The 576716-nt window shown below is 38.4% G+C and overlaps 1 protein-coding gene, 1 long non-coding RNA gene, 1 other non-coding gene and 1 pseudogene across 3 annotated transcripts; 3 read left to right on the forward strand and 1 right to left on the reverse strand.

The window, feature by feature from the left end:
- The first annotated feature begins 24659 nt into the window (after positions 1-24659).
- HTR2C (5-hydroxytryptamine receptor 2C) lies at positions 24660-436716 on the forward strand. The gene is made up of 6 exons (XM_037016967.2): positions 24660-25223; positions 61948-62009; positions 252894-253007; positions 257332-257645; positions 385123-385323; positions 433769-436716. Exons 3-6 carry the CDS (start codon positions 252973-252975, stop codon positions 434590-434592), a joined length of 1374 nt encoding a protein of 457 aa, XP_036872862.1. The 5' UTR covers positions 24660-25223; positions 61948-62009; positions 252894-252972; the 3' UTR covers positions 434593-436716.
- Positions 76791-76919, forward strand: LOC118972166 (small nucleolar RNA SNORA35). Its single transcript, XR_005060996.1, has one exon. It is a non-coding gene; the product is annotated as a small nucleolar RNA SNORA35 (small nucleolar RNA).
- LOC140847401 (uncharacterized) lies at positions 141419-146344 on the reverse strand. The gene is made up of 3 exons (XR_012127384.1): positions 146083-146344; positions 143819-143888; positions 141419-142727 (listed from the first exon to the last, which is right to left on the reverse strand). It is a non-coding gene; the product is annotated as an uncharacterized lncRNA (long non-coding RNA).
- LOC108402173 (COUP transcription factor 2 pseudogene) lies at positions 315112-316455 on the forward strand (annotated as a pseudogene).
- Positions 436717-576716: the final 140000 nt, after the last annotated feature.

Genomic DNA, 576716 nt, shown 5'->3' on the forward strand with positions numbered 1-576716 from the left:
ATGTTACACTAAGATTAATTACACTCGATTGTTGTTTTAAATAAGGAAAATTCACAGGACTATCTATAAGACAGCTACAAAAAGATCTAAATGATCTCATATGGTTTACTTACCTATCAAAATTTCAAAATCCCTTCCCACTATTGGGGTAAAAAATGCATTTTATGAAAATAAGCAAAAGTAATTTGCCAACTAACTCCATGGATCACTTTATTTTCCAAATTTGATTATAATTCTTATTTCGATAAAAATCTGACTTTTTACAGATTGATTTCTTGTTAGGCCACAGTCCATTGGTCCATGAATTAATTATATCATTTAATTATATTAACTTTATATTAAGAAATATATTAATTATTAAGAATGTGCAGTGGAGAAAGGATAGTCTCTTCAATAAATGGTGTTGGGAAAACTGGAGAGCCACATGCAAAAGAATGAAACTGAACCTCTAAAAAATCCCAACTCAAAATAGATTAAAGGCTTTACAAAAACTGAAGCCATAAAATTCTTAGAAGAAAACAGGGGGAAAGCACCTTCCCATTGCTCTTGGCAATGACTTCTTGGATTTGACACTGAAAGCAAAAGTAACAAGAGCAAAAGCAAACATGAAGGATGACATCAAACTAAGAACTTTTGCACAGCAAAAGAAAACATCAGCAAAATAAGGTAAACTATGCAATGGGAGAAAACATTTGTAAACCATATATCCAATAATGGGTTAATATCCAAACTATACAAGGAACTCACACCACTCAATAGCAGAAAACAAAATAACCCAATTAAAAAATGAGCAAAGGACCTGAAAACACATTTTTCCAAAGAAGACATGCAAATAGCCAACAAATACATGAAAAGGTGATCAATATCTCTAAGCATCAGGGAAATGTAAATCAAAACCACAATGAAATACCACTTCAGACTGTTAGGATATCTACTATCAAAAGACAAGAGAGCAAATGCTGGTAAGAATATGGAGAAAAGGCTGGAGAGGATCAAGATGGTGGCTTGAGTAGGGCAGCAGAAATCTCCTCCCAAAATCATATATATTTTTGAAAATGCAACAGATACAACTACGCCTAAAAGAGAGACCAGAAGATAGAGTACAACAGCCAGGCTACATCTACATCTGCAAGAACTCAGCATCTCACAAAAATGGTAAGGTACAAAGCCGTGACCAAGCAGGACCTGAGTGCTCCCCCAACCCCAGCTCACTGGCAGGAGGAAAAGAATCAGAGTGGGGAGGGAGTGGAAGCACAGGACTGCTAAATAACCAGCCCTAGTAATCTGCACCGGGAGCACAGACACACATTGCATGGTGTACTGGATATTAGAGAAATGGAAAAGTAGAATCCCAGATGGAGACTGCAAGCAGATAGCCACAGCTGGCTCCCCTGGGACAAAAGAAAAGCGGGTGCTTCGTAAAAGTCTTAAAGGGACAAGGGCTTAATGGCTGGGTAAAATCATCCCAGCACACTCAGCCCAGCAGGCTGGGAATCTTAAGGAACTTCAGGAGCCCCAACCCCCTGGGGGGTAACTGATCCCCAAAGCCCCTCATGGTGATAAGCAGCCTGCCATTCTTTCCCCCTGGATGATGCTACAAGCAAACTGGCTGACCCGCCACAGCTGCAGAGCAGCAGGGGAGCAGCCCTGCCCAAAGCAACCACACAAAGTCTCCTCCCAGCATGCAGCTAATTGGGACAGACCCAGAGGCTGCTGCTGGCATGTAGCTGCCCAGCACAGACAGAGGAAGCCAGAGCAAGGTTCAGAAGGCATGAAGAGGCACTGTTCTAGCAGGAGAACACACCCTATGTGTCTGCCACTACCTGCAGGGCTCTGACCTACCATGAGGGCTGTCCCACACACAGGAGCTCAGGAGATTAGCCCAGAGAATGCTCCCTGTCTATGGGTAACTGATACAGGCAGCAGAAAATGGCAAGGGGACAAGCAAGCAGGAAGGGACTTTGTTCTCTGAGCTGACACATGCTCCACCTGCTTATGACCACCTCTATCATCATGAAAAGGCAAAGGAATCTGGTCCAGTCAAGAATCACTCAGACCACCCCAGAGAGAGGGCCTGGGGGGATAGATATAACCAATCTTCCAGAAAAAGAATTCAAAATAAAAGTTATAACCATGATGATGGACATACAGAGAAAAATGCAAGAGCTAAGGGATGAAGTCCAGAGGGAAATAACAGAAATGAAACAATCTCTGGAAGGACTTAAGAGCAGACTGGATGAGGTGCAAGAGACTGTTAATGGAACAGAAATCAAAGAACAGGAACACAGAGAAGCTGAGGCAGAGAGAGATGAAAGGATCTCCAGGAATGAAAGAATATTAAGAGAACTGCATGACCAATCCAAATGGAACAATATTCGCATTACAGGGGAACCACAAAGAGAGAGAAAAAGGGATAGAAAGTGTCTTGAAGAAATAGTTGCTCAAAACGTCCCCAAGCTGGAGGAGGAAACAGTCACTCAGACCATGGAAGCACACAGATCTCTCAACACAAGGGGCCCAAGGAGGACAACACCAAAACATATAACAATTAAAATGGCAAAGATCAAAGACAAGGACAGACAGATTATAAAAGGCAGCCAGAGAGAGAAAAAACATCACCTACAAAGGAAAACCCACCAGGCTGTAACCAGACTTCTCAAAGGAAACTTACAGGCCAGAAGAGAATGACGTGATATATTTAGTGCAATGAAACACAAGGGCCTTGAACCAAGAATACACTATCTAGCACGATTATCATTAAAATTTAAAGGAGGGATTAAACAATTCCCAGACAAGCAAAAGTTGAGGGAATTTGCCTCCCACAAACCACCTCTACAGGATATTTTAAAGGGAATGCTCTAGATGGAAGCATTCCTAAGGCTAAATACATGTCACCAGAGAAAACAAAATCATACCAAAGAAAGCAGCCAACCAAATACTAACTAAAGGCAAAAAATAAAATCAACTATTCATAAAAGCAGTCAAAGGAAACACAAAAGAGTACAGAATAAAACACCTAACATACAAAGAATGGAGGAGGGAGAATAAGAAGGGAGACAAATAAAGAATCATCAGACTGTATTTATAATAGCTTAATAAGAGAGTTAAGTTAGACGGTTAGATAGTAAAGAAGCTACCCTTGAACCTTTGGTAACCACGAATCCAAAGCCTGTAATGGCAATATGTACATATCTTTTGATAATCACCCTAAATGTAAATGAACTGAATGCACCCATCAAAAGACACAGAGTAATAGAATGGATAAAAAAGCAAGACCCATCTATATGCTTCTTACAAGAGACTCACCTCAAACCCAAAGACATGCACAGACTAAAAGTCAAGGGATGGAAAAAGATATTTCATGCAAACAATAGGGAGAAAAAAGCAGGTGTTTCAGTACTTGTCTCAGACAAAATAGACTTCAAAACAAAGAAAGTCACAAGAGATAAAGAAGAACATTACACAATGATAAAGGGGTCAATCCAACAAGAAGATATAACCATTATAAATATATATGCACCCAACACAGGAGCACTGACATATGTGAAACAAATGCTAACAGAATTAAAGGAGGAAATAGCATGCAATGCATTCATTTTAGGAGACTTCAACACTCCACTCACACCAAAGGACAGATCCACCTGACAAAAAATGAGTAAGGACACAGAAGCACTGAACAACACACTAGAATAGATGAACCTAACAGACACCTACAGAACTCTACACCCAAAAGCAGCAGGATACACATTCTTCTCAAGTGCACATGGAACATTTTCCAGAATAGACCACATACTAGGCCACAAAAAGAGCCACAGTAAATTCAAAAAGATTGAAATTTTACCAACTTCTCAGATCATAAAGGTATACAACTAGAAATAAATTGTACAAAGAAAAAAAAAGGCTCACAAACACATGGAGGCTTAACAACATGCTTTTAAATAATCAATGGATCAATGACCAAATTAAACCAGAGATCAAGCAATATATGGAGACAAATGACAACAACAGCACAATGCCCCAACTTTTGTAGGATGCAGTGAAAGCAGTTCTAAGAGGAAAGTATATAGCAATCCAGGCCTATTTAAAGAAGGAAAACAATCTCAAATGAATAGTCTATAGTCACAATTATTGAAATTGGAAACAGAAGAACAAATGAGGCCCAAAGTCAGCTGAAGGAGGGATGTAATAAAGATCAGAGAAGAAATAAATAAAATTGAGAAGAATAAAACAATAGAAAAAAATCAATGAAACCAAGAGCTGGTTCTTTGAGAAAATAAAATAGATATACCCACAGCCAGCCTTATTAAGAGAAAAAGAGAATCTACACACATAAACAGAATCAGAAACAAGACAGGAAAAATCATGATGGACCCCACAAAAATACAAATAATTATTAGAGAATACTATGAAAATCTATATGCTAACAAACTGGATAACCAAGAAGAAATGGACAACTTCCAAGAAAAATACAATCTTCCAAGACTGACCCAAGAAGTAACAGAAAATCTAAAAAGACCAATTACCAGCAATGTAATTGAATCTATAATAAAAAAAACTACCCAAGAACGAAACACCTGGGCAAGATGGATTAACTGCTGAATTTTTTCAGACATACAGAGAAGATATAATACCCATTCACCTTAAAGTTTTCCTAAAAATAGAAGAGGAGGGGAATACTCCCAAACTCATTCTATGAAGCCAGCATCACTCTAATACCAAAAGCAGGTAAAGACACCACAAAAAAAGAAAATTACAGACCAATATCCCTGATGAACATAGACGCAAAAGTACTCAACAAAATATTAGCAAACAAAATTCAAAAATACATCATGAGGATCATACACCATGATCAAGTTGGAGTCATCTCAGGGATCCAAGGATGGTACAACATTCGAAAATCCATCAACATCATCCACCACATCAACAAAGAGAAAGACAAAAATCACATGATCATCTCCATAGACACTAAAAAAGCATTTGACAAAATTCAACATCCATTCATGATAAAAACTCTCAACAAAATGGGTATAGAGGGCCAGTACTTCAACATAATAAATGCCATATATGACAAACCCACAGCCAACATCATACTTAACAGCAAGAAGCTGAAAGCTTTTCACCTAAGATCAGGAACAAGACAGGGATGGGCATTCTACCCACTGTTATTTACCATAATACTGGAGGTCCTAGCCATGGCAATCAGACAAAACAAATAAATACAAGGCATCCAGATTGGTAAAGAAGAAGTCAAACTGTCACAATTTACAGATGACATGATATTGTACATAAAAAACCCTAAAGACTCCACTCCAACACTATTAGAACTAATATCTGAATTCAGCAAAGTTTCTGGGTACAAAATTAATACACAGAAATCTGTTGCATTCCTATACACTAACGATGAACTAGCAGAAAGAGAAATCAGGAAAACAATTCCGTTCACAATTGCATTAAAAAGAACAAAATACCTAGGAATAAACCTAACTAAGGAAGTGAAAGACCTATACCCTGAAAAATACAAGACACTTTTAAGAGAAATTAAAAAGGACGCTAACAAATGGAGAAACTCATCCCATGCTCTTGGCTAGGAAGAATTAATTTTGTCAAAATGGTCATCCTACCTAAAGCAATCTACAGGTTTAATGCAATCCCTATCAAAACATCAACAGCATTCTTCAACAAACTGAAACAAATAGTTCTAAAATTCATATGGCCCTTTAGTAGTATTTGTGCCTCACATTTAAAATTACTGAGTATCATAATTCTTCCAAGTGGTAAAGATACCTCAAGACAAGTGCTGGGCATAGAAGCCACAGGGTATAAATCTGAAAAGAAGTAAAAAGCTCATCTTTTCAAAGAATATTGCTTCTCTCTCACTTACCAACTTTACATTTCCCTGTATGGCCCCGGAAGATGCTGGTTAGCCAGAGACGGGTAAGATTCCTCAAGGGAGGAACAACCTAAGACAGGCAGAGTTGCAGGGGGGCCATCAGGTGAGAAATTGGGGGCCAGCAGAGGTGAGTCTTAGAACCTCACTCCCCCTGTTTTGAGAGAAATCTTCTGCATCCATGGATGTTTTGTTGCCCTTGTCTAGGTTGGATTAATACTTAGTCTATAGGCACAGACCAGATCATCTACACTTGCCTTCTTACAGCACTAACTTATGCTTTCTATCTTTATCTTGCATTTACCTGCCACTTCAGCATTTTATTTTAAAAAAAAGGGAGAAATGTGGGATTCACATATAAATCAAGTATAAAAATCAAATGAATAATCATATCTGACTTGTTTGTAGTTTATGATGCGTGATCAAAACCGAAAATTTCTGTGATATGACTGTCCTTGCACTGTTCACCATGTAAAAACTTATTCACTATATAAGAACTTATTCACCATGTAAGAACTTGTTCATTATGCCTCAGAAGATTGGAGACTGTTGAGAGTTAGGCTTGGGGTTGATTAATGATTGTGCATTGAGTCCCCTATACAGAATTTTATTGTTATAAACAACCATTTGATCAATAAATATGAGAGGTGCCCTCTCAAAAATAAAATAAAATTTAAAAAAAATTCATATGGAACCACAAAAGACCCCGAATAGCCAAAGGAATCCTGAGAAGGAAGAATAAGGCCGGGGGAATCTCGCTTCCCAACTTCAAGCTCTACTACAAAGCCACACTAATCAAGACAATTTGATACTGGCACAAGAACAGAACCACAGACCAGTGGAACAGAAGAGGGAATCCAGATATTAACCCAAACATATATGGTCAATTAACATATGATAAAAGAGCCATGGATATACTATGGGGAAATGACAGCCTCTTCAACCGTTGGTGTTGGCAAAACTGGACGTCTACATATAAGAGAATGAAACTGGATCATTGTCTAACCCATACACAAAAGTAAATTTGAAATGGATCAAAGACTTGAATGTAAGTCATTAAACCATAAAACTCTTAGAAAAAAACATAGATAAAAATCTCTTGGACATAAACATGAGCATCTTCTTCATGAACGTATCTCCCTGGGCAAGGGACACAAAAGCAAAAATGAACAAGTGGAACTATATCAAGCTGAAAAGCTTCTGTACAGCAAAGGACACCATCAATAGAACAAAAAGGCATCCTACAGTGTGGGAGAATATATTCATAAATGACAGATCCAATAAAGGGTTGACATCCAAAATATGTAAAGAACTCACACACCTCAATAAACAAAAAGCAAATAGTCCTATTAAAAAATGGGCACTAGATCTGAACAGACCCTTCTACAAAGAAGAATTTCAGATGGTCAACAGACACATGAAAAGATGCTCCTCATTGCTAATCATCATAGAAATGCAAATTAAAATCACAATGAGGTATCACCTTACACCAGTTAGTATGGCCAACGTCCAAAAGGCAAACAACAACAAATGTTGGTGAGGGTGTGGAGAATGGGGAACCCTCCTACACTGCTGGTGGGAATGTAAATTAGTTCAACCATTGTGGAAAGCAGTATGGAGGTTCCTCAAAAAACTCAAAATAGAAATACCATTTGACCCAGGAATTCCACTCCTAGGAATTTTCCCCAAGAATTCAGCAGCCCAGTTTGATAAAGACATATGCACCCCTATGTTTATCACAGCACTATTTACAATAGTCAAGAAATGGAAGCAACCTAAGTGTCCATCAGTAGATGAATGGATAAAGAAGATGTGGTACATATACACAATGGAATATTATTCAGCCATAAGAAGAAAACAAATCATACCATTTGCAACAACATGGATGGAGCTAGAGTGTATTATGCTCAGTGAAATAAGCCAGGTGGAAAAAGACAAGTATCAAGTGATTTCACTCATATTTGGAGTATAAGAACAAAGGAAAAAACTGAAGGAATGAAACAGCAGCAGACTCAGAGAACCTAAGAATGGACTAACAGTTACCAAAGGGAAAGGGACTGGGCAGCATGAGTGGGAAGGGAGGGATAAGGGGAAAAAAGGGGGCATTACTATTAGCAGACAAAATGTAGAGGTGGCACAGGGAGGGCTATACAACACAGAGAAGACAAGTAGTGATTCTACAGCATCTTACTATGCTGATGGACAGTGACTGTAATGGGGTATGTGGTGGGAATTTGATGATGGGGAGAGTCTAGTAAACAGAATGTTGCTCATGTATTTGTAGGTTAATAATATCAAAAAAAAGGAATATGGAGAAAAGGGAAACCTTGTACACTATTGGTTGGAATGTAAACTGTTACAGCTGCTATGGAAAACAGTATGGGAGTTCATCAAAAATTAAAAAAGAGGCCACTCACTTCTGAGCATATATCCAAAAGAAACAAAACCACTATCTCAGAGACATCTGCACCCCTATGTCCATTGCAGCATTATTCCCAAAAGCCAAGGTATGGACACAACCTGTGTCCATCCACAGATGAATGGATCAAGAAAATATATATAATGGACAAAATGGAATATTAGTCAGCTTTTTAAAAGAAGAAAATCCTGTCATTTGCAACATGGATGAACCTGGAGGGCATTATGATAAGTAAAATAAGTCACAGAGAAAGATAAATACTGCATGGTATCACTTACATGAGAAATTTTGTTTAAAAAAGAAGTCAAACAAAGTAGTGACTCTATAGCATCTTACTACACTGATGGACAGAGATTGTAATGGGGTTATGTGGGGGGGGACTTGGTGATGAGGGAAGTCCAGTAAACATAATTTTCCTCATGTAATTGTAGATTAATAATTCCAAAATAAAATTTTAAAAAACTTCAAAAAAAGAAGTCAAACAGAGAAACAGAGAGTTGCTGTTTCTGCTGTTCCCACTCACCCACTGCCTGCAAAGAGAAGCTGGGGGGGGTGGTGGAAGGAATAAGGAAAGGCTGATAAAAGGACACAAATTTTAAGATGAATAGGTCTGAGAATCTAATGTATAACATAGTGACTGTAGTTGACAAAACTATATACTATAATTGAAATTTGCTAAGAGGGTAGACCCTAAATTTTTCCACCACAAAAAAAGGCAAATATGTGAGGTGATGAATGTGTTAACTCAATGGTGAGAATCCTTTCACAATGTATATGTCTATTAAATCATCATGTTGTACACTTTAAATATATTACTATTTTATTTGTCAGTCATACCTCAGTAAAGCTGAAAAACATAAAAAATAATTAAAAATTGAGTTCTGAAGAATTTACTCATCTGCACAGTATTAAGAAAGTTTAATTCTATATTCGTCTTCAAACATTCTAAAATTTTTAAAACTTAGACTATTTTGACAAGTTCTTCCAGAAAAGTTCACTGCTCAACTTGATGGAGATAGACAAGTCTTCAGTAAGTCATGTCTAAAACCAGAGCCAAGTGCTACATGGGAAAAACTAGCCTGATTTACAACTTGCACAAGGGTAAATATTAACATGAAACTTAAAGAAAGCTGAAGAACTGTATGGATCCCAGATTACATGAAGTTTAGCCTCCTCCAACTCTTAGACGAATTCTACTTGAAGGATAATAATATTAATATACATATTAAACCTCACCTATGTTCTAGACATGTCAAGGCACTGGAGATACAAAAGTGACCGATGTATTGACTGTCACTAGGCCCCATGCTGTTCACTCTAGAGAGAGAGAGAGAGACAAGTGAAAATGGCAATACAGTGCAGTACGTGCCACAAGGGACACATTTACCAAGGGGCCATATAAGCATAAAAAAAAGGAGTGAGGAAAGTTTGTTACAATAGAGATTATATTTTAAAATAATTAGATGAACAGGCAAAGAAGAAAATTCCAGGAAAACATGAGTTGTTCTTACAGGATGAGTGAATTTTAAACAGAGAAGTGATGGGAGATGAAGCAAGAGCTATGGTCAGGGGCTAGAACAAGAAGATATTTGTTTTTAATTCATAAGTAGGATTTTTAACTTTATCCTGTAAATGCAAAAGGGATCCACTGCCAGATTTTAAGCAGCCAAGAAACATAAAGAAATTCATACATTTGTAAGGTAATGTTAGAAACAAGAAAGAGTATTAACTTGAAAAGATGAGACTAGAAGCAGAAACTGAACTTGGAAACTAATACAGTAATACTCTAGATGAAATATAACATAATGCTGAAGTAAAGCAGTGGCCCTGACATGAAGAGGAAGGGATTGATTTGATAGATTTCTGAGCTTGGGTTAATAAAACAGCTGAAAATTTGAGATGAGGATAAGGGTTAAGATGATGGAATGATGTCATGTATGATTCATCTTTCTCTTTCAGTCTATTGGGCTGGCAAAAAAAAAAGCATCAACTCAAGGTGAACAAATGATTTGAGAATATTATAAATAATTTTGGTTTTGAAAGGCCTTTTTAGGTTTTGAGGCACCTGCAAAACATGCATGTGTTTTAGTAGAAGTGTGCCGTCGAAAGATGGGATTACAGATCTGGAGCTGAACATTCAAAGTGGCTTCTTAATTACCCAGTGTTGGCATATTCAAATAGTTGTAGAGGTTAATGTATTTGCTGTCCTGAAACCCAACATTTCCCACTTCTGATAATGACATACTGCAATTAAGTGAGATATTTATTATAATAAAATGTGCATAGAATTATAGAGCTGAAATAAACTTCAGAAATTATTGTACTATTCTTTTTGTTTTGAATTGAAGACTGCACCTAATGCATTCCCAGAAACACCATTGACTTCTTTAAAATCTCTGGCATAGATGACTAAGAACTCCCTTGATAACATAGTCTAGCATCTCACTAAGCTAATAGGAGAATTTTGCTAATGCTAGTCTAAATCCTTCATGCTGCAAGTGTAGTTTTTTCTGATCTTATCCTTAGTGGAAATAGAGAACAGCTGTTTAATGCTAATGGCAAAATCACCAAATTTAAAATTGTTGAATCCACACTTCAGATTTTAACTGAATTATGAACTTGGCAATATTTATGAATTTAAAGCATGAAAATATAAACTAGATTCATCACGCTATTTTTCGAACAGCGTGGAAGTGTGACAAAACAGTGTTCAGAATTCTCAACACTAAAGGCTCAAAGCACTGTCCTTTATATAGTGTTCAATGAATTCTAAAGTGATTAAATATTTTTGGATAAAGTATATGAATATATTTTAAGAAAGATCTCAAGTGAAATGCATAGTCCTAAAAAATGAAAATAAATCACTATTTGCATCCCTAGTTGCATTATCAGCCACCTACAATTTTCAGAACCTCCAATATTGTATCCAACTATAAAATTTGTTTGTACTGGAGGTTCATATGTGTTTTAAATAAAAGACTAATAAATTGTAATAATTCTATGTGATTCCAACGTGTAAACATAATAGTTTTTGGCAGTTCTAAAAGCTGTATTTATTTGTTCTCATTCATCCTCACACCAACTGATGTCAGGGATGGGTAATAAAGGAAATAGAAATAAAGGAGAAAATGATTTGTCTTAAATATAAATTGTTCTCTATTGCTTGCCCTGACTAATTGAGTCAAAGTAAAAACATTCCCCATCTTCTGAACCTCTGTAGCAGTATTTTTCTCCTAAGAAAATACAGCTATTTTGTCATAGTTAGCTAAAGTTGGCCATTTCCAACCTCTTACCTACTTAAACTCCAAAGGGGGAAATGTACAGGGGCATATAAGTCCTACAGATGACCTATTTCAAAGGCAGTAATTTTATTTTCAAATTTAAGTGATTTTACAGTGTTGTAAATAGGCTGAACTATAATACAAATGGTGGATAAAGGAAAAATGTTTCTCTTGAAAATGCCCTATGAACAAAAAGATGTCCACCTGGAATTCAAATGCATACACCACCAATATTTTTTTAAAAAAACATGTGGGATGAACTTATTTACTATATGAATTTAGTATCTCCTAAGTGTGCAGGGAGAATAGGGGAGTCATAAACAAAACCAGAAAAACCCACCAAAGAAAGGCATCTCCTAAATCTTTATACAACTCCACATGACTCACCAAATGACTTTTATCAAGTTGATTGCTTTTAAAGTGTCTAAGAACCCCAATCTTGGAGTAAGATAGAACTGCATTTATAATCCTGGTTCTACAATGTACTTCCTGTAGGATCTTAGTCAAGTCACAAACTCTATCTTTGGTTTCCTTAGTCATAAAAAGAGGATACAGCTTGCCTACCTTATAGGGCTTTGTGATATCTGAATGTTGTAATGCATGCAAAATGTCTGGCATATAATGCTAAATTATTATACCTATTGTTGTGACTTCATTGCTATTTTATCGATTACACTCTCCCCTAATTAGTTTATTATTGTTGCTTATTTAGTACTACATTTTCTGCCATTATGACTGCATTTTTCTTGAGCATACTTGTCAGACATCTGAAGTACTCCCACATCAACCCATACAGAAATACCTAGATACTAATATAATGTTTTAGTAGCGCACTCATACATATCTTCAATATTCTTCCCTTTTGAGAATGCTTCTGGGGTAAACTAATAAGGAAAAGATTGCTGATTTCTATATCACACTCAGAACTGACCAAACTACCACAGCTCACAGCACCTACTATTATGAAAGGAATCATTATTAACTGCATCTTTGAACCCCTTTCTATATGCCTAAAAATCTGTGATACTTATTAAAGATTGACAGCTTATGTCTACTGCTTCTATTCAGTCTATCAAGCTGATATTGATTAAATCAGCTCAGTGTCATTCCAGAGGTAATATGCTTTAATGTGCTTTAAACACATTAAACATACAGAGGAAACATGCAGAGATGAAAAATCACAAGTGGGACTAGATGCAAACTATTGATTAAAGCAAAAGATCACCAGATGCTAACATTTGATAAAGCATTAGGGCTATTGAGCACTCCAAATTCCTATTTGTCACTCAGTACACATTATATTTCTACGCACCAAAGGATAAGTCCTGGAGTAATCGAATATTCCTAAAGATTGTACTGAATTTTAATATTCTAGAAGTCCAAACTGTTTCTCCAGATTTGATAGAGTAGTCTGTAATTTAGGAAATACGATATTACTAATTATAGCTCAGTGTTTTAAGGCGGTCATCTGTATAACAAAGAAGAAATGATTACTAAAATAAGCTATCTTTATGAAAGCTTCTAAGACTCTTGTCACTATAAGTTACATCTTAAAATTTAGAAGAGTGGTGATGTTTTCAAAACTCTGTGAATATATTTTTAAAAATCACTAAATGATGTATTTTAAAGGGGTAAATTTTTATCATTTGTGAATTTTATCTCAATAATGGTATTATTAAAAAATTAGAAACTTTGCTTGAGAGTAACAGAAAACTATCCTATTTGATTCCCCCAATGGGGAAAAAAATGGAGCATTGGTTTCAAAAGAAATTGAAATTGTCAGCTCCTATTTATAAATGTAAATACAAAGATGATTTCAATAAACTTTCAAGCACATTAAAGACATTTTATAAATAGACATTTTTCCTAAGTAAAAACTAGGTGAATTACAAATGATCTAGGTCTAATTGTTAATATCTGTAAAATTATATAAAATAAAAAGCCCTGCTCCTTCATTTTCCTTCCCTGTCACCACTTGGAGGGCAAGTGGAGTGCAGAGGAGAGGAGAAATAGGAGGAAATAGTGAGTCAAACTTGTATTAACTAAGAATGAATTAACATTGCCCCAGGTGGTCTCCAGAGCTCTTATTACTTACCTTCTTCCAAGTTTAAATTTGAAGCTAGAAAAAAAAGACAGAAAATGCATAAATCACCCTCAAAGTACAATGTAGAAGAGGCCATAAAGTTTAAGAAAGGGAATGGTGAATGGAATGATAAATGGAAGACTGCATCAACAGAAACTATTTCAAATTCAAATTGGAATTTCACTTCCTGAAATTAATCTCAAATTAAGACTATGTAAACAGGCACACACTCTCTGACTTGAAAATATAGCAAAAGTACTGAAGTTTTGCTACACCGTCTTAGAGATGTTTAAATGTGACTGGCACAATCTGTGTAGACGTGGAAATTTACACTTCCCTTCCCTTAAATTACCAGAGTAATTCATCTGAAGTTTCTTATCTTTAATATTCAACTGAATCACCATAATATTTGGTCAGCTTTGACTTCTGCCCTGGTTATTGGATGGAGAGTTTATCATGGGGGGGGGGTGGGGGGATTGAGAATACCAAATTACCAAAAGCTCTAAAGCTTTTGGTTGGGAAAACTGTCACATATTTTTTTCTATAATTCTATGGTGAATATTCTATAGCTGAGAATTTTCACTAAATCTAATTGGCCTTAACCATATTAAGGAAAATAATAAACTTAATGATTGTCCAATTCTTCTGAGAAAGGCCTTACATAAATTCAAATCTTCCATTGCACCAGATTTTAGTAGCTTCTTTGTATGGAAATAGAGGGTTAACGGATGTTTAAGTTGGCGTATAGGTTGATTGTGATGCCCTAAATATACTTTTGTCCAACAACTTCCAATATTAAATTCTGAAAATTGTACATTTCAGGCACCAGGAAATAGAACACAAATGAAACATTGCTGCTGTTCCTTGTGTTGTGTTGACTTCAGGGACAAAGGGACATTTAACTCTACAATTACCTGTAATTGAAGTGCAAACAAATCACTTCTATCAACTAAGGGAAAGTCTAACAGCCTTTCAAGTCTAACTTAAAGATTAAATTATCTTCCAAAAAGAAAAATAAATCCTTTCCACTCTTTGAATGATGAGAAGACTTTAGCAAGGTCTTCCATTACTAAGAATTATTGTATGTATAAAATATTTCACGATCCATTTCCCAATGTAGTAAGAAACATTACGAAGGCAGTAAAGCCAAGATCTACACCACCAGTCATTAGCACAACTGTCAAAATCAAAAAAGGAAAAGTTTTTTGATAGTTCTGCATTCATCATTTTAACATTTTAAGTTTATATTTCTTTTAAAAAGAAAAGTAATAGATTGTTTCATCTATAATAAGGCATTTTAATTTTAATTTATTTATATTTTAATATGGTACCTGACCAAGCTGTCTCTCTGTAATCATCATTTATTTGTTCCACACGGTGTATATTTTAGCTTCCTTAGATAATTAGTCAGAACTCAGACCTTACAACAAAGTAAGAAGTCAAACACTTAACATTTTTTAAGAGTAGAGATGATTGAATTGTGGTACATGATCTGCAGTAACACAAAGGTGAATTTTTCAGAGAATATGCCTCTTTAACAAATCCAATATTGTATGAGTTAACTCTAAACCTGTTTCATTCTAAACTCAACCAGTAAGGCAACCAGCATAGTCAAGATCAAAACTGTAGGTCAGTTTGTGTATTAATTTTGGATTTGGTCACTAAATGACCTACTGCTCATTTTTTTCCTAAAGTAAGTCTTTCTTAATTAACTTTATTAATTAGCTTTGTGAGAGATTATATACATACTACTGGTTCTTCCACACATTTCCAAACCATATGCAACAACATAATTTCTTTTAAACCCTCAAATCTAAAGGATTTCTAACCATGGTTACACTGTGAAGTTATAAATTTTCAGATTATACAGCATGTCAGTGAATGCTGAGTAGGGCTCAGTAGTTCCAATTTATATTATTAACTCATCCATTCTTATGGAAGGAAGGTTTGGGGAGATATACTTGTTCTAGTTTCACTATACTAATACAGTTAATAGCCAGTTTAGTGATATATGTTTCTATGAAAATATTATTCTCTTGCTTCGATTTTTGAAACATTGCCCTCAATGTCATCTTTGTTGATTGCAAGCTTCCAGGAAAATTTACATCTTGGTTTCTAGTACAGCAGACATAGAAGGAGGTAGAACAAATGGGAGAAAACTCCTGACTACATTGGGATAAATTATCACTCTAAATAAATTACATAAGCAATGCACTTACTTTGTTGTTCCACCAATGTCTTTAAGGGTCAAGTGCTTTCACTTGATTTGACAAAATATTAGGATCATAAAACTATAATCACCAGACATAACTGTAAATGATGTTTAATATTTCAAAAAACTCAAAAGAATGTAGCATAGATTCTTAAGGTAATTTCAAGAGAGATGTTAAGAAACCTTTTAAAATAAGTGTCTAGTGCTTGAAAGGCAAACCACCTTTTTAGATGTATATGTTCTGTTGGGATTTTTTTCCCCTGAAGGATGAAATTGCAGATGACTCTGTTGGGAATTTTTAATGCCATATTACTTGATCGCAAACTTAAAAAAGAAAATTCTCAACAAGCCAGGATATATACTGATAGAATCCAGCCACAGTACTTTGTAATCAAACCAGACAATAGCAATGCTGCTTCCTACTGTGTCACTTGAAGTAATACAATAATCAGTACTTATCTACATCTTTAACTTCCTTTCTTGTGTCTTTTGAACTTCACTCTCTACATCTTTAACTTCTTTCCTTGTATCTCTTGAATTTCAGCCATGTTATATTGACAAAAAAATTGAGGTCATCATGAATTCAGAAACGCACAAAGTTAACAATGATAGATTAAACCATTTCGTTCTTGGTTTAGCAGCTTTTCTTGGTTATTGTATACAACACTCTGAAAGATAAAGGTTTATTTTTTTTATCATGTCTTTGAAGATTAAGATTGCTAGCCAAATGGAAAGCTAACAAAGTTTAACTCTCTGGCAAATCTTGTCCCCCAGTCTCTGCTCTACCAGCAGTGTAGGCATTCATTACTCTCCACAGCAAGATCACCTAGTAAAGGATTTTCACTCTTACTTTCCGATTTTGACTCAGATAGTTCTACCGAAGTATTCTCATTACATAACAACAGGCAGCTAGTCATTGCTAGATTTTTGTATTGACTTTTGCTCCAAATTAAACTCTACTTTGAATGAATGATTTCTATACTTGTCTGTAAATAGAAAGTATATAAAACTTTTTGGTGATAAATATTTTATTTAAGATTTTTTTCTTTAGTCTTGAAAGACAGGATATTTGTTATTACTTGCTTTCAAAGCATCATCTCGAGTGAATTTCTATTGTTCTGGTCTTTGAAATGCGTGAAGACTTAGTTCTTCAAATTTGTTAGTGAAGAGAAAAGAAAATCCTCATTTCTTTGGTGTAATGTTATAATCTGTGTCACAGACTGCTGTATATTTACCAATGCAGTCTGATTGAGACATTTTATTAAATGAGCATAGTTAATCAGTTATTCATAGCAGAAGAGGTAGGAAAATATCCTTCAGTCTGCTCTATTTCCATTAATCAAGCCAGAAGTTAATAAACTAACCAATAAAACTTCTTGGGAGAAGGCGGTCACTTGCTCCTAAGGGAATGATGCAAGTCTTAATTCTGTGTAAGTACGTCATGATTATAAGAGAGAGAAACAAAATCTGGTAAAGAGAAGAAAGTTCCCATTAACAAAGCAAATGATTGGTGCTTATTAATCAGCTAAGTAATTCTCGTTGGCCAGCTCCCCAATAGTGATGATGGAAAAGATGATGACATTGGTGGTGGTGGCAGTAGTAGTGGTAGTGGTAATGTGTTTTAATTATCTGGTTTGGTTCTGCTGTGCTAAATCTGGCATATTCCAATATACATTATTTTTAGGAGATGGCAGATGTTAAGGGTTTCCCTATGGCAAATTTGATGCCATAGATGAATTAGAGCATGGGATATAGAGTTTATAAGCCATGGTATCCAAATGGATTAAACTCAATTGATTCTGTTGTTCAATGGGGAAGGTATGGATATCAAGCAAAGCAAAATAACACAGCGGAGTTCTATAGTGAAGCTGTCGTTGATTAAAATTTTATGTTCAAGATTTTTGTTAGATAGCATCTTATAGTGAAATGTAGACTTCATTATTCATGAAGTATTGTGTACATTCATTCTTATTTAATCAATATACACAAAAAGGAAAATTTTATCTTTTTAAAAAACACTGGAAGTTTTTAATGGAAGATTTGAGAGGAGGAATAAGTGCCATATTTCAAGCATTAGTGATAAGTTAATTCCTCTTTATCTTTGTTATCCCATCTGTAAAGCAACTGTTCACATTCAAAGGGGATTTATAAACTTAAGCTTTTTTCCCACTTTTACAAATTCTAGTTTAAAGAGCTCTTTCCCACCCTTGATATGTGCGCTTGGCTCCCATGTATACTGGAGTTACAGTAATATGTCTATTTAATGTGCACTGGTTTCACTGCAGACTCAGGGAGATCAAGAAACAACAGTTCTCTGAACTAAGCTTAACATTATATCATACTGAAAAAGTGGCCTCACTTGGTAACACAGTTTTATGTGATGATAAAATTATTTATTGAGTTCTAAGAAATATTTTTTCATGCTAATTTATATTCTATCTTTAAAAAATCTGGCAGCACTGAACTAAGAAGAATAATAACTCTTGGGACAAGAATGAAAGAATAAAGTCAAACGAAACACAGAGCCGGTCACTCAGTTATACAAAGACTGCATGATAAGGTGCATATTTTCAAAACTCCTTAACTCTAGGTTCTAGGCTTTATCTGAGCATGTTTTGTGACATATCCTTCACTCCTATTTATCATATTTTGGTAAATTATGTCACTTCTGACATAAAACAACAGTATAATCAGAGTTTTGTTCAAAGACTTCTTTGGTATCATAGTTAGCCTGAAATTCTTGCCAATTTGTACAGTTATATAAAATAATTAGAAGGGAAACAAAAAGGAGCTATCCAAAACATCATTTCCAGGTGTGCGTCAGTTTGTTCTATATGCCAGTTCTTTGTAAAAATTTCCTTTGTGCAGATCTCAAGAGTCAGGAAAAGATGTGACTGGAGAATATTGAAGTCCATGCACACATATTATACAAGTTAATCCAAAACGAATTCTCCTTTTGTTTAAAGTTAACATTCAATTTGTGGTCATCAAATTCCCATAGTAACATTTAATTTGATTTACATCCTTTAATCATACCCTGATGTTTTAAATTTGATCATTTTTGAATATTATTCTAGACCTTTGAAGAATGATAGTATCCTAACATAATACTGATAATATGATAATAAGCTTCCCAGGTAATAATGATAATACGCTTCCCGGAGCTTATTTTCCACCAAAGTTAGTAGCTCGCAACTGCACCAGGCTCAAAAAAAGCATCTTGTGGACTTGCTAAGAAGCTGTTGCTTTCCTGCAGCAAAGCTGAATCTATAGCCAGTCAGCAATGCGTAACTTCCTGAGTCTTTGTTTTTCAGAAAGCCCAATATTCTTTTTTATCCCCTAAAACTAGATTGAGATAGCATTTATGGATTCTTTAGATTTAGGATTAGAAAGAACTTTAAATGTCGTTCATGAACTACCTCAAACATAACTCTCCTTTGTAACATCCCCGCTAAGCAATTAACTTCTACAGAAGTAAACACCCCAATATTGGAGAACTCACTATCTCCAGAAACAGTTCATTCCACCCTTGGCCAGTTTTGAATGCTACAAAACTCTCCTATAGAGCCAGAATCTGTAGGGTCCACCACTAATTCCAGTTTTATTCTCTTGCGCCTGTCGTTTCTTTCAGTTCACAAAGACACTGTGCCAGGCACTGAAAGAACTAATAGAAACAAAATATGGTTGCTACCTTGGGAAACAAATCAAATCCCTTTTCCAAAATAATTTTTCTCTAATATTGGAAGTCAGCTAGCATGTATCCCAAGTCTTGTCTTCCAGAGGATATAAACCATACTTCAGCGTGTAACATGATTCAAGCCACCTACTGACAAGCTCATTCTTGTGGATAAACTCCAATCTATTGATTTCATTTTTAACATATGTCTCTAGAAGCACCAAATCGAGCCTAAATGTATTCTGACTTTCCATGAAAGTTACAAAAGCCCAAGATGAAATTTGGATTCCTGACAATCGTATCACACTGAGAACTTGTTGATACTGATGCCAACTAAAATCCACCAAATGTTCCCTTCTTCTGGGACTGAAATTTGTGCATAGTTTGGTACTGAGAGTTCAGCATCTCATATTTATTCCTATTAAGTTTCTTTCACCTTGGGCAGTTCAGACTGTCATGCTCTCTGTATGATGGGCCAGTTTGGTGAAATTCCTTCTATATTTATACTCAAGTCCTTGAAAAATTCAGGTTGTGGCAGTCCTGCCCTTCTTGGCCTCACATCTAAACCTCTTTTACGTCAACTATTAGTAGTTATCATTGTTGTTTATGTTCTTTGTGCCCAGTATTGGGATAGCTGAGAACAAAAGAGATAAAGAAAAGTATATGACTGAATTCTTGCTTTGAGATACTTATAATTTGGTTGAGTAACAGTTCTTACGAAAAGAAAAGAAGCAATACACAATTGCATACCTTGTCTGAAATAATGTAATAAGACTGGTTTACAGACCAGGAAAACCAAGCCCATTACTTTAGAGAGGACTCCCAAACAAGCAAATGTTTTGGTGCATGGCAAAAGCCCTAATTACTACAGGAATGTGAAGTAGACATCAAAGTAGTCTGAAAGAGTCAGAATAAGATATAGAGTAGCAAGACTGCTAGTTCAGGGACCTGGAAGTCTTGAGCTAGGAATGAAAGAAAAATCACTGTTGCTCTGGCCTTTCAATCTTAGTTTAATTCAAACAAAAGATACCAATTGCCATTGCCATCTTTCTCATTCCAGCTGGAAGAGTGAAATGCATGTCCATACTGTAAAATGCATTCATTATAGCATGCATGTGTTCCATTGATACCCAAGAATTGATACCCAAGTAGCTTGTACCTTTTTCTCCTCTGCTGTGAGGCTACTAGATTCTGTGCCCCTCTCCTAGCAAACTTACATGTATATTGTTGTTTTTAAAATTTATTTATTTGATTACTAGAAGCTACAATTAGAAGAATGTCAGATACAATTAAATTAATCCAGTAACATTTGTTTCAAAAATAAAAGCACAGATTTTTAGTCTTGATATGTCTTTTTATTCTGAGAAGTGGCAAAAATATGTAGACAGAAGTTTGCATATCCTCCCAAAAAGTTTTCAGTTTCATTCTCCTCCCATCAGTGAGTGTATCAGAGAACGAAAGTTGACTATTGTTTTTCACTAACACAGGATCTTCCCTAAAACAAGTTGCATTCAGGAAGAGACTGACATGATCAGAGACTGCCCCCTGCCTTCCTATTCGGCACATAGAGTTCAACTGCTTTTTCATTAAAAACAATCCTAACAACTTTGAAAAGACTTCGTGTATAATGAGCCATCTGTATCCCAGATATTTTTTTTCACATTCAATGACCACGCTTGAGGAACGGTAATACAGAAATTTACCATATAAAATACTATAAAAATTTATCTCTAAGTATGCCATGCCTCAATGATGGACATTATGGTTATGATCCTGGACTGTTCCAGTTAAGCAAAAATATGAAATGCTGAAAATATTATTTGATACAATTGTATAATTATCAAAAAAACATCTAGATGTCAGTATTGGCTATAAAACTGAAAAAAATAAGGGTGGAAAGATTATCAAAATGACTTGCATATATGTCCTGTGGTAAACAAGGGGGAATAAAATCTTCCAGTAGAATTTTGGTGTAGCTTCTTTTTACTCTGCAAAAAATATCTGCTTTGGTCTATTTTTTCCAGGACCCAGTCAGTCATTTGTAAATCGATGACAATTTATAATCTTTTAAACTTTATAAAAGAATTTATAAAATGTATAAAATTAAAGAATTTTTAAATTTTATAAAAGTTTGTTAAAATAGGGCTCTGGTCAAGAGGGCGAAATGAGTAGAGAAGTAACTTTTTCCTGTCAGTTACTATTATTCATAATAAAGTTCCCAAAGTCTTAAATGATGAGAAACTCTTTCCTACTTAGTAACAATCTTCTTTAATTCCTTCCTGAATTTTTAAATCAGTACTTTGAAAAGGAACGCATTTGAGGTGGGGGAACTCCCTCTGGTGCAAAAATTGAAAAAGGTCTATATCCTTAGAAAACGGGGCGAGTTTTTGGAAATTATTCCGGGGGTCGCTGAGGATTTCCCTCCAACACCAACATTTCACAGTAAATAACTCCTCTTTCCAGGGACAACTTCCATAAACCTAAGGAAGGGAAGAGAAAGCCGTGAAAACCCTTGGCTGATTCCCCAGGACACTTTAGGCAGGAGTTCGAGAAAACCTCTCTGGCGATGACAGACCGCACCCGCATGTACTTGTTTTGAGTTTTAGAGTTTGAAGTAAATATCTCCTTTACACTATACTCTCCGGGCTAGTGTTGTCAAAACCTCCGAAGTCCGTCGGATCCGCCAGCTCTGGGCCAGGCGGCCGCCTAAAAAACCCTAAGAGGCAGTGTGAGCCGTCAGTGCCGGGAAAGCGGAGCCGGCGACTCGGGCTGAACCCAGCGCCCCGAGCCTGGCTCAAGCTCAGCCTTAACCGCCCCCGGCCGCTCAGCGAGCGCCACTCAAATGAGAATCCACCTGACTGCGTCTCCCCGAGGTCCGAAGCCCGGGTGCATTCGGCCCGCCGCCGGGCTAGCTAACTTTCTCTTTGCTGGACCGGGAACCTTCCTAATCCCCGAGTGACCATCACTTGGGTCCTTCCTGGCGCTTTTGCCTTTCTTGGAGAGGAGAGAACAGCCTAAAGAGCGGGATATGTAGTAGTGGTATTTATAATAATTATTATTACTATTAGCATTAGCAGCATCATGATCACCCTCATCCTCATCAATGGTGTCACTGTGGGTCAGAGGCTGTAAGGCGGCTCCCCCGGGAACTGATGAGAGTGAAGAGGTCCCGGGCTTCGGCGGATGCTGTCTCTGGCTTTAGCCTCAGCACAGTCCACTATATCACAGATTTGTATTTACGTCTTTTAAAGTAAAACCAGTGTCTCAGCCTCCGACAAAATTAGTATGTCCCGCCCGAAAAGCCAGCATGAAGCATTCCTTGTTCACGAGGATAGAGAAAGAGGACACTTGGGAATCTTTAAAGATGAGTGCTTAATTATTAAAGGGAAGACATAGGTTCTCCCTTCAGTATTTATAAATTACTATTCGCTAACAAAGCATTTCTATAGATGCGAACGTTGTGCAGTCCGTGGACTTGGCAGCGCTGTCACCGCCACCTGTGCGGCATAATACCATAGCATTCAACAGATGCTTCAAGAAAACTGAGATAGGTGTTTTCTCTGCGAAACAGAACTTGGGAGTGGACAGTATGTTCACTGCCAAATTAAATTTCAGAACCCTGCAGAGTGTCTGAATTCAGTAGGGATGCAGGGAATCCGAGGAGTCCCAACAGCCCCTACTGGAATACACCGAAAAGTTCCTTTTACAAATCGGGAAATCGAAGCAGAAACAGAAGTGACCCAGAATAAGCAATAGACCTGATTTTTATCATTGCTCCCACCTAATTCTCCATCCCTAACTTTTGGGGCTACTGAGGCAAACAGTCTCCTAACGGCCGGCCCTTCGCTTCGCTTCTGCGCTCTGTGGGGTTCGATCTTCTCAACCCCTGCACGGCCTCCCTGTAGCTTCTTCCATAGGATCACCTCTCTTCTGTCCAGTACCAAGTAGCCGGATCGCAGATTCGATCTCTTTCTTGGGTCCAGCCTTCTCAGACCAGCGGGGAGCCAGTCCCCGCTGCTCCCACCGGCGGCTCTGGGTACAGTGCCGCGGAACGTCAGCGGGCAACTGAGACCCCCTACTCACATTCCCTCTTGAAAGAAATCTGCTCTGCCCCGCTTCTCGGTGGGAGCATGCCCACTACTAAGGGTAGTCTAGGCGCCCCCGAAGCGTCTTGGCCAAGGTGGCCCCCACCGCCCTTTTCTGCGCTGCAGCAGGGACACCACAGGCACCTACCTACCCAGCGCCGGGAGCCCGTGGAAAAGGACTCTGCTTGGCGGATTGCAGCTCGGCCTCCCGTTAGTTGCCAAATGGGAGCTTTGTGGTTCACTCCGTGCCCTGCTGCCTTGACCATGTCATGGTAGCCCTCAGAGCAGCTGGACAACCAACTGGCTGTGGGTCCCAGGCTCTGTACCAGAGAAATAGGTGCAGCCCCGCCTCAAAAATCCGAAGGAGCTGCCCTCCGGATGTCTTTCTAAGCACATAGCGGGGACCTGCAGGGTCACGAAGTGAACTAAATTGTGCCCTCTTGGGGAACGAAGGCCAAGGGCTTTTCATTCTCCCTTCTCTTCATTTGGGGCTGGGGACAAGGGTGGGGAAGCGTCCTTATAACAGGGTCATGGCCTTTTGCGCACTAAACGTGCTTTCCCCTGTGAATGCTTCAGTTGCTCTTGTTGGGGAAAGAGGAAGGAGTCGGATCCCTGATCCTCGGAAGGAGTTTCAAAATTCGGTGGAACTTCCAAGATTTGAGAAGCATTTGAAATGTTCGTCTGTGTGTGTGTGTGTGTGTGTGTGTGTGCGCGCGCGCGCGCACGCGCGCGCGGGCGCGCGCTTGGAGCGGGGTGTTCTTTGGATCTTTAAAGATACATTAAGAACCCCCCCCCCAAGACTGACCCCGGATTCCCCCAGTCTCCAGGCCTCGTGAATCAAGTTAATCACAACCACCATGGGGTCTCGCGCCCGCTGCCAGCAGGCTTCTGATGCACTGAAAGACTGGTCCAAACAGGCCGGGGGCTGCGTAACGCTGAGCGCGGATTGGCCGCTCATGGCTCCGCCCCTCATCCCGCGTTTGGCCCAAGAGAGCAGTGCAGCTTCGCCAGCGCGGGGTAGGTGCTCTGGAGCTCGCCGAGGACGCTCCCTCCTCGGGTGCACCGAGATTTCCGATCTTGCCTTTGGAGCAGCTTACCAGCCTTGGCTGCTCCATCGGCCTGCCTGCCCCTTACCTGCGATTGCATATGAACTTTTCTTCACTCTTCTTGTACGCCATTGTCCGTCGGAATCGTCGAGATCTTCGTGGTGCTCGCGTGATGGCCTTCGTCCGTTTAGAGTAGTGTAGTTAGTTAGGGGCCATCGAAGAAGAAAGAAGACGCGAATAGTGCAGAGATGCTGGAGGTGGTCAGTTACTAAGCTAGAGTAAGATAGTGGAGAGAGACCAGCCAAACCTGTCCGGGGGCGCACGGTCGCCCAGAGGAGGTCGACTCGCCGGCGCTTGCAATCGCCCCGAGCTTCCTCCGTCCCTCCCTCTGCCGAGGCGCGAGATTGCGGCGCGCAGCGCAGCGCAGCGCAGCACGACTGCCGCGGGCTCCGCTGGGCGATTGCAGCCGAGTCCATTTCTCGTTTAGCTGCCGCCGCGGCGACTGCTGCCTTGTCTTCCTCCCGGACGCTTGTGGTAAGTTGGAGCCCCGGGAGGCATTGCTAGCGAGACCCTAACGGTTTAGGCGGGGGATGGGGTGGGGAGCGGGGACAGGTCCCGGATGGTTGCAGCTTGCAAGACCGCACTGGCCCGACCGGGAGGTGGGGGAGGAGGAAGAGGAGGGAGGGACTCTGAACGTGCAGGTCTCTGAGAGACTGGGGTCTCTGGGCGGAGAAAGCGGCTTAGGTTCCCCTGGAGGGGCACAGGAATATCGAAGGTTGGGAAACGGGGATTCGAGATGAAGGCTCTGGGCGGTGGCGGTGTCTTGAGAACCCGTCGCCCGGGAATTCCAGGCGGGCGTGGGGGTCTCAAGAAGTGAGGGGTTTGGATGGAGACTGAGCGTGGGTGTCTCTGGGCAAAGGTTCTAGCTGCGGAAGGTGCAAGTTAATTGGGGTACGAGCTATGTTTTTTTTAAAAAACGATTTCGGACAAGTGGCAGGGGGCTCGAGGCTTGGCACAGTGGGAGCAGACGGGTGAAAGATCCTCTGTTACGTTCTCATTGAAAGCCGACAGTAATTTTCGGAGGGTCTCAGTGAACACCGGTAACTGGGGAGATAAACACTGCGGATCTGTGTCTCGGTTTAACAGCTGTTGGCTGAATTTGAACAGCGTTGCTGATGGTCACGTAAGTTTAAGAGGAGAGTATAAGGGCATACAAAGAGCCTTTTTATTAGCTTACCCACGTCACTTGGTGACAGTTTTATTTTTTGAAAAGGATTGCGGACAATTCTCCAGGGCTGTCTCTTATTCTGGTTCCTTTACTCAGTTTAACCTGACAAGCAGTCTTAACAGCGTACGTACCTCGGAACTGATAAAACACGAGAACAGGTTGCCGTTCCTGACGCCACATAAAGTTCGTCATTGCAAAACGTGTCTCCCTGTGTCTTTTTTTTTATGCGCCGTGCCCTTTGCCTTTCGCTTCCTGTTGGGTAGTGTGCGACCTAAGATGACAAACATTGTGTGTTGTGTTCGAGACCCTTTTAAGGGACAGCGCTCCTCCACTGAAATTCACCGGGCGACATTCAGCTCTTAGAGGTTATCTAATTTGGCTGAGAATCTCTGTACCGCGCAGCTTCTTCATTAATATTTACCATCACCAGTCCCATCCAAGGAAGCCTCTGATCGCTGAGCCGCTAAGCGCACATGCCCCTCACCACATACCCTTTAGGCAGGCTAACCCAGGGAACCTCGCTTTCTGGGAAAATAGCATTGAGCTAAAACGGTTGGGGTTGGGAGTGACATTGCCTGAGCTCCCCAGTTTTGTGACCTCACACACAGTGCAGCAAAAGGACATCTGGGTTCCAGAGTTCAAATTTTGATTAAGAAGTTTATCTACATATCAGCCGTCTGACCATCAAAATATGAACACGGTAGAAACAAGGTGTTACTGTAGTTGACTACATATTTGTAGACAGATGAAAAAGGCCAACTGACATGCCCCACGGGGGGAGAAAATTATGTCTACCATGATCATTGCATTTCTTTTTGCAGTATTTAAGTCGCACTGAATATTGTTCTTTCTGAAGAGTGTAATTTCTTGAGTGTAATTGCTTTGTACCATAGTACCTTAATCTTTGGCAGTCATCTGTCACCCCCCCACACACACACACATACACACATGGGTGAGGGAATTAAATTAGTTTTTCTATATATTTAGGGAGGTGGGTTATAGTACATATAATTGTATTTTTCATTCCTTAAATATGTACTTCTGATCCTCCTGGGGAGGAAAGAAATCATTTGTTTCATCTTCACGATTTCTTTCCTACTAGCTTTTGTCATCTATGGCAGTAAGCCCAAACAACGTAAGTCCTGATATTCAGAAGGTGAAAAGGCTTGTGATTGCAATGTCAAGGTAGGATCTGGGGTGCTAAAGCCAACACTGACAGTGTTTTTCTATCTGTGTAATCTAGAGAGGGTTATTAACCCTTTCTATGCTTTCTTGAGCTGTTGTGGGTGATGGTGATAATAACATGATAGGCTTTGGTGCAGTATGAATTCATGGAAAAAGAGGTGAGAACTGACATTTTTGGGAACATACTGGTGGCCAGGAGTGGAGCCAGGAGCATTACATATATACATTAATTCACATAGTAAACCTACTTCATAGAAACCTATGAAGAGGAAGATATTATTCCCATTTTATTAGCACCATGGGATTTTTTTTCCTTCCATTTCTCAAGGTATTCCTGTAGATTAAGACAATGGAATAAGAATTATTTCTTTGTGCTTTTAAGGCTACCTGGGAAAAATGTGTTTATTTCTTTAGCAATAGAAGTAAAATCTGACCTGACCTCTCTGACAGAATGTTGGGCTAATCCATTCAGGGCTTAAGCAACATGGGCATCTCATCCACAGTGGTTTACAGATAACTGATTTCTCCTCTGGAAAATAAATTCTAAACTTATGTTAGATTTGTAGGATTATCACTACCTAAAGAATTTAATTATATAGGAATATTACTGATAAATACCTGAATTTAAATAATAATCCAAAGCCTTCATCAAACCTCAGTTATTTGACTGGTCCATTTATTTATTCCTTCAAGTACAAGTTATCTCTCTCCACCAAGGGAAACACAAAAATTGAAGCAAAATTTGAAGGAGAGTTTATGAGTAACCAATATTAAGTATCCTCAGCTATTCCTATTAAATTATTCAAGGCCCAAGACTGAAGAAGGTTGCTTGCTGAGCCCATTGGAAACTAAGTCCCAAGTTACAAAGGCTCCTGAAGCTCCAGACTATTTGGCAAAATCCTTACAGAACCTCTTACCACCTTACTTTTATAGCAGTGGGAAACCTCACAAAATGAGAATGTATAACACTTGTGTTTTAGTAGAGCATCTGGTAAAGCTTAGTGTTGTCTAGTGGAAGAAATAGTAAAATATTCTCCACTGATGGCCTAGAGAACCATGAACAAACTAGGAAAATTTGACCATAAGTTGGGACTAATAACAGATTTTATTATTGCATTATACAAATATATATCAATATAATAATAAATTAACCCATAGATTACTGTGAAACATGGATATTGAGCATTTCAAAGTTTTTAAATATTTGCACAAAGCCATATTTATTATAATTATTTGTCACTGTCACAGAATACCTATGTTATTTTATCTACAACTTGTATACTGTTGAATCTCAGAAAGAAACCACCAATAACCAACTTAATGAGTATTCCATCAGTCAACTGCTCCATCACTGCATTTCTTCACAACACTTTTAGGCTTCCTCATATACTGAGAACACTGCTGCAAAACAGCCTGGAATCTCCATTTTAGAGAAATAACATTGAAACCACCCAAGGAGTTAAGCTGCTCCATTATTTCGTCAGTCACTAGCAGATTTCATACTCATGCTCACATGCAACACCTCCTTGGCAGTCACTTCTGACATTTTAATGCCCAAATGATAGAGTGAAACAGATTTCAAATAAGATGCACATGAGCTGGAATATTCATTGTGTTTTTGTCTCCCTGTCCCCAACATCACCACTTCATTCTATCTATTATCCTTTCAGCTGTGGTTAAAATCATGCCACCTGCTGTTTACTAAGACACTTGCTTATTATAACTTTGCACTTCTGGTTGTCATTTCATAAAGTTAATCTTATTAATTAGGGTTAACCATGTTCATAGATGACCACTTACATGGTCTCATTTGAGAAGCACTAGAAAGACCTTTTGGCTCCCAAACTAGTAACCTTCATGGTTTTCCACAGCACTTGAAATTCTGTATTCAGGTATTTCCTTCTTTAATCTTAGTCATTGTGAAGGACAATATATTTTTATCAATACCTATTAATAGTTCAATGTAAATTTATTAACAGCTATCAGAAAGCTTTTAAAACTGCATTGTCCAATACAACAGCCACCAGCCACATGTGACTAATTGAACTTAAATTATTTGGAATTAAATAACATTCCAAATTCAGTCCATCAGCCTCACCAGACCACATTTCAGGTACTCAACAACCATATGTGGCTTGTGGCTATTGGCAAGTGCAGTTATCGACCATCTCGATCTCTGCAGAAAGTTCTTTTTGGACAGCAATGTACTAGAAGGTAGGGACTCTCAGCTTTTTCACTGAACATTTTGTCCACCTCGTTGCCTTAACCTAAACCTGGACTTCTCTTACTAGGATGATCTATTTCCTAACAGATCTCTCAAGTGAAGATGGATTAATTCTTATCCTGTACCTCTCCTTGCTTCAAGAATCTTATTACTCTTCCATATGTAAGGGTTTGAAGTTATGGTTGAAACTGTCCTGGCTTCTTTTCATTTAAACTCCCAACACACTAGAGTATGTCCCTTATACTTTTGTTTAAGCAATCCTTTATTGAAGCTTATACCATTCCAACATTTCTTTCTTGTCTCTGCTGTCTACACCTTCATTGAACTTTTTGGCACTTGGCTTTTTCTTACTGTCCATTATTAATCTTGCCATTTTCTGGAGACCTCAGTATCTATGAAGAGTGCCACATGACGGTCTAGCCTCATAATTCCTGGACTTCTTCTCCTCCATTGTCCTCGGTTTCGGGCCCATGGATACACCTGAAATGCATCAATTTCTAAAATTTTGAGTTCAGAAATCCTACCCTCAGATGATGACATTCAGTACTCCCCCCACTCTGCTTCCCTTGCACCTGCTCTTCAACTTCATCAAAACTTCCTGGACCCTTCCAAAGGCTTCTGATTATAATTCTTTCACTTGGCTTCACTTTATTTTCTTCCTTGTCTGACCCTCATGATAGTCACATCAAGGTTTCTCATCATCACCCAGTACACCTCCTCATTGCCCTTCCACTGCCCCCCACCTTTACCTCCACTATTTGGGGTTAGTCTATCCTACTTTCTACTCTGAATGCTGAGTATTAATGGAGAAAACTAACAAAACTGCACATTTATGGTCTCCCATCTCAACTGGGCCCTCAATACTGCTCAGCATCCTTTTACATGCCAATTTCACTTGTTAATTCCCTTTCCTATATCCCTAGACACATGTGACACACTTTTGAAACTCCTCTCAACTTCTCTATTCCACTCTCCTATCCTCTAATTTCAGCAGTCTTTCTTTCACACTGCACAGAGAAAACAGAAGCTAAGGAAGTGTGTTAAGAAAATGTCTTTATTAGCTTATCTCTTATCCTTCCTCTACCTCTAGACATTTGTTTATTCCTCCTAGCCTTACTTCTTTTGTTTTACCTCAGAAAAATAAGTACCCCTGCTCTTCTACAAAGTTAATTCCTCCATCTATGCATTCGATCCTGTTTCTTCCCTATTCTGAAGATCTCATCCATGGCATTTTCCTCTCTTTCTGCAGTATCTTACATGGTTCCTTTTTGTTCCTTGTCCTTCACATAGAAACTTCTTTAATCTTCCTTATATTGAAAAATGGATCCTTTGTAACAGTAATAATTCTTATTAATACACTTCTAGTTATTAGCATAACCATGCTTTCCTTCTGATCCCTCTTCCATTAAATATTTTCATGAGCTTATGCTGCATTCCATCCCCAACCATACTCCTCTATCAGAGTTTCTTTTGGCACATGGAAAAATTTTGAGTATACAGGTGGTCAGCAATGGCCATTTCATCTGCCCTAAATTCTTAAACATTTCTCCCATTGCTCAAGCCCAGGTGACCACAAGAACAAGATATTCTCTGGTGAATAGTAAGGGAAGTAGATTTCTGATAACAGGAGTGAAGAGATAGAGATTAGTTCAAGTCTCCTTGGAGCAGCAGGAAGGACTGAGTGTACAAGGTGATGATTGAGCCTGGGAAGCCTGAAGGTAGGCAGTGAGTGTAGCCTTCCAAAGAAAATGCAACAGCTGGATTGGGAGTGAGGAAAGGAGGGTGAGTATTTGGAGTTGACTCAGCATTGTAATGCAGGATGTGAAGGTAGGCTCAATATCAAAATTTTGGAAATGAAAATTAAACTCCACCAAAACCAAAGACAGTGTCAACTCATGTCTAGAAAAGAATAGCAATGAACAAACTGACTAGGGTTCTCTTTATCTTTGCATTTTTATAAAAAGTCACTGTGGTCTTTAAAGTTATTAGTAAATGCCTCTGAGTAAATGTCACAGGTTTAAATATTTTTGTAAGTGTATTTTAAGCTCACATATCTCATTTTATCTTGATAATCAAGACTTACCCAATACTTTCAGGTACATCTTCCTATAATCAAGGTAGGAAGATTTGCTCAAGTTAGCAAGTAATTATTCTTCAAAAGAGGTATAAAAGATGATAATAGCTTTCTTTATTGAAAATTACTATGTACTACAATGTACTACATCTTCCTAAGACATTTGTGTTCACTTATATGAGCCTCACCAATACCCCATGAGGAGGCAATACTAATATCCATAGTTTGCAGATGGAGAAACTGAAGCACCACAAAGCAGTTAAATAGTCTGCTCCAATTAATTGACTACCACCAAGCTTAAAACCAGGGAGTTTTGATTCCAGAGAACATGCTGTGAAGCAGTAAACTCTACTGCCTTTGTTTAGGAATTAGCTAATTTTTCTTTCATACTGTAGCCACTAGTCCTTGGACAGAACAGATTTGCATGTGAGCCTGAGGATATTATTATTGACAGTGTTCATTAATCATTAATATGAAGTTTGGCAAGGTAGTAAGATAGGCATACAGTACTTCATCTGGAGATTCAGCTACCAACAAGTAGAGCAAATGAGGAAGTACTGTTAATGCTGAGGGGCCGAGGGACAGGAAGCCTGAGTGCAGCTCAGGGGAATTACAGAGATCATTTAAAGAGGGCAATGAAATCAGATAAATAATGCTATTATATACAGAGGATGACTGGAAAGGGTCAGGTGTCACTAGAGTGAGTTGGACACGTGTGTGGTTTGTCCTGTATGTGACACCACAACAAAAGCCATTCAAATTTCATCATCTATATAATAGTTGCCTACTTGGAATTCAAATAGGAAAGTCAAAGTCCTGGAGGTCTGAGACTGGAGTGACAGAAGGGTCATTAAATCATGTATCAGGGAGGTTTGACCTGTTGTCTGGACCCATTTGCCATTTATTACCTTTTCACACTGGCATTAATAGAATTAATTTGATAACTATGACTTGGAAAACAGGTATTGTAAAAAGCAATTGTCAGTTTTTTAGTTTACTGATCTGAGCCCAGGTAGAAAGATACCATCAGAATACAGTAATTAAACTAAACTTAATGCAAGGTTCAAAGAAAGTATTTACAAACATCCTGCATGCTTAAAGGTTTTTTTAGAAGTTACTTTAAGACAAAAATGAAAACAGAAACCAAACCAACTACTTCCATTTTAAGGACCCAAACCTGACTTGTGATTCAACAATAATTTATTACTAGAAATATTGGAGTAAGATTGGAGAAGTCCAGTCTTGTACTATGAGCTCCCCCTATTTAAATGCTACCTGGTCGTCAAGGTCTGCTTCAAGCCCCACCTCTTGCAGAAAACGTTTGCTGACCAGCCCACATATATGTCAAACCTCTTGTCCATAGTAGGTAATCAACGTATCTTGATTATGTGTTACCTTATATATATGCTATTTCTATCTCTATCACCTGTCTATCCATAACTATCCTTCTAGAAATGTATTTTCTATATATCTATCTATACCTATCTATTTATCCTTCTAGGAATATATGCTCCAATGGTTAATTTAAAAGTGGAAAAGATAAAGAAAAAACTAAAATAGACTTTTTAGCACAGCTGCACAATAAATAGCATTTAAGAGCTCAAGGCATCTAACATAATAACAGATTTCTCTGAAACGGTTTCAGGTACTCTCTCTGAACATATTGTAGAACAATTAAGAAATTATAAATTTTCTTAAACTCGTTTAGCTAAAGCTTAGCCCTGCCATATACAGTTTTATTTTTCCATATCACAGTGTAATATACCATATTATATATATGTAGGCAATAGAATGGGGAGTCTCTCTCAAATATATATATGGCCCATTTTGTTGGCCACATACTTATCTGGTGAAGATATGATCAATGGTTAGGACTAGTTCCACATTCTGGCTATAGAATTCTCTTGTTATTTAGCTTTTATTTAGTAACTGCAAAGTCTACACTCATTTTGTGGTATGCATTGATAGTTCAGAGTGAAGCACAACTTTTTCTTTAAAAATAGTTCCCAAATACCTTTGTAGCAAATGAATTTGTAAACAGGAGCTTTATTGCCTCAGCTTCATAATTTGATAGGAAATCAGAGGTGCTATTAATGGATTGCTTGTAGTGATAAAATCATGTATCTTTTAGGTTTTTTTGTTTTAGATTAGAGAAACAGTTAAAGTTAATTTAATGGCTTTGTGGCTATAGGTAGATTTTTCTAGCAATTTTTTTTTTTTTTGGTTAGTTACTGACTCCTAAAGGGCTAACAGGTCCATATTTTATATTTTATATTATTAAATGTAATGTCAGTCTAAAATAGATTCAGAGAGAAGTCAATGGCTCTTTCTTAGTGGAAGTAAAACAAGAAGGATCTGGTGTCTTTCTAGCAATTTTATTTTAAACCAAGCTGGTTTCTCAATAGACTCATTTCTCTATTCCTTTCCTCTTGCCTCTCTCCCTATCTAAAAAATCACTATACAAATGGAAAAGAACTTAGGATGTATGGTAGAATTATAAGGCCCCAAACTACTCACTTATATAATGACTCTTCCTACCCTATGGAAAATACCTTTTATTAGAATAGTTACTTCTTTTTTAAAAACTATTTTTGTTGTGGTTAAATACACATAACATAAAATTGACCATCTTAACTATTTTTAAGTATACAGTTCAATAGTGTCAAATGCATTCACATTGTGTGCAACCATCACCAATACCCATCTCCAAAACTCTTTTCATCTTGTTAAACTGAAACTCTGTACCCGTTAAACAATAATTCCCATTCTCCTCTCCCTCAGCCCCTTGCAACCACCATTCTACTTTCTGTCTATACCATGGCTCTTGCTCTCCAAAAATCTTAAGTTGGCAAGCCCAGATTCATTAGTTTGATGGCTCATTACGCTCCTCTCATTGGATAACCATCTACCACATCTTTTCCTGCTTCCACTGCCAAACCTCAAGCCAATTATCTGAAATTTTGGTAAAGTTTACAAAATTCACTATCCATGTTCATCTACAAATTAGTCACCTATAATATGAAGGTGAATAAAAAGCCTGTAGAGAATTACAGAATTTCAACAAGTATTTGTTGAAAGCCTACTGTGTATTCAACACAATGTTGGAGAGGTGATAGCACATATTAAACAATGCTTCCCTAAAGAAGCTGAGATCTTATTAGACAGAAAAGGCAATTCCAAATAATAATACCATTCTGCACTTTATGGGACAGACAACATTGATTTCTTCCTTCCCTACTCTCCCATTCAGGGAGGAAAGGAATGAAGGAAGGAAAAATGGACCAATCACTTGCTCTACTTGAGCCTCAGTAACTACAACTATAAAATCAGAGACTTGTACTAGTTGATCTTTCTATATGGATTCTTCAAACCTCTTTGTTACAAACAAGAATATAGAAACCACCGGAGGTTATATGACTTACATCCTTAAGGTTACAAATCTAAAGACACAAATTATATGAATATGTAAAGTGGGGAAATGAATATGGAAAGGAGTCTCACAGATTTTATCACTGAAATGAAAATAGAATTTACAAGTTAGAAACATTGAGAACCTTAGAAGATAATACATTGCTATAAAGGAATTTGATATATTTTTTACCTTAAGTTTTGTATTTTCTTTGGGTAAATACCATTTTCAGAAGAGCAGCCAAATTTGTCCATATCCACAGTAGATATTCTGTCTCTTGATTCAAAGTGAAGCAATAAGGTCAAATAAAAGTACATTTATTTCTGTAATATAATACAGAATTCATTTATGACAGCACTCACTGTTAGAAATTTTTAAATACCCCTCCTCCCTAATTTCTTTACTTTCATATGATAATTAAAGTAATGCTTATTCTTTCTGCCATGGAGTCATTCTTGAATCACCTTTCTCCATCTACTCCCAATTAAATCCATCAATATAGCTTCAGAATTGTTGGTACAAAATGCTGTACAAATGTGCCCCTTTTCTCATTCCATGATTATAGATAGAATCTTAGGGTCAGTGCTTTAAAGCTTACTTCAGACAACTTCCCAATCCCATATTTGAACTCTGCATATCTTCCACATCCACCACAGTGGCAGAAAATAATGCTCCCCAACTCTTGGGCAGAGCATATGAATGGTTAATGGCAACCAGATGCCAAAGTAGCTGTCAAATGCCAAGATGAAATGGACTACGAGGTGGGCCATGTAGTGATGAACTCCAGGTAATGGGTGACATTGGGAAATAACTGTGAACAGTCTCATGCTTAATTCAGAGAAAGATGCACTGTTTTATTATGGTGGGGTCTGGGGAGAAGACAAAGGGTATCATGCAGACTGTAAAGCCAAGAAACAATGCTTAAAATTCAAGTGTGTTATTATTTTGCATGTGTAGTGAAAAAGACTACTGGCCATATAAAAAGAATCATCTAGACTGACACCCACATACATAAGAATACTAGAATTTGAATTTCAAATTTGAAAGAAAATAGACATTTATTGTTTGTACCACTTCTGTGGCACTTAGCACAATGTATTGCATTTTGTTGTTATTTGTTTTTTTAGGTTTCAGGATCTGCTATGTGCCAGGTACAGTGTTTAAGGTTTTATATGCATCATCTTTCTTTTTAATTTGAGTTTTATCTTTACTATGGGATTATGAATTCACAGAGGACAAAAATATATATTATTCATGTTTATACATCCACCCCACCACCTTCTGCATGCATCATTATACATTGTGGCTTCTTTCAATATAGAGTTGCTGAATAATTAATATATAAAAGCACACGACACTGTGGGAAAAGTTTTATAGTGCAAATTTGAGTTAAACGACCTGGGTTCTAGTCTTTTATGAGCTATGTCCTCACCTGTTCAAAAAGTAAATCAGACTGGATGGCTACTAGGACCATTTCAAATGCTGCAATCTTTTGAAAATTGCAACAGTTTTCTAGTTCTGAAAATTCACTTCAAATAATAATACTCAGGTAGTTAATATTTCAGCCCAGAAGATAATCATGACTCTTCAACTATGGATGAAATCCTTAAGCTGACTAAAGCCAATCCTCACTTAGGGTCTTGACCATGTGATTTTCCATTCACCCCAGTGCCCTGAATTAGAAATGAGTCATTATTTTAAAATTCCTGAATGAGTGAAATTGCCTCTTGTTTTTGCCTTTTATTACTTAAAATAAATTTAAAGAATCATTGGCCATCAATAACAAATTAAACATAATCATTTTTAGGTGGTTTAAATTAAACTGTCTGCAGTCACAAAACCTCCACAAGCATTCATTAATCTTTTGCTGAATATCAGTGTCGTCGATGTTTAGTTTATGACTGAGCTCCATGATTAGAAATTGTCTTACTCCTTTAATATATTGGATTTAATTGGATATGTAAGCTATTACTTTATAAACAACTTCAAAAGAAAAGGAAATTTGTGGACAGATAGTCATCAGGAGGTCTTTAATTATATTTCATATGAACTTTTTTCTCTATATCAGAACCTTTCTTTTATGAGATGTATTCAATTTACTATATTTGTGTTCAGAACTGTTGAATCTTTAAGGGTGAACCCAGATGGTAGGAAGGAGAAAAGGAAAGGTCATTTTTAGCTTGTTCATGACTTCTCGCAATGTTCTATTTTGATTTCTAATTACTTCCCCCTGAAAATAATATCCAGTTCCTTTATTACCATCTTTAATGAATCTAAAGTTACACCATCTGTGTTGATATAAAATGATTTCAAAAAAATTATTCAAACTTTTGTCCTCAGCCAGATTTTAATCTGTGCAAGCCTACTCTGGATTTAGCTGAGTAATCATAAAGATTCCTGTCATCATCATCACTTAAGACATTTTTCTTAAGCTTAATTGTACCTGATATTGTGAAAACATGGCATAGAATGTAGCATTTATTCTTAGAGTCACAAAAATGTCAAGCCTGTATATAATGAACATTTTTTGTGTGGTATGGCTCCTACCACAGAGGAACTTACATTTTATTTGGTAAGATAAAATATATAGACATGAAACAAAATTTGAGGCATTATATAATGAAATACTGAATTATGTGCCATGTACAGATGAAGAAAGAGAAAAACAATTAAAGGGATTTTACTAGAGAAGATAGGAACTGAACTGGAGCCTAAGGTAATTAGGGTTTGAATTTACACAGAGGAAGGGAAACATTCAAAAAGGGTATAGGACATTTATGGTTCACAGTGTGAAAAAAGGTAAATTAGAAACTCATTACTGTGGGTAAGATAGTTACCTTTGATTTAAATATATTTAGAGAATGGTGAAACATGCAGCATCAGATGTTCTTTGGGTAGCTGTAAATATGATACTGGATCTCTGGAGACAGGTCAAACCTGGACATAAAATAAGTTGAATCAGTCCATACTACTCTCTTGTTTAGCTGGATTTCAAGACTTTTCAAGGGAGAAAACGTAGAAAGAAAAGAACACAGGTTCAAACATTAAGCATTTATTACTTCAAAGCTTAGAGGTATATCTAAGGATCATATTTATCTTGGAATAGTCAAAATGAAACTGTTTTTTTCTCAATATGCATGATTACATTCACTGATAAGGTTCTGCTTTGTGCAACACATTTGACTGAGTACTCCAAGGCCTCCAAGTGCTCCAAGAGGAAACAGTGTTTACTTCTGATCTCCAGCAGTTTAGAGTCTAGTAGAAGGTCCAATATATGAACTCTGTATAAAGGATTTGGCAGAAAAAAAGTTACTGTTAAACTTAGTGAAATTTCAAGCAGTAGAGTAGGTTTAAAAAATTGCACGGGATTAAAATACTGCTGTGAAAACCTCTTTGCCTCAAAGCCTGAAGAAAGAATATGAATTTGGATAAACTCTATCAGGTGGCTTTTTCATTATCATCTAAACGTATACTAACCAAATCTCTTTTTTACTGACTCACTGACATTTTCAGTGGATACTTTTCATTAAAAAAAAAAATCTCCATGTGTATGGAGTCATTTGTGTTCAGTCCTGTTGCTCTTATATTAGTTAAAAAAAATGAATCAGCAAACATGAGTTAAGCACCTTCTGTGTGTCCAGTAATGGATTAGGGTGGTTAAACAATGCAAATGGAAATGGTTAAGAGCCTTACAGGTAGGAGTCATGTGAATATTTGTTATTACCATGCAGTTGATATCTGAATTCTACCTTGGCTTATCTTACAAGTAAGGAATAGGCAAACTATAGATTAGACTCTCCAATAAAATTAATTGTCTGAATATCAAGTGACTGTTCCCAGCACCAGAAGTCATTCATTTTTTTTCATTTTCTTTTTTTATTTTACTATCATTAATGAACAATTACATGAACAACATTATGGTTACTAGACTCCCCCTATTATCAACTCCCCACCACATACCCCATTACAGTCACTGTCCATCAGTGTAGCAACATGCTGTAGAATCATTACTTGTCTTCTCTGTGTTGTATACTGCTTTCCCTGTGCCCCCACCCCACTACATTATGTGTGCTAATTGTAATGCCCCTTTTTCCCCCTTTTACCACCCTTCCCACCCATCCTCCCCAGTCCCTTTCCCTTTGGTAACTCTTAGTCCATTCTTGGGTTCTGTGAGTCCACTGCTTATTGTTCCTTCAGTTTTTTTCTTTGTTCTTATACTATACAGATAAGTGAAATCATTTGATACTTGTCTTTCTCTGCCTGGTTTATTTCACTGAGCATAATACCCTCTAGCTCCATCCATGTTGTTGCAAATGGTAGGATTTGTTTTTTTCTTATGGCTGAGTAATATTCCATTGTGTACACTTACCACCGCTTCTATATCCATTCATCTACTGATGGACAATTAGGTTTCTTCCATTTCTTGGCTATTGTAAATAGTGCTGCAATAAACATAGGGGTGCATCTGTCTTTTTCAAACTGGGCTCCTGTATTCTTAGGGTAAATTCCTAGGAGTGGAATTCCTGGGTCAAATGGTATTTCTATTTTGAGTTGTTTGAGGAACCTCAATACTGCTTTCCACAATGGTTGAACTAGTTTACATTCCCACCAGCAGTGCAGGAGGGTTCACCTTTCTCCACATCCTTGACAACATTTGTTGTTGTTTGTCTTTTGGATGGTGGCCATCCTAACTGGTGTAAGGTGATATCTCATTGTGGTTTTAATTTGCATTTCTCTGATGATTAGGGATGTGGAGCATCTTTTAATGTGCCTGTTGGCCATCTGAATTTCTTCTTTGGAGAAGTGTCTGTTCAGCTCCTCTGCCCATTTTTTAATAGGATTATTTGCTTTTTGCTTGTTGAGGAGTGTGAGCTCTTCATATAATTTGGATGTCAACGCCTTATCAGATATATCATTTATGAATATATTCTCCCATACTGTAGGATGCCTTTTTGTTCTGTTGATGGTGTCCTTTGCTGTACAGAAGCTTTCCAGCTTGATACAGTCCCACTTGTTCATTTTTGCTTTTGTTTCCCTTGCCCAGGGAGATATGTTCATGAAGAAATTGCTCATGTTTATGTCCAAGAGATTTTTACCTATGTTTTTTTCTAAGAGTTTTATGGTTTAATGACTTACATTCAATTCTTTGATCCATTTTGAACTTACTTTTGTGCATGGGGTTATACAATGATCCAGTTTCATTCTCTTACATGTAGACATCCAGTTTTGCCAACACCAGCTGTTGAAGAGGCTGTCATTTCCCCATTGTATATCCATGGCTCCTTTATCATATGTTAATTGACCGTATATGTTTGGGTTAATATCTGGACTCCCTATTCTGTTCCACTGGTCTGTGGTTCTGTTCTTGTGCCACTACCAAATTGTCTTGATTACTGTGGCTTTGTAGTAGAGCTTGAAATTGGGAAGCGAGACTTCCCCAGCCTTATTCTTCCTTCTCAGGATTCCTTTGACTCTTCAGGGTCTTTTGTGGTTCCATATGAATTTTAGAACTATTTTTTCCAGTTCGTTGAAGAATGCGGTTGATATTTTGATAGGGATTGCACTTAATCTGTAGATTACTTTAGGCAGGATGGTCATTTTGACAATATTAATTCTTCCTATCCATGAGCATGAGATGCATTTTCATTTATTGGTATCTTCTTTAATTTCTCTCATGAGTGTTTTGTAGTTTTCAGAGTATAGGTCTTTCACTTCCTTCATTAGGTATATTCCTAGGTATTTTATTCTTTTTGATGCAATTGTGAATGGAATTGTTTTCCTGATTTATCTTTCTGCTAGTTCATAGTTAGTGTATCAGAATGCCACAGATTTCTGTGTATTAATTTTGTATCCCACAACTTTGCTGAATTCAGATATTAGATCTAGTAGTTTTGGAGTGGATTCTTTAGGTTTTTTTATATACAATATCATGTCATCTGCAAACAGGGACAGTTTGACTTCTTCCTTACAAATCTAGATACCTTTTATTTCTTTGTGCTGTCTGTTTGCCATGGCTAGGACCTCCAGTATTATGTTGAATAAAAGTGGGTAGAGCATGCCCCCCTTGTCTTGTTCCCGATCTTAAAGGAAAAGCTTTCAGCTTCTCACTGTTAAGTATAATGTTGGCTGTGGGTTTGCATATATGCCCTTTATTATGTTGAGGTACTTGCCCTCTATACCCATTTTGTTGAGAGTTTTTATCATGAATGGATGTTGAATTTTGTCGAATGCTTTTTCTGCATCTGTGGAGATGATCATATGGTTTTTGTCCTTTTTGTTGATGTGGTGGATGATGTTGATGGATTTTCAAATGTCGTACCATCCTTGCATCCCTGGGATGAATTCCACTTGATCATAATGGATGATCTTTTTGATGTATTTTTGAATTCTGTTTGCTAATATTTTGTTGATTATTTTTGTATCTATGTTCATCAGTGATATTGGTCTGTAATTTTCTTTCCTGTGCTGTTTTTGCCTTGTTTTGGTATTAGAGTGATGTTGGCCTCATAGAATGAGATTGGGAGTATTCCCTCCTCTTATACTTTTTGGAAAATTTTAAGGAGGCTGGATATTAGGTCTTCACTAAACGTTTGATAAAATTCAGCAGTGAAACCATCTGGTCCAGGGATTTTGTTCTTAGGTAGTTTTTTTATTACAAATTCAATTTCCTTGCTGGTAATTGGTCTACTCAGATATTCTGTTTCTTCATGGGTCAGCCTTGGAAGGTTATATTTTTCTAGAAACTTGTTCATTTCTTCTAGGTTATCCAGTTTGTTGCCATATAATTTTTCATAGTATTCTCTCATAATTCTTTGTATTTCTCTGGTGTCTGTATTGATTTTTCCTTCTCATTTCCGATTCTGTTTATGTGTTTAGACTCTCTTTTTTTCTTGATAAGTCTGGTAGAGGGTTACCTATTTTCTTTATTTTCCAAAAGAACCAGCTCTTGCTTTCATTGATTCTTCCTATTGTTGTATTCGTCTCAATTTTATTTATTTATGCTCTAATCTTTATATGTCCTTCCTTCTGTTGACTTTGGGCCTCATTTCTTCTTCCTTTTCTAGTTTCATTAATTGTGAGTTTAGACTGTTCATTTGGAATTGTTCTTCTTTCCTGAGGTAGGCCTGTATTGCAATATACTTCCCTCTTAGCACGGCCTTCACTGCATCCCACAGATTTTATGGTGTTGAATTATTCTTGACATTTCTCTCCATATATTGCTTTGTCTATTTTTAATTGGTCATTGATCCATTGCTTATTTAGGAGCATGTTATTAAGCCTCCTTGTGTTTGTGGGCTTTTATGTTTTCTCTGCGTAATTTATTTCTAGTTTCATACCTTTGTGATATGAGAAGCTGGTTGGTACCATTTCAATCTTTTTTAATTTACCAAGGCTATTTTTGTGGCCTAGTATATAATCTATTCTTAAATATGTTCCATGTGCACTTGAGAAGTATGTGTACCCTGCTGCTTTTGGATGGAGTGTTCTGTAGATGTCCATTAGGTCCATCTGTTCTAATATGTTGTTCAGTGCCTCTGTCTCTTTACTTATGTTCTGTCTGGTTGATCTGTCCTTTGGAATGAGTGGGGTGTTGAAGTCTCCTAAAATGAATGCATTGATTCTATTTTCCCCTTTAATTCTGTTAGTATTTGTTTCACATATGTAGGTGATCCTGTGTTGAGTACACAGGTATTTATAACAGTTATATCCTCTTGCTGGACTGACCCCTTTATCATTATGTAATGTCATTCTTTGTTCTTGTTACTTTCTCTGTTTTGAAATCTATTTTGTCTGATACAAGTGCTGCAACTCCTGCTTTTTTCTCCCTATTAATTGCATGAAATCTTTTTTTATTAAGCTCAATATGCTTATTTATTAAAAAATTAGTCCTCTTTTTTTAGAGTTCACATGAATTTTTACACATACCTACTCTTATGTACAAATCTATTCATCATTTTTTAAAAATTTTTATTAGGATATTATTGATATACAGTCTTATGAAGGTTTCACATGAAAAAACAATGTCATTACCACATTTACCCGTATTATCAAATACCCATCCATACCCCAATGCAGTCACTGTCCATCAGCTTAGTAAGATACCACAGATTCACTATTTGCCTTATCTGTGCTGTAATGATTTCCCCATGATCCCCCACACCATGTGTACTAAACATAATACCCCTCAATGATCTTCTCCGTCTCTCCCCACCCATCCTCTCACACCCTTCCCCTTTGGTGACTATTAGTTCCTTCTTGGAGTCTCTGAGTCTCCTGGTATTTTGTTCCCTCAGTTTTGCTTCATTTTTATACTCCACAAATGAAGGAAATCATTTGGCACATGTCTTTCTCTGCCTGGCTTATTTCACTAAGCATAATGTTCTCCAGCTCCATCCATGTTGTTGCAAATGGTAGGATTTGTTTCTTTCTTATGGCTGAATAGTATTCCATTGTGTATATGTACCACATCTTTATCCATTCCTCTACTAATAGACACTTAGGTTGCTTCCATATCTTGGCTATTGTAAAAAGCGCTGTGATAAACATAGGGGTGCATATGTCTTTTGGAATCTGAGAAGTTGTATTCTTAGGGTAAATTCCAAGGAGTGGGATTCCCAGGTCAAACAGTATTTCTATTTTTAGTGTTTTGAGGAACCTCTCTATTACTGTCCACAATGGTTGAACTAGCTTACATTCCCACCAGCAGTGTAGAAGGTTCCCCTTTTTCCACATTTGTTGTTCTTTGTCTTTTTGATGCTGATCATTCTTACTAATGTGCTGTGATATTGTGGTTTTAATTTGTGTTTCTCTGATGATTAGGGATGTGGAGCATCTTTTCATGTGTCTGTTGGCCATCTGAATATATTCTTTGGAGAACTGTCTCTTCATATCCTCTGCCCATTTGTTAATCGGGTTATTTGTTTTTTTTGTGTGTTCAGGCATGTAACTTCTTTATATATTTTGGATGTTAACCCCTTGTCGGATATGTCATCTACAAATATATTCTCCAATACTGTAGGATGACTTTTTGTTCTGTTGATGGTGTCTTTTGCTGTACAGAAACTTTTTAGTTTGATGTAATCAATTGAGTTCATTTTTGCTTTGGTTTCCCTTGCTCGAGGAGATGCATTCAGGAAGAAGTTGCACATGCTTATATTCAGGAGATTTTTGCCAATGTTGTCTTCTAAGACTTTTATGGTTTCATGACTTACATTTAGGTCTTTCATCCATTTTGAGTTTACTTTTGTGTATGGGGATAAACAATACAGTTTCATTCTGTTGCATGTATCTGTCCAGTTTTGCAAACACCAGCTGTTGAAGAGGTTGTCATTTCCCTGCTGTATGTCCATGGCTACTTTATCATACATTAATTGACCATATATGCTTGGGTTTATATCAGCACTCTCTAGTCTGTTTCATTGGTCTATGGGTCTGTTTTTGTGCCAGTACTAAATTGTCTTGATTACTGTGGCTTTGTAGTAGAGCTTGAAGATGGGGAGCATAATCATCCCTGCTTTATTCTTCCTTCTCAGGATTGCTTCAGCTATTTGGGGTCTTTTGTGGTTCCATATAAATTTTAGAATAATTTCTCTAGTTTGGTGAAGAATGCTGTTGTGATTTTGATAGGAATTGCATTGAATCTCTAAATTGCTTTAGTCAGGATGGCCATTTTGACAATATTAAATCTTCCTATCCATGAGTATCGGATGTGTTTCCATTTATTGGTATCTTCTTTAATTTCTCTCATGAGTGTCTTGTAGTTTTCAGAGTATAGGTCTTTCACTTCTTGGTTAGGTTTATTCCTAGGTATTTTATTCTTTCTGATGCAACTGTGAATGGAATTGTTTTCCTGATTTCTCTTTCTATTAGTTCATTGTTAGTGTATAGGATGCCACAGATTTCTGTGTATTAACTTTATATCCTGCAGCTTTGCTGAATTCAAATATTAGATCTAGTAGTTTTGGAGTGGAGTCTTTAGGGTTTCTTATGTGCAATATCATGTCATCTGCAAACAGGGACAGTTTAACTTCTTCCTTGCCAATCTGGATGCTTTTTATTTATTTGTGTTATCTGATGGCTAGGACCTCCAGTACTTTGTTGAATAGAAGTGGGGAGAGTAGGCATCCTTTTCTTGTTCCCGATCTTAAAGGAAAAGCTTTCAGTTTCTCACTGTTAAGTATAATGTTGGCTATGGGTTTGCATATATGCCCTTTATTATGTTGAGTTACTTGCCCTCTATACCCATTTTGTTGAGAGTTTTTATCATGAATGGATGTTGAATTTTGTCGAATGCTTTTTCTGCATCTTTGGAGATGATCATATGGTTTTTGTCCTTGTTTTTGTTGATGTGGTGGATGGTGTTGATGGATTTTCAAATGTTGTACCATCCTGGCATCCCTGGAATAAATACTACTTGGTCACAATGGATGATCTTTTTGATGTATTTTTGAATTCAGTTTGCTAAGATTTAGCTGAGTATTTTTGCATCTATGTTCATCAGGGATATTGGTCTGCAATTTTCTTTTTTTGTGGTGTCTTTGCCTGGTTTTGGCATTAGAGTGATGGTGGCCTCATAGAATGAGTTTGGAAGTATTTTCTCTTCTTCTAGACTTTAGAAAACTTTAAGGAGGATGGGTGTTAGGACTTCCATAAATGTCTGATAAAATTCAGCAGTGAAGCCATCTGGTCCTGGGGTTTTGTTCTTAGGTAGGTTTTGATTACCAGTTCTGTATCAGTGCTGGTAATTGGTCTCCTCAGATTTTCTGTTTCTTTCTGGGTCAGCCTTGGAAGGTTGTATTTTTCTAGAAAGTTGTCCATTTCTTCTAGCTTATCCAGTTTGTTAGCATATAATTTTTCATAGTATTCTCTCATAATTCTTTGTATTTCTGTGGTGTCCATAGTTATTTTTCCTTTCTGATTTCTGGTTATGTTTATGTGAGTAGACTCTCTTTTTTTCTTGATAAGTCTGGCTACAGGTTTATCTATTTTGGTTATTTTCTTGAAAAACCATCTCTTGCTTTCACTGTTTCTTTCTGTTGTTTTAATTCTTCTCCATTTTATTTATTTCTGCTCTAATCTTTATTATGTCCCTCCTTCTACTGACTTTGGGCCTCATTTGTTCTTCTTTTTCTAGTTTCATTAATTTTGAGTTTACACTGCTCATATGGGATTGTTCTTTCCTGAGGTAGGCCTGTATTGCAATATGCTTTCCTCCTTGCACAGCCGTCTCTGCATCCCACAGACTTTGTGGTGTTGAATTATTGTTGTCATTTCTCTCCATATATTGCTTGATCTCTGTTTTTATTTGGTCATTGATCCATTGGTTATTTAGGAGCTTGTTGTTAGGCCTCCATGTGTTTGTGGGATTTTTCATTTTCTTTGCATAATTTATTTCTAGTTTAATGCCTTTATGGTCTGAGAAACTGGTGGGTACAATTTCAATGTTTTTTAATTTACCGAAGCTCTTTTTGTGGCCTAGTATATGATCTATTCTTGAAAATGTTCCATGTGCACTTGAGAAAAATGTGTATTCTGCTGCTTTTGGGTGTAGAGTTCTGTAGATGTCTGTTAGGTCCATCTGTTCTAATGTGTTGTTCAGTGCCTCTGTCTCCTTACTTATTTTCTGTCTGGTTGATCTGTCCTTCAGAGTTAGTGGAATGTTGAAGTGTCCTAGAATGAGTGCATTGCATTCTATTTCCCCCTTTAATTCTGTTAGTATTTGTTTCACATATGTAGGTGCTGCTGTTTTGAGTGCATAGATATTTATAATGGTTATGTCTTCCTGTTGGATTGACGCTTTTATCATTATGTAATGTCCTTTTTTGTCTCTTGTTACTTTCTTTGTTTTGAAGTCTCTTTTGTCTGATACAAGTACTGCAACTCCTGCTTTTTTCTCCATATTAGTTGCATGAAATATCTTTTCCATCCATTCACTTTTTGTCTGTGTATGTCTTTGGATTTAAAGTGAGTCTCTTGTAGGCAGCATATAGATGGGTCTTGTTTTTTAATCCATTCAGTGACTCTATGCCTTTTGATTGGTGCATTCAGGCCATTTACATTTAGGGTGATTATCAAAAGATATGTACATATTGCCATTACAGGCTTTAGATTCATGGTTACCAAAGGTTGAAGTATAACTTCCTTACTATCTAAGAGTCTAACTGAACTCACTTAATATGATGTGACAAACACAATCTAAAGGTTTCTTTTTTCTCCTCCTTTTTCTTCCTCCTCCATTCTTTTTATATTAGGTATCATATTCTGTACTCTTTGTCTATCCCTTGACTGACTTTGGGGATAGTTAATTTAATTTTGCATTTGCTTAGTAATTAGCTGTTCTACTTTCTTTACTGTGGTTTTATTACCTTTGATGACAGCTATTAAACCTTCGGAAGACTTCCATCTATAGCAGTCCCTCTAAAATACACTGTTTGTGGTTTGTGGGAGGTAAATTCTCTCAGCTTTTGCTTATCTGGAAATTGTTTAATCCCTCCTTCAAATTTAAATGATAATCTTTCCGGATAACGTATTTCTGGTTCAAGACCTTTCTGCTTCATTGCATTGAATATATCATGCCACTCCCTTCTGGCCTGTAAGGTTTCTTCTGAGAAGTCCTATTATATCCTGATGCATTTTCCTTTGTATGTGATCTTATTTCTCTCTCTGGCTACTTTTAATAGTCTGTCCTTATCCTTGATTTTTGCCATTTTAATTACTATATATCTTGGTATTGTCTTCCTTGGGTCCCTTGTGTTGAGATATCTATGTATCTTCATGGCCTGAGAGACTATCTCCTTCCCCAGATTGGGGAAGTTTTCAGCAATTACCTCCTCAAAGACACTTTCTATCCCTTTTTCTCTCTCTTCTTCTTCTGGTACCCCTATAATGCAGATATTGTTCCATTTGGATTGGTCACACAGTTCTTTCAATATTCTTTCATTCTTAGAGATCCTTTATCTCTCTGTGCCTCAGCTTCTTTGTATTACTCTTCTCTAGTTTCTATTTCATTTATCATCTCCTCCACTGTATCTAATCTGCTTTTAATACCCTCTATTGTGCTCTTCAATGATTGGATCTCCAATTGGAATTCATTCCTGAGTTCTTGAATATGTTTCCATACCTCCATGAGCATGTTAATGATATTTTTTAACTCCCTTTCAGGAAGGTTCATGAGGTCGATGTCATTTAAATCTTTTTCAGGAGTTGTATTAATAATTTTACTTTGAACCAGGTTCCTTTGGTGTTTCATATTGGTATATGGCATCCTCTAGTGTCCAGAAGCTCTACTCTCTGGAGCTGCTCAGCCCCTAAAGGAATGTTGGGGGTCTCAGGGGAGTGGTATTGGTGCCTGGGGGGAGGAAAGAGCTGTTTCCTGCTTCCCAGCTGCTATGCCTGTCTCCACTGCCTGAGTGCACCCAGACAACCTTGTCCACCTCTTCCTTCTCCCATGTAGCAAGCTTTGTGCAAACCCTGCGCCTTCAGCAGCCCTCTTGCTGCTAGGAAGCCTCTCAGACTGCCTTCCTTTCCTTTTTGCCAAGGCAGCCGGATGTGGATCCCTGTCCTCCACAAACAGCTGAAGTCTCAGTCTTTCATGCACTCTTCCTGTCCCAGCTCCCCATCCCCAGCAACCTCCAGATTACCACACAATGTAGATCTGTGGTCCAAAGGAGACCTCCAGGGCTGGGTGGTCAGCAGTTCTAGTCTTCCACCCCCTCCCCACTCCATTTCTCTTCCTCCCGCTAGTGAGCTGGAGTGGTGGAAGGGCTTCAGGTTCCACCGGATCAAGGCTTTCTTACATTACCCTGTTTCTTGAGGTCTGCTCTGTTCATGAGGTCTGTATGTAGTCTGGTGCAGCCTTCTTTCCTGTTGCTGTTTTAGGGATAGTTGTATTAACTATATTTTCACATTATATGTGGTTTTGGGAGGAATTCTCTTTCTCATCTCTCACAGTACCATCTTGAATCCTCGAGTCATTAATTTTTATTAGATAATACATGGAATCTGAAATTTTTAGGAATATTGGCAAAATGCTTTATAATCCCTAAATGCATGGATTACATGAAAGCAACAACACATTAGGTGCTAAGCATTTTAATAAAACAATAGAACTTAAATATACTGATAATATTTATAATAGACTTAATATTGCATGTTTGAAAGATAAATAAATAAAGACTTAGAGAGGATCCCTGACTTGTTCCAGGTCACAAAGCTAGTTATTTGCAAAGCTTACAAAGAGAACCCAACTCTCCTAAATCTGAAATCAGGTTCTATTCCACCATGGTCCACTGCTTGTTGAAGGTTATGTGGCATATTAAATAAAGGACTTGAAAAATTTGACTACATCATGCTGTCCTTGAGAATCATGTCATGCTTAATAAATTCAGAATGAACAGAAAGTACATTTACACTGTTGGCTTCAATAATCAGAGTGTTAGTACAAGTCATGTGAATACTTTCAAGATTATGACTTTCATTCTACTAATATACAGGTAAAAGATGAGTGTGTGAGAGATGTATATATATATGACATATATATATATTCACAATGAGAGAAAAAGAACCATGTAAAAGACAAATAAGAATATTCTTTGAGGTTTAAATTAAATGACTGACCAGTTGACAGGCCATGTGCACTTATTTATGTTAGCCTTTATTTCTTAATTTGTTGGAGCAACTGAAGTCTGAAACAGCTTAAGGCTGGATGCTTCCTTTCTATAAATTACATCTCTTGAAATGTACAAATGCAAGCATGAGTCACTAGCTACAGAATTCCAGCTTTGATCCATTATGTCATTTTTAAAAGGAAATAAACCAGTGACCTTCGTGTGGTTTAAAGGAGAATGAATCTGTGAAATACAGAGTATGTGAAAGATGAAATCAAAACATGATCCAATGAGTTCAATGGCATGTTCTAAAAGGTAAAAAAAAAAGAAGCGCATTTTATAGAATGAAATCTGTTTACTTCTGTGATACTTTTCCATTATTCACTTGCATTATGTACCTTGCATATATTGGAATGATTTGAATCCAAATTGAAACATTCACACATCTTGTAAACAGAATTTAAACAGTTAATTTTCATTTAGATGTGCACTAGAGTCAACAGTAACTAGAAGGAAAATGCATAGCCCAAGACAATCTTCAATGTTTTGTTGAGTGGTTTCAATTTTCTATTGATTCAACCTTTTGTCAGAATTTTTAAGCTATAGTATTACTGAAATCATTATTTATGTTTACCATTCCATCTAGTTAATACAGAACAGAATCAGAAGATGATTCAGAGAAGAAATCATGGGCTCCTCTATTAAAGAGGAAAGGAAAGGAATTAAAAAATATTGAGCCCTCCCAATAGCCTAGTCAGTGCATTTGACAAAGTAGTTATATTATCTCATGTAACTTTCACAACAACCCTAATAAATAGGAAATAAGGTTAATGCCTGAACATATAGCTAATATAAGATAGAGTGAGGAATTAAACACAGGTCTGTCTGACTACAAAGGTTGTGTGTACTTTTTCCATGACACCATGACAGCTTAAGTTTTAAAAACATGCCAATACTCATCTACAAAATATACAGTCAGTATACCATGTACTTAGTCATTGGCAATGTTTTCAAAGAACTAAATAAATGGAAGAAGACAAGTTGGAGAGCATCAGTCATATATATCAGCTTCTACAAATCAAGAGTGTGTGTATTTCCAAAGAATTCAGTTCATTTTTAAAGGTGAGGGTATTATTTATCAAAAGAAATAAAAATGAAAAAGATGTGCAAAATGTTATATAGTAATAGTAGTTGGCAATTAAATAGGAAAATGGATCCTAATATTAAAAAGAAATGACTCATAATATTAAAAACTGACACAAATAAATTATTTAATTAAAATCTTTGTGATTAAGAGCATTTGGAGTACATAATGGTAAAAAAATAAATTTAAAGCTTTTGAAGATAATGTTTAAGATTAGATGAGGGGTATCATTATATTTGAGTTGGTTAATATTATTACCTATATACGCTTCACCATATAGTAAACAAGAGTTCCAAGGGTAGTTTGGGGAATAAAGAAAACTTTAAAAAGGTTTTAGGGTCTAAGCTTTCTCATCTCAAAAAATGAGGATAATAATTTGTACCTTGCAGGATTGCTCTGAGGATTTAATATACAATGTATATGCAAAGCCCAGCACATAAGAAAGTCTCAATAAACGATTAAAGACCAGATTCATCTTCAGTTTCCCAAAATCACATTTACTGGGAAAAAATGGCAGTCATAATAACACAAACATGTTGATTACATATTCAATGAAATTCCATTCTGCCTTGGTATCTTCATAACATAAAAAATGCTTCTATTTTAACCTAATTTCATATATAATAGTCATAAATTTTCATAATCTAACATGCTGAAATCTAAACATGACATCTGCATTTTAAATGCAAATCATCAATTTTTAAAACCCCCATTTTATGTCTTTCTATAACTTTAACATGTTTTGGTACATAACTTCACATTGATAATATATTTTGTACTGAGTTTTCCTGTGATTTTTACAATGAAGTTTGCCACTTCGAGTTGAGTAAATATTATGACTAGATGGTTTTTAAGAAAAATGAAGCATACCAAACAAATCCACCTCTTAACATCTAAGAGTATTTTAAGAATCAGTTTCCAAATACTATTCAAAGCAAAGGCCTGCAGAGTATTCAGAATCTGTTACTACTGTTTAACTCAATTCTGAATTCATTAGCTTTAAAAGCTTTTTTTTTTAATAAAAGTCCCCAGTTGTGTATATGCTAGTACAATTTAAACAAAAGGAGGGCTGAGAGGAAGATGAAATTTTGCATAACAAGGAACAGAATCCCTCAAAACCTTTAGGGAATATCAATTATGAGTTGAGAAGTTAAAATTAAGTACCAAATGCAATTTTTGCCCATAATACAGAAGGTATAGAGTTTCTTCCAAGTGGCCATTTATTGGATACTTAGAAACTTGACATTGTCCTCAGCAGAGAACCCACTGCAACATACAGTTTGATGTCAAGATGAATGACTAAAAAGAGTCACCTCAAATAGAAAAGTTTGCATCATTCTGATTATATATAAACACTGAATATTTGTTGATGCAAGGTAGGGGCCAGATAAAAATTGAGCTTTTTATCTTATTCAATTAAATAAGACTACATAATGCTTTAGTTGTCTTGCCGTATTTGTCAGTTTTAGTCTTTCTTTTTAATGTTCTCTCCCAGCTTCCACATGACTACACAGACACAGATGATATGTTTAATTTTCATATTCAGAACTTCAGATATTAGGATTATTTTTAAATTAAAATCTGGCCTTTCATGATTCCTAGGTATATAAATGTTTTGATTATTATTATGTGAAATTAATGTATTCCTATATATATATATATATATATATTTTTTTTTTTTTTTTTCTGTTTAGAAGGTGGTGTGGCCAATTGCCTTTCCATGGAATAGTGTTTCACTAAAATGGTTTTAGGGAAAGCTAACAGTTTATATCATTGTGCTGGCAAGTTCACCAACACCAGCTCTGACACAATTATTTTTACTCATGCTTTATCAGGCTCAGAAAGACAGAGCAAATGTCCTGAGGTTACACAGTTACTAAGAGACAGAACTGAGATGTGAAGCCAATGCCCTCTCCACCAAACCAATTTGTTTCTGCTAGGCATTTACTTCTTAAAAACATCTACAAATACTTCCAAAGGCTGCAGAGAGTTATTTCAACCTCTGCAAAACTGATGTAGGCTCTCTTTGCAGGCAGTTAGTGATTTTGGCCTTGTAGTTCAAATCAAGTCTGGAATCTGAAGGGCTCTTTCAAAGGAAGGCACAGTTCCTACAGCTTTTGACTGATGTTATATAACTTTAGCAAAAATCTTTGGCCCTGGCATCAGACAGGCCTGGGTTCAAATCTTGCTTCTGTCACTTACTTGTACTGAACTTGGGAAAGTTACCTCACCTTTGTAGGCCTCAGTTTCCTTATCTGGAGAGTGGCCTGGATATCAATACAGAGCTCATACAGTTGCTGTGAGAATTAATTGAGATACAGCACTGAAGGCTTGGCCCAGGGGTTGGCAAATAGTAAGCTCTCTAGAATGATTCAATATTGTTTTTTAATGTATTTTTTTACAGTACAATTTTTCAAAGTTATTTTAAGATCTGACTTTTCATTAGAATTAACATATTCAACTCCAGATCTTTTCTTTTAAAAGAAATATAGTTGATTTACAATCTTATATTGGTTTCAAGTATTTAGCACAGTGGTTCAAGTTACCCATATTATTAAATCTTCACTAGTGCAGTTACTATCTGTCAATATAGGAAGATGTTACAGAATCATTTACTATATTCTCCATGCTGTACTATCCCCGTGAGCAACTTATATTATGATTGAGAATTTTTGTGTTTCTTTATCCCCCTCACCCTTCATACCCACCCACCACAGTCCCTCCCCCATGGTCACCACTAGTCACTTCTCAGTGTCTATGATTCTGCTGCTATTTTACTCATTTTGCTGTGTTTTTACATTCCACAAATAAGTGAAATAATATGGTATTTGTCTTTCTCTGCCTGGCTTATTTCACTGAGCATAATACCCTCTAGACCCATCCACGTTGTTGCAAATGGCAGAATTTATTTTTTATGGCTGAATAATATCCCATTGTGTATATGTACCACCTCTTCTTTATCCATTCATCTATTTATGGACACTTTGGTTGCTTCCAGGTGTTGGCTATTGTAAATAATTTGGCAATAAACATAATGGTGCATATATCTTTTCAAATCATGGATTTTGTTTTCTTCTGGTAAATTTCTAGAAGTGGGATTACTGGGTCAAATGGTATTTCTATTTTTTAGTTTTTTAAGGAACCTCCATACTGCTTTCCACAGTGGCTGCACCAATTTACATTTCCACCAACAGAGGGTTCCCTTTTCTCCACGTCCTTACCAACATTTGTTATTTCTTGTCTTTTGGATAGTGACCATTCTAACTGGTGTCAAATAATATCTTTGTTGTTGTGATTTGAATTTCCCTGATAATTAGCAATGTGGAACATCTTTTCATGTGTTTGTTGGCTGTCTATATTTTTTTGGAAAAATGTCTATTCAGATCCTCTGCCTATTTTTTAATTGGGTTATTTGGGGATTTTTTGGTGTTGAGGCAAATGAGTTCTTTATGTATTTTGGATGTTAACCCCTTATTGGATGCATCGTTTACAAATGTATTCTCCCATCTTGTAGGTTGCCTCTTTGTGCTGTTGATGGTGTCCTTTGCTGTACTGACGCCTTTTAGTTTGATGTAGTCCCACTTGTTCATTTTTTATTTTGTTTCCCTTGCCCAAGGAGATGTGTCCAGGAAACAGTTTCTGATACTTATATTCCAGAGATTTTTGCCTATGCTTTCTTCTAAATGTTATGGTTTCATGTCTTACATTTAGGCCTTTAATCCATTTGAGTTTACTTTTGTGTATGGAGTTAGACAGAAATCCAGTTTCATTCTCTTGCATGTAGCTGCCCAGTTTTGCCAATGCCAGTTATTGAAGAGACTGTCTTTACCCCACTGTATATACATGGCTAGTTTATCATATATTAATTGACCATATATGCATGGGTTTATATCTGGGCTCTCTATTCTGTTCCATCGATCTATGGGTCTGATTATATGCCAGTACCATACTGTTTTGATTACTGTAGCTTTGTAGTGTAGCTTGAAGTCAGGGAGCATAATCCCCAACTTTGTTCTTCTTTCTCAGGATTGCTTTGGCTATTTGGTGTCTTTTGTGGTTCCATATGAATTTGAGGGTTATTTGCTCTAGTTCATTGAAAAATGCCATCGTTTTTTTTTTCATTATCATTAATCTACAATTACATGAAGACATTATGTTTACTAGGGTCCCCCCTTCACCAAGTCCCCCCCACGAACCCCATTACAGTCACTGTCCATCAGCATAGCAAGATGTTGTAGAATCACGACTTGTCTTCTCTGTGTTGCACAGCCCTCCCCATTCCCCACCCCCACATTATACATGCTAATCGTAATACCCCCTTTCTTCTTCTCTGCCCTTATCCCTCCCTTCCCTCCCATTCTCCCCAGTCCCTTTCCCTTTGGTAACTGTTAGTTCATTCTTGGGTTCTGTGATTCTGCTGCTGTTTTGTTCCTTCAGGTTTTCTTTGTTCTTATACTCCACATATGAGTGAAATCATTTGGTACTTGTCTTTCTCCACTTGGCTTATTTCACTGAGCATAAGACCCTCTAGCTCCATCCATGTTGTTGCAAATGGTAGGATTTGTTTTCTTCTTATGGCTGAGTAATATTCCATTGTGTGTATGTACCAACTCTTCTTTATCCATTCATCTACTGATGGACACTTAGGTTGCTTCCAATTCTTGGCTATTGTAAATAGTGCTGTGATAAACATAGGGGTGCATCTGTCTTTTTCAAACTGGGCTGCTGCATTCTTAGGGTAAATTCCTAGAAGTGGAATTCCTGGGTCAAGTGGTATGTCTATTTTGAGCATCTTGAGGAACCTCCATGCTGCTTTCCACAATGGTTGAACTAACTTACATTCCCACCAGCAGTGTAGGAAGGTTCCCCTTTCTCCACAACCTCGCCAACATTTGTTGTTGTTTGTCTTTTGGATGCTAGCCATCCTTACTGGTGTGAGGTGATATCTCATTGTGGTTTTAATTTGCATTTCTTTGATAACTAGTGATGTGGAGCATCTTTTCATGTGCCTGTTGGCCATCTGAATTTCTTCTTTACAGAACTGTCTTTTCAGCTCCTCTGCCCATTTTTTAATTGGATTATTTGCTTTTTGTTTGTTGAGGTGTGTGAGCTCTTTATATATTTTGGATGTCAAGCCTTTATCGGATCTGTCATTTACGAATATATTCTCCCATACTGTAGGGTACCGTTTTGTTCTATTGATGGTGTCCTTTGCTGTACAGAAGATTTTCAGCTTGATATAGTCCCACTTGTTCATTTTTGCCTTTGTTCAAGAAGAGTTCACTCATGTTTATGTCTAAGAGATTTTTGCCTATGTTTTTTTCTAAGAGTTTTATGGTTTTATGACTTACATTCAAGTCTTTGATCCATTTCAAATTTACTTTTGTGTATAGGGTTAGACAGTGATCCAGTTTCATTCTCTTACATGTAGCTGTCCAGTTTTGCCAGCACCATCTGTTGAAGACACTGTCATTTCCCCATTCCATGTCCATGGCTCCTTTATCGTATATTAATTGACCATATATGTTTGGGTTAATGTCTGGAGTGTCTATTCTGTTCCACTGGTCTGTGGGTCTGTTCTTGTGCCAGTACCAAATTGTCTTGATTGCTATGGCTTTGTAGTAGAGCTTGAAGTTAGAGAGTGAGATCCCCCTCACTTTATTCTTCCTTCTCAGGATTGCTTTGGCTATTCGGGGTCTTTGGTGTTTCCATATGAATTTTTGAACTATTTTTCCAGTTTGTTGAAGAATGTTGCTGGTAATTTGATAAGGATTGCATCAAATCTGTATATTGCTTTGGGCAGGATGGCCATTTTGCAATATTAATTCTTCGTAGTCAAGAGCATGGGATGAGTTTCCATTTGTTAGTGTCCTCTTTAATTTCTCTTAAGAGTGTCTTATAGTTTTCAGGGTATAGGTCTTTCACTTCTTTGGTTAGGTTTATGCCTAGGTATTTTATTCTTTTAGATGCAATTGTGAATGCAATTGTTTTCCTGATTTCTCTTTCTATGGGTTCATTGTTAGTGTATAGGAAAGCCATAGAATTCTGTGTGTTAATTTTGTATCCTGCAACTTTGCTGTATTCCGATATCAGTTCTAGTAGTTTTGGAGTGGAGTCTTTAGGATTTTTTATGTACAATATCATGTCATCTGCAAATAGTGACAGTTTAACTTCTTCTTTACCAATCTGGATTCCTTGATTTCTTTGTTTTGTCTAATTGCTGTGGCTAGGACCTCCAGTACTATGTTAAATAACAGTGGGGAGAGTGGGCATCCCTGTCTTGTTCCGGATCTCAGAGGAAAAGCTTTCAACTTTTCACTGTTCAGTATTATGTTGGCTGTGGGTTTATCATATCTGGCCTTTATTATGTTGAGGTACTTTCCCTCTATATCCATTTTAGTGAGAGTTTTTATCATGAATGGATGTTGAATTTTGTCGAATGCTTTTTCAGCATCTATGGAGATGATCATGTGGTGTTTGTCCTTCTTTTTGTTGATGTGGTGGATGATGTTGATGGATTTTCGAATGTTGTACCATCCTTGCTTCCCTGGGATGAATCCCACTTGGTCATGGTGTGTGATCCTTTTGCCATTGTTTTTTGATAGTGATTGTATTGAATCTGTAAATTGCTTTCTACAGATTGGAACCTTCTTCCTCAAAAGAAAACTTATACACATTAGCAGTCACTTCCCACCTCCTTGCCTCAGCTCTAGACAATCAGAAATCCTTTCTGTCTCTATAGATTTGCTTATTCTGGGAACCTCAAGTCTTTTAATAGATGTACTTACTTGAGATGTCAGAGGGGTTGTTTTATAATAAAACAACAGAAAACTTGTGGGTAGATTCAGGCAAGGGGTCTTGATTTATCTGACTAAATCCTTAATTTGTTCATACCTTTTAATGAATAAAATTTTGTGTCTGAGCTTCTATCATCCTTATTTTTGTTAATTGTGCTTTAGTACTGCAAAATTGATAAAAAGGAAGGCTTCCTCAAAGTATTCCTGTTCAAAATCAATTGATTAGGCAAAACTGTTTCAAATTCAGGAAAGTTAAATTTCTAGTCCAGTTTTTTCATTTTTCCCATTCAATCCAATCAACACTTGCCAAACAGGACTATCCTTTCCAGAAAGGAGGCATTTACATCAGAAAACGTTTATGTATACACAATTGTAGTTGAATGTCATAAAAAGCAGTTGATTCAAGTGCTATCTGTTTTTTCTAAATCTCTAATATGGAGCCCACTTCCTTAAAATTACACTTATTCAAAGGATTTTTATGAAGTAAAATTGTCTTTCATTTTGGTTGGCTTTGCATTAGTCTCTTGCAATAGTGTAGCATAACACACTGTAGGAACTTTTGATTGGTATACATTTTAACTGTCAACATCAAAAATTTTTTAAGTATATAAAACCTCAATATTAAAACTGGGGTCTTATACCCAAAATATGATATCTATTATTTAATATACTTCCCATTGAAACAATTTCATAATATCTGATAAAATATATAAGTAGATCCTATTTACATCCCCAAATACATGTTTTAATCTTTTTTTCTGAAGTATATATGCTCTATACACACAAGAAAATAACTGCTTTTGTATCTGCATTGTGGTAAATATGAGGATGTGATAGATAATGCACCGTTTTGTATTTGAAAGCTTTCTCTAGTGGTTTCTCTTTTGTTATTGCTCCTTTGGTTTGTGTTGGACTTCCAATTCATTGTTCCATATGTGACCAATAAGCCGGCTCTTTGCTCTCTTTGACATGACATAGTAAGTTTAAAAGGCATATCAAGTTAGATAAACATTGACACATTAAAGAATACATGGTAACTTGAGAAAGCTATGAAAATTTAAATTAATAAATCAACAGGATAAGGCAAGGGGGCATGTGTGCTTTACAGGGTCTATAAATAAGACTCACTGAAAGGAAAAAATATTTTGAATAAATGTGAAAGAAATAGAAATAGAGAACATACTGTATGCTTCCACTTACATGAACTTCTAGAACTGGAAATAATAATCTATAATTATAGAAGTTAGAAAGTGGTTGCCTGGAGTTGGGGGCTTGGGGATGACTATAAAGGAGCAGGAGGATGGAAACATTGTGTACCTTCACTGGTGTGGTGATTACACAGGTGTGTATACCTTCATTAAAACTGATCAAACTCTATATTTAAAATATGTACGTTTTATCTTATGTAAATTATATTACATTGAAGTAGATTTTTTTAAAGTCAAAGTAGGCAGTAAAGGGTACCACAGGGTTCAAATGTGGTTGTGTTTTAATCCTGAATGAAAGATGACTTCTTTGTTTTTAAATATGGAATAGCCACATCATACCAAAGAAGTACATTAAGCTCTTTTGTAGTGCTAACATTTACTCCTGTTCAGGATTGAGTACTGGCATTTTATGATTCTTAGCCACTGTAAGATCGGAACTTCTTTGATAGATAAACCACTTTAAATGCCTGTTTTCCCCCCATTATTTCCACTGAGGAGCAATAAAGCAGGAAACTTACCCATTACATCTTTACAGGGTTCTTATGACTTTTAAAGCACAATTTTGAATTTAAACTACTGTTTTATAGTATGTTTCTCAGGGTAAGCTGAAGGCAAAATAATAATTTTTGTAGGAAAAGTAGGATAAAATCTGTCTTGAACATATCACAAAATTACCCTTAATGCCACTTTATAAATCAGTTATAAATAGTATCAGAGGTAGTAGGACTGCACATGTGAAATTGAAATATTCTATGCACTGTTTTTGTAGGATGGAATTACATAGTGTTCGAATTAATATGTAGGATGAGATTGTGGTCAGGGGAATCTCTCTTATCTATCTAGAGTCACTAGCATGCAAAGGAGAAAAATCTACCAAAGTCATGTAGGCATTTTAAAAGAACAGTTCGGTAAGATGGATAGAAACTTGAAATTAGAGCGTGTTGATAATAAAATATATGTAATATTTATGTATAAAGAGCTAGGAGAAAAAGACTAAGAAAGTGTGTGATAGATGCAAAATATTAATATAATGAATATCATGGTTGTGGGGGAGGGGCAAAGCAAGTGAGGCTAAAGGGAGAGAGAAATTGAAAAAAGATGTAATTACATCTGGGGTATTCCAAGACTTTTTCAAAATTAACTAAAATTTTAGAAACGCCAAAACATATGTTTTCAGTTGATGTCTTGAATAAAAAGTTATCATATTTTTTTTATTATTATTATAAGATATCTCAATTCTACCCCAAGGTATGGGGAGCACAGTAAATAAATCCTTCATGAATAGATGCCATGATCATTATTTTAGCTCATTGTTCTGTCTGCAATACCCATAGTTAACCGCAAGGGGGCTGTAATTCCATTGGCAGCAGTTATCTGGCCACAAACGTTTTATTCTCTGCAGGGATACTTGTGCAGTTAAGTTAAATTAATTGGGAGCTACAGCAGGTAGAATGAGTAATTACTGTGAATTGAAATGATTTCATGTGTTATTGTAATGCTATGTATAATTCTTATTGTACAAATGACTTGGTCACCCACTTCTCTACCAAGCCATGTGTCCTATCATTGTTCAAAGGTAGCTATTAATTTTGTACCTCTTTTTTTTGAAACATACTAGGTAGACCCAGTTTTACATCCCTTTCATGAAGAAATTAATTTTATTTATTATAGATCTTCTGCCATTTCAGTAAAATAGAGGTTTAATGTGATCATGTGTTCTCACATACTTATTTCAATAAATCTTTGTATTATTTCTGCCATTTCAGTAAAATAGAGGTTTAATGTGATCATGTGTTCTCACATACTTATTTCAATAAATCTTTGTATTATTTGGAACTATAAGAGACAAGAAAATGCTAGTTCAAATTTACAACATTAAGTGTATCTTCTGAAATTTAAAATAACAAAACTTACCTAAATTGTTTTTTCACTAATTTGAAGTCAGAACTAGTTTTTATTTATTGTTATAAAGAATGAAAAATATAAAAATTTGTTGGTATAGTCTATCGTATCTTGGATGATTAAAGGGGTAACCACATTAAATTATTTAAGCTGTGGCTTTAAAATGTATCACATAAATATTTTATACTATGCTTCACACATGTTAACTTACACTGATAAGTTTATGAGCTAATAAAATATTTTAATGTGTTCAAATAATATAATTAGCACTTTCTGTGTTTTTCTCATAAGTCTAATCATCTTTAGATCACTCTATTTTACTTACTTGGATGAATGGAAGAATTACTTTTGTTGGAGCGGGGAACTTTTCCCCTACCTTCTTGGGTTCTATTACTGGGGGCTGCAAATTAAACTGACAAAGGAGAGATTAATGGGAGAAAAGGGTTTATTTTATATGTACATGAGGCCAACAAAGAAAGCAGCTGGCTTGTTTAATGGTTCAAGTTAAAGGCTTTTATACCTAAATTTAGTAGAGAAAATAGAGGGGTGAGGACCGTTCCTATGGGAAAAACAAATAGGTTTCTTTAGGAAAGACAAATGCATTTTCAGGAGAACAGATAGGAGATAGGTTTGTGATTATGTTTGTCTATACAGGTTTAAAAAATAGGCTTACCATCATCTTCAGAGCCATAAAATTGTCCTGGAGAGGGGATTTATGGTAGCCTCATTTTCCAGAAGTTGCTGCTTTTTAGTCAGAGAGGGGAAGCTCCAAGGAGGCTTTTTCTGCATCTGTTGAATCTCAAAATGTCTTCAATTTAAAATAATCTTTATACCAACTCTGGGGTTCCAAGTGGATTCCCACAACTTTTTATTTTAAGGAAATCTCTGTAGTTAAACCTTTTTGGTCATGTTTATGTGCTTTGGGAAACTTTTTGCTCTTAAAATATGTTAAATTAACATTGTAAACCAAATTGATCTGTCCTGCAAAAATGTAGTTAGCTAATATTTGTTCTAATTTTGTTTTCACATCTCAAAATAAATACTGTCAATTGATACTTTGAAAATAATTGATACTGAAACAGTGATTTCTCAAGTGTTATTTCCTCTTCCCACTTCTAGTATCATTTTAATGACTATGAGTTAAATACCATTTAAGTACTCCTGGTCTGTAATAATTTTATATGAAATAATATTTCAACTTAATATTTGATTTCGAATTTTGTTAATTCATTTATAATACTTAACTGACATTTAATTTCCTCTTTAACTGAAGGACTGATATTAACATATCCACTAAACTAGTGTTTAGCTTTTTTAAAAATTCATTTTATATAAACAAGACTGTCATTCTTCTGACACTTCAGGATATCAGCCTCATTACATTTCAGATATGCGTTATGTGTGAATAATGTAAATAATTATTCTGAATAGCACCTTACATATAGAGTTCTTATTGCATTTTTCTAAATGTTTGCTTTTAGGGTTATCAACCAATATCCATGAGCATCTGTAGGCCAACCATTGCTGTCCCTCAAAAATAATGGTAAGTATACCCATAAGCATGCCTCCAAACTCTTATTTTACAATAATATATAACTATTATATTTAGTGGATTCCTATTATTTTGCTAATGTAGACCTAACTCTGAACTAGTAAAACATTTGCTATTAATGACTTACAACATCTGAAGAATATTATCTAATTGGTAAATGACATATTAATGCAACCTGAAAAAAGAAATCTCAGCCTATTATTATGTTACCAAATGTTGTGTTAAACAGACACCCTTGCAAAGTGTTTAACCACCACCCCGACTTTATGCTAAATAAATCTAAAATAAAATAGCATAAATAAGATCAATTAGGTTAGTGAAGACAAAATATAAATGTTCCATTTTCTCCTTCAGAAACAAGTCTTATAACCAAGACTGGGCTGTAGGAAATTCAGCTATTGTTTTCCTATTACAAATTTCTGAAAATCTCTTCAAAATACTCTTGATGGATGGACGTAAAAATCTCCGGAGGAATAGGAAGGGAGACTGAAAACTTTGTTTCCCAAAAGGGAGTATCAAGTTATAAATGCTGAAAAACGTTGACCTGGAGAATGGACAAACCCATGCCCCATAGGTTTCCTGGTATGATATTACAAGTTAGGAAAAGTGGGTCAAAATTGGATCCCTTATTTTGAGGTCCAGACTGCACAGGGAATTCCCAATTAAATTTCTGATTGTTCTCAGAATCATACACACATTTAATATCACAACATATCTTTAGAATGATAGTGTTAGAGGAAGAACTGAAATAATTGTAGAGGTAAACTCACTTAGACTATAAAATGTTCATGTACCCTTTTAGTATATACAATTAATATATACTTATATAAATGAAAATTAAATAATACAAAAACAAATTGGAAAATGGAAGTCTATCAAAATCAGATCAGTTAGGGATGGAATAGGGCTGAGAATGTCTGCTGAACACCTTACTAAAGATCAAAAATAAAAGAAGAGTTATTTTACATCAAGACAGTTGCATCAAAATGGCTGCGTTAAAATGTACTCTAGTGAGAATGGCCATCATGAAATTGTCCTACTTTGTTATTTAATAGTTCACCATTTAAGATGATGACAATGGTTGTACTTCCTTTGTTTAATATGTATTGAAAAAGTTTTTCATGCTATAGGCAGCTTTATATAGAGGAAAAAATGAAATTCAAAAAGTGTAAAATACAGAAAGTTAAAGAACTCCAGCAGCTCTCCTGAGAGGGCACAGGAAATCACTCACTGTGAGTCTATGAAGATCCACGTTTGACTGCAGATGTTTTCACTGAGTTGGAATAGGTTAATGTGGACATGCAGGTGAATTTACACTCTTAAGCTTCAAACAGTGCTCGCTCAAGGCCATGTCACATTATCAATGGCATTGTAAGCCCTGTCTGTAAAGAACAAGGTAAGGTTAGCCTTAGTAGAATGTGGCTTAAGCCAATTTCGTCCTTAGTATCTCCCTTTCAGCACTATTTTTATCCTTACCATATTGTCATAATGAACGCTCCATGCTCTTCTCCCAGGCCTCTTTGTACACACAGGCCTGTTGCCATCTTGCTCTTATCCAGCTGTTAGTTGGGGATTTTGATACACAAATTCATCCCAGAGTGGCAATATCTAACAAGTTCTACCCCATCCAGAGAGAAGCATGTTTTAACCTTGAAAATACGCCTTCAACAATTGACTTCCTTGATGAGCTGAAAGAGAAAGTATGTCCCAAATCTCATCCAAGTGGGTGCATAAGGTTGTTGCCTACTTCACTTCTTCTAAAGGCTGGCCTTGTCAGGGCATGTTAGTGACATGATAAATGTATGTACAGCATACTTAATGTAAAAGATAGAGATTGGTTATTTATGATAAATAATTTTGTTAATGTTATTAAATGTGTTCATTCTTCTTGTATATAGAAAAGTATCAAGAGTTTTATGATAATGTATATACATCCACAACCTGATATTCTTCACGTTTTTGAAATATGGATCCCTGGTGATTTCTGTGGCTATTTTAAGCTATTTAAGATTCTATTGATCTTAAAAATAAAAGTCAGTTGACATGATTTCTTTTCAGCTTTCATTTGAACTTAATAATACCTTCCCTAAAGCCTTACTTATATTATCTATGTTATGTGAGATATATATATATCATAGTCAAGGTAATAATTTAGGTAATGTATTCAATGTCTCCTGTGAAAATGATCAATTGGACAACTGTGCTCCTTCTGATCTGGACAAGGTTTGTAGTATCAGTAAGTATTAAAGGTAAACATTATCTTTTTTTTGTAAAACCACATCAGCATTAAAGTTTCTTCACACAAAGGGCTACTATAAAGAAATGTTGTACATATACTGGGCTCTACAATGTCATAACAGGATTTATACTTGTCACACCCTTGACACGTACATTAACAAGAATTTTATCTTTTTTTCTTTTTATCTTTTATTTAAATGGCTTTGCATTGTTTCAAATAAATACAAGCTCACTTAGAAGAAATTTTTTTTCAGTAGTTCTCTGATATATAACTGAGTAATTATTGCAGAGTTCTTTAGGTTACTAAATTAGTTTAATTAAAACAGACTATAACAAAAATCAAATATTACCTACATTGATAGACAGTTGTATAATTTCACTTTGCAGTGTATTGTGGTTATTCGTTTTAGTCACAAATATTTTAATATGTCTTCGATTAGATAAAATAACTAAATATATTTTATTGCTCTTTAACTTTTCATTCAGTTAAAGTACATAAAGCTTAATCAGAACTCATGAAAGGTATACAGAACTGAGTATTATGCAACAGAATATAGATTTAATTGATGTATACTTTTAATGAACATACCACAAATATATTATTTGATTTTTATATCTTATTAGCATCTTTTTCTTAGTTTAGTATTAGTAACTAACATGTAATATGTATTTGACAATATATTCAATAATTAATTCAAAAATAACTGTTCGACTGGTAATGATAAAATAAAATAGCACCTGGAGAAAAGAGGTATTCAGTCAGGCATGCTTTTTTTTTTAAATTAATAAATATACACACTTAAAGCATAGGAAAACTTGAGGCTTTATAGGTTAATTCCACAGTCCTCACAGTTTTTACTTTTATGAGTATTCCCAAAATTGAAGTGGTCCTTTATAATAATCAGTCAAACTCAAAAACATAGTACTAACTATGTGCTTAAAGAAATATTTGCTGATTTTACAGAGAAGGCAAATAGTGACTCTGTGGCATCTTACTACACTGATGGACAGTGACTGCAATGGCATATGGGGGGGACACGATAATATGGGTGAATGTAGTAACCACATTGTTTTTCATGTGAAACCTTCATAAGAGTGTATATCAATAATACCTTAATAAAAGAAAAAGGGAATGGGGGGTGGCAGGGAAGAGAAAATAAAAGTCAAGAGATTTCTGGTTCTAGCAGGTCATTGATTTAGTTTATTTAGATCATTTCTTTAGTTAAGTGACCAAATGTTTACTATGACTCATGAATGTGGTTAATTTGAAAAACAACATATTGTTAATGTCTATCTAATTAAACCTAAGAGCCTAGTTCACAAGCAGCTGACATGTAAGGGGACCAATACCTCAAAGCCACCAGAAGGCAACCTATTCCCTAGTGGAGAGCAGACATACTTGGTAGAAACACAGCAAAGCCAACAAGGCATAATAAAGGTCCTAATGACTATTCACCAAGACAGTAGTCTTTCTACCTCTGGGTGCTAAGATTTGTCAGTATTTTCAAAAAATTATATAATAAAAATATTTAAATAAAAGAAGAGGGAAAGGAGTATATAGATTCATCTGATCTTCAGAGAGGAACATTAGCTTTATTCCATTTCCCTCATAATCTTGCTTCTCTCTTTCTTATTTGACCAAAAAAAAGCAAACTGTTACAAGCCACTGCTTGGAAAACTGTACCTTCTTCAGCACTCCCAGTATACCAAAACTGTGAAGAGCAGCGACAACAGGGACTCCTACTAAACACATTTCCTTTTTGGAAAGATCCCCCTTTTTGGACAAAAGTTAGCTACAATTTCCCCCTTTTTGGACAAAAGTTAGCTACAATTTCCTGATGCAGCTTATACAATTCCTTATATTTATTTTTCTTTTTAATTAAGATATCATTGATATACAATCTTACAAAGGTTTCACATGAGCAACTCCTTATATTTCTTATACAATTTTCTTAGATATAAAAGGATTGTTCCAAAGTATGCTCCTCTCTGATGCTATTAAGTAGATCAGCCTTTCACCTGCTAGAATGAGAAAATGTATTGAGGGGAGTTGTACAAGTAGATTATCTATTAATACAATAAACAAAGATATAAATGGACACATGAAAAAAAAAGAAATATTTGCTGATTTTAATAATCTGAGTGAATTGTTAGCTTGAAAAACTATATACCATACATATTTTTCACTCTGAGTAGCCTGAGCCAAAACCCAAAAAGGCTGACAACATAGTTAGAATGCACACATTCTAAGATATTTCAACTTTTCAAAATAAGTGAAAGTTACTTTATTTTGGAAAGGTAAGCAGCCAAGCAGTTTCAAAATAGAGCCACATGTCCGTCCATGCATTCTAGATAATAACAGCAAAATAAATTTATGTCTGTTTTTTGTTTTTGCATATATGCCTCTCAAAAATACGCTTGCACTTTTAAATTGCACATTTTCAAAACATTTATGTCTTCTTAAATATAAAATATGGGTATAACTAAAGTAACTACAAGTAAATTAATGTTTGTCATATAGGAGAACATCATGATCAAAGAGTTTATGATATAAATGTTGATTTTTCATTTCACTCTTTAAAAATATTTGTCTTTAGTACATATTGCTCTGATTCTTAAAATAGCATGTATCTTTCAAACATAACATATTTTAATGGCACAGAAGTGCTTACCTATTGTGTGAAATGAATATTTGCATATTTCTATCATATCATATTTCTATTGCATTTTACTCTTATTTAAAAATTATTTCCCCCCACCAAATTAAACATATGATCCAGATGTGAGCTTGCTAGCAATCACTTTCTGAAATAGTCCCTCTTTGTACATCTAGGTACAGTTGTTCATTTAGCTTTCTTAAAACCAAATTGCTTTATTTGTATCTTTAGAGATACTATTTAATACTAAACTAATAAAAAGATACTAATAAAATATGAAAATCGAATCATATATCTGTGGTATGTTCATTAAAAGTGTATATCAATTTAAATCTATATATAGCTAATTGTGATTCCATAGAGTATTCTCATTGACTTCATAGGGTTTTAATTATCTAAGAACATAGGTTGTAAGAGTCTTTGCATCATTGGTAATGACACTGTCATTTAGATGGCTGGATTAGGCAAGATACTATCAGTCATCCTTGAACATCTTCCTATCCGTTATACCCCTTAACCAAATTCATCACTAATTCCTGTCAGTTTAGCTCTTAAATATCTTCACTCCATTTCTACCATCATTCATTCTACCAGCACTTTCCATCATCTCTTGTCTGAAAACTGGGACAGCCTTCTTCCTAATCTCCCCAATTGCACATTTGCACTACAGAATCTAGTCTCACAATTCTTAACTGCTCTGAGAATAAATACCAAAATCTTTATCATGGTTTGAAAGAGATAACACCTGATCTGGCCCCTGTCTTCCTTTTCAGTATTATATTTTCCTCTTTCCTCTCACCCGTCTCATGAATGCTTTAGCTACACTGTCTGCTTTCAGTTCATTGAAAACTGAAAATGTTCTCTCTGTTGTTGTGAATACTTACATTTCCCACCGCTCCTAACACATCACCAGTTAACTCCTACTAAGCCTTCAAAAGCACAATCTAAAGATATTTCTTCTGGATACAGGGAAGCCGTACTGCCCACCCTACGCTCTTAAGTTGAGGTGAGCTTCGTCTGTTAAATACCCTCATTGATTACACTGTGTAATTTATGTTTGTGATTAGTTGGAGATTGCTATCTCCTCTACCAGATGTGAACTCCATGAGATGAAGACAATATTTGCTTTGCTTAGTGTTGTATTCTCAGATCTAGAATAGTGCCTAACATATGATTCAGTAAATATTCATTGACTGAATAACTCAATGAACAAATACGTGTTATCTATTAAAAAGTCAATCATGCGATTTTCTGAAATGGTTAATCTGTGGTCATTCAATTGCAGAGAATATTTTTTTCTCTCTCTCCGTCTCAGTAGCTAGCTGTAAATATTGCAACCTGGTGAAAAATTAGAAGCCTCAGTTACTAGGACCTTAAGATAGGGTTGCATGTGTGACTTACCAACTAACTGTGACAGCAGTATAAATATTGCCATGATTTTAAATGTAACATTAGCTATACAAGCAGCTGACATCTATTAATGCCTAATACCACATTCGAATTGTTGATCATTCCAACAGGGATTTTGAATAGGTCTCTCTCACCCTGTTTCATGCACCAAGAGCTTCATATTCACATTTTAAGAGATCAAATAACCCAATCATAAAACACTGCTATGCATTATTAAATAAGTAAATTCAAATCTGTGACAAATGAATTCTAGCACAACTGTAAAGTAGGATTATTGCTAATGGGTCTTACATTTTACACTAAAGAATAGAATATATATATATGTATATATATATATACACACATATACTGAAAATAATATGAATATTTCATTGAATATATGAATTATATATTAATATAATTGAAATGTGATGTTACTAAATGAATACATTACTAAGCAATATGATTCTTAGTTCATATTCCCTCCTGACTAAGCTTTCTTATTTCTGCCTTAATTTCATCTTGTACTTTATTTTTATTCCACTGAATTGTACTTTGCTATTTTGCAGTGACCTAAATTTATCTTAAATTACATATATCTACCATAAGTCATACATTTTAATATCCTAGTCATGTTTTCATTTTTTCATCTGTTAAAATATTGACAAGCAATTTGAAGGCAGCTTGATGATTGCTAGAGCAATGTTTCTCAGACCTTATTGTGGACAGAATCATCTGGGGATCCTGTTAAGCTGTAGGTTCTAATTCAGTAGGTCCAGAAAGGAACCAGAAGGGCTGCATTTCTGCCAATCCCTCAGGTGATGTTGATGGTGCTGGTCCATGAGTTATATTTGCAGGGGTCAACAAACCTTTTCTGTAAAGGGTGAGAGAATAAATATTGTTGATACTGTGGACCCTATAGTCTCTTGCAATTACTTAGCTCTGCTGTTGTAGCATGAAGTCAGCCATAGGTGACTTATTTAATAGGTGTGGCTATGTTCCAATAAGACTTTACAAACACTGAAATTTGAATTTCATACAGTTTTCACTTAGTGTGATTTATTACTCATCTTTTGATCTTTTCCCCAACCATATAAAAATGTAAACTCCATTCTCAGCTCACGGGCCATACAAAATCAGCCTGTAGTTTGCCAAGCACTCTGCTAGAGTATAAAGTACCAATGGACAACTTTGCCAGAGACTGGAGGTGAGTGGTGGGACAAGTTCTGTAGGGAAGATTGTGGTTGAGCTAGCACTTGAAGAAGTAAGGCTTCTTTGGACAGGGAACTTGGAAGTAGTGAAATACAGAGGCATAGGCGAGCAACAGCATTAGTATTTTCTAAACTAAAGCACAGGAGTGTGGCATGAGAGCAATAAGCTCTTCTGAACTGAGAAGGCTCAAAGGAAATGGGGATCCCATATATGCATATTTAAATGGTTTCAAATTTTAATGATTAGTGCTGTCAGGTGAGTATGCAGAATGAGAAGGTGGGGGAGGGACGCTATTAAGTTCCACATTGTAGAATTTCCAGAGGACTGGTCTGCTGAGAGAGAAAGAGAATAGAAATGATTGAAGAAACCAGTAAAAATGACATTTGAAAGGTCAGAACTCTCTGCAAGTGATAGCAGATTGTTCTCATGTGAAAGCTTTGTGGAAGCATATCAGTAATCAGGGTTTGCAAATTCACTGATGAAAAGGGAAATGAGTATCACAAAGCCAGACAGAGCAAGTCCGTCAAGCCTTTTGTCCATTGTTACAAAGCACACAGCCGACTATAAAAGGAAGCTAAGAACTGAGGATCGAAGATTTAAAAAATGGTCTCTACAAACGCCTCAGCATCTGTCTGGCTTTGCTAATAAGCTGCAGAGTAGACATACATGCTGAGAGGTAAAGTGAGCATGTTTCGATTGTTCCTCTGGAAATAGCAGTGGAGTGAGATGATGAATATTACAGAACACCCCAGAGTTGGAAATTAGGAAAGATGGAATATCTAGTACAAAATTAACTCAATCCCAGTACTTTTTGGAACACTTTTCCTGTAATTCCCTTTATATTTCCCATCTCCTCCTTCCCAAAAGAACTTTGTCCACTTGTTTTGGAGCCATGGTTCACTGGAATGGTTAGAAGTGAATTAAGATTTGCTGAGAAATTACCATGCACAAGGGACTGCAAGAATTTTTTTAAATTCCCCTAAAATCTAATAAATGGGGAATTAATTTAACCAGATCTTTTTTTTTACCCACTTATTTATACAGATCTCCCCCCAAATGGGGATTGCATCCACCAGTAGCTGTGGTTTAGACATACCCAGTGGTGAGAAAATGGAGGCAGAGCTGAAGAAGAGTTTCCACTTTTTGGCAATAGAAGGAAAGCTAAAATTTTCTTCAGAAATATTTAGGTGACTTAAAATCCTGACTAACCATGATAGAAAGACAACATGGTTTAATTAATGGAAGTTAGGATGAATAGCAAGTGTAGACATAGGAAGTTACACATTTTTTTAACATTCACAGGACCTGTGACCAGGTTTCCCATCAAATGAGAGATTTTATATATAATTATAGTATAAATTCTCATTTATTGGACATCTACTCAAGGCAGAGCAATCTGCTGAAAATTATACAGATTATTCCATTTAACTTTCACAATATTCCAATGAAAGTGGATATTACCCATACTTGACATATGAGGCCTAGAGGGCTTAAGTGATTTATCCAAGGTCCCCTGAGGGACCTTGCCTAAGGAAAATTGCTATTATATAAATCTGGTAATATTAAATACCTAGCACATACCAGATGCTAACCAGCTTAGCTATTGTTGTTTTCTTGCTATTATTGTCATTAGTATTATTGCTATTTACTGAATTCCTCTAAGTCTTACTTACCTCAACCATAACATGCAAGTCAGTATAATATAAATTTTTCAGAGGGATTGCATGAAACAACCCACTCTAAGTTTCCAGAATATAGAAGCTACTTAGTACATGTCAAAAACCTATAAATTTTCTCTTGAAGGATGTCAAATAAGACAGTAGACATTGATACTTCTAATTATTTAATCGCATGCCCCTGGGTGATGAGCATTACAGTTTATCTTCAGGAAACAATGTTTAACTAGAAAATGACTTTGGTTTAAGTGTTTAGAATCAAGAGGTTCAGAGGGCTTATGGATGAAATAGTCAGCACATACTTCAAACTTTTTGACGGTTTTTTCCTGCCCCATCCACTAATTCCTATAGTTTGTTTTTCTAAGGACTTAAATATATATTTAAGTATTTATCTAGTTCACAAAATAGTATTATTCATAATCCTATGAAAATAGTATAATTCACTCATTTGTGCCCCAGTAGAAAAGTTGTCTTTTAATAGTTGAAGCACTGTTGATTGATATTTCAAAGCTACTTGATAAATGCATTAAAAGAATATTGGATGAAAGAGTGAATGAATGACTCATTTCCATTATTATTTACTTTTTTATATCTTTACATTTCTGCAAAGAAAGCTTTCTTTAAATTGGTTATATACTTATCTCTGCAAATTTCTTTTAAAAAAACACATCATGTTCCCCTAGATGGAACAGCACAAATGAATTAGTCTTTATTACACTTTATTTTTTTAATTATATTTAAAATTGATTTTGGTACTTGATGTACTAACATTTAAGTGCAGCACACCTTCCTTATATTATTTGCTCCTTGATGCTTTTCTCCATTTAATATTCACTTTGATGAGTTTTGGCACTTCTCATGCCTTTAAAGGGTAAGCGGAATTTCCAGTTTACAAACAGATCTTTGTTATTGGCTAACAGTAACCTCTGATTCTAAAAGGAAAAAGATATCATGAGCAAGTGTCTCTAGCATCCTTAAAAAACCTGATATTTCAGTGTCTTCTCCAAAGTTGTCATATGAAAGATAGGAAGTACATTTTTAAAAAGAGTGATTTTATGTGAAAAAAATGTTTGAGACCTTATCATTGAAAAGATAGCTCAGAAAGCTATAAGGTCATTGAGGGAAATCAAAGAAAGATTCATTTGTGTTATAATAAGGTATAAAAAGTGGATTTGAGCTCAACAGTGAAGGCACAGTTGAATGTCGAATGTGGAGAGGGCAAGAGGAAGAGCCCTGGGGGAGGGGGCAGGGGATTGTCACAGGAAGCTTGGAAACCAATGAGCACTGAATAAGGCAGGGTTGATGGGGACTGTGACCTTACTAGGTTATACTCAGTAGTGAGCAGTAGTGAGATAGGGCAGTAGATAAGGTGAGAGCAGCACAGAAAAGATAGTAAGAGGAAGATGCTGATTAAGGGGTTTTGATCATTTTTATAGTAGTTCTTCCAAAGAGAAATTCCTGTAAGTACTTAGAAATACAGGAATGGATCTCGTCTTTGTCTCACAATTCTGATGCGTGTCCAAGTCCAATTATTACACCTGTAACACACATCCCCTACCACCAGGTGGCTACAGAGTCATGTCATGCTATAGTTATCCAGGTAGTTTTCCAGTGTTTGGGACTCTGGTGTGGTAAAAGTTTTTCCAAGTAACAACTTTCCAAATTTGGTCATCTATTTAATATTCTATGTCCTATCTGCACAGCCTTTCAGTAAATGTTGAATTAAATTCATCACTTCTCAATATTCATAAGCTCAGGGAATTGATTTCTACGTTAAATTCCCAAGGGAGGTACCAGAGCAAATGAAATGGAAGGAATAAATATGGTTTGTATCAAGTTTCTATGTACCCTACGTCATAATCCATGATTTGTTCCCAGACAACTTTCTTTAAATGTCATTGCTATCCAACACTGAATTTCTGTCATTTAATAATAATTTTCCTTCCTCTCCCATAATTGATTAGTTAAGATTCCCTATGACAGAGTTATAGCTGGGAGAAGGGACAATCACTGAATTAAAGGAAAAGGAAATGATAGAGAGACTCTCTAAAGCCTCAGGGCAAGGTCAGTGACAATTTGGATAGTAGGAGTTGGCAGAAACAGATCCAGCAGCTCTGCCTTCATTGTTCTTTATGATATCATGTCCCAGAGAATATAAAGTTCTCAGTGTATTTTTTGGGGAAATTATATAAATCCAAGATCATTATTTTTTATTCTTCACATTACTAGGTAATGCATTAAGTTTGCATCAGAATGTAAAATGATGTAACCTAGTTTTTAAAAAGCATAACACTACCCCTGTCACAGGAAAAGGATGCTGTTTATTGTTCTAAATTATTCAGAAGTTTTCACTCAATTTTCTGTAAACTTCTGACTATAGAAGAATCCCAAACTAATCACTGTTGGTGATACATTATCTTTCTCCCTTCTATTTGTGTCTGACAGTTATGATAAAGAATAAGTGGACTAAGGTATCTGGGTAACATACCTTTGAATACCAAAAAAAATATGAAGAACTCTTATGTGATCAGCTGTATGGCAAGAATTATGGAAGTTGCAGGTAACTATTGGCCAAGATCTCTGACCTCTCCCATTGCCCATAGTCTTATTGGTGAGATAAGATTACTTAATATGAAACAAAGAGAAAGGAAAAATGTTACAAAGAGCGAAACACTGAGCCCTGAGCAATGAGGAATATACAGGTACAAAGAGGGGTGGAGGAATCAGTGAAGCCCACGTTTCAGCGGGAAAGCCTTCAGGTAAAGGGCTTATAAATTGGGATGAATTGAACATGTATTTGCCATCACTATCTCTTCCATCTTGTTAAGCAGTATAGTTTTTTTAAGCAGCCATCTTTTTATGCCCTATCCAGGCACTCACGAAGTACCTTCAATATGATAGGCACTCCATAAATATTTGCTGGTTGATCAATTAAGTTTTTGAGAAGGATATAACAAATGCAAGCAAAAGATAGAGATTTTGTTGTTCTGTCAAATGTATAGTTATCTTGAGAAAAAGTTTGCATTGACCATGGATAGAGTACCTTATCATTACATCATAGTGCCAATCTGAAAGTAAAGCTTATAGATCTGCTGCTTCACAAGTGCAGTGCCAGGTTACTTACCTTCATAACATTGAAGAATGAAGGTATAAATATGAATACCTATTGGATTCTGAAAACAATTTTATTTCATTTATAGTCATGACTTATAATATCAAGATTTTATGAGTAGTAGTTAGCTTTTTGGCAGAAATAGTTCTCTATTGCTTGGCATATCCAAAAATTGATACAGATACTTCAATAGTGTGAGTTGGCTCTCCTTTTAGGAGCAGTGTTTAAATACTATCTATCTTACGACTAAGAAAAGCAGGGTTTTTTAATCTGCATATCTATATATAAGGGACTTTTGTTTTTTTAGATATGCTCCTCTCAAATTTCACTGTTCATGAAAACAAAAGTCATTGAATGATATTGTAGGAGTGTTACACAAGTACATAATTTTACTGGGACATAGGTATAATTAGAATAGTGGCACATCACCAAAGATAGAGTTAGAATGACAGCCATTGATAAAAACCTTGACTAAATTTCTTACATGTGAATTATCTCTACTGCAACATGGCATTTTGATGAGTATGCATATTGAAAGTAATACTATAATTTAGAATTAAGGCTGTTGCAAGCACGCTTGCATATAAAACAATTACTCTGGGAAGGAGCAACAGCTTTGCAAAGCTGTGGAATAATGAACATGTATTTCTCTGAATGATGAATTAAATGGACCACAGCTTCACCGATGAATGGTCTTCTAAAAGTCGTAAACTATTAAAACCCATAATTAATAAGCAATTTATTGCATGTCATTTTCCCTCTTTTTGTATTTACATCTATCAAATAGTCCGCATATTCAAAAGGGTATCTATATTCTAACTGATTAACCAATAGTTTGGAAATAGGTCTCCTTTATTGGAAAAACAGAAAGGTTAATTTGTATTTTTCCCTTCAAGTCGACATTATTCTAGAATTTCAGGTAGGAAGATACATTCTATTATAGTCACAGATAAACCTATATATGCACTTTAATTTTTGGAGTGCACTTTTTTCCTACTCTTAAATCGAGTACTGTTGACTTTTATTTATTTTTGTCATCTTCTTTTTTTAGAACCTTTAGCCTAGAATATCATTTATAGTTATTTTGCTGAGGAAGTTCAGGTATTTTATCCCATTTTGTTTTGGTTGTCTAGGAAAGTTTCTAAATCTCAGCTTTAATAATGAAATTTCCTCATCTAGGGAGGACAGGAAGGAAAGACACGGAACATTTTATACCTTTGTATTGATAAAATTTTAGAAATTTGAAGAACCAAGCTTTTGAGACAATGTAAATCAACTAGATCTCTTATGCATTGCTGGTGGAAATATTTATTTATACAACTACTTAGAAATAAAAACCTAGGCATTAGCTCCTAAAAATTGAGTATGCATAATGTATGTACAATGTGTTGTTTTAATTTTTAATTGATTAATTAATTATATCAATGGAGACATATTTGGTGAGATGATAATGGTGATTGACATATCAGGGCTTATAATTAATCCAGTTCTATAAACTTGAGGCCAGGTTATTCTTAGAATTCCAGGATGGCTGAGCACCCCAGGGGGCATCATTTGGAAAGGTGACATAACAGGCCAGGGCAAAACTAGAAGGATATAGAGAAAGGCTTGTTTCGATAGGAACACTATACATTTAGAGTAGTGCTTGGCTCATAGAATATTGTCAATCACTTCATGAAGCAAATCATAAAAAAAGAAAGAATAATGATTATTTGCCAGTGGCTGCTCGAGGTGGCAGGGTTTTGCTCATAACCAAGAGAAAAAATGGGAAGTGCATCAAATGGATAATTTTCTGTTTTGTGCATTTGGGAGAATGTGAGTTTCTTCCAGCTGTGCAGGAAAGATGCGTCTTTGTCTTTCAGGTAATTCAAGGATAATGATCTACAAATTCTTGTTAGGAAAGTTTAGGCAATTTTCAATAGTCATATTCAACACTTTAGCCAACATAAATGATTGGGTATAAAGAAACTTGGCTTTTGTGCAGGGAATACATGAGTAGGAAAAAAATGTAGAATTATTAACTAAAAAAAAAATTCCCCAAAAATTTAACCAAGTTTCTCACAAATGGTAATTTGAAAGAGAATCGCCATTGGTGAGGTGGAAAATGATTAGTTGTGACAATAGCTGTTATTTATTGAACATCTACTAATAGCAGGTACTGGACTGGACTCTGCAAGTTATTTCTTCCTATTCTCACCACAGTCATCAGTCAATAAAATAGTTATTATTGATCCCATTTAACATGAGGAAACAAAGGCCAAGAGGGCTTGAGTTTCCCAGGTTCCACAATTCATGGGATTCTGAACCCAGATCTGCCTGATGCTAAACTCACATTTTCTTCCCCTGAAGCTGACACATGTGGACAGTAGCCATGCTGAGTGGATGAATCAATTGGACTCTGAGATGTTTCAGGTCTCTTATCCACCCCCTCATCCAAGCTGGTTCATCTGTACAGAGCACTGGGTCCCAGCCCTAGCTCTATTGTCTACAGCACTGGCTAGTGACCCATTGGGCTTCTCCCTGACCAACTGGGCATCAAACAGTGCAAAAACAAATCCCTCCTCAAAGCTGGGAGAGTCATGCTGTGGGCCACTCCTGCATGCAGGGGGGTACATGTCTCCCAGGTCCTGTGACCCTGCCTAATAAAGTGAGGGGATGGAGAGACAAATCAAGCAGGTCAGTGCCTGCTACAAGTAGATAAAGGTGACTATGTCTATATCAAATTAATAAGTGATTGATAGATGTTATTGTTATTACATTATTATCACCATTATTATTAGCTGTATAGCTCTTAGCAATTCACATTAACCCTTCTTAGACTCAGCAACCTAATTCATAAAATAAGATTGACACTACAGGAATGATCCAAGATTGTCATGGAGATTACATTACAAGGTAAATTCATTTAAATTCCTTGGCAGATTGCCCATTAATTGTTAGTAGAACAAGAGAGAAAACTTATTTTCTCCTTTTGCTGTGATGGAAATGAGATTATAATTATCTTGCAGATGTTGGCTCCTGAGAATTTTATTTCCCCACATTCCTACTAGCTTCCTGACAAACTAGCCTTCCCCAGCCTCTTCATTCCCTATACATATCATAACAGCTTTAAACCTAGTGCCAACAGAATCCCTTTTCTGATTATTTCTATGATTTAGATCTACATTCAATACCCATTCCTGGCCCCTTCTTTCCTTCATAATACCTTTGAATACTCAAGTCTCAACTAATCTCCCCTCTACCATACACTTTGGCAATGACCAGTTTCCCACTTTTTTTACTCATTTATGTTGTTATTTTATTAGCAAAGTTGTAAACTCTTTGAAGATAAGGACTCTATCTTCTCATACATCTTGGTACTTACTGCAGCAATTAGCCTTAGTGCCTGGCATAAATAGAAGCTCAATAAATAATTACTGATGGATATATTTATCTAAGTTATCTATGAAGGCAGTCAGTTTCTTGTAACCAGAACTCATCCAACCAGACAAGAAAACTCTAGAAAATTGAATACCATAGTTTTAGCACTATGTAAAATGTGACACCATTTTATGTGGTAAATTAGATATAGGCTGAAAAGTCATTTAAAATCCGGAAAAGATTAGTTTGTGAGAGATGAATCCATGATGTTAAGTAAAAATAATTCTTTTGAAATAATTACAAAAGACCTCACACTCTTTCTGTGATATTATGGATGGTAAACTTGCCTTACTAGAAAATATCTTTAGAGCCCTCTGCCAGAAAAGACATTAGGCTCATAGGTCTAAAGTCTGGTCATAGCTGTGTTCTGAAAATTAGGCCAACATTGTGAAAGAAAGTACACAACTTACAGCTCATTATGATCTTACTATTTTCAGGCAATTGAGATAAAACATATATCACTGAAAATTTTTATTGAACTAAACAAATCCTTTTTCATTAAAATACAAAGCCCAGTAAAAAAAAAATGGCACATTTTTCCTGACAATTAACAAGGATCCATTAGAAAGACTTTTTTATATGTCATACTTAAAAAAAAAAGTTATTGTTCTTTCAACTGTAATTTTTATTGACACTATCAAACCAACAATAAATGAAATTTGAGAATCAGGTATGTGCGTGATACAAAATGGAAGTGGAAGATGGGTTATGTGCCTCTATGAAAACTTGTCTTGAGGTTCTGGAATTTGGCTTCTTTTTGAAATGAAAATAAAAACCTACTTTCTTAGAAATATGACAAGATGGAGTGTTCATATAACCTACTAACCTTGTGAATGACTGTACTATAGTGATACAGAGCTTTATTATTTTCCACTTATTATTTTAATGCAGGATAAATGATAGTTGAATATCCCCCTACTCCTGCTCAGCCATACATACACATACTACACTGATAACAAGATGTGGGAAGACAAGCTTTTAAACAGATTTTTAAAACTTAATTTCTTAAAATAATGTAGTCTATGGGCTTGTCACAGAGGTCCATGAAGGTCGGTGAGATTCTGTCAATGTAATGTCTGTTCTCAGCATTTTTCCTAAGGGCAACATGCTATTTTGTTCCCATGTAATTATTTTTGCTTTTTTTTCTGCTAGTGTACTTTAATTTCATTTAGAACTTTGAGGATGGAAAATATGGTTATTTAGATTTGCTCATAATATAAAATAGTTTTTGTGATAAAGACTATGAATTCTCTTTGATAAACACCTGCTTATTGTTGAACGAAGTGCTATTTAGTAGACAATGTAATATTCAACAGAAAAAGCAATTTATCTAAGAAATGCTTCTTCCCTTATTGCATTTACCCTTTTGCCAGCATGATATATCTGACTGCCTGGTCGTCCTTTGTTACTGTCAAGACAGCAAATTTCTATCTGGAGCAGATGGTGTAACTGCCATTGTTCTAGTGCTTAAAATTCATTCGACTGCAGGGAATCTTTATCATTAAACCTCTAATTTAGCAATAGTAATAAATCAAAAGTATGGACTATTTTTTCTGGGATGTCTGAACCTTTGTTACATATCTGAAAATAAAAATATATACTTTGTTGATCCTCAGCAACAAGAAGGCGGGGTGGGGGGGACAAGCAGGACCAGCCTGTTATCCCCGGGGGCTGAGTGAGAGGGCAAGTGTCAACGGCTCGGTCACCCTCCCCAGACATCCGGGGAAAACAAAACCACACCAAGCTGGGAGATGTGTCAGCCTCAAGGGCGCAGCAAAACTCAGTTTTATTGCATCAGAAGCTTAGTTATATAGGGGAAGATAAGGAAGTAACAGAAACCAATGGGAATTGATTTTCTCATCTGTCACTAGGGTCTTAGGCAGGTTTTAGGTTAGGTGGGGAGGCAGAGTTAAGGCCAAGAGCGCGCATGCGGGAACTCAGTTGGGCCACAAATGTGGAAGTAATGAGGGAGGGTGGGAACCTCCAGCCTGCGGCCGCCTCATGATCACAAGCCCAAAAGAGGCAAAAGGTCCTAACAATCCCCCTTTATGTTTTATAAATGCTCTGGGATGTCCTGGAGGGCAAGGCCCCTGTCTTAGGTTGTTCCCCGCTGGGGATCTTACCCGTCACTGGGTACCTTGCAGCTCTTTGGTTGTCCCAAGCTTATTCATCCTCCGAGACCTGTCTTAGGTTGTCTCCACCTTAGAGATCTTACCCGTCATGGGCACACAGGGAGATAGTCAGGGGGAATCAATGGACACTGCTGCATCATAAGGCTCACAGCGACTGCAGGGGTCACTGGCTTCTGTGGCAAGTCTCTGGTATTGTACTTGCACACTCATCAACTGAATTGATTCAATTCTTTTTTGGACAAACTGGATAATCTTGTTAACAAGGCAGGGCCCAAAAGTGAACAGTAGGAACAAAAGAAGGATAGGACCAAGGAGGGGCAGAAGATAGGGTGACCACCCATGTAACTCAGTCTAAAGAAAATTGGCTTGTAATTCTTGTCTGCATCTCTCGAGGTCTTCTTGAAGTTGTTTGACTTTATTTTGGACTATGCCAGAGCGGTTCGCATAGAAGCAGCACTCTTCCTGTAAAAAGAGACATAAGCTTCCCTTTTCAGCTGTGAGGAGATCAAGCCCCCTACGGTTCTGTAGGACTACTGTTGCGAGGGAATCCAGTTGTGCTTGAAGGTCAAGAATTGTGCTGGCTACAGCTTGTATATCATTGATCATCTGTTGAGAAAGAGTTTTATAATAAAGCAGAGAGGTCCCCAATCCTACTGCCCCAGTGGCAGCTACAGTGGCCACCTCAAGGCCTATAAGCAGGGGAATAACTTGGATGGCCCTTATTGACCTACCTCCAATGTGGTCTAAAGCAGGAACAGGGAGGCTCTGATTATTAGGGACCACTCCAATGTCAGGGAAAATTACAGCTGGAGCACAAAGCCCCATCTAGTCTGTTGGGAGAAAGCCAAACGCATCTTTCCCACAAATGAAGACTGTTCCATTAGGGGGACAGAGAAAGGTATTGTTCACAGTAATATTTTGTTGACAAAAGGAATAGTGGATTCGGCCCACATCTGTCTCACTAGTATTATCAGAACTGGGGTCAGCTTTGAAGCATGGGCCTTTAGGGGAAAGAGGGTCTAGATAGACTCTAGAACTTGGGGGTAACAGCTTTCACTGGGGCTCGGCCTGTGACAGGGTAACAAGAAGAGCATTGGCCCGTAATGGTCCCGGCTTCAGGCACAGCCAACAATCCTTTGCTAAATCAGGATTGGTTCTATTGAGTAAGGTAAAAGCAGCCTGTATGATTGATTGTGTTTCAGGATCAAGAAGCAATTCTCCCCTGATCTCCGGGAGGCTAAGAGGGTGGTAAATCAGGGGATTTTGGTCTTCAATCAGCCTGTCTACCAGTTTTTTAATTTTCTGCTGTTGAGCCTGATTTTGGACTCCGCCCCCATCTGAGATGCCTATAGGGGCATATGTATTCCAACAGACTTGCTGTCCCCTATTCTTTTGACAGTCAGCATATTCAGCCTTGCCTTTTGTCAGAATCACATACCAGTATGTTTTGTTATGGTGAGTGCAGGGGCTAACCTCCCGATAGCATGTAGCATGAATGGAGGCTTGAAAAGTGGTGCAAGGACAATTAGAGGAGAGTTTCCCTGGGGCAGGTGAGGATACTTTGGGGCCTTGCCAACATTTGTGATCGAGAACCCTTCCAGGGCATCCATTTTCTCTCCCTTTCGTAAGAGTAGCTGCCCGTTGCCCATTAGGGCAGGTTTTGGTAGAAGTATAGGAGGTTACGGGGGGAGGGGTCTTGGTGAAAGCGCAGGCCGTGCAGGGGTCTCTGATGGTCTTTCATAGTATGGCCCTTGCTTGACCAGGATCTCCAAATCCTGTCTTAGCTAATGGGAGATTCATCACTATTAACAGGAAGACCAGCATCATTGGGTTCATTGTGGACTCTGAAAGAGAGAGAGAAGAGAGATATCCTCAGGAGGTGAGGGGCCTTCTGGGTCATCATTGACATCAGTGAACTCGCCCTCCATAGGCAGGTAATACTTGAGATCCCTTGCGGGGACCTAGATGGGCCTTTTTTCATTGGTCGGAAAGACACAACTGAATCCCCTTCCAGCTGTAATGAGGGGGTCTGGGCCCCTCCATTCTCCAGTAAGGGGGTCCTTCCATCAGACTCTAACAGTCTGATAAGGAACAGTTGTTGTCCAGTGCTTTTGGAAGGGCAAGAAGTGTTCGCCTTTGGCAAAATTCAAAATATTTAGAGTAAATAATGCCATCTTTAGTTGAACACGGGGGGGGGGAGTGTTCCCCCTTTTTGTGTTATTAATTGACATTTGAGGATATGATTGTGTTTTTCCACAATTGCTTGTCCTTTAGGGTTATAAGGAATTCCAGTGGTATGAGAAATTGCCATTTACTCAAGAATTCCGTAAAAGACCTACTGATGAAGCAGGGATCATTATCGGTTTTGATTTGATCTGGCAGGCCAAGAACGGCAAAGCACTGGAGAAAATGGCTTATGGCATGTTTGGATTTTTCTCTCGTATGGGCTGTAGCCCAACAAGCATGGGAGAAGGTATCAACTGTTAGAAATATGTATCTAAGCTTCCCCAAAGGGGCAAAATGTGTGACATCAATCTGCCAAAGGTTATTGGGCCTCAGGCCTCAAGGGTTCACTCCGCCCTTTTGAAGCTGAGGAACCTGTATAAAGGGCTGGCATGATTTACATGTTCTAATGATCTTTTTTAAGTCTCTGACGGGGACTTGAGGGAACTGATGGTGTAGTCCCCTCCAATTAGCGTGTGTAAGTTGATGAAAAGAGGTGGCCTCCTGTACCGTGTAGGCTGAAGCTAGTCAGTCTGCAAGAGCATTGCCCCTCGGCAAAAAGCTTGGAAAGTCTTGATGTCCCCTTAAATGTTGTACAAAAAGGGGAACTAGTCTCTGTTTTAACAAATTGCGGGTTTGAATCATTAAAGGAGTGATGGGATTATTCTCAAGTCTGATGTGAGCGCCCGCAAGTTTGGGCAGTAGATTGACAATATAAAGGCTATCAGAAAATAGATTAAGAGGGCCTTGGATCTCAGATAGAGCTAAAACAACAGCATAAAGCTCTTTAAACTGGGCAGAGCCCTGTACATCATGAAAGTGGGTTACGGCCGGAGGGCACTCACTTGTGCCCAGGGGGAACATTACCACAGAGGCTCCCCGCTTACCCCTGTCAGTAAAAACAGAGGGGAAAGAGGGGTCTGCTTCAGAGAGGAACATTTTAGGCAGCTGCCATGCCAACTGGCTAAAAGAACTCATCCACTTATAGGGACCATAGTGACAGTCCACTATCCCCGGAAAGCCTTCCACGGCCATTGACAATCTGGAATTATTTCTCTGTGGCCACAAGAAATCATTGACCCAAAAAGGGATGATCAAAGAGTGGGGTTCACACCCAAAAAGACGGACAGAAAGATCTTGTCCCTTGACAATGCAGTCGGCCATTTGATCCACTATAGAGTACACTCCAGGTGCCCCTCCCACAGATAGATGTATCCAATGTATGGGATCTCCCTCCTGAGCCAAAAGGGCAGTGAGGAGGGTCTCTCCCACCATAATATAGAGGATTAGTGGCAAATTTGGATTATATCTTTTTAAGGCAGTGTTATCAATGGCATGTTGAACTTTTGTCAATGTGTCTCTATGTATAGGGGTTAAAGTCACTGTTGAGGCTAGGTTAAGGCCTTTTAATAGGTCGAAAAGAGGGATAAGATCAGCTGTGGTTATAGGAATCCAGGGCCTCATCCAATTGATTTCCCCCAGCAGTTTCTGGAGCTGTGGTAGTGTATACGCGTCCTGAATACATAACTGGGGCTTAACAGGGGAGACAACATCTAATGTTAAAGTAGTCCCCAAAATTTTAAAAGGGGCTGTCTGTTGAACTTTATCTGGGGCAATTTAAAAGTTGTAGTTTTTGAGCAGGGAAAGGCACCTTTTAAAGAGGTTGTCTAATTTGTGGGAACAAGTGGCCCCCAAGATAATATCATCCATATATATGTAAAAGAGTATGTCAGATTCCTCTCAGCTTGTTGCTGGCATTCCTCTTTATACAAAGCACACCACTTAATATAAAGGGGGCCAGGGAGAACCACCCGGGCAAGAGCCCTCCAATCTGCGGCAGTGCACAGATGGTGAGCAAGTCCCTGGAGGATGGTCTCAGTCCAAGGAGCATTGGGGCCATCCTCAAGAACGGCCTTCTTTAACTCCTTAAGGTCACCTGGCTCCCAAGGGTACCAGGGGGCAGGGCAGTAACCTCCAGGATTAACATTGACAGGAAATAGCTGACACGGCCCTAGGTCGGGTTGTGGGTGGAGCCCTGGATTCTCTTGAGGTTGACAACTAATAGGAGAGCCTAAGTCCTTATATGGGAGAGGAGATGAAACCCCTGCCCATTGGTATGGGGGAGGGAGGGCTGATGGTGATTTGAAAGGGCTAAAAGGGGAACTAACACCAGGAAGTGGAGGATATAAGGGAGTAGTGGATTTTGGGGGCCAGGGAGCGGCATCAAATGGGTTGGTGGTGTGGCCACTTCAATCCTTCTCAGGATCTTTATCACTCTCCTGGCCTGAAGGGGTGGTTTCAGGTGGGGGAAGAGGACCCAATTTTCCCTGAGAGGGGGCCCTTGCTCCAGTGGCCTCCTTATCTCCTGAATCCTTAGTGGGTGGTTTGGGAGGCCAGGGAGGGAAGCAACTCTTCAAGGCTGCCAAAATGGGGAAAGTCCCTAGAGGGGGAATCTCACCCCTGTTAACCTGGGCCTTGAGCATGAGCTGCTCTACCTGATCCCAAGTCTCCCAGTCAAACAAATTACTCTCCGGTAACCATGGGGCAACCTTAACTAAAATCTCCCAGGTCTTGATAGCCTGACTATCAGAAAGCTCTAAGCCCCTGCTTTTGAGAAGGACCCTAAGGGACTCAAGGGAAGGATCAGGCTTTGAGGAAGTTTGTCCCATAGTTTATGGGAATACACTTACCTGTGGTCAAATTAGCTCATAAGCGAAGCATTCCTCACACGGGGCACCAGTTGTTGCTCCTCAGCAACAAGAAGGCGGGGGATGGGGGGGACAAGCGGGACCAGCCTGTTATCCCCAGGGGCTGAGCGAGAGGGCAAGTGTCGACGGCTCGGTCACCCTCCCCAGAGATCCGGGTAAAACAAAACCACACCTAGCCGGGAGATGTGTCAGCCTCAAGGGCGCAGCAAAACTCAGCTTTATTGCATCAGAAGCTTAGTTATATAGGGGAAGATAAGGAAGTAACAGAAACCAATGGGAATTGATTTTCTCATCTGTCACTAGGGTCTTAGGCAGGTTTTAGGTTAGGTGGGGAGGCGGAGTTAGGGCCAAGAGCGCGCATGCGGGAACTCAGTTGGGCCACGAATGCGGAAGTAATGAGGGAGGGTGGAAACCTCCAGACTGCAGCCACCTCATGATCACAAGCCCAAAAGAGGCAAAAGGTCCCAACAATACTTAATGAAAATTGTATTAAAAAACTTACTTATTTATTTCTTCAATGTAAAAATTTATTTCATTGAGTTAATATATAGTATGAGGGTGAGTAAATGCTATAAAATTTTAGTGAGTCACCAGTTGTATATGAATTTATCGTGGATTTACTTGTTTCTTTTACTAATGTCTCCATACTTTATCCCTAAAGAAATTAAAAATTAGGATATGTGTTTTAATACTTTTTGAATAGAAGTTTTAAGTTAAATCTATTTTTAAACTTCAAATTTGAGCGTTTTTGTCCATAACACCTAACAGGACCTCCCCTCCTCAACTGTGCCACAAAAAAAGCCATCAGATTTTATATTTTACCATCAGGAAAGAATTAGAGAGAATACCTTTTTTTTTTTCACTCTCGGCCACATTTTCAGTATTGGAATGACTAAAATTAGACAAAGGTTTTGCATTTAAGTTTACTTTATCCTTAAAGCTTTAAAAACTAAGACAACAAATGAATGTTTTGTGGAAGTATTTGTAATAACTTTTAAACAACACATACATGTAAGTGTTCAGTAAATAAAATTCCACATGTCTTAATTTTTTGGTGATTACTACTTCTGAAATAATTCAACTCAGTGTAATAGGGTAAATTGCAAACAGTATCCTACAGTTGGACATTTGTACAGTCAGCATTGGAATGATTGTAATTGAACATATGTTAAGCAAGTCAACTATTATTAGGATGACTATACATTCCAGTTGCCTGGGATAGTCACAGTTTACACTTACTGAATAAGATTCAATAATACTTTCTTTGACTCTCCAAAATGTCCCAGTTTGGATGTTAAGTTACATGCTTGCTATTCTATCTCTTGTGTACCCATATAAACCTAACAGTTACATGCTGATGTACATAAAGGAACTATACACAAAAATGTCCCTTTCCCAGAGCAGCATACAAAGTTATAAAGGGCACAAGAAACACATGTGACATTATTGGAAAATAATCCATAAAGCCTTAAACTAAAATTCTAAATTTGTGGTACAGACAGTAAGCACTATGGAAATTCAGAGAAGAGATAAATGGATGTGGACTAGAGTGGTTAAGCCTAGTTTAAGGAGTTGCTCTGCTAAAGGGCCTTGTAGACGTGAGGTCACATGGACAAAATTCTAGGGATGAAGGTAATTATAGTTCACAGCTGATCAGCCAACAGTGGAAATGGCTAAATACAAAGAAGGGTGCAGTAAAACAACTAACTGATAAGGATGTAGAAATTCTTGTGTCTCATCCTCATTCTGTCACTGACCAACTTTATGTCACTGAGTAAATTACTTCTTCCCTTTGGCTTTAGTTCCTTCATCTGTAAAAAGGGAGTGAACTGGATTCATCCACTCATCAGTTATTCATTGTGGGACTACTTTTTGCAAGGCACTCCACAAAGGACTATGTAAATGTTCTCTAAAGTCTCTTTCCTGCTCTAAGCACTTCCATCTCCAGTGTTTCCAGTCACATACTGCACGTGAATCTGAAATCAATCTGTTTTATTCTCCCAGTCATGTTAGATTATTCTACCCCCTTTATTTATAAAGCACTTAAACTTTGAAAGCTATAGACTGAAAGGGCAGAACTTGGAAGAGGAGAAGCCAAAAGCATATGGAATCACTTGACAATGTGCTGAAATATTAAGCTGCAGACATTTCTGACTATTTGTATGTTTAAAATTAAGGCCAAATTTGAAAGTAGATTATTTCCTTTGAAAATAGGATCAATTATTTCAGGGTGTAGAAGCAAACACAATTCAAACCTCTACTCATTTTCTGTGTGTGTGCGTGTGTGTGTTTAATCATTGGTCTTAAAATAAGATCATGATCCAAATTCTGTGCCTCATTCCAAAACTTCTAGAGATTGGTGACAGATTAAAAGCTGTCACAAGGGGCCAGGTATAATATGAGAGAAGCAAAGCAAAGATGCTCACACTGACATTGGGATGAGGTAACCAGCCACAGAAAACCCAAACAGCCAAGACTTTGAGCAAGGCACATTTATTTTTTAAAAGGCAATGGGGAGGTTTCTTTTCTTTTTTTTTTTTTCAACTGAAGAAAGCCAGGTCTGGTTAAAGGAGAGTGAGTGTAAAAACAAAAAGGAAGGAAGTTGGATTGCGATTAACAGGATGGTGCATATGCCCTTTCTTCCTGAAGAGATATGAAACTTTTCTGGGACAGACAGAAAGAAAAATGAGTAGATCTCTATCCATGGTGTTTCAGGGCAACTGACTGAGCTCTCTAGCACAGTTATAGATCACTTAGTCTTTAATGTAGAAACAAATGGCTGATTAAATGGAATGTTTCACTGATTCTTCCAAACAAATCCACTTACAGACTTTCAGAAACAGGGAGTGAACTTCTCAGATTACCTAACGCGAACCTACTCATTCCGTGAACCATGTATTAAGAACAAGTTGTGAGGGGGCAACAGAATAGCCTGAGTCCAAAACAACACAGAAATTCATAATTTAAGGACAAAGTCTGTGAGCTTGAATACCTTCAAATAAGGTTTTAAGAACATTTGTCTCTATCCAGTTTTGAAATACAGAGGCATGAGATGCTATATACCAGAGCCTTTTAGGTTAGTAAACATCTAGATCATATATGTTGTAAATGGAATCCTTATACAACTTTAAAAGTGATCATTCATAATGTTTTTGGCCATTATGTAATACTATCTCTTTACATTATATAGCACATCAACTCTTTCAATAGTATGCTAAGGGAAGAATGAATAACCTTACTGATCTTTAATATTTCTGGTTTTGCTCTTGCTTGAATATTTAGTACATTATTTTTATTATCAAAAGAAAAATAAATGGCTTCTCTTGTTACAAAAAGTAGTTCTATAAATATTTTGATCAAACTTTAATTGATTTCTATTAATGTGATAAAACAATGTAAAATAAACATCTCAAATGCCATTTACTGATGATTACATTGTAAACATTGTTAAATTCCATTTACATATTCTCTGAGGAATTTGTTTTTTGAAGGAAAACGTCATGATCAGAGAATGGACATGTTCATTAGGCTCCCAGCCTTTTTCAGAAGGTTGTATTGTGCCATAGTATAAAGAATCCTGGTTTGTTCAAGAATATTCTCAATCTAAAATCAAGGAGGGAGGTGCTCACTTGTCCTCCTCCATGCTTGGAAAATACAGGGAGGAGGCCATAGTGGCAACTGTCACCATGATTGATTTCGTTGGGAGAGATTGACCAGCTGATTGGGATCAGTGTATTGAGGACTCTCTCAGAACAGTGAAAGTGTTACATTAAACTGCCTCAAGGTTTAACAAATCAGTAATGTTTTGAAACTTGAAGATTTTGAAGTGCAATGTATTTTTCTGTCTTCTTCTAAACAACAGTGTTTAAGCCATGTGTTGTTAACAGATTATCATGTTGCAGTAATAAAATGTACACCCAAAAGATGAAAATAGTGATAAAATACCTGAGATTCTCTATTTTAGTTTTGTACTAAACCTTGTATGATGCTACTTGGAAAATTTTTGTAGAATTGCAGGTAAATATAAGAAGGTTCATATATGATCAGCATATTTATAAATTTCCTTCCTTGAATTTGAGTGTATTACAGGTCAAGCTCAAACCAGGAAATAACATTGTTTATAAAACTCAGTGACTCTCAAAATCGAAATTTGAGGGGGCTGAGATATACCATAATAGTAAAATTATAGTAACTAGAAGGTAAATATAATCATAGTTAAAATGTAAGTTTAAGTTTCATTTTTTTATTCAAGAAATATTTATATAACACCTAATATGTGCAAGGTATTTTCCATTGCATAATCTATTCTTAATGATTATTATCTCAGCAACCTACTAATGCAGGTAGTATCATTTTCAATTGACTATTGATAATGCATTCCTAAACCATGGAAAGTAGCATTAGCTGTCATCACTCTTTATATTTCTGCTTAAATGTATTTTATACTCACTTTCAATCAAAAGGTAAAACACAGATATCATTAGGAGTGACTATTGAGTAGGAATAATCAAGGGAAGCTTCTAATATGACTTGAACCTTTGGCTAGAGTGAAATACACAGGCCATTAGGAAGTGGAGCATTAAAGACTTTCAATCACATCTTCTCATGTGCAAGACCACAAGGAGAATTTCCTCCCCATTTTGATTTTAATGAGGCTCCAGTCTCTCTCACTGCTGCACAGAAAGTGAGTGTCACAGTGTGTTTCCAGGCTATGCCATGTCACAATGAAGGTTGAGAGCAAAGGTTTGACAGCTGCAGTTTTGGTAACAAATTTTGCACTTTTTAAAAATTATTGAAAGTCACTTCGAATTTGATATTCAGTGCAATCACACAAACATCTTTTGAAGACTTAATGGATACCAGACTCTGTACTAAATGCATTAAAGACAAAAGCATACCCTATGCATTCAAGTAGTTTGCAGTCTGGGGGTAGAGATCTCCTGACTCCTTTTCAAAGGTAGACTCTTCTAACTTATTGCATTTCAATTATATTATCTTTTATTTTATTGTGCTTTCTGTCTCTCCTTGTTTCTTAAACTCAAAGAAGTAAATGTTCATTGGTAGTAGATTTTCTGTGTAAGCAGATGCTACCTGACTGCATTGGCGTATAAAACTTGCAAATAGACTCAGATATTTTTGGTTAACATAAAACTATTCTCTGCTTCTGCTGAATCCTTATATTAAAGAACATGAAATCAGGGCCCTTCTACTCTGTTGGAGACACTTCTGATGTGGACACCTTAGTATATTCTCATTTAAAGATGAAGAAACAATTCTGTGAAATGCTGAGAGTGATTTTCTGACTAGCTCTTATACTGAAGTTTCTTTTTTCTAATTGATTAGTTTTTGAAATTAAAAAAAAATCCTTGTCATTCTAAACCTCTCTAGATGAAAGTGGTCATCCATGTAAGATCAATAAGGGAAAAGTTAATTTTCTTTCAATAATTACTTTCAACATCTTTTTTTTCCTTAAAGTTCAACTGTTCTCAAGAGCAGGGAAGTATGAGTGTATTTCCCAGCAGATGATAAGAAAATATCATTTTGAGAGGATATTATGCCATTCCATCAGGATGTGGCTGTCATTCAAGCAGTGATAAACTGCATAGATTTCTGTACATCTTTGGAAATATCAAGTCTGTATTTTCATATTTTAGTTCTTATTACTGTACCTTATATGAAAAAGTTGCTGTTCAAGCAGAGAGGACTTCCTATAAATTATAACTGAGTATTTTTATTATACTATGTGATATCTTTGTCAAAGCTTTTTAAAAACCTGAGCAAGTATCTCATTTTGAAACTATTATGGGAATATACAAGTTAGTATTTTATATATAACATGGGTAGATGCCATTCAGAATAATAAATGGGACATTTATGTCCGTTCTATTTATTTTTTTATGTGTTTACAGCTGACTGTTGAAAAGCACAGGGGTTAGGAGCACTGACTCCCATGCAGTCAAGAATCCATGTATAACTTTTGACTCTCCAAAAATGTAGCTACTAACGTCCTGCTGTTGGTGGGAAGCTTTACCAATAATATAAGCCATCGATTAATGTATTTTTTGTTATATCAGTGTATACAGTGTATATACTGCATTCTTATAATAAAGTAAGCTAGAGAAAAAGATGTTTTTTCAAATTGTTGCAAATTTAAAAAAAAAAATTTCCAGTGTGCTTATTGAAAAAAAAATCCATGTGTAAATGGACCCATGCAGTTCAAACTGGTGGTGTTCAAGGGGTCAACTGTATTTATGTTTTTAATTGTTGTTTCTTGGTTTTTGTTTTGTTTGTAGGGGTACTGTCCGAATGATAACATTTTTGTAGCTTCTAAGTTTCTTTAGAAAATTGTATGAGGTTTAATATAGGATATTGGACCATATTATTAGTTTTATCCAAATTTTTAGAAGCTCAATTCCAACCAGCTTAACTAAATATAGCAAATGTCGGGGTACATATGTCTGAAGTTAAATAAGGTAGTGTCAAACTTAAAAATAAAATAGCCAGTTATTTTACTAGCAAAATGAGTTTATTCCAGAATAACGGAGGAATTGAAATTTGGGACAAGCAGACTATGGCAAACCCTAAGCAAGTCTGAAGAAACAAAAGGAAGGCCAGCTTTTATTAGGTTTCAGAGGAAATTGGGGAGGCTTGTTTTGAACAAAATTCAATAGGGAAGAATAAGAGTTTGTGGTTGTGGTGCTTTCCCATTGAATACAAGTGGTGGTTAGTGTGTTTTGCTGGGCCAGAGAGGGGTCTTCCTTCATTTTCTTAAAGCAGGAGATGAAATTCCTATGTGAGAAAACATCCTATGTTATTAACATAAGTCTTATCTTCACTCTTTCTGCTGTTTGTGGAGACTGCAACTAGTGGTAGATTCATGATGGCTCCCTGTTCAGGGCTTCCCAATTCCATTTTAAATGAAGTTCCCTTTATTTTCACAATAGGGTGTTGTACAGAACTTGGAGTTGATGGCATCCTGGAACATGAGAAGTATCAGAACAACTCCCTGACCCATTCCTTCATTTATTTCAGCTTTTGACCAGGTGCTATCTGCATTCTCTTAAGCTGTTCTATGTGTCAAGAAATGTGGCTATTTTCATTTCTAAAGATCCATTCTTACATATGACCATCCAAAAGAAGTGAGAATGTTTTCCCTTAATTTCCACCTTGGAAAAATTAAGGACTATAACTGACTTATTTGGATCAAATCATGGTCAGTAGGATCATTAGAGTGATCGAGAAGCTAAGGTACCATTATAGACCCAGACTGATAGGGTACTTGCCACTGATTTGGGAAAGAGGCTTCAACCAAACCATATAAGGTGGGGAAAGAAGAGTTCCCCAAAAGGAAGACACTGGTAACAAAAAAAAGATAGGAGGAAATACTGGAAAGACAAAGATAACTAATGGCCAAACATAATCCAATAATAAAATTTTGTGTATACACACACACACACACACATATCTATACATGTGTATGTTGCCCTTTATATCTTCAGTAGATTTTTATAGCCATGTTCATATAGATACTATATACTGTTAATATTATTTCTGATTTGTTCTTTTTCTTACTGAAGTGTAATTGCGAATTAGTTCCTAACAAATTAGTTTTTTATAAAGGATTTCTTGGATTGCTCATGAATTTTCAGTTTACTACTGACTCACACATTTGTTGTCTTGTTAACAATAAATTTTAGCCCACACAATAAATTTCAGCCCACAACAATGATTTTGATAATTGACTCCCAACTTTTACATGTTAGTGTTATTGATGAGTAAGTCACGAAAAAAATTGAACAATGAATTTTGTAAAATAGAACCTATTTTCTAAGAAAATAATTAGAAACTAGGAGACATGATTTGTTTAAAAGGAGAAATAATGTCCTTATTAATGAAGTGGATGTGAACTTCGCAATATATTACTTATGCTTCTTTTCTGGTTCATCGTTGCATTCTATATGTACAAGGTTTCTAGGTAAATGAGATTTTTCAGTTTCCAGAGCATCTAAAAAAAAATCTCTTCCAGTGTTCCAAGAAGCAAGGTTACTGATTTGCCTTAGAAATGGATGGTGCCATCTTGATTACTTTGTAGTCTCTATTTTGTCTTCTTTAATGAATGCGCTGATATTTTTTTATGCAAACTTCTCATTGCCATATGCTTTGTTAGCCTTCAAATATTACTTATTAAGACCTTGATATTTTAAAAAAATGAAAATGTGAATCACAAATAAATTGGATTATTCAACCTAGTTAGTGCAGGATAGGAAAAGGGTGAGGGAGAGCCTGTGAGTTTCGAGTTTGTCTTCTTCGCAAAACCAAAATTAATCAGTTTTAACAGGATAAAACTCACTGTGAAAGACCTTTGCTAAGAAATTACAAAGTACAAGTTAATTACAATACAGAGCTACTTGCATGGGCTGACAGATATTAATTACATGTTCTTGGGCTGGCTCAATTTCAGGCAATTTACTGCTAAACAAAACAGAAAAAAATTGTTACTTTTCAGTATTGCAGAGAATAACAATCTCTCAAAGTATCAACCAAGAAATAACTCTCTATAAGAAATAAAGAAAGCAGATTTTAAGTTAAAATTTTGGGGCCAGTGTTTTTGGAAGTTTATTCCCTTCTGTATATAACTATACTGGGGTTATAGTACAACCCCAGATGTAGTAAGTGGAACAGTTTGGGAATTTGTGTACTTGCCTGAGCGAATAGCTAAGATTGTTCAAAAGTCAATGTAACAGTGAGAGATGAGTGTGAGTTTGCCTTGTTTTAGGTGCTGGGGAGGAGGAATTTTCCTCTACCCTTCTAGCTGGTCTAAGACCCAAATTGACCTGAGGCTGATTAACAGGAGAAAAAGAACAAAGTTTAATTACCTATATCCAAGGAATCCATAGACATGAGATTCCAAAGACAGTCAGGCAAAATGAGGTATATCTGTCACCCTGAACTAAGGAGAAGCGGGTAGGGGTCTGGGACTTCAAAGGGAAGGAATTCACAGGAAGATGAAAAAGTAAATGTTTGGTAACAAATGTTTGCTGGACCACACAGAAACAATGGGGCACAGAGAGGGATTTTAACAGACTTTGCTAAATTCCTCCTTGTCTACCACCCCTAGTTCCTATTATACTGTAGTGATTATGGTGGTAGTGTGTTTCCTAGAGCAGGTCCTCCATCTTAATTCATTTTCTACAGTTCGGGGGGTGGGGGTGGGGGTTCAAAGTTTCTTTCCAAGTCTTTTTGGGCTTTGTTTTTAGCTGGCCATAGTCTGAGTGTCACACAGTATCACATCTTGGTGGTCCTGCCCTTGGCCACAGATACATTCCTGAGAAGTAAGATGTAACTGAACTTATACCAAGTGAGTCATATATGATGTGCATGGAAACTGTTTAAAGAACCATGTAAGCCTCCAGGACTCACATAGGAGAATTACTAGTGAAAGGGTATCTCGCTGTGACCCTCCTTGTTAGGGGCCAGGACTCCAGGGTTTCCCAGAGAACAAGACACACGGACACGGAGATGAAAATCCAAGCAAAGTCTTTATTCAGCCAGCAAGCTGGGGTCGACAGCACCTCCCCTGACACGCAGGCCGAGTCCAAGCTGCCGACCCCCAAGCAACTTTAGGTATGGTTTATATGGGATTTCTACAGTCATTGCACCGGAGCCTGTGCATTACCCCAACCAATGAATTTGAAACACATTCTATACTTTGGCCAATAAAATTGGAACAGGGATACACCAGGTGCCTGACCTTTGCACAAGCATTCCTATGTGACTTATCACGAGTTTCGACCCCAGGGGGGTCGTTTACTTCTAGTTATCTAACTTAAGGGAGGGTCCAGGAATGTTAGCCTCACGTAGTTTCTACAAAAACTGGGTGGCTCAGCCCTGTTCCCTGCATTCCTCTACATTCCCCCCTTTTCTTGATTAAACTGAGGAATCTTCCACAGCGGCATCCAGGGCCTGATATCTCTGTGGAAGGACCAGAAGTTGGACGGCGTTAACCCTTTCCCGCATAAACCTAAGCAGCCTATTTACTATGCACGGACCAATCGTAAGCAATAACAGCAGGATGACCAGTGGCCCTGTAACAGCCGAGAGTAGGGTAGCGAACCAAGGTTTGTATTTGAACCAAGAGTCAAACCAGCTTTCGCTACTGTCATATTCTTTACGCCTCTTCTCTAGATCTTTCTTTAGTTTGGCCAGGGAATCTCTGACTGCACCTGTTTTGTCTACATAGAAGCAACACTCTACCTTTAAGGCTGCACACAGTCCACCTTCTTTTAAGAACAGGAGGTCCAGGCCCCTTCTGTTTTGTAGGACCACCTCAGCTAAGGAGGTAAGAGATTGTTCGAAGTCTGATATTGTCTGTCGAAGTTGTTCTAGGTCCCTGTCGAAAGCCCGCCTCAGAGCTGTGAGCCCCTGTTCTCGAGTTACAAGGGCTGCTACCCCTGTGCCAGCCCCTGCCATCCCTAGGGCAAAAAGGGCCCCAATGGTCAAGGCGGTAATAACTTCCCTTTTTTCCCTGTGGGGGTTTGGCCATTCTTCCCAATAAGAAAGGAGGGTCTCATGAGAACGATATACTAGGCGTGGTAGAATGGCCACAAGTACACAAAACTCACTGTTAGCATTAAACACAGAGGTGGATATGGCCGGGGTGAGGCCTGTCTTTAAACAGAGCCACCAACCCAAGGAGGGTATAATCCACTTGTCCTGCTTCCATGTATTGTACATGTAGGATGAGCATAACTGGCTCCGGACTATCGGGACTGAGCTTACACACGTTCCCGCGACTGAGACCTGAGCGATTGTAAGTCCCCTCGGCCCCCTGTCCCAATAAGTGGGATAGGAGTCATTAATGGTGTAGGAGCCATTTATCCCGATTGCCTCATAGAAGGGGGGTGAACCTGGATAGCATAACCAACAGGGATCGGTGACGGAGGGAGTGGTGTGGTTCAGAGTCTCTGCAAATGCCTGCACCATTTCCCATAAGGGGTTACCTAACCCGGAGAGACCCGAACCCGGTTTTTCGTACGGGCCCTGGAATCAGCTTCACCGATGTAGCTTCCTCGAGAGTCCATACGAAGGCACTTATCAGCAGGATCCCCTTCATCTTCGGCTTAGGTGTATTTTCAGGGGATTTGCAGGATGCTGCTGCACTTTCCACACTTCCTCGTGATCACCCGGGTTTGTGTGAGGAAGGATTTTCTGAACATGGGTGTGATGCACCCAAGGAGCGATACCGTCAACCTTGAGAGCAGTGGGGGGTGGTAAACAATACAACGTAAGGTCCCTTCCACCTGGGTTCAAGAGTCCTTACTTGGTGTCTTTTGACCCATACCATATCCCCTGGGACTATGCCATGTTCCAGGCTCGGAATTTTCCTGCCCTCATAATATGCTCTGATCAGGGGCCGGGTTCTCTGCACCGGAAAGCTGCACTCGCTGAATTATGGGTGGGGGAGCCACATACATTATCTCAAATGGAGTTAAACCATGTACATAGGGGGAGTTCCGAGCACAGAAGATGGCTAAGGGAAGGAGGGTCACCCAGTCCCCGCCAATCTCCAATACCAATTTAGAAAGGGTCTCCTTTAGGGTCCAATTCATTCTTTCTAACTTCCCAGAGCTTTGTGGGTTATAAGCACAGTGTAACTTCCAATCTATTCCCAAAGCTCGGGCTAATCCTTGCAGGATTTTGCTTACGAAAGCTGAGCCGTTATCGGAACCTATAGCTTCAGGGACCCCATACCTGGGGATGATTTCCTCAATTAATCTTTTTGCTACTACCTGGCTAGTCTCATGCTTGGTTGGAAAAGCCTCCACCCACCCAGAGAAGGTATCTACCATAACCAGCAAATACTTATATCCATACTTTCCTGGTTTTACTTCAGTGAAGTCTATTTCCCAGTTCCTCCCTGGAGCCCTCCCCCTTTCCCGGGTACCTGCCGAGTGCAGCCCTCTTGGGGCTGGTCTTAGCATTGCACAGCTACCACATTCTTTTGTGATCTAACGAGCTGCCTCATTTTGGTGAGGAAACACCAACTGCACAGACTGAAAAAGGCCGAGCAGCTTTTTCCAGCCTAGATGGGTGGACTTATGCAGATTAGCAAGCATGTACTGTCCTAATGCTTCTGGCAGGATCAACCTACCTTCTTGGTCTCTACTCCAGTTTCCCTCCCCAGACACTTCTCCCAATACTTGTTTCCTAATCCACTCAAGAACCTGGGGGGAATACTCAGGTTTGGGTGGCAAGGCAGGCAGTTCAGGTATGGGTATTTCGAGGGCTGCAAGTACAAGGGAGTCCAAGAGGGCTGCCCTCTTAGCTTCCGCATCAGCATGGCTGTTGCCGATGGCCTCAGGTGTCTTCTTTGATTGGTGGCCCAGTACATGTATAACTCCTACCGCTTTGGGTTTTTCGACAGGAGCTAGTAGTCTTTGGACTTCTTGCAGATTCCGCAGTCCCTTCCCTTCCGTGGAACGGAATCCTCTTTCTCGGTAGATGGCACCGTGGACATGGACAGTGCCAAAGGCATATCTGCTATCTGTGTAAATGTTGGCCCGCTTGCCTTCTGCTCTTTCCAGGGCCTCAGCGAGAGCAATAAGTTCCGCCTTCTGTGCTGAGGTGCCAGGGGGCAGAGCTGCACTCCAGACAACTTCCCCTCCGTGGGTTACTACTGCTGCCCCTGCTCTCCTGACCCCCTCCTGCACAAAGCTGCTCCCATCCGTATACCAATTTAGCTCACAGTTTGGTAATGGTGTGTCTTTCAGGTCTGCTCGCACCTGGATAATTTCGGAAAGGATGTCTCTACAGTCATGGATGGGGGTCATCAGGTCTGGGTCTGGCAGAAGGGTGGCAGGATTTAGGGTTACCGGGACAGAGAAGGTGATTCATGGAGAATCTAGTAGGAGCACTTGGTAGTGGGTGAGTCTTGCGTTCATCATCCATTTTCCTGGAGCATGCCTGAGGATCCCCTCGATGGTATGTGGGGCTGTTACTCTCAGGTTCTGGCCAAAAGTCATCTTGTCTGCCTCCTTTACCAGTAGAGTGATAGCTGCTAGGATACGCAGACAAGGTGGCCACCCAGAGGCCACTGGGTCTAGCCGCTTGGACAAATAGGCCACAGGTCTTTTCCATGGGCCAGCTGCTGAGCCAGGACTCCTTTAGCCACTCCCTTCTTTTCATCTATAAACAGGATAAAGGGTTTTTCTGGGTCTGGCAGAGATATGGCAGGGGCTCAGAGGAGAGCTTCTTTTAGTCTGTCAAAAGCCTCTTGTTGTTCCTGAGTCCATTGCCAGCCCGGCCCTTCTTTGGTCACTTCATATAGCGATCGGGCTATTTCTGCGTACCCTGGAATCCAGAGCCTGCAAAACCCGGCTGAGCCAAGAAATTCCCTCACTCCCTGGGGTGAGGAAGGGATGGGGATAGTCAGGATAGTTTGTTTCATGGCCTGCGTTAGCCTCGTGGCCCCATTACATATTTTGTACCCCAAGTAGACCACTGACCTCTGACAGATGTGGGCTTTCTTGACGCTGGCTCAATATCCCAGTTCGCCTAGTTCAGCCAGCAAGTTCCCCGTGGCTTCTTCGCACTCCTCACGGGTTTCCATGGCCAATAACAGGTCATCCACATACTGCAGCAGTGTCACACGGGGGTGGCTCCTGCAAAAGGGCTCCAGGTCCTGGCTTAGGGCTTCATTGAATAAGGTGGGAGAGTTCTTGAAGCCCTGTGGTAGTCTAGTCCAGGTAAGCTGCCCTTTTCTTCCCCCCCCCAGCTCTTGCCACTCGAAGGCAAACAAAGGCTGACTAACTTCAGAGAGTGGGATACTAAAGAAGGCGTCTTTCAGGTCTAGAGTAGTATACCACACATGCGTAGGTGGCAGGTGGCTGAGTAGGGTGTAAGGGTTGGGCACTGTAGGATGGAAGTCTTCTACCCTCTCTTTGACCTTTCGCAAGTCCTGCACCGGTCTGTAATCTCTACTGCCAGGCTTCCTTACTGGAAGCAGGGACGTATTCCATGCAGATTGACAGGTTTTAAGGATTCCTGTCTCCAACAGTCTATGGATATGGGGTGCTATCCCTTTCCTAGCCTCTTCCGGCATTGGATATTGCTGGACCCGGATGGGTAGAGCCGCGGCTTTGAGTTGAACAACGACCAGGGATATGTGTTTAGCGAGACCAATTCCTCCGGTCTCGGCCCATGCAGAAGGGAACCTCTGTAACCAAGAGTCCATTTCTCCCCGCCCCACCTTTTCTTGATCCACCTGAAACAGACGATGTTCGTCGGCCAGGGACAGAGTTAACACATGTGCCAGTTGTAGGGGCTGCCCTTCTTTGTCCATGATTTTTATCCCTTCGGGTTCAAAATGAATGCGCGCCCCAACCTTGGTTAATAAGTCTCTACCTAACAATGGTGCGGGGCTCTCAGGTACAACCAGAAATGAGTGAGAGACCTGATGCCTTCCTAGGTCCACTTTTCTGTTAGTGGTCCAGGCATATTTCTTGGACCCTGTTGCTCCCTGGACTATACTTGTGCATCCTAGGTTCAGGGGACCATGGGCCTGGTTAGTAACTGAATATTGTGCCCCAGTATCTACCATGAACCCAATGGGAGTCCCCTCCCTGCACAGGGTTACCCAGGACCCGGGGATGGGTGCCGAGCCCTGTCCCCATCAATCCTCCTCTCCTAGATGCAGGGTTTTAACAGGGTTCCCTCCTCCTTGTTCCCCCCTTTGGGGTCACTCCCTCTTCCAATGTCCATATCTCTTACACAGGGTGCATTGATCTCGTCCTAGTCAGGATTGGCAGGGTCCTGTTCCTCGAGGTGGCCTAGGGCCCTCCTTCACCCTGGCCAGGACTATCCTGGCCATCTCCTCCTTCTGCTTCTTGTTCTCCCTCTTCTGAAATTCTCTGTCTTCCTTCCTATTTTTCTCCTGTATTACCCATTTCTCTTTCCTCAGCCTTTCTTCTCTATCTTCCGGAGTTTCCCTAGCATTGAAGACCTTCTCTGCCTGCTGCAGCAGCTCTCTAATAGAGATCTCCCCCAGGTCTTCCCGCTTGTGGAGTTTTCTCCGGATATTGGGGGCTGCCTGGTTGATGAATGGGAGGACTACAGCTGATCTATGTTCTTCTGCTTCCAGGTTTATGGGGGTATACTGCCTGTAAGCATCAAACAGCCTTTCCAGATACGTGGCTGGGCTTTCTATTTCCCCCTGAACAATAGTTTTTACCTTAGCCAGGTTAGTGGGCCATCTGGCAGCCGCCTGGAGACTGGTCATCAGAGTCTGGCGGTAGACCCAGAGACGCTCCCTACCTTCTGCAGTCCCGAAGTCCCAATCCGGGCGCATAAGTGGGAACGCCTCGTCGATGATGGGCTGGAGGGTAGTGGGTCTTCCATTCTCTCCGAGGACATTTCTCCTGGCCTCATTGAGGAAACGCTCTCACTCTTCCATCGTGAAGAGAGTGCGGAGCAATTGCTGGCAGTCGTCCCATGTGGGATGATGGGTAAACATAATGGACTCCACCAGACCTATAAGACACTTGGGGTCCTCTGAGAAGGGAGGGTTCTAAGTCCTCCAATTATAGAGGTCACTAGATGAAAAGGGCCAGTATTGATATTGTTGAGCGATGCCTGTACCGATGGCACGCACAGGCAGAACCGGCCCTGCTCCTTCTGAGTTGGAGGAGGGAGCCTCCCCTTCTTGTTCCCTGGCCCCCCAAGGCCTTAACTGCATTCCTCCTGTTCTACCTGGCACCCAGCATGGGGTCAGGGCGGGGGAGTGTGGGGAAGCTCTTTCCGGCCTCCTGCCTTCCTCTGCTGAAGAGTCTGGGGAAGCTGTGGCCACCTGGTTCCCGCTGGGTTCCCCAGCCTCGTTTTCTATCCTCTTGGCAGCTTCACTCTTTTCTTCCGCATACGGGGGTGGCCGCTCAATCGGCAGAAGGGGGTATAGAGGAGAACTGCCAGGGAGGACAGGTGGCGCACTCGGGTTTTTGGCCCTGTGATTAGGGGACTTTAAATTTTCCTGGGTAACTAGAATGGAGGCTCTTGGTGGGTTGGTGTGAGGTTTCTCCACCAAAAAGGGCCTCAGCCAGGAAGGGGGATTCTTAGCCAAATTTTCCCAAACAAGGATATAGGGAAGTTGGTCAGGGTGGCCCTCAGGGTTTGGCCGGGAGAAAGCAGCTTTGACCTTGTCAATAAGGTCCATGGAAAGAGACGCCTGGGTCGGCCAGCCTACTCCAAAGGAAGGCCACTCGGCCGAGCAAAAAACATCGAGCCTACCTTTCTCGATGTTAAAACCCATATTCAGTGCCTGTGTCCTAACCTTCGGAAAGTGTGAAAGGATCAGACCTTTAGGAGTAGTCTGAGTCTGGCCCATAGTGAAAAATACGAGGAAGACAAGGGTAAAAGGTAGAGATGCCACTCTAACAAGATGACTGGTGTATGTGCTTGTGAACAGGTACCTGTTGTTGCACAGTTTTTCTTCTGCGGGGGACGCAAATTTATCTGCGATTCGTGGCTGTGACCCCCTTATCCTGTCATGGGTGTCTTCTAGCAGGGGGTGCCCTAATGGCTCTTAATTGCCCGACCCGTGCCCACAGGGAATGATTTAGTGGCAGAGAGGAGGAACGGAAAGAACAGGGAACCTTAGAACAGGGAGACTTAAAATAAAAAGTGCAGAGAGAAATATAAACCGAAACCAAAACACAATAAAACAATCAATGATAACACTAAGCACACACACCACATCTGATCACACTCGTTCAGACCGGTCCTTCTTTCACTCTGGTGCGCACCACCCTCACCACTTTCAGGATCCTCAAAAACTCTCGTGATTTTCCTGAAAGGCGTCCACTCGGACTGCCGCAGGGTGACGAGCTCGATCCCTTCCTCCTTGGGTGCCAGGTTCCTGCCGATTGGACTTGCTTTCCTAAGGCTGAGTCACTCGGACCCTAGGGCCAGGATTAGTCACATGGACTTCACCCAGGGTCACTAACCCGGGGGCCAGGACTACCAACCCGGACTTTCTCACTTGGGGTCACTAACCCGAGACCATACACGGGATGGCGACTCCCACTTTATAATGGATTTATGCAGACACGAGGGGGCGATCCTCGAATTACACCGCCCCGTCTGGACAATTAGACCTTGCCTCCAGCCATCCTTTGTTCTCAGGGAAGCCGCACGGATCCCGGACTAGCCCCCAAATGTTAGGGTCCAGGACTCTGGGGTTTCCCAGAGAACAAGACACACGGACACGGAGATGAAAATCCAAGCAAAGTCTTTATTCAGCCAGCAAGCTGGGGTCGACAGCACCTCCCCTGACACGCAGGCCGTGTCCGAGGTGCCAACCCCCAAGCAACTTTAGGTATGGTTTATATGGGATTTCTACAGTCATTGCACCAGAGCCTGCGCATTACCCCAACCAATGAATTTGAAACACATTCTATACTTTGGCCAATAAAATTGGAACAGGGATACACCAGGTGCCTGACCTTTGCACAAGCATTCCTATGTGACTTATCATGAGTTTCGACCCCAGGGGGGTCGTTTACTTCTAGTTATCTAACTTAGGGGAGGGTCCAGGAATGTTAGCCTCACGTAGTTTCTGGCTTCTAGATATCTAACTTAGGGCAGGGCCCAGGAATGTTAGCCTCACATAGTTTCTACGAAAACTGGGTGGCTCAGCCCTGTTCACTCCATTCCTCTACATCCTTACCCAGAATGACTCAGGAGACACGGGCCCATGCAAGAGACTTTATTATCTGAAGGAAAAGTGGCTGCCCCAGAGGGAGGTGGGGGGAGAGAGAGAGAGAGAGAGAGAGAGAGAGAGAGAGAGACAGCAGGGAGAGCAGGGGGACAGGGGGACAGAGAGACAGACAGCAGCAGAGAGACAGACAGAGAGAGAGAGGGTGGCAGCGTGGTGCCTTTTATTCTGGCGGATCCGCTAGGCCTGTTGCTTTGGAGGAGGGTCAGGATGTTTAGAGATGAGGCGGGGTAAGCCCCAGGCAAGCCCCAGGCATAATTCTCACCGGCTTATATGCTTGGGACCATGGAGTAAATGGAGGATAAATTACTATATTCTTACAACTAGAACCACTGCATTGTTCCCCTTTAAATTTTTTCCCCTTACACTGTAATCAGATTAGCATCTTATTCTTGCATATTAGATGTGTTGGTCCTATTTAATGGTTTATTAAGGTGGCATATCAAGCACTTATGGGATCTGAAGGTTTTGGTACTTGAACCTCTGTTGATAAGAGTTACATGTTTCTGCTAATAAAATAAGTACTGGTAGAGGCTTTGAGGTAATTATTTTCGTGGAATTGAAAGTACTAAAATTGGTGACAGACTGTGGAAAGAAATGAAGAGTGAGAGCATACTAAATAAGGTCTTAGTTCTCAATAATGAGTTTCTTAATTGTGCTCTAGTCCATAGATGTGAAGTAAGTGATTGAGGGCCTCCACAGTATGGGCTAGACATACAGCAAGGAGAAGATGAGTCAACATAAAATGGTGGCTCATATAATCCCCAAAGTGGATTCTCTATGAAAAGCATTTCAGGAGGAAAGAAACAGCGTACAGTATTTTTCAGGAAGGGACTGTGGGTAACTCGAGGGGAAAGACCCATGAGAACAGCCCACAAGAAAAGCATTAACAAAAGGCAGCACTTAATACTTTTGTTTTGGGAGACGAATGGGAATTCCTGAGCTGGTGACAAGTCCCTATTCTATTGCTAAAAAACAAAATTCGTTCAAGTAAATTTGACGATCTAATTGGCTTTATTAAATGATTCTTCATGAATCGGGCATCATCCCTTCTAGCAAGTAGAGAGAAGATCTGAGGAACTGTATGAAATGGAGGTTTTTATAGACAGTGGAGTGGAGGATAAGTTATTGAAAAGAGAAAAGAAGGGATTGTTTCAGGCAAGGTCAGTTTCTCTTAGAGGGAAGAGCAGGGAGTCATAATGCAAATTATCCCATCTTTTATAGGGAAGATGGAGAGGGTTCATGTGACAGATTATTTTATCAATGATGCTGATCAGAAAATTCCTGACTGTGTTTCTGGGAGAGGTTGAAACTATAATTGGGTTTAGGTATTACTCGCTAGTTTGACTTGACCTAGCAGAGTGATACCATGTTGGGCCTCTGTGGTGTTTTTTTTAACATTATTTAATGCTGAAAAGACACCTAACACTTACAAAAGAGAGGGAAGGACAGATGCAGAAGCTCAGGAAGAAATGGAGGAAAAGAAATATAAATATCAGGTGATGATAAGAATGGAAAACATGGAAGAAAATACATCCATTAAGGCTTCTATAAAGAAAAAATGCCTCCAAAAATACCAGGAAGGTGATAGCTGCATAGAGGAAAAATTAATGAATATAGGAAAATACAGTGGAATGGCTGAAAAATAGTCAGCAGCTTTGCCAGGGGAGCCACTGGGAAGGAGCAGAGGAGGAAGAAGGAAGGAAAGACAAAAATATTTTAAAAACACAAATGAATGACAAAGAATTAGGGAAACACTCTGCCTTACTTTGAAAAGCATAAAGGGCATTCAAAGCCAAAGCAAGAGTTAAAGAAAGTTTAAGGGGAATCTTAAAGAACTAATTAAAATTTAAAAAAGCCAAGAGTAACACAACTGAAAGCATTTAAGCTGTGTGTACTATATGTATACAAAAGGCAGTTTGATAAAAATAAAAAAGGTTTATGTCTGAAACCAATATAATATTGTATATCAACTTTATTCCAATAAAAAAAATGCAAAATGTTGTGGTGGTGGGGAGAAAACGGGAATTTCTGACCAGGATTCCCACCTGGCCTTAATAGCACCTATTGTATATACATATAAGAGCCTGTTTGCACATCTGTGGCGGAAGTTTACTGGGGACAGAGTAGCTGGTCAGTCAAGGGATTGATGGCCCAGGGGAGGGGGTGGAGAGGAAACACCCATGCTCTCCTCTCCTCCATTCCTGGTACATAATTGGTCAGGCACCTACCAGTCACCAGGGACCCACCACAGAGTTCCTCCAGGCACTAGGGGTGGGAGGTAGAGGGCTGTGATGAGACCAGGAAGCACTGCAGGGAGAGTGGGGAGAGGGTAGAGAGTGCTGTGAGAGCAGGGATCTTGGAGAGCAGAGAAGGGAAGGACCGCCAGGAGGAGAGAAGGGGGCTGGCAGAGGGAAGCCAGGGCAGACCAGAGACTGATACCCGCTGCTGTGAGGATAAAACCCCCTTTAAGCCCCCACTCTCTTGCCTTTGCCTTTATTCAGTCTCATCAAATTCATAAGGAACTTGCCTGAGGTGTAGAACCCCCTCCTCCTGGAGCAACAGGTGGTTTAGGAATGTTCAGGACAATAAATCAGATTTAATAGTGTTAGGGTCCAGGAACTCAGGGTTTTCCCGAGAGGACAAAGCACACAGGCATGGAGATGTAAGTACAGGCAAAGTCTTTATTCAGCCAGCAAGCTGGGGTCGACAGCACCTCCCCTGACACGCAGGCCGGCCGAGTCCCAGCTGCCGACCCCCAGGCAACTTTAGGTATTGTTTATATAGGATTTTCACAGCTGTTACACCGAAGCTTGCACATTTCTACAACCAATAATTTTAAAACACATTCTATATTGTAACCTTTTAGGGAACACTCCAGTTGCCTGACCACTTCAATTGTTATCTCTTGCTTACCCAAGCATGTCTATGTGACTTATCACGGATCACACCCCCAGGCTGTTGCCCACTTCTAGTTATCTAACTTAAAGCAGGCGCATTTCTAAGCTTAGCCTCGGGTTGTTTATTCAAAACTGGGTGGCCCATGCTTTAGGCAGTTAGGTTAAATGTTATTAGTCCTTTTTCCTGACACTTGATGCCCTCTGCCCTCCTTTACATTTCCCCCCTTTTCTTGATCAGACTAAGGAATCTTCCGCAGCGGTATCTAGGGCCTGATATTTTTGGCGAAGGACCAGGAGTTGGACGGTGTCAAACTTCTCTTGCACAAAGTTAAGCAGCCTATTTATTATACATGGGCCGATAGTAAGCAAAAGCAGTAGGATGACCAGTGGCCCTGCAACGGCCGAGAGGAGGGTAGCAAACCATGGCTTGTGCTTAAACCAAGATTCAAACCAGCCTTCGTTGCTGCTGCTTTCATATTCTTTACACTGCCTGTCAAGATCTTTTTTTAGTTTGGCTAAGGAATCTCTAACTGCACCTGTCTTATTTACATAGAAACAGCATTCTTCTTTTAGGGCTGCGCATAGCCCACCTTCTTTTAAGAACAAGAGGTCTAGGCCTCTTCGGTTCTGTAGGACCACCTCTGCCAAGGAGGTGAGGGATTGCTCCAGGTTTGATACTGACTATTGGAGCTGTTCTAGGTCCCTGTCAACTGCCAGCCTCAGGGTTGTGAGCCCTTTTTCCCATGTCACGAGGGCTGCAATCCCACTGCCTGCTCCTGCTATCCCTAGGGAGACGAGGATCCCAATGGTCAGGGTGGTAACAGCCTCCCTCTTGCTCCAGTGGGGATTCAGCCTTTCTTCCCAATAAGAAAGGAGAGAGTCATGAGAATGATATATTAGGCGAGGTAGAATGGCCACCAGCACACAAAACTCATTATTAGTATTGAACATAGAGGTGGATAGGGCCGGGGTGAGGCCTGTCTTTGAACAGAGCTACCAACCCGAGGAAGGTATAATCTACTTTCCTTGCTCCCATGGGGTGCTATTATAGGAGGAGCATAACTGGCTCTGGGCCGTCGGGACTGTGCCTACACATGTACTAGCGATAGAGACTTGAGCGATTGTAAGTCTCCACGGTCTCCCATCCCAGTAAGTGGGATGGGAGTTGTTGATAGTGTAGGAGCCATTTATCCCGATTGCCTCATAGAAAGGGGGTGAACCTGGGTAGCATAGCTAACAGGGATCGGTGAGGGAGGAAGTGGTGTGGTTAAGAGTCTCTACTACTGCTTGCACTATTTCCCACATGGGATTATCTAACTCGGAGGGATTGTGCTGGGCCCATAACCCAGAGGTCGATGGACTCGGTCCTCTCGTGGGTTCTGGAGCAAGCGTCCTGGTCGGCATTTTCTCATCTTTTTTGCTCAGGCCCTTATCTTGGATTGAAGGTTTCTGGGGATTTATAACTGGGTTGGGACCTACGGCGGTGGTGGGAGCTAACACGGTTAATTTAATGGTGAGGGTTGAGCTTTCTTCTTCATGTCCCCAAGATTTATAGTACTTTATCCCCCATGTTAGCCCTCTTATCTAACATGATACCTCAGTCTTTTTGCCCATCTCAGTGAATTGAATTCGTACCCAATCCCGGTCCCGGTCACAAGCCCTGTCCTTTTGCAAGTGACGTGGAGGCCCTGGTTGACATAAGAAAATTTGACAGCATCCCCTTTTGTAACCGGCCATTTCTGACCCCCATCGTTCGAGGTTACACAGGTCAATTTGGCACACTAGAAGGGCCTTTACCCACATGACTCTCTTTTACCTGCTTTTGGGCAGGCATAAAATTCCTGGGCCTCAGTGCCAGCCGAAGGGGCGATCTCCCAAAGGGTCTGGTAACCTTGGTTGATCCGTCAAAGGCAAAAAAACAGGTCAGGCCACCAGGTTCTGAGTGGCGCACTGTGTTCTGTGGTACTGATGACTTCTCCAGTTGTGCCGTTGACCAGCACCCAGGTCAGGCCCCATGGCTGGGGGGGGCTGATCACAGATGTGGTTCTCTTTAAGGTCTATACTAAGGCACTTATGAGCAGGATTTCCTTCATCTTCGGCTTAGGTGTAGTTTCAGGGGATTCGCAGGATGCTGCTGCACCTTCTACTCTTCTTTGCGGGCCCCTGGATCTTGATGAGGCAGGATCTTCCGAACGTGGGTGTGGTGCACCCAAGGAGCGATACCGTTAACCTTGAGTGCAGTGGGGGTGGTAAACAATACAACATAAGGTCCTTTCCACCTGGGCTCGAGAGTTTTCACTTGGTATCTCTTGACCCACACCATATCTCCTGGGACTATGCCATGTTCCGGGCTTGGAATTTTCCCGCCCTTGTAATACGCTCTGATCAGGGGCCAGATTTCCTGCTGCACTTTAGCAAGAGCTTGCAACACCTTCAGATAGTCAGGGGATGGGTCTTCTACACCGGGAAGCTGCACTCGCCGGATTATGGGTGGAGGAGCCCCGTACATTATCTCAAATGGAGTTAAACTATGTACATAGCGGGAGTTCCGAGCACGGAAGATGGCTAAGGGAAGGAGGGTCACCCAGTCCCCGCCAGTCTCTAATACCAATTTAGAAAGGGTCTCTTTCAGGGTCCGATTCATTCTTTCTACCTGCCTAGAGCTTTGTGGGTTATAAGCACAATGTAACTTCTAATCTACTCTCAAAGCTAGGGCTAGTCCTTGCAGGACTTTGCTAACGAAAGCTGGGCCATTATCGGAACCTATTGCTTCAGGGACCCCATATCTGGGGATGACTTCCTCAATTCATCTTTTTGCTACTACCTGGCTAGTCTCATGCTTGGTTGGAAAGGCCTCCACTCACTCAGAGAAAGTATCTACTATACCCAGCAAATACTTGTATCCATACTTCCCTGGTTTTATTTCGGTGAAGTCTATTTCCCAGTTCCTCCCTGGAGCCCTCCCCCTTTCCCGGGTACCTGCCAGGTGCAGCCCTCTTGGGGCTGGTCTTAGCCTTGTACAGCTACTGCATTCATTCGTGATCTGACGAGTTGTCTCATTCTGGTGGGGAAACACTAACTGCGCAGACTGGAAAAGGCTGAGCAGCTTTTTCCAGCTTAGATGGGTGGACTTGTGCAGATTAGCAAGCATGTACTGCTCTAATGCTTCAGGCAGGATCAACTTACCTTCTTGGTCTCTACTCTAATTTCTGTCCCTAAACACTTTCCCTGAGACTTGTTTCTTAATCTACTCAAGATCCTGGGGGGAATACTCAGGTTTGGGTGGCAAGGCGGGCAGTTCAGGTATGGGTATTTCGAGGGCTGCAAGTACAAGGGAGTCCGAGAGGGCTGCCCTTTTAGCTTCTGCATCAGCATAGCTGTTGCTGATGGCCTCAGGTGTCTTCTTTGAATGGTGGCCCAGTACATGTATAACTGCTACTGCTTTGGGTTTTTCGACAGTAGCTAGTAGTCTTTGGACTTCTTGCAGATTCCTCAGTCCTTTCTCTTCCGCGGAACGGAATCTTCTTTCTTGGTAGATGGCACCGTGGACATGGACAGTACCAAAAGCATATCTGCTATCTGTGTATATGTTGGCCCTCTTGCCTTCTGCTCTTTCCAGGGCCTCAGCAAGAGCAATAAGTTCCGCCTTCTGTGCTGAGGTGCCAGGGGGCAGAGCTGCGCTCCAGACAACTTCCCCTTCGTGGGTGACTACAGCTGCTCCTGCTCTCTTGACCTCCTCCTGCAAAAAACTGCTCCCATCCGTATACCAATTCAGCTCACAGCTTGGTAACGGTGTGTCTTTCAGGTCTGCTTGCACCTGGATAATTTCGGAAAGGATGTCTCTACAGTCATGGATGGGGGTCATCGGATCTGGGTCTGGCAGAAGGGTGGCAGGATTTAGGGTTACCAGGTCAGAGAAGGTGATTTGTGGAGAGTCTAGTAGGAGCCCTTGGTAGTGGGTGAGTCTTGCATTCGTCATCTATTTTCCTGGAGGATGCTTGAGGATCACCTCTACGGTATGTGGGGCTGTTATTCTTAGGTTCTGGCCAAAAGTCAGCTTGTCTGCCTCTTTTACCAGTAGAGCGATGGCTGCTAGGATACGCAGACAAGGTGGCCACCCAGAGGCCACTGGGTCTAGCCGCTTGGACAAATAGGCCACAGGTCTCTTCAATGGGCCCAGCTGCTGAGCCAGGACTCTTTTGTCCACTCCCTTCTTTTCATCTATAAACAGGATAAAGGGTTTTTCTGGGTCTGGCAGAGATAGGGCGGGGGCCCGGAGGAGAGCTTCTTTTAGTCTGTCAAAAGCCTCTTGTCGTTCTTGAGTCTACTGCCAGCCCAGCCCTTCTTTGGTCGCTTCATATAGCGGTCGGTCTATTTCTGCATACCCTGGAATATAAAGCCTGCAAAACTCTGCTGAGCCAAGAAATTCTCTCACTCCCCGGGGTGAGGAGGGGACGGGGAAAGTCAGGATAGTTTGTTTCATAGCCTGCGTTAGCTACCTGGCCCTATTTGATATTTCGTACCCCAGGTAGACTACTGACTTCTGACAGATGTGGGCTTTCTTGGCACTGACTCAATATCCCAGTTCGCCTAGTTCAGCTAGCAAGTTCCTTGTGGCTTCTTCACACTCTTCACGGGTTTCTGTAGCCAGCAACAGGTCATCTACATACTGCAGCAGTGTCATGCGGAGGTGGCTCCTGAGAAAGGGCTCTAGGTCCTGGCTTAGGGCTTCATTGAATAAGGTGGGAGAGTTCTTGAAGCCCTGTGGCAGTCTAGTCCAGGTAAGCTGCCCTTTTCTTCTTCCCCCTGGTTCTTGCCACTCAAAGGCAAACAAAGGCTGACTAACTTCAGAGAGTGGGATACTGAAGAAGGCGTCTTTCAGGTCCAGAGTAGTATACTACACATGTGCGGGTGGCAGGTAGCTGAGTAGGGTGTAAGGGTTGGGCACTGTAGGATGGATGTCTTCTACTCTCTCATTGACTTTTCGCAAGTCTTGCACCGCTCTGTAATCTCTATTGCCAGGCTTCCTTACTGGAAGCAGGGGTGTATTCCATGCAGATTGGCAGGTCTTAAGGATTCATGTCTCCAACAGTCTATGGATATGGGGTGCTATTCCTTTCCTAGCCTCTTCCTGCATTGGATATTGCCGGACCCGGATGGGTAGAGCCACGGCTTTGAGTTGAACAACGACCAGGGATAGGTGTTTAGCAAGACCAATTCCTCCGGTCTCGGCCCATGTGGAAGGGAACTTCTGTAACTAAGAGTCCATTTCTCCCCAGCCCCCCTTTTCTTGATCTGCCTGAAACAGACAATGTTCGTTGGCCAGGGACAGAGTTAACACATGCGCCGGTTGTAGGGGCTGCCCTTCTTTCTCTATGATTTTTATCTCTTCTGGTTCAAAATGAATGCGCGCCCCAACTTTGGTTAGTAAGTCTCTACCTAACAATGGTGCGGGGCTCTCAGGTACGACCAGAAATGACTGAGAGACCTGATGCCTTCCTAGGTCCACTTTTCTGCTAGTGGTACAGGCACATATTTTGGACCTTGTCGCTCCCTGGACTATACTTGTGTGTCCTGGGTTCAGGGGACTGTGGGCCTGGTTGAGAACTGAATATTGTGCCCTAGTGTCTACCATGAACCCAATGGGAGTCCCCTCCACGCACAGGGTTACCTAGGACTCGGGGAGGGGTGCCAAGCCCTGTCCCCGACTATCCTCCTCTCCTAGGTGCAGGGTTTTAACAGGTTTCCCTCCTCCTTGTTCCCTCCTTTGGGGGCACTCCCTCTTCCAATGTCTATATCTCTTGCACAGGGTGCATTGATCTTGTCTTAGTTGGGATTGGCGGGGTCCTCTTCCTTGAGGTGGCCTAGGGCCCTCCTTCACCCTGGCCAGGACTATCCTGGCCATCTCCTCTCTCTGCTTCTTGTTTTATCTCTTCTGAAATTCTCTGTCTTCCTTCTTATTTTTCTCTTGTATTACCCAATTCTCTTTCCTCAGCCTTTCTTCTCTATCTTCTGGAGTTTCCCTAGCATTGAAGACCTTCTCTGCCTGCTGCAGCAGCTCTCTAATAGAGATCTCTCCCAGGTCCTCTCGCTTGTGGAGTTTTCTCCGTATATCGGGGGCTGCCTGGTTGATGAATGAGAGGACTACAGGTGATCTGTGTTCCTCTGCTTCTGGGTTTATGGGGGTGTACTGCCTGTATGCATCAAACAGCTTTTCCAGATACACGGCTGGGCTTTCTATTTTCTCCTGAACAATAGTTTTTACTTTAGCCAGGTTAGTGGGCCGTCTGGCGGCTGCCCAGAGACTGGTCATCAGAATCTGGCGGTAGACTCGGAGACGCTCTCTACTTTCTGCAGTCTCGATGTCCCAATCCGGGCGCGTAAATGGAAATGCCTCGTCGATGATGGGCTGGAGGATAGTGGGTCTTCTATTCTCTCTGAGGAAATTTTTCCTGGCCTCATTAAGGATACGCTCTCACTCTTCCGTCGTGAAGAGAGTGCGGAGCAATTGCTGGCAGTCATCCCATGTGGGACGATGGGTAAACATAATGGACTCTACTAAACTTATAAGACACTTGGGGTCTTCTGAGAAGGGAGGGTTCTGGATTTTCCAATTATAGAGGTCACTAGATGAAAAAGGCCAGTATTGATATTGTTGAGTGATGCCTGTACCGATGGTGCGCAAAGGCAGAACCGGCACTGCTCTTTCTGAGGTGGAGGAGGGAGCCTTCCCTTCTTGTTTTTTGGCCTCCCAAGGCTTTAATTGCATTCTTCCTGTTCTACCTGGCGCCCAGCATGGGGCCAGGGCGGAGGAGTGTGGGGAGGCTCTTTCCGGCCTCCGGCCTCCCTCTGCTGAAGAGTTTGGGAAAGCTGCAGCCGCCTGGTTCCCACTGGGTTCCCCAGCCTCGTTTTGTATCCTCCCCGGCATCTCCACCAAAAAGGGCCTCAGCCAGGATAGAGGATTCTCAGCTAGATTTTCCCAGACCAAGATATAGGGGAGTTGGTCAGCGTGGCCCTCAGGGCCTGGTCGTGAGATAATGGTTTTGACTTTGCCGATAAGGTCCAGGGAAAGAGATCCCTGGGTTGGCCACCCTACTCCAAAGGAAGGCCACTCAACTGAGCAAAAGGTGTCAAGCTTACCCTTCTTGATGCCAAGGCTCATATTTAAGGCCTGTTTCTTGACCTCCGGGAAATGGGAAAGGATCAGACTCTTAGGAGTAGCCTGAGCCTGACCCATAGTGAAAAAGAAGAAAAAGGATATGAGGGAGACAAAGGCGAAGGATGAAGATGCCACTTCAAACAAGATGACTGTTATATGTGCTTGTGAACGGGTGCCTGTCGCACAGTTTTTCTTCTGCAGGGGACGCGAATTTATCTGGGATTCGTGGCTGGGACCCCCTTATCCTGTCACGGGAGTCTTCTAGCGGCAGGCGCCCTAATGGCTCTTAATTGCCCGACCCGTGCCCGCGGGGAATGATGTAGTGGCAGAAAGGAGGAACGGAGAGAGCAGGAGAGCCTTAGAACAAGGAAACTTAAAATAAGAAGCGCATAAAAAAATATAAACAGAAACAAAAACACAGTAAAATAAACACCAAGCAGACACACCACATCTGATCACACTCGTTCGGACCGGTCGTTCTCTCACTCTGGTGTGCACCACACTCACCACTTTCAGGATCCTCAAAATCTCTCGTTATTCTCCCGAAAGGTGTCCACTTGGACCGCCACAGGGTGACGAGCTCGATCTTTTCCTCCTCGGGTGCCAGTTTTCTGCCGATCGGACTTGCCTTCCTAAGGCCGAGTCACTCGGACCTTAGGGCCAGGATTGGTTACCTGGGCTTCACCCAGGGTCGCTAACCTGGGGGCCGGGACTACCAACCCGGACTCTCTCACTCGGGGTCACTAACCCGAGACCATACACGGGATGGCGACTCCCGCTTTATAATGGATTTATGCAGACACGAGGGGGCGACCCTCGAATTGCACTGCCCCGTCCGGACAATTAGACCTTGCCTCCAGCCGTCCTTTGTTCTCAGGGAAGCCGCACAGATCCCGGACAAGCCCCCAAATGTTAGGGTCCAGGAACTCAGGGTTTTCCCGAGAGAACAAAGCACACAGGCATGGAGATGTAAGTACAGGCAAAGTCTTTATTCAGCCAGCAAGCTGGGGTCGACAGCACCTCCCCTGACATGCAGGCCGAGTCCCAGCTGCCGACCCCCAGGCAACTTTAGGTATTGTTTATATAGGATTTTCACAGCCGTTACACCGAAGCTCGCGCATTTCTACAACCAATAATTTTAAAACACATTCTATATTGTAACCTTTTAGGGAACACTCCAGTTGCCTGACCACTTCAATTGTTATCTCTTGCTTACCCAAGCATGTCTATGTGACTTATCACAGATCATGCCCCCAGGCTGTTGCCACTTCTAGTTTTCTAACTTAAAGCAGGCGCATTTCTAAGCTTAGCCTCGGGTTGTTTATTCAAAACTGGGTGGCCCATGCTTTAGGCAGTTAAGTTAAATGTTATTAGTCCTTTTTCCTGACTCTTGATGCCCTCTGCCCTCCTTTACAAATAGTGGAAAACTTTTTATGAAAAGGAAAAGAATATGGACCATTTCTGAGTGACCTGTATCAGTCAGTAGATTTTTTCTGAATATAGAGGAGTTATTTAAAATACAGAAAATCTAGGAGGGGTTATGGGTAATTTGTGGGTGAGATGGAAAATGGGAAAAGAGAAAATAAGGTTGGTAAATATCACAGATGACATTACTTCTTTTCTATGGATACTCAAAAGTTCTTAGGATTTTTATATCTGTTAAAAAACGAATTTTAGAGAAAAAAGAATTTATGTATGTTATTTATGTTTTTAGATTAAGTAAGTGTAACTCCGGGGGGGGGTGGTAAATCCCAGGGAAAAATACTTTTGAAACCGAAATCAGTCAAAGGAGAAATGCTTTAATTGCTTACAAGCAGTCATCCACTTCTGTTCTCCAGTGTCTGTCGTGATCTAGCTGCAGGAAAAGGGGCCACAGCCTACCTCTCTGATCCAGATATGCCCTCACTTGCCCTTGTAATTATCTGTTGATATAGAGATGGACTACACCCCACCCCTTGGAAACATCTATTGATATGGAGATGCACTAAGGCCAGGCAAGAGATTCTGGAAATATTGTAATTTTACCCACTGTAAGTGTTTAAAAAAATCCAGCAGAATAGATTTGAAGATCTCATTGGCTTTATTCAATGATTCATGAATAGGGCAGCATCACATTGTTGGGGAGGAAGAAATTTCTTCTACGCCTCGAGTTTCTTCTAGCTGGTCTAAGAATCAATTTGACATGAGACAGATTAACAGGACAAAAAGCCAGAGTTTTATTACAGGGAATAAAACAGGTATACTATTACAGGGAATCCATAGACAGGGACAATGAGGTATATATATTATCCTAAACCAAGGAGAAGGGTGTAGGAACCTAAGACTTCAAAGGCAAAGGGACATAATTCATAGGAATATGAAAAGAGTTAATGTGTGGTAAACAAAATACTTGAAGGTACATAGAAACAATGGGACACAGAGAGAAATTTAACATACTTTGTCCCATTGCTTCCTATCGCCCCTAATTTACATTATAATATGGCTATTAATGGCGCTAGCTCTCCTGGTATAGTTTCTCCATCTGAATTCTTTTTTGTGTGCTGTTGTGGGGAAATGGATGTCCAACTAGACTTCCTGAGTCTTTTTGAGCCTTGATAGATTTCAGCTCAAAATAATCTGCATGCCAAAGTGGCACATTTTGGTAGAGCCTGCCCTTGGTCCCTACAACATCTAGCAAGTAGAAAGGAGTTCCAAGGAGCTGTACAAAATGGAAGGATTTTATAGGCATAAATGGGGCAAGGCAAGGAGCTTATTAGCAAAAGAAAAGTTTACTTCAGGCATATCCCTCAGGGGAAGGCAAGAGAGTTATTATCTGGCAAATTCCCCAATTAGTGTAAACCAAGAAATTCCAGGCTGATTGGTTTAAAATTCCACTCCTGTGAGAGGTTGAATTAAGACTTAACTGCAGTTAAGTCTTGGTTTGCTGTCTTGGGGGCAAGTGACTTCACTTTGGGCCTTTTTTTAAAACAAAAGTAAACATTGGATTAAATTTTGTATCGATTCAGAGGAGTAGTTTAAGGTCTTATTCATTGACAAACATTGTTTGGAACTTAGAATTCTCTAGACTATTAACGTTTTTAAAACATATTTAAATGTTTGTGATATTCAGAGACATCTTTGACTTGAGCATATGTTTTAACATTTTTATTTTTAGTGCATACCAGGTATTTGCTAAAGCAGGGTAAATTGTCTTTAAGTTTAGGTTCCAGTTTCTGTGGTATTGAGGTATAATAAATTTAAATTTACTTCACAATTTTTCTCATATCCATAAAGTAAGCTTTTTTTCTTTTTTTTTTCACCTTTCTCCTTCCCCCCCCTATGCATGCTAATCTTAATACCCCCTTTCTTCTCCCCCCCTTAACCCTCCCTGCCCACCCATCCTCCCCAGCTCCTTTCCCTTTGGTACCTGTTAGTCCATTTTTGGATTCTATAATTCTGCTGCTGTTTTGTTCCTTCAGTTTTTCCTTTGTTCTTATACTCCTCAGATGAGTGAAATCATTTGGTATTTCTCTTTCTCTGCTTGGCTTATTTCACTGAGCATAATACTCTCCAGCTCCATCCATGTTGCTGCAAATGGTAGGATTTGCCCTCTTCTTATGGCTGAGTAGTATTCCATTGTGTATATGTACCACATCTTCTTTATCCATTCATCTACCGATGGACATTTAGGTTGCTTCCAATTTTTGGCTATTGTAAATACTGCTGCGATAAACATAGGAGTGCATCTGTCTTTCTCAAACTTGATTGCTGTGTTCTTAGGGTAAATTCATAGGAGTGGAATTCCTGGGTCAAATGGTAGGTCTGTTTTGAGCATTTTGATGAACCTCCATACTGCTTTCCACAATGGTTGAACTAATTTACATTCCCACCAGCAGTGTAGGAGGTTTCCCCTTTCTCCACAGCCTCACCAACATTTGTTGTTGTTTGTCTTTTGGATGGCAGCCATCCTTACTGGTGTGAGGTGATACCTCATTGTAGTTTTAATTTGCATTTCTCTGATAATTAGCGATGTGGAGCATCTTTTCATGTGTCTCTTGGCCATCTGTATTTCTTTTTTTAGAGAACTGTCTGTTCAGTTCCTCTGCCCATTTTTTAATTGGATTATTTGTTTTTTGTTTCTTGAGGCATGTGAGCTCTTTATATATTCAAGACGTCAAGCCTTTATCGGATGTGTCATTTTCAAATATATTCTCCCATACTGTAGGGTTCCTTTTTGTTCTATTGATGGTGTCTTTCACTGTACAGAAGCTTTTCAGCTTAATGTAGTCCCACTTGCTCATTTTTGCTGTTGTTTTCCTTGCCCGGGGAGCTATGTTCAAGAAGAGGTCACTCATGTTTATGTCTAAGAGGTTTTTGCCTATGTTTTTTTCCAAGAGTTTAATGGTTTCATGACTTACATTCAGGTCTTTGATCCATTTTGAGTTTACCTTTGTATATGGGGTTAGACAAAGGTCCAGTTTCATTCTCCTACATGTAGCTGTCCAGTTTTGCCAGCACCATCTGTTGAAGAGACTGTCATTTCACCATTGTATGTCCATGGCTCCATTATGAAATATTAATTGACCATATATGTTTGGGTTAATGTCTGGAGTCTATAGTCTGTTCCACTGGTCTGTGGCTCTGTTCTTGTGCCAGTACCAAATTGTCTTGATTACTATGGCTTTATAGTAGAGCTTAAACTTGGGGAGTAAGACCACCTGTACTTTATTCTTCTTCCTCAGGATTGCTTTGGCTATTCGGGGTCTTTGGTGTTTCCATATGAATTTTTGAATTATTTGTTCCAGTTCCTTGAAGAATGTTGCTGGTAATTTGATAGGGATTGCATCAAATCTGTATATTGCTTTGGGCAGGATGGCCATTTTGATGATATTAATTCTTCCTAGACAAGAGCATGGGATGAGTTTCCATTTGTTAGTGTCCCCTTTAATTTCTCTTAAGAGTGACTTGTATTTTGCAGGGTATAGGTCTTTCACTTCTTTGGTTAGGTTTATTCCTAGGTATTTTATCCTTTTTGATGCAATAGTGAATGGAATTGTTTTCCTGATTTCTCTTTCTATTGGTTCATTGTTAGTGTATAGGAAAGCTACAGATTTCTGTGCGTTAATTTTGTATCCTGCAAATTTGCTGTATTCCAATATCAGTTCTAGTAGTTTTGGGGTGGAGACTTTAGCGCTTTTTATGTGCAATATCATGTCATCTGCAAACAGTAACAGTGTAACTTCTTCTTTACCAATCTGGATTCCTTGTATTTCTTTGTTTTGTCTGATTGCTGTGGCTAGGACCTCCAGTACTATGTTAAATAACAGTGGGGAGAGTGGGCATCCCTGTCTGGTTCCCGATCTCAGAGGAAATGCTTTCAGCTTCTCGCTGTTCAGTATAATGTTGGCTGTGGTTTTATCATATATGGCCTTTATTATGTTGAGGTACTTGCCCTCTCTTCCCATTTTGCTGAGAGTTTTTATCATGAATGGATATTGAATTTTGTCAAATGCTTTTTCAGTATCTATGGAGATGATCATGTGGTTTTTGTCTTTCTTTTTGTTGATGCGGTGGATGATGTTGATGGATTTTCTAATGGTGTACCATCCTTGCATCCCTGGGATGAATCCCACTTGGTCATGGTGTATGATCTTTTTGATGTACTGTTGAATTCTGTTTGCTAATATTTTATTGATTATTTTTGCATCTATATTCATCAGGGATATGGGTCTGTAATTTTCTTTTTTGGTGGGGTCTTTGCCCGGTTTTGGTATTAGGGTGATGTTGGCTTCATAGAATGTTTGGGAGTATTCCCTCCTCTTCTATTTTTTGGAAAACTTTAAAGAGAATGGGTATTATGTCTTCTCTGTGTGTCTGATAAAATTCCGAGGTAAATCTATCCGGCCCCGGGGTTTTGTTCTTGGGTAGTTTTTTGATTACTGTTTCAATTTCTTTGCTCGTAATTGGTTTGTTTAACTTTTGTGTTTCTTCCTTGGTCAGTCTTGGGAGGTTGTATTTTTTCTAGGAAGTTGTCCATTTCTTCTAGGTTTTTTAGCTTGTTGGCATATAGGTTTTCATAGTAGTTTTTAATAATTCTTTGTATTTCTGTGGAGTCTGTCATGATTATTCCATTCTCATTTCTGATGCTGTTGATTTGTTTTGATTCTCTTTTTCTCTTAATAAGTTTGGCTAGAGGCTTATCTATTTTTTTTATTTTCTCAAAGAACCAACTCTTGGTTTCATTGATTTTTGCTATTTTTTATTCTTCTGAATTTGGTTTATTTCTTCTCTGATCTTTATTATGTCCCTCCTTCTGCTGACTTTAGGCCTCATTTGTTCTTCTTTTTCCAGTTTCGATAATTGTGATGTTAGACTATTCATTTGGGATTGTTCTTCCTTCTTCAAGTGTGCCTGGATTGCTATATACTTTCCTCTTAAGACTGCTTTCGCTGCATCCCACAGAAGTTGGTGCTTTGTGTTGTTGTTGTCATTTGTTTCTATATATTCCTTGATCTCTATTTTTATTTGTTCATTGCTCCATTGATTATTTAGAAGCATGTTGTTAAGCCTCCATGTGTTTGTGAGCCTTTTTGTTTTCTTTGTAGAATTTATCTCTAGTTTTATACCTTTCTGGTCTGAAAAATTGGTTGGTACAATTTCAATATTTTGGAATTTACTGAGGCTCTTTTTGTGAACTAGTATGTGGTCTATTCTGGAGAATGTTCCATGTGCACTTGAGAAGAATGTATATCCTGTTGCTTTTGGATGTAGAGTTCTATAGATGTCTATTAGGTCCATCTGTTCTAGTGTGTTGTTCAGTGCCTGTGTGTCCTTACTTATTTTCTGCCCAGTGGATCTATCCTTTGGGGTGAGTGGTGTGTTGATGTCTCCTTAAATGAATGCTTTGCAGTCTATTTCCCTCTTTAGTTCTGTTAGTATTTGTTTCACAAATGCTGGTGCTCCTGTGTTGGGTACATATATATTTAGAATGGTTATATCCTCTTGTTGGACTGAGCCCTTTATCATTATGTAGTGTCCTTCTTTATCTCTTGTTACTTTCTTTGTTTTGAAGTCTATTTTGTCTGATATTAGTACTGCAACCCATGCTTTCTTTTCACTGTTGTTTGCTTGAAATATGTTTTTCCATCCCTTGACTTTTAGTCTGTGCCTCTCTTTGGGCTTGAGGTGAGTTTCTTGTAAGCAGCATATAGATGGGTCTTGCTTTTTTATCCATTCTATTACTCTGTGTCTTTTGATTGGTGCATTAAGTCCATTTACGTTTAGGGTGAGTATTCAGAGATATGTACTTATTGCCATTGCAGGCTTTAGATTTGTGGTTACCAAAGGTTCAAGGTTAGCTTCTTTAGTATCTTACTGCCTAATTTAGCTCACTTATTGAGCTGTTATATACACTATCTGGAGATTCTTTTCTTCTCTCCCTTCTTATTCCTGTTCCTCCATTCTTCATATGTTGTGTGTTTTGTTCTCTGCTCTTTTTAGGAGTGTTTCCATCTAGAGCAGCCCCTGTAAGATGCCCTGTAGAGTTGGTTTGTGGGAAGCAAATTCCCTCAGCTTTTGCTTGTCTGGGAATTGTTTAATCCTGCCATCATATTTAAATGATAGTCATGCTGGATACAGTATCCTTTGTTCAAGGCCCTTCTGTTTCATTGCATTAAATATATCATGCCATTCTCTTCTGGCCTGTAGGGTTTCTGTTGAGAAGTCTGATGTTAGCCTGATGGGTTTTCCTTTATAGGTGACCTTTTTCTCTCTAGCTGCCTTTAAAACTCTTTCCTTGTCCTTGATCCTTGCTATTTTAATTATTATGTGTCTTGGTATTGTCTTCCTTGGATCCTTTCTGTTGGGGGTTCTGTGTATTTCCATGTTCTGTTCGATTATTTCCTCTCCCAGTTTGGGGAAGTTTTCAGCAATTATTTCTTCAAAGAGACTTTCTATCCCTTTTCCCCATTCTTCTTCTTCTGGTACCCTTATAATACGAATATTATTCCTTTTGATTTGGTCACATAATTCTCTTAGTGTTGTTTCGTTCCTGGAGATCCTTTTATCTCTCTCTATGTCAGCTGCTATACGTTCCTGTTCTCTGGTTTCTATTCCTTCAATGGCCTCTTGCATCTTATCCATTCTGCTTATAAATCAATCCTTCCAGGGTTTGTTTCACTTCTGTGATCTCCTTCCTGACATCTGTGATCTCCCTCCGGACTTCATCCCAGTGCTCTTGCATTTTTCTCTGCATCTCATCCCATTGCTGTTGCATTTTTCTCTGCATCTCTGTCAGCATGTTCATGATTTATATTTTGAATTCTTTTTCAGGATGACTGGTTAGGTCTGTCTCCTCAGGTGTTGTCTCTGTGATCTTTGTCTGCCTGTAGTTTTGCCTTTTCATGGTGATAGAGATAGTTTTCAGAGCTGGTACGAGTGACAGCTGGGAGAGCTTTCCTTCTTGTTGGTTTGTGGCCTTCCTCTCCTGGGAGAATAGCGACCTCTAGTGGCTTATGCTTGGCAGCTGTGCGCAGGCAGGGCTTCAGCTACCTGCCCGGTTGGTTTGGAGTTTATCTCCGCTGTGTGTGTGACCTGGCTGGGACCGCTCCTCCAAAATGGTGGAGCCCCGTTGAAGGGGGAGTGGCTGGGAGGCTATTTATCTCCATAAGGGGCCTCTGTCCACCCTGTTGCCCAGGGGGTTAGAGTGCCCAGAGATCCCCAGATTCCCTGCCTCTGGGGTAAGTGTCCTGTCCTGCCCCTTTAAGACTTCCAAAAAGCACTCTCCAAGCCAAAACAACAGCAACAACAAAAGAGAAAAAAAAAAAAAAAGAAAGGGAAAAACATGCGATTTTCTTTGTCCTCAGGCACCGGTCTCAGGCACCCGCTCACCGGTCTTGCTGTCCTGTTTCCCTAGTATTGGGGTCCTTGTCCTTTTAAGGCTTCCAAAAAGCACTCGCCAAAAAAAAAACTGCTCCGGTTTCTTTGTTCACTGGTGTCAGCCTCAGGCACCCGCTCACCGGTCCTGCCGCCCTGTTTCCCTAGTACCCAGGACACTACACATGCACTGTGTCTGCACTCTGGTCTGGAATTCTGGGGCTTGGTGTTCAGCAGTCCTGGGCTCTCTCTCCCTCCCTGCTGACTCCTCTCCACCCACCAGGGGCCGGGGGGAGGGGTGCTCGGGTTCCGCCGTGCTGGGGCTTGTATCTTACCCCCTTCATGAGGCGCTGGGTTCTCGCAGGTGTGGATGTGGTCTGGATGTTTTCCTGTGTCCTCTGGTTTCTGTCCCTAGCCTTGATGGAAAGGCTGCCGGTCTGGCCTCAGCGGGGGTAGTATTCAGGGGTGAGTTGCTGAAGCCAGAGATCAAATGTAGACCCCAGCCAGGAGGCCAAGTGCAGCTCCCTGCCCCGGGGAGCCAAGTGACTCACGCACTCCCATAAAGTAAGTTTTATATCACTTTAGGAACACATTAAATGTCTTTTACATATCTGTCTTCTTATCCAGAAGTACAAGTTTTCTAAGGAGCACAGTGTCTTGCCAATGGGTTTCACACCCGGGCAAGTTTGCTAAGGATTCAATGTAACCAAAGAAATTGACAGAAAAACATTCTTTAGGGTGAAAGGGTTTATTACCAGGCTTGTTCTCCCAGCGGTAGGTCGAGCACTAACATCTCTGCCTCCACCCCGAGCACTGGGCCAAGCTCGCTATATAGTTCAATAATAGCTTATTGCCTAAAGGTGTGGAAGTGGTAATTTAGCAACAGGCCAGTTACATCATCAGGTGGTTTAAATTCAGTGAGGATCCTGGCCATAGTGCTGCCGGGGTTCTTGTTTGCAGAGCCAAAGAATGAGCTTCACAAACACTCAAGGTAGGAGAGCAAGGTACAGGCTTTTATTTAGAAATAAAGTGAGAGAAGAGAGCTCCTGGCTCATGCCAGGAGGGCACAAAAGAGCCCATAGATGTGCATTGTCTAGGGGGTTTTATAGGCAGTTGAGAATTTTTCCAGAACATCAAAAAAAAGGCTTAGGGGTGTGGGCTTGTACCACCTGCCCTGTCCTCAAGGTGGGCTGGGTTGTTGTCTGTTTGCTAGGGCTGTTTACAGTGAAGTCACGGGTTATGCTGAGATACCCTTGCAGAACACTCAAATATTCCAGGCCAAGTTGCTCCTGGCCTTTTGACCTTTAACTTATCTCACTGAAGATGTCTGTATCTTTACCCTAGAGAATTAGGGTGACCTTGACTTTGCATAATGCTTAGCACAGAGTTTCAATAGGGACTTCTTTGCCCATTGTTACATTGCTCTGACTGTAAATATTCTGCCCTGCTTTTCCCCCCAGGCCCTCACCCTACTCTGACTACACCCATGGTCCCTGTCTCAATAGGAACCCCAACTTCCCCACAACAGCCTACTCAGAGCAGTCCATATAACTTTAGGATTTCTTCTTTATATCAAAAAGCAGTATTTTGGCAATATGCTTTGATTCTCATTTTCCATTATGAAAAATAGTCTCTACATTCCATTTTAAAATCAGTATTTCTATTTCCCTACACTTCAAGTATCTGCAAGTAGTTTGCTTTGCACTGATCAGTTCAGTAACAGTTTATGAAATGCCAGCTGTGTGCCAGACACTGTGCCAGGTGTTGGGGACTCATAAAGATTAAGTTTTCATTGCTGTTAAGTAATTGTTCCCAGTCTCATAGAGGAGGCAGATGTGCAGAGAAATAATTGAAGTAAAATGGTATGCTAGAATAAATATGAAGTCTACAAATAAATCTACAGGAGGGAATAGTTGCCACTATCAGAGCAGGCTTCACAGAGGACAGGATTATTTAGCGTGCTCTATGTAATGACTCTCAGATGGCCAAATAGAGAAGCGGTCAAAGGTCATTCAAAACAGAAGAAATAACATGTGCCAAAATAGAAGTATCTTAAAACAGTGTAGTCTGTGTAAGGGAGGAAAGATAATTGTTCCTCTACCTTTCCGAGTTCTTGGCTGAGATGCCTGTGATAAAAGACAAACAAGAGAAAAACAAGTTTATTAACATATATACCTCCTGTATACGTGGGAGAGGCCTGGGAAAACTGAGTAACTCCCTGAGATAGCCCAAGGCCCATCTCAAATATCTTCAGCTAAAGACCAAAGAAAGGTGTTGGGGAATAGGAGTGTTGGGGAGGAGCTTGGTAAATAAGGGTAAGGTTTGTTATGTGAATTAAAGTGGGTGCCTTCTCCATTGATAAGATTCTCTTGTGATTTACAGTCATCCTTCTCTTCCTAAATACAGAGGGAGACACTATTACAAATGGAGATTTCCTTTATAAATGTAAATTTACCCTACAAAAGGGTGATTTATACTCTGTTTTCAGAGCTTCTCCAGTGTCTGCTGTTTCTAAAAATTAATTAGCTCAAAATACTCTTATGCCAAAGAGACATATTCTGAGGTGGCATATTCTCCCCTTCATCTGTGTTTTGGTATTGCTATAGTACTACAGTCTCTAGAATCCTTTTTCCCTTTTCCTTTGAAAGACATACAAACTAGCAGGTTGATGTTGTTATTGTTTAGATTGTGTCAGGTTCTAATATTTTAAATAATTTTCTCCCATGTATCTCATTTTTTAGCACTGTTAGGCTAATTTTCATAGCTGTAAGAACTATACTGCGTTAAGTTTTAGAATTCTGACCTTCAACAGACTAGTACTTCAGAATCTTCCCTCTCCTCATTAGGATATGGAAACTAACAGATACCAGGGAGTTTAGTTCAGTGATAGTTTATTGATTGTCTACTGTACAGTAGTTTCAGGTGTAACGGAGTGCAGAGAGCATCAAGTCAGGAAAAAGAACTAATGACACTTAACCTGACTGCCTAGAGCGAGATCCACCCAGTCTTTTCTTGTGTAAATTACCCGAGGCTTCTGAGAAATGCACCTACCCTAAGTTAGATAACTAGAAGTGGGCAACAGCCTGGGAATGCCTGGGGATGTAACCCGTGATAAGTCACATAGACATGCTTGGGTAAGCAAGAGATAACAATTGAAGCAGGCAGGCAACTGGCGCGTTCCCTAAAAAGGTTACAATGTTTCCCATTGGTTACAATATAGAGTGTGTTTTAAACCTATTAGTTGTAGAACTGCGAGGGCTTTGATGTAACTGCTGTGAAGATCCTATATAATCAATACCCAAAGTTGATTCGGGGTCATCAGCTCGGACTCGGCCTGCGTGTCAGGGGAGGTGCTGTCGACCCCAGCTTGCTGGCTGAATAAAGACTTTGCTTGGATTTTCATCTCCGTGTCCGTGTGTCTTGTTCTCTGGGAAACCCTGGAGTCCTAGACCCTAACATCAGGTACTTTAATATCAATATTCCTTGGCTTTAAGGGAATAGTAATGCATCAGTTCAGATGCAGGCATTATATTCTCCATTTTTTCCCAATTATCCCATGTAAGTATTTTCCACATATTATCATGACAATTATAGTACTAAATCTTATTTAAAAAATCAAAATTCAACTGAGTAAATTTGAAGATCAAATTGCTTTTAGTTAATGATTCATGAATCGGGTAGAAGCTCATCTAGTAAATAGAAAGGAGCTTCAAGGAGCTGCACAAAATAAAAAACTTTAGCAGGCAAAGCAGGTGGGAAAACTAAGTTTCTAGAAAAGACTGAATTTTTTTCAGGTAAGGTTACCTTATTTTGGGGGATGGAAGGGGTCAATGGGAGATTTCCTCACTGGTGCTGACCAGGTAATTAAAGGTTCAGTTCCTAGGAGAGGCTGAACTTGCAATTACTTGGGTATTCAGTCTCACTCCATTTGGAGCCTGTTGTCTCTTAAGAATCCATAATGCCTAATACACTTTTCAAGCACTTGGGAGGATATTCTGCTTTCACTTATCAATTTCAGGGGTTTTTAATACTATTTAAATACTATGTAGAAAATATTAGCAGTTGGGAGCACATTCCAGCACCTTTGTCTATTGGCCAGTAAATGCGAACAGTAGTTTTTATTCTTGTAGGTTTTTTTCTTGATGCTTAATTTATTTTGATAACTCCTGATACAATATAATACAACAGTCTTTCTTTTAGTACAGAGAAACACAGTCAGCATTTTCTCCTGTTGCATTTTTCTCTGAAAGAATGCTTTTTTCATAGGTGGGTCGGAAGGAGAGGTTATCAGCAAGGTTTAGCTGTAGCTGCAGGAACCTGAGAAAAGCAAAGGTAGTCTTTAGTCCTTCCTCTTTGGTTTTAGAGAATATTCGTACAGTACTACCATTCAGTCATTTCCTCATTGAATGACAGGTGAAGATAGGAAACGTGGTTTTTTCCACATACAGAATGGCTCTGTAATTTTGCATGACTTCCTGTGCAGTGGAGATAGCACAGGCCTGGCATCTGTCCATTTTGGCAAATCTGGAGAATGAGGACAAAATGGATGTACAGATTTCTAAGCTGACTAAATTTAATATCAGTCATTACTCTATTGCAAAGTTCTATTATAAGCAACTAATTGATGCTTACTAAACAGAGATGAAAGGAAAACCCTAAAGTACAATTTGCAGATCATTTACAAGGGAAAAGGGACCCCAGGTGGTACTCAGTTGGTGTGGGTAAAATTGTAACATTTCCAGAATATCTCGCCTGGCTTTAGTACATCCACATATCAATAGGCGTTCAGAGGTGGAAAGAAGTATGGCATATTGCCTTTGCATCATTCCTCAGGGGTGGAGAGAAGTTCATCTCCATATCAATCGGTAATTACCTGGGCTATAGAGGGCTTATCAGTACCTGAGAGGTGAGCTGGGAGGGCTGGTTTTGCTGCTGTTGGAGCAGAAGAGATGGGCCGGACTGCAGTTTTGTAAGCAATAAATGGGTTTTAAACTTTATTTCTCCCTTTGACTGATTTTGGTTTTTAGAGGTATTTTGCTCTGGGATTTCCTCTCCCCGGACTGACAGTTGGTAATGGGAGGATTGAGAAATCACTGGGTATACCGTGATGGTTCGTTTTTTAGTTCATTGTAACATGTCATTCCAGGATTAAAACTGCTCAGTGCCTTCTTATCTCAACTCCTTAGTCTAATTTTCAACAACTCAATGATGGAGTCCCAGGCTTTTCTCTCTAGCCTTGTCTTTAACAATTCATTCAGTGTTTCCCAGACACAGTGGCTCATACCCACCTTAAACCATTTGTACTTGATATTCTCTCTGAAACACTATTCTCTCAAATCTTCAAGTCTCAGGTCATATGTCACTGCACCAGAGTTCTACCATGAGCACCCCATCCAAACTACTCACCCCCACCTCTCATGTTTATCTTTTTTATTTTTTAAAACATTATTATTATATAAAACTATGTTATTTGTTCACTTCCTTACTAACTCTCTCCCTGAAGGGTCCCTACCAGTAAGATGGCAAACTTCCGGCTTCTCTTCGGGGTCCTCAGTTCCCGCCAGCGCCACCTGAAGCCCAATCACCTCTCGCCCCCCTCCCAATCCAAGCACCTAGCCAACAGCCACCAGCCCCGTAGAAGTGACACCTCAATCAATTCATGCCCCTTCCTATATAACCCAGCACCTTTCCCTAATAAAGCGGAACTCTCCGGTGAATTGCTGCTATGTGTCGCTCCTTTCCTTTCATTGGTGCCGAAACCCGGGAGACGGGACACCCCAACTGGGCCCCGTCTTCCCCCTGACACCAGCAGCAGCTTGCCCTCGTCCTCTTTTTCCAGCGCTGGCTCCTCACACTCACCACTCCTCTCTGGCCTTTAGGCTTCTGCAGACGCTCAGGCCCCTCCTCTGACAGTCATAAACGCATTCACTGTCCCTTCAATCAGTGCTGAAACTTTTTAAGCAAAATTTCCCCGGGGTGGGCCACTCTTCCCCGAGCTATCGCAGTGCCATTGACCGTGATCGTCCGGCAAGGCCCTGACGCTCGGGGATGAGGAGGGAACTCTCCCCACCTCAGGCCTTCACGGCTGCGGCCGACTCTCAGGCACCCCCCTCCAACAGCCATAAATGAGGTGACTCCTTTGTGGATGAGAATTCTCCCTTTTCCCCCCCTCCTCCTTCTGCTCCATCCGCCGAAAACGCCTAGCGCTAGGTACCTCGTGACTCCGGCACTCTGCCTTCTTAGGGAAGTCTGGGTGACGACCCACACTTCCTAAGAAATTCCGACTCGTATATGAGTTTCCGCAGACCACCAAGGATCATCGGGGACGCCCTTTGTCTCCTTGTGGTCTGCTTCCAGTCCGACGATCTCTGTTCGTCTTCCCCTGTTTGTCTCCTTCTCTGTCCTTTAGCCATGGGAGCCTCCTCATCCCTCCATGAAAGTTCACCTCTTGAATGCCTGCTTAAGCATCTGGCTACCCTCTCCCTGACGCCTGATATAAAACCAAAACTTCTCCATAAATATTGCTCCCAAGATTGGCCGACATACCCCCTAGACAATAACAACCAATGGCCCGCAGGGAGAACTCTTAATCCTAACATCACTCGCGATCTGTTTAACTACTGCCAGCGCCTGAAAAAATGGAAGGATGTTCCCTATATCGAAGCTTTCCGCCTCCTCCTCTCCCCGCCCCCTCCCAAGTTCTCCTAGCCTGCAAGCCGCCGCCTCCACAGAAGCCTCCCGTTCACTCCCCTCCCCTTCTTCTCCTACAACAGCCCTTCTACCTTCCTCCCCAACCATCTCCTCCCCCATCTCACCTCCTCCACCTTCATTCCCTGCAGATTAAGCCTGAGCCTTTCAGCCCCCCTTTAACTAGGTCCCAGGAGCCTCCTCCGTCTTTGCCCTCATCACCTGTTTCTCCCCTGTTAGGGACGGCCTTTGTCTTCTCACATGTTTGTAGGGAGAATGGGAAAGCACCTTCCCCCATATCTGAATGCAGCATGGGAAAGCACAAGCTAGAGAAGAACCAGTGCAGTCCTTGGAAGTTATCTGTCCACAAAAACATATCTTGCCAAGACTCCTCACTCTGAAAATAGGGAGACCTTGAAGATGTGTAGAAACACCGCCCCTGCTTCTAAATATGCCCTTCCCCCACTTGTGAATGTGGCAAGAATGGAGAACAAAGAACATTCTGTTTAAGCATTCCATAAGCAATTAACTAGAGCCCTGCTGCAGCTCAGTTAGTAGAGCATGGGACTCTTAATTCAGAGTCATGAGTTCAAGCCCAACTAGAGTGGCAGAAGTAAGCAGCTGAGCTGCTAGCTGGCGACATGTGGGTCCGATTCTATCTTTCTTTATTTTCTTTGCACACCTTCTGCACTTCAGGACCTGCTCGACTAGGCACGGCTAGACCGTGTCACTCCCCCACAGACTGAGCCAGAACCCTTCAGTCCCCCTCAGACTCAGTCCCGAGAGCCTCCCAAAATTATCGCCCCCCTCCAGGAGGTAGCAGGATCCGAAGGCATCGTGCGCGTTCACGTCCCTTTCTCCTTAGGAGATTTAGCCCAACTAGAGAAACGCCTAAGTTCCTTTTCCACTGATCCCATGACATACATCAGGGAGTTTCAATAGACCCTCCAGTCTTACAGCCTCACACATCATGACATTTTCATGCTCCTGGCCAATACTCTCCTCCCTGAAGAGCGTAGATGAGTTTGAGACTTCGCCCAAACGCAGGCTACCGAAACCCACAGGACTGACCCCACCTATCCTCCTGGCCCCACTGCTGTCCCCGAACAAGACCCACACTGAGATTATAACACCGCCATGAGTCTCCGCTCTCAAGATATTTTTGCCTCCTGCTTAATAGCAGGTCTGAAAAAGGCAGCTTGTAAAGTAGTCAATTTTCAAAAGCTCCAAGACATAATTCAAAAGAGAGACGAAACCCCCTCCGAGTTCTTAGACAGACTCACTCAAGCCCTATTACAGTATACCAGCCTGGACCCAGAAACACCTGAAGGAAGACATGTCCTTATGACATACTTCCTAGCTCAAGGCTACCCCGACATTAAAGCTAAACTCAAAAAGTTAGAACAGGGCCCTGCTATCCCACAGACTGAGATCCTAACAGTGGCCTTTAAAGTCTTCCATAAGCGGGAAGAGGAGAAAGAACGCCGTAAACAAAAGGCTGATCAGGCCAATTTCCAAATGTTGGCCCAGCTGATAAAACCACAACCTGGGCGCCCCTCTACAAACAAGCCCCCCCCAAGAGCTTGTTTCAAGTGTGGAAAAGAGGGACATTGGTCAAGGGCGTGCCCCTCCCCCAGATCTCCTACCACCCCATGCCCCAGATGCCACAAAAAGGGCCACTGGGGGTCTGATTGCCCAACCACCCGAAGGGGAGGCTGGACGAACAACCCCCATCCTAAGCCCGCCGTAGTGGGGCTGGCAGAAGAAAATTGATGGGGCCCGGGGGCTTCTCACCCGACCATTTCCATCACCAAACAGGAGCCCAGGGTTACTTTAACAGTAGACAGTCGCCCCATCTCCTTCCTCCTAGACACAGGAGCCACCTTCTCAGTCTTGCGAGAATACCAGGGCCCTACCATGCCTGCCATTACTCCTATAGTCAGGGTAAGAGGTAAACAGATTTTCCCATTAAATCCCCCCCCCTTTATGCACAAACCAAGACAATCTCATACCTTTCTCCCACTCCTTCCTGGTTATGCTCCAGTGTCCCATCCCTTTACTAAGATGGGACATCCTTTCCCTCCTCCACGTTTCCATAACTATATCAACTCCCACAGCCCCCAGTACTCCCTTTCTGATGGCCCTCATAGCCAACAACCCCCCTCTATGAAATGAAAGCTCCAGTTCTCCCCTCATACACCCTGTAAATCCCCAAGTTTAGGACATTACAAGCCCCTCCGTGGCCCTATGTCCCCCTGCCTCTATCAAATTACGTGACCCCTCTCAGTATATCTGTCAGTCCCAATACCCCCTAACCACTTCAGCCCTCATAGGCCTCCAACCCATCATTCAAGATCTCTTAAACAAAAATTACCTCAGACCCACTCACTCCCCATTTAATACCCCCATATTAGCTGTTAAAAAAACCAACAGATCTTTCCGCCTTGTCCAAGACCTTCGCCTCATCAACATAGCCGTTGTCCCTATCCATCCCTTAGTTCCAAATCCATACAGCCTTTTATCGCAGATCCCTGCCTCGGCTTCCCACTTCTCAGTCCTAGATCTCAAGGACCCATTTTTCTATCCCTCTAAGCCCCTGCTCCCAAGATTTTTTCATCTTCACCTGGATGGACCCATACACAAGACATTCTGAACAACTCACTTGGACAGTTTTGCCACAAAGCTTCCGAGATAGTCCCCATATTTTTAGACAGGTCCTAGCTCAGGACCTCAAACAGTTTAATCATGATCACTCCAAGTCCACCTTATTATAATACATGGACAATCTTTTACTCTGCAGTCTCTCGTAAGAACAGTCTCAACTTGACACTGACTCCCTACTTAACCTTCTAGCGTCCAGAAGTTACCGAGTATTCCCCATCAAAGCTCAAATCTCTTCCCCTCCTGTCACTTACCTCAGATTCCTTCTATCTCAACAAAGAAAGTCCATTACCTTAGACAGAAAATAGCTCCTCTCTGACCTGCCCATTCCCAAAACCAAGACAGAAATCCTTTCCTTTCTAAGCCTGGCTAGATATTTTAGAGCATAGATCCCTAACTTCTCCCTGCTCCCTGTTGGCAAGACCCCTATGCGACCTCAGCAAAAGCCCCCCCTAAAAAACCATTATCCTCCTCACCCCGACACTCCTTCATTAAGCTCTGTCAAGCCCTTGTGGAAACCCCAGCTCTCCATCTTCCTGATTTGTCGAAGCCCTTCTCATTATACATTCATGAGAGGTCCAGTCAAGCTCTAAGAGTCCTAAGTCAATATTATGGCCCATCCTTTGTCCCAGTAGCTTATCTCTCCAAGCAATTAGACCCCACAGTTCGGGGATGAGCCCCCTGCCTACGAGCATTAGCTGCTAGACAGCTCTTGCAGAAAGAAGCTCATAAACTGACATTCAGGACGCCCCTTACCATTCTGTCCCCACATCACCTAAAAGATCTCTTAACCTACAAAAGTTTACAGACTCTCCCTCCCTCCAGACTCCTGACCTTACTGTCCTCTTTCCTCCAAAATCCCGTTCACCCCCTTTGCCATCCATACCCGAATCATGACTTTTTCCTCCTTTGCTGCTCTCTCGCCTTTTTTTCCTCATTCCTATTGTCTTCCCCAGCACCCCAGCCTCCTTTGTATGGCGTTTCAAAGTCAGAGAGACTTACACACAGCATCAAACAAAAGTTACTGCCCTCATTGCCACACCAGACTGCCCTCTGAAAAGCTGCTCTGAGCCTTTATACCTCCACTTTCCTCCCTCCACCGAAGTGTTCACTAGCAGCTACCCTTATTCTCCCTACCTCTGCTTCCTCTATGACCAAAAGCAAGCCTATTGCAGGCGATAGCCAGACACCTACGGGGGATGTCCCTACTAGTCTTGTGCAATTCACTACATGAGTAACTTCCAGTACCCACAGTATTACTCCTCCAACCGTTTCATGAAATATCCCAATGGCTCATTCTCCTTATCAATCCCAGATCCCTGGGACTCTCGATGAGCTGCCAGAGTCACAGCCTCAGTTTACTATGGGGGGGGTCCTTGACCCCCACGGTACCCTTCATATCTCTCGAAAGTATGTTCCCTCTCATTCCCAGATCTCTCAAGTTGCATCAGATATCAGACATTCCGAAAAAGTCATTATCCAAACCCTTGACGGCGCCTCTTCATCTTCTTATCCCCGCCCCTCTTCCCATTTCTCCTACTCTTCATTACAGCTCATTCAGGACACCACCATCTTTCTCAACCACACCCTTAAAACAGCCAATTGTTTCTTGTGCGCATCACTACAGCGCCCACTGCTGGCCGCCGTGCCCCTTAATATTTCCAAATACTCCTTCCATGCAGAAGGACAACCCCTCCGTCCCCTGGCAGACATACCCCTATGGGAACCAGAATACGCAGATAATCTCACCATCCACCACTGTGTAGGCCCAACTCCACCCCCCTCCAGCGCACTTCACTGCCTCTCTATCTACACCCCTACCTCCGGCTCTAAGACTTTTACGCAACTGGGACACTTCTTTTGGTGTAATGGCAGTCTTTTCAACTCAGTGCCTCTCAACTCCGATACACCCTGCATTCTTGTCACCCTAATCCCACAGTTTACACTTTACAGCATTCCTTGAGCTCCAGCCTCCCTTGCCTTCGCACACAAAAAGAGCTGCTTTCCTTCCCATCATGGTCAGTAGCTCTTTGATCACCTCAGCCATTGGGTCAGAGTTTTCGGGAGAAGCCTTGGGTCACTCTCTATAGGCAGTTAGAGATCTCAACGCCAAACTTGAGAGAGCCCTGCCATCCACTGCCGATTCTCTAGCCTCTCTCCAAAGACAGGTCACTTCGCTAGCTAAAGTCACCCTTCAAAACCGGCGGGCCCTAGATCTGCTTATAGCCAAGAAGGGCGGCACCTGCGTCTTCCTCTGAGAAGAGTGCTGCTATTCCGGCATTGTAGAAACTAACATTACCAAACTCACCGACCTTGCCTCCAGCCTCCACTCTGCTTCCAATTCCAACCCATTCTCTTCAATACTAACAAACCCCCTCCTCACCTGGCTCTGGCCCATTGCAGGCCCCATAATAGTCATTCTTCTTGCCTGTCTCTTCTTACCCTGTATAATAAAGTTCATCAAATCCCAAGTCAGAAAAATCTCTAATCAAGCTTTCAACCAGCTTTTACTCAGGAACTACCAGCTTCTGGCCACAGAAGATCCCTCACCCTCACGTGACCTCCTCACCACACGCTGAGATGGACCCCTCTCTCCACTGGAAACTGTTCCTGGAAACAATAGCCGCAGATGCCTGGCTCCTGATACCCATATCCTCTTAGCACCATTGGAATCAACAGTTCCTCAACCTATAGTTACAGGGAACCTTCATTGATTTCCAAACCTGAAGAAGTCCACATCTACTCGTCCTTACTGCGGGGAGTCCTATCAACCCTTTCCTCCCAATCCTCAAGCCCTCACTCCCTTCTCCGCCCCTGTTCAGCAGGAAGCAGCCAGAGAGAAAGCAACGTCCACAAACCCATAGAGGAGAAAGGGGGGAATGAAGGGTCCCCACCAGTAAGATGGCAAACTTCCGGCTTCTCTTCGGGGTCCTCAGTTCCCGCCGGCGCCACCTGAAGCCCAATCACCTCTCGCCCCCTTCCGAATCCCAGCACCTAGCCAACAGCCACCAGCCCTGTAGAAGTGACACCTCAATCAATTCATGCCCCTTCCTATATAACCCAGCACCTTTCCCTAATAAAGCGGAACTCTCCGGTGAATTGCTGCTATGTGTCTCTCCTTTCCTTTCACTCCCTGCATCTGTACTGTAAACTCTGTGATAGCCAGGACCTTATCTGTATTGTTCACCACAACCAGTTTGCCTGTGTATTGAAGTACAAATGATATGTAATAAAAATAGACTTTAGCCAGCTAACCAATTAAGTCTTAAGTCTAGTTCAGAGCAGTGGAATTGGATAATGATGTAGGGGCTCTTGAAAAGATTTCAGAGAAGAGATACAAAGATGATGAAGGGGTTAGAAAACAAGAGATATGAACAGGAGGAAATGGTGATATGAGATGGAATATTACTACTCCAGAGTAAGAATCCATTATCATTGCTTGTTCTTAGTAGTTTACAGAACACATTTGCGTGTATAAACTCCCTTAACCTTTTACATAATAGATGTGAATTTGTTAGTGTTAATCCCTTTTTACAGGCATTGAAACTGGTACAGTGAATTTAACCAACCTGTACAAAGTCACATAGTTATAAAGTATAATTCATGATTTCTTAGTCATGTGTCTAATTTTTTTATTAAAATAGCATTGATATACAATCTTTCCTTTTTTATTGAACTATAGTTGATATACAATCTTATATTGGTTTCAGGTATACAACACAGTGATTCAACAGTTACTCATATTATTAAATCCTGACCCCCACTAGTGCAGCTATTATCCATCAACATAGGAAGATGTTACAGAATCATTGCTTATATTCTCCGTGTTGTGCTACCATCCCTGTGACCAACTTATATTATAATTAAGAATTTTTGTGCCCCTTTGTTTCCCTCACCCTGCTAACCCATCCACCCCGCCCCCTACCCATGGTAATCACCAGTCATTTCTCAGTGTCTGTGAGTCTACTGCTATTTTGTTCCTTCTGTTTGGTTTGTTTTTATATTCCACAAATAAGTGAAATCATATGGTATTCGTCTTTCTCTGCATGGTTTATCTCACTGAGCATAATACCCTCTAGATCCTCCCATGTTGTTGCAAAGGGCATGATTTTTTATGGCTAAATAATATTCCATTGTGTATATGTACCACAACCAGTTTGCCTGTGTATTGAAGTACAAGTGATATGTAATAAAAATAGACTTTAGCCAGCTAACCAATTAAGTCTTAACTCTAGTTCAGAGCAGTGGTATTGGATAATGATGTAGAGGCTCTTGAAAAGATTTCAGAGAAGAGATACAAAGATGATCTCTGGCTTGAGGATTATTATAATTTTTGTATCAAAATCATGCTGTATCTTAGTTTTTATTATCTCTAAGTTATTGTTATCCTCTGTTGCTATTGTGGAATCTGGTTACTGTGCTCCAGCTTTCTCAAACAGGGACCATTATGAAAGATTGAAAGCATGTAGATTGTAAGGTGAGAATCCTGGAGGGGATTACTTTTATTAAGGTATCATTGATATACAATCTTATGAAGGTTTCACATGAGCAACATTGTGGTTACAACATTCACCCATATTTTGAAGTTCCCCCTCTAGACACTCCATTGCAGTCACTGCCCATCAGTGTAGTAAGATGCTATAGAGTCACTACTTCTCTTCTCTGTGCTATACTGCCTTCTCCATGAGCCACCTATATCATGTGATGTACACCTCTTCTTTATCCATTCATCTGTTGATGGACAGTTAATTTGCTTCCATATATTTACTATTGTAAATAATGCAGCTATAAGCATAGCATGTGTAACTCTGGGGAGAAAACTATGTTCCCAGCTGGTGGTAAATTACCTTTGAAGCCAAAATCTGTCAAAGGGAGAAATAAAGTGGCAGAAATTCATTTATTGCTTTCAAATGGTCATCCACTTCTGCTCACCCAAGTCTCTTGTGACCTGGCTGCAAAAAGGGCCCCCATCCAACCTCCCTTGTCCAGGTATGCCCTCACCTCCCCTTGTAATCACCTATTGATATAGAGATGGACTAATTCTCTCTACCTCTTAGGCGAGAGATTATGGAAATGCTGCAATTTTACCCACAGGGTTTATGTATCTTTCAAAATCAGGGATTTTGTTTTCTTCAGGTAAATTACTAGAAGTGAAATTACTGGGTCAAATGGTATTTTTATTTTTAGTTTTTTGAGGAACCTCCGTATTGCTTTCCACAGCAGTTGTACCAATTTACATTCTCACCAACAGTGTATGAGGGTTCCCCTTCCTTCACATCCTCATCAGCATTTGTTGTTTCTTGTCTGTTAGATGTTGGCCATTCTAACTGCCATAAGGTAATATCTCATTGTGATTTTAATTTGCATTTCCCTGATGATTAGCTATGTGGAGGATCTTTTCATGTGCCTGTTGGCCATCTGAATTTCTTCTTTGGAAAAATGTCTGTTCAGATCCTCCACCCATTTCTTAATCAGGTTATTTGTTTTTTGGTGTTAAGGCTTATGAGTTCTTTATTTTGTATGAATATATTATTTATGAATATATTATCCCATAATGTAGGTTGCCTTTTCTCTGCCAGTAGTGTCCTTTGCCATACAGAAGCTTTTTAGTTTGATGTACTCCCACTTGTTCATTTTTTATTTTGTTTACCTTGCCCAAGGAGATGTGTCTACTAAAAATTTGCTCATACTTATGTTCAAGAGATTTTTGCTTATGTTTTATTTTAAGAGTTTTATGATTTCATGTCTTACATTCAGGTCTTTGATCCATTTTGAGTTTTGTGTATGGAGTTCAACAGTAATCCAGATTCATGGTTTAGTCTGCAGAGCAAGGAATTTATTTTGGACATAATAAACACAGACATTTTTCTCATTAGAATTTCTAAATTCTGATGAGTTATCCCAGGGTGTTCTTAGATATCTTTGGAATTCATGGAATAGATATTTGTTTGCTGTGGTTTAGAAGAAGATAGAGGGTATGATTAAAGGGTAAGAGTTTCATTAGATATGGTCTCTTCAAACTATAAGATTCTATAGTCTTTTGGCTAAGTTTTTGACTTTCAAAATGAATCATTTCAAATTTATTTAAAATTTAAAATTTTAGAAAATGATACTACCTTTTGAGCTTTATATTACAACTGGACTTGGCTCTAGGATGTGCTCATTGCATGGGCTGTGTATATTTTTATTCAATACCCAGAGCATGCAGTGTGAACATAATAGAGATTTTGAAAGACAGCCAGAAGGGTAAAACACACATTCTTAAAGAGTGACTTTGTGCTTCATGTAGATTTATTAATTCTCTATTTTAAGCCTTAACTAAACCAGCTTCCTAACTCTAATTCCACAACCTAGATTTCAAGCTCATAACTGGAATCTGCAAACTGCTTCTACTTTTATAATAGATTTTTTATTCCTTTTTTATTTAGATTAAAAGCTTATTAAAATTTCACATGGATAGTCAAAGTTAGCTTGCAGTAACAGAAGCATTCTTTTAACAGGACTATAAAACACACATTTGGAAGAATATAATTATGAGGACTTTCATCATTTTATTGAAATTTCTTTTGCTGACACATCATATGCTCTGTATTTACAGTTGATAATGGAAATCTCCATAGTATGATAGTATCTCATCATAATATTGGTGAATATATCTTGTGATCAGCTAATGGGATGTTTCTTTAACCCATTTACTTACATTTTTCTATAATTTCCAAATATTTTTATGATGATAACTAGTTACTTCAATAATTGTAAGTTGATCATTTGTACTTCACTTGAAATAGCAAAAAAGTTTTCCTAAAAAATTAGTTTTAGGAAATTCCAAATGTAAAATATATTTGCTCCAATCATGACTGTGTTTCTATAAGTAGGAAATTGTTATTCATATTTTGACATCTCTTTATTTATATTAGGAATCAAAAGCTGAAATTATACATCTAATAGCATAGGAAATATTTGTAAATACAGTTGACTCTTGAACAACACAGGTTTGAACTGCATGAATCCACTTATAGACAGATTTTTTTTCAAATAAATATATTGGAAAACTTTTTTGGAGATTTGCAACAATTAGAAAAAGCATTTTCTTTAGCTTATTTTATTGTAAGAATATAATATACAATACATACTACATATAAAACATGTTAATCGACTATGTTATTGGTAAGGCTTCTGGTCAACAGTGGGCTATTAAGTTTTTGGAGTCACAAGTTATACATGGATAACTGAAGGGTCAGCACCCCTAATCCCCATGTTGTTCAAGGGTCAACTGTACTTATTAAGAGGCCTAGTTCAAAACAGGGATAAAAAATGTTAGAGGCCAAAGGAAAATAATAGAAGTATATTTGAGTAAACCTATAAATAGAATAGAGATGGAAAATGGGTTTATAAGGAAAGAGATTTTAATAAATGCTGATTAGAAAATATTGAGGCATTTTATGTGACGCTGTCAAATTGAAAATTATGGTGTAATAGTTATAAAGAAAATGTCAGAATATATTCAACACATTGCGTTTCTTCATGCCTGGCATATAGCAGGTCCTCAATAAGTATTTGTTGAAAGAATAAATGAACCAACAAGTCTTATTTGAGCACCTGTTATGTGGAGGATAAAAACCTACAACCCAGACAGAGCATATGATCTAATATGGGAGAGAAGAAATATAAGGCAAATGTACAAATAACTACCATACAGGAAAGTGTGTGATAAGAATTAGGATATGCTAAAAGGTCAGAGGAAGTCTGGATTATTTCCCATCTGGGAAGGTTTTAGACAGAAAAAGGGACTTGACCCTCAGAATTGGTAAAAATTAAGTGAACAAAATTATTTGTTGTAGAAATTTAAGCAAATATGCAGATTACTAAATCAATATTCTTAAGAGGACATTCAATAAACTAAAAACAGCAAATATTGGATCATCAAGAAATCTTTAATGATCATGCATTCTTAAAAATTCCATTTGTCTTTTACCTTAATATGAAATAGACTAATTTCCTATAAGCCTCTTTGTTGCATTGGTTTTTTTCTTTTATGTGTTATATGCCTCAATTCTAGAGTAGCATATCCAAAATATTTCAGTAATTACTCTCTCAATAATTTTATTCTTCAGATTCAACTTCTAACCTAAGTTATTAGAAATTAATTTAAATAATGAAGATAGCATTCATTATTTCTCATATAAAAATTTATAAATGTTTTCTCCCTGAGAAGATGAAAGATATTAATATATTTTTTATAATTTCCTCATAGGTCATCTTTGTGAGAAGCAGCTGGTGTTAGAAAATTTTTATTTCATCAGAGTAGGGAGAGGTGTAAGGGATAAAGCAAGCTAATTGCCCCTCCTAGGATATTTTATGCCTATCATGTGAACAGTATGAAGATCACTTGATTCTAAGTTAGTTTCTCATTCCTTTCATGCATATTGCTCCTAACCCACTTTCCCATTTATCAGAATCTACCTGTGCCCATTTTCTTCCTGCTCTTTCTCTCCTTCTGTTTCTTCTTCCTCTCCTTCTGTTGTTTCTTTATAAAGTGTATAGGGATCATGCAGGTTTTGTTCACCATTCTATATCCAACTACTAACACAGCCCATGGGCTTGAATGGGCATCCATATAAATATTTGTTGAATAAATTAACAACAAACTACTCTAGAAAAGTAAAGGCATTTAAATATAGCAATCTAAGAAACATAGGATAAGATCAGTTTGACTGCTGAACACACAGAGTGCAATAGAAAATAAAATGCAAATGGCTTTTTGTTTTATTAGCTCTTGAAATATTTCAGCTACCCAAGAGGATGTAAAACTTAGGGCCTATCTGCCCCACACACCTTCAACATTTATTAGTTGTGTAACCTTGAGCCAGTGAATTAATATTCCTGAGATTCAGGTTTTCTCAATATAAAATGTGGCTAATAATATTTGTCTATCTGAAGACAGTGGATTGAATGAGATCTAGTGACCCGACTTATGGTAATGAAAATGTGAATATGATTTTTAAAAATGTATGTGGAAAATGTGTTTTTGCTCTTTATTAATTAAAACTTAAATTACTGTAATTCCACAAGATTCAAAACCCCCTAATTTAAAAATAACACCAATATATGCATAAAAATGTGTGTATATATATATTTTACTAACAGAACTCATGAGACCAACTTAGCAATGTTGATTAATATCATTGAAAGGTGGTTAATCCATGAAATTTCTAAGCAAAAATTAAGATCAAAAGCTTTGTCATATATGACTTTATCCCTAGATGTTTAATGATGTATTTTAAAGGATTAAAAGTTCAAAAAGTCATTGCAAAGGGACCTTCAGTTGCAGTAATTGTAGAATACTTTTTGTTGATGAGCTCTTTTATTTGAACCCAAAAATTTACTCCATATTGGTCTTTTATTCATTCAATAAAGTTGTACTTAATGTTTGGTACTGTGTTAGCAGCTGCAGATGCAGCAGTGAAAAAGACACAATCCCTCTCCTCTCAAAGAAATCAGATTTTATTGGGAGAAGCAGACAAGTAAGCAATTAAAATACTGTGTTGCAGGTGCTATAGCACAAATGAGCTCAGAATGCTTTGAGGACACATGACACTTCAACCAATCCAGCCTCCAGGTGTGGGGTGCCAATCACAGAAGGCCTCCTAGAAGAGGTGGTATCAGTGTTGCACTTCTGTTGCCTGTTCATGTCCTTCCCATGGAGATTGAAATGCAAATTATGTAAATGTTTAATGTCTCCGTGAGAGATATAGTAAGGATTTATTGTTCGATTACTTTAAGTATTGTATTCCAAAGAATTACAAAACACATTTCTGGGACTAGAAGTAGAGATGACAAGAAAAGAAAAAACCTAGGAGGCAAAAATGCAGTTTTCATGAACTTAGTAAGTAAAGAATAAGGTATGATTAGTGTCTTGCCAATGGGTTTCAACCCCAGGCAAGTTCACTGTGGATTCAGTGTGACTAAAGAAATTGACAGAAAAATCTTCTTTGGGGTGAAAGGGTTTATTACCCGGCTTGTTCTCTGGTGGTAGGTCGAGCACTAGCATCTCTGCTTCTCCCCAGAGCAAGGGCTGAGCTCTCTATATAGCACAATAATACCTTATTGCCTAAAGGTGTGGAAGGGCAGCCCAGCAATAGGCCAGGTACATCATCAGGTGATTAAGTTCAGTGAGGATCCTGACCATAGGAACCCCAACTTCCCCACACTCCACCCCTCCAGGATTCTCACCTTACAATCTACATGCTTTCAATCTTTCATAATGGTCCCTGTGTGAGAAAGCTGGAGCACAGTAACCAGATTCTACAATAGCAACAGAGGATAACAACAACTTAGAGATAATAAAAACTAAGATACAGCACGATTTTGATAGAAAAATTATAATCCTCAAGCCAGAGGAATTTCCCGATCCACAAAGACTTTAGGGGTGATAGGACACATATTTTAATGTCACCAACATAGGTAAATCTTGTCCATCAGTTAGGATGCATGCAAGAGAGTGGTCCTTTGATAGGACTGTAGAAGGAAGGGGGTCCTCTCCAGGTCTAGTATTGCTGTGCCCAAAGTCGCAAATCCCAAGGTGACCACCAAGGAGCCAACACCAATGCAAAAGCAAAAGAGCCTTTAATCGAGCTAGCCCGAGCTCAATCTCACACCCGTGCCAACACAGTGGCCAGGTGCCAGAGAGCACATTTTCCCCAGAACAAAGGTTTTATGGGTTTCCAGGGTGGTTTGGGGGGATGATGGCCATGGCTCTGGCTGATTGGCTGTGTCTGGGGGTAGTTGGGGGGGTGATGAGTCGTGGCTTTGGTCAATTGGCAGTGTCTAGGGGTGGTGGGTGTACTTCTTGCTGACTGGAGGGGAGAGAGACCAAACTCCAATTGGGTGAAATAGGATCCGGGTCCCAATTGGCTAAAATAGAATCTGGGAGCTTACCCTTTCATTCCCCCCTTTCTCTGGATCCTAAGAAGGGACCCAATCATGGGTCTAATAAGGTTTTGCAGTTGTAAGGAGATAAAGGTTGATACTGTTGTCTTAGCACCATTAGTTGGACTGTATTAACTCTATTTTTAATAAGTTATCAGGTAAGCAGGAGTAACAAGATTACTAGGGGCTTGTATTGAGCAAAGAGGACTATCAGTTCGATGGCCCCCATGTGGTCTCTGACAATCTGGTCCAGCCTGTTGATGATACAGGGCCTAAGGGTTAGTAAAAGGAGTAGGATGGCAAGGGGTCCTTGACTAAAGATAATTTCCTGCCTTGATTTCCCTCTGGGACACTGGCACCTTGGTCCAGGTGCACGTTAAAAGACTGTGTGCCCAGCCTCTAAGGTGGGCTGAGATATTGTATATTTGCTAAAGAATCCTGCCTTTTACTATGCCATCTACAGCTGGGTCTGCATGCTAAGTCAGTTGATCAGCTTGCAAAATTACTTAGATCAGAAGGAGGAAAGACAGCACATAGGCCTGGGCTTTTTAGTGTGCTAAAGTGAATCTTATACACGATTACAAATGATTAGCATAATAAAACATGTGCTACTCTTCTTTATCTGGGGAACATTAACTGATCTCACTGAAGAATGATTCTAGAGCTTAATGTTCAACATAGATTTAGTAGGAGGGGGGTTTCCAGCATGTAGTTACGTTGCTCTGATTGTAAATATCCTGCCTTGCTTTCTCCAGAGGCTCTCACCTTATTCTGTCTAAGCCTATGGTCCCTGTCTCATTCTCCCCTCTACAGATGGAGACCCTAGCTACTGCTAGGGAAAAGGGGCAATGACCACTCTGGCTGCTTCGTGCTGAGAAGGGGGCGCAGTAAAGGGTGCAGCTAGGTCTCCATCACTGGTCAGTTGAGAGGGCCTCAGAAGGTTGGCGCTTCTATTCTGGGTTTCATTTCTATTTGCAGTTTTGTGGCTTCTAGGCAAGATAAAACAAATTGTGTTATTAGGTTATGTAGCAACATCTGGAGTTGGATTTTCTATTCTGGAAGGACAAACTTGATGAGATTAAGAATGCATGGTTGAATATGAGAACTAGAAATAGTAAAATTTTAATTGCAATGACAGGAGAAAACTAAAACATAGCTAGATATTTTGAAGAAGCTGGAATTCTGGATCTAGTTTATGTCCCAATGACTAGTATTAGGATTTAGTATGGATAAGGCTGCGTTATTGAAACAATACTTTCTCTAAAATCATAAAATCACTCTCATTTTTATTAGAAGTAACTAGGTTAAGAAAATAATTAACAGCTGGCTTGATTATTTGCATAAGTGCAGCAAGAAGAGCAATTGATTACACAGGCTCTTTTAAATATGCTTTGCTGGAACTTTTTGTAAGGAATTTCAGATTGAACTTTTAAAGGCGTCTTGAGGCCAGACAGCCAAGCCAGACTTGCCATCAGGCTTTGCCTGCAGTACCTGTAGATTCGGGTGAATTCTTCTCTTCTTGAGGTTCCTGCACCTTCCAGGAAGTGACCTTCCTTACTCACCTGGTAAGGCTGCTGGGAACTCTGTAAGCAAGGTACCAGGCCAGTTCTTCTAAGGGGTTTTGTTGGCTTTATAAAGTCAATCTTAGTTCCTTAAAGTTGTTCATATCTGAGTTTATGCACGTGTCTCTCAGGTATGACATTCCAGTCAAAGCCTTGGTAGTATAACCAGTGTTTTTAATTGGTCTTCTTAAAAGGAATGCAGGTTCTTATTGAACTTATGCAAATAAACATACTGCCATGAAACAAAAATACTGAAAGCTTTTAAATTCTTGAGGGGTCAGGTAGAAAGATAAATGTTTCAATTCTGCTTATAAAGGTATTGTCATCGTGAAACTGTTGTCAGCTTAAGAGAAAAAAAAGCTTTAAACACTTTATGAACAACATTTGAAACAAAAAGCTACAAAATCATCTTTCTTAGTTTACTTAATCCTATGTATGCAATACCTGTTCTGCTGAAATCTAGTTCTTTACTAGCTTAGGAGTAATAAAACAGTGGCTATAAATGACAGAAGACTTACAAATGACAATGGTTAAAGATCTGATGAGAGCTTACTGTAAGGCAGTTGACTTAAGGAAATTCGGATATTTCTGTAACAAAAAAACATTCAGTAACAAAGTTTAGCATCATTCTATTTGACAGTGCTTTCCTGGTAAATATACATATATATCAGATAAATAAGCTAAATTAGTCAAATACTTTCTCCAATGAGAAAAAATTCCTCTGACATGTTCCAGGGGCCCTCTGGAAAATATCAGAGTTAACTAGAGGGAAAAGCACCTTTTTGCATTTAATTTTTTTTTTTTTTGGCACTTGCTTAAATAGGATTATAGGTTGCTATGAAGCAATACTTATCTATTTAACCAGAATGATAACAAAATATTTCAAAGGCAAATAAAGGTTACACAGTTAACAAACTTTAGCTTTTAGTCTTTTTAATATTAAGATGTCATTTTCTTAAATACTCAGACAACTCATTGAGACCTTAAGCATGAGAAACTTCTTTGATAAAACAATTAGAAAGCCTTTTGCAATCTTTCAACATTAAGAGCAGACTAACAGTTAAAGAAAACTTTGTTTTTTTTTTTAACTGGAAACAAAATTCTAATTTTGCTGTGCACTTGATATCAAGACTCACTTGCTTTAATTTCACATAGCACGACTATATCTGTAAGAATATAGTAATTTATTCTTCATTTGCCCCATGGTCCCAAGCACATAAGTCGGTGAGAATTATGCCTGGGGCTTGACTTGGTTTATCTCTCCTTATCTCTAAACATCCTGACCCTCCCCCAAAGCAACAGGCTGACCGGATCCGCCACAAGAAAAGGCACCACGCTGCTGCACCACACTGCTCTCTCTCTTTGTCTCTGTCTCTTTAAATAAATAGCTGTACTTTAGAACAAAGTTACTTTCTTTTATCAAAAAACACATTCTTTAGCATGCAGATGAGTTTTTATTCTTTTCTTATTAAAACATACATCTTTTAGCATAGAGAAATGTTTTCCTTATTTAAGTAGTTTTCATTAGAACTTAAAATCATTTGATACTTTAACTTTCAGTGAACACTGAAAAATAGGCCACCGTAAACTGTTACACTAGCATTCTTCAGATTGATACATCTATGAACAGATATTATCATTTTTGGAAATGTGCTTTACAACACAATTTCTCATTAGGAACAAAATATGTCTATATAACTTAGCAAACTTTAAAAAGTTTGGTTACCACAAAAGTTCTCAGGCTGTTTACATATATACACACTGTTATACATTAATACAGTATTATTAAGATGCTTATTTGCTACACTTGTTTACTTATTTTTAGCAACCATGCTAGATTACTTAGAAAACTTTTACTAAATATTAGACAAAGTCAAGCTTTTCTTTAAGCATCTTCTTGAAATGTTTAACAGGTAACATCAACTTAAATGACTTTAAGTAAACTTTGGCAGCTGATAACTATAAGGACATGCACGCCTCAGCCAAACTCAAATTAGCATTAATGCTTAACTATTTTTTATCAGATTTTCTGGAAGTTTCAGAATGCCTAATTTTGACAAGCACTTGTCTTTAAATCAATTTCATTAATACCATCCGGAGGTAGAAAGATATTTTCATTTACACACTTAGACACACAAACATACAGACTGAGTAGTAATGATAAGGTTCCCTCTGGCAGCCATCCGACATTGAAAACTGGCTACTCATTAGAACAAAAAGTCTGCCACCAAACCTTCTGGACTTTCACACTGAGGTTGTAAAAGAGTGGTTGGATTGAATGTTCCCTCCGGCAGCCAGCCAACATTAAAAGACGGCCACTTGGAGGTGCAGGAAACACGAAATTTTCCCTGACGTCCATGCTCAAATTGTGAGCTCTCTCCCTAACGTCTGAGAAAAATGGTCTGTCATGAGAGAGAAGGGGGTCGTCTGAGTCTGTCCCATTTCTTCTGTCAACAAGACTTAAGACAAACACAACAAACAACAAGCAGGCGCCTATAGAGAATAATTTGCTGCGGCCGCGGAGGCAAAACTGAAAGTAAGTTGAGGGCCTGTCGGACTGCAGCAGCAGCCGACTTTCCTCAGAGATGAGGACCTCGTCCTCCAGACGGGGGCAAGGGATGTCTCCCAAGACCCCCGGTCGACAACCTGCCAGTGCATCCGCCTAAGTCAATGCCGACCCTGATACAGATTGGAGCTCCTACAGGGTTATACAGGCTTGTTCGCGAACAAAAACAGTGAGACACAGACAGACAAAGACAGACAGATAACTGAGTGTACTCACCAGCCGGCACAGGGCCCTCCGGGTCGGGGGTCCTGGGGGTCTCTGGGATCCCAGACGAGTCCCCAAATGTTGTGCCCAAAGTCATGAATCCCAAGGAGACCACCAAGGAGCCAACACCGATGCAAAAGCAAAAGAGCCTTTATTCGAGCTAGCCCGAGCTCAATCTCACACCCGTGCCAACACAGTGGCCAGGTGCCAGAGAAAGAGAGCGCGTTTTCCCCAGAACAAAGGTTTTATGGGTTTCCAGGGCAGTTTGGGGGGATGATGGCCATAGCTCTGGCTGATTGGCTGTGTCTGGGGGTAGTTGGGGGGGTGATGAGTCGTGGCTTTGGTCAATTGGCAGGGTCTAGGGGTGGTGAGTGTACTTCTTGCTGACTGGAGGGGAGAGAGACCAAGCTCTGATTGAGTGAAATAGGATCTGGGTCCCAATTGGCTAAAATAGAATCTGGGAGCTTGCCCTTTCAGTATACCATACTTTTACTCCTTTCCCCATGGGGGTTACTGAAGGGTCTATATATAGTGCTACTGGAAGTGCATGCACTGGCCACAATGATAAAACAAAACTCCCCGGTAAGATGCTCTTACCTTCTGGCCGTTCAGGATATACTACTGTAGCCTTTGGCGGCCACTCTGCTGTTATTCCAGGAATACAGAGGAGGCCAGCTTCCAGGCCTTGTCCCCAAGGTGCCAGGAGAGCCAGCTGTTATTGCTCCATGTGTTGAAAGGTCCAAGTCCACGTCCACTCAATGGAGTCTCCAGGGTCAGTGCAGTTGGTGCTGGCAGCAAGATTTGATTCTGGTTGCCAAACCTTGGCTTCAGTGATTCTTCCTTCATTTGTACTTGTAGTTGTATAGGGGAGGCAGCCATATGTGTTAACATGTCTACAGGGCTCAGGGCTCCCTTTTGGGGTCTCTCATTCAAATGCTGTATCACGGTCCATAAGCAGACTGACCGTTCCCGCAGTCTATTGGTATCTGACTTTAGTCTGGATTTTAACAAGCCATTGTGCCTCCCTATCATGCCTGTTGTGGTAGGACTGTATGGCACATGAAACTTCCATGTGATTCCCAGCTGTTGTACCCATTCTTGTAGTGTATGTCCAGTAATATGGGTGCCCTGATCACTCTCAATCACCTGTGGTCAGCCATAGGCAGCGAAGAGATGCTCCAGGACTCTTTTGGTTGTCTGCTGGTCTGCACAATGGGTAGGAAAAGCAACCAGAAGTCCAGTAGCTGTGTCTACACAAGTCATCGCATACCGATATCCTTCTGACACAGGTAGAGGCCCAATACAGTCTATCTGCCACCTGACAAGGGGTATAGGCCCTTTACCTATTGTTCCATGTTGCTGTGGAACTTGGTGTAAGTCCCTTTTGTAGCACACAACACACTCCTGCCTGGCTCTACTAACTTCTTCGAAGGTCAAAGGCAAGCCCCACCGATGGGCTACAGCCCACATTGTCTTTTGCCCTGCATGCAACAAATGCTGATGTAGTCATTGGTCTACATCAGAGGTAGGCTTTCCTTCTAACCAACATATCTGGGCCATTTATCTGCCTTATAATTTCCTGGGGATGCCAGTGGCAAATGACCTGTCACATGGTATACTGTATTTATTTTAGTCTGACCACAGGCCCATAAGTAAGTCTTGCCATAATTCTTGCCCCCAAAGGTGTCGGTGACCAGTTGGCATGGTACCAGGTTGGTAGCCACAGGGTCAAGCCCCGATAGCCCAGCTGTCAGTGCACACAACTATAGGGGAGAGCTCCTGGATGATCACAAGCCACACAGCCTGCAACTCTGCCCATTGGCTGCTCTTCCTCTCACCATCTTCCGTCCATATTGTCTCAGTCTTAGGATGGAAAGCTATGACCCTCCATTTTGGGGGCTGCCCATGGCTGGAGCCATCTGTGTACCATGCATCTTTGGGTATAGGGGCTCTTCCCTCCCTATAGGGACTCTCTGCTACTAATAGTTCAAAAGCAAGTTCTTCCAGCTTTTCACTAGTATGTCATTGGCCCCAACAAGCGTTGGAGTTCTTCACTCAAGGGGCTACTACAGAGGGCACTACGCTGCTGTAGGTAAGCACCCCACTTGGCTAGTGTGGGTGTTTGTGCCACACCACTCCCTGGCTTTTGGGTCCAGTCTTGTACCCACCCCAAGTTGGGATAGGTGGTTATTACCTTTATCAAGGCCATTTCAGTCATGGGTTCTGTAGCCAGCAAGGCATGATACATGGCTGCCAGTTGTTTTTCTATCAAAGTGTATTATACCTCTGCCCCTTTCCAGAGTTGTGACCAGAATCCAACTGGTTCGCAAGTTTGTTCAAGCCGCTGCCAGAGACCCCAGCCATAACCATCTTCAGTGACATGAACATCCAGCTCACAGGGCATTGATGGGTCTATCACACTCAAAGCCTACATGGCCTTGACTGCCTGTTTTGCTGTAGTAAATGCAGATGCACATGTCTCATCCCAGTTCCACCTGATGCTCTTTCATACCAACCGGTATAAGGGCTTCAGAATTTGTGCCAAGTGTGGTATAAATGCTCACTGGTAGCATAGAAGACCCAGAAACTCCTGTAGCAATGCTACAGTTGTGAGGGTAGGAAAGGCCTGGACTTTGTCTATAACTGTTTCTGGTATAACTTTGGTCTTAACTGACCAGACAACCCCCAAGAATTTAACAGGCAAACCAGGTCCCTGAACCTTGGTACTGTTCACAGCCTACCCTTTCTCCTATAAATGTTGCAGCAGTCTAGGTGCTGAACCTTCTAGATCTGAAAGAGAATCAGACGTGAGCATGACATCATCAATATAATGGTACAGCTGCACCGTTGGCAGTTTCTCCCATGTAGCCAAGTCCTAGGCTACAAGTCCATGACAGATGGTGGGGTTGTGGAGGTATCCCTGTGAGAGGACGGTGACAGTCCACTGCCGTCCTTCCCACTTGAAGGCAAACTGTTCCTGACTTTCCTGCTCAATGTCAATGGAAAAGAAGGCATTAGCAAGATCTACCACATAATGATATATTCCTAGTTCATGGCTGAGGGTATCCATCAAGCCTGCAATAGAGGGGACAGCAGCATGCATAGGAGGTATGACCTTATTCAGCTCTCTGTGATCCACAGTCATATGCCAGGAGCCATCTGGCTTTTTTACAGGCCACACTGGGGAATTGAAAGGACTATGGGTGGGCTTTATAATACCCACCTTTTCCAGCTCCTGGAGAGTTTCTGCAATCTCTTTATGCCCACCAGGCAGTTTGTATTGTGTGGTATTAGTCCCCCACCAAGGCACAGGCAAAGCTATGGGCGGGTGCCTAGCATGTCCCCTCAGAACTGCCTTCACCACACACACTCTCAGTCTGAACTCACCTGCAGTGGTCTGCAACCATAGACCCTGCAGGATATCAATCCCCAAAATATACTCAGGAATAGGAGATATATACACAGTATACTCTTTGGGGAGTAGATGCCCTATTCCCAAAGGGATTTGAGTTTTTTTTACTCTGATAGCCTTCCCCTCTATCCATCTATGATAGTGGGGGTCCTGGGGAACCTCTCAGGGTTACCATGAATCAGTGAACATTCAGCCCCCATGTCCACCAGAGCCAGGACACATTGTATGTTCACTGGGAACCAATGGAGAGCTATTTCAACATGTGGTCCCTCAGGGCAGATACCTGGACCTTTCCCTCAGTCAAATCGTGTTCCCCAATCACCTTCCTCTGTGGGCTCAAGTGAGGTTGGCTCGTTCTCCAGCAGGAATTCTTGCAAACACACAGGCTGGACTCATGGCTCTGTCTCTCACCTCTGCCTCTTTGGTCAATGGCTGTAACTGCTGCTCTGGTTTCAGCTGTTGCCATAGCTCCAGTAAGATCCTATTTGGCTTCCCATCTAATTTCCTTCCATCTACTCCTGCCCATATCAAATCAACCCACATCTGGGTCCTCGTAACCTTCATAGGGCCCTGTAAATTCTTGTGAGTAACAGGTCTTATTTCTTTCTGGATTCTTGTTACTTCTGCCTCTCCTAAGTCTGCTTCTGTACATGTCACCTCACTTATGGGATGCCCTAGGTGAGGGGAAAGAATGGCCACTAGAGACCCAAAGAGGGATGTAGGAGCCATTTGAAGTACAGTATTTCTCATCCCAGTAGTGAAAATCTCTTCATCTGGGCCATATTTCTCTGGACTATAGATGGCATTTCTTATGCCTAGTTCTCATAACACCTGTTGGAGTTCAGCATATGTCTGCCATCTAACAGGAGAGGACGGTAGATCACCCAGATTGGGCCACACAGCATGAAGTACAGCCATAAGCCAATCAAGGAGGGAGTGACTCCCTGCAGTCTGATGTGCATTTTGTAACCACTGCCTCAAAGCAGGCTGCACTGTCAGGGAAGACAGCTTTCCCATCTCTGTTCCTGACAGAACAATTCCATCCACCCCTAAGTTCCACAGATGCAGGAGCCAAGCTGATATTGACTCTGAGGGCTCCTGTCTAAACCAGGAGCCCAAATCCACCAGCTCAGCCTGAGTATAGGGGCAGACCATAGAGTGCTCCATGACCTGTGGAGGGAGCTGCTCCTCTCCTTGGGGAACTTTCAGCTGCTTGGTCTTTATTTTCTTTACAAGCACTGGGTGTGCTTTCAATACAGGAGGCACCAGTGCCTCCGGCACCACCACTTCATCCTTCCCCAGCTCATCCATTTCTGGGGCGGATGGCACCTTTCTCTCCCCTCCCCAGAGTGCCTCCTCTGCTAAAACCTTTACCTTTTCTACTGTGCCTCACAGCAATGCTACCTCAGTCTCCAGAAGTTCTCTTACCTTCAGCTCAATGCTTCACAGCTGATGTTCTCGTGCCACCTCCACCTGTGCTTCCCTCAGGATTTTGTCTTTTTCCTTGATGGCCTCTTCCTCCTCCAGAACACCTGGCAGCACTGCCATCTCGTCTCCTATGGCACCTTGCTGCCGGCGCTCTCGTGCTGCCTCCTCCCGCATCAATGCCATCTCCTTCCTCAGGAAATCCACAGAGGTTTGCAGCTCATGTTCTCGTGCCACCTCCACCTGCATCAATACCATTTCCCTCAGGGCATCCACAGAAGTCTGCAGCTCACGTTCTCGTGCTGCCTCTTGTATCAATGCCATTTCCCTCCTCAGAGAATCTACTGAAGTTTCAGCTAGCATTCTCACCCTGCCATTTCTTGGATCTCCTCTGTAGACCTTTTCAAGACTGTGAAAAGCAGGCAACCCACAGTCTCCGCTGCCTCACGGGCTGCTTCTTGAAGGATCTGCTTACAATATCAAGAGCCACCCCTACTGCTTCAGGTGTCACCTCCACTTGCCTCCTCCAGTCCTGGGGTGGGGCCCAGTCCTCTAGGAGGCAAGCCACCTCAGACCACATACCCATTGGGGGATGATCCACTGTTTCCCCATTCACAGGGGCAGCCTGCTGAAGTACCCCTCCCATAAGGGCAGCCTTTTTTCCTTGGTCAACAGTGAACCCTGCCAACTTTTGCCAATTGTCTTGCCAATGGGTTTCAGCCCCAGGCAAGTTCACTATGGATTCAGTGTGACCAAAGAAATTGATAGCAAAATGTTCTTTGGGGTGAAAGGGTTTATTACCTGGCTGGTTCTCTGGTTGTAGGTTGAGCACTAGTGTCTCTACCTCCGCCCAGGGCATTGGGCCGAGCTCTCTATATAGCACAATAATAGCTTATTGCCTAAAGGTGTGGAAGTGGCAGCCCAGCAGCAGGCCAGTTACATCATCAGGTGGTTTAAGTTCAATGAGGATCCTGGCCATAGGAACCCCAACTTCCCCACAATTGGGAATCAGATGTTGACTAGTAGACTTTCTGGAAATTAAGAATTAGCGCGTTGAATGCCATCTGATAGGTGGTAATGCTAAGGGTTTTTCTTAGAGGGTGACATACTTTGATTTTGTAAATAACAAACAAGACAAACATTGTGAGTTGTGTACAGTAGGTGGTTTATAGAAGTGAACATTGCGATCAGATGAAGTTGCCATTGCACTGCTTCTTTAGCTGTGTGAAATGGTCAGGCAAACCAACTGTCCAGACTGTTAGCTAAAATGTGTTGATATATTGTAACAGTTACTTTAATTTCTATTCTTAATTATCCTTCAATGTGTTCTCAACCCATTTAGAGAACCGCTAATGAGTTATGTTAATATTCTCTGGCAATATATGATCATTTCAGAGTTATCAGTTACTTTATTCCATTGTTCTTCAAGTTCTTATGTATTTTTGGCATATATCATCAACTAAATGTTCCTTTACTATTTTTTCATAAATAATCTTACAACTACCTTATGTATCAATCCAAAAAAGGTTACTAAATGACTTGGCTTACTACAAATACTGGAGGAGATATATCTGTATCTGCCATTTTAGGGGACTAATGAAGCTACACATTGTAGAATTCCTTTCTACCTCTTAAATTCCTTGGACTCATTTACTGGATTCTTCTGGAAGATACCATACCATCTTAAATTTTAATTGTATAAAACTCTGTTCATTTGGAATGACCTGGTAATTAAGGTTGCAAAAATAACTTGCTGAATCATTACACGTTTATTTTAATTATTCCTATTCTGGCTTTCTTCATATTTTCATTATCATTTCAAATATGCATTTAATTTTTGCTTGCATGGTAATTTCAGCCAGCTTCCCTTCATTTAGGTCACTTTGTATAAGAAAATGAATTCTCCATTGTTTCACCCATTTGATTTCTGCTCCCCTGTGTATACTTTTTTGAGTTGTGCTAGATCTATTCTGAGTTTCCCTATTGTCTTCTCTGAACTTCTTTCATCACAGCATCACCTATCATCTTTTTGTATGCTCAGTCTGTCTCTTTTAGATAAATTATTGTCTCACTGCTTACTATTTAACTAGAAAAATAAAGATGGGGGGATGGAGATGAAAAGATTAGTTTAATTTAATCTCCCGACTTCATCCTTTCCTCTCTGCCTTTACAGTTTTCAAACTAGAGTATTGCTTCAACATGAAAAAAAGAATGCTCACTTAATCACCCATCTATCCATTCATTCAGTTATTTTGTAGCTATTATTAGCACAATACTTCACAAATAGTTGGTTACAAATAAATGCATATATCCATGATTCTTAATGCAATAAATAGTCCTGTTTCCATCCAGTCAAGTTCTCTTTTGCTTTACCTTTAACTCCCCTATAGTTTAAAAAAAAAAAGGAGGAAGGATATATCTGTCTCCCATATTGCTTACTAAGGGCTTGTTAAGGTAGACTAGAGTGTCAGATAATTTTCTTTCTAGAATAGGTTTTATTTTTGAGCAAAAGTTATCTAATATAAAAATACTGTATGTTTAGAGATTTGGGGAAAGTGGTGCACTCTGAGAGAACATGAAGTTCCATGCTCTTTCCCCATTCCTTGCCCTATGCACCTCTTTCTTCTGGCCATTCCTGAATTACATCATTTTATAATAAACCAGTGATCCAGGTTAAAAAGAAAACATTCTATGTTTGAAATCACCATCCATTATCATAGACCTTACACAGGAGCCTTCTCATGGACGATGAATGAATTTTTCCAGAGTCCTTTTCAAATGTAGCCAAATGATATCAAGTCATATAGCTTGAAAGTTAACATGCTGGTAATTTCATTCAGTTTAAATTTTGGTCAAAAGTTACCCTGATCTAAAAAAGGGCATCTGGGAAAAACAGACAAAAAAATTAAATATGCTTGTTTCATGTACAACTTGGTAGGGAAAAGGTCCAACATATCTCAAGAAATAAATATTACATAATAATAAAATAATAAATAAATAATGTTTATTCTAAGAGTAGGTAGTCTGATCTCCAAAAATGAATTTTCAAGTTGTGATTATGAAAGTCTTATAAATAACTGCAGCTCAATGAAATTTAGAGACATGTATCTTTAACATAATTCAATTTAGTTGTCACACTAATTCAATGTCTTTTGTCACACTTCTTGATTTTCAAGATACTAGTTTAAAGTAAAAATATTGCCATACATTTCCATAACCTGATTGCTCTTTCATTCCAAAGTAATGATGAAATGGAATCAGAAAAAAATCATCTCCCAGAAAATACTGTCAGGTAGTATTTATGTTTTGAAAGGTCATTGATGCTTTAGGGTATTTATGTAAATTACCTTTTATTTTTAATCGAATCTTGTTTTTTCTATTTGTTGGTAATCAATAGGTTGTATGCATAAAACCTGTAATAAAAACATTATGAGCAAAACTTTTCTACTTATAAATAAATCATGCAAATTCAGCAGCACACCCTGAAATGCGTTTTTATAACCTACATGTAATACAGAAAGCATTTAGTGATGTTAAGAAGTAACCAATTTTAATGAATTGAAGAAACCTCTTTTAGAATGTGTAAGTCGGCTTCCCTTAGTCTATAGTTTGTCTAGAGCAGGAATGAATCTATTTCTGTACTTCATGACCTACCTAATCAAATTCTTCAGGAGAGTTAATTATTTTGTTTCAATTCCATACTTTGAGTTCATAATTTCCATAATAGAAACGGATTTTGGTAAGTATAGCTTAGAACTTCTGAAGAACAAGCCAACAGTTCTTCTCTTCTTGTGCCTTCTGTAAAACTATAGACCCTTGCCAGTTAATTGGTGGTTTGGGAGGCAATCACTCATGCCCTGAAGATCTAATTCATTCAGAATGAAAACCAAAGTGCCCTGGCTTAAAATCTCTTGGTTACTGGCCCTTCATTTATTCATCTTTGCATTCCCAGTATGTAGATCAGTATATAGTAGTTTCTCATTAAATGTTTACTGAATTAATTAAATTAGTTACTGAATGAATTAATTAGCTCCTTTCAGTTGGCATTTATAGGGCACCTGTTATTCTGTTTTCCATCTCTGAACTCCTACTACACTTCTTGTTTGTACTGTTTAACTATCTTTTTAATACATACCTTATTGCCTTATTATTGTTTCATGAAATACTTTAGCACTTTATCTTATTTATATGTAGTTTATCAACAGAACTAAATTATGTGCTCTTTTTAGGCAGGAATCTGGTCACTCATTTCATCTGTATCTTTTTAAAGCCAGCACATAAACACACAGTATATATTTTGCTCATTAATTTGAACAATATGAGTGAACATGAAAAAATGCTACCACATTGCCTATAACATTCAACAAACTACTCCAAAGAAGAACACAGGTTATAAGGGGAGTGATAATTTATATGCATTATGAAGTAAAATTTATTTTTACTCTCAGTTAATAATTCTAAAAAGAAAACTTACTTGAAACAATCTGTTTAAAAGAACAAATCAATGCAGGGGGAAATCTTCCATTCTTCAGTTTTTAGAATATGCTTGTTTCTTAAATTTTGAGTTAGATTTTTATTTGAAATTGAGTTATGGATTATATTTATTGCCAAATTTCTCATTTTGGGTAGCATCTTATTTTTCTGCACCTGTTTACTTTCTAACCAATATTAAAACTAGAAGGCAACATGTGTGTACCTAACTTTTATTTTTAGGGTTTTATGTTTCCTCTATATGGCTGTCAAAGAAGTTTCAATAATGTGAAAACAACACATTCAGTGTATAGAGTTTGTCTATGCATATTTCAATTACCCAGTGCCAAGATTAGATATTCCAAGAATAGGTTTTATACATTTAAACCTAGTAGGTTTATGAATATGACTTCATGGCACCTATAATCTCCTAGGATACCCAGCATGAGACTCAGCAACAACAGAAAAGATCTACTTAATCTTTTCATTTTTCTTAAATAAATCAGTATTTGACACTTTTCAGGGAATCTCATTTTTGATACTTGTTTCTCACACATCTGTCCACATTCTGCCCTCCTTTGGCCTCTAGTACTCTCAAATCCCTAAGCTGTTCAGGGACCACTACTGTAAATGTCCAACTGTGATTTTGTTCTTGACTTTTAGTTAATCTCCCATGTAAACACACACATCAATCAAGATTTAAATATCCTAGGTTCCGTTCTTTTAAGGTTTAATTTGCAAATTAATCTACAATGTTAAATCAGCTTGTTTGCCCTTTAGACAGAATTTTGCCGCAAAGTAGTTAGCGATTTCAAAGTGTTAAAACATATGCAGTGAATTCATATGTATTGCACAGTCAATATGTTGTTTCATTATATATTGATTTTCTCTTTGTTGGCAATTGTCTTCATCTTTGCGGCTAAAGAAAATGCTGAAATAAAATACTGGCAACGTTTTTCAATATTCTCTGGGATTCAAGATGAGACTGCCTTTTTGAAATAAAGAGGCATCTAAATACCTCATTTGATACTTCTTAATTTCATACTTACACTCATGATAGAGAATGGTAATGAGGGTATAGAGATACGAAATATTTTGCTTAATTATGTTTATGTCGGTGTGATTATTATAAAATTACATGTTTCTTTAAAGAAACAATAAAATTCAATAAGCCCTAACCTGCACTCAATTTGTTTTCATATCCAAATCATTACACAACCTAGAATCAATTTGAGGTGATTTAGTTCTAAAGTATAGCCTATCTATCTATATCTATATCTACCTATCTACATATCAATCCATTTACCTATCAACACACACACACCAAGATGTAGATCACATACATAAAAAAGGAAATTGTTCCCTTGATTTAGGACTTGAAATAAAATTAAGACTTAAGATGCATGAATTATTTGAAAATAACTGTGTAGGTCTTTGCACACATAATATATGCCAGGGATGTTATAATAAAGTGAAACAGACTTCTTTTTGCTAAATGACTATGTATACATATGCAGAAACCATTGTGCACTAAAAGGACCAATAACTTGAACTTATGATGACAATAATTCACATAGTCTAATTAATAGTGGTAACCTTGCCAGAAGGTGATCACCTCTTATGCTTTTTGAAAATTGTCAATGAATCAGATGTATGTATCTATTCTGTGTTGGGAAAAAGTGAGGAAACACAAAGTAGGGGAGAAAATCATCCTAAAATAAACTGTGTACAATAGTATTGCCCTTGATTAACTTGTTGCATTAAGTAATGAAAAAATCATGATGCCTAATGTAAATATCCCAAGTTGAATAACAGTGGCTTATCACATGAAAGAGTACTCGATTCTCTGTAACAAAGATGTAGGTATATGACTTAATTCTTGTAATATGTGCTAATCATAGGTTTGTTCAACTGAGTCTCTTCAACAGACCTCACCTTGGTTCTTTAACTGCTCTGTCTGCCTTCCCAATTAGGTCATAAGCTCTAATACATCATCAACTGTCCCTTCTTCTTTTTGGTTTGAATCTCCTCTAATACCTATGGCTGTACTGGATTCTTTATTAGTAGTCCATAATTGTCTGTAGAACCCAATGAAATATTTAGTATGGTTATTCCAGCAACATGCTCTGTATTCTTTCATTAAAGAGAGGAGGGAATAAACAGAATCTTATGATAGTAAATATATATTGACATGGATTTTTATATGAAAAGTGAAATAAATTAAAATCTTTAAATTTAAAGATTAAAATGGGTACATAGTATATTATTCAGGCTGCTGTAACAAAATCCCACAGACTGGGTGACTTATAAACAACAGAAATTTCTTTCTCATTTGTCTGAAGGCTGGAAGTCTGAGATCAGGGTGCCAGCTTGGTCTGGTGAGAACCATCTTCCTAGTCTGTGATTTCTCCTTGGGTCCTCACTTGGTGGAATGCGCAAGTGAACTTGCAGGAGCCTCTTTTCTAAAAGAACTAATTAAATTCATGAGGGCTCCACCCTGAGAACCTAATCACTTCCCAAAGGCCCCACCTACTAATACTATCACAATGGAAATTAGGATTCAACATATGAATTCATATGTTAAGACTGAACATATGAATTTTAGGGAGACACATTCAGACGATTGCAGATATGCAAATTCCTTAGGAAGTTTCGAGTGAAAATATGGTAAGAAAAGGATCATAAAAAACCGACATTTATGCTTGCAGTCTTCATCAAAAGCTCTCAGACAATTCAACAAAAATCAAATGCACATTTAAAAAAAATAGTTTCCATCTCCCTATAAAGGCTTTTGTTTGTTTTCAGTCGATTGATTTGATGTGATGCTAAGACCTCTGAAACACCAGGAGAGTCTTCCAAATTTAACCACCAAGTGAGTTAAAAGTGTTTCTAACAGTCCTGTGTTTACTTTCAATTATTTATTTACTAGGTTGGCTTTCTTCAGAAGATAAACAGGAACGACAATATATCACCTTACCTCCTATGTACTTTTATCAGTTGCGCCGGAAGGATAGCTTGGATCTTTGTCTCAGCAGGTAGGACTCTCAAGGAAGAGAAATCAGATGAGATGGGGGGGTGGGGGGTCGATGAGGCAGGCAATCTACTAAGGTCCCAACAGTAACCAGTAGGAAATCGCTCATGAGGCACATTATGAAGATTGACAGCAGTGAAGGTCCAGACATAAAGGAAGTTTATTTCAAAAGACCAGTTCTTTGTAGCAGATAGAAATCCCAGCAATTAGGTAAGTCATGATATCAATAGCAACTAGATGAGGTATCTTTCCACCCATCTGACGTACATCTGTATGAAGTTTTTATTCTGCAGCCACAATCACTGTGGCTGCTACTAGCTATGAAAATCAACTCAATTTATCCAAGTGCTTCAGGCTGTTTTGTAGTTTAAGGTGAAGTTTTCCACAATGCTGAAAAGTGTTCAGTTTTCTACTGCTGATTTTCATGTAAATTTTTGGTTAATTTTTAACATAAACATAATAGAAATAAGAAGATATAATGACTTAGTGGATAAGACTGAAAACACAAACTACAGTTGTGAGTGTTGAATTCAGTTCTTTTCTGAGCTTCCTCTCTGCTTCAGCTGTCTCTGCATAAAATGGAGTAATACTAACCAACCTTCAGAGGTGGTTTTGAGGAATGTTGCCAAAAATAATAAAATGTAATAGTCACAAAGATAATTTTCTAGAGAAATTGAAAAAGTCAATTTAAGTATCTAAGACATAACTTTTCAAGAGTTTATTCAGACAACAATCTTTCTAACAATCAGATAGACAATAGTCTTATTTCTCTTGGTTGTTATCTAATTCTATCATATTAGTGTTGTCAAGGTACCACATTATATATTATGAGTAGAGAATTTCAATTCTGAGTAAAAATTATGTTTTAAGACTTGTAATAACATTGAAAAGGTTCAAGGTAGGAGCTTAGTGTTTGGTTATTTACATCAATAGTTGAACGCTCATTGGGTTTTATATTCCTTCCAGTAGACTTGATTTCAAAGGTCATTTACATTAGAGCTTTCTTTCCTAACATCCACATAATTGTGTTTCTTTCAAGTATATTCCATTGTAAAGTAAAATTAAAAAGTGTTTTGAAAATATCTTAAATTCATTAAATAGCTATACTGGATACTAAAATGATGGGGAAATTATTTGTGACAGAGCTCTATTTTTTTTGCTTGTATTAAATTTTATTTTGGTATCATTAATCTACAATTACATGAAGAACATTATGTTTACTAGGCTCCCCCCTTCACCAATTCCCCCCCACATACCCCTTCACAGTCACTGTCCATCAGTGTAGTAAGATGCTGTAAAATCACTACTTGTCTACTTTGTGTTTCACAGCCCTCCCCGTGCCCCCCCCACTCTACATGCTAATCGTAAGGCCCCCTTTCTTTTTCCCCGCCCTTGTCCCTCCCTTCCCACCCATCCTCCCCAGTCCCTTTCCCTTTGGTAACTGTTAGTCCATTCTTGCATTCTGAGATTCTGCTGCTGTTTTACTCCTTCAGTTTTCCTTTGTTCTTATACTCCACAGATGAGTGAAATCATTTGGTACTTGTCTTTCTCCACCTGGCTTATTTCACTGAGCATAATACCCTCTAGCTCCATCCATGTTGTTGCAAATGGTAGGATCTGTTTTTTTTCTTATGGGTGAGTAATATTCCATTGTGTATATGTACCACATCTTCTTTATCCATTCATCTACTGATGGACATTGAGGTTGCTTCCATTTCTTGGCTATTGTAAATAGTGCTGCGATAAACATAGGGGTGCATCTGTCTTTTTCAAACTGGGCTGCTGCATTCTTAGGGTAAATTCCTAGGAGTGGAATTCCTGGGTCAAATGGAATTTCTATTTTGAGCTTTTGGAGGAACCTCCATACTGCTTTCCACAATGGTTGACCTAATTTACGTTCCCACCAGCAGTGTAGGAGTGTTCCCCTTTCTCCACAACCTCGCCAACATGTTCATGAAGAATTCACTCATGTTTATGTCCATGAGATTTTTGCCTATGTTTTTTTCTAAGAGTTTTATGGTTTCATGACTTACATTCAGGTCTTTGATCCATTTCGAATTTACTTTTGTGTATGGGGTTAGACAGTGATTCAGTTTCATTCTCTTACATGTAGCTGTCCAGTTCTGCCAGCACCATCTGTTGAAGAAACTATCATTTCCTCATTGTATGTCCATGGTTCCTTTATCGTATATTAATTGGCCATATATGTTTGGGTTAATGTTTGGAGTCTCTATTGTGTCCCACTGGTCTGTGGCTCTGTTCTTGTGCCAGTACCAAATTGTCTTGATTACTGTGGCTTTGTAGTAGAACTTGAAGTTGGGGAGTGAGATCCCCCCCACTTTATTCTTCCTTCTCGGGATTGCTTTGGCTATTCGGGGTCTTTGGTGTTTCCATATGAATTTTTGAACTATTTGTTCCAGTTCATTGAAGAATGTTGCTGGTAATTTGATAGGGATTGCATCGAATCTGTATATTGCTTTGGGCAGGATGGCCATTTTGACAATATTAATTCTTCCTAGCCAGGAGTATGGGAAGAGTTTCCATTTGCTGTTGTCCTCTTTAATTTCTCTTAAGAGTGTCATGTAGTTTTCAGGGTATATGTCTTTCACTTCCTTGGTTAGGTTTATTCCTAGGTATTTTATTCTTTTTGGTGCTATTGTGAATGGAATTGTTTTTCTGATTTCTCTTTCTATTAGTTCATTTTTAATGTATAGGAAAGCCACAGATTTCTGTGTGTTAATTTTATATCCTGCAACTTTGCTGAATTCCGATATTATCTTTAGTAGTTTCAGAGTGGAGTCTTTAGGGTTTTTTATGTACAATATCATGTCATCTGCAAATAATGACAGTTTGACTTCTTCTTTACCAATTTGTATTCCTTGTATTTCTTTGTTTTGTCTAATTGCCGTGGCTTGGACGTCCAGTATTATGTTGAATTACAGTGAGGAGAGTGGATATCCCTGTCTTGTTCCCGATTGCAGAGGAAAAGCTTTCAGCCTCTCGCTGTTCAGTATGATGTTAGCTGTGTGTTTATCATATATGGCCTTTATTATGTTGAGGTACTTGCCCTCTGTGCCCATTTTGTTGAGAGTTTTTATCATGAATGGATGTTGAATTTTGTTGAATGCTTTTTCAGCATCTATGGGGATGATCATGTGGTTTTTGTCCGTCTTTTTGTTGATGTGGTGGATGATGTTGATGGATTTTCAAATGTTGTACCATCCTTGCATTCCTGGGATGAATCCCACTTGGTCATGGTGTGTGATCTTTTTGATGTATTTTTGAATTTGGTTTGCTAATATTTTGTTGAGTATTTTTGCATCTGCGTTCATCAGGGATATTGGTCTGTAGTTTTCTTTTCTTGGTGGGGTCTTTGCCTGGTTTTGGTATTAGGGTGGTGTTGGCTTCATAGAATGAGTTTGGGAGTATTCCCTCCTCTTCTATTTTTTGGAAAACTTTAAGGAGAATGGGTATGACATCTTCTCTGTATGTCTGATAAAATTCCAAGGTAAATCCATCTGGCCCAGGGGTTTTGTTCTTGGGTAGTTTTTTGATTACCGATTCAATTTCATTGCTGTTAATTGGTCTGTTTAGATTTTCTGTTTCTTTCTCGGTCAGTCTTGCAAGATTGTATTTTTCTAGGAAGTTGTCCCTTTCTCAGGTTTCCCAGCTTGTTAGCATATAGGTTTTCATAGTATTCTCTAATAATTCTTTGTATTTCTGTGGGGTCCATCGTGACTTTCCTTTCTCATTTCTGATTCTGTTGATGTGTGTTGACTTTCTTTTTCTCTTAATAAGTCTGGCTAGAGGCTTATCTATTTTGTTTATTTTCTCAAAGAACCTGCTCTTGGTTCCATTAATTTTTTTCTATTGTTTTATTCTTCTCAATTTTATTTATTTCTTCTCTGATCTTTATTATGTCCCTCCTTCTGCTGCATTTGGGCCTCATTTGTTCTTGTTCTTCCAATTTCAATGACTGTGAATTTAGACTATTCATTTAGGATTGTTCTTCCTTCTTTAAATATGCCTGGATTGCTCTATACTTTCTTCTTAAGACTGCTTTTGCTGCGTCCCACTGAAGTTGGGGCTTTGTGTTGTTGTTGTCACTTGTTTCCATATATTGCTGGATCTCCATTTTAATTTGGTTGTTGATCCATTGATTATTTAGGAGCTTGTTGTTAAACCTCCATGTGTTTGTGAACCTTTTTGCTTTCTTTGTACAATTTATTTCTAGTTTTATACTTCTGTGGTCTTAAAAGTTAGTTGGTAGGATTTCAATCTTTTGGAATTTACTGAGGCTCTTTTTGTGGCCTAGTATGTGGTCTATTCTGGAGAATGTTCCATGTGCACTTGAGAAGAATGTGTATCCTGTTGCTTTTGGATGTAGAGTTCTATAGATGTCTATTAGGTCCATCTGTTCTAGTGTGTTTTTCAGTGCCTCTGTGTCCTTACTCATTTTCTGTCTAGAGGATCTGTCCTTTGAAGTGAGTGGTGTGTTAAAGTCTCCCAAAATGAATGCATTGCATTCTATTTCCTCCTTTAATTCTGTTAGTATTTGTTTCACATATGTTGGTGCTTCTGTATTGGGTACATATATGTTTATAATGGTTATATACTCTTGTTGGACTGAGACCTTTATTGTTATGTAGTGTCCTTCTTTATCTCTTGTTACTTTCTTTGTTCTAAAGTCTATTTTATCTGATACTAGTATTGCAACACCTGCTTTTTTCTCCCTGTTGTTTCCATGAAATGTCTTTTTCCATCCCTTGACTTTTAATCTGTGCGTGTCTTTGGGTTTGAGGTGAGTCTATTGTAAGCAGCATATGGATGGGTCTTGCTTTTTTATCCATTCCATTACTCTGTGTCTTTTGATTGGTGCATTCAGTCCATTTATATTTAGGGTGATTATTGAAAGATATGTACTTATTGCCATTGCAGGCTTTAGATTCATGGTTACCAAAGGTTCAAGTTTAGCTTCTTTACTACTTTACTATCTAACTTAACTCGCTTATTGAGCTATTAAAAACACAGTCTGATGATTATTTCTCTCCCTTCTTATTCCTCCTCCTCCATTATTCATATGTTGGGTGTTTTGTTCTGTGCTCTTTTTAGGAGTGCTCCCATCTAGAGCAGTCCCTGTAAGATGCCCTGTAGAGGTCGTTTGTGGGAGGCAAATTCCCTCAACTTTTGCTTGTCTGGGAATTGTTTAATCCCTCCTTCATATTTAAATGATAATCATGCTGGATACAATATTCTTGGTTCCAGGCCCTTATGTTTCATTGCATTAAATATATCATGCCATTCTCTTCTGGCCTGTAAGGTTTCTGTTGAGAAGTTTGATGATAGCCTGATGGGTTTTCCTTTGTAGGTGACCTTTTTTCTCTCTCTGGCTGCCTTTAATACTCTGTCCTTGTCCTTGATCTTTGCCATTTTAATTATTATGTGTCTTGGTGTTGTTCTCCTTGGGTCCCTTGTTATGGGAGTTCTTTGTGCTTCTGTAGTCTGAGAGGCCATTTCCTCCCCCAGTTTGGGGACGTTTTCAGCAATTATTTCTTGAAAGGCACTTTCTATCCCTTTTTCTCTCTCTTATTCTTCTGGTACTCCTATAATGTGGATATTGTTCCTTTTGGATTGGTCTGGTCACACAGTTCTCTTAATATTGTTTCATTCCTGGAGATCCTTTTATCTCTCTCTATGTCAGCTTTTATGCATTCCTGTTCTCTGGTTTCTATTCCATCATTGGCCTCTTGCATCTTATCCATTCTGCTTATAAATCCTTTCAGAGATTGTTTCACTTCTGTAACCTCCCTCCGGACATCATCCCTTAGCTCTTGTATATTTCTCTGCAGCTCCGTCAGCATGTTTATGATTTTTATTTTGAATTCTTTTTCAGGAAGACTGGTTAGGTCTATCTCCTTCTCAGGGGTTGACTCTGTGATTTTGGGGTTTCTCAAATTCTGCCTTTTCATGGCGATATAGTTTGCGTTGCTGGCGCAAGTGATGGCTGGGAGAACGTCCCTTCTTGTTGGTTTATGGCCTTCCTCTCCTGGAAGAACAGCGACCTCTAGCGGCTTGTGCTGGGCAGCTGTGCACAGATGGGATTTCTGATTCTTGCCCGGCTGCTATGGATTTTAGCTCCGTGGTTGCTGTGAGCACGGCCTGCCTGGGGCTGCTGCTCCGATATTGTGGTGCCGTGTCAGAGGGGAAACAGCCAGGAGGCTGTTTATCTCCATGAGGGGCCTCCGAGCTGCCCTGCTGCTCTGGGGTTTAGGGTGCCCAGAGTTCCCCAGGATTCCCAGCTACTAGGCTAAGTGTTCCGGGACGCTTCTGTCCAGCTGTGGGGTCCCTGTCCCATTAAGACTTTCAAAAAGCACTCGCTTTTCTTTGTCCCTGGGGCACCAGCTGTGGGGACCCGCTCACAGGTCTTACTGTCCTGTTTCCCTAGTTTCCAGAACCCCACACATGCACTGTGTCTGGCCTCTGGTGCGGATGGCTAGGGCTGTGTGTTTAGCAGTCCTGGGCTCCCTCTCCATCCCCGCTCTGACTCCTCTCCTCCTGCCTGGAGCTAGGGTGAGGGGTGCTCTGGTCCCGCCGGGCTGAGGCCTGTATTTTACCCTATTCGTGAGGCGCTGGGTTCTCGCAGGTGTGGATGTAGTCTGTCTGTTGTCCTGTGTCTTCTGGTCTCTCCTTTAGGAAGAGGTGTATTTGTCGTATTTTCAAAAACATGTATGTTTTGGGAGGAGATTTCCACTGCTTTATTCACGCTGCCATCTTGTTTGATAGAGCTTTATTTTTAAAGCTTGCTTCATATTCCGGAGAATATAATATAAGCAAATTACTTTCTTATGCTTTTCCTGAATCACCTTTTACTTTTTTATTAAACTTAAAATGTCAATTAGTAATTATAGCAGTGATGTAGATAATAGAGCTACCCTATAATAGCTTTGCATTATATTTATTTTCTGCTAGGCTGTTTAGAGGTTGTTTTAAGGAATGGCACCAAAGATAATAAAACATAATAGTCACAAAGATAATTTTCTAGAGAAATTGAAATGAAAATCAACTTAAGTATCTGAAACATAATTTTTTATTACATTATGAACATAGCATTCTATGGTGTAAGGACGATCAGAGTCACTGAACTCTTTTTTAAGATACACATTAATTCAGAGTGGTAAAATATTGGTGATGATCACATAAAAGAAAGGTATGGGGCTTGGAGAAAACTCTGAATTCCTTCCGAACCAATAATTAGATCAGAAACTCCAGGGTTTTCCCTCAAAGACTTTTTTTTTTTTGCATCATGGAAGATTTCTTAGGAATGCAACTGTCACATTACAGCAGAACAGACAAGTGAGACAGTGGGGGCTATTAATTTGTTCTTGAACAATAATTTCAAGCATTCTATAGTATACAGTGGTATCTATTATTAAAATAGACTACAGCAAACCCTTTGCTAGTTACTTCAATCTACTTGCTGTCACTGTATAATTATGAAAATAATTTAATACATTTAAAATTTTATAATTCATGGAATCATTGAACCCTTAATCATTTGTTTCTTAAGTTTTAAGTTAACTTTTGGCTCTGCCAAATGGAGGAAAATATCACATTCTAGGAAGGTTAATATATTCAAACTTGCAAGCAAGAAACTTAAGTACTAGATTATGGACTAATATGAATATAAAACTATTATTTATTGAATCAGTTGTTTTCTAACAACAGCAAAAATATAGAGAACAACAATGAAAGATTATATGTTATATACATGACTAATTCTGCTTTGAGAGGATACTTGGTTTCTGTCTTTAATTGTTTTCCTGAGACATTGAGAAAGAGACTTAAGTAAATTTTTTTTTGTTGGAGTATAATTGAAGACTTAAGTAAATTTTGGAGAAGGTGATTCTTTAGTTGTGTCTCTTTTTTTTTAGTATTACTTACTGAAACTATTGTATTCTGACAAATAATTGAATTATTTATCTAAAAGGAGCAAAGATCTATCTATACTAGGAAGAAAACATCTTATTTTTGCAGTTGCTCAATTCAGCACTCAAAAATTACTCTTTCCTTCTAGTGTCTTAAAAAATGTATACCATGTTCTATTTTGAGGACTCTAAAGCAAACGAGAGGACTAATTTGCTGAACTTTGGAAAGGTTCTGAGAACGTTTGTGCTATTTATTATATGTTGAGGCTATTGAAGGTGGCACTGGAGCTGTGGAATTAGATGGCATTGAAGTCACATGCAACATTAATTTCTAGGTAGTCAAGGAACTAAACTGGGCCCAACTGGCTTTTCTCAGGGTCATGACTACAGATTGTATACAGACCCACTTTCAAGTGTGTATCTAAACCCAAGGCTGATACAGACGTCAGAGTGTATCCTGATTATGAGCCTGACACCCTTTAGTGACAGGTAATAATGAAGTTATTGGCTATTTAAACATTTCTAGAAATCCACAGATTTTTTTAATGCTTACATTAAAATAATTGTAGCCAAATTAATTTACATACTCTCTTCTTATGTACGCAAAAATTAAACTGTCACTTGTATCTGACCATTTCTTGGAAGAGAGTGGACATATCAAAACTTCTATATCTTCTATGAAGAATAAGGTAAGCATATATCCAGAATACAGACATACCTTAGATTTACTAAGCATAGTAAATAATGGAAGGGTTTTGATATAATAGATTCTCACTGACAAGTCATGTGATTTTTTTTCTTTCTTAGCACGTCTTTCTTTGTAGAAGATATTGGCTTATGTTTCTAAAATGAGACTGTTAATGGGTTCTTCTTCCTAGCATGGATGCCTGATCTCTGCTTCTTTGAGATTAAAATAAATCATTTCAGCAAGAGGCTTACACAATAGGTTTGAAGGGACTTTGAGAGCATATTTTAAGAATACCTGAAATTAATGACTAATCATTCTAATTCAAAGTGACGTGTACACTATCTACTTTTACACCACACCCACACATTTTTGCTTTAAAATTTTTATTTAGCTTTCAAAGACATTGTGAGGGAAGCCATCCTCTGAAGGACCAAAATTCTATGCTTATTTAAAATGTATATTTATGGTTATATTTACATTTAAGGTAGGTGGATGCAGAACCTGAAAAAGCATAGAGGAAGTAAAAATCGGTTTACAGCATGTGCTCCAATAAGTAAATTCTATTTCATAAATTTCCTTCTTGCAAATATGCTAAATCTGGTGTCATTCTACATGCAATTGCAATTTACATATCTTACAATCATCAAAACAGTAATATAATCTTAAAAATGGGTACCAAGAATGATTTCCTTGGCATATAATATTTCAAAAAGATGCTTTTATATAACCCTTCTGCTTGGGAGTATCTGAAACACAAGATGGAAGGGAGAGTATATAGCCACAATGTCTCCTTGGAATCATTTATCTATTTCAAGTAACACTAGATACATTCGACAAAACATTAACTTGTACTTTGATTAAAACATATACATATACATGATATACTTTAGGCTATTTTCAAAACAAGTGATTTTTTTAAGGGTCATGGTACTGTTGATGTATCAGGGCATGAACAGACATTTCCTTTCAAATGAAAAAATTGAAGATATATGTTTTAAACAGCCCTGTCTATGAAATATTTTCTATATTTGTGTCAATTTTTGATATATAAAAGAGATTAAGACTAATTTGCCTTTTTTATTCCATTTTCTATCAACAGGTTCTTTTTTAAAGTACATTTTTTAATTGAAGTATAATTGATCTACAATCTTATACTGGTTTCAAGTATATGACACAGTGGTTCAACAGTCACCCATATTATTAATTCCTCACCCCAACCAGTACAGTTACTATCTGTCAACATAGGAAGATGTAACACTAGTACAGTTACTATCTATCAACATAGGAAGATGTAACAGACTCACTGGCTATTCTCCATGCTGTACTAATATTATGATTGAGAATTTTGTGCCCCTTTATACCTCTTACAATCCCTCTTTAGCCCCCCTCCCATAAACACCAGTCACTTCTCAGTATCTATTTTGTTATTTTGTTCATTTTGTCTTATTTTCTTTTTATATTCCACAAATAAGTGAAATCATATGGAATTTGTCTTTCTCTGCCCAGATTATTTCACTTAGCATAATACCCTCTAGTTCCATCAATGTTTTTGCAAATAAAAGGATTTCTTTCCTTTTTGTGTTTGAATAATATTCCATCATGTATGTACCACTTCTTTATCCATTCATCTATTGATAGACACTTTGGTTGCTTCCATATCCTGGCTACTGTAAATACTGTGGCAGTCAATATAAGGTGCATAAATCTTTCAAATCAGGGATTATGTTTTCTTCAGGTAAATTCCTAGATGAGGAATTACTGGGCCATATGGTATTTACACTTTTAGTTTTTTGAGGAACCTCCATACTACTTTCCACAGTGAATGTGCAGGAGGCTTCGCTTTTCTCCACATCCATGCCAACACTTGTAATTTCTTGTCTTTTGGATACTGGTGATTCTAACTGGTGTGAAGTGGTATCTCATAGTAGTTTTGATTTACATTTCTCTGATGATTAGCAATGTGGAGCATCTTTTCATGTGCCTTTTGGCAATCTGTATTTCTTCTTTGGAAAAATGACTGTTCAGGTCCTCTGCCCATTTTTAAATGGGTTATTTGTTTCTTTGGTGTTGAGGCACATTAAATCTTTATATATTTTGGATATTAACCCCTTATAGGATGAATCATTTACAGATATATTCTCTCATCTTGTACATTGCCTCTTTGTTCTGTTGATGGTGTCCTTTGCTGTACAGAAGCTTTTTGGTTTGATGTAGTCTAGTCCCACTTGTTCATTTTTTATTTTCTTTCTCTTGCCTAGGAAGATGTGTCCAGAAAAAAATTGCTCATGCTTATGTTCAAGAGACTTTTGCCTATATTTTCTTCTAATAATTTTTTATGGTTTCAGGACTTAAATTCAGGTCTTTGATCCATTTCAAGTTTACTTTTGTGTTTCATTCTCTTGCATGTAGCTGTTCAGTTTTCCCAACACCAGTTATTGAAGGGGCTGTCTTATCCCCACTGTATAATCCCATAATTATACATTAATTATATATTATATATTATATATATTTATAATATATATTTTTATATTATATATATTATATATTATATATAATTATATATTTTATATTATATATTTATTATATATAATATATATATAATTACATATACATTATATATATATTATATTATATATTTATTATATATTAATTGACCATGTATGCATGCATTTATATCTGGGCTCTCTATTCTGTTCAATTGATCTATGGGTCTGGTCTTCTGCCAGTACCATACTGTTTAGATTACTATAGCTTTGTAGCATAGCTTGAACTCAAGGAACATAATATACCCAGTTTTGTTCTTTCTCAGGATTGCTTTGGCTATTCAGGATCTTTTGTGGTTCCATATGAATTTTAGAATTACTTGCTCTACTTCATTGAAAAATGCTGTTGGAATTTTGATAAAGATTGCATTGAATCTTTAAATTGCTTTGGGTAGGATGGCCATTTGAAAATATTAATTCTTCCTCTCCATGAGCATAGGATAGATCTCCATTTTTTGTGTCTTTGATTTCTCTCATGAGTGTCTTGCAGTTTTCAGAGTACAGGTTTTTTACCTCTTTGGTTATGTTTATTCCTAGGTATTTTATTCTTTTGGATGCAGTTATAAATGGAATTGTTTTCCCAGCTTATTGTTCTGCTAGCTCATTGTTAGTATATAGGAACACAATAGATTTCTGTATTAAGTTTGTATCCTGCAACTTTGCTGAATCCAGTTACTAGTTCTAATAGTTTTTTTGGTGCAGTCTTTAGGGTTTTCTATATAGTATCATGTCATCTGCAAATAGTGACGGTTTTACCTCTTGCTTACTAATTTGGATGTCTTTTATTTCTTTATCTTGTCTGAGTGCCTTGGCAAGGACCTCCAGTACTATGCTGAAAAGAAGTGGTGAGACAGGAGAAGCACCGTAGAATGAAAATTTTGACCATTGCCTAGAGTAGGAAATCCTCAAGGGTAGGAACCACATTCCTAAAAAAAAAGAAGTGGTGAGAGTGGGCATCCTTGTCTTGTTCCTGATCTTAGAGGAAAAGCTTTCAGATGTTCACCATTGAGTATGTGATAGCTGTGGGTTTATCATCTATGGATTTTATTATGTTAAGGTATGTACCTCTTGCACCCATTTTTTTGAGATTTTTTAATCATGAATGGATGTTGAATATTGTGAAATGCCTTTCCAGCATCTCTTGAGATGATTGTGTGGTTTTTATCATTGTTTTGTTAATATGGTGTATCATGATTGATGTACAAATATTGTATCATCCTTGCATCCCTGGATGAAATCCCACTTGGTTGTGCTGGATGATCCATTTGATGTATTTTTAAATTCAGTTTGCTAATACTTTGTTGAGGATTTTTGCATCTATGTTCATCAGGGATATTGATTTATAATTTTCTTTACTGGTACTGTCTTTGTCTGGTTTTCATATTAAAGTGATGCTGGCCTCATATAATGAGTTTGGAAGTATTCCTTCCTCTTTTACATTCTGGAATAGTTTAAGGAGGATGGGTATTAGCTCTTCTTTACATCTCTGGTAGACGTTAACTGTGAAGCCATCTGGTCTTGGATTTTTGTTTGCTGTGAGTTTTCATTACTAATTCAATTTGTTACTGATAATTTGGCTATTCAGATTTTCTATTTCTTCCTGAGTCAATCTGAGAAGGTTGTATTTTTCTAGGAATTTGTCCATTTCTTCTAGGTTGTCCAATTTATTGGTGTATGGTTTTTGACAGAATTCTGTAATAACTATTCCTATATTTGTGGTATCCATTGTGACTATTCCTGTTTAGTTTCTGATTTTGTTTTTTGTGTACTTTTTCTTTATTTCTTGACATGTCTGGCTAGGTGTTTGTCTATTTTGTTTATCTTCTCAAAGGAGCACCTCTTGGTTTCATTGATATTTTCTTTTATTTTCTTCTCTATTTTATTTCTGCTCTGATCCTTATTATGTCCTTCCTTCTACAAATTTTGGACTTTATTTGTTCTTCTTTTTCTAGTCTCTTTACTTGTGAGTTTAGGCTGTTTACTTGGGATTGTTCTTGCTTCTTGAGGTAGGCCTGTATTGCTATGTACTTCCCTCTTAGAACTGCTTTTGCAGCATCCCACAAATTTTGGACTGATGTATTTCTGTTTTTATTTGTGTCTGTGTATTTCTTGATTGCTGGAGTCCAGCTCCAGCAAGTCCAGGAGTCCCTGAAGGATGGACAGCATCTGTGACTAACCAAAATAAATGAGAACACAGACACTAGCAAAAACTGAGCCTGTCCTTTAATGAAAAGTAGCAGCTTGATATACTCTTTGATTACATAAAGTAAAATATAGATATTAGTCATTTAATTGACACATACATGGTTACATTAGTTTGGAGAATGAGATTACATCATTTGGCAGGTCTTAGCAACTAGCTTGTTTCTCAGTAAGCTTGGTTCTTAGTTATTGCGGCCAGAAAATCTTACAAAGGTTAGGTAGATGCCAGACTCTTGGTTTCTTTACAGATGACTATCTGAAGTTTATATTCTATTATTTTTATGTAAGGCCCTCATTCTTCCATAGCTATACTCCCATTCTTCATCTCTGGTAGGAAAGAAAGAGGCTCTCTCTAAAAGGACACAATGACCTTTTGGCAGGCAGAGACAAATTTTACGGACTATGCCTTGGACCCATTTTCAGTAAGACTTACAATGGAGATTTTTCTGATCTGCAGTTAGGTAATGCCCTATTCTCATTTGTTTTATAGTTTGCCAGGTTGTTCTTTGGCAGGCTAGCCAAAGAATATCATTTGTTCTCTGTACCCACCTGTCACCATTAATCATTGAATATATTATTTGGAGGCCACGAAGGGGTGGGGGAAGGAACCTTGACCCAGGCAAATTTTCCAAATCTTTTTCCCATAAACTTAGGTCTAATTCTCATTGGGTCTCACTTTCCCATCATCAGGGGTAGTCACAGGAGCAGTAGTGGTTTTTTACAATATCCTTTACGGCCAGTACCCATAATTTTCAGGGAGAATTGAATATGGCCTCTTCTCTGAAGGGGCAGCTTGAATTGAAAAACCAAAGTAAGCAAATTTATTAGGAGGGACATTTTGAGCAGGAGGGATATGAGGTTTGCTCCTCTGGGAAGGTCGCTGTGCAGACCCTTCCATCCGACTGCCCAGACTGTGTCATCAGGCTGGCGGTTCAGACCGACTCCTGACACTTGATTTCTGTTTTAATTTCTTTATTGATCCATTGATTATTTAAAAGGATGTTGTTTAGTGGCCATGTGTTTGTGGGCTTTTTTGTTATCTTCATGTAATTTATTTCTACTTTCATACTACTGTGGTCTGAGAAGTTTCTTGATTCAATTTCAATCTTTTTAATTTATTGAGGCTTGTTTGTGGCCTAGTATGTGATCTATTTTGGAAAACGTTCCATAAACACCTGAGAAAAATGTGTGCTCTGTTGCTTTTGGGTGGAATGTTCTGTAGGTATCTGTTAAGTCCATCTGCTCTAATGTGTTGTTCAGTGCATGTGTTTCCTTATTTATTATCTGTCAGGCTGATCTGTCCAGTGATGCAAGTCGTATGTTAAAGTCTCCTAATATGAATTTCTATTTCCTCCTTTAATTCTTTTAGCATTTGTTTTACATATTTAGGTGCTCCTGATTGGGTGTATAGATATTTATGATTTGTTATATCCTTCGGTTGAACTGATCCCTTTATCATTATGTAATGTCCTTGTCTCATTACTTTCTTTGTTTTGAAGTCTATTTTGTCTTATACAACTACTGCTACTCCTGATTTTCTCTCCCTATTATTTTCATGAAATATCTTTTTCCATACCCTTCACTTTCAGTCTGTGTATGTCTTTAGGTCTGTGAGTCTCTTGTAGGCAGCATATAAGTGGGTCTTGTTTCTTTATCAATTCTGCCACCCTATGTCTTTTGATTGGTGCATTCACTCCATTTATATTTAAAGTACTTATTGATAGATATGTACTTTTTGCCATTTTATTAGTTATTTTCTGGATTTTTTGCATTTCCTCTCTGTTTCTGTCTTCCTCTCTTATACTCTTGTTATTTGATGGTTTTCTTTGGTATTGTGATTGGATGTGTCTTTTTAAATTTTATATGTATCTATTATAAGCTTTAGGTTTGTGGTTACCATAAGGTTCCAATATAACAAGTCTATATTAAGTTGATGATCACTCTATTACAAACACAATCTAAAAGTACTTTTTTCCTTCTTCCTTCACCACGCTTTATGTATTCAATGTCATAATCTGCCTTTTTTTGTGTATCCCTTGATGCCTTTATATATAGTTGGTTTTACTACCTTTGTTTGGTTTTGTTTTAATTTTGGACATTCTTGATAAGTAATTGGTCTGCTAAATTTACTGTGGGTTTATTTTCACTGGTGAAAACTATTTAGGCTTAAGAATGCTTCCATCTACAAAAGTCCCTTTAACATCTCTTGTAATACCCATTTAGTGGTTGCAAATTCCTTCAGCTTTGTTTATCTAGGACATTTTTATTCTCTCCTTCAAGTCTGAATGATAATCTTGCTCATAGAGGACTCTTGGTTGTAGTTCTTTGTGTTTCAGTATATTAAATATTTCATGCCACTCCCTTCTGGCCTGTATAGTTTCTGCTGAGAAAGCTGCTGATAGCCTAATAGGGTTTGCCTCATAAGTAATCTTTTCTCTCTCTGGCTGCTTTCAATACCCTCTCCTTATCCTTAATCTTTGTCATTTTAATTATTATGTGTCTTGGTGTTGTCTTCCTGGGGATCCTTTTGTTAGGGGCTCTCTGAACTTCCAAGACCTGGGTGTCTTATTTCTTTTGCCAGGTTGGGGAAGTTTTCATCAATTATTTCTTCAAAGAGATTTTCTACCCCTTTGTCTCTCCTTCTGACACTCCTATTATGCAAATATTGTTTCATTTGGAGTTGTCCTACAACTCTCAGCATTCTCTTGTTTCTAGAAATTCCTTTTTTCTCTCTGTTCTCAGCTTTGTTGTTTTCCTGCTCTCTAATTTCCATCTCATTGATTGTCTCCTCTACTTGCAGCAATCCTTTATTTCTTCCCTCCATTGTATATTTCATTTCAGTTACTGTATTTCTCACCTCTGAGTGGCTCTTTTTCAACTCTTCTCTTTGCTTAAATCCTTCCTGAGATCATCAATAGTCTTCTGTAGATCAGTGAGCATATTTATGACTGTTACTTTGAAACCTTTATCAAGAATATTGGCTTCATGTAACCCTCTTTTTGGTGTCTAATCCTGCCCTTTTGTTTGGAACTTATTCCTCTGCCTCCTTGTTTTGTCAGGGTTTGTGTTTCTTTCTTTGTATTCCATGGACCTGCTAGCCTTCCTGGTCTGGAGAGTAATTACTTTATCTGAAGAAGGAGTCCTGTGTTTCCCAGAAGCTCAAGGCTCTCCTCTCTAGTGTCTCATTCTCCTTTGTGGTAGAGCCCTATTTGTTTTTGGTGAGCTATGGTCTGGGCTGCCTTTCTGTTTCTCTGCTGGCAGTGGTCTATCTCAGTCTGCAGTGGGTAGCAGCTTGCCTCAGAAGGCATAATGTGAGCAAAGCAGGGGCACTTTTGCTGGGATTATTGTGGTTGGGGCTGCCCTTTGCCTGCTCTGCAGGGATGATGATGCTGCTGGGTAAGGGGATGAGTTGGGCAGTTTCATGGCTCTGGGGTGGCATGTAGCATCACAGGGCACATGGTCCCATGGTGGTGGGGTACACAGCAGTGGGGCTTGTGAGTGTGGTATATAAAGTACATTTTAATAGGTAAGATGTCATTGTTAAAATTGATAAAAATGATAGCAATCACAGGGTAGGTTTTAGTCTTACAAATTAATGTAAGAACTACACTCACACATAAATGATTTGCTGGTAATAAAGAGTTCTCTCAGCATCTGAAATATCATTTTAATTTGAGAAGCAGACTGGTATATTAGAGCTCTTCTATAGGAATAGAAAAACTTCATGAAGCATAATTCCCTGGTGATTTGTGTGATAGTGACCAAACCATTACTAAGCCCCTTTGTCACTTAGAATTTTGATGATCAGATGAATTGTGAATCATTTAATTGAGCATAATAATCATCATATAAGTGAGGATGAACCAGGCCATTGTATGAATTAAGTTTATTACCATCAAGAACACTCATTTCAACTCTTCCCATCCAATACCTGTGAAAAAGATTACATTTTTTTCTCTTTAAAGTTTTCTTTGAAGATGGAAAAATAGAAGGTGACTTTGGGATAACAATAATTGGTACTTCCAGACCATCCTAACCTAAAAATCCTGAATCATTTTAACCTCTGAGCTACAAAATTGTCCATGCAAGTTTCATTTCTATCCTATACACTGGGAACCCTGTCAAACTGTTCTTTAGGGAGACTTTAAGTTAGAATTTATGTTTGAATAGTACCAGAAAAGATATACTAGCTACTTTATTGATGGCTATATACATTTCTATTTTTAAGCATTGAGTTGAAAGAAAACTTTTGTGCAATAAACTAGGAGTATTTTGCACTAACAGTTCATAATCATTGAACATATACTATGTGGTCAGTATCATTCTGGGTATTACATACATGTTTCACTATCTCCTACAACCTTTTATAAGTTTTGTTAGTATCCCCATTGAAAAGGTGAGGAAGAGGTTTAGTAACTGGCCCAAGATCACAGATCTTGTACATGGCAAAGCTGAGACAACCCCTTTGGCAATTTACTCCATAAAGTTTCCTATTTTTGGAGGTCACCACACAGGAACTACTTTTTTTTTATCATTAATCTACACTTACATGATGAATATTTTGTTTACTAGGCTCTCCCCTATACCAGGTCCCCCCTATATATCCCCTTACAGTCACAAGTTTTCTATTTTTATGATCAGAAAATAATTCTTTTTGTGTTTGGTCTCTATTAACTATATAAACATCATGTTGACCTTTGCCTAAAACTGTGCATATTTGCCCTGAAATAAGTTAAGCAGTTATACAGTTAAAATGAAATTGATTTTCTTCTTCTGAGTCTAGCATGTAGTAATATGTCTTAAGGTGATTACTAAGCTAATAGTGTGGGTTCATTGTGTATAATGACTATGTATTAAACAAATGAGAAATTTATGCAGTATATTGAATTTCTCATTATATTTATATACATCATGGAAGAAAGATGATTAAATAGCCCCTACAAGCAAAGCAACTGTCTGTTAATATGAATTGGCCATGTGTTTGCTTTTAGGCATTTTGCCTGAATAAAATGTATTCAGGAGCAAACTATTTTTTTCTTTCACAAAAGTAGTCTCTTTTTATAATTAATGTATGAGTTTGACTGGAAAACAGACTCAAATAAAGAATAGACTTAAAATCCATTCCCATGTAAAGTTACTAGATACACTCAGAGAATTATCTACTCTTGGTTTTATAAATATGCATAATGGCATACCATGTAAACTATGGACTGGCATCATCATCAGACATATGTCATTTATTTGATCTTATGAAACATTTTTGGTCAACAATTTTAATTAGGATGTGTCTAATACCCAGTTTGCAAAACTGTTTCTGTATAGTTCTTAACACACTTTGGGGAAAATCAAACTGAAATTAACATTTAAATGTTCATGTATGCCCATCAGCATACATGGAAGGAAAATATCCTAGAATGCCTTCTTTGCTAAAACTCATGGTTGACTCTTAACAAATGAATTTCAGTAATTTCAGATAATTTAAATGAAAATCTAATTAAAATGACAAACACAATTACATGTAAATATAATTATAGGCATGTTTTCAGATCCCAGATACCTGATCTCCTGATTACATAAAATTTATTATTAATCTCAGTAAGTATTAAAATGAGCTTTTTGCTGTTACTCATAGCTTCCATCTTTTAATCAATAGATTGAACATTCAGAAGATTTGGGCTTGCAGTATTTAGACTGCTTTGGATTTGACATTTGCTCTAACTTTTAATTAAGTTATTTTTACATATGATCATGATTGATGTCACACAACAGTATGGTTCATTTCTTCAATTGTTAAATTGACCTATGATGGCTTAGAAAATGTTTATATTTATAAATGTGTAAATCTTTTAAAATACCATAAAACTTTCAGAATATTTCCTTGAGCATTAGAATTATTCTATGGTAGTCATTGACATTATTGATGTGGACCATATTTTAAAGAAGTTGGCATGCACAGTAATGGTTGTTAGGCATTACCACTATTCACAGTTGCCAGTTCATTGGATAGTAAAAATGAAATATTCAGCTACAATTACAGTCTCTCCTTTAAAAATACAGATAATTGTATTCACTTGCAACATACTTGAGAATGAATTTAGTATGCAGTTGTCACAGGAAATGAACAATGACATTAACCAATCATTTATCTTCTCCTCATTTGGAAATTATAGAAATGAAAAAGGTCACTATTGAATTAGATAAATATATACCAAAAATGTCAGGATTCTGTTAGAAATCAGCAAACAAGAAACAAATGAGAAAAAAAAAGCCATTAGGATCCTTTATCTTTGTAAGAGAAAAGTGTTAAATGGGAAAAGTAGAGTAACTTCGACTACAAAATTAAAATTTATCTGAAATGTGGTTTAAAATAATATTTCACACCATTTGAATAAAATCACATGAAAATTTCTATTCCATTTTATATCCTGGATTAAGTAAATTCATATGTAAGCATTTACTTATGCAAAATGGTTTTTTTAAAAGGACTATGCTAGCTTTATGACCTTGGGCAATTTACTGAGCTCCTCTGTAAAATGGGATATTGTTCACCTATTAAATGGAGATAACAGCTTTGTTATAAAGATTAAATGAAGTAGTGTGATTACATATGTAGTTTAAAATAGCTACAGCTAATATGTACATTAAGAATGTTCATATGTACAAATGCATACAGACAAGGAAGACTTCAAATTAAGGCATGTACACTTATTCTGTGGATTTTCAAATATGACTGGAAAATACAGCAGCCATATATAACCGCATATATTAAAGTTAATATGCAGAAATTGAGATTATTAGGCTATGTTACAATTTTTCTGTTCTTAACTAGATTGCTTTTGGTCAGTGTTTCCTGCTTTAAAATGTTCATTGTTAAATGAAACATGAGCAACATAGCTATGAAGGAAGATTATCTTAACTATAACAAGACTAATATGCATCAAGAGGTTTATCTGATTATATCCTGAAACTCATCAGGATTAAGTTAAAGTGCTGCCTCCCAGATGTAACTGGATTTTAAAATTCTATGACTCTATTATTGAGCCAGATTTTCTCAGAGCAAGAGCTGCTCCCTGGTTGTCAAGTAGACAGACTTGAAAGCTATCTTACTTCTTAAGGTTGCCAAAGACCTATAATTGGCCCAAAGTAATAACTCACGGAATCTCACTTTAGTGACTCGAATTAATTAGAAATTAACCTTTAGTTTGGGGTGAACATTATATTAAATAATAAATTTCAAGAAAACAATAGCACTAAGAAGTAAATTATTTCACGAAGTCATTAAAATTTCTGTATTAAACATCATTTTTATCTTACCTTTTATGTTCCTTTGATTAGTTTCAGTAGACTTGCTGGAAAAGATGTAGATTCATATATTTGCTGTATATAATATTAAGCTAAACAAACCAAGATTTTGAAAATAAGGTTAAGAAATCTAAGTTTGTTACAGCTCAACTTTTCTTTCATATAAATTCAAAAAACGCCTTGGCCTCTGCCTCTTCTCAGGATCTCCATCCTGAATGGAGGGCATGTAAACAAATTCAGAAAAAAGAAAGACATCCATCGTTTGGTATTTTCTTTTTTTAATTCTACTATTCTTATTGTAGACTATCTGGCATCATATAGAAATAGGAGGCTTTATTTTAAATGAAAAATCTCAATATTAAGTAGAAAAATATGGGTATAAAATTACACATTTGATTTCATCTAGGTGAAAATATACATAAATTTAAAAGCAGTTATATATGGGTGTAAACATCACCTGAGACTTTTACTTTTTTTAATTTTCAAATTTTATACGATGGACATATATATTATTTATAAGCAGTGGAAGTAATAATATTCTAAAATGTTAGAATTTTCTTTGCCACGAAAACAAAGGAGTCTGAAACATTCTATTTCTGTAACTAAGATTTTCTGTCTCTAAATCTCTCAAAATACTTACATTAATAATATATTATTATATAGTCTAATAAGAAAGCACACTGGCCACTGGTGGCTTTAAGACTATGTTTGATGAGTCTGAACTCACAGCTCTGTTCAGCTCTGTTCTCAGAAGTTGTGTTTTTCCAAATACAGTGACTTAGGGCAGTGCACGGCCACTTTTTAACACATGAACAAATGTGTTTGTTGCTTAAACAATGTGCAGGCTCTGAAATCACAGCCCAGCAAAGAGCTTCATAACATATCTTTCCATTTCTTTCATAGTCTAGTTTTCCAGGACGTTTCTATTAAGAAAATCATTGTCAGAAAAAAAAAATGAATGACATACGGTTCATTCTATCCAGGGTCTGAAGCTGTGTTTCTGTGACAACGTTTGGAATTCGAAACACTGCAAGGGATACCATTTCTCATGTTAAACAAACTTTTTAGGGAAACTGCTGAATTAAGTAATGACTTGAAAAGAGTGTGACATTTTCAGAGACTTATTTTTTTTCTAAATCTGCAGTAGGCAGGAAAAATGTATCTTCTGGAACCTCTTTTCCTTATCTGCTTACCCACTTCAGACAGTTGTCTCTTGTGTGTCTGCTCATGTTTTCCCAAACTGTAAATATTAAAATTTGAAATAATATATTTGTAATATGAAATAAAGGCTGGTCAATGCCTCTAAGTCAAAATGTGTGGCACCATAGGAGATATTTTATATTGTAGTGTCTTAACCTTAAAAAAATTATACCGTTTGTTATTTCCGTTAAGCCTCCCAGCAATCCTTCCAACTATGTAGGACTGTTATTTTACAATAGATGGGTAGCTAAGTTATGAGGGAATATTTTGCCTAAAGCCAAATGCATTATAAGCAGTGCTGGTTCTAGAACCCATGTTTTCTAACTGAACTCCACCAGACAGTCCTCTTGATACTATATTCATTACTGTGGTCTAAGAAGGTGATGGATATTAGATCCTATTTCACAGTTTCATACTCTGTTCACAATGGATCCTGAATGCAAAATTATATTTATCTAAGCTTCAAAGAAATTTGGAACTGTAGTTAGTTTGATTACAGCTAAATATAAGAGGCACTGTGCCAGTTGCTGCCTTGTGCTCCTACATTGTGTCTACAAAACAAGCAAATTAGAGGCTTTGTAAATATTACATTAACATTTTCCTCAACATAGATGTATTATAAATAATCTAGTGGCATAATTATGAGTAAAGCTTGAATATTCAACAGCAAATGTTCTACATTATTTAATACATCTGTGGTTAGCCACATTTAAAGGTTGTATGTATGTGGTATAGGTGCAAGCCTATTCCTTGTTATAAATATTAGACAAAATATCCCCAACACAATTTGACTGGTTAATTGGAAGTCTGGCAATAAGAATTCTGGTTAAATCCTTTGTGTTTTTTTACCTTCAACACTTATAGTTGTGTATCCTTCTAAAATGCATGAGTCTTCTGTTCTGGTTTTTATTCCAAGATTTGACATTTACATCAATTGGAAGAATTCCAAAAAATATCGAAGAGTAGAAAGACTAGAAAAGGACCCATGGAATGGCACAGTCTAATTTTTTCTGAATGTATTGTCCTTAATCTAACGTGCTTCTTGAAAGGTTATGTTATGTTTTCTCCTTGATAGTTCCAAATTAGAGACCTCTGACATTTACATTCTTCCTTTTATTTCCCTGGGGTTTGTTGCAGTACAGTAAACTAATGACTCATCAACTAATATTTCAAGACCTGAAATAGTTGTAGCTTCCCAAGGTGCCAGACATAGAAATAAGTTCAGCCCTGACATCTTGATCATTTAACTGAACAAAAATCCAAAGTAATAGCAGTTGCCAAAAAACATGAAAAATTATTGTAATGTTGAGAGATTTTTTTAAGTTTTAAGGGGAGTTTTGATAAGCGTAACTAATATTTGAGTAATAAATATCAACCCTGAAGATCATTTGCCTGCAATCATAAATTTTGTCTGTGGGTGCCTAACACATGTGGTGAGGTTTGGGGAGGACGTGTATATGGAATTGACTGATCAAGTAAAATGACTAAGCAGAAGGACTTCCTCTTCAACATTCAAAATTCTCCTTAATCTTGTGATATAATCACCTTCAACTGTCCATAGCCATTATTTCATGCTGAAAATAGAAAGGTGATCCACTTCAGCTTTCTAAAGTAAGAGAAGATCCATTTTTAAAGAGGAAAATAAAAAGATCATTTGGGCTGCAAAATATTTCCATTTTTATGCATATTGGAAAATTTCATTGCCAAGAAGTTACTTTTAGATCAGAATGAATATGCTCTGCACAAAGTTGTTTTTTGTTTTTTGTTTTTTGTTTTTTTAATCCATAGAAAACCATTGAAAGACTGCTCCGGAATTACCTTTTGAGCTAAAATGTAGTCAGATAACAGGTGGCCTGAGTGGGTGAGTGTGAAATTCAAGGGATAGAAGAAGAGGGAGATTTGCTTACTTGAAATCCTCCTGTTCAGTATTTGAACTCCTTAATTTAATTCAAATCCTGAGCAATTGTATTTGATTTCCTCTCTATAGGAATAAAAGCAGAGTTATAAAAGTGCCTGACATGTTCAAGAAATATATTATGATTCATGTTGGATGTATGTCCATGCGTGCATTTGTTGTGTATTTGCAGGGCGAGTATTGAAGGGGGAAATGTGAAGTGGGCTGTGGGAATTTTGTGAAGGGTTAAAGAATTTGGAGTTTATTCTGTGCTCAATATAGGTTTCATGAGCTCGTGGATAACATGATCGTATCTCCCATAGAAAGTAAGGAATGGTGCCAATGTTGAAAAGACTTTTGGTGAGTAAGAGTCTGGAGGCAAGAAGAACTATGTAGAATAATCCATATAAAAGTTGATGAGTGCCTAGATGGCAAGGAGGGGACAGATTGAGAGACATTCTGATGAGCTGGTGCATAACCTTAAATTGTCTGAGAAAACCATCAGTAAATAACATCTCAATGAAGTAGTGGTTGCTCTTGTCTTCTCCTTGGAAGGTAAAGCTCATTTAACTACAAGAAAATATTCAGCTCTAGAGAATAATGAAGGACTTAACTGGTATTTTAACTATGGCACAATGAAACATTATTCAGGACAGATTTTTAAATGCTGTTTTTTAGTCACTAGTTTCTTAATAATAAAATAAGGCCTTACATTTGAAAACACCATAAGACTTGGAGATTTTAAAAACTGATAGGTTCAGAATCATCAATGATAAGTCACAATGGCCTTGATAGTGGATAAATAATACTAGCTACTTGTCTACTGTGCCCATTTCTAATATTACCACTTTTCCTTTTTATGGCTTGCCAAATCATCAAAATGATCCTCTAAGCCATGGCTAAAAGAATAGATATCCTGAAGCACTCCTATTTTTTTCTGTTTTCTGAATTTCTTATGACATATAAGGACATTCAGTACTACTTTGAACCACTGCCATTTTACAATATAAAATTGCTTTTTATCCAGAAGATCTGACCACTCTTCTCTCCTTTCTTCTGTCTTTTGAATTACTTTTGGAACACAGCATAAATCAAGGTAAATAGACCCTGTGAATGGACTGTGGGTGGAATGACCCTTCTTCTGAACATGTAGTAAATATTAAAGCTTTACCAGATGGTATGTTGCTTGAGAAGATATTTCAAGACTACATGTGTGGGTGCACACACACACACACACATTTATAAAGACTGATGCAAAGAAGAATTAAATTTAAAGGATCAAAGTAGCCCTCCTCAAATCCCTCCTGTATTCTTATTCCAAGTTCCTAACTCAAACTGGAAAAAAAGTAAGGCAAACCCACAAAATGCTGGTGTTGACTTGGTTACTGAGGGTAGGAACAGGACAGAAAAAACAAAGCTCTAGAGTTGCAGTGGTATTGAAGATTAGCAGCCAAGACCATTCATGGGAATGAATAGATACTTAGAGCTAATTATTGAATAGGAAAGATGGCATTTACTTTGCTTTTTTCCTCCTGTTTGAAATCTGGTGATCTCCATCTTGCAAGGCTCAAATGAGATGACAGATGTGAAAGTGCTTTGCAAACTGTAAAGTACCATAGACTATAGGAACATCGTACATTTGGCTCTAGATAACAACATTTCAAAAGATAAATTTTCATCTGTCCTACCTAGATTTAGTTTCTCAGCTACCCACACATGGCTTTGAAAATGCTCTTCTTAAGATATTTCATTTTTATTATGTAACTACTTAGAAGAGCTATGAACTTAGCTAATAAAATGTTCTTGCTGCCTAAGTAATCTGACAATTAGAAGGGCTGATTTTCACCCATAAAAAGATGTCCTCATAGACTGCCACAAGTTTCCTAAGGAAAAATACGTAAATAAAATGTGAGTTAAAAGTCAGAAATATAAAATGTTGGAAAACAAATGTGCTAAAACACAAATTGGAAACACAGCATTAGACTCTTAGTGAAATGATTACGTGAACCATTACACACTGAGCCCCATCTGTGGGCGTGGGCTTGATTATTTCCCTCTTTTTGTCATTTAATACTTAAGTACACTTGTTACAGGTCCTTTCTTTTCCTACACATAAAGCTGTCCAAAGCTTGGCAATCTGAAAGAATTAGTATTGCAGAATTTTGAAAGTGAATGTGAATTTAGAGATTATCCAGTGAGAAAAATCACACCCTAGGGAACCTGGGCCATAGAAAAACCCATTCTCCCAAGAAACTTTTATGAAACAGCAAAGTAAAAGAGATTAATAGTCCCCACTGCCCACAGCCCCCTTTATGTTGCTTATAATATTAAAAGAGTATCCCCCTTGAAAAAAGAAGTTATGAGTAAAATAGGAAGATTTACATTTATAATTATCCCATATAGAAGTTTATAATGAATTTATGACAAAATATTACTATATTAATGGTAAGGTAGTAAGAGTAGATTTAGTGTCATTATATAAAAGATTAAAGAAGACTGCAAGGCCCTGGTGCCTGTGGATGCAGGAGGAAAGGTGTAAACATCTGAAATTGTGCAATGAATATTACAAAAGAATAAGGTGTTCCTATTGTATTCATAGGAATGTTAAGGACTGTTAAAACTCATGGGTGATAGGAGTACCATTCCTAGACTTCAGATGTAGGCCTAAACTCACATGTGTAAGATAAGATTTAATTAGTACTACATTTAATAACCAAAAGACATGTAGCTTGAATTTTATATAGCCTGTTTAAACTTTATATAGCCTTAGACACATATCTTAAATTCCATATAATCTTACATGCTTATAAGTAAAAATCATAGCCCACATGCTGTCATATGCCATTTTCTGTTTAGCACCTAGCATGTAGCTTACATGAATTACTAATCACAATAGACTAGGGGAAAGTTAAAAATTAAATGTTAAATGGCTACTATTAGAAGAAATCATGATATTTACTTAAGGGTAATAAGCCGGAATTATGCAGAAACTGACAGGAAAAGGATTGTATTATTCATGATTAAGGAAAAATGTTTAATATTATCTAAACCTTAAAAAGATATAAAAATAAAGACCCTGCTGCTTGATGTCAGGAGATGTTACAACCTTAATTGGGTGTTTTGTCTCCTCACTCATCTCCTCACTCGCCGACGCTGTCCTTTCCTTCATGACCAGCACCTCGGCTGGAGCTGGACTCTACCAACACCCATCTAGAATGTAAACTCCATGAAAGTAGAGGCCATTTTGTACTTATAGCTGTATTCCTAAACCCAACAGTTTGTATATAATGCATAACTGATGTTTAAAATTGTCAGTATAAAGAGGAAACTGAACTTGAAAAAGATTGAGGCTTGACCAATGTTACTCTGGGAGGGAAAATTCCAGGGCAAAATACCTTTGAAACCGAAATCAGTCAAAGGGAGAAATAAAGTATAAAGCCTATTTATTGCTTACAAGCAGTCATCCTGCATGTCTCTCTCGCCTCCCCCCGACCTCTCTGGTTGAGATAAACCCTAGCTCACCCATGTAAGTAGCCATTGATACAGAGATGGACTACTTTTCTCCACCCCTTGGAAACACCTGTTGATATGGAGATGCACTAAAGCCTGGCGAGAGATTCTGGAGATACTGCAACTTTACCCACAACCAAGTTCACAAAACTAGAATCTAGATCTTACTCTAGTTCAGTGTGTGCCCACCTTGCCACAATGAGCGTCCTAAAAGATCTGTTGTCATCTCCAAATGAGTACAATTTAGGTTGTAGAATAATATATTCTTAGTTTTTAATGTATAATTCACACTAAATTCATAGCTCTTGAATCTGATTATACTAATATGTACTTGGCAAATTATACAAACTATTATATTTTGTAATTGGACAATATTTTATTAAAATTTCTCTACTTAAATTTGGGACCATGGGAAAGACAAATATTTCATGGAGTTTACATTCTAAATTCTAAATTGGTGTGATTTTCTCACTGGTCAAATTAGATGACTAAAGTAACAAAAGGGATATTGTCCTTTTTGAATAAGCAGTAATTAATTACCAGATCTAAAACCACTTTTAATACCGAAGACATTTATTTATTTTTTTGCCAAGAATAAAAGCTAAAGAAAAAAAAATCTCCAGAAGAAAATTATGCATAAGATTAGTTGATAGGTGTATTCTGTGAGGATTGAAAGCATTTTAATTAAGTGAGTAAAAAATATAGAAGACATGTACAGCGACTCTGTTTAAAATTAACTTTGGAAGCAATAAAAGTATTATATCTCCTTGTATCCTTTTTTCCCCCCAAAGTTTTACAATTTCAAATTCAACACAACACTTTTTTCACATAAAAAGCCTGCCATTGACTTCTACTGATAAAAATATTGCCATGCAGCTTGTGGTGCTCATATTTGATGTTCAATTAATTTAGACATTGAAAAGAAAATAGCATATTATCCTGGTTACCACTGGTAGCAGCTATATGGAAACCTCATTTCGTATGATTATCAGGTTTGTGCTCCATCCAGAAACCTATTTCAACATTGAATACTTTTCAGTATCTTTTTTATATCAAAGTTAAATATCTTGTGCCTCAAAGTTATCTTCTATGACATTCTACTCCCTGAAGAAATTGAGGACAGCTGATAATTTTATTCTAAGATTACTATTTATATTTAGATATCATTATTAAATCACCCTCTTGTTCATTTCCAGCCTTAATAATAATTATTATAATTAACAGCTATTGAATGCTTATTGGTGTTATGTACTTGCAGGATTTCATATTCTCCACAACTCTCCCAAGTAGACACTATGTCTATTTTAAAGAGGAGGAAATGGAGGGCTTAATGAATGACTTGTCCTAAATCAGCTAGTGGCCATTCAAGCCTTAACATTGAATAACACTGCAAAAAACACTGCAGTTGGGTTTTCTAATCTCTAGCTTCAAAGAGAGGAAAAGCAAATAAGAGTCAATGGTGTCATCAGTAAGTTTCATTCAAACTTTTGAATGAAGTGATCACCTTTGATCACACTTCCCCTGGTTTGTCTTTTACCTCTTAATGTGACAGCTCTCTTCTACAGTTTTTATAATTTTAATAATCTAATCCCAAAACATAACCATGGTAGTCAGCCCTCTTCTTTCTATAGTGTAAATCCTGAAGGGATTACCCCTAATGTTTCTGTGACAGGTTAAAATATATCAGAGTTTTTTACTGTCAAAACTTTTCTCTCTGCCTGTCTGCTTCTCTTAATCATGTTTGCCTCTCCGTAAACATGAGGCTTCAAATACACATTTGTATGACTAACAATGTCACAAGAGAAACAAAGGAAACGCATTCAATAAAAATAGGATATGGGACATATGGGTTCCTTATTTTAATTTTTAGGAGTTTTTCCATCTTCAGTATCTGAACAATTAAAATTATTACTTACTTTTAGTCAAGTTTTACCACCTATAAAAATAAGATTGTTTACAATGCATAGATGACATTAATAAATAATCACCCAGGGAAAGAATTTAAATATCAGGAAATTCATTTCACAGACCAACTGAAAGGAAAAGAGGGGATGTGAACTCCATAGTCCAAGGAGGTTTATTGCTCACCCTGAGAGGAACTCCTCTGTTCTGGGCAGCAGAACAAAGAAGGTGTCTTTTACAGGCTAAAAGGCTTTTTATGGCCAGGTTTTTTGGTGGGCTCTTTGAGAGAAGGGGTCAGGGAAAAGGTGGGCTTGTGGCTTGCTGATGTGTCCTCTGGAGAATGCTTGTAGCCTAAATAAGATGAAACCTAGGTCTCTCTGAGATGGCAGGTGGGCCTATTCAAAAAGGGAGTACTCCTGTCCAGATTCTATCATTCCTGGCTCTAAAAGGGTCTAGGAAGATGGGTCACTGTTCTTTTCTTGGCTACTTCCTGCGGAGAGGGGGCAATGAAGGGGGTTTTCTGATATTTTGAAGCAGGAAGGCCGTTGGGATGTGTTCTTGAGTAGTTTCCTGGGAGATGGCCACCATTTGATCCTGTAAAAATCTTTCAAATAGGTTACTTAAGCAGGAAAGGAAAAGAAGGAGGAGGGTGATAAAGGTGAATGGGGCCAGGAGAGGTAGAAGGTAACTGAGGGTTGTAGAAGTTGAGAGTGTAAGACTTGGACTTGGGCTGGGGAGAGAAGGGTTAAAGCCCAGTGGCTGAGAAGGTCTGAGAGGTTGTGTGAGGAGTGTACCTGTAGGGGCTGGTGGAGGGTGATATTTTGGACTTTGGGGATAAGGATCACAGCTGACACTAGGAAGAAATTTTGGATTCTGAGTCTAAAATAGCTAAGAAGCCTTAGAAAGGAAAGAAGATCTTGCTTTGTGGTGGGGAAAGGGAGACTATTAATAGCTTGTTTTTGTAAGGTGGATATGCAATGAATGGTAGGGGTGAGGTCAAGACCAAGGTAAGTGACCTTTTGCTGTACTAGTTGAGCTTTGTGTTCTGAAACATGGTATCCCTTTCTCCCCAGGAATCTAAGGAGGGAGATAGTATGGGATATAGAATCATTTTTTGAGGGGCTCCAAAGCAAGAGGTTGCCAATATACTGGAGCAGGCGGCTAGGGGCAAGGGCAAGAGATTGGAGGTCCTTTTGTAGTGCTTGGCCAAAGAAGTGGGGACATATCAGTTAAGACTGCCTGCCCTGCCTTAAGATAGGCTGTTGGACTATTGTCTAATTACCAGAGAATATGCTAGGAATCTTAGCTCTCAATCCTTTGCTTTTTTTTTTTTTCTGGGGAGTAGTTATATTTATTTGCAATGGGATAAAAATACTCTAAATGTTACATACACATTGTTGCCTATGTGTGTTTATGTGAGCCTGTAGGAGTTTTGGTGTTACTTATTGAGGAGTTTCAATGGAATGGAGTATTATAAAGGGGGAATCTTTCATGTATAGTATGCCAAATCTCCCTCTCCCTTTTTTTTTTCCTTGAGAGGGCATCTCTCATATTTATTGATCATATGGTTGTTAACAACAATAAAATTCTGTATATGGGACTCAATGCACAATCATTAATCAACCCCAAGCCTAATTCTCAAGTCTCCAATATTCTGAAGCATAACAAACAAGTTCTTACATGGTGAACAAGTTCTTACACAGTGAATAAGTTCTTACATGTGAACACTGCAAGGGCAGTCATATCACAGAAACTTTCTGTTTTGATCACGCATCATGAACTATAAACAATCAGGTCAATTATAATTATTCGTTTGATTTTTATACTTGATTTATATGTGAATCCCACATTTCTCCCTTATTATTATTATTATTATTATTATTATTATTATTATTTTTAATAAAATGCTGAAGTGGTAGGTAGATGCAAGATAAAGGTAGAGAACATAATTTTGTGCTGTAAGAGGGCAAATGTAGATGATCAGGTGTGTGCCTGTAGACTATGTGTTAATCCAAGCTAGACAAGGGCAACAAAACATCCACGGATGCAGAAGATTTCTCTCAAAACGGGGGGTGAGGTTCTAAGCCTCACCTCTGTTGATCCCCAATTTCTCACCTGATAGCCCCCCTCAATCCTTTGCTTTTTAAAATGGAATCTTAGCCTTAAGATGGAGTCCCTCCTGTTCTTCCTATACTGTTTCTATCTCAGCATTTTTATCATAGGCAGGAAAAGTTAATCATGATGCTTGTCCCATGTATCTGCCCCACCTCATTCACCCCTCAAGGAATGTGGACCCTTGAAATCTTTCAAAGAAAAGTGGGTATCAGTCACTCTTCTGTAACTGCTTCCTGCTGAGTAGGGGCACTGTCCCTGCCCATGAGTCCAGCAGTTTCTTGCTGTCTGTCAAGGAAAGGAGGGGTCATGGAGCCATTTTAGCAGAGGCAGATATGGACAAGGGCACATGAAAGGAGCGTGCAACTAAATTGCAGGTTTGCTGATGTGTGTGTTCATCAGCATTAGGATGGACTGAAATCCTCTTCTGAACATCTGGTGCCGGAGTCCAGCTCCAGCTGAGGTGTGGTTCACGAAGGAAAGGACAGCATCGGCCAGTGAGGAGATGAATGAGGAGACTAAACACTCAATCAAGGTTGAAACATCTCCCCACATCAAGTGGCAGGGTCTTATTTTTATATCTTTTTAAGGTTTACATAATGTTAAATATTTTTCTTTAATCATGAATAATACAATCCTTTTCCTGTCAGTTTCTGCATAACTCTGGCTTATTACCCTTAAGTAAATATCATTTCCTCTAATAGTAGCCTTTAAACATTTAATTTTTAACTTTCCCCTAGTCTATTTTGATTAGTGATTCATGTGAGCTATGTGCTAGGTGCTAGACAGAAAATGGTGTAAGACAGCGTGTGGGCTATGCTTTTTACTTTTAAGTGTGTTTAAGATATGTGTCTAAGGCTTTATAAAGTTTAAACAGGTTATATAAAATTTAAGCTATATTTCTTTTAGTTATTGAGTGTAATGTTATATTATTAATTAAATGTTATCCTACACATGTGGATTTAGGCTTACATCCAAAGTCTAGGGATGGTACTCCTATTACCCGTAATTTTTGACATTTTTTATCATTCCTATGAATACAATAGGAACACCTTATTCTTTCATAATATTCATTCCACAATTTCAGATGTTTACACCTTTCCTCCTGCGTCTACAGGCACCAGGGCCTTGCAGTCCTCTTTAATCTTTTATATAATAACAGTAAATCTACTCTTACTACCTTACCATTAATATAGGAATATTTTGTCATAGATTCATCATAAACTTCTATATATGGGATATTTGTAAATGTAAATCTTCCTATTTTGCTCATAAATTCTTTCTTCAAGGGGGATACCAAAAGTGTCTTCTAATATTATAAGCAACATAAGGGGGGCCCTGGCCAGTGGGGACTATTAATCTCTTTCTATTACTTTGCTGTTTCATATAAGTTTCTTGGGAGAATGGGTTTTTCCATGGCCCAGGTCCCCATAACTCCTTCTCTGCCAATATTCTAAAGAAATCCTGGTTAGTCATTTTTAAATTGCTACAAAAGGGAGGACAAACTGCATCTAGTTTTAAGAGAGGCCTGTGTTGTTCTGCCTCACTTATTTGTGGCAGTCTGCCTGGAACAGTTGGTCCCATAACATTGCTTTCATTTCCAGAATTGTTGCTTTGATCAAAATTTTGGGTTATGTTATTTACAAAAGATGAATCAATCTTAGATACATAAGATTTCCCATATATGAGCCCAATCACCAACATCATAACTGCAAAAATCAGTGCAGGAATTAGCAGGGGCCAGCTATGAGGTTTCCTGGCTTTCGGGATTCCTCCTCGTGCCTGGACCTTGTCAAACAGCATGAGCAGCATGGCCCGCGCCAATCTGGAGTTGGATTTTTTGTTCTGGAGGAAACAAACTTGACAAGGAGATTAAGAATGAATGGTTGAATATGAGGACTAGAAATAGTAAAACTTTAACTGAAACGATGGGAGAAAACTGAAACATGTGGAGTCATAGCCAGATTGGGAAACTAGAATCCAGGATCTAGTCTATTTTACAATGAACAGTATTAGAATCTAATAGTGATAAGGCTGCACTATTGAAACACAATCTTTCTCTCTAAAATTACCCTCATTTTTATTAATATAAAATAAGTTTAGCTTTAAAACAGCTGGCCTGATTATTTACATAAGTGCAGCAAGAATAGCCATTGATCACACAGGCTCTTTTAAATGTGCTTTGCTGGAACTTTTCATAAGGAATTTCAGATTGATGTTTTAAAGTCCTCTCAAGGCCAGAAAGCCAAGCCAGACTTGCCATCAGGTTTTGCTTGAAGTACCTGTAGATTTGGGTAAATTCCTCTCTTTTCGAGGTCCCCAAGACATCCTGAGGTTCCTGTACCTGCCAGGAAGGGACCTTCCTTACCTGGTAAGGCTGCTGGGAACCCTGTAAACAAGGTACCAGGCCAGTTCTTCCAAGGGGCTTTGTTGGCTCTGTAAAGTCAATCTTAGTTCTTTAAAGCTGTCTGTTCATATCTGAGTCTATGCATGTGTCTCAAATATGACATTCCAGTCAAAGACTTGGTAATACAACCAGTGTTTTCAATGGGTCCTGTCACAAGGAGAGCAGATTCTTATTGAATTTATACAAATGAAAATATTGCCATAAAATATGAAAATAGTCACTGAGAGTTTCTAAATTCTGGAGGGATCAAGTAGAGAAAGGTAAATGTTTCAATTGCTTTAAAGGTATAATTTACTAAACTGTTGTAAACTAGCTTAAGAGAAAAAGGTTAAAAGAGACACTTGTTTTTCTGTTTAAGAAATTAGTGACATTTGCATAAAAATTAAAATCATCTTCCTCAGTTTACCTAATTTTATGTAAATAATTTTTGCTCTGCTTGAATCTAGTTCTTTACTAGTTTAGGAGTAAAACAGTAGCTATAAATGACAAGACTTAGAAATGACAATGGTGAAAGATCTGATGCGAGCTTACTATAAGACAGTTGATATAAGAATGTTTGGGTATTTCTGTAACATATCAAAATTTAGCTTTTAGCTCTTTTAATATTAAGATCTCATTTTCTTAAGTACTTAGGCAACTCACTGAGACCTTAAGCATGAGAAATCATTTTGATAAAACAATTAGAAAAACCCTTCACAATTTTTCAATATTAAGGACAGACTAATGGTTCAGGAAAACTTTGTCCTTCTAACAAACAGAAAACAAAATCCTAATTTTGCTGTGTATTTCATATCAAGACTCATTTGCTTTAATCTCATGTAGCATGACCATATCAAATTCTTCCACAAACTTTCTGCAACTTTCTTTTTTACATTCAGAGTTCTCCCTCTTTAAATAACTAGATGTACTTTAGAATGAATTTACCTTCTTTTACCCTCAATAAAATGAATTTAGGCAAAGTCAAGCCTCTAAGCATTTTTTTGGAAATTTAACACATAACATCAACTTACATGACTTTAGGTAAACCTAGGCAACTGATAACTGTAAGGACATGTCTGTTTTAGTTAAACATAAATTTGAATCAGTGCTGAGTACCTTCTATCAGAATTTCTGACAGTTTTGGAATGCCCAAATTTTACAAGCGCTTGTCTTTAAATCAATTAATTTTTAGTAGTACCATCTGAAAGCAGAAAAGTGTCTTCCATTTATACATTTAGACATACAAACATGTAGATTGTGACATAATGACCACAATTATTTTAGGCTTTAATTCCCATGAGGGCTGGCAGCAGTTTAGTAGGACCCAGCTTGCAAATGGAGGTTTAACTCACATTTCTCTCTAGCCGTACCTGGCCGCAAATAGAGTGTAACCCACATTTCTTTGGTCATAGGGTCTCCAGCTTGATGGTTATTAAAGCAAATTCAAAGGACACAAAACAAGTACCTGGCCGCAAATGGAGTGTAACCCACATTTCTTTGGTCATAGGGTCTCCAGCTTGATGGTTATTAAAGCAAATTCAAAGGACACAAAACAAGCTTAAATTTAAGACTACGCATTTAGGAAGTACAGGCGACCTCAGAGGGAGAGGTGAGCAATGAAAGGTTGGGGGTTCCCCCTTTTAAGGATTTTTCAGGAATGTGACAAAGAGCTAGGGATGTACACTTGTTAAGTGGTCCCAAAATGTTCATCTTTGATGAGACATTAAGTCTCTTATCAGTCCTCCAGGTAATTCTGCAAAATTAATTTAACACAAGAAATTTACTGCTCTGATTCCTTCCCAGGATACCAGCTTCCCTTTGGGAGCATGTCAATCAAGACTGTCTGCCCTGCCCCCATGCAGTGGAGGATATCTCTTGCCAGAAGGGGTGTGGGGCAGTGGTGGATTACCAGAAATGACTTGAGTCAAAGTAATACGGACCAAGGAACAATATGAAGGAGGGGTTTGGGCTGGTATTTCTATTTAGCCTTTCATCCCAACAACTGAGATAGAGGAGGGGAGCAAAGTCTCAAATATCCAGTAAGCACAGAGAGGGTGGCCCTCATGTAGACCATAAAAGAAACCTGACTTCCAGCCACCACCTTTGTTACCCGTGGATCTGCTAGTGTCATCGTGGAGGGGGCCTTGGGATCCAGGCCCTGTCAATGGTTGCTGAAGACAAGGCCATGAGGGCCACCAGGTCCTCTCTTAGATGTGTCTGGTCACCTGGAGGGGAGAGAACTCAAGGGAGGGGCTGACTCCCAAAGGGCAATCCATTTTCTAGTGACCCCATTGTCTGCAGTTTGGACATGGCTTTGTCAGAGGCCTGGGATTAGGGCAAGCTCTTGCCCAGTGGCCCTGACTGCCACAGTGAAAACAGTCGCTAGGTGGGTGTGGGATGAAGCCTTTTGCAGGTTTGTCAGAAGGAGGTTGAACTAGGGAGGCCAGAATCTGATATTTGACTTTAGCCTGTTTTTCTTTCTGAGTTTTTTGTTCTTCATCCCAGTTGTCGAAAACTTTAAAGGCAAGCTCTACAAGCTCTTTCTGGGGTGTTTGGGGGACATTTTCTAATTTTGGGAAATTTTTATGAATATCTGGGTAAGACTGGGAAATGAAGTGGAGGTGTAGGAGAATAAGCCCTCAGGGGAGCTGGGGCAGGTGTTTGTGTACCTCTGAAAGGCAGTTCATAAAGAGGGCTGGGTTTTCATTTGCCCCCTGGGTAATTTCCCTGATGCACTCATAGTTGACCCTGTTTAGTTTTATTTCTTTCCATCCCTGCCAGGAGGCAAGTGATCATGTGATCACAACTTGTACTACTAGGGTCACTGATTTGGTATGTCTACTCAGGGTTTGGGGGCTCAGCCCTGGGGACTGCTAGAGCTGCTGTAGCATGATTAGCAGGGTGCTGGTGGTGCAACTCATCAGCATGATTTTCAGCTGCATGCCAAATGCATTCCCTCTTGTCATCTGTGAGGGTGGATGAGAGGATAAGGTAAATGTCCCCCCAAGTGAGGTCATGCATTTGAGTAACATGAAGGAACTCTTTTCTTATCTTTTGTTCAATATGCTCCAGATCATTCATTGAAAAGGAGACGTGAACACAAACGGGCCTTACAATGTCTGCTACCTCATGAAGGGGTAGGATAGAGTGAGAAGTGGTCTGGGGAGGTATTGGGTGGGAAGCGGGAGTGCGAGAGCATGTCTGAGGCTGGGGCAGGGTGGGGGGTGGAAAGGGCAGGCCTGGAGAGGGGTGTTGGATTAAAAGAGGCAGATGCACCAGCGGATAAGAGGAGGGGGAAGGGTGTTCAGGGGAAGCCAATGGTGGGGAGGGATTTGGACTTCGCTGGGGCTGTTGGGGAGAAGGAGGAGGATGATAAGGTGGAGGATCATCAGCCAGGCTAAGCTAATCAACAGAGGGAAGAAGGGGATAAAGGCGCCATGTTTTCAGGATAGGGGTAGACAATTTTTGTTCTGCGAGTAGAACTTTTGAGGATTTTTGTTTAGCTCTCACCTGAGCTCTTAGAGTCAGCAAAAGACATAGAGTATTCAAAAGGCATAAGGGAGTGTTCTGGCGAGGCAAGCCTCCCGGAGATCTGGAAGCCTCATCCAGGGACAATACAAAGTTAAGGTCCCTGGAGAGGCTACCAAACTAGTTAGGAAAGATCATCTCCGGTTGCCTGGGCTGAAGCAGTCAGCTGTGAGAAAAAAAGAAAAAGAAAAAAAAAACCCTGCTGTGCTAAAAAAGAGATTTCGGCCCTAGGCTATGTTTCTCCTGCAGGCTGCAGGCTAGGCCAGGCAGGTGGGTTCTCAGTGGGAAGTCAGAATTAAGTGGAGGACAAAGGGAGGTTGCTCATGGAGGATGAAGGCTTGGACTTAGGGAATTTCTGACCATTTGCCAGTCCTCTGGAGGAAGCTTATTAAGATCTGGTGAATTTGAAAATCGAAATTGCCCTCAGCTGACCAGTGTGCTTGAAAGAGCTGAGGGGGCTGTCTCCCGATGTTTTTGAGGGAGAATTGCCCATCATGGGAGGGTGAGAAAGGGTGGTCAAGGTTTGGAAAAAAGGCTGCTGGGACATCTCCCTGCGATCGGCTTCCCAACCTGAGTCTGTAGGCTCCCGGAGCCAGACGAGATTTTACTGCACACTGAAAGGAAGCGTCCCCCCAGAGTGCAGGAGGTTCCCTAACAGTGTTCTCCACTGGAGAACAGAGAGGAAGGCAAAGGTTGAAAGGAAAAAGGAAAAGGGGACTGGATCAACTTTCTCTTGGCGCCAAGAGAAAGCCGATGAGGCCAAATCTTACCCTTCTGAGAATTGCAATGGATTAATGGCCGGTGGTGGATGTATAGATCGAGGTCTGGCCAAATGGTCCCTGGACTGGAGTTCGCAAGGGGGTGTTGGGTGAGGGAGGGAAGGGAAACGGGGCGAAACACAGGAGACTCTTAGGATCTAGTTGTTAGCCCAGGACAAGCTGTTGCTGCCCACTGCAAGGAAGAGGCTGCAAAAGAGCGGTACTCCTGTCCGGATTCTATCACTAACTTTTATTTTTTTTAATAGAACAAGAATGAATGCTTGGATTATAAAGAAGCATATGTTGAAAACATTAATGGAATAAAGATAAATGAATATCTTTAAAATGCTATGATTGATATCTAATTGGTGTAGATCAAAATTTGCCATTTTTCTCTCAACAACAACGTTTTAAGTGTATTTTTATAGTGAGTAGTACTATTTTAAGTAGAAACTGAATCATTTATAAAACTGGACTACTTAGTATCTATAGTTAGTGGGTGGTAACACATTTATATTGAAATTTGTAGGTACATTTCCATATGTAAATGTGCTTTTTATATTGTTTAATATGCTGCTCTTTTTAGAACTTCACAGTTCAGAGAAATGAGAGTGCCTAAGAAATGAGATTTATTTTTCACTCTCTTAAAAGAGTATCTTATTAGCTTTCTGCTGTTTATCGTTTTACAGTAAGGGCTCCTAACATTTTCATTGAAATAAACCTTTTCTTTTTTTGCCTACCCACAAAAAATACATATATGTGAATTTACAATCCACTTAGAGATAAGATCTTCTTCTATGCTATTCCTTTCACCCACTCAATACCTTTTCATCCTGGCTCTGAAACCCTATAAAAATGCCTGTATATATCAAGCTTCATCCAAGCTTCATCCAGACTTCGTAAGGTTCTTTTTTTTTTTTAATCACTGGAGCAGTCTATTGTATGTAGGTATTTGAGAAGAAACACTATACCCTTATTCAGTTCAAGGTTTTCCATTTATTTAACATTATTCAAATGTAAATAGAAGATCCTGTTCCCTCCAGATTGGAAAATATGTACCCATACTGATGTCATCAGGCAAGTAAAGCTGGCTTCCTATCTTAATGGTATAATTCATAGTATGAGGTTGTAATTATGGTCATAAAATAAACAGACCAAGTATGAAAGAGATGTCACAACTTGTGTCATTCCTGAAAGTGTGATGAGACCCTTCAGTGTTTGAAACACAGGTTGAATTTTTAATTATTTTAATCCATCAGTTGTTACAGATACAAAATATAAATGTTCTGTGATTTTCTTTATAACTCATGTTGAAATACAAATGATGAATATAACAGATTGACGATAGAGAGTTATCTTTATACTGTTGTTCATCTATAGCATATATCATTTAGTCATACAAAACAAATACTTCATACACAAAATGTCTCTGAGTATCATATTTGCTCTTTTAAATCTTTTATTACTAGTAAATGTAAGCTGAAGATTCATTGAAGTATTGGGTGAAGATGTAGGGGAGAGACTATAAACATCCATCCATCAAGTTTGTGCATTGGCAAAGAATAAGCTTTAAGAATCCCAGACAATGGTGACCTAGTAAAAGAATCACCCTATACTCAAAATGCTAGATTTTTGAGAATTATATTTTTATGCACTTAAAAATTGTTAGGAGAATTAGCTTTTGAAATATCAGTATCCTCTGTACAAGTTCATCCAATTTCTTTCCCTAAAAGAAATGATCTTTGGCAGCAGTGAATATATGTGATTAGTGTAAATTATATTTTTATGACATAAGCAAGCAGCTTTATATTGACAATCCTTTGATGCAGTATATATCAGCAGACTAAATAAGCTATTTGGCTATTATTAACTGTTTACCAATTTAGTATTTTTATATTTTTGCCTTAGTCTAATCTTAGAATTTCACTGAAGTATTCTAAGATACTTTGTATCATGAAGGTTTCTCGCATTTTGTAAATGGTTTGCTTACCAAGGCCGAAGAATGCAATAAGGTGACATTATTCTCTGATCTTAAGTAAAGATACTGCTCTAAAAACTTCTGGTCAAGCAGTAAATGTAGTGAGACAAGAATCCAAAGATTACACTTCTTTAAAAAGAGACATTGAGTATACTAAATATAAATATAATTTAGTATACTAAAATTAAATATTCTTTACAAAGGAAAAGTATGCTTTCAAGTGTGCTTTCATTTTCTTCTTCAAAGCCAGATGTGGAAGAACAGAAAACACCTCTCCTTTTTCACAATCTTGAATTCTGTAAAAGTTGCTTTTATTTAGTAGTTACCTGGTTCTTTAGGTTATTTCTTGGAGAAGGGAGACTTTTTATAAAGAAAAACAGATAATTTCCATTTTCATGGCACTATTTAAAAACACACTAACAATAAGTATAAAAGCTTTTTTTGGCATAAGAAATATTGCAGTTTTTTCCCAAAATACCAAATTTATGACAACGGGTATGGTAGTGGGAGGATTGCATTTCTCCTCACTATGGTACTTAAAAAATATGTCTTTATAGGAAAAGGACTGAAACAAAACACCTTCTTAAAAATAACCATGATATAAATGAATTTGCTATTTTAAAAGTTTAATTTAAAATAGCTCTTTATCAAAAGCCTCTACTGTAAAACTTCTCTTTAAACTTAGACAGCTGAGAAGTTTATAAAAATACTTGAATAGATGCAATAGATTGAAAGACTAAAATTTTTCAACTAATGAGATGTAGTTTGATGTACTGAAAAGAAACTAGAAGAGTAATAATAGAATTTGTGTACTGGAGTCAAAACATTTTTAGTAACCTAAAATTTGATCTGTATTTTTTTCTAAAGGCCATATGCATGCTTTTAAAATTATTGTTTTATTAATTTATACCATTTATACTATAAATACCATTAATTTGTATCATTAATAAGAACTGTGATAATGTAATATTGAGCCAGCTAACAGCTATAAGATTGACTACTATTTAAACTTTTATTAATAATTGCTAAATGCCCTGGACTAATGAAATCTCATTCCACAAGAACAATGTATAATTATCTTGACTATACAGGTTATAAGCAAGGTATTTAGAATATTCTTGTTTTACATCTTTAGTGGTACTGTGGTACTTTAGTACTTCAAAAGCCAGAAGATGAATTCAGCACAGTTCTTTATCTGTTATTAATGAATAACATGGAGACTCATTCACTAAAACTGTTCCTTTGGATTGGTGACACTTTATTTAACCAATCATATGAATTCTGAATTCACTGATGAAATATTAACTTACTATAAAACAGACATAATTATTATTATTATTATGTGTGTTTACATATGCTGACACAGCTTTCAGGGGTTTAATTCTTTCCCTAAAACAAATGAAACAAATTAGAGGAACTCCCTACCCAGAGGGATTGACAATCTCTGGATTGTCTGTCAGATGCCTTCCTAGTGCCACACATTTGTCTGAGACAGGTTATGACAGTAGATTATCAAAGATCCTTAGGGCTTAAGAATGAGGATTCTGATCCAATTGTTTTATTTTACAAAAGTGAAAAAATCATGATCTGATTGTTTCTGCCTAGCCCCTACATTTTCCCCATTAAAAATGCTAGTATTCAAGTCAATCAAGTTTAACCATACCAAGCCTTCAATAAAAGGCAGTTGATGAAGAACAAGTACTTTTAAAATCAACACTATGAATTAAGGTGATTTTGGTAATTGTCATGGCAACCTTTCCCTGGTAGCATTCAACACTTTAAATATGTTATCATGCTCAGACATGATCAAAATTCATCTTCATAAAAATAACTGTTATCTAAAACTTTTGGCTAGATTAGGGTATGCGAAGCCTTTTAGCAGAAGGAATAATTTTTAGCTACTCTACATCACAGCATATTCCAGAAATAATTCTCCATTCCCAAGATCTCTTCTTTAATGGTAAATAGAAAGAGAAATGGGGTGGTTGGATGATACTGACCACATACAAGTTTTGGAACTAGTTTTCCTCCAATCAGAAAGTACTAATTTTCCATCCTTACCTTGTAAAGGAACTTACAGTGTTAATTATTGATGATTTATTTCTACAATATCCATCTACAGTTGAGACTGAGGTTTCAGTTTGAGAATGTCTTATGGACTTATTTTTGAGAAGTTCATAGGTCTATTGTGGGAAGGGGAAGGTTGTTATTTCTAATTAATATTTTGTGAACAATTTTAAAATTATTTTTTAAAGTATCAACAATTTAAAATATTTAATTTAGAAAGTAGGCAAAGATAAAAAGCTAGGAAAAATTTACCCACATTATGCCCATCCATCTAGTATATTTATATTTTTCATTAAAACAAGTTTTTAAAATAACATTTAAAGGGAGAATAAAGATGGCAGCATGAGAGGTGAGAAAGAGAACTCCTCCCAAAACCAAATATAATATGAAAGTATAGTTAATAAAACTAATCCTAAAAGAGTAACAGGAAAGAAGCTGTGCCAGAATGCATATACCTGGAGAACAGAGCAGACCTCATGAAACAGGGTAATGTACCAAAGCCTTGATCTGGTGGGACCCAAGCCCTTCACCTATTGCAGCTCACCAGTGGGAGGAAGAGAAATAGAGGAGGGAGGATGTGGAAGCCTAGGACTGCTGAACACCCAGCCCTGGAGATCGGCTTTGGGAGCACAAACCTACATTGCGTGGTCACCTGGAGATTAGTGGGGTTGGAAAGCTAAGACAGGCGGAATACTTGGAGAGACTAAGATTCCAGCCATTAGTGGAGGACAGGGATCCACATCCAGCTGCTCTGGGCAAAGGGAAGGCAGGCAGTCTGAGAGGCTTCCTAGCAGCCAGAGGACTGCTGAAGGGGCGGGGATTGCACAGAGCTTGCTGCTCAGGAGAAGGGACAGGTGGAAAAGGTTGTTGGGTCATGCTCTGCCCACCAGGATGGGAACTTTCAGGAGCTTCAGAAACTCCATCCCCCTGGCTGGCTACTCACTCCAAGGCCCCCCAATGTGATACACAACCTGCTGCAACTTCCTCCTGGCTTGCTGGCACTGGCTCACAAACCGGCAGTCCCTGGCCTGGCATCAGGCCAGCAAGAAGGAGGCCCCACCTATGGAAGCTACAAACGCAAAGCACAGAGGCTTACACATGTGTGCTCAGCCCATTGGTTCTGGCAGTGGAGGCAGGCATAGCAGCCGGGAAGCAGGAAATAGCTCTTTATTACCCCTAGGTACCAGCGCCATTCCCTGTGACCCCTGACATCACTCCAGGAGCTGAGCACCTCCAAAGACTAGAACTTCTGGGCACTAGAGGGCACCACATACAAATATGAAACATCAAAGGAACCTGGTTCAAACCCAAATCTCACAAACACCAGAAAAAGGGCCAAGTGAAACTGATCTCACCAATCTTCCTGAAAGAGAGTTCAAAATAAAAATCATAAACATGCTCATGGAGGTACAGAAAAATATTCATGAACAAAAAGACAAATTTAGGATGGAGATTCAATCATTAAGAAATTCCATATCTGAAATGAAATACAATGGAGGTATTTAAAAGCAGATTTGATGTAGTAGAAGAGATGGTAAATAGAATAGAAATACAAAGAGGAATACAAAGAAGCTGAAGCACAGAGAGAAAAAAGGATCCCTAGAAATGAAAAAATATTGAGAGAACTGTGTGACCAATCCAAAAGGAACAATATTCATATAATAAAGTTATGTACCAGAAGATGAAGAGAAAAAGGGATAGAAAGTGTTACTGAGGAGGTAATTGCTGAAAACTTCCCCAATCTGGGGAAGGACATAGTCTCTTAGGCCATGGAGATCCACAGATCAACTAACACGATGGACCCAAGGAAGACAACGCCAAGACAGATAATAATTAAAATGGCAAAGATCAAGGATAAGGACAGACTTTTAAAAGCAGCTAGAGAGAGAAAAAAGATCACATACAAAGGAAAACCCATCAGGCTATAATCAGACTTCTCAACAGAAACCTTATAGACCAGAAGGGAGTGGCATGATATATTTAATGCAATGAAACAGAAGGGCCTTGAACCAAGAATACTCTACCTGGCAAGGTTATCATTTAAATTTGAAGGAGTGATTAAACAATTTCCAGATAAACAAAAGATGTGATAATTTACCTCCCAAAAACCACCTCTACAGTGTATTTTGGAGGGATTGCTATAGATGGAGGTGTTCCTAAGGCTAAATGGCTGTCACTAGGGGAAATAAAACCACAGTAAAGAAAGTAGAACAATTAATTACTAAGCAGATGCAAAATCAAATGAACTACCACCAAAGTCAATCAAGGTACAGAAGAGAGTTCAAATATGATACATAATGTATAAAGAATGGAGGAGGAAGAAAAAGGAAGAGAAAAAAAACCTTTAGATTGTGTTTAGAATAGCATACTAAGTGAGTTAAATTAGACTGCTGGATAGTAAGGGAATTACCCTTGAACTTTTGGTAACCACAAAACTAAAGTCTGCAATGGCAATAAGTACATACCCATCAATAATCACCCTAAATATAAATGGTCTAAGTGCACTAATCAAAAGACATACAGTCACTGAATGGATAGAAAAACAAAACCCATCTACATGGTGTGTACAAGAGACTCACTTCAACCACAAAGACGTACACAGACTGAAAATAAAGGGATGGAAAAAGATATTTCATGCAACTAATAGGGAGAAAAAAGGAGTTGCAGTACTTGGATCAGACAAAATAGACTTCAAAACAAAGAAAATAACAAGAGACAAAGAAGGATATTACATAATGATAAAGTGGTCAGTCCAGCAAGAGGATATAACCAGTTTAAATATCTAGGCACCCAATATAGAAGCATCTAAATATGTGAAACAAATACTAACAGAATTAAAAGGTGAAATACAATGCAAAGCATTCATTCTGGGAGGCTTCAACACACCACTCATTCCAAAGGACACATCAGCCAGACAGAAAATAAGTAAGGAGACAGAGGCACTGGACAACACATTAGAACAGATGGACCTAACAGACATCTACAGAACACTCCATCCAAAAGCAACAGGATACACATTCTTTTCAAGTGAACATGGAACATTTTCAACAATAGATCATATACTAGGCCACCAAAGGGCCGCAGTAAATTCAAAATGATTGAAATTGTACCAACCTGATTCTCAGACCCCAAAGATATGAAACTAGAAATAAATTGTACAAAGAAAACAAAGAGGATCACAAACACATGGAGGCTTAACAACATGCTCCTAAATAATCAATCTATCAATGATCAAATAAAAACAAACATCTAGCAACATATGTAGACAAAATGACAACAATAATTCAACACAACATCTGTGGGATGCCACAAAGTCCATGCTAAGAGGTAAGTATATTCTAACACAGGTCTAACTCAGGAAAGAAGAACAAACTCATGTGAAGAGTCTAAACTCACAATTAATGAAACTAGAAAAAGAAGAACTAATGAGGCCCAAAGTCAGTAGAAGGAGGGACACAATAAAGATTATAGCAGAAATAAATAAAATCGAGAAGAATAAAACAGTAGGAAGAATCAATGAAAGCAAGATCGGTTCTTTGAGAAAATAAACAAAATAGATAAACCCCTAGCCAGATTTATCAAGAAAAAAAGAGAGTCTACACACATAAACAGAATCAGAAAGGAGAAAGGAAAAATCACTATGGACACCACAGAAATACAAAGAATTATGAGAGAATACTATGAAAAATTATATGCTAACAAACTGGAAAACCTAGAAGAAATGTACAACTTTCAAGAAAAATACATTCTTCCAAAGCTGACCCAGAAAGAACCAGAAAATCTGAACAGACCAATTACCAGCAATGAAATTGAATTGGTAATCAAAAAACTACCTGAGAACAAAACACCTGTACCAGGTCTGCTGAATTTTATCAAACATTTAGTGAAGACTTAATTCCCATACTTCTTAAAGTTTTCCAAAAAGTAGAAGAGAAAGGAGTACCTGAAAACTCATTCTACAAGGCCAGCATCACTCTAATACCAAAACCAGGCAAAGACACCACAAAAAAAAGAAAATTACACACCAATATCTCTGATGAACATAGATGGAAAAATACTCAACAAAGTATTAGCAAAGTGAATTCAAAAATAGATGAAAAAGATCATCCATCATGATCAAGTAGGATTTATTCCAGGGATGCACAGTTGGTACAACATTTGAAAATCCATCAACATCATCCACCACATCAACAAAAAAAAGGACAAAAACCACATGATCATCTCCATATATGTTGAAAAAGCATTTGGCAAAATTCAATATCCATTCATGATAAAAACTCTCAATAATTTTTATATGATAAACCCACAGCCAATATCATACTTAACAGTGAAAAGCTGAAACCTTTTCCTCTAAGATTGGGAATAAGACAAGGATGCTCACTCTCCCTGTTTTTATTCAGCATTGTTCTGGAGGTCCTCACCATGGCATTCAGAGAACACAAAGAAATAAAAGGCATCCAGACTGGTAAAGAAGAAGTTAAACTGTCCCTGTTTACAGAACATATGATATTGTATATAAAAACCCCTAAAGAATCCACTCCAAACTACTACAGATCTAATATCTGAATTCATCAAAGTTTCAGGATGCAAAATTAATACACAGAAATCTGTTGCTTTCCTATACAGTAATGATGAACTAGCAGAAATAGAAATCAGGAAAGCAATTCCATTCACAATTGCATCAAAAAGAATAAAATACCTAGGAATAAACCTAATCAAGGAAGTAAAAGACCTATACCCTGAAAACTACAAGACACTCATGAGAGAAATTAAAGAAGATACCAATAAATGGAAACACATCCCATGCTCATGGATAGGAAGAATTAATATTGTCAAAATGGCCATCCTGCCTAAAGCAATCTACAGATTCAGTGTAATCTCTATCAAAATACCAACAGCATTCTTCAACAAACTGGAGAAAATAGTTCTGAAATTCATATAGAACCACAGAAGACCCCAAATAGCCAAAGCAATCCTGTGAAGGAAGAATAAAGTGGAGGGTGTTATGCTCCCCAACTTCAAGCTCTACTACAAAGCCACAGTAATCAAGACAATTTGGTACTGGCACAAGAACAGAGCCATAGACCAATGGAACAGACTAGAGAGCCCAGATAAAAACCCAAGCATATATGGTCAATTAATATATGATAATGGAGCCATGGATATACAATGGGGAAATAGCCTCTTCAACAGCTGGTGTTGGCAAAACTGGCAGCTACATGCAAGAGAATGAAATTGGATTATTGTCTAACCCCATAAACAAAGTAAACTCAAAATGAATCAAAGACCTGAATGTAAGTCACAAAACCATAAAACTCTTAGAAGAAAACTTATGCAAAAATCTCTCAAATATTAACATGAGCAACTTTTTCCTGAAAACATTTCCTTGGTCAAGGGAAACAAAATAAGAAATGAACAAATGGGACTACATCAAGCTAAAAAGCTTCTGTATAGCAAAGGACACCATCAGCAAAACAAAAAGGCATCCTACAGTATGGGAGAATGTATTTGTAAATGATGTATCTGACAAGGGGTTAACATCCAAGATATATAAAGTACTCACATGCCTCAACACCCAAAAGTAAATATCCCTATTAAAAAATGGGCAGAGGAGATGAACAGACACTTCTCCAAAGAAGAAATTCAGATGGCCAACAGGCACATGAAAAGATGCTCCACATCGCTAATTATTAGGGAAATGCAAATTAAAACCACAATGCACTATCACCTCATGCCAGTTTGGATGGCCAACATACAGTAGACTAGGAACAACGAATGCTGGTTAGGATGCGGAGAAAGGGCAACCCTCCTACAATGATAGTGGGAATGTAAGCTAGTTCAACCACTGTGGAAAGCAATATGGAGGTTCCTCAAAAAACTCAAAATAGAAAAACTAATTGACCCAGGAATTCCTGTCATAGGAATTTACCAAAAGAAAACAAGATCTCTGATTCAAAAAGACAGATGCATCCCTATGTTTATTGCAGCACTATTTACAATAGCCAAGAATAGGAAGCAATCTAAGTGTCCATCAGTAGAAGAATGGATAAAAAAGATGTGGTACATCAGATACACAATGGAAAATTATTCAGCCATAAGAAGAAAACAAATCCTACCATTTTCAAGAACATGGTTTGAGCTAGAGGGTGTTATGCTTAGTGAAATAAGGCAGGTGGAGAAAGACAAATACCAAATGATTTCCCTCATTTGTGGAATATAACAATGAAACAAAAGTGAAGGAACAAAATAGGAGCAGACTCACTGACTCCAAGAAGTGGCCAGTGGTTATCAAATGGGAGGGGTTGGGGAGTGCTGGTGGGGAGGGAGGGAGAAGGGGATTTTCGGGTATCATGATTGGTGCCCATGGTGCGTCATGGGGTCAAGGGGAAGACAGTGTAGCTCAGAGAAGACAAATAGGGACTCTGTGGCATCTTACTACACTGATGGACAGTGACTGCAATGGGGTATGGGGGGGATTCGATAATAAGGGCAAATGTAATAATCACATTGTTTTTCTTCTGAAACTTTCATAAGAGTGTATATCAATGATACCTTAAAAAAACATTTAAAGGAGATAACACAGATATATGACCCATATCCAGGAACATAACTGTAAAAAAAATAACTATACATTGTTCAATTATATGTGTACACTTACCTTAAATAAAAATGATGCTTTTATAATACAATGTTCCAGATAAGAGCAAAAGAAATAATAACTTCATGAATTCCACTTTGTTTTCTTTTTTAAAGAACAGTGAGAAAATTTTCAATCTACTTTAAATAATTGATGTATCTTACATAGCTGAAGCTTTTCCTAGGATTAATAAAATCTGTATGTAAAGTCAGTGACTGAAGCATCATTTTGAAAATTATGACTATATTGGAATTCATGGCATTGACTTTATTATGCTGAAGTTCAGAATAAATTTTGTGAGTTAAAATGATTATTTCTGTCACTTATACCAGTTATATTTTCTTCCAGTATGGGTTTAAAAGTTGTTTTGGAAAATGTTATGCAGAACAGTTACTCGGTGTGTATTAGAAGAGATAAAGTAAAAAATACAGAAGAAAAACAGTATTCTGAAAACATTGTTAAGAAAACAACTTGTTCTGGTACAATCTCATAGACTTAATTATATTTGTAACTTCACAATATATTTTGTGCAATTGTCATCATTTAATAATGTATCCATGTTTTATATGTTATGTACTTTCATTGATTTGGCAGTTTGAATGTCTCTTGACATCACCTCAGTGCATCCTACACCCTAGCAATTAGTAATACATTGCTTAACTTTACTTGACTTTTCACTTATCTTCTGTCATATCTTTTTTTAAAAAAATTAGCGATTCCTTTAGAAAAGAATAGAGAAATGCCTACAATCTGTTTTTAGTGTTATTATGAATTTTACATTACTAACACTTAAGATTATTAGGTTGGTGTGATTTATAAAGTTTAGTAGTATAATTTCAGAGTAATTCATGTTTTTTAAAGTATTTTTTAATCAACTAAATGATGGGATAGACAATTCATATGTAAATGCAAAGTACATTTGGGATTCTTAATTTTATGATCACAATACAAAATTTATTTTATTAGCTTTCTTTTATAAATATCAATTCCACTTTTATTAGTTATTAATATCTCAAATTCTTCCTTTTGTACTACACTTCTGGCCTTCATTAAAGTTATCTGTTGGATAGTTATAAATGTTAAACTGGTCATGAATGTTAAACTCTGTTCCAATTGTTTCACAGAGCACAAACACTATTTTTTAAAAGTCTGGAAATAAAATCACATTTGCATCTGGAGAAAGTGCTTTATCAAGACTGTAGAAATTGGCCTACAGAGCACACAGCTGGCTAGAAACTGAATTATGCCTACTAATTAATGATAAATATATATAACATGCTATGACATAGTAAAAAAGCCATCTTTTAATAATCAGGTTTAATAAGTAGTACACTTAATTCAGCTGTTACTACCTGGGATTAGGAAACTATTTTATCATTTATTCCTTGATGAAACCTTCACTAAAATAGGGAAATTGAATAATAAATAGAGTAGGAGAATTCTAATTTTAGCAGATTTTTATTCCTGGTCATAGAAGTGTAGATGAGAATTTCATCTTCTTATCTAATTATATGGGAAAATAAAATACTGAAAAATACAATACCCCCATCTTTAGAGCCCCATTTTCTAGCCAACTCTTATTTATCTTTCAAAACTCACTATAAAGAAGCTTTTTAAAATTTCCATGTTTCAATGAGATGTTTTTCCTGTTGGTTCTCATAACACCTTACATTTACCTCTATCACAGTATATAAGTTATTGACTTACAATTGCCCACTCATTTTTCTGTTTCTCCTACTAGACATTTCTTTAAAACAGGACTATTTAATCTTGTATCCCCAGAAGTTACTACATAGTATGTATTTGTAAGAAATGGTAAATAACTAGTAATTTCCAATAACCACCCGTCATTGTACAAAGCTCTAAAACAGCCATGTAGGGCTTAAATAATAGCCTTTATTAATACGTTGTAGGACACCATACTGTACTCACAGACCAATATTGCTGACTTGCCTAGTTTCTACTGTCATAGAGGGCTGGTGCTTCTTGGGAAAGTAATGTAGAGAGAGTCTGAGGAAATGGCAACCGAGTTAAAGATTACATCAGTCACTAGGTCTTCAATCAGCTCTACTACTAAAGCAATGAATTTTTACTCAAGTAATTGAAAATAGAAAAAAAACCATACCTTTGTTTTTTGTCATGATAAAATTTTGCAACAAGATAAAACAAGATCCTGAAGAAAGAAAGGATCACAGCCTGGTAGAATAAGAGCAAACCTTGTAACATTTTGTTTGAATGGGGTCAGCTTTGCATAAGAGTAATCGTCTCCCTAGACTGGAGGCACATCGTGTTCCTGACAACTATTTGTTAACAATGAATTGAGAAGGGAAAAATCTGCACAAATGCTTACTTTCTAAAAAGCTCCAAATAGAATTCAGACAACTGCAATTTTAAAAATGTCTGCCCACCTAAGAGAGTGGGGGAGACTTAATTCTAAAAGAGCAAGATTTTTAGTGGCTAATGTCTTATATTACCCAATGGTACCCTACAATACAGATTTATCCTCTAGGGTGTGAGTGTAATCCAAGAAGGGTCTACTTAATCTGGGGAGAAAGTTCACTTTGAGGTGCACACAATGTCATTCTGGTTCTGTTTTTATTACTGTTACATCAGTTTGGCTTCCAGAATGACATGAAATCAGTTTCTTGAAGTGAGATTGAGTGCATTTTCTTACTTTAAATTAGTAGATAAATAGGCTTTTTGTTTGACTAATCAGACTCAATGAAATTTGTTAGTACAATTTGGCTGGCCAGGACCTTGTCAGTAAAGGGAAAAGCAGGAACAATGCATGACTGGTGTTCCCAACTACCTTTCTGGTTGACAGTGAAGGCAGCATCATTTCCCTCAAATGAAAGTGAGCATAGCATTTGTAAAGTATGATGTCTTACCAAATTCATTTTGGTTTTCATATACACTGTTTGGTTCCAATTGTTTCATATTGCCAAAACAATGCAAAGGCACTAGACCACAAACTTGTATTTATTCTAATTTTACTACAACACTAGTCCTGTTATTAGTTAGTGACTTAATAGTTTGAGTACAACTACAAAATGGTAGATTAAGTTTGGTTTGTAATACAGTAATTTTTTTAAGTGAAGTTAAGTTTTCAGTTACTGCAGGGAACATTTCTTGTCATTTGTAAGATAACTCATCCCTCACTTAAAAAAATTGATATTTATAAAAGGTATCAATTTGACAGCTCGGGAGACACACTTCATTTATTTTTATTCAAATAATGGGAACAGCAACACTGCAACTTTCTGTGTAATTTCCAGCTAAAGCATCTGTTGTGTCTATCACTATTTTGAAAAGTCTGTTTCCTGGGTGAAGAATTATTTTGGTCAACACATTTTAGCAGCACCCTGGAAAGGCAGCTTTTTTTCCTCAGAGCACTAAAGATGATCATGACGCTTCTTGATCCTTGTGACTTGTAGATGTGTACCTGGGTAAGAATTTCCAATTTGCAACCCAGCCATTTCCTCTTCTACAAATTGAGGGCCAGAATTACATATCTTCACTTGTGAAAATTCCTAGCATAATACCTGGTAATCACTGCACAATAGCTTTCCTTTCCTTTTTTCTTTTCCCTTCCAGAATATACTGAAAAGAAACTAAAACTAGCACTACATGATTTTGATTGCCTATTTTCCATCTGCTTCAATACCTTCAAGATGTTTTTCTTTTTTCTGTATCATTTTCTTCTGATCTAAAAAAAAAATTTCTATATAAAAAATAGAATGCAATGAAAGAAATTTAATTACAACACTGCATCATAGGAAATCATTCACCAATAAAAATAGATGAACTATAAAGGATTCCTTTACTCCATACTGAGTAAATTAGTAACTAAATAGTCATTGATTCTGGGATAAAAGTACAATAGCTTATAAAAAGAAAAGAAATCCTCCCATTTGCAACAACATGGATGGATCTAGAGGGTATTATGCTCAGTGAAATAAGCCAGGCAGAGAAAGACCAGTACCAAATGATTATACTCATTTGTGGAATATAACAACAAAGCAAAACAGAAGGAACAAAATAGCAGTAGTCTCACAGACCCCAAGAAGAGGCTAGTGGTTACCAAGGGCGAGGGGTTTGAAAGGGTGGGTGGGAGGGAGGGAGATGGGGATTAAGGGGCACTATGATTCGCAATCACAATATAGGTAAGTCATGGGGAAGGCAGTACAGCATGGAGAAGACAATGACTCTGTAATGTCTTACTATGTCTTACTACGTTGATAAACAGTGACCGCAATAGAGGGGTGAGGACTTGATAATATAGGTGAATATTGAAACCACTGTGTTGTTTATGTGAAACCATCATAAGATTGTACATCAATAATACTTTAATAATAAAAAAAGAACAAGGGTTTCCTTGGATATTATCTGAATCTTGAGAATAACATCATAAAAATAGAACTCAGTTAATACAGATTTGAAACAATAAGCATGCAATGTTTTATTCTCTGTAATGAAAATATTAATACTTGAACACAATAATAGAAAAAACATTGAGAATGATTTAATAATTGCATTGCATATGAAAAACATATGGCCTAAACCCTGGACTGAGATACCTTTAACACTACACTGCATCCTATTTACAAACAGGAGTTTGCTCATTAAACAGATATCCCTTCAATGGGTATCACTTTTAATTTTATCATCACTATCATATTAATAACAGTAATAATCTTAATTTGTATCATTCTCAACCCTCATAACAACTATGAGATTGACACTATTATTAACTCAATATTATAGAATAGGAAATTGAGGCTAAAAGTGATTAATACCTTGTAGAACAAGGTCACAGAGTGAGAAGAAATTCTTTAAAAGAAATTTTAGAAATCTTCCTTCTTTGTGTACCTTGGAAAATTTTAATTAGTAGTAAAATTCTAATTGCTTGGAAATCAGTGGGCAACAAGTATGTGTGAGCTAGAAATGGGCATATGCTCTTCAGTGTTATATACAGGACCGTGGCAAAATAGAAATCACACTAGCAAAGGTCTGGTGCTAGATGTTAGAAGGGCCAAACAATAGTGGTGACACAGCCTACTTAACATAGAAATTAGGCTTATTTTGCTTTGTTACATACTAATGAGAAATGCAATTTAGAAAGGATATCTGTAAAAAGCCAAAGCTTACTGTTTACCAGTTAACCCTTTGCTTTTTTGTTAGGTCTGTATCTTTGACAAGGCAAGTTTTAAACCAATTATTTGGAATTTCTTCCTTTTTTATTATTTTTCTCTATCTCACATGCCTCCTTAATTCTGTATAATGTCTTGACAAAATCAAGTTCCTTCACTGAGCGAGTTTTTTACTCAACTTCTGCTATATTCCAGGTCCTGTCCTAAAGAATTTAATTTCAAATATCTACAGTGATAATCACAGACATGGTTTGGATTCATTTGATCCATTATATTTGGTCTTCTTGCATGTTCAAAAACCAGCTCCAAATATACTGGTACAAGTAAATAGGTTGTTTCATAAAATGCACTTGTCCAAGATGGCTACTGTTTGTTAGGAAAAAAATAACATCTACATAGCTTGTTGATATAATCATTGCCAGCTTAGAATTCCTGAAACCCAAGGACAGAAAATACAACAACAGAACAGCACTGAGGCTTTATTTCCCTCCTAAGAGAAGCCGGAATCTTCCCTATAAAAGAGATTTTACATTTCTACTAAACTGTTATCTTTATTTTCACAAAGAAAGAACTCCTTCAGAAGTGACTATCAATTTTTTAGTATTTCTCCCTTTCATGTAAGAAGAAATTAACCAGAAATTAAGAAATATGGGTTCCTGTTGTGGTTCTACAGGCAGTGATATGCTCTAGGCAGGTAAGTCAGAAAGAAGCCAGAAGAGAAAGGCTTAGACGGAAGTGGCAAATCAGAACTTCTATTTCCTTAGGGACCTAAGGCATCCATAGTCTCAATCTGTACACATGTTTTCAAGCTGGGATACACAGTTGTAGTTAAGGAATCTGAGACATTCATTGTCAGAAACACATTAGGTATTTGGCCATTTGATAGCAGTAGCAGAATTGGACAGGAACAACCTGACTCCAGTATTCAGAAGGAGCCAGATTCCCAAAAATCAGTTTGGAAAAGAAAACAAGATTCTGAGCTTGATGGTTTGCTTCCTGATCCCTTTTCCTGCTAAGAGCAGGGATCCCTGGTGCTACAGGTGCGTACATGAGGTAGTTAGGTATCGCTGGACAGAAGGAACTGGAGGACTATGGATGCACATGCATGATGACTATATTGAAACCAAGTTTGTGATTAGGATCTAGGAGTGATCCATTAATGTATGGAGGATCTTTGTGCTGTTTTTTAAAAATCTCTTCATTGAATCCCCAAGCATGTTTAATTATCTCATGGGAATGATTGCAAAAAATAATTAAAAATATTTAGGGATCTTTTGGTGAAAAAGTTCTCCATGAGTTCAGGATGTTTAGGTTAAGGAGAAAGTGTTACAGAAGTGAACGATTCTGATTTTAAAACAGAAGAATGAACTAAGGTAACTACATTGTGATTTTTTTTTTAGTTTATACTCTGACCTGATACACTGCTTCACCTTAGCATCTCCTTTGTTACAGCACAAACCAAAAGAGAATATCAACATATATTTCCATATTGCTCTACTGACACATTTGCTCTTGGAGGGAGAACTGACTGGCGATAATTATTTCTGATAATATGGTTTTTTGCTTTTAGAGATATAAATAGAATTGAAAGGAGACTTCATTAAAATTTGTGAGAAGGCACGGGCTAGGGTCTTTATAGGGTAACCATCTGTCCCTGTCTGCTTTAGGCTGAGGGGATACCCTGGGACTGAGGGACTTGCCAGGACACTTGACAGGGCTTCCAGTGCTCAAGCCAGAACATCCTGCATAAACCAAATCGGTTGTCCACCCTGGCTGATGAATTTGAAATGATAGCTTTGATAAACGTTTTCCATTAACTGAATGTTGACCCACATTTATACTGATGCCCTGCAAATAAAAGAAGCTCTGTTGAGATATTACAAATCTCCTAACCTAGAAAGTTCCTGTTGAAACTGCACAATATCATATACTGCTCTCTCTGTCATGGAAGTTTAGAGGCAGAACATTTACCTAATTCAGGATATTCAGTCTAGACACTCAACAGCCACTGGTATTAACAAACATTGAAAGATGACTTAATCAAAATGCAAGGCTAAAGTTATTGATAACTTCATTAAAACAGCACAAACTGGAGGTGAGTGTAGAGGTGGGGAGCCTAAATGCATTTTTTTCCAGCTCAACCAGAACAAAGGAAAAGTGACAGAAATTTGAACAGAAATGTAAAGACTCAGAGTTAGGGTGGGACAGAATTGAAGATTTTAATCTAACTAGTTATACTTAGATTTATAGTTGATAACCCACACAGATTTTCCATATTTAATACTGATGAGTGCATTTATAATATAACATGGCTTTTTCTGCTACAATTTACTGCATTTCATTTACTCAATGTTTGTAGTGTATTCTTTTACTATTATGCTAGCTACCCTCAATTGGATTTAAATGGGTAGTCCTATGGAATTCTGGGATGGGTCTGTATTTTGAATAAATATCAATTGAAGATTTAAGTTGTGATGTGCATTATATGTAATTCCATTCACTTGTCAGCCTTCATCTCTTGAGATGGAATAATGTGAAGTATATTACTGCATAACAAGAGATGCGTTTTTAAAAACATCATAAGTGATAATGTTTTTTATACTTCAGAGATATTTATTTTGAATATTGGATAATCCCACAAAAAGCATTTCACTCATCTCTAAAATTTTAGTAAATTATAGGTTATATATTTTATTTCAAGAATATAATTTCAGTATTCCTCAGATACCTGAACACTATCATTTTTCAGGCAATAAGAATGTAGAGCATTTTTGAAATATTTATTTCTACCTACTCATTTCATAATAAGACTCTAAGTAATTCACTATTATAAAACAACTCACGAGCTCTATGGTCAGCCAGATAGAAAATGCCAGTTCCTATGAACATTTTCAGATGGGATAACCATGTTTTACTTTTTCTTTTCAAAACTTAAATAGCATTATCTTATTATAAATAGTTAAAAGATTTAAAAATTTAGTGTAAGGTCTTTTCTATATATGTAATTATTAACTAGAGGTATGTGACTTGGGCAAGATGAACTGAGATAGTATCTCAGTATAGTCTTTAAACTTCCTATCTCTGCATTTTTCACCTATTCTGTGTTTTTTTGCATATGCAATACACCTTCAGTGGAACTTTCTTTCAATATTAAAAAGCTTTCTAAGTGCTAAATAATATAGGTATTATAAGAATAACTGTTCAGCAGACTCATAGCTCAATGGAACAGAATAGAGAGCCCAGATAAAAATCCACTCATATATGGTAAATTAATATATGATAAAGGAGTGACAAATATGCAGTGGGGAAAAGATAGTCTCTTCAACAACTGCTGTTGAGAAATTGGAGAACTACATGCAAGAGAATGAAACTGCATTACTGTCTAACTCCATACACAAGAGTAAACTGGAAATGAATCAAAGACCTGAATGTAAGTCATGAATCCATAAAGCTCTTAAAGAAAACATAGGCAAAAATCTCTTGAACATAAGCATGAGCATCTCCTCAAGCAAAGAAAACAAAATAAAAAATGAGCAAGTGGGACTACATCAAACTAAAAAGCTTCCATACAGCAAAGGACATCAGCAAAACAAAAAGGCAACCTACAGTATGGGAGAATATAGTATGGGAAAATTCATCAGTGATTTATTTGGTAAAGGGTTAATATCCAAAATATGTAAAGAACTCATATGCCTCAACACCAAAAAACAAATAGCCCAATTAAAAAATGGGCAGAGAACCTGAACAGACATTTTTCCAAAGAAATACAGATGACAACAGGCACTGGAAAAGATGCTCCAAATTGCTAATCATCAGGGAAATGCACACCAAAGCCACAGTGGGTTATCACCTCACACAGTTAGAATGGCCACTATCCAAAAGACAAGAAATAACAAGTGTTGGCAAAGATGTGGAGAAAAGGGAACCTTTCTGCATTGTTGGTGGGATTGTAAATTAGTGCAACCACTGAAGCAGTATGGAGGTTCCTAAAAAAGCCAAAAATAGAAATAACGCATGACCCAGTAATTCTACTTCTAGTAATTTACCAGAAGAAAACAAAATCACTGATTTAAAAAGATATATGCACCCTTATGTTTATTGCCTCATTATTTCCAATAGCCAAGATATGGAAGCAATGAAAGTGTCCATCAGTAGGTGTGGTAATATAAAGAAGATGTGGTAATATAGACAATGGAATATTATGCAGCCACAAAAAGAAAGACATTATGTCATTTGTAATAACATGGATGGACCTAGAGAGTATTATCCTAAGTGAAATAAGCCAGACAGAGGACACATACCATATGATTTCACTTTTTCGTGGAATATAAAAACAAATAAAACAGAAGGAATAAAACAGTATTAGACTCACAGACACTTATAAGTGACTAGTGGTTACCAGGAGGTAGGAGTTGGAGTAGTGGAGAATGTGAGGGTGATAAAAGGGCACAAAAATTCTCAATCATTAGTTGGTCACAGGGATGGTAGTGCAACATCGAGAATATAGTCAATTATTCTGTAACATCTTCCTGTGTTGACAGATAGTAACTGCCCTAGAGGGGGTGATGATTTAATAATATGGGTAACTGCTGAACCACTGTGTTATATACTTGAAACCAATATAAGATTGTATACCAATGATACTTCAATAAAAAAAAAAACTTCTAAGCAGAGAATAAAAAAGGAATAACTTCAGACTAAAGAAGATCATCAGTAGAAATGCTGCCTGGGAGATTAATTTGAAGGCTTAATTAATGCATTAAACATTATTATCCCATTCCCATCACAAAATACATAACTGCTTTTTCTTTTTTAATGCCAGTAGCTTATAGGAAACTTATTGAACAAATAATTCTTGAATGCCTACTATGTACAGAGCACTGCACTGGGACTTTGGAGAATAAGCATCATATGAGGGAGATAATGAAAAGAACTGTGTGAATGGATCCATGAGAAAAGGCTAAAAGGAGTTCAGATGGAAGAAAGATTATTTCTTGCTGACAAGTATCACATGAGTAGAAAGCAACCTGTTTTCATAGATAAATAATACAATATTCCCTAAACTTAAAAAAATTGTAGTTGACATACAATCATATTGGTTTCAAATAAACAACACAGTGGTTCAATAGTTACCCATATTATCAAATCCTCACCCCCACTAGGGCACTTACTATCTGTCAATGTAGGAAGATGTTACAGAATCATTGGCTATATTCTTTGTGCTATACTACCATCCCCGTGACCAACTTATATTATGATTGAGAATTTTTGTGCTCTTTTATTCCCCTCACTTTCTCTATCCCCCATCCTAATCACCCCCCACAGTAACCACCAGTTACTTCTCAGTGTCTATGAGTCTACTGCTATTTTGTTCATTTTATTTTGTTTTTATATTCCACAAATAAGTGAAATCATATGGAATTTGTCTTTCTCTCCCTGATTTATTTCAATTTGCATAACACCCTCTGGGTCCATCCATGTTCTTGCAAATGACAGGATTTCTTTCTTTTCTATGGCTGAATAATATTCCATTCTATATATGTACCACCTCTTCTTCATCCTTTCATCTACTGATGGACACTTTGGTTGCTCCTCAAAAAACTAATAACAGAAATACCATATGACCCATTAATTGCACTTCTAGGAATTTACCCAGAGAAAACAAAAGTCCCTCAACTTTTAAATTAAAGACAAGAATATGAATTTGTCAATGTATGTTTCAAATAAGGAAAAAAGCATATTTCTGTAATTTATTTTTTAAAGATAAGATGGAGAAATAAAGGGAGGAAAATAAAAAGGTAGGTGAAAAGGACTGAGAGAGAAGAGATATACAAGGATAAAGGAAGTACACAGAGACAGTGAGAACACAACACACATTGTAATCTAAGTTTGATTCCTTGCTCTGTTAATTATTAGCTGTGTGGCCTTGGGTAAATTGTATAACCTCTCTGAGCCTCAATTTCTTTATCTGTAGGATAAAAGAGCTCTTTTATGAAGATAAAATGAAAGCATAGCACACAAAACAGAATACAAACAAAAATTATTATTAATACAGTAGACTGTGGAGTAATATAATTATCATGATCATTTAAGCTATTACTACTAAAAATATTTCATACATCTGGGTACAATGGGTCTATCATAGGCAACAATACTCTGAATATGGAGGTCACATATGCATTCCATGCTATTCCACCCCTCCCAGTTACCAGTTTGTCCATCATTCTGTTACAGCATTTGCTACCCTTATTGAACTTAATCTAATTATATACCCCCCTTAACCAACTGTGAAGTCATCAAGGAATAGGATGCTATTTTAACCATTTTTATATTTCTTAGCATCAGGCATATATAGCAGGTACTTAATAAATGTTTGAGGGATGAATAAAATCCACATTTGTTTAAGAACCTACTTATAAGGTAGTTATTACAGCTGCATTTGAAATCGACCCATATAACTTAGTTCTGCATGTTCAGTTGCATCTCAAAACACCATTTTTTTTGCTTTGAATTCAGACAAACCTAAATTAGAATCCTGGTCACTTACTTGATCCCTCTATGTCCAGTGTCTCTGTCTATAAATTGATATGATGGCACTTTTTCTCATAAAATTGTGGGAGAGGCTTTAATAAGATAATAAATATAAAGCACTTGGCACATAGGATGAGCTTGCTATTTGCCTTTCTGTTAATTTTTTGACCTCTCTACTACAAAGAACTCTCTTAATTTTCAAAATTCTCCATTTTTCTAATTCTACACAGAATATTGAAACTGAAGATTTCCAAGCTAGTGGCTGTGAAAAGTCTATTTGATTTAAAGCCCATTTAATGTTCACTTAAGATCAGTGAGCTAACCTGACTACAAGAGAAAAAGACATGAAGGAAATAAAGTCATTTTTCAAAGACGGTTGAATCATGAATCACAGCAATTTCCAAGATAAACTGTGGCTTAAGATACCCAGAGACTATTAAGGGAATTTTGTTGGCTCCACTAAAGGCAAAGTGGTAAAGGAAGTTCGATTTACTGAACGTACTGTCACAATAGCAAGGTATCAACCTCTTTCAGTTTTTATATGTGTGTTAAAGACGAAGTTTGTCCTCATAGCAGCTGAGACAGCTTTCCAAGGCCAGATTAACAAGGGGATGGGATCCTACTGCACATCACTGTCATAACTGATGAATTTAGTATATTAGATTCAGATGAAAATATACCTATTTGTGTTTAACTTGAACTGTAGTAACTTAACCAGAACTTTAATTACTATCCATTGCAATTTGCCTTCAAGTTATTTAATTCAGCACTGACACTACAATTAGAAGAATATATTTGAAGAAACAAAGGTGTTCTGAAGGCTAAATTAAAGTTTTATTCTATGTTTTAAAATATTTTTTTTTCGGTTAAAAATTTTTTTAATAGTTTTGTTTTACATTTAAAACCTTTTGCTCTATGTTTTAAAAAATCTTATTTTAAAACCCTTTCAAGGAGGTGTCAGAATATGATTGTCTGCCAGATCTCTATGTTGTTGAAGATAATCAAGAGTTTAGTGCATTGGCCACAGCATATTGAAATACTAGCAGGCTATCAGAATGTTGCATTTAATCTGCTATACATGAGGAATGTGGGGAATAAAATTGCATCATTTGAAGAATAATTAGAGGCATATATGAATCATGAAAGAGAAATATATCCGTATTGAGAATCATTAAATTGTGTCCAATGATCAGCATAAGACTTTAATGTAGAAGGTCCCAGGACTTCCTGCCTCTTAAAAGATGTTAATGGAAACTAGATTACAAAGAGCTGGTATATGTGAAAAACATATCACAGTACATCTCGCAGTAAAGAATTACTATAAATGAAAAGGGATTAAGTCACTGGTAAGGTATAGCTAGACCAGGGTTTCTCAACCTCAGCACTATTGATGTTTTGGGCCAAATAATTCTTCACTGTGGGGAGGGAGTTGTCCTACGCGTTGCAGGTTGTTCTGCTGCATTCCCAGCCCTTTCCACTAGATGACAGTAACAACAAACACTCTTCCAACTAGGGCAATCAGAAATGACTCAACATTGCCAGATGTCTCCTGAGGAGCCAGTTTAGAACTACTAAAATAGATCTAAATATTTCAGCTGGAGCAAAGGAGAAATTTGGAAAGGAAGTACAACCACTATACCCAAAAGATACCCACAATATAGATGCTGTAGGAAGAACAGGAACCATTTACCTAATTTAGCAATATGTAACTCTCCCATATTCCAGATGACATCCACTGGTTTATTTCAAAATATCTCTGTTGGACTTGCTTGATCCTTCTTCATTTTTCAGAAAATAGCTGCTTTTGGAGTCTATGAGTAATAAAGAAAAACAGAAGCCAGCAAGACCAGCACTTGCCATTCATTCAAGCCCTAAGTTAAGTCTCTTGTTTGTGCCAGCCTGACATTAATCAGGGTGGATGTGCCAGAAGAAATTGGGGTGAATTCATTAAAATATTTAGTTATAATTTGACAAACTGAAATATTTTAATGCCTCAGTTATTCACTGTTATCAATTAGCCATTGTTCCCTACAATAAGATACTGAAATGACTGAGGTGGGCAGTAAAGGTAGATGGTGTTACCACTTAAAAAAAAACAAAGAAAAGAAAAAAGGAGAGAAAAGAACCATAACGAGAACACATTATTCTTTTGTACAGTTTCCCTTATGTCTGAAGCTTAGTCATTTTTCCTACCTAGGAAAAAATAGGCAAATAATGGTATGACCAAGTGAAATGCTAGAAAAGAAGAAAATGTTATTCGGTGTCAAAATGTGATCATAATTAGCAATCAAATTTTGCTACAGTTTTTGTTCTAAAACTTTTAACAAGGAATATTTTTGGTTCTTTCTCAGACTTTGCAGTTGCTCTACATACCTTGTCCTTGGCAAGCTCATGTTGCTTATTGAAAGAAAAAAAAAGATAATTAAATAAATTGTTTATTTTCCTCCACTCTTGAAAACTTCAGGAGGAGTTCTTTTTATTCCATCACTTTTTTTCTTAGCTTCCATTTATTATCACTTTCCACATAGTGAAATCCATGTATTTTACATATAATTTATTTATTATTGTGAACACCCCAAACAAATTCCATCTGTTTGGGCTTCATAAAACCATGGGTTATTTATGTTCCAAGCCCTGTTCATTTTATTCCACAACTAAATATTCATTAGTTTTAGGGTAGAAGTGTTCAACAAAAAATACACAGACAGATCAGAGGGATGTATTGTTTCCCACTGAACACAATTTTGCATGCTTAACTATCTCATCTATTTTCTTTTTTCATAAACCTAGTCTAGCCCAGTCATTTTTAATTTATTTCCATCCCTTTTTCATTCCTTTTAGGCTACCTCCCAAATTACTCACTTTAGAAATCATAGCCAACTCAAGATGATTTATGAGAAATACACAGTTTGGGAATCATGTAGGCAGCAAGGTGATTAATTTTTAGATATAATAATTTGCTACTTCTAGAAAGAACACATTTTTCTCAACAAATATGGTTTTCTTTCTCTGTCACTTTTGATCCATTCAACATCTCTCTCTTGCAATGTTTATCACCAGTGGTCTAAATTTTTACATCATGAAATAAAATCACAATTATGTGCATTAGGCATGCTACCCTGGGAGATTTTTGTTCTTATTGTGATTTCTCTTCTGTATAGGTGGAGTTTTTATTTGGCACACTGAATAAAAAAAATGTCTTTGAATTGTCCAGTATCTTTAGATATATGTATGTAATACTTATTTTCAGATTTTTAAAATATCTCAATATTCATGAAATCTTAAGAATTTCCAAAAATTTTCCTTGCTGAAGTGATAGTGTCTTTCGAGTGGAGTTCTCATTGATCATGGAAGGAATGTTGTGATTTTTTATGATGAAATCAAAAGAATGTTTGAAATTAATTATATGTTCAGTGTTTCAACTCAGGATCTAGATTAGAGATATGTTTCGGATTTTCGTTAAGGAATTCCCCCCCATTAAAATAGGGGTGACCTCTAACACTTTTCACAAACAAGGATATTAGAATCTCTTCTGACCTAGAAAAATGTGTCTGCTTTGCAGAATAATTCAAACAAATGTATCATATTAGCTCTGATGTAACTAATGGGAGACATTTTTTGTAAGCACACAAATAAATGAACATTATGAGAGCAGAATATATTTCTTCATACAAAAAACTAACTTTTAAAAATTTTATGTGTTTTGTAAAACTAATAGTCAGTAATAATGACATATATTGCTATTTTTTCCATTGATCAGCTTTCTGTGAAGTATTGCATTCAGAATGATAAATCTGTAGTTGATCTACATCATTACATATTTTCTACGATATTGGTTTATTCAGTTGACTGCAGATTTAATGTTAAACTGTTACGAGAATTTTCTTTATGGAGAACTAAGTTTTTGTAAAAAGAAGTGAAAAAAAATACAAATATCATTTAAACAGTATGTGTTTTAAGAACTAACATCTTTGAAAGTTGAGTCCTTAGATTATTTTTTTTATTGAAGTGTCATTGATATACAATCTTATATTGGTTTCAAGTAAACAACACAGTGGTTCAACAGTTACACATATTATTATTATTTTTTTGTCTTCTTTAAAAGTTTATTTCTAGATATGAGTTTTAGTTATGATGTAATTGGGATTTTACCCCCTCATCATCTTTTCTAGGTACTTATTCTAGCTTAGAAAATTCTTTGGTTTTTATACATCTGCCACTCTAATGTATTCTCTTCCTAGTGCTCATAGCTTTTTATCAGAATCTCTTAGGCTTTCTAGGCATACAATCAGGAATAACCTATTTTTCTTCTTTTCTGATGTTATAACAGTTTAAAATTGTTCTTATCTGTTAATACCCTTCTATAAGACAATGCTGACTACCAGGTAACCCTACCTTGCTCTGATTTTAATTGAGGATTTTGGTATTTCAATTTTTTAAAATTAAAGTATCATTGATATACAATCTCATGTTGATTTCAAATACACAGCACAGTAGTTCAACATTTACCCATAGTATCAAGTTTTCACCCCCTCCAGTATGGTCACTGTCCATCAAAGTAATAAGATGTTGCAGCATCATTAACTGCCAGATTATTAAATCCTCACCCCTACTAGTGCAGTTATTATCCGTCAATGTAGGAAGATATTACAGTAGCATTGGCTGTATTCTCAATGTTGTACTACCATCCCCATGACCAATTTATATTATGATTGAGAATTTTTTGCCCTTTTATCTCCATCACCCTCCCCATACACCCATCCCAACCCCTCCCTCGTGGTAACCACCAGTCACTTCTTAGTGTCTAGAAGTCTACAGCTATTTTGTTCATTTTGTTTTATTTTGTTTTGTTTTTATATTCCACAAATAAGTGAAATCATATGGAATTTGTCTTTCTCTGCCTGGCTTATCTCACTTAACATAATACCCTCTAGGTCCATCCACATCATTGCAAATGGCTGATTTCTTTTCTTTTCTTTAATGGCTGAATAATATTCCATTGTGTATATGTACTACCTGTTCTTTGTCCATTCATCTACTGATGGACACTTTGGTTGCCTCCATAATTTGGCTGTTATAAATAATATGACAATAAACATAGGGGTGCATATATCTTTTGAAATCAAGGATTTTGTTTTTTTCCAGCAAATTCCTAGAAGTGGAATTAGTAGATCACATAATGTTTCTACTTTTAGCTTTTTGAGGCACCTCCATACTGCTTTCCACAGTGGCTGCACCAATTTACCTTCCCACCAACAATGTAGGAGGGGTCCCTTTTCTCCACATCCTTGCCAATACTTGTTATTTTTGTCTTCTGGATAGTGGCCATTCTAATTAGCTTAAGGTGATATCTCATTGTGGCTTTGATTTGGATTTCCCTAATGATTAATGATGTGGAGCATTTTTTTCATGTGCCTGTTAGCCATCTATATTTCTTCCTTGGAGAAATGTATGTTCAGGTCCTCTGCTCATTTTTTCAATCAGGTTGTTTTATTGTTTTACTGTTGAGGCTTATGAGTTCTTTATATATTTTACATGTTAACACCTTATCAAATAAATCTTGTGAATACATTCTCCCATACTGTAGGTTTCCTCTTTGTTCTGCTCATGGTGTCCTTTGAGGCACAGAAGCCTTTTAGTTTGATGTAGTCCTACTTGTTCATTTTTTATTTTGTTTTCCTTGCCCAAGGAGATGTGTCCAGGAAAAAATTGCGCATGCTTATGTGCAGGAGATTTTTGCCCATGTTTTCTTCTAAGAGTTTTATGGTTTCAGGTCTTTCATTTAGTTCTTTGATCCATTCCAAGTTTACTTTTGTATATGGATTAATCCAGTTTCATTCTCTTCCATGAAATTGTCCAGTTTCCCAACACTAGTTATTGAAGAGGCTATCTTTTCCCCATTGCATATTCATTACTCCTTTATCATATATTAATTGACCATGTATGCATGCATTTATATATGGGCTTTCTATTGTTCCACTGATATATGGGTCTGTTCTTCTGCCAGTACCATACTGTTTTGATTACTGTAGCTTTGTAATATAGTTTGAAGTCCAGGAGTATACTACCCCCTGCTTTGTTCTTTCTCAGGATTGCTTTGGCTATTCAGGATCTTTTGTGACTCCATATGAATTTTAGGATTATTTCCTCTAGTTAATTGAAAAGTGCCATTGGTAATTTGGTAAGAATTACATTGAATCTTTAAATTGCTTTGGGTAGGATGGCCATTTTGACAATATTAATCCTTCCTATCCATAAGCATGGGGGAGATTTCCATTTATTGGTATCCTTAATTTCTCTCATGAGTATTTTGCAGTTTTCAGGGCATAGGTCTTTCACCTCTTTGGTTAGTTTTATTCCTAAGTATTTTATTCTTTGGGATGCAATTGTAAATGGAAAATTATTTACCTGGTTTATCATTCTGCTAGTTTGTTTTTAGTATATAAGAACAAAACAAATTTCTGTATTAATTCTGTATCTTGCAACTTTGCTGAAAGCACTTATTAGTTCTAATAGTTTTTTGGTGCAGTCTTTAAAGCTTTCTATATGTAGTATTATGTCATCTACAAATTGTGACAGTTTTCCTTCTTCCTTACCAATTTAGATGAATTTTATCTCTTTATCCTGTCTGATTGCTGTGGCTAGGACTTGTTGAATAAAAGTGATTTGACATCCTTGTCTTGTTTCTGATCCTAGAGGAAAAGCTTTTAGCTTTTCACCATTGAGTATGATGTTGGCTGTAGGTTTGTCATATATGACCTTTATCATGTTGAGGTACATACCCTCTACACCCATTTTGTTGTGAGTTATCATGAATGAATATTGAATTTTGTCAAATGCTTTTCCAACATCTCTTGAGATGATCATGTGGTTTTTATCCTTCCTTTTGTTAATGTGGTGCATCATGTTGACTGACTTACAAATATTGTATCATCCTTACATCCTTGGACTAAATCCTTCTTGGTCATAATGGATGATCCCTTTGATGTATTTTTGAATTCAGTTTGCTAATATTTTGTTAGGGATATTTTCATCTATGTTCATCAGGGATATTGTTCTGTAATATCTTTTTTTGTAGTGTCTTTGTCTGGTTTTGGTATTGGAGTAATGCTAGCCCTATAGAATGAGTTTGGAAGTATTTCCTCCTCTTCTACTTATTGGAATACTTTGAGAAGAAAGGGTATTAGGTCTTGAAGTGTTTGGTCACATTCAGCTGTGAAGCCATCTGGTCCTGGATTTTGTTTGTTGGGAGTTGTTTGATTACCAGTTCAATTTCATTGCTAGTGATTGGTCTGTTCAGATTTCCTATTTCTTCCTGGGTTGATCTTGGAAGGTTGTATTTTTCTAGGAATTTGTCCATTTCTTCTAGGTTTTCCAGTTTATTGGCATATAATTTTTCATATAATTCTGTAATAATTCTTTGTATTTCTGTGGTATCCATGGTGACTATTCCCTTTTCTTTTCTGATTTTGTTTATTTGTGAAGTCTCTTTTTTGCTTGATTCATGTGACAAGGGGCTTGTCTATTTTCTTTATTTTCTCAAAGAAGCAGTTCTTGGTTTCATTGATTTTTTTCTATTGTTTATTATCTCCTAATCTTTATTATGTGCCTCCTACTGACTTTTGGTTTCCTTTTGAGTTTAGACTGTTTATTTGTGATTGTTCTTGTTTCTTGAGGTAGGCCTGTATTGCTATGTTCTTCCCTTTTAGAACTGCTTTTCTGGCACCCCATTAATTTTGGACTGTTGTAATTTTTACTTTCACTTGTCTCTATGTATTGCTTAATTTGTTTTGATTTGTTCATTGTTACACTGATTATTTAGAAGCATGTTTTTAGCCTCCATGTGTTTGTGGGCTTTTTTGTTTTGTGTAATTTATTTCTACTTTGATACCATTGTGGTCTAAGAAGTTGCTTTATAAAATTTCAATCTTTTTAATTTATTGAGGCTCTTTTGTGGCCTAGTATGTGATCTATTTTGGAGAACATTCCATGTGCACTTGAGAAAAATGTGTATCCTGTTGCTTTTGGGTGGAATGCTCTGTAGATGTCTGTAAAGATCGTCTGATCTGTGTTGTTCACTGTCTTTGTTTCCTTATTTATTTTCTGTCTGATTGATCTGTCTATTGATATGACTGGTGTGTTAAATCTCCTAAAATGAATGAGTTCCAGTCTATTTCCCCCTTTATCTCTGTTAGCATTTGTTTTACATATTTAGGTGCTCCTATGTGGGGTGCATAAATATTTATAGTGGTTCTATCCTCTTGTTGGACTGATCCCTTTATAATTATGTAATGCTCTTTTTTGTCTCTTGTTACTTGGTTTTGAAATCTATTTTATCTGAGATAAGTACAGCTATTCCTGCTTTTTTCTCCCTATTATTTGCATGAGCTGTCTTCTTCTATTCCTTCACTTTTAGTCTGTGTATGTCTTTGGGTCTGAAATGAGTCTCTTGTAGGCAGCATATAGATGAGTACTGTTTTTAATCCATTTTGCCACTTTGTGTTTTTTGATTGTTGCATTCAGTCCATTTACACTTAAAATAATTATTGATAGGTATGTACTTATGGCCTTTTTATTTATTGTTAACTGGTTATTTTTGTAGTTCTCTCTGTTCCTTTCTTCCTCTTTTATAACTTCTTCTTGTTAGTCGATGGTTTTCTTTAGTGTTGTGATTGGATTTCTCTTTTTCTCTTTTTTGTGTTTCTGTTACGGGCTTTAGGTTTGTGGTTACTGTAAAGTTCATGGATAGCTTCCTAACTGTATAACAGGCTATATTAAATTGATGTTTGCTCTATTTCAAATACAGTGTAAAACTACATTTTTCTTTCTTCCTCTCCCACACTTTATGTATTAGATGTTATAATCTGAATTTTTTTGTGTATCCATTGACTAATTTTGTGTATAGTTGGTTTTGCTACTTTTGTTTGTTTTGTTTTAATTTTCTACTTGCTTGGTAAGTAATTGGTTTGCTACCTTTACTTTGGGTTTATTTTCACTGGTGAAAACTATTTAGGCCTAAGAACATTTCCATCTATATAAATCCCTTTAACATATCTTGTAATGCCAGTTTAGTGGTTATAAATTCCTTCCACTTTAGTGGTTGTAAATTCCTTTAGCCTTTGTTTATCTAGGACATTTTTAATCTCTCCTTCAAATTTGAATGATAACCTTGCTGCATAGAGGATTTTTGGTTGAAGGTCCTTCTGTTTCAATACATTAAATATTTCACCCCAGAAATATTTTAACTTCTGACCTGTAGTTTCTGCGGAGAAATATGCTTGTAGCCTGATTGGGGTTGCCTTATGAGTAATTTTTTTGTCTCTCTTTGGCTGCTTTCAGTATCCTCTCCTCATCCTTAATCTTTGTTATTTTAATTATTATATGTCTTGGTGTTGTCTTCTTGGGGTTCCTTTTGTTAGGGGTCTGTGTGCTTCCAGGACCTGGATGTCTATTTCTTTCCCCAGATTGGGAAGTTTTCAACAATTATTTCTTCAAGGAGACATTCTATCCTTTTGTGTCTCTCTTCTCCTTCTAGTACCCCTGTTATGCAAATATTGTTTCATTTGGTGTTGTCACACAACTCTCTTAGCATTCTTTCATTCTAGAGATTCTTTTTTGTCTCTTTTCCTCAGCTTCATTGTGTTCCTGTTCTCTAATTTCCATCTCCTTGATTGACTACTCTACTTGAAGTAATCTATTATTCATTCCCTCCATTGTATGTTTCATTTCAGTTACTGTATTCTTCAGCTCTGAGTGGCTCTTTTTCAATTCTTCTGTATCTTTGTTGAAGTCCTCCCTGAGATCTCCAATACTTTTCTGCAAATCTGCGAGCATCTTTATGACTCTTACTTTGAAATCTTTATCAAGAAGATTTGTGATTTCATTTCATGTAAACTTCTTTCTGGTATGCTATCCTTTCCCTTTTTTTGGAACATATTCTTCTGCCTCCTCCTTTTGACAGGGTCTCAGTGTTTCTTTCTTCATATTAGATGGCTCTGCTGTTCTTCCTGGTCTAGAAAGCAATAGCTTTATGAAGAAGATATCCTGTGGTACCCAGAAATTCAAGGCTCTTTACTCTTCAGTGCCTGGTTCTTTGCAGCATAGCACTAGTTGCTGTTGGAGGACTATGGGCAGGGTCACCTTTCTGCCTGTCTGCTGGAAGTGGTCTATCTTAGTCTGCTGCAGACTGTAGTTCACCTTGACCTGCCCTGTGAGAGCAGAGCAAGGGTGCTTCTGCTGGGAGCATTGTGGGTAGGGCCGCCTTCTGCCTGCCCTGTAGGGATTGTGGTGCTGCTGCACTAACAATTTGGGTGGGGAGATTACATGGGAGCATCCCATGTTGGTGGCAGAGCCTGCAGGTGCATGGTTGCATGGCAGTGGAGGTGTGCTTGGCTCCAGGCTGGGCCCCTCACAAGGAAGAAGGAGCACTCGGAGCTGGCTTCTGCAGATATCTCACTTGGGCTGAGACAGGACCAAGAAAGCTGGAAAAGCCTTCATCCACCTGCTAGGCAGCAAAGTCTGACATTCCTGGATAGAGTGGGTGGGTGGGCCAGTTGCACAGGGAAGCTCCTTGGGGAGCTTTTGGGTGGAATGCTCTGTAGATGTCTGTAAAGATCGTCTGATCTGTGTTGTTCACTGTCTTTGTTTCCTTACAAAGCCGCCAACAAAGGGGATGAAGTATTTGTGGCTCCTGACACTACCTGAACTGTTTGGCCAAGGGAGGTCTGGCAAAGTGTCATCCACCTGCCCTTTCTCCTGTGGTGGGAGCTCCATCCAACCCTTGCCCCTCTGACTCCCTTTCCACTGCTGGAAAATCTTTCAGACTTCCACCTCTGTTTTGGGTTTCACCAGGACCAACAGAGAGTGCCTGTCCTTCACATGTGGCTGGAGTCTCAGTCTCCCCAGAGGGCTCCAACTCTCCCTGATATCCAGCCCCACTAATCATCAGAACACAATGCAGTGTGGACTTGTGTTCCCAGAGCCAATCTCCATCCAGGGCCAGGTGTGCAGAGGAGCTGAGCACCTATCCCCTCCATGTTCTGTACCTCTTCAGGTTCGGACCCTGCTCAATTGTGGCTCTGCCACTTTACCCTTCTCTGTGTGGTCTTCTCTTGTTCACCACATGTAGGTGGTCTGTTCTGCATTCTTCAGATCATTTTTAAGGTTAGTTTTATTTGTTATAGTTGCTTTCTTGGTGTGTGTGGGAGGAAGTTTCTGCCTTGCCCTCCTACTCTGCCATCATTTTTCCCCCTCCTCAGTCCTTAGATTATTTTCAAAGCCCTAATGAGTGACAAGTTTGGAGTTAAACAATCCTAGGTTGTTCTTGACCTTTTTTTTATTTCATTCAACAGTGTAGTCTTCTACACTTGTCCCCTCACACTAAATCCCTTTTTTCCAATATTTTATTGGAATATACTTGATACACAATATTATATTGGTTTCAGATGCACAAAGTGGTGACTCAATAATTATCTACATTACTAGATGCTGAGTATTTTGAGAATCATATCTGTAGTAAGGACTGTGCTAGGTGCTTTGTCTATTATGTCATTACTTTCCTGGCCCCATTCAAATTCACTTAGCCATGATGAATGACACATACTGAACTCAGCACATCTCAGCAGCTACCCAGTGACTTTCACCCCTCAGGTTATTTGCCCCAAGTTAAGTCTACATCCACTCTTCTGAACTGTAGCTTTTCTGAGGACTCTCAAACAGATTTAATTTGTAGAGAAAATATTTCTGGTCAGTAAATGGATAGCTATCTTTGCTATTAATTTTTCATACAAGAAAAACATACCATACTCCTTCTTGATAAGGACTGTGTTTTAGTTATATGTTGGCCCCCAGAAGTCTGCCATCATGTGTCTGGTACCTAGAAAACAATGAATGAGTGAGCTTGTTGATATCAATGAACATTTTTGTGAATAATTTGTCTCCTTTACAAAATTGTATTAATTCATTCTTTTTTGCAATATTGAAAATGGGTATTTGTAATGTTGGAAATGGCTTCCTGAGATAAAATCTTTTCCTAACTTTTTATCTTTGGACAAAATAGGTATTTAATATATGGGGAAAATCAAGGCGACTGCCAAATGATACACTGTAGAATAAGATCGCCTTTAGTCAGTCTCTAAGTATCCTTTTAAACTTCCTCTAAAAACATTATGATCTTTGAAATCTGGCACTTGGAAAATGCTCCTGGAAAACATGAGGAGAAAATACTAAACCTTGTTATTTGTGTACTTTTGAGAGTATGATTTTATAACAAGCTTAAATAGTTTCTTTAGTCTACCTAAAGTTGGCATTAGAGGGTTATGTCAGTCTTCTTTACCACATACCTGTTAAATTATATATTTGAATAAGAATGTAGTTAAAATACTTGCATATGTGCTTCAGATTACTTAATAAGTCAACAGGTAATTTCATATTTATCACAGTGATTTGTATTAATAAGATCACTAGTTATTCCAGGTAAGAACAATGCACTTTCCAAAACTCATTTGTTATCCATATTTGGAATTTACAGTCTAAAATCGTATGATAAATTAAAAATTTAAATTTAAGTAAATATTAATATTAAAAGAGAAAACACAGTCTCTTCCTAAAAGATTGCCCATACATTTAGTGAGAATTCAGATCAGAGTCTCTCTTCCAAGCCGTAATTGTGATTTTTAATAAAAAATTCATGTTTAATATAAAGGAAAAAGAGGTCAGATGGTTATAAATTTGTCTGATAACATATTGTATTCCCTGAACTCAAGATAATTTTACTAGTACTAGTAATAGTAATAATAGTCATATTATTCTGTATTTATCCTCATGGTGTGTTTAAAACTGATATCATCTATCTTCTTGGATTATGCTCTCTCACCTTTGTAACAAAATGTGGCTGAAATGGAAGGTTAAAAAACAAAGCAAAACAAAGAGTAAAATTATTAAAACTGCAGACAGCATCTCCCAAAGTAAGCTAAGGAAATTAGGTAAGAATTGCTTTTTGAAATACGTCCCATGTTATCAGCAAATTTCATACCATGACCTGCTTGTTTTCACTCTCCTTGTATTTTTTTATGCAATAACTATAAAAAACAATATGGAACGTGACCCTATGCATGCAAACACAAAGGTTCAGTGAAAAAAGTCATTGTTAGATTACTTACAGAAATCTCCAAATTCCTGGTACGAGCAATAGACCTCAGCATTCTCCACAACTGTGGCTACTTACATTCAGGTAGAACCAGAAAAAGATTTTAAAGATTCTAAACAGTAAAAAGATTATTGTGGCTTCCCATCTGACAGAGCAGCAGCAAGCCAAAATAAAATTTAAAACTAATAAAGAAACGGAATTTAAGAATATTTTTAATGAATCTACTAAATGTTGTATAACAGTGGAGAAACAAAATATTCCTTTACCGGAGACCTTAAGGCCTCTGGTTGAAGGCGTCCTTTAAGTATCCTTAGCACATTAAGACAAAGAACACTTATTCTAGCTAGAGCTACCGATTAATTTGCTTTTTCTTAAACATAGTCTTCAATACTTGTTATGTTTATGCTCTTTAGGACTACTCAGATTAAATTGCATTCATGGAAAATGTTTTGCTTTCCTTTGCCTTACCAATTCTCTTTTAAACTTCACTAGTGGTGCAATGTCCTCTGCATTTCTAACCACTAATCTAGACATTACTGCTGTATCCTGGGATTGGGGAGGTTGTAAAGGAATAAACAAGCTAAAGCATTTTTAATTTTGATATTTTCTGTTAATTTCACAGCTTCCCATTGAAGCTTTAAAGTTAAGGGAAAGGGATTATTGATAGCTTTCCTCCCTTTAGGCTTATTTTCTAGAAGATGATATCTTCTGACGTTTAGTAAATAAGACTTTGCTGGCTGCAATACCATCCCCGTAGCAAAATTTGTCAAAGTAGTTATCTAATTTATTAGTGCTTAAACAAATTTTGTACTTTTAACAATGAAAGATATTATTTAATGGGGAAATTTTAAATAGAAATGATCCTGTAGTTGTATTAGAAACTCCTAAAATGAATATTGAAAAAGAAGATATGCCAATTAATTGTATGATGGGAACATAGGGCAAGTTCTGGGGTTTATTTTGGTTTTGATGTTATAGATTCAGACTCCTTAGGTGAGTTTAGGATTGGGATTTTTACAATATGTTTATTTGTGTGTGAGTAGGGACAGAGACAACAGAAAGAAAGTTCTTTGACTTTGTTAACACTGAATATCTGCTTTTCCTAAATAATCATGCTGTCTCAAAATCATCTGCAACCCCATCATGTTTGACTCCCTTTACCCTCACAAGTTCATTGTAATAAACACAAAGAAGTCATTTAAAAATACTATACTAAATAATTTTCAGCACCATGATCTTTATTCACTAAAATATTTTGAAGAGCTATGAATTTTTTAATAGCAGAATTATTAACATTACTTTAAATCTTTTCCCACTTAGTAGTATACACTAGCTGGGAACCACCAGTGCTATGTAAATAGTAACTACAGTGAACTAATAATTCCTATGAAGTTTTGTAAGCTTTTCACTTTGTTAATTGAAGAATAGAGTTATATGCTCACCCTGAGTCCCCAAACTCTTTAGGAGAGTTAATATGAGGTCATTTATTTTGCATATTGCAAATATGAAGTGCCAAATAAATGCACCATGATAATAATAATGAGTTGCATTGAAGTTTAATGTCATATTTCCCATTTAATTATATTTTACAATTTGATTTAGCAAACTTTCCTCTTTTTATTAACAGCAGGAATCATATTTTCACTCAAGGAAACAAATGAATGTCATTAATGAAAAAGTTTTGTTCAAGTAGCATGCTTTCAAAATATGAGTCAATTCTTCAGTCATATAAATGAGCATGCTTTATATAGTGTTGAACAGGATTGTATAGACATTCATCCTTCTCCCTGACTTCAAGGAAGACCACACCCTAAGCACACTAGGAAAAATGAAAATATACCCATTCTTTAAAGGCTGAGATAAAATTTGATTCACCAGTACCTCTTATTAACTCCAACAGTCAGGTCACCCATTATCCCTTGAAATACAGTGATTTCTAGGCTATGCCTGTATCTCCTTTACTCTTCTTTTCAGCCCTACTTGGAAATAAAATCTATGTCTAGTCAATAGCACCAACTAAGATGATGCTTCCAATGTACTGGGAGACCATTAAGTACTGCAGAAGAAAAAAGAAAAGTCTTAAAAAAAGAAGGGGAGGTGTTATCTAAAGCCTTAAGGGAAGGAAATCATGTCTTGCTCATAATAGTTGCTTATTAATGACCTTCTATGAGGTTTCATTGCAGGGAAAGGATTTAAAACTTAATAAGTCTGCTAGTTCTCTGAGCAGTTTAAAGCATAGAGATATTTAAAGTTTTATGGCATTCTCCTGGGAAGCCATCATCTCTGCCTTTCCTCACATTTAAGATTTTAATTGCCTCAGTGTTTCAATAACAATTAAAACCTGTTCAGAAATTTTCTTTTCATTATCTCACAGCTTGGAGTTTTAATTTCAGAGAACCCTTCCTTAAGTAGGTTATATACCCAAAGTCTCAGAGGAATTTCAATCTGTGCAATATGGGATCAAGTTCCCAATTACTTTAGATCCTGGAGTGTTTCACCTGATTCTGTATATTAAGCAAGCAGAGCTTTCCAATGTTTCCATTTTCTTTTGTGCCACTAGTCTAACAATGTACTGACTTGATCACTTGACTTATTAGTCTGCATCAATCCAAAGAAAGTGTCCTCTGCTTTTTGGCATAAATTTGATTCAATTCCTATTCATGCCTTTTCAAATCCAATAAAGCTTTTAAGATAGATTGTGGCAATGTGCGACTTTTAATTTTTTCCTAAACTTCTTTATCCTTCAGAACATATCTTAAGAAAATTTTGAGCCTGATTCTCCCATTCCTATCTAGAAGAATACTAGAAAAAAAATGAATTACGTACATTAAAATGTAAACATTTTAAATGGGCATGAACCCATTTTCTCTGATAGGGAAGAAATACTTTTACCCAAAAAGAGAACAAGCGTTCATCTGCTCAGTCTTGCTGTTCTGTTCCTTGCCTCTGTTCTGATCTAGCTGTTTTTCTGGAATTCTACCTTTCGCTCATATCATAATCCTCACTCTTAAGTTTCCTCATATCTCACAATCAATCCGATTCCCCACACTTTGATCCTTATTTGCTCACATCTGTCACTCACATAATAATTGCTCACATAATAATTCAGCATTTTCCTATGCCTCTTATATTAACTGTACTGACTAACTGTATTAGTTTTCTGTTGCTGTGTAACAAATAACCAAAAACCTAGTGACTTAAAGCAACACCCATTTATTAGCTCATAGTTCTGTAGGTCAGAAGTCCAGGCCTTCCCTGGGTTCTCTGCTTAAGGTCTCAAAAGGATGAAGTCAGTGTGTCCACTGGGCTGAGCTTTTTCATGGAGATACTGGAGAACAATCTGTTTCCATGCTCTTTCAGGTTGTTGGTGGAATCCAGTTCCTTAGAGCTGTAGGACTGATGTCTCTACTTTCTTGCTGGCTGTCAGCTGCAGGCTGCTCTCTGCTCTTAGAATCAGGCCACATTCCTTTTCACATGGCCCCCTCCATCTTCAAAGCAAGTAACTGATTATAGAATCCTTCTCATGCTTTAATTCTCTGACACCTTCACTTAGAACACAGAGAAAATTCTGCACTAATAGGATGAGATTAAGTCCACCTGCATAATCTCTTTTGCCATATAAAGCAACAAACTCATGAGAGTGATATCTCATATTTACAGGTTCCAGTCACACTTAGAATGGAGGGGATTATGCAAGGCTGAGGGTCATTAGGGTTGTTCTTAGAATTTTGCCTACCACACTAAACCCATTATCATGGAAAACCTTCCAGTGGCTTTCAAAAGTATTTGATTGATAGCCATAGCATTGACTGTATTGTAGTGTGCAACTCAGAACACAGACACACACACACAATAAATGCTTCACAAAAGAGTATTCTTACCCTTACATGTGCAATAAATGATGGTATTTTCTATTCTCTTCTATTTCATAAAAAAAAAAAGATTACTGTGACCTACTAAATTTAGGACAAACCTTTTTTTTTTTTTAAACCAGATTGGGAAAGACAGTCACTTTTGTTTCCCTTTTTGGAAATTTGGAGATATGCAAAATTGATCTATCAAAATTGGGATGATAAAACATTCAAATTGAGCTATCTGTTATTTTTAATAGTGACTTACCCTATTCTCCTTTTTTTTTACATTAATGTCTCTGCCATAGGCACATAGAATTACTTTTCATGTAAAGAAAGAGACTTGGGAATTCAATATGTGCTAGCATAGACTGTTGCATGTAGATAAGAGCCTTTTATGCTGTGTAAGAACCACCACTGTGCCCTCCAATGTAAAGGACCTTTCTAAAGTAGTGATTGTGGTTGTCACTAGATGGCAGCTGTAAAACGTGTGTTGCCCCAAATGAAAGGTACCCACAGAACAGAGTCATATTTATTAAATTAGAATTCTATCTCACACATTCTATGGGATCTTCAGATTGTTCAACAATAAAGCAAAGACTAACATGCACTTAATGTCCTCCAGTTTTCTTTTAGGAACATTTATAATAGATTCTTTTTTTTGCTTTAAACTACAAATTTTTAATATACTCATCATACAACTCTAGCCCTCTAAGTGGTTTTGGATCTGCCAGACTTGAGACTGAAGTACAGTTCTTTCCAATAACCTTGTGCCTGATGAAAAATTGGTATATCATGAATCCTTCAGATCCCAATTAATTTTAACTTCTTGGAGAAGGCACATTTGACCAACCAATCTAAATTAAACTCTCTCATAGCCTGCTATCCTTTCCCTTCTTTGCACCAGTCAGAACTTCCAATGATAGGGAATTGGTGTGATTATTCATGTAAGATCTAGTGCATGTAATAGACATTTTTCTCTGTATAAAAAATGATCACGTCTAATTTGCCTATCATCATGTCACCAGCACTTAGCACAATGCCTGACGCAAAGCCCTCAGTTAAGGCTTATTCAATAAACTAATGAATGATAAATATGAACCTGGATTCTTTTTTTTTCATCCAATTTTTTTTTATTAGAGACCTTGTTAACACCTAGGCACATATGAGCTTTTTCTCAAGGAGAGCCAAGGACACAATGAATCACTTTACTCTCATGGCAAAAAGAAGGCAATCACTTTTAGGAATAGTTTCAATGTCTGCCACTACAACTTTTTAATGAAGATGTTGATTTTGAAAAATCTTTCCATAGCTATAATTTTCATGGAGGAAGAAAAGAAATATCAAGCTGTTAACCAAAGTGTTCTTTCTTACAACTGTGTTTTCTGTGATCCATCTGATTTTATATGACTGCCAGTTCCCTCATTAACATCAAAGATTGCTGCCACAGATATCAGTCTATTGCATTTCTTATGATTCAGTTATGAATTTCTTGGCAAGGAAAGCATGAGTGTACTGACTGGAAAGAGTATATAATATGAGCATAATGTATCTCTTCATTTCACTCAACAGTTTATACTAGCAGGTGATTTTGTACTCATTTGTATTCTTTCTTTTATAATAACATAATTAATGTAATGAAGCACTGAATTAGTCCTTGAAGTAGAATATAAATTTTGCCGGACATGCTACTCTAAGTCATTATGAATAGAGTGAAGGCATGTTATTCTACCTGCCTTTGTCAATAAAATAGCATTCTATCATATAAAGTTTGATGGACATAATGCACCTTCCCTCATCCACTGGCTATTCATTTTATTATTGTTTTATTTGAATACAAATGCCGTGCTGAAATAGAAGCCTCAAGAATGTTTTGTTGATGGGTGTTGAATCAATACAAAGATTCTAAGTGAATTGGACATGCTTATTTTTTCCACACCTGCTTATCATGCTTGTTCTGAACTTAAAATAACCCAGGTAGCTGACCCTTTTATGCTTATTTCAAGATTTAAACACAGAAGAAATAATTATGAACTATCAAATTTGATTTGCATAAATACACTCTCAGTTGACTTCGTCCTCTTTATAATAGGCTGGATTATAGTACCATCTTAAGTCTAAATCTATAGCTTTTGACAGTCCAGTCAAGAGAAGTAGTAACCAAGCAATCACATATAACTGACATATGATTTTATAAAATAGAAACATTAAGTGGTAATACATGGAAATGTAATTGTTCAGTCATAAAAAAAATTATTTTAAGATATGTCCAGGCTGTCTTTTTCTACAGTTTACTAAAAAGAACTAAACAAAACAAAAATTATTTCAATCACTATTGTATATAGGGAGCAAACACAAACTAGCATTGACTACCAGCCAGTCACCCTAACTTAGAAAAAGAAAACTCTAAGAACTCTCTATCCTTAAAATTTCAATTCAAAAAACTTAAGAACTATTTTAGACTGCACACTATGTGTCTGCTTTAAAAATGAAGTGATAGGAACTTCTTAAAGGAATTCTTTCTCAAAGATCATTATAGACATTTAGATTAAAAAGATGTATCATATTTATAAAGATGTATTAATAGTGCATTGTTTCAATGGGGCTACAAAACCTAAAGATCTTAAACATCATTTTAAAAGCCTACAGAAAAGGCCCATCAGTTTGAAACCATGGGCTCATATAGTCAATCATAGTGAATGTTCAGTAACCATTTATCTCTTGAGTGGATTGCGAAGAGCTGTCAAGTTCAGCTCAGGATGGCAGTACATTCCCACCTGTTATAAAGAGGATAAAGCTGACTGGAGAGTGTATTCTTGCTGAACCTGCTGCTAGGAAGCTATTTCTTCACTATAAGAAATAATTTCCCCTTTCAACAGGCTATTTATTGGTATATTACAGTTCATGACTCAAGTGAGTGACTTTGTATCTTTCCCTACATGTGTTTGGGTATCCCCCTTATTTGAATACCAGAGAAACCTTACTGATTTCAATTCTAGTCTGATACAAACACAGTCAATGAAGTCTTTCAGATTTCAACTTTGCCCCTTTATTTCAAGGTCAAACTATTTAGGTAAATGTGTCATAACCATTTCTAACTGGTTTGCCTCCCAATCTTTGAGGCCAAGCTTAAAGAAAGCTAGGTAAAATAAATTTTTGCTGTGAGTTGCTTCATTAAAAATATATTATTAAAGTTGCATATTAGAAAAGTAATCAAAGTTAACTAAAATAGGTCAGTAACTAATTATGTTACTCTGAACATGATTTAAGAATAGATAATTCTGATGGCTAATTTTTAGAATAATATACTCTCATTACATCAACATACCTCTTTATTTTAATATTTGCCAATCACTTAACGTTTTACAGAACAATTTCACATTTGTCAGCTTTTTGGCCATACACTAGATTGAACAAAGGCACAGAAAGATTAAATGAGTTGCCCAAAGTTACAAAGTTAAGAAGTAACAATCGGACTCAACCTTCCATCCTTGGACCCCAAAATTTGATGCTTACTCAAATGAAACATACTGTTGTCTTCCTTTAATAAAAATTTTAAAGTCAGCTTATCCCAGTACTGTATGTATCTTATCCTAAAGATTTAGAGACTTAATGTTCTCAAAAAGTTATTAACTGATGAAAAAATTTTAGTAGTATTCAGTTTCCACTAAAATTACTTTAGAAGTCACTTTTATTCCTTTGTCTTTGTTCTTCAGAGAAGTCTGGTAAAGCAGAGTTGATTTTTCAAGTTATTTAAAACTATTTAGGTTTATAATCAGATTTATATTAAAGTTTTTATCCTACAGAGAAGGCATTCTTAATTTTCTTATAACCCTACTATCTGTTCTAAGAAGTAAGATTAATTTCATTTTTAGAGGGCACACACAATACCTGTAAGTGTTGTTTTTTTCCCCCACAGGTTAATTTTGTGGCTATTTCAGAAACCCATAGCAATCCAGTTATTTTTCTTTCTGTAGTTACTTAACTGAAACAAATGTATAAAGTAGATTAATAAAAAAGTACTGCTCCTTCTTGAACAAAACAACAATCACAAAAAAACAGATGTTTAAATAGATGGTTTTTGAAGCTATTTTGGATAGTTTTCCTTTTAACAAACTAGTGTAATTTGAATTTAAAATTACTGTACATATTTTAAATTCTTAACAGTTAGGAGAGGAAACAATGTCTTCTGGGTAACTCCTGCAGTTCTGTTTCATTGTTAGCACCTTAACTGCTCTCATCAGCTTGTGTCAAAATTACTAACACAATTCTTTTATCCCAATTTTCTCCTAAAGTCCATTTTGAACATAATGTTAGATTTGTGGGCATCACGCCATTTCCCCTGCTCTAGTGTCTGTGGTGGCTCCCAAAAGCCTAAAAATTAAAAGACTGGATTACTCAGCTGACTTTTAGCACCCTCTAGAGCTCACCACAACCTGCATTTCCAGCCAGGTTGCTCAGTACAATTCAGTGTGTGTGTGCTGCCCCCGTATAGGCCACTGTCTTCTTTCACTCCATACTGTCTGTTCAGGTCCTCCACCCATTTTTTAACAGGGTTTTTTTTTGGGGGGGTGTTGAGGTGTATGAGTTCTTTATATATTTTTTGGATGTTAACCCCTTATATCAGTTGAGTCGTTTATGAATATATTCTCCCACATCACAGGATGCCTTGTGTTCTGCTGATAGTGTCCTTTGCTGTACAGGTTTTTAGTTTGATCCCACTTGCTCATTTTTTTTCCCCTTGTCCAAGGAGATATGTCCAGGAAAAAACTGCTCATGATTACATTCAAGAGACTTTTTTTCTAAGAGTTTTATGGTTTCATGACTTACATTCAGGTCTTTGATCCATTTTGAGTTTATTTTTGTGTATGGGGTTAGACCATAATCCAGTTTCATTCTGACAAGACTTTCTATATGTACTTAGCTGCATGACCAGGCCTGAGAAGGTATTATTGGTGTCTCTCAAACTGCAATTGAATACTTTATTGTTTCAATGGGGTGTCTCTGTTTTCAAAACAACTGGTAGGTAAATTAGACAATTTTAGCAAGATCAAAGGCAATGTTATTTTGTGAATCACTTGGCTTAATCTTAGTGATCCAAAGCTAAAAGCTATCTTCCATCCTATTTAAAACCTTACTTGTGGAGTTTTGTTTTGCCTACAATTGTGTCAATTATGCTAAAATCACAAACTGTATTAAGAATAATCTAGGATGATTGGTTGCTGCAATTATCTCCATACTATTTGTTTGAATACAGAAACTAGTGTTGTTTTCCAACAGAACAAAACTGCTTTCTTTACATTTTTATATAGTCATGGAATGTTCAGCATATCTAAAAATCACTTTGTTGCCCTGCTTTTGTTGTGAGTAAATTAAATAATCAAGAAAGCATCTGTGAGATTTAACAGTTTTGCATAAAAAACTTATGTTTGAGGAGAGTCCTGCCAGAGTTAGCTCCTGGAACAGTTCTGTATAACATGGTCATGTGGGGCTTCTAGACTAGGAATGAAAACAGATTTGAGAGCATTTCTCTTTCCCTTTCTGTCTTTTGTTCCCGCTCCCTCCCCACCTTCCTTCTTCCCTTCCTGACTTTCTTTCTGACTTCCTTTTTTTCAATATTTGAAGAGCCAGGTATTCAAGAATGCATTCCAGAGTAGCTTTCTACTGCACTTAATTTTGTACTCTCTGACATTTCCTTCACTTCTTTCACTTAAAGCAAATATATGAGACATCGGTACTAAAAGTTATGCATAAATTCAAGACTTTTAATCATCTGTGACTCTTAGAGGCTCTTTGTCCTTGGTAAGGCTAAGCATCAAAGGACTAGAAAGAGAATAGGAGACTTGCTTCTAAATCTTGGCACTGACAAAAATTAACGTAAGTACATTGCCCAAGTCATTTATCTCTTCTGGGTCAGTTTCCTCAACTATCAATGAAACAGGAAGTTGGATGGTCTTCAAGTGCCCCTTTTCGACACCTTTCCTGAGGATATCCTTATTCAACATTGAGATTGGCAGGTACAATGTTCAGTTTGGGGAATTTAATAGTTTCTTATAAGAATCTAAAAACCACTTTAAGGGTTAATGGTTCAGAATGAAAAAGTGTAGACACTGGAATGGACAATTATGTAATTGAATCCTGCTTTACCTCTCACTATCTGTATGTGGCATTTTAACATCTCAATTTATTTTTTAATCTGGTATTCCACTATTGTCATGGTGAAGACTAAGTGAGAAAAAGTATATGAAAATTTTCCAGTGTTTGGCATTTAATAATAAATTAGTAAATGGAAACAATTATTATGCATCCCTTTTTCATATTATTTTCATTTTGAGAAATTTCTGCAGGGATTACTAGATAGAGAAGATTCTTTTTTTTTTCTAGTTATCTTGGGGTTACAGATGGTGACTTAGATAGTAACACTTCCCAGTGTATACCTCTATGACAGAGTCAGGGTCATGAACTTTATAAAGTTCTATACTAACAGCTTCTCTACAAGGTATCAAGCCAAAAGGGTTGTGGGAAGCTGATGAATAAGTTTTCACAAATGTTGGCATGAGCTGGGTACTTGTTATATTAATGTACCCAGTTTTGGGCAAGTTAATTGCAATGACCATTTAGAATAATCTCTGGCTTTCTCTGAGTAGCAGGTGTTTTGTGGTCTGCAGAATTTTTCAAACCTATATATATGTGTGATATAATGTAATTGGCTATGGAGACACTATTGCCAATTCTTCTATCTTTGGCTTTCATTTTTTTTAGTTGCTTCTCTATACAGATGGTTGTAATTTGGACCAAAATATTTTAGTAATTTAAAATAAGATTTTAAAACTCAAGAAATCTTTTTACAATACCAAGTAATGTGGTAACAACTGATTTTATTTCAGAACCCCAATACCAGCAGAGGGTAGGAAAAAATTAAGTTTGGAGAGAGAACAGTAGTGAATACATAATCACAGATTGTTAGTCAGTAACCTTAAAGAGAGAAATAATTTGCCAAAAGCAGTTTGCATAACTTTTATTCCTTTATCTGTAGAAGAAATAAGTAAAATCTTCAAAACATTTAGAAGTTATATCAATTTATTTTACTACAAATTTTCAAGAAAGAATTGATAATCAATGGAAGGTATAAGAATGTAATTTCTACATGGGCAGGGGTCTTTATTTACTAGTGTATTCTGTTGGGGAGAGGGAAATTTCCTCCTACTCCTCTTCATTCTTTGGCTGGTCTAATAATCATTTAACATAACATAGGACAAATTAACTAGAGAAAAGCAAATTTAATTTCATATATATGAGGGCCCCAAGGATATGAGACCCAGTGACAGTCAGGCAGTTGAGGCATATATACAGTCCTGGGCCAAGGATAAGTAGGTAAGGGTTTGGGACTACAAAGGGAAAGAAGACAATTCACAAGGAGATGAGAAGAGCAAATGTTTTGTAAAAGTCTAATATAAGAAAAGGTGTCTTTGGTAATAGCTCTCTTCCTGGTACAGTTTCCCAATCAGAATTGTTTTATGAGGTTAGGGGGGAGTTAAAAAGCTCTTCTTGAGTCTGTTGGGCCTTGATTTTCTTCAGTTTGAAAATCCACATACCAAAGTGGCATATTCTGGGGTGGCCTACTCAGAAACCCATCAACTCCAAATGTCTGGAATATTGCCAAGCACATAGTAGACATTAAATAAATTGTTAAGTAAATGAACAGTCCCCTGATGAACGCATGAACTCTTTGCTTATATTGTCTTCCTAAATGTGCTGGCTTTTTATTCCTAAAACGTTCTTCTAGAACCTTGGCCTTGCAATTTACTAGGAAAAAGTGTTTAATCTCTTTGAGCCTAGCAATTTTTTTTTCTGAAAAATGAGTTGTAGAATATAAATTAGGAAAAACTAATTATTATAGTATCTGGTACATAGTAGGTAGTCATTTAATGTTTGTTGATTTTGTTTTATTAGCACTGTACCTGCATTTTGAAAAAATAGGGCCCTATATCTTTAAGCTAGAAATTATTTCTGAAATAAAGAAAATAGACCTCCCAGTGACAGCTTTTTAAATGTAGCAATAGAAGTAATAATACCACCTATAATTTACTTAAGAACAGATGTTCATGTTGATACATATATTTTTGTTAAACAAATTCATAACTTAGTCAAGCATTATTTACATGCCATTTCTGTGATGTAATGAAACAATAAAATGAGAAAAGAATAAAATACTGTTGTTAACATATTTCCTGGCATGATTTAAAAGGTCTGTAAAGTAACATGTGAAGCAAAAGTGTTACACCATACCTTAATAGTAATTCCTACTGAACATATTTTCCTTTACAAATTTGCTGAGTGAACAGATATTTCCAATGAGAAATTAATATGTTTAATCAATGCAAATTTTCAATATATTTCATCACCGACATTCAAAATTGTGCCCAGTCATGCGTGATGGAACCAACTTTGAATTTACAGCTACTAGAGAAATGCATAACTAACTTAAATACTGTAGTATGCATACTTCATGTATAGCTGTCAGGAAGCCTTATTTATAGTCACCTTCCTCTAAATGATCATACTGTTGCCCTGCAAGATTTGAAAAGACCTTTAACAAATTAGAGTTATGCCCTGTTTTCAGTGAATCACCATTATTGCACTCAAGAGCTTAGATGAGAGAGGTCAAGTTGTTGTAAGCTGTTGTTAAGTGGAGAGGGTGATACTGATAGAAAGACTTTAATGAATTGGTACTGGAAATGTGATTTACCCAAGGACTGCTTTTCTCAAAATGTATTATCATAACATCCACTGGGAAAATGATCATCAAAAAGAAAGGTGCTTGTAACTCTGGGGAGAGGAAATCTCAGGGCAAAATACCTAGCTGAAACTGAAATCTGTCAAAGGGAGAAATAAAGCTTAAAACCTGTTTATTGCTTACAAACTGCGGTGGGGGGGCCATCTCCTTTCTGCTCTGGCAGAAGCAAGTAAAGCCTCTCCCCAACCTCTCAGGTTCAGATAAGCCCTGGGTTGTCCAGGTAATTACTCACTGATATGGAGATGAACTACTTCTTTCCACCCCTTAGGAACGCCTGTTGATACAGAGATGCACTAAAGCCAGCTGAAGAGATTCTGGAAATTCTGCAATTTTACCCACAATGCCTTACATAATTTTATTGTATCTAGAAAGATCGATTTTTTTCTAGGGAAAAATATATCATCCTCATCATTTTAGGAGATGGTTAAAATAATGTTTTGTGTTTTGTTTTTGTTTTTGTTTTGATCAGCTGAACTGATGGTACATTAAGGTGCTAAAAAGAAAAATTAGATAGGGCATTAAAAAATGAAGTATGCCATCTTTCAGAAAACTGATTTTTCATGCTATATAACCTGAGAACATAGATCATTTGTGTTTACAATTTCTCTTGAAAAACATGACTGTGTATAAACATGGTATTTTGTAATGTATAAAATTGTTGAATCACTGTTATACACCTAAAACTAACATAATGCTATATATCAACTATATTACAACAAAAAAAATGTTTAAGTCCCTTGAAAAATCCACACACATGACAAAAAAATATATTGTTTAAAACAAATACACACAGTTGTGGAAACAATAGTACTATGATCCTCTATATACACATCACCCAGATTTAATAATTAAAATTTTGCAATAATTGGTTTATCAGTCCCTTTTTTTTCCTTTTCACTCTCTTTGTTGAATTATTATAAATTGTTTTGCTTTACTTTAGTACATATTTCTAAAATTGCGGGTTTATTCTGATATAACCATGATGCAATTAACCACACATAACAGTTTTAAGAATAACTCCTTGATACCATCTAATGTCCACTGTACAATCAGGTTTTCTCAATTACCTCAGAAAATCTTTTTTTCTTCTAAAAATTTACTTTAACTTTGTATGAACCTGTAGAGTAACATGTTGCTATTTTACCAAAATCGCGTACAGTTGGTCTATAGCACAGTATGAGTCTATGTGATAGAAAACTGTGTCTATACTGCACCCAAGTGGGTGGAACAATCATTACTGCCTATATATAGAATAATCTTTCAGTGATATGTAAAAACAGGTGTTGCTGTTGTGAAGCATCTGTTATTTCACAAACAGCTTATTTTTTCCAAATTAGCAGTGATTAATATTTCATAGATATTTAATATTAGGTAAGTTAATTCTCCTGCTTGAAAAATATGAATGAAAATTTTCGAGCACTAAAAGGGACTTTGAATCATCATAAATGGTTTCAACTTATGAAATAATGGTGCTTTAGAGGATGACAATAATGAAATTTGTACCTTCCCCCACATCCAACACACATAGATAGACACACACACATACACTTTGAAATCACGAGCCAAAAAGGTTTGAGGATTTATATTGGTTTGAACTTCTTGACAGATTTTGTTTTATAAATTGAGTTGTATAGGAGGTACTCTGCGAGGTTAACTAGCAGAATTCTTCATGCATCTACTTAGAAAAAAAAGTAAAAACATATTACGTGTCATCTGTGGTCTGATATTTTAGCTTTAATGTCACTGAGAAGAATTACAGAATAGGTAGATCTGTTTTTCTAAATATTGACACCATGTAATATAAAATTCACAGAATTGGTGCAAGAAACAGAGTATTTTCAAAAATAAAAAGGAAGAAGAATATACAAAGCAGTAAACAGATTTTAGTTGAGCATTACACCACTTAAGCAGAAGTCAAGCTTTAGACGTCCACCAATCAGGCCATTGCTTTGTATACTTCACTTTTCTGTAAAGTATTCTAGGCATAAATTTTTTTCAATCATAAATCTCAGTTAAATACTTTTGCTTTAAATTTTGTGAGTCTGTGTAGTCTACTCTTTGAGAATGAGGCATGTACTCAGGATTCATTTAAGGAAGTAGAAAGAAGAGATGGAACAGAATACTTTCCCATGAACTTGCAGGTTTGCAGGCTGCATTAAGAGAATACTCAAGTTAAAAGTCACTGTCACACTCCTTTGAAATCAAGAGACTTTCTCAGATGAACATCATGTCTTACATTTCATTGGCAGTAACAAGAAATAGAATTTAATTGTAACTAAACATAACCATTTAGAAGCATCTTATCTGTAAAATAGCATAGAATAATGTCAAATGTTGCTGAAAATTTGAATCACAGCAGTTCAGAACTGGAGGGGTAGAGATCCTCTATTACAACCCCTTCATGTCATATATGAAACAACTGAGGCTCACACTGGTTCAGTGACTTATCCTAAATCACACATCAACTGTATGGTAGAGTCAGGACTAGAACCCACATCACCTACCTTCCAGCCTAGTGTCCTTTATGCTATCTGCACGTATTTCACATCTAGGGTACCAAATGATACTAGAATGAATTATACATTATATAAATGATTAATTATACAATTGCTTTTGGTTCTGACTCAATTTTCTGTATCTGTGATACATTTTATTTTCACATTATTAGCCTGTTATTTATAGGTATTATGGAATTTTGCTGACTTACATGCATTGTTTAATGCTACATTATAAAACATAGTAAGTGTCTTTATTTTTTAGATGGGACCACAGAACCAGGAATAATCTGATCCTTCTCCTACAAAGTGGATTTTTGTTGTATATGTCTCTTCCCTTTATGTAGGTGATTCTGAAGCTGTGAAATGAAGAGCTTTTGGAAAGGTGAGGAGTTAAGAGTTCATTCGGCTGTCCAGATGTATCCAAGTACCCCGTTATTTGGCAATAAATACATCTGGGCAACTGATTGAACTTTTCGCTTTTCATGACTCGACTGTAACACTCTACAGCCAGAGGGGCCTGCTATATAACCAAAAGTTTGTCGTCTCTTAATCTAATGAGATTTGGAAAGTGGGAGTCGCTTATAGGGGAGGAGATGCCAATGAAAATGTAAATTAGAACCCATTTGGGTTTGCAGCTAACTTGAATTTTAAGTATCTTAGCAAAAAATGTAGAGGATTTTTTCCCCTGGTTTGCAAAATTAAAATCGACCTGACTGTCTGGTCTGGAACTGTTTCCATCAGTGACACTTGTTATGTACTTAACTCACCAGTATAAACGAACTGTATTTTTTATTGTGATTGAGAATATGCAATAGTAAATGCTGACTACTATAATTACTATATGAAAATAGTTTTTAAATACCTAACTTCAATCTATGGCAACATACATAGGCCCATGTAAAATATTTCCTCCAGTCACTCTTTATCCCACTGGGCCATTTCATTTTATTCACAGCAATTCTTGCTCTCTGAAATTATTTTTTTCAATGCTTATCATCTGTATCTCCTGCTAGAAATGTAAGCTCCCTGAGAGCAGGGGCCTTGTCCACCTTGTTTGCTTCTATAGGCCCGGCAACTGCATAGTGCCTCGCGCATAATAGGCAAGCAATAACTATCTGAATATGTGAAAGTGCTGTTATACAGAGGTTTCTGTCCTGTAAGTCAGTTGGAGTTGGCCTGCAACACAAAGATTTAGCATACAGTTTGCTCCATGAGCTCTGCTGTTCAAAAGCCTTCGGTTTGCTCTGCTGTGTGGATATTGATGCTGAGATAATTCAGGGAGAGTTCTGCTACTACCTATGGAGCAAGCAGCTTCAAATCACTGGGCACTCTGCCTACCAATCCAGATTCTCTCAATGTCTGTTACTACTATCAAGGAGTGATTTTTGTAGCTATGTCAACTCTAACAATTTGGAAACTGCTGTTTTTCAAGTCTTATTTTAGATAATGGAATAGGTCTAGCTGTGAAAAACTTAGAATCTTAGATCCTGTAGATTTACTAGTTAACTATTTTGGGACATCTCACTAAAAATAACAGTGATTACTCTCCTGAAAATGTAAAACACAAGCAGAAGCAGTGAGTAAATACAAATAAGGAGAAAATGTTTCATGTTTCATTTTCATTCGAAGCACAAAAAGGACAGCTAAATCTGTTTAGACAACCACTTATATTATCTTGAGGGGGTGAGAGAAGGAAATGACAGTAAAGACACGAGACCTGCATTCAAATAGTATGATCTTATTACCAGATCTAATGAAATGCCCAGGAGAGACCCAGAGTCTCATCCAGTTAATGTCCCCATGGCCTTCACTTTCAAAAGTGACTCAGTTTGGAGAAGAAATTATAAAATTACCCAACATATATAATTGCATATGCAGAACTGTTGGCTTTCTCTATGGCACACTATGAGGGACTGTTCAGTTCTGTATCTGAAGTGCTGCCTTCTTAAACAAACCAAAAAAAGATGCAGTAAACAAGTTGCTAGTGTTGCCTTATCCTGTTATATAGATGCTTGACTTAGTAAGGGACTAATCATTCCCATTGAAGTCTAGCTTGAGGCTTTTTGCCCAATATAAAATAACATTTTCTGGCAGAGCAGATTGCTAAACATTAGGAGGTTATGAAATTGCCTCTCCCAGCAGCTGTTCTAAAGAATAATTATCAAATTTCTTGAAGTGGCTTAAATATAGACCTGTCTGAAAGTAAAGGACTGGTTTATTTGATCAATCATAACTTTTCAGCCCTGAGAATTCTGTGAATTTGTAATTGTAGACTAAATTAAGACCTTATACTTGAAGATAGAAGATTGGAATTAATTTATCATCATAGAATCAATTTCTAAATGAGCTTAACATGCTCATTGAAGAACCTGTGTTGACTGGTGGAAGAGCAGTCTTTAAGTGCATTATTATAATAACTGCATAATTTAATAACTGTCCATTAAAATCATAGTTATTATCTGATTTGATGAGAGTTGGTAAAGGTGAATTTTAGTATGACAATGGTATGTTTTATTAGAAAATCCCTACAGCACATTTGAAGTTGAAAGGAAAATTCCTATGATACTCATTAGTCTTAAGGTTAATTTTTAAAAAATATATTTCCCCCCAAAATATTGTAAATCTGTACCACATTAACATAATCTTTTCAGCACTGATCTGAACATTTGTTACTAACTCATTTTTGATCTAGCCATCTGCTGAAAGCTCAGTGGCTATTGTAACGAGAGGGATGACTTATGAATTGAGTCCATAAATTCTGAACAATGACAATTGACAAAAATTAAACCTCTATATGTATTATCATTTATTCAATTTCTAAATGCTTTATTATTAAAAAGTCAGACAAAAATTATCTCTGTGGACTGTCTCTTCTATAATTTTTAAAAACATTCAGTGTCAGCTTTAGTCTTTTCAGTCTGAGAGTAAATAATCTGCTGCCTCATAATGATGCATGGAATTTCCAGAAATCTAATGTAAACGATGTCTTTTATGGGTTAATCTACACCCCCCAAATTTTGTTAAAACATCAGGTAGAAATGCTGGCATTTTCTTCTTAGTCTCATCAGTATTATGTATGACCAGGTCTGGGAAAGAAAGAATAAGAAAGTTGAATGCTTGAATTCACAGTTATTGTGTTCATGCAACCATGAAAATCCATTATCAAAGTCTGGTGGAGTCTGAGAGGTATGTAGATCAGAGCATTTAATTAGCATTGTTTTGGGGGTTCATTGTTTCTTTTATTAATTTATCTTATCCAAGACTTTAAGAGTCTTTGCAACCCCTCCCCTTTTTGTACAATTACTTGCAAAATATTTCTCATTGCCAAATATCACAGTGACCTGGCCTTTGGGGCTACATGTAATGTACCATTATTTACTTCACAAAATTTATAAAACTTATTCCTGTCTATCATATCACATCTTTAAATTTTACCACCAATCCAGGGGCATTTTCTATCAGGTTTAGTCAGCTTTAGAAAGATGCAAATATTAACAGCACAGAGAGACATTATCTTGCCTTCAAGGTATTTTAGTAAATTGGAGCTCTATATATGTAATAAAATTTTGTAATTATTACTTGTGCTTCTCAATTAATGAAACTAGAACTTAGAAAAATAAATATTGGTTAGTTTTTTCTGCTTATATTTCCCAGGAAAATATACATGTAAAAAGGATGACATAGTTGATGATTTTTAAAGAAATACAATATTTTGAGTAACAATAGTGGGATTCTACCATAGCTGAAAATATGGACAGTATAATGTTTAATGAGATAGTTATCAGTTCAAGCTATGGCCAACATAATTTCAATTGACTTGCTATAATCTATTGGAGTGAAGCATATTTTATTTGGAAACTTTTAAATTATACTATCTTTGGATAGTTAAAAAATAAAAATTGAAAACAATGTTTATATTTTATTACTGGGAGAAGGAAAGGATTTTGATGTTTACTGAGGGATAAGAAGCAAAATAAGAACTTTTTGTCTCCCTTTGCCATTTTTTCTGTCACTTATTGCCAGACCACCCAGAAAAAAGGATTTATGTGTCGTCTGGCAGGATTTTATGGGCTAGAAATAGTTTGACTAATCATCTGAGTAACGTCACTCCCTCTCTCCCACTGAATATTTTGAGTTCCTAGATACTGGAGGCCATATTTTATGTATTACTGTAGTTAAGGGGATGATTTTGACATAGATTTTTGTTAGGTAGCACTGATAGCACTTACAGTAAGAGCTGAGGAATAAGAATAGTTAAATTTGTAGGTAGAGTGATGAAAATAAGTCTATTAAATGAGATGGAAAATATAAGGAGGTGCAATTTATTCTAGCAAATTTTATTTCCAAATTTCTAAAAGAAGCTAGAAAACACTAAAAAAAAGATTATTGACAGTTTTATTATACTCCTTGAAAATATTTTTAAATGAGGCAAAACAGATGATCTTTCAATGTTACTCCATGTTCTCAAGCTATTTTTTTTCTCTCTCTCATCCCTTTCTCCCTCTCCCCACTCCCATCACATGTACACACACCTAAATTTTTCATAGTGACACCACACTGAATTCAAATTTAACATCACTATCCTGAATCTTGTAATAGCTTGTGATCCCAGGAAATGATACAGTTGGGTGTTTGGTGTCTGGAGTATAAACAAAATCCTAAAGTAGAAGATAAAAAGGAAAGGCATGATGGGGAACAGAAAGCTTTACTCACTCTATTCCTAGTTTAAAATCTACACAAAATAACCACAGGGTCTCCATGTTAATCATGAGAATACACACTGAGTACTTCTTCAATGTCAATGTAAAGATTGATAGTGACATGTACCACTCTGTAAAGATGTCATTTCCACAAGGAACATAGCAAAGATTCTCAGCAAATTTGTATCCAGTCTACTCCTGGCCAACATTTTAGCATACTGAATTACAGTGAGTGTTAAGTGGTAAATAAGCTGCTATGTAAATGTTTGGTGAGGTTTTCAATGTTACAGATAGCTCCTTGAAAAATAGACTACAGAAATCAAAGCTTTTCACTCTGAAATTCTTTGATAAGTTCTTTGGACAGTTTTTGTGTTTCTTTCTTAGGACCTTTGAAGATGTATTGTCATGTCTTAATCAACACAAGAAAGTAAAGATTTTTGTTTCAATCATCTAGTGCAACTGACTTTTTGTTTGCAATTTCCAGCATTATTCCATGTGCCTGACTGTAACATACTGTCTGTTGATTACTAACTAACTGGTACATACGGTGGTTGCTATATTTAATATAGTAAACTTGATCAACTCATTTATTTTGGTATAAACCTGTTGCTGCCCTCTGGAGAATATTGTTGGTTAATGCAAAAGTGTAAATAAAGTTATCTATGTAAATGCAGATTGTTCCAGTTAGAAAACTAGAAATTGTACAAAATATGTTCACTTTATAGAAATGATTCAAACTTCTAGTTTTCCAGGTTCCTATAAGATGAACCCTTTTTACCTTATACACACTGCATAATTATTAGACCAAAAAATTTCCCCCAACAGTGTGCAAATTAAAAAGCACTTATTCTGAATTTAATTTCTTTCTCAAAATAATGATTTGATGCTATGTGTACCCCAACTGGGGTGGGTGGGGGAGGGATTTAGTAGAAACCCCATATAAATAAAGTGTATACAAGAAATTTTAGAAAAGCTATGATGGTGGTATATTGGTAAATGAAAAATCTATTCTCTTTGCCATTTTTTATCACTTGCAGACGTAACATCCTTACCTGTTTGATAAATTTAGTATTGATTGTTTCTTATCATTAACAAGTACATCTAAGTTATTTAATTGCTTGTTATGCAAGTTATTTGGACTTCTAACTAACTTCCTTTTTTTTTCTTTTCTCTTCCCAGAAAAGATGGCATTATGAATCCAGTATGTTAATTTCCTCTTGTCAATTTTAAACTTTGGTTGTTTCAGACTGAAGCAGTCATGGTGAACCTAAGGAAAGCGGTGCATTCATTCCTGTAAGGAAGTTACTTATTATTTTAAAAAAATAACTTTTTATGTTAGCTTTTTTGAAATTGTTAAAAACTTTTACATGATCATTCAGCTATATTTGCCTCAGTCTGCCCAAGTGACTTGTATTCCAATAGACTGATTTCATGGGTGCTTCCTATTCAAAAATAATAAATGTAAAAAGACCCCAATAATTTGGACTCCAGTTGAACACAAGGGCTCATATATTCAAACAAGTAATATGGTAATAATATCCTCAGTTCAAAAATAATTCCAGTGTCATTGGTGGCTTTCTCCAGGTTAAAATGTAGAAATGAGAAAGGTTCTTTCCTTTTCTTTCCTGCATGAACTGAATAGTCAAGAGAATAAAATATCTTTGTAAGCCTCTGTTTTTATGAACAATGGTGAGATTGCAAAGGAATAGGTCAGAAGTCAGGGAGTAGGGGTTGGAAGATACAGCTGCACAGAGGAAAACAGTGCCATCCTCAGAAGTCTTGAGAGAGTGACCCAGGAAAGTCAATAGAATATAACATGAAGGGATAAAAAGAGAATTGTATTCAAGTATTGAGTAAGTCTAAATATGATCTAATCCAAATATGTGTTCTTCTTAACTTAGTAAAATGTTGCGTTGGTTTCTTCTAAACCTATGCTCTAACAAACGGGGCATGAAGAAAGATCCATTGCTCTGTGAACACTGATCATAGAGAAGACTTGAATGGCCTTGCTCCTACACAGCCTTCTCTGATTCCTATAAAAGAGCCTACCCAGGAAAAAGTTTACAGAATTAGTGTAGATATAAAGTGCATCAACACTCTGTAATATGTGCCGCGGTAGCCCACCTTGGATGTCATTGTACGTTGTGGTGATGATAGTCTCAAGGATGCATGATTCCAAGAGAACTAGAGCCGACAGGAAAGGGGACAGGTGAAGGGAAGTGATAAAGAAGGGAAAAGAAGATTCAGGTATGGGAAAATGAAAGGACAAATTTCCTACCTGTGCCAGCTCAGTATGTAGCCATTCATCCATATACCAAAATAAAGGGCTACTTTAAAGAACACCAAATAATTCTGGTATTAAATTAAGAAATACCTATTGATTTTTCCGTTCTATTAAAAGAAACAAGGGACCATTCATCTCTTTTAATAATGCCTATTGCCATATGCCATGCAGAAATTCAGTAGATTGAAAATGTACTCACACTTTTGAGTCAAATTATCTTTTTGCTTATCTACTAAGAATGTAAAATTGTATCTTCATTAAAAGTTCAGTAACAATGAATAAATTTGTTGCATTGTTCAGAGAAAATTTTGATTATTTTTGTGTGTGTACATATTTTATGAGACTTCTCTGGGTTTAATAGCAAACAGCATAAGCTTTAGGAGCAAGACCTGAATTACTCCTCTTTTGTAAAAGGACTGTATATATTTCACTAAGCATATAAATATTAGAAATTAGGTTTAATTATAATACAGCCAATTTTTTATTACAAAACTCCAGAGAATAGGATTGAACTGCAATGAGAATCATAAAAGTTTGCCTATAAGTAGTACTCAGTAACAGTTTATTAAATTGAATTGAAATCAGACAACTGAAATAAATACTCTTTCAGGATCTTTCCCAGTACCAATACTTTACTTTCTGGTTCACAACAGATATATTTAGATTCCACAAGCTTTCTCAATAATTCAGAATTTGTCTTATGTACTCTTTAATAAAAAATAAAATTATATCTGACCAGTAAAGAGAGGCAAGATGACTACTTGAAATATTTTTTTAACCTCAAAGTTCTAAGATACTCAAATTATAAAAATGATTATTATCCATAGTTTCTTATTTTTTAGTTGTATACAGTTTTATCCTGCATATCTCTACTATTTATAGAGAAATATAAAAGGGCTTAGATGTTTCTACAATTTACTTACTTAGAACTTGAAGTTTAAGGTCCTAACAGACTGCATATTCTGTTAGGACCTTAATCTCTGGGCTTAAGGACAAATACTTTGTCCTTCTGTACCTGACAACTGAAGATGTAGCATTTTATTGTGGGCATAGAATCTTGTAAAACTACTTGAGATGATCATCAGCTAATTTAAACCAGAAAAAAAAAATTTCTAAATGCCGGAAGGACACATTTTTTCATCAGCTAAGTCAGAAAAGATTCCAGATGTAAAATTACTGTCTGAGCCCAGTTCTGCATAAATAGATATAAAGTCAGGACTTAAATTCTTCACCCATTTTGAAATATATGAGTTGGGGTATAGTTACCTTAAAATACTTTGGTTTAATTTTGAAGGCAGAAAGAAGGTAAGCTCCAACATTTACAACAGTTACTATTTTCAGGACTTTTCATATAGCATTTAAGTTTCACAAGAATCATGTGATAGAGATTACCCTCATTGTACAGATGAGGAAATTGAAGTTCTTAGAGTTTAGGTGACTGGTCAAAAAAAAAAGATTGAGGTGATGTAGCCAGAACATTGGCCTCATGCCAAATGCAACACAGTGACAGAACAATCAAAGCTGAAAGCCAATTACTTGCTTCTATTTATTTGATCTTTTGTTTCAATAATTTTTCACTTACATTAATCACAGATTAATTGTGATATAGATTTTTTGAATGATGTATAACTTTAGCTTACTTTTTTATGTTGCAGGAAAATAATACAGCTAGCATTTGAAAGAATTTATTGATTACTTTTTTTTGATAGAAGTTGCTACATATGTCACCCCCTTCCTGATGGCTAAGAATATCAGGTAGCTTTGACTAATAAAGAAGTAATTTTAAGCTAAATGTCTGAAGTACTAGTTTTCTATCCCTTGTAGAATGAGAAAGTCAAAATATTGTCATGACTTCTTTATTACCTTAAAAGACATCAAAGTATATTAATAAGATATTAAGGGAAATAATTTTTTGTTAGAAAATTATTATATTTTTACTTAAGTTTAAATAATGACAATAATTTTTCAGGCTAAGTGTTCCAGTTTTGCTTCAGGAAGTATGGCATATATATATAATATTAAAGATCTGATATAATTATGATAATCATCTAGCTTTACTACCATAAATTTCTCTGGTGATTGGCAAGAAGTGATAAGTCAATCAAATCACACATATATTCTCCCTGTATGGAGATAATATTTTTTGCTCAAAGAACAAGTTAATGAGATAATGAAATAAAAGCATTAACATGGAGAACGCAGACTTGGATGTTGAAATGTTATGTGTTCCATCTCACTAATTCCAGAAAGAATCTTACTTAATTGTCTTGCAAAGAAAATTGTTAACACATATTGTACCAGTAAATATTCTCCTCTATAATACCAGGCTTTACCAACCACTACATGTAGCTGCTTCATAGTCATTAAATAATTATTACTGAGCATAGAATACACATAAAACGACAGTCATTCACAGATAATAACTCTTCCTTTTAATCAGGAAATATTGAATATGCTTGTCTGTCTTGTCTGTTTTATTAATGAAAATACATATTAATTTTATTAGACATGTTAAGAACTTACATTTCTAGAAGATACTTAATATGTATAACCTGAATAAATCTCATATCACCATCAGGGGAAATTAACTTAGAATGTGCAAAACATAACCATGTCTATCTTTCTTGCATTAGTCTACCACCTGGCCTGAAATTCCTACTAGTAGAATCTACCCAAGTAGCAAAAAAGACAAATGTACATTTTAAATAACAAGAGATTTTGTTTCCACGGTAGGAAAAGCAGCAAACCCCCAGGAATTAATCATTACCACAAATCATTTTCTAGCCTAGAACAGGACCCAGAAAATGTAGGACAGAAATGGGGAGAGTGTCAGGTGGAAGGAAATTTTGTAAGATAATAAGAAATTATGAATATTAAGAATTAATATTCATCCAAATGAATAATTCAGATTGCTTGTATAGAGTAAAAGTTTAAAACACAGGCTTTGAAATCACTGGGACCTGAGTATAGACCCTGCCCCTGGCACTTACTGGCTGTATTGCCTTGAGAAACTTACCTAACCTCTCTGAACCTCAGTCTCCTCATCTACATAATGGATATAAATCAGTACTGACCTCATGAGGCTGTTGTATGAGACTGAATTATTTTGCAGATCTATTTCCATAAACTAAGTGTCTGACTCATAATAAACACTTACTAAAAGTTAGCATTCTTTGTATAGAAAGAAGAAATACTGAGGTTTAATTAAGACAGTAGAAGAGATGATGATGATAATAATGATCGTTGAAGGAAAAGTAATTGTTTTGTATAAGTAATTTATTAGGCATAAGCCATATAATATGTATCTGATTCTGTTTTTTTCTTAACTTTCAGTGTGCACCTAATTGGCCTATTGGTTTGGCAATGCGAAATTTCTGTGAGCCCAGTTACAGCTATAGTAACTGACATTTTCAATACCTCCGATGGTGGACGCTTCAAATTCCCAGACGGGGTACAAAACTGGCCAGCACTTTCCATCGTCATAATAATAATCCTGACAATAGGTGGCAACATTCTCGTTATCATGGCAGTAAGCTTGGAAAAGAAACTGCACAATGCCACCAACTACTTCTTAATGTCCCTAGCTATTGCTGATATGCTAGTGGGACTACTTGTCATGCCACTGTCTCTGCTTGCAATCCTTTATGGTAAGTACAATTTTATTAGTTTTTCAATCAGATTATGTCACAAAATTGTGTCAGGTACCATAGTAAACACTCACAAAGTAAATTATTTTATTTGTATCACTTGGAAAGTAAAGAAAAAAGGAATTGTGTAACAGAAGGAATTGGATGCATCATATTTATTAAATAAGTAACAGAGTCTTCAAAAAGTAAAGCAGATATTTTACATTAAAACAATACATAGATAATTAAACAATTATTAGTAGCCTTACAATGTACAGAATGGGACAGTGACGGATACATGCCCCCTCCCTGTGTTCTGGGCAGTACACATACCTAGTACCATCTCTTATACAAAGAAGGAAAAAGAGGCTCATCATTTTTAATAAACATACTTCAAGCAATCTTTTGAAATGTTTGCAGACTAAGTGCTTGGCACATAAACACTTAGTAGTAGCTTTTCTTCATGTAGTCAACAATTCACGTTTTTATAAGGAGACGGGATAACTAATTGTAATTTTGTAAAGGGTTTTAATTGTTCTTTTGATTTTCTGCCATCTCCTTGCCTGTCCTATTCATTTTATCCTAAGTTTTGTTTCTGCCTGATATTTATAAAGAACAGTCAGATTTGTTGGGGAGGAATTCGGTTCAGAGATGCAGGGGAGTCAGAATACAAGGTGAGGAAGGAATTCATTAAAGCAAGAATAGCATAGAATGGCAGCTGCCTTGCAGGCAGTAGAGACTAATGAAAAACAGAGAGAAAAGGGAAATTCATTGAACTCCTGATCGGCTGAGGCACATCCCCTGACAACTCTTAAAGCCAATGTCACCTGGTGTCCAGTGTCCACTTAGATCTTCATGGTGTGGGCATTAAGTCCCTACCACCCCAGGATTTTGGGCAGCCATAGAACACTGCATGTAGTGAGATTATGTTCTGAGGATTTCCCAAAGCAAAGAAAGGAGATTTTCAGGCAGACCACCAAAGAGCAGGATCACACAGCTGCAGTACCATCCAGGTCACCCAGGTGACAGGAACTTGCAAGCCCATATCAGAGCTGTCAGTGGCCCCTCCCTAAATATCTGATATCTGAAGTAGGACAGAGACAGAGTGAAGACTTGTTCTTACACCTGTAGAATAAAATGAAATAGTGAAGTAACAAAGACACCACGGGAAGAGCAGACAGACAAAACATAAGTTGAGCAGTGGTGAGAAGTTTATTTAAGGCAAAAAGGTACACAGTCTAAGAAAGGGGAGTATGGGCAACCTCAGAGAAGAGGCACCCCTAAGAGTTAAGGGTCTGGGGTTTTATAGGGCTTTTTGGGTAGGAATCAGTATAAGGCATGATGTATACAGGTGATACATAATTCTTTTGAGGTTTTGTCTTAAGAATAGGGTTATTTAGGTGACTGTTGGTCCAGGATCCCAGCATTCTTTGTCCACATAGGTTTATTTACACTTCTGGGGTCTGTCTTCTGCTGTGGTTACAAAGTTACTTGATTAAGGGGCAGAAGAGGAAAAAAACAGCATATAGGTTAGGTTAAAGCATAAACTGGGCCTTTTTCAGGCTAAGTAGATTTTACAATGGCATGATCTAATTGACACAGTGAAGACATGGACTGTGTATTTGGATACTTGTCTTTATCTGGGGAATATCTGGACATTCCAAGTTGTTCCTGGCCTTTGGAACTTCAACTAATTAACTCATTAATTCTGTGAGTCCTTTCTGGCTCTCTGGTTTTATATGGTTAACTATCTGAGTCCCTTTTACTGTGCTTTACTGGCCTTATTCTTCCTCCACCCGGTTCATGTCTATTTTTCTGCCTAACAAAATCAGTTATACAAAACTACAAAGTATCATTACTAGAAAATTGGTGAACTCAGTTTGAATTTAATTTCCCGTATGCTCATCTCACAAAGGAGTGAAATAGACACCCTGTTCCCTGGAGTTTCTAATGGAGTTAGACTAGAAGGAGTAATATTGAAGTGCATCTAGTTCTCAAATCCTAAAAGAAGATCACTGCATTTAGAAAATAATCTCTCACGGAACTTGAAAATCATTTCCTCTTCTATATACACAGTGGTAATAGGTTATCTTAAAACAGACATTTTATAAACAGTGTTCCCAGAAAATATGCTTTTCTTATCCTATTGAGTTTCAATGATGTATTAACATCAGAGCATAAGTATTTTACTTGCTCAGTGAGCATTTTGCCTCTTTATAGCTCCAAAATTATGTAAGAAAATATAGCTCCAAAATTATATAAGAAAAGGTTATTGTAATTAATGTGTTTTAGAACGTATACTTTATCTTGTATCTATTTCATTTTGCCAGTTTCTTGTCGCGTGCCCTGTCCTCGCCGGCAAGAACAGCATGCAACAACAGCAGGATTCTTCTGCAGAAAGCTTTATTCTTCAGCTCTTTGTGAAACAAATGAGTTGGGCAGGACCCAGAGGGGAAGGAGAGGCTTGCTTATATAGTTCTCATGCTCTGACCTGGTTGGTGCGGCTCCATATGCCTTATTAGCATAACCATTTGGTGGGTCTCATTGGTCCTTATGCCAAGGCGCAATTAGCATGTAGTTTAGTGGTGTGGGATGATTTGTCATTAGGAAGTTCGGGGCCTTCCGGCTGCCCTGCATTGGGCGCTATTTTCTGAGCGCGGCTGCCAACAGTTTCTTTCTTAAAACATATATGGGTGGTCAAATAATGGTATCAGCCTAAATACAAATCTAATACATCCATTCCCCTCTCCCCAACAGTAAAGACAAAAACAAATAAAACTACACAATACCATCACCAAATGTGGAGAACATCAGGTTCCAAATTATCTATAAGCAGAAAAATAAACAGGAGATCACAATATACTACTATTAGACCCCCACCACATGCTACTGTGTAGAGGAAGGGCTGTCCTGGAAAAGCTGCATGAAAGAGAGAAGAGGAAAACCAGTAGGAAGCCTAAGATTAGTCTAAAATCTTCACAAGGGAGAAAGTCTACCCCAAGTATGAAGATTCCAAAAAGTTTTTCTGGAAGCTCAGCCTTTAGGGAAGTGAGTTAGAAGTGTGCACAGGACACAAAAGAGTGGTCTTGGAAAAGGAACTCTTTTCAGGAAGAAAAAAGTTTTAAAAAGTAAGGAGAGGTAACTTCTGAAAAAAAATGCACATTGAAGGGAAAAAGCAAGAGGAGAAAATTTATCACCTTACAAGACAAAAATGTCAACATGTAAGGACCCATCAACCCTCCCTCATACTGTCCCCTACCATAACCCAAAAGCCCCCCAGTAAAGAAACCATACTGGATTACATGGAGAGAAGATAGTGCTCTTGAGCTTGGAATCTTGGAAACCATCCACAAACAGCCAGCCTTGTTCATACAAATACAAATACAATCAAATTTCATCTACACCAAGCTACTATAAAAAGAAAGCAGAATATGAAAATCAAAAACATTTGATGAAAATTCTCACCAAAAAAGAATAAGAAGCAAACTATAACAAAATACTTCAGACAAAATTTAATTTCCTCAGACAAGCATTTAAAGATAAGAAAAAATACCTTAAAGTACAAATCTAAAAACTAACAGGAAAAATTGACAAAAAAATTGAATTGGTCAACATGAAGCAAAAGTTGCTTGAATCCAAGAAAACAAAATAAGACAAAATCATATCAGAAATGAAAATTAAATTAAAAGTGCCTAAATAAGAATCAATTCATGTGAAAACTTAATAAGGAAACAACAAAGAGAATGGAGATGAAATAAAGAAAGAAGTAAAAAGGGTCAGAAAGAAAGTGTTGAAATGGAAGACCAGCAAGAAAGATGCATGTATAAAAGGAATCCTTCATAACGATAAAAAAATAGAACAGAATTAATTTTTAAAACTGTAATCCAGGAAGATTTTACATAAATAAGTCTGAATTTACCTGTTGATAAGGCTGACCCAGTACCAGATATTTGACCTGGAACAATCAACTCTGAGATATATCTCACACATTAGATTTTAAATATAAAGAAAAATTCTCAGGTATTCCAGGCAAAAATAAGTAATAGTTTAAAAGAGCAAAATAATTAGACTGGCTTCACCATTTACAAAAATTTAAAAAGCAAATCAACAGTAAAGCAATATTTTTTAAAAAGGCAACCATTTGTAGGATACTATTTCAAAGTAAAATCCATGAAGACAGAAAACAGATCATTATTTTCCAAGGATTAAATGGGAGGAATACATATAAATAAATTGTATATTTATAATACATATAAATATTATATATTTATAAATATATTTTACATTATATATATATATATTTAAATATGTATATTCTCAAGATTTGAAAAACTATAAATTCTCATGTGCAATTTTAAAAGGGTGAATTTTTACTGGATATAAATTATAGCTACATTTAGAAATAGAAAAAATAACTAAAAAAAAGTTTGAAACAAAGATTTTACATCCAGATAAGATGGCCACCAAACTTTTTATGAAAAGTTTAATTTTTTTTTAAACCAGAGAATTTTAAACCCCTGAGTCCTTCTTAAGAAACTGAATAGTTAATGTGATTCATCTAACAAAAGAATAATTGGATCGATTTCATCTAAAAGACTGATGATAAGTATTTAATATATTTAGTTAGAGCTACAATGAAAATAAAGGTGGTATAAGTGCAGAAGAATAGTGTTATATTTTATATGATATATATTATGTGTTATATTACTCTAACAAATTAGAAATGATGCAAGTAAAAATTGGTAAGAAAAGAGAAAGGGTAAGTGGAAGAGGAAAGTAGAATAATTCAATGGGTTTTTTTAATAAACAAAAGGTGGGAGTTTAATGATACCATAAACAACTGGCAAACTAGAAAGTCATTCATTTAATAAGAAAACAGGGATCTGAGGGCATTAAACATGATATAAATAAAACATGCTATTAACATGAGATAAAGTTAACCAGCAGAACAAAAAGACAAACCTTCCTAAACACTAAAAGAAATGTATTTAACAGAAGAGTAAAAAAAAAATCAATAGAGGAAGAAACACAGTAAGCCATAGTGCTATCAATATTATGCCACGATGTATGTAATATGACAGAGTTGAAACAAATATATCAGTATAAAAATAAACTTGAGTAAACCTAACTCACCATTAAAAATAAAAGATTTTCAATTTGTCTTAAAAATAAAGATCCAAATATATGCTATATATAACAGGAACCCTTAAAACCCAGGGATTCATAATGGCTAAATATAAAAGGATAGGCAAAGATAATCCAAGCAAACGGAAACAATAAGAAAACAGAAATTGTGATCTTGATATCTAACAAATCAAGTGCCAAGGAAAAAATCAATAACCGTGAAAAAGGATGTTTATTCATGAAAAAAGCCACAATTAACAACTAAGATATTGCAGTTAGGAATATCTATGCCCCAGTAACATAACAATGCCCTTTATAAAGGTAAAAATAAAGAACATGGAAGGTTACATTTATAGATACATTTTACTAATGGGAGATTTTAATACATCATACTCAGTACAAGAAAGATTGAATAAAAAAGAAAAAAGATCTTATCAATGCATTTTGAACTTTATACCCTTATAGAGAGTATCTATATATAGATATACCTTCTTCATAAGTGCATATGGAATACTCACAAAAATTAATCATATGTTAGACCACAAACAAAATATTAAAGCAGAAATATTATAAAAAATTCTTTCTGATAAGTACTTTTGATGAATACTAGAAAGTATTATCAGCAAAATTTTAGACCATCTCATCTTATAGTTATAACAAACTTTAAACAACTCTTGGTCAAAAGGATAAATGCAAACTGAAATTACAGATTTCTTTAGAAATATGATAGCATAAACAATGTATATCAAAATCTATAGAATATACTTTAAGCAGTGAACAGAAGAAAATTCATAGCCTAATCACATTTATCAGTAAAATTGAAAGTATACAGAAGAATTATATTCCCAACAAGTAACCTTGACAAAGAAATACACGGTAAACCAAAAGAAAGCACAAAGGAGAAAAGAAGAAAAAGTAAAAGCAGAAATTTATTAGAGAATAGAAAAACAATATACCTAATTAAAATATAAAAATCTTAGTTCTTTAAAAGAATTTTTTTAAAAAATCACTTTCTAACTTAAAGAAGGAAAAAGGAAAAAGGCATAGATATACAAAATAAGATATGACAAAATGACCATTGAAACAAAGTAAATTTTTGTCATGAGATTAGTTTGTAAATTTATATGCAAATCAATTCACAATATTTTAAAAAACAGGTAATTACCCAGGGGAAACCAGGTTAAGAAAATTGACCTTGTAGGGTATAGAAAGGAACAAATTTCAGTAGAAAAAATAAATAAGGCTATCAAGGAATTACTGCACAAAAAACACCATATCCAGATAATCTCATTGGGGAATTCTATACAAACCATCAAGACGAGATAGTTGTAATTCTCCATACATTGTTTCAGAGAATTGAAAATAAAGAAAACCTTTATAATTCTTATATGAAACAAGCATAGCTTTAACACATAAAACAGATAAAGACACTACAAAGAAGGCAAATTATAGACCAACATCACTTATGACTATCACTACAAAAATACTTTATAAAATATTAGCAAACAGAATCCACTGCCATATTAAAAAATATTACACCATGACCAGGTGGGAATAATTCCAGCAATACTATGGTTGGCTCAATATTACAGAATCCCTTAATAAAATATGTAATATGTGATGTCAACATATTACTAGTTAATATGTATTAATAATTAATGCTAAAAATAGTGTTATAATCAACATTGATGCAATTATAATATTAACACTATTCTACTTATATCATTAACATTAAATTATTATTTTTAAAGTATATGATTTATCTCTAAAGATGTTGAATGAAAAAGCCTTTGTCAAACTTCACAGCTATTTCTGATAAAAATCATTCAAGAAAATAGAAAGTGGAAGGTGAGGGGAAGAATGAAAAACCTACATCATGGAAAAGGATAGAAAGTAACAAAGCCACTACCTGGCAGGAATTGAAGACTCCCCCTGCCCCACCTTACCAGTGAAAGGAAGAGAAACACAGCGGGGAGGGAATAGAAACCCAGGACTGCTATGTACCAAGCCATAGAAATCTACTCCAGGAGCACAAACCCACATTGCATGATGCTCTGGAGATCAGAGGGGTTGAAAAGCAAAGTCAGAGACAGATTCCAGCCACTTGTAGAGAAAAGTTTCCCACAACTGGCTGCTCTGGGATGAAAGAAAGGTGGGCACTTTGAAAGACTTCCAAACAGTGAGACGGCTGCCAAAGGGGCAAGGATTACGCAGAGCTTGCTGCTCAGGAGAAGAAACAGGTAGACAAAATCATCTCTGCACACTCAGCCCAGCAGGTGGGGACCTTTCAGGAGCTTCAGGAGCTCCATTCCCCTGGCTGGCAATGCAGCCATGAGGCCCACCACCATGATAAGCAGCATGCAGCTCCTTCCTCCCAACCAGCACCTGCAAGTAAATCTGCTGCTCCCACCATCAGGCCAAGCCAGTCAGAGGGCAGCCATTCCTATAGCAACTACACAGCCTTAATGCAGAGGCTGCGCCCTGTATGCAGCCTACTGGCTCTGACAGAGGGGGAAGCAGAAAAAAGCTCGCTCTTTAGGGTAGGCACCAGCACTGCTCTCCTGTGACTACTACCATTGCTCCAGTTGCTGGCAGCTGCAAAGAGCAGAGCTTCTGGGTACTAGTGGGCACCACCTACACAAACCTAATATTTCTCATTAGCCAATAGGCTTATGAAAAGGCAGAAGAAATTTGTTCAACCCAAAATCACTCAAATGCCATAAAGAGGGCTCAGTGAAATGGAAATTACCAATCTTCCTGAAAAAGAAATCAAAATAAAAGCCATAAATATGCTAACGGAGCTCCAGAAAAATTCAACCCTTCAAGTGCTAAGGGATGAATTCAGGAGGGAGATAGAGACCTTGAAAAATACAGTAGCTGAAATGAAACATATGATTGAGGGATTTAAAAGCAGAATAGATGAGGTAGAGGAGACAGTATATGGAATAGAAACTAGAAAACAGGAATACAAAGAAGCTGAGGCAGAGAAAAAGTATCTCTAGGAAAGAAAGAATATTAAGAGAACTGTGTGACCAATCCAAATGAAACAATTCTCATTATAGGGGTAACAGAAGAAGAGAGAGAAAAAGGAATAGAAAGTGTCTTTGAAGAAATAATTGCTGAAAACTTCCCCAATCCAGGGAAGGAAATAGTCTCTCAGGCCATTGAAGTGCACAGATCTCCCAACACAAGGTACCCAAGGAAGACAATACAAAGACATATAATAAATAAAATGGCAAAAATCGAGGACAAGGACAGAGTATTAAAAGCAGCCAGAGAGAGAAAAAAGATCACCTACAAAGGAAAATCCATCAGGCTATCATAAGACTTCTCAGCAGAAACCTTACAGGACAGAAGGGAGTGGCATGATGTATTCAATGCAATGAAACAGAAGAGCCCTAAACCAAGAATACTTTACCTGGCAAGATTATCATTTAAATTTGAAGGAGGGATTAAACAATTCCAAGATAAGCAAAAATTGACAGAATTTACCTCCCACAAACCATCTCTATAGTGTATTTTAAAGTGACTGCTCTAGATGGAACTGCTCCTAAGGCTAAATAGCTGTCACCAGAGAAAATAAAACCACAGTAAAAGAAGTAGACCAATTAATTACTAAACAAATGCAAAATTAAATCAGGTACCCAAAAAGTCAGTCAAGGAACACACAAAGAGTACAGAATATGACACCTAACATATAAAGAGTGGAGGAAGAAGAAAAAGAAGGGAGAACAAATAAATCTTCACATTGTGTTTATAATAGCAAAATAAGTGAGTTAAGTTAGACTGTAAGATAGTAAAGAAGGTGCCCTTGAACCTTTGGTAACCATGAATCCAAAGCCTGCAATGGTAATAAGTACATATCAATTGATATTTACCCTAAATGTAAATGGTCTGAATGCACTAATCAAAAGACATGCAGTTACAGTAGGGATAAAAAAGCAAGACCCATCTATATGCTGCTTGCAAGAGACTCACTTCAAACCCAAAGACATGTACAGACTAAAAGTGAAGGAATGGAAAAAGATATTTCATGCAAACAATAGGGAGTAAAAGCAGGAGTTGCAATACTTGTATCAGATAAAATAAACTTCAAAACAAAGAAAGTAACAAGAGACAAAGAAGGACATTATATAATGATGAAGGGGGCAGTCCAACAAGAGGATATAACCATTATAAATATCTATGCACTCAATATAGGAGCATCTAAATATGTGAAACAAATACTAACAGAATTAAAGGGGGAAATAGAATGCATTGCATTCATTTTAGGAGACTTCAACACACCACTCACTCCAAAGGACAGATCAACTAGACAGAAAATAAGTAAGGACACAGAGGCACTGAACAACACATTAGAACAGATGGATGTAACAGACACCTACAGAACACTCCACTTAAAAGCAGCAGAATACACATTCTTCTCAAGTGCACATGGAATATTTTCAAGAATAGATCACATACTAGGCCACAAAAAGAGCCTCAGTAAACTCAAAAAGATTGAAATTCTACCAACCAACTTCTCATATCACAAAGGTATAAAACTAGAAATAAATAGTGCAAAGAAAACAAAAAGACCCACAAACACATGGAGGCTTAACAACATGCTCCTAAATAATCAATGGATTAATGACCAAATTAAAGCAGAGATCAAGCAATTTATGGAGACAAATGAAAACAACAGCTCAACACCCCAACTTCTGTGGGACACAGTGAAGACAATTTTAAGAGGAAAGTATATAGCAATTCAGGCCTATTTAAAGAAGTTAGAACAGTCCTAAGTGAACAGTCTAAATTCACAATTAATGAAACTGGAAAAAGAATAACAAATGAGGCCCAAAGTCAGTAGGAGGGACATAATAAAGATCAGAGAAGAATAAAACAACAGAAAGAATTAATGAAACCAAGAGCTTGTTCTTTGAGAAAATAAACAAAATAGATAAATCCCTAACCAGACTTGTCAACAAAAAATGAGACTCTATACACATAAACAGAATCAGAAATGAGAAAGGAAAAATCATGATGGACCCCACAGAATTACAAAGAATCATTAGAGAATACTATGAAAAATTATATGTTAGCAAATTAGATAATCTAGAAGAAATGGACAACTTCCTAGAAAAATACAACCTTCTAAGTTTGATCTAGGAGGAAAAAGAAAATCTAAACAAATCAATTATCAGCAATAAAATTGAATTGGTAATCAAAAAACTACCCAAAAACAAAATTCCCAGACCAAATGGCTTCACCGCTGAATTTTTTAAGACATTTAGTGAAGACTTAATACCCATTCTCCTTAAAGATTTCCAAAAAGTAGAAGAGGAGGGAACCTTCCAAATTCATTCTATGAAGCCAGCATCACTCTAATACCAAAATCATGCAAAGACAACACAAAAAAATAAAGTTACTTACCAATATCACTGATGAGCATAGATGCAAATTTACTCAACAAAATGAGAGCAAACCAAATTCAAAACTATATCAAAAAGATCATACATCATGATCAAGTGGAATTTATTCCAGGGATGCAAGGATGGCACAATATTTGAAAATCCATCAACATCATAGACCACACCAACAAAAAGACAAAAACTACAATATCATCTCAATAGATGTTGAAAAAGCATTTAACAAAATTCAACATCCATTCATGATAAATACCCTCAAAAAATGGGTATAGTGGTCAAGTACCTCAACATAATAAAGGCCATATACGACAAACCCACAGCCAACATCATACTAAACAGTGAAAAGCTGAAAGCTTTTCCTTTAAGATTGGGAACAAGACAAGGATACCCACTCTCCGCACTTTTATTCAACATAGTTCTGGAGGTCCTAGCCATGGCAATCAGATGACACAAAGAAGTAAAAGACAACCAGATTGTCAAGGAAGAAGTTAAACTGTCACTGTTTACAAATGACATGATATTGTACATAAACAGGCCTAAAGAATCCTCTCCAAATGTGCTAGAACTAATATCTGAATTCAGCAAAGTTGCAGGATACAAAATTAATACACAGAAATCTCTTGTATTCCTAAATACTAACAATGAACTAGCAGAAAGAGAAATCAGGGAAATAATTCCATTCACAATTGCATCAAAAAGAATAAAATACCTAGGAATAAACCTAACCAAGGAAGTGAAAGACCGATACCCTGAAAACTACAAGACACTCAAGAGAAATCAAAGAAGACATGAATAAATGGAAATACATCCCATGCTCATGGGTAGGAAGAATTAATATTATCAAAATGGCCATTCTGCTTAAAGCAAAGTACAGATATAATGCAATCCCTATCAAAATACCAACAGCACTCTTCAATGAACTAGAACAAATTGTTCCAAAAATTATGGAACCACAAAAGACCTTAAATAGCCAAAACAATCCTTAGAAGGAAGAATAAAGTGTGGGGGATTATGCTCCCCCACTTCAAGCTCTACTACAGAGCCACAGTAATCAAGACAATTTGGTACTGGCACAAAAACAGAGCTATAGATCAATGGAGCACAATAGAGCACAATAGAGAGTCCAGATATAAACCCACACGTATGATAAAGGAGCCATGAGCATACAATGGAGAAAGGACAGCTTCTTCAACAACGGTGATGGCAAAACTGGACAGGTATATGTAAGAGAATGGAATTAGATTACTGTCTAACTCCATACACAAAAGTAAACTCAAAATGGATCAATGTAAGTCATGAAATCATAAAACTCTTAGAAGAAACATAGGCAAAACTCTCTTGAACATAAACATGAGCAAGTTTTTCATGAACATATCTCCTCGAGCAAGGGAAACAAAAGCAAAAATGAACAAGTGCACCTACAACAAACTAAAAAGCTTCTGCACAGCCAAGGACACCATCAATAAAACAAAAATGCGTCCTACAGTATGGGAGAATATTCATAAATGACATCTGATAAGTGGTTATCATCCAAAATATGTAAAGAGCTCACATGCCTCAACACCCAAAAAGCAAATAACTCAATTAAAACATGGGCAGAGGACCTGAACAGACATATCTCCAAAGAAAAAATTCAGATGGCCAACAGACACATGAAAAGATGCTCCACGTCACTTATCATCAGAGAAATGCAAATTAAAACCACAATGAGATATCACCTCACACCAGTTAGGATGGCCACCATCCAAAAGACAAACAACAACAAATGTTGGTGAGGTTGTGGAAATAGGGGAACCCTCCTACACTGTTGGTAGGAATGTAAATTAATTCAACCCTTGTGTAATGCAATATGGACGTTCCTCAAACAACTCAAAATAGAAATACCATTTGACCCAGGATTTCCACTCCTAGGAACTTACCCTAAGAATGCAGCAGCCCAGTTTGAAAAAGACATATGCACCCCTATGTTTATTGCAGCATAATTTACAATAGCCAAGATATGGAAGCAACCTAAGTGTCCATCAGTAGATGAATGGATAAAGAAGAAGTGGTACATATACACAATGGAATATTACTCAGCCATAAGAAGAAAACAAATCCTCCCATTTGTGACAACATGGATGGAGTTAGAGGGTATTATGCTCAGTGAAATAAGTCAGGTGAAGAAAGACAAATACCAAATGATTTCACTCATCTGTGGAGCATAAGAACAAAGGAAAAACTGAAGGAACAAAACAGCAGCAGAAACACAGAACCCAAGAATGGACTAACATTTCCAAAGGGAAAGAGACTGGGGAGGATGGGTGAGAAGGGAGGGATAAGGGGGAAAAAGGGGAATTATGATTAGCACACCTAATGTAGGGGGTGGGCACGGGGAGGGCAGTATAACACAGAGAAGACAAGTAATGATTCTATAGCATCTTACTATACTGATGGACAGTGACTGTTATGGGGCATGTGTTGGGGATTTGATAATAGGGGGGGAAATGTAGTAACCATAATGTTGCTCATTGGAAACCTGAACATAAGATAGGATATCAATACCTTAATAAAAAATAGAAAGTTTTAGTACTTTCTTAATATTCTAAAATATAAATAATTTATTCCTACAGCCAACATCGTACTTAATGGGGAAACACTTAAGGCACTTGTACTGAGATGATAAAAATGTGTATGTCTTGCACTTCCACTCATATTTAATTAACATTTAATGTAGAAGTTAACCAATATACAATTAGATAAGAGAAATTAATTAGTAGTATAAAAACTGAAAAAGGAAAACTATCTCTTTTCCTTTGATATCTCAAAAACCCTAAAGAAACAAGGATAAAACTACTTAAAAAATTAGATATTCAGTAAGATAGTAGGATAAACATTAACATGAAAAATTTAATAGCATTCACATACACAATCAATTGTAGAAACCTCCATTTAAAATAGAAAAAGATAATATACTGAGTAATAAATGTGCACAGCACATAGGAGGAAAACTTTAAAACATCCCCAAATGATATAAAAGTAAACTTGAACAAATGAAAAATTTTGTAATTTCTTTGATAAGATAACTCAAGAACATAAAAATGTTTTTTCTATGTTAATTTATCACTTAACTCAACCTCAATAAAAATAACAAGCTTCTTAAATTGTTCTTAAATTTTGTCATGAAAACATTTATAACATGACATCTATCTTAACAAATTTTTAAGTGTAGTTATTATTAATTATAGATACAATGTTGTACAGCAGATCTCCAGAGCTTATTCATTTTGCTTAACTGAAACTTTACGCCACTTGACAAGTAACATACTTATTTTCCCCTCCTCCTATCTCCTGGCAACCACCATTCTACTCTTTGATTCTATAACAATTATCTCATATATGTGAAATCATGCAGTATTTGTCTTTCTGTGACTGGTTTATTTCACTTAGCATAATGTCCTCATGTTTCATCAATATTTAATACATATTGCAGAATTTCATGTTTTAAAGCTAAATAGTATTCCATTTTATACGTATATCACATTTCCTTTTCCCATTCATCTGTCAATGACATTTAAGTAGCTTTCATGTTTTAGCTGTTGTGAATAGTGTTGCAATGAATAAAGGAATTGCTAATATCTCTTCAAGATCTTGATTTCAGTTCTTTGAATAATACCTAGAAGTGAGATTGCTAGATCATATAATAGTTCTATTTTTAATTTTTGAGGACCCTCCATACTGTTTTCCATAGAAGCTGCATAATATTGTATTCCCACCAACAGTGCACAGGGTTACATTTCTCCACATTCTTTACAAACACTAGTTGTTTTTGTCCTTTTGATAATAGCCTTCCTGTCAGGTGTGAAGTGATACCTCATTGTGATTTTGATCTGCATTTCTCTGATGATTAGTGATGCTGAACATCTATTCCTATGCATATTGCCCATTTGTACACCATCTTTGGAGAAATATCTACTCATATGCGTTCCCCATTTTTTAACTAGGTTAGTTTTTTTACTTGAGTTGTAAGAGTTCCTCATATATTTTGGAGATTAACCCATTATCAGGTATATGGTATATATTTTCTCCTATTCCATAGGTTACCTTTTCACTCTGTTGATGATTTTCTCTACTGGTTAGAAGGATTTTAGTTTGATATAATCTCATTTGTTTGTTTTTGTGTTGCCTGTGCTTTTGGTGTCATATCCATGAAATCATTGCCATGACAAATGTCATGAACATTTACCCCTAAGCTTTCTTCTAGGAGTTTTACAGTTTTAGATCTTATGTTTAAGAACTGGGATACATCTTACCAAAAGGTTTTTTTCTGGTTTGAGATAAGTTGATATTAAAGTTCCTTTGGAAAATTAAATACACAAGAAAGCTCAAAGGGAACTAGCCCTATGAGATATTGAAACATATTATAAAGCCTTTATGATTCAGAGAGTGTATCACTGGACCATACATGAAAAACAAGGAGAATAGACAAAAAATCTGAAATAGATCAAAGTACAAATGAATATGTAGTATATGAAAAAAAGTATCATTCCAAATCACTGTGAAATGGTATTGGCTAATTATAAAGCTATTTGGAAAAAAACCCAAATTTTACCATATGCCAAATAGAAAAATAAACTCTAAATGGAGCAGAAATCTAATTTTAAAAAGTTAAACCATGTAAGTAGTAGAAGAAAATGCAGAAGAAGACACAGACACAGAGTATACTATTTTTACATATGAAAAAGCCAAAATACAAAATATACACATAAATCTATTTCATTATTTTGGTAAAAAAGAAATAGAGAAAGGATAAATAAATGAGAAACTAAGGAGATTGATTACATTCAAGGGGAAGGTGAGAACTGAGAAGAAAAGTTGAGGGTTGAAGAATTACACTTCTCTGAATACACATTTGTATAATTTTGACTTTAGAAACTGCTGTTTTATGTATTTAAAAAAATAAAAGAAAAAATTGGAAAAAATATGAAATGGATTATGAACACTATCAAATGAACTCATCTATTTGAAATTAATAACATAACCACAGTGAGTAGAGAATACCAAAAAATCCTAACTCATATAACTTTAAAGCACAATTTTTGTACTATATTCACAATCAAAGATAAAGAAAAATATAAACAAATGAGTGCTAGATTTTAGTTTTGAGCTTGGCACAGGTACACAGCAGCAATTCTGAAACTATTTCCTCTGTATTCTCAGATGGTATAAGTGTAGAAGTACACTGAAATAACAAACCAAGTTTCTCGCTGTTGCATATAAGGAAGCTGAAAACTTGGAAAGGGGGAAGCATATAATGAATCCTGTATTGTTAGATTAATATTCATGATATCAATATCAATTCAGGGAGATGACAGAAAGATAATAGATACATATAGAGAGAAATAGATGATAGAGCAACCAAAATTCTATGTATACATATACATAGAATCATTTTCTAGCTCTGTCCATTAAGAGGGCCTAAAATTAATGTCACATGAGTAGCACTAAGCAGAAATGTGAACCATGACACCTTGGAGAAATGGTTGACTCCAAGGCTAGGACAGGAATACTACTGCACAAGACTAGAGCGTCTTTTGATCTGGAAAGTAAGGAAGTGCTCAAAGAATGGTGGAAATATATGAAAAAGACACAGGAGCTAGCTTAATAGGGCCCCCTTGCCAGATCTGGGAACATTTGAACATTAAAATTAAAGACAAGAGTTTTAATGCCAACAAAATAGAGTAAGCCCACTAAAAACTATCTCTTCTGTTGTGTTCACGTAATAATTCTGGGAGCATTCACAAGCAACTACCTAAGCACTCAGAGAAAGAAATAAAAGCAGGCAGACTGGAATGGAAATCAAAACTTAGAAAAGTAACCTACATGGAAGTGAATTTTTTTTCCCTCTGTTTTCTCTAGCAGCTTTGCCCCCAAGGGAAGTACCCAATCACATAGCTGCATGGTGGTATTACAGGAGTGGCTAAAACTCATAGAAACCCAGGTTTCCTGACCAGAGTAACTGGCAAAAGGGACCCTTGTGGCTGAATGTAATTGGAATAGCTTTTTTCTCTGCTTTATTTGTCTCCCAGCTTTGTTCAGAGGGATGGCTGTACTTAGACAGCTATGCTTCGGTGGTGTGGGCTCTACAGTTTTAAAGAGACCCTTTCCGTTTTGGCCAGTGGACCAGAAAAAGGTAACTATATGCCAGAGAGTATGGGAGGGGATCTCATGGAGGAGAGAACAGGGTAAAGGTTTCCCTAATTCTGTGTATGAACCTGAACAAATACCCATCTCAACCCTGAGCTCTATATGAACAGGACAGACCACCAAGATGCACAGAAAACCTGTAGAGAGCTGAACTGATTTAAACAACCATCCAAGCCTCAGACCATGCCCTGAGTAGCGTATGTATGGGAGACAACACCAAGACATATAATAATTAAAATGACAAAGATCAAGGCCAAGGAAAGGGTATTGAAAGCAGAGAGAGAAAAATGATTACTTATAAAGGAAACCCCATCAGGCTTCAGCAGACTTCTCAGCAGAAACTTTACAGGCCAGAAGAGAGAGGAATAATGTACTTAATGTTCTGAAACAGAAGAATCTCCAACCAAAAATCCTCTACCCAGCAACATCATCACTTAAATTTGAAGTAGGGATTACATAATATTCAGATAAACAAAAGGTGAAGGAATTCAGCACCACTTAGTCAGCCTTATAGAATAAATTAAAGAGATTGCTGTAGATGGAAATGTCCCTAAGGCTAAATACTTTCACCAGTGAAAATAAAGCCCCACAGTAAAGGTAGTTGACCAATTAATAACCAAGCAAGTATGAAAATACAACAAAACAAAAGAAGCAAAATCAACTATACACAAAATCAGTCAAGGGATACACAAAAAGTGCAGATTATGACATCTACACATAAAGTGTGGAAGAAGAAGAAAAGAAAGTAACTTTAGATTGTGTTTGAAATAGTGTAATCAGCAATTTAAGATAGACTGTTATATAGTAAGGAAGCTATCCTTGAACCTTTGGTAACCACAAAACTACAGCCTATAATAGATACACACACAAATATTTTAAAAAGAGAAATCCAATCACAACACTAAAGAAAACCATCAATAAAAAGAGAAGAGTATAAGAGAGGAAAAAAGGAACAAAGAGGCGCTAAGAAACAGCCAGAAAACAATTAATAAAATGGCAATAAGTACATATCTATCAGAATATTCCCTTAAATGTAAATGGACTGAATGCACCAATCAAAAGACATAGAGTGGCAGCATGGATAAAGAGACAAGACCCATCTATATGCCGCCTACAACAGACTCATTTCAGACCTAAAGACATACATGGACTGAATCGGAAGCAATGGAGAAACGTATTTCATGCAAACAATAGGGAGAAAAAAGCAGGAGTAGCAGTACTTGTATCAGACAAAACAGACTTCAAAACAAAGAAAGTAACAAGAGACAAAGAAGGACATTACATAATGATAAAGGGGTCAGTTCAACAACAGGATATAACTATTATAAATATATATGCACCCAACATAGGAGCAGCTAAATATGTACAACAAATGCTAACAGAATTAAAGGGGGAAATAGATTACAAGGCATTTATTTTAGGAAACCTTACACACCACTCCCATCAATAGATCAACCAGACAGAAAATAAATAAGGAAAACAGAGGCACTGAACAATACATTAGATAAAAAATTGAATGTTTTGTGACAAGAAAATATAATATCTGAAATTTTAAAAATCACAGTATGGGATCAAGGGAAAAGAAATGACAGAGGAAACAGGGAACTTGAAGAAAATAGAAATCATCCAAACTAAAGACTATAGAGAAAGACTGAAGAAAAATGAACAAAGCCGCAAGAACCTGTGGGACTCCATAAAAGTGCAGAGTATCTGTGTCATTGGCGTCTCAAAAGGAGAAGAAAAAGTTTGGCATAGGGAACAAATGAACAAAAAATGGCCAATTATTTCCTAAATTTGATGAAATACATAAATTTAGAGATTCAGGAAGTTCATCAGATCTCAAACAGAATAAACTCAAAGAAAACCACACCCAAGAAATGATAATAAAATTGCTAAATACCAGCAATAAAAAGGAATAAACTATTGAAAGATTACACAAAAAAGAGACAAATCCCAAAATAATGAAACTGAATGAAAAGAACTACATGAAAAGAGTACATACTACATGAGTCCATTTATAAAGCATTCTAGAAAGTGCAACCCAAATTACAGTGACAGAAAGAGGATCAGGACTTGCTGGGGGACACTGGAAGTGGTAGGCAGATGAAAATGGCATGAGGAAAATTGGGGGCATAATGGATATGCTCTTTATCTTGATAATAGTGGTTATATCTTATGTGTGTGTGTGTATCTGTATGTGAAAACATCAAATTGTACATATATAATTTAAATATGTACAGTTTATCATTTGTCAATTATACCTCAATAAAACAGTTTTAAAATTGTAAAACATGACTAAAGTAGTGCTTAGAGGAAGATACATGGTATTAGTTACTTATTTTAGAAAATAAGAATGGTCTTAAACCAGTAATCTAAGATTCCACTTAAGAAGCTAGGAAATGTGAAGCAAATTAAACTCAATGCAAGCAGAAGGAAGGAAATAATAAAATTCAGAGCAGAAATAAGTGTGATTAAAATTGGAAAGTAGCAGAGAAAAAACAGTGAAACCCAAAGCTGGCTCTTTTATAAGATCAATGAAAATGATAAACCTCTTGCTAGACTGATAAGAAAAGAAAAGACAAAAACTGATAAAATAACAGTATCAGTTATGAAAGAGGGGGCATCACTACAGAATTTACAGATATTAAAACATAACAGAATATTCTGAAAAATCTTTATGGCTATCAATTCAACAATTACATGCAATGGACCAATTCTCTTAAATACATAAACAGCCAAACATTACTTATGAAAAAATGTTAACCTGAATAGTTCTATTAAAAGCTTCCTAAAAATCTCCAGAACTAGACAGCTTAACTGGCAAATTCTGCCAAACATTTCAGGAAGAAAAAAACAAGAATTCTGTACTATCTCTCCCAGAGAATATAAGCAAAGGATTATGTCCTATATCATCTTATGAGACCAGGATTACCCTGATAATAAAACCAGTCATTAAAATTAAAAAAAAGAGAGAGAGATCAGTATGCTTCTTTAACACAGATGCAAAATCCTTAAGAAAGTACTAGCAAATTGAATCCAGCAATATATAAAAAGGATAATCATTCTTACATAGCTGGTCTACCATTCAAAAATCAATTCAAGTGACTCTCTATATCAACAGATTTAAAAAAATAAAAACCACATAATCATCTCAATTATGGATTGGTAAATACAGAAAACATATTTGGCAAAAATCAATATCCATTCAAGATAAAAGTCTCAGAAAACTAGAAATAGAAAGGATATTCCTCAACATGACAAAGGGATCTACAAGTATTCTTAAGCTAACATCATACTTAATTGGTGAAAGATTGAATGATTTCACACGATGATGAGGAATAAGATCACAATGTCTGTTCTCACCACTCCTATTCAACATGATGCTCAGGTCCTAGTCAGTGCAATAAAGTAATAAAAATTAATGGAATTCTTGTATATTGGAAAGAAACAAAACTGTTTCTATTCAAAGATAATATGATGGTATATAGAAAATGCTAAGGAATCTATAAAAGAGCTCCTAGAAATCATGTGGTAGGGGGTCTCTAAAATGGCTCCCAATAGTCCCTGACTCCTGATATTTACTCTTCTATAATCCCTTTCCCTTTTGTGTGGGTTGGACCTAGTGATTTGCTTTTAAAGAGGAGATTATAGAGAAGATGAATGGATGCAATTTGTGAGATTAGATTATAAAAGACTTTGAATTTCACCTTGTGTGTATTTTCTCTCTTCCTGGCACTCTTTTGCTTGTTCATTTATTTGCTGTGATGAAGAAAACTGTCATGTATCAAGCTTGTCCTATAGAGAGGCCCACAGTCTAGGAAATGATGGAAGCCTCCAGCTCAAAACCCAGTGAGGAACTGAGGCCTTCAATCTGAAGCCCACAAATTACATCAAACATCTGAGTATAGAAGCATATCTTCCCTAGTGGAGTCTTGGATAGCTACAGGCTAGCTGTCACCTTGATTGCAGCCTGTGAGACAAGTAGAAGGAGAAGATATGACATGAGCTGATTCTTGATCCACAGAAACTGTGAGATAATGAATGTTCTTTTAAGCCACTAATTTCGGGGGTGATCTGTTATGCAGTAACAGATAACTAAGAGAACTAATCAATGAGTTTGGCAAGCTCTTAGGATGCAAGGTACAACTACAAATATAATTGTATTTACATATGCTAGCAATGAAAATTGGAAGTCAAAATTAAAAAGAGTACCATGTATACTAGTTTCAAAAAGCATGAAAATCTTAGGTGTAAATCTGACAAAATATGTGCAAGAATTGTATGTTGAAAAGTTCAAAATAGTGATGAAATAAAGAAGACCTAAAGAAATGGAGACATATAGCCTGATTATGGATTGAAAGAGTCAGTATTCTTTAGACATCAGTACTCTCCCAAATAATCTATACATTCAACACAGTTCCAAAAACAAAATCCAGATTTTTTTGTAGAAATCAATAAGTTAATTCTAAAATTTACGTGGAAAGGCAAAGGAACTAGAAAAGCTGAAATAATTTTGAAAGAGAACAAAAGTAGAGGACTTGCAATACTTGATTTTAGGACTTACTGTCAAGTTATAGTATGCAAGACAGAATGGTATTGTTAGAAGGATACATGTATAATCAATGGTTCAAAATAGAGGATCTTAAAATAAAGAAATATGATCAATTATTATTGATAAAGTTTCAAAGGCATTTCAATGGAGAAACAATGCTCTTTTCAACAAATATTGCTAGAAATATTGGACATCAATATGGGAAAAAAACTCAATCCATATTTCACAACTTGTACAAAAATTAACTAAAAATGGAATATATGACTAAATATAAAATGCAGAACTATAAAACTCCTAGAAGAAAACACAGGAGAAAATCTTTATGATATTGGGGTAGGCCTAGAATTATTGGCTATGACATCAAAAACTGCAACACACAAAAGAATGGATAAATTGAACTTCATCAAGATTGAAAACTTTTAATCATCAAACAACATTGAGTGAGTGAAAAGGAAAGCCACAGGTTCGTAGAAAATATTGAACAATACCATGTCTAATACAGGATTTGTATACAGAATAAAGAACTCTCAAAACTCAAAAATAATAAAATTACACAGCTAATGAAAAAATGAGCAAGTGATCTGAATAGATCCTTTGCAAAAGAAGATGATATGTAGATGTCAGATAAGAACAAAATGTCAATAAAAGCATTTTTAGTAAGTAAACAACAGGAAAACAAATCATGTATCTTTCAGGAAAAAATAACAAATTATTACTAGCTTGAAACCTATTTTCATAATAAATTGGATACAACCTCAAATTTGCCTTATTTAATACATGACGTTTCATTATAAGTGTTTTCATTCATAGACTGATTGTTTACAAATTATAGCTGGTTTATAAATGAGTCCATTCAATCACCATACACTAGCAGACTTTAAATCTTGTTCTGTGATCAAGGTTTGAAATTTAAAAAATTCTTATTGGGAGGAGGGGGAAGATGGTGGCGTGAGTAGGGCAGCAGAAATCTGCTCCCAAAACCATATATATTTTTGAAAATACAACAAATAAAACTACACCTAACAGAGAGACCAGAGGATACAGTACAACAGCCAGGCTACATCTACACCTGAGAGAACTTAGCACCTCATGAAGGGGGTAAGATACAAGCCACAGCCCGGCGGGACGTGAGTGCTCCCCCCACCCCAGCTCACTGGCAGAGGGAGAGGAGTCAGAGTGTGGAGAGAGTGGGAGCCCAGGACTGCTAAATACTCAGCCCTAGAAATCTGCACTGGGAGCCCAGACATGCATCCATGGTGTGCTGGATATTAGGGAAACAGAAAAGTAAAATCTGCGAGTGGGTCCCCACAGCCAGCTCCCCCGGGACAAAAGAAAAGTGAGTGCTTTTTGAAAGTCTTAAAGGGACAAAGGCTTCACAGCTGGACACAATCATCCCAGCACACTCAGCGTAGCAGTTGGGAATCCCAGGGAACATCAGGCACCCTAACCCCCTGGGTGGCAGCACAGCTCTGAAGCCCCTCATGGTGATAAACAGCCTGCTGTTCATTCCCCCTCCCGTGTGGCCCAGCAGAGCAGCCTGGAAGTGGCTATGCCCACAGCGGCTGCCCAGGCCCTCCTCTCAGTGCACAGCCACCTGGGCCAGACCCGGGGCTGCCGCCAGCGAGAAACTCCCCTGTGCAGGCAAAGGTGCAAAGGGGCGCCGTTCTCACAGGAGAGCACACCTGGCATGCCTGCCTCTCCCCGCAGGGCTCTGGGGTGCCCTGAGGGCTGCTTTCCATGTGTAGGTAACCAGCACAGGCAGCGGAAAAGGACAAGGCAACCAGCACACAGGAAGGGACTTTGTTCTCTCAGCTAACACACATGCTACCTGCCTATGACTACCTCTATCACCATGAAAATGCACAAGAATTTGGATCAGTTCAGAATCACCCAAACAACCCCTGAGAGAGGACTGGGGGAGATATACTTAACCAATCTTCCTGAAAAAGAATTCAAAATAAAGGTCATAACCATATTGATGGACCTGTAGAGAAATATGCAAGAGCTAAAGGATTAAGTCAGGAGAGAGAATACAGAAATACAACAATCTCTGGAAGGACTTAAGAACAGACTGGATGAGGTGCAAGAGGCCGTTAATGGAATAGAAATCAGAGAACAGGAATACAGAGATGCTGAGGGAGAGAGAGATTAAAGGATCTCCAGGAATGAAAGAATATTAAGAGAACTGTGTGAGCAATCCAAATGCAACAATATTCACATTATAGGGGTACCAGAAGAAGAAGAGAGAGAAAAAGGGATAGAAAGTGTCTTTGAAGAAATAATTGCTGAAAACTTCCCAAAACTGGGAGAGGAAATAGTCTCTTAGACCATGGCCATAGATCTCCCAAGACAAGGGACTCAAGGAGGACAACAGCAAGACATATAATAATTACAATGGCAAAGATCAAAGATAAAGACACCCAGAGAGAGAAAAAAGGTCACCTACGAAGGAAAACCCATCAGGCTATCATCAGACTTCTCAACAGAAACCTTACAGGCCAGAAGAGAATGGCATGATATATTTAATGTAATGAAACAGAAGGACCTTGAACCAAGAACACTGTATCCAGCATGATTATCATTTAAATATGAAGGAGGGATTAAACAATTCCCAGACAAGCAAAAGTTGAGGGAATTGGCCTCCCACAAACCACATCTACAGGGTATTTTAAAGGGACTGCTCTAGATGGAAGCACTCCTAAGGCTAAATAGACATCACCAGAGAAAATAAAATCACAACAAAGTAAGCAGGCAACCAAATACTAACTACAGGAAAAAAATAAAATCAACTATGCAAAAAAGCAGTCAAAGGAAACACAAAAGTGTACAGATTAAAACACCTAACATATAAATAATGGAGGAGGGAGAATAAGAAGGGAGAGAAATAAAGAATCATCAGACTATGTTTATAACAGCTTAATAAGCGAGTTAAGTTAGATGATTAGATAGATAAAAAGCTACCCTTGAACCTTTGGTAACCATGAATCTAAAGACTGCAATGGAAATAAGAACATATCTTTCAATAATCACTCTAAATGTAAATGAACTGAATGCACCAATCAACAGACACAGAGTACTAGAATGGATAAAAAAGCAAGACCCATCTATATACTGCTCACAAGATACCTCAAACCCAAAGACATACACAGACTAAAAGTAAAGGGATGGAAAAAGATATTTCATGCAAAAAATAGGGAGAAAAAAGCAGGTGTTCCAGTACTAGTATCATAAAAAATAGACTTCAAAATAAAGAAAGTAACAAGAGATAAAGAAGGACATTGTATAATGATAAAGGGGTCAGTGCAACAAGAGGATATAACCATTATAAATATATATGCACCCAATACAGGAGCACCCACATATGTGAAAGAAATACTAACAGAATTAAAGGAGGAAATAGAATACAATGCACTTATTTTAGGAGACTTCAACACACCACTCACTCCAAAGGACCAGATCCACCAGACAGAACAAAAGTAAGGACACAGAGGCACTGAACAATACACTAGAACAAATGGACCTAACAGACATCTACAGAACTCTACACCCAAAAGCAGCAGGATACACATTCTTCTCAAGTACACATGGAATATTTTCAAGAATAGATCACATACTAGGCCACAAAAAGAGTCTCAGTAAATTCTAAAAGACTGAAATTCTGCCAACCAACTTCTCAGACCACAAAGGTATAAAACTAGAAATAAATTGTACAAAGAAAGCAAAAAGGCTCACAAACACATGGAGGCTTAAAAACATGCTCATAAATAATCAATGGATCAATGACCAAATTAAAACAGAGATCAAGCAATATATGGAGAAAAATGACAACAACAGTATGAATCCCTAACTTCTGTGGGACGCAGTGAAAGCAGTTCTAAGAGGAAAGTATATAGCAATCCAGGCATATTTAAAGAAGGAAGAACAATCCCAAATGAATAGTCTAAAGTCACAATTATTGAAATTGGAGAAAGAACAAATGAGGCCCCAAGTCAGCAGAAGGAGGGACATAATAAAGATCAGAGAAGAAATAAATAAAATTGAGAAGAATAAAACAATAGAAAAAATCAATGAAACCAAGAGCTGGTTCTTTGAGAAAATAAACCAAGTAGATAAACCCCTAGCCAGACGTATTAAGAGAAAAAGAGAATCTACACACATCAACAGAATCAGAAATAAGAAAGGAGAAATCACAACAGACCACACAGAAATACAAAGAGTTATTAGAGAATACTATGAGAATCTATATGCTAACAAGCTGAAAAACCTAGAAGAAATGGGCAACTTCCTAGAAAAAATACAACCTTCCAAGACTGACCAAGGAAGAAACAGAAAATCTAAATAGACCAATTACTAGCAACGAAATTGAAGCACTAATCAAAAAACTTCCCAAGAGCAAAACCCCTGGGCAGATGGATTTACCATGGAATTTTATCAGACATATAGTGAAGATATAATACCCATTCTCCTCAAAGTTTTCCTAAAAATAGAAGAGGGAATACTTCCAGACTCATTCTATGAAGCCAGCATCACTGTAATACCAAAACCAGGCAAAGACCCCACCAAAAAAGAAAATTACAGACCAATATCCCTGATGAACATAGATGCTAAAATACTCAACAAAATATTAGCAAACCGAATTCAAAAATACATCAAGAGGATCATACACCATGACCAAGTGGGATTCATCTCAGGGATGCAAGGATAGTACAACATTCGAAAATCCATCAACATCCTCCACTACATCAACAAAAAGAAGAACAAAAACCACATGAACATCTCCATAGAAGCTGAAAAAGCATTTGACAAAATTCAACATCCATTCATGATAAAAACTCTCAGCAAAATGGGTATACAGGGCAAGTACCTCAACATAATAAAGGCCATATATGACAAACCCACAGCCAACATAATACTTAACAGCAAGAAACTGAAATCTTTTCCTCTAAGATCGGGAACAAGACAGGGATGCCCACTCTCCCCACTGTTATTCAACATAGTACTGGAGGTCTTAGCTATGGTAATCAGACAAAACAAAGAAATACAGGGAATCCAGATTGGTAAAGAAGAAGTCAAACTGTCACTATTTGCAGATGACATGATATTATACATAAAAACCCCTAAAGACTCGACTCTAAAACTACTAGAACAAATATCTCAATTCAGCAAAGTTGTAGGATACAAAATTAATACACAGAAATCTGTGCTTTCCTGTACACTAACAATGAACTAGCAGAAAGAGAAATCAGGAAAATAATTCCATTCACAATTGCATAAAAAAAATAAAATACCTAAGAATAAACCTAACCAAAGAAGTGAAAGGCCTATACCCTGAAAACTACAAGACACTCTAAAGAGAGATTAAAGAGCACACCAAGAAATGGAAACTCATCCCATGCTCTTGGCTAAGAAGAATCAATATTGTCAAAATGGCTATCCTGCCTAAAACAATCCACAAATTCAATGCAATCCCTATCAAAATACTGACAGCATTCTTCACTGAACTGGAACAAATAGTTCTAAAATTCATATGGAACAACAAAAGATCCCAAAGAGCAAAAGCAATCCTGAGAAGGAAAAATAAAGTGGGGGGAATCTTGCTCCCCAACTTCAAGCTCTACTACAAAGCCACAGTAATCAAGACAATTTGGTAAAGGCACAAGAACAGAGCCACAGACCAGTGGAACAGAATAGAGTCTCCAGACATTAACCCAAACATATATGGTCAATTAATATACGATAAAGGAGCCATGGACATACAATGGGGAAATGACAGCCTCTTCAACAGCTTGTGTTGGCAAAACTCGACAGCTACATGTAAGAGAATGAAACTGGGTCATTGTCTAATCCCATACACAAAAGTAAATTCAAAATGGATCAAAGGCCTGAATGTAATTCATGAAACCATAAAACTCTTAGAAAAAAACATAGGCAAAAATCTCTTGGACATGAACATGAGTGACCTCTTCATGAACATATCTCCCCAGGCAAGGGAAATAAAAGCTAAAATGAGCAAGTGGGACTATATCAAGCTGAAAAGCTTCTGTACAGCAAAGGACACCATCAATAGAACAAAAAGGCATCCTACAGTATGGGAGAATATATTCACAAATAACAGATCCAATAAAGGGTTGACATCCAAAATATATAAAGAGCTCATGTACCTCAACAAACAAAAAGCAAATAATCCAATTAAAAAATGGGCAGAGGAGCTGAGCAGACAGTTTTCCAAAGAAGAAATTCAGATGGCCAACAGCACATGAAAAGATGCTCCACATCCCTAATCATCAGAGAAATGCAAATTAAAACCACAATGAGATATCACCTCACACCACCAGTAAGGATGGCCACCATCCAAAAGACAAACAACGTTGTCAAGGATGTGGAGAAAGGGGAACCCTCCTATACTGCTGGTGGGAATGTAAATTAGTTCAACCATTGTGGAAAGCAGTATGGAGGTTCCTCAAAAAACTCAAAATAGAAATACCATTTGACCCAGGAATCGCACTCCTTGGAATTTGCCCAAAGAATACAATTCAGATTCAAAAAGACATATGCACCCCTATGTTTATCACAGCACTTTTTACAATAGCCAAGATATGGAAGCAACCTAAGTGTCCATCAGTGTAGATGAATGGATAAAGAAGATGTGGTACATATACACAATAGAATATTATTCAGCCATAAGAAGAAAACAAATCCTCCCATTTGCAACAACATGGATGAAGCTAGAGGGTATTATGGTCAGTGAAATAAGCCAGGCAGAGCAAGACAAGTATCAAATTATTTCACTCATATGTGGAGTATAAGAACAAAGCAAAAACTGAAGGAACAAAACAGCAGAAGACTCACAGAACCCAAGAATGGACTAACAGTTACCAAAGGGAAAGGGACTGGGGAGGATGGTTGGGAAGGGAGGGATAAGGGGGGTGGGGAAAGAAAGGGGGCATAACGATTAGCATGTATAATGTGGGGGAGTCACGAGGAGGGCTGTGCAACACAGAGAAAACAAGTAGTGATTCTGCAGCATCTTGCTAGGCTGCTGGACAGTGACTGTAATGGGGTTTGTGGCGGAGACTTGGTGATGGGGGAGTCTAGTAAACATAATGTTCCTCATGTAATTGTAGATTAATGATACCAAAATAAAAAAAATTTAAAAAAAGGAAGAATAATTATGTGACATGATAGAGGTGCTAACAATTGCAACAAAGGCTATCATATTGTGATACATAAATATATCAAATTCGCATGTTACACATTTCGATTTACACAGTGTGAAATGTCAAAAATAGTTCAACATTTAAATTAACTGCTGGGAAACTGCTCTCATGAAATTCGTGCTCCTTCTCTATCCACGTGTGGCCTTTGCCCTGTGGGAATGTGGCCTCTGCTCATGGAATCCTACAGGCTGCCAGCTGCAGCCTCCCCTTCATTTCCAAGCTTTGGTCCTTACCTTGACCAGCTTCCCTGAGGAAGGATAACCATCTTTGGCTGCTGATGCCCAGGACCAGGAAGCAAAAAATGATGCCTATGGACAGCTTCATCCTGGAGCAGGAGCAGGGAGACACAGCAAGAAAGACATGTGTGTTCATGTATGTATGTTGGTTGATCCATTCTTGTATTCCAGAAGTAAAGTAAACTCAATTAGAAAGAAAAATACTCACACTTAGCTCTACAGATATTTACTATTTCCAAATTTGAAGAAATTGGTTCCCAGCTTCCTAGAGCCTACAATTCAAATTTTCCCTCTTTCTACATTTCTAGGATTTAACCAGTTGCATGCCAAGCATTTCAGACTAGCTATCTTGATTCCTCTCCTTTTCTCCCATTGAAAAATACATTGATTTTCTATATCAGTCATCCCTCTTTTTAGTAACTTTCATTTGATAGATCTTGTAGGCTACTATTGTGAGTGTATTTACATGTTGATGTGCCCAGAGTGGAGTCAGGCTGTCTGGTTTGCTAGGTCTTCATTTATTCCTTCTAATTTGGTGGTCTCCTTGCTAGTAATACTTTTTAATGTTTAGATTTAATATAGTCCATATTTGTTTAAAATTAAAAGATATATGTATACATACGTAGTAAGAGTATATACTTAAAATTAACTGCTTTGGTAGATAAAATGTGTTCTTTAAAATATTGAATGATGAAAATTTGGTTTCAAAACTCAATCTAAACATAGATCTTACAAGTTTAAAGTGATCCTTGCTCTTAGTTTTTTTTTACTAAGTTTCCAAATACCTAAGTCATATTTAAGTTTACATGGTGCCCCTTGGACTAATGGTTCCCATTTTATCAATCTCAACTCCGTGGGTTATTTCTGGACTTACAGTGTTTTGTACAAACTCATTGCTAATTGAAATAGAGCCATGTTGTCTGACACCTTGGTTGCTCTGTGGTCTTACTGATCTCTCTCATACTTCTTGGAGTAACACTTTTCAGCACACTTTACTGCACCTTGGAAATCACCGCACCTTATTCCACACTCATGGCTCATGACGTCAACTCACCCCATTACCATTTACTCAGATTCAGTGGGATTCAATTCAACATCATTCACTCATCAGTTTTGAACACTCACCATACATTAGGTGCCATGCTAAACACTGGGGCATACAGCAGGAAAAGAAAAGAGATGTAACTTTATTGAATTTATAATCTAGTTTACAAGATAGGGGTGGGATACTAGCAAAGAGCATCCTCATTTCAGAAACTGACAGTCATTCATAAAGCACAGATTCTTTTTGGAGTAAGGAGGGAATGACTGGAAAAAATACCCTTCCCAGTAATAAGCAAAAATCAGTAGGCAAAAAGAACATTTTAACTACTTAAACAACATACTTGCCAATCTACATAGCTTTGCAGGATTAAACTGTAATTCATCATCATCCCATCATCATATTAATTTATTACAAATTTCTATACAGTTTTGTAATGGATGTCCCCCAAGAGAAAAGTCTTCCAGCGAAGTTTTTATAGCCTTTTTCATGGGTAATTTTCCCCTACCAATATTTGGGGCACCAAATGAGAGAGTGATTTCTCTTTCAATGCAATTGGATTAATTTATCTAAGTACAGAGAGTCCATTCTTGAACTTCTGATTTTCTATCTAGAGAGTATCACACAATATCTGCCAATGAGCACTCATGATGTTTTCATATACATTATTTAATTTACCACGGTGGAGCTATACCAACCCAGGTTGTCTTTCTGATAGCCATGATTTCTTTTCAGACAACATATTCATTATTCATTTCAAGCCCTCAACCAAAATGGGCATCCATGGGATTTGGAGGAGAGAGGTTCCCCTTTCACCACTGGCATGGAACCCATGAAAACATCTGCACAAAAGTAGACACCACATTACTTTAGGAAATGCATTGTCTATTTCAGTAGTTATTTTTATTTAGAAGAAATACTTTCAGAAACTGAAAATGACACAGTTTATATACAGCCATCTTAATGGACTGTAAATGGATGTTTAAAGCAAGTAAACATCAATATAATTCTTTTTAAGATTTAAAAAATTTCTTATAGTACTTTGCTTATGTTTCTAAAGTAGGGCTAGTTGTAATAATTACCTAAATACTTAATTTGGATCCTTTGAAAAGGTAAGTGTATTATATTAGGTTTGGTCCTCTATTCACTTGAGTCAGGAAGTATGTTGATCACAAATAAGTCTGGTAGCTAAAATTCCTGTGAGAGTTGTAAAAGGGTGAGTTGTTACCAAAATATATCACAGGATTGCCTATATACAAATGATATTAACCAAGTGTTTAAGTATGTTAATGAGAATTTGGAAGGATTTGAAGACTGGAAATAGAACTAAAATTGTTGACTAGCAACTCTATAAAGCTCTCAACTACAATCATCATATTTCTTCTTCACATTCATAATAAATATCATTAACTGAGAACACACCATTTCCTAAGCATTCTACAAAGAATTTTGCATGTTTTAACTCATTTAATCCTCATAAAATATTATCTATGATTTTTTTCATGTTTAAAAAATGAAGAATGAACATTTAGAGAAGTTAAGAAGTTAACGTTCTTAAGGCTTCAGAACTTGTCAGTAGCATAGCAGATTATTAATCACAGGTCTAACAAACACCAAAGCCCTCATTCTTAATCACTGTTTCATGTTACATGTCACTTAGAACATTCCTTCCAAGAATAACTATACTAAAAATATACAGCTGCTAAATTAGCCACCTACCCTTCTACAAAATTACTGTTATATATATGTTAATGATAGGGAATGCTATTTTGAATTTAATTATTCCATTAAAGTGGAAGATATGGTTATAAGCTAAGTCTTCCTTTATTTTATAATTTTACCTTTATTTACTTTGAAAAATTTGTTAAACTCTAACTTTTTTTTGCTAGAGATTTATATCTTTGAGTAAAGGATAGATATGGTCCAACCCAGACTCCACAAATACATTTGGGAAAAAAGGTTTGGCAATATATTTAGAAAATATAGATCCACCCTCATACTTTCAACTATTGTTCCTGAGGATTTTCAGGGATTCCATCAAACTCATTCAGTGGAGTCCAAGTTGTCCTAAATATTTTGGAAAAGCTATAGTTTATAAAAATAAATATGTGATAAATAGAATCTCTCTGATTTCTTTGAATTGGTAAACAAATAGCAAAAGACAATCTTCTCATATATATAAAACATCTCCAAAATTTGTATACCTTGAGTTTTTTTTCAAAGTGAAATGATTTTCTTATTTGTGTAAATGTGATACTCCATTCCTAGATAAGTGATATATTAAGCTCAAGGACATTGATATTTACTATTCACCTAAACCAAAGGTCATGAACTGACAGCCTTTTATCTGACTTTTGCCTGCAGGTGAGTTTTATTTTGAACTAGCCAATGGCTTTTCAACTGTGTAAACTGAATACCTTTTAGTAGTGTGTAGGTTTCATTTTTGCTATGTTTTCTACCACTCCCCATTTTCTTACTCCTAGTCTTAATTACTGATACTGCCTACCTTGTCCCAAAAAGTATTTAAGTTTGTGACAAGCCTTACAACTTGTGGACACAAGAGACACAGCTTTGATATCGATGCCCTAAAGTCACTGGCTTCTTATTCCCAAGTGCTTACAAAGTTATTCCAGTCCCCTAGAAAAATACATGCCTTTCCTCCAAGTCCTTTGGAATTCCACCGGAGTTGTCTCACATGTGATAATGAATAAGTCAATTTGCATTATGCACTACTGCAATTATTCTGGGCTTTCATCAAGCACATGTGTGTCTGCGTTTACCTGCCACCATTCACTGTATCTGCTGGTCTTCCATCTTCTCCCACTGGTCATTCATCATCTCTCATTAAGCACCCATCATCTGCTGCAGGGTATCCATCATCTTCCGCTGGGCATCTGCTGAGTACCGCCATGTCTGTTGGGAATCCACAATCTCCCACCAGGCATTGTGGTCTCTGCTGATGCTCTGCCATTTCACCACCAGTGACTTCCATGAGAATGCTGCTTACCTGTCTTGAATGCTGTCTGTCACCTGGTGCTGCCAAACCTGCAAACCCTCAAGATATGGTGCTGCATTTGATTTAGTGTTTATTGTACTTACTGCTCCTTGCAATAATTAGGAATATTCCCTCCCATAACTTGTGATATGTTTTGTTGTCTAAACATTAAAAAAGCAATGCTTGTCTCTGCTGCCTTCACAAATCTCTCTGTAAAACAACTGCTTTCTTTTTTTCTTGCTGTTATCTTCCTAAGGCTTACACATTCTATAGGGCTAATTTAGAGTCTATTTACTGATGTCTTAATTCTTGTCCTTAGGTGTCTGCACAAAAACTTCCCTCTGGAAGGCTAAGCAGTGAGCTTGTAGGTCTGTGTACTTGTATATACCTAGCATTTACTCCTGTATCTGACATTTTTTAAAATGAGTAAATGAAGGCCTCCTTCCCTTTCACAAAGCAATTCACAAGATTGGATACTAGGAATTTCCCAGGCCCACACATCTACACCTGTGAATCATTACTTTTTGGTTCCAATGTCTTCTGATAATCTCCCTTCTTTCTCCAATGCATATAATCTTTTCACTGTAGGCTCTTCAGCATAATGGGAAAAAAACCTTTATTTAAAAGTATGCACTTAGAGAAAGGAAAGTGTGGGCATCCTCAGAGAGAAGGCAGACTAAAGGGCTTAGGAATCTGTCTTTTAAGGCTTTCAAGAATGGGGCAAAGGGTGACGTAGGTTTGACATGTGGTCTCATGATGTCTCTCTGCAGTGAAGGACACTATGTCCTCCTCCACAGTCAATCCTCCAGATAATTCAATAAGATAAACTTAACACAAGCCATTTATTGATCCAGTTCCTCTCCAGGATAGTGGTTACCCTCAAGCATTGGGAGCATATTAAGACTGCTGGCCTTGCCTTAAGAAAGGTTGTAGGCTTATTACTAAAGAATATGTTAGGAATCTTATTTCTCAACTCTCTGCTTTTTAAAATGGAATTATGGCCTTAAGATGGAGTCCTTCTTGTTCTTACTACACTGTTTATATCTCAGCATTTTTAGGAGAATTAATCATGATGCTTGTCCCCTTGTCCCTGCCCTACATCAATGCTATGTTCCTAAAGACTTAAACCACATGGTGATTCTTCCTGTCTTTGTATAGCTCTAAAGACACAGAGTAGCATAACTAAGATAATCTCTTATACATCCAGGAGTAATTTCTCCAAGCCCTAAAATGATAATAATAGTGAACAATTATTGTACTTTCACTAGTGCTATACATGGTCATAGCAGATAGATTCTTTTAGAGCCATGGATTTGTTCAAAATAATTTCATTTCAGTGCATTTCAGACTCTATTAACACCCTCATAAGACAGAGTTTGAAGGACCAGGTTTCAACGCATTTGTTGCCATGTAATTAGAACATGGAATTAAGGAAAAGTGGGGAAGGGGCACAAAATATCTTCAAATAGTTCAGGAATTTTCATGCTCATATGGCTTTAAAAGTTGAAAGCAAAATAAATGGTAAAAAGATACAGAAAGAACCACATTATGGTTCAATAAAATACTCTTGACTGATGAAAAGCTCTAACTTTCAAAGAAGAGAAACCACTCCATTACTGGAGGTTATACAAGGAATTTCTGCTTTGAGTGGGAGGTTGCCAGATATTTTCTTAGCTTTATTCTATGACTTAAGTTTCTATAATTAAGTTTCCTACTGATGTCACTTTGAGCAAGTTACTTGGAGTCTGAACTTACCGTTATGTAGGTGAAAGTATAGTACCTTTGTGAATGCTAGGGAGATAAAAAGAAGAATTACTATTTCATACAACAGGGTTACATTTTACATGTGTTCTAACGTACCTATGATCTTGATAATCAGTTTGATTAGTCCCAGTAAGAGACCCTAGATGAAAAACTACTCAGTAATTATATATTATTTTAATAACTCAGAAAGCATTTTATCTCTTGTTGCCATCTAAGTGAAAAGAAAATTTGCATAGAATGAATGGACTTTGTGTCCATCACTCTTAAACATTAGGAGATGAGTAAGTATAGCCTACTTAGTCTTTATCTCCCCAAGGGCAGTCAATTCAGAAGGCTGTCTTTCATATGCTAAATAGAATATCTTACAACTATGAACCCTAATTGTTCTCATTTATCTCTATATTCTCCAAACACAGTGCTTGAACTGTGTAACATTTGGGTCCTTAAGTTTCTTTCTTTCTTTTCCTTAGTCAAATTTCTATGTTCTGTAAGTGCTGAAATTTGTTGTGTTCCAAATAAAATATAAAAATCAAAAATCTTTGCACTCTAATTTTTCTGCATTCAAAATATAGCAGTCAAGTTGCTCATCCACTGTTCACATAACACTATGTCCCCAAAATATACTTCATGAATACTTTTTTGATTACTTGATGCCAATGTTTCTTTTAAATAAGAATATTAACAAGACAGTCAAGGTTGAATGAGAGTGTTTTTTTCAGTGTGGATTTTCTCATTGAGAAACATTTAATAAAATAGTGGAAATGGAATTTTATTTATCAAACTATTTATCTTTTAATTCTATAATTACATATTAAGAGATATTTGAGAGTCTTTATGGAAGTGTGTACAATTATAAATTAGCCCAAGCCGTTGTTGATATTCATTGCTGTTTTCTATGTAATTTCAGGATCACAGCATTTGTGGATTTTAACCCTATTCAGAATGAAGCAGAAAAGGAAGTATTCTGAAATAGTATTTAAAGTACACATAGGATAGCTAGGTCAGGCCATCTTTTTTAGAGCAGAAACTTTCCTTATTCCGGATCAAGATCATTTTTAAAAACCAAAAGAACAAGTGTAGAGAAAGAAGCTAAATATGTGCTATTGAACTAATAGCTGAAGCTAATATTCATGCATTTAGTTTCAAATGGAAAATATATTCAAAATAGAGCATAGATAAATGATGAAAAGTGATTTCCTTATCTGAAGTATTTCTGAAGTACTCATGATGGGAGAAAGTGAGGTCTCAAATTTTCAATTCTTCAAAAACCTGAGATTACAATCTCTGTATATACATGAATTTCACCAGTGGGTGGCACATATAAACCATTGTAATCAACTCCTATGTTCTCTAAAAGGGCAATTGAAGTGAAAAATAAAGATAAACTATTTCCACTAAACATTGTAATGTATTTGCTTAATTACCAATAAAAAAGGAAATATTTTAATAGAAAAATTATATAACAGCTAAATAATAAGTTAATCATATACATATTTGAATTTTGATAGTTTCATGTCCTTAGTTCCAATTCTAATATTGTATCTTAACTAGATCTTTTTGATCAAATGACTCTTAAATAATGCCATATTGATATTGTGGCTTTGGGCAAATCAATGGATATCTCTAAGAATTAGATTCTACTTGATGAATTGTTAGGGGTGGTTTGAGTTTATTTTCCTCAGTTCTTGTCCCCACCACAACAAAGAATTGAAGGGCAGAGACACAGTAGTGAAGCAGAGTAAAAGTTTTATTTGAATACACTCCAAAGGAGGAGCAGGCGAGACTCAAGGTAGATAAAGGCTAGTTTTCTTGATTACACTCCAAGGGAGGAGGGGGCCAGAGTGAAGATAGACAAAGGTAGGTTTACTTGAAAAAAGCAGAGAGGAAGGAAAAATAGAGGGAAGAAATGGAAGCTCATTCAACTGCTGCTTTGCCTAAGGGCATAATCCCTTGCCAACTCCTGAAGCCAGTGTCAATTGGGATCCAGTGTCCACTTGATCTGCATAGTGTGGGAACTAAATTCCTACCACCCCAGGATTTGGGTGAGCTGCAGAGCACTGGATGAAGTGAGATTATATTCTGAGAACTTCCCAGAGGCAAAGGAAAGAGATTTTCAGGCAGGCTACTAAAGAGCATGATCATACAGCTGCAATCCTCTCCAGGTCACCCAGGTGATGGAAACTTGCAAGCGCAAATCAGAGCTCACAGTAGCCTCCCCCCACCTACTTATCTGAAGTAGGGCAGAGAGAGTGAAACACTCAAAGAAAGGCGAGTGTAGGGAACCTCAGAGAGGAGGCATGCTTAAGCGTTTGGGGTCTGGGGTTTTATAGGAGTTTTTTGGGTAAGGGTCAGCATAAGGCATGATGTATACAGGTGATTTATAATTCCTTCGGAGTTTTGTCTTAAGAATAGTGTTATTTAGGTGACTCTGTTGGAGTGGTTCTCAGTATTCTTTGTCCACACAGGTTTATTTACATTTCTAAGGTCTGTCTTCTTCCTTGGTTACAAAGTTACTTGATTAGGGGCTGGAGGAAGAGGAAGAAACAACATATAGGTTAAGTTAAAGAAAAAGCTGGGCCATTTAGCAGGCTAGAGTAAATCTTAAAATGGCATGATCTTACTGATACAGTGAAGACAGGGGCTGCACTCAGATACTTTTCTTTATCTGGGGAATATCCAGACGTTCCAAGTTGCTCCTGGCCTTTGGAGCTTCAACTAATTGACTTATTAACTCTATAAGTCTTCTCTGGCTCTCTTATCTAGTTAAGTCTTTGCATCACTTTTAGTGGGCTTTACTGACCTATTCTCCCTCCACCAGCTAATATCTATTTTTCTGCCTAACATAATGACTAGCATTTACTTTGTACTATAATGGTAAGTATTTTAACCTATATTACCTCACTTAGAGTCTATTTTTCCGGTATTTGTGAATATTAAAGACTAAAAGTGAAAATATTTAGTAAACTATAAATCTCTATACAATTTAAAGGTATTATTATTTTTAGTATTACATTAAACCAAGTTGCTAGTTACAGCTAAAAAGATATTATGCATATGAAAATACAAACTATGTATTTCCACATCTACTAAGACAAATATCTGGAAATATTTTCTTGGTTTTAATATTATATTACTATATTCTCAGTTTAATTATTGTGAAGTAAGGTAAACTTCTCATAGCTTAAGTATAGCAGGAAAGTTAAATGACCACTTCCCCAAAACTTATTTCATTTAAAAATATAAAGACAATTTTTTTTTGAGAGGGCATCTCCCATATTTATTGATCAAATGGTTGTTAACAACAATAAAATTCTGTATAGGGGGGTCAATGCTCAATGCACAATCATTAATCCATCTCAAGCCTAACTCTCGTCAGTCTCCAATCTTCTGAAGCATAACGAACAAGTTCTTACATGGTGAATGAATTCTTACATAGTGAATAAATTCTTACATGGTGAACAGTACAAGGGCATTCATCACAGAAACTTTCGGTTTTGATCACACATTATGAACTATAAACAATCAGGTCAAATATGAATATTCATTTGATTTTTATACTTGATTTATATGTTGATCCCACATTTCTCCCTTTATTATTATTATTATTTTTATTTTTAATAAAATGCTGAAGTGATAGGTAGATGCAAGATAAAGGTAGAAAACATAGTTTAGTGCTGTAAGAGGGCAAATGTAGATGATCAGGTGTGTGCCTATGGACTAAGTATTAATCCAAGCTAGACAAGGGCAGCAAAACATCCACGAATGCAGAAGATTTCTCTCGAAGCAGGGGGGATGAGGTTCTGAGCCTCACCTCTGTTGATCCCCAATTTCTCACCTGATGGCCCCCCTGCGACTGTGCCTGTCTTAGGTTGTTCCTCCCTTGAGGAATCTTACCCATCTCTGGCTAACCAGTCATCTTCCGGGGCCATACAGGGAAATGTAAAGTTGATAAGTGAGAGAGAAGCCATATTGTTTGAAAAGACAATTTTTTAAAACCAACATTTCATAAATAATTTTTTAGCATTGAATACTATGAAAAATGAGTAAACTAACATCCTACTGTGACTTATTCACCTAAATGTTTTATTTGAAGTTAGCTACAATATTATTTTGCCCAGAATTAGTAAACTCTAGGTAAATTAGTTCTATAAATGACTGAATGAAAGAGGGGAGATGTAGTGTGGGAATATAAAATATTTTGATAGTGTAATTAGGAACTGTCCAATTTTTACTGCAAAAAGACAAAAAAGTTTAAAAGATATTACATATGCCATTATATGATACCTGCAGCCTTACCTGATGCTCTTTTGCAGATTTTTTCAGACATGCCAGGATCACTTGAAATAAAAATGATAATTAATGTAATGGCACACAAAGGTGATAGTTAATAGGGAAAATCAAAGAGTATAGAAAGAAAAAGTAGTAGGACAACAAAGTTAAACCTAGATTCACCTTACATTCTTGCCTTTTTTAAAAATTCATGCCTAGTAGGGCAGAATTATGGTCTTAAGGAAATTATTATATGCTATAAAAACAATTAAAAAAATAAAAATAAGGCTAATAATAGTGATAGTTATGCTACATATTGCAGCTACATAAAAACCACTTCACTCAAATCTTTTAATTTAACTGAACAAAATTATATAAGGTAGGAGTTATTATTCACCTTTTACAGATAAGGAAACCTATGTTCAGGTTGTACAATGTGGGGAGGATGGATTCAATCTCAAAGCCTATGCTCTCTCCAGTCTGCTTTGCTGTGCCACACAAGTAGTGGCAATTTCTCAGATTTAATATTTTTACTTATATTGTTCATCAAAACCTCACAGCAGCCCTTTGTTACAGTTATCATTATCTATACTTAACAAATCTGGCAGGAAAGAACAATGCACATGTGGTGACTGGAAAACAATATGCTAAGTGAAAATTATACAAGAGGTTTAATCATATTTTTTCCCTTAAAGAAACCAACCCCTCACATATACCTCATAAAGAATGACACATTTATGGGAAAAAAATCAAAATCATTATTTTTCTGCAGAGTTATTACAATATTTTTCTGGATTTTGAAAGACCAACTACTACTATTCTCAGAAGACTCTTAGTTTTTTTGCCCTTGTTAACTTAATGGAGGTGATAGAGACATATTCTGCTGTACCATTTAAATTCCTTTGTTGAATGTTTTTTACTATTTTTCTTTTGAAGTTTCTTAGTGGTGTCTCTGGGGATTAAAATATGAATCTTTTCTTTCATTCTTTTTTAAATATTGATAATACATAAACCATAAAATTAATATTTTCAAACTACACAATTCAGTGGTTTTAGTATATTTACAAACTTGGGCAATCATCATTACCTAAGTCCAGAATAGTTTCATCACCCCAAAAAGAAACTCCATACTAATTAGCAGTCACATCCTATAATATGCACCATAATTTAAAATAACTTTAAGATTCATATTAAATTCCAATAGTCTACAGAAACATTGTTCCAATATTCTTTCTTTCCCCCTCCTTTGTGCTATTATTGTCATGCAGATTACATCTTAATACATTAAAATACATCAAAACAGTTTTATATTATCATTTATATAGTTGTATTTTAAACTATTTTGCAGAAAAGTACTTTAATTCATGTGGATTCAAGTTACCATTTAGCCTTTCATTTCAGCTAAAGGAGTCCCTTTAGTAGCTATTGTAGGTCAAGTACTCAGATGACAAATTTTCCCACTGTTTCTTTATCTGGAAATGTTTTTTTTTCTCCATCATAATTGAAAGATTATTTTACTGGATACGGGATTCTTGATTGGCAGTATTTTTCTGTCAGCACTTTGAAAATGTCATCCCAGTGCCTTCTGGCCTTCATGGTTTCTGATGAGAAGTGAGCTATTAATATTTTGGGGTCATCTTGTACATGTTGAGTCATTTATCTCTTGCTACATTCAGAATTTTCTCCTTGTCTGTCTTTCAACTGTTTGACTATGAAGTATCTAGGTATCTTTACCTAAGTTTATACTAACTGGTGTTTCTTGATTTTCTTAAATGTGTAAATTAATGTTTTCCATCAAATTTGGGACGTTTTCAGCTATTGTTTCTTCACAATTTTTTCTGCCTCGTTCTCTCCTTTCCTTTTGAGACTCCCATTATGCATACATTTGATGTTGTCACACAGGCTCTGTTCATTTTTCTTCATGTCACACTTTCAAATTTCTGGAAATTTCCAAGTCAGTCTTAGCTTTTAATTCCTACTTGAGCAGGACATCAAAGACAGCAAGAGATTACTTACTGGGTTCCTCTCTGGGATTTCTCTGGCATGTGCACAGCCATACATGTGTGCAGTTTTTAGACCTCTTGGAGTATGTTGGAGCTTTTCAAAGTCCCCTATATTGGTCTTATTTCTATAACAAAGGTAATCCTTCTAAATTTTTAGACAGACTCGTGTTTGTTCCAACTGAATTCACAACCTTAGACAACTGCAATGTTATGGAATCCAATTTACTGCTATTGTTTCAATAATACTCTAGGAATAGGATTTGTTCTGAGGATCTGAACTCAAGAGTCATATTAAGTAGCCACAATGCTCTGGGAATAGGTTGTTTCAAGGAAACTACTGTAAATATTGTAAAAACATTTACATGGGATGGAGCTTTATATGAAGCTTCAAAACAAGTCAGGCCCCACTCCACTGGCTGCTGGCTTTTCATGGCTACTGTGTCCATTACTGGGGTGAGAGAGGAGCACCAAGTTAAAACAACACAAAATCCAGTGTTCTTATCAAGGTTCTATAGTTTGTGTTTGAATGAATGTCTTTTAAGTTAGTTTGGCTAATTTCCAAAATTCTGAAATGGTTGGTTTCCATAGTTTTGCATATATTTCTACATCTTTTGTGAGAGGATACCCCAAAGTACTCATTCTGCCTTTCTTGAAGTCCTGCCCTTGTAAATACTTCTTTATACATCTTTAATCATAATGGCATTTTCAACATAACACCATGACATTATCTTAACTAATAAAATTTAAATTGTTACTTAGTATCATCTGTTACCTAATCAATATTCACTTTCACCAATTGACTCAAACTAGGATCTAAACAATTTGCTTCATTTAAATTATGGTCCAAGCAAGGTCTAAACATTACATTTGGTTTTTTTTTCTCACCAACTTAATAGGCAAAAAGGAGAGAGTTTAAAGCAATACTGTTTTACATTTCCATAATTACAAGCAGTTATGAAATGCTTTCACAACGTAACAGTTTTCTTTGTAAATCTTGCACGAACTATCTGTTCTTACCTTTTGATTCTTCTTCCAGTGGGATTTGGTGTCTACTCCTTTCCGGAGAGAAAGGAAGGTTTCAGGATCCAGGGCTGTCCTGTCCATTTTCGTAGCCTCTAGCCACATGGGGCAGCTTAAAATTTTTAATTTAAAATCTAAAATCCAGTTCATCAGCCACAATAACTACCTTTAAAGTGCCCCAGAGCCACATGTGGCTAGTAACCCCCATATCGAACAGTGTGAATGGAAAACATTTCTATCATCACAGAATGTTCTATCAGACTGTGCTGTTCTTGGAGAAATCAAGTCTGGCCATCGGAAACTTTGAGAATGAACCATGGTGCCAGGAGTTCAGGTTCCAGCTCTGTGACTGATTGGCTGGGCAGCCTTGGACAAACCCCATACCTCTGGGCCACATTCCTCCTCTATAAAATGTGGACAGAAGTCAGACTAGGCAACGTGTGAATGGCTTTCAACTCTGACCTTCTGGGGTCAATTTTATGAGGTCTGAATTCAATTTCTAACCACCTCTGCCAAAACCCGTCAGAGAACTCAAGCTTTTCAGCTGACTCAGTCTCTCCCAGCCTACCAAGAGGCTCATTTGCCCTCCTTACTGCGAATTTCTTTTTTTTTTCTTGGTATCATTAATCTACAATTACATGAGGAACATTATGGTTACTAGACTCCCCCATTATCAAGTCCCCACCACATACCCCATTACAGTCACTGTCCATCAGTGTAGTAAGATGCTACAGAATCACTATTTGTCTTCTATGTGTTGTACAGCCCTCCCCAAGCCCACCATACATTATGGCTGCTAATTGTAATGCCCCTATTTCCCCCTTATCCCTCCCTTCCCACCCATCCTCCCCAGTCTCTTTCCCTTTGGTAACTGTTAGTCCATTCTTGGGTTCTGTGAGTCTTCTGCTGTTTTGTTCCTTCAGTTTTTGCTTTGTTCTTATACTCCACATATGAGTGAAATAATTTGATACTTGTCTTGCTCTGCCTGGCTTATTTCACTGACCATAATACCCTCTAGCTTCATCCATGTTGTTGCAAATGGGAGGATTTGTTTTCTTCTTATGGCTGAATAATATTCTATTGTGTATATGTACCACATCTTCTTTATCCATTCATCTACACTGATGGACACTTAGGTTGCTTCCATATCTTGGCTATTGTAAAAAGTGCTGTGATAAACATAGGGGTGCATATGTCTTTTTGAATCTGAATTGTATTCTTTGGGCAAATTCCAAGGAGTGCGATTCCTGGGTCAAATGGTATTTCTATTTTGAGTTTTTTGAGGAACCTCCATACTGCTTTCCACAATGGTTGAACTAATTTACATTCCCACCAGCAGTATAGGAGGGTTCCCCTTTCTCCACATCCTTGACAACGTTTGTCTTTTGGATGGTGGCCATCCTTACTGGTGGTGTGAGGTGATATCTCATTGTGGTTTTAATTTGCATTTCTCTGATGATTAGGGATGTGGAGCATCTTTTCATGTGCTGTTGGCCATCTGAATTTCTTCTTTGGAAAACTGTCTGCTCAGCTCCTCTGCCCATTTTTTAATTGGATTATTTGCTTTTTGTTTGTTGAGGTACATGAGCTCTTTATATATTTTGGATGTCAACCCTTTATTGGATCTGTTATTTGTGAATATATTCTCCCATACTGTAGGATGCCTTTTTGTTCTATTGATGGTGTCCTTTGCTGTACAGAAGCTTTTCAGCTTGATATAGTCCCACTTGCTCATTTTAGCTTTTATTTCCCTTGCCTGGGGAGATATGTTCATGAAGAGGTCACTCATGTTCATGTCCAAGAGATTTTTGCCTATGTTTTTTTCTAAGAGTTTTATGGTTTCATGAATTACATTCAGGCCTTTGATCCATTTTGAATTTACTTTTGTGTATGGGATTAGACAATGACCCAGTTTCATTCTCTTACATGTAGCTGTCGAGTTTTGCCAACACAAGCTGTTGAAGAGGCTGTCATTTCCCCATTGTATGTCTCTGTCTCCTTTATCATATACTAATTGACCATATATGCTTGGGTTAATATTTGGATTCTCTCTTCTGTTACACTGGTCTGTGGGTCTGTTCTTATGCCTGTACCAAATTGTCTTGATTACTGTGGCTTTGCAGTAGAGCTTAAAGTTGGTAAGAAAGACCCCCCCTGCTTTATTCTTCCTTCTCAGGATTGCTTTGGCTATTCAGTGTCATCTGTGATTCCATGTGAATTTTAGAACTATTTGTTCCAGTTTGTTGAAGAATGCTGTTGGTATTTTTATAAGGATTGCACTGAATCTGTAGATTGCTTTAGGCAGGATGGCCATTTTGACAATATTAATTCTTCCTAGCCAAGAGCTTGGGATGAATTTCCATTTGTTAGTGTCCTCTTTAATTTTTCTTAAGAGTGTCTTGTAGTTTTCAGGGTATAGGTCTTTCACTTCCTTGGTTAGGTTTATTCCTAGGTATTTTATTCTTTTTGATGCAATTGTGAATGGAATTGTTTTCCTGATTTCTCTTTCTGCTAGTTCATCATTAGTGTATAGGAGTGCAACAGATTTCTACATATTAATTTTGTATCCTGAAACTTTGCTGAATTGAGATATTCTAGTAGTTTTAGGGTGGAGTCTTTAGGGTTTTTTATGTACAATATCATGTAATCTGCAAATCATGACCGTTTGACTCCTTCACCAATCTTGATGCCTTTTATTTCTTCATGTTGTCTGATTGCCATGGCTAGGACCTCCAGTACTATGTTCAATAACAGTGGGGAGAGTGGGCATCCCTGTCTGTTCCCAATCCTAGGTAAAAAACTTTCACCTTTTCACTGTTAAGTATGATGTTGGGGGTGAGTTTATTATGTTGAGGTACTTGCCCTCTATACACACTTTGTTGAGAGTTTTCATCACGAATGGATGTTGAATTTTGTCAAATGCTTTCTCAGCATGTATAGAGATGATCATGTGGTTTTTGTCCTCCTTTTTTTTCATGTGGTGAATGATGTTGATGGATTTTCAAATGTTGTACCATCCTTGCATCCCTGAGATAAATCCCACTTGATCATGGTGTATGATCCTCTTGATATATTTTTGAACTCGGTTTGCTAATATTTTGTTGAGTATTTTTACATCTAAGTTCATCAGGGATATTGGCCTGTAATTTTCTTTTTTTGTGGGGTCTTTGCCTGGTTTTGGTATTAGAGTGATGCTGGCTTCATAGAATGAGTTTGGAAGTATTCCCTCCTCTTACATTTTTTGGAAAACTTTAAGGAGAGTGGGTATTATGTCTTCTCTATATGTCTGATAAAATTCAGCAGTAAATCCATGTGCCCCAGGTGTTTTGTTCTTGAGTAGTTTTTGATTACCAATTCAATTTTATTGCTGGTAGTTGGTTTGTTTAGATTTTCTTTTTCTTTCTTGTTCAGTCTTGGAAGGTTGTATTTTTTTAGGAAGTTGTCCATTTCTTCTAGGTTATCCAGCTTGTTAGCATATAGATTCTCATAGTATTCTCTACTAATTCTTTGTGTTTCTGTGGGGTCTCTCATGATTATTCCTTTCTCATTTCTGATTCTGTTGATGTGTATAGAATCTCTTTTTATCTTAATAAGTCTTGCTAGGGGTTTATCTATTTTGTTTATTTTCTCAAAGAACCAGCTCTTGGTTTCATTGATTTTTTCTATTGTTTTATTCTTCTCAATTTTATTCATTTCTTCTCTGATCTTTATTGTGTCCCTCCTTCTGCTGACTTTGGGCCTCATTTGTTCTTCTTTTTCCAATTTTGATAATTGCAACGTTAGACTATTCATTTGGGATTGTTCTTCCTTCTTTAAATATGCCTTAATTGCTATATAATTTCCTCTTAGAACTGCTTTTGCTGCATCCCAGAGAAGTCGGGGCTTTGTGCTGTTGTTTTCAGTTGTTTCCATATATTGCTTGATCTCTGTTTTAATTTGGTCATTGATCCATTGACTATTTAGGAGCACGTTGTTAAGCCTCCATGTGTTTGTGAGCCTTTTTGTTTTCTTTGTACAATTTATTTCTAGTTTTATACCTTTGTGATCCGAGAAGTTGGTTTGTAGAATATCAATCTTTTTGAATTTACTGAGGCTCTTTTTGTGGCCTAGTATGTGGTCTATTCTGGAAAATGTTAAATGTGCACTTGAGAAGAATGTGTATCCTGCTGCTTTTGGGGGTAGCACTCTGTAGATGTCTGTTAGGTCCATCTGTTCTAGTGTGTTATTCAGTGCCTCTGTGTCCTTCCTTATTTTCTGTCTGATTGATCTGTCCTTTGGAGTGAGTGATGTGTTGAAGTCTCCTAAAATGAATGCATTGCATTCTATTTCCTCCATCAATTCTGTTAGTATTTGTTTCACATATGTCGGTGCTCCTGTGTTAGGTGCATATATATTTATAATGGTTATATCCTCTTGTTGGACTGAGCCCTTTATCATTATGTATTGTCCTACTTTATCTCTTGTTACCTTCTTTGTTTTGAAGTCTATTTTCTGTGATAGAAGTATTGCAGCACCTGCTTTTTTCTTCCTGTTTTTTGCATGAAATATCTTTTTCCATCCCTGCACTTTTAGTCTGTGTATGTCTTTGGGTTTGTGGTGAGTCCCTTGTAAGCAGCATATAGATGGGTCTTGCTTTCTTATCCATTCTATTCCTCTGTGTCTTTTGATTGGTGCATTCAGTCCATTTACATTTAGGGTGATTATTGATAGATATGTACTTATTGCCATTGCATGCTTTGTATTCATGGTTACTAAATGTTCAAGGGTAGCTTCTTTACTATCTAACCATCTAACTTTAACTCTCTTACTATGCTATTATAAATACAGTCTGATGATTGTTTATTTCTCTCCCTGCTTATTCTTCCTCCTCCATTCTTTATATGTTAGGTGTTTTATTCTGTGCTCTTTGTGTTTCCTTTGACTGCTTTTGTGAATAGTTGATTTTATTCTTTGCCTTTAGTTAGTATTTGGTTGGTCTGCTTTCTTTGGTGTGATTTTTATTTTCTCTGATGACATCTATTAAGCTTTTGGAGTACTTCCATCTAGAGTAGTCCCTTTAAAATATCCTATAGAGGTGGTTTGTGGAAGGGAAATTCCCTCAAATTTGCTTGTCTGGGAATTGTTTGATCCCTCCTTCAAATTTAAATGATAATCATGCTGGATACAGTATTCTTGGTTCAAGGCCCTTCTGTTTCATTGCATTAAATATATCATATCATTCTCTTCTGGCCTGTAAGGTTTCTGTTGAGAAGTCTGATGATAGCCTGGTTTTCCTTTGTAAGTGATCTTTTTTTCTCTCTCTGGCTGCCTTTAATACCCTTTAATATGTCTTTGTGTTGTCTTTCTTGGGTCCCTTGTGTTAGGAGATCTGTGGGCTTCCATGGTCTGAGAGACTATTTTCTTACCCAGCTTGGGGAAATTTTCAGCAATTATTTCTTCAAAGACACTTTCTATCCCTTTTTCTCTCTTCTTCTTCTTCTAGTACCCCTATAATGCAAATATTGTTCTGTTTGGATTGGTTGCACAATTCTTATAGAGATCCTTTTATCTTAATATTCTTTCATTCCTAGAGATCCTTTTATCTCTCTCTGCCTCAAATTCTCTGTATTACTGTTCTCTGACTTATATTCCATTAACAGTGTCTTACATCTCATCCAGTCTGTTCTTAAGTCCTTCTATTGATTATTCCCTCTGTTATCTCCTTCTGGACTTCATTCCTTAGCTCTTGCATATTTCTCTGCAGGTCCATCAGTATGGTTATGACTTTTATTTTTAATTCTTTTTGAGGAAGATTGGTTATATCTATCTCACCAGGCCCTCTTTCTCTGGTTGTCTGAATTTTCACTGGACCAGATTCTTCTGCCTTTTCTTGGTGATAGAAGTGATAGCCAGCAGGTGGCATATGTGTCAACTGGAAGAAGAAAGTCCCTTCCTACTTGCTGGTCACATTATCCTTCTCCACTGCCTGAGCTGTATACCTGCAGAGAGGGAGAAGTTTCTGGGATAATCTCCTGAGCTGCCATGGGCATGGTGGCCCTAGAGATAGCCTAGGGCCCTGCGGGAAGTGGCAGACATGCAGGGTGTGTTCTTCTGCAAGAACGGTGCCGTTTCGTGCCTTCCAGACCTTGCTCTGCCTTCTTCTGTCTGTGCCGGGCAGCTGCGCACCATTACCAGCCTCTGCGTCTGTTCCGGTTAGCTCCGTGATGGGAGAAGACTGTGTGTTTGCTGTGGGCAGGGCTGCTCCCCAGCTGCTCCACAGCAGTGGTGGGTCAGCTGATTTGCTTGCAGTGTTGGCAGGGGGGAATGAACGCCAGGCTGCTTATTGCTGTGAGGGGCTTCAGAGCTGTGTTGCCACCCAGGGGCTTAGGGCACCTGAAGTTCCTTAGCATTCTCAGGCTGATAGGCTGAGTGTGCCAGAATGATTCTGTCCAGCTGTTAAGCCCTTTTCCTTTTAAGACTTTTAAAAGGGCCTGCTTTGTTTTTGTCCCAGGGGAACTGGCTCTGGGGACCCACTCACAGTCTCCATCTCGGATTTTACTTTTCTGTTTCTCTAACATCCAGTCCACCATGTGATGTTTGTCTGTGCTCCCGGTGCATATTATTAGGGCTGGTTATTTAGCAATCCTGTGCTTCCACTCCCTCCCCACTCTGATTCTTTTCCTCCCACTGGTGAGCTGGGGTGGGGGGATTGCTCAGGTCCCACCAGGTCATGGCTTTGTATCTTACCCTTTTCATGAGATGGTGAGTTGTAACAGATGTAGATGTAGCCTGGCTGTTGTACTGTATCTTCTGGTCTCTCTTCACGAAAGTTGTATTTGCTGTATTTTCAAAAATATGTATGGTTTTGGGAGGAGATTTCCGCTGTCCTACTCATGCCTCTATCTTGAACCATCTCTACATTTGGTTTTTTGAAATCACTTTTCAAGGGCTTGGTTATGACCCTCAAGAGAGGAAAAATTTATTAGAAGGAAACACAAAGTCAAGGAAGTACTTTAATTGCAAATGTGAGACCTTCACATGTGTATAGGCTCACAGAAAATCACTATAGGTTCTGGCTTACAAAACAACCCTCCCCATGTTCAATGATCTTGACAACATTGGCCATTTATTCTAATTTAACCTAGAGCACAAGATAAGAAGCAAAAGCTGAGACTGGAAAGAATGTATTTAGAAAGTTACCAGGTCAGAGAAGAAAGCTGGAAGAAAGGGAAGCCAAAGCTCTTGGACAAACCATCAATAATGTAACTTAGGTTTACTTTAGGATGCTAGACTCTTGGTGAATTACTTTTATTTGTGAACTCTTTATTTCTTCTTCATTTTTATATTCTCCTTCTATTTGTTTATACTAAGGGATAGTAGACAGAGCACCGAAGGCCAGTTTCTATTTTTAGCTTTTCTGGTGATGGTGTGATATAAGTGAAGCCACTTGGCTTCTTTGAGCCTCCCTGTCCTGGCTTGTAAAATGAGAAGCTTGGTGGAGGGTGGAAAAAACAATGGAAGTGTATGAATGCAAGGTGGATTCCTCCTCCCAAAAACACATAAAAGAGGAAAATACAACAAATTCACCTAAACCTGAAAATGACCTGAAGACTGCCAAACTGACTACTTATATTTGGAGAAGAAGAGAAGACCTCACAGAAAAGGATGAAGTGGCAAAGCGCATATCTGGGGGGACCCAGGCCCTCCTGCTACCCAAGCCCACAGATGGGAGGAAGAGGAATGGAGTAGGGGAAGGATAAGAGTCCAGGATCCTGCACACCTGGCCCTGGATATCTTCTCTGGGATCACAAGCCCACATTACATGGTGCTCTGGAGATTAGTGGGGCTGGACAACAAAGACAGGTAGAACACTCAGGGAGGCTGAGATTCCAGCCACTTGTGGAGACCTGGCATGGTCTACCATTCCCCTGAGACACAACTAAAGCAGGCAGTTTGAAAGATTTCCCAACAGTGGGAGGGGTGCAAGAGGGGAAAGGGTTTGATGGAGCTCTCTGCTCAGGAGAAAGGGTAGGTGTATGATACCTCCCTAGCCCGCCCTCAGCCCAACAGGTTGGGAACTTTTGGGAACCCCAGACACTCCATAGCCCTCACTGGCAATGCAGCCCCGAGGCTCCTCCCTGCACATGTGGCCTGTGGATGTCCCACTTGACCTAGTAGTGGTGACAGACATTGCTGCTGGGTAGGCAGAGGGAGACGCTCTCAGCTTTCTCAGCCCCATTTGAGCCCAGTGGGGGAAGTGCCTGTGGAAGCCAGCCCCAGGAACTCTTTTTTCCCAGGGGCACTGGATACCATGCTATGGGCCAAAAGTAGACACACACATCAGCCTACCTACCCCATTAACACTGCAGCCCCCACCACTGCTACTGGACAGGCAAAGGGTCACTCCATTCACAGAAACTCCAGCCGAGACTTCTATGCTGATCACAAAGGCACAGCCAAAGCAAACTGCTGGCCTGGTATCAGACAACTACAGGACAGACAGAAAAGTAGCCTGCCCACTGTGTGCCAACAGCTGGGGCTCCTGCACTGGAAAAAAAGTATCTTGAGCTTCTGGGCACTAGACAGCACCTCTTTCATAAAGCTATTACTCCAAGAAACACAGAAACTGGCAAAATGAGGAGAAAGAGGAATATGTTACAAACAAAATTACAAGGCAAAACACCACAAAGAGTGGTGAATGAAACTGAAATCACCAATCTTCTTGATAAAGACTTCACAGTAAAAGTCATAAACATGCTTATGGATCTACAAAAAAATATTCAAGATCTCAGGGAAGACTTCAACAAGAAAATAGAAGACCTGCAAAAGAGCCACTCAGAGCTGAAGAATACAGTATCTGAAACAAAACATACAATGGAGGGATTTAAAAGTAGATTAGATGATGTAGAGGAGATGGTATATTAAATAGAAATTAGACTTATATTCCATTAACAGTGTCTTACATCTCATCCAGTCTGCTCTTAAGTCCTTCTATTGATTGTTCCCTCTGTTATCTCCTTCTAGACTTCATTCCTTAGCTCTTGCATATTTCTCTGCAGGTCCATCAGCATGGTTATGACTTTTATTTTTAATTCTTTTTGAGGAAGATTGGTTATATCTATCTCACCAGGCCCTCTTTCTCTGGAAAGAGGAAACAAAGAAGCTGAGGAACAGAATGAAAAAAGGATCTCTAACAATGAAAGAACAATAAGAGAGCTGTGCAACCAATTCAAATGGAACAATATTTTAGAGGTACCAGAAGGAGAAGAGAGAGACAAAGGGATAGAAAGTTTCTTTGAGGAAATAATTGTTGAAAACTTCCCCAATCATGGGAAGGAAATAGACATCCAGGCCATGGTAGTGCAGAGAGCTCCTAACAAAAAGTACCCAAGAAGACAATGCCAAGACATATAACAATTAAAATAGCAAAGATCAAGGCCAAAGAAAAGGTATTGAAAGCAGCCAGAGACAGAAGAAAGATTACTTCTAAAGGAAATCCCATCAGGCTATCAGCAGACTTCTCAGCAGAAACTTTACAGGCCAGAAGGGAGTGGCATAATATATTTAATGCAATGAAACAAAAGGACTTCCAACCAAGAATCCTCTACCTCATAAGATTATCATTTAAATGAGAAGCAGAGATTAAAGAATTTTTGGATAAACAAAAGTTGAAGGAATTCATTACCACTAAGCCAGCCCTACAGATATTTTAAAAGGACCGCTGTAAATAAAAATGTTCCTAAGGCTAAATAGCTTTCACCAGTGAAAATAAACCCACAGTAAAAGTAGTAGACCAATTAATGACCATGTAAGTATGAAAATAAATCAACTGCTCACAAAAACAGTGAAAGGATACAAGGAGTGCAGATTATGACACCAATACATAGTGTGGAGGAGGAAGAAGAAAAAGGAAAAAAAGTTCCTATAGATTGTTTCTGAAATACAGTAATCAGCAATTTAAGATAGACTTTTATATAGTAAGGAAGCTATCCTTGAACCTTTGGTAACCACAAAACTAAACCCTACAATAGGGTTGTCCGGGGGACCTGGGTGAGGGGACCTGCTCGCAGATTTTACTTTTCCATTTCCCTGATATCCAGCACACCATACAATGTGTGTCTTTGCTCCTGGTGTGGATTACTAGGCCTGGTTATTTAGCAGTCCTGGGCTTCCACTCCCTCCCCACTCTGACTCCTCTCCTCCCCCTAGTGGGCTGTTTGGGGGGGAGCACTCGGGTCCCACCGGGTCGTGGCTTGTATCTTACCCCCTTCGTGAGATGCTGAGTTCTCACAGATGTAGATGTAGCCTGGCTGTTGTACTGTATCCACTGGTCTCTCTTTTAGGCATAGTTGTATTTGTTGTATTTTCAAAAATATATGTGATTTTGGGAGATTTCTGCTGCTCTACTCACACTGCCATCTTGGCTCCTCCTCTGAGACAGAACTTTATATAAAGAGAAAATTAACAATGTGGAATTATATGCTAATGATGCAATGTATTGGACCTGTAATACTTAGTCCAGAAGTTCAGAGGAGGGACTTGTCTCTGTGGTCAACTGGTAAGAATTGGGTTCACAACAGCTACATTTAAATTGCTATAATAAAGTACATGGTATATTTTCTCCACTTCTGAATTACTATATAAATGGTCCCTTTCATGCTTCCTAAATATATTCATAAAGCAACCCAAATTTGAGGAGAAATAGAGAACCCAATTTTATTACACTTTCAGGATTGCATCTTTTTACTAATAGTTACCAAAAATACAGGTACTTATATCTCTATCACTTTTAGTGATATATTAACACACTGCTATCTAATTCTTGTGAAGGAAAAATTGATGTAGTTTAAAATGACATGACAAATGTTATAGAACAGAAACATGATGGCAAAACATTATGGTAAGAACTTACTAATATACTGATTAGTATCTCAATTACTATTACTTTATTATATACTGCACTAAAGCATGAGTAAAATGACCATGAATAAAATGAGCAGTGTATGTACAACTGCCCTTATAAGGGCTTCCTCTAGGCCTTATTAATTGAAGTTTAAAACGTTGAGGTTATAAACTATCTCCATACTTTTTCTGAAAATTTTCTTGGTGGTACTTCTGTAAATTCATACTTGAAATTTCATCTATTTCTCATCCAATTGTTTTATGCTTATGTTTTAAGACATGCCTCATTCTGAACAGTTCATAAGGCCTAATGGGGAAAGGGCCTTTGAAGATACTCTCTGGGATCATGTGTCAACATTTCAGGTCAACAAGTATTTATTGAAAGCTCACTCTGTATCAGGCCCTGTGCTTGGCATTAGGAATATACAGGTGAATAAACAGGGCTCTAAACCTTAAGGAATGTATTCACTTTTGGATAACTTAAATGTTACATAGTCTAGCATTTTCTAACTTAGTGTCATTAGGTAAAACATCTGATTTTCAAAATCCGCAGTGACTAAATTCAGTGACTCTGACTAAGGGTAACTAATGGAGAGCTGAAATACCCAGTTCTAATTAAGATCACTGAGACAAATGGTGGTTTTACAACATTCCTTAGAAGATATGATGAATTCCTGTTGAAATGTATAATGTGTCTGTCTAAGTGATAACAAATGTTTGGCAGAAAATAAAGCACTGCAGCATTTGTGGGAGGTACTGTGAATGTGGGAATTAGTATCATTGATTTTCTGAAGAGATTTTTTCATAATGCAAGTTAAATGTATTGGAGGTGCCATGTCAGCCCACCTGTCAATGTGTCTGTCAATATGCATGAAATACCACTAACACTCATGGTATTTTTTGCAGTGTTGTGCAGTAGAAAGTAGCCTTTGATATCTGATGGACATGGGTTTAAATTGTCACATCACCACCTTCTTACCTTGGGCAAGTCACCTTTTATTTCTAAATAACAATTTGTTCATCTATGAAACAGAAATAAATGCCTAACCAGCATGGCACTGAGGGTTAGAAGTCATGTGTATACAATATCTGGTGCTTAGTATGTGTGTGATAATTTAATTTTTATTAATAAGATTACTCTTAGGAATTGATTTTAGTAGAATCTTATTTGCCTGAAGAAAAGCAATCAGGCAAATTATATTTGAGTTCACATGCCAGAAACTTCTGAGAATTGTCCCAGATGAATGATAAGATAGTAGAATGAGATTAAAAAACAGGAAAAAAGGACACAGTATCTCATAAATCAGCTTACAAATGGAAGTACTGCCCAGCCTTGTGAATAGTGTTTCATTAGTATTTCTGTGTGCAACACATATATCTTGGTAGAGAGGGAAATGACCATACATACTGCATTTTCCCATTTCTATACACCTTTGTTGCATTTCCAAGTAAACACAAAAGCAAAAACAAAGTCTGTGTCTGTCATTATAAAAACAGAGCTACCTAAATGAAATTTCCTATGTAAGAGGCAGTGACTGATCCTCCAGAACCTAAATGGAGGGTTATGCTGTAAAGTCAGAAATCTTTAATACACATCTGATCAGAGATGTAATCTTTAAGCTTTAAGCTCCAGACTAGCAATCCAGCTCCCATGTTGATTTTCTTTCTTTGCTATCTTTTTGGACTCAACATAAACCAAAGAAATGGGGAATAAAATATATAGAGAGCCAAATCATAAAAGAGAGCATTAAAAGTTTTATATATAAATTTTATGTCCTTAATCATGGGCTGGCAAGCCTCTTAGGGATTCCATTTCAGAAGACATTTGGCAAAAGATCAAATTGCCTCATGATGCAGCACCCCTTTCCAGTTGTCTACATAGGCCTTTGAGGTAAAAAAAAAAAAAGGGAGCCTAGACTTGAATCTGGTTCAATTCAGTGCAGAATTTATAAGGACAGTGGAAACACAAGCAGTAGAGGTGCATTATATTGGATGGAAGACTATAGCTAATATTTAACTCATTCATACATATTTCTTCAATTTATCCTTGAACAATCTTATAAAGTAGAAAAAACAGGCAATTTCCTTGAGCTTTTAATTCCCAAAGTAGATACACCTATACAGATAGTATGCAGCACAGGAGACACTAAAAACAGTCTTCTGCCCTTTCCTATACTCATTAGAATCATAGAGTATGTTTTCTCCTATGCTGTGAACATTAGAAGCAGTGTTAAGCACCTGTTAATGGTACTGATGTTTGGCACATAAAATCTCTAATTCTAAGTAAAAATCCTTTAAAGTCAAGCAAGATAACTGCTTCACATGGACAATGGGGCCCTCAGCTCATTCAGACACACATTACCATGACTCGGGAAGGCCACTGGGGGTATGGTTATAGCCAAAGACTAGCAGCTATTTCACGTAACTCTAAGCTTTGATCAAAATCTCTGCAGTAAAGAGCCTGGTTTCCCTTTGTTGAATGTCAATTTACTTATAAGGAAATTGGAGGCATTAGGTACAGGAGATTTTATAGGTTTATGTAGCAATGAGTTCTGTTTTCTGAAATACGGCAGACCAGGTTTTTTGGAACAATACTACCAAACAAGTATTTTGTGTATGTGTGCGTGTGTGCGTGTGTGTGTACATATCAAAATCAAAGAGTTGACAGGAAGGTAAGGAATTATGAGGGCAAAAGTTTAGTGAAGGGTGGAACCCAGATAGAGACTCAGGACTGAAGCGCCTTTTGCCCTGCAGAAATCTGCTTAACAAGGGAGTTTGAAAGTATGCAGAAAAGAGCTAAAATAGAAGATCATCTCCATTTTAAGCTGGCACCCTGTAAGTCCAGGGAGAGAAAATCCTGGGGCAAAATACCTCTAAAAACCAAAATCAGTCAAAGGGAGAAATAAAGTTTAAAACCCATTTATTGCTTACAAACTGCAATCCAGTGCCGTCTCTCTCCCCTGCTCCCGAAGATGCAAGCAAAAAAACAAGCCCTTAACCTCTCAGGTTCAGACACACCCTTGGTTACCCAGGTAATTACCCATTGACATGGAGATGAATTTCTCTCCACCCCTGAAGATATGCAAATGCACCAAAGCCAAGTGAGATAATCTGGAAATGTTACAATTTTACCCACACACCCTAAAGAATGATACCCTGATATAAAGGTGAACCAAAGGTAAATCTGAATGACACTCTAAAGGCTGCAAGGAAAAGTTCCTTGGAGTTGAGGGGTGGAGAACCTGTCCCTGATAATTTTTAATCACAAAAAGAGCTCACAGTGATTTGCAGTGCTCCAAAAAATTCAAGCTACTAATTTAGTTGATAATATTCTTGGCATATAGTGCCCTATGCATCAATAAGGGAATAGCGACCAATCCAGCTGACAAAAACGCAAAATTGAAGAGGCATTTTACAAAAGAAATCCAAATGGCCAGTAAACATACATAAAGGTGCTCAAACTTATTAATAATCAGATAAATTAAAACCACACTTAAATAACAGTACATAGTCACCAGATTGGCAAAAATTAAAGTGTGACCGTACTTGTGTTGGCAAGTGTGTGAAAAAATAGGAACTCATACAACTGTAGTGGGAATGTAAACTGATATAACTACATTGAGAAATGATACAGCATTACATAGCAATATGCATTATATAGCAATATTAGAAAAGTGTGTACCATATAATCCAGAAATTCCATTCCTGGGCATATAGGCTAACAAGAGGCTTATTCCTGAACACTAAGATATGTGTAAAAAGATTATTTGTAGCAGTATTGCTTGTAATCACCACAAAATTGAAGCAACTAAATTATACAAGCTACAGTAAAATGGAAACTTAAATTGCTGCCTTTAATAATGCAGACAAATACCAAACAATGAGGAAGCTAAGGCACAAAGAGGTGCCACTGATTACCCCAAATCCCATAGAGTTTAAATGACAGAGGTGGGGTTTGCCTCCAAACAAACTAATCGTGAAGTCTTTAGCTATTTTGCTGCCTCTCCTAATTTTTTTTTTTTGCAGAAAATTAGCAGTATGGGTTGAACTATATGAAATTTCCATTTTTGTAAGTCAAGAGAGTTGAATACTAGCAAATTCATATGGTTCAACATAATACCTCTCTTAACTTCTAAGCACAATTGCCTGAAATCACCTTGCTCTGTGTATTAGCCTACTACTCCCTAGTTTTATCACTTAAAATGACTTTCTCTGTTGTCTTTTATTGGTGAAGAAGTTTCCTCTACTCTTTTCCTCTAAAAGCCATCATTGCTAAAGGGCCTTGGTTGCTTCTTTATCTGGTTTCCATTTTATTAAGTGACTGGCACAAAACAGTCTGACTAGCCATGGGGAGTGGAAATGATTAAAGCAATTACACTGCTGTCATCTGCCAAGAAATACAGTCTTTGGCATATAGTTGTACTAGTCACCAACCTCTGGGCAACAGAGACTTCCCTTACGAAAAAACCTGTAGGAATCTTTTTCTGGGAGAGTGAATGGAAAAGGGAGGGAGAGAGCGAGAGTGACCAAAATCTTTGGAGAGGGTTTTTTTTTTTTTTTTTGCCTCCTATTGCAGTTCTCTCCCAGCTCCTTCTCTCTCCGTGTTTGGCTCCCACTTTCCCTCCCCTGGACTGTTCTTCTTCCCTGTATAGAAAACTCCCCAAAACAACAAAGCTGAGTTGAGGGGAACAAAACATACACGCTGGCAAAGACAGAAACGAAACAGGAAAAAATAACTGCCAATCAATCAGCCCTCCGAGCCACCAGGGGGCGTTCGTCCACACCCTCGTATGCGTAAAAGGCAGCCTACCAAAAAGCCAGAGACCAGAGAGGTGCCTTTATCAGCAGCACAGGGAGATGGAAATCCGAACGCAGCCCTGAGAATTAAGGCAGCGACAGTCAACATGTGGTACGACCCGCAAAACTCGGTGCTGCACTTGCAGGATGGCCAGGGCTCACCAGCACCACCTTTGCGCGGCCCGCCAACTGGGAGTAAACACACAGCACAGGTGCCAGGCCACGGGGACCCAGCCGCTACTCGCGTGCAAATGGTGGCTGGCGGCCAGGACTGCCCTGGCGTCCTGGAGGCCCACCACCAGCAGCAGATGTGCGTCGTGTGTGGAGACAAGTCAAATGGTAAGCACTATGGCCAGTTCACATGCGAGAGCTGCAGGAGTTTCTTCAAGCGAGCTGGGAAGAATGTGAGCTACACGTGCCATGCCAACCAGAACTGTCCCATTGACCAGCACCTCCGCAAGCGGTGCCAGTACTGCCGCCTCAAAAAATGCCTCAGTGTGGGCATGAGACGAGAGACGAATCAAGGGAACAGAATGATGCCCACCCAGCCAACCAAAGGGGCCTCCCTCAACAGCCACTTGGAATGGGCCAGACATATTACTCTGCTGCTGCATGCCGAGCCGTTTACCAAGGTGCAATTCAGCCAGAGCACACAGTCCATCAACTTCCAGGATACCGACAACATCTGTGAACTAGCCTCCAGGGTGCTCTTCAGTGCCATCGACTGGGCCCAGAAGATACCTTTCTTCCCCGACCTGCCGATCAATGACCGGGTGGCCCTGCTTTGCCTCACGTGGAGCGAGCTGTTCATTCTTAATTCGGCACAGTTTTCCCTTCCGCTTGACGCCACACCACTCCTGATCAACACCAGCCTACAAGTCTCGCCCACGTCCGATAGCCAAGTGGTCACCTTTAAGGATGGCGTACGAAACTACCAGAAGCAAGTGAAGAAGCTCGAAGCACTGCAAGTCGATTCTGTTGAGTACAGCTGCCTCAAGGCCATGGTCCTCTTCACCTCAGATGCTGGGAGTCTCTCTAATGCAGCCCATGTGGAAAGCTTGCAGGATAAGTTCCAGTGTGCTTTGCAAGTATACATTGAAAATCAGTACCCTCTTCAGCCAATGCGATTTGGAAAGCTTTTGCTTTGCCTTCCTTCCCTCCGCATGGTCTCATCCTCAGTCATCGAGAAGTTGTTCTTTATTCATTTGGTAGGTAAAATCCCCATTAAAACCCTTATCCAGAATATGTTACTGTCCGGCCTCCCGTTAACTAGCCATATACAGCAATTCAATAATCAAAGTGAAGAAGTTGGGGTTGGGGAACAGAAAAAAGACTGATTCTTTTGTTTAAATTCCTTCAGTTAAGAAAGGACATAAAAGTATGTTACAAGTTTGCTAAGAGAAGAGGGGAAAAAAATACTGGCCTGTTTAGAAAAATTGTTTTTAAAAAGATTGTCAAATTAACGTCTACAGAGTGCAATAGAAATTCTTGTCAAAACAAATTGCTACTTCTGTATAAGAAGGAAATTAGTCTTTTTCTTTATTTGGTAAAGTTTTGAAAAATATTGCTAAAAGTTCAGTTGAGAAGATTGGGAGAAAATTAGCAGAGTGGAGAGTCTTTTTTTCCCCAGACTATTAATGGTCCTGTGTATACCTGTAGCTGTTCTTTTTTGTACTTTTCTAGTTCAACCAGTTTATTCTGTGGTTTTATAGTAAGTTTTGATGTAATCTTGGCTTCTTAAAAGCTGTGTATCCTTTAAACTGTGTATTTTACAAGAATTAAAACTGACTCCATGAAAATATAGGATGACATAACAGTTTAAAAGGCAGCTCAAGATGATGGAGACACTTAAAAATGGTGACCAAAATGCTTAGATGAAGTTGAGCACTCTACTTTGAGAACTGGAGGACCCACATAAAACACAGAATTCCTCCAAGACACCTTGACAAACTTAGCATTGTTAAATTAAGAAAGAGAAAGAACTGTGGAATTTGTTGGCAGCCAAGTCACATGCTGAGTTATTGAATAAAAAGTGAACTTTTGTAATTTTAGTTGTGTCCCTGTTACTTCTTAAATTGTTAAGAAAATCCTGTACCTGTTTGTGTATTTGCAAATCTTTTGTATTATAATTGTTGAAATATTTCCTTTTTAAGAAATCACATCAAAACCAGCATGACAAAATAACACTGTTGGCACTTAATAGGTAATGTGATTCAATCAGTAAAGTTTACAGTTTTTGTTTTTAAAAATCTAAGTCTTTTTTAAGCGCAGTATTTCTGTATACTGTAAAAGTTAAAATAACTGAACTAGTCTTTGTTATATTACAAGGAAAGTTGAAAATACTCAGAAATTAAAATGTTTATTTGATATATGAAAAAAATATTTTTCTGGGCCATCCTACACCCAGAATGGCAGTGAACCATCTGTCTTTGAGCCTGGTCCCCAGAGGACTCTATACAACACAAACCCAACAATCTTGAAAGATCCTTCCAAAATTTCGTGGAAGCAAATAATTAAATACAATGCATCAATTTATGCATGCAGAGAAATTTCTCTCAGAGTTGTATTTTAGGGTTTTAAGAAGGAAGTAGAAGATAGAGGAGGATGACAAGCACGTCATGAAGAATGTGGTCATAAGAAAATCTTTATGATTTCACAGGTCTTTATGATTTCACAGAAATATCTATCTGTTCCGTAGGAATTAAACGATTGCAAAATGCTACAGAGACCTCATCTTAAATATAGGAGATTGAATTAATCTGGAAAAAGAAAGTTATAAAATGGCAATGCAATTTTGGTCTAAAAGGTGTACTTTTTTCTAATGATTCAAAGCTAAGGTTTTCTTTCCATGCAGAAATAAACATATCAAAGTTAAATTTTTTTAATTGAAATATAATTGAAAGAGACCAGTATATTAGTTTCAGGTGTACAACATTACTGATTTGGTATTTATATAGATCACCACACTAAGTCTGTTTACCATCTGTCATCATACAAATTTGCAGCATTTTTTTTCTCTGATAGAACTTTTAAGATTTATTTCCTTAGCAACTTTCAAATTTACAACATAATATTATTGACTCCAGTCCCCATGCTGTATATTACATCCCCCATGGCTCATTATTTTATACCTTTTGATCTCCTTCACCCATTTCATTTACTCCCACAACCCTCCTTTCCTCTGGGTTTTCTTTTGTTTTGTTTTATAATTCCAGATATAAGTGAAAACATATAGTATTTGTCACTTACAATACTCTTGAGATCCATCCATGTTGTCACAAATGGCAAAATCTCATTCTTTTTTTATAGCTGACTAGTACTCCATTCCATATATATACTACATCTTTATCCACTCATCCATCAGTGGACATTTAGGTTGTTTCCATAGCTTAGCTATTGTAAGTAAGGCTGTAGTTAATATAAGAGTGCATATATCTTTTTGAATTTGTGCTTTCATTTTCTCCAGATAAATCCCAGAGGTGGAATTCCTGAATTGTATTGTAGTTCTACTTTTAATTTTTTTTTTAAGAACCTCTATACTGTTTCTCATGGTGGCTGCACCAATTGACATTCTCATCAACAGCACACAAGGGTTCCCTTTTCTCCACATTTGATAATAGCCATTCTGACATCTCATTCTGGTTTTGATTTGTGATTCATGATACTGAGCATCTTTTAATGTGCTTGTTAGCCATCTGTATCTTTTCTGTGGAAAAATGTCTTTTTGGATCCTGTGCCCACTTTTTCATCAGACTGCTTGTTTTTTTGTTACTGAGTTATATGTGTTCTTTAAATATTTTGGATATTAACCCCTTATTGGATATATGATTTGCAAATATCTTCTCCTATTCAGTAGGTCGCCTTTTTATTTTGTTGATGGTTTACTTCATTGTGCAGAAGCTTTTTAGTATGATGTAGCCCCATTTATTTATTTTTGATTTTGTTGCCATTGCTTCTGGAGTCAGATCCAAAAGCATTGCTAAGACCAATGTCAAGGAGCTTACTGACGATGTTTACTAGGAGTTTATGGTTTCTGGTCTTACATTCAAGTCTTTAATCCATTTGGGGATTTTTTTTTCTGTTTTAATGTACGAATATTTGTTTATTGGTTTTTACAAATGTAACTTGGTAATGTAGACATTAACAATGTGAAAAACAATATGAGTATATGGAAACTCTGTATTATCTTTTCAACTTTAATGTTATTCCAAAAATAAAGTTCTTTAAAATTTCTGTAGAGGCATGTATTCTTTTCCATATCTTTTAATGATATTCCACTAGATTATTTGTGTTTCTAAGTGGGTGCTATTTTTTGTGAGGTATAACATTCATACAGTGAAGCTCAAAAATCTTAATTGTAATGGTCAATATTTTTGTAAACATATACACACACAGCTGTAAACTTCCAGACTGAAATACACAGTTCAAGCAACCTAGATTTCTTGTGCCCCAGGAGGTAATCACTATTTTGACTTCTATCATAAGAACTAAATACTGTTCTTAAATTTCATATAAATGGAATTGCACACTTTGTACTTATTTGTTCCTTGATAGTCTATCTCCATAAATGTTCCCTGTGTAATTGAAAAGTGTGTGTATTCTGTTTTGGGTAGTGTTCTGTAAATGTCAATTAAGTCAAGTTGGTTGATAATTGTTTTAAGTCATCTATATACTACTGATTTTTCTACTTGCTGTATATCAGTTATTGAGAGGTATAGAAATTTCTAATTGTGGATTTCTCAGTTTTTGCCATGCTGTTATTTTCAATTTTTGCTTCATATATTTTGAAGTCTAATATGTGCATAAACATTTGATTGTTATGCTTTCATGATCAATTGACTCCTTTATCATTATGAAATGACCTTCTTTATCTATAGTGTTCTTTGCTCTCAGTTCTACTTTTCTGAAATTAATATAACCAATCGAGTTTTCTTTTGATTACCATTGTCATAGAATGTCTTTTTCAATCATTTTAACCTATTTGTGTCTTCATGTTTACAGTGGGTTTTTCATAAGTATATCTGTCTTGTTTTATTTATCCAGTGTGATAGTCACTGCCTTCTAATTGGGTTGCTTGACCATGTACATTTAATGCAATCAGTGATATGCTCAGATTTAAATCTACATCCTTACTTTTCTGCTTGTCCCATTTGTTGTTTTCCTTTTTCCCTTTTTCCCTTCTCTGTCTTTTGTATTATTTATTATTCCATTTTTTCCCTTCTTTTTAGCTTTTTATATATAACTCTTGGTTATGTTCAGTGGTTGCTTTGGGGTTTATAGTATAATCCTAAATTATCAGACAACCAGCAAGGTATGTACAATACTTGGTATATAACAACCTTACAATAGCATACTTCCATTTTTCTGCCTTTACCTTTGTTCTATTGTTGTGTATATTTTCCTTGTACATATAAGCCTCACAATATATATTTGCTTTAAAGTCAATTATCGTTTAAAGAAATTTAATTAGTAAGAAAAAAACTATTTTACATTTACCCACATAGTTAGCATTTTCTGTGCTATCACTTTCTGTAGACCCACATATCTATTTGGTATAAGTTTTCTTTCAGCCAGAACATCCTTTAGTATTTTTGTATTAGAGAGCTACTGGTGAATTCTTTCAGCTTTTGAGTAGCTGAAAAAGTTTGTGATTCATCTATATTCTTGAAAAAGTATATGGAATAGTAGGCTGGCAGTGTTTTTAAATATTCTTTTAGAGTAGAAAGTATGTATACTTACTTTCCTAATAAATATATCTTTATTTCTTTATTGATCTTTCTGATAGCAAATGAGCATTCTGATAGTACATGGTCAAAAAAAAAAAGAGAGAGAAAGGGAATGAGGAAAAACCCAGTTCTACTCATTCCTCTTCGTATGTGGGGAAAAACCCAGTTCTCCCATCTCCAGGGTGTTTCTCCTCTGCTTTTTTTTTGAAGTACAGTTGTCATACACTATTATATTATTTTCAGGTATACAACATAGTGATTTGACATTTATATACATTATGAAATGATAACCACAGTAAGTGTAGTTAACATCTGTCACAATAGTTATTACAATTTTGACTTTATTCCCTATGCCGTACTTTACATCCCTATAACTTGTTTATTTTATAACTGGAAGTTCATACCTCTTAATCCCTTTCGTCTATTTCACACACACCACCAACCCTGACAACCACCCGTTTGTTCTCTGTATTTACAAGCCTGTTTCTGTTTTGTTTCTCCATTTGTTTTGTTTCTAGATTACACATATAACTGAAATCATATAGTCCTTGTTTTTCTCTGTCTCATTTCACTTAGCACAATAACCTCTAGGTCCATCCATGTTGTTACGAATGGCAAGATTTCTTTTTTTTCTTAACTTATCTAACATTCCATTGTATAGCTACCACTACTTTTAGTTTCCATTTGCAGGAAACATCTTTTTCCATCCCTTCACCTTCAGTCTGTGTATGTCCTTACATTTGAAGTGAATCTCTTGTAGGCAGCATATAGACCTGTTTTATTTATGTATTTATTCAGTCAGCCACTCTGTCTTTTGATTGGAGCACTTATTCCACTTATATTTAGAGTAATTAATGATAGGTATGTACTTACTGTCATTTTCTTCATTGGATTTTTTGTCCATTTTGTAGTTCCTCTTTCTTCTCTTGATGTCTTTCCCTTGCAGTTTGATGACTTTCTTTAATGTTATGCTTAGATTCCTTTCTCATTATCTCTGTGTACCTACTATGGGTTTTTGTTTTCTGGTTACAATGAGGTTCATACATAATAGCCTGTTATAAAACAACTTATTTTAAGTTGGTCACAGGTTAAGTTTGAATGCATTTTGAAATTCTATATATTTACCCCCCCCCTCACATCAACACATCTTAGGTTTTTATTTTTGTGTATTCCTTAACTAATTATTATAGTTATATTTTTATTACTTTTTTTTAACTTTCATACTAGGTTTATAACTGGTTAATCCACTACCTTTATTATATATTTACCTTTACCAGTGAGATTTTTGCTTTCTTATTTTTTCTTATCACTAATAAGTGCCATTTCTTTTTAGCTTTAAAGAGCCCCTTTAAACATTCCTTGTGAGCTTAGTTTAGTGTTAATGAACTCCATTAACATTTATTTATCAGGAAAGCTCTTTATCACTCCTTCAATTCTGAATGATAATCTTGCTGTGGAGAGTATTCTTGGTTGTAAGTTTTTTTCCTTTCAGCACTTTGAATATATCTGGCCTGCAAGTTTCTATGGAGAAATCTGTTGATAGCTTAATAGCAGTTCCCTTAGACATAACAAGTTGTTTTACTCTTGTTTCTTTTAAGATTCTCTCTTTGTCCTTAACTTCTGATATTTTAATTATAATGTGTCTGAGTGTTGGTCTCTTTAGATTCATCTTTGGAACTCTCTGAGCCTCCTGGATCTGGATGTCTGTTAAGTCCCCCAAGTTAGGAGAGTTTATAGCCATTCTTTTATTTTTTTAATTAAAGTTTCATTGATGTACAATCTTATATTGGTTTCAAATATACAGCACAGGCATTCAACAGTTACCTAGATTATTAAATCCCCACCACCCCCTAGTGCAATTACTATCAACATAGAAAGATGTTACAGAATCATTGACTATATTCTCCATGCTGTACTACTGTACCCATTACCAACTTATGTTGTGATTGCAAATTATGGTGCTCCTTTATGCTCTTCATGTTCTCCACCCAGTCCCTCCCCCTTGGTAGCAACTAGTCAATTTTCCATGTCTATGAGTCTACTGCTGTTCTGCTCCTTCTCTTTTGCTTTGTTTTATATTCCACAAATAAGTGAAATTATATGGTATATCTTTTTCCCCTCCTGGATTATTTTACTGAGCATAACACCCTCTAGGTACATGCCTGTTATTGCAAATGGCAGGATTTCTTTTCTTTTTGTGGCTGAATGATATTCTATTGTGCATATGTACAACATCTTCTTTATCCATTCATCTACTGATAGACACTTAGTTTGCTTCCATATCTTGGCTACTTAAAATAGTGTGCCAATAAACATAGGGGTGCATATATCTTTTCAAATCAGGGATATTGTTTTCTTCAGGTAAATTCCCAGAAGCAGAATTATTTGATTGAATGGTATTTCTATTTTTAGTTTTTTGAGGAACCTCCATACTGCTTTCCACAGTAGTTTCACCAATTTACATTCCCACCAACAGTGTGGGAGTATTCCCTTTTCTCCACATCCTTGCAACATTTGTCATTTCTTATCTTTTGGATAGTGGCCATTCTAACTGGTGTGAGGTGATATCTCATTGTGATTTTGATTTGCATTTCCCTGATTATCAGCTATGTGAAGCATCTTTTCATGTGCCTGTTGGCCATTGGTATTTCTTCTTTAGAGAAATGTCTCTTCAGGTCCTCTGCCCATTTTATCAGGTTCTTTTTTGGGTGTTGAGGTGTATAAGTTCTTTATATATTTTGCATGTTAACACTTTATGAGATGATTTGTTTACAAATATATTCTCCCATACTGTAGGATGCCTTTTCATTTTGCTTATGGTGTCCACTGCTGTACAGAAGCTTTATAGTTTGATGAAGCCCCACTTGCTCATTTTTTATTTTGTTTCCCTTGCCCAAGGAGATGTGTGCAGGAAAAAAAATTGCCATACTTATGCAAGAGATTTTGCCTATATTTTCTTCTAAGAGTTTTATGATTTCATGACTTATATTTATGTCTTTGATCCACTTCAAGTTTACCTTTGTGTATGGAGTTAAACAATAATCCAGTTTCATTCTCTTACATGTAGCTGTCCAGTTTTCCCAACACCAGTTACTGAAGAGTCTGTCTTTTCCCCACATGGATCCTTTATCGTATAATAATTGACCATATGTGCATGTATTTATACATGGACTCTGTATTCTGTTCCATTGATCTATGGGTCTGTTCTTGTGATATTACCATACTAATTTGATTACTGTAGCTTTGTAGTAGACTTTAAAGTCAGAGAGCATAATCCCCCAGTTTTGTTCTTCTTTCTCAGGATTGCTTTGGCTATTCAGGGTCTTTTGTGGTTCCATATGAATTTTAGCACTATTTGTTCTAGTTCATTGAAGAGTGCTATTGGTATTTTATAGGGATTGAATAGAATGGGTAAATTGCTTTAGGCAGGATTGCCATTTTGACAATATTAATTCTTCCTATCCACAATCATGGGATAGGTTTCCATTTATTGATGTTTTTAATTTCTCTCAACTCATCCTATAGTTTTCAGAGTAAAGGTCTTTCACCTCCTTGGTTAGGTTTATTCCTACATATTTTATCCTTTTTGATGCAATTGTAAATGGAGTCATTCTCTGGATTTCTCTTTCTGTTAGTTTATTGTTAGTTGATAGGAATGCAACAGATTTCTGTGTATTAATTTTGTATCCTGCAATTTTTCTGAATTCTCTTATTAGTTCTAATAGTTTTTTGGTGGAGCCTTCAGGGTTTTCTATGTATAATAACATGTCATCTGCAAATAGTGACAGTTTAACTTCTTTCTTAAAAATTCGGATGCCATTTATCTCTTTGTTTTGTCTGATTGCTGTGGCTAGTACCTCCAGTACTATGTTGAATAAAAGTGGTTAGAGTGGACAAGACCCTGTCTTGTTCCTGATCTTAGAGGAAAAACTATCAGCTTTTCTCTATTAGGTATGATGTTGACTGTGGGTTTGTCATATATGGCCTTTATTATGTTGAGATACATACCCTCTTGCACCCATTTTGTTGAGAGTTTTTATCATAAATGGATGTTGAATTTTGTCAAATGCTTTTTCAGCATCTATTGCGTTCATATGGTTTTTAGCCTTCTTTTTCTTAATGTGCTGTATGATTTTAATTGTTTTATGAATATTATACCATCTGTGCATCCCTGGAATATATCCCACTTGGTCATGATGGATGATCTTTTGATGTATTTTTAAATTCAGTTTGCTAATATTTTGTTGAGTATTTTTGCTTCTATGTTCATCAGGGATATTGATCTTTAGTTTTCTTTTTTGTGGTGTCTTTGTCTGGTTTTGCTATTAGAGTGATGCTGGCCTCATAGAATGAGTTTGAAAATATTCCTCTTCTACTTTTTGGAATACTTTAAGAAGGATGGGTATTAGTTCTTCTTTAAATGTTCAGTAGATTTCAGTTGTGAAGCCATCTGGACCTGGAGTTTTTGGGGGGAGTTTGTTGATGACCAGTTCAATTTCATTCATGGTAATTGGTCTGTTCAGATTTTATGTTTCTTCCTTAGTCAGTCTTGGAAGGTTGTATTTTTTTAGAAAGTTGTCCATTTCTTCTAGGTTATCCAGTTTGTTAGCATATAATTTTTCATAGTATTCTCTAATAATTCTTTGTATTTCTGTGGTGTCCGTAGTGATTTTTCCTCTCACTTTTTATTCTGTTTATGTATGTAGATTCTCTTTTTTTCTTGATAAGTCTGGCTAGGGGGTTATCTATTTTGTTTATTTTCTCTAAGAACCAGCTCTTGGTTTCATTAATTTTTCCTATTTTTTTATTCTTCTCAATTTTATTTATTTCTTCTCTGATCTTTATTAGGTCCCTCCTTCTGCTGACTTTGGATCTCATTTCTTCTTTTCCCAGTTTCGATAATTGTGAATTTAGTATATTCATTTGGAATTGTTCTTCCTTCTTTAAATAGGCCTGGATTGCTGTATACTTTCCTCTTACAACTGCCTTCACTGCGTCCCACAGAAGTTGGGGCATTGTGCTGTTGTGTTCATTTGTCTCCATATGTTGCTTGATCTCTGTGTTAATTTGGTCATTGATCCACTAATTATTTAAAAGCATGCTGTTTGGCCTGTATGTGTTTGTTGGCTTTTTTGTTTTCTTTGTGTAATTTATTTCTAATTTCATACCATTGTGGTCTGAGAAGATGTTTGATACAATTCCAATCTTTGAATTTTTTGAGGCCTAGTATGTGGCTTATTCTGGAGAACATTCCATGTGCACTTGAGAAAAATGTGTATCCTGCTGCTTTTGGGTGTAATGTTCTGAGGATAATCTGTTAAGTCCATTTGAGCTAATGTATTGTTCAATGCCTCCATTTCCTTATATGTTTTCTGTCTGGTTGATCTGTTGATGTGAGTAGTGTGTTAATGTCTCCTAAAACACATGTTACAATCTGTTTCACCCTTTAATTCTTTTAGTATTTGATTTATATATTTAGGTGCTTCTATGTTGGGTGTACAGATATTTATAATGTTTATATCCTCCTGTTCAACTGACCTCTTTATCATGTAATATCTTTCCTTTTCTCTTGTTACTTTCTTGTTTTGAAATCTATTTTGTTTGATGTAAGTACTACTATTCCTGCTTTCTCCTCCCTATTATTTACATGAAATAACTCTTTCCACCCCCCGCTTTTAGTCTGTGTATGTCTTTGGGTCTGAAATGAGTTTCTTGTAGGCAGCATATACACAGATCTTATTTCTTTTTCCATTCTGCCATTCTATGTCTTGATTGGTACATTCAGTCTATTTACATTTAAGGTGATTCTTGATAGGTATATACTTAATGCCATTTTATTGTTTTCTTGTTTTTATAGCTCCTCTTTGTTCCTTTCTTCCTCTCTTAATATGCTTCTCTTGTTATTTGATGATTTTCTTTAGTGTTGTGATTGGATTTCTCTTTTTAAAATTTTTTATATCTATTATAGGCCTTAGTTTTGTTGTTACCAAAGGTTGAAGGATAGTTTCCTTTGGAACAGTCTATGTTAAGTTGCTGATGGCTCTATCTCTAACACAGTCTTCAGATACTTTTTTTTTCTTCTTCCTCTTCCACACTTTATGTATTAGATGTTATAATCCTCACTTTTGTGTATTTCTTGACTGATTTTGTGTACAGTTGATTTTGCTTCCTTTGTTTTATTTTAATTTCATACTTGCTTGGCAATTAACTAGTCTTTCTCGCCATTCCCTTCTGGCCTGTAAAGTTTCTGCTGAGAAGTCTGCTGATAGCCTGATGGGGTTTCCTTTATAAGTAATCTTTTTTCTCTCTCTGGATGTTTTCAGTACTCTCTCCTTATCTTTAATCTTTGCCATTTTAATTATCATATGTCTTGGTATTGTCTTCCTGGGGTTCCTTTTGCTAGAGTTCTCAAAGCTGGATTTTAAATACCCAAAATATTTCCTATAAAACAAGGAAATTCATTTCTTTATATATTTTGTGTTTAGATAAGAGTTTAGAGGATGAAAAAATTCTGTTTAAGTTCAGGGATCAGTCCCGCATTTTTCATATGATATTATTACTAAAAGTAAGAGAAAACTAATTCCCTGTCCCTGCCCTTCTATTCCCTCACTCCTACCTCCAAACCACTGTAAATTTTTATCAACCATATACATTTCAGATTCTAATGACATTTTATGCTTCATCAATATAACCTTCCCAATTCAGATGAAATTAGGTATAGATTAGGACAAACTCAAAGTCAGTTGTGGAAATTTGTTATATCTCAAATTCAAGTTTTCAGCTTCTACTTTAACTTATGTCTGGGGAGGAAATGACTTTATTAATGTCAGCCTTCTCAAAGTACAATTGCCATGGTCAATTCTTAGAAGAACGATTAGAAAAATTATAGTTCTTAAGAAGGCTGAGATCTCCCGCTTAGTAACATGTTGTCAAGAAGAAAATTATTTGCTTTAGACTTTTGGCCCAGGGAGAGTTTTGTAGGAAAGATTTTAAAACAGTTTAATTAACCTTTTGTGGTAAAAAAAAAAAAAATGGAAGAGTCCTTGAGATTTTATTGTGCTCCACATGCCAAATATTATCGTGTAGTTTTTATTTTGTTAGTGTACAAGGGACTTATGATTCATGCTTTATCATACTTTATACTTAAAAGGAAATGAAAATCTCAAGACATCTCAGTAACTGCAGGTATGCATGCTGTACATTGTTGGTCAGATCCTCCCTGTGCTGCAGCTTCTAATTGGAAATAAAAGTTTTTACAAAAGTCATTAATTCTTTCTCAGTAGATTCCTGAAAGGAGGTTAACTTGTTACAGGGCTTTCTCATAAATTATATTTACTAGTGATCTTAAGTGGAGGTTATCTTAAGTGGTAAGGTAAAGAAAATTGCCAAGCTCCTCTAAGAACTTTAAAAATGAGCTTTGAGGTTAAAAACTGCAAAGCATGGAAGCTACAAAAAATGGGAAATGATGCTAGAACACACACAACAAGGAACAATACAGATAAGAAGAGAGCAAGTAAGAACCTCATCTCTTGTGTTTAGGTAAGAGTTTGAACAATGAGAAAATGGCTCAGATATACTCCAGATTCCTTCTTTAAAATAGGAATGATAGTACTATGTACCTCACATGGTTTGAGGACTAAGCAATGTAATAAATAAAGCACCTAGAATAGTGCCTCATGCATAGTAAGTAAGCAACATATAAGTATTACCAACTACCATTGTAAAATAATATGTTTAGTATTCTAAGGATTTTGTTTCTTAGAAAGTTTTCATATTTAGTGGCAAGCCCTGAAAGGTGTCTTTTGAACAATGCTGCGTTATGTTTATGCCTCTAAGTACTTATATTTTGCCTACATTTTACATAAAATAAATAATTGCTTTGTTTATTCTTGACACTAAGTTTTTGAATGGCCTGTGAGGGCCATTACTTCATTTTTTTTCTTTAGTCATGTTAAAACCTAAAAAATATCTGTATAGTACATGTAGTTAGATATCTGTCCCATTCTTCAAGATATATGGGAACAAAGATGCCACTGTTCTTTTTCAGGATAATCAAAGACCTTGTGTATTCAAAAATTCTACAATAGTTTTAAATGTGAATATTTACTTCCATGTCCCTCCAAAGCCTCATTCCTTCTATCTGTTCTATTGTCTTAATAATGAATTTGAAATGCAACTGGTTTCCTATCATATAGACATGTTTAGTGGCATAGCTCTCCATAACTATTGAATTAAGTGTGCAGGAAATAAAGCCCAAAAGTACCATTACATTGATATATTTTACAAAAACAAAAAGAATTATAAATCCCAGCCCCGAATCACTTAGGTTTAGGCAATATTTGAGTTGATCCAGTTCATCAGAGAAAAAATAACTTGCTATTATATGGGAATTCATTATAATAGGATATAAAACAGGTAATAGATAAAATGATAGATCATTACATAGATGATAGATAATAGATAATTTCACTCTACCTATATAAAAATTCATTTTGGACATTAAGTTGAAAAATAAGCCCTCAAACTAATATACATGTTTCTACAGAGTAGAAAATGATAACCCCCTTTCTCTCCTCCATTTAGAATATAGCACTGCTTACCTTCCCAGAAATATGTTGAATAGACTATGACCCTTGTTTTGTCTGCATTTAAGTGAGCTACATGAAGCTTTAATTTCAAAATAGAGTATTTTGTACATTTCTTCTCAGTTACAAGTTTTATTATGGAATTAATTTAAGATAAATATTATTGATCTAAATTGCTCAATTCATCCCTAGAACATTTGGAATTTTTAAAATAAACAAAAGAAATGTTTAATATCATTTTCTAGCAGTAGCAGTAAAGGGAAATTATCAAGACCATTTGAAATTCTGAACAGACTTGGCTTTTCTGATCACAATAATGAACAGCACCATGAGCACATCAACCAAACCCACAAATAGGATTACATATTATATAATAATTCAATCCCATTGCAGGTATGATCATATGATTGGCAGAAAAATTAAGTGCCAAACACATTTATCATGTCCTAGTACATTAATATAAATATGCTCATGAATATTTATGCAAGATTATAAGCACGAGTGTGGGAATGCATACTTACACAAACATGAACACCTCAAAAATTGACACAGTATACAAAAATTTCCTCAGTCCCTTCTTTACTCCACAGAAAGTCAAAGTGGTATTACTTTAGGAAGAACTAATCCATTTAATTGATATGAAGGAGGGAGAAAACAGGGAAGTTCCCTCCTACCCCTAAATTTATATTGATTTCGGGTTCAAATAATAAGTAAGAAAATGGGATAGCTTGAACCAACTTCTTTCCAGTATTTACCACTTAGAGATAGGTGGTGAGTTCATTTATTTATTCAAATTATTTACTGAACATCTAAATTAGGTGCTGGGTTTGCACTGTTAAACAAAGCTAACATTCTCCTCACCTTTAAGAAGCTTATAATCTTGTAGACAACCCCTGACAATAGATATACAAGCAGACAAATAAATGCAGATAGTGGTTTTGAACAAATAATTATGAAGTGGCTAACGGATTTTGGAGATTGACATTTACCAGTTCATATTTTCCACATATTTCCCATACCTGAACTTGGCCCGTGATTTTTAGATGTTAATTCTCATTTATTGTAGCCACAATTCTTGGAACATGATCATCTGCTTCAGAATTACTTTGTGTTTGAATCAGCATTTTAACAAGCTACTCAGATGATTATAAGATACCCTAACATTCAAGACTCACTGTCAATATATCATAACCTTTCTTTTAGAAAGACAGCTTCTACTACAAAACCCCAAGATCCACCCATTATTATCCAGACATATGACAACAGCAGCACAGTAACTTTCTGAGGGCCTTTCTGCCTTATTACCTTCTTGGCCAAAACCTCATACACTAATATATTCATCTAAGCCAGTTTATAGGGAAGTGAATATTTGAACAATCCTTTTTCAAAAATTATTTAACAGTGAGGCCCTTAGAATGATATGGATTTTTAACTGCTTTAATCTCTATACTTCCAATTTCTAAAGCCCTGCATCACTGGCTGCTCACTGTCCCTTGGATTTAGGACAGTTAACTTTTGATATGAATTATTATATAAATCAATAGTCTTCAAACAAGCTTCAAAGAATAATCTTTTCATTACATGGATTATCAGTATTACCCTATTCCCACCTTCCTATAGGGGAAAATTATTATGGATTTTCCTAGTTACCTTTCTCTTCCATTGATCAGCTGCAAGTATGGTGTAATAAAAAGATCTGAGTTGTAGGTCTGGCTATAACTGAATGATGCATAAACACAGGCAAATCAGTAAACAACTCCCTAGACCTTACTTTTTCTTTATTCATTTGTCTATCCATCCATTCATTTAACCAATGCACAATAAGCACCTACTTTGTGTCAGACACTCGTCGAATGGCTGTGGCTGGGGCAGTAAAAATAGCAGACATGATGCTTATATTCATGGGAGGAGATAGACAATAAATAAATGAGTAAAACATAGAGTAAGTTATATGGTAATAAGTGCTATGAAGTGAAATAAAATGATGAGAGGGAATAGGGAGAACGTGTGTGTGTGTGTGTGTGTGTACGAGCGCATGTGTTTACACATGTACACTGCTCTTTATTATGCCAAAGGACTCCCATCCAGACAAGCAATCTTATATTCTTCTCTTAACCATCCCAAGACCTAACTTTCTTGACTCGTTAACCTTTTGTATACACCCTTCACCACCCAGTGATGATATGCAAGGGCAAAACTACTGTAATCTGAGGATGGAATACCCCCTCACCTCACTGAGGATAATGTCTTTAGTTAGTTGTACCTTGTCTCTCAGAGGAATGTTCCAACAAAATGTGCCTATCACCTGGTAGCAGTATACGTTAAATTGTTTAGGAGAATGTCCATTGTAATTACATACTCCTAAGATAATACTCCTAAGATAAATGTGAGCTGTCCTTAAAGCAACTCATATGAATAAGGTAAGTTTCATTGAATCTGGCTCCAATATGTCCATTTTTGCAAATCTGCAGCCAGAAAAGGGTTGTGATGAAATGGCCCATCTGGCAGGAGGACTATCTTATTGATGCACAGGCCAAAGTTCGTTGCCTTCCTTTAGCTTACTTTCATCATTATTTTATTCCTGAGTATTCTTGCTACAATTTATTTTAAATCCGTATGTTAATATTTTTTTTCTCCCTACATCTCGAATTTTGATGCCTCTAAGGACTACTTAAATAGATTTATCAAAAAGAATAGTATTATTTCACCTATGGTCAAGAATTCTGAAGGCCTTCACTGGCTATCTCTTCCCTAAATCCAAATACACATATACTCATCCCTTACCTCTCTGTGTCTTTTCATTCTTTGCTAAATGTTTCAGAAAAAGGAAATATGAGTTAAATATCACAAGAGATAGTAAAAATAGAGAAGTAGAAAAACCAAGGATTGGCAATCCTAAAGATGTAATAATATTTTATAAATAAGAAATTGGAAATTCTGGAATATAAGCAAACTACTTAACACTCATAAGTCAAATACCTTTAAATTTTAAAAGCACTTTCACATGTGGCATCATTTAATTATTGTTATTATCATTTGTACCAATTACTGAATGTCTTATTGGGTATGATTAGATCCATTGTTAAAGTGAGGAAACTGAGGATCATGGGATTAAAAAAATGTCCCAGCTCAGGAGTGGTAGAGTTTGGAGTACAGCTCTGACTTCAAACTGTGAGCTCTTTATGCCACTGAATATTCACAGTGACAGAGTTAGATAACAGAAGTAGTATCATTATTCCATGTATCAGGGTATAGTGGGGAATTGAGTATAACATCTGTAACCAATGTTCTTTTTTTCCTTCTATCCCCTTGACAACCAGAGAGGGTGATATGCTTATGACAGAAAAAATGAATTGTTAACACCAAAACCAGAAATCATGTGTCAGTCATTCTTGACCCTGTCTTCTTCCCACTATACCATTCTTACTGACAAATTGTGGCCCTCTTAACTCCAGTCTACCTGTAGTTGGCCTAAGGCAGATCATCTAGTATAAAGTCTAATTACTAAGAGTTCAGTTTAACTGGCTAGGCAACACTACATTTAGAGTTTCCAACCAAAGCCGTGGTGTATATGGATTAAACATCCACGGGACAAAAGTGCCCACATATTTTTCTTCTTGCCCTTAAAGAATAAATTAATCAGGATTAAATAGGGTTAATGGCTGTAAAAGAGCACATTGTTCTGTAAATGTTCGCACTTGGAAAGTTGACAGTAAGTATTAATCAAACTTAAAAAAAGTTTGCCTAGGCGGACTGGAATGAGGTCTGTTCTCATAAATAGAGCACCTGGTTTTAGCACAGAACAGTGTATATGAAAGAGGATAATTCCTAGGATATGATGACTGAGCTGTCATCAGTTAAGGAAAGGGGACAAGCCATGTCCCATTGAGACACAATCATAAAATTAACTTTTAACTTGCCACTTATACCAGATGTTATAGTATGCATGCACTGAAATAAGGATCTTAGGAAATCAGGTCTATGAAATGGTTGGCTAGATTTTGGAAAGATTATTTACTTTGAAATCTTTCATGTGATTTCATACAGATTTGGGTGTCAATCTTGCTGTAGATTAATAATATTAGTATTAACATTGCCCTATAAATATACTTTCAATGAAACTGAAAGAATGGTTTGGATATCTCAACATTCCTCAGATAATTAGAAGGACAATTACGAGTATGTACCCAGAGTCTGAGAGCTAGAAGAGACCTTAAACTTCAAATGGGCCAGCTCCCTCATTTTACACTTGGAAACTGTAGTAGAGTTTTGGAAAAAAAAACCCTGAAAAACCTGGACTGGATCGCTGACAGAAGAACGAAGCAGCACTTGGAGGTCTTGGAGTGTTGAGGTTTTATTTTTACACCTGCAGGCTCAGAGGGGAGCAATCTCCCAAAGTCTGAGCCCCAAACAAAAGCAAGGGGAGCAATATATATCTTTCTGCTTCTATATCTGCAACATTTCTATGTGCACAGCAAATGAGCAAGCAAAGGGGAGTAAGCTTAGGGAGTGAGTGCCTGGCAGAGTGGGAAGTTAAGCGGTGGGGTAGTTTCTGTTGTCATTGCTAAGAAGAGAAGCAGAAGGGAGCCACTTGGACTAGATTGCTGTCCTTGTAAATTTTTCCCTATCAGTAGCACAAAGGTAGTTCACATGAGAGCTGGGCGTGGAGTCTATATCCAGGGTATGACCACTGATGCAGACTAGAGTCCTTTAAAATCAAGGCCCTTAGGGCTTCCCAAGCATTCCTAGCCTTGATTCTGCCAGAAACTGACTAATTTGCCCAATTCAAAGTGCTTGAGTTTTGTCCACGGCCATACCACCCTGAACGCGCCCGATCTCGTCAAAGTGCTTGAATTTTAATGTCAGGAAATGACCTAATTCTTAATTTTTTCTTGCTTCTGTTTATTTCAACATGGGCCTTCAATGACTAAAGTCTTCAGTTGTACATAGTAAGTTTTTAATGTGAACAGAAGGATGCATAATTCAAGGGCTTGACTGATGTATCATGCCAGTGGTATGTTGCCTACACGAAAAGAAATTTCAGATTGTGTTTATATTCTCCAGATTACAATCAAGTGAAAACCTAACATATTTTCCAAACTAAGTTAAATATGTCATGGTGTTAGTTAGCACATAAAAACACTACTTAACCATAATGTGCTGTTGTTGGTCATAGTAAAGTCAATGTATTGTTTTAACACTGCAAACAAAAAACTCTCACTCTGTATAAATCTTCCTTATACTTCTAAGTCCTTGACTCTTAAAACATTAAGAAACATCTCCTATCTGTTAAGTAGTTAATTATTGACTAAACTATTTTGATTTTGATTGTTATTCCCATAAAGTTAAATAGCCCAGAGCATGTATATATAATAATGTAATAGTATATACCCCCAACAAAAGGAGAGCATTGCTCGTCTTCAGTACTGTGTAACATTGGAGTAACTAGATTTAAAATTATCTGTCCATTCTAAATTTTACTATTATCTATATAGTCTAAATTTTACTTAAACTTTGACCCTACCAATTTATTACTATTACCTTGCTATTAAAAAACATTGAGAGAGGTCCCTATTATCCTATTCTTCTGCCCTTCAAATGTTTAGGTGTCTACACACAAGTGACACATGATCCCTACCCTTTATGTGTATAGAAAGAGATAAAAAAACAATACAGAGCAGTTTAGACCAAGTGACAGATCTGCAGTAAGTGTCATGTGAGGTAAGAGAAGGGAGGGGTGGCTGAAAATTAATGGTCAGGGAGGGACTCATTGAAACAATATGAAACGCAAATGACTTTTTCTTGAATCTCAAAGTTGCTATTAATGAATTTCAAGGTTAGGCAACTTTAGTTTCAATGTGTGAATTTCTCCTTCAAGATGATATTTAGATAAACAGTCTCTGCCACAGCTTGCTAATAATGAATGCCTCTCAGAAGGATAAAATAAGGTTCATCAAAACATTACAAACACAACATTATGTTCTGTTCACAATATTATGAACTCTTTGGCATTATCAGCATCATTTATATCACTACTTGAGAGTTACAAATACTTGGCATTAGCCATAAGTCCAATAGTCACTTGAAATACCCCCTAAAACAGTAAGTATTAATATAATTATAAAGATTAAACTTTTTTGAGGGATACTTGAAAATTTTAGTACATATTCTTTCCTACCACAATGGACAGATAAATACTCTTCAATGTCTAATAAAAAACTATAAGTAATTCATTAAATGAAAAGAAATAAGTATCATAGACTTGAATTTAACAATAGATGTGTTAGAAAGGAAAGGACTCAGCTCCGTGTTGCAGGGAAGTCAGATATAGTGAAATGAGAGACCAAAGTCAAGAAAGCAAACTAAGTTTTAATGCACTCTGCATAGAGTAACAGAGCAGGCCTGCCTAAGATAAGACAGGCAGGCATGGATGCTCATTCTGAGGCTTCTTTTATGTGGTTTTTGGCAGGGCAGAGAGGTCCTTGATTGACAGCTTTCAGCTCTCTAGACTTGTTCTGATTGGTGAAATGAGGACAGGGGCTGTGCTGTGCCTGTGCTTCTGATGTTTCTTATCTGGGGGGACCCTGGACATTTCCTAAGTCACTCTTGGACCCTGTGGCTTCATCTGATTAACTCTCTGAGTCATTTCTGGCTTTCTGGTTCTATCTGATCAACTCCCTGAATTATCTTTGGGGGCTCCTTTCTCCTTTTCATCCCACTCATTTCTGTCTTTCTGCCTAACAAATGCACTTATTCATTCAACAAGTTGGTACTAAGTAGGAGACTTATTTTGTATTACAGCATTTTCTAGGTTCCGGAAAATAAAAATGAATATATGTATTTACATGGACTTAATTAACTTTTTTTTTACAGTTTTACTTTATTTTTTTAAATTAATTAATTTATTTTGTTGTCATTAATCTACAATTACATGAAGAGTATTATGTTTATTAGGGTGCCCCCTTCACCAAATCCTCCCCACAAACCCCATTACAGTCACTTTCCATCAGCATAGTAAGATGCTGTAGAATCACTACTTGTCTTCTCTGTGTTGCACAGCCCTCCCCATGCCCCCCCCAACATTATACATGCTAATCGTAAGGCCCCCTTTCTTTTTCCCCATCCTTATCTCTCCCTTCCCTCCCTTTCTCCCCAGTCCCTTTCCCTTTGGTAACTGTTAGTCCATTCTTAGGTTCTATGATTCTGCTGCTGTTTTGTTCCTTCAGTCTTTCTTTGTTCCTATAGTCTTTGGGTTTGAGGTGAGTCTCTTGTAAGCAGCATAGAGATGGGTCTTGCTTTTTTATCCATCCTATTATTCTGTGTCTTTTGATTGGTGCATTCAGTCCATTTACATTTAGGGTGATTATTGAAAGATATGTACTTATTGCCATTGCAGGCTTTAGATTCGTGGTTACCAAAGGTTCAAGGTTAGTTTCTTTAGTATCTTACTGTCTAACTTAACTCACTTATTGAGCTATTTTAAACACTATCTGGTCATTCTTTATTTTTCTCCCTTCTTATTCCTCCTCCTCCATTCTTTATATGTTGATTGTTTTATTCTGTGCTCTTTTGTGCTTCCTTTAACTGCTTTTGTGGGTAGTTGATTTTATTTTTTGCCTTTAGTTAGTATTTGGTTGGTCTGCTTTCTTTGCTGTGATTTTATTTTTTCTGGTGACACCTATTTAGTCTTAGAAGTGCTCCCATCTAGAGCAGTCCCTCTAAAATACCCTGTAGAGGTGGTTTGTGGGAGACAAATTCCCTCAACTTTTGCTTGTCTGGGAATTGTTTAATCCCTCCTTCATATTTAAATGATAGTCGTGCTGGATATGGTATTCTTGGTTCAAGGCCCTTCTGTTTCATTGTATTAAATATATCATGCCATTCTCTTCTGGCCTGTAAGGTTTCTGTTGAGAAGTCTGATGAAAGCCTGATGGGTTTTCCTTTGTAGGTGACCTTTTTCCTCTCTCTAGCTGCCTTTAAAACTCTGTCCTTGTCCTTGATCTTTGCCATTTTAATTATTATGTGTCTTGGTGTTGTCCTCCTTGGGTCCTTTCTGTTGGGAGTTCTGTACACTTCCATGGTCTGGTCGATTATTTCCTCCCCCAGTTTGGGGAAGTTTTCAGCAATTATTTCTTCAAATACTCTTTCTATCCCTTTCTCTCTCTCTTCTTCTTCTGGTACCCCTATAATGCAGATATTGTTCCTTTTGGATTGGTCACACAGTTCTCTTAATATTGTTTCATTCCTGGAGATCCTTTACCTCTCTCTGCGTCAGCTTCTATGTGTTCCTGTTCTCTGGTTTCTATTCCATCAATGGCCTCTTGCATCTTATCCATTCTGCGTATAAATCCTTCCAGAGATTGTTTTATTTCTGTAATCTCCCTCCAGATGTCTGTAATCTCCCTCCAGACTTCATCCCTTAGCTCTTGCATATTTCTCTGCAGCTCCATCAGCATGGTTATCAGCTTTATTTTTAATTCTTTTTCAGGAAGACTGGTTAGGTCTATCTCCTTTCCAGGGTTTGCCTCTGTGATCTTGGTCTGTATCAATTTCTTCTGCCTTTTCATGGTGATAGATATATTTGTGGGGAGCTGGTGAGTGTGTTGGGTAAGAGAAAGTCCCTTCTTGCCAGTTTGTGGCCTTCCTCTCCTGGGAGAACACCAGCCTCTAGCAGCTTGTGCTGGGCAGCTGTGTGCAGATGGGGCTTCTGATCTTGCCCGGCTGCTATGGAGTTTATTTAGCTCTGCAGTTGCTGTGGGCGTGGCTTGCCTCAGGCTGCCGTTCCAATATAGCGGAGCCATGCCAGAGGGAGAACAGGCGGGAAGCTGTTTATCGTGGTGAGGGGCCTCTGAACTTTGCTGCGGGGGTTCAGGCACCCAGAGTTCCCCAGGATTTGCAGCTTCTGGGCTAGCTGTCCCAGGGTGCTTCCATCTAGCTGTGGGGTCCCTGTCCCTTTAAGACTTCCAAAAAGCACTCGCTTTTCTTTGTCCTGGATGCACCAGCTGCAGGGACCTGCTCACAGGTCTTACCATCCTGTTTCCCTAGTTTCCAACACCCCACGCACGCACTGTGTCCGTGCTCTGGTGCAGATGGCTGGGGCTGGGTGTTCAGCAGTCTTGGGTTCCCTCTCCCTCCCTGCTCCAACTCCTCTCCTCCCACCCGGAGCTGGGGTGGAGGGTGCTCGGGTCCCGCTGGGCTGCAGCTTGTATCTTACCCCCTTCACGAGGTACTGGGTTCTCGCAGGTGTGGATGTGGTCTGGCTGTTGTCCTGTGTCTTCTGGTCTCTCTTTTAGGATTAGTTGTATTTGTTGTATTTTCAAAAATATATATGGTTTTGGGAGGAGATTTCTGCTGCTCTACTCATGCCACCATCTTGGTTCTCAGTAATGATCCTCTTAATTTACTTTTATAAATATATTTATGTTTATATACATTCCACTACAGTAACATTTTACAGATGCTATATTAGATGTATACAAAAACTGAGAGGACTGTATCAGCTCAGAAGCCTCATTTACTAATTCATTCATTTATTCACTTGAACAGAATTCATTTAAGGTCTAGTATGTGTGAAGCAAATTCTAGATGCTTGCCAAGAGAGTTAAAATTCAAGTGGGTTCTTAAAACTTGACTGGGATTTTGACAGGCAGAGAAGGAGTAGACCTTGACATCCAGGCAGTGGGAGTGACATAAAAATGAATGGAAATGTAAGAATACATGATATAATCAGAGATATTAGCCCTGTGTGGTAAGAAGACTGGGTGTGTTAATGTTAGAGGAAGCTAGAAAACTTAGGCACATCCCAAACTATAATGTGCCTTGAACTTAAAACTTGAAGTCAATTTGGAGTTTCCTGTTTGGACCATAGAATACTATATTTTTCCTGTTGAAACTCATTGAAGCTATTAGTGAAAGAATTTAATTTTTATTTTACTGGATTCAAGTAAAGGAAGATTGAAGGCATTCTTTTATACATACCCATTCTTTATACAGATTCTTGAGCCTTTGCAAATCACTATTAAATATAAAGGACTTTTTATGCCCTGGAAGTAACTCATGACATCAGACTGACCCTAGCCACACTTCAGACTGATGGAGAATAGAAAGTGTTAGCATTGACTTCTTTGGTATTTTTTGGCTAATCATATATTTTTTTCCTGGCTGTCCTTATTTTTCTCATATATTATGCCAAGGAGAAAATATATGCATCCCAGATGTCAGTAGCTAGTAATAAAATGAAAGTGTTCTATGTGTTACTGCAACATTTACATAAAAATAAATGTTATTAGCAGAATTTTACAGTGTAGTCATGGCCTTTGTGATAAATACAGAAAGAAATCTGGCTTAGAAATTAATCCAGAGTATTACAAATCTAGTAATGCACACTGGCCCATTCCATACGAGCAAATTTCTATAGCAGTTTATTTAACGGTCCTCATCACTGAAGGAACTCACATTCCATTTTAAGGTATGACTCAGTAGAGTCTTCTGGGTGTGCATGTCAACCCATACTAGTCAAGATGGCCTAGCAAACAGTGGGTACATAAGGTAGTAGTGAAAGAATTTAGGAAGTCCATATTAGGTAATCGAGAGTATTCATCAGTCCTAATTAAGCAGTTGAGAAGAGCAGACCACCACATCAACACAGGTACCAGGGCCTAATTTACGATTTTTTCCTCATGTCATTTTCAGTGTTATTTTCCTGTGGCTTTTCTATGTTGCCTAAGCATACAGCATTAAGCAATAAGCATTTGAGGAACCTACCTATATCATAGTACAGACTCCATTCAGAATCATACATGTTCTCCCCAAAGTTCATCATCAATGCATCCAAGAAAAAAGAAGCACTAATTTACATGGAATCAAAGGATAGAAATACAAGATCATTTGTTGCTATAGAGGTGGTATCAAATGTAGTCAAATGAGCTTATCAGGAGTAGTTTTTCTAACTGCTCTTAACGAACAATTGGGGTGACACATTTACATCCCTGCTAGACTTCTCTAGTTTTATGAGTTAGTCTCTACCAAGTTAAACATTGACTCCCTGATGGAATTTGAGCATTTGGAGACAGCTATAACCACTTTGACAAGTTCTAATTACAGAAAAAACTTTGTCAAGAAAACCTGATTGAAAATACATATAATAAATTTATTCAAATCAGTGATGTTAATTTTAAGACTTGCAGTTTCCCTAAATTTAGATACATTTTCTAAGCCACAAGCAGTCTTTGATGAAAGTAGTGTCACAGTGAGGTTGAGGAACAACAAAAAATTACTCCTGTTTCAGAAAGATCCATGCATGGACCTCCCTACACCATGTTCCTGAGAAAACTGCCTAATAAATTATTTAAGTTGAGGCATTATAATCAGCAACAGGGATTTTACAATAGGATATGGGTGCTATCTAGTGAATATTTAACACTGGCTATAATGTATCCATATGTGATTTTAGCTGCATGAATTTCCAAATACAACATAAGCTTTCTTATCTATCTCTTTTACTAGAGCAAATAGTAGTCTATATGGAAGCTAGCTTTGAAGTCTGACTGAATGACACTCATATAGTGATGGGAAATCATAGAGCAAGATCAAGAGCTTTTGCACAGAGTTTCTGTGCAGTTTCCTGACATTTCCATAAGAATATGAACTAATTTATAAAATAAAAGGCAGCCATTGTAGAATGTGCCATAGAGTTTCACAGTACAACTTTTCCTTAGAAATATGCTTGAATATTTACAAAGAGCCAAATTAATTTCTAGAAACTTCTTTGTCTACCCAACCAAACCCATGAATACAATCAGAGCATTTCAGCATACATGTTTCTACTTGCTTCAAGTTTTGCTCTGGTTGATGCCTTTAGCTCCACATTTTTTGGTCTTCTTTTATTGACACGCTATGCTTAGGTGCTTTTTATGCAAAAATCTGAAAAAATCTGAAAAAAAGTGGGGGAGTAAACCTACTATTGTATAGAAGAGAAAATAGGATACTGCATTTAAAAGTTCTGCTTGGTTTCCTCATCGTGTAATGATGATTAGGATTGGTACGAGTGTTGCCTCAAATAAGATGTAAAATATAATAAATTCAGAGGAGGTAAATGTTATAATCAGTAATAGTTGAAGGGTAATTAGTATGGTGATGTATAGTTCTTTTTGGTTTAGAGGTTCGTTGGAGAGGTGGGCCTGACTAGCTATTAGGATTAAAGGGAGAAGTCATGTTGTTAGTATGACTAAGGGTGCTGATAGGGGGTCTGAAAAGAAGGTAGCTGAGAAGTTTATGCTGTTGTGGTCATGTTGGCCTAGGGTGCTTAGGGATATTAAGCTGATTAATATGCTGTATAATGTGACATTAATTCATACTATGTTTTTGTTTGATAGCCATGTCAGGGGGATTAGTATTTTTGTGGGAATAATTAATTTTAGCATTGGAGTAGGTTTAGATTTTGTACGTAGTCCATGCCGTGTGTGTTAGACACGAGTACTAGTAAAGAGAGACCCAGGGCAGCTTCACATGCTGCTAGTACGAGGAGGTTGATGGGTACTATGTTAGCTAGCATAAAGTGGTTGCTTAGAATTGTGATAGTGACTATTATGAATAGAGATAGTATTATGTCTTCTAGGCATAGTAGTGAGGATATTAAGTGTGACCAATATATTAATATTCCTACTAGGGAGATGGTGAACGCCAATATTGTGTTAATGTAGATTAGAGACATTTGATAGCTATGAGTAGGTCATAATCTAATGAGTTGAAATCATTTATTTTGTGTAAACTAGCTACCATATTCAGTTCATTCTAGGCCTTTCTGTGTTCATTCATAGGCCAGACTGATTGCTAATAGTAAGATGAGTATTAGGGCTACTGTAAGTATAGTATTTAGGTTATTTGTTTGTGATGCTCATGGAAGTGGTAGGAGTAGAATGATTTCTAGATCGAACAGTAAGAAGGTAATAGTGATTAGGAAAAATTTCATGGAGAAGGGTACTCGTGCTGATCCTATGGGGTCAAACCCGCACTCGCAGGGAGTGATTTTCTCTGAATATGTATTTAGTTGAGGAAGTCAGAAGGCAATTAATATAAGTAGAGATGCTAGTATGGTATTAGTTACTATTACTAAGAGTAGGTTTATTACTTTCTTCTGAATTTAACCAGAGCTTAATTGGAAGTCAACTGTACTGTGCATACTTAGAAAATAGGAACCTCATCAGTAGATAGACACATATAGGAATAGTCATACCATGTCTACAAAGTGTCAGTATCAAGCAGCAGCTTCAAATCCAAAGTGGTGGTTTGATGTAAAGTGGTATTTTAGTTGTCGTAATCGGCATACAATTAGGAAGGAGGTGCCGATAATAACATGTAAGCCGTGAAATCCAGTTGCTACAAAGAAGGTGGAGCTGTATACACGGTCGGAAATTGTGAATGGTGCTTCATAGTATTCGGAAATTTGTAATAGTGTGAAGTAAATACCTAGGAGGATTGTGATTAGTAAGGCCTGGGTTATGTGGTTTCAATTACCTTCTATTAAGCTGTGATGTGCTCAAGTACTTGAGACTCCTGAGGCTAGGAGAACGGATGTGTTGAGCAGAGGGACTTCTGGTGGGTTTAGTGGGTTAATACCTGTAGGAGGTCAGCATCCATCTAGTTCAGGGGTGGGGGCTAGACTTGAGTGGTAGAATGCTCAGAAAAAGCCAGCAAAAAAGAATACTTCTGAGACGATAAACAAGATTATGCCATATCGGAGTCCTTTTTGGACTGTAGGTGTATGGTGGTCTTGAAAGGTACTTTCTCGTACAATGTCACGTCATCGTTGGTATATTGTTAAAAAATTTGTTGTTAGTCCTAGGAACAGTAGTACTACAGAGTTAAAGTGGAATCATATTGCTAGACCTGACGTTATTAGGAGGGCAGATAGGGCTCGGGTTAGAGGCCAAGGGCTTGGATTTACTATGTGGTAGGAGTGAGTTTGGTGGGTCATTATGTGTTGTCATGTAAGTAAAGACTAACTAGGAGAGTGAATACGTATGCTTGAATGAGTGCGACCGCAAATTCAAGGATTGTAAGTAGGACCAGGATAATAAAAGTGGTTGTGTCCACAGTGAGATTGATTGATTTTAGAGCAAGAGTTGTGCTTCCAATTAAGTGTATTAGTAGGTGGCTGGCAGTAATGTTGGCAGTTAGTTGTACTGCAAGTGCCAGGGGTTGGATTACTAGACTGATTGTTTCAATGATTACTAGTATTGGGATAAGCAGGGTTGGTGTGCCTTGGGGTAGAAAGTGGGCCAGGGATATTTTTGTTTTGTGTCAGAATCCTGTAATTATGGTAGCTGCTCATAGGGGAACAGCTATGCTTAGGTTTATTGATAATTGAGTTGTGGGTGTAAATGAATGGGGTAGTAGGCCTAGCAGATTTGTAGGTGCAATGAAGATAATTAGTGTTACTAACATCAAGGTCCAGGTTTGTCCTTTGTAGTTGTGGATACTTATTATTTGCTTGGATGTTTGTTTTAAGAGTCATCGTTGGATAGATACGACACGGTTATTAATCAGTCGTTTTGATGTTGGGAAGAGGAATATGGGAACATAATGATAATTGTGACAATAGGGATTCCTATTATTACTGGGGTAATAAAAGAGGTGAATAGATTTTCATTCATTTTTTTTCTCAGGGGGGTGAGTGTTTATCGTGTAGTTTTATTGAAGTTTCTGCATTGTGAGGGTAGTGGTGTTTAGAGATTTTTAATTGAGACAGGATAAAGAGAGTTAGGATTATAGATATAATTGTAATAGATCACGTTGTGGTGTCTAGTTGAGGCATGTCATTAAGGAGAGGCTTGTCCTCTGTCTCTTACTTAAAAGGTTAGTGCTACTAGCTTCTTAATGATTTACAGTATAGATGCAGTTCAGCTTTCAAATGTTTTAGGGGCACTAGTTCAAGGACGATTGGCATGAAGCTATGGTTTGAGCCGCAGATCTCTGAACATTGTCTGTAGAATAGGCCTGGTATATGGCCTTTTCCCTCCTGATAAGGACTCTCAGTTACCAATGGCTCAGAAGCAAGTTCTTCCTGCTTTCCAGTGGTATAGGTCACTGGCCCCAATAAACATTGGAGTTCTCCACTTAAGGGGCTAATATAGAGGGTGTTACACTGCTGTAAATATGCACCCCATTTGGCCAGTGTAGACATCTGTGCTATGCCACTCCATAGCCTTTGGATCCAGTTTCGTACCCACCCTGTGATGGGATAGGTGGTTATTACCTTGTTCAGAGCTGTTCTCGCGATAGGCTCCCTAGACAGCAAGGTGTGCTACACAGCAGCCAGTTGCTTCTCTATCAAGGTGTATGGGACCTCTGCTCCTTTCCATAGTTGTGACCAGAATCCAGTAGGTTGGTGTGTCCATAAAAACCACTGCCAAGGACCCCATCCATAACCATCTTTGGTTACATGAACACCTAGCTCACAGGGCCTTGATGAATCCATTACACTCAAGGCATGTATGGCCTTGACTGCCTGCTTAGCAGCAGTAAAAGCAGTTGCCCATGTCTCATCCCAGTCCCACCTGATGACCTTCCATATCAACTGGTATAAGGACTTCAGAATTTGTGCCAAATATGGGATAAACACACTCCAGTAGCCCAAAAGACCCCAAAATTCTTATAATACTGCAACAGTGCTAGGGGTGGGGAAAGCCTAGACCTTGCCAAGATGCTGCAGGAATAACTTTAGTTTTACCCAACCAGGCAACCCCCAAGAATTTTATAGTCAAACAAGGTCCCTGAACTTTGGTGCTGTTCACCGCCTATCCTTTCTCCTGTAGATGTTGGAGCAGTCTAGGAACTGCCACTTCTAAATCTGAAAAAGAATCAGATGTGGGCATAATATCAATGTAGTGATAAAACTACATCATTTGTGGTTTCTTCCATGTGGCCAAGTTCTGGGCTACACATCTGTGACAGATGGTGGGACTGTGAAGGCATTCCTATGGAAGGACAGTGAATGTCCACTGTTGGCCTTCCCATGTGAAGGCAAACTGTTCCTGACTCTCCTATGCTATGTCAATAGAGAAGAAATCATTAGCAAGGTCTACTACATAATGATATGTTCCCAGCTCATGGCTGAGGGTGTCCAGAATGGCTGCTATAGAGGGGACAGCAGCATACAAAGGGGGTGTGACTTTATTCAATTCTCTGTAGTCCATGGTCATATGCCAGGAGCCATCTGGCTTTTTCACTGGCCACACTGGGGAATTAAAAGGACTATGAGTGGACTTTATGATGCCCACCCTCTCCAACTCCTGTAGAGTTTCTCCAATTTACCTGTGCCCCCCAGGAAATTTATACTGTTTAGTATTTGTCACCCTCCAAGGTACAGGCAGAGCTACAGGTAGGTGCTTAGCATGTCCCCTCAGAACTGCCTTTACCACACTTTCCCTCTGTCTCAACTCACCTGCAGTGGTCTGGAACCACAGGCCCTGCAGGATATCTACCCCCAAAATATATTCAGGGATGGGAGAAGTGTACACAGTATACTCCTTTGGGGTAAACGCCCTCTCCCCAGTGGGATTTGGGCTTTATTCACTCTAATTGGTTTACCTCCATAGACATCTGTCACAGCAGCGGTCCCAGGAAAATGCTCAGGGTTGCCATAAATCAGAGAACACTCAGCTCCTGTGTCCACCAGTGCCAAGACATGTTGTCAATTCACCAATGAATTTCTAATTCTACATGTGGCCTCTCATCCCTTCCACATCCCCGAAGGTGGGTGGGACCCCCACCCAGTAGAACCATGATGCCCTATCATCCTCCTGTGGGGGTAAGGGCTCAGGTGAATCCTGAATACTGTCCCTCAGGAAGTTTTGCAGGAACACAGCCTGGGCATGAGGCCTTGACACTGGTTTCTGTGTCCTGGATCTCAGTAGCTGGAATGGATGCTCTGGCTTTAATTGGTGCCACAGTTCTAACAAGATTCTATTGGACTGCCCATAAACTTTTTCTTTCACTACCCTGGCCTTTACCAAATCAACCTACATCTGGGTCCTTGAGACCTTCACGGGGCCTTTTGCACCTCTCATTTCAGTCATAGCCTGAACTTCCTTCTGTGTCCTTATTGTTTCAACCTTCCCCAGATTTGCTAAAGTATGGATGACCTCACTTATGGGCTGCCCTATGTGGAAGGCAAGAGTATTCACTAGGGACCCAAAGAGAGATGTGGGAGCTGTATGCAGCACCAGATTTCTCATTCCTATGGTGAACAACTCCTCATCAGGGCCCTTGGGGTCCATATTATAGATGATATTTTTCATACCCAATTCCCACAGAACCTGTTGGAGCTTTACATACGTTTTCCAACTATTGGGTAAATACAGTAAATCACCCTGATTAGGGCCGAACTACCATGATGGCAGCTGTCAGCCATTCCAGAAGTATCTGATTCCCTGAGGCATGACAGGCATTTTTCAACTGCTGCCAGAGGGAAGGGTGAGTCATCAGGGAAGCCAGTCTACTCATCTCAGTATCCAACATAACAATGTTTTCCACCCTCATATCCCAGAGACATAAAAGGCATGTAGGCAGAAATTCCAATGGCTTCTGCCTATACCAGATGCTCATGTCCACCAGCTCATCCTGGGTATAGGGGCAGAGCATGGAATGCTCCACAATCTGGGGAGGGGGCTGCTCCTCCCCCTGAGGAGCCCATGGTTGTTTTGTTTTTATTTCATTAATTACAGCTGGGTGGGCCTTTAATACAGGAGAGGCTGGTACCTCTGGCAGTGGCCTCGGCAGCAGATTGGCCCATTGTCCCGCCTCCTCCTCTTCTTCCCCTAGCTCCTCCTCTATGCCTGGGGCTAAAGGCACTACTCTTTTCTCCCCCTCCCCCATGGCCTCCTGCAACATGGCTTTTCCTGATGCCTTCCCCCTCACCACTGCTAAGGAATCATCCAGTAGCATGGCCTGTCTTTTCAATAACAGTCCTGCTTCCTTAATGGCATCCAATAGGTTATTGCCCAGCTCCTCCAACCAATGCTGAATTGTGTCTCTCTCCTGCCTAATTCTCTCTCTCTCTCTCCTGGCTAACCCTCTTGATAATCCTCTTTCTCCTTGATAGCCCTCTGTCTATCCTGTATAACATTTTCCCTTATCTCGATGAAAAGAGACCCTACAATGCCAGCCACTACACGGCCACTCAGGAATTCTAAGCAATTGTTTATCTCATGGAGGGCTAATTCTGCAGCTTCCAGTGTCTCCACCCTTCCCCAGTTCTGGGGAAGGCCCCATCCAACTAGGAGGTACTTTACCTTAGACCAATTCCTCACTAGGGGCTCCCAAATTGGAAGCCCCACAGATGGGGGGACAATAACAGGTAAAGGTGTACCCTCTGCTGCTGCATCCAATGGGGCCTCCCCACCATCCACAGGGTGGGTTCTGGGCATCTCCCCCCATCTCTAAGGGCAGCTCTCCCATGGGTCACACACATTTTGACAGATTTCAGGTTCAGAGGTCGTGCCCACTACCTCCAGGTGTAACTCTTGGGAGAGGAAATACCAGGGCAAAATACCTCTATAACTGAAATCAGTCAAGGAAAGAAATAAAGTTTAAACCCCTTTATTGCTTACAAACTGCAGTCCAGGGCCATTTCTCTCCTGCTCTGGCAAAAGCAAGTGAGACCTATCCTCAACCTTTCAGGTTCAGATAAGCCTTCGGTTGCCCAGGTAATTACCCACTGATATGGAGATGAACTACTTCTCTCCACCCCTTAGGAATGCCTGTTCTTATGGATATGCACTAAAGCCAGGCAAGAGATTCTGGAATACTACAATTTTACCCACACTTTGCCAGCATTTGTCTTTCCTTGTCTTTTGGATGTTGGTCATCCTAGCTTGTGTGAGGTGATACCTCATTGTGATTTTAATTTGCATTTCCCTGATGATTAAAGATGTGGAGCATCTTTTCATGTGCCTGTTGGCCATCTGTATTTCTTCTCTGGAGAAGTGCCAGTTCTGATCCACTGCCCATTTTTAATTGGGTTATCTGATTTTGGGGTGTTGAGATGAATGTGTTCTTTATATAATTTGGATGTTAACCCCTTATCAGATAGATCATTTAAGAATATATTCTTCTATGCTGTAGGATACCTTTTTGTTCTGGTAATGGTGTCCACTGTACAGAGGCTTTTTAGTTTGATGTAGTCCCAGTTAGTCATTTTTTATTTTGTTTCCCTTGACCAATGAGATGTGCTCATGTTTATATTCAAGAGATTTTTGCTTATGTTTTCTTCTAAGAGTTTTATGGTTTCATGACTTACCTTTAGGTCTTTGATCCATTTCATTTACTTTTTGTGTATGGAGTTAGACAATAATCCAGTTTCATTCTCTTAGATGTAGTTGTCCAGTTTTCCCAACAACAGTTGTTAAATAAGCTGTCTTTTCCCCAATGTATATCCATGGCTCATTTATCATATATTAATTGACCATGTATGTGTGGGTTTATATCTGGACTCTCTATTCTGTTCCATTGATCTATGGGTCTGTTCTTGTGCCAGTACCAAATTGTTTTGATTACTGTGGCTTTGTATTAGAGCTTGAAGTAAGTGAGCATGATTTCCCCAACATTGTTATTTTTTCTTAGGACTGGTTTGGCTATTTGGTGCTTTTTGGTTCCACATGAATTTTAAGATTATTTCCTCTGGTTCATTGAAGAATGCTGTTGGTATTTTGACATGGATTGCATTGAATCTGTAAATTGTTTTGGGCAGGGTGGCCATTTTGACAATAATAATTCTTCCTATCTATGAGCACAGGTTGGATTTTCATTTATTGTTGTCTTCTTTAATTTCTCTCATGAGTGTCATATGGTTTTCAGAATAAAGATCTTTAACCTCCTTGGTTAGATTTATTCCTAGGTATTTTATTATTTTTGATGCAATTGTAAATGGAGTTGTTTTCCTCATTTCTCTTTCTGCTAGTTCATTGTTAGTATATAGGAATGTAACAGATTTCTGTGTATTAGTTTTATGTCCTGCAACTTTGCTGAATTCAGTTATTCTCATAGCTTTTTGGTGGAATCTTTAGGGTTTTCTATGTATATCTTGTCATCTTCAATAATGACAGTTTAATTTCTTCCTTATCAATTTGGATGTCTTTTATCTCTTTATGTTCTCTGGTTGCCATGATTAGGAACTCCAGTACTATGTTGAATAAAAATGGTAAGAGTGGGCATCCTTGTCTTGTCCTGGAACTTAGAGGGAAAGCTTTCAGCTTTTCACTATTATGTATGATATTGGTTGTGGGTTTCTCATATATGGCCTAAATTTATTATTTTGAGGTACATACCCTCCATACCCATTTTGTTAAGAGTTTTATCATGAAAGGATGTTAAATTTTGCCAAATGCTTATTCATGATCTATTGAGATGATCATGTGATTTTTTTGTCCTTTTTGTTGATGTGATGTATGATATTGATTGATTAATGAATATTTTACCATTCTTGCCCTCCTGGAATAAATCCCACTTGGTCATGATAGTTGATCTTCTTGATGTATTTTTTAATTTGATTTGCTAATGATTTTTGCATGTATGTTCATCAGGGATATTGGTCTATAATTTTATTTTTGTGGTGTCTTTGTCTAGTTTTGGTATTAGAGTGATGCTGGCTTCAAGGAATGAGTTTGTAAGTGTTCCCCCTCTTCTACTTTTTGGAAGTAGATGAGATGGAAGTAGGATGGGTATTAGCTCTTCTTTAAATGTTTGATAAAATTCAGCTGTGAATCTACCAAAAACATTTGTTTATAGGTAGATTTTTTATTAAAAATTCACTTTCATTGCTGGTAATTGGTCTGTGCATATTTTCTGTTTCTTCCTGGATCAGTCTTGGAAAGTTTTATTTTCCTAGAAAATTGTCTATTTCATCTCAGTTGTCCAATTTACTGGCATATAATTTTTCATAGTATTCTCTAATAATTCTTTGTATTTCTGTGGTGTCTGTAGTGATTTTTTCCTTTATCATTTCTGATTCTGTTTATGTATGTACACTATCTTTATTTCTTGATAAGCCTGGCTATGGGTTTATCTGTTTTGTTTATTTTATCAGAGAAACAATTCCTGGTTTCATTGTTTTTTTCCTATTGTTTTATTCTTCTCTATTTCATTTATTTCTGCTCTGATCTCTATCATGTTCCTCCTTCTACTAACTTTGGGTTTCATTTGTTCTTCTTTTTCTAATTTCTTTAATTGTGAGTTTAATCTTTATTTGGGATTGTTCTTGTTTCTCAAGGTAAGCCTATGTTGCCATGTGTAGTCCTCTTAGAACTGCCTTCACTGAATCCCACAGGTTTTGGGCTGTTGAGTTGTTGTTTTCATGTGTCTCTATGTATTGTTTGATTTCTGTTTTAATTTGTTCATTGGTGCATTATTTATTTAGAAATATATTGTTTAGCCTTCATGTGTTTGTAGGTTTTTTTGTTTTCTTTGTGTAATTTATTTCTAGTACCATATCATTGTGGTCTGAGAGGTTGCTTGATACAATTTCAATCTTTTTTAATTCACTGAGGCTCTTTTTGTGGCTTAGTATGTGATATATTCTGTAAAACATTTCATGTACACTTGAGAAGAATGTGTATCCTGCTTCTTTTCCATGGAATGTTCTGTAGATATCTATTAAGCCCTTCTGATCTAATGTATTGTTCAGTGCCTCTGTTTCTTTCTTTATTTTCTGTCTGGTTAATCTGTCTATTGATGTGAGTGTTGTGTTAAAGTCTCTCAAAGTGAATGTGTTGCAGTCTATTTCCCCCTTCAATTCTGTTAGTATTTATTCCACTTATTTAGCTGCTCCTATATTGAGTGCACGGATGTTAAAATGGTTACGTCCTCTTGTTGGACTGACCACTTCATCATTATCTAATGTCCTTCTTTGTCTCTTGTTACTTTCTTTGTTCAGAAGTCTATTTTGTCTGATATAAGTACTGCTAATTCTGCCTTTTTCTCCCTATTATTTTCATGAACTATCTTTTTCCATCTCTTCGCTTTTAGTCTGTGTATGTCTTTGGGTTTGAAATGAGTGTCTTACAAGCAGCATATAAATAAGTCTTGTTTCTTTATCCATTCTGCCACTCTGTCTTTGATTGGTGCATTCAGTCAATTTATATTTGTGGCAAGTCTTGATTGATATGTACTTATTGCCATTTTATTAATTGTTTTCTGGTTGTTTATATCTCCTCCCTGTTCCTTTTTTCATGTTATACTCTTCTCGTGTTATTTGATGGATTTCTTTATTGTTGTGATTAGTTTTACTTTCTTTATTTCTTTTTTCCTTCTTTCTTTCTTGTGTGTCTGTGTGTGTGTGTGTCTGTGTGTGTATTTATCTATTATAGACATTAGATTTGTGGTTACTAAAGGTTCAAGGATAGTTTACTTACTAAATAAAAGTCTATCTTCAATTGCTGATTACTCTATTTCAAACTCAAACTACAGGTACTTTTTTCCCCCTTTCTTCTTCTTTGTCCTCCACTCTTTATATATTAGGTGTCATAATCTGCACTTTTCGTGTATCCCTTGACTGATTTTCTGAGTAGTTTATTAATTTCATATTGTTTGGTAATTAATTGATCTACTAGCTATACAGTGGTTTTATTTTCACTGATAAAAGCTATTTAGCCTTAGGAACATTTTTATCTATAGCAGTCCCTTTAAAGTATCCTGTAGGGCTGGCTTAGTGGTGCTGAATTCCTTCAACTTTTTTAATCTGAATATTATTTAATTCCTACTTCAAATTTAAATGATAATGCTGCTGGATAGATGATTTTTTGTTGGAGATTCTTCTGTTTCAGTACATTAAGTATATCATTCTTCTCCCTTCTGGCCTGTAAAATTTCTGCTGAGAAGTCTGCTGAAGCCTGATGGGGTTTCCTTTATAAGTGATCTTTTTTTCTCTCTCTGTCTGCTTTCAATACTCTTTCCTTGTCCTTGATCTTTGCCATTTTAATTATTATATGTCTTGGTGTTGTCTTCCTAGGGTCCCTTTTGTTCAGCTTCTCTGCACTTCCTTGACCTGAGTGTCTCTTTCCTTCCCCAGTTTGAGGAAGTTTTCAACAATTATTTCCTCAAAGAGACTTTCTATTCCCTTTGTCACCCTCTTCTCCTTTTGGTACCCCTATTATGTAAATATTGTTCCTTTTGGATTGGTTGCACAGCTCTCTTATTGTTCTTTCATTCCTAGAGATCATTTTTTTCCTTCTGTTTTTCAGCTTCATTTGTTTTCTTCTCCCTAAATTCCAGGTCATTTACAACATCTTTAACTATGAAAGCCTGCTATTAAATCACTCCATTGTATTTTTCATTTCAGATACTGTATTTTTCAGCTCTGTTTGACTCTTTTGCAGGTCATCTATCTTTTTGTTGAGGTCCTTCCTGAGATTTTGAATATTTTTCTGTAGGTCTGTGAGCATGTTTATGACTTTTACTTTGAAGTCTATGAAGATGATTGGTGATTTCAGTTTCACTCAGTGTTTTGTCTTACAGTTTTGTTTGGAACAAATTCCTTTGCCTCCTCTTTTTTTCAGTGTTTCCTGTGAAGTAATAGATTTATGGATTAGGTGGCCTCTAGCACCCAGAAATTCAAGATACTTCACTTTCTTGTGCACGCACCCCAGTTGTTGGCATGTGGTAGGTGGGGCACCTTTCTGTCTGGTTTGTAGTAATCTGATATCAGGCAGGCTGTGTGGGCCATCAGCTGGTCCCTTGTGTGTAGAGGTTGCACTGCTGGAGTTGATGTGGGTGGATCTGCCCTCTGCCCAGACTGCAGTAATGGCAGGGGCTGCTGGGAGGAAGGAGCTCCTGGGGCTAGCTCTGCAGCACTTCCCTGGCTGGGCCAAAACAGGGCAGAGAAAGCTGGGAGGGTCTCCCTCTGCCTTCCTGACAGTAAGTTCTACCTCCACTGCTGGGCCAAGTGGGCCTTCCATCGGCTGTGTGCCACAGAGGGGTGTCTCAAGGCTGCATTGCCAGCAAGGGGGATGGAGTGTCTGAGTTCCCAACTTATTGGGCTGATGGTAGGCTGGGGAAATATCGTCCACCTGTCCTTTCTCCTGCACAGAGAGCTCTTTGTAACTCTTGCCTCTCTGGTGCTCCTCCTGTTGCTGGGAAGACTTCCAAACTGCCCACTTTGCTTTTATCTCAGGGTGTCCAGCAGAGTGTGCCTGTTCTCCACAAGTGGCTGGAATCTCATCCTCTTTGAGTGTTCCACATGTTTTTGTTGTCCATCCCCACTAATCACCAGATCACCATGTAATGTGGGTTCATGTTCCCAGAGCAAATCTCCAGGGCCACGTGTTCAGAGCTCCTGGGCTTCTACTCCCTCCTCACTCCATTCCTCTTCCTTCAGCCATGGGCTGGGGTTGGGGGATGGCTTGGTCCCACCAGGTCTTGGCTTTGACATTTTACCCTTTTCTGTGAATTCTTCTCTTCTTCCCCAGATGTAGGTAGTCAGTTCCGCAGTCTTCAGGTTGTTTTCAGGTTTAGTTGTATTTGCTGTATTTTCATGTTCTGTGTGTTTTGGAAGGAAGTTTCTGCCTTGCCTTCCCTCTCTGCCATCTTTTTCCCAGAATCCCTGTGATACCATGTGTCAAACTCATGTTTGTCTAATTTCAAAATCCAGGTTCATTCCACTATAGTACAATAGAGTAGAGGTTATACAGTGCGGAACTAACAGTTGAATGTGGCTGAACAAAATGTTTCTCAATCTAAGAATAATATGCTTCTATGTCATATATGGTTGTTGAGATATGAAGAATGAAAATCATTAATAATTCCTTCCAAATTGATGTAATGTTAAAATTGTATGTAACTACATTCTGTATTTGCAAAATTTTGCAATATCCAAGAGGCAGTAAAGTGATCAAAAGGAATAAAATAAAAATTTAGAGCCCCTCAGCTTTAGTACATGGATTCTGGAGTAAGCTTCTATAATCTCCTTTTTTAGAGGGAGAAAAGCAAAAAGGTTTTAAGTTTTTAAATGATTGCTTACACCAGAAGACTGTAGAATGCTGATCAATTTTAAGTGGTATTAAATAAGTAGTCTAGTCTTTTGCCCGCTAGTTAGTGTTCTATGGTAATGGTCCCATGAAAGCCTTTAACTGTTATTTCTAGAGATTTACTTGTTGCAGTAACATAAATTCCAGGCAGAAAGTAATTCAAAAAGCTATCAAAGCCCTTAGTCTGGCGTCTGCTTCCCCTACATTCTTTCTCTCAGCAATATATCCACTTTCACATATTTTCAGCTACCATCTGCTGCTGACACCCAAATCTAAAATCAGGCAGCAAGCTTTATGAATATTTTTATGCCAAGAGGAAAGCTTATCTGATTGTGAAAAAGCCATGCCAAAGAAAAAAGAAGCTGATCATCATTTAGGGAACAAAATATAAAGGTTGGAAGTTAGGAATGTAGCAAAATAGTGCATTTAGTCTGGAGGAAGCAAGCAGGACAGGAACAGATTCACCAGAGGAATCAATGAGTTATAGGAAGCTTTTTCCTGTTATGTTTATCCTGGTGTGTCCCATGGTGTACCACAATTGCTCTCTTTTACTTTCTAGCAATTCCTCCTCATCTTTTTTAACTCTTGTTCCAGGCCTACCTGAGTCTCCAACTTTGACATTTGATGCACCCGTCCCTCAAGCTGTAGACATACAGCTTCATTCCCAGACTGAGTTTTGTTGCCTCCTTGAATAGAGCCCAGGGCCTTCTCCTATGATATAGTTCTATGGTCTATCCACTATTACGACCCTGTACCTATCTCAACACCTGTTCTTTTGCAATTTCATGTCTTCAATTTAAATTTTGAAGCAAGACTTTCATCATTAAGGAAAAAATCTAGAAAAATTCCTACACCTCACCCCAAAGTGATATGATAATGATAGGCCAGTTAACGTTGATAGTTTCTAATTTTTAAAACCAACTCATAACTATTTCATAGTATATTACACAGAATATTAATCAATAAAATAGACAAAATGTGGCATAATAAGCCTAATTAACTGCTTATGTAGAGAGACAGAATAGCTAAGTGTGTTTTTGGAAGACCTGGAATTTTTGGAAATCCAGAGCAAACCTCTTACCAGTTGTGACTGAGGGACCCTTAGGATATTTGACCTTCCTATACCAGGCAAAATATTTCACTATCACCTGCCACTTCCTAAAATTCCAATAATAGAAATTTAATTTTAATTAAGAATGCCTACCTAAAATATAGATACTATTAATGGGAGAAAGAAGTTTGAAAGGAAAAAATGTGCCTAAAGACTAATTTCATCATTTCATAATTTCCCCCCAAACCCTAACTCCGTGTTTTGGAGAAGTTTAACATGCTAATGTTTATAGAATGCTTTAAAGTTTTTAAGTAGCAAAAGAGATCTAAGTAGTACAATGACACTAGTGATATAGCAAAATGTTCAAAGAATATATAGATGTCACATATTGTTGCTCCAAGAGGAGAGGGTTCCTTGCTTGGGGTAAGTTCCCTATGAATTCACTGAGACCAAATTAAGGCAAAGGCAAGAAGTTGGGGGCTTAAAATGGGGTTTATTCTCCTGGAATAGGTCTCAGTCTTGCCTTGGTCCCCACTCTCCCCAGCCATGCACTTTCCTGCCTGTAACACCAGGAGGAACTCAGTGGGCAGTGGGCAGGTCTTTAGTGACTTGCAGATGCCTGACCAATTACTTACCAGGAACTGAGGGGAGAAGAACTTCTCTGGGCTGATATTCCGTGACTGACCATCAGCTCTGTCACCAGTAAACGTCCCATAAATGTGCAAACAGCCTCTTATTATAGGCACAATAGATGCTATTAAGGCTTGGCAGGAATCCTGGTCAGAAACTTCCATTTACCCCACAATCCACCTTCCAGAATTCTCACCTCACAATCTACATGCCTACAATCTTCCAGGATGACCACTGTGCAAGAAAGCTAGAGCAATATAATCAGGTTCCACAACAGCAACAGGGGTTATTAACAACATACAAATAACAACAGAAATTATGATACAGATAACAACAAAACCATGACCATCCTCAAGCCTGGGGATCCAGCTGTATTCAACCAGTCCTACTCAGACTGGGTCCATGACTCACATGTTCCATGGGATTCCATCATCTGAGCTGGCAGGGAGCTCCATGCTCACTCAGCAAGCAGCAGCTGTTGCTAGGGGACATGCCCAATCCACAGTGACTGTAGAGGAAATTAACCTTAAGGGCATTAAGATGCATATTTTAATGACACCAATATAGGTGAATCTTGTCCATCAGGTTGGATGCATGCAAGAGAGTGGTCCTTTGATAAGTCTGTGGCAGGAAGGGAGACCCATCCAGGTCTAGTATGCCAGACTTTCACCCCTCTCCCTGTGGGGATTACTGAGGGGTCTGTATATAGTGCTATTGGAGGCACATACTCTTGCCACAGTAAGACAAAACTCCACAGTAAGATGTTAAACCTTCCAACTGTTTAGAGTACACTACTGTAATGTTTGGGGACCAGTCTCTTGTTATTCCAGGAACAGGCCTTGACTCCAAGCTGCCAGAAGGGCCAGCCATTGCTGGTCCATGTGTTGAAATGTCCACAGCCATGGCCACTGAATGGAGTTTACAGGTTTAGTGCAGTAGGTACTGGCAGCAGTATTCTGGTGGCCAAATCCTAGCTTCAACAATTCCTCCTTGGTTTGTACGTGCAGTTGTATAGGGGAGGCAGTGATGTGTGTTACATGTCCATGGGGCTCGATGCCCCTTTCCAAGGCTTCTCATTCAAATGTCAACACTGTCCATGAACAGACTGACTAGCCCTGTAGACAGACTATTGGTGTCTGACTTAAGGCCAAATTTTAACAAACCATTGCACCTCTCTATCATGCCTGCCCCCATAAGGTTATAATGGTACATGAAACTTCTGCCTTATCCCTAATTGTTATACTCATTCTTCTAATGCATGTCTAGTAAAGTGGGTGCTCTGATCACTCTCAATCATCTGTGGTGGGCCATAGGCTGCAAAGAGAAGCTCTAGGCCTCTTTTGGTCATTTGCTGATCTGTACGACATGCAGAAAATGCAACCAAAAGTTCACTAGCTGTGTCCACACAAGTCATGACATACCAATAACCTTTTGATATGGGCAGAGGCCCAATATACTCTATCTGCCACCTGATAATGAGTATTGGCCCCTTAACTATTGTCCCATGTTGATGTGGGACTCAATGTAAGTCCATCTTTGAGCACACAGGTACTCCTGCCAGGCTCTGCTGACTTATTCAAAGGTCAAAGGCAGGCCCCACTGGCGGGCAACAGCCCACATTGTCTTTTGCCCCTCATACAACAAACGTTGATGGAATTAGTGGGCCACATCAGAGGTATGCTTTCCTTCTAGCCAATGCACCTAGGCCAATGTGTTTGTGTCATCATTCCCTGGAGATGCCAAAGGCAAATGGCCAGTCACATGATGTATGGTAACAGTCTTAGTCTGACCAGAGGCCCATAGGTCTTGCCACAACTCTTGCCCCCAAAGAAGCCAGTGACCAACCATTCAGTTGGCATGGTACCATGTTGGTAGCCACAGGGCCAAGCCCTGATAGGCAGCCCAGCTATCAATGCAGGCAACTATTGAGGAGGGCTCCTGGCTGATCATGAGCCATACTGCCTGCAACTCTGCCTATTGACTGCTCTTCCCCTCCCCATCCTCCATCCATATTGTCTCAGTCTTAGGATGGAAAGCTACAGCTGTCCATTTTGGAGACTGCCCATGGCTGGAGCCACGGGTGTACCATGCATCTTCGGGTATAGGACTCTTCCCCCCCCATTAAGGGCTCTCTGCTACTAATGGCTCCAAAGCAAATTCTTCCTGCCTTTCACTGATATATGCCACTGGCCCCAGTAAGAGTTGGAGTTCTTCACTCAAGGGGCTGGTGGGGAGGGCGCTATGCTGCTGTAAGTATGCACCCCTTTTGACCAGTATAGCCATCTGTGCCACTCTACTCCATGGTTTTTGTGTCTAGTCTCATACCAACCCTGGAAAGGGATGGGTGGTTATTACTTTATTGGGGCTGTTACAGTAATAGGCTCCATAGTCAGCAAGGCATGGTACATGGCAGCCAATTGCTTCTCTGTCAAGGTGTGTACCAGACCTCTGCTCCTTTCTAGAGTTGTGACCAGAGTCCAAAAGGTTGGCAGTTCCACTCAAGCCACTGCCAGAGACCCCATCCATAACCATCTTCAGTCACATGAACATCTACCTCACAGGGCCTTGATGGGTCCATCACACTCAAGGCCTGCATGGCCTTGATTGCTCACTTAACAGCAGCAAAAGCAGATGTCCATTGCCAGTTCCACATGATACCCTTTCATACCAAATGGTGTAAGAGCTTCAGAATTTGTGCCAACTGCAGAATGAACATCCTCTAGTAGCCTAAGAGATCCCAAAACTCTTGTAATAATGCCACAGTTGTAGGAGTAGGAAAAGCCTGGACTTCATCTCTGTCTGTTTATGGGATGACTTTAGTCTTACCTGAACAGACAACCTCCAAGAACTTGACTGATGAACCAGGTCCCTGAACCTTGGTGCTGTTCACAGCCCATCCTTTCTCCTACAGATGTTGTAGCAATCTAGGTGCTGCACCTTCTAGATCTACAAGAGAATCAGAGGTGAACATGACATCATCAATATAATGGTACAGCCACACCATTGGCAGTTTCTCCCATGCTGCCAAGACCTGGGCTACAAGTCCATGACAGATGGTGGGGCTGTGGAGGTATCCCTGTGGAAGGATGGTGAAAGTCCATTGCCGTCCTTCCCATGTGAAGGCAAACTGTTCCTGACTTTCCTGTGCTATGTCAATAGAGAAGAAAGCATTAACAAGGTCCACAGCATAGTGATACATCCCCAGTTCATAAGAGGGTGTCCATAAGAGAGCTGCTAGAGAGGGAACAGCAGCATGCAGCAGAGGTATGACTTTATTCAATTCCCTATAATCCATGGTCATACACCAGGAGCTGTCCAGCTTTTTCACTGGCCACACACAGGAATTAAAAGGGCTATGAGTGGGATTTATAAGGTCCATGTTCTCCAGTTCCTGGAGGGTGTCTCCATTTTCTTGATGCCACCAAGGCAATTTGTATTGATTAGTATTTGTCACCCATTGAGGCACAGGCAAAACTACAGACAGGTGCTTAGTATGTTCCCTCAGAATTGCCTTTACCACATGTATTCTCAGTCTGAACTCACCTGCAGTGGTCTGTAACCACAGGCCCAGCAAGAAATCTACCCACAAAATATATTTGGGGATGGGAGAGATATACACAGTATGCTCCTTTGGAGTGAGGCGGGTAGATGTAGAAACCTTATTCCCAATAGTATTTGGGCTTTCTTGACTCTAATTGTCTTACCCCGTACCCATCTAGTACAGTGGCTGTCTCAGGAAAACACTCAGGGTTGCAATAAATCAGAGAGCTTTCAGCTCCTGTGTCCTCCAGTGCAAGGACACTTTACACATTCACTAGGAACCAATGAATTGTTAATTTAACATGCAGCCTCTGGTCCCCACTGTGTCCCTCAAGGTGGGGCCCTTGACCTCCCGCCTGTCAAACTGCAATGCCTAATCATCTTCCTGTGAGGGTCCAGATGGGATCAGCTTACTCTCCCATAAGAAGTCCTATAGACACATGAGCCAGGCTTGTGACTTTGTCTCCAGCTTCCATTTCTTAGTCCTTAGTGGCTGGAACTGCTGCTCTGTCTTCAATTGCTGCAACACCTTCAGCAAGATCTTATTTGACTGCTCATCCAATTTCTCTTTTTCTGCCTCTGGCTTTATCAAATCAACCCATGCCTGGATCCTGATGACCTTCACAGAGCTCCTTAAATTCTTTCTCTCAGTAGCAGATCGCACTGTCTTCCAACTCCTCATTGCTTTTTGTCTCCCAGATCTGTTGCAGTATGAGGAACCTCATTTATGGGTTACCCTAAGTGAGGGGCAAGAATAGCAACTAGGGATCCAAAGAGGGATAGGAGAGCTGTTTGAAGCACCAGATTTCTCATTCCCTCTGTAAACAACTCCTCCTCTAGGCCCTGATGTTCTGAGTTACAAATGGCATTCTTCATGCCCAAGTCCTGTAACACCTGTTGAAGCTCATCAGATGTCTTCCATCTAGCAGAGAAAGATGGCAAATCATCCTGGTTAGGCCATACTGGCCAGAGTGCACCCATTAGCCAATCAGGAAGGATGTGGTTTCCTGGGGTCTGATAAGCATTTTGTAATCTCTGCCAGAGAGCAGAGTAAGTAGTCAGGTAAGCCAGCTTTCCCATTTCTGACCCAGACAAAATAATTCCATCAACTCTTAGATCCCAAAAGCGCAAAAGCCAGGCTGACATAGACTCCTAAGGGCTTCTGCCGAAACCGGAAGCACAAATCTACTAGCTCAGCCTGGTTATAGGGGTGAAGCATGGAGTGCTCCACACCCTGGGGAGGGGACTGTATCTCTCCCTGAGGAACCTGCTGTTGCTGCACCTTTCTTAACTACAACCAGGGGTTGGGGAAGGCTTTTAATAGTGGAGGGGCTGGTCCTTCCAGCAATGGCTCTGGTGACAGCCCCACCCTTAGCACTACCCTCTCACCTCTCCCTGGCTCTTCCTCCCCTGGCTCCTCGTCCTCTGGTGTCTCTTCTTCCATTTCTGGAGCTGAAGGCACCACTACTTCTTTCACCTCCCCCCACGGCATCTTGCAGCCTGCATTCTCCTGCTGCCCCTTCCCATACTACTAGTACATCACTCAGCAGCACAATTTCAGTTTTAATAGCTTTATTTCCTTCCTTATACCATCTCACAACTTATTTCCTGTTTTGCCACTTTCAGCCAAAGTGCACCTCTCTCCTTGCTATAACCTTTTCCAATGCTGTGAGAAAGATGCAGCCCACAGCTCCTGCTGCCTCTTGGGTACACCCAGTTCCCCTAACAAGTCCCCTATTTTGTGGAGGGCCAACTCCACTGCCTCAGGAGTCCCTACCCATCCCCAGAATGGCCTAGTCCTCTAGGAGGCAAGCCATGCCAGTCCACATCCCCACCTGGGAATCCCTGGGCATCTCCCCACCGTCCACATGGGCAGCTTCCTGAAGCAGCCCTCCCACGAGTACAGCCCTTTGATCTCAACGAATCCTGCTGACTATGCCAATAATGTTGCTCCAGGAGGAGAAGGTTCCCTGCCTGGGCTAAGTTCCCTATGAATTCGATGAGGCTGAATTAAGGCAAGAACAAAAAGTTACAGGTTTAAAAGGGGGTTTATTCTCATAGCAGTATATCTCAGTCTCTCCTCACTCTGCTCTCCCCAGCCATGCATACTTCCCTTCCCCTAGCACTGGAGGGAATTCTGTGGGCAGGTCTCTGGTGACTGGTGGATGCCTGCCCAGTTATGTACCAGGAACTGAGGGGAGAAGACCTCCCCTGGCCCAGTATCCTGTGACCGACCAGTGGCCGACCCTATCAGAAATGAATAAGGAGCAATGAAAGAATGCTAAAATTTTAAAATGCTTATAAATCTAAATTGAGGAGACTAGAATTAGAAACAGTACTTCAGTTCAACCTAAATTCTATTTCCTCAGTTAGGATGGAAAAGTGGTAAAAGGAAATCTTGACTCACTCCCAGCCATGGAGTCTCCATGGAGTCTGACTTATTGATAGGACAAGGGAAGCTGGAAGATGAGAAAATATGCACTAACATATTTAGACATATTAGACAAAGATATCACAAGGTTATAGCAAGGAGAGAGGTGCACTTTGGCTGAAAGTGGCAGAACAGGAAATAAAAAATTGACAACATTGAAAATGTTGGATATTGTAGAATGAAAGTATATGCGAAACAATCTTGGTAAACACAGCAATCTTTGTGGCATTTAAATTTGCCCCATTCGCATTTCCTCTCCAGCTCCAGGGTAACCTGAAAAACCAAAGGCCCACAAGCATGGTGCGAACTAGCAGCCTAATAACTAACAGAGGGAACAGAACGGGGTTAGAACTCTTTCATAACCTCATTTCCAGAGAATTATTATTTAACTTGTGGTTCTCTGAAAGTTAACACCAATCATTCAAAAATTCTTCTAAAAAATAAAGGAGAGGGGAACTCTCCAACTCTTTTTATGAGACCGGTATTATCCTGATACCAAAATTAGACAAAGATATCACAAGGAAAATAAAAACCTACAGATCAATATCCCTATGAATATAGATGCAAATATCCTCAAAAAATACTAGCAAACTGAATCCAGCAATATATAAAAAGGATTGAACACTAAGAAAATGGTTATTATACCAGGAACACAAAGTTGGTTCACATATGAAAATCAATCAACATAGTATCACCTATTAATAACATAAAGGGGAAAAAAATCCCTACCTGATTACCTCAATAAACACACACACAAAGCATTTGATAAAATCCAACCCCCTTTTGTGATAAAAACAACAAAATAGGAATAGAGGGGAACTTCTCGACCTGATTAAGAGCTTTGTGTAAAGCATGTGATTTTTTTGTGTTTATTTGAATTAGAGACCTTTGATTCCTATTGAAAATAGAGGGTTTCAATACCTAGTGAAATTAAACTTCAAATGTTCAAATTCACCATGAAATTTTCTTAGTAGCTTAGGTGAAATGCTGTTTAAATTTTCTTTTTGGAAGAGTAAAGTCCTTAAGAAATCTAATGACTATCCCTACTAATATGTTTATCTTATGCAGCTAAAGCAGAAAACTTTGTATATGCCTAGGTTATTTTTTCTATTCCCTACCCCACCCTAATATGAATAGAATTAGGTCTATCCCTGATAACTCCAAGAAACACCAATGAAGATAATACTGAATCATCTCCATCAATCCTCACTGACATCTCAATCACCCTTCCTAGCCATTGAGGTCATGGGTCAGCTAATTATAGCCCACATGCCAAATTCTTCAGGTGACCTGTTTTATTGGAATACAGCCTCACCTATACTTTAAGGATTCTCTGTGGCTACTTTCACCATACAGTAGTAGAGCTGAGTAGTCACGAAGACTGAAATATAAACTATTTGGCCCTTTACAGAAAATGTTTGCCATTCTCTGGTCTAAAATGCAGTTTCAAAATCCCAATATCTTGCTTGTTTGCTTTTTTGGCTTTGTTTTGTTTTTCTTGTGACTTTGTTTCTCTCTTAATTGCTGCATGTGAAAAAAGATGACCTTCTACTCCATGTGTGTTTTTCTTTTGCCCAATGTATATAATTATTTCATCATGTGGTACTCCTCACTATACTATAAAATCATGAAAACAAATGAAATGCTTGCCTTCTGAATCATTATTTCCCTCTGCCTAGTGTATTAAAACCTGAACACTTATTAAATACATAAATCAATGTCACATGGATAAAACACCTTAAACTTATTTTGGAATAAGGAAGAGAATAAATCCACAAATTAATAAAACACACCAATTCTTCTAAAACCCATGCCAATATTTTTCTGCAATACTATTCAATCTGTGTAATGTATTACTCTGAAAAGGACATTTCTATTAAATAATATAGTACTTACTTCAACAGGTGACTCCTAAAACACATTGTCAGTGGTTTGGGTTTTTTTAAAAACAAATCTGTGAAAGTTTTAGGGAAATACTTTTAAATAGCAATCATTTAATTGTAAACCACAACTTCATAAATCATATATAAATATATATCTCAGATACATATATATATACATATATATATACACACACACAAGCATCAGGATAATACCAGTATTCATATATATAAATATCTATTTTATGTGTAAACAGTATGCATAAATATATAATATACAAATTATGTATTTTATATAGATAAATTTTATAATATATTATATAATTTGTTTAGATATATCATATATAATTATATATAATATATAATAATCAAATATTGTATATTATTTATATTTATATATAAATTGTATACAAATAATAAACATATATACATATATATATATATATACACTGGTGTTATCCAGATACCACACCAAAGACATCACAAGAAAAAAACACCTTACAGATCAATATGTATGATATGTAGATATAATTTATATATACATGTACATAATTTATATATATGTAATCTTTTATCTATGAAATTGTGTATCAGTATTGTTTTCTGGTCCCTTTAGAAGCTTTAGAAAGAGTTACTGTTTTTAAATTTCATAGTCACTTTTAATCTGTTCTCATTATCCTACAGAGTGAACTGTTTGAATAGAGAATAAATAAAAAGCACAAAAGCATGATTACAACTTAGGCTATGGGGAAGTTTGAAAACTGGGCCTATGAAAAGCAGTGAATAAGTATTGCTTTCAACCTATGATATAAAAGAAAGGAAATCATTCAGACATTCAAGGTCAAATACCTGGAGTTCACTTGGAGATGTATTGCCAAGACTTGGGTGATTATTCCAACTAATCAAGAGTCACTTAACTAGAAAAAGCAGATGTGAGAACAGGTTACAAGTTCACAAATAGCAGTTACTAAGGTGATCTAAGGCTGGCCATGATGTTTCTTTGACCTAGTGCTACCATGAGTGGTCAAAAATCATGATTGCTACTTGACGCCTTAAGAAATGTTGACACTAGTGTCAGTAACTATTTAGACCTGAATACATCATTTGGCAAATATTAATATATAAATTTAAGATAAAAGTAAATTGATTTTGTTGGTTATGTTCTATAGCTTTAACTTAAAATGTAAATAACATTCCACCAAATTCCTTGGTAAATTGATCAATAGCAACCAAAGAAGTTAGAAACATTGAAAAATTTCTAATAATAAACTACTTGGTCAGAAGTTATTCATTATTTAGAATACTAATCTCTAACAAAATGTGCATTTTAGTATTTGTGAATTGTTATTGGAGATTTAAAGGATTACTGTAAAAAGTCATTATTCAAAAGAACATTTTACCATTTACTTTGGTCTTTAGTGAACATTAGAATGATAGAATGGTCATGTTACTTATCCCTCAAGTACCCAGGACAGTTAGAAAATTTTAATCCTACTAGTATCATCAAGACTTGATAAGTTATGAACACTAGATATACTTTAAAAAATACATTTTCTCCTATTGACTTAGAAATTACCTTACATCAATGATATAGTCAAATAGACTTTTTTTTCTTTTGAAAATAAAGTACCAGATCAGTGGTATGCTAAATGTAATAAAGTGAAGCCAAAACAAGAACCAGAAACCTAGAGGCATAAAGTTAAAGCCACAGTTATATCTTATTTCCTTGTCTGCATCTTTCTTTCCCCCCACTACTGAGAGGGTAGAGCCACATAGTATAAATAACAGAAGTCCTCATTAACGTATACTTAGTTAGGCAGAGAGCAGTAGGAAAATTATTCATGATTTCCTTTCCCACCATCCAAGATGCATACAATTGTTGAGTCTTCCATTCGCTAAAGAAAATATCAACAGAGAAATGGAAAACTTTACTACATGCTCGTAGTGAGAGCCTTGAGGTCAGTTTGAAAGGAACTAATTCAATTGCAAACCATATACAAAGCTCCAGGGTAAATGAGTTGTGGGACTATCTCAAGGGACCAAATCCAGGGTGTTTTTTGAAAAGATGTTATACATCATTTTCAGGTGATGGAACTGCAGGTTCACAAACTTTCACAAGTAGAAAAGTTCTCAGAGCTGAGAGGTTTGAGATGGCCAAGTACATAATGTAACACTTGCTCATGTTAAAGAACAAGGCTGACAGACTCTGTCCCTAGCTAAATTTCTTTATTTCAGAATGTGGTGGTCAGATTTCATAGCCACAGAGGACTGAGTCTTAGGATGATGACTGCAGACCTGTGTTTTTGGCAAATAACTTGCTATAAGTTAGTTCATTTCAGTTGGGATAGCTTGGGCAAAAATGTATATCCAGCCCATCTAGGGTATTCATGCAATAGAATTTCATCTACTCTAGTGCAAGAGTCTCTGTTTATATTATTTAGAATCCTATATTATTTAGTAAAGGTTGACTAAATTGGGAGTGAAATTGAAGAGTCTTTCTAACCCATAATCTTTCTTGGCACCCAGGTCAGGAAGATTTTCTCTTTTTATTTAAGTTGATGGAAAATTATATTGTTAGAGATACGGGGCTTAAGAGGTGATTATTAGTTAAGAGGCATCATCTTGAGACTCAATGTTATTAGTTACCAGGCTTCTAGATCAATTAGGCTATTAGTAATCACACCCAGGTCATCTGGAACAGACCAGTTAGGAAGAGGCCCTCATGAAATTGTTCACACAAGAAATATCAATCAACAGCAAATCCTTCAACAGAAACTTAAACTTCATGGTGCAGCAGTTAACCTTCACACGGGCAGGGACATTGAACATCCTGCATAGTGCTGCCAGGAAATCTGTATTTTATACTAAAAGTCAGCTGGCTGGTTGCATATGTAAGATGTCCCATCTCCCTGCCCACTTAATTGGGACATATACCAGAAACACCACTCTGCCTCACTTAAGAACCATAAAACCTGCGTGTCAAGGAAATACAATGCTGAGCTACATCACTAGAAAAGCAATATGACAAATATATTTAATAGAGGATAGGGCACTGAGTACTGTAACCTTGGCTCATAAGAACAGTGTGTATGTGAGTGGATCTGTAAGCTCAAGGCCAGTAGGAAAATATTGAGCCATATTGGCCCACTGAAGGACCTGCAAAGTTGTCAGCAACTCCACTAGCTGTACATGTAATGCCTCCAGGAATGTACTGCCTACTCTCAGCACTATACCAAAGTAGGGAAATTAAGTAGTTGGGCATGTTTATTTAGGGTGAACAGAGACAGAGTAACTAGAGGAAGAGAGAATCCCATTCCTCCTTGGAGAAAGAAACAAAGGTTATAGCCTGAAAATCAGCCCAGAATTTTGGATCTGAGGGTCAAGGTGAAACAGTAAATTTTTAAAAAATATCTAAACATCAGAAGCTTCTGATGTTTACAAGCAAGAGATTTAGGAGAAGTAGCCTAGAGAAGATCCAGTAATCCTAAATCAAGTTTAAGTGGGTGGAAACACAATCTAATATCAAGAAAGAATCAAGTTATAAGGGGGTGAGTGTGATTCCAAGGAAGAAAGTGGTGGCATGTTCCCAAAAGCATTTAGAAGATATAACTGATGTCACACACAGTATCCAGTCATAGCCAGGGAACTCTTATCAAAGACAAGGTGATAGGAAGTATCAAGAGCAGGGCTCATAAGACTTAAGATAAGAAAAATAATCTATTATATTTACCCAAATTATTTACCGTTTATGTTCTCCTTCATTCATTCCTGAAGTGTACAAGTTTTCATCTAGTAAACTACCTTCTGGAAGAACACCCTGTAGCATTTTTTAGAGCAAGCTTCCTAGCAATCACTTCCTTAGTTTCCCTTCATATGAAAATTTCTTTATTTCACATTCATTTTTATTATTAAGGTATGATTGATATACACTCTTATGAAGGTTTCACATGAAAAAACAATGTGGTTACTACGTTTACCCATATTATCAAGTCCCCACCCATACCCCAATACAGTCACTGTCCATCAGTGCGGCAAGTTGCCAGAGATCCACTATGTCTCTTCTCTGTGATACACTGTTCTCCCTGTGATCCCCCACACCATTCATATTCATTTTTTAAAGATATTTTCACTGTATATACAATTCTGGGTTGTGATTACTCTGCCTTCTGGCCTTCATGATTTCTGATAAAAAATCTGAAGTTGTTCAAATCATTGCTCCCCTATACATAAAGAGTCATTTTTCTCAGCTGCTTCAAGATTTTTTCTTAATCTTTTGTTTTCATCACATTCTGATATGTCCAAAATGATTTTCTTTGAGTTTAACTATTTGAGTTTTGCAGAACTTTAGTTTGTAAATTTATTTTTCATCAAATATGGGGTATTTTAGATCATCATTTCTTCAGATTTTTTTGGTACCAATCTTTCTCCTCTCCTCAAATTCCAATGTCACAGAAGTTAAACATATACATGTTATCCCACTGACCACTACTATGTTCATTTATTTTCAATTTTTTCTCTCATTCAGTTTGGATAATTTCTATTGTACATTCAGTATTAATGACTCTTCATCTGTCATCTCAATTCTTCTATTGAGACTATCCAGTGATTTGTTTTTCTTCCAGTTATTGCAATTATTTTTCAGCTCTAAACTCTTCATTCGATTGTTTATATAAATTCTATTTATTTGTGAAATTCTCCATTTATTTCAAGAGCATCTACCTTTCTTTGTCTATAAATTTCTGTCCTGTCCAATTTCTGAATTCAATATAATTTATAAATTTATTACATTACTGTTTATAATATTTGTTATTGGTTTTTTTTGTAAATTATCAAATTTAGGGAGATTACTTTTATTCCAATATAATTGTTTTAATTAGGAATGGCTTCAATATTTTATCAAATTATTCTACAATATCTATAAAAGATAATAAAAATTTTTTACAAATGTTAATATAAAGCATTATAAAATAAGCAGATTTTTATGATTTTGAATAACCTTTGCATTCCTAAATGTTTTGTTTTTCAATGATTTATTATTCCTTTTATACTTTGTTGGATTCTATTTGTTAGTGTTTTGTTTGTAACTTTAAATCTATATCAGTAAATGCTATTTGTCTCTAGTTTGATTTTTTCAGTATTTTATAGGTTTTAATTGACAATATTTTGTTTTATGAAATGAATTTCAGAAACCTTTAAACTTTCTTATGGTTCATCTTTTCATATACATTAGCTTAAAGAGATCAGTTATAACTTCTTTCCATTTTAGCTTTGGGATTACTTCACAGTTGTCTCCACCTTCCCATATCTTTTAATTATATTGGAATATGGACAGTTATTCCTTGGTCTGCAGTGGAGATATGATCTGCAAGGTGGGGTTTATTATTATTAGAGTTATTAAATAACATTATTTATAAGAAACTATTCTTGATTATGAAATTAATCTAAAAATTAATGATATAATTTTGATATGGTTATAATTGACAGTTTTTATATTAGGTGCATATTCATTGAATTTGTCTTTAGATTGTGCTATCTTGGGTTTGACAGTAGACTCTTGAGAAAACTTGTACAAGGCACATTGTCTTCTACTGTAAAAGCAGATGTAGTCATTATCCAATAAGAAATGGTGTATGGTGACAGGAGGTACTTTAGTGTCCACTAAAAAAGGGTCAGGTTTCTACCAAGACATTTTTATTCACACTGTGAACTTGAACAGGTCTAAAACTTTCTGAGACAAATACTTCTCACTGCAGGACAAAAAAACCAACATTGCAGAATTTTTTGTTGTGTAGAATAGAATAAAAACTGAAGTATCTAACATTACACTTGTTTCATGATAGACACTGAAGAATAACTATTGTCATTTTTGCTATTAGTAAACATGTAACTACTAAGAACCTACTACATAGGATAGTGACTTTTCAGCACAGATAAGTTCACTAATAAGAATATACATTGACATATGGTGAAGTTGAGTGTAGGGTGAGGTTATGATCTGTTGGATGGGGATATTCTTTAATTAATTAATTTATTTATTTATTTTTATATTAAGGTATTATTCATATATGATTTTATGAATGTTTCACATGAGCAACATTGCAGTTGCTACATTTATCCATATTATCGAGTCCCCCCACACACCCCACTATAGTCACTGTCCATCAGCATAAGATGCCACAGAGTCACTACTTGTCTTCTCTGTGCTGCACTGACTTCCCCATGACCCCCACACACACCATGTGCACCAATTATAATGCTCCTTAATTCCCTTCTCCCTCCCTCCCCACCCATGGGGTATTCTTTTATTCATTTAACAAATATTTATTGAGTGCCTACTTTGTGTCATGCATTGATTTAAGCATTATGAATAAAATAGTAAAAAAATAAGACAGACAATAATTACCGAACCAATGGATCTTATATTCTACCAGTTATAGCAACATAATTCTCCACATAATGGCAGTCAGGTGATATTTGTGCATAGGTACATACTTGAGAAAGTAATTTCTGCAAATGAAATAAATCAAGAAGAACACCCAGAGATTCTCAAGATGGCAGCACGAGTAGGGTGGCGGAAATCTCCTACCACCTTTTGAAATATATATTGAAAACTATATATACTTTGAAAAAACAGCAAATACAACTATTCCTAAAAGAGTGACCAGAAGATACAGTACATCATCCAGGCAATATCTACATCTGCGAGAACTCAACATCTTACGAAAATGGTAAAATACAAAGCCATGACACAGCAGGAACAGAGCACTCCCCCCACCCCAGCTCACCAGCAGGAGGAAAAAAATCAGAGTGGTGAGGGAGAGGAAGCACAGGACTGCTAAATAACCAGCCCTAGGAATCTGCACCGGGAGCACAGACACACATTGCATGGTGTACTAGATATTAGAGGAACGGAAAAGCAAAATCCAACACTAAGACTGCGAACAGGTTCCACAGCTGGCTGCCCTGGGACAAAAGAAAACCAGGTGCTTTAAAGATTTTAAAGGACAAGGGTTTAACAGGTGGACAAAACTATCCTGACACATTCAGCCCAGCAAGCTGGGAACTTTAAGGAACTTCAGGCACCCTAACCCTTGGGTGGCAACACAGCACTGAAGTTCCTCATGGCGATGAGCAGCTCGCCGTTGATTCCCCCTGCCAACACTGCAAGTAAACCAGCTGGTCCACCATTGCTATGGAGCAACCAGGGAGCAGCCCTACCCACAGCAACCACACAGATGCTGTTCCCAATGCGCAGCTAACCGGGCCAGACACAGAGGATGCAACCTGCCCACACTCGACTGACACAGAGAGCGGAGACCGGGGCAGAATCCAGAAGGCACAAAGGGGCTTTATTCTCATGGCAAAAACACACTGCTTGCCTGCAACCCTCACCAGTACCCTAGGCCATTCCGAGGGCTGCCCTGCTCACAGCAGCTCAGGAGATTAACCCAGAGGCTGCCCCCTGCACCTGCGTGACCGGCACAGGCAAAGCAAACTGGCATGGAGTCTGCAAAGCACTAAGGACTCTGTTCTCATGGCAAACACGTGCTGATCACCTGCAACCAACAACAGTGCCTGAGGCTATCCCAAGGGCTGCCCATCTATGGCAGCTCGGGGGTTCAAATCAGAGGCTGCTCCCTGTGTGAGGTTGCCTGGCACAGGCAGCGGAGACAAGTGAAGAGTCCCCAAAGCTTAAAGGGGCGCCATTCTTGTGAGAGAACACACAACTCTTGCCTGCAACACCCAGCAGTGTCCTAGGCCATCCTGAGGGCTGCCCCGTCAATGGCAGCTCAGGGGATTAACCCAGAGGCTGCTCCCTGTGTGGTTGACTGGCACAGGCAGTGGAGATGAGCAAGGCAACCAGCAAGAAGGAAGGGACTTTGTTCTCCCAGCTGACACACACGCCACTCACTGGTGATCACTTCCATCGCCATGAAAAGGCAGAATAACCCTGCTCACTCCACAATCCCTCAAACACCAGAGAGAGGGCCTGGCAAGACCAAAATCAAAATCTTCCAGAAAAAGAATTCAAAATAAAAGTCATAAGCATGCCGATGGAGCTATAGAGAAATATGTAAGAGCTAAGGGATGAATTCTGGAGGGAGATAGGAGAAATGAAACAAAAAATGGAAGGATTTAAGAGGAGACTGGATGAGGCACAAGAGGCTATTAATGGAATAGAAATCAGAGAAGAGGAATACAGAGAAGTTGAGGCAGAGAGAGATAAAAAGATGTCTAGGAATGAAGGAATGTTAAGAGAGCCATATGAACAATCCAAACAGAACAATATTTGCATTATAGGGATACAAGAAGAAAAAGAGAGAGAAAAAGGGATAGAAAGTGTCTTTGAAGAAATAATTGCTGAAAACTTCTCCAAGCTGGGGAAGGAAATATTCTCTCAGACTATGGACATCTACAGATCTCCCAACACAAGGGACCCAAGGAGGACAACACCAAGACATATAATAATTAAAATGGCAAAGATCAAAGACAAAGACAGAGTATTAAGGGCAGCCAGAGAGAGGAAAACGATCGCCTACAAAGGAAAACCCATCAGGCTATCATCAGACTTCTCAGAAGAAGCCTTACAGGCCAGAAAGGACTAGCATGATATATTCAACGAAATAAAACAGAAGGGCCTCAAACCAAGAATACTGTATACAGCAAGATTATCATTTAAATTTAAAGGAGGTATTAAACAATTCCCATATATGCAAAAGTTGAGGGAATTTACCTCCCACAAACCATAGTACAGTGAATTTTAAAGGGATGGCTCTAGATGGAAGTGCTCCTAAGGCTAAATAGATGTCACCAGAGAAAACAAAACCACAGCAAAGAAAGTAGACCAACTTAATACTAAATAAATGCAAAATAAAATCAGTTATCCACAAAATCAGTCAAGGGAAACAAGAGTACAGAATAAAACACCTAACATATAAAGAATGGAGGAAGAAGAATAAGAAGGGAGAGAAATAAAGAATCATCAGACTGTGTTTATAATAGCTTAATAAGAGACTTAAGTTAGACAGCTAGACAGTAAAGAAGTTACCCTTGAACCTTTGGAAACCACAAATCCAAAGCCTACAAAGGCAATAAGTACATACCTATTGATAATCACTCTAACGGTAAATGGACTGAATGCACCAATCGAAAGACACAGAGTAATAGAATGAATAAAAAAGCAAGATCCATCTATATGCTGCCTAAAAGAGACTCACTGCAAACCCAAAGATATACACAGAATAAAAGTGAAGGGATGGAAAAGATATTTCATGCAAATAATATGGGGAAAAATAGCAGGTGTTGCAGTACTTGTATCAGGCAAAATAGACTTGAAAACAAAGAAAGTAACAAGAGATAAAGAAAGACATTACATAATGATAAAGGGATCAGTCCAACAAGAGGATATAACCATTATAAATATCTATGCACCTATCACAGGAGCACAGACATATGTGAAACAAATACTAAAAGATATAAAGGATGAAATAGAATGCAGTACATTCATTTTAGGAGACTTAAACCCACTACTCACTCCAAAGGACAGATAAACCAGACAGAAAATAAGTAAGGACACAGAGACACTGAACAACACACTAGAACAGACCTCTACAGAAATCCACACCCAAAAGCAGCAGGATACACATTCTTCTCAAGTGCACATGGAACATCTTCCAGAATAAAACACAAACTAGGCCACAAAAAGAGCCTCAGTAGATTCAAAGAGATTGAAATACTATCAACCAACTTCTCAGATCACAAAGGTATAAAACTAGAAATAAATTGTACAAAGAAAACCAAAAGGCTCACAAACACATGGAGGCTTAACAACATGCTCCTAAATAATCAATGGATCACTGATCAAATTAAAACAGAAATCAGGCAATATATGGAGACAAATGAAAACAACAGCACAATGCCCCAAATTCTGTAGGACACAGTGAAGGCAGTTCTAAGAGGAAAGTATACAGCAATCCAGGCCTATTTAAAGAAGGAAGAACAATCACAAATGAATAGTCTAAAGTCACAATTATTGAAACTGGAAAAAGAAGAACAAATGAGGCCCAAAGTCAGCAGAAGGAGGGACATAATAAAGATCAGAGAAGAAATAAATAAAATTGAGAAGAATAAAACAATAGAAAAAATTAATGAAACCAAGAGCTGATTCTTTGATAAAATAAACAAAATAGATAAACCCCTAGCCAGTGAGACTTATTAAGAGAAAAAGAGAATCTACACACATAAACAGAATCAGCAATGAGAAAGGAAAAATCATGACAGACACCACAGAAATACAAAGAATTATAAGACAATACTATGAAAATCTATATGCTATCAAACTGGATAACCTAGAAGAAATGGACAACTTTCTAGAAAAATACAAGCTTCCAAGGCTGACCAAAGATGAAACAGAAAGTCAAAACAGACCAATTAACAGCAATTAAATTGAATCAGTAATCAAACAACTAACCCAAGAACAAATACCCTGGACCAGATGGATTCACCACAGAAATTAATTGGACATTTAGAGAAGACATCATACCCATTCTCCTTAAAGTTTTCCAAAAAATAGAAGAGGAGGGAACACTTACAAACTCATTCTATGAAGCCAGCATCACTCTAATACCAAATCCAAGCAAAGACACCACACACACAAAAAAACTACAGACCAATATCCCTGATGAACACAGATGCAAAAATACTGAACAAAGTATTGGCAAACTGAATTGAAAAATACACCAAAAGGATCATATACCATGATCACATGAGATTCATCACAGGGACGCAAGGATGGTACAACATTCGAAAATCCATCAACATCCTCCACCACATCAACAAAAAGGACAAAAACCACATGATCATCTCCATAGATACTGAGAAAGCATTTGAACAAATTCAACATCCATTCATGATACTCTCAACAAAATGGGTATAGAGGGCAAGTACCTCAACATAATAAAGGCCATATATGACAAACCCACAGCCAACATCATACTTAACAGTGAGAGGCTGAAAGCTTTCCCCTAACATCAGGAACAAGACAAGGATGCCCACTCTCCCTGTTTTTATTTAACATAGTACTAGAGGTCCTAGCCAGGGCAATCAGACAACACAAAGAAATAAAAGGCATCCAGATAGGTAAGGAAGAAGTCAAATTGTCACTGCAGAGGACATATTGTACATAACAAACCCTAAATCATCCACTCCAAAACTACTACAACTAATATCTGAGTTCAGCAAGCTTACAGGATACAAAATTAATACACAGAAATCTGTTGCTTTCCTATAGACTGAGAATTAACTAGCAGAAAGAGAAATCAGGAAAACAATTCCATTCACAATTGCATCAAAAAGAATGAAATACCTAAGACTAAACCTAAGGAAGTGAGAGACCTATACCCTGAAAACTACAAGATACTCTTAAGAGAAATTAAAGAGCACACTAATAAGTGGAAATTCATCCCATGCTCTTGGGAAGGAAGAATTAATATTGTCAAAATGGCCATCCTGCCTAAAGCAATCTACAGATTCATTGCAATCCCTATCAAAATATCAACAGCATTCTTCAATGAACTGGAACAAATAGTTTTAAAATTCATATAGAACCACAAAAGACCTCGAATAGCCAAAGCAATCCTGAGAAGGAAGAATAAAGCAGGGGGGAATTATGCTCCCCAACTTCAAGCTCTACTACAAAGCCACAGTAATCAAGACAATTTGGTACTGGCACAAGAACAGAGCCGTAGACCAATGGAACAGACTAGAAAGCCCAGATATAAACACAAGCATATATGGTCAATTAATATACGATAAAGAAGCCATGGATATACAATGGGGAAATGACAGCTTCTTCAACTCCTGGTATTCGCAAAACTGGACAGCTACATGCAAGAGAATGAAACTGGATCATTGTCTAACCCCATACACAATTGTAAATTCATTATGGATCAAAGATCTGAATGTAAGTCATGAAACCATAAAACTTCTAGAAAAGGAATAGGCAAATATTTCTTGAACATAAACATGAGCGACTTCTTCATGAACATAACTCCCCAGACAAGGGAAACAAAAGCAAAAATGAACAAGTGGGACTATATCAAACTAAAAAGCTTCTGTACAGCAAAGGACACCATCAGTAGAACAAGAAGACAACCTAAATTATGGGAGAATATATTCATAAATAACATATCTGATAAGGGGTTGACATAAAAAATATATAATGAGCTCACACACCTCAACAACCAAAAAGCAAATAATCCAATTAAAGAATGGGCAGAGGATCTGAACAGACACTTCTCCAAGAAATTCAATGGCCAGCAGGCATATGAAAAGATGCTCCACATTGCTAATCATCATAGAAATTCAAATTAAAATCACAATGAGATATCACCTCACACCAGTTAGGATAGCCACCATCCAAAAAATAAAGAACAACAAATGTTGACAAGGATGTGGAGAAAGGGGAACCCTCCTATACTGCTGGGGGGAATATGTATTAGCTGAACCATTGTGGTAAATAGTACGGAGGTTCCTCAAAAAACTCAAAGTAGAAATACAATTTAGTCCAGGAATTCCAATTCTAGAAATTTACCCTAAGAATGCAGCAGCCCAGTTTGAAAAAGACATATGCACCCCTATGTTTATCGCAGCACTATTTACAATAGCCAAGAAATGGAAGCAACGTAAGTGTCCCTCAGTAGATGAGTGGATGAAGAAGATGTGGCTTGTGTACACAATGGAATATTATTCAGCGGTAAGAAGAAAACAAATCCTACCATTTGCAACAACATGGATGGAGCTAGAGGATATTATGCTCAGTGAAATAAGCCAGGAGGAGAAAGACAAGTATCAAATGGTTTCACTCAAGAATGGACTAACAGTTACCAAAGGGAAAGGGACTGAGGAGGATGTGTGGGAAGGAAGGGAATTGGGGGGGAAAGGGGCATTATAATTAGCACACATAATGTAGGAGAGTGGGGCATGGGGAGGGCTGTACAACACAGAGAAGACAACTAGTCATTCTATACCATCTTACTACACTGATGGACAGTGACTGTAATGGGGTATGTGGTGGAGACTTGATAATAGGGGGAGTCTAGTAACCATAATGTTGCTCATGTAATTGTACATTAATGATATCAAAATAAAAAAAATTAAAAAGAGGAAGAATAACCAAACCCTCAATGCAATCAAAATCCATGGTGGATAAAACCTTAAGAGATGAGAAGAAATTGACATTCATAAATATTCATATTTAGAAGAATTTCTAATATCTTTGATTTCCTTAGGGCAATGTTTGAGTTGTAGTAACCAGTAGTTCTACTTTGGTATGGCCAAATAAGTTTCTGTTGAACCAGCCTTCCAGCAGATTAAAAACTATTAACTCTATACGAACTATAAAAACAACCATTTGAAGTTACTGGAGAAAAAAACAGATTCTTGAGTGTCTCAAGACTTGGAGGTAGGAAACAACACTGGCAGAGTTTCCAACGTTCATGACTTATAGACTAAGAGGAAGAAGGAGTATGTGCCATGTGAAGGGGGTAAAAACTGCAGTTTTTGTAATCCAAAAAATGTAAGGAAAAAGTTTGAAGAAATCTCCAAACTGGAAGTTGAGAGACCATCTAGGCAAATGTAGACATAGATGGAAGAAACCACAAATTCTCTGAAGAACCATAAGCTCTGCCTTAAGCTCCATCTTACTTCTGAACTGTGTATGTCTAACGCATACTTCAAGTAGCCTAAGAAATTATAAATGACCTGAACTGACTTTTGAGGTGTAGCCTGAGTGAGAGATTGCTGTTTGCGTTCAACCAACCTAATGGCCAGGAGAAACAAAACACCAATACTCTAAAGAAATATAACAGATTCCAACATTTCAATAATATAACATTTATAATATTTATGTTATAATTCAAAATTTCTACATAAAATGAAACAGGAAAATGTAACCCATCCACATACATGTGTGCACACATGTACACACACACAAATACCTTTCAACAGACTTATCCTGAGAATACAAAATATAGATATTGAGATTTGCATAGACTTTATTGCTGTTATTATATTTATATCCACTGGTGTAAAGGAAAATATGTTCATAATGATTGAAGTGGGAAACCTTAGAAAATAAATAAAAACAACAAAAATAAATCAATGGAAATTTTAGAGCTGAAAAATAAAATGAGAAATTAAAAAACTCCCTGGATGCTGAAGAATAATGGACATAGGGAAATTGGAGATGCAAAAGGGAAATGAAGAAGAATGGATCCAAAAACTACTTGAAAAAAGGGCTTTCAAGATACGGAAGCAACCAAAGTGTCCATCAATAGATGAGTGGATAAAGAAGATGTGGTACATATACACAATGGAATATTATTCAGCCATTAAAAAATAGAAGTCCTATCATTTGCAACAACATAGATGGACCTAGAGGGTATTATGCTAAGTGAAATATGCAATTAATTGATTATTTAATTATTTTGCTAAGTGAAAGAAGCTGAGAAAAACAAATGCCATATGATTTCACTTATTTCTGGAATGTAAAAACAAAAGAAAACAAGATGAACAAAATAGCAGTAGTCTCACAGACACTGAGAAGTGACTTGGTGGTTACCATAGAAGTGTTGGGGTGGGGAGGGTGAGGGAGATAAAGGGGCACAAAAATTCTCAATCATAATATAAGTTGTTATGTGGATAGTAGTACAGCATGGAGAATATAGTCAGTGATTCTATAACATCTTACTACACTTATAGATAATAACCACACTAGAGGGGGTGAGGATTTAATAATATGGGTAACTGTTGAACCACTGTGTTGTTTACTTGAAGCCAATATTAGATTGTGTATCAATGATACTTCAATTTAAGAAAGTAAAAAAAAAGCCTGAAAGTTCCTCATTTTGGTGAAAGCCATGAATTTACGGATTCATGAAGCCCAATAAAAAGCAGTATATGTATGAATTCTAGTAATTTACTTAAGAAAATTCCCTCATCAAATCAAACATGGATAACCCATCCAATAGATTGAAGTAGCACCAACTATAAAAATGAAATAAGTGAAAATTTGACTATCTCTGGGGTAGACATCTAAGGATACATTATATCCTCGTAAACCTGGGGATAGAGCCAACCAAAAAAAGAGTATTACTGAAGGAATAGGACCCCAAAATGAAAGAATAAGCATTTATACAAGATCTCTTACTAATCTGTAGTTAACACTCATTTTAAAGTAGCATGGTTTGATCAGTTCTACCTCATTATCAAGAAAGTCTATTAAATCAACAAGCATGAATTGATCAGTCTGTATTTTGATGCATCCTTTAGCCCTCTTCTGAACAAACCAAAAATATCCAAAAGAAGGATGTTGGTCATCCCAAATACTTCCACAGCCAGATCTACTTCCTTTTTGTTATTTCTCCAATAAAATAATATTCTACATTGGTAATTCTGTATAAAGTAGCAGTGCCTACCACGTCTGCATGGAAGCAGAAGCCAGGATCTAAGATAGTTCTCACTAACAACTCCAACAGACTAGAATTCCACACATCACAAAACAATTCAGGAAAGAGCAGATGAAAATTAGTTGACTGTTTTGCCTGATTTATTTGCTAGATATTGGATGCCAATGTCATTACAGAAACTTTAGACCCAGACTAATTGTCTAGTGCGAAAACTTTAGCACTATGGAACACCACTAATATGTCAACTCATTCATTAAGAACACCAATATTAAAACAACTTATTTGGAGTATTCTGTCAATCTTTATACCAACTCAGATTCAGAAATAATGCTATACAAAAGATCATCATCTACATAGAAGCAGGAATTAGGCTGGTAACTGGAAGTATAGGAACAAGAGTTTCCTATTTATTAGCCTTTATTTCCAGCACCTAACAAAATGTTAACCACATATTAATCAAATTGATTACATACAGTAAATTAAGGAATAAATTTATGCAAGATGGAACTCTAGTGTTCGTTTTTCTACAAGAGCAACAAGTAACCTAGCAAAAATGGTCACAATCTTTTACAACTTTTACAGAAACCTGTAAACTATGTGAAATTTTAAAACAAAGAAAGTCTTGGTGAAGGAAGAAGCAAATGTTTTCTTGTAAGAAAACACTGTGGCATTGTAAGTTGCCTGCCTACCATACCCCCAGATCAACAGCTGATTGGAGGATGACAGTCTGTATTTCTGGTAAAGGTTGTTAGTGCCAGAGGGAATAATAGAGATGCTATTGTCCAGAAATTGTGCTTGTGTTTTAAGACTTCTCTAGTGGATCTCTGAAGTACATACACAAGGGCATGCCTTTGTTTTACGTGACAGAGCATTCCTAGACCTGGAGTGATGTTCTGGTTGGGGTTTGCCTGGAAAATGTAAAGGTATAAGGATTATCTGAAACAGACTAGGACAAGAAACAACAGACAAGACAAACAAGAGACAGACTGACCTTGGAAGGAAGAAGTCGGGAAAGGAGATGTGTTGGGAAAGAAGACTTTATATTTAAGGCATCATATATATACCAGAGAATGGGGAAGGTCACACACATGCGTAGGGCTTGATGCATGCTTATAAAAATCTGAAAAAACACTGTTCTTTCATCTGCACTTGAGCTGACCTTCAGCCTCTAAGGTTCTATGCAAGACTAAGTTGAAGGCTAATACAAAGCTATAAACAACCTCACTAATCATTGAAGGAGGGTCCCCAAAGAGCCAATCTACAAAGAATAAGAGTATTTTTTCTTTCTTTGCCTATAAGTGTTTAAGGAACCTCTGTCAAAATACTAGATGACCACTAAACAAAGAGAGAACACTGATGTCGGTGACCACACAAAGAAAACAGACTTTACAAAATAGTTTAGAAAAGTCATTAAACCGGCAAAAAAAAACTGAACCACAAGAAACAGTAAAAGTGGGGGAAATCTGATCTCCAGTTTGCCACATTATAACATTCAAAATATTCAAGTTTCCTCAAAGAGGATACAAAGAAACTAAAAAGTATGACTGTTGGGCAAATGAAAGTTTTCGACCACAATTTCTTGCCTGGCCCTGACAGTGATATACATATAAGGGCCTGTTTGCATATCAAATGGATGTTTACCACAGCAGAGCCACCACTCTGATCCAGGGTAAGAAGTGGAGTGTAGCAGCCATTCTCTCCTCCCCTCCATTCTTGGTACATAATTCATCAGGCACCCACCAGTCATCAGGGACCTGCCCATGGAGTTCTTCCGAGAGGGAGGGGCAGGGGAAAGTGGAGTGTGAGCCACAGCCAGAGGGACAGAGCTTGGGGGGAGAGCCAAGAAACTGGGGTTTAGGGAAAACATGCTGTGGTTGTGGAGGGAGGATGTGGGAGTGCACTGAGAGAGAGGCTGAGCTGTGAGCAACAAAAAAACCTCTCCCCCAACCTCTCACCCTTCTTTTCCTTTGGTCTCATCAGATATATAGAGAACATGCCCCACGTGGGGAACCCCCTTCCTTCAGGAGTCACAAGGGCCCATTCACAGGAAAAAAATAATAAAAAATGTTACTGAGAAAATCCAGGCATCAGACTAAACTAGACAAAGGCTTTAAATCAATTCTCTCAAATATGTTGAAGGACCCAAAGGAAACCATAGAAAAAGAACTAAAGGAAACCAGAATATCTAAAAAAAATAGAGAATATTGCTAAAGGGATAGAAATTATGAAAAGAAATCAAATAGGAATTTTGGGCCTTGAAAAGTACAATAACTGAAAAGGAAAATTCACTAGATCAACTCAACAGCAGAAGAGAGCAGACAGAAGGAAGAATCAGGGAACCTGAAGATAGATCAATTGAGATTATCAAGTCTGAGTAACAGAAAGAGAAAAGAATAAAGAAAAATGACAGCACCTGAGAGACACATGAGATAACACTATCAAGTTTGCTAATGTACACATTATGGGAGCTCCAGAAGGAAAGGAGAGAAAGGGAAGAAAGAGTATTTAAAGAAATAAGTTCTCACAATGTTGAAGAAATACATGAATCTACACATCTAAAGATACACTTAAGAATTTCAATGAACTGCAAGTATAAATTACTCTAAGAGATCCACACCAAGACACATAGTCAAAATTAGAAAGGATCTTTAACAGGATTTACAAGGAATTTCTCTTTAGAAACCACAAAGGCTAGAAGGCAATGAGATGACATATTTAAAGTGCTTTATCAAGAACAACAAAATTTGTCAACCAAAAATAATATATGTGGCAAAACTATCCTTGAAAAAAATGGAGAAATGAAGATGTAATGCAAAATATAGTGAATATAGACAGTAATATTGTTATAATCATCAAACTTTCAAAGGTACTAGGACTTAATTATTCTAACTACTAAAAAAATGATAATTATATAATGTAATAGAGGTGCAAATTGTCACTACAATAGCAGCATGTTATAATCTTTAAATGTGCCCAATTAACATGAATATCTGGAATATATATCAAATATATTTACATTAAATAAAATACCTTGGTAAACAAAAATTGAGATGGCTCATCACTAGTAGTCCTACCCCATAAGAAATGCTAAAGGGAGTCCATCCAGATAAAATGAAAGGATATTAGACAGGAACTCAAAGGTTTATGGAGAAATAAATATATGTACAATGGTAAATATAAATCTAGTATAATTGTATTATTGTTTGTTGGTCCTCTTTTAGTTTCCTATACTTATATAAAAGGCAAATACGTAAAACAGCAGTCATAAATCTGTGTTAACAGGCAAACAATAGCTAAAGATATAACTTGTGACAGTAAAAAATAAAGAGGAGATATAAAAAAGCAAAAATTTTGTATATTCTTTAAACCAAGTTGGTATTAATTCAAGCTTCATTGTTATAATGTTGAGGTGACAATTTTAATTCCAAAGTTAAGGAAAACCTTAAAATAATATACAGCAAAAGAAACAAGAAGAAAACCAAAACATACCATATAAAGATCAATTAATCATAAATGAAGACAGTAACAGAGGAATTGATAAGGAAGATGGCATGTATCATACAGAAAACAAATTCAAATCCTTTCTTAACTGTAATTATTTTAAATGTGACTGGATTAAACTCTCCATTAAAAGGCAGAGATTGGGAGAACGGTTTAAAATACATGATGTAAGAATGGATTTTTAGAAAAACCCTTCCTCCTCTATGTACTATCAATAAAAGACTTACTTTAGATCCAAAGTCACAAACAGGCTAGAAGTAAAAAGATGGAAAAGTTATTCCAGACAAATAGTAATAAAAAAGACTAGATTCCTATACTGGTATCAGACAAAATAGAACTTAAGACAAAAATTGTTATGAAACAAAGGACATTTATGTTGATAAAAGTGTCAAATCATCAAGCAGCTATAACAATCATAAATATATAATACAGACCAAAATATAAAATACAGACCAAAAAATACAGGAAGCAACAGTGACAGAAATGGAGAAAAAAACAAATCTAAAATAATACTTGGAGACATCAACACCCCATTTTCAATAATGAATAGAACTAGACAATGGATCATAAAGAAAATAGAGGATTTGTGCAGGATACAAAATCAGTATACAGAAATCTGTTCCTTTCCTATATACTAATAACGAACAAGCAGAAAGAGAAATCAAGAAAACAACTCCACTTACAACTGCATCAAAAATAAATCTAGGACTAAACCTAACCAAGAGGGTAAAACACCTGTACTCTGGAAACTATGACACTGATTAAAGAAATTGAAGAAGACACAAATAAATGCAAATCTATTTCATGCTCATGGATAGAAAGAATTAATATAATCAAAATGGCCATCTTTCCCAAAGCAATTAACAGATACTATGTAATCTCTATCAGAATCTCTTTTGTGTGTCTATCACACAAAAGACAAGTATAGACCTATATCACTCATGAATATAGATGCAAAAATCCTCAACAAAATACTACAAGACTAAGTTGAGAATCATATTATACACCATGACCAAGTGGGATTTACCCCAGAATGCAAGGATGGTTCAACATACAAAAATCAATCATTATAATGCATAACATTAATTGAATGATGGTAAGAAAACCAAATGATCATCTCAGTTGATTCAGAAAAAGCACTTGGCAAAATCCATCACTCTTTCATGATAAAAACACTCAATAAACTAGGAATAGAAGGAAACATCCTTAACATGATAAAAAGCATTTATGAAAAATGCACAGCTAACATCCTACTCAATAATGAAAGAATAAAATATTTCCCTTTAAGATCAGGAAAAAGGACACCTGATTTTACAATTTTGATTCAACATTGTAATGGAAATGTATCCATGGAGAATAATTAAGAAATAAAGAAACTGCACAGAAAAATTAGAAAAGAAAAAATAAAATTTTCTTTATTTGCAGATGATCTTATCTATGGAAAATCCTTAAGAACCCTTGCACACACATACACAAAATGATCTAATATATAAATTTCTCAAAGTTGTAGGATACAAGATTGACACATGAAGATCACTTATAGGTCTATAAACTAGCAATGAGCAATCCATAAAGAAAAAAGTTCTCTTTACAAGAGCATCAAAAAAATCTCAACTGATAAGATCATCTGCCAAAAAAAGGAATGAAGTACTGATACATGCTATAAAATGGATGAACCTCAAAAACTATGCTAGGGAAAGAAGCCAACCACAAAAGGTCACCTACTGTATGATTCCATTTAGATGAAATATCCAGGTTAGCTAAATCCATAGAGACAAAGAAAAGATTAGAGATTGCCAAGGTTTGGTGGACAGGAGAACAGGGAGTCCTTAATGGGTACTGATTTCCTTTTGGATAAGGAAATGTTCTGAAACTATAAAGAGGTGATGGTTGTATAATATTATGAACATATTAAGTGCCACTGAATTGGACACTTTAAGGTGATTTGTTTTATGTTACATGAAGTTTACCTCAGTAAAAAACAATGTGTATAACACTGAAGGCATATTATCGTCACCATTGTCATTATTATCATTACTATAGAAAATAATGTTTCTCAAATTTCACTGCCTTTAAAAAAGATTATGACAAAAAATATAAATAGATTAAAATTTTAAACTACAGACAGTATAGTTTGGGTAATATATTCTTGTCTTTTCTCTGTTCTCTTTCAGATTATGTCTGGCCACTACCTAGATATTTGTGCCCCGTCTGGATTTCTTTGGATGTTTTATTTTCTACAGCGTCCATCATGCACCTCTGCGCTATATCGCTGGATCGGTATGTAGCAATACGTAATCCTATTGAGCATAGCCGTTTCAATTCGCGGACTAAGGCCATCATGAAGATTGCTATAGTTTGGGCAATTTCTATAGGTAATTGACTTTCTTAGCCATTAGAATTGCAGCGGCTATGCTCAATAATTTCGGATTATGTACTGTGAACAACGTACAGACGTCGACTGGTAACATTTGCGTTTAATCGGGATTGTTCTGTTTAGTAATTATTCTTAACCTATTTATCTGATATTTAGGTTAACAATAATGAAGTAAATGTAATGTCTGTGAATATATGAATATAAGGTTTCCGTTTATGCTGCTAAACTATTTTTTGAATCAATATGCCAGTGAATTCTGCAACACAGACAAAAAAAACAGATATTTAAAATGATTTGAAGTTGACAAAGACATATGGTAAATTCTAAATTTAAAAAATATAGTATTTAAATCTTAGAAAAGCTAAATCTATCCCAGAATATTAATTTTAAAAATTTTATTCTAATTCTATATCTTCTTTAGTGGAAAAAATTAATTGTACAATACAAATCTTCATGAAGTAAACATGTTTAAATTTATGGTGTTCAACCTAAAATATACTAATGCACTTCCATTTTTAAATATCTTCTCAGATTCTGGTTATACAAAAGAGAAAAAAATTTATCAGTTTCTTTGAAGATTTGGGGGAGGTTAAAGGAAGATCGTTTTACTGCTTATATTAGAGATATTCATAAATGTCTTAACATTGCTAATATTCAAGTCACAAAATTTGACCAATTGGAATGTAAGGCCTTTTAAAGTCCTCTTTTTTTCCTTTTTTTCCCTCTCCCAGCTGAAACGTACATTTAGTGTATCATTAAATAATTCCTCTTTAAAGTTATGTTTCTATAAAAGATTCTGATAAAGTTTACAAGACCAATAAAACCTCTATTCAGTCTTCACTGATGTCATCTAAAGATTTTGACTCTGAGTTTATTGACAAAATTAATTATTTAAGTTCTAAGATTATTCCATTGTAGGTGAATATATATACACACATCTTTGAGTAAAAAGCAATGAAACTTCTCCAGAAAAAAAGTGAATTTATATATAAAATTTGACCTGCATATTCAAGGGCTCACAGATTTTACCCACAACACCAGAAGAGCTCATCTACAAAGTACCAATTCCAATGGTGCTTACAAAGCAAATACACAGCCAAATTAAATTAGAGTATTAGGGGCATTAGCTTCTAATAATGACAGAATGGGTAATCTGCAATGATTCTTGTGCTAAAGGCAACTAAAAATATGGAAAAAATACTATTAGCATTGAGAAATTAATAAGATAGTGAAGGATCCAGAAAGAAACAGAAATCCAGGAAGAATGACTATGACTTTTAGGTCACTTTTGCCAGTAATGCATTTGTAGACCTGAAGATGTGATTGACAGGTTTAGAAGTTCATTTCACTGTCTCATGAGCAAAGAAAGACCAAAATAGCAATATAGAGCCTGGCAAGAGTCAACCAATTTGAATTTATTTTTTGGACCTTAAAGGCCTGTACACTAAAAGTAAGGATGGATGACCCTTGACATGGAATTCAGATGAAGTCACCTATGAAACCAAGAAAAATCTTGAGCCTGGAAATTGGATTAAGGTGATTTCATATTCTTCATATTTCCAGTGTTTTTTGGTATAAGCATAAAAATCATTATTCTAGGCTTCAAATGATTTGTTTCAATGATTTTCAATTCCAGTAATCAGGATACAATAATAGACACATGAAGAGATAAGACAACATTAATCAGATAAAACACAATAAATTATAATACAAATGAACCTATGAGCACTCAAGATAGTGGAATTACCAGACACAGACTTTAAACAACTATTTGTGATTCACATGGAAATTACAAGCTGAACTTAAATATTTCATCAAGAAACTGCAAACTATAAACAGTGACGTTTACGATTTGAGAAGCAACTAGGAAATCTATAGGTTAAGCTTTACATGAAAATCAAAGAACTCAAAAGCAGTTTAGACACAGAGTGTTACTGAAGGTCAGTTAGAAGAAACTGTGATGGATGCAGCAAGGAAAATTGGAAGAATAGAAAAGATAGAAGAGAGAATAAGAAGATAACAGACATATAGTATAAAGTGGGAAGAGATCCAGAAGATGTGAAAAGGATGGAAGGAAAACAATATTTAAAGAAATAATGGCTTTTAGAATAGATGAAAGGCACTGAATCTCACATTTAAAGAGCTCAATAGGTCTCAAGAAGAATGAATAAAAAAGCAATAAACATTTAGACACATCATAGCAACATTTCAGAAAAAAATCAACCTTAAAGAAAAAAAAGATAGGTCACTTCAATAGAGCAATGATTAGATGGATGAATGCCTTTTCAACAGCAACAATGCCCCAGTTGTGAAAACAGACAATTCAAAAACAGACAATTCATGCAAGGAACCTTGTTCTTTTTAGAGGCCAGCTGTTTTATAAACCAAGATGTGGAATCTAGATACACTCATTCCTCCTAGTATGTTATTTCTCCTATGTATCTATGCCTTTAATCCCAATCCAGTCTCACAGGATTCTTCTGCTACTTTCCCTATTCCTTATTATTCCTCATTTTTCTCACAGTGAGTAACCTGCTCCCCCAAAGCATCAAGACATTTATTTATTTATTATTTATATTTTCTAAATCCTACAACACAAATTCATTTCAGAATTCCTGTTTTCATACTGCTAAATAAAATGCTATATTTACATTTTTATTGCAATTTTTTTTTGTCTTTAGAATGTTTCCCACCAAGGGTATCTAAGTCAAAGCATTGTGTTCAAAAGGCTGGGATTAGTATGAATTTTCTACTTTTGTGTGGTTCTATTACCAATTGCTAATAGTTAGGACAGTTTTACTTTCTTGTATGCATTAAGTATTGATTTATCCAACCTTGTTGACTTTATTTTTTAATATGTAAAACCTTAATATGATGTTCAAAAAATAAAAACTATGCAAATATATTTGAGTATATTGAGAGAAGTGTCACTCTTTTCTCCCTTGATTAACCCATGCACTAATTTTTGCAGCATAATTACAGAGTTTATTTTTGTAAAAATAATTATACATATCATTGTTTCTTCTTTTGTAGATAAGACAAAATACTACATACATGTTAATACTTTGCTGTTTTTCACTTGGCAATATGTCCTAGGAATCACTCCATTATTAATTCATAGCAAGATGGTAGATGTAAACCCAAGTATCATGTAAATGGCCTAAACACTCCATTTAAAAGTAAAATTCCTTCTATTTTTCACATGTACTAGTACTGTGTTATGTAGATATATCAAAATTTATTTAACCAATATCCTGTGTGTATGAGCATTTGTCTCTACTATTTTATAATTACTAATAATTCCACCAGAAATGATCATGTGCATACCTCTGTTTTTCTCTTATTCTGGGTGTGTCCATGTTCCATATCTTTGGAAGTTTAATTTCAGCAAAATTTCCTAGAAGTGGAATTGATTAATCAAGGCATAAATGTATACATATATATTTAATTAATGGTTGAACCACTTTTCTTCCCACCAGCAAAGCAAAAGAGCCTGATTCCCCAAAGCCTTGCTAATAAAGTATACTTTTAATTTTAAAAATTTTACCAATCCAATAGGTGAGAAATGTTATCTCAGTGTACTGTAGTCTGCTTCTACTTTATTGTGATTGAAATCGAGCTTGTTTTCATATGTTTAAGTACCATTCCTAAATCAGTTTTTCACAAAGTGATTGTGCCTTTGGCTCATTTTTCTATCTGGCTTTTACTTTTCTATTTCTTAATTTTAATAGATAATAAACACTTTACAGATAAAAAACATTTTACATGTTATAAATGAAAACATTTTTTCTGTGTATATTATTTACTATATAATTTTTTTGCAGTTTATCAATCAGATTTCATTTCTATGTTGATAGTTATAAATTCTTTCCCCACAGAGTAGACAATAAATCACACATATTTCTAATATTTTCCATTTGCACCTCTGATTTATTGCAGTTATTTTGTGTATACGGTGAGATATACATTCGATTTTACCTTTTTTCAGATAATCATTCAGCTGTCTCATGCCAGTTATTTAAAAAGTCCATCAATTCTGTGATTTTTTTAATGACATCTTTATAGTATATTAAATTTTCTTATATATATGGGTCTATCTCTGAAGTTTATATTCTATTCCACCAGTGTGTCTGTTTGTGTGCCAATTTCACACTTTTTTAATTATAAAAGTTTTGTAATAAACTTTGTCATCTGATATGGTTAATTCACATTCATTAGTCTTATTTTTCAGAGTTTGCCTAGACATTCTGGGATGTTTAATTTTCCATGAGTTTTAATATTAACTTTCCTAGTTCCATCTTAAAAGTCTATTTATATTTTGATAGGATCTCTTTAAATTTATAAATTAATTAATTTAGGAAGAAAGTAACTCCTTTTTAAAAAAATACTTTATCTAATCTGTATACTAATTAGATTATGGCCACTCTGTCACCTAGATTTTACAGCCACGCTTATTATATAGTCACTCTCATGTCTTCCTTGTCACCATTTATAATTCATTTCATTTGAATGAATTCTGTAGCTCTCCTGAAACTATTCTCTATAAATTCAATAGTGACTTCTTGTCTAATTCATCAGTTTTCAAACTCTTTGGTCTCAGGATCTCTTAATACACTTAAATATTATTGAAGACCCTAATGAGTTTTTATATGAGTTATATCTATTAATATTTATTGTCCTAGAAGTTAAAATTGAGAAAATTCTGAATTACATACATATGGATTTATTAAAAGAAATAAACATGTTAACATAAAGAACATAACAAACATGTTAACATAAAAAACATAGCTCTATGAAAATAGGTATATTTTCTCAAAAAAATGAACTTAGTAAAAAGAGTTACATTGTCTTACACTTTCAAAAATCTTTCTCCCCTGGCTTAGTAGAAGACAGCTACATTCACACCTCTGCTTTTGTATCTGACCTGTTGCAATGGGCAGATTTGGTTGGATTATGCAAGAATATACATATCATCATACGAAGAGCTTCAATGCAGGAAAGTATTTTAATAATGCTTTCAGATAATAGTGCACATTCTTCTTTGATACTGAACTACTGTTATGGAAAAACCTGGACTGTATCGCTGACAGAAGAACCAAGTGGCACTTGGAGGTTTTGGAGTGTTAAGGTTTTATTTTTACACCGGCGGGCTAAGAGGGGAGTAATCTCCCAAGGTCTGAGCACCGAACAAAGGCAAGGGGAGCAAACATAAATCTTTCTGCTTCCATATCTGTAACATTTCTATGTGCACAGCAAATGAGCAAGCAAGGGAGAATAAGTTTAGGGAGTGAGTACCTGGCAGAGTGGGAAGTGAAGGGGAGGGGAAGTTTCTGTTGTTTTTGCTAAGAAGAGAAGCAGAAGGGAGCCACCTGGACTAGATTGTTGCCCTTGTAAATTCCTCCCTATCACTCCCCTCTGATGCCGCTTCAAACAGTTCATTTTAAGAGGGATCATCTCCTTGGTTTATGATAGCGTCATAATGGCTCTGCATCCACTTGAGCTGTACACAGGAAATGAGTTCCTTGATAAAGTTAATGAGCTAGTGAAAGATGCAGGGCCCCACTAATAGTTCAAGGAGCAACAGAACCGCTGGCCCAGCAAGACCAGTTAAAAGACTTGCTAGCCACGGATTCCATTTTAACATTTGCAGCTTGGACTAGATTGCTGTCCTTGTAACAGTTCGTTGTAGAAGACATCATCGCCTTGGTTTATGATAGGGTCATAATGGCTCTGCAGACACATGAGCTGTACAGAGGAAATGTGTTCCTTATAAAGTTAATGAGCTAGTTAAAGATGCAGGGTCCCACTAATAGTTCAAGGAGCAACAGAACCGCTGGCCCAGCAAGGCCAGTTAAAAGAGTTGCTATCCATGGATTTCATTTTAACATTTGCAGCTCGGAAGGCGCAAATGTCAGAGGGGGTTGCCCAATTAGAGGAGATGGGCACCTATTTCAAGGGCCAATTAAAATTAAAAAGGAGTAGGAGGGCATGTGTCCCACCTCCCCCCCAGTCCTCCTTGGCGCATCTCCTTAGCACAGCCCCGCACCAACTTTGTGCAGTGGGAGCTGAGGGCACTCAAGGGACTGAAGGCAGACCTCGTAGAAATATTAAATTGCTTATTCTGTTACAGGAAAACCTGAGAGGTCAATATTGTGGTAAGCTGGCTCTTTAGTTAGTGCCTTTAGGGTCTGCTTGACCTTTTCATCCCTGTCCCTTCGTGCTTGATTCTGGACCCCTCACCCCCATCAGACATTCCAATGTGGGTGAGGTAGGTCCAGCAGACAGTGGATCCCTTTCTTCCCCTAATTGCACAGTCTGAATTCCATTTATTTATTGTTTTAGTCCAGTACCTTTTCCCATCTTTAAGGCAAAGGGTGGCCCTGTTCTTATCATAACATTTATCAGGCATGTAGGTGTAGGCACTGAACCCAATCCCCCATTTGTCTGACTTTATGCAACCACACTGAGGTTCCCCAGGAGTGAGGGGGAGGAAGGGATGGGAAAGAAGGTATAAAAATAACATTACAGAGTGGTAGTGGGGAGATGCAGGCTGAGGCTTGAGTATAGTTAGGAGAAACAGGTAAGCACTGCAAAACAACCTATGATTACTGAACAGACAATAGAAAGTGCAACTTTTTAGGTATAGTCCAGTCCAGGGGGGCAACAGCAGAGTCCAGTGCCCAGGATGAATGATACCACTCTCACGAGGGCCAGGATCCATGACGCACAGGTGTTCATTAGTCAGCAGGTAATTGTTGGGTGCAGAGGCAAAGAGGATTCTGGAGATCTGTCTGGGCCTTACACTGATGTATTTTTTTGTCCAGATTATGGGCCTTTTTCATTCTGGAATGATGGACCCACAGAGTGGTGCCTGCAACTTTGAGGGCAGTAGGAGTGGTTAGAACAACAATGTGGGGGCCAGTCAACTGAGGTGTGAGGGGGTTCCTTTTTCAATCTTTGCCCCAGACTGATTCCCCAGCCTGGAAGAAATATACTGGGGTCCCTAAGGAGATTGGGGCTTTCTCCTGTATATTGTTGCAGCTTATTTAGGGTGGCTCCCAAGGCTTGGAGCTCTTTTCTTGCTCCCTTATCTCCTGTCTGGTGTAGGTTCCCTGGGGGGCTTCCTAGACATGGGGGAGGGTGTCCATACACTGATTCAAAAGAGGAAAAGCCTTGAGTCCCAGGTGCGCAGCAAGCACGCAGGAGAGCCAGGGGCAGTAGGTCCAGTTAAGGGAGGCCAGTTTCTTGGCAGAACATAGCTAGGGTTCCTTTGAGGGTGCAATTCATTCGCTCCACTTTCTGAGAACTTTGTGGCCTGGATGCAGTGTGGAGTTTTCAAGCAATGTTGAGAGATTTAGTTAAAATCTATACTGCACCTGCTACAAAGGCAGGTCCATTGTCACTGTGAACTGTAGATGGTAGGCAAAACTGGGGCACAATTGTATTCAGGAGGACTTTGTCTACCTCCCGGCTTCATTCTCTCCTGGTGTGGAAGGCTTTGTCTCATCCAGAGTATGTACACACTATCGCTAGAAGGTATCTGAGTCCTCTGCTTGGCTGGACATCTATGAAGTTTATCTCAAGGTCTTCAAAGGGGGCAACTCCTGCCCTTGGACACCTGGTGGGAGTCAAGGTGCAGACTGAGCATTATTTTTGGTGCAAGTCATGCACTGCTCACTTACTGCTCAGCATAATGCTGGCAACTGGCTGATGTAGTATTGCTTTTTGAGGAGGGCTTCCAGTGCAGTTTTTCCTAGGTGGGTGAGCTGATGGTATTTGCTGACTAAATGCCTTCCGGTTGCAGTTGGGACAAAGATGCGTTCGTCAGGCAGCATCTACCATCCTTTTTTAGTTAGGGTGGCTCCTTCAGCCAAGGCCCAGACCTTCTCTGTTTTTAGTGTACTTGGGTGGAGGGGCCTCCACTGGGGGTGTTAGGGCCATAGTGAGGGAAGGAGCTTTATCAGTTTTTTTGTTGGCTGCTGTTTTAGCTGCTTTAGCTGCTAGCTGGTTCCCCCTTGTTATAGGGTTGTTTTTCTTTTGGTGTTCTTTGCAATGCAGAATTGCTACATTTTTATGTATGAAGAGATTGAGGGGCTTTTTATATCTGGCAGGCCTATGGCTGGTGCCTGTTCTGAAGTAGCCTTTATTTCCAGGAAGGTGGCTTTTGCCTCCTTTATCCAGACAGGGGCCTTTTGGTCTGCCCGCCCCCCCCACCGCCAAGAGTCTGTAGAGGGGTCTTGCCATTGCTGATATTCCAGGAATCCAGATTGTGCAGAATCCAGCAGCCCCCAGGAACTGTCGTATGCCTTTCTTCATCTGGGGCTGAGGTAAGGACTTAATGACCTTTTTCCTCTCCAGCCCTAGTGCCCTTTCTACCTGGGTGAGGAGGAAGCCCAAGTACTGAATTTGCTTCTCACAGATTTGTACCTTTTTCCATGAGGCTTGGTATCCTGAGTCTGACAGGAGTTGCAGGAGAGGCTTTGGGCCTTTTTCACAACTTTTTTTTGGGTGTTACTTACTGGCAAGGAGGAGGTGTTCTACATACTGGAGGAGGGCGCAGTGGGTCGTTTCCCTCGGAAAGCTGGCAAGGTCTACAGCCAATGTCTTTCCAAAGAGAGTGGGTGAGTTCTTGAACCCTTGTGGAAGCCACGTCCATGTTAACTGCACCTGCCACCCTGTATCCGGTTCAGTCCATGCAAAGGCAAACAAGAGCTGGCTTTGGGGAGCCAGATGGAGGCAGAAAAAGGCAACTTTTAAGTCTAGGTAAGTGAACCATTTGGCAGACCCTAGGATCTGGCTGAGGCCGGTGTACAGATTTGGGACCACAAGAGTGTAAAGAAACAGTCACTTTGGAGATTAAAGAGGGTGGCCTGAGAGGAGAGACAGAGGCTTCCTCCTAAAACTGGATACAATTAGAAAATTTAATTGGCACAACTAATCCTGAGAGAGCAACAGGAAAGAGGACGCATCAGACTGCACACACCTGGAGAAAAGAGCAGACCTCAGCGTACGGGGTAAAGTACCGGAGCTGTGGCTCCACAGGACCTGAGCCCCTCCCCCACCCCAGCTCACTGATGGGAGGAAGACAAACGGAGCAGGGAGGGAGTGGAAGGCTTGGGACTGCTAATACCTAGCTCCGGAGATCTGCTCTGGGAGCACAAACCTACATTTCATGGTGATTTCATGAGACTCGCATGACTACCGGGTTGGAAAGTTAATACAGGCAGAGTTCCTGGGGAGACTGGGATTCTGGCTGCTTGTGGAAAGCAGGGATCCATATCTGCCTGCTCTGGGACAAAAACTTATACCTGTGTGCCTGGACCACTGGCTCAGGCAGTGGAGACAAGCATAGGAGCCAGGAGGCAGGGAACAGCTCTTTCCTACCCCCACTACCACTCCTCTGTGACCCCTGACATTGCTTCAGGGGCTCAGCAGCTCCAGAATAGAGCTTCTGGACACTAGACGGTGCCATATACAAACATGAAACGCCAAAAGAACCATGTCCAGAGTAAAAATGTTAATATAAATCCAGAGAAAGATTTAAATGATATGGACCTCATGACTCTTCCTGAAAGGGAGTTCAAAATAAAAATAATCAACATCCTAATGGAGGTACGGAAAGACACCCAAGAACTCAGGAATGAATTCAGGTCAGAGATTCAATCATTAAAGAACATGATGGAGGGTATTAAAAGCAGGTTGGATAAGGTGCACGAGACAATAAATGAAATAGAAACTAGAGAAGAGGAATACAAAGAAGCTGAGGCACAGAGAGAAAAAAGGATCTCTAAAAATGAAATAATATTGAGAGAACTGTGTGACCAATCCAAGTGGAACAATATTCGCACTGTATGGATACCAGAAGAAGAAGAGAGAGAAAAAGGGATAGAAAGTGTCTTTGAGGAGGTAGTTGCTGAAAACTTCCCCAATCTGGGGAAGGAGATAGTCTCTCAGGCCATGGAGATTCACAGATCCCCCTACACAAAGGACCCAAGGAAGAAAACAGCAAGACACATAGTAATTAAAATGGGAAAGATCAAGGATAAGGACAGACTGTTAAAAGCAGCTAGAGGCAGAAATAAGATCACATACAAAGGAAAGCCCATCAAACTAACAACAGACTTCTCAGCAGAAACCTTACAGGTCAGAAGGGAGTGGCATGATGTATTTAATGCCATGAAGCAGAAGGGCCTGGAACCAAGATTACGTTATCCAGCGAGATTATCATTTAAATTTGAAGGAGGGATTAAACAATTTCCAGATAAGCAAAAGCTGAGAGAGTTTACCTCCCACAAACCATCTCTACAGTCTATTTTGGAGGGACTGCTATAGATGGAAGTGTTCCTAGGGTTGGATAGCTGTCACCAAAGGTAGTAAAATCATGGTAGGAGAGTGGAGCAGCTGATGGCGAGGCAAATGCAAAATTAAATTAACTATCCCCAAAGCCAATCAAGGGATAAAGAAAAAGTATGGAATCTGATACCCAATATATAAAGAATGAAGGAGGAAGAAAAAGCAGGAGAAATAGAAAAGAACCTTTAGATTGTGTTTGTAACACCATACAAAGTGAGTTAAGTTAGACTCTTAGATAGTAAGGAAAGTAACCTGGAACCTTTGGTAACCACAAATCTAAAGCCTGAAATGGCAATAAGTACATATATATCGATAATCACCCTAAATGTAAATGGACTGAATGTACCAATCAAAAGACATAGAGTCACTGAATGGATAAAAAAAAAAAAGACCCATGTATATGCTGCTTACAAGAGACTCACCTCAAACCCAAAGACATGCACAGTCTAAAAGTCAAGTGATGGAAAAAGATATTTCATGCAAACAATAGGGAGAAAAAAGCAGATGTTAGAGTACTAGTATCAGACAAAATAGACTTCAAAACAAAGAAAGTAACAAGAGATAAAGAAGGACATTACATAATGATAAAGGGCTCAGTCCAACAAGAGGATATAACCATTATAAATATATATGCACCCAACACAGGAGCACCAACATATGTGAAACAAATACTAACAGAATTAAAGGAGGAAATAGAATGCAATGCATTCATTCTGGGAGACTTCAACGCACCACTCACTCCAAAGGACAGATCCACCAGACAGAAAATAAGTAAGGACACAGAGGCACTGAACAACACACTAGAACAGATGGACCTAATAGACATCTACAGAACTCTGCATCCAAAAGCAACAGAATATACATTCTTCTCAAGTGCAGATGGAACATTCTCCAGAATAGACCATATACTAGGCCATAAAAAGAGCCTCAGTAAATTCCAAAACACTGAAATCCTACCAACTAACTTTTCAGACCACAAAGGCCTAAAACTAGAAATAAACTGTACAAAGAAAGCAAAAAGGCTCACAAACACATGGAGGCTTAACAACACGCTCCTAAATAGTTAATGGATCACCAATCAAATTAAAATGGAGATCCAGCAATATATGGAAATAAATGACAACAACAACACAAAGCCCCAACTTCTGTGGGACGCAGCAAAAGCAGTCTTAAGAGGAAAGTATATAGCAATCCAGGCATATTTAAAGAAGGAAGAACAAACCCAAATGAATAGTCTAACATCACAATTATCGAAATTGGAAAAAGAAGAACAAATGAGGCCTAAAGTCAGTAGAATGAGGGACATAATAAAGATCAGAGAAGAAATAAATAAAATTGAGAAGAATAAAACAATAGAAAATATCAATGAAACCGAGAGCTGCTTCTTTGAAAAAAATAAATAAAATAGACAAGCCTCTAGCCAGACTTATTAAGAGAAAAAGAGAATCAATACACATCAACAGAATCAGAAATGAGAAAGGAAACATCACGATGGACCAAACAGAAATACAAAGAATTATTAGAGAGTACTATGAAAACCTATATGCTAACAAGCTGGGAAACCTAGGAGAAATAGACAACTTCCTAGAAAAATACAACCTTCCAAGACTGACCAAGGAAGAAACACAAAACCTAAACAAACCAATTACCAGCAAAGAAATTGAAGCGGTAATCAAAAAAATACCCAAGAACAAAACCCCTGGGCCAGATGGATTTACCTCGGAATTTTAACAGACACACAGAGAAGATATAATACCCATTCTGATTGAAGTTTTCCAAAAAATAGGAGAGGAGGGAATACTCACAAACTCATTCTAAGAAGCCAACATCACCCTAATACCAAAACCAGGCAAAGACCCCACCAAAAAAGAAAATTAAAGACCAATATCCCTGATGAACGTAGATGCAAAAATACTCAATAAAATATTAGTAAACCAAGTTCAAAAATACATCAAAAGAATCATACACCACGACCAAGTGGGATTCATCCCAGGGATGCAAAGATGGTACAACATTTGAAAATCCATCAACATCATCCACCACATCAACAAAAAGAAAGACAAAAACAGCATGATCATCTCCATAGATACTGAAAAAGCATTCAATAAAATTCAACATCCATTCATGATAAAAACTCTCAGCAAAATGGGTATAGAGGGCAAGTACCTCTACATAACAAAGGCCATATACAATAAACCCACAGCCAACATCATACTTAACAGCAAGAAGCTGAAAGCTTTTCCTCTGTGGTTGGGAACAAGACAGGGATGCCCACTCTCCCCACTGTTATTCAACATAGTACTGGAGGTCCTAGCCATGGCAATTAGACAAAACAAAGAAATACAAGGAATCCAGATTGGTAAAGAAGAAGTTAAATTGTCACTATTTGCAGAAGACATGATATTGTACATAAAAAACCCTAAAGACTCCACTCTGAAACTACTAGAGCTAATATAGGAATACAGCAAAGTTGCAGAATACAAAATTAACACACAGAAATCTGTGGCTTTCCTATACACTAACAATGAGCCAATAGAAAGAGAGATCAGGAAAACAATTCCATTCACAATAGCATCAAAAAGAATAAAATATCTAAGAGTAAACCTAACCAAAGAAGTGAAAGACCTATACCCTGAAAACTATAAAACACTCTTAAGAGAAGTTAAAGAGGACACTAACAAATGGAAACTCATCCCATGCTCTTGGCTAGGAAGAATTAATATCATCAAAATGGCCATCCTGCCCAAAGCAATATACAGATTTGATGCAATCCCCATCAAATTACCAACAACATCCTTCAACAAACTGGATCAAATAGTTCAAAAATTCATATGGAAACACCAAAGACCCCAAATAGCCAAAGCAATCTTGAGAAAGAAGAATAAAGTGGCGGAGATCTCACTAGCCAACTTCAAGCTCTGCTACAAAGCCATAGTAATCAAGACAATTTGGTACTGGCACAAGAACAGAGCCACAGACCAGTGGAACAGAATAGAGACTCCAGACATTAACCCAAACATAAATGGCCAATTAATATACGATAAAGGAGCCATGGACATACAATGGGGAAATGACAGTCTCTTCAACAGATGGTGCTGGCAAAACAGTACAGCTACATGTAAGAGAATGAAACTGGATCACTATTTAACCCCATACACAAAAGTAAACTCGAAATGGATCAAAGAACTGAATGTAAATCATGAAACCATAAAACTCCTAGAAAAAAACATAGACAAAAGCATCGACATAAACATGAGCAACTTCTTCATGAACATATCTTCCCAGGCAAGGGAAACAAAAGCAAAAATGAACAACTGGGACTATACCAGGCTGAAAAGCTTCTGTACAGCAAAGGACACCATCAATAGAACAAAAAGGTACCCTACAGTATGGTAGAATGTTTTCATATATGATAGATCCGATAAAGGCTTGACATCCAAAATATATAAAGAGCTCATGCTCCTCAACAAACAAAAAGCAAATAGTCCAATTAAAAAATGGGCAGAGGAGTTCAACAGACAGTTCTCCAAAGAAGAAATTCAGATGGCCAACAGACACATGAAAAGATGCTCCACATCACTAGTTATCAGAGAAATGCAAATTAAAACCACAATGAGATATCACCTCACACCAGTAAGGATGGCCACCATCCAAAAGATAAACAACAACAAAAGTTGGCGAGGTTGTGGAGAAAGGGGAACCCTCCTACACTGCTGGTGGGAATGTAAATTAGTTCAACCATTGTGGAAAGCAATATGGAGGTTCCTCAAATGGCTCAAAATAGACTTACCATTTGACCCAGGAATTCCACTTCTAGGAATTTACCCTAAGGATGAAGCACTCCAGTTTGAAAAAGACAGATGCACCCCTATGTTTATCGTAGCACTATTTACAATAGCCAAGAAATGGAAGCAACCTAAGTGTCCATCAGTAGATGAATGGATAAAGAAGATGTGGTACATATACACAATGGAATATTATTCAACCATAAGAAGAAAACAAATCCTACCATTTGCAACAACATGGATGGAGCTAGAGGGTTTTATGCTCAGTGAAATAAGCCAAGTGGAGAAAGACAAGTACCAAATGATTTCACTCATGTGTGGAGTATAAGAACAAAAGAAAAACTGAAGGAACAAAACAGCAGCTGAATCACAAAACCCAAGAATGGACTAACAGTTACCAAAGGGAAAGGGACTGGGGAGAATGGGAGGGTAGGGAGGGATAAGCGTGGGGAAGAAGAAAGGGGGTATTATGATTAGCATGTATAGTGAGGGGGGGGGAAGGAGAAGGCTTTGCAACACAGAGAAGACAAGTAGTGATTCTACAACATCTTACTATGATGATGGACAGTGACTGTAATGGGGTTTGTGGGGGGTACTTGGGGTAGGGGAGAGCCCTGTAAACATAAATAAATAAATGAATGAATGAATGAATGAATGAATGAATGAATGAATGAATAACAAACAAAACAAACAAACAAAAAAGAAACAGTCACTTTGTTAATGGCTCACAGGTCTCAAACAGGCCAGTACCCTCCTCCTGGCCTTTTGACTAGTAGAAACAGGGTGTTCCAGGGTGATTGACACTTGATTAGAATGCTTCTCTCTTTGAGTCTGATCACGTGTTCCTGGATGCCTGCTCTTGCCTCTTGTGAGAGGGGCTACTGCCGCTGTCTTTGTGGCTCCGAGGATAGTTGCAGGCTTTTTACTGAAGCGGGCTGCAGGGAGTGTGAGCACAGAGTGTTCTGCCCCAGTGTCAACCATAAAAGTCATGATTTGGCCCCCCACTTTCATTCTGACTGTGGGCTCATGGGTGCCGAGAGTAAGAGAGCCCAGTCCTTGTCAGTCTGAGTCTGTTCCTGCCAGGCCAGTGAGCCTTTCCCCGTGAGGCTCCTCCCAGAAGTGACTGGGCTTCAGGGCTTTGCCTCGGTTGGGGCATTCATTCTTCCAGTGCCCCTTTTCTTTACAGTAAGCCCATTAGTCCCTGGCTACATGGGTCCTAGTCTTCCCCACTCTCAGAAGTCAGCTTTTCTCTGCCTTTTGGTCATCTCTTTCTTTTAGGGTGCCTGCCAGGAGGCTGGCCACTTTTTTTAAAATTTTTCTTTCAGCCTCCCTGTCAGCCTGAACTTCTCTGTTTAGGTACTTTGTTGGCAATTTTAATCAGCTGAGTGATATTCATCCCAGCAAAGCCTTCAAGTTTTTAGAGCTTTACTCTGGTGTCTGGGGTGGCTTAAGCTACAAATGAGATGTTGACCATTTGTTGGCTCTCTTATGCCTCAGGGTCAAAAGGGGTATAGATGTGATAAGCTTCACACGGTCTTTCATAATACTCCCCAGGAGACTCTCCTTGTTGTTGAGTGACTGAAGAAACCTTGATCATTTTCATGGGCTTTTTGAACCCGGCTTTGACCCCCTGGAGAAGGGTGTCTTGATATCGACGGATCTGGTGCTGTCCCTCAGGGGTGGTGAAGTTCCACTCAGGGCACTGCTCGGGGACAGCAATTTCAGCCCATGCACCCTGATCAAGGATCCTGGCTGCCTCTTCTGTTCCATTGTGAACAGGGTACAGAGAAGCTGTTGGCAGTCTTTCCAGGTCAGCCAATGGGTTTGGAAGAGGGATTTCATGAAATCAACCAGGGCTTGTGGCTTCTCCAAGTATGACAGAGTGTTGTGTTTTTAATTGAGGAGGTCTGTTGTGGAGAACGGTTGATAGTGAAACATGGACCGGCCGGGCTTGATAGCCCCATTTTTATTATGTTTTTCAGGCTCCACATCTCTTGCACTGGCATCTGATGGGTGCTTGCTCCTGGCCAAAGGTGCAGTCTGGCTGCTGGTCCAGGAGAGAGTGGATTCACTGTTTCTGGAGTTGGCTGAGAGGCTGATGGCAGTGGAGTTTCTGGAACTGGGGGGCCGGGTGCTGATGGCGTTGGGGGCACATAAGGTGGGGGCAACATTAGCTCTTCCTCTGGGTCACCAGTGAGAATCTGCAGAGGCTCAGGCTTCTGTTGATTCTTTGTAGGCTTCTTTGTTGAGGTGACTAAGACCCTACCCTGTTCTTGCCTATTGCAAGTGAATTGCATCCAAAAGGGAAGGGTCTGGGTGATTCCTAACCAGGAGTCAATATATGGGAACTGGTCAGGATGACCTGGAACTCCAGCAATAACCTGCCAGACCCAGAGTACTGTTGGGATATCTAGTGTCCCTTCTGGAGGCCATCTTACACTAAGGGTGGGCCATTCAGATTCACACAGGGTTTTTAACCTGCTGGGAGTTTATTTTACTCTGTAGTCTTCTGAAAATCTCTTCGTCAAAATTTTGATCATGGTGTCAAAAAATGTGGGTTTGCTATGCCCTGACCCCATGATGTGTCCATGTAATGGTGCCACTACAGATGAAGGAGGGGTGCCTCCTCTAGAGAGGAGACTAATCAGATGCCTGTTTGCTTGCACTTCTCTCAGAGACTTTATCAGCCTTGACTAAGGTGCATCCTTATAAGTCCCGGGCCAAGTTAGCCAAGCTGAGTCACCATTATGTCGTGGCAGCCGATCTCAAATACTGTGAAGGGCCCACTCACATTCCATACTGCAGGCCATGGAATCACAAATTCAGTGCAGACTGAATGGCTTCAGCCGCCCTGCACACTCACTCACACACTCCGAACAGTTTAAACATTCCTCCCCTGGGAATGTCTACCTGTGAGACTTCTAAAAAGACTCCAGGAGGTGATCAGGCTCCCCTTCCACCCCAATGGGTGGGAAATGGCTGGGTCAGGAACCCCAGGGCCTTACCATAATCCGATGTGGGAACCAGGTCCTCCCTTACCTGCCAAGCCTCCCTGAGTCTGGTGGGAACAGTGGAGTGGGGCCGGCCCAGGATGACCAGGTGGGAGACTGCCAAAAGATCAGTCAGAGCACACCTTCTTCATGGTGATTGCCTGTTCTGTCACCAACTGGCCGTTGCCCCAAACTGGTGGCCACAAAGGGCCACCACGGTTGGGTTTCCTGGTCAGGGAACCAAATGTTATGAAAAAACCTGAAAAACTTGGTCTGGATCACTGACGGAAGAACCAAGTGGCATTCGGAGTTCTTGGAGGGCTGAGGTTTTATTTTTACACTGGTGGGCTCAGAGTGTGGTAATCTCCCAAGGTCTGAGCCCCGAACAAAGACAAGGGGAGTAATATTTATCTTTCTTCTTCCGTATCTGCAACATTTCTACGTGCACAGCAAACAAGCAAGCAAGGGAGAGTAAGTTTAGGGAGTGAGTGCCTGGCAGAGTGGAAAGTGAAGGGGAGGCAGAGTTTCTGTTGTTTTTGCTAAGAAAAGAAATAGAAGGGAGACACCTGGACCAGATTGCTGTCCTTGTAAATTTCTCCCTATCACTACAACCCAGCAAGTGTTAGTTTCTTTAGCTAAGTTGCAGTGTGGAATCAGAAATCCTAACAGTGACTTTTTCATATGCTCTTACATTGAAATCCACTAGTCTGTCTTGCATTTTGCATGGGTACATTACCCATGCTTTATTTGTGACATCAAGCACAGATCACTTGGAAAGTATTGGTCTCCTGAATTGTGTGGATTTCCCAAATGTAATACTAGTATCAAAAATCAAATGCATTAATAATCCCTACCAATCTTATCAGAAAAGTCTCAAAATTTAGATGTGTTAAATTGTCTTGATTACTGTGGCTTTATAGTAGAACTTGAACTTGGGAAGTGAGATCCCCCCCACTTTATTCTTCCTTCTCAGGATTGTTTTGGCTATTCAGGGTCTTTTGTGGTTCCATACAAATTTTAGAACTATTTGTTCCAGTTCATTGAAGAATTCAGTTGGTATTTTGATAGGGATTGCATTGAATCTGTAGATTACTTTAGGCAGGATGCCCATTTTGAAAATATTAATTCTTCCTACCCAAGAACATGGGATGAGTTTCCATTTGTTAGTGTCCTTTTTAATTTCTCTAAAGAGTGTTTTGTAGTTTTCACGGAGGTCTTTCACTTCCTTGGTTAGGTTTATTCCTAGGTATTTTATTCTTCTGATGCAATTGTGAATGGAATTGTTTTCCAGTTTTCTCTTTCTGCTAGTTCATCATTAATCTATAGGAAAGCAACAGATTTCTGTGTATTAATTTTGTATACTGTAACTGCTGAATTCAGATATTAGTTATAGTAGTTTTGGAGTGGAGTCTTTAGGGTTTTTTATGTACAATATCGTGTCATCTGCAAATAGTGACAGTTTGACTTCTTCTTTACCAATCTGGGTGTACTATGTTGAATAACAGTGAGGAGAGTGCGCATCCCTGTCTTGCTCCTGATCCTAGAGAAAAAGCTTTCAGCTTCTTGCTGTTAAGTATGATGTTGGTCATGGGTTTGTCATATATGGCCTTTATTATGTTGAGGTACTTGCCGTCTATACCCATTTTGTTGAGAGTTTTTATAATGAATGGATGTTGAATTTTGTCGAATGCTTTTTCAGCATCTATGGAGATGATCATGTGGTTTATGTCCTTTTTGTTGATGTGGTGGATGATGTTGATGGATTTTCAAATGTTGTACCATACTTGCATCCCTGTGATGAATCCCACGTGATCATGGTGTCTGATCCTCTTGATATATTTTTGAATTACGTTTGCTAATATTTTGTTGAGTATTTTTGCGTCTATGATCATCAGGGATATTGGTCTGTAATTTTCGTTTTTTGTGGTGTCTTCACCTGATTTTGGTATTAGAGTGATGTCAGCTTCATAGAATGAGTTTGGAAGTATTCTCTCTTCTTCTATTTTTTTTTCACTTTTATTTTGAATCATTAATCTACAATTACATGAAGGACATTATGTTTACTAGGCTCCCCCCTTCAACAAGTCCCCCCCACATACCCGTCCACAGTCACTATCCATCAACATTGTATGATGCTGTAAAATCACTACTTGTCTTCTCTGTATTGCACAGCCCTCCCCGTGCCCCCCCCACACTATACATGCTAATCATAATGCCCCCTTTCTTTTTTACCATCCTTATCCCTCCCTTCCCACCCGTCCTCCCCAGTCCCTTTCCCTTTGGAAACTGTTAGTCCATTCTTAGGTTTTGTGCTTCTGCTGCTGTTTTGTTCCTTCAGTTTTCTTTTGTTCTTGTACTCTACATATGAGTGAAATCATTTGGTACTTGTCTTTCTCCACCTGGCTTATTTCACTGAGCATAATACCCTCTAGCTCCATCCATGTTGTTGCAAATGGTAGGATCTGCTTTTTCTTATACCTGAGTAATATTCCATTGTGTATGTGTACCACATCTTCTTTATCCATTCATCTACTGATGGACATTTAGGTTGCTTCTATATCTTGGCTATTGCAAATCGTGCAGCGATAAACATAGGGGTGCATCTGTCTTTTTCAAACTGGAGTGCTGCACTCTTGGGGTAAATTCCTAGAAATGGAATTCCTGGCTCAAATGGTATTTCTATTTTGAGGAACCTCCATATTGCTTTCCACAATGGTTGAACTAATTTACATTTCCATCAGCAGTGTAGGAGGGATCCCCTTTCTCCACAACCTCGCCAACTTTTGTTGTTGTTTGTCTTTTGGATGGTAGCCATCCTTACTGGTGTGAGCTGATATCTCATTGTGGTTTTAATTTGCATTTCTCTGATAATTAGCGATGTGGAGCATCTTTTCATGTGTCTCTTAGACATCTGAATTTCTTCTTTAGAGAACTGTCTATTCAGCTCCTCTGCCCATTTTTTAATTGGATTATTTGCTTTTTGTTTCTGAGGTGTGTGAGCTCTTTATATATTTTGGATGTCAATCCTTTATCAGATCTGTCATTTATGAATATATTCTCCCATACTGTAGGATACCTTTTTGTTCTATTGATGGTGTCCTTTCTTGTACAGAAGCTTTTCAGCTTGATATAGTCCCATATGTTCATTTTTACATTTGATTCCCTTGCCCAGGGAGATATGTTCAAGAAGAGGTCACTCATGTTTATGTCCAAGAGATTTTTGCCTATGTTTTTTCCTAAGAGTTTTGTGGTTTCATGACTTACATTCAGGTCTTTGATCCATTTCAAATTTAATTTTGTGTATGGGATTGTGTATAGGTTTTTAATTTTGTGACAGAGATCCAGTTTCATTCTCTTACATGTAGCTGTCCAGTTTTGCCAGCACCATCTGTTGAGGAGACTGTCATTTCCCCATTGTATGTCCATGGCCCCTTTATAAAATATTAGTTGACCATAATGTTTGGGTTAATGTTTGGAGTCTCTAATCTGTTCCACTGGTCTGTGGCTCTGTTCTTGTGCCAGTACCAAATTGTCTTGATTACTGTGGCTTTGTAGTAGAGCTTGAAGTTGGGGAGTGAGATCCCCCCACCACCACCACTTTATTCTTCCTTCTCAGGATTGCTTTAGCTATTTGTGGTCTTCGGTGTTTCCATATGAATTTTTGAACTATTTCTTCCAGTTCATTGAAGAATGCTGTTGGTAATTTGATAGGGATTGCATCGAATCTGTATATTGCTTTGGGCAGGATGGCCATTTTGATGATATTAATTCTTACTGGCCAGGAGCATGGGATGAGTTTCCATTTGTTAGTGACCTCCTTAATTTCTCTTAAGAGCATCTTATAGTTGTCAGGGTATAGGTCTTTCACTTCCTTGGTTAGGTTTATTCCTAGGTATTTTATTCTTTTTGATGCTATTGTGAATGGAATTGTCTTCCTGATTTCTCTTTCTATTAGTTTATTGTTAGTGTATAGGAAAGCCACAGATTTCTGTGTGTTAATTTTGTATCCTGCAACTTTGCTGTATTCCGATATTTGCTCTAGTAGTTTTGGAGTGGAGTCTTTAGGGTTTTTTATGTACAATATCGTGTCATCTGCATATAGTGACAGTTTAACTTCTTTAACAATCTGGATTCCTTGTATTTCTTTGTTTTGTCTAATTGCCATGACTAGGACCTCCAGTACTATGTTGAATAATAGTGGGGAGAGTGGCATCCCTGTCTTGTTCCCAATCGCAGAGGAAAAGCCTTCAGATTCTCGCTGTTAAGTATGATGTTGGCTGTGGGTTTATTGTATATGGCCTTTATTATGTTGAGTTACTTGCCCTCTATACCCATTTTGCTGAGAGTTTTTATCATGAATGGATGTTGAATTTTGTCGAATGCTTTTTCAGCATCTATGGAGATGATCATGCTGTTTTTGTCTTTCTTTTTGTTGATGTGGTGGATGATGTTGATGGATTTTCAAATGTTGTACCATCCTTGCATCCCTGGGATGAATCCCACTTGGTCGTGGTGTATGATTCTTTTGTTGTATTTTTGAATTCGGTTTGCTAATATTTTGTTGAGTATTTTTGCATCTACATACATCAGGGATATTGGTCTGTAGTTTTCTTTTTTGTTGGGATCTTTGCCTGGTTTTGGTATTAGGGTGATGCTGGTTTCATAGAATGAGTTTGGGAGTATTCCCTCCTCTTCTATTTTTTGGAAAACTTTAAGGAGAATGGGTATTATGTCTTCTCTGTATGTCTGATAAAATTCTGCGGTAAGTCCATCTGTCCCGGGTTTTGTCCTTTGGTAGTTTTTTGATTACCACTTCAATTTCATTGCTGGTAATTGGTCTGTTTAGATTTTCTGTTTCTTTCTGGGTCAGTCTTGGAAGGTTGTATTTTTCTAGGAAGTTGTCCATTTCTCCTAGGTTTCCCAGCTTGTTAGCATATAGGTTTTCATAGTATTCTCTAATAATTCTTTGTATTTCTGTGGGGTCCGTCGTGATTTTTCCTTTCTTGTTTCTGATTCTGTTGATTTGTGTTGACTCTCTTTTCCTCTTAATAAGACTGGCTAGAGGCTTATCTATTTTGTTTATTTTCTCAAAGAACCAGTTCTTGGTTTCATTGATTTTTGCTATTATTTTATTCTTCTCAATTTTATTTATTTCTTCTCTGATCTTTATTATGTCCCTCCTTCTGCTTACCTTAGGCCTCATTTGTTCTTCTTTTTCCAATTTCGATAATTGTGACATTAGACCATTCATTTGGGATTGTTCTTCCTTCTTTAAATATGCCTGGATTGCTATATACTTTCCTCTTAAGACTGCTTTTGCTGTATCCCACAGTAGTTGGGGCTTTGTGTTGTTGTTGTCGTTTGTTTCCATATATTGCTGGATCTCCATTTTGATTTGGTCATTGATCCATTGATTATTTAGGAGTGTGTTGTTAATCCTCCATGTGTTTGTGAGCCTTTTTGCCTTCTTTGTACAGTTTATTTCTAGTTTTAGGCCTTTGTGGTCTGAAAAGTTAGTTGGTAGGATTTCAGTCATTTGGAATTTACTGAGGCTCTTTTTGTGGCCTAGTATATGGTCTATTCTGGAGAATTTTCCATGTGTACTTGAGAAGAATGTGCAATCCTGTTGCTTTTGGATGTAGAGTTCTATAGATGTCTATTAGGTCCATCTGTTCTAGTGTGTTGTTCAGTGCCTCTGTGTCCTTACTTATTTTCTGTCTGGTGGATCTGTCCTTTGGAGTGAGTGGTGCGTTGAAGTCTCCCAAAATGAATGCATTGCATTCTGTTTCCTCCTTTAATTCTGTTAGTATTTGTTTTACATATGTTGGTGCTCCTGTATTGGGGGCATATATATTTATAATGGTTATATCCTCTTGTTGGACTGAGCCCTTTATCATTATGTAATGTCCTTCTTTGCCTTTTGTTACTTTCTTTATTTTGAAGTCTATTTTGTCTAATTCTAGTATTGTAACACCTGCTTTTTTCTCTCTGTTGTTTGCATGAAATATCTTTTTCCATCCCTTGACTTTTAGTCTGTGCATGTCTTTGGGTTTCAGGTGAGTCTCTTGTAAGCAACATATGGATGGGTCTTGCTTTTTTATCCATTCTATTACTCTGTGTCTTTTGATTGGTGCATTCAGTCCATTTACATTTAGGGTGATTATTGAAAGGTATGTACTTATTGCCATTGCATGCTTTAAGTTTGTGGTTACTGAAGATTCAAGGTTAGCTTCTTTACTATCTTACTGTCTAATTTAACTCGCTTATTGAGCTATTATAAACATGGTCTGATGATTCTTTATTTCTCTCCCTTCTTAGTCCTCCAACTCCCTTCTTCATATGTTGGGTGTTTTGTTCTGTGCTCTTTTTAGGAGTGCTCCAATCTAGAGCAGTCCCTGTAAGATGCCCTGTAGAGGTGGTTTGTGGGAGGCAAATTCCCTCAACTTTTGCTTGTCTGGAAATTTTTAAATCCCTCCTTCATACTTAAATGATAATCATGCTGGATACAGTATTCTTGGTAAGAGGCCCTTCTGTTTCAGTGCATTAAGCATATCATGCCATTCTCTTCTGGCCTGTAGGGTTTCTGTTGAGAAGTCTTATGATAGCCTGATGGGTTTCCCTTTGTAGATTACCTTTTTTTTCTCTCTGGCTGCCTTTAATACTTTGTCCTTGTCTTTGATCTTTGCCATTTTAATTATTATGTGTCTTGGTGTTGCCCTTCCTGGATCCCTTGTCATGGGAGTTCTGTTTAACTCTGCGGTCTGAGAGGCCATTTCCTCCCCTAGTTTGGGAAAGTTTTCATCAATTATTACTTCAAAGACACTTTGTATCCCTTTTTCTCTCTTCTTCTTCTTCTGGTACCCCTATAATGTGGATATTGTTCCATTTCGATTGGTCACACAGTTTTCTTAAAATTATTTCATTCCTGGAGATCCTTTTATCTCTCTCTGCATCAGCTTTTCTGCGTTCCTGTTGTCTGTTTTCTAGTCCATTAATGGTCTCTTGCATCTCGTCCATTCTGTTTTGAAGTCCTTCCAGAGATTGTTTTATTTCTGTATTCTCCTTCCTTAGTTCTTGCATATTTCTCTGCAAGTCCATCAGTATGGTTATGACTGTTGTTTTTAATTCTTTTTCAGGAAGACTGGTTAAATCTATCTCCTGAGGTTCCTTCTCAGGGGAAGATGTAGAAGATGTCGAAGCTGTCTGGGTTAGTCTTGTCTGGATCAAATTTTTTTGCCTTTTCATCTTGATAGGTGCAATGGTGTGCTATTGACTCGTCTGGCAGCTGGGAGAGTCAATACTCTTTCCACTTGGCTCCTGGCCTTTCTTTACTGGGAAAACTGCAACCCCTAGTGGCTTGTGTTGGGCAATTGCATTTAGATTGGGTCTCTGTATCTTGCCCGGCCGGTATGGAGGAAGCTCCCTTGCTGTGGGCATGGCCAGACTCAGGCTGCTGCTCTGCTATGGCGGGCCCTGGAGGGGTAATGGACTGGGGGCTGTTTGGCTGTTTACCTCCATGAGGGGTCTCAGAGCTGTTGCCCAGGGGGTTAGTACACCCAGAGTTCCCTGGAATTTCCAGCTGCTGGACTGTGACCCGGGATGCTTCCATCCAGCTGTGGGTTCCCTGTCCCTTCAAGACTTTCAAAAAGCGCTCGCTTTTCTTTGTCACAGGGGTGCCAGCTTCGGGACCTGCTCACAGGTCTTACTGTCCTGTTTCCCTAGTTTCCAGCACCCCACGCACACACTGTCTGTGCTCTGGTGCGTATGGTTAGGGCTGGGTGTTTAGCAGTCCTCGGCTCCCTCTCCCTCCCTGTTCTGACTCCTCTCCTCCCGCCGGGAGCTGGGGTGAGGGGCCTCAGGTCCCGCCGGGCTGCGGCTTGTGTCTTACCCCTTTCACCAGGCACTGGGTTCTTGCAGGTGTGGATGTAGTCTGGCTGTTGTCCTGTGTCTTCTGGTCTCTCTTCTAGGGATAGTTGTATTTGTTGTATTTTCAAAAATATATATGTTTTTGGGAGGGGATTCCCACTGCCTACTCACGCCACCATCTTTGCTCCACCCCTCCCTCTTCTATTTTTTGGAAAACTTTAAGGAGAATGGGTATTATGTCTTCTCTATATGTCTGATAAAATTCAGCAGTGAATCCATCTGGTCTAGGTGTTTTGTTCTTGGGTAGTTTTTTTACTACTGATTCAATTTCGTTGTTGGTAATTGGTCTGTTTAGATTTTCTTTTCCTTTCTTGGTCAGTCTTGAATAGTTGTATTTTTCTTGGAAGTTTTCCATTTCTTGAGAAGAATGTGTATCCTGCTGCTTTTGGGTGTAGAGTTCTGTAGATGTCTGTTAGGTCCTCTTTTCTAGTGTCTTGTTCAGTACCTCTGTATCCTTACTTATTTTCTGTCTGGCTGATATGTCTTTTGGAGTGTGTGGTGTGTTGAAGTCTTGTAAAAAGTGAATACATTGCATTGTATTTCCTCCTTTAATTCTGTTAGTATTTGTTTCACAAATGTTGGTGCTCCTGTGTTGGGTGCATATATATTTATAATGGTTATGTCTTCTTATTGGACTGACCCCTTTATCATTGTGTAATGTCCTTCTTTATCTCTTGTTAATTTCTTTGTTTTTTGTCTGACACAAGTACTGCAACACCTGCTTTTTTCTCCGTTTTTTGCATGAAATATCTTTTTCCATCCCTTTACTTTTAGTCTGTGTATATGAGTTTGAGGTGAGTCTCTTGTAAGAAGCATATAGATGGGTCTTGCTCTTTTATCCATTTTGTTACTCTGTGTCTTTTGATTGGTGCATTCAGTTCATTTACATTTAGGGTGATTATCGATAGATATGTACTTATTGCCATTGCAGGCTTTGGATTCGTGGTTTCCAAAGGTTCAAGGTTAGCTTCTTTATTATCTAACCATCTAACTTAACTGTCTTATTAAGCTATTATAAACACAGTCTGATGATTCTTTATTTCTCTCCCTTCTTATTCTCCCTCCTCCATTATTTATATGTTAGGTGTTTTATTCTGTACTCTTTTGTGTTTCCTTTGACTGCTTTTGTGGATAGCTGATTTTATTTTTTGCCTTTAGTTATTATTTGGTTGGTCTGTTTTCTTTGCTAGGATTTCATTTTCTCTGGTGACATCTGTTTAGCCTTAGGAGTGCTAACATGTAGAGCAGTCCCTTTAAAATATCTTGTAGAGGTGGTTTGTGGGATGAAAATTCCCTTAACTTTTGCTTCTCTGGGAATTGTTTAATCCCTCCATGTTTGAATGATAATCGTGCTAGATACAGTATTCTTGGTTCAAGGCCCTTCTGTTTCATTGCATTAAATGTATCATGCCTGTAAGGTTTCTGTTGAGAAGGCTGATGATAGCCTGATTTCCCTTTATAAGTGATCTTTTTTCTCTCTCTGACTGCCTTTAATACTCTGTCCTTGTCTTTGATCTTTGCCATTTTAATTATTATATATCTTGGTGTTGTCCTCCTTGGGTCCTTTGTGTTGTGAGATCTGTGGGCTTCCATGGTCTGAGAGACTGTTTCCTTCCCTGGATTGGGGAAGTTTTTAGCAATTATTTCTTCAAAGACACCTTCTATCCCTTTTTCTCTCTCTTCTTCTTGTGGTACCCCTATAATGTGAATATTGTTCCATTTGGATTGGTCACACAGTGCTCTTAATATTCTTTCCGTCCTAGAGATCCTTTTATCTCTCTCTGCCTCAGCTTCTCTGTATTCTTATTCTCTGATTTCTATTCCTTTAATAGTGTCTTGCACCTTTCCATTCTGCTCTTAAGATCTTCTATTGATTGTTTCCTTTCTGTTATCTCCCTCCAGACTTCATCCCTTAACTCTTGCATATTTCTCTGCAGGTCCATCAGCATGGTTATTACTTGTATTTTGAATTATTTTTCAGGAAGATTGGTTATATCTGTCTCACCAGGACCTCTCTCTGGGGTTATCCTATTTATTTTTGACTGGACCAGATTCTTATGCCTTTTCCTGGTGACAGAAGTGGTCACAGGCAGGTGGCGCATGTGTCATCTGGGAGAACAAAGTTCCTTCTTGTTTGTTGGTTGCCTTGCCCTTCTCTGCTGCCTGTGTCAATTACCTGCACACAGGGAGCAGTGTCTGGGATAATCTCCTGAGCTGCTGTGGGCAGAGTGGCCCTCGGGATAGCCTAGGACCCTGCAGGAGGTCGCACACATGCCCAGTGTATTCCCCTGTGAGAACGGCACCCCTTCGTGCTTTCCAGACCTTGCTTTGGCTTCCTCTGTTTGTACAGGGGAGTTTTGCACTGGCGGCAGCCCTTGGGTCTGTCCCAGTTAGCTGCGTACTCGGAGAAGACTCTGTGTGGTTCCTGTGGGCAGGACTGTTCTCTGGCTGTTCTGCAGCTGTGGCGGGTCAGCTGGTTTTCCTTTTTGTGAGATGCTGAGTTCTTGCAGATGTAGATGTAGCTTGGCTATTGTACTGTATCTTCTGCTCTCTCTTTTAGCAATAGTTATATTTGTTGTTCTTTCAAAAATAAATATGGTTTTGGGAGGAGATTTCTGCTGCCCTACTCATGCCACCATCTTGAACCCCTCTCAAGTTTGGGAAATTTTAATAAGTATTTCTTCAAATATTTCCCCTTGCCATTATTTCTCCTCTTCTTCTGAGACTCTAGTTATGTATATGTTAGTGTGCTTTATGTTGTTCCATAGGTCTCTAAAATGCTAATAATTTTTAAATCTTTTTTTCTTTTTCTTTTCCTGATTAATTTTTATGAATGTCTTCAAGTTTTTGTTTCCTTTCTTCTGCCATTTCCAACTGTGTGTTAAACTTGTGCAGTTTATTTTTCATTCAGCTATTTTACCTTGTGGTGCCAAAATTTCCATTCTGTTTTTTTCTTTTTTAAAAAATCAGGTTTGATATATAATTTACATACAATAAAATTCACTATTCAAATGTACAATTCTGTTTTGACAAATATATGTCATAATGTAACCACCACCACAATCATGATATGGGACATTTTGTCACCCTCAAAATTTCCCCTGTGCCGCAACTCCAGCCCCCTACAACCACTGATCTGATTTCTTTGCTTTTTCTAGAATGACATGCAAATGGAATACTACAGTATATAGCCGTTTAAGACTGGCTTCTTTCACTCAACATGAAGCTTTTGAAACTGCTCCATGGTGATGGGTGTATCAGTAGTTTCTTTCTTTCTATTGCTGAGTAATTTCCACATTCAATTCTTCTTTCCAGTTTACATTTTTCTGCTGTGAGTCAGCATCTCCTCACTACATTGCCTTTAAGTCCTTCAACATCTTCATAATAGTTGCTGCAAATTCCTTATTTAGTAATTTCAACATTAAGTGATATAGGAACTCTGTTTTCTTTTTTTTTTTTTTTTTTGGATGATTAATGTCATAATTTCCTATTTGTTTATTTTCTGGAAGGCATTGTAGAAAATACATTGCAAAGAATATGGAATGTATTGTTTTCTTTAAAGAGTATTGCATTTTGGGGCTGGCATGCTGTTAATTTATTGCCTGTACCTCTTGATCCTGTTGAGGTACAGTTTTAAGCTTTGTTATGGTGCACATTTCCAGGCCATGATCCTTACTTCTAAGGCTTTTTCCTATTGTTTCCACTGAATCCTCAAGATGTTAGTGATGTGCTAATTGGTCTCTTCATTCTGGCTGGGCCAGACTCCAACTTCTAGGACTGTGTAACTTCTAGTATATTTATTCTGTTCTTATCCCCATAAGCTGCTGCTCTCTGCTAAGCCTTAGAGAGTCTCAACTGTATATTGTATATATGTATGGTTGAGTGCAACCAAGCTCTCAACCATACATCTGAAGGGTAGGTTCACAAATACTTCTTGATCTACCCTTGGCATAGTTCCCTTATACCATGCCCAGGAAGTTCCATGTGCTTTGTAATTTATTTGAACTCTGATCACTGCCCCTTAGTTCAGCTGGACAGTCAATCTATACTTGAGCTCCACCTTCCTATACCATAGTCAAGAAATTATCTCCAGATAGGGAGGGGAAGATAAATATAAAACTTAAATGTTTCCCTTATCTTAAAAGCCATGCCCTGAAAGACCTATACCCTGAAAACTAGAAGACACTCATGAGACAAATTAGAGAAGACACCAGTAAATGTAAATATATCCCATGTTCATGGTTAGGAAGAATTAATATTGCCAAAATGGCCATCCTACCTATATACAGATTCAATGCAATCCCTATCAAAGTAGCAACATTATTCTTCAACAAATAGCTCTAAAATTCATATAGAACCACAAAAGACCCAAAATAGCCAAAGCAAACCTGAGAAGGAAGAGCAAAGCTGGGGGGGATTATGCTCCCTAATTTCAAGCTCTACTACAAAGCCACAGTAATCAAAACAATTTGGTACTAGCACAAGAACAGAACCATAGACCAATGGAACAGACTAGAGAGCCCAGATATAAACACACACATATATGGCCAATTAATATACAATAAAGGAGCCATGAATATACAATGGGGAAATGACAGTCTCTTCAACAATGGTGTTGACAAAACTGGACAGCTACATGTAAGAGAATGAAACTGGGTTATTTTCTAACTCCATACACAAAAAGTAAACTCAAAATGGATCAAAGGACTGAATGTAATTCATGGAACCATAAGACTCCTCGAAGAAAACATAGGCAAAACTCTCTTGAATATAAACATGAGCAAATTTTTCCTGAACACATCTCCTCAGGCAAGGGAAACAAAAGCAAAAATGAACCAATGGGACATCAAACTAAAAAGCTTCTGTACAGAAAGGACACCATCAGTAGAACAAAAAGACATCCTACAGTATGGGAGAATATATTCATAAGCAACATATCCAATAAGGGGTTAACATCCAAAATATATAAAGAGCTCACATGCCTCAACACCCAAAAAGCAACCCAATTAAAACATGAGTGGAGGATCTGTACAGACATTTCTCCAAAGAAGAAATTCAGATGGTGAACAGGCACATGAAAAGATTCTCCACATCGCTAACTCTCAGGGAAATGCAAATTAAAACCACAATGAGATATCACCTCATACCAGTTAGGATGGCCAACATCCAAAAGACAAAGAACAACAAATGCTGGCAAGATGTGGAGAAAGGGGAGCCCTCCTACACTGCTGGTGGGACTATAAATTAGTTCAACTATTGTGGAAAGCAATATGGAGGTTCCTCAAAAAACTAAAAATAGAAATACCATTTGACCCAGGAATTCTACTTCTAGGAATTTACCCAAAGAAAATATCCCTATTCAAAAGACATATGCACCCCCTATGTTTATCACAGCACTATTTATAATAGCCAAGAAATGGAAGCAACCTAAGTATCCATCAGTAGATTAATGGATAAAGGAGAAGTGGTATATATACACAATGGAATATTATTCAGCCACAAGAAAGAAACAAATCCTACCATTTGTAACAACATTGATGGAGCTAGAGGGTATTATGCTCAGTGCAATAAGCCAGATGGAGAAAGACAAGTACCAAATGATTTCATGTGTTTGTGGAGTATAACAGCAAAGCAAAACTGAAGGAACAAAACAGCAGCAAGCTCACAGACTTTGAAAAAGGACTGGTGGTTACCAAAGGGAAGGGGTTGGAGAGGGTGGGTGGGGAGGTAGGGAGAAGTTGATTAAGGGCATTATAATTCTCTATCAAAATATAGGTACCTTATGGGGAAGGCAGTACAGCATGGAGAAGACAAGTAATGACTCTATAGCATCTTAGTATTCTTATAGGCAGTGAGTGTAATGGGGTGGGAGGGGGAACTTGATAATATGGGTGAATGTTGAAACCACAATATTGTTCTTGTGAAACCTTCGTAAGATTGTATATCAGTGTACCTTAATTAAATAAAAAAGCACAGCCCTACACCAATTATTGCCAAATGTCTGAAAAGAATAGCTTCATATTTTCAGTTCAGTTTTATGGTTGTTTATGGTAGGATGGAAATTCTGGTACCAAGAACTCTGTCATGGCTGAAAACATGAGTTCAATTTTTAAAATCTTTTATTATCATTGTGCTTATGTTTGGATAATATACATTGACTTTCTTTAATTTCATTGATCATTGTTTCTACAATTAATCCCATCCAATGATTTATCTTAATTTTAAATAATGAATTTCTTCAGTTATGGGATTTCCTCTTTTCTTTAGTTTCCACATCTATCCTAAAATTGACAACTCTACAACCATATATTTATCTTTTCTGATAGATCATCTAACATATTTATTGGAGTTGAACCCCTTTTCTGTTAATTTCAATATCTGGGTCATGTGTGGGCCTGTTCCTATTGACTTCTTCTCCTCTTTATTATGGGTCACATTGTTCTGTTTCTCTGTAAATCCAGTAGTTTTATAAATATACATTTATGGAGGCCTTGTTTTTTTATGGTGGGATCCAGGTTTGCTTTCAGTGTTAGGTGAAATTCTTTAGTCCTAAGAAACTGGCTTTTCTCCTAAGGCATGTTCCTTCTGAGTATAAATTAGAAGGCCAAGGTGTTTACTAATCCGGTCTAATTTGGTGTGATGTATCTGTTTCCTCTGCATAGACAGCAGTTGGAATCTCTATTAAATACTTCCAACCTCTCAAATGTTTTTTGCTCCACGGATTCCTTGGAGTCTCACACACTCCATGGATTCATGTATCAAGCAAGAAATTGAGGGAACTTTGTATAGAAATTTTGAGCTCCTTCCCCACTGTGGCACATTTTTTCTCTGCACCCTTCAAATCCCAGATGTTCTGGCAGTTCTTAAGGCTATTCTCTGACTTCTCACTTCAATTAAGCTTCAACTTTCTGGTTTGAGATCTAACCTCTAGGCGAGAAAATTCCCTCAGGGGAAGAGACATAAATTTGGTACTCAAACAGCCCAGTTCCCTTGTTCAATGCCTGAGCCCCTTTTGGTTTCAACCTGCTTTTTGCTCACTCACAAATAGCTTCAAATGTTGGGTTTTTAAAATTTTGTTCAGAGTTTGTGACTGTTGTTAGCAAGAGCACTAGTCTTCTATAAGCTTGTAGCTCTAGGCCAGCAGGGGTTCACAACTTCAGACAGGTTCACTCTCAGTTCAGTGAGACCAAAATATGACAACAAAACATTGTGGCATAAAAGGATTTTTACCAAGCTTTATTCTCACAGTGGCAGTTCAAGTGCTAGAATCACATATGCATCTAGAAGTGTGCAAGTCCATCTCCATCTCTGCTTCTGCTCCAGGCTCTGCCTCTGTTACAGGCTCTGCCTTCACCTCCACCTTATCCTGTCTGCTCCAGGCTCTGCCTTTGCCTCCAGCCTCTGCTCTCTGCTCCACACTTTCTGTGGAACACTGGATGGAGTTCTTTATATAGCAACACAGGCAATAACAGCTTACTGCCAATGGGTGTGTAAGCATTAACCTATGCAGTAAGCCAGTTTACATCATTAAGTAGATTAGGGTCAGGTGAGAATCCTGGCCATAGGAACTTCCATTTTCCCTACAAAGCTACTTCACCATTATTAGAAAATGGTAGTTTGTTCTTACCTGTTTTTATAGTTATGTCATGAAGTTGTCTGATTCTGATACCAGCTACTATATGACTATAGCTGGGAGTTTATGAATTTTAATGGTGAAAAAAAATTACATCTTTATTTTAACTCGCCTGTAACTGAAATTTGGGATTTATTTCTATTACAAATGTGGGCAATAAATGAGAATAGTAATTTTCTGTATTTTTATCAGTATCATCAATAGGAATCACAGATCATCAAAAATCATGTTCAGTTGTTGCAGATATTTTAACATGTATCAGATATTAGTCACTATTTCAACATTTCAGTAGCTATTAGACCCATTACTAGATCTTGATATTTAATGTGTTCATTTAAAAGCACGTATATTACTGTTTCCATGTTTTATCTTTAAAAGTTGACAGCAGTATGTCAAAATAATTTTATTTCTTTTATAATCCCCTGTATTCTACTTTATGCATTCCAAAACATTATTCTGAGAGCAGGTCCACAGTTACATAAAAGTTTAGAGCCCTTGACCTAGGTTCTTTTCTGATCCCTCTTCTCTTTTAACAAAAGTTCTTCCTAAAAGATCATGACAATGTAATTTCCCCTTATAAGAAAAATCCTGTAAGCACTCCACCTCTGTCTCCTGATATTCAAACACCTATGTTCACATAGAATACCATACTGATACTCCACAAGAACCTCTAGTTTAGCACAATCTAAACTGAGTTCATTACTTTCCCTGCCACGGTCTTGTTCCTTTACCTATGTTATTTTGCTTAATGGCAACACCATCTACCTAAGGACACAAACCAGAAACCTGAAATTCCTTTTTGACTCTTCCCTCTCCCTCACATGCCAAATCCAAGCAATCACCATTCTTATCATTGTAATCTGTCCAGTCACCTTAATCCTCATATACTCCTCCTTTAGACTCTCTTCTTCCCCTCAAATAATATTCTTTCTTACCTGTTACAAGAGAATTGAGGCCAGCTTCTACCTGTTGGGGAGGAAATTTCCTCAAGGTTCTTCTAGCTGGTCTAAGAATCAAATTGACCTGACACAGATCAACAGGAAAACAACCACAAAGTTTAATTACATACATACAGGGAATCCATAGACATGGGATTCCAAAGACAGCCAGGGAAGTGAAGTATGTATATCATCCTGAACAAAAAAGAAGGGGTTAGGGGCCTAGGACTTCAAAGGAAAAGGGGAGCAATTCACAGGAATATGAAAAATGTAAATGGTAAACAAATGTTTGATAGGCCACACAAAAACAATGGAATATAGAGAGGAATTTTGACGGGCTTGGCCACATTCCTCCCTGTCCATCACAAACCATTCACATTATAATATAGTTATCTATGGTGATAGCTCTTCTCTGGAGCCATTCCTCCATCTAAATCCTTTTCATTCAGTTAGGGAAAAGGTCAAACTTTCTTTCTGAGTCTTTTGGGCTCTGATTGTTTTCAGCTCCACATAATCTGCACGTCACAATGGCACATCTTGGGGCAACCTGAATTTGGCCCCTAGATAGTCAACTCTTGATTTTTTGGCTGGGACTCAAGAGTCCATCTATTGCCAGGTTCTCAGAGTCTTGCTTCATTGTCCATTGTTTATTCCTCCTGCATCTGCAAACTCTCTCTCTTGTATATTTTCCCGGCTCAATGTAAGAATGTTCAACTTTCTGATTTTTTTTAAGAAAAGCTCACTATCCATATGCATCTATTTGCATTCACTCTCTGTAGCTCTAGGGGGAAGGGAATACCCATCCTGGAACAAATAATCCAGCAAAACCAAAGTAAGGCAAGGGGAAGGGCAGGTTGGGAGAACCCCACCCTTTTCTCATTTCTCATTGCTTCATGGAATTAAAAAATATCCATTGAAGTCACTTGGAACATCCAGTTAACAATTCTGCTCTTTAGCCACTTAACACTTACTGCTTATCGATTTATCCCTGTTTCACTTTCTTGTACAGTCCCTGATAATTTCTGCCACCCATTCATACTATCAACTCTTCTAATAGAAAGTATCAGTCATTCTTTATTCCTAGTGTAATTCTTTCAACTGTTATTGATTTTGCTTCTTCAAGGACCATTATCCATCATCTGTAAAATTTCTTTTCTGTATCTTTAAGCTCTGCCACTCTGCTGGCTTTCACCTTTAATATGTAAGCACATTATTGCACCTTAAATATAATCTAAGTTTCCTCAAACTTCATTAGCTTGTGAGTAGTATAGGGGAGGAAAAATTATTTTCCTTCTACCCTTCTGAGTTCTTGGCTCAGACCCCCTGTAACAAAAGACAGATTAACAAGAGAAAAACACAGCAGTTTACTGACATGTATACCTTATGGATATAAAAGAGGGGACCAGAAAAATTGAGTAACTTGATGTGAGTAGGCCGGGACGAATGGATCCACAGGGCAGTGGAATCATGAAACCTACACCCTTAATGTTGAATGAATCACATGGTTTATTTTGCACTTCCCTTTCATACAACACTCAAAGGGGGAATCACACATATCTGAAGATCACACATATCACAAATCAATATATTTCATACCAGTCATGATGGATGGTTCAGATCCAGGCTGCCCCAATCAGTCTCTCGTCTTTCCCACAGGCGAGCTCCACCTTGGGAAGGCAATTTAGCAGAGACAGTTCCAGTGGAGTGATGAATCTGTGACTGAGCAGCAGCTCAGGCAGATGAGCAGGAGCAAGCCTCTGGGCACATGTCTGTAATCTGGTGTCAGGGACCTCTGGGACAAGCTTGCCCCAAGCACTGTGTCCAGTTCCTTGCATAGTCCAGTCCATCCATCCAGGGTTGGAGATGGGGGCAGTCCACATGTGGTTCAGGTTTCCATGGGCATGCCATTTAAGGTGGGGTATGTCTAAGCATATATGGTGTTATCTGGTTCAGGCATTCACCGGCATGCCTTTTAGGGTGGGTTATGTTTACAGAGGCAGTCGATGCAAAAGCAGGCAAGCCTGACATAAGTAACTCCATTTGGAAGCCTGACATAAGAGGCTCCATATTGGATGCTCACTTCACTTCTCCAGATGGTGCAAGCCACCACCTTCAATATGATCTTCAGCTAAAGATAGAGAAAGAGGTTGGGTCAGGGGATTCCAGTTATGTCAGGTTACCAGGAAGAACACAGTAAACCAGGGTAATATTTGTCATGCAGATTTAAGTGGGGGCTTTCTCCACGGATAAGACTGTCTTGTGATTTAGAGTCATCCTTTACCTCTTGATACAGAGAGGGAAACACCCTTACAAATAGAGATATTTTATAAATGCAAATTTCACTTGCCAAAATGATAACTTCTACTCTGTTTTCAGAACTTCTCCTGTGTTTGCCATTTCTCAAAATAATCCTTATGCCAAAGAAAAATATTTTGGGGTGGTATGTTTTACTATTTTTCAGTAGTATGGTGCTCAAATTTTGATGCTATCCCTCAGCCCTACTGTAGTTGAATACTAGGCCCTCCCCTACCCACTGTTCCACAAATTCTTATCCAAGTATGTCTTAACAACTCTGGGCATTCCTCTTGTCAGTTCATGGGCTGTCTTCTCATGTTTTCCTGCTTACAATCTTTCTCTTTTAGTTCAACTTCCTTCAAAATCATTTAAGATCTTCTCCTTACCATTAACATTGCAATAGCTTTTCTTTATTCTCACATGCCTATGTTCAGCTCTTCCCAAAGATAAAAAAACCTCTTGAAGTTCAAAGCTGACTCTCAACTTAACTCTTAATTCCTTAAAATTCTCACTGCACCAACGCCATACTGATTTACTTGCCAAGCATACAAAATACTTCTCTGTGCAACTCTCAGTCACATTTTATCACCTGAGAACTGAGGCAGTGCTGTTTGCTTGTTTTGTCTTCTATGTTCTTTTCTGAAAATTGTTCATTCATCTGCTGCTGTCAACTTCCATGTTCAGGGAACTCACTTATTACTCCATGAGGCAAAGGAATGATTCATGTCAGCTTGACAGTGTTTGGTCTTCCTAGGGACCACTAAAAAAATTCCTTCATGAAAAATAGCTCATGAAAGTAGGTACTTCTGAGATATCCCTGTAGTGTAGTAATAATTCCCCTAATCTGTTTTTATTTTGATCTTGGCCAATGTTTTCCAGGAAATTTATTCAATAATCTATTTCCTGTATTCACTACTGCACTATAATTGTTCTCTCTATAATCACCAGTGACCACCTCATTTTCAAAGACAGAGATATTTCAAATTCTAGACCCTTCTATGGTATTTGATGATGTTAAGGATGCCTTCTTCAGAACATTCTCTCCCTGTGTCTGTTAAGACATAATTTTTCATTCACATTGAATTATTTCTGTACTGCTGATACCCACTGTGTAAATTTTGCTGCTGGGAATTTTGATCTCACCAGGAGATGTCAAAAGTTTTTCAGACCAGGTTCACACATACACTGATGATGACAACTCTGTAATAACTGCCTTTCAGCTAATGGTGATTCTAAGATGCTATTGGTTGTTACAGGCATCACACTTTCAAAAATGTTAAAATCTGAGAGAAATGTGCATCTAAGAATCATTGGCATTTGGTATTATTACCATCTAATATTTTGAAGAGAACCAATCTGTGTTGCTGGAATTCAAGGCTTTAAAAAATCATGTGAATACCTTTATACATTCTCTGAATTTACTTGCCTTATTTGAAGTAAAATAACCTTGTTATTGTATGGCTTTTATGAAGCTGGAAAAAGATAATGCATGTAGAATGTGTAATGCAGATAAAACACAAGAGTCAGTAAGCACTCAACGAATAATAGTAGTAGTGGTGGTGGTAATAGCAATAGTAAGAGTAGTAGAAGTTACAGTAGTAGTAACACATGATATTTTCAGTAAAAACATGAACTATATATTACTGAATTCTAAAATGCTAAGGCCCTAATAATAATCACTTTTCAGATTTTTAAATAACTAAATGAGATAATGCATAGAAAATATCTAACTGTACCTGATATTTTCAGCAGGATATATGACTTAAAACTTATCTGTTATTTCTAAAGTTCAAAAGATGATATAGATTTACTGAAGTTAACTACAGAAAGATTGAGTAATTCTAGTTAACAATTCCTTCTATGTTTTATGTCTGAATTGAATAAAATAATATATGAAAGTATATAATAATTGTACAATACTTGGCTCAGTGTGTGACAAATAGGAGGCAGGTGGTTATTTACTGTTACTGCAATTATTTGTACCTGGTATTTTCTATAGTAGTTCATTTTCACTTTCACTCTTTGGCCAAATCAAAGATTTTTAAAATATCAGATTGCTCCATTGTGTTTGGTAAACTTATGTAACTTTTCTGAAGTTAACTTCACCAAATAACATTGTCTTTCAGACTTTTTAGGAGAATGAATGATATAATGCATGCAAAGTTTCTTCTTGCTATTACTAATGTTGTTTATATTTACCTGACATTATGATATCACCTGAATTTCTACTGCTTGACAAATCTAAAATACTGAGAAAGAGTTTACACATTTGCTGAACTTATCTCTCCAGAACTTAAATAACTTTATCCATTAAAATAAAATAACAGCTTTCAAACTCTTGGTGACAGGAATCCTTTCTACTCTTCAAAATAATTGAAGACACCAAAGAGCTTTGTTACTGTGGATTATATCTATTGATATTTATTGTATTAGGAGTTAAAACTGATAAATGTTTAAAATAATAATGAATCATTCATTTTAAATAACAATAATGAACCCATTTAGTATCAACTTAAATATTTTTGTGAACTACATTTTTCAAAAAAATCAGAGAAGATAGGTGATTTACAGTTTTGAAAATCTCTTTAAAGTTTAGTTTCATGAAAAGATGGTTGGATTCTTGTGTATGTATTTGCATTCAACCTTTTGTGATTCATTGTTTGGGTTGAACTTTATGCAGAAAATGCAATTTTAAAGACAAATAGTTAGAAAAGGGAAACCTAGTAAGCTCTCCAAAAGAGTTTCAGAGACCACCCCCAGGGTTCTTGACCCACACTTTGAGAACTGCTGGCACATACCTTTAATTTTCTTCAAGTATTGAATGAGATCCTCTGTGCAATATATATTATTATTAATGCTACTTCAGTTGTTATTGTTATTTAGAACTTTCAGATATTGATAAAAGAACTCTTGAGTTTCTCGTTTTGTTGACTGCATTCACAGTTTTTAAAATAAATAAATGAAAAGAAAAGAAAGTAAGAAAACTAGATGGCATAAAATGGTAAAATGGCTAAGCTACTTTACCAAATAATAACTATGTTATAAGGCTTTTAACCAAATTGAGATGATACAGTTTAATCTGTAATGTCAATAACATACATGGTTCAGTACCTGGTACATAAAATAGACTCAATAAAAGGCAGCTTTAAGATCACTTTTTACTAAATGTACATAAAATTATACAAATAGATGCCAGGGATAAAATTGGCCTCATATATCCAATAACAGCTTCAGATCATCTGGAATCATCTGCTACCCTCTCTTGCTATCCTTTGACACAGGCCTTCTTTTATGCCCAGGAGTCCCTTAGGAAAGCCAATAAATCTTTTAACAGAAGCAAACTAATACCACTCCAGAGCTAGTCTCTGAATAATGCTGACTTCCACTTATCTTATGCTCAGAGTGTGAGGCCTTCCCCAGAGACTCTAGGAATGTCTCTAGGAAAACCTAGATTATGCAGCATTTCCTGTGGAAAAGCAGACCTCCACTCCAGTACTTGTTTCCTGAATGTAGGTATGTCTATCCTTATCAAGATTCCTCCAGAGTGAATGAAAATTCCCTAGACCAACTCTCTAGCCTCAAGCTCTAGTTCCTACATTGCTGGGGGTGGAGAGAAGTGGGAAGAGCAGCAGTTCCCTTTTACCCCTCCTCTGGTCTTGTTCTAGAATCCTGAGAAAGCATAACAGAGTTTTCTACCAACACTTTGTCAGAAAATAGCCTTCTTGTCTATGATTATATCAAAGTGGTGAGTGTTTCTGTTAGGAAGGAAAGGACTAGGCTCAGTGTTGCAGGGAAGCAGATATAGTGAGAGAAGAGACCAAAGTCAAGAAAGCAAAGTCACTTTTCCTGCACTCTGCATAGAGTAACAGAGCAGGCCTGCCTAAAGGGAGAAAGGCCCGGATCTTCATTCTGAGGCTTCTTGTATGTGGTTTTGGCAGGGCAGAGAGGTCCGTAATTGACAGCTCTTAGCCCTCTAGGCTTGCTCTGATTGGTGAAATGTGGACAAGGGCTGTGCGTGCCTGTGCTTCTGACGTTTCTTATCTGGGGGACCCTGGACATTTCCTATGAAAGGAAAGGAGGGACACATAGCAGCAATTCACCGGAGAGTTCCGCTTTATTAGGGAAAGGTGCTGGGTTATATAGGAAAGGGCATGAATTGATTGAGGTGTCACTTCTACGGGGCTGGTGGCTGTTGGCTAGGTACTGGGATTGGGAGGGAAGCGAGAGGTGATTGGGCTTCAGGTGGCACCGGCGGGAACTGAGGACCCCGAAGAGAAGCCAGAAGTTTGCCATCTTACTGGTGGGGACCCTTCATTCCCCCCTTTCTCCTCTATGGGGTTGTGGACGTTGCTTTCTCTCTGGCTGTTTCCTGCTGAACAGGGGCGGAGAAGGGAGTGAGGGCTTGAGGATTGGGAGGAAAGGGTTGATAAGACTCTCCAAAGTAAGGATGAGTAGATGTGGACTTCTTCAGGTTTGGAAATCAATGAAGGTTCCCTGTAACCATAGGTTGGCCAAGAGGATATGGGTATCAGGAGCAAGGTGTCTGCGTCCATTGTTTCCAGGAACAGTTTCCAGTGGAGAGAGAGGTCCATCTCAGCATGTGGTGAGGAGGTCACGTGAGGCTGAGGGATCTTCTGTGGCCAGAAGCTGGTAGTTCCTGAGAAAAACTGGTTGAAAGCTTGATTAGAGATTTTTCCGACTTGGAATTTGATGAACTTTATTATATAGGGTAAGAAGAGACAGGCGAGAAGAATGATTATTATGGGGCCTGTGATGGGCCAGAACCAGGTGAGGAGGGGGTTTGTTAGTATTGACGAGAATGGGTTGGAATTGGAAGCAGAGTGGAGACTAGAGGCAAGGTCAGTGAGTTTGGTAATGTCAGTTTCTACAATGCCGGATTCATTGATGTAATAGCAGCACTCTTCCCAGAGGAAGATGCAGGTGCCGCCCTTCTCGGCTATAAGCAGATCTAGGGCCCGCCGGTTTTGAAGGGTGACTTTATCTAGCGAAGTGACCTGTCTTTGGAGAGAGGCTAGGGAATCGACAGTGGATGTCAGGGCTTCCTCAAGTTTGGCGTTGAGATCTCTAACTGCCCATAGAGAGTGACCCAAGGCTTCTCCCAAAAACCCTGCCCCAATGGCTGAGGTGATCAAAGAGCTACTGACCATGATGGGAAGGAAAGCAGCTCTTTTTGTGCGTGAGGGCAAGGGAGGTTGGAGCTCAAGATATTCTGCCATGCTGTAAAGTGTTAACTGTGGGATTAGGGTGACGAGAATGCAGGGTGTATCAGAGTTGAGAGGCAGTGAGTTGAAAAGACTGCCATTACACTAAATGAAGTATCCCGGTTGCGTAAAAGTCTTAGAGCCGGAGGTAGGGGTGTAGATAGAGAGACAGTGAAGTGCACTGGAGGGGGGTGGAGTTGGGCCTACACAGTGGTGGATGGTGAGATTATCTGCGTATTCTGGTTCCCATAGGGGTATGTCTGCCAGGGGGCGGAGGGGTTGTCTTTCTGCATGGAAGGAGTAGTTGGAAATATTAAGGGGCACGGCGGCCAGCAGTGGGCGCTGTAGTGATGCGCACAAGAAACAATTCGCTGTGTTAAGGGTGTGGTTGAGAAAGATGGTGGTGTCTTGAATGAGATGTAACGAAGAGTAGGAGAAATGAGAAGAGGGGCAGGGATAAGAAGATGAAGAGGCGCCGTCAAGAGTTTGGATAATGACTTTTTCGGAATGTCTGATATCTGATGCAACTTGAGAGATCTGGGAATGAGAGGGAACATACTTTTGAGAGATATGAAGGGTACCGTGGGGGGTCAAGGACTCCCCCCATAGTAAACTGAGGCTGTGACTCTGGCAGCTCATCAAGAGTCCCAGGGATCTGGGATTGATAAGGAGAATGAGCCGTTGGGATATTTCATGAAACGGTTGGAGGAGTAATACTGTGGGTACTGGAAGTTACTCATGTAGTGAATTGCACAAGACCAGTAGGGACATCTCTTGTAGGTGTCTGGCTATCACCTGCAATAGGCTTGTTTTTGGTCATAGAGGAAGCAGAGGTAGGGAGAATAAGGGTAGCTGCTAGTGAACACTTCGGTGGAGGGAGGAAAGTGGAGGTATAAAGGCTCAGAGCAGCTTTTCAGAGGGCAGTCTGGTGTGGCAATGAGGGCAGTAACTTTTGTTTGATGCTGTGTGGAAGTCTCTCTGACTTTGAATCGCCATACAAAGGAGGCTGGGGTGGTGGGGAAGACAATAAAAATGAGGCAAAAAGCAAGAGAGCAGTAAAGGAGGAAAAAGTCATGATTTGGGTATGGATGACAAAGGGGGTGAATGGGATTTTGGAGGAAAGAGGACAGTAAGGTCAGGAGTCTGGAGGGAGGGAGAGTCTGTAAACTTTTGTAGGTTAAGAGATCTTTTAGGTGATGTGGAGACAGAATGGTAAGGGGCGCCCTGAATGTCAGTTTATGAGCTTCTTCCTGCAAGAGCTGTCTAGCAGCTAATGCTCGTAGGCAGGGGGCTCATCCCCGAACTGTGGGGTCTAATTGCTTGGAGAGATAAGCTACTGGGGGGCAAAGGATGGGCCATAATATTGGCCTAGGACTCTTAGAGCTTGACTGGACCTCTCATGAATATATAATGAGAAGGTCTTCGACAAATCAGGAAGATGGAGAGCTGGGGCTTCTACAAGGGCTTGACAGAGCTTAATGAAGGAGTGTCGGGGTGAGGAGGATAATGGTTTTTTAGGGGGCCTCTTGCTGAGGTTGTATAGGGGTCTTGCCAACAGGGTGCAGGGAGAAGTTAGGGATCTACGTTCTAAAATATCTAGCTAGGCTTAGAAAGGGCCTAGAAAGGAAAGGATTTTTGTCTTGGTTTTGGGAATGGGCAGGTCAGAGAGGAGCCATTTTTTGTCTAAGGTAATGGACTTTCTTTGTTGAGATAGAAAGAATCTGAGGTAAGTGATAGGAGGGGAAGAGATTTGAGCTTTGACGGGGGATACTCGGTAACTTCTGGAAGCTAGAAAGTTAAGTAGGGAGGCAGTGTCAAGTTTAGACTGTTCCCACGAGAGACTGCAGAGTAGAAGATTGTCTATGTATTATAAGGTGGACTTGGAGTGATCATGATGAAACTGTTTGAGGTCCTGAGCTAGGACCTGTCTAAAAATATGGGGACTATCTCGGAAGCTTTGTGGCAAAACTGACCAAGTGAGTTGTTTAGAATGTCTTGTGTATGGGTCCGTCCAGGTGAAGATGAAAAAATCTTGGGAGCAGGGGTCTAGAGGGATAGAAAAATGGGTCTTTGAGATCTAGGACTGAGAAGTGGGATGCTGAGGCAGGGATCTGCGATAAAAGGCTGTATGGATTTGGAACTAAGGGATGGATAGGGACAACGGCCATGTTGATGAGGTGAAGGTCTTGGACATGGCGGAAAGATCCATTGGTTTTTTTTAACAGCTAATATGGGGGTATTAAATGGGGAGTGAGTGGGTCTGAGGTAATTTATGTTTAAGAGATCTTGAATGATGGCTTGGAGGCCTATGAGGGCTGAAGTGGTTAGGAGGTATTGGACCTGATAGATATACTGAGAGGGGTCACGTAATTTGATAGAGGCAGGGGGACATAGGGCCACGGAGGGGCTTGTAATGTCCCAAACTTTGGGATTTACAGGGTGTATGAGGGCGGAACTGGAGCTTTCATTGGGTAGAGGGGGGTCGTCGGCTATGAGGGCCATCAGAAAGGGAGTACTGGGGGATGTGGGAGTGGATATAGTTATGGAAATGTGGAGGAGGGAAAGGATGTCTCATCTTAGTAAAGGGATGGGACACTGGGGCATAACCAGGAAGGAGTGGGAGAAAGGTATGGGATTGTCTAGGATTGTGCATAAAAGGGGGGGGGGTTTGAATGGGAAAATCTGTTTACCTCCTACCCCAACTATAGGAGTAATGGCTGGCGTGGTAGGGCCCCGGTATTCTCGCAAGACTGAGAAGGTGGCTCCTGTATCTAGGAGGAAGGAGATGGGGCGACCGTCTACTGTTAAAGTAACCCTGGGCTCCTGTTTGGTGATGGAAATGGTCGGGCAAGAAGCCCCCGGGCCCCATCAATCTTCTTCTGCCAGCCCCACTACGGTGGGCTTAGGATGGGGGTTGTTCGTCCAGCCTCCCCTTTGGGTGGTTGGGCAATCAGACCCCCAGTGGCCCTTTTTGTGGCATCTGGGGCATGGGGTGGTAGGAGATCTGGGGGAGGGCCATGCCCTTGACCAATGTCCCTCTTTTCTGCACTTGAAAAAAGCTCTTGGCGGGGGGCTTGTTTGTAGAGGGGCGCCCAGGTTGTGGTTTTATCAGCTGGGCCAACATCTGGATATTGGCCTGATCAACCTTTTGTTTACAGCATTCTTTCTCCTCATCCTGGTTATGGAAGACTTTAAAGGCTACTGTTAGGATCTCAGTCTGTGGGGTAGCGGGGCCCTGTTCTAACTTTTTGAGTTTAGCTTTAATGTCGGGGTAGCTTTGAGCTAGGAAGTATGTCATAAGGACATGTCTTCTTTCAGGCGTTTCTGGGTCCAGGCTGGTATACTGTAATAGGGCTTGAGTGAGTCTGTCTAAGAACTCGGAGGGGGTTTCGTCTCTCTTTTGAATTATGTCTTGGTGCTTTTGAAAATTGACTACGAGCTGCCTTTTTTAGACTTGCTATTAAGCAGGAGGCAAAAATATTTTAAGAGCGGAGATCCATGGCGGTGTTATAATCTCAGTGTGGGTCTTGTTCGGGGACAGCAGTGGGGCCAGGGGGATAGGTGGGGTCAGTCCTGTGGGTTTCGGTAGCGTGCGTTTGGGCAAAGCCCCAAACTCGTCTACGCTCTTCAGGGAGGAGAATATTGGCTAGGAGCATGAAAATGTCATGATGTGTGAGGCTGTAAGACTGGAGGGTCTATTGAAACTCCCTGATGTATGTCATGGGATCAGTGGAAAAGGAACTTAGGCGTTTCTCTAGTTGGGCTAAATCTCCTAAGGAGAAAGGGAGGTGAAGGTGCACGATGCCTTCGGATCCTGCTACTTCCCAGAGGGGGGCGATAATTTTGGGAGGCCCTCGGGACCGAGTCTGAGGGGGACTGAAGGGTTCTGGCTCAGTCTGTGGGGGAGTGACGTGGTCTAGCTGTGCCTAGTCGAGCAGGTCTTGAAGTGCATAAGGGGGGCAAAGAAAATAAAGATAGAATCGGACCCACATGTCACCAGCTAGCAGCCCAGCTGCTTGCCTCTGCTGCTCTAGTTGGGCTTGAACTCATGACTCTGAGGTTAAGAGTCCCATGCTCTACTAACTGAGCTACAGCAGGGCTCCAGTTAATTGCTTATGGAATACGTAAACAGAATGTTTTTTGTTCTCCATTCCTGCTACATCGGCAAGTGGGGGAAGGGCATACTTAGAAGCAGGGGCGGTGTTTCTACACATCTTCAAGGTCTCCCTATTTTCAGAGTGAGGAGTCTTGGCAAGATATGTTTCTGTGGACAGATAACTTCTAAGGACTGCACCGGTTGTTCTCTAGCTTGTGCTTTCCCATGCTGCGTTCAGACATGGGGGAAGGTGCTTTCCCATTCTCCCTACAAACATGTGAGAAGACAAAGGCGGTCCCTAACAGGGGAGAAATAGGTGATGAGGGCAAAGACGGAGGGGGCCCCCAGGACCTAGTTAAAGGGGGGGCTGAAAGGCTCAGGCTTAATCTGCGGGAGACGAAGGCGGAGGAGGTGAGATGGGGGAGGAGATGGTGGGGAAGGAAGGGAGAAGGGCTGTTGTAGGAGAAGAAGGGGAAGGGAGTGAAGGGGAGGCTTCTGCGGGGGCGGCGGCTTGAAGGCTAGGAGAACTTGGGAGGGGGCGGGGGGAGGAGGAGGCGGAAAGCTTCGATATAGGGAATCTCCTTCCATTTTTTCAGGCACTGGCAGTAGTTAAAGAGATTGCGAGTGATGTTAGGATCAAGAGTTCCCCCTGCGGGCCATTGGTTGTTATTGTCTTGGGAGCAATATTTACGGAGAAGTTTTGGTTTTATATCAGGCGTCAGGGAGAGGGTAGCCAGATGCTTAAGCAGGCATTCAAGAGGTGAACTTTCAGGGAGGGATGAGGAGGCTCCCATGGCTGAAGGACAGAGAAAGAGACAAACAGGGGAAGACGAACAGAGATCCTCGGACTGGAGGCAGAACGCAAGGAGACAGAGGGCATCCCCGATGATCCTTGGTGGTCTGCAGAAACTCGTATATGAGTCGGAATTTCTTAGGAAGTGTGGGTCGTCACCCAGACTTCCCTAAGAAGGCAGAGTGCCGGAGTCACGAGGTACCTAGCACTAGGCGTTTTCGGCGGACAGAGCAGAAGGAGGAGGGGGGGAAAAGGGAGCGTTCTCATCCACAAAGGAGTCACCTTGTTTATGGCTGTTGGAGGAGGGGCCTGAGGGTCCGCCGCAGCCGTGAAGGCCTGAGGCAGGGAGAGTTCCCTCCTCATCCCCGAGCGTCAGGGCCTTGCCGGACGATCACGGTCAATGGCACTGCGATAGCTCGGGGAAGAGTGGCCCACCCCGGGGAAATTTTGCTTGAAAACTTTCAGCACTGATGGAAGGGATGGTGATTGCATTTATGACTGTTGGAGGAGGGGCCTGAGCGTCCGCTGCAGCCGTAAAGGCTTGAGGCGGGGATTTATGGCTGTTTGGGGAGGGGCCTGAGTGTCCGCCGCAGCCGTGAAGGCCGGAGGCGGGGAGAGTTCCCTCCTCATCTCCGAGTGTCAGGGCCTTGCCGGACGATCACGGTAAATGGCACTGCGATAGCTCGGAGAAGAGTGGCCCACCCCGGGGGTAAAACTTACCTAAAGGCCAGAGAGGAGTGGTGAGTGTGATGAGCCAGCTCCGGAAAAAGAGGATGAGGGCAAGCTGCTGCTGGTGTCGGGGGGGAAGACGGGGCCCAGTTGGGGTGTCCCGTCTCCCGGGTTTCGGCACCAATGAAAGGAAAGGAGGGACACATAGCAGCAATTCACCGGAGAGTTCCGCTTTATTAGGGAAAGGTGCTGGGTTATATAGGAAGGGGCATGAATTGATTGAGGTGTCACTTCTACGGGGCTGGTGGCTGTTGGCTAGGTGCTGGGATTGGGAGGGGGGCGAGAGGTGATTGGGCTTCAGGTGGCGCCGGCGGGAACTGAGGACCCTGAAGAGAAGCCGGAAGTTTGCCATCTTACTGGTGGGGACCCTTCATCCTGAGTCACTCTTGGACCCTATGGCTACAGTTGATTAATTCTCTGAGTCATTTCTGACTCTATCTAATCAACTCCCTGAGTCATTTTTGGAGTGGTTGGGGGTGGGGGGCTCTCTCCTTTTCATCCCACTCATTTTTGTCTTTCTGCCTAACAGTAGAACCCTAAAAGTGCACTTTAGATTTTCTCAGGCTTCGACTTCCTGTGGACACATGAAAGAAAAAAATTAATATTAAAATTTGAATTTCACTTACAAGTTACTGCTACTTATTGATGTATGGCCTCTTCAGGGTCTACCATAGTGATTTCTGAAAATTTACATGTTTCTTACTCATGCTTAAATACAAGTCACCTTCTGCTCTCACCTCCTTGTTGATATTGTCTGCCAGTGAGCCTATTTATTCATGGAGGTGCTTACCTAGAGTACCGCCTTTCAGTATTCTCAAAAAACAAATGCTCAGAATTTTTAATTTTGAGGACTACATCTTTCCCAACTCTGTAATTCACTTTGCCTCCTGACCTTGAAACAACATTGCTTATGCCCAGAGTCTCACAAAAACTCTTGCTAAAACACAGAATCCTTTGTTTCTGCTTATAGATTATTTCTGCATAGTGTTCAGATCTAGTCCCTGTAGCATATTTGGGGGGCCATACTGTCCTCTGCATCTCCAGTAACTGCAGACTCCCAGGCCCTGTCTCCAAAGGACTCACAGGTAAAATTTTCTCTTCTTGACCTCCTTCCCCAGGAAAGGGGGAAGTACACTTGAATGTTAATCAGTTAAAAACGTATCTCTAAAAAAAAAATACTTATCTCAAACTCAGCTCAGCCAACCTTGATATGCTATTATTACTCTTATAGGTGGTATGTACATTATTTTTATTGCCTTTAGAAGATATGCTAAAAAATGAATGAGTGAATTTATTAATGTATGGAGTACAGATTTAAATCATTCATTCATTAAACAAATATTTACTAAGTTCCTTCTATGAGCCAGGACAGTTCTGGCAATTGGAAACAAAATAAAACAGACACAATCCAACCTTACACAAAAACATATCTAAATAGCTCATCTCAATAATGGTAGTCCATGCCTTCTACAGAAATTTGGGGAGAAGCATTCCTCACATGAAAAAAGATGTCATTTTCTGATATCATACTGTTATTCTTTTATGTGACTATCAATTTATGCTGTGAATAGCTTTCAACAAATATCAGGTCTGTGAAATGCAATTGAATGTTTGCCATTGAATCAATCTGTTCAATCTTTCAATATGCTATAACAATGCCCTACTGCATTTTTGTTCCCTTAGGTGTATCAGTTCCTATCCCAGTGATTGGACTGAGAGATGAAGACAAAGTGTTTGTCAACAACACCACTTGTGTGCTGAATGACCCAAATTTTGTTCTTATTGGGTCCTTCGTAGCATTCTTCATACCGCTGACGATCATGGTGATTACGTACTGCCTGACGATTCACGTTCTCCGACGACAAGCACTGATGTTACTGCATGGCCACACCGAAGAACCGCCTGGAATAAGCCTGGATTTCCTTAAGTGCTGCAAGAATACCACCTGGGAAGAGAACTCTGGAAACCCTAAACAAGATTTGAATCCTCGGCGAAGAAAGAAGAAAGAAAGACGTCCTAGGGGCACCATGCAGGCTATCAACAATGAACGGAAAGCATCAAAAGTCCTCGGCATCGTTTTCTTTGTGTTTCTCATCATGTGGTGCCCATTTTTTATTACCAATATTCTGTCGGTTCTTTGTGGGAAAGCCTGTAATCAAAAGCTTATGGAAAAGCTTCTGAATGTGTTTGTTTGGATTGGCTATGTTTGTTCAGGAATTAATCCTCTGGTGTACACTCTTTTCAACAAAATTTACCGAAGGGCTTTCTCCAACTATTTGCGCTGCAATTATAAAGCAGAGAAAAAGCCTCCTGTCAGACAAATCCCGAGAGTTGCTGCCACTGCTTTGTCCGGGAGGGAGCTTAACGTTAACATCTACCGGCATACCAATGAACCGGTGATTAAGGAAACTAATGACAATGAGCCTGGTATAGAGATGCAAATTGAGAATTTGGAGTTACCGGTTAATCCTTCCAGTGTGGTTAGTGAAAGGATTAGTAGTGTGTAAGAAATAGCAGCACAGTCTTTTCCTACAGTAAAGCTACAAATGTAGGAAAATATTGTATAACTCTTCCGTCAGTCATAACTAATGTAAATATTGTTGTCTGAAAAAGGTGTTTTTATATATAGCTTTGCAATCCTGTACTTTACAATCATGCATACAATAGTGAGATTTACGGTTCTATATTTACTGTTTATAATAGATTGAGAGTAACTTATTTTGATTCTTTGATGTATAAAAATATTGATTTTTTTCCCCTTCCTTTTTCCCTACCTCTCCTTCTTTCTTTTCTTCTCTCTCTCTCTCTTTCTTTTGTGCATAAGGAAATGTTGATGTTCATCTCAGGTGGCATTTGCCAGAGACCAGAATGATGCACATGACAGTGGTTAAATTTCAACCACACCAAAATTAACAAATTGAGTAGAGTGTTTTTCTGGGTTAACAGTAAATATGCACTTTAAATTCTTGCTCTGCTCATCTATACACATAAACACAGTAAGACAGGTTCTGCTTTCTGATACTCTGTCACACCTATTAGTGAGTCAAAGGTAGAACTTAGCCTTGTCATCACATATAGGGGCAAAATTTGACATTGTCAGAATGTTGTGTTGATATTTTGCTGCAATGTCTGTCCCCATAGTGGTATTTTAACATAGCAGCTAGTTAACCAGGACTACAGAAGTGGAAGGATGATACAACATATATACACCAATAGCTTTTCACTTCTTCAGGACAATGTTCAAATTCCGATTATAATGACAAGCAAAGTGGAATTAGTGTTTTCATTCTGGTCCTTAGTAAATACCTAATTCCATAACTAAACTGGGAAACAAGATCCCAGAGTTATTTCTCAATCCAGGATTCAATATCAATTGGGTTTTGATCTCAGGATCCTGGAAATTCATGTGCTACACACAAAGTGAAATTAGCATTTTGAGCCTTATTAAAATATTTTCTTAATTATGGTACCTCTATCTATAGGACCTAATTTAGCAGTCCATTTTTAAGTAAAACTAGCATTGGAAGGATAAATGATCAAAACCTTGGGAGTTTTACTTGATTAAGGACTACAGAACTAGGCCCTTAGAATGTGAAAAAAAGTAATTAAAAAGACGCTTTTACTGAACTCTGGGGATAACATAAATACAGAGTTTCCATTTGGATTTTAAACAAAATTTATCTCATTTTCAGATCCTTCCAAACTCTCTAGTGCAGGAAAAGGCTGCAGCTAATTTGTGAAAGTGGCAAGCTCTTCATTGTACTGCAATTATGTACCAGAAGTTTAAATCTTTGTTAAAAATATAGTGTTGTGTTACAATAAGTGTTGGCCATATTTTCATTTGTGGGCCTGCTGCTAACAATTCAGTACCATTTTACTAGTTTGCTAACCTTGAAAGGTTTTCAAGCATTGCTAAAGTCAGACCATCAAGTCTATGCTGTGTGCAGAGTATACAAGTATTCCCAGTAACTATTTCCATGTGTGTCCATTTCACACGACTGTGGATCAATTTCTGAAAAATTCATGATGCTACTTTCTATGCCTGACAGTTACTTACAATCCTTAGAGGGTGCCTCTCAGTATCTTCAAGTTAGGGAAGGCATAATCTGAATTTCCTAAAATTCCTAGTCTGTGTCCTCAACACACAGCATAGATAAATCCAACAGTCTGCCACAGGGGCAGTGGGAGAGCTGCTGTATTTGAGAAAACTCATACAGTCTGTACCTGATTTGCAACACTGCCAAATGTCAATCAATTGCTTGAGCATGCCCAAATATAACATGAAAGTGAAGTCTACCTGCCTGTTAGTTCTGTTGAACTGCATGTCAAAACAATTATATGAAATTGAATGAGGTAATCTAATTCTTATTGAAATGAAAATGTCTGAAGAAACACAGCATGCATTGCACATGAGTTCTGCACATACAGATGGAGTCCTGCATGTATGCCATGTATGTTGCATGAATCCATCGATCTGTATTAAAGTAAGGCAGAGTTGGTGATATTAAAGGGCCTGAAGAAAATCCTTCAGCAGTCCTTACAAAGAACATGCATTCAGATCTGAAGTACTGTTAGTATCAGAGAAAACTGGAAACATCTGATTTCTTTTCAACTATCAGGGCAAGCTCATAGCACATGTCTTATAAGAAAATATAAACCATGGATTTTCAAAAGCACTAGCAATAAGTCGAATGGTAATAGCTTATAGCACATTTGTTAATAATTCTTATGTCATCAACTAGTAGTACTTAATAGTACCCAACACAGTAATTATCCTCAAATTCTGTGCTATTCATAAGTTCTGTGCAGTTCGGTATGAAACAGATATACTCATTTGGATATAAATCTTACAGTTCAATGTTAAATCTATAAACTTTTATAAATGTTTTAAAAACAACTCCATGTGAGAAATGTAAATGTGGTAAATTAACTGTCAAATTATTTTGATGTACTATTGTATATGTATACCTGTTTGAGACACATGCAACAGACTGCCTTATATTATTTCCTGTAAATCTTCTCCTTCATCAAATGGTACTTTTTGCGAATGGTTGCAAAATGTTGTCTTATTCCTGGTTCCTATATGTTATCCACTCCAACTTTTTGTGATAATTCCTATTAATTTATTAAATTTATTAAATGTTGGCTAATATGTCATGTGTTTTTTTTCCAACTGCATCTTTTGAGGGGAAAATATACCACTTCATTCTTCTTTGAAACTTAAATCAAATTATGTAAAATAAGTTCACAAAGAGGAACACAACCAAAAAATAGCATTCTTCTGATTAATTCTGCATGCACTCAAAGACTACAACCAGAGGAAAGATAAGAGGTATAATTGACAATATCACTGATTTCTCATGAGAATAACTCCATTCCCAAATTATCCCACCTCCCTTAACCTGAGCAGTGCCTGAAGTGACTCATATGCTCTCTTTGTCATAGGTATCATTACTTTCTTATTCCCACCAAACTCTAAGCTCCGCAAGAACAGAAAGGATCAGGAACATTAAAGATGGCGGCATGAGAGGAGGGACAGAGACTTACTCATAAAACCACATATACACAAAAATATAATTAATACAACTAATCCTGAAAGAGCAACAGGAAAGAAGGCTACACACACTGCATATATCTGGAGAAAATAACAGACATCACAGAACAGGGTGACGTACCAAAGCTGTGACCTGGCTGGACCCAAGCCCTTCCCCTTCCCCAGCTCACTGGCAGGAGGAATAGAAACAGAGCGGGGAGGGAGTGGAGGTCTGGGACTGCTTAACCCAGAGCCCTGCAGATATGCTCTGGGAGCACAAACCTACATTGCATGGTGCTCTGGTGATTAGTTGGATTGGAAAGCTAAAACAGGCGGAATACCTGGAGAGACTGATATTCCAGCTGCTTGTGGAAAATAGGGATCCATATCAGGCTGCTCTGGGCGGATAGTATGAGAGACTTCCTAACAGTGAGAGGGCTGCTAAAGAGGCAAGGATTGCACAAAGCTTAGTACTCAGGAGAAAGGACAGGTAGACAAAACTGTCCAGGTGTACTCTTCCCAGCAGGTTGGGAGTTTTCAGGATATTCAGGCACTCCATCCCCATGGCTGGCTATGCAGCTCCAAGGCCCCTGTCCATGATACACAGCCTGCTGTGTCTTTCTCCTGGCCAGCCCACACCTGGCTTGCAAACCGGCAACCCCTGTCTTGGTGTCAGGCCAGCCAGAGGGAAGCCCCTCCTACAGAAGCTACAAATGAAAAGCATAGAGGCTTACACCTCTGTGTTCAGCTTACTGGTTCTGGCAGTGGAGACTGGCATAGCAGCTGGGAAGAAAGAAACAGCTCTTTCCTCCACCCAGGCACCAGCACTGCTACTCTGGGACCCCAAAATCCCTCCAGGGACTGAGCAGTGCTAGAGAGTAGAGCTCCTGGGCACTAGAGGGTGCCACATACAAATATGAAAGGTCAAAGAAACCTGGTTCAAACCAAAATCCCACAAACACCAGAAAAATGATCAAGTGAGATTGAACTAATCAATCTTCCGGAAAGAGATTTCAAAATAAAAATCATAAACATGCTCATAGAGGTAGAGAAAAATATTCAAGAACTCAGGAAAGAATTTAGGATGGAGATCCAATTGTTAAAGAACACAATGGAGGGTTTTAAAAGCAGATTAGATATGGTGAAGGTGACAATAAATGAAATGGAAATTAAAGAAGAGGAATACAAAGAATCTGACACACAGAGAGAAAAAAGGATCTCTAGGAATATAAGAATATTGAGAGAATGGTGTGACCAATCCAAAAGAAACAATACTCATATTATATGGGTACCAGAAGAAGAAGAGAGAAAAAAGGACACAAAGTGTCTTTGAGGAGGAAATTGCTGAAAACGTCCACAATCTGGGGAAGGAGATGGTCTCTCAGGACATGGAGGTGCACAGATCTCCCAACACAAGGGACCAAAGGAAGACAATGCCAAGACATATAATAATTAAAATGGCAAAGATCAAGGATAAGGACAGACTATTAAAAGCAGTCAGAAAGAGAAAAAAGATCATATACAAAGGAAAACCCATCAGACTATCATCAGACTTCTCAGCAGAAACCTTACAGACCAAAAGGGATTGGCATGATATATTTAAAGCAATGAAGCAGAGGGACCTCAAACCAAGAATACTTTATCCAGCAAGATTGTCATTTAAATTTGAAGGAGGGATTAAACAATTTCTGGGTAAGCAAAAGCTGAGAGAACTTACCTTCCACAAACCATCTCTACAGTGTATTTTGGAGGAACTGCTATAAATGGAAATGTTCCTATAGCTGTCACCAGAGGTAATAAAGCCACAGTAAAGAAAGTAGAACAATTAATTAGTACGCAAATGCAAAAATAAATCAACTGCCCCCAAAGTCAGTCAAGGGAAAGACAAAGAGTACAGAATATTATACCTAATATATAAAGAATGGAGGAGGAACAAAAAGGAGGGGGAAAAAAAGAACCTTTAGGTTTTGTTTGCAATAGCATACTAAGTGAGTTAAATTTGACTGTTAGATAGTAACGGAATTACCCTTGAACCTTTGGTAACCATGAATCTAAAGCCTGCAATGGCAATAAGTACATACCTATTGATAATCACCCTAAATGTAAATGGCCTGAATTCACCAATCAAAAGACATGGAGTCACTGAATGTATAAAAATACAGGACACATGTATATGCTGCCTACAAGAGACTCACTTCAAACCCAAAGATATACACAGACTAAAAGTGAAGGGATGGAAAATGATATTTCATTCAACTAATAGAGAAAAAAACAAAAGTTGCAGTACTTGTGTCAGAGAAAATAGACTTCAAAACAAAGAAAGTAACAAGAGACAAAGAAGGACATTACATAATGATAAAGGGGTCAGTCCAACAAGAAGATATAACCATTATAAAATAACTATGCACCCAACACAGGAGCACATACATATGAGAAACAAATACTAACAGAATTAAATGGGGAAATAGAAGGCAATGCATTCATTCTAGGAGACTTCAACACTCCACATACTCCAAAGGACAGATCAATCGGACAGAAAATAAGTAAGGAGACACAGGCACTCAACAACACATTAGAACAAATGGACCTAACAGACAATTACAGAACTCTATACCCAAAAGCAGCAGAATACACATCCTTTTCAAGTGCACATGGAACATTTTCAAGAAGAGATCATATACTAGGCCACAAAAAGAACCTCAGTAAATTCAAAAAGATTGAAATTGTACCAACCAACCTCTCAGACCACAAAAGGATGAAACTAGAAATACAGTGTGCAAAGAAAACAAAAATTCCCAAAAACACATGGAGACTTAACAACATGTTCCTAAATAATCAATGGATAAATGACCAAATAGAAATAGAGATCAAGCAATATATAGACACAAATGAGAGCAATAATTCAATAGCACAAAATCTGTGGGACACAGTGAAGACGATGATAAGTGGGAATTATATTGCAATACAGGCCTAACTCAGGAAAGAACAATCCCATATGAATAGTTTAAACTCACAGTTAATGAAAACAGAAAAAGAAGAACAAATGAGGCCCAAAGTCAGTAGAAGGAGGGACATAATAAAGATTAGAGCAGAAATAAATAAAATTGAGAAGAATAAAACAATAGAAAGAATCAATGAAAGGAAGAGCTGGTTCTAAAATTCATATTGAACCACAAAAGACCCAAATAACCAAAGCAATCCTGAGAAGGAAGAATAAATCAGGGGACATCTTGCTTTCCAACTTCAAGCTCTACTGCAAAGCAACAGTAATAATCAGGACAATTTGGCACTGGCACAAGAACAGAACCATAGACCAATGGAACAGACTACAGAGCCCAGATATAAACTCAAGCATATATGATCAATTAATATACAATAAAAGAGCCATGGACATACAATGGGGAAATGACAGCCTCTTCAACAACTGGTGTTGGCACAACTGGGAGCTACATGCAAGATAATGAAACTGGATTATCGTCTACCCCCATACACAAAAGTAAACTTGAAATGGATCAAATACCTGAATGTAAGTCATAAAACCACAAAACTCTTAGAAGACAACATAAGCAAAAATCTCCTGAATATAAACATGGGAAACTTTTTCCTAAACGCATCTCCTTGAGCAAGGGAAAGAAAAGCAAAAATGAACATATGGGACTGCATCAAACTAAAAAGCTTCTGTACAGCAAAAGACCATCAACAGAACAAAGAGGCATCCTACAGTATGGGAGAATATATTTGTAAACAACATGTCCGACAAGGACATGTAAAGAACTCACATGCCTCAACACCCAAAAAGCAAAGAACCTGATTAAAAAATGGGCAGAGAATATGAACAGACACTTCTCCAAAGAAATTCAGATGGCCAACAGGGACATGAAAAGATGCTCCACATCGCTAATTATCAGGGAAATGCAAATTAAAACCACAATGAGATATCACCTCACACCAGTTAGGATGGCCACCATCCAAAAGACAAACAGCAACAAATGCTGGGTAGGATGCGGAGAAAGGGGAACCCTCCTACACTGCTGGTGGGAATGTAAATTAGTTCAACCATTGTGGAAAGCAGTATGGAGGTTCCCCAAAAAGCTCAAAATAGAAATACCATTTGACCCTGGAATTCCACTCCTAGGAATTTACCCAAAGAAAACAAATTCTTAGATTCAAAAAGACATATGTACCCTATGTTTATTGCAGCACTATTTACAATAGCCAAGAAATGGAAGCAACCTAAGTGTCCATCAGTAGATGAATGGATAAAGAAGATGTGGTACATATGCACAATGGAATATTATTCAGCCATAGGAAGAAAACAAATCCTACCATTTGCAACAACATGGATGGAGCTAGAGGGTATTATGCTCAGTGAAATAAGCCAAGTGGAGAAAGACAAGTACCAAATGATTTCTGTCATTTGTGGAGTATAACAACGAAGCAAAACTGAAGGAACAAAACAGCAACAGACTCACAGACACCAAGAAGGAACTAGCGGTTACCAAAGGGGAGGAGTGGGGAAGGGAGGATAGGGAGGGAGGGAGAAGGGGGTTGAGAGGTATTATGTTTAGTACACATGGTGTGGGGGGGATCATGGGGAAGACTGTAACACAGAGAAGGTAAATAGGTACTCTGTGGCATCTTTCTATACTGATGGGCAGTTACTGCAATGGGGTATAGGGCAGACAGACTAATATGTGTGAATGTAGTAACCACATTGATTTTTCATGTGAAACCTTCATAAGAGTGTGTATCAATAATACCTTAATATAAATAAATAAATGCAAAAACAGAAAGGACCATGTCTACCTTTTTGTTGGTTTTATCCCTAATAGTTAGCAGCCACTCTACATTCAACAGACATATATTGAGCATCAATATCATCTAAAGGGTATTGTATTATTTGTTCCTGTTACTAAAATGGGCCTTTCAACCCCATGCTCTTCAGTCATGCAGTGTGGCATGATCACTTTCTTACTTCTATCCCAAATGGGTTTGGATACCTCCACAATCATCAGGGCCACCATACTAAGTTGCTCTGTTCCCTCATACCTGGAGAGAGGAATGGCCAAATATAAATACACTGGCCTTTTCTTTCAACATTTCTACCTTCCTGTTGCTGAGCAAGCCTAGATGATGTTGGCATCGTTTCAGTTCCCTGAGAAAAAAGCAGAAATACCTTATTCCTTTGTAACTATGACTAGGTTGATTTCTAAGAGTAGGTCAAGTGAGGTTGAGCTGCCACTTAAAACAATGGGGTCACTGTTGCCCATGGCCAGAAATATCTTGTACCACTGAACCTAGGGGCTACTCTTCCCCAATAATAAGACACTGAAGAGAGGATGAAACTTCTGATGACATGGAACTGGAGTCACTACTGCCAGTAGAGGGGAAGGTGGGCAGGGGAAGATTTGAAATACCTCATTCCATAGCATTGGAAGATCATCATGGTCTGAAGAGAAAGAGATGCTTCTTGCCATCAAGCAGTTGGAATTTTCTGCTTACTGCAGAAATAGTTTCCACACAGTTTCTCAGCTCCCACATAGGCCAATGCAATATTCAAGGGCAAGGCCCATTTCTTCTTCCATGTTCTCTCTAGAAATATGTTACCATATCACCTAGAGAGAACACTATTTTAGAAAGAGGTATTTTTATAGGTAATGCCAACAGGAATAACATGGCATTGTTGCCAGGCAGCTGCATCTGGGGAGGTCACTCTCTTGGCACACCAGGTGAAACCTCAACCTGGATGGGGGAGGATTCCTGACTCTGAATAAGAAAGAATTCTTGAGCAGGTCAGATGAGTGTAGGTAAGGAAGGAATTCATTAAAGTGAGAGCAGCAGAGAACGGCAGCAGCCATACAGGAAGCAGAGAGTAAGGGAGAATAGAGGAAGGAGAGGGAAACTCACTGAACTCCTGTTCAGCATAGGACAGATCCCTTGCCAACTCCTAAATCCAGGGTTGCCTGGCATCCAGTGTCCACTTACATCTGCACAGTGTGATAACTAAGTCTCTACCACCCCAGGATTTGGGAGAGCCACAGAGCACTGGATGGAGTCGGATTATATTATAAGAATTTCCCAAAGGCAAAAAAAGGAGATTTTCAGGCAGGCTAGTAAAGAGCATGATTGTATAGCCACAGTCCTGTCTGGGTCACCCAGGCAACAGGAACTTGCAAACCCAAATCAGAGCTCTCAGTAGCCCTTCCCCACTTATCTGGAGTAGAACAGAGACAGAGTGAAGACTTGTGCTTAAGTCTGGAAAATAGAATGAAATAGCAAATTAACAAAAGGCACTTACACTGGAAGAGTCAGGGACAAAATGCAATAAATTGAGCAGTGAGAAAGCTTTATTTAAAAAGTACACACTCAGAGAAAAGGGAGTATGGGCAACATCAGAGAGGAGGTACACTAAAGGGCTTAGGATTCTTTTAAGGCTTTCAAGAATGAGGCAAAGGGTGGCAAGGGGTGATGGGTTGTTGGACACAGGCTTGACTTGTAGTCTTGTGGTGTGTCTCTCTGGTGAGACACATTCTTAGATTTCTGAATCCATGTGGCTAGCTTAGGCTAATGTCTCTCCAGTGAGAGACATTCTATATCCACAGAAAGTCCTTCACATAATTCTGTAAAATAAACTTAACACAAGGAATTTATTGATTCAGTTTCCCTCAAGCACTGGGAATATATTGGTTAAGAAGGCTTGCTGTGCTTTAGGATAGGGTGGGTTATGGTCTGATTACCAAATCATATGTTAGGAATCTTACCTCCTAACTCCCTGGTTTTTAAAATGGAATCTTAGCCTTAAGATGAAGTCACTCCTGTTCTTACTATACTGTTTATGTCTTGGTATTTTTCATCATAGGCAGGAAAAGTTAATTATGATGCTTGTCCCATGTCCCTACCCTACATCATTTTCATAACAGTTCTCAAATACTATGTGACACAATAGCACATTTATACAGTTAAATAGATCTAAGAGATAGGTTGGGTTCCCTGGGATGTAAATTCTGAGATGGAAATAAGTGCCCAGGATGTTTACTGGGAAGTGATCTTGGAATCCATATGCACAGGGAAAGGGAAGAAAGGAGGATTGAGCATATGGAGAAGTTGGGCTGTGATGTAGTTGCAGTAAGGGCTTATTCTCCCCTGTATGTTTGGAGGGTAAAATACACCACTTCATTTGTTTTGCTTTGGAAGTTAAATTGAATTCTGTAAAAGAACTTCACAAATACAACCAGAAAGTATCACCCTTCCTGAGTAATTCTGCAAGTACTCAGACTACAACACCAGGGGAAAGATAAGAAGTATGAACAACAAAACCAGTATCACACTTAGCTGACTTCCATGGGGAACTTTGAATCTAGATGTCCATTCAGAGTCATCCCATTGTGAAGTAAGGGTCCAGGATGTTACAACTCCACTACCCCAAGAGAGAAGTATGAATTTATGCCAGGCCGCTTTCTTCAATAGATGCAACTCCAAAAGAGAGCTTTTGGCTGAAAGCTGTCAGTCCACAATCATCCCAGCACCTGGAGAAAAAAACCCTTCAGCCATGAAGGTAGGATCTTGGCAGGGTAGCACAGCATTATTGAGGAGGAAGAAACTTCCTCTAGCCCTTGAGGTTCTTCTAGTTGGTCCAAGAATCAAACTGACATGAAGTGGATTAACAGGAGAAAAAAAACAAAGCTTAGTTACATATCTATGAAGAAGCCATAGATAAGGGTTCCAAAGACAGTCAGGGAGAATGAGGTATATATGTCAACCAGATCCAAGGAGAAGGGGTAGGGGCCTAAGACTTCAAAGGAAAGGGGAAGTAATTCACAGGAATATGAAAAGTATTCAAATATTTGCTGGACCACACAGAAATAATGGGAGTCACAAAGAGAAAATTTTAACAGACTTAGCCACATCCTTGCCTGTCCACCACCCCTAGTTTACATTATAATATAGTTGTCTGTGGCGATAGCTCTTCTCCTGGAGTAGCTCCTCTACCTAAATTCTTTTAATGCAGTTGGGTGGAAGGCCAAAGTTTCTTTCTGAGTTTTCTGGGCCTTGATGGTTTTCAGCTCAAAATGATTTGCATGTCCCAATGGAACATCCTGGGGCAGTCTGCCCTTGGTCTCTACAGCATCAATAACCAATGGTATATTTACTAGGTAGAAAAGATTCACCATCTAGTTCACCACTTATATAAATAACATGAAAAAGCCTGGCTAGCTGTCACTTTAGCCAGAATCAAGTGGAAATGAAAGGAAACATATGTTTTTATATGTAATTTCTCTTCTTATTAAATGTGTTCCAACACCTTACTAGGATTCTTAGATTTCTGAATCCATGTGGATAGTTTAGGCTAAACTCAATCCCAAAATCTCAGTGGCTTAACAACACAAGTGCTCATTTGTGCTCATACTCCATGTCCAATGGAGTTGCCAGGAAACTTCTCATCATAGTTACTCTGGAAAAAAATGGTAGAGGCTCGATCTTTACATGTTCTCCACATTGTAGAGAGAAGGGAAGTTAGTGAACCTATCTTTTACACTAAACCTAACCCTATCTTTGATTTTCAGTTTAATCCTCAATCTATACATATCTTCATGCTTTACCCATAACTATTTCTGTCTTTAACTTTATCCTTAAAACTATCTTTATATGTAATTCCACCCTCTGCTCTTAACTTTGTAATTAATTATAACCCTAACTTTTCTCTCTAACTCTTATCGCTAAATTCTAACATTACCTCTTTAATCCTGCCTTTCTGCAAACTCTAACATCACTCAAACCTCCAACCTTACTTTTATCACTAACTCAAATTGTTGCTGGGCAGCTGCATCTGGTGGGGGGGGGGGGTGTCTCTGCCTGTGCACCAGGTGAAACTTCAGCCTGGATGGGGGAAGGTTCTTGACTCTGAACAAGAAAGAATTCTAGAGCAGGTTGGAAGAGTGTAGGTAAGGAAGGAATTTATTAAAGGGAGAGTAGTAATGAATGGCAGCAGCCTTGCAGGGACCTGAGGGCAGGACAGTGCAGAGGTAGAGAGCGGGAGCTTGCTGACCTTCTAGGCATAGGGAAGTCTCCCTTGCCAGCTCCTAAAGCCAGAATCAGCTTAGGTGACAGGAACTCACTGACCCAAATCTGAGCTCTCAGCAGCTCTCCTCTCTACTTATCAGAAATAAAGAGGACACGAAGTGGAGACTTGGAAATAAAATGAAATAGCAAAGAAACAAAAGACGCTTACCACTGGAAAACCTCAGAGAGAAAAAACGCAGTTAAGTTGAGCAGTGAGAAAGCTTTATTTAAAGTTACACACTTAGAGAAAAAGTGCAGGCGTCCTCAGAGATGAGGTGCCCTGAAAGGTTGGGGGTTCTCGCTTAAGCATTTTTCAGGAATGTGACAAAGGCCAGGGGTGTAGTTGTCAAGTGGTCTCAAGATGCTTATCTCTGGTGAGAGACACCATGTCTCCTTTCCTCTATTATCAGTCCTTCAGCCAATTCCACAAAATAAACTTAACACAAGAAATTTATTGATCTGGTTTCTCCCCAGGATAGTGACTTCCCTCTGGGAAAGTATCAATCAAGATGAACTGCCCTACCCCCATGGTGGACTGAGTTATTGTCTGTTTGCTGAAGAAAATGTTAGGAACCTTACTTCCTTAACTTCCTGGCTTTTGAAAGAGAATCTTAGCCTTAAGATGGAATCCCTCCTGTTATACTGTTTATTATCTCAGCTTGTTCAGAAAATTAATCATGATGCTTGTCTCAGGTCCCTGCCTTATATAAAATGCTTCCCTGCTTTTAACCCTCTCTTAGGGCTAACTCTAAACTTACTTCTAACTTGCATTAAGTTCAAGCTCTAGCACTCATTATTTCTATTTTATTCTGAAATACTCTTTTTGTTAAGATCCTGAGAAGCTGGACTGGATGAAACAAAAAGAAAATTTATGATTGCTCATTTTTTACTTTTCTGTCTTAAAACCTCACACCCAAGCCACCTTCAATTTTGACCTTGTTGGGAAGGAAGGAATTTCCTCTACCCTTCAAGGTTTTTCTAGCTGGTCTAAGAATCAAATTGACACGAGACAGATTAACAGGAGAAAAAAAACAAAGTTTAGTTTTGTATGTATGGGGAAGCCATAGACATGGGTTCCAAACACAGTCAGGGACAGTGAGGTAAATATATCATTCTGAACCAAGGAGAAGAGGGTAGAGGTCCGAGATGTCTAAGGAAAAGGGAAGTAATTCACAGAAATACTAAAAGAGTAAATGTTTGATAAACAAAATTCTTGATGGGCCATACAGAAACAATGGTACACAGAAAAAAATTTTAACAGACTTAACCACATTCTTCCCTGTATACCACACCTAGTTCACCTTATAATAGAGCTATGTATGGTGATAGTTCTCCTCCTGAAGCAGTTCCCCTATCTAAATTCTTTTTATGCACTGGGGGGTGGGAGGTCAAAGTTTCTTTCTGAGTCTTTTGGGCCTTGATTGGTCTCAGCTCTGAAATAATCTGTATGTCACAATGGCATATCTTGAGGCAGCCGGCCCTTGGTTCCTAAACCTACTGCCTACACTCAATCCTGATAGTATTGCTTTTATTATTATTTCTTGAACACTGACAATGTGCCAAATGCAAATATGCTTTGTTTTATGTAGATAGGTTGGTATATTTAAAATCTCTACTTTGGAATTATGGAAAGAAACCGAGGAACAGAAAGGTGTTGGCATGAGATCCACCGTCTTAATATTGTCTCCATTTTAAGAAGAATGGAAATTTCCCACCTGAGCTCAAGCCATGAGAATACCCTACTTGGCCCCTATGAACCTGACAGCAAAAGTCACCACCCTAGCAACCCCTAGTAACAATAACCACAAAAATTCCTGCCTCCCAAAGTGCTTCTTCCCTCTGCCCTCTATCTACCCTTCTTTCAGTACTTTGCTGGAGACCCCCTCTGCACGGTCATCTTCAATGAGCCTGTGTTGTCATCAGGCTGCCCCTCCTCTATTTTCTTTCCTAAACTAAAACCTTATAAGAGGTAAAGTCACACTGCTTGAAAGAGCAGAGGTGGAACTATCTGGTTTCTAAACTTGTGCAATTCCCAATATGCCATATGATCTTTCTTAGTGTCCCATAGGTAAAAGTGGCTCTCCCAGAGCAGAAAGCATAACCCATTTCAAAGGGTACCTTTCCAAATATTACCACTTCAAATGGTGTAAGGAAGTAGATAAGTAGAAGACAGGAATAAGCCTTCTAAAATTCATTCACTCCTGCCACTAAAATTAATAAGAATGGCTATGAATAGTCCACTGTGAATCCCTATCATGAGAATGCCCTCCTTTGAAGATATTGGTGAAAGGAAAGGAGTGACACACAGCAGCAATTCACCAGAGAGTTCCGCTTTATTAGGGAAAGGTGCTGGGTTATATAGGAAGGGGCATGAATTGATTGAGGTGTCACTTCTACGGGGCTGGTGGCTGTTGGCTAGGTGCTGGGATTGGGAGGGAAGCGAGAGGTGATTGGGCTTCAGGTGGCACCGGCGGGAACTGAGGACCCCGAAGAGAAGCCGGAAGTTTGCCATCTTACTGGTGGGGACCCTTCATTCCCCCCTTTCTCCTCTATGGGGTTGTGGACGTTGCTTTCTCTCTGGCTGCTTCCTGCTGAACAGGGGCGGAGAAGGGAGTGAGGGCTTGAGGATTGGGAGGAAAGGGTTGATGGGACTCCCCACAGTAAGGATGAGTAGATGTGGACTTCTTCAGGTTTGGAAATCAATGAAGGTTCCCTGTAACCATAGGTTGGCCAAGAGGATATGGGTATCAGGAGCCAGGCATCTGTGGCTATTGTTTCCAGGAACAGTTTCCAGTGGACAGAGGGGTCCATCTCAGCGTGTGGTGAGGAGGTCACGTGAGGGTGAGGGATCTTCTGTGGCCAGAAGCTGGTAGTTCCTGAGTAAAAGCTGGTTGAAAGCTTGATTAGAGATTTTTCCGACTTGGAATTTGATGAACTTTATTATACAGGGTAAGAAGAGACAGGTGAGAAGAATGATTATTATGGGGCCTGCAATGGGCCAGAGCCAGGTGAGGAGGGGGTTTGTTAGTATTGAAGAGAATGGGTTGGAATTGGAAGCAGAGTGGAGGCTGGAGGCAAGGTCGGTGAGTTTGGTAATGTCAGTTTCTACAATGCCGGATTCGTTGATGTAATACCAGCACTATTCCCAGAGGAAGACGCAGGTGCCGCCCTTCTCGGCTGTAAGCAGATCTAGGGCCCGCCGGTTTTGAAGGGTGACTTTAGCTAGCGAAGTGACCTATCTTTGGAGAGAGGCTAGGGAATCGGCAGTGGATGTCAGGGCTCCCTCAAGTTTGGCGTTGAGATCTCTAACTGCCTATAGAGAGTGACGCAAGGCTTCTCTCGAAAACCCTGCCCCAAAGGCTGAGGTGAACAAAGAGCTACTGACCATGATGGGAAGGAAAGCGGCTCTTTTTGTGCACGAGGGCAAGGGAGGTTGGAGCTCAAGAAATTCTGCCATGCTGTAAAGTGTTAACTGTGGGATTAGGGTGACGAGAATGCAGGGTGTATCAGAGTTGAGAGGCAGTGAGTTGAAAAGACTGCCATTACACTAAAAGAAGTGTCCCGGTTGCGTAAAAGTCTTAGAGCCGGAGGTAGGGGTGTAGATAGAGAGGCAGTGACGTGCTCTGGAGGGAGGTGGAGTTGGGCCTACACAGTGGTGGATGGTGAGATTATCTGCGTATTCTGGTTCCCATAGGGGTATGCCTGCCAGAGGGCAGAGGGGTTGTCTTTCTGCATGGAAGGAGTAGTTGGAAATACTAAGGGGCATGGCGGCCAACAGTGGGCGCTGTAGTGATGCACACAAGAAACAATTGGCCGTGTTAAGCGTGTGGTTGAGAAAGATGGTGGTGTCCTGAATGAGCTGTAACGAAGAGTAGGAGAAATGAGAAGAGGGGCGGGGATAAGAAGATGAAGAGGCGCCGTCAAGAGTTTGGATAATGACTTTTTCTGAATGTCTGCTATCTGATGCAACTTGAGAGATCTGGGAATGAGAGGGAACATACTTTTGAGAGACACGAAGGGTACCGTGGGGGGTCGAGGAACCCCCCGTAGTAAACTGACGCTGTGACTCTGGCAGCCCATCGAGAGTCCCAGGGATCTGGGATTGATAAGGAGAATGAGCCGTTGGGATATTTCATGAAACGGTTGGAGGAGTAATACTGTGGGTACTGGAAGTTACTCATGTAGTGAATGGCGCAAGAGCAGTAGGGACATCTCCTGTAGATGTCTGTCTATCACCTGCAATAGGCTTGTTTTTGGTCATAGAGGAAGCAGAGGTAGGGAGAATAAGGGTAGCTGGTAGTGAACACTTCGGTGGAGGGAGGAAAGTGGAGGTATAAAGGCTCAGAGCAGCTTTTCAGAGGGCAGTCTGGTGTGGCAATGAGGGCAGTAACTTTTGTTTGATGCTGTGTGTAAGTCTGTCTGACTTTGAATCGCCATACAAAGGAGGCTGGGATGGTGGGGAAGACAATAGGAATGAGGAAAAAAAGGCGAGAGAGCAGTAAAGGAGGAAAAAGTCATGATTCGGGTATGGATGGCAAAGGGGGTGAATGGGATTTTGGAGGAAAGAGGACAGTAAGGTCAGGAGTCTGGAGGGAGGGAGAGTCTGTAAACTTTTGTAGGTTAAGAGATCTTTTAGGTGATGTGGAGACAGAATGGTAAGGGGCGCCCTGAATGTCAGTTTATGAGCTTCTTCCTGCAAGAGCTGTCTAGCGGCTAATGCTCGTAGGCAGGGGGCTCATCCCCGAACTGTGGGGTCTAATTGCTTGGAGAGATAAGCTACTGGGGGGCAAAGGATGGGCCATAATATTGGCCTAGGACTCCTAGAGCTTGACTGGACCTCTCATGAATATATAATGAGAAGGTCTTCGACAAATCAGGAAGATGGAGAGCTGGGGCTTCTACAAGGGCTTGACAGAGCTTAATGAAGGAGTGTCGGGGTGAGGAGGATAATGGTTTTTTAGGGGGCCTCTTGCTGAGGTCGTATAGGGGTCTTGCCAACAGGGAGCAGGGAGAAGTTAGGGATCTATGTTCTAAAATATCTATCCAGGCTTAGAAAGGGCCTAGAAAGGATAGGATTTCTGTCTTGGTTTTGGGAATGGGCAGGTCAGAGAGGAGCCATTTTCTGTCTAAGGTAATGGACTTTCTTTGTTGAGATAGAAGGAATCTGAGGTAAGTGACAGGAGGGGAAGAGATTTGAGCTTTGATGGGGGATACTCAGTAACTTCTGGACGCTAGAAGGTTAAGTAGGGAGGTTAAGTTGAGACTGTTCCCACGAGAGACTGCAGAGTAGAAGATTGTTTATGTATTATACTAAGGTGGACTTGGAGTGATCATGATGAAACTGTTTGAGGTCCTGACCTAGGACCTGTCTAAAAATATGGGGACTATCTCGGAAGCTTTGTGGCAAAACTGTCCAAGTGAGGTGTTCAGAATGTCTTGTGTATGGGTCCGTCCAGGTGAAGATGAAAAAATCTTGGGAGCTGGGGTCTAGAGGGATAGAAAAATGGGTCCTTGAGATCTAGGACTGAGAAGTGGGATGCTGAGGCTGTATGGATTTGGAACTGAGGGATGGATAGGGACAATGGCTATGTTGATGAGGCGAAGGTCTTGGACAAGGCAGAAAGATCCGTTGGTTTTTTTAACAGCTAATATGGGGGTATTAAATGGGGAGTGAGTGGGTCTGAGGTAATTTTTGTTTAAAAGATCTTGAATGATGGGTTGGAGGCATATGAGGGCTGAAGTGGTTAGGGGGTATTGGGTCTGACAGATATACTGAGAGGGGTCACATAATTTGATAGAAGCAGGGGGACATAGGGCCACAGAGGGGCTTGTAATGTCCCAAACTTTGGGATTTACAGGGTGTATGAGGGGAGAATCGGAGCTTTCATTGGGTAGAGGGGCGTCGTCGACTATGAGGGCCATCAGAAAGGGAGTACTGGGGGCTGTGGGAGTGGATATAGTTATGGAAATGTGGAAGAGAGAAAGGATGTCCCATCCTAGTAAAGGGATGGGACACTGGGGCATAACCAGGAAGGAGTGGGAGAAAGGTATGGGATTGTCTAGGATTGTGCATAAAAGGGGGGGGTTTGAATGGGAAAATCTGTTTACCTCCTACCCCGACTATAGGAGTAATGGCTGGCGTGGTAGGGCCCCGGTATTCTCGCAAGACTGAGAAGGTGGCTCCTGTATCTAGGAGGAAGGAGATGGGGCGACCGTCTACTGTTAAAGTAATCCTGGGCTCCTGTTTGGTGATGGAAATGGTCGGGCGAGAAGCCCCCGGGCCCCATCAATCTTCTTCTGCCAGCCCCACTACGACGGGCTTAGGATGGGGGTTGTTCGTCCAGCCTCCCCTTCGGGTGGTTGGGCAATCAGACCCCCAGTGACCTTTTTTGTGGCATCTGGCGCATGGGGTGGTAGGAGATCTGGGGAGGGGCACGCCCTTGACCAATGTCCCTCTTTTCCGCACTTGAAACAAGCTCCTGGGGGGGCTTGTTTGTAGAGGGGTGCCCAGGTTGTGCTTTTATCAGCTGGGCCAACATTTGGAAATTGGCCTGATCAGCCTTTTGTTTACGGCGTTCTTTCTCCTCTTCCCGCTTATGGAAGACTTTAAAGGCCACTGTTAGGATCTCAGTCTGTGGGATAGCGGGGCCCTGTTCTAACTTTTTGAGTTTAGCTTTAATGTCAGGGTAGCTTTGAGCTAGGAAGTATGTCATAAGGACATGTCTTCCTTCAGGTGTTTCTGGGTCCAGGCTGGTATACTGTAATAGGGCTTGAGTGAGTCTGTCTAAGAACTCGGAGGGGGTTTCATCTCTCTTTTGAATTATGTCTTGGAGTTTTTGAAAATTGACTACTTTAAGAGCTGACTTTTTCAGACCTGCTATTAAGCAGGAGGCAAAAATATCTCGAGAGCGGAGACCTACGGCAGTGTTATAGTTCCAGTGTGGGTCTTGTTCGGGGACAGCAGTGGGGCTAGGGGGATAGGTGGGGTCAGTCCTGTGGGTTTCAGTAGCGTGCATTTGGGCGAAGTCCCAAACTCGTCTATGCTCTTCAGGGAGGAGAGTATTGGCCAGGAGCATGAAAATGTCATGATGCGTGAGGCTGTAAGACTGGAGGGTCCATTGAAACTCCCTGATGTATGTCATGGGATCAGTGGAAAAGTAACTTAGGCATTTCTCTAGTTGGGCTAAATCTCCTAAATGCCTTTGGATGCTGCTACCTCCAGGAGGGGGGCTATAATTTTGGCAGGCTCGCAGGACCAAGTCTGAGGGGGACTGAAGGGTTCTGGCTCAGTCTGTGGGGGAGTGACGTGGTGGTCTAGCTGCGCCTATTCAAGCAGGTCCTGATGTGCGGAAGGGGGGCAAAGAAAATAAAGAAAGATAGAATCAGAACCACGTGTTGCCAGCCTGCAGCCCAGCTGCTTGCCTCTGCTGCTTTAGTTAGGCTCGAACTCATGACTCTGAGGTTAAGAGTCCCATGACAGCAGGGCTCCAGTTAATTGCTTATGAAATGTGTAAACAGAATGTTCTTTGTTCTCCATTCCTACCACATCCGCAAGTGGGGGAAGGGCATAGCTAGAAGCAGGGGCGGTGTTTCTACACATCTTCAAGGTCTCCCTATTTTCAGAGTGAGGAGTCTTGGCTCATCTTCGAGGACAAGATATGTTTCTGTGGACAGATAAGTTCCAAGGACTGCACCGGTTGTTCTCTAGCTTGTGCTTTCCCATGCTGCATTCAGACATGGGGGAAGGTGCTTTCCCATTCTCCCTACAAACATGTGAGAAGACAAAGGCGGTCCCTAACAGGGGAGAAACAGGTGATGAGGGCAAAGATGGAGGAGGCCCCCGGGACCTAGTTAAAGGGGGGGCTGAAAGGCTCAGGGTTAATCTGCGGGGGACAAAGGCGGAGGAGATGAGATGGGGGAGGAGATGGTGGGGAAGGAAGGGAGAAGGGCTGTTGTAGGAGAAGAAGGGGAAGGGAGGGAACGGGAGGCTTCTGTGGGGGCAGCGGCTTGCAGGTTAGGAGAACTTGGGAGGGGGCGGGGGGAGGAGGAGGCGGAAATCTTCGATATAGGGAATCTCCTTCCATTTTTTCAGGCACTGGCAGTAGTTAAAAAGATCATGAGTGATGTTAGGATCAAGAGTTCCCCCTGCAGGCCATTGGTTGTTATTGTCTAGGGGGTATGTCGGCCAATCTTGGGAGCAATATTTACGGAGAAGTTTTGGTTTTATATCAGGCATCAGGGAGAGGGTAGCCAGATGCTTAAGCAGGCATTCAAGAGGTGAACTTTCAGGGAGGGATGAGGAGGCTCCCATGGCTAAAGGACAGAGAAGGAGACAAACAGGGGAAGACGAACGGAGATCCTTGGACTGGAGGCAGACCGCAAGGAGACAAAGGGCGTCCCCGATGATCCTTGGTGGTCTGCGGAAACTCGTATACGAGTCAGAATTTCTTAGGAAGTGTGGGTCGTCACCCAGACTTCCCTAAGAAGGCAGAGTGCGGAGTCTCGAGGTACCTAGCGTTAGGAGTTTTCGGCGGACGGATCAGAAGGAGGAAGGGGGGGAAGGGAGCGTTCTCATCCGCAAAGGAGTCACCTCGTTTATGGCTGTTGGAGGGGGGTGCCTGAGAGTCTGCCGCAGCTGTGAAGGCCTGAGACGGGGATTTATGGCTGTCGTAAGAGGGGCCTGAGGGTACGCCACAGCTGTGAAGGCCTGAGGCGGGGAGACTTCCCTCCTCGTCCCCGAGCGTCAGGGCCTTGCCAGACGATCATGGTCAATGGCACTGCAATAGCTCAGGAAAGAGTGGCCCACTCCGGGGGGGAAACTTACCTAAAGGCCAGAGAGGAGTGGTGAGTGTGATAAGCCAGCGCCAGAAAAAGAGGACGAGGGCAAGCTACTGCTGGTGTTGGGGGGAAGACGGGGCCCAGTTGGGGTGTCCGGTCTCCCGGGTTTCAGCACCAATGAAAGGAAAGGAGCGACACACAGCAGCAATTCACCGGAGAGTTCCGCTTTATTAGGGAAAGGTGTTGGGTTATATAGGAAGGGACATAAATTGATTGAGGTGTCAATTCTACGGGGCTGGTGGCTGTTGGCTAGGTGGTGGGATTGGGAGGGGAGCGAGAGGTGATTAGGCTTCAGGTGGCGCTGGCGGGAACCGAGGACCCCCCGAAGAGAAGCCGGAAGTTTGCCATCTTACTGTTGGGGGCCCTTCAATTGGAAAGAGGGACAGGGATTGAACAAAGAAGAACCAACCTGAAATTCAGTGACAAAGACACCTCTTTCAGAAGTGACTTGTTTATACTTATGATGAAAAGGGTGCTTGAAACACAACTGATTATGCTAGTGAAGATCATGTTGCTGATGATACTCTAACATCAAAGAAAACACAATTACCATTTCAACAGGGTACTTATTCTAAGATTAATGTCTTAATCTGTGCAGACTATCATAACAAAATTCCACACACTGGGTGACTTATAAACAAGAGAAATTTATTTCTCGCAGTTCTGGAGGCTGCGAAGTCCAAGTTCATAGCATCAACATGGTTGCATTCTGGTAAAAGCCCTCTTCCAGGTTACAAACTGCTTACTTCTCTCCATGCCCTCACCTGGTGGGAGGGGCAAGAGAGCTCTCTGGAGCATCTTTTGTAAGGACATTAATCCCATTCATGTGGACTCTGCCCTCTGCCTTTGTGACCTAAGCACCTCCCAGAGTCCCACCTCCTAATACCATCACATCAAGCATTAGGATTTCAACATAAAAATTCTTGGGGGACACAAACATTCAGACCGTAGGGGAGGAAAAAATTTCCCCTCTACCTTTCTAGGTTCTTGGTTGAGACACTCCTGTAATAAAAGACACTTTAACAGGAGAAAAATGAACACAACTTTAATAACATGTATACCTCCTGTGTACCTGGGAGAGATCAAGGAAAACTAAGTAACTCTCCAAAAAGGCCCAAGCTATCATCTTAAATACCATCTCCAGCTAAAGACAAAGATGTTGGAGGTGGGGGAGTCAGTTATGGGAGGCTATCAGGAAAAGTACAGTAAACAAGAGTCTGGTTGTTATGCTGATTTAAGTCCATGCCTTCTCCACTGAGCAGTTTCTAGAGATTTGGTCATCCTCTTCTTCCTGGTACAGAGAGTGACACACACAAATGGAGATTTCTTTTATAAATACGAATGTTTCTTTCAAAAGTGTAATGTCTGCTGAGTTCTTAGAGTGCCTCCTGTGTCTGCTATTTCTTGAAAACAACCAGCCTAAAATAATCCTTATGCCAAAGAGGCTTATTTAGGGGTAGCAAATCTTGTTCCCCTTCAAGACCATAGCAATTTGTTTAATTTTACTAAAGCTAAAGATTTTTATAAGGCTGAAACCTTATTTAAATGTTTATTTCATAAATTAACTATATGCTCTTTATGCAAATACCAAAGTTAACTCTTCCTAGCTGGAGCATTCTTTCTGTGTTGGAGAATCTGACAGAGGAAATCAACAGAAAGGCTCAAAGGGAAAAAAATCAGGGGAGGTGTTCCCAGAGCTGGGCAAATAAACCAGTGGAGCCAAAATCAATCAAGGGAAAGGCAGGTTGAGAGAAACCCTTTTTATTGCTCACAACAAAGCCCAGCTCCATTTATCCCTTCTGGTGGCAGCACACTCTCTCTTTTCTCCCTGGTCCCCACTAGCAAAGCCCCCTTGGTGCTCTCCATCCCTGCAGTCATGGTGTGCACTCACTTCCCTTCCTGACCCCTTACAGGAGGAAGTCTGCAGGCAGGTCCCTGGCAACTGGCAGGTGCCAGACCAGTTACACACCAGCAACAGAGAGGAGGAGAGAATGGCAGTCCTCTCTCCACCCCTTGCCCTAAAGTCTGGGAGAGACTGCTGGCATTAAACACCTATTGATATGTAAATGAATCAAGGCCAGGCAGGAGATTCTGGAAATTTTGCAATTTACCCCACATGAGACATTCAATTCTAAAACCTACTAGGACACTGTTTACAGAACTGCAATCTCTTATATGAAAGCTGCTCCTGGACACTAATATATTCTGATGTCTCCACTGTAGAAACCATATAGTGGTTTGCAGACCTTTAAGAGTCAAGGGTATGGGTTCCAGGAAACCACTGGACTGTGGAGCTGTTACAGTTTTTTTCGGCTCCAGACTCATCATTAAGCTTTTGTTCTCTAATGCTCACTCCTTTCCTCATTCTAATCTGTAAACTGTTTTTTAGTTTTACTAATATTTTATTTTTTAACAATAAATACTGAAGAGGAGCAGATTATGCCACTCCAAAACAGGCCACTTAGCTTTTGGATTATTATGAGCAGAAAGCAATCAAGACCCAACAGGTCCAGGAAAAACTTTTACCTCTCTGTTCATCACCTAAAGGAATTTAGATAGGGGGCCTGGCTCAGAAAAAGAGTTATTATTACCAGAGATAACTTTTTTTTGTTTGTTTGTTTGTAGCAGCTTTATTTGTAATAGCAAAAAACCAACAACAATCCAATATTCCAAAAGAACAGTTGAACAAACTGTACCATATCCCATATAACAGAATACTGTGCAGCAATCAAAAGGAATGAACTGTTGTACATGCTACAACATGGATGAGTCTCAAAATAATCATGCTGAATTAAAGCAGCCAAAAAGTATATACTATATGATTCCACTTATTCTTAAAAATTCAAAGTAATCTCTAATGACAGAAAGTAGTTGCTTGGGGATGGGGAGGGGAGTGGTGGGAGAGAGGGTTTAAAAAGTGGCATAGGAAACTTTAGTGAGTGATGGATGTGTTATCTTGTGGTGATGGTTTCAAAAGCATATAAGTACATCTATACACAGTATCAATTATGAATTATTCATCAACTTAAAAAAAGCCAAAAGAATAAAGGATGGTAGGACAGGAGAGATGCCATATTATTTAGAATGTGATTTTTCATGACTGCTCCTCTAAATACAAAGGAGTAGCTGGAGACAACTTTTGTCCTTAATTCAGAAACCCTTTGAAGTTTCTGGACTCTTGTGATGGAGCTTTGTTTATAGAGCAGGGCTTCCCCTCCAATCCTGACTCTGCCATTTGTGAAACTTTGGCCTCTGTGTGCAGCTTTAAAATTTTTATTGTTTTGTATTATATTTTTGGTTACTGAATACAATAACATAGTTCAAAAATCAAACTAGATTAAGAATATACATTAAAAAGGCTTGATGCCACCTATATACCCACCTACACTATTTTCCTCTAATAGGTAATATTAAGTTTCTTATACATCTTTCCCATGTTTCTTTATACAAATATAAACAAAGAAGAAAAATACTTATTAGTCCTCCTTCTATAAAAGGTAGCATGATAAGTATAGTATTCTGCGTCTTGCTTTTTCTCTATATTTTGGAGATATTGCTATTATCATAACACCTTCCTTTTTATAGTTATAGAGAATCCTATTGAGAAGACACATTATTGTTTATTTAACCAATCTCCTATAGATAGATTTTTCAGCCTTTCATTACAAACAACATTGCAATCAATAATCCTGTACATATGATATTTCATACATACTCAGTTATGTCTAAATGTTCAGAAGTGGGATTGTTGGTTTAGAGAATAAATGCATCTGTAATCTTGATAGAGATTACTGAATCACCCTCTATAGAAGTAGTACCATGGCTGACTCCTACCAGAGCTGTGTGAAAAGGGTTATCCTTACAGCCTCATAGCTGTGTGTTCAGGATCAGAATTTTTGTCTTTCTATAGGGAAAAAAAGATCTCAATGTACTTTCAATGGGCATTTTTCTTATAATGAAGCTGGATATCTTTTCAAATGTTAAAACCGATGTATTTCTTTGTCTATAAACGATTTCTGTCCTTTGCCCATTTTTCTCTTAAAATGTTAGTCTTTTCTTGATTTTTAGGTATTCTCTGTGTATTAGAATTTACCCTTTGTCTACATGATACGAGTTGCAAATATTTTTTTTCCAGGTTGTCATTGATCTTTTGAATTTTTTTGTAGTGTTTTTTTTTTTTTTTTTTTTTTGCTTGTCTTTTGGTCTCTTTTAGTAGTTACTACCTATCTTTAGTTGCAGGTCCTGGCCTTCTCTGGTATGGTAGATCCAAAATTTTTCCTGTATCTCCAGGCTGCATTTTGCCACTAGGGTAATGATGTCACACAGCTGATTCTGTTTCACTGTCCAGAGTGCCAGGAGCACGTTCCCTGCAGAGACACAAGACAGGCTAACAGAGATAAAATATATGGATCACTTGACCAGGACAAAGCCCTCAGTCATGCAGAAGATATGTAAGATGTCAGCAAGGTTTCTTGACCCTATACATTACGTTCAATTAAAATAACTACCTTAGATCCTCAAAACCACTCAGCGTATAAAAACATGACTAAGTAGAAGCCGAAATGTTCCTAAGGCTTAAGAATATTGATACTCTTCCCCTCACCATTATATTAATACTAGCACAAGTGGAGGAGTACTAGCTAAAAGGTGCACAAAATGCAGGTTCACGCACAAATCTACTTTTAAGGGTGGTTTAAATATAATTAAATGAAAAGATAGGCCAACTCTGTGGCACATAAATGAAAATGATCCTAAGTGTTCTACAGATAGGAAACTCTTGACTCCTTCCAATGTCACACTTAGATTCTGCTTTTAGTGACCATGTTTCTCATTAGTATTTTCCTGTCATTCAATCTAAGTAAAATGCACAGTATGTGTGAGCTTAATATGGACAACGCTTTCTTATTAGACTGGGAGATCTTTTGAAGCAGAATGTGTCTTCCTCACCTTTGTCTCCCCAGAGCCCAGTACATATCAAATCATCAAATGATGGTAAACAAATATGTCAAATTACACCTTGCTTACAGTCCCTTAAATATTCAGAGAAAGAGAAAAATACCTGTGATATTTAGGATATACCTTCCCAAATAGAGCACATCTGAAATCAAATAAGAGAGAAGTAAATTAATCAAAATCAGATATACTAGATCATGGCAGAATCATATATGACCTGAAGAATGGCCTATTTAGTTTTCTTATGTTTTCTGGACTATTTTTTCTTCAAACACAATATTTTTCTGGTCTTATATTTTCTGGTCAATTTTTTCACTCCACAGCTCAGACTCCTTCTTCCTTTCCCCTAGCCTCTCCCTAAATCTGCCTGCTCCCACATCTATCTTCTCTAAACTGGAAGAACTCACGCTGTCTTCAAAATCTGTCACCCACCCCCATGCCCCTGTAATTTGTGCTCTGGACAAATAACCCCTCTCACTCTCTTAAGAGCTTACTATTCCCCTTATCTTTCCTCTACCAAGTCATTTTCTTTGATATCTTTAAAAACAAAAACAAAACACAATAAATTAACCCACTTATTCTTGACTCTACTGTCTTCTCTAGATGTTAGTTCCATTTTTTTAAATTTATTTTTTTTAATTTTTTTTTTGAGACGGCATCTCTCATATTTATTGATCAAATGGTTGTTAACAACAATAAAATTCTGTATAGGGGGGTCAATGCTCAATGCACAATCATAAATCCATCTCAAGCCTAATTCTCATCAGTCTCCAATCTTCTGAAGCATAATGAACAAGTTCTTACATGGTGAACGAATTCTTACATAGTGAATAAGTACTTACATGGTGAACAGTACAAGGGCATTCATCACAGAAACTTTCGGTTTTGATCACGCATTATGAACTATAAACAATCAGGTCAAATATGAATATTCGTTTGATTTTTATACTTGATTTATATGTGGATCCCACATTTCTCCCTTTATTATTATTATTATTTTTATTTTTAATAAAATGCTGAAGTGGTAGGTAGATGCAAGATAAAGTTAGAAAACATAGTATAGTGTTGTAAGAGAGCAATTGTAGATGATCAGCTGTGTGCCTGTAGACTATGTGCTAATCTGAGCTAGACAAGGGCAATAAAACATCCATGGATGCAGAGCTTTCTCTCAAAATAGGGGGGGGGGGTGAGGTTCTAAGCTTCACCACTATTGTTCCCCGATTTCTCACCTGATGGCCCCCCTGCGACTGTGCCTGTCTTAGGTTGTTCCTCCCTTGAGGAATCTTACCTGTCTCAGGCTAACCAGTCATCTTCCGGGGCCATATAGGGAAATGTAAAGTTGGTAAGTGAGAGAGAAGCCATATTGTTTGAAAAGGTTAGCTTTTTACTTCTTTGCAGATTTATGCCCTGTGGCTTCTATGCCCAGAACTTGTCTCGAGCTTTACCACCTGGAGGAATTATGATACTCATTAAATTCGATATGAGGCATGAATTCTATTTAAGGGTTGTAATTAGGAAGGAAGAAGAAAAGCTGTAGAGGTAGCATATGGAAGAAAACATGGGAGGATTGATTATTTCTTCGACATATCTTCTTGTACAGTACCTTAAGCATGTATAGGTGTTAAACTACTAACTAACTTGTGCACACATATTAACATAATAGGAATATGGTAACATAAGCAAAGCAAATCTATAATTACCAGCCATCTCCAGTGAAACCAAGAAAACCATTTAGGCACCCTAGGCATTTGTGAAAATTTGTCTATGATATGATGGATATTGTCCAACTGTACTTGAACAGTCTGAGAGAAATCAGACAAATTAAAGCAACCCATTTCTGGGATCTGTTCACATCCCATATGTTCTTTTAACCGTAGATAGTCTATAGTCGTAAGATTTTGGAGTGCTACAACTTGCACCCCTCCCAACTCCTGGTTGAGTTCCAACAGTACAGATCCAGTCAAATTCGTTGTCTCACTGTATGCACATGCCAACCTAGACATCTCCCTCCTCATCCCTATGGCAAGTCCAGGAAACGGTGGGGTGGACGCAGCCACAACCGCAGAATCGCCCGGATCCCTGTGGAGGCTTTTTGATGATCATCCCCCGGCACGAGTCCTCCAGAGAGTGCTGATGCCGGAAGCTCCTCCTCATATCATATCTTAGTTCATTTTCTGGGTATCCAAGCTAGGCCTTGATCTTCTGCATAGAAACAAACAGACCCTTTGCCCACACTTTGACATGCCTTCTATACCACTGTGTAGAACTCATTGGAGGTCAGCACACAGGAAATGCTTTTTTTTTTTTTTTAAGAGAAAGGCATATTATCAGAAAAGAGTACCTCCATAGCTGATCATCTGACACCCTTTAAGTGATCAACATTAAGGATATTTAAAGCATGTGTTAATCTTTGATTTACCAGTAGTTTTATCCTATCAAGGAGTAATCCCCCTTTTCTTTCTTTCTTTCTTTTTTTTTTAATCTTTAATCTACACTTACATGAAGAATACTATATTTGCTATGCTCTCCCCTATATCAGGTCCCCCCTAAAAACCAGATTACCATTACTGTCCATCAGCTTAGCAAAACGTTGTAGAATCACTACTTGTCCTCTCTGTGTTGTATAGCCCTCCCTCCCCTTTCTCCCTCCCCCCATGCATGCTAATCTTAATACCCCCTTCTTCTTCCCCCCCTTATCCCTCCCTTCCCACCCATCCTCCCCAGTTCCTTTCCCTTTGGTACCTGTTAGTCCATTTTTGGGTTTTGTAATTCCGCTGCAGTTTTGTTCCTTCAGTTTTCCCTTTGTTATTGTACTCCTCAGATGAGTGAAATCATTTGGTATTTCTCTTTCACCGCTTGGCTTATTTCACTGAGCATAATACTCTCCAGCTCCATCCATGTTGCTGCAAATGGTAGGATTTTTCCGCTTCTTATGGCTGAGTAGTATTCCATTGTGTATATGTACCACATCTTCTTTATCCATTCATCTACCGATGGACATTTAGGTTGATTCCAATTCTTGGCTATTGTAAATAGTGCTGTGATAAACATAGGGGTGCATCTCTCTTTCTCAAACTTGAGTGCTGCGTTCTTAGGTTAAATTCCTAGGAGTGGAATTCCTGGGTCAAATGGTAGGTCTAAGAGTTTTATGGTTTCATGACTTACATTCAGGTCTTTGATCCATTTTGAGTTTACCTTTGTATATGGGGTTAGACAATGGTCCAGTTTCATTCTCCTACATGTAGCTGTCCAGTTTTGCCAGCATCATCTGTTGAACAGACTGTCATTTTGCCATTGTATGTCCATGGCTCATTTATTAAATATTAATTGACCATATATGTTTAGGTTAATTTCTGGAGTCTCTAATCTGTTCCACTGGTCTGTGGCTCTGTTCTTGTGCCAGTACCAGATTGTATTGATTACTGTGGCTTTGTAGTAGAGCTTGAAGTTGGGGAGTGAGATTCCCCCTACTTTATTCTTCTTTTTCAGGATTGCTTTGGCTATTCGGGGTCTTTGGTGTTTCCATATGAATTTTTGAATTATTTGTTCCAATTCATTGAAGAACGTTGCTGGTAGTTTCATAGGGATTGCATCAAATCTGTATATTGCTTTGGGCACGATGGCCATTTCGACGATATTAATTCTTCCTAGCAATGAGCATGGAATGAGTTTCCATTTATTAGTGTCCCCTTTAATTTCTCTTAAGAGTGACTTGTACTTTTCAGAGAATAAGTCTTTCACTTCTTTGGTTAGGTTTATTCCTAGGTATTTTATTCTTTTTGATGCAATGGTGAATGGAATTGTTTTCCTGATTTCTCTTTCTATTGGTTCATTGTTAGTGTATAGGAAAGCTACAGATTTCTGTGTGTTAATTTTGTATCCTGCAACTTTGCTGTATTCCGATATCAGTTCTAGTAGTTTTGGAGTGGAGTCTTTAGGGTTTTTTATGTACAGTATCATATCATTTGCAAATAGTGACAGTTTAACTTCTTCTTTACCAATCTGGATTCCTTGTATTTCTTTTTTTGTCTGATTGCCATGGCTAGGACCTCCAGTACAATGTTAAATAAGAGTGGGGAGAGTGGGCATCCCTATCTAGTTCCCGATCTCAGAGGAAATGCTTTCAGCTTCTCGCTGTTCAGTATAATGCTGGCTGTGGGTTTATCATATATGGCCTTTATTATGTTGAGGTACTTGCCCTCTATTCCCATTTTGCTGAGAGTTTTTATCATGAATGGATGTTGAATTTTGTCGAATGCTTTTTCAGCATCTATGGAGATGATCATGTGGTTTTTGTCTTTCTTTTTGTTGATGTGGTGGATGATGTTGATGGATTTTCGAATGTTGTAAACCATCCTTGCATCCCTGGGATGAATACCACTTGGTCATGGTGTATGATCCTTTTGATATACTGTTGAATTCTGTTTGCTAATATTTTATTGAGTATTTTTGCATCTACATTCATCAGGGATATTGGTCTGTAATTTTCTTTTTTGATGGGGTCTTTGCCTGGTTTTGGTATTAGGGTGATGTTGGCTTCATAGATTGAGTTTGGGAGTATTCCCTCTTCTTCTATTTTTTGGAACACTTTAAGGAGAATGGGTATTATGTCTTCTCTGTGTGTCTGATAAAATTCCGAGGTAAATCCGTCCGGCCCCGGGGTTTTGTTCTTGGGTAGTTTTTTGATTACCGTTTCAATTCCTTTGCTCGTAATTGGTTTGTTTAACTTTTGTGTTTCTTCCTTGGTCAGTCTTGGGAGGTTGTGTTTTTCTAGGAAGTTGTCCATTTCTTCTAGGTTTTCCAGCTTGTTGGCATATAGGTTTTCATAGTAGTCTTTAATGATTCTTTGTATTTCTGTGGAGTCTGTCATGATTTTTCCATTCTCATTTCTGATTATGTTGATTTGTGTTGATTCTCTTTTTCTCTTAATAAGTTTGGATAGAGGCTTATCTATTTTGTTTATTTTCTCAACGAACCAGCTCTTGGTTTCATTGATTTTTGCTATTGTTTTATTCTTCTCAAGTTTGTTTATTTCTTCTCTGATCTTATTATGTCCCTCCTTTTGCTGACTTTAGGCCTCATTTGTTCTTCTTTTTCCAGTTTAGGTAATTGTGATGTTAGACTATTCATTTGGGATTCTTCTTCCTTCTTCAGGTGTGCCTGGATTGTTATATACTTTCCTCTTAAGACTGCTTTCACTGTGTCCCACAGAAGTTGGGGCTTTGTGTTGTTGTTGTCATTTGTTTCTATATATTCTTTGATCTCTATTTTGATTTGTTCATTGATCCATTGATTATATAGAAGCATGTTGTTAAGCGTCCATGTGTTCGTGAGCCTTTTTGTTTTCTTTGTAGAATTTATTTCTACTTTTATACCTTTGTGGTCTGAAAAATTGGTTGGTAGAATTTCAATATTTTGGAATTTACTGTGGCTCTTTTTGTGAGCTTGTATGTGGTCTATACTGGAGAATGTTCCATGTGCACTTGAGAAGAATGTATATCCTCTTGCTTTTGGATGTAGAGTTCTATAGATGTCTGTTAGGTCCATCTGTTCTAGTGTGTTGTTCAATGCCTGTGTGTCCTTACTTATTTTCTGCCCGGTGGATCTATCCTTTGGGGTGAGTGGTGTGTTGAATTCTCCTAAAATGAATGCATTGCAGTCTATTTCCCTCTTTAGTTCTGTTAGTATTTGTTTCACAAATGCTGGTGCTCCTGTGTTGGGTGCATATATATTTAGAATGGTTATATTCTCTTGTTGGACTGAGCCCTTTATCATTATGTAGTGTCCTTCCTTATCTCTTGTTACTTTGTTTGTTTTGAAGTCTATGTTGTCTGATATTAGTACTGCAACCCCTGCTTTCTTCTCACTGCTGTTTGCCTGAAATATGTTTTTCCATCCCTTTACTTTTAGTCTGTGCTTGTCTTTGGGTTTGAGGTGAGTTTCTTGTAAGCAGCATATAGATGGGTCTTGCTTTTTTATCCATTCTATTACTCTGTGTCATTTGATTGGTGCATTAAGTCCATTTACATTTAGGGTGACTATTGAGAGATATGTACTTATTGACATTGCAGGCTTTAGATTCGTGGTTACCAACGGTTCAAGGTTAGCTTCTTTAGTATCTTACTGCCTAACTTAGCTCGCTTATTGAGCTGTTATATACACTGTCTGGAGATTCTTTTCTTCTCTCCCTTCTTATTCCCCCTCCTCCATTCTTCATATGTTTTGTGTTTTGTTCTGTGCTCTTTTTAGGAGTGCTCCCATCTAGAGCAGTCCCTGTAGGATGCCCTGTAGAGGTGTTCTGTGGGAAGCAAATTCCCTCAGCTCTTTCTTGTCTGGAAATTGTTTAATCCCGCCATCATATTTAAATGATAGTCATGCTGGATACAGTATCCTTGGTTCAAGGCCTTTCTGTTTCATTGCTTTAAATATATCATGCCATTCTCTTCTGGCCTGTAGGGTTTCTGTCGAGAAGTCTGATGTTAGCCTGATGGGTTTTCCTTTATAGGTGACCTTTTTCTCTCTAGCTGCCTTTAAAACTCCTTCCTTGTCCTTGATCCTTGCCATTTCAATTATTATGTGTCTTGGTGTTGTCTTCCTTGGATCCTTTCTATTGGGGGTTCTGTGTATCTCCGTGGTCTGTTCAATTATTTCCTCCCCCAGTTTGGAGAAGTTTTCAGCAATTATTTCTTTAAAGACACTTTCTATCCCTTTTCCTCTTTCTTCTTCTTCTGGTACCCCTATAATACGAATATAATTCCTTTTGGATTGGTCACATAGTTCTCTTAGTGTTGTTTCATTCCTGGAGATCCTTTTATCTCTCTCTATGTCAGCTTCTATACGTTCCTGTTCTCTGGTTTCTATTCCTTCAATGGCCTCTTGCATCTTATCCATTCTGCTTATAAATCCTTCCAGGATTGTTTCACTTCTGTGATCTCCTTCCTGACATCTGTGATCTCCCTCCGGACTTCATCCCATTGCTCTTGCATTTTTCTCTGCATCTCATCCCATTGCTCTTGCATTTTTCTCTACATCTCTGTCAGCATGTTCATGATTTTTATTTTGAACTCTTTGTCAGGAGGACTGGTTAGGTATGTCTCCTTTTCAGGTGTTGTCTCTGTGATCTTTGTCTGCCTGTAGTTTTGCCTTTTCATGGTGATAGAGATAGTTTGCAGAGCTGGTATGAGTGACCGCTGGAAAAGCTTTCCTTCTTGTTGGTTTGTGGCCTTCCTCTCCTGGGAGAATAGCGACCTCTGGTGGCCTATGCTTGTCAGGTGTGCGCAGACAGGACTTCTGCTACCTGCCCATTTGCTATGGAGTTTATCTCTGCTGTTGCAGTTGGCGTGGCCTGGCTGGGGAAGCTCCTCCAAAATGGTGGAGCCCCCTTGGAGTGGGAGTGGCCGGGAGGCTATTTATCTCCGTAAGGGGCCTCTGTGCTCCCTGTTTCCCAGGGGGTTAGAGTGCCCAGAGATCCCCAGATTCTGGGCCTCTGGTCTAAGTGTCCTGTCCTGCCCCTTTAAGACTTCTAAAAAGCACTCTCCAAACCAAAACAACAACAGCAACAACGAAAGGGGAAAAAAAAACAAAAACAAAAAAAAGGAAAAAACGTGCAATTTTCTTTGTCCTCAGGTGCCGGTCCCAGCACCTGCCCACCGGCCCTGCCACCCTGCCTCCCTAGCACTGGGGTCCCTGTACCCCTAATGCCTCTAAAAAGCACTAGTCAAAAAGAAAAAAAAGGGAGAAATGCGCAATTTTCTTTGTCCGCCAGGCATCTGCCCCCTGGTCTTGCTGCCCTGCCTCCCTGGTATTGGGGTTCCCGTCCTTCCAAGGCTTCCAAAAAGCACTCGCCAAAAAAAAGGGAAAAACACGCAATTTTCTTTGTTCTCAGGCACCAGTCCCAGGCACCCGCTCACCAGTCCTGCCGCCCCTCCTCCCTGGCATTGGGGTCCCTGTCCCTTTAAGGCTTCCAAAAAGCATTCGCCATGAAAAAGAAAAAAGAAAGGGAAAAACGCGCGATATTCTTTGTCCTCAGGCACCGGCCACAGGCACCCGCCCACTGGTCCTGCCGCCCTGCCTCCCTAGTATTGGGAAAAATGCGCGATTTTCTTTGTCCCCAGGCACCGGTCTCAGGCACCTGCTCACCAGTCTTGCTGCCCTGTTTCCCTGGTATTGGGGTCGCTGTCCCTTTAAGGCTTCCAAAAAGCGCTCACCAAAAAATAAATAAATAAAATAAAAAACTGCTCCGGTTACTTTCCACCCGCCGGGAGCCGGGGGAAGGGGCGCTTGGGTCCCACCGGGCCAGGGCTTGTATCTTACCCCCTTCGCGAGGTGCTGGGTTCTTGCAGGTGTGGATGTGGTCTGGATGTTGTCCTGCATCCTCTGGTCTCTATTTTAGGAAGAGTTTTTTTTGTTATATTTTCATAGATCTATGTGGTTTTGGGAGGAGATTTCCACTGCTCTACTCACGTCGCCATCTTGGCTTTGCCTAGAGATAACTTTTATCTAAATTACTTACCTGTATGGCAGAGCAAATACCTGCTATTCTTATCACCCTGTGAATCACATCTCTCTCCTTTGAAGCCCCAGGCCCCTGTCCAACACCTTAGCTTAGAATGGCATACAAAACTCAATTGTGCAATTTATCCTTGAGTTCTTTTGGGGATTCCTGTATGTACATAATTAAATTTGTTTTTCTCCTGTAAATTTATCTTATGTCAATTTGATTATTAGACCAGCCAAAGAACCTAGAAGGGAAGAAAGGAAAAATTTTCCATCCCTACAGTACGATCAATATTTCAGGAAGCAATGCATTATAAGATTTTACTTGGATTATTTTTTAATGGTTTTATTGAGGCATAATCTACATGTCTGGGGCTGGTAAGAGAAGTGGGATTCACTGCAAACAGGAGGGAAGTTTTGGGATTGATGGAAATGTTCTAAGACTGGACTGTAGTCATGGCAGCAAAACTCTACCAATCTACTAAAAAGCATTGAATTATGTGCTTATAATAAGTTTATTATTTTTAATGTATTCTCTGTGAACAATTCTTTCAAGCAGATAATTAAAACCAAGTTACCATGGCAAGTTTGGCAACGTCTGGGCAAACCACAGCCTACCTTGCCACTGAAGATTCATGACAGTCTGAATCTCTTATCCAAATGGAAACTAAGGACTTTGGCAATTCTATTGATTCCTCCAGAACAGTTTGATATTTTTACACTACTATTGCTTTGCTATAGCCTACAGAGGTTTAGAAATAAACTAAACCAGCCATCTGCCTCCTGGACCTGATGTCTCAATTCAGAAATTCCAGAATATGGCATCCTAAACAATTGGAGTTGGAGCCAACTATCTCTACTAAAAGCAGCTAAGAAACACACGCTCATACATATATGCACTTTCAGTCCCTTCTCCTAGTCTTCCAAAATGATATCATAGGCCATGTCTCACCTGAGGGTTTCTGCTCTAGGCAAGTTCACTCTGGATTCCATGAGACCGAATAATGACAAGGGGGTAAAAATGGGTTCATATCAAGCTTTATTCACATGGCAGTGAGCCAAGCATTAGAATCCTATCCACCTCCATCTCTGCCTCTGGCACAGCCTCTGCCCCAGGCTCTGTCTCTACTCCAGGCTCTACCCTCACTTTCAGCCTCTGCTCTCCTCTCTCCTGCTCTCTTGCTCTCTTCTCTAGGCTCTGCTGTTAGCATGAGAGGGAAGGGATGACTCTTTTTATAGCAACACAGGCATTAATTAATGGCTTATTGCCAACAGGTGCTTGGCACCAACTCCAGTTGGAGGCAGTAAAATATACAGAAATCCTTTCCCAAGCCCCACACAGATCTGTCTGCAAAGGGTGTATATTTTACTGCCTCGAGGGACTTAAGTACCAGTTATGATGAATTACTTAGAACACTAAACTCTGCTAACTCACAGATAACTTCTAGGAAGCCAGACTTAAAAATTAAAACAATAGAAATAAATACAGTTGTGTGACTAATACAGTTAATGCTGTACACTGGGGGAAATAGATTCCCCAGAATTACTCTGGACAAGCTATTAAGAAATAAATAGAAACAAAAAAACAAGCCTTAGTGGGTAATCAGCATCCAGAGTTGCTACTGTATATTATCTAAAATATCCAGTTATCCATAAAAAAAATATAAGACATGCAAAGAGACAAGAGAATATGATCCATATGCAGGAGAAAAAACAGACAATAGGTTTTGATTCTGGGCCTCAGGTGTTAAACTCAGAAGAAAAAGATTTCAAAGCTGCTCTTTTAAGATCATCTCTAAGAATTAAACAAGGTATGACAACAACATTTTACAAAAGGCAGAATATTAATAAAGAGAAATGATAAATAAGAACCAAATAGAAATTTTATAGTTGTGAGAAATACAATAATTGAATCTTTGAGAAGGGCAGTTTGGCAGGTCCTCAAAAGATTAAACATAGAGTTACCATACAACACAACAATTCCATCCTTAAAACACGTCTATACAAAAACCTGTACATAGCAATGTTATTCATGATAGCCAAAAAGGGAAAACAACCCAGATGTTCATCAACTGGTCAATGTATAAATTGTGGTAGATCCATAAAATGTAATATTACTTGGCAATAAAAGACATGAAGTACTGATGGATGCTACATGAATGAACCTGGATAACATTATGTGGAGTGAAAGAAGCCAGACACTTCCATTTTACTATTTCATAGATATGATTATGTCTATGTGAAATGTCCAGAATCAGCAAATCCATAGACAGAGTGTTACCTAGGGTGGGAACATGGATTAACCACAGATGGACAGGAGAGATCTTATTGGGGAAAATGAAATATTCTAAAATTAAATTGTACATATAGAACAGGTGAATAGTAAATTTTATGATATATAGTGAAAAATTTAAAAAGCCATTAAAATATAAATATATTTATATAACATACACACATACACATACATGTATATATACATGTATATGTTATTATGAGACTATAAAAATAGATGATTCAGCCCATGTCAGAGAAGTCAGAGACAAAGAAATTATATAATTCATTTTGGTATTATTACCTTTCTGATTATTGATTCGGAGTGTTTCATAAATGAATTTGGAAGTCTTTCCTGGGCCTTATATCCAGAATAGTCTGAATAATGAAGTTTAATCTTTTCTTGAAGCTTAGAAAGACTACACCTACAAAACCTGTGTCCTATAAAATCTTGCCATGGGGATTTTCTTTGGGGTTAGAGGGAAATCTTGTTGCCAACTTTTTCAGTTTTTTCCATAGTAATATATCTCTTCTTATTTTCTATCTCTTCTGGAAGCAATTTTAATTTCAAATCACTAACATCATCTTACTTTCAAGTATATTTGAATAAACATGGTAAAGTATTATTTAATTCTTTTAATTTTATATCTGGGTGATTATTTCCCCATTTCTTAGTTCTAATTAAATATATTTGTGCTTTCTAAATAAATTTCCTGATTATTTTAGACAATTTGCTACTTCCATATTTGGCAAATTATATTTCTTTACTATATTGATTGTATTTCATGTGCTCTTTTTCAGTATTTACATGAATTAGTTTAATTCCCTACTAGTTACTGTAGTTTTATTAAAAAACAACTTGGATCTGTATTTCCCTACCAAAACAAATATAAGAATATTTATTCCATTCTGTAATTCTGGGGGAGAAATCTTGGGGCAAAATACCTTTGAAACCAAAATCAGTCAAAGGGAGAAATAATCTGGGAGAAACCTGTTTATTTCTTACAAGCAGTCCACTTCTGCTCTCCAGTGTCTCCTGAAACCTGGCTGCAGAAAAGATGCCACCCAACCTCTCCAGGCCAGATATTCCTTCACTTGCTCTTGTAATTACCTATTGATATGGAGATGGCCTACTTCTCTCCACCCCTTGGAAACACTTATTGATATGGAGATGCACTAAGGTTAGGGGAGAGATTCTGGAAATATTGCAACTTTACCCACACTTTCCCACATGTAACATGAGATATGGATTATATTTTGGGGCCCTCATTTTTATTTTCCATATAACTAGCTTTCATTAATAATCTCAGGTATTTTGTTATTCATATTGTTGGCTTATTTTATACATTATTAGATTCTACATTAAAATATTTTTGACATTAATATTACTTCCATAACCTTATATACATTATCTATAAATTTTAAAACTTACTGGTTTCAGTGAATAATGCATTTGCTTCTATGACTTGTCCTTATTTCTTGAGCTCTTTTGTTCTATTTTCAATTTTCTAAAATATTTTAAACAATATTTTTCCAGGAAAAATGGTTATCAGCATATTTCAAGAGTTTTTGCAAACCTGGTTACTCTTCCATATAAATGATAGCTTAGTTGGGCATAGAATCCTTGCGTCAAAATATTTCCCCCTCAAACCTATATACCTGCTACTCATGTTTTTTTCAGCCTTTTTAGTATTGATATAACTATGATATTTTCTTTTATTCATAATATTTTCTCTTACTCATAATGATATTTTCTAACACTGAATACTTGTAGAATCTTATATTATTCTTAAAATTCAATATGTTATACATGCAGATATATTGTGATTAATTTTGTCTAGTGCTTTGTAGGCATTACAGTCTGAAAACTCTATACCTAAGGGAAATTTTTTTCTATTATTTCTTACTGTTCCTTCTTAACCATATACTCTGTTTTATGCTTCTAAGTTTCCTTTGTTAGGTTGTCTTTATCATTTTTTTCATGCCTCATCCTTTATTCATGACATTCACTTATACATCTCCTTTTTTTTTCCCTAAGTGCTGGCATTGTTTCTTAAACTGGACTTTGATTTACTGATTTTGTCTGAAATATCCAACATGTTATTACCTATTTTTTCTAATTTGCATCTTTTTTATCTGAATGTCATTACTTATGATCTCAAACTTCTGTTTTTATGGATGTGATGTCCTCTTGTCTGCTGCATTTACTATTTTGGTTAGAATTGCTATTGTTTTTGTTAGTGTACTAATTACAAAGTTGCATTTGTTTTGAATTATATTCCACCTTATTTTCCACTGAGTCTCATAATTTTTACTATAAGGTTGTGCCATGCATGAGATTTATTTTTCTGGAATGCATATATGACATTATAACAAAATGCATATCCCATCATTTAATTTGACTGGATTAGAGAAGGACATGTTAGCCTAAAGATTCACAAAACAGGGAGTCACCAGTGTGCTTTACGTATTTTTTTTTCTACTACATTTTCTGGGATAGTTCTAAATTAGCTGGGACATCATCCAGGGCCACTGAGTTGTATGACTATGGCAGTGTAAGTGCGTAGCACCTTATAAAACCTGCCCAGAATATAGATATATATGATGGCCGTGGCATTACAATTCCTATTTAACTGTCATACTTGTTTTCATTAGGAAACTACTATAATTAAGTATCCACTTCAGGTAATATGCATTCCCATTGTTGTATATTTTGTTAAAATCTAGAAAGCCTCCCTTCTCCATGTTTCACTCCATCTAATTAATTGAATATAAAATGAATGAGATAAAAATTTCAAAATACCAAGAAGCATAGAACAATCAAAGGATTTTATACACTTAGCATTTAAAATAAATATAATAGAGATTGATTAAAGATAGGGGCATAGGAGGTGAGACAGAGGCCTCCTCTTAAAACTGCATATAATATGAAAATATGATTAATATAACTAATCATGAAAGAGCAACAGCAAAGAGGGCTGTGACAGATTGCATACACCTGGAGAAAAGAAGAGACCTCATGGAACAGGGAAACATAACAAAGCCATGGCCCAGTGGGACCCAAGCCCTTACCCCACACCAGCTCACCAGTGGGAGGAACAGAAATGGATTGGGGAGGGAGTGGAGGCCTGGGACTGCCAAACACCTAGTTCTGGAGATCTGCTCTGGGAGCACAAACCTACATTGCATGGTGCTCTGGTGATTAGGGGCGTTGGAAAGCTAAGACACAGAATACCTAGAGAGACTGAGATTCCAACTGCTTGTGGAAAACAGGGATCCATATCTGGCTGCTCTGGGACAAAAGAAAGGTGGGCAGTCTGAGAGACTTCCTAACAGTGAGAGGGCTGCTAAAGGGGCAAGGCTTGCACAGAGCTTACTGTTCAGGAGAAAGGACAGGTAGACAAAATTTTCCAAGTGCACTCTGCCTATCAGGTTGGGAACTTCCACTATCTTCAAGTGCTCCAGCCCCCTGGCTGGCTACGCAGCTCCAAGGCCCCCCTCTATGATAGGCAGCCTACTGCACCTTCCTCCTGGCCAGCATGCACCTGGCTTCCAAACTGGCAAATGCTGCCCTGGCATCAGGCTAGCCAGAGGGAAGCCCCGCCTACAGCAGCTACAAATGCAAAGCATAGAGGCTTATACCTGTGTGTTCGGCCCACTGGTTCAGGCAGTGAAGACAGTCATAGCAGGCTGGAAGCAGGAAACAGCTCTTTCCTCCCCCAGGCACAACACCACTCCCCTGCAACTCCCAACATTGTTCCAGAGGCTGCGCAGCTCCACAGAGTAAAGCTTCTGGGCACTAAAGGGTGCCACATACAAATATGAAATGTCCAAGGAACCTGGTTCAAAGCAAAATCATACATACATCAGAGAAAGACCCAAATGAAACTGACCTCTTAAATATTCCTGAAAGAGATTTCAAAATAAAAATCATAAACATGCTCGTGGAGGTACAGAAAAATATTCAAGAACTCAGGAATGAATTCTGGTTGGAGATCAAATCATTACAGAACACAGTATCAGAAATGAAGCATACAATGGAAGGTTCTAAAAGCAGATTAGATATGGTGGAGGAGACAATAAATGAAATAGAAACTAGTGTAAGGAGACAAGGCACTGAATAACACACTAGAACAAATGGACCTAATAGACATCTGCAGAATTCTATACCCAAAAGCAGCAGAATACACATCCTTTTCAAGTGCACATGGAATATTTTCAAGAATAGATCATATACAAGGCCACAAAAAGAGCCTCAGTAAATTCAAAAAGATTGAAATTGTACCAACCAGTTTCTAAGACCACAAAGGTATGAAATTAGAAATAAATTATGCAAAAATCCCACAAGCACATGGAGGCTTCATAACATGCTCCTATAAAACCAGTGAATCAATGAACAAATAAAAACAGAGATCAAGCAATATATGGAGACAAATGACAACAATAATTCCACATCATAAAATCTGTGGGATGCAGCAAAGGCCATGCTAAGAGGAAAGCATATTGCAATACATGCCTACCTCAGGAAAGAAGAACAATCCTATATGAACAATCTAAACTCACAATTACAAAAACTAGGAAAAGAAGAACAAATAAGGCCCAAAGTCAGTAGAAGGAGGGACATAATAAAGATTAGAGCAGAAATAAATAAAATCAAGAAGAATAAAACAATAGAAAGAATCAATGAAAGCAAGAGCTGGTTCTTCAAGAAAATAAACAAAATAGATAAACCCATAGCCAGACTTATCAAGAAAAAAAGAGTCTACACACATAAACAGAATCAGAAATGAGAAGGAAAAATAAATACAGATACCAGGGAAATACAAAGAATTATGAGAGAATACTATGAAAAATTATATGCCAAGAAACTAGATAACCTAGAAGAAATAGACAACTTTCTAGAAAAATACAACCTTCCAAGGCTGATGCAGAAAGAAACAGAAAATCTGAATAGACCAATTACTAGCAACAAAATTGAATTGGTAATCAAAAAACTACCTAAGAACAAAATCCCTGGACCAGAGGGCTTCACTGCTGAATTTTATCAAACATTTAGGGAAGACCTAATACCCATCCTCCTTAAAGTTTTCCAAAAAGTAGAAGAAGAGGGAACACGCCCAAACTCATTCTATGAGGACAGCATCACCATAATACCAAAACCAGGCAAAGACATCACAGAAAAAGAAAATTACAGACCAATATTCCTGATGAACATTGATGCAAAAATACTCAACAAAATATTAGCAAACTGAATTCAAAAATATATCAAAAAGGTCATCCACCCACCATGATCAAGCAGAATTTATTCCAGGGATGCAAGGGTGGTACATTAGAAAATCAATCAGCATCATACACCACAACAAAAAAGAAGTACACAAACCACATGATCATCTCCATAGATGCCAAAAAAGCATTTGACAAAATTCAACATTCATTCATGATAAAAACTCTCAACAAAATGGGTATAGAGGGCAAGTACCTCAACATACTAAAGGCCATATACGCCAAACCAACAACCAACATCATATGTAACAGCGAGAATCTGAAAGCCTCTCCCCTAAGATCGGGAACAAGACAAATATGCCCACTCTCTCCACTTCTATTCAACATAGTTCTGGAGGTCCTTGCCACAGCAATTAGACCACACAAAGAAATAAAGGGCATCCAGATTGATATGGAAGAAGTTAAACTGCTGGAGTCCAGCTCCAGCAGGGGGGTGTGAAGCCCAAAAGGATGAGACGGAGTCGGCACATGGAGAGACAGGACACAAAGTCAGATGGAGGTGGTCTCTCGACAAAGTGCCGATGACAGCTTTATTTATACTATTTTGCACAAGCATATGATTATTTTTTATTATTTTGATGATTAACTAGAATACACAGTTGGTTAATAAGTATAGGCAAGCTTTTTTCTTTCTTTTACTTTCTAATCTATTCATGGTTGGTCAAGCGTTAGACAGGTGATTGTTTTTCTGTTCCTTGACCAAAACTTTTCCCATCAACATGTACTCTATTGTGTTTTACGTTTCTATGCAACGCAGTTTCTAATAAGTGCATGTGACCGTAGGAGCATGCAGTATGTAGCAGCGACTATGGAGTCTATCAGCTCAGGGTGAAATACAGGTCACCTAGTGCCACAGTTAGCTAGGATTCTTTCCCATAAAAAATATTCTTAGAGGCTTTAATAAATTTATAATCAATCTAAAATCATAAACTCATATCTTCATCTTATACTCCTTTATAGGGCACAGTAGGCAGCAAACTAAATTTCTCCTTCTTATCTACATTTCTCTTTCTTCTGTGTAGATACCAAAATCTCCCTTACATATACTACACAGGTTTCTATAACTCCACTACTGCAGGGACTAAACAAGTTCTTACACGGTGAACAATGCAAGGGCATTCATATCATAGAAACTGTTTCTGTTTTAACTACAAACTTTAAACTATAAATAATCAAGTCAAATATAATGTATGATTATTCATTTGATTTTTATACTTTATATGTGAATCTAATAAAATGTTAATGTAGTAGGTAAATGCAAGTTATAGATACAAAGCATGATTTAGAACTATAAGAAGGCAGGTGTAGGTGATCAGGTTTGTGCCTACAGACCAGGTCTTAATCCAAGCTGAACAAGGGCAACAAAACATCCACAGGTGTAGAAGATTTCTCTCCAAACTGGGGGGGTGAGGTTCTAAGCCTCACCTCTGTTGGTCCCCTTTTTCTCACCTGATGGCCCCCCTGCGACTGTGCCTGTCTTAGGTTGTTCCTCCCTTGAGGAATCTTACCCGTCTCTGGCTAACCAGCCATCTTACAGGGCCATACAGGGAGATGTGAACCTGGTAAGTGAGAGAGAAGTAATATTCTTTGAAAGGGTTAGTTTTTCACTTCTTTGCAGATTTATGCTTCATGGCTTCTATGCCCAGTACTTATTTTTGAGGTATCTTTACTTCCTGGAATATGGTACTTGGTAATTTCACGTATGAGGTACAAATTCTAGTAAAGGTGAGGCACAAATTCTAGTAAAGGGCTGTGATTAGGAAAGAAGAAAAACAAAATATAGAAGTAGTAGAGGGAAGAAAACATGAGATGATTAATTGTCAACAGGGTTATTCTATTCAATATTTTCTCATGACTCTGTTTCTATAAAACTTTCCATCACTAGTTTCACTAGCATTGTAAACAAGGGGGGCATTCTCAGTGGAAATGGGGTGGTCAATGTTTGACTAACTAACAGCAGATTTCAGTACTTTATGCAAAGATCGCCATTTGGCCCCTGCGTGTTCTATTCTTCAAGAGCACTGTCCTGAAAAGCTTTTGGGAAGTTTATGTTCTCATCCTTTCCACACTGCTCAGCAAAGGTTAGCTTAGCTCTTGGCAAAAATGCAAGCAAAAACCAAAACCAATAGTATAATGGAGAAAAACAAAATCAAGGTGGGTAATAGAGGGAGCCAGCTGCAAAGGCCCCTGCTTTGCGGGGGTCTTCCTCTAGCTTGAGCTTCGCTACACAGCTTGAGTAGCATGGCTCCCAGCATTAAACTGTCACTGTTTACAGAACACATGATATTGTACATAAAAACCCCTAAAGAATCCACTCTAAAACTAGTAGATCTAATATCTGAATTCAGCAAAGTTGCAGAATGCAAAATTAATACACAGAAATCTGTTGCATTCCTATACACTAATGATGAACTAGCAGAAAGCGAAATCATGAAAACAATTCTATTCACAATGGCATCAAAAAGAATAAAATACCTAAGAATAAACCTAACCAAGGAAGTGAAAGACCTATACCCTGCAAACTACAAGACACTCATGAGAGAAATTAAAGAAGATACCAATAAATGGAAATACATCCCATGCTCATGGATAGGAAGAATTAATATTGTTAAAATGGCCATCCTGCTAAAGCAATCAACAGATTCAATGCAATTCCTATCAGACTACTGACAGCATTCTTCAACAAACTAGAGCAAATCATTCTAAAATTCATATGGAACCACAAAAGACCCAAATAGCCAAAGCAATCCTGAGAAGGAAGAATGAAGCAGGGAGGGATAATGTTCCCCAACTTCAAACTCTACTACAAAGCCACAGTTATCAAGACAAACTGGTACTGGCACAAGAACAGAACAACAGACCAATGAAACAGACTAGAGAGCCCAGATATAAACCCAACCATATATGTTCAATTAATATATGATAAAGGAGCTATGGACATGCAATGGGAAAATGACAGCTTCTTCAACAACTGGTGTTGGCACAACTGGGAGCTACATGCAAGATAATGAAACTGGATTATTGGTTTACCCCATACACAAAAGTAAACTTGAAATGAATCAAAGACCTGAATGTAAGTCATAAAACCACAAAACTCTTAGAAGACAACATAGGCAAAAATCTCCTGAATATAAACATGAGCAACTTCTTCCTGAACACATCTCCTCAAGAGAGAAAAGCAAAAATGAACACATGGGACTACATAAAACTAAGAAGCTTCTGTACAGCAAAGGACACCATCAACAGGACAAAACGCATCCTACAGTATGGGAGAATATATTTGTAAATGACATATCTGACAAGGGGTTGACATCCAAAATATATAAAGAACTCACATGCCTCAACACCCTAAAAGCAAATAACCCAATTAAAAAATGGGAAGAGGATATGAAGATACAGTTCCCCAAAGAAGAAATTCATATGACCAACAGACACATGAAAAGATCACTAATCATCAGGGAAATGCAAATTAAAACCACCACAGGATATCACCTCACACCAGTAAGGATGGCAGCATTGAAAAGACTAAGAACAACAAATGCTGACAAGGATGCAGAGAAAGGGGAACCCTCCCATACTGCTGGTGGAAATGTAAACTAATTCAACCATTGTGGAAAGCAGTATGGCAGTTCCTCAAAAAACTAAAAATAGAATTACCATTTGACCCGGGAATCCCACTCCTTGGAATTTATCCAAAGAATACAAGTTCTCAGATTCAAAAAGACATATGTTCCCCTATGTTTATCGCAGCACTATTTACAATAGCAAAGATATGGAAGCAACCTACTTGTCCATCAGTAGATGAATGGATAAAGAAGAGGTGGTACATATACACAATGGAATACTATTCAGCCATAAGAAAGAAACCAATCCCACTATTTGCAACAACATGGATGGAGCTAGAGGATATTATGCTCAGTGAAATAAGCCAGGCAGAGAAAGACAAGTACCAAATGATTTCCCTCATTTGTGGAGTATAACAGTGAAGCAAAACTGAAGGAACAAAACAGCAGCAGTATCACAGACTCCAAGAAGGTACTAGTGGTTACCAAAGGGGAGGGGTGTGGAAGGGCAGGGAGAGAGGGAGGGAGAAGGGGATTGAGGGGTATTATGTTTAGTACACATGGTGTGAGGGGTCATGTGGAAGACAGTGTAGCACAGAGAAGGCAAATAGGTACTCTGTGGCATCTTACTACATTGATGGACAGTGACTGCAATGGGGTATGGGTGGGGACTTGATAATATGGGTAAATGTAGTGTCCAGATTGTTTTTTCATGTGAAGCCTTCATAAGAGTGTATATCAATAATACCTTAAAAAATGAAGTAAACATAATGTTAATAGTCGGATATTACCAATATAGTAATATTTAAATGATTTGTTTTTATATACTACTCTTTTTTATAAATATAATATTAATCAATATTACTTTCAATGCTTTTCAGATGTGTTCTTTTCCCAGAAGTTGTAATAGATTTATATCTGTGCCAAATTGAAGGGATAAAGAGAAATCCAAACCCAAAGTCAAGCTTTATATACATATATTGGTAACTGCTGAGAAGGGGAAGAGTGTCCTGATCTCGACTTTTATAACCTTTGCTGTAGCATTATTAATTGACAATGACAAAAATTGATATTCAATTTTTACATTTTACATTTAATTTCCATTCAAGGCATTGAAAGATTTCTTTTTCTTATTCTATAATAAAAACATTAAAAAATTGTATGCATATATTGTTTCTGAACAATGAGATACTTAAAGAATTTGCAGATTAATATATGTGTCCATTTCCAGCTCTTTATGTTACTTGTATAAATTCTCTCTTGGGATCAAATGGACACTAACTTCCAGTACTATGCTTTAGGAGTTCTACAGACCATTCAAGAATCCCATGTCTTCTTAGGAGAAAGAATGACTGTTATGTGGCCAACTTCACCAAATCCCTTAGTCTGCAAATAGGATTATCAAAAAATTTTCTGAAAGGTTTTATCTTAGAGTAAAGCATGTGGCCAAATCCTCAGTATGCTGACGCTGGTAGGTCTTGTTATCCACCCTCCCCAATGACTTAGCTCCTATGGTTCTTTTCTCAGCTCCTGTAATTACCTCCTCTGTAGATTTTTCTTTACATGCTTTGGATATCAAGGTAATGGCAATCCTCTTGTATTTGGTCTCATGTTTTATATATCTATTAAAAATTGGAGCTTATTGCTGGCAACCTTCTCTACTTCCTAGCACTGATCCAGATTTTACTCAAATTATTATATTTCTTTAATTACTTTAATAAGCACTGGGGGAAGAAGTATAAAATATGTAGGATATAATGGCCATCTTGAACAGGAAGCCCAAAGATTTTTTACTAAAACAGCCACAAATAAATTCAATAAGAAATAAACTACAGAAATTAAAATTATCAAATGAAAGAGCTTGCAAATGAATTCTATTCCAAATATATTCATGCCAATCAAGTTTCAATATAATTGAAAAAACTTACCACAAATGGTTATATATTTGATTGGATTTTGTATTATAAAGAAAACAGAGCAGTTATATGAAATGTATTATCTTTTTAGATAAACACAATAAATATAAATACCTTTGAGAGGGTGGAGAAAAGGATGGTGGAGAAGGAAGACAAGGTGGAAACCTCCTCCCAAAACCACATAAAAGAAGAAAATACAGCAAATACAACTAAGCCTTAAAATGAACTGAAGACTGCCGAATAGGATGCCTGCATCTGGGAAAGAAGAGAAGACAACACAGAAAAGGGTAAAGTGATAGAGCCATGAATGAGCAGAACCCAAGACCTTCCCCTACCCCAGCCTACAGACAGAGAAAGAGGAATGTAGCAAGGAAGGGATAGGAGCCCAGGATCACCAAACCCCAGGCCCTGGAGATCTGCTGTAGGAGCATGAGCCCACATGACATTGGTTTCTGGTGATTAGTGGGGCTGGACACCAAAGACAGGTCCAACACTTGGGGAAGCTGAAATTCTACCTCTTGTGGAGAGCAGGCAAGCTCCATTGGTCCTCCTGAGAAAAAACCAGAGGTGGCACTTTGAAAGATTTGCCAGCAGTGGGGGGAGTGCCAGAGGGGAGAGGGTTGGATGGAGCACTCTAATCAGAAGAAAGGACAAGGTGGATGATACCTTACCAGCCCTCCTTCAACTCAACAGGTTGTAAATTCCTCTGAGTCCAAGATGCTCTATTTCCCTAACTGGTAACATACCTGCAAAACTCTACCCTGTACACACTGTGAGCCACCCCACTTGGCCCAGTGGCAGCATCAGACTTTTCTGCCTGGAAGGTAGAGGGAGACTCTCCCAGCTTTCTCAGCTCCATTTCAGCTCACCTGGGGAGGTATCTGCAGGAGCCAGCCCCACAGCACCTTTCTCCCGGTGGATGTCAAAGCCTGGTGCTAAACATAGGGCCTGGGAAGAGCTGCATATCAGCCTTCCCACCCCACTAAACCTACAGCCCCATCATTGCTGCAGGGTAAGCAGAAAGCAGATCCACCCACAGCAATGAAGCAGAGGCTTCTGCACTGATCACTGAGGCAAACTGCCAGCCCAGACTCAGACTACTACAGAGGACAGAAAATAGGCAGCCCCAACTGCTGCACCCCAGTGCAGCTGGGGCTCCTGCACTACTGAGTAAGAGTCTTGAGATTTTGGGCACCATAGGACACCTCCTTCACAAAGCTATTTCTCCATAATCCAGGAAGGATAGAAGACCCATCTAATACAACAGAAGAGGTATAGTAACTCAGACAAAATGGGGAGGCAGAGGAATACAATTCAAACAAAATAATAAGACAAGACACCAAAAAGAGGACTAAATGAAATTTAGATCACCAATCTTCTTAATGAAGATTTCAAAAGTCATAAACATATTCATGGATCTATAGAAAAATACTCAAGGTCACAGGGATGACTTCAACAAAGAGATAGAAGACCTGAAAAAGAGCCAATCAGAGCTAAAGAATACAGTATCTGAAATGAAGGAGATGGTCAATGAGATGGAAATTAGAGAACAGGAACACAATGAAGCTGAGGAACACAGAGAAAAAAGGATCTCTCAGGATGAAATAATAAGAGAGCTGTGTGACCATTCCAAATGAAACAATATTCACATAATAGAGGGGCCAGAAGGAGAAGAGGAAGAAAAAGCAATAGAAAGTCTCTGAGAAAATAACTGTTGAAAACAACCCCAATCTGGGGGAAAAAATAGACACTCAGGTCATGGAAGTTCAGAGAGGCCCTAACAAAAGGAACCCAGGAAGACAACACTAAGACATATAATTAAAATGGCAAACATCAAGGATAAGGAGAGGGTTTTAAAAGCAGCCAGAGAGAGAGAAAAAATTACTTATAAAGGAAACCCCATCAGGCTACCAGCAGACTTCCCAGCAGAAACTTTACAGGCCAGAAGGAAGTAGAATGATATATTCAGTGTACTGAAACAGAGGGAACCTCTAACCAAGAATACTCTACATGCAAGATTATCATTTAAATTTGAAGCAGAGATTAAACAATTTTCAGATAAATAAAAGTTGAAGGAATTCACCATGACTAAGCCAGCCCTACAGGATATGTCAAAAGGACTGCTGTAGATGGAAATGTTCATGAGGCTAAATAGCTTTCACCAGTTAAAATAAACCCACAGTAAAGGTAGTAGACCAATTAATTACCAAGCAAGCACAAACTTAAAACAAAAGAAGCAAAATCAACTATTCACAAAACCAGTCAAGGGATATGCATAAAGTGAAGGTTATGACATCTAATACATAAAGTGTGGAAAAGGAAGAAATAGAAGGAAAAAAAATACCTTTAGATTGTGTTTGAAATAGAATAATCAGCAATTTAAGATATAGTATTATATAGTAAGGAAGCTATCCTTGAACATTTGGTAACCACAAAACTAAATCCAACAATAGATACACACAAAAATAAATAAATAAGAGAAATCCAATCAAAACACTAAAGAAAACCACCAAATGGGCTTCTTAGGCATTGGTTTCACATATGATACATCTTATTTGATGATAGTATTTCATACTTAATAAAATTGAACCTGTTCTCAAAAAAAAGAGAAAACAATCAAATAACAAGAGAAGAATATGAGAGGAAGAAAGGAACAGAGAGGAGCTATAAAAACAACTAGAAAATAATTAATAAAATGGCAATAAGTACATATCTATCAATAATCACCTTATATGTAAATGGACTGAATTCTCCAATCAAAAGACATAGAGTCACTGAATGTTAAAAAAACAAGACCCATCTATATGCTGCCTACGTGAGACTCATTTCAGACCCAAAGACATACACAGAATAAAAGTGAGGGGATGAAAAAAGATATTCCATGAAAATAATAGGGAGAAAAAGCAGGAGTAGCAGTACTTGTATCAGACAAAAAGATTTCAAAACAAAGAAAGAACCCAGAGACTAAGATGGACATTACATAATGAAAAGGGGTCAGTCCAAGAAGAGGATATAACATTATAAATATTTATGCACCCAACACAGGAACACCTACATATGTGAAACAAATAAAGAATTAAAGGGGCAAATAGATTGAACATATTCATTTTAGGAGACCTTAACACACCACTCACATCAATAGACAGATTAACCCAGCAGAAAATAAATAAGGAAACAGAGGCACTGGACAATACATTAGATCAGATGGGCTTAACAGATATCTGCAGACCATTCCACCCAAAAGCAGCAGGATACACATTTTTCTGAAGTACACATGGAATATTCTCTAGAATAGATAACACACTAGGCCACAAAAAGAGACTCAATATGTTCAAAAAGACTGAAATTATAACAAGCAGCTTCTCAGACCACAGTGATATTAAACTAGAAGTAAATTAAACAAAGAAAACAAAAAAACCTACAAACACATGGAGGCTAAGCAACATGTTTCTAAATAACCAATGCATCAATGAACAGATTAAAACAGAAATCAAGCAGTGTATGGAGACATATGAAAACAAACACTAAACAGCCCAAAATATGTGGGATACAGTGAAGGCAGTTCTAAGAGGAAAGTACATAGCACTACACGCTTACCTCAAAAAATAAGAACAATCCTCAACAGTCTAAAATAACAAACTAGAAAAAGAAGAACAAATGAAGCTCAAAGTGAGTAGAAGGAAGATCAGAGTAGAAATAAATAAAATAGAGGAGAATAAAACAATATAAAAAAATCAATGAAACCAGAAGCTGGTTCTTTGAGAAAATAAACAAAGTAGATAAACCCCTAGCCGGACTCATCAAGAAAAAGAGACAGTATACATATATAAATAAAATCAGAAATGAAGAAGGAATAATCACAATGGACACCACAGAAATACAAAAAATTATTAGAGAATACTATGAAAAAATATATGCCATAAATTGGACAACAAAGATGAAATGGACAACATTCTAGAAAAGCACTATCTTCCAACACTGACTAAGGGAGAAACAGAAAGTATGAACAGACCAATTACCAGCAATTAAATCAAATTCATAATAAAAAAAACTCCAAAAAAACAAAAGGCCAGGTAAAAATGGCTTCACAGTTGAATTCTACTGAACATTTAAAGAAGAGCTAATACCCATCCTTCTTAAATTATTCCAAAAAATAGAAGAGGAGTGAATACTTCCAAATTCATTCTATGAGGCCAGAATCAGTCTGATACCAAACCAGGCAAAGACAGCACAAAAAAGAAAATTATAGACAAATATCCCTAATGAACTTAGATGCAAAAACCCTTAACAAAATATTAGCAAACCAAATTCAAAACCACATCAAAAGATCATATATCATGACCATGTGAGATTTATCCCAGGGTTGCAAGGATGGTATAATATTCATTAATCAATCAATATTGTATACCACATTAACAAAAAGAAGGATAGGGATTGGGGAAGGTGGGGCGGGGAGGATGAAGGGGATGAAGGAACACAGTAATTCATAATCACAATATAAGTTGGTCTCAGGGATAGTAGTACATCACGGAGAACATAATCAATGATTCTGTAACATCTTTCTACATTGATTAATATTAACCACATTAGAGGGGGTAAAGATTTAATAATATGGGTAATTGTTGAACCAGTGTATTTTAAACCAACATAAGATTACAAAACACAAAAGAGATAAGCACAGGACCATATAGTCATAAATTTGGAACCCAAATGATTTTATTTTATTCATTTTTTATGTCACTCATAAATTAATCTTTTATTAATCTCCTATACAACATTGCTAACTCAAGAGTATTAATAAAGGATATTTGTCATGATTAATAGCACATGTTTGTTATTTCTTTTATTGACTGAACTTTTGAAATTCCTGGAAGACTTTGTCTGAATTATCTTCAAACTACTTTAAGGTTTTCACTGGTAAAAAAGATTTGATTACAAAAACTCTTTAACTCTTTAGTTGTCCAAACACCTTCCATATGAGGCTGTAAGAAAATTGATAGAAACAAGTAACAATTTAAATTTAATATTATAAGTAGTTTTTATATAATCAGATCCATCTTGGAAGGGGCCTGAAATAGTCCAGTGCATGAGATTTGTATTCTAACAATCAAGTTCTCACAAACATTGCAGTTTTCCATTTTATGAAGAATCACAGCTTCCTACTTTACAGGGTTAACATAATTTACTTAAGCTCTTATACAACAGTAAGCAGTAAGATTACATTTAAACAGTGTTCTTGGAACAGCTTGCCTGATCATCCTTGGTTCCACTAAGATGAACAGGCCTACTTCTGAGGAGCCCAAATGCCCTGAAGGGTCTGTGGGGATTGCAGGGAACTCTTCAAGTATGAGCTGCCCTACAACCTCTCTGTCTACCAATTTCTTCTTCTGAATTATGCCCTGGTATTTGAGGCCACATGGCTATTTTCTGCTTAACAGGACACATATGAATGTAATCAACTTAAAAATAAAACTTCACTTTTGGCTTACACTCAGTTATTCATTTATTTATTATTTTATTCAACTAATATTTTTTTAACAATGGCTACTTGCCAGGTACTTCTTTAGGTACTGGGAATACAGTATGAACAAAGCAGCCACAAAAAAAAAAAAAAACCTTTGTATTCATACAACTTACATTTCTCTGAGAAGAGACATATCTTTAGATAAATTATGTTATATATTAAGTGTGAGTATAATTTAAAAAATGAAGAATATAGATGGGTGTGACAAAGGGGTGCAATTGACTAATACAGTGAATTGACTAATAAATGAACTTCCATAAGGATAGCAACAAGGGATAAAAAATAGGAAATACATACAAAAATCAACAAATATGGACTATAGATAGAGAAGCTACAAGATACAGCTAAAAATTTTCAGAAGGAACAAATAGATAGAATGAAGAAAAACAATTATTGAACACACAATGGAATATTACTTGGTCTTAAAAAGGAAACAAATTCTGTCTTATGCTTCTACCTGAATAAACCTTGAGAACATTATGCTAAGTGAAATAAGCCAATCACAAAAAGACAAATGTGATATAATTGTACTTATACAAAGTACTTAGAGTAGTTAAAATTTAAAGACAGAAAGCAAAATGATGGTTGCCAGGGGCTGAAGGAAAAGGAGAAATAGGGAGTTATTGTTTAATGGATACAGAGTTTCAGTTCAAGATGAAAAAAGTTCTGGAGATGGATGGTAATAGTGGTAGCACAACATTACAAAATCTACTTAATACCACTGAAATACACAATTAAAAATGGTTAAAATGGCATGTTTTATGTTATGTTTACCACAATAAATGGGAAAAAAGGGTCATAGATCTAAATATAAAACATAAGACTACATTATAGTAACTATAAAACTATAAACTCTACATTATAGTAACAATAATAAGTTTTGAGGCTCAAATAATCTTTTCTCAACTTTGAATAATAAAACTATTTTTATAAATACAACAGAAAACATACTAAATTATCATTCAATATATTCTATAGCAAAATGTACTACAAATTATTGACATCTGAAGAGGTTATCAAATATATGTAACAAAAATACACAGTAAAAAATGGGGTTCAGAATATGCTATCCCAAAATATGTCACCTTGGTATATTATATTTGTGCTAAAGAAATACTTCTCTGGAAAGCTGCCTGCTCCTCTATAAAACTATTCTCCTGTTATGATTTCTAAGAATTTGAAACATGTATAAATGAACTCTTCACTTTAAAGTTGTTTCCTTAGAGGAGGCAAATTTTTTCATAATTTTGAGAATTCACTGGGAATGGTCACTTTTAGGGGAAAAACACCTGTGAAATGTGCCCTTAAATTGTCCCCACTATTTTTCTGAATTCTCTATGATTCTTTGACTATGGAAAAAGGACTGAGCTCTTATTAATTTCCTTAAAGAAAATGTATAGTAATGAATTTGAATTATGAGGCATCATGGATAACAAAGATACATTCTTTAGCAAGCATGAATTTTTGCTACTGCCTATCTGATAAAATGAACTGAGAAAACTCTTTGCCAGATATTTAAAAAATTGCAACCCACCCATCACCTCCCCACTAAATCTAAGCCCTACATTTCCTATCTTTCTCCTGCTTCCTTTTCTCCAAAGCACTATCACCTTGCAATACAAATCATATTTTATTTACCTATTTTGTTATTGCCTAATTCCCCCAATACAATGTAGTCCTAGAGTAGTGGCTGGCACAGAATAAATGCTTAAATAAGTATTTGTTGAATTAATGAACTATACTGATCACATTAAACTCATGAGCATCTATCTCAAATGGGTAAAGTCTAATATCCAACCATACTTAACTAGCATGTTTTCTCCTCCAGTCTCAAAAATGACTGTCAACATTTTTTCTCTATTCTTAAATACTCAAAATCCCCTCACCTCCCCCAGCTTCATGACTTTGCCTCACATTTATTTGAGAATACAGAAGCAACAAAGCTGGTTTATGTCTGTCCCCCGGCCTTCTAGAATGTAAGCTATCTGAAGATAATAAATTTTTTGTTTCACTGTTATATCCACAGCACTTAGAAGAGAGCTTGGCACATGTAAGAAGCTTAGTAAATATTTATAAAATAAATGGAGGGATTATGAAGATGGATTCGAATCCTGTTTCCTAGAATTTATGACATACAATATCATGTAAAAATCCCAATATTCAGCACTAACTAACAAAAGGTGTTAGAGGCTCTATCAAAGCCTAATTCCCTTCATTTTGGAACAAGCTAAGAAGTTAAACATCTCCCTACATATTTGCATCTAACCAGACCTTTCTGAGTTTCAGAAATTTCACCTGAAGGCCACTGGAAACCACAGATAAGGACACATTTCCCAAGCCAACTTTGAAGCACCCAGCCACCTTGATGCCATCAAGTCTGCCTACGAGACACTGATTCCATGAAGTTCTCCTTTAAAATGTTTTCACTCAGAATGTCACATCGGAGATGGTTTGAGATGCTAGTCCACCATCTTCCCAGATTGTTGGCTTCCTGAATAAAGCAAATTTTCTTTTTCACCAACACTTTTGTTGGTGATTTTCTCCTGCCAGAAGATGAACAGCTGAACTTGGGTTTGGAACCAGGACTTGGTCTGGTAAGATATGCACACCTAGATTTTTATCTAGGTGTTTATAGACTTCTGGAATATGGCCTCAAATGTGCTTTCATTCTTTAATACCAACTCTTAATCTCCAAATCAAGTAATATGTTTTCCTGTTTTTTAGTATACTCATAAAAAGAAGCAAATAGTGTTTTGATCCTATATATCACCATAATCAACATTCACTTACTTGTGTGGGTTGTACCCTACAAAAATTAATGAACTATTAACATTTGCCTTTGACTTACTGTGGGTAAATTGCAATATTTCCAGAATCTTTCATTAGCCTTAGTGCATCTCTGTATCAGTAGGTGTTTAAAAGGGGTGGAGATAAGTAGTCCATCTCCATATCAATAGATGATTACAAGGGGGAGCAAAGGCATATCTGGACTGAAGAGGTGGGGTGGGGTCCCTTTCTGCAGCCAGGTTGCAAGAGACACAGGTGAGAAGAAGGGGACAACTGCTTGTAAGAAATAAATGGGTTTCTCCCACTTTATTTCTTCCTTTCACTGATTTTAGTTCAAAGGTATTTTACCCCAGGCTAGGAAAATATATTGTCCCCCCAGAGTTATATCTGGCCGTAGTCAACAGGGCCTCTGAACCCAAAATCTATCTTCATGGGTGGGTAGCCCCTAGAGATGGTGAGAAGATAACCAGAAACCCCCCTGTGGATGGGGAGAAGCCCCCATAGATGCACTGGTGGAGGGTGGAGCTTCACGCAGAAACCCCCTATCTGTGGGGCTTCCAATTGGGGAGCCACTAATGGGGAATTGGTCTAGGGTAAAGCACCTCCTAGAGGGGTGGGGCCTTCCACTGGGGAAGGGTGGAGAGACAGGAAGCTGTGGAATTAGTCCTTCATGAGATAGAAGACTGCTTAGAGGCCCTGAGTGGCTATATAGAAGCTGGGATTGTGGGATGTCTGTTACTCGAAGTAGCAGAAAGGGTTATCGAGGAAAGAAAGAGACTTTGGCAGGAGAGGAACATACTTCAGCATCACTTGGAGGAGCTGGGTGATAATCCATGGGATGCCCTTAAGAAAGAGAGACAGTTATGGAGAAGATAGGTCACGCTCCTGGAAGATATGTTAGCAGTGAGGGAGGAGGCAGCAGGAGAATCCACATTGCAGGAGGCCATGGGGTAGGGGAAGGAAAGAGCAGTGCCTTTAGCCCTGGAGATGGTAGAAGAGATTTATTCTTACAGGGAGAGGATGAGGGGGTGGGGCCAAAGGCCGAACTGTTGCAGAGGCCACAGCCCAAGGAACCAGCCTCTCACCTATTAAAGGCCCTCCCAGTTGTAAATAAGAAAATAAAAATGCAACAACCGCACACTCCTCAGCCGCCCCATCCCCAGGCTGTGGAGCACTCCTTGCTTGTCCATATATTCAGGATGAGCTGGTGCATGAGGATCTGGTTTCAGCAGAAGCTATTGGAACCACTGCCTACATGGTTTTTGCATCTTTGGCTTTTGGGGGTGGAAAACATTGTTATGTCGCGTTCTGAAATGGGTAGACTGGCTTCCCTGATGACTCACCCTTCCCTCCAGCAGCAGTTGCAAAGGGCCCATCACACCTCAGAGAATTGGGTGCTTCTGTATTGGTTGACAGCAGCCATAAGGGAAGTTTGGCCTAATCAGGGTGATTTACCATATTTACTCACTAACTGCAAAACATATGCAGAACTCCAGCAGATGGTATGGGAGCCGGGCATGAAAAATATCCTCTATAATATGGACCCCCAGAGCCCCGATGAAGAGTTGTTCACTGTAAGAATAACAAATCTGGTGCTCATTACAGTTCACCCATTGCTCCTCGGGTCCCTATTGACTATTTGTGCCCCCACATATGGCAACCCATAAGTGAGGCTACTTGTACTTAATCAGATCTGGGGGAGGTTGAAACAGTAGGAGCATGGAAGGAACTATGGGCTATGACTGAAAGGAGAGGTGCAGAGGGCCCCGTGTGAAGGTCTCGAGGACCCAGATGTGAGCTGATTTCATAAAAGCAGGGGTAGTGAAAGAAAAACTTGATGGGCAGCTCAGTAGGATCTTGTTAGAACTGTGGCACCAATTGAAGCCAGAGCAACAGTCCTAGCTGCTGAGGTCCAGGATACAGAAGCTGGAGGCAAAGCTCCATGTCCAGCCTGTGTCCCATCAAGACTTCCTGGGGGACAATATTCAGGCTCCACCTGTGCATTCACCCCCACAAGATGACAAAAGGGTATCGTGGTTCAACTGGGTGGGGGTCAAGGTCTCCACCTTTGGGGACATGGTGAGGAGCAGATGCCACATGTAGATTTAGCAGTTCATTGGTCCCCTATGAATGTGCAATGTGTCGTGGCACTGGTGGACACAGGAGCTGAGTGTTCTCTGATTCATGGCAACCCTGAGTGGTTTCTCGGGACCCCTGCTGTGATAAATGGCTATGGGGGTGAGGCAATTAGAGTTAAGAAAGCCCAAATCTCATGGGGGATTGGGCATTTACCCTGAAAGGAGTATACCGTGTACATTTCTCCCATCCCTGAAAATATTTTGGGGGTAGATATCCTGCAGGGCCTGTAGTTACAGACCACTGCAGTTGAGTTCAGACTGAGGGTACATGTAGTAAAGGCATTTCTGAGGGGACATGCTAAGCATCCATCTGTAGCTCTGCCTGTACCTCAGTGGGTGACAAATACTAACCAGTGTAAACTGCCTGGTGGACACAAGGACATTGGAGAAACTTTATAAGAGTTGGAGAGGTGGGCATCATAAAACCCTCTCATAGTCCTGCTAATTCCCCAGTGTGACCAGGGAAAAAGCCAGATGGCTCCTGGCATATGACTGTGGACTACAGGAAATTGAATAAAGTCATACCCCCTTTGCATGCTGCTGTCCCCTTTATAGCAGCCCTTATAGACAAACTCAGTCATGAACTAGGGACATATCATTATGTTGTGGACCATGCTGATGCTTTCTTTTCTATTGACATAGCACAGAAAACACAGGAACACTTTGCCTTCAAATGGGAAGGCCGGCAGTGGACATTCACTGTCCTTCCACAGGGATACCTCCACAGTCCCACCATTTGTCACAGACTTGTAGCCCAGGACATGGCCACAAGGAAGAAATTGCAAATTGTGTGTTTGTATCACTACATTGATGATACCATGCTCATGTCTGATTCTCTTGTAGATTTAGAAGGGGCAGCTCCTAGACTGCTCCAGCATCTATAGAAGAAAAGATGGACAGTGAATACCACCAAGGTTCAGGGACCTGGTTTGCCTGTAAAGTTCTTGGGGATGTCTGGCCAGGTAAAACTAAAGTTATTCCAGAAGCCATCACAGACACAGTCCAGGCTTTCCCCACCCCTACCACTATGGCAGCATTACAAGAGTTTTTGGGTCTTTTGGGTTACTGGAGTGTATTTATCCCGCACTTGGTACAAATTCTGAAGCCCTTATACTTGTTGGTACAAAAGGGCATCAGGTGGGACTAGGATAAGATATGTGCATCTGCCTTTACTGCTGCCAAGCAGGCAGTCAAGGCCATACAGGCCTTGAGTATAATGGACTCATCAAGGCCCTGTGAGCTAGATGTTCATGTAACCAAAGATGGTTATGGATGGGGTCTTTGACAGCAGCTTGAACAGACATGCCAAACTATTGGATTCATGTCACAACTATGGAAAGGAGCAGAGGTCTGGTATACCTTGATAGAGAAGCAACTGGCTGCTGTGTACCATGTATTGCTGGCTATGGAGCCCATCACTGGAATAGCTCCAACCAAGGTAATACCTGTCCCAAAGTTGAGTGGATGCAAGACTGGACCCAAAAGCCATAGAGTAGCATGGCACAGACACCTACAGTGGCCAAATGGAGTGCATAGCATAGCACCCTCTCTACTAGCCCTTTAAGTGGAGAAATCCAACACTATTGTGGCGAGTGACATATACCAGTGGAAAGCAGGAAGAACTTGATTTTGAGCCATTGGTAGCCGAGAGTCCTTATCAGGATGAAAAAGCCCCTATACCTGAAGATGCTTGGTATACAGATGGTTCCATTCATACGCAGCCCCCAAAGTGGAGGGCTATGGCTTTCCATCCCAAGACTGAGACAATATGGATGGAGGATAGAAGGAGGAAGAGCAGCCCATGGGCTGAGTTGTGGGCAGTATGGCTCATAATCACCCAGGAGCCCTCCCCTATAGTTGTCTGCACTGACAACTGGGCTGTCTATTGGGGCTTGACCCTGTGGCTACCGACATGGTACCATGCCAACTGGACGGTTGGTCACAAGCCCCTTTGGGGTCAAGAGTTGTGGCAAGACCTATGGGTCTCTGGTCAGACTAAGGCAGTTACCATATGTCATGTGACTAACCTTTTGCCTTTGGCATCCCCAGGGAATGATGATGCAGACACATTGGCCCAGATGCATTGGCTAGAAGGAAAGCCTGCCTCTGAGGTAGCCCAATGGTGACATCAGCATTTGTTGCATGTGGGGCAAAAGACAAAGTAAGCTGTGGCCTGTCAGTGGAGCTTGCCCTTGACCTTTGAAGAAGTCAGCAGAGCCCAGAAGGAGTGCCTTGTGTGCTCTAAGGGGTACTTACACCGAGTCTCACAGCAACAAGGGACAATAGTAAAGGGGACAATACCCTTTGTCAGGTGGCAGATGGACTATATTGGGCCTCTGCCCATACCAGAAGGATATTGGTATGCCATGACTTGTGTGGACACAGCTACTGGATTATTGGTTGCTTTTCTTGCATGACTTGCAGATCAGCAAATGACCAACTGGGGCCTAGAGTGTCTCTCTGCTGCCTATGGCCAGCCACAGGTGATCGAGAGTGATCAAGGCACCCAGTTTATGGTTACAAGAATGGGTGTAGCCATTAGGTATAAAGTGGAGGATTCATGTACCATATAACCCTACTGGGATAGGTATGATAGGTATAATGGTTTATTGAAATCTGGCCTGAAGTCAGACACCAATAGTCTATGGGGCTGATCATTTCACTTATGGACAGCACTATAGTGCTTGAATGAGAAGCCCTGAAAAGGAGCCTTGAGCCCTGTGGAGATGCTAAAACACATTGCTTCCTCTCCTATACAACTGTATATGAAAACAAAGAAGAGTTATTGAAGCCAGGATGTGGCCAGCAGAGCAACCTCCTGCTGCCAGCCCGTACTGCATTAAACCCTGGAGATTGTGTTAAGTGGATGTAGCCCTGGACATTTTGACACATGGGCCACTATTGGCTGGTCCTTCTGGAACCTTGGGGAAAAGGCCTTGAAGCTAGCCTTCTGTGTATCCCTGGAATAACAACAGAGGGGCTGCCAAAGACCACAGTAGTGTACCCAAAATGTCCAGGAGGTAGGACCATCTGGTAGGGAAGTTTTGTTTTTGCTTTATGGCCAGTGCATGTACCTCCCATAGTCCTGTATTTGACCCATCTGTAACTCCCACAGTGAGGGGGGTGAAAAACTGCTGTACTAGACCAGGACAAGATCCCATTCCTGCCACTGTCCTATCACAGGACCATTCTCTTGCATCCATCCTACCTGATGGACAAGATTTGCCTATGCTGGTCTCATTAAAACATGTATCTTATTGTCCTTAAAGCTATTTTCTTCTACAGTCCCTGTGGCTTGGACCTGTCCCCTGGCTGCAGCTGCCATGTGACGATTGCTCTGAACTGCCTACCTGTTCAGCTACTGATGGCCTGTGGAATGGGTGAATTATGGACTTAATCTGCATAGGTCTTTGAATTTAGCTGAATCTTCTGGCTTGAGGATTATCATGATTTTATTACTGTTGTTATTGCATGTTATTAGTCTGGTTACATACAGTACTCCAGTTTTCTCACACAGGGACCATTGTGGAAGATGGGGAGTGAGTAGTTTGTGAGGCAAGTTTTCTGGAGGGGTGGTCTGTGGGTAAAACTGCAATATTTGCAGAATCTCTTGCTTGGTGTTAGTACATCTCCATATTAATTGGTGTTTCCAAGGGGAGGAGAGAAATAGTCCATCTCCATATCAATAGGTGATTACAAGGGGTAGTGTGGGCATATCTGGAATGGAGAGGTTGGGTGAAGTTCTTTTCTGCAGCCGGGTCACAAGAGACATGGGCGAGCAGAAGTGGATGACTGTTTGTATGCAATAAATGGTTTTTCCCAGTTTATTTCTCCCTTTGACTGATTTCAGTTCAAAGGTAATTTGTCCCCAGCTGGGAAAATATTTTTCCCCTGGAGTTAACACTTACTGAAAAAAGAAGTAGTTTTAGAAACATTCTACTGCATGCAGATTACAAAAAACTCACTAACATTGTTATTTTAAGACAAAACCAGCCAAAAGATAACCAACCTACATCTAGGACATAATAAAAACTCAAATTTCATGCAACTAAAATGAGTTCCATCTGTTTTTGCTCTTTCCTTCCTGTTTTGTTTTCCAACTAAGAATAAGTGGTTGTAGAGGAGAAAAAATAATTTTCCCTCTTGCCTTCTAGGTTCTTGACTGAGGCTCCCCTGTTTACTAAAATACAGATTAACATGAGAAAAATGACCAGGAGTTTAATATCACACATACCTTCTATATATACAAGAATGACTCAGAAAAACTGAGTAACTCCCTCAAATCACCCAAGTCAGCATCTTAAATATTATCTTAAGTTAAAGACAGAAGAAGATGGTGGATTGAGGGAGTGTCCAGTAGTGGGAATATCAGGAAAAGCACAATATACTAGGGTAGGTTTGTTATGCAGATTTAACTCCTTGCTATCTCCATTGATAAGAGTTTCTAGAGATTTAGTCCTCCTTTTCTACCATGTACCAAGAAGGCAACACCCTTACAAATGGAGATTTCCTCTATAAATGTAAATTTTCATTACAAAAGGGTAACTTTCACCCCATTTTCAGAGCTTCTCTTGTCTGCTATTTCTTAAAAACAACCAGCTCAACATAAATCCTTATGTCAAAGAGGAATATTTTGGGGTGTCATATTCTTTTCCCATTCATGGTGAATAAAAACATATAGTTCTAGTTTCAAACTATATTTGAACAAAATAGCACATGATATTTTGTGCACTCTAGACTTTAGATTTACTGATGTGAAATACAGTTAAGATTAAGACAGTGTTATGACAGATATTTGCATTAGACATCCAGAGATAGGAGATAATAGAGAGTAGGCTTTGTAGAAAATACAAGAATAGGAATGTCAGAAAGGAGAGTGTACTTGGTACAACTGAATGCAAAATCACAGTACCTGGAATGAGCTTGATATTAGGGAAAAGGGTAAGGATTAGAAACTAAGCTGATGAATTTTAAAATTATTGAACATTGGTGTTCATTCTATCATCAGATAGTGTTTTGATGTTAAAAAATTATTTTACTTTCATTGAGATGACTTTGCTGGGGAGAAAGAAATTTCCTCTACTAACTGGTTCTTCTAGCTGGCCTAAGGTTCTTCTCCACGGCCTAAGAATCAGATTGGCATGAAACACATAATCAGGAGAAGAAAACCAAAGCTTAATTATGTACATATGGGCAATACATTGACACAAGATTCCAAAGATAGTCAGGGACAATGAGGTATATATGTCATCTTGAACTAAGGAATAGGGGTCTGGGACTTCAGTCGGAAAGGAAAACAATTCACAAGAATATGAAAGACTAAATATTTAGTAAACAAATGTTGGCTAAGCCAAACAGAAACAAAGGGGCACAAAGATAAATTTTAACAGAGTGTGCTGAATTCCTCTGTCTCTCCCTGTAACTCTTGGGGGGTAGGGGGCCAGAATAAGTTCCCATCCAGGACAAATTACCTTTGAAGCCAAAATCAGTCAAAGGGAGAAATAAAGTGGGAGAAACCCACTTATTGCTTACAAGCAGTCATCCACTTCTGATCGCCCATGTCTCTCATGACCCATCTGCAAAAAGAGACCCCAGCCAACCTCTCCAGGGCAGATATGCCCTCGCTCCTCCTTGTAATCACCTATTGATACAGAGATGGACTACTTCTCTCCACCCTTTGGAAACACCTACTGTACAGAGGTGCACTAAAGCCAGGCAAGAGATTCTGGAAATATTGCAATTTAACCCACACTCCTACCCCTAGTTCATTTTATAATGTAGTTATTAGGGGGTAGCTCTTGTTGGTGAGGAAGAATTTTCCTCTACACTTCAAGGTTCTTCTGGCTTGTCTAAGAATCAAATCAACATTAGACAGCTTAACAGGAGAAAAAAAAAAGCAAGGTTCAATTACTGTGAAAAACAAAATTCATCCAAGTAAATTTGAAGCTCCACTTGGCTTTATTATGTGATTCATGAATCAGGCAGCATCCCCTCCAGCAAGAAGAGATACTCTACAGAATTGTACAAAATGGAAGGTTTTTATAGATAGGAAGGTGGGAAAGTTATTAGCAAATGTAATGGGATTATTTCAGACAAGGTCACTTTTTCTTACGGAGAAGAGCAGAAGGTCTTATAATGCAGATGTCCTCATATTTTAGGAAACATAAAGAAGGTTTGTAACACAGATTATCTTATCAATGATGCTGACCAGAAAATCCTGATTGCCTATGTTTCTGGGAATGTTGAAACTGTAGTTAGATTTAAGAATTAGGCCTTAGTTTCATAACTTGGCTTAGCAAAAGTGACACTGTGTTAGGCCTGTGTCTGTCTTTTTAACATTACATATGTATGTGGAATACATAGACATACAGGTCCAAAGACAGGGACAGTGAGGTATATATGTCATCCTAAGGACTAGAGAGTAGGGGTTTGGGACTTCAAAGGAAAAGGAAGCAATTCACAGGAATATGAAAGAGTAAACGTTTGATAATAAATGTTTGCTGGGCCACATAGAAACAATGGGACATAGGAATTTTAACAGATTTGGCCATTTTCCTCCCTATGTACTACACCTAGTTCACATTCTAATGTAGTTACATATGGTGATGGCTCTCCTCCTGGAGCAGTTCCTTTATCTAAATTCTTTTTATTCATTTGGGGATTGTCAGAAAGTCAAAGTTTCTTTCTGAGTCTTTTGGACTTTGATTGTTTCAGCTATGAAATAATCTGCATGTCACAATGGCACATCTTGGGGCCGCCTGACCTTGGACTCTACACTCTCTTCCTGGAGCATTTCCTCCATCTATTTTATTTTTATACAGTAGGTGGGGACATGGGAGAAGTCAAAGTTTCCTTCTGAGTCTTTTTAGGCCTTGACTGTTTTCAGCTCAATATAATCTGCCTTCCAAAATGGCACATCTTAGGGTGGCCTACAACTTTTTCATGTATAGGAAAATAAGTTAAGAGGGGAGACAGAGGTATAAACAAATAATGGTGTTCTTTATACTATATTAAGATATTTCTTATGATGGTAGTGAAGTCATATTCTGCTTTGATTTCTCAGGATAGAAATATTTAGAAATACATCAAAATACTTTTCTATATATTTAGTTATTTAAATATGAACCTTTAACTCAGAGTAAATGCATGTACTTTTCATCCTTTTAGCAAAATGTATTAATATTTTCTAGTATAATAGTAATATATATTTACGATAAAATGTTGAAAATATAGCAATACATAATGAAAATGCTAAAAGTTCCTCAAGATCCCAATACTGCAAAAAAAACCTCTGTGTAATAATTCACATATTTCCTTTTATAGGAGATATAGAAAATGAGGATATTTCCATGTCATATACTCTATAGAGGAGGTAAAAGTAGGGAATGGAGAATGTTCAAATTCCTTTCTGTGTCCCAATGTCTCTACATGACATAGCAAGTATTTGTTTCCCAAATATTTGCTCTTACCATCTTCCTGTGCCTTGTCTTCCTTCCTTTTGAGGGTGCAGACCCTTACCCCCTTCTTCATAGCTCAGGATGGCATATAAGCCTCAACTGCCTGACTTTTCTTTGGGTCTCATGTTTTTTACGAGGCTCCCATATGTACGTAATTTGTTTTTCTCCTGTTAAACTGTTTTATGTCAATTTGATTAATAGACTAGTCAAAGGAACCTAAAAAGACACAGGAAAAGTTTTCCTTCCCTTGTAGTTGGCAACCATGAAGGAACAAACTTCACTTGCTAGACAATACCTGCTCTGGGTCTTCTGCAGCGGAGACCCTGGGACCTCCAAAAAAAGCTCACAGAAGGTACGAATTCTCACCATGTTGATCTCCCAGATCTCGGCCTGTGGGGCTCAGTAGAAGCAAGAGTGATCAGATTGGTTTTTTTTTTTCCTTTTATAAATTTAGTTTAGCAGGAGAAAATATCTGTGGAACTGAGACAAGGAAATGACACGGGGCAGCCCTTGTCCAGTTAGAGTAGGATACGGGCCCACAGAAAAAGACAAAACCTTGTTAAGGCTTCAGGAACGTAAAGGAAAATAGGATGCTTGTGGTTGAAACAATGTACAGGGAAATTCCACCTGAAACCCAGTGATATGGAACAGTTTGCTGACAACAGTCACACAGACATATGATTTTAAAATAAAAGTGACCTTTAATGTGATTAGCTAAAACATAGCTAGCATTCTGGAGTGAACCTATAGACAACAGACAGCTTATCTCCCTCACCAATGCAACAGGCATAAATCCCCTAGACCTGAGCCCATAAGTGGCAGCCTTGCTCCTCCCAGCATGCACTGGGAGTTCTGTACTTACCTTTCTCTGAATAAAATCCTCTTTTTCTGCTTGCCCACCCTGAGCATTTGCAAAGTTCATTCTTCGACTCTGCAAACAAGAACCCCAGTATCAGAGCTAGGTCCTTGGTTAGAATGGCTCTGATAAATATTTGATATGAGTAGTCTTGATTTTGATTGATCTCTTCCCTCCCAGAGATGGTCAGATTTTCTTTGTCTTTGTCTATTGTGTAATTTTTCATAAGGAGGAAAATCATAGGGTAGAAAGCAGGCATAGACCCTATAAGCCTGCTGTTTGAGCCAGCCTCGCATGCTGGTGAGTTCACAGTTCTGACCAGACCAGCACCTGGTTACACAAATATTGCTGTGGATTAATGTGCACACAAGGTAAATTCTGTTGCTAAGGGACATCTTGAGAGCCAAAGCTGCAAAACTGAAGGGTACAGGTAAAGCATTTAAGAGTTATTGGGACACTCACCACCTAGCTCAAAGATTCCACTTTAGGATAAGTTGGTCACAGAACAGGTTAGATTGACACTAGGTCAGGCACCAACCTCAAGAAAATTGCCATACACCCAGGTACTCTGGAAAGTACACTCCCCAACCTAGTGGCACATTCCTGTTATTAGTTTGGTTCTGAGAGACCCAGGGGTTACCCAAAGTTGTCAATGTGCATATAAGAAAAAACAGGTGAAGTTTTCCTTTCATCTTGTTCTATGTATTCAGAGGTTCACTTTGTGTATAGTGCGAATATTCTCTCTGGTCTTCACCAGCTATAATGTACATGTACCAGTATACATCTTGGTGACCAGTTAAATATACTCAGGCTCTTTGAAACACAAAGTCTCAGGCAGTACTCTGTCTGACTGTGGCAGCATTCAGGGGAGTTTGTAAATAAGGAGGTCCCAGTCTATATGAGACGTTTGTCATCTCAACCTTTGTTGTTTTGTTAGTTCTAGAAAATAGTACTGCCCAGTGTCACAGATTAGCAGGTCTATCTAGAGGCATCTCATGTTCTTGTTGGAAACTGGAGATACCATTTTCACTACACCATTCTTACCACCTGTAACAAGAAACGGCTTACTTTCTTGGAGTATCTTTGAGAGTGAACTTTCTGGATCTTGTAAGGGTTGCATCTTTTACACCCTCTTTTGGGATACCTCTAGTGTCCTTGCTTAAGCTATAAAAAGGCTTATTGGTTTGAGTCACTATTGAGATTAGTATAAGATCCTCTTTATCAGTGGCCAGAAGGTAGATCCTTTGAATTGACTATATTTGAGAGAAAAAATGGCTTTACAGAGCTCACATCCTAAACAATTGTCTTATTGGTACCTATGGAAAGACCAAATTAAATAGAGCACACAGAGGAGTATAATGGCTAGCCTTAGGGACTCCCTTAGCATGATGAAAAAACAGAAATTAGAAGAAAAATTAAGTTCTCCTTCTCAAATCTGGCCCCATCTGTCTGTTTTAACTTCCCTTTCCACAAGAGTCAAGGCAAATACTCTGGCCTAATCTCCAGGCCCAGGGTACATAGGTTACTGTGTAAATGCTGAAATTCAGGTAGTGAATTTATCAGAAGCACCTAGGTTAGGGAGCAGGTCTTGCTGTGCTGGACTCTATAGTTAGGCTCTGTCAGCTTTAGGCCTTCCCATGCAGTGTCCTTTACAAATACATCCTAGATCCTAACCCAAACAATTCATGTCCTCTGAACAGTATAAAATAAAATTTTGCCTTGTCCCTTCCTTTCAAAATCCAGACTGATTTGTTACTGATTCTTTCTCTCCCAGGGATAGCTATTGCTTTCTTGCTATCTCATTTTATGTCCTAAGAACTTGGCTTGGCTTCCTTCCTGCCTTGGACACGCAGGTTGTCAGTTCTTTCTTTTGGCTATCTTTGAGAGAGATTCTGGATCCTGCGAAGGTAATAGCCTTTGTACCTTCTTTGGGGACCTTCTTATATCCCAGGGACATTGTTCACTACTGCCAGAAATATTTATTATTTGTCCCAGCTAAAAATTGATAAGATATTTAAAAGGATGTTTCTAGTAGCTTTATGATCAGAAGTTGGTTAAAAAATGAAAACTAATATTCAGAGCCAGATAAGAATTTTTTTAGACCTCCTCCCCTAAGCAAAAATGAAAAACTATGTACCCAGAGGGAAACTTTCTACAGCCCTTGTAAAAAGAAACATGGGTGGACAAATCTTGATATTTAGGCTGCACCCAATTCTTTGAGCAATTAAAAGCAAACAGCCCTCATCTTACAAATTTTTGCAAAACTTGAAATGCAGATCTAGAGGCAGTTTAATGATTACATATTCTTTTTTATCACTCCCAAAACCTCACTTATTTTTCACAAACAGTTTATAAATATTGGCCTTAGGAACCCAGTCTTTCTTGGAGGAACTTGAATTCTTTCCCTTTGCCTTTGAGATGTAAATATTAACCCTCATCTAGACCATACCCAATTCCCAATGTTAGGCAGGAAAATAGCTATGGGTGGGGTGGAGAGAGAATTAAGGCCAATAAAGCCCACTACAAGGGACTCAAAAAGTTAACGAATTAAAACTAGAGAGCCAGAAAAGACTCAAGAGTTTAATGAGTTAATCAGTTAAAGCTCAAAAGGCCAGGAGGAACTTGGCTTGGAATGTTTGAATATTCCCCAGATAAAGGAGGGTATCTCAGCATAGCCCATGTCTTTATTGTGCTAATCATGCAGGCCCAACATAATTTTTTTAACTTTATCTATATGCTGTTTTTTTCTCCTTTGGCCCTAATCAAGTAATTTGCAACCTGGGCAATTAATTTAGCAAGCAGGCCCAGTTGAAAACAACATAGTAAAAGACAGGAAGGATTCCACCTTAAAGATAAGATTGCATTTTAAAACCCAGGAAGTTAAGAAGTAAGATTCTTAATTTACTCTTTAGCAAACAGACAATAACTCATCCCACTTTGGGCAGGCGGCCTTGTTTGATATGCTCCCAGACCAAGATGCCGGTATCTCAGGGGGAAATCAGAGCAGTAAATTTCTTGTGTCAAGTTAATTTTAAATAGTGAGGGACCACTTAACAAAGTGCACCCCCAGCCCTTTGTCACATTCCTAAAAACTCCTTAAAAGGGGGAACCCCCAACTTTTCAGTGCACACCTCTCTCTGAGGTCACCTGCACTTTCTAAGTCTGTAGACTTTCTCTCTTTGAATAAAACTTAAACCTTTCAGGATGTTCCTCTCATTGAGGTTACCTGCACTTTGTAAATACATAACTTTGACTTTTTCCCAATCTTTTAGGGGTGCCTATTGTCTGGGGTAGCCCACACTCCCCTTTCTCTGAGTATACTCCTTTTTGCCTTAAATAAACTCACTGCTCAACTTAAATGTTTTGTTTCTGTGCTTTTCCAGTGGTGTTTTTATTACTTTGCTTTTTCATTCTAATCCTCTGGATTTCAGCTCAAACCTTCACTTTCTCTGTCCTATCTCAGACAAGTAGGGAGGGGCTACTGAGAGCTCAGATCTGGGCTTGCAAACTACTGTTACCTAGGTGACCGGGAACTGCAGTTTACAGTTATGCTCTTTAGTAGCCTGCCTGAAAGTTTCCTTTCTTAACCTATAGGAAGTTTGCAGAACATAGTTTCACTCCACCCAGTGCTCTGTGGCTCTCCCAAATCCTTGGGTGGTAGGGACTCAGTTTTTATGCTGTGCAGATCCAAGCAGACACTGGACACCAGGTGACACTGGCTTAAGGAGTTAGCAGGGGATGTGCCCCATACTAAGTAACAGTTCAATGAACTTCCTTTATTATTTTGTTCTGTTACTCCCTAACACTGTCACTTTAATGAATTCCTTCCTTACCTTGTACTCTGACTTCCCTGCATCTAGGAACCAAACTCCCCTAACACCAAGAGTGAAGAAAAAAAGTGTTTGAAAGAGGCCTTTTAAAATTATCAACTGTTAAAAAGTTTCTCCCACCCAAACTCTAGATCAGAACCTCCTTAAGATTACTTGCCAAGGACAAATACAAATCTTAAAAGTATTCTCTGCAAAAAGCTTTTAAGTAAGTGGCTTTAACTTGTTCCATCTGCCAGAGACAATTATTTATAAACTAGTGAATTTTGTATTGTACCTGATTCGTGGCTATTCTGGAATGAAAGCTATGCAATCTGTTTGTGTCTATTGGTATGTTTATGTATGTACATTATAGATAGGGTGTTTTTCTATGGACCGTATTGCCAAAATTAATTTGTAAAACAACTCTATTTAATTGGCTTGAACAAATAAGTGCTTATATAAATTTAGTATTCATAAACATTCTCAAAAAAATATAGTGAAAACTAATGCAAATGATTTTCAGGCTTACATGATCTAGGAAAATATTCAGCATTAAAGCTAGTTTAAGTTTATTCAATTAAAACAGGCATGTCTTTTGGGTTATTGGCACTAAGTATAATACTTTTATTCTACCTAGGTTTACTAAAAATCAATAGGTCATGCTATCTCTGTTACAGAATTCGTTAGCAAGAAAGATAACAAGATGAGATTAGGTGTTTAGTATCTTCTGAAATTTTCATGACTAATCTAAGCATAATTGTTAAGAATAAGTGAATAAAATGAATGTGAGATACAAATTTATAAATGAACTTTACAGCAATATTTAGGTTTTATGATATGTCTGCTTAAATAGTTTCCTCAGATCTTTTTGGTAACTTAAAAGCTAACAGTTTTGCTAAGTTAAATATAATGATGGGTAGTCATTATGTATCTAAATCATTTCTAAATAAGATAAAATATTGAACATTAATTACTGAACTTAAATTTATTGATTGGTTCTTCCTTTGTTAAAAAAAAAAAAGGCAGCAGGCTCAAGATGGAGTCAGTTGCAATAAGCCCCACATTAGTAAGCCAAAACTTAGTGACTAGCATGGGTGCATTTTCAGCCTCTTCCAGGAATGTGGTCTTTGACCAGTTTGTAATTACCTGCTCAGCACTAGTAAGGTAATCCATCTGATAGGCTCCTTTCATTCCTTAAAGGAGGGTGACCTTTCCTGAAGCAATCTACATTTTTCCCTTATGCTTATAAAAACCTTCCAGTTTGCATGGCTCCTCTGAGCTCCTTCCTATTTGCTAAATGGGATGCTGCTTGATTCATTATTCTTGCCAATTAAGTCTTGAAGTTTACACAGTCGAATTTTATTTTTTTAAACATTATTACAGAACTAAAGGTATGTGGGTCTGTTGGTAAAAATGTCTTGTGTCATATTGAAAAATTGTACTGTGAAGAGGCATATGTTTCTAAAAATTATGAAATGTAGTCATACATTTGCCAATCTAAAGAATACTGGTATAACAGCTCACAATTGCTTACTTTGTTTTTACTAGAAATTAAGGTTTCTAAGGGTTAAGCATTCTGATTAATATATGTAATAAAAGCTACTAGAAATAATAAGGGAAACATCTCCAAATACAAAGAAAGTAGGATGTGTATTTTTGGCAAAAGAGGGTATAAGGAATGGAGATGCATTTTTATTGATGAGAAAGAAATTGTAGGTTTCTGGAAAGGAATCTTTGAAAAGAAATTTTAATGTGTGGTCAAGCTGGCTAAGATTAGAATAAATTTAATTAAGTTAAATGAATTTTAATACCAAAAGTAAGCTGGTGCAAAATTGGAATTTGGTTTTCTCTCTGTTAAAAGGGCAGTTTTCTTCAACCATTGGTCTGCTCTTCATAAGAGATTATAAAAAGTTTTCTCTACCTTTTAAGTAATATGCCTAGAAAACAAAGATTTTGTGTCTTGTCAAAATAACGTTCTGATCTTTAGCAAGTCTTTGATTAATTAAGAAAGCTCAGTGTTCTCTATTAAAAGAGGTGACTTTTTTAAACCACAAGTTAACTTTCTGTACTTCCTTAAAAGTATTTAATTATGACAATGGTTAAATGGATAACAAGTATTGTTTCACACTGAACTATTATCACAATTGACCAAGTGTTTTGAAACCTTTTTGATATTTTTGACAAACTTCCTGAAAATCAAAAAATCAAATTCTAAATGAAGTCTTGTTGACCTTGAAATAACTTACTTACAGATGTTGAATAGGGCCCCTGGAACATACCAAAAGTCCTGTTTTCTCTTCCTATGAAAAGGGAGATATTAAGCTAATTAGTCTTATTTGATGTGTTAAATGAGAAGCATTGCCAAATAAATGATGCTAAACCTTCTTTATAAGATACGTTTGTATATATATGTTGTTAATATGTTTTCCAGAAATAATATAAAACTCCTAAAATTCTTATGCAGTATTAGCAGTCATAACTCCAGTGATCTTGAAATCTGTGTCACAGAAATAACCAAATTTCCTTGCCAATTCAATATGAAGAAGTCTCATCAGATTTTTAACAATGGGTATTTAAAGGTTTCTTCATTCACAGAGTTATCATTTTACTCTGATGCTTTTGCCAATGTATGTCATCTTTAGAGAGATTCATGAAAAGAACTTCACTGGTAATTTTAAGATCATAAAACTGAGTTGGGTAGGAATTTCCAGAAATAATGGAAAAACTGGATTCAAGCAAAACAAGAATTAATAGCATGAGGTCAAATGAACTGATGAAGATGATTAGAATTTTATGACTTTTTGTGCGATATATTGTTGGTTCTTTAATGTTTTATTTTTCCAGATTTAAGAAAGCCTTTTCTCTTAAGTTACCTATGATTTACAGTGACTTGGTAAACAGTATCTTTGTGAACAAAGATGAAACAATTTTTCTCCCTACCTGATCCCTCCAAAATTTGGAAACTCTTAGTAAGTGAATATTCTTATTTTCAAGACAATATAGTTATTTGCATAAGTTCTTTGAGAGTCTGATCTCCTTGTAACAGGACACAATTGGAAATGTTGGTTATATTACCAAGGTTTTGACTGGAATGTCACCTTTGAGGGAGATGTGCCTATCACCTTTGAGGGAGCGGTACGTAGACTCAGATATGACCAGATAGCTATGAGGAACTAATGTGGACTTTATGAAACCAATAAAGGCCTTTGAAAAAATTGGCCTGGTACCTTGCTCACAGGGTTCCCAGCAGTATTACCAGGTGAGTTAGGAAGGTCACTTCCTGGCAGGCACACGAATCTCAGGATGTTTGGGTGACCTCAAGAAGAGAGGAATCCACCCAAATCTATAGGTATTGCAGGCAAAGTCTGATAGTGAGTCCTTGGCATGGCTTCTCAGCCTCAAAAGAGATTAGTATGTGATTCCTTATGAAAAGTTCCAGTAAAGCAGATTTAAAAGAGCCTATATGGTTGATCACTATTCTTTGTGCACTCATGTAAATAATGAGGCCATGTTTATTAAAACTAGACTTGGTTTGCATGTGAATTAGTCTTGCTGTGGCTATCTTTGATAAAAATGGGGGTAACTGTAGAAAGAAGAGTTGTGCTTTAGCAGTATACCTTTGCAGATATCAAATTCCTGTGCTGGTAATCATATTTGAGATTTTGTTTTCTACTTATAAACTGGACTAGATCCTAAAATCTTCTCGTTTCCTCCAATATTTGGGCTACAAATCTCTAAACTAACATTTCCAGTTTTCTCCCATCCTTCTGACTTGAGATCATTGAGAACTAAAACTGCTCTCTTCCTTAAGTCATGCAAGCTGAAGTTGAACAATTTGATACAACTTCCAAGAAATCATGACAGCTCATGTACAAACAATTTTCATGCCTGTTGTTGTGTGACCTATTCAAAAAGATCTCCAGAGACATTCAAACTGCAAATCAGGAAAATCTATCAGATTGCTACTTCTTGCCCTTACTCCTGAAGATGCTCCAAGCCAGACTTCTAGAAATCTTAACTGGCTATCTTCAGAACTCAAAAATTGGGATTATAATCTGCTCTAATTATTAACTTTTTTGTTTTTCATTTATTTCCATAGACATCTCTCTTATCAAATATCTGATTTCTTATAACATAGGACTAACTTTGGGAGCCTACCTCTATCATGGCTTCCTGAAATGTGACAGCTGTTTAACCAAACTGACCTATTTTCAAGACTAAGAGACTGGTTCAATAAGATGGTGAAACCTACCAACTCAACTTCTGGACTTAAGTTTCAAAACTGGAACTGAAGGGGTTCAGAGAAAGATTTTCAAAAATGTGTCAATGAAGCATGTGGACTATTTTGAGCTAAAGGTGATTGAAACCCTGCAGGCTCAAACAAAAATTTTGACTCTCTTAACTACCTAGTGTAAGGTTGAAGGCACTGGGGGGAGGGGTGAACACGTCAGACACTGATGAAGTGCCAAAGTGCCCAGCTGCTGCCCCCTCCCAACCTGAAAAATGTGCCTTAGGTTAGCCAATCCTCGCACCTCGCTGTTAAAATAAGCTCTGCCTCCCCCTACCTTCTTTAAAAACTAGCTGCCTGCCCTGCTGAGTGTGACTTCCCTGGCCTGTGATAACCAGACATGGGAATATCACCCTGGAATTGCACTCAAATAAACTGCCTGGCCCTTTGTTGCCTCTCGTCGCCTGCTTATTTTGGCTATAATTTATCTTACATTTGGTGCCGAAACCCAGGAAGGAGCATGAGCGCAGGGCCCCGACTGGCCACCAGTGGCCCTGCCCCCTCCTTCCTTGACCCAGGACCTCAGCCTGCTCTCCACTGCATGGACTATTTTCTGGTGAGTCCCTCAGTTTCCCCCGGTCTGCTTCCCTTCCTAACTCTGTTTCACCTGGTCCATTAGAAATCATAAGTACATCCAGGTGGGGGCATGAAGCCCCTTGGGCATCCAGTCCACCCTCTGCGGACATCCGGCCCACCCCTGGCCTTGTGGTGCAGGAGACATCCCTAACCCAGGCCCCAGGACATCTCCCCTGACTTGGCGTGCTTGGGACACTGGGCACTCCTATCAGAGGGATTAGTTGGGAAGTGGCACAGACATGGGGAACCAGCCCTCAAAAGTGGAGGCTCAGAGCCCATTGTGGTGTCTCATTTCTAATTTTTGTCCCAGAAAGTTCGCAAATGGAAGCTAGTCTTTCTTTGCTCTGAGGCCGGGCCTCAGTAACCCTTGGACAATCAATCACACTGGCCCCCTGAGGGAACTTTCCATTTTGGCCTCCTCACCGACTTGATTATTGCCACTGGAGCGGAGAGTAGAGTGGAATCCCATATGTGCAGGCTTTTTGGACTTTGCACTCCTGCACAGACTTTTATGTTAAGTGTTCAATGACTCAGGTTCTCCTGGCCCAATCTCCAGTTAAAGATTGTCAGCCTCTTACTCTGCCCAGTCCTTCTTCCTTTTCAGATCCGCTGGAGGACCTTAGTCTCCCACCTCTCTCAGCTCGCTACCCCCACCCCTCTCTGCCACCATCTTTAAGTTCTTTGTCCTCCCCCGTGTTGCTGTCATCTTAAAGCCTACATTCTCAACCATGCTGTCTTCCTGATCCTCTCCTCTTCCGGTGGCTGCACCACCCCCTCCTCCTCTCCTTCTGCCTTCACTGCCCTCTTCCCCCACTGGAACATGCTCCTCCCGCCCTCTGGTTCCAGAAGCCACAGACAAGAAGCTGAGGAGAGGGAAGGCAATTGGATATCAGTGACTCAAGTCTTTATATCACTTTGTCTGTCTGTATATATGTTTTTGTGTAAGAAGTGTTGCTGAATATAGTTGTGTCTCAGTTTGTATGTTTGTGTATCTAGGTGTGTGGATGAAAAATATTTTCCTATCTCTGGATGGTATTAATAAAAATCGATTTAAAAACAAGCGCTTGTGAAAATTGGGAATTCTAAAACTTCCAGAAGATCTGATAAAAAATGTTAAGCATTAATGCTAATTTGAGTTTGGCTGAGGTGGGCATGTCCTTGTGGTTATCAGCTGCCTAAGTTTACCTAAGGTCATTTAAGTTGATGTTATCTGCTAAATCTTTTAAGAATAAAATGCTTAAAGGCTTAGCTTTGTCTAATATTCAGTAAAGGTCTTGTAAGTGATCTAGCATAGTCCTTACGAATGAGTAAACTAAATAAGTGTGGCAAGTGAACACCTTTTAAATTGTGTGTTACAGTGTGTATACCTATCTACAGCCTAGAAATCTTTGTGGTAATGTAAAGCCTTAAAATTTTGCTAAGTTAAAAAGATATACTTTGTGCTTAGTGAGAGATTGTGTTGTAAAGCTTATGGTTAACAGAAATTATAAAATGTTCATAAATTTATCAATCCAAAGAATGCTAGTGTAACAGTTTATAATAGCCTACTTCTCAGTGTTCACTGAAAATTAAGGTACCTAATACTTTTAAGTTCTAATTAAAACTACTTAAAGTAATAAGGAAAACATTTCTGCATGCTAAAGAATGTATCTTTTGATAAAAGAAAGTAACTTTGTTTTAAAGTGCAGCTGTTTATTTAGAAGGACAAATCTAAATGTAAAAAGGTTGTAGAAAGTTTGTGGAAGAATTTAATATAGTCATGCTATATAAAATTAAAGCAAATGAGTCTCAGTATCAAGTACACAGCAAAATTAGAATTTTGTTTTCAGTTAAAAAGACAGTTTTCTTAACTGTTAGTCTGCTCTTAATATTGAAAGATTGCAAAAACTTCTCTAATTGTTTTATCAAAGCAGTTTCTCATGCTTAAAGTCTCAATGAGTTGTCGGAGTATTTAAGGAAATGAGATCTTAATATTAAAAGGACTAAAAGCTAAAGTTTGCTAACAACTGTGTAACCTTCTTTATTTCCCTTTGAGATATTTTGTTGTCATTCTAGTTAAATAGATAAGTATTGCTTCATAGCAACCTATAATCCTATTTAAGCAAGGGCCTTAAAACTTTTAACAACTTCCCAAAATCAAATTCAGAAAGGTACTTTTACCTCTAGTTAACTCTGATATTTTCCAGAAGGCCTCTAGAACATGTCAGAGGAACTTTTTCTCATTAGAGAAAGTATTTGACTAATTTAGCTTATTTATCTGATACATAATTACCTGCTTAATTACCTAGAAATCACTGTCAAAAAGAATAATGCTAAACTTTGTTACTAAATGTTCTGAATTTCTGAATTTCCTTATGTCAACTGTCTTACAGTAAGCTCTCATCAGATCTTTAACCATTGTCATTTGTAAGTCTTTTATTATTTATAGTCACTGTTTTATTACTCTTACACTAGTAAAGAACTAGATTTCAGCAGAACAGGTATTACTTACATAGGATTAAATAAACTAAAGAAGATGATTTTGTGGCTTTTTGTTTCAAATGTCACTGATAAAGTGTTTTAAGCTTTTTCTCTTAAGCTGACAACAGTTTAGTACATGACTGCCTTTATAAGCAGAATTGAAACTTTATCTTTCTCTCTACCTGATCCCTCCAGAATTTAAAAACTCTCAGTGACTATTTTTATATTTCATGGCAGTATGTTTATTTGCATAAGTTCAATAAGAATATGCTTTCCTTGTAAGAAGACCAATTAAAAACACTGGTTATATTACCAAAGCTTTAACTGGAATGTCATACCTGAGAGGCACGTGTGTAAACTCAGATATGAACAGCTTTAAAGAACTAAGATTGACTTTATAAAGCCAACAAAGCCCCTTGGAAGAACTAGCCTGGTAACTTGCTTATAGAGTTCCCAGCAGCCTTACCAGGTGAGTAAGGAAGGTCACTTCCTGGCAGGTGCATGAACCTCAGGAATGTCCCGGGAACCTCAAGAAGGGAGGAATTCACCCAAATCTACAGGTACTGCAGGCACAACCTGATGGCAACTCTGGATTGGCTTTCTGGCCTCAAGAAGCCCTTAAAAGTTCAATCTGAAATTCCTTACAAAAAGTTCCAGCAAAGCACATTTAAAAGATCCTATGTAATCAATTGCTCTTCTTGCTGCACTTATGCAAATAATCAAGCCAACTGTTAATTATTTTCTTAATCTGGCTACTTCTAATAAAAATAAGGGTGATTTTAGGGAAAAGTTTTGTTTCAATAATGCCGTCTTATCTATACTAAATCCTAATGCTAGTCATTGAGATGTAAACTCGATCCAGAATTTTAGTTTCCCCATGATACCTGGCTATGATTCTCAATTAGACTCTTCATATTTCTAGTTCTCATATTCAGCCATGCATTCTTAACCTCATCAAGTTTGTCCTTCCAGAATAGAAGCGCCAACCTTCCAAGGCCCTCTCAACTGACCAGTGATAGAAACCTACGTGCACCCTTTACTGCACCCCTTCTCAGCATGAAGCAGCCGGAGCAGTCATCACCCCTTTTCCCCGGCAGCAGCTAGAGTCTATCTGTAGAGGAGAAAATGAGACAGGGACCATAAGCTTATACAGAATAGGGTGAGAGCCTCTGGAAAAAGCAGGGCAGGATATTTGCAGTCAGAGCAATGTAACTACATCCTACAAATCACCCTCCATGATGCCCCTTGTCAGCCAGAAGTAGCCAGATCAAGTCATCGCCCATTATGACCAAAAGGCTGGAATGTAAGGTTGAAGGCACTGGGGGGAGGGAGGAGCACGTCAGATACTGATGACGTGCCAAAGTGCCTGGCTGCTGCCCCCTCCCAACCTGAAAAATGTGCCTTAGGCTAGTCAATCCTCATGCCGCTGTAAATCTAAGCTCTGCCTCCCCCTACCTTCTTTAAAAACTCGCTGCCTGCCCTGCTGAGTGTGACTTCCCTGGCCTGTGATAGCCAGATGTGGGAATATCGCCTGGGAATTGCACTCAAATAAACTGCCTGGCCCTTTGTTGCCTCTCGTCGCCTGCTTATTTCAGCTAGAATTTATCTTACACCTAGAAAATTCTAAATTTGGTGTCTTTCCCAGAATAAGAGTTATTACCAGAGATAAATGTTATCTGAGTGACCCATCTGTATGGCATCTAATCACCAAACACCTGCTCTTCTCCTTATTGCCCTGTAAATTACCCTCCTCCTCTCTGAAGCCCCAGGCCACTATTCATTTCTTAGCTAGGATGCCATATATACCTTATTTTACCTTTCTGTCTTGGAAATTATCATGTATGTGGGGTTCCCATACATACAATATTAAATTTTATTTTCTCATGTTAATCTGTCTCACATCAATTTAATTCTTATGCCAGTCAAATGAACCTTTGAAGGGTAGAGGAAATTTTTTTCTTCCCAACAATATGCAGTTCTCAAACTTAGCTGCCATTATAACTATGTTGGGAGCTTTGAAAAACACTAATGCCAGGATGATAGCCCCAGAGACTTTGATTTAATTATTTTGGAGTTGGGGGCCATTTATCAGTGTTTCATTATTTTTTAAAGTTCACCAGATGATCCAAAACATGTATCCGGTTGAGAACAGCTGTTTCAAATTCATAATAGCACTCAAAACAAAAGATGGGGCAACCCCAAGGGCCAAAAACAAAGAGGCTGGAAGCAAGAGCTCTGAGTTAATGTGGAATGTGTAGTTACCCTGATAGGGAAATTTTACAAGGACAGCAATTTATGAGGACAGCAATCTAGCCCAGGTGGCTCCCTTCTGTCTGCCCCTCCTCAACACAAACAACAAAAACACTCCCTTGGTTTCCTGCTCTGCAGAGCACCCATTCCCAAGGTTCACTCCCTAAACTCCCTCCCCCTTGACCGCTTGCTTGCCATGCATATAGGAATGTTACAGACACAGAAGCAGAAAGATATATATTGCTCCCTTTGCCTTTATTCAGGGCTCAGATTTTTGGGAGATTACACCCCTATGAACCTGCCGGTGTGAAATAAAGCCTCAACACTCCAAGACCTCTGAGTGCATGCTTGGTTCTTCCTTCAGTGACCCAGCCAGGCTTTCAAGTATTTTCTGTTAACAACCCTGGGAGCATTCTCCTATTACTGTAATGACAAGACCTGCATGTTAAATGGCCAACTGTCTAAGGGATAGGAGAGGATGCCTTTGTTCAACAGAGGGTAGGGGAAAAAAGGATTGAAAGTAAAAATTTTAGAAGATTCACAAACCATTTACTAACCAAAACACACAGACACACAAATATGCACACACACATGTGAACACTGTTAAAGAAAATTTTGTCCTAACTGAAAGGGAATCTCGCCGCGACCGACACAGGAGACATGGGCCCATGCAAGAGATTTTATAATCTGAAGGAGAAAGTGACTGCCCCAGAGGGACGGGGGAGAGGGGTGGGGGAAGGGAGAGCGGACAGAGAGAGAGAGAGAGCAGCAGAGAGAGAGAGAGACTGAGAGAGAGCAGGCAGCAGTGTGGTGCCTTTTATTGTGGCAGATCCGCTCCACCTGTTGCCTTGGGGGTGGGTCGGGATGTTTAGAGATAAGGCGGGGTAAACCCAGGCAAGCCCCAGGCAAGCCCAGGCATAATTCTCACTGGTTTATGTGCTTGGGGCCATGGGGTAAATGGAGGATAAATTACTATATTCTTACATTCCTCCCTTTTCCGTTTTATAAGTGGTAGATGATTTGGGAAGGGGTGAAGGTTAGTCTTCGGTAACTGCTTCCGGCTGATTAGGGGCAATGAAGCTCATTTTTGTATTGATGGCGGGTGGTCCTCAGATGAGCCCTTGGTCTGCAGTGGCGATGGCGTGTTCCAGGTTCAATAAGGATCATCTTCTTTGGAGAGGGGTTGGTAATCCTGTAATATAAGCTGGTTAAAGGTTTGGTTAGAAATTTTTTGCATTTGGGCTGATTGCTATGTTTACATAGGGTGGCTGAATTAATAGCATTTTTTGGGACATATGTGTAGGCAGCAAAGCAACCTGTAGGGCAAAGGGAATCCTTGATGGTGCAATCTTTTGGACAGTCTGAAAGAGAAGAAAAGGCTGATGTTGGGAAAATCGGTCTGGTGAGAGAATAAGTGTTGAGACCAGGGTTAACAATCCTGAGGCATGATGCCTGGCAGTTGTAATGGAGGTCTTAGGACTCCGTGCTGGCAGACACTTCTTCAGTGATGAGTGGAAGTGGAGATGAGCAGCGTGAAATGCGGAGAGTGAGAGGTCCTGTCAGGGTGGAGGAGTAGGAACCAGTGGGAGATTTGGTGGGAGGGGAATAAGCTGAGACAAAGGGCTTACGGTTGGAGTTGTGTATCCAATGGAGAAGACTCTGGAGTTTAACTGCAGTTGGCGTGGAAAGGATTACTGTGTATGGTCCTTGCCATTTGGGAGTTAGGGATGGTGTTGCTTGGTGTTTGGAAAGGGCATGGTTTGGAGTTTTTTCCTGTCTATGGTAATGGCCTTGTAGCGTGGGGAGAGCTGAACCCCCAGGTATGTGACCTGAGCAGCAGACAGCTGAACTTTGGAGGGTGAGACCTGATAGCTGTGTTCTGAGAGAAAGTTTAAAAGGAGAATAGTATCCTGTTGAGAGGTTTGTAGGGAGGGACTGCCTGGTAGGAGATCATCTACATATTGAAGAAGGAGGGTGGAGCTCGAGAGAGTAAGGGATTTGAGGTCTTGTGCTAGAGCCTGTCCAAAAAGGTGGGGACTATCCCTAAAGCCTTAGGGAAGGACTTGTTAAGTGTTCTCTGAATATTAAAAATTAACTTAACATAAGGAATTTCCTGCCTTGATTTTTCTCTGGTTACTGGCATTTTGGTCTGGGAGCATATCAAAAGGCTGCCTGCTCAGCTCCCAAGGTGGGCTGAGGTATTGTCTATTTGCTAAAGAATCTTGTCTTTTACTGTGCCGTCTACAGCTGGGTCTGCAGTTAGTTGCTCAGTTGGCAAAATTACCTCATCAGATCTGAAGGAGGAAAGACAGCACATAGGCCTGGGCCTTTTAATGTGCTAAAGTGAATCTTATACACGATTACAAATGATTAGCACAATAAAACGTGCTACTCTTCTTTATCTGGGGAACATTAACTGATCTCACTGAAGAATGATTCTAGAGCTTAATGTTCAACATAGTTTTAGTAGGGGGGGGGTTCCTAGCATGTAGTTACATTGCTCTGACTGCAAATATCCTGCCTTGCTTTCTCCAGAGGCTCTCACCTTATTCTAAGCTTACGGTTCCTGTCTCATTCCCCCCTCTACAGATGGAGACCCTAGCTGCTGCTAGGGAAAGGGGGTGATGACCGCTCTGGCTGCTTCATGCTGAGAGGGGGTGCAGTAAAGGGTGCAGCTAGGTCTCCATCACTGGTCAGTTGAGAGGGCCTCGAAGGTTGGCGCTTCTCTTCTGGACTTCATTTCTATTGCTATTTGCAGTTTTGTGGCTTCTAGGCAAGATAGAAAAAATTGTTATTAGGTTAAGTAGCAACATCTGGAGTTGGATTTTCCATTCTGGAAGGACAAACTTAACAAGATTAAGAATGTATGGCTGAATATAAGAACTAGAAATACGAAGATTCTAATTGAGAATCATAGCCAGGTATCATGGGGAAACTAGAATTCTGGATCGAGTTTACATCTCAATGACTAGTATTAGGATTTAGTATAGATAAGACAGCATTATTGAAACAATACTTTTCTCTAAAATCACCCTCATTTTATAAGAAGTAGCCAGATTAAGAAAATAATTAACAGTTGGCTTGATTATTTGCACAAGTGCAGCAAGAAGAGTAATTGATTACATAGGATCTTTCAAATGTGCTTTGCTGGAACATTTTGTAGGAATTTCAGATTGAACTTTTAAGGGCTTCTTGAGGCCAGAAAGCTAAGCCAGACTTGCCATCTGGTTGTGCCTGCAGTACCTGTAGATTTGGGTGAATTCCTCTCTTCTTGAGGTTCCCAAAACATTCCTGAGGTTCTGCACCTGCCAGAAAGTGACCTTCCTTACTCACCTGGTAAGGCTGCTGGGAACCCTGTAAGCAAGGTACAAGGCTAGTTCTTCCAAGGGGCTTTGTTGGCTTTATAAAGTCAATCTTAGTTCCTTAAAGCTCTCTGTTCATATCTGAGTTTACACACGTGTCTCTCAGGTATGACATTCCAGTCATACCTGTGTGTCTGCCTTGGTAATATAACCAGTGTTTTTAATTGGTCTTCTTACAAGGAAAGCATATTCTTATTGAACTTATGCAAATAAACATACTGCCATGAAATATAAAAATAGTCACTGAGAGTTTTTAAATTCTGGAGGGATCAGGTAGAGAGAAAGATAAAGTTTCAATTCTGCTTATAACGGCAGTCATTTACTAAACTGTTGTCAGCTTAAGAGAAAAAGCTTAAAACACTTTATCAGTGACATTTGAAACAAAAAGCCACAAAATCATCTTCTTTAGTTTATTTAATCCTATGTAAGTAATACCTGTTCTGCTGAAATCTAGTTCTTTACTAGTGTAAGAGTAATAAAACAGTGACTATAAATAATAAAAGACTTACAAATGACAATGGTTAAAGATCTGATGAGAGCTTACTGTAAGACAGTTGTCATAAGGAAATTTGGATATATCTGTAACACAAAACTTCCAGTAACAAAGTTTAGCATTATTCCCTCTGACAGTGCCTTCTAGGTAATTAAGCAGGTAAATAAGCCAAATAAACCAAATAGTTTCCTCAAAGAGAAAAAATTCCTCTGACATGTTCCAGGAGCCCTCTGGAAAATATCAGAGTGAACTAGAGGTAAAAAGCACCTTTTATAATTTGATTTGGGGAAGCTGTTAAAAGTTTTAATGCACTTGCTTAAATAGTTACTCACATTAGACAAAGCTACACTTCACTTTAAGCATTTTTCTTTGAAAGATTTAACAGATACCATCAACTTAAATGACTTTAGGTAAACTTAGGCAGCTGATAACCATAAGGACATGTCTATTCAGTTCAACTTAAATTAGCATTAATGCTTAATATCTTCTATTAGAATTTTCTGGAAATTTCAGAATGCCCAATTTTTACAAGCGCTTGTCTTTAAATCAATTTTTATTAATACCATCCAGAGGTAGAAAAATATTTTTTCATTTACACACTTAGACACAAACATACAGACTGAGAACTAATGATACAGTGAGAGGACAGACGGAGCTCCTGGCATGAGCCAGGAGGGGACAAGAGAGCCCGTGGTGGTGCATTGTCTAGGAGTTTTATAGGCAGTTGAGGATATTTGGGAATGTGAAAAAGCTTAGGGTGTGGACTTTAAGGCAAATAGTAGGTGTTTAGGATTGCAGGGGAGACAGAGAGCTTGGTTCAGAGGTAGGAGAAAGCCTGGATATATGGGATCTCTTTCCATTTGCCGTATGCTCACAGAAGTTGTATAAGTCATGGAGAATTTTAGAATCTAAAGAGCCATTTGGAGGCCATTTAGACTGATTGTCTAAGGGATATTGTGGCCAGATCTCATTACAGTAGTGAACAGGTTTGAGGTCTGGAGTGAGGTGGAGGGGCTTTAGATTATTGCGTAAGCACCCTAGTGGTGAATCGGTGGGAATGGAGGGGCCAGATTCCATGGTGAGAACGAGACCGTTCAGAAGTCGCTGAGGTGTCCCTGAGCAATTGAGAAGGTCACAGAGAAGACCAGGCATAGTTAGGGGGTTGTCACCACCTCTAACTGCGGGGTCGAGGTGAAAACGTCGGGGAGGCTTGGTACCTGGTACCAGGAGTTTATGAGTAGAGTAAAAACGTAGATAAAGGGAGACCGGGCCTCAGTGAATGAGGATTCTCACCATGGGGAGGCAAAGAAGAGTTGATTATGGGGATCAACCATTACTCTGAAAGTCGTGGTTGGGGTTGCCCCTGTCCCAGAGGAGCCCTTAGGGGTGCCAGACACTCAACCGTCACTTCCCAGGTTCCAAAGGGACATTTAAGTCAACCATAAAGGGGAGACTCACCAAATTGAAGGCTGGTGTTGGGTGAGAAGACGAGTGACTGGGGAAGTGGTCGGTGAGCCTGTGGAGGAGGATCGGGCAGTGAGGGTTCCCAAAGCAGCTCAGGTTCCTGGAAGAAGAGCAAAGTCACTGGGAGAGCCTCATCGAAGTCACGGCACCAATGAAAGGGTATCTCGCCGCGACCCTCCTTACCCAGAGTGACTCAGGAGACACGGGCCCATGCAAGAGACTTTATTATCTGAAGGAGAAAGTGGCTGCCCCAGAGGGAGGTCGGGAGAGAGAGAGAGGGAGAGATAGCAGGGGGACAGAGAGAGAGACAGAGAGAGAAAGAGAGCAGCAGAGAGAGAGAGAGAGGGCAGCAGTGTGGTGCCTTTTATTGTGGTGGATCCGCTGGTCCTGTTACCTTGGGGGAGGGTTGGGATGTTTAGAGATAAGGTGAGGGAAGCCCAGTCAAGCCCCAGGCAAGCCCAGGCATAATTCTCACTGGCTTATGTGCTTGGGACCATGGGGTAAATGGAGGATAAATTACTATATTCTTACACTAAAGACATCTGTTAAAGAAAGTAAGGAAGACTTTATTTAAGGTGATTAACTATCACAGAAGGTACCAGACCGCTGCAATGGGAGACAGAGTTTGGGCTCAAATCCAAATAGAGCATGGGCAAATGTGAATTTATACCCAAGTGGCTGGGTCTTTATTTTCTCTACAACCACTGGGTGTGCTTTCAATACAGGAGGGGCCAGTGCCTCAGGCACCACCCTTTCATCCTTCCCCAGCTCCTCCATTTCTGTGGCTGATGGCACCTTTCTCTCCACTCCCCCAAGTGCCTCCTCTGCCGCAGTGCCTCGCAGCAATGCCAGCTCAGTCTTCAGAAGGTCTCTTACCTTCAGCTCAATGCTTTGCAACTGGAAGTTCCCCAAGGAGAGGAGCAGCCCCCTCCCCAGGTCGTGGAGCACTCTATGCTCCGCCGCTATACTCAGGCTGAGCCAGTGGCTGTGGGACTTAGAGGTGGTGGATGGATTTGTTCTGTCGGGATCAGAGATGGGAAAGCTGTCTTCCCTGACAGTGCAGCCCACCTTGAGGCAGTGATTACAAAATGTGAGGTGACATATACAGTAGCTGAAGCAATAAGAACCCAGAAAGAAATAAGACCTGTTACTCACAGGAGAATTTGAGGGGCCCCATGGGGGTTACGAGGACCCAGATGTGGGTGGATTTGATACAGGCAAGAGCAGATGGAAGGAAATTAGACAGGAAGCCAAATAGGATCTTACTGGAGCTATGGCAACAGCTGAAACCAGAGCAGCAGTTCCAGCCATTAAGATGAAAGAGGCAGAGGTCAGAGACAGAGCCATGAGTCCAGCCTGTGTGTCTGCAAGACTTTTTTCTGGAGAGGCTGGAGAACAGTGTTCGAGCTTCCTTGCACAAGGACCATTGCAAGGGGCTAAGGGCACATGGATTGAAGGGAGAGAATCCTGGAGGGGTGGAGTGTGGATTAAATGAGAGTTCCTGTGGCCAGGATTCTCACCTGGCCATGGTTGACTAGCTCACTGCAGACCTGTGGGCAATACATGGTTGTTGACTCTATATAAAGAGCTCCACCCAGTGTTATGCATGCAACACAGTGGCAGGGCTGCAAGGCTGCAGGAAAGCAGAGCAGGGGCTGGAGTGGTGGCAGCACCGAGGACAGAGGCCCAGAGGACGGCTGTGCAGAACGACTGTGCAGAGAGGCCCAAAGGACGGCTGTGTGGGACGGCTGTACAGAGAGGCCCAGAGGACGGCTGTGTGGACAGAGGGGCCCAGAGGCAGAGACTGGCTTGCTGCATAGAGACTCAGTCTGAGTGAACAGGATTTTAGTGACTGATCTGCCACCTGGAAATAAAGTTGGGTATAACCCTTTCACCCAAAGAACGTTTTGCTGTCATTTTCTTTGGTTACATTGACTCCATATTGAACTTGCCCAGGGCTGAAACCCATTGGCAAGACACCCTCTCTTACTAGGAAGAGGTTGACCCAATCTCTAGAAACTCTTATCAATGGAGAAGTACCTGACAAATCTGCATAACAACCATCCCCTTAATTCCTGTATGTCCTGGTAACCTCCCATAAGTACCCTCCCCCAAATGACATCTTTCTTTTGTCTTTAGTTGGAGTTGGTATTTAAGATGGTGGCTTAATATCCTCCAGGGAATTACTCAGTTTTCCTGCGTAGCTCCCATGTATATAGGAGATATACCTGTTATTAAATTCCTATTCATTTTTCTTTTTATCTGAAAGACCTGCATGGCAGGGCAAACATCCGATTTCCAAACACCTGCTCTTCCTATGTTCCTGTCACTTACCCTCCTCCTCTTTGAAGCCCAAGACCTCTATTGCATTCTTTAGCTCAGATGGTATATAAGTCTCAATTGACTGCCTTTGAGTCTCATATCTTTGGGACTCCTGCATGCATGAAGTTAAATTTTTCTCCTGTTAATCTGCCTTATATCAATTTAATTATTATGCTAGCCAAAGAATCTAGGAGGGAGGAAGGGGAAAACTTTCCACCTCTCCAAACTGAATGAAGTTGACTCAAATATAGGCAAATTGACAGAATAATGGATAAATATTAATAAATATTTCTACATTGAAAATTCAAATCAAGTTGCAGGTAATTAGTTTTGGATATAAGAAGGTTTAACAAGGTGGCCAATGAATAAAGCAAGACCAATTTCATTTATTTCCACCAACTGCAAATATTTAGTAAATGTTATTATTTTAAAAGATGCTGTTAACCGTTGTATCATATCAAATATATGAACACCTATATATAAATCTAACAAGAGATATATAAATCTGATGTAGAGAAAATCATAAAATTTCACTGAGAAATATATAAGACACAAATAAATGGAGAGAAAAAACATAAAGTGGTAAGTTCTGCCCAAATCAATCTATAGAGTCATGCACTGCGGAATAAAATTCCAACTGTTTTGTATGTAACATAACAAGATGATTCTACAATTAATATTGAAGAGCAAAGGATAGAAAATGGGACTCAACTAAAGATAATTTTCCTTACAAGTCGTTGAAGGGTAGTAGAACATGCCACACAAAAATATGCCACAATGGCATATTGATTATATTGAACTGTAGGTACTTGAAAAACAGCAAATTCAGTGAGAGGCTTTCTCTGAAATCCTTTTATCTGCCTAAAGACAGATGCTCCAAAAGGAGCTCAGTTGTCATAGATACCTTCCTGGAAGTTTTATCATCCAGGGGAGACTGGTTCTTATCACAGGAGAGGCTGGAAATTGACATCACACTCAGGCAACCTTCACCATAAACTATCATACCTCCTATCTATTCTTCTAAGGGCCCATTCATCTTGCCTAAAAATCAGTTAGTCTTTCCTAAAAGGCCTACATCCTCCTCCCCTTTTCCTACTAAGATGGTATTTAATCCTGAATTCTAAGCCAACTTGGGGAGTTAGTTTCCATGGGTATCTCCCATGAATATATAATCTGTCTTTTACTACCAGTGGTCTCAGCAAGAACTCAGAAGGGTAGAGGGAAAATTATTTTTCCTTTCCCTCATAATATTAAATTTATTATAAAGCTATAGTAATTAAGACAGATGCTAGCATTTTAAACTTGATGCCTTAACTTCAACACTTGCCTATTAAACACTAATCAAAAGAAAGTTGGCATCACTGTATTAGTACCACACAAAATAGATTTGCAGTTCAAAAAAGAAATTTAGTACAACACTAGTTTATAAAATCAAAGTACAGAAAACAAAAGCCTTAAGCAATATACAAATATTAACTTGTTAAAAAATATAATGGAAGAGAATAATCTATTTACAATAACCAAAAGAAGTACTTACAAATTAACAATAAATTCCCAAAACCTTTATGAATATAAAAAACCATTTGTAAAGGATATAAAAGAAGAATTAGAATTAGACAAATGAAATCACATACCTTGTCTTGCATAAATACTCAACATCATAGAATGTTAATTTAATCTGTAAATTTAATGTAATCCCAACAAAATTGCATTCATTTCTTGAGATATATAAGTTGATTGTAAATTATATTTGGAGGAATAAATATAGAAAATTATTCAGGAACAGACTGGGGGTGGGGCAGGAAGCAATATGAGGGTGTAGTCTTACCAAATAGTAAAACTCTTATTATAGTCTCTACAATTAAAAGTGTCACATTGGCATTGGAAAAAACCATGGAACTTAGAAAATTCAGAAACAGACTCAACTGCACACAAAAACTCAGTGTATGATAAAGGCAGCAATCAAATCAGAGGGGAAAGATAGATACCCTATTAAGTGGTATTAGGATAACTTAATTTTCATAAGGAAAATGAAAATGTTTCCATTCCTCATGACACACACACAATTACTAAAAGAAAACATGGGAGTATTTTACTATCATCAGGAATCAATGAAAACTTCCCAAACTGTGACTCATAACACAAAAGCAATGTGGTAAACAATAAATAATTTAGATTAATTTTTTTTATTTTACATAAAAAGAAGTACCATAAGCAAAATTAAAAGACTAATGGAAAACTGGAAATAATATTTTCAATATATATTACCAAGAAAGATTAACATCTCATATATAAAGAACTAAATATTGAGAAAATGAGCAACTCTATAGAAAAATGGGCAAAAGATATATGAACAGAAAATCCACAGAAAAAGAAATGCAAATGGCCCATAACCATTTGAAAGGAGTCTCAAATTTTCATATAGAAATTCAAATTATATTTTAACTTTCTATTATGAAAAATTTCAAACATATTAAAATGGAATTATATAATGAACCCTCATGTACAAATCACTAAACTTCATAAATTATCTTGACTGATCCTGTGGTATACTCTGTAGTAGTAAGCCATCTAGATCAAACCACATCCTCAGTTCAAGGACTGAAACAACCATTTCTCCAGATGTTGGGAATGTTGATGGTTGAAAAATATCAGCTGAGTCTCTCCAGAAATTGCCCTCAGTTATAAAAGATGCCTTGCCCAATATTATGCTCCCTTTCTAAGAGCAGACTACATCCAATGGTGGTCAGTGAGGGAATATAAAGGACTGACCCACCTTGCCTGAAATCAGTATGTCATTTACAGTTAATCCCAGCTGTGGAGTTCCCTCAGGGCTCTGCTGAGGGCTTTGTTCCACATGCATCATAGTTTAACATCTCCCTCTGCCCCATACTGATTTCACCAAATCAGAGTCTGTTTCCTAGGGAACCAGCCTACAATAAATATGAATCAAAATATTGATAAGTCATTTCTCAGTTATCACACTGGTAAAAGCCTAAAAATTTTTGGCAAGGCTGCAGGAGAAAGGCATTCTCATATGCTGTTACTGAGAAAGCAAAACGATACAATTCATCTAGAGAAGAATTGGCAATATTTTGGAAAATTCCATATACATTGAAAATTTGAAACATAAATGACTAGTTCTAGCAACCTATCTCAAAGATGAACTGGCAAAAATATGACCTGATATATGCACAAGGAAATTTTTTATAGCACTATTTGTAATAGCAAAGGTATGTGAAAGGAAAGGAGTGACACACAGCAGCAATTCACTGGAGAATTCCGCTTTATTAGGGAAAGGTGCTGGGTTATATAGGAAGGGGCATGAGCTGATTGAGGTGTTACTTCTACGGGGCTGGTGGCTATTGGCCAGGTGCTGGGATTGGGAGGGGGGCGAGAGGTGATTGGGTTTCAGGTGGCGCCGGCGGGAACCGAGGACCCCACCCCGAAGAGAAGCCAGAAGTTCGCCATCTTACTGGTGGGGGCCCTTCAGTATGTAAAAAAACAAAGTATCCATCAGTAAAGAACATTTTAATTAATATATGGTACATTCACATAACAAAGTAGTCCACAGCTAAAATGTGGACTGGAGAAGAGCTCTGTATATTGCAGTGGGATAATCTCAAGGACACACTGTTAAGTGGAAAAACCAAAGTGCCAAACAATATACATAATGTCTCCTTTTAACTAAGAAAGGATAAACACAAATGTGTTTTCTTTGTATTAAAACATTGCTGAGAGAGATTAAATAAGGCCTAAATAGATGTAGAGATATACTACATTTATGGTTCAGGAAGATCCAATATTGTAAAGATATAAATTCTTTCCAAATTGATCTATAAATTCAATAAAATGCCAAATGAAATCCCTAAAGAAGTTACTGTGGAATGTCATAAAATGATTCTAAAATTTATATGGAGAATAAAGTAAACTGGAATAGCCAAAAGAACTTTGAAAAATAACAAATTTGGAAGACTACCTGTTTTCAAGGCTTTATTATAAAGTTACAGTAACCAAGACAGTGGTTTTGACAATAAGATAAACAAATAGATAAATGAATAAAAATAAGAAGTCCAGCAGTACACACATATATAAGGACAACGAATTTTTGGCACAGACTCAAACACAATTCAATGAAGAAATGACTAATTTATCCAACAAATTGTGCTGGAACAATTGTATATTCACATGGGAAAAAATTAACCTTAATTCATAATTTGTACCACATATGAGCATTAAGTCATTAACAAAAATGTAAAACCTGAAGCTATGAACTTCTAGAAGAAAACAGAGAAACCCCTTGCAACCTTTGGCTTAGGAAAATATTTCTGAGATAAAATATCAAAAACATTACCCATAAGAAACAAATTAGCTGGCGGAGCCAAGATGGCGGCGTGAGTAGAGCAGTGGAAATCTCCTCCCAAAAACACATAGAGCTATAAAAATATAACAAAGAAAAATCTTCCTAAAATACAGACCACAGGACACAGGACAACATCCAGACCACATCCACACCTGCAAGAACCCAGCGCCTTGCTAAGGGGGTAAGATACAAGCCCTGGGCCGGCAGGACCCGAGCGCCCCTCCCCCCGGCTCCCGGCGGGTGGAAAGAAACCGGAGAGGTTTTTTTTTTTTTTGGCGAGTGCTTTTTGGAAGCCTTAAAGGGACAGGGACCCCGTTGCTAGGGAGGCAGGGTGGTGGGACCAGTGAGCGGGTGCCTGGGACCGGCACTTGAGGACGGAGGAAATCGCACATTTTTCCCCTTTTTTTTCCTCTTTTTGGTGAGTGCTTTTTGGAAGCTTAAAGGGACAGGGACCCTGGTGCTAGGGAGGCAGGGCGGCGGGACTGGTGAGTGGGTGCCTGGGACTGGCACCTGAGGACAAAGAATATCGCGCGTTTTTCCCTGCAGGACCAGTGGCGGGTGCATTTTGGAAGCCTTGAAGGGACAGGGACCCTGGTACTAGCGAGGCAGGGCAGCAGGACCAGTGAGCGGGTGCCTGGGAATGGCGCCTGAGGACAAAAAAAAAAAAATCACGTGTTCTTTTCTTTTTTTTTTTTCTGTTCCCTCTCTCATTGTTACTGTTGTTGTTTTGGTTTGGAGAGTGCTGTTTGGAAGTCTTAAAGGGGCAGGACAGGTCACTTAGACCAGAGGCAGGGAATCTGGGGATCTCTGGGCACTCTAACCCCCTGGGCAGCAGGGAGCACAGAGGCCCCTTACGGAGATAAATAGCCTCCCAGCCGCTCCCCCTCCAACAGGGCTCCACCATTTTGGAGGAGCAGCCCCAGCCAGGCAATGCCCACAGCAACAGCGGAGATAAACCCCATAGCAACCGGGCAGAAAGCAGAAGCCCTGTCTGCACACAGCTGCCCAGCACAAGCCACTAGAGGTCACTATTCTCCCAAGAGAGGAAGGCCACGAACCAACAAGAAGGGAAGCTCATCCAGTGGTCACTTGTACCAGCTATGCACACTATCTCTATCACCATGAAAAGACAAAACTACAGGCAGACAAAGATCACAGAGACAAAACCTGAGAAGGAGACAGACCTAACCAGTCCTCCTGAAAACGAATTCAAAATAAAAATCATGAACATACTCACAGAGATGCAGAGAAAAATGCAAGAGCAGTGGGATGAAGTCCGGAGGGAGATCACAGATGTCAGGAAGGAGATCACAGAAGTGAAACAATCCCTGGAAGGATTTATAAGCAGAATGGATAAGATGCAAGAGGCCATTGAAGGAATAGAAGCCAGAGAACAGGAACGTATAGAAGCTGACATAGAGAGAGATAAAAGGATCTCCAGGAATGAAACAACACTAAGAGAATTATATGACCAAGCCAAAAGGAATAATATTCGTATTAAAGGGATACCAGAAGAAGAAGAAAGAGGAAAAGAGATAGAAAGTCTCTTTGAAGAAATAATTGCTGAAAAATTCCCCTAACTGGGGGAGGAAATAATTGAACAGACCATGGAATTACACAAAACCACCAACAGAAAGGATCCAAGGAGAACAACACCAAGACACATAGTAATTAAAATGGCAAGGATCAAGGACAAAGAAAGAGTTTTAAAGGCAGCTAGAGAGAAAAAGTTCACCTATAAAGGAAAACCCATCAGGGTAACATCAGACTTCTCGACAGAAACCCTACAGGCCAGAAGAAAATGGCATGATATATTTAATGCAATGAAACAGAAGGGCCTTGAACCAAGGATACTGTATCCAGCACGACTATCATTTAAATATGATGGCGGGATTAAACAATTCCCAGACAAGCAAAAGCTGAGGGAATTTGCTTCCCACAAACCACCTCTACAGGGCATCCTACAGGGACTTCTCTAAATGGGAGCACCCCTAAAAAGAGCACAGAACAAAACACACAACATATGAAGAATGGAGGAGGAGGAATAAGAAGGGAGTGAAGAAAAGAATCTCCAGACTGTGTATATAACAGCTCAATAAGCGAGCTAAGTTAGGCAGTAAGATACTAAAGAAGCTAACCTTGAACCTTTGGTAACCACGAATCTAAAGCCTGCAATGGCAATAAGTACATACCTCTCAATAGTCACCCTAAATGTAAATGGACTTAATGCACCAATCAAAAGACACAGAGTAATAGAATGGATAAAAGAGCAAGACCCATCTATATGCTGCTTACAAGAAACTCACCTTAAAACCAAAGATAAGCATAGACTAAAAGTCAAGGGATGGAAATACATATTTCAGGCAAACAACAGTGAGAAGAAAGCAGGGGTTGCAGTACTAATATCAGACAAAATAGACTTCAAAACAAAGAAAGTAATAAGCGATAAAGAAGGACACTACATAATGATAAAGGGCTCAGTCCAACAAGAGATTATAACCATTCTAAATATATATGCACCCAATACAGGAGCACCAGCATATGTGAAGCAAATACTAACAGAACTAAAGAGGGAAATAGACTGCAATGCATTCATTTTAGGAGACTTCAACACACCACTCACCCCGAAGGATAGATCCACCGGGCAGAAAATAAGTAAGGACACAGAGGCACTGAACAACACCCTAGAACAGATGGACCTAATAGACATTTATAGAACTCTACATCCAAAAGCAACAGGATATACATTCTTCTCAAGTGCACATGGAACATTCTCCAGAATAGACCACATACTAGCTCACAAAAAGAGCCTCACTAAACTGCAAAATATTGAAATTCTACCAACGAATTTTTCAGACCACAAAGGTATTAAAGTAGAAATAAACTCTACAAAGAAAACAAAAAGGCTCACAAACACATGGAGGCTTAACAACATGCTACTAAATAATCAATGGATCAGTGAACAAATCAAAATAGAGATCAAGGAATATATAGAAACAAATGACAACAACAACACAAAGCCCCAACTTCTGTGGCACGCAGCAAAAGCAGTCTTTTTTTTTTTTTTTTTTTTTTGAGAGGGCATCTCTCATATTTATTGATCAAATGGTTGTTAACAACAATAAAATTCAGTATAGGGGGGTCAGTGCTCAATGTACAATCATTAATCCATCTCAAGCCTAATTCTCGTCAGTCTCCAATCTTCTGAAGCATAACAAACAAGTTCTTACATGGTGAACGAATTCTTGCACAGTGAATAAATTCTTACATGGTGAACATTACAAGGGCATTCATCACAGAAACTTTTGGTTTTGATCATGCATTATGACCTATAAACAATCAGGTCAAATATGAATATTCGTTTGATTTTTGTACTTGATTTATATGTTGATCCCACATTTCTCCTATTATTATTATTATTTTTATTTTTAATAAAATGCTGAAGTGGTAGGTAGATGCAAGATAAAGGTAGAAAACATAGTTTAGTGCTGTAAGAGGGCAAATGTAGATGATCAGGTGTGTGCCTATGGACTAAGTATTAATCCAGGCTAGACAAGGGCAACAAAACATCCATGGATGCAGAAGATTTCTCTCAAAACGGGGGGTGGGGGGTGAGGTTCTAAGCCTCACCTCTGTTGATCCCCAATTTCTCACCTGATGGCCCCCCTGCGACTGTGCCTGTCTTAGGTTGTTCCTCCCTTGAGGAATCTTACCCGTCTCTGGCTAACCAGTCATCTTCTGGGGCCATACAGGGAAATGTAAAGTTGGTGAGTGAGAGAGAAGCCATATTGTTTGAAAAGGTTAGCTTTTTACTTCTTTGCAGATTTCTGCACTGCAGCTTCTATGCCCAGCATTTGTCTTGAGGTGTCTTTACCACTTGGAAGAATTATGATACTCAGTAATTTTGATATGAGGCACGAACTCTACTAAAGGGTTGTAATTAGGAAGGAAGAAGAAAAGCTATAGAAGTAGCAGACAGAAGAAAACATGGGAAGTTTGATTATTTCTTTGACATATCTTCTTGTAGAGTAACATAAGCATGTATAGGTTTTAAACTACTAATTAAATTGCATACACACATTAACAGAATAGGAATACAGCTACATAACAAAAGCAGATGTACAATTACCAGCCATATCCCGTGAAACCAAGAAAATGATTTAGGTACCCAAGGCATTTGTGAAAACTTATCAATGATATGATGGATATTGTCTAACCGATTTTGAATAGTTTGAGAAAAATCAGACAAATTAAAACACATTCCTGGGACTGTTCATATCCCATATGTTCTTTTAACAGTAGATAGTCTATAGTAGCATGATTTTGGAGCACTGCAACTTGCACTTCTCCTAATTCTTGGTTGAGGTCCAACAGTATAGATGCAGTCAAATTTGTTGTTTTACTGTATGCACAGGCCAGCTTAGATATCTCCTTCTTCATTCCAATGGGAAGTCCAGGAACCAGTGGGATGAATGCAGCTACAACTGCAACAGTGCCAGGATCTTTGTTGAAGTTTCTTGATGATCATCTTCTGGAATGACTCTTCCAGAGGATGTTGATGTTGGAAGTTCTTCTTCATATCATATCTTAATTCATTTTCTGGGTAGCCAAATTAGGCTTTGAACCTCTGCATAAACAAAAACAAACCCTTTGCCCACACTTTGATATGCCCTTTATACCATAGTGAAGAACCTATTGGAGATCTCCACACAGGCACTGCTTTTTTTTTTTAAGAGAAAGGAATATTATCAGAAAAATTTACTTCCATAGCTGTCATCTGACACCCTTTGAAACATCAAAATTAAGGATAAGTAAAGCATGCATTAATCTTTGATTTACAGTTAGTTTTATCCTATCAGGGAGTAATCCCCTTTTTCTTTCTCTCTTTTTTTTGTTATCATTAATCTTCAATCAAATGAAGAATATTATGTTTACTAGGCTCTCCCCTATACCAAGTCCCTCACACACACCCCATTACAGTCACTGTACAACAGCATAGCAAAATGTTGTAGAATCACTACTTGTCTTCTCTGTGTTGAACAGCCCTTCCCTTTCTCCCCCACCCCATTATGCATGCTAATCATAATACCCCCTTTCTTCTACTTCCCCCTTATCCCTCCCTACCCACCCATCCTCCCCAGTCCCTTTCCCTTTGGTACCTACTAGTCCATTCTTGGGTTCTGTGATTCTGCTGCTGTTTTGTTCCTTCAGTTTTTCCTTTGTTCTTATACTCCTCAGATGAGTGAAATCATTTGGTATTTTTCTTTCTCCGCTTGGTTTATTTCACTGAGCATAATACCCTCTAGTTCCATCCATGTTGTTGCAAATGGTATGATTTGTTTCCTTCTTATGGCTGAATAATATTCCATTGTGTATATATACCACATCTTCTTTATCCATTCATCTACTGATGGACACTTAGGTTGCTTCCAATTCTTGGCTATTGTAATCGTGCTGGGATAGACATAGGGGTGCATCTGTCCTTTTCAAACTGGAGTGCTGCATTCTTAGGGTAAATTCCGAGGAGTGGAATTCCTGGGTCAAATGATAAGTCTATTTTGAGCATTTTGAGAAACCTCCATACTGCTTTCCACAATGACTGAACTAATTTACATTCCCACCAGCAGTGTAGGAGGGATCCCCTTTCGCCACAACCTCACCAACATTTGTCTTTTGGATGGTAGCCATCCTTACTGGTGTGATGTGGTACCTCATTGTGGTTTTAATTTTTAATTTGCATTTCTCTGATAATTAGCGATGTGGCGCATCTTTTCATGTGTCTGTTGGCCATCTGAATTTCTTTTTTGGAGAACTGTTCAGTTCCTCTGCCCATTTTTTAATTGGATTATTTGTTTTTTGTTTGTTGTGGTGGGGGAGCTCTTCATATATTTTGGGTGTCAAGCCTTTATCGGATCTGTCATTTATGAATATATTCTCCCATACTGTAGGGAACCTTTTTGTTCTATTGATGGTGTCTTTCGCTGTACAGAAGCTTTAAGCTTAATATAGTCCCACTTGTTCATTTTTGCTTTTTTTTCCCTTGCCCAGGGAGATATGTTCAAGAGGCCACTCATGTTTATGTCTAAGAGATTTTTGCCTATGTTTTTTTCTAAGAGTTTTATGCTTTCATGACTTACATTCAGGTCTTTGATCCATTTCAAATTTACTTTTGTGTATGGGTTTAGACAATGATCCAGTTTCATTCTCTTACATGTAGCTGTCCAGTTTTGCCAGCACCATCTGTTGAAGAGACTGTCATTTACCCATTGTATGCCCATGGCTCATTTATCAAATATTAATTGACCATATATGTTTGGGTTAATGTCTGGAGTCTCTAATCTGTTCCACTGGTCTGTGGTTCTGTCCTTGTGCCAGTACCAAATTGTCTTGATTACTATGACTTTGAAGTAGAGCTTGAAGTTGGGGAGTGAGATCCCCCCTACTTTATTCTTCTTTCTCAGGATTGCTTTGGCTTTTCAGGGTCTTTGGTGTATCCATATGAATTTTTGAACTATTTGTTCCAGTTTGTTGAAGAATGTTGCTGGTAATTTGATAGGGATTGCATCAAATCTGCATATTGCCTTGGGCAGGATGGCCATTTTGATGATATTAATTCTCCCTAGCCACGAGCATGGGATGAGTGTCCATTTGTTACTGTCCCCTTTAATTTATCTTAAGAGTGACTTGTAGTTTTCAGGGTATAGGTCTTCACTTCTTTGGTTAGGTTTATTCCTAGGTATTTTATTCTTTTTGATGCAGTTGTGAATAGAATTATTTTCCCAATTTCTCTTTCTATTGGTTCATTGTGAGTGTATAGGAAAGCCACAGATTTCTGTGTGTTAATTTTGTATCCTGCAACTTTGCTGTATTCCGATATCAGTTCTAGTAGTCTTGGAGTGGAGTCTTTATGGTTTTTTATGTACAATATCATGTCATCTGCAAATAGTGACAGTTTAACTTCTTCTTTACCAATCTGGATTCCTTGTATTTCTTTGTTTTGTCTGATTGCCGTGGCTAGGACCTCCAGTACTATGTTAAATAACAGTGGGGAGAGTGGGCATCCCTGTCTTGTTCCCGATCTCAGAGGAAAAGTTTTCAGCTTCTCACTGTTCAGTATGATGTTGGCTGCAGGTTTATCATATATGGCCTTTATTATGTTGAGGTGTTTGCCCTCTATACCCATTTTGCTGAGAGCTTTTATCATGAATGGATGTTGAATTTTGTCGAATGCTTTTTCAGCATCTATGGATATGACCATGTGGTTTTTGTCCTTCTTTTTATTGATGTGGTGGATGATGTTGATGGATTTTCGAATGTTGTACCATCCTTGCATCCCTGAGATGAACCCCACTTGGTCATGGTGTATGACCTTTTTGATATATTTTTGAATTCAGTTTGCTAATATTTTACTGAGTATTTTTGCATCTACATTCATCAGGGATATTGGTCTGTAATTTTCTTTTTTGGTGGGGTCTTTGCCTGGTTTTGGTATTAGGATGATGTTGGCTTCATAGAATGAGTTTGGGAGTATTCTCTCCTCTTCTATTTTTTGGAAAACCTTAAAGAGAATGGGTATTATATCTTCTCTGTGTGTCTGATAAAATTCCAAGGTAAATCCATCTTGCCCGGGGGTTTTGTTCTTGGGTAGTTTTTTTTTATTACTGTTTCAATTTCTTTGCACATAATTGCTTTGTTTAACTTGTGTGTTTCTTCCTTGGTCAGTCTTGGAAGGTTGTATTTTTCTATGAAGTTGTCCATTTCTTCTAGGTTTTCCATCTTGTTAGCATGTAGGATGTAAGTTTTCATAGTAGTCTTTAATAATTCTTTGTATTTCTGTGGAGTCTGTTGTGATTTTTCCATTCTCATTTCTGATTCTGTTTATGTGTGTTGATTCTCTTTTTCTCTTAATAAGTTTGGCTAGAGGCTTATCTATTTTGTTTATTTTCTCAAAGAACCAGCTCTTGGTTTCATTGACTTTTTCTATTGTTTTATTCTCAATTTTGTTTATTTCTTCTCTGATCTTTATTATGTCCCTCCTTCTGCTGACTTTAGGCCTCATTTGTTTTTCTTTTTCCAGTTTTGATAATTGTGATGTTCGACTATTCATTTGGGGTTGTTCTTCCTTCTTCAAGTGTGCCTGGATCGCTATATACTTTCCTCTTAATACTGTTTTCGCTGTGTTCCACAGATGTTGGGGCTTTGTGTTGCTGTTGTCATTTGTTTCCATATATTCCTTGATCTCTATTTTAATTTGTTCATTGATCCATTGATTATTTAGGAGCATGTTGTTAAGCCTCCATATGTTTGTGAGCCTTTTTGTTTTCTTTGTAGAATTTATTTCTAGTTTTATACCTTTGTGGTCTGAAAAGTTGGTTGGTAGAATTTCAATATTTTGGAATTTACTGAGGCTCTTTTTGTGAGCTAGTATGTGGTCTATTCTGGAGAATGTTCCATGTACACTTGAGAAGAATGTATATCCTGTTGCTTTTGGATGTAGAGTTCTATAGATGTCTATTAGGTCCATCTGTTCTAGTGTGTTGTTCAGTGCCTCCATGTCCTTACTTATTTTCTGTCCAGTGGATCTATCCTTTGGGGTGAGTGGCATGTTGAAGTCTCCTAAAATGAATGCATTGCATTCTATTTCCCCCTTTAGTTCTGTTAGTATTTGTTTCAGATATTCTGGTGCTCCTGTGTTAAGTGCATATATATTTAGATTGGTTATATCCTCTTCTTGGACTTCCCCCTTTATCATTATGCAATGTCCTTCTTTATCTCTTGTTACTTTCTTTGTTTTGAAGTAACTTTTGTCTGATTCTAGTACTGCAACCCCTGCTTTCCTCTCTCTGTTGTTTGCCTGAAATATGTTTTTCCATGTCTGTGCATGTCTTTGGGTTTGAGGTGAGTTTCTTGTAAGCAGCATATAGATGGTTCTTCTTTTTTATCCATTCCATTACTCTGTGTCTTTTGATTGGTGCATTAAGTCCATTTATATTTAGGGTGACTATTGAAAGATATGTACTTATTGCTATTGTGGGCTTTAGATTCGTGGTTACCAAAGGTTCAAGGTTAGCCTCTTTAGTATCTTACTGTGTAACTTAGCTCGCTTATTGAGCTGTTATATACACAGTCTGGAGATTCTTTTCTTCTCTCCCTTCTTATTCCTCCTCCTCCATTCTTTATATGTTGGTTGTTTTATTCTGTGCTCTTTTGTGTTTCCTTTAACTGCTTTTAGTGGGTAGTTGATTTTGTTTTTTGCCTTTAGATAGTATTTGGTTGGTCTGCTTTCTTTGCTGTGGTTTTATTTTCTCTGTTGACATGTTTAGTCTTAGGAGTGCTCCCGTCTAGAACAGTCCCTCTAAAATACCCTGTAGAGGTGGCTTGTGGGAGGCAAGTTCCCTCAACTTTTGCTTATCTGGGAATTGTTTAATCTCTCCTTCATATTTAAATGATAATTGTGCTGGATACAGTATCTTTGGTTCAAGGCCCTTCTGTTTCATTGCATTAAATATATCATGCCATTCTCTTCTGGCCTGTAAGGTTTCTGTTGAGAAGTCTGATGATAGCCTGATGGGTTTTCTTTTATAGGTGACCTTTTTCTCTCTAGCTGCCTTTAAAACTCTGTCCTTATCCTTGATCTTTGCCATTTTAATTAGTATATGTTTTGGTGTTGTCCTCCTTGGGTCCTTTCTGTTGGGAGTTCTGTATATTTCTGTGGTCTGTTCGATTATTTCCTCCCCCAGTTTGGGGAAGTTTTCAGCAATTATTTCTTCAAAGACACTTGCTATCCTTTTTTCTCTCTTCTTCTTCTTCTGGTACTCCTGTCATGCAGATATTGTTCCTTTTGGATTGGTCATACAGCTCTCTTAATATTGTTTCATTCCTGGAGATCCTATTATCTCTCTCTGTGTCAGCTTCTATGCATTCCTGTTCTCTGGTTTCTATTCCATCAATGGCCTCTTGCATCTTATCCATTCTGCTTATAAATCCTTCCAGAGTTTGTTTCACTTCTGTAATCTCTCTCCAGTTGTCTGTAATCTCCCTCCAGGTGTCTGTAATCTCCCTCCGGACTTCATCCCTTAGCTCTTGTATATTTCTCTGCATCTCCGTCAGCATGTTTATGATTTTTATTTTGAATTCTTTTTCAGGAAGACTTATTAGGTCTGTCTCCTTCTCAGGTTTTGTCTCTGTTATCTTGGTCTGCCTGAAATTTTGCCTTTTCATGCCAATAGAGATAGTTTACAGAGCTGGCACCAGTGACGGCTGGAAGAACTTCCCTTCTTGTTGGTTTGTGGCCTTCCTCTCCTGGGAAAACAGCGACTTCTAGTGGCTTGTGCTGAGAAGCTGTGCACAGAAATGGCTTCTGATTCTTGCCTGGCTGCTATGGAGTTTTTCTCCACCGTTGCTGTGGGCGTCACCTGCCTTGGGCTACTGCTCTGATATTGTGGAGCCGTGTTGGAGGGGGAACGGCCAGGAGGTTATTTATCTCCATGAGGGTCCTCCATACTCCCTGCTGCCCAGGGGGTTAGAGTGCCCAGAGTTCCCCAGATTCCCTGCCGCTGGACTAAGTGTGCCAGGATGCTTCCATCTGGTGGTGGGGTCCCTGCCCCTTTAAGACTTCCAAAAAGCACTTGCTTTTCTTTGTCCCTAGGGTGCCAGCTGCATGGACACACTCACAGATCTTACTGTCCTGTTTCCCTAGTATCCAGGACCCCATGCATGCACTGCATCTGCGCTCTGGTGCGGATGGCTGGGGCTGGCTATTTAGCAGTCTTGGGCTCCCTCTCCCTCCCCACTTGGACTCCTCTCCTCCTGCCCTGAGCTGGGCTGTGGGGCGCTCAGGTCCTGCCAGGCTAGGGCATGTATCTTACCCCCTTCACGAGGCGCTGGGTTCTTGCAGGTGTGGATGTGGTCTGGATGTTGTCCTGTGTCTTCTGGTCTCTCTTTTAGGAAGAGTTGTCTTTGTTGTATTTTCAAAAATATATGTGGTTTTGGGAGGAGATTGCTGCTGCTCTACTCACGCAGCCATCTTGGCTCCCTCCCCGGCAAGTTAACATTTTAGTAGACACCTAAACAAAGTGAGGGAGTGAGTCATATGTATATTGGGACAGTATTACAGCCAGAGGGGAAAATAAGTATGAAGGCCCTGAGGCAGGAGCATGTTTTGTTTCTTTGGGTAACTGCAAAGAGGCCAGTGTGGTTAGATCAGGGGAATGTTAGGAGAAACAGTTGGAGAAGTAGCCACTGGCAAGATCATTTAGGGACTTTTTAAAGGTTTTGAATATAGGAATAACAAGGCATGTTTATTTTTTTAAAAATGATTCTGGTTTCTTTGTTGAATGGAATGTAAGGGAGCAAATGCAAGAATACCAGTTAGATGTCATAGTGGTCAATAGCAGGGAGAAATGGTTAATGGTTACTCAGAACATATTTGAAAGGTGAATACAACAGGATATGTTGACATATTGAATACTATGTGTGCAAGAAAAGTATAGGATAACTCCAGGTTTGATTAACTGAGTAATTAGTGGTGAATTTTACTTAGGTGAGGAACACTAAGGGGAAGTAGGTTGGAGATAAGGCAATCAAACACTTGATTTGAACATTTCATATGTATATGTATATACATTTATATGCTAACTATTGATAGAATCTGGACAGGAGTACTACCTTTATGAATAAGCCACCTACCATCCCAGAGAGACCTAGGTGTCATCTTACTTGGACTCCAAGCATGCTCCAGAGGACACATAAGCAAGCCACAAGCCCACCTTTCCCCTTACCCCTCCCCTCAAAGAGCCTGAAAAAAAACCTGGCCATAAAAAGCCTCTTAGCCTGTAAGAGACACCTTCTTTGCTCTGCTGGCCAGAACATGGGGTCCCTTTCAGGTTTAGCAATAAACCTGCTTGGGCTGTTGAGTTTGCATCCTTTTTTCCTTTCAACTATATACACATATACTCATATGCATACAAATACACATATATTTATACACAAACATATAGATGTTTTTTAAAATAGCTATATTTCTGCTTTTTGTATTTGTTCTTCACAAAATTTTGAAAAGCTTTTAACATCAGTACATATGAATAAATACCATTCTTTTGAATGTCCTCATGGTATTCCATAGTATGAATAAGCCATCATTTATTTAAGCATTCTCCAATTGATAAATATTTAGGCTGTTTACTAATTTTTTCTCATATTATTCTTCAAAGTACACACTCTTACATTTATCCTTATAACTTTTGTGGGTATTTCTAGATGACTTCCATAAGCATAGAGTCAGGATTTTCATCATTTTTAACAATTATCTTGAGAGAAAGAATTTTCATGTTTTTTAGCATCAACTGAGAAACAGACTATATGACTGTATCCCTTATAGTCCAAGAGGGAAAAAGGAGCCACACTGGATCTTTCAAACATAGGGAATTTAAAACCGGCATTTGTTAGAAGATGGACACACAGAAACCAAACAGGCACGGTGAGGCAACTCAGAGATTAGAAATGACAGAAAGTTATGCTCACCCCTACGGAAGGGTGACAAAGGGTAAAGAGTTATTCCCACAGCCTGGAAACTGGGATCATACTGTAGGGCCTACAACAAAGGCTGGAGGTAGAACCAGAGGAAGAGTGAAGCCAGACAGTAGGAGGTGAAGCCAGGCAGAAGAATCAGCCATCACTAGAGATTCTAGAGGAAGCAGAGAGAAGGGGAGAAATAATTTGCCTTCTTGTCTCTTCACAGCCTCCAGCATTTCCATGCCTCATTGTCATCTCACTGATACCAAATGAGATGGTATATTGTTTCCTATGTATATGTATAATAGTAACAATACTAGACATACCAGTAAGAATAGTATAACTTCATTTGGGTACCCGGACCTGATTCCAATGTGTGTAAATACGTGGGAAGGGATCTTCTCACACATACTGACACCAAGCAATTCTCAAACACCAGCAGAGTGTTGGAGAACTCAACTCAATACTGATATTGTATGGAGACAGCACCAGATTCCCAGGTTAAGGCCTCCATCCTTCAAGACTACATTCCACCCCCAACTTCAGGTGCTGGTTACAGGCCCCAGGCAGTTAGCTGTGCTTTTGAGATACTAGCTACACGGTGGAGGTTCCCATAACCTCCCCTTACGTTCAATTAATTTGCTGGAGCAACTCCCAGAACCCAGGAAAACACTTAACGTTTACCAGTTTAATAAAGTACACCATAAAGTATAGAAGATAACAGCAAGATGAAGAGAGACATAGGGAGAGGTACAAAATAAAGGAACTTCTATTCTCATGGAGACTGGGGCCTGGTTTGGTGGCACATGAAGGCATTCTCATTCCCCAAGCATAGAAGCTCTCTCCAACCAAGAAGCAGGATCCAACTGAGCAGAGCACGCAGAGCAAAGCTGAGAGTGAGCAAGAGAGAGCTAGTGAGCTTCCTGATGGGTTTTGTGAGGGCTTCATTACATAGTCATGATTGACTAAATTATTGGCCATTGGCCATTCATCCTCCAGCCTCTGCCTGTGGGTGAGGGTCCAAAAATCTCTCATTAACATGACAGAGCACCTGTTTCATCTTTAAGATTCTACAGTGTTTTCAGGAACTGTGGATGAAGACCAAATATATGTGGGAAATATATATTTGGCCATACAAATAACCAAATATAACTCCAGGGTAAAATATGTTTCCAGCCTGGGGCAAATTATCTTTGAAACAAAAATCAGTCAAAGGGAGAAATAAAGTGGTAGAAACTCATTTACTGCTTACAACAGTTGTACACTTCTGCTTGCCCAAGTATCTCGCAGCCCAAACTCTCCAGTCCAGATATGCCCTTGCTCCCCCTTGTAATCACCTATTGATGTGGAGATGGACTGCTAATCTGCACCTCTTGGAAACACCTATTGATATGGAGATGTACTCAGGCCAGGTAGAAGATTCTGGAAATATTGCAGTTTTAGGCACAGCACACCCCTCCAGAAATCTTGAATCACAATCTATTCGTTCCCCATCTTCTGAAATGGACCCTGAAGGGTCCCCACCAGTAAGATGGCAATCTTCCGGCTTCTCTTCAGGGTCCTCAGTTCCCGCCGGCGCCACCTGAAGCCCAATCACCTCTCGCCCCCCTCCCAATCCCAGCACCTAGCCAACAGCTACCAGCCCCGTAGAAGTGACACCTCAATCAATTCATGCCCCCTCCTATATAACCCAGCACCTTTCCCTAATAAAGCAGAACTCTCCAGTGAATTGCTGCTATGTGTCGCTCCTTTCCTTTCATTGGTGCCGAAACCCGGGAGACGGGACACCCCAACTGGGCCCCATCTTCCCCCGACACCAGCAGCAGCTTGCCCTCGTCCTCTTTTTCCGGCGCTGGCTCATCACACTCACCACTCCTCTCTGGCCTTTAGGTAAGTTTTCCCCCCGGAGTGGGCCACTCTTCCCCGAGCTATCGCAGTGCCATTGACCGTGATCGTCCGGCAAGGCCCTGACGCTCGGGGATGAGGAGGGAACGCTCCCCGCCTCAGGCCTTCACGGCTGCGGCAGACCCTCAGGCCCCTCCTCCAAAAGCCATAAATCCCCGCCTCAAGCCTTTACGGCTGCGGAGGACGCTCAGGCCCCTCCTCCGACAGTCATAAACGCATTCACCATCCCTTCCATCAGTGCTGAAAGATTTTAAGCAAAATTTCCCCGGGGTGGGCCACTCTTCCCCGAGCTATCGCAGTGCCATTGACCGTGATCGTCCGGCAAGGCCCTGACGCTCGGGGATGAGGAGGGAACTCTACCCGCCTCAGGCCTTCACGGTTGCGGCGGACCCTCAGGCCCCTCCCCGAACAGCCATAAATCCCCGCCTCAAGCCTTTACGGCTGAGGCGGATGCTCAGGCCCCTCCTCCGACAGTCATAAATCCCTGCCTCAGGCCTTCACGGCTGCGGCTGACTCTCACGCACCCCCCTCCAACAGCCATAAACGAGGTGACTCCTTTGTGGATGAGAACGCTCCCTTTTCCCCCCCTCCTCCTTCTGCTCCGTCCGCCGAAAACACCTAGCGCTAGGTACCTCGTGACTCCGGCACTCTGCCTTCTTAGGGAAGTCTGGGTGATGACCCACACTTCCCAAGAAATTCCGACTCGTATACGAGTTTCCGCAGACCCCCAAGGATCATCGGGGATGCCCTTTGTCTCCTTGTGGTCTGCTTCCAGTCCGAGGATCTCCGTTCATCTTCCCCTGTTTGTCTCCTTCTCTGTCCTTTAGCCATGGGAGCCTCCTCATCCCTCCCTGAAAGTTCACCTCTTGAATGCCTGCTTAAGCATCTGGCTACCCTCTCCCTGATGCCTTATATAAAACCAAAACTTCTCCGTAAATATTGCTCCCAAGATTGGCCGACATACCCCCTAGACAATAAAAACCAATGGCCCGCAGGGGGAACTCTTGATCCTAACATCACTAACGATCTTTTTAACTACTGCCAGCGCCTGAAAAAATGGAAGGAGATTCCCTATATCAAAGCTTTCCACCTCCTCCTCTCCCTGCCCCCTCCCAAGTTCTCCTAGCCTGCAAGCCGCCGCCCCCGCAGAAGACTCTCGTTCACTCCCTTCCCCTTCTTCTCCTACAACAGCCCTTCTCCCTTCCTCCCCAACCATCTCCTCCCCCATCTTACCTCCTCCACCTTCATTCCCTGCAGATTAAGCCTGAGCCTTTCAGCCCCCCCTTTAACTAGGTCCCAAGAGCCTCCTCCATCTTTGCCCTCATCACCTATTTCTCCCCTGTTAGGGACCACCTTTGTCTTCTCACATGTTTGTAGGGAGAATGGGGAAGCACCTTCCCCCATGTCTGAACGCAGCATGGGAAGGCACAAGCTAGAGAACAACCGCTGCAGTCCTTAGAAGTTATCTGTCCACAAAAACATATCTTGCCAAGACTCCTCACTCTGAAAATAGGGAGACCTTGAAGATGTGTAGAAACACCGCCCCTGCTTCTAAATATGCCCTTCCCCCACTTGCAGATGTGGCAGGAATGGAGAACAAAGAACATTCTATTTACGTATTCCATAAGCAATTAACTAGAGCCCTGCTGCAGCTCAGTTAGTAGAGCATGGGACTCTTAATTCAGAGTCATGAGTTCAAGCCCAATTAGAGCGGCAGAAGTAAGCAGCTGGGCTGCTAGCTGGCGACATGTGGGTCCGATTCTATCTTTCTTTATTTTCTTTGCCCCCCTTCTGCACTTCAGGACCTACTCGACTAGGCACGGCTAGACCGCGTCACTCCCCCACAGACTGAGCCAGAACCCTTCAGTCCCCCTCAGACTCAGTCCCGAGAGCCTCCCAAAATTATCGCCCCCCCTCCGGGAAGTAGCAGGATCCGACGGCAGCGTGCGCGTTCACATCCCTTTCTCCTTAAGAGATTTAGCCCAACTAGAGAAACGCCTAAGTTCCTTTTCCACTGATCCCATGACATACATCAGGGAGTTTCAATAGACCCTCCAGTCTTACAGCCTCACACATCATGACATTTTCATGCTCCTGGCCAATACTCTCCTCCCTGAAGAGCGTAGACGAGTTTAGGACTTCGCCCAAATGCAGGCTACTGAAACCCACAGGACTGACCCCACCTATCCCCCTGGCCCCACTGCTGTCCCCGAACAAGACCCACACTAAAATTATAACACTGCCATGAGTCTCCGCTCTCGAGATATTTTTGCCTCCTGCTTAATAGCAGGTCTGAAAAAGGGCAGCTTGTAAAGTAGTCAATTTTCAAAAGTTCCAAGACATAATTCAAAAGAGAGATGAAATCCCCTCCGAGTTCTTAGACAGACTCACTCAAGCCCTATTACAGTATACCAGCCTGGACCCAGAAACACCTGAAGGAAGACATGTCCTTATGACATACTTCCTAGCTCAAGGCTACCCCGACATTAAAGTTAAACTCAAAAAGTTAGAACAGGGCCCCGCTACCCCACAGACTGAGATACTAACAGTGGCCTTTAAAGTCTTCCATAAGCAGAAGGAGGAGAAAGAATGCCGTAAACAAAAGGCTGATCAGGCCAATTTCCAGATGTTGGCCCAGCTGATAAAACCACAACCTGGGCGCCCCTCTACAAACAAGCCCCCCCAAGAGCTTGTTTCAGGTGCAGAAAAGAGGGACATTGGTCAAGGGCATGCCCCTCCCCCAGATCTCCTACCACCCCATGCCCCAGATGCCACAAAAAGGGCCACTGGGGGTCTGATTGCCCAACCATCCGAAGGGGAGGCTGGACGAACAATCCCCATCCTAAGCCCGCCATAGTGGGGCTCGCAGAAGAACATTGATGGGGCACGGGGGCTTCTCGCCCGACCATTTCCATCACCAAACAGGAGCCCAGGGTTACTTTAACAGTAGACGGTCACCCCATCTCCTTCCTCCTAGATACAGGAGCCACCTTCTCAGTCTTGTGAGAATACCGGGGCCCTACCATGCCAGCCATTACTCCTATACTCAGAGTAGGAGGTAAACAGATTTTCCCATTAAACCCCCCACCAACCCTTTTATGCACAATCCAAGACAATCCCATACCTTTCTCCCACTCCTTCCTGGTTATGCCCCAGTGTCCCATCCCTTTACTAGGACGAGACATCCTTTCCCTCCTCCACGTTTCCATAACTATATCCACTCCCACAGCCCCCAGTACTCCTTTTCTGATGGCCCTCATAGCCGACGACCCCCCTCTACCCAATGAAAGCTCCGGTTCTGCCCTCATACACCCTGTAAATCCCAAAGTTTGGGACATTACAAGCCCCTCCGTGGCCCTATGTCCCCCTGCCTCTATCAAATTATGTGACCCCTCTCAGTATATCTGTCAGGCCCAATACCCCCTAACCACTTCAGCCCTCATAGGCCTCCAACCCGTCATTCAAGCAGACCCACTCACTCCCCATTTAATACCACCATATTAGCTGTTAAAAAAACCAACGGATCTTTCCGCCTTGTCCAAGACCTTCGCCTCATCAACATAGCCATTGTCCCTATCCATCCCTTAGTTCCAAATCCATACAGCCTCAGCATCCCACTTCTCAGTCCTAGATCTCAAAGACATACCCCCATATTAGCTGTTAAAAAAACCAACGGATCTTTCCGCCTTGTCCAAGACCTTCGCCTCATCAACATAGCCATTGTCCCTATCCATCCCTTAGTTCCAAATCCATACAGCCTCAGCATCCCACTTCTCAGTCCTAGATCTCAAAGACATACCCCCATATTAGCTGTTAAAAAAACCAACGGATCTTTCCGCCTTGTCCAAGACCTTCGCCTCATCAACATAGCCATTGTCCCTATCCATCCATTAGTTCCAAATCCATACAGCCTCAGCATCCCACTTCTCAGTCCTAGATCTCAAAGACATACCCCCATATTAGCTGTTAAAAAAACCAATGGATCTTGCCGCCTTGTCCAAGACCTTCGCCTCATCAACATAGCCATTGTCCCTATCCATCCCTTAGTTCCAAATCCATACAGCCTCAGCATCCCACTTCTCAGTCCTAGATCTCAAAGACCCATTTTTCTATCCCTCTAGACCCTTGCTCCCAAGATTTTTTCATCTTCACCTGGACGGACCCATACACAAGACATTCTAAACAACTCACTTGGTCAGTTTTGCCACAAAGCTTCCGAGATAGTCCCCATATTTTTAGACAGGTCCTAGCTCAGGACCTCAAACAGTTTCATCATGATCACTCCAAGTCCACCTTATAATACATAGACAATCTTCTACTCTGCAGTCTCTCGTGGGAACAGTCTCAACTTGACACTGCCTCCCTACTTAACTTTCTAGCTTCCAGAAGATACCGAGTATCCCCCATCAAAGCTCAAATCTCTTCCCCTCCTATCACTTACCTCAGATTCCTTCTATCTCAACAAAGAAAGTCCATTACCTTAGACAGAAAATGGCTCCTCTCTGACCTGCCCATTCCCAAAACCAAGACAAAAATCCTTTCCTTTCTAGGCCCTTTCTAAGCCTAGCTAGATATTTTAGAACGTAGATCCCTAACTTCTCCCTGCACCCTGTTGGTAAGACCCCTATACAACCTCAGCAAGAGGCCCCCTAAAAAACCATTATCCTCCTCACCCCGACACTCCTTCATTAAGCTCCATCAAGCCCTTGTAGAAGCCCCAGCTCTCCATCTTCCTGATTTGTCGAAGACCTTCTCATTATATATTCATGAGAGGTCCAGTCAAGCTCTAAGAGTCCTAGGCCAATATTATGGCCCATCCTTTGCCCCCCAGTAGCTTATCTCTCCAAGCAATTAGACCCCACAGTTCGGGGATGAGCCCCCTGCCTACTAGCATTAGCCGCTAGACAGCTCTTGCAGGAAGAGGCTCATAAACTGACATTCAGGGCGCCCCTTACCATTCTGTCCCCACATCACCTAAAAGATCTCTTAACCTACAAAAGTTTACAGACTCTCCCTCCCTCCAGACTCCTGACCTTACTGTCCTCTTTCCTCCAAAATCCCATTCACCCCCTTTGCCATCCATACCCGAATCATGACTTTTTCCTCCTTTACTGCTCTCTCGCCTTTTTTTCCTCATTCCTATTGTCTTCCCCACCACCCCAGCCTCCTTTGTATGGCGATTCAAAGTCAGACAGACTTACACACAGCATCAAACAAAAGTTACTGCCCTCATTGCCACACCAGACTGCCCTCTGAAAAGCTGCTCTGAGCCTTTATACCTCCACTTTCCTCCCTCCACCGAAGTGTTCACTACCAGCCACCCTTATTCTCCCTACCTCTGCTTCCTCTATGACCAAAAACAAGCCTATTGCAGGTGATAGACAGACATCTACAGGAGATGTCCCTACTGGTCTTGCACCATTCACTACATGAGTAACTTCCAGTACCCACAGTATTACTCCTCCAACCATTTCATGAAATATCCCAACGGCTCATTCTCCTTATCAATCCCAGATCCCTGGGACTCTCGATGGGCTGCCAGAGTCACAGCCTCAGTTTACTACGGGGAGTCCTCGACCCCCCACAGTACCCTTCATATCTCTCGAAAGTATGTTCCCTCTCATTCCCAGATCTCTCAAGTTGCATCAGATAGCAGACATTCCGAAAAAGTCATTATCCAAACTCTTGATAGTGCCTCTTCATCTTCTTATCCCCACCCCTCTTCCCATTTCTCCTACTCTTCGTTACAGCTCATTCAGGACACCACCATCTTTCTCAACCACACCCTTAACACAGCCAATTGTTTCTTGTGCGCATCACTACAGCGCCCACTGCTGGCCGCCGTGCCCCTTAATATTTCCAACTACTCCTTCCATGCAGAAAGACAACCCCTCTGCTCCCTGGCAGACATACCCCTATGGGAACCAGAATACGCAGATAATCTCACCATCCACCACTGTGTAAGCCCAACTCCACCCCCCTCCAGAGCACTTCACTGCCTCTCTATCTACACCCCTACCTCCAGCTCTAAGACTTTTACGCAACCGGGACACTTCTTTTAGTGTAATAGCAGTCTTTTCAACTCACTGCCTCTCAACTCCGATACACCCTGCATTCTCGTCACCCTAATCCCACAGTTTACACTTTACAGCATGGCAGAATTTCTTGAGCTCCAACCTCCCTTGCCCTCGCGCACAAAAAGAGCTGCTTTCCTTCCCATCATGGTCAGTAGCTCTTTGATCACCTCAGCCATTGGGGCAGGGTTTTCGGGAGAAGCCTTGGGTCACTCTCTATAGGCAGTTAGAGATCTCAACGCCAAACTTGAGGGAGCCCTGACATCCACTGCTGATTCTCTAGCCTCTCTCCAAAGACAGGTCACTTCGCTAGCTAAAGTCACCCTTCAAAACCGGCGGGCCCTAGATCTGCTTACAGCCGAGAAGGGCGGCACCTGCGTCTTCCTCTGGAAAGAGTGCTGCTATTACATCAATGAATCTGGCATTGTAGAAACTGACATTACCAAACTCACCGACCTTGCCTCCAGTCTCCACTCTGCTTCCAATTCCAACCCATTCTCATCAATACTAACAAACCCCCTCCTCACCTGGCTCTGGCCCATTGCAGGCCCCATAATAATCATTCTTCTTGCCTGTCTCTTCTTACCCTATATAATAAAGTTCATCAAATCCCAAGTCGGAAAAATCTCTAATCAAGCTTTCAACCAGCTTTTACTCAGGAACTACCAGCTTCTGGCCACAGAAGATCCCTCACCCTCATGTGACCTCCTCACCACACGCTGAGATGGACCCCTCTCTCCACTAGAAACTGTTCCTGGAAACAATAGCCACAGACGCCTGGCTCCTGACACCCATATCCTCTTGGCCAACCTATGGTTACAGGGAACCTTCATTGATTTCCAAACCTGAAGAAGTCCACATCTACTCGTCCTTACTGCGGGGAGTCCTATCAACCCTTTCCTCCCAATCCTCAAGCCCTCACTCCCTTCTCCACCCCTGTTCAGCAGGAAGCAGCCAGAGAGAAAGCAACGTCCACAAACCCATAGAGGAGAAAGGGGGGAATGAAGGGTCCCCACCAGTAAGATGGCAATCTTCCGGCTTCTCTTCGGGGTCCTCAGTTCCCGCCGGTGCCACCTGAAGCCCAATCACCTCTCGCCCCCCTCCCAATCCCAGCACCTAGCCAACAGCCACCAGCCCCGTAGAAGTGACACCTCAATCAATTCATGCCCCCTCCTATATAACCCAGCACCTTTCCCTAATAAAGCAGAACTCTCCGGTGAATTGCTGCATGTGTCGCTCCTTTCCTTTCAGACCCTATGCAAGAAAAATGGATCATTATAACCAGACTTAAAACATACAGTAACAACAGCAATAAAATCGTGATAATCCTCAAACCAGAGGATTCAACTAGGTTCAAAGTTCTATGCAGATTAAGTCCATAGCTTGCCCACTCCACAGGCAGTCAGTAGCTGAATGGGTAAGGAGTTCAGAGCAATCATCACATGTCAGCAGCAACCAGGGGACAGGTTCAGGTGACAGAGACTGTAGAAGAAAATAACCTTAAGGGCAATAACATACATGCTTTAATGACACCAGCATAGGCAAATCTTGTGCATCAGGTAGAATGCATGCAACAGAGTGGTTACACTTCTGGTGTTACCATTCCACTGTTACTACACGAACACACAGGGGGCAAAGTTCAAGGCCTTTTCCCCAAGGTTCCAAAAGGACCAGCCATCACTGGTCCATGTGTCATAATGTCCAAGGTGACGTTCAGTTAACACAGTCTGCAGGGTTTAACGCAATTGGGGCTGGCAGCAGGATGTTGCTCTGCTGGCCACATCCTGGCTTCAATAACTCCTCTTTGGTATTCACATACAGTTGTATTGGAGAGGCAGCAATGTGTGCTAGCATGTCCACAGGGCTCAAGGCTCCTTTTCAGGGCTTCTCATTTAAATGCCATAGTGTTGTCCATGAGCAAAATGATCAGCCCTGTAGACCATTGGTGTCTGACTTCAGGCCAGATTTCAACAAACCATTATACCTATCATGCCTGTCCCAGTAGGGTTATATGGTACATGAAACCTCCACTTTATTCTTAATCGCTGCACCCATTCTTGTAACATATGTCCCATAAACTGGGTGCCTTGATCACTCTCAATCACCTGTGGCTGGCCATAGGCAGCAGAGAGACACTCTAGGTCCCAGTTGGTCATTTGCTGATCTGCATGACATGTAGGAAAAGCAACCAATAATCCAGTAGCTGTGTCCACACAAGTCATGGCATACCAATATCCTTCTGGTATGGGCAGAGACCCAATATAGTCCATCTGCCACCTGACAAAGGGTATTGTCCCCTTTACTATTGTGCCATGTTGCTGTCAGACGTGGTGTAAGTACCCCTTAGAGCACACAAGGCACTCCTTCTGGGCTCTGCTGACTTCTTCAAATGTTAAGAGCAAGCCCCACTGACAGGCCACAGCCCACATTGTCTTTTGCCTCACGTGCAACAAATGCTGATGTCACCATTGGGCTACCTCAGAAGCAGGCTTTCCTTCTAGTCAATGCACCTGGACCAATATGTCTGAATCATCATTCCCTGGGGACGCCAAAGGCAAAAAGTTAGTCACATGACATATGGTAACTGCCTTAGTCTGACCAGAGGCCCATAGGTCTTGCCACAACTCTTGACCCCAAAGGGGCTGGTGACCAACCATTCAGTTGGCATGGTACCATGTCGGTAGCCACAGGGTCAAGCCCTAATAGACAGCCCAGTTGTTAGTGCAGATGACTATGGGGGAGGGCTCCTGGGTGATTATGAGCCATACTGCCCACAAGTCAGCTCATTGGCTGCTCTCCCACTCTCCATCCTCCATCCATATTGTCTCAGTCTTAGGATGGAAAACCTCCACTTCAGTGTCTACCCACAACTGGAGGTGTCTCTATACCAAGCATCTTCAGGTATAAGGACTTTTCCCTCCTGATAAGGACTCCTGGCTACCAATGGCTCAAAACCAAGTTTTTCCTGCTTTCCACTGGTATACATCACTGGCCCCAATAAGCATTGGAGTTCTCCACCTAAGTGGCTAGTAAGCATGGTGTTACACTGCTGTAAGTATGCATCCCATTTGGCCACTGTAGGTGTCTGTGCCATGCCACTCCATGGCCTTTGGGTATAGTCTTGCAACCATCCCACAATAGGATAGGTGGTTATTACTTTGGTTGGAGCTATTCTGGCAATAGGCTCCGTAGCCAGCAAGGCGTGGTACACAGCAGCCAGTTGCTTCTCTATCAAGGTGTACTAGACATCTGCTCCTTTCCATAATTGTGACCTGAATCCAATAGGTTGCTGTGTCCATTCAGGCCTCTGCTGAAGGGCCCATCTTTAACCATCTTCAGTTACATGAACATCTAGCTCACAGGGCCTTGATGAAACCATTACACTCAGGGCCTGTACAGCCTTGACTGCTGGCTTAGCTGCGGTGAGAGTAGCTGCACATGCTTCATTCCATTCCAACCTGATGCCCTTTTGTGCCAACTGGCATAAGTGCTTCAGAATTTGTATCAAGTGCGGGATAAACACTCTCCAGCAGTCCCAAAGATCCAAAAACCCTTGTAAGACTGCCACAGTGGTAGGGTTGGGGAAAGCCTGGACCTTGTCTATGACTGCTTCTGGAATAACTTTAGTTTTACTTGACCATACAATCCCTAAGAATTTTACAGACAAACCAGATTCCTGAACCTTGGTGCTGTTCACAACCCATCCTTTATCCTATAGATACTGGAGCAGTCTAGGAACTGCCCCTTCTAAATCTGCAAGAGAATCAGATGTGAGCATGATATCATCAATGTAGTGATACAGCTGCACCATTTGTGGTTTCTTCCATGTGGCCAAATCCTGGGTTACAAGTCTGTGACAGATGGTGGGACTATGGTGGTGTCCCTGTGGAAGGACAGTGAATGTCCACTGCTGACCTTCCCATGTGAAGGCAAACTGTTTCTGTGTTTTCTGTGTTAAGTCAATAGAGAAGAAAGCATTGGCAAGCTCCACAACATAATGATATGTCCTTAGTTCATGACTGAGGGTGCCCATAAGAGCTGCTATAGAGGGAACAGCAGCATGCAAAGGGGGTGTGACTTTATTCAATTCCCTGTAATCCATGGTCATATGCCAGGAGCAGTAAAGTTTTTCACTGGCCACACAAGGGTATTTAAAGGACTATGAGTGGGCTTTATGATGCCCACCTTCTCCAACTCCTCTAGAGTTTCTATAATTTCCTTGCGCCATCCAGGCAATTTATACTGCTTAGTATTTGTTAACCACTGAAGTACAGGCAGGCAGACATGTGGTGCTGAGCATGTCCCTTCAGAAATGCCTTTACCACACGTACCTTCAGTCTGAACTCACCTGCAGTGGTCTGTAACCACAGGCCCTGCAGGATATATACTCCCAAAATATATTCAGGGATTGGAGAAATGTACACAGTAAAGGTCCTATCCCCAATGGGAGTTGGGCTTTCTTCACTCTAATTGCCTTACCCCCATAGCCATCCATCACAGCAGGGGTCCTGGGAAAACACTCAGGGTTGCTATAAATCAGAGAACATTCAGCTACTGTGTCCACCAGCACCAGGATATGTTATATATTCACAGGGGATCAATGAAATGTTAACTGTACATGTGGCCTCCCATCCCCACCATGTCCCCCAAAGTGGGAGCCTTCACCATCCCCAGTCTAACTGTGATACCCAATCATCCTCCTGTGGGGGTGAAGGCTCTGGAAGAGCCTGGATACTGCCCTGTAGGAAGACTTGCAAGGACACATGGCAGACATGGGGCTTTGCCTCTGGCTTCTGTGTTCTGGACCTCAACGACTGGAAGTGCTGCTCTGGTTTTAATTGGTGCCACAGTTCTAACAAGATCCTATTGGGCTGCCCATCAAGCTTTTCTTTCACTACTCCAGCTTTTATCATATCAACCCACATCTGCATCCTCGAGACTTTCATGGGGCCCTCTGCACCTCCCCTTTCAGAAGTAGCCTGTACTTCCTTCAGTGCTATTATTGTTTCAACATCCCCCAGATCTGCTAAAGTATGAGTGGCCTCACTTATTGGTTGCCCTATGCCGGGGGCAAGAATAGTCACTACGGACCAAAGAAAGATGGGGGAGCTGTATGGAGCACTAGATTTGTTATTCGCACAGTGAACAACTCCTCATTGGGGCCCTGGGGGTCCATATTAGAGATGATATTTTTCATTCCCAGCTCCCATAACACCTGCTGGAGCTCTGCATATTTTCCAGCTAGTGGGTAAGTATGATAAATCACCCTGATTAGGCCAAACTGCCCTCATGGCTTCTGTCAGCCAATCCAGAAGTGCCCAATTCCCTGAGGTGTGATGGGCATTTTGCAACTGCTGCTGGAGGGAAGGGTGAGTCATCAGGGAAGCCAGACTACTCATTTCAGAACCTGACATAACAATCATAACAATGTTTTCCACCCCCATATGCCAGAGATGCAAAAGCCATGTAGGCAGAGGTTCTGATGGCTTCTGCCGATACCATATGCTCATGTCCAACAGCTCATTCTGGGTGTAGCAGTGGAGCACTGAGTGGTCCACAACCTGGGGAGGGAGCAGCTCCTACCCCTCAGGAGCCCCTGGTGGTTGTGTTTTTTATTTCTTAATTACAACTGGGTGGGCCTTTAATACAGGAGAGGCTGGTGCATCTGGAAGTAACCTCAGCAACAATTCTGCCTTCGGCTCCACCTCCTCACCCTGCCCCAACATCTCTTCTACCATTTCTGGGGTTGAAGGCACTGCTCTTTCCTTCCCCTCCCCCATGGCCTCCTGCAACGTGGATTCTCCTGCTGCCTCCTCTCTCACTGCTAACATATCTTCAAGGAGCAAGACCTGTCTCCTCAATAACTGTCTCTCTTTCTTAAGGACATCCTGTAGGTCATTACCCAGCTCCTTCAAGTGATGCCAAAATGTCTTTCTCTCCTCAATAACCTTTTCCACTATCTCAAGAAACAAACATCCCACAATCCTGGCTACTACAGTGGCACTCAAGGTTTCTAAGAAGTCTTCTATGTCACAGAGGGCTAATTCCACAGGTTCCAGTGTGTCCACCTTTCCCCAGTCTGGGGAACGGCCACCCATCTATGAGGTGTTTTACTGTAGGCCAATTTTCCACTAGGGTCTCCCCAAGTGGAAGCCCTGCCCTCCACCATTGCTGGAGGTAAGGGTGAGTTGTCACCCCTCACTGCAGCAGCCACTGGGCCTCCCAATCACCCATATGGGAGTTTCTGGGTATCTCCCCATCATCTGTAAGGGCATCACACCCATGAAGACAGATTTTGGATTCATAGTTTCTGCCATCTATCGCCAGGTATAACTACAGGGGAAAATATGTTCCCAGTCTGGGGAAAATTACCTTTGAATCTGAAATCAGTCAGGGAGAAATAAAGTGGGAGAAATCCATTTATTGCTTACAAGCAGCTCTACACTTCTGCTCACCTGTGTCTCTTGCAACCTGGCTGCAAAAAGGGAACCCACCCAACCTCTTTGGTCCAGATATGTCCTTGCTCGTGCCATAATCACCTACTGATATGGAGATGGACTACTTCTCTCCATCCCTTGGAATCATCTATTGATATGGAGATACACTAAGACCAGGCAAGAGATTTTGGAATTACTGCAATTTTACCCACACCAAATATGTATTTATTATAACTCATTATATCACACTCATATTTTCCCAACCTGCTTAGAAAGGATACCTAGGAAAGACAGTTTGTTTTAATACAGAATAGAGCAAGGAAATGGATTCTAGAGCAAATTGATAATTGACCAGCACATGGACAAAGGCAAATACAGCAATTCATAGATAGCTGTACCCAAATATGGGGAGTGAAGTCAGACTTTTCCATAACTTGATTAGCTCTCAGTTCATGTTTACAGATAAGTATTCTACTTATTGATTTGATTTCTGTGATTCCTGATACCAGGAAAACAGTGTCCTAGCGAGGAATCATAGATAGTCTGGTATTGGCAAGTTTTCCTAACAACTGTGTTCTAGGAAATTGCTATCAGAATGTTTAATGTGAAAAAAGAGACTGAGAAAAGCAGACAGACAAAAAGAAAGAACAGAAGAGAAATGATTGTAGCATAATGTGTCAGACCAAAAATTATTTTCTTGACTAGATACTTTGGGGAATTACTCTGGTGCTCAAATTACTGTATTCCCAAATATAAACTCACATCACCTTCCAAAAAGGAGTAATTGTGACTGATTTGGAGATGAAGTTCCCTGAGGCCTTTGGTTTAGATGAGCTTGTCTTCTCTGTTTATACATGCCAAAGCTATTTGACACACATCTTATTTTGTCTGGAGAACAGTTTGGATAGAAAGCTCATTAGCATTTATTTTCTTGGCTTTAATTTGGTTAAGAACTTGTCTGAAGAGTATTTTATTTTCTTGGATTTATGCTACAACATCCTGTTCACCACATAAGACTATTTTTTCCATAGCCTTATCTACCAATTCATACTATTGTTGAATGACAAAAAAGCTTTTCTGATGGACAACACTGATCACAATTCAGGATTTGAATTCCATATGTCTTTCTGATGTTATTGGGAAGTCTGAGCTCTTTATGTGGACAGATACCCCATTAAGTAAGCATTGATTGAGGTTCAGTTCATAGGGGTTGAAGGAATTACTTAGTTTTACCTTTTATCCATAAAGAATCTTATGTCAATATAGATAAACTGCATGCTTCAACAGACCTCTCCTAGCCATTTAGGTATCAACAATGAGAGAAACAATTACAGTGCTCCAGAGCAGCAAATCTCAAATGCCTCTCTACAAACCTCTGTTGAATCAGTGGTCTCATAACTCTAGGGGAGTTTATTTTTTCACTTTTTAAATTATTTACTTTTTAACTGAAGTATAGTTGATATACAATCTTATATTAGTTTCAATTATACAACACAGTGGTTCCACAGTACCCATATTATTAAATCCTCACCCCCACTAGTGCAGTTATTATGTGTCAACAGAGGAAGATGTTACAGAATCATTGGCTATATTCTCCATGCTGTGCTACCATCCTCATGACCAACTTATATTATGACTGAGAATTTTTGTACCCCTTTATTCCCCTCACCCTCCCTACTGACCCACCCAAATCCCTTCCCCATCTGACATATTTGAAAATAGGGTCTTTAAAGAGGTAATTAAGTTAAAATGATAGCATTAGGGTGGACCCTAATCAAATCTAATTGGTGTCCTTTCAAGAAGAGGAAATTTGGACACACACAGAGACATCAAACATATGCACACACAAAGAGAAAAGACCATATGGGGACATAGCTCAAAGGTGGCCATCTGTAAGCCAAGAGAGGCCTCAGAAAAACAAACCTGCCTACACCTTGACCTTGGACTTTTAGCTTCCAAAATTGTGAGAAAATAAATTTCTGTTGTTTAAGCCACCCAGTCTGTGGTATTTTGTTATGGCAGCCCTAGCAAACTAATATAATGTCTTACTTAAAAAATAAAAATCACCTATGGTCAATTTTTAACGTTGATTTCAATGTCCCTACTCATACTTTAGTTCTACATTTGTTGTGGTGACAAATAAGAATCTGTATATTAAGCACACTGATGCTTGCTATAATTGAGCAATTTTGAGAAATATTGCTCTAAGCCAATGGTTTTAAATTTTCAGTGCTCCTAAAAATCCCCTATGCCTATGAATCTAGTTAAAGATCTTAGGGTACCACTCTTAAAGTTTCTGATTAAGTAGGTATATGAAGGGTACAAAACTATTTTAACAGATATATCAGGTGATTCTGATATGCCTGGTCTTTGGATCACAGATTGAGAAACACTTTTCTTTTCTTTTCTTTCTTTGTTTTTTTAATTAAGGTATCATTGATATACAATCACATGAGCAACACTGTGGTTACCAGAGTCCCCTCATTATCAAGTCCCCACCATATACCCCATTACAGTCGCTGAGAAACACTTTTCTTTTTAGTCCAGTGTACACCAAAGAGGTTCTTATTCCCTAGAGGGAACCCAAGATGATCTATTGAGATTTGGAAAAATTGTTTAGAATATCTATTTACATTTTAACCAAGCCTTTAAAAATCTCAATGTCTTGTTCCTGTTTTAGTATAAATATATTCTATTCATATTCTATTCATATATATATGTATATATGCACATATATGTATACTGTGGAATTAATGGGATTTCATGATCAAAATTATTTTACTGAAAATAATATACCATCAAAATTTTGGAGATTATTGAACAAGAAATTATAGATGGAGAGCAAATTAATTTTATGGAAGCTTTCTGCCTGGGGACAACAATCTGTCTGAGGAAAGTGTTACTTTGTATGAAAAAGTAAAGCTGACACAATGGAAATATTGTTCAGAATATCTTAGTTCTAGAGCAAGACACCAGCCACAGTTCTCAGTCAGTCTTTACATATCTTTAAAGCTAAATAAGAATAATAGTTTGGATTTTGTGGCTTCATATGTAAAGTGTTACTTGTTAAGATTCTCAGGTTCTATGTGGGGCCTCAGATCGGAATAGAAAAACAAATATCACTGCTCCTCACTTTCAGGTAGAACCTGGGAATGAACATCACCCGTAGGCACATCAATGAATGCTTATACATGCATGAAGTTCTGGCTGAGTATAAAATATGATTTAATAAGTGACTAAAATGACCTCAGTTTATTTCAATAAGTACTTAGACAGCAATGGCAATATACTAGGAACTGAATTAGTAATACCCATAGAAGATACCTCAAAATTTTCAAATTTGGTGACACCAGGTTATTCTGGAAGTTGGAGTAAAAGGGAAGAAATAAAAATGAGAATTTATTGGAAATTTGTTTAGACATAGCAAGATTCTCCAAATCTCTTCTCACACAATGTAGATGCTTAATAGCTAATCCCACAACATGGGAGAAGGTAAAAAAAAAAGGGTGAGAGGTTTCTGAATCAGGGAACATGTGGCACAGCTGAGGATGGGAAAGGAATGTTGTACCTAATTCTATACTTAAAATAGAATGCTGAGAACCCTAGCCTTATTCCTCTGGTGGGCAACCAGAATGCTGGCAATCTTTCAGTTGGAAGATGAAAGGAGTCTTCTCTGGGACTCTTGAGCAGCCCAAGATGGAAAAATCCAACAATACTGACATTGTTGTCTCCCAGTGAAATAACCCAATGGGATCGTCCTACAGTATGGTTCAAAGTCAGAAAACTCAACACCTATGTTCAGAGATTTGAAATTGCCTTCTTCTCAACATTTAATTTTGAAAATGTTGAAATATACAGCATATATAGATCAATGGAAAAGAATAGACAGCCCAGAAATAAACATATGCTTATATGATCAATTAATTTTTGAGAAAGGAGGGAAGATTATACAATGGGGGAAAGACAGTCTCTCCAATAAATGATGCTGGGAAAACTGGACAGCAAAGTACAAAAAAATAAAACTGGATTACTTTCTTAGCCATACACAAAAATAAACTTTAAATGAAAGATCTGAAACCATTAAACTCCTAGAAGAAGACATAGGGAGGAAATTCTTGAGCATTACCATTAGCAATTTTTTTTCGGGATAAGTCTCCCCAGGCAAGGGAATCAAAAGCAAAAATAAACAAGTGGAACTACATTGAACTAAAAAGCTTCTGTACATCAAAGGAAACCATCAATAAAATGAAAAGGCAACCTATCTTATGAGAGAATATAATTGTAAATGATATATTCAATAAGGGGCTAATATCCAAAATATATAAAGAACTCATATGACTCAATACCAAAAGAATAAATAATCCAATTAAAAAATGGGCAAAGGACCTGAACAGACATTTTTCTAAAAAGACATACAGATGGCCAACAGACACACAAAAAGATAATCCACATCACTAATCATCAGGGAAAAGCAATTCAAAACCACAATGAAATATCACCTCACACCATTTAGAGTGTCTAATATCAACAAGAAAAGAAATAACAATGTTGGTGAGGATGTGGAGAAATCTTCCTACACTGCTGGTGGGATTGTAAATTGGTTCACTATGGAAAGCAGCATGGAGGTTTCTCAAAAAAGTTAAAAATAGAAATACCACATAACACAATGATTCCAGTACACATATATGCACTCAGATGTTTATTACACCATCATTTATAATAGCCAAAATATGGAAGCAATGTAAATGTCCACTGGTAGATGAATAGATAAAGAAGTTTGGTACATGCATACAATGGAATATCACTCGGCCATAAAAAAGCATGAAATGCTGCCATTTATGACAACATGGATGGATCTAGAGGGCATTATGCTAAGTGAAATAAGTCAAAAACAAATACCACATGATTTCACTTATATGTGGATCCTAGAAAACAAAACAAACAAAACAGAAATAGACTCATAGATACAGGGAACAGGCTGGTGGTTGCCAAAAGGGAGGTAGGTGGGAGAATGGATGATATAGGTGAAAGGAAAAAAAATAAATATGCAGCAAAGTTGAAAGAAGGTATAGTGAAAATTCATATTCTGTCTAATGATGTTGAGCACCTTTTCATGTGCCTACTGGCCATTTGCATATCTTCTTTGGAGAAATGTTTATACCAGTCCTTCATCGATTTTTAAATTGTGTTGTTTGTATTTTTATCCTCAGATTGTAAGAGTACTTGTTATAGTCTGCGAACCCTATAAGAAACACAACTTGAAGACATTTTCTCTCATTTTGTAGGTTTTCTCTTAACTTTTTTAATAGTGTTCTCTGAAGTACAAAAGTTCTTCATTTTGATGAATGCCCATTTATCTATTTCTTTCTTTTCTTGCTTATGCTTTTAGTGTCATCTAAGAATCCATTATCAAATTACCCATGTTTTTTTTCAGATTTTTAAAAATTAAACATTTTATTCTGAGATAACTACACATTCACATGCTGATGTAAGACACTAATATGTTTTTAACTTGAGAATTTTTTAATTTTAGCTCTTTAACTTACATCTTTGATCCATAGTTAATTTTTGTATATGGTATGAGGAAGAGCTAAAACTTCTTTCTTCTGCATATGGATGTCCAGTTATCCCCATATCCTTTGTTGAAAAACTTATTTTTTCCCCATTGAATAGTCTCAGCAACCTTAAAGAAAATTAATTGATCAGGGGTGGAGCCAAGATAGCGGCTTGAGTAGAGAAGTGGAAATCTCCTCCCAAAACCACATATATTTTTGAACATACAACAAATACAACTATTCCTAAAAGAGAGACCAGAAGACACAGGACAACAGCCAGACTACATCCACACCTGTGAGAACCCAGCGCCTTGCGAAGAGGGTAAGACAAAAGCCACAGCCCGGTGGGACCCAAGCGCCCCTCACCCCAGCTCCTGGCAGGAGGAGAGGAGTCAGAGCGGGGAGGGAGAGGGAGCCCAGGACTGCTAAATAGCCAGCCCTAGCCACACGCACTAGGAGTGCAGACACACAGTGCATGGTGTGCTGGAAACTAGGAGAACAGGACAGTAAGACCTGTAAGTGGGCCCCCACAGCTGGTGCCCCTGGGAAAAAGAAAAGCAAGTGCTTTTTGAAAGTCTTAAAGGGACAGGGAACCCACAGCTGGACAGAAGCATCCCGGGACACTTAGCCCAGCAGATGGGAATCCCAGGGAACACCGGGTACCCTAACCCCCTGGGCAGCAGCACAGCTAGGAGGCCCCTCATGGTGATAAATAGCCTCCTGCCTGTCTCCCCACCAATGTGGCTCCGCCATACTGGAGCAGAAGACCGAGGCCAGCCACGCCCATAGCAACCACAGAGCTTAATGGCACAGCAAGCGCAGAGCTTAACTCCACAGAGGCCAGGCAAGAATCAGAGGCCCAGTGTGAATGCAGATGCCCAGCACAAGCCACTAGAAGTTGCTGTTCTCACAGTAGAGGAAGGCCACAAACCAGCAAGAAGGGACGTTCTCTCAGCTGACACACAGCGCCAGCCCTGCAAAACTACCTGTATCACCATGAAAAGGCCAAAGAATTTGATACAGACCAAAATCACAGAGTCAACCCCTAAGAAGGAGATAGACCTAACCAATCTTCCTGAAAAATAATTCAAAATAAAGGTTGTAACCATGCTGAAGGAGTTGCAGAGAAATATACAAGAGCTAAGGGATGATGTCCAGAGGGAGATTACAGAAGTGAAACAAACTCTGGAAGGATTTATAAGCAGAATGGATAAGATGCAAGAGGCCATTGATGGAATAGAAACCAGAGAACAGGAACGCATAGAAGCTGACACAGAGAGAGATAATAGGATCTCCAGGAATGAAACAAAATTAAGAGAGCTCTGTGACCAATACAAAAGGAACAATATCCACATGATAGGAGTACCAGAAGAAGAACAGAGAGAAAAAGGGATAGAAAGTGTCTTTGAAGAAATAATTGCTGAAAACTTCCCCAAACTGGGGGAGGAAATAATCAATCAGACCACAGAAGTGCACAGAACTCCCAACAGAAGGGACCCAAGGAGGACAACACCAAGACACATAACAATTAAAATGGCAAAGATCAAGGACAAGGACAGAGTTTCAAAGGCAGCTAGAGAGAGGAAAAAGGTCACCTACATAGGAAAACCCATCAGGCTATCATCAGACTTCTCAACAGAAACCTTAAAGGCCAGAAGAGAATGGCATGATATATTTAATACAATGAAACAGAAGGGCCTTGAACCAAGAATACTGTATCCAGTATGATTATCATTTAAATAAGAAGGAGGGATTAAACAATTCACAGACAAGCAAAACGTGAGGGAATTTGCCTCCCACAAACCACCTCTACAGGGTATTTTAGAGGGACTGCTCTAGATGGGAGCACTCCTAAGACTAAACATATGTCACCAGAGAAAATAAAATCACAGCAAAGAAAGCAGACCAACCAAATACTAACGAAAGGCAAAAAATAAAATCAATTACCCACAAAAGCAGTTAAAGGAAAAACAAAAGAGCACAAAATAAAACAACCAACATATAAAGAATGGAGGATGAGGACTAAGAAGGGAGAGAATTAAAGAATCACCAGACAGTGTTTATAACAGCTCAATAAGTGAGTTCAGTTAGACAGTAAGGTACTAAAGAAGCTAACCTTGAACCTTTGGTAACCATGAATCTAAAGCCCACAATGGCAATAAGTACAGACCTATCGATAATCACCCTAAATGTAAATGGACTAAATGCACCAATCAAAAGACACAGAGTAATAGAATGGATAAAAAAGCAAGACCCATCTATATGCTGCTTACAAGAAACACAACTGAAACACAAAGACATGCACAGACTAAAAGTCAAGGGATGGAAAAAGATATTTCATGCAAACAACTGGGAGAAAAAACCAGGTATTGCACTACTAGTATTAGAGAAAATAGACTTCAAAACAAAAAAAAGTAACAAGAGATAAAGAAGGACATTAAATAATGATAAAGGGCTCTGTCCAAAAATGGGATATAACCATTATACATATATATGCACTCAACACAGGAGCACAAGCATATGTGAAACAAATACTAACAGAACTAAAGAAGGAAATATAATGCAGTGCATTCATTTTAGGAGACTTCAACACTCCACTGACTCCAAAGGATAGATCCACTGGACAAAAACATAAGTAAGGACACAGAGGCACTGAACAACACACTAGAACAGATGGAACTAATAGACATCTATAGAACTCTACACCCAAAAGCAACAGGATACACATTCTTCTCAAGTGCACATGGAACATTCTGCAGAATAGAGCACATACTAGGCCACAAAAAGAGTCTCAGTAAATCCCAAAAGATTAAAATTCTACCGACCACCTTTCAGACCACAAAGTTATAAAACTAGAAATAAATTGTACAAAGAAAACAAAAAGGCTCATAAACACATGGAGGCTTAACAACATGCTCCTAAATAATCAATGGATCAACAAATAAATTAAAATAGAGATCAAGGAATATATGGAAACAAATGACAACAACATAAAGCCCCAACTTCTGTGGGATGCAGCGAAAGCAGTCTTAAGAGGAAAGTATATAGCAATCCAGGCATACTTAAGAAAGGAAGAACAATCCCAAATGAATAGTCCAATGTCACAATTATCGAAATTGGAAAAAGAAGAACAAATGAGGCCTAAAGTCAGCAGAAGGAGGGACATAATAAAGATCAGAGAAGAAATAAATAAAACTGAGAAGAATAAAAGAATAGAAAAAATCAATGAAACCATGAGCTGATTTTTCGAGAAGATAAACAAAACAGATAAGCCTCTAGCCAAACTTAAGAGAAAAAGAGAATCAACACACATCAACAGAATCAAAAATGAGAAAGGAAAAATCATGACAGACTCCACAGAAATACAAAGAATTTTTAGAGACTACTATGAAAACCTATATGCTAAGAAGCTGGAAAACCTAGAAAAAATGGACAACTTCCTAGAAAAATACAACCTTCCAAGACTGACCAAGGAAGAAACACGAAATTTAAACAAACCAATTACGAGCAAAGAAATTGAAGTGGTAATCAAAAAACTACCCAAGAACAAAACCCCTGGGCCAAATAGACTTACCTTGGAATTTCATCAGACATACAGAGAATGCATAATACCCATTTTCCTTAATTTTCAAAAAAATAGAAGAGAAGAGAATATGCCCAAACTCATTCTATGAAGCCAACATCACCCAATTACCAAAACCAGGCAAAGACCCCACCAAAAAAGAAAATTACAGACGAATATCCCTGATGAACATAGATGCAAAAATACTCAACAAAATATTAGCAAAACGAATTCAAAAATATGTCAAAAGGATCATACACCACAACCAAGTGGGATTCATCCCAGGGATGCAAGGATGGTACAACATTCGAAAATCCATCAACATCATCCACCACATCAATAAAAAGAAGGACATAAACCACATGATCATCTCCATAGATGCTGAAAAAACATCTGATAAAATTCAACATCCATTCATGATAAAAACTCTCAGCAAAATGGGTATAGAGGGCAAGTACCTCAATGTAATAAAGGCCATATATGATAAAACCACAGCTAACATCATACTTAACAGCGAGAATCTGAAAGTTTTTCCTCTGAGATCGGGAACAAGACAGGGATGCCCACTCTCCCCACTCTTATTTAACATAGTACTGGAGGTCCTAGCCATGGCAATTAGACAAAATAAAGAAATACAAGGAATCCAGATTGGAAAAGAAGAAGTTAAACTGTCACTATTTGCAGATGACATGATACTGTACATAAAAAACCCTAAAGACTCCACTCCGAAACTCCTAGAACTGATATCAGAATACAGCAATGTTGCAGGATGCAAAATTAACACAAAGAAATCTGTGGCTTTCCTATACACTCACAATGAACCAATAGAAAGAGAAATTGGGAAAATAATTCCATTCACAACTGCATCAAAAAGAATAAAATACCTAGGAATAAACCTAGCCAAAGAAGTGAAGACCTATACCCTGAAAACTATAAGACACTCTTAAGAGAAATTAAACAGGACACTAACAAATGAAAACTTATACCATGCTCTTGGCTTGGAAGAATTAATATCGTCAAAATGGCCATCCTGCCCAAAGCAATACGCAGATTTGATGCAATCCTTATCAAATTACCAAGAACATTCTTCAACGAACTGGAACAAATAGTTCAAAAATTTATATGGAAACACCAAAGACCCCGAATAGCCACAGCAATCCCAAGAAGGAAGAATAAAGTGTGGGGGATCTGACTCCCCAACTTCAAGCTCTACTACAAAGCCATAGTAATCAAGACAATTTGGTACTGGCACAAGAACAGAGCCACAGACCAGTGGAACAGATTAGAGACTCCAGACATTAACCCAAACATATATAGTCAATTAATATATGACAAAGGATCCATGGACATACAATAGGGAAATGAGAGTCTCTTCAACAGATGGTGTTGGCAAAACTGGACAGCTACATGTCAGCGAATGAAACTGGATCACTGTCTAACCCCATACACAAGAGTAAATTTGAAATGGATCAAAGACCTGAATATAAGTCATGAAACCATAAAACTCTTAGAAAAAAACATAGGCAAAAATCTCTTGGACATAAACATGAGCGACTTCTTCATGAACATATCTCCCTGGGCAAGGAAAACAAAAGAAAAATGAAAAAGTGGGACTATATCAAGCTGAAAAGCTTCTGTACAGCAAAGGACACCATTAATAGAACAAAAACATACAGTATGGGAGAATATATTCGTAAATGACAAATCTGATAAAGGCTTGACATCCAAAATATATAAAGAGCTCACGCACCTCAACAAACAAAAAGCAAATAATCCAATTAAAAAATGGGCAGAGGAGCTGAACAGACATTTCTCCAAAGAAGAAATTCAGATGGCCAACAGACACATGAAAAGATGCTCCACATCGCTAGTTATCAGAGAAATGGAAATTAAAACCACAATAAGATATCACCTCACACCAGTAAGGATGGCTACCATCCAAAAGACAAACAACAACAAATGTTGGTGATGTTGTGGAGAAAGGGGAACCCTCCTACACTGCTGGTGGGAATGTAAATTAGTTCAACCATTGTGGAAAGCAGTATGGAGGTCCCTCAAAATGCTCAAAATAGATATTCTATTTGACTCAGGAATTCCACTTCTAGGAATTTACCCTAAGAACGCAGCAGCCCAGTTTGAAAAAGACATATGCACCCCTATGTTTATCACAGCTCTATTTACAATAGTCAAGAAATGGAAGCAACCTAAGTGTCTATTGGTAGATGAATGGATAAAGAAGATGTGGTACATATACACAATGGACTATTATTCAGCCATAAGAAGAAAACAAATCCTACCATTTACAACAACATGGGTGGAGCTAGAGGGTATTATGCTCAGTGAAATAAGCCAAGCAGAGAAAGACAAATACCAAATGATTTCACTCATCTGTGGAGTATAAGAACAAAGGAAAAACTGAAGGAACAAAACAGCAGCAGAATCACAGAACCCAAGAAGGGGCTAACAGTTACCAAAGGGAAAGAGACTGGGGAGAATGGGAAGAAGAAAGGGGGTATTATGATCTGCATGTATAATGTGGGGGGTGGGGGAGAGGGGAGGGCTGTGCAACACAGAGAAGACAAGTAGTGGTTCCACAACATTTTGCTATGCTGATGGACAGTGACTATAATGGGGTTTATCGAAAATTACTGAGTATCATAATTCTTCCAAGTGGTAAAGATACCTCAAGACAAATGCTGGGCATAGAAGCCACAGGGCATAAATCTTCAAAGAAGTAAAAAGCTAACCTTTTCAAACAATATCGCTTCTCTCTCACTTACCAACTTTACATTTCCCTGTATGGCCCTGGAAGATGGCTGATTAGCCAGAGACAGGTAAGATTCCTCAAGGGAGGAACAACCTAAGACAGGCAGAGTTGCAGGGGAGCCATCAAGTGAGAAATTGGGGATCAACAGAGGTGAGGCTTAGAACCTCAACCCTCCTGTTTTGAGAGAAGTCTTCTGCATCTGTGGATGTTTTCTTGCCCTTGTCTAGCTTAGATTAATACTTAGTGTATAGGCACAGACCTGATCATCTACATTTGCCCTCTTACAGCACTAAATTATGTTTTCTACCTTTATCTTGCATCTACCTACCACTTCAGCATTTTATTTAAAAAAAAAAAAGGGAGAAATGTGGGATTCACATATAAATCAAGTATAAAAATCAAATGAATAATCATATTTGACTTGATTGTTTATAGTTCACGATGTGTGATAAAAACCAAAAGTTTCTGTGATATGACTGCCCTTGCACTGTTCACCATGTAAGAACTTATTCACTATGTAAGAACTTGTTCACCATGTAAGAACATGTTCATTATGCTTCAGAAGATTGGAGACTGTTGAGAATTAGGCTTGGGGTTGATTAATGATTGTGCATTGAGTCCCCTATACAGAATTTTATTGTTGTTAACAACCATTTGATCAATAAATATGAAAGATGCCCTCTCAAAAAAATAAATAAATAAATAAAAATAAAAGTATAGACATTCCATTTGACCCAGGAATTCCACTTCTAGGAATTTACCCTAAGAATGCAGCAGCCCAGTTTGAAAAAGACATATGCACCCCTATGTTTATCGCAGCACTATTTACAATAGCCAAGAAATGGAAGCAACCTAATGTCCATCAGTAGATGAATGGATAAAGAAGATGTGGTACATATACACAATGGCATATTATTCAGTCATAAGAAGAAAACAAATCCTACCATTTGCTACAACATGGATGGAACTAGAAAGTATTATGCTCAGTGAAATAAGCCAAGTGGAGAAAGAGAAATACCAAATGATTTCATTCATATGTGGAGTTTAAGAACAAAGGAAAACTGAAGGAACAAAACAGCTGCAGAATCACAGAACCCAAGAATGGACTAACGGTTACCAAAGGGAGAGGGACTGGGGAGAATGGGAGCGAAGAGAGAAATAAGGGCGGGGAAGAAGAAGAAAGGGGGTATTATGATTAGCATGTATAATGTGAGGGGGAGGAATGGGGAGGGCTGTGCAGCACAGAGAAGACAAGTAGTGAGTCTACATCATCTTACTACACTGATGGACAGTGACTGTAATGGTGTTTGTGGGGGGGACTTGGTGAAGGGGGTCCCTAGTAAACATAATGTTCTCATATAATTGTAGATTAATGATAACAAAATAAAAAAATTAATTGATCATAGATATATGTGTATATTTGTGGACTCTCAATTTTATTTCATTTTTGGATGTGTGTATCCTCATGCCAGTACCACACAGTTTTGATTAGTGTAGCTTTGTAGTAAGTTTTGAAATAAGGAAATGTGAGTTCTCCAACTTTTTAGTTTTTCAAGGTTATTTTCACTGTTTTAGGTTGATTCAATATCCATATTAATTCTTTTAGGACCAGTTTGTCAGTTTTAGCATAATGTCAGCTGCGATCTGAGCAGGATTGCATTGAATTTATAGAACAATTTGGGGAATATTACCATCTTAACTACACTAAAACTTTCAATCCATAAACACAAAATGTCTTTCCATTTATTTAGGTCTTTAATTTCTTCCAATGTTGTTTTATAAATTTCAATGTATAAGTTTTGTACATCTTTTTTAAAATTTATTGCCAACTATTTGATTTGTTTTGGATGGTAATATAAATGGAATTGCTTTCTTTCTCAACATTTTTCATTTTTTAGAATTGCTTTCTTAAATTTATTTTCAGATCATTTATTGATAGTGTATAGAAATAAATTTTGTACATTGATCTCATATCCTTGCTGAACTTATTTACTGCCACTATTATTTTTTGTTGTTTTGATTTTGTTTGTTTCAGTGGATACTTAGGATTTTGTAAATACAAGATCATGCAAAATACTCAAATATGGATAGTTTTACTTCTTCCTTTTCTACATTAATGCCTTTTATTTATTTGTGTTGCCTGATTGTCCTGGCTAAAATCTCTAATACAATGTTAAATAGAAATGGTGAGAGCAGACATCCTTGTCTTCTTTTTGAACTTAGGAGAAAAATATTCATTCTCTCACCATTAAGTATGAAGTTAGCTGTGAGTTTTTCATAAATTCCCTTTACCATGTTGGGGAACTTCCCTTGTATTTATACTTTGTTGAGAGTTTTTATCATGGATGGGTGCTAGATTGTCAGCTACATTTTTGTATCTATTAATATCATATGTTTTGTTTGACATTATATTAATATAATATATTATGTCAATATAATTAACAATGTATTATGTTAATTGATATACAATCTTATGTTGGTTTTAAATATACAACACTATGGTTTAACAGTTACACATATTATTAAATCCTCACCCCCTCTAGTGTGGTTACTATCTGTCAAAATATAAAGATGCTACAGAATCATTGACTATATTCTCCATGCTGTACTACTATACCCGTGACCAACTTATATTAGGATTGAGACCTTTTGTGCCCCTTTATCCCCCCCACTCTCCTCACCCATGCACTCCAACCCCTCCCCCAAGTGGTGTGTTCTATAAATGTGTGCTGTGTCTAGTTGGTTTATAATGTTGTTCAAGTCTTCTGTTTCCTTTTGGATCATCTGTATAGTTCTACCCATCAATGAAATTGAGTTATTGAAGCCCAACTAGTATTGTTGAATAGTCTATTTCTCACGTCAGTTCTGGAAGTTTTTGCTTCATGTACTGTTTGACTCTCTTGTTAGATGCAAATATGTTTATAATTGTTATAATATCTGGATGGATTGATCCTTTTATTATTATAAAATATTTTTCTTTGTCTCCAGTGACAAGTTTTGTCTTTATGTCTGTTTAGGTTTCCTAGGGCTGCCATAACAAATTACCACAAATTGAGTGGTTGAAAACAGCAGAAATTTATTATCTCAGAGTTCTGGAGGTTACAGATTGTCAGCTGAAAGTCATACATTGCTGATACACAGTGATAATCAGATATAAAGCAAGCTTGGTTTATATTATGATCTCCATTTCCAGCTATACTGAATGGTTTTACCATCTTTATTTTCTATTTACACTTATTTTATTTTTATATACATAACACTTATTTTTTTAATTCTTAGAAAACAGAAATTACAAAAAATATTTTTAGCATATCAAGAAATAACTCATTTTTAATGCAATTTTAAACATAACTGAGGTCATAAGTATAGTGTTTTAGAAGAAATACACAAATATTTTTATAGCTTTTGTCTCTAGCACATGAAAAGTCATATCCATCTAATACTAAAATTATGAGAGGCAGAGAAAAAAGTGGAGATAGTAGTTTTCAAGAGGATACCATCTAATAATATTTTGCATTTCTCTAGTGCTTTAATCTTTGAAAAGCATTTTATGTGCCTTATATGATACCTCAGTGCAACAAAGGAAGTTATCTACTTTTTCTAACAGAGTTAATATGAAAGCATTAAATAACTGAATAGCCCCTTCTAATATTCTCCATGACTTGTTGAACTCATAAAAGCACAGTAAGTCATTTTGGTGATTGTGAAGTACATAAATAATCCCAAAGTGACAATTAGACATCACTGCTACCATTGTCATGAATCTAGCCTCTTATCCTAGGTTTGAGCAAAGTCTATTGTGTTTAATGTCAGGGTGGTAGCTACTCTGGGAAACTGTCAAATGAAAACCAAAACTACATTCAAAGACAGCTGGAAGAAATGGATATTTGCACTAGTAGATAGCCAAGAGATATGAGAACTTATGTTTTGATGTTTTAGCTTTGACTGTACCTATATAAGAACTGAGGGCTAATTGAACAACTTCTGCACAACAAAGGATAGAGAGATCAGAGAATGGCAAGAAAGATGGAGACATGGTAACAATGGGATCCCCATCCCCACACTAGGGACGGCACCAGGGATGTATATCACTGAGAGACCCATGCACAGATTTGCCTACCCTGGGGCACTGGGAAAAAAAGTGCACTTCAAAGGGCCACTGGAATATAAGTGAAGAAAGTCTAATTATTAACAATAGAGCATCTGCCAAATAATGGGGGTAACTGCTGGAACTCTGGACTGCTGGTCAGGGGTGCTGGCAAGTGCCATTGTTTACATTCTCTCACCACCTTTATAGCACAGACAGGAGCAGGGATGAGGCATACTAGCCAGCCTGCTATCTCAGTGGACCCAGGGCCCGGGCCAACACCAGCTCCAGACATCTCTGCAAGTCAGCCCTCTTGTCTGTGCCCAAACACACCCCTACAAGCTGAAGGCAGCACCAGCATAGTGCATACCATGAAATCCCCAGACTGCACACACTTCACCTCCAACTGTCCTGTGAGTGTGCCCCCTCTGTGGAACATCCTGAGACCCATGACCCATACCTGATTCACCTCCAGCTGTCTTACAAGGGTATCCCCTGCATGGAAAACACTGAGACCTCCCCCAGCCTATGAACTCTGGGACTCCAGTCATCCTGCCAGGGCCCCTCATGCAGAGCAGTCCAGGAACCCTGGGCCTACACCTGCTTTGCCTCCAGACATACTGCAAGGCCAGCCCCTGCCCAAAGTGTCCCAGCACCCCACAGCCTGCACTCATTTTGGCTCTAGCTGTCCCCCAGGGTGGCTCTGGTGTGGAGTGCTCAGACCCCTAGCCCATGCCCACCACAGCTTCAGCCAACCAGCCAAAGCTGCCAAGTACACAGTCTACACAGGGCCACTCCTTGAGACTGGGAAAGGTAACAGTTTTGACTAATTCACAGAAACAAACACAGAAGGTCAAACAAAATAAAGAAAGATAAACATGTGCTCCAAATGAAAGAACAAGACAAAACTTCAGAGAAAGAACTAAATGAAATGGAGTTCAGCAATCTACTTCACAAAAAGTTCATGGTAATGATTATAAAGATACTCAATGGAGTTGAGAGAAAATGGATGAACTAGCAAGAACTTCATCAAAAAGATAGAAAATGTAAAAAAGAGCCAATCAGAGTTGAAGAATAATATAAAGAAGTGAAAGATACATGGGAGGGAATCAACAGTCAATTTAAAGGCTGCAGAAGAATGGGTCAGTGATTAGGAAGACAGGACAATGGAAAGTTTTCAAGCTGAATAGCAGAAAGGAACAAGAATTTTTAAAATTAGGATAGGTTAAAGGACCTCTAAGACAACATCAAGCATACTAATATTTTCATTATAGGGGTCCCAAAAGGAGAAGACAGAAATGAGTGGACAAATTATTAAAAGAAATGATAGCTGAAAATTTCCCTAACCTGGGGAAGGAAATAGACATTGAGGTCCAGGAAATATAGACAGCCCCAAACAAGATAAACTCAAAAAAGTCTACAAAAAGACACAAAATAATTAAAGTGTCAGAGATAAAAGATAAAGAAAGAATCTTAAAAGCAGAAAGAGAAGAACAATAAGTCACATACAAAGGAAATTGCATAAGGGTATCAGCTGATTTTCTAGCAGAAACTTTATAGTCCAGAAGGGAGTGGCATGGTACATTCAAAGTGATGAAAGGAAAAAAAACCCTACAACCAAGAATACTCTATCCAGCAAGGTTATCATTCAGAATTGAAGGAGAGATAAATTTATCCACACAAAAAAGCTAAAGGAGTTATCATTACTACTGCCTTACCAGAAATGTTAGAGAGATTTCCTTGAGTGAAAAAAAAATCCATCAATAAAAATGATAAAATTATGAAAGGAAAAAGTTTTACCAGTAAGAGCAAATGAATGATGTATTCACTCACTTGAAAGGTAGCATGAAGGTTAAAAATAAAAATAATAAAATCAATTATACCTAAACTATTAATTAAGGGAATCACAAAATAAAAAGGTGCAAAATATGACAAAATATACATCAAACACAAAGAGGGAATAAAATATAGTGCTTTTAAATGTGTTTGATCTTACATGACCATCAACTTAATATACACAGCTATATACTTAGAATATCATAGGTGAATATCATGATAACCAAGAACCTATAATAGTAAACAAAAATAAACAGAAAGGAATCCAAGTATAGCAGCGAAGAAAGTTATCAATCACAAGAGAAGAGAGGAAGAAGCAAAAGAAAGGCATAGAGAAGGACTGAAAACAACCAAAAAACAATTAACAAAATGGCAGTAAGTACATGTCTATCAATAATTATCTAAATACAAATGGTCTAAAACCTCCAATCAAAAGACATAGGGTGCCTGAATGGGTAAAAAGACAAGGTCCATTTATATGATACCTACAGGAGACTCACTTCAGATCTAAAGACATACACAGAGTGAAAGTGAAGGGATTCAAAAAGATATTTCATGCAGATGGAAATGATTAACAAAAAGCTGCAGTTGACAAAATAGACTATAAAACAGACTGTAACAGACAAAGGGCATTACATAATGATAAAGGGATAAATCCAACAAGAAGATACAAAAATTTCATATCTCTATGAAACCAGCATAGGAGGACCTAAATATATAAAGCAAATATTAATAGACATAAAGGGAGAGATTGACAGTTTTGCAATAATAGTAGGGGACTTTTATACCCTACTAACATCAATGGATAGATCATCCAGACAGAAAATCAATAAAGAAACAGTAACTTTGAATGACACATTAGACCAAATGTACCTAATAGATATATACAAAACATTATATCCAAAAACAGCACAATACAAATACTTCTTAAATGCATGTGGAGCATTGTATAGAGCACATGTTAGGCCACAAAACAAGTCTTAATAGATTTAAGATTAAAATCATATCAGGAATCTTTTCTGACTGCAGTGGTATGATACTAGAAATAAATTAGTGGAAAACAACTGGAAAAACAAACTGAAGGCTAAGCAGCATGCTACAAAATAACCAAAGGATCAACATAGAAATCAAAGAAATTTAAAAACACATTGAGAAAGTGCAAATAGATACACAATGCTTCAAAATCTTTGCAACACAGCAAAAGCAGTTCTAAGGGAAGTTTACAGTGATACAGACCTGCCTCAATAAACAAGAAAAATTTCAAACAACGTAGTCTTAAACCTAAACAAACTACAAAAAGAGGAACAAACCCCAAAGAAAGTAGAAGGAAGGAAATAATAAAGATCAAAGTGGAAATAAATGAAATTGAAACTAAAAACCAATACAAAACATCAATGAAAATAAGAACTGGTTCTTTGAAAAGATAAACAAAATTGATAAAACTTTAGCTAGTCTAATAAATTTAAAAAGACAGAGGACTCAAATAAATAAAATCAGAAATAAAAGAGAAGTTACAACCAACACCACAGAAATACAAAGGATTATTAGAAATTACTATGAAAAAATTATATGCCCACAAATTGGACAACCTAGAAGAAATGGATAAATTCCGAGAAATATGCAGTATTGTAAGACTGAACTGGGAAAAAATAGAAAATCTGAACACACTGATTAGTAGTAACAAAATTGAATTGGTAATCAAAATACTCCAAATAAATTCAATGCCAGAACCAGATGGCTTCACAGGTGAATTCCACTGAACATTTAAAGAGGAGATAATAACATCCTTCTCAAACTATTTTAAAAAATAGAAGAAAAAGGAATGCTTCCAAATTCATTCCATGAGGCAAGCAACTCTGATGCCAAAACCAGACAAAAATACTACAAAGAAAAATAAAATTATAGACTAATATCCCTGATAAACACAGATGCAAAAATCTTCAACAAAATATTACCAAATGAAATAAAAAATACATAGAAAGGATCATTCTCCATAACCAAGTGGGATTTATTCCAGGAATACAAGGATCATACAATATTTGCAAATAATCAATGTGACACACATTAACAAAATAAAGGAAAAAGACCACATGATCATCTCAGTAGATGCAGAAAAAGCATTTGACAAAATTCAAAATCCACTCATGACAAAAAGTACTCTCAACAAAGTGGATATGGAGGGAACATACCTCAATATAATAAAGACCATATATGACAAACCCACAGCTAACATCATACTCAATCATGAAAACCTGAAAGCTTTTCCTCTAAGATTAGGAACAAGACAAGAATGCCCACTCTCACCACTTTCATTCAACATAGCACTGAAAGTCCTAGCCATGACAGTCAGACAAGAACAAGAAAAAAAAATAGGCATCCAAATTGGTAAGTAAAATTGTCACTATTTGAAGATCACTTATACTATGTATTAAAAAAACCCTAAAGATACTACAAAAAAACTATTTGAACTAATAAATAAATTCTGTGAAGGTACAGAATACAAAATCAATGTACAGAAATCTGTTGTTTTTATATACTAGTGTAATGAACTAGATGAAACAAAAATTAAGAAAACAATTCCATTTATAGTTACATCAAAAAGAATAACATACCTAGGGATAAATTTAACCCAGGAGATGAAAGACTGTACTCTGAAAACTATAAAACAAAAATGAAGGAAATTGAGGATAACATAAATAAATGGGAAGATATACTATACTCATGGATTAGAAGAACTGATATTGTTAAAATGTCCATACTACACAAAGCAATCTACATATCTTTTCCAGAATTAAAATAGAATCCTAATATTTGTAAAGAACCACAAAAGACCCTAAATAGACAAAGCAATCTCAAGAACAAGGAATAAAGCTGGAGAGAACAAAGAACCATACTGAGAAAGAAGAACAAAAACTTCCTGATTTCAAACAAATTACAAAGCTATAATAATCAAAACAGCATGGTACTAGCACAAAATAGACACATAAATCAACAGAACATAAGAAAAAACACAGAAACTAATGGTTATATTGTCAATGAATATATGACAAAGGAGGCAAGAATATACAATAGGGAAAAGACAGTCTCCAATAAATGGTATTGGGGAAACTGGAAAGCTACCTGCAAGAGAATGAAAATGGATTACTGTCCAACACAAGACACAAAAAATAAATTTGAAATGGATTAAAAATCTTACTAAAGTACTTGAAACCATGAAACCTATAGAAAAAAATAGACAATAAATTCTTTAAGATCCATGTTAATAATTTTTTTTTGATATGTCTCTCCACGCACAGGAATCTAAAGCAAAAATAAGTAAAGGGGACCACATCAAACTAAAACCTTCTATACAGCAAAGGAAACCATCAATAAAACAAAAAGGCAACCTACTGAATGAGAGAATATGTTTTTAAATGATATATCTGACAACAGGATAATACCCAAAATATATAATGAACTCATATAACTCAACACCTAAAAACAAATAATTTGATTAAAAATAGGCAGAGGACATGAACAGACATTTTTACAAAGAAGACATACAGATGAACAACAGAACCCTGAAGAGAGGCCAAACATTTATAACCATCAGGGAAATGCAAATCAAAACCACAATGAGATATCACCTTACACTGGTCAAAATGACTACTATCCAAAAGACAAAGAATAACAGGTGTTGGTGAGGGTGAAGGGAAAAGGGAGCCCTTCCACTCTGCTGGTGGGAATGTAAAATGGTTCAGCCACTATGGAATCATTTGGGAGTTTCCTCAGAAATTATAAATAGAAGTATGAGATGACCCCATAAGTCTACTTCTAGGTATTTACCCAAAGAAAACAAAAATACCAATTAAAAAAATACATACACCCCTATGTTTATTGAAGCATTATTTATGATAGCCAAGATATGGAAGCAACCCTAGTGCCCATTAATAAATGAATGAGTACATAAGATGTGGTATTTATTTATTGAAATAAAAGAAGAGAAAAAATGTGACTTCAAGGCAGTCAGGAACACAAAAATGGTAAGTTGCCTTCCTTCTATTTCTTCATTCCAGAGAAGGATATGTATGATACATATTAAGACATGGTATCACAGCAAAAAGTTATCCCCCAATCTTAAGAATGTTTCCAATGAACAACATTGTGATTACAATACTCACCCATATTATCAAGTCTCCCCCACACCCCATTACAGTCCCTGATCATCAGCACAGTAACATGCTACAGAATCACTACTTGTCTTCTCCGTGCTATACTGCTTACCCTATGACCCCCCTACATTATGTGTGCTAATCATAATGCTCCTTAATCCCATTCATCCTCCTTCCCCACCCACCATCCCCAACCCCTTCCCTTTGGTAAACGCTAGTCCATTCTTGGAGTCTGTGAGACCACTGCTGTTTTGTTCCTTCAGTTTTGCTTTGTTGTTATACTCAACAAATGAATGAAATCATTTGGTACTTGTCTTTCTCCACCTGGCTTATTTCACTGAACATAATACCCTCCAGCTTCATCCAAGTTGTTGCAAATGGTAGGATTTGTTTTCTTCTTATGGCTGAATAATATTCCATTGTGTATATGTACCACCTCTTCTTTATCCATTCACCTACTTATGGACACTAAGGTTGCTTCCATATCTTCACTATTGTAAATAGTGCTGCAATAAATATAGGGGTGCATATGGCTTTTTGAAACTGGGATCTTGCTTTCTTTGGGTAAATTCCTGAGTGGAATTTCTATTTTTAGTTTTTTGAGGAACCTCCATACTGCTTTCTACAATGGTTAAACTAATATATGTTCCCACAAACAGTGTAGGAGGGTTCCCCTTTCTCCACATCCTCGCCAACATTTGTTGTTGTTTGTCTTTTGGATGGTCACCATCCTAACTAGTGTGAGGTGATATCTCATTGTGGTTTTAATTCGCATTTCTCTGATGATTAGCGATGTGGAGCACCTTTACATGTGCCTGTTGGCCGTCTGAATTTCTTCTTTGGAGAAGTGTCTGTTCTGATCCTCTTTCCATTTTTTAATCGGGTTATTTGATTTTTGGGTGTTGAGACATGTGAGTTCTTTACATATTTTGGATGTTAACCCTTGCTGGATATTCATTTATGAATATATTCTCCCATACTATGGGATGCCTTTTTGATCTTCTGATGGTATCCTTTGCTGTACAGAAGCTTTTTAGTTTGATATAGTCCCATTTGTGCATTTCTGCTTTTATTTCCCTTGCCTGAGGAGATGTGATTAAGAATAAGTTGCTTATGCTTATATTCAAGAAACTTTGCCTATGTTTTTTTCTAAGAGTTTTATGGTTTCATGACTTACATTTAGGACTTTGATCCATTTCGAGTTTACTTTTGTGTATGGGGTTAGACAATAATCCAGTTTCATTCTCTTGCATGTAGCTGTCCAGTTTTGCCAACACCAGTTGTTGAAGAGGCTGTCATTTCACCATTGTATATTCATAGCTCCTTTATTGTATATTAATTGGCCATATATGTATGAGTTTATATCTGGGCTTTCTATTCTGTTCCATTGATATATGGGTCTTTTCTCATGCCAGTACCAAATAGTTTTGATTACTGTGGCTTTGTAGTAGAGCTTGAAGTTGGGGAGTGTAAGCCCTCTCACACTTTATTCATCATTCTCAGGATTGCTTTGGCTCTTCAGGGTCTTTTGTGGTTCCATATGAATTTAGGACTATTTGTTCTACTTCGTTGAAGAATGCTGTTAATATTTTGATAGGGGTTGCATTGAATCTATAGATTGCTTTAGGCAGGATGGCCATTTTGACAATATTAATTATTCCTATCCATGATCACAGGATGTA

The sequence above is a fragment of the Manis javanica genome, chromosome X (genome assembly GCF_040802235.1).
Source record: "Manis javanica isolate MJ-LG chromosome X, MJ_LKY, whole genome shotgun sequence".
Classification (NCBI taxonomy): Eukaryota; Metazoa; Chordata; class Mammalia; order Pholidota; family Manidae; genus Manis; species Manis javanica.

Excerpts from the sequence above, each read along its gene's own strand:
- HTR2C (XM_037016967.2), top strand. The coding sequence starts at position 252,973 with ATGGTGAACCTAAGGAAAGCGGTGCATTCATTCCT. Across the intron at positions 253,008-257,331 it reads AAAGCGGTGCATTCATTCCT|TGTGCACCTAATTGGCCTAT; the intron begins GTAAGGAAGTTA and ends CTTAACTTTCAG. Across the intron at positions 385,324-433,768 it reads AGTTTGGGCAATTTCTATAG|GTGTATCAGTTCCTATCCCA; the intron begins GTAATTGACTTT and ends TTGTTCCCTTAG.